Source organism: Thunnus thynnus, chromosome 3, assembly GCF_963924715.1.
Source record: "Thunnus thynnus chromosome 3, fThuThy2.1, whole genome shotgun sequence".
In the NCBI taxonomy this organism is placed as follows: domain Eukaryota; kingdom Metazoa; phylum Chordata; class Actinopteri; order Scombriformes; family Scombridae; genus Thunnus; species Thunnus thynnus.
The window spans coordinates 20,860,962-21,330,698 of NC_089519.1; the positions used below are offsets into that span (position 1 = coordinate 20,860,962).

General features: G+C 38.4%; 2 protein-coding genes across 4 annotated transcripts; one reads left to right on the forward strand and one right to left on the reverse strand.

The window, feature by feature from the left end:
* The first annotated feature begins 66,167 nt into the window (after positions 1-66,167).
* On the forward strand, positions 66,168-403,731 carry ctnna2 (catenin (cadherin-associated protein), alpha 2). Of its 3 annotated transcripts, none has more exons than XM_067584710.1 (18): positions 66,168-66,501; positions 98,979-99,085; positions 125,294-125,489; positions 129,267-129,433; positions 130,872-130,991; positions 132,346-132,612; positions 164,530-164,733; positions 305,276-305,356; positions 320,799-320,951; positions 363,015-363,107; positions 366,122-366,278; positions 367,591-367,791; positions 376,872-377,023; positions 381,152-381,265; positions 390,474-390,655; positions 392,317-392,422; positions 401,029-401,163; positions 402,585-403,731. In XM_067584710.1, exons 2-18 carry the CDS (start codon positions 98,984-98,986, stop codon positions 402,870-402,872), a joined length of 2,718 nt encoding a protein of 905 aa, XP_067440811.1. In that variant the 5' UTR covers positions 66,168-66,501; positions 98,979-98,983; the 3' UTR covers positions 402,873-403,731. The 3 variants fall into 3 exon arrangements, with proteins under 3 accessions (XP_067440811.1, XP_067440812.1, XP_067440813.1); XM_067584711.1 differs by lacking the exon at positions 66,168-66,501 and adding an exon at positions 66,790-67,512; XM_067584712.1 differs by lacking the exons at positions 66,168-66,501; positions 98,979-99,085; positions 125,294-125,489; ... (2 more) ...; positions 132,346-132,612; positions 164,530-164,733 and adding an exon at positions 255,696-255,780.
* On the reverse strand, positions 266,544-270,394 carry lrrtm1 (leucine rich repeat transmembrane neuronal 1). Its single transcript, XM_067584709.1, has one exon. The coding sequence runs from the start codon at positions 269,151-269,153 to the stop codon at positions 267,576-267,578; it is 1,578 nt and encodes a 525-aa protein (XP_067440810.1). The 5' UTR covers positions 269,154-270,394; the 3' UTR covers positions 266,544-267,575.
* Positions 403,732-469,737: the final 66,006 nt, after the last annotated feature.

The following is a 469,737-nucleotide window of genomic DNA, read 5'->3' on the forward strand; positions in this document are numbered from 1 at the left end:
AAACTTTCAAAATTAAAGCACACCACACTTGTAAGAAATATCCCTCATTTTTAAAAAGCAAAATGGTCTGATCCCGGCCAGAGTGCGAGGTCCCGACCAATGCTGCTTGCAGCTTTAATTTATCTTATATTGGTCCTTTTACACAGCCTCTTTAGTTCAGCCTGTCTGAAACAGGCCATTTTAGCTCCTGTCTCTTTAAGGCCCTAGTCCCAATGAACCTACTCTGTTCTGATTGGTTCGCTCCCAGAAGCTGAGTCTCAGCAGCTCCAGGGGCAACGTAAACAAACAGAAGTAGTAGCATTTCACTTCTTTTTCTCGTTCTTTACTGGAAATGGAAACTTCTCAAATACATCTGTACACGTTCGAGCCCAAATCCGATCCAAAATCTGAGAGTGGACAACGTGAACAACACATGGAACAACCTCAGCAACAAAGGCTACAGAATAGATGGCCATTTGTGGGCATGTTCAGCGAGCTGATGTTATCAGAGACACTGGCAGTGGTACCTTCGCAAACGGAGCACAGACATCGAACATCATAACAGAAAATCATCAAAAAAAGCATGACATGTCCTCTTTAAGAGGAGTTTTTTAAGAGAAAGGCAAAGTCAGAAGTCAATGAACAGCCGGAGAAAGAGGACCTTCACAAATCACCATCCTTTAAATGGGTGTTATGATCCCACCCATGTACGATCACAATTTCATGTTAGGTCTCATAATAAAACCTAAGCCAGCTCCATTAAATGACTGGGGACTGTGAGATGAGGTTGAAACAAGACTCTATTAGATTATTCTCTTACAAAAGCAAAGTAGTTTTAATAAAGCTTCATAGTTTGCCTAAATTTGGCATAACTGAAAGATTATTACTTCCACTATAGCTGCTGCAGTTCCATTAGGAGTTATTATGCTGTGCAGTATATAAAGCAGTATTGATATAATTAATGCAAGTATAAGTCTCCGCCTCTCTCTCTCTCTCTCTTCAATAACCAAATGACATTGAAAAAATATTCCTGTAAATAAAACATTATGTTAAAGGGTGAGTTCACCAAAATTACAAAAATGTATTCTTCTAATTTAGCCCTCATGGTTTCTATCTACAGCCCATAGCTATGGCATAGTATCTGCCATAAAGACTGCCATCACCCATACAAAACACTCCACATACTAAACCTTATTGGCAATTTGTTTCCTTTACAAAATAGTTAAAATCTACATGGAATGACAGGAAATTATCTATCTCAGCAAAAAAAATAATGTGTGTGTGTGTGTGTGTGTGTGTGTGTGTGTTGTGAGTTCAGTGTATTAATCCTTTAATTAGATTTTCTTCCCTTAAATAATGAAATTGGGAAGTATACTGAATATGATATGTAGTTTTTCCCAGCCTCTTGTTACAGTTATTCTTCAGAGAGCTAAAGAAAATCAGGCCTCCTCTAATCACCAGTCAATTACTTTTCTCTTTCTTACAAATAATACAGCATTGTTTCCAGTCTTATTTAATTACCAAGCTTCAATTAGGTTCAATTTGGAAAGAAATTCCAGCACAATCCAGCCTTATGTTTCACTCCACTATGAATCTTCTGGATTATTACAGCACTTACTGCGTATACTGAACCACTGTTACATGTTTGCATAATTTCTTTCCTCGTCAGCTGTTTTCTGTGATCGGCTGAATCCTGACCTGAATGTAGATTTTTTTTTTTAAAAAGTGCCCTTGCCAGTGTCTCTTGGCAGTCTTCTCAATATTACCCCGAATTGCTCTTAACTCCACTTACCATTACAGCATTATGTGCGTAATTGTGTAACACATTGCTAAATGTTTGCAGAAAATGGCAGCAATTTTAGCTGTCAAATTACCTGTTCTTTCTACAATAAATTTGACTGGCCAAGATGTCCTATTTAAATGGTTGTTAAAACTGCTTTTTATTTAAACTCATACCCTCACATGGACTTGCTTGGGGATTCGCGTGGAGTATCTTATCTTTTCTCCTGTTTCCCCAAACACGTGGATGTCTTGTGTTCCAAAAACACTGCTGCTTATCAACAAAAAGCTCATAAAATGTTTTGCACTGTGGATCATTTGCTGTGGAAAATGTTCTGTAAGATAGAGCTTACAAGTTACAAGAAGTTAGACCATTTAGGATTCGATTAAGTACAACCAAGTGGAACAATCTCATAACATTTCTACTATGTTTTCTCTCAGGATAGTCACCCAGCTGATGTGTATTAATGGATTCAAAATGAAAAAAAAACATTTGATCCCAAAAGGCCACATGATAGGTAGTTTTGTAATGTGTTGCAAAAGCAGTTGTTTGGCCTTAAAAGGCAATGTAACTTTTCAGTAGCTATTTTAATAACAGCTGGCATCTGCTTGGTTTGATCAGAGAGGACAGCCATACGTAAGTCAAAAAAAATCATGTGAAAAAAAAAGGACTTTAAGACTATGAAATAAGAAATGAGACTCACCATATAATTTCTTACAATCAACATGGAAGTGTTTTATATACATTTCTTGTTGGTTTTAAAACTGTACTGCTTGTTGATGTCATCAGTGAGCACAGTTTCTGTGGATCTGGATGTAAAATTGAATCCAGGGAGCTGAGATAAATCCAGCAACCTTTTACAGCAATGTATCTTAATTGAGTAAAGATCATTGCTTGAAAAGGCTGACTCATTTTGAAAAAGGGATTACAGACTGAGTCTTTGTGGAGCCCTGTTGTCATATGTTTAAGTAATCCTTCTTCATTCAGGCTGAGGAGAGAGTCAAATTCATATTCATCAAGTCACAATGAACCTGAACATGTTACCGATGCAGGAGTACATCAATGTAGATTACATCTTGCTGATTCAATTTGAAACTGTAAAATATGATAGACATTTCTGCAGGGAGCTGTCCGACAGAAACACTGGCTGAAAGGAGGATCTTTTTTGCCCAGTAACTGCTGTAACTGTCAGATTATCCGATACTACAATCAATCAGAAAATACACTTCAATTTCTGTGCATGTAGATACTCTTTATTAATTAAAAGACCAATTGATACATTGACTGTTATCCTGACTCACCACCAGATCCGTTATTTTCCTGGAAACATGCAGTGGGAGTATGAGGCTTACATTATCTGTTGCACACATGCCAATGTGTCTTGTGTTCTCAGTAGTGTTGTATTAGAGATTTTCCTGGGTTTATTATTATACCACCTCCTGCGCTGTTATTCTGACAGTAACATGACATATGCACTGGTTGTGGTTAGCTGTGGCATTGTTATGCAGTGGTGATAACAGGAGGTGCAAAGCTTAAAATAGACTCTTGTGCAATTCTACATAGCATTTAAATATTTTGGATGGGTGTTTAAAAAGGTGGACCTTTCAATAGTCTTTTTATGTTGATGCCAGATTCATTTAATACTATTGTACCATAGAATGAGCATCTGACAGCATCATAGCAAGCTAACAGGAACATTATTCTAATTTATACCTGGAAACTGACAGATGAGAGGTGTTTACATTAGCCTGACAGATGTGTATGTATGTGCATGAACACACTCTGTACATTTGTGGCCACATACTATTCCACTCCTCTGCTCTCCAATTCTTGTCTTCACAACAAAAATAAACTTCTCTCATTACAGCAAATCTGCATTTTAGATGAACAATAATAATTCTCAGGCTTTATGTTCACCTGTTGAGCAATCAGACATGAAGCATGCAGATGCTGTTATTAGAACAATATGAGGGCAATATAATTAAAATTTTCCACCCACCCCATCCAATGCTGTTACTATGTGCTACGACAAGAGAAACAGACACTATTGTAAACTGTATAATAAATACAGTTTATAATATACATCTATAATAAATACTTCATTTGTGAATCTTAAATCTGCATTAACTGATTTGTTTAGCCACTTGGGGGCAGCGGAAACTAGATGCGAACACAACATTATCATATCATGACCTTTTGAGTTGATAAGGCAAGCTAATTATCAAACAGTTATTTAAACATCCAGCAGTTACGGAGCAATTTAATCATTCATTTGGAGTTTTTTTTTGACCACCTGTTGAAAATAAGTCCAATAGTTACTCTCTTTTTTTTTGCTCTCTACCAACTCCTGAGGGAAACATCTGGCTCTTTAGCTGCTAAGTGCTCTACTACATTTACCAGCTAGTTGCTAACTGTGTCTGTTTGCCATTTGGTGCTGGGCAGGTTGTGCAGAGTGGGTTTTTAAAGCTTTTTCCCTGAGAACAGTTGCCTGCTGTGACCGAAAACGACGCTATGAGAGCAGTGAGAGTGAACCAAAACAATAAAGTTGTGGGCCGGACAGCTAAAAAACTATAAAAACTCAGCTATTAAAGTCTGTAAAGCCGAGGGGAGCTGCAGAGTCGCTGATAAATCTCTGACGTTACACACTGTCAGTTTGTTACATTGTTATGTTAAAGAACACACTACATCACCACAAAGTACAGCATGAAGAAAGGCTAAGTCAAGGGCACTTGGACGTGTTTCAGATTCTTGAAGAAGATGTTCTGCCTTTCAGCCGAAAGTCCAATTTTTCTTGACTTAGTCATTCTGGACAAGAAATACCACAAAATTGTGCCACAATCGTGCCACAGAACTGAACCTACACACAAGTAATTACAGAAGTAGTCTCAACACAAACTGAGCATTGTAAGTAGGTCTAGGATCGATTAGAATAGATCAGGATCGAAGATAGGTATTAAACATGTTCATTTTTTGGCCACTTGGGGGTAGCACAACTATAGTAGTTGTAAACACAACATTGACATAAAATTACCTTATAAGGTTGAAATGAAGAACAAGCTGTCAAACAGTTGCCTATTTACACATCCAGCAGACATAGAAAAACATTAGCATTCATTTGCACTCATGTTTCTGGACACCTGACAACTCTAAGTCCAATATTTTCTCTCCCTTTAGCTCAGTTTTGGTCTCCAACAACTCCCTAGGGACATATATGTATTTTTAGCTGCTATATGCTACACTATGTTCACCGGCTACAGTAAGTTACTGATTGTCTGCCATTTGGTGCTGGGGAGGTAGCATGGAGTGGTTTTATTACAGTTTTTTCCCTGAAAAGAGAAACCTAATGTGGGTGGAGTTTAATAAAAGTGGTGAGACCAAACTGTAAAGTTGTGAACTGTAAAGTCAAAACAATGTGATGAGGGAACACTGCATTTTTCTACAAGCTTAAACTACAAGCTATAATTTTTTATATAGGTTTCCATAAACACAAATACATTCTTAATGTCTTTTTGTACCTTATTTTCACATTACACTGGTAGAATTGAGGAGCTCCAGGAGGCCAAAAACACAACAATAAAATCATCAGAGGTTGCCTGTATGAGCATTTTCAACAGAAGATACCATGTTGAGCATATTCAGATCTATCTGCAATCATAAAAAGCATCCAATTATATTGCTCAATGTGTGTATTCTGCAACATAAAACAACGAATCTTCAATGTTTTTGTGAACTCAAAACACTTACGCTCAACATGATGACAAAATATCAGGTGAATTACAAAACTGCAAGTCATCTCTGTACAAACAAAGATAAAGGATTTGGTTAACTTAATTTAGGGATTGTACTACAACACTCTTCAGTCCAACTATAACACAACCAGCCCAGTTGAAAGAGGGAAATGAAAGAAGAAAAGTATTTCTTCCCCTCAGCACTTCCTTATCTGTTACATGCTTGAATTATTTGGGCTATTCATTGGCATTCACATCAAAATGCACTTAATGACTCTTTAACCCTTATTAGAAACGTGAGTGCATTGCACTTTGACCATAAAAATGCGTGATGAATATCTGTTTCATTTTTGCTGAATGTGTCCCAGTCCCAGTTCCCTGTCCCCTGCCAGTACAAGCCACCAACACTTCAGCTCCAGCTTTCACAACAGTGTCTCTGGCTCATAAGAGCTTCCTCTTTGGAGTCCGCTCATGTGAATGATCCTGATCAGCAATTAGCAGCAATATGGAGGAAAGCAACTATCTCTATCACTGCTGACCTCATACTCACACATACACACTGTAAACAGGCAGGCTCCTGTGAGCCAGAGAAGAAAGCTCAAAGTGGAAAGGAAATGAAATCACTGATGAAACAGATGAAGAGGCAGAGATTCAAAGCAGAGGACATGAAAAGGGAAAGATATATGAATTGATAATAATTAAGAAAGTCAAATCATAAATGTGTGATTAAGAAATAAAGGACTGAGGGATCTAATCTTTTACACAGCGTTATCCAGAAATGTAGATGGACATCCTATATCATCCTGCATGTCTGTAAAATACAGAAACTCTAAATTCTTCTACTGTTACACCCTGGTACTGAGTAGAGTAAGATACATATCTACAACACTGAATGCATTTCTCCCTTTTGTAACTGTGTTTTTAACCTCGTCTGACCTTAGCATTCTTATTATCTCATTATTTAAGGCAAATGTTTCTGGTTGCTTTCCTTGGCTGGTGTTTCAATTCACCTCATTTCTCCTACCTATCTTTCTACGTGGATATCAGGGTAGAGGTGAAAACTCTGGAAAAATACCATTAAGTTGAAATGTGTCACTGCACAGTCAGGCAGGGATTGTGAGCTGAGGGCGAGTGAGGGAGAGTGTGTATCTGAGGGTGATGACTCATACCAAATGATTACATGCCGTTGCTATGTAATGATGGAGAGCATGGAGGTGTGTGTGTGTGCGTGTGTGTGTGTGTGTGTGTAGTGTGTGTAGAGTGTGTGTGTGTTTGTGTGCGTGTGGAGCTAGAGAAGCCGGTTGATGCCAGCAGCAAACACATATGGACCAGCGCTCACCTCTCCTTTCCGCAACAGAGACTGTATTCAGAAACTTGGTACTAGGTATATGACAGTCATGTCCATGACTCATGACAATCCATGCCACCATCACTCACTTCACACATGGAACGTAATCCATGAGTTAAACATAATTGGAGATATGACATTAAACACACAAAAAAGAGTAATCAATACTTACACATTAAGAAAACAAGATCACATGTTAAAGGACTAGTGTGTAAGATTTAGTGGCATCTAGTGGTGAGGTTGCAGATTGCAACCAAATAAATACACCTCCCCTCAGGATCCCCTTCCAATTGTGTAAGAGAACCTATGGTGGCCAAAAAACTTGCAAAAACCACAAAAGGCCCTCTCTAGAGCCAGTGTTTGGTTTGTCCGTTCTGGGCTACTGTAGAAACATGGCGGTGCAACATGGCAGGTTCCGTGGAAGAGGACCCACTCCCTCTGCAGATATAAAGGGCTCATTCTAAGGTAACGAAAACACAAGTCTTATTTTCAGGTGGTTATACACAAAGTCCACTCCATTTGATGCCACTTAATCTTACACACTGGTCCTTTAATTCGAGGAATCCGGAGAAGTCAGACAAAGTACTGAATCAGAGCTCTCAAACAAGTCTTAACCCTGCTCTTGGTATAAAATCTCTCAGATTTCAGCTTGATTCAGAAAAGAAAAACCTCTGCAATGTTTAAACATATTCACTCTGTATTTTTGCTTCATTCACTCAGCACTAAAAGTGTCTTCTCTGGCTTTTCTTGTCTGTTTCTGCCTTTATGTGCCTCTATGGCAAATAGAAGTTCTGTGTAGTGCAAGGTGAGCCAAAAAACTCTGAACACTGAACTAGGATTATGACAAAAACTCAATTTAGCTTTACAGAGGGACAGTTCCTGCGTTTTGGTTTTTTTTACTCTATGGGAATCTGATACCTCAAAAGACGCTAAATGTGAGACTCACAGGTAAAATGTGAGATTTGAAAGGTATGGTGTGACTTGAAAAGTAAATGTGTGTCCTTGTGTACATGCTAGAAGAACATATTATCAGCATTTTTTTTTGTTCTATCTTTGTGTTGTTCTCACATCAAGAGTTTATGTTGGTGAGTTTTTAACTAAATGACCAGTGGAGCTTTGTAATTGTTTTAGTGTGTTTTATTAGTTACAGATTTTGTCCATGAGGGAGAATGTTTGCTAAACAAAACTTGTTGAGACTACATTAAGGTTATCATTGTTTTTCTTAATATTTGTTGTCATTTCGCTTGTTTCTTAATGGTTCATAATGAATAGGTTGACAAATCAAAGCAGCAAAGAAGGCCAAGATTACAAACAACGTGCCAGCATCTCTGTCTACATGCACAGGTGAAACTAATAATGTTAATAATGGTTCCATTTCATTTAGCTGGACCAGTAAGCCATGCCAGTGAGCCGGCATGCAAGCACTCACATTGATCTCTGTGCATTTGAGTTCTCCATGTAAAACTTGGGCATACCACTTGTAAAACTTGTACTGAAAGTCATGGATCAAACACCTTACTAAAAGCCACTGAGACTGATGTCACTGTGCCAATTTGAAAGGTTAATGTATAATATATATTCATATAACACTGAAGGGATGACAGCAGTGTGCTGGGATGAATTGCAAAGTGTACACTAATGACCCTGGAAGTAGTTTCCGTTGAAGAACCTGTAGGGAAATAAAAAGAAGTGGAAACCACCTTTTGTTCTTTTTATGTCTTGTTAGATTTTTTAAAAAGCTATAATACAGACTCCTTGTCTGTGTCATTCTGTCAACTTTTCAATTAATCTAATGAGAATTGTTACATGTATTACCTGACTGTACTTGATGCGTACAAAAATATTAATAAAAAATGTAATGTGCAGAACACAAGCTTTGTTTCATACTCCAAAAACAGCATGCACACATCAGAGGCAGGATGTGTTGGTTTGGTGAAATTAGGCATCAAAAGGAGTTGTATTTAATAATATAAATGGATTCAATTTAATTTAATATGAATTAATAAATGAAAAGGCTTTTTTGTTGTGAATCCATGGCAATGTGATTCACTCTAATCTTTCAAGCATGAAGACTGCCAAAGCATCCTTATACCCCTCTTCCCCCAATGACCTTCATGTGTGTTTTGTTCACTGGTCATAATGGATTACCTTCAGTCATGGTTTAAAACCTGGGTTGTCATTTAAGTTCTTCTTTGCTAGAAAAGGTTTTAAAAATGACCTCCATGTAGCTTCTGCTGTCTTAGCAGTCAATCTGCGTATGAAATTGTAATTTCTTACATAAAGATTGTGGAAGACACTTTTTTTCTGCAAATGCATCATTTTTCTCTTTTGCTTCCTCAGTTTTCACTGGTTCATGTTTGCTTATCTGAAAGGCACAAAGATAGACTCGCTCATTTGCATGTGCTCCACTGTCAGTGTGTTGTGTCCTGCCTCAGCCGTACTCACACAGAAAGCCCATGGGACCCGGTAAGTTCGGAGGCTAAGTCAAAGCTTGTGGGAACTAATCTTTACTAATGCATTCTCTTCCTCTCAGATCACCATGCAGCTTACACCGGGGTCATTTTCAGTGTCCTTAACTGAGATCCGATGTTTATGAGGAATGCAGACAGTTTACAGTTCTGCTGAATGATGATACTCATGTTGATAAGAAAGAAAAACAAAATGGCACTGGTGCCTGTCAACGAATTTTTGAAAGCATACAACAGAAATGTAGTATACACAAAAAATGAAACAAAACAAAACAAACAAAATATGAAAATCTAATTCATTAATTACAATAAAATCTACAATTTTTGTCAAAAATAAACCAATTATGGATTTTAGATCTAGTTGCAATACTGTTAGTAGTCATTATCTTTAATTTGTTTGGGGGTTTTTTGGTATGATTTCCTCCCTCTATGTTTTTCCTAACTGATGTCTTGTGGTACAGAATCTCTTCTTAGTGTTTGCTGGGACTATGTTCATTGCTGTGCTGTGGCAGACAAATACTATCTCAACCATTAAAAATACTTTCTCTTTTCTTTTAAAACATGTAAACCTGTGATGTTTGTTGCTTCACTGTTACAAGTTACTCAGCCAAAACATTTTCATTTGGTGATATGATAAGCTTTGGCTTCAATGCAGATGAAGCCAATGCAATGCATTGGATGGGAAGCTTAAATATCTGTCTGACAATTCATATCATTAGACAGGTAATAGAATTGATTAATAGGTTTTGCAACCAAATGTGTCAAATATAAACCCCTTCACCAACTAGTTAGAGTAGCCTCCAAATCATTTGGGTTAATCAGGTGCACTTTATTACCTTTTTGAGAAAAGCTGTCTTTGCATATCACCCCAACAGAAGGGACTTTAACTCATGCCCACGTCACATAACCGAGAGATTCAAGTCATCTTTATTTGCAGGGTCATTTATCTCCTGAATGGGCTCATCAAGCATCCGTGTAGTCAGAGTGCTTAATTTTCCTGTACTTCCCTCGCTCTCTTTCCTTTGATTTATACTTGATGATCTCATATTGATGTACAGTTTGTTTCAAGAGTACCTCTCGCTACAATTCTTCAGCAAGAACAAAACTGTCCTGTATCATAGCAACTTTATCAAAAGTTGTATTCCTTATTTTTCTTCTCTTTAAAATCCCTGTTAATCTTTCTTGTATTAAAGATCGTCTCTTGCACTAAATCTTATAATTAATTTCTGAAAGAACATATTTTTCTCTTCAACATTAACCAAGTGCTACATCAGAAAACTATTGTCATTTTCATATTACCATCTCTTTAACTCTGAATAAATAGTTGTGTTTATTGTTGCTATACTTCACTATTAGCACTAACACATTTCTTCGAAGATGATAAAAGTACCAATTTATCAATGCACAGCTTCTGAGATTTACACAAATTAAAATGCATGACTGACTTCGCAATCAGCCTGCAATTTACAACAGGGTTTGTTGATATCTGGTAATGATCAAATGTGAATGCAAAGCCTGATTTTTCGATTGCAGCAATAATTATTAATTCATGATGTCAGGAGAAAGTGGAAAGCAAAAACAGGGTGTTAAAAAGCTCTGAGAAAAAAGGCCTGCCTTTGGAATAACAACAGGACTGTGGTTATAACAAATCAAAACTCATTTGTACAGTCCTAAAAATCATGTCAGTCAAAGAATCACTGGAACCCAGCAGACTGAAGGAACTGTTTTTAGACGTCACCTGTCTGGAATGAATAGAAGTGGTTGAACTGCTTGGTGTAGAGAGCGCAAAATCTATTTTAAGCACAAAATCCCTTGCAGTTAAAAAAAACACAATGGAAGGGCGACTAGTAAGGCAGCCAAAAGGTCATAAACCAAGAAAAGTTATTACTGCACCAATACCTGTTGATAACAAACGCTCTATTGAGCTAATATATGGGGATATTATTGTAGCTAAATTAAATGTGTTATCAGAATCCACATGTGTAATCAGATTTGCAAATCTGTAAAACAAATCTCCAAATCTGTATTGAGATTTGCAAGTGTATAAAGATTTGTGAATGTGTAAACAAATCTATAAATGGGTCTGATAGCTGAAAAGAATTTTGCCCCAAGAGCAGGAAATACAGACGAGTCATCATTACAGCTGACTTTTTACACTACACTTCTACACTTCTCCTGCGACAGAGATCTGCAAACGCATGTGGAGATTTGTCTTTAACTTCATGCCCTGAGCTCACACTTACAGGCTCATGCTGCCAGACTGACACTCCTCACTAAAGAACTTGCACTACCAACATGGACATATCAATTGAGCGACCAAATCCTCACAACAGGATGCAACGCAGCTGCAAAAGTCACTGTACTGTTCCCTACTGTTTTAACAAGTAGAAACAGGCGCACCTATGTTTCCATGACTTTCCATTTCATTTAACAAGTGACGACTGTGTGTGTTTGTCTCCTGTCATCTGATCACATCTGATCATCCATGCTGAACAGATTCCTTCATCTGCCACAATGAGAGCCACCAGTATCTAACCAATATCAGCAGGTAAGAATATTGTTCTGACACAGAACACCACAGAAAAGCTAGTTAAGTTTTGCAGAAGTGACAACATCAATCTGTTGACAAGAAACCTGCAGGATGTTTGTTTACAAGTTAACATGGCAATAATTTAATATTAGTTAATAATTGTTAACATTTAATTTAATCAATACAAAATAAAATAAGAGAAAATGTAATATAGACTGATCTTTTCATTTTAATACATTTATATTTATCGAAAAATGTTGATATCTGTACATATAGAGCCCAAGAGGCAGCACTGTTGTTCTGTCCAGTAAAAACATGAAGCTTCACTTAACATTCAGACAAACTAATGTGGCAGCTACAATTGTTAAATTTCATCTGTGAGACCAACATTTATCTTCCAAAAGGAATTATATCAAATATCAAAATGCTACAAAGACATTAGAGCCAGTGGTAAATCACCAAAGACAGACAGACGACACAGGACTTGGGCTGCTGCTGCTAGATGACCGGCTGGTCTTAACCAGCCAGCGGCTCTTCACATCTCCAAAAATGTTGCAGCAGATTCACAAATAGGCCTTATTTGGATAAACTGACCACATATTGGGAATCTACATGGTTACTTTCTCGCCTGAAAAAATATTAAACCTTAATAAAGTGACATATTAACATTTCTAGAGTGAAAATTACAATAGTCTGGCTCAAAATCTCCACCGTGATATCATCGCCCTTGGATATCCAATCTAGCAAGGCATACTGGGTAATGTAGGCCCAGGTAATGTAAAAACAGAAAGCCTAATTTTATTTTTGATGCCAAAATTTAACTGTTGCTGTTCTGGCCCCATTAATGAGGCTCCATCCACCCATCAGTATTTTTTTGTCTTATGTAAAGTTCTTCTTGTTCTTGGTGTTGAATAGTGTATAAACTTGCTTTCTCTCATCTTGTAATGCACCAGTGTAATCGTTTGCTGGGAAGGGAGATTTTTAAAAATGTATAAATATTAAACTGCAGAAATAGCTGCACATTATGTTCAGATAATTAATCCTTGAATAATTTAGAACATAATGATCAGCTGTTACTTCATTTTAACAAACTAAATGCACTGTAGGTGACACGTCTTTGAACTCGGTGTGCATTTATCATGACAGGTCTTTTTATGTTGTAATGAAACACTATAACAGATTAAATGTGGCTTCACAGTTCTCTCAATCGTTCCTTTCAGGGGTCTTTTCCAGACAGTTTATGAAACTCTGAGCCTAACTCTGAACTCTGAGTTGATGAACCCTGAGATGGGAAACTGAGTTTTTGTTTCCAGAGTAGCGGATCAGAATTTGTTCAATCAACTCTGAGAATGTTCACTCTGAGTTAAGTGTGTGCGTGGTGAATGACAAAAGTCACCATCAATGGAGCTCGATATTACAATTCACCATGGCGACAGGTAAATAAAAGGCAGAGCCTCCATTTTAATCCAGTGGAGGTAGAAACATTAATGCGTGTGTGCAGACTGTGAACATTTATCTCAAAAAAGGTAGCAATGACAGAACCTGAGTCAGAGCGGGGAAAAGAGTTGATAAGTTAACACAAATTTTGTTCAGTGTTGTCCATCCATCATTTACCAGACTTGAATTTCCTTTATGGATGATAAAGTGGTGGAATCTTACTGTGTATTAGGCTATAGCCTACATTACATTTTTACATATATGTATTCAGCTATAATCTGATGGGGTCAAAACACAGGGGGTAGCAACTAAAGATGAAAAACATAGTTGAAGTTTAGAAAGATATAGCGAGATAAAACATATAATAGATATGTCACATAGAGACATGATTGTAAGCTCACAGTCTGCACCAGAAATAATGAGTTGGGGGATTTGCAGTTGAAAAGGCGTCAAGGTTCAAACTGTTTAGACGTCTATTTGGATCTTGTCTCAACAGTATTCAGTGACTATACTTCAACAAATGCAAGTAAATGTAGTACATTTTTAAACATAGTCACTGAAATGCTGTTAAAACATGCTAAGACTATATATAAGCCTATTTAAACACTCACTTTCAAATTACATTTAGTTTGCAGTCTGCAGCTGCTGCTCACTCACAAATATTAATAATCTCCAACATGACATGAAAACTACGACAGCAATGTCCATCAGTGCAACCAATCACATTATGAGACATATGAGGTTATTATTGATCTTCTGCGTCTAAATCTTTTTTTATTTAGGGGAGATTACCAGATTATAAACATGTCGGTGTAGGAGCTGCTGTAACAACCAGACAGCTGTCTGATCGATGTGCACAGAGTCACAGTGTTATAAAAGAAGGACATGCAGAGGTTTAATACTGAGCTGAGAGTGAATTCACACTGTCATATTTGAATGTGAGGACAGAGATCAATATTTAAAGAAATGACTGATGTGCATAAAAGGAGTAACTGTGTTAAGGATAGTCCGTGAGTAACAAACTAATATCCAACCAGATCTTGATTCTAACATACAGTAAACCTCTGCTAATTAATACTCTTCAATACACACTTTGATATCAAATGAATGAGTAACAAATACACCCTAGGTTTTTTGACTCAGTGTCAGGAAACATTCTGCAGGTTTCTTGTCATGACATTGTTGTTGTCACTTGTTGTCACTGCAAAACTTAACTAGCTTTTCTGTGGTGTTCTGTGTCAGAGCAACATTCTTACCTGCTGGGTTAGACACTGGTATCTCTCACTGACTACATTTACATGCACACTAATATTCCACTATTATTCCGACTATGACAATATCCCGAATTTGATACGGGTCATGTAAACAGCATATTCCATCTTGATATTCCAAATTAGGCCTTATTCCGAAAGTAGCATTTTCCAATTAAGACGTGGGATGTGATGGTATTATTCTGGTTTTAGGAGCATTCTTTGGACATAAACAGTGCATTCGGAATATGCGCCTCATTTGTGGGTTTTACCGCGGTTTGCGACACACGGCCCTCTTGTCTGTTAACCCCTGCACAGGCAGGATGACATATGCTGGAACAGGAAAGCAGACAGAGGAAGGGAACGAGAGGAGAGTGGAGAGCTGTCCAGGGTGGGCTGGAAAAACAGAGCGCGCCTTCTCCATGACAAGGACGGAGGGGATTGGTGACTATCTCGACATGCAGCCATGAACTGACTCGGTGTGATGCACCAAAAAGACTCAGCAGTGTTTTAAACATCATGGGACAACCTAGGTACTGTAACTATAAATTTATATCAGTCATATAAATATCAGGCAGCAGCTCACTAATGTTTTTCACCTCACTGGTTTACTTCACTGCCTGTAGAGACCTTGTGATTCCCGTTCCCACTGGAGCAGAGGAAAACCCTGAAAACCCTCTGCATGTAAATGGGAATATTAGTGGAATATTCATTTTCATTAGCCATGTAAACAGCTTAGTAGGAATATTGTCTTTTTCAGAATAAGGGCAAAAACCGGAATATTTTGCGCATGTAAACGTAGTCACTGTGGCAGATGAAGGAATCTGTTCAGCACAGAGGATCAGATGTGATCAGATGACAGCAGATAAACACAGCATGGCTCCTTGTAGTTCACTCTAAATACAACACAGAAAAGCCTTTGGTGATAAGTTTACTGAACGTTTCAGGTCCTAACTTTATACAACCACTATAGCAAAAGTAACTGGTGTAAGTTTTACCTATCACCCTCAAAATATAAATTTACTTTACTAACTGTCATATTTCCTGGAACCATTCACCTGACTAGCTAACACTAGCAAACCCCACCAATAAAACACAGATGAGATTGTACACATCCATTGTAATAATGCCACAAACAGAATATCTTATACATGACATTAGTGTTTACTTACGGTTGAGGTTGTCTCAGGAGAAACACTGCAGCAGTACTGCTCCATCTGTTAGCTAACGATAGCCTGTGCTAGCAGTTTATAGTGAGGCTGAAACATTACAGTTTCTCTAGGGCTGTGCAGTATGACAATATGTATCGTGTGACAAAAGAAAAAATCACACTCTTTACGACAATATTTTTCATCGTTTGGAGTCTGTCCGTCTTTTGCACAGATTACATTGATTACTCTTCTTGACTTTTTACTCACAAAGCTAACTAGTTTATTTGTCATCAATTCTCCAACTCTTCATTGCTGTCTGTCTCTCCTCTTCTGTGCTGCACACACACAGAGGGCGCAGCCCCACCTGCACCGAGAAAGAGCAGTGAAGAGGAGAGAAGCAGCGAGACGGTGACTATAAATGCCAACAAAACGCAGTAGAGACTGTCTTTACGTTATTTACCAAATTTATGTGCACTCGTTTAATTTCATCTCAGTGTGAGAGTCACTGCTGCATTTTGCTATCATTTATGGTTTATTTATGAATGTAGTCTCTGCTCTTCATGGGTCACTGCAGGTGGGGCTTAGCCCTCTGTGTGTGCTGCCTGCACACACAGGAGAGACAGTGAACCAGGTGAAGTACTTGAGTTGATGACAACTACACTCAAAATGACCTATATTGGGATATGAGATTTTTATTTTGGTCAGCCCAGCCCTAAGATTCTCAGGCTCCATCGTTAGCAATTCTGAAGAGTGACTCTTTAACCAAGGTGGAAAGCCATGGAACCGAAAGTGCGCCTGTTTCTGCTTGTTGTTAAAGCAGTGGAGAACAGTACAGTGACTTTTGTGGCTGCATAACATCCTGCCATGTTGTTTTGGTGACTCAGCTGTGAGAGCTTCCTTAAGATGTCTGTGTTAGCAGCGCAAGTTGTTTTGTGAGGAGCGTCCAAGCAGGTAGCTCCCTGTCTGAAAAGTGAAGCCAATGCCGAAATGCCTTAAACCTGCATTCTCTCTAATGGCCAGCAAAGGGTGACTCCACTGGCTGCAAAAAGAAGTCTTTGAGAAAATGACCCTACTTCTCACTTGATTTATTACCACAGTAAACACTTTCCTGATGAGTTTATGGTCTCAACCGCTAGTTTCAAGTCTTCCTTGATACAGCATGATGTTCATTTTGTAAATTATGCTCCCATTTAGAGTAAAATAGATGATAAAGCAGGGTATGCTTTAGGGTGTGGCTACCTTGTGATTGACGAAGTCGTTACCATGGCGGCAATATTCATTACAGTCACGTAACCATGGCGTAGCTAGCGCTATTTCACAGTGTGTTTTCAGTTCATGAAAGTTAATTTTAACATTTGGTCACCTAAAGAAAGTCTTGTTCAGCATTTGGATGCCCTAAAAGACCTTCAAAGGGAGTCAGCTGTTCAGTTTTTCCGGTAAGTACATTTTGTTTTAATGGTTTTAAACCTTTTTTTCGCTAGCGAAAATTAGCATTAGCATTATCATACTTAACCAGACTGCACCATGCTAACCGGTGCTAACCAAGCTAGCAGCTAGCACTAGGGTCAACTCTACCCTCTCCTCCAAATATGGTCACTTCTGGCTCAAAAAATCAAAGATAGCGATGGTCAAAATGCAAGATGGTGACAGTCAAATCATTAAACTCAAGGCTTCAGAACGGCAGTCAAAAAACCAATGGGTGACGTCACCGCGACTACGTCCATTTTTTTTTTTTTTTACAGTCTATGGGAGCGTCAGACTGGCAGCGTGAAGCTGTGAGCCTGACCTCAGGGCAAAGAAGTTACAGACAAATCTCCACACGCATTTGCAGATCTCATGTAAAAAATCACATGTAAAAAGACAGCCAATTGACACTCCACACACATTTGCAAATAATTTAGATATAACAATATTCCCATACTATTGATTTCTCATCCCTCATGTCTTTCACTGTCACCGTTTGCATTGGTAAGGTTTACACACATACACACCTTGATCAATGAAAATAACAAGAAATTTGTTTTGAATGGAGTATTGAATAAGAAACACAAAGTGTGTCTTTTATACATTTGATTTGAAAAAGATGTGTTTTGTATCCTAATATTCAAGTGCTTATCCCTTTTTCTATCTCAAAAGCAAAAATGTAGTGTTCTGATTGTACAATTACTCAACATCAACATCCTGTGTTGGCTCACTGACTCAGTGTAAAAGGGGTCAAACTGAAGCCTTATCGAATGAATCTGTTCCATCTCTCTGACAAAAAGGCTTTACGGTTCCATTGTGCCTTTTTGTGTTTACCACCAGTCTAATACAGTCCTCCTCTCTAAAACTCTCTCTTACCTTCTTTCTCAGTTTTCCTTTCCCTCCTAGTTTGCATCCCAAATAAGGGTCACAGAATTTTTATCAAGAATGGTGACAGCATTTTTTGGTCTTGATTGAGTATTGTTTGTGAGATTATGGCACCTGTTTGGCTGGATGGATGACTCATTAGAAGGCTATTTAGTCATCAACACGATGCCACAGATGGCAGCACTTAGCACTAAGGGGCATACTGATAATTCTGAGGCTGCATTAAAACACAGAACTCAATTAAGCCATCATTATACAGCTGACCCAGCTAAAAATATCATAGCAGGCCCTGAAAAGAATGAGTGATGATCAGTTTTCTACCCATTTTACCTGGTATCTTTACACTGCTGGAGGAACATAGAGCTGCAGTTCTGCCTAATTTTTCAAGCTAGCCTCTTTTCGATTAGCCTTGGCCGGCTAAGCAGGGATCACTCTTTCTAAAAATCTGTCTCTTTCTAAAAGTTGTTTTTTTATTGCTTGATCCTGAGTCCAAAAAGAAATTACAGGAAAGATGTTGTAAATACCGCCATAAAGTGCTACATGAAAAAAGACGTCAGTCGTTTCCAGACTCACCAGGTCAGCACAAGTGTATTCATAGCATCAAATATATTTGTTGCCATGAAACCTTGACACGCTGTGCCGTATGTTTATTTTGCACACACCCCCCCCCCCCCCCCCCCCCCCCCCCTCTCTCTCTCTCATCCCATCTTGCCTGACCTGCACACCCCATTCTGTGTACATCATTCTCTATTCAAAAATATTTAATTCAAGATTGTTTAGGACATTTTTACAGGAACATGGGGGAGAAATGCGTGTTCTCCACTCTATTTACTATATCTCCTCTGAGCCACGTTCAGCCAACCTACTGATCTTGATCTTTGCCCTTTGTATTGATGAATGATACTAATGTGTCGCTCTTTTCAACCAAAGTCATTGTCTTTCCCGGAAGCTGTACATTTGCTGGATCCATTCACATCAAACACGCTGGCAAAGCGATCCATGATAAATGGAATGTAGTAAAGGTTAGTTGGGATATTATCTCCACTGCAAAAAATGTCAAGAGGAAACACTGACATTTTAAATCTGCAGAAATGTGCCCAGTCAGGTTGATCTTACTGATATTGATTGTGACACAGTTTGTATATATGCAGTCCTCTTGCTCTTATACACTTTTTACAGTAAATGTCCCTGAATTAGGAGTTTGCATAAGTTAAAGCCAAGGTTTATGATAGGTGCATTCAATGACCCTGGCTGATTACGCTTCTAGTCAGGCTGAAGTTACACAGAGCTATGCTGGGATATTGACGATGTCATCGACCTTGCTTAAATGAAGTGCAGGTGGCATCCGAAGTGTATGGCACTAAATCTCTCTCAGCTGATAAACAGCAGCAGTAGTGGTGTAGGTAGATGCTGTGGTCAACTTCAAATTCATCTTTTCACAGCTTTTAAGTGGTGTTGACTTGCCTCACAGTACAGACGATTTTAGTCAGCATGAGTAGCGTTCCCAGAGCCATCTTTCTGTGATTACACCTAGCACACAGAGAAAATTGTTTACAATACCAGTCAAAAGTTTGGACACACCTTCTCATTCAGTGGAATAGAAATAACACTACACCTGAAATTAATATTATGCACTCATAAGGGGCACCACCTCCATTGATTAATTGATTCATACATAATTGATTAATTCATTAGGAAGAAAAATAATTAAATCAAATTAATCAGTCTTATACCTGAAAGTCATGAACTCTGAATACAGTGACTTCCATCTTCTGATACAAAGGAATACAAATACAACGACTTGGTGATAAATCAAGATATTTATTCAACTACTAAGGAATAGGGATGAATAGGGAAACACTAAACATATATACATATATACAACTAAAATGAATGGATGAATAGATGCATGAATGAATGGGTAAATTAAATTAATGAGTTATTGCTAACAGAATGAACGACTTAATGAATGAATGTTATCAAAAACGAGTCAAAAACGCAATGAGGGGCCAAGACTCGAACTACAGCCAATAAAAAATCAATTTTTGAATAGCTTTTGCATCAGTTCAGAGACAGAAACATGATAGATGGTTTTACTACTGTCACCTTGGTGATGAAGGGCTGATGATGAGCTTCCCAGAAAGTGCTGAGCAAGGTGAAGCACACTCAGTTATCCTTGGGTCAGCCAGAGTGACAGTCAGGTGAGAATCGTTGCAGTAGGTTCAGTGAAACAGCTTTGGTTCACTGCTTCTCAGGAGGATGAAACCAGTCTCAGTCTAGCTGAGGCCATGTAGTGGACACACACACAGCAGGGAGGTGTCCCAGTCACAGTACATTCAGTGGCAGGCTGCATGGAGCTCTAAACTAATCAGAAGAGTCCTTGGAAAAGTCTTTAAAAAAGTTAAACTACATGATAAAAACAGGAGATTACAAAAATAATAGATTATTTAAATGTCAAACGGCATGCAATGACAAATGGTACTTGGCTTGTGGCTTAGGCATCTTTGCAGTCTTTTGCTTCTTAGTTGAGTCTCTTTCTGGAGCTCTCAGCTCTCAGTCATAGAAAAAAACAAATCCTGAAATGCAAGGCCTTCCCTGCTGCAGGGCCAAAAGAAACACAGAGGAAGTGGCAGCAGTCCACAAGGCAAAAAGCAGAAGAGGAGCAACAAGTAAAAGGGCATGAGAGAAGAAGAAGCAGACAAAGAGTTGTAAAACTTCTTATAGCTAGGAGGCTTGTTTTTGGAGAAAAAGGATCCTTGGCTCGGTTTTCGGGGACTGCATTGATTACTAATTAATTCCTTTGTGTGGAGAGAAAACTGGCCTCCAACTTTAAAGGGGAACAATTTTATTCCTATTGGATATTTGAAAATTACGTACTTGCAAATTGAATACTCACTTGTTCTGTCATCAGTATCATCAACACACCATGAAACAGTGAGGAAACACTTAGAAGCTGTAATATTGATTAACTAAATCAAATACAGAATAAAGTCAATAAACCTTCATTTCCTAATCTGTGATTAAATCTATTAAGAAAGCATTATCCTAGCAATCGAACCATAGCTAAATAAGACACTCACACTGGTTAATATGAAATAAATCAAATGCAATAATATGGATGACTTAAAATTAACAACTTTTGAAGCTTGAGTTTGAATTTCCATAATATCAAACTAATTAAATTGGTCATGGGAGTTAAAATCAAGTTAACATTTGTTAGACAAGGAAAGATACCATATATATATTTACACATTTAGTAGCATTTTCTGATCAATTCAGACACTTACTGTGCATTAAAGAAAAAGGAGAGGAGGTGAGGGACACTCAGAGAGGAATGTGGGCTTCTGTCAAATTTACAACTTAAGAGATAGTTGGCCAGCAGAAAAAGGGAGGATGGTCCAGTCTGTTTGTGTCTGAAAAGAAAAACAAAGTCATTAATTTCCAAAACTGTCCATTTTCTCTTGTGGCTGGTGGTGAGAAGGCTGGGGTTTTTTTTTAGTCCTGTCCAATGTTTCCTTGACATCCTCATGCCTTTAGGTCAGAGGTCATTGGGTCCGTGTGTGTGTGTGTGTGTGTGTGTGCATGCCCCTGCACCTACACAGACAGACTGTTAGGCCAAAAGGAATCATAATGTTTTTGGAAGAACTAAACTTTTCTCCTTTTCCTGGGTTCGGTATCCTATACTGGTTTTTCTTTATTTCTATTATTTTCTACATAATAAATTAATAACAAAGACATCAAAACTATGGAATTATGTAGAAAGCAAAAAAAGTATAAACATGCAAAATTTTTCGTATTTTAAGTTCTTCAAAGTAGCCACCTTTTGCTCTGATGACAGCTTTGCACACTCTTGGAATTCTCTCAACCAGCTTCATAAATTAGTTACCTGGAATGCTTTTCCAACAGTCTTGAAGGAGTTCCCACATATGCTGAGTACTTGTTGGCTGCTTCTCCTTAATTGTGCAACTCATCCCAGACCATCTCTATTGGGTTTAGGTCAGGTAATTGTGAAGGCCAGGTCATCTGATGCAGCACTCCATCACTCTCCTTCTTGGGCAATAAGCCCTTACATAGCCTGGAGGTGTGTTTTGGGTCACCGTCCTGTTGAAAAACACAAGATGGTCCCACTAAGCTCAAACCAGATGGGATGGCGTGTCTCACAAAGACACAGAGGTTGGAACCAAAAATCTTTAATTTTGACTCATCAGACCAAAGTACAGATTCCCACTGGTCTAATGTCTATTCCTGATGTTTCTTGACCCAAGCAATTCTCATCTTATTATTGGTCTCCCTCAGTGGTGGTTTTTGGCAGTAGTTCGACCACTGAGAAAACTATAATGATAGTGGTGGCGTTGTCTCACAGAACATATGATGTGGTGCACATTTAAACACAGGATCGCCACAAAAAAATAAATAAATAAAATAAATAAATTTAAAAAAAAAAAAAAATATATATATATATATATATATATATATATATATATATATATATATATATATATATATATATATATATATATATATAATTATTATTATTATTAATAATAATAATAATAATATATTATTATATATATAATATATATATTATTAATGCATCCACAATCTGGCATTTCTCTTCTCCTTACTTAACATTGGACTGAACGCAGAAATATCAGTTTTTTCTTTGTGGTTGTATGGTTTGGAGAGATAAAAGGGGAGTCACAGGCCTGAAATGTGGAGTTATGTAACCTTGTGGGAGGGTCTAGTCAGGAGTGGCAGTCTGTGGGTACATCCAAAGTCTCTTATTTGATATTTCTTCACTCCTCAATCCTTGCTTGAACCGGAAGTTGTTCTGGTCCACCATTTTGAAGACTGTCCCAAGTTTCTTTTTTCTGCTCTGAAAAGCGAGGAGGGATCTCTGAGGAGCTATGAGTGAGGATACATGAGAGCAGCCTTCACAGAAGTCTTTTACCAGCGGACACGCCCACTTATTGGATAGCAATTATTGATTGGATGCTGTAGCTGATCGGACTGATCTGATACATCACAACATCACTGCAGTTTCATACTGGAGTGAAGTCAAATAACAGACTAAACTCAAGTGTATCACTCCCAAGTTTTATATTTTATTTGTTTTCTGATTCATCATCTAGTTAATCTAGATGATCTGTTAATCTGTGTTGTCGGTCTGATCAACAAAAGAACCATAAACGACTTTCTTCATTTATTAGAAAGCTTTTTCTTTTCATGATCTGTTATTTCCCCCATTAACTTTTATTATGGATAAAATTAAAGTCAGGGAGAGTCTGTCTGTCAGCAAGAAACACAGTTTAAACACATTTATATTTTACATCATTTATCGTCATTTCCATTCAGTCACATGCAAGGCTGAAAATTCCTGAGCATTGGGTTTTATAGGAGTTACATAATTTCACTTTTCCCTGAAATATTTAGCCCAGTAAATAATTTCCAGTGTTCAAAAGACACCGTGACCATATTATGGGTTGTTAAATAATGAATTCACTATCAGGACATCAATAATAATGAATAAATAATATAAATGCATTCTGCCAGTAGAAATATTTCATGTGCCTTTGAGCAGGACACAGTATAAATACAGACTGCAGGTTTTTATTCATGTGCAGGTGTTTGTCAAACAGGCAACTGGCTGCAGAGAGAAAACAGCTGCTCTGGCTGTGATAACTGTCTTTATTTGTATTAGCACAGTGCACATGTGCAGACACAAACTCCATCAGAAGTCATTACAGCTGATCCAGCTGTGATCAGCTGTCGCCGTCATCAGAAACAGACGTCACTTCATGTGACGCTTCAGAGCAAAGGAAGTCTCATAAAAACAAATGTCCTCGTTTCCTCTCTTCTCGCATGGGTTCCTTGTGTCTCGAATGCATCCACGGTGGGAGAGACTAAGACGCAAGGAAAAGACACAAATGAGGTAAACATGGATGCACCCAGAGTATTGAGGCAGGTCGGGTGGACACATGATTTAACAACCATGACGGCCTGATTCATGCGGTCTCCTCCGAACAGTTGATGTTGAGATGTGTCTGCTACTTGAACCCTGGAAAGCATTGTGGTGCTATTAATTGTCCATTTCTGAGGCTTGTACCTTTACTGAACTTATCCTCTGCAGCAGAGGTAACTCTTGGTCTTCCTTTCCTGGGTTGGTCCTCATGAGAGCCAGTTTCATCATAGGATTGGATGGCTTTTGTCACTACACATCAAGAAAATTTCAAGAAGCTCTTGAAATTTTCCGGATTGACTGACATCTTGAAGTTATGATTGACTGTCGTTTCTCTTTACTTAGTTGAGTGGTTCTTGCTATAATATGGATTGTTACAGTAGTTGAATAGGACTGTATTTTTGCTTTATACCATCACTGCCTCAGGACAACACAACTGATGGTCTCAAACACATTAAGAAGGCAAGAAATTCAGTCAATTAACTTTTGACAAGGCATACCTGTTCACTGAAAACCACCTAGGTGACTACCTCATGAAACTGGTGGGCAGAATGCCAAGAGTGTGCAAAACTGTCATCAAAGCAAAAGGTGGCTGCTTTGGAGAATATAAAATTTTAAATATATTTTGTTTTTTCTTAGGGGAGGGGGTTTGCTTTCTACATAATTCTATATGTTATTTCATTGTTTTGATATCTTCAGTTTCAATCTACAATGAAGAAAATAATAGAGATAAAGAAAAACCACTGAATGAGAACTGGTGGCCAAACCTTTGATATGGTATTGTATTTTGAGAACTGGAAGGTTATAAACTGTAGAATGTGCAAACAGCTGCAAGTCATTGTATGGACGATAACAGGGTTTCAGATGTAGGTTTAAGAGGCAGGTCTCTTTATTAATTCTGTTTCTGGCTAACTCTGATTCTGCAGAACACAAACATGAATCTGCAAACTGATGAAAAACACGTCATCATATATCAAATACAACTATGACTTCAAAAGGAGAGGTTATGAATTATTAATATTGCACTGTATTGTTTTCTAAAGGTTATCTGAATGTGCATGTGTACTGTAGCTCAGGGAAGTTCAGGAACAACAGTGTCATTCATATTCTGCCTGGGTTTGTGTTGTGTCAGGTTCAGCGAAAGGCTCATTTTCGCAGGAGATTTACTGTATTTTCACTCAAGGACTGTTTTCCTGCTGAGCTCAGTTCAGCCTGTCCATAAAATATGATTTATTCAGTGTACTCCACTCATCGCTATTCTGCTGTCCTGACTTGGCTTTATAACCTTCCTCGGTTATGTCTGCACTGTCCAGAGGCCCGTTCATTGCTCCGACTGTTTTGAACATTTTTCATTATCCTCACATCACAATGTCACCAGCATATCATTCTGATATGAGAGATGTTTGTAAATAAATGTAATATTTAAGCTGTATTCACATCTTCTGCACTTTGTCTATTATAGTATTTGCACATTATCAGCAGCAAGAGGTTTGTGGTTTGTGCACTCTGTTCTGCTTTGATTTACAATGTTGCTCAAAACTTATAAAACCCAAAAAAAGAACTGTAGTCCATGTCTTTGAAGTGTATTTTATGGTTATGGCCAAAAAGTTTTTTCTTTCAATTCACAGCAACAACAGCTGCAAGGCCTTGTTAAGGTGGTTATGTAATAAAAAATTCCCTTTAATCAATCAGACCCAGGGACCAACTGTGAATGAAATATGGCCCCAACCTTTTCTGTCTAACCTTCAATCCCCCCCCCACCCCACATACATGGACAAGATGTTGCTTTGTTTTTTTTGTTTTTTTCATTTTGTTGTGTTGTACAAAAAAGAAAACTCTGTTGGTCTAAATGTAAAATCTTTACAATACACTCCAAGAATAAGTGTACCAACTAAGTTTGTATTTTGGAGGGATTTGAGAGTTGCATCTTTTTTTTTTTTTTTATAAGCAAACACTTTTACACTATAATTATGTAGCAGCTTCTCAATGTGGCCGATGACCCAAACAGCATGACCTATTTCTTATAATAACTACACAAACTTAAAAGTCTTTACAATTTATTCATAGTAGCAACAAGTCCTTAGTAGTAGCAACATACCTTAAGACGAACAAATATGTTGTTTGTCAGTACCTTCCAAAATGGCCTATATGACTCTTGTGGCCTCACTATTTGCATAAAGGTGCAGCAAGCAAAGCACACTTCCAATAAACGTTGAAGACAGGTGTTGCCCTTTAAAGTTGCTCTGTGAGAACAGCAATAAATATCCACAGTATTTAGTGGAGCTAGATACTGGTCGCGGCTTTCACAGTCACGTTATTTGATAAAACACAACAAATTCAATGATAGTGATTATACATTATACATTTTACATAATTGGTCTGTAAAAATTAAACTGGATTAATAAAAGTATAGTGTAGCTGTGAAATTAGTTACAACATCCATCATGCCACGAAGAGGTCTCACTAGTGAAATAATCAACACTTTATCCCCATAGAAATGACAGCATAGTAGATAATGTAATAAACATGCATACAACAGTACAAATAAAGAGTAAAATACAAACTGGAACAGTTAACCCAACAGTAAACTAACAGTTACTCGTTGTGTTAGCAACATATTAACTTTAGACAAGTAGTATAATGGCTAGCTTGGTCAGCAATAAACCGATTGCAGTAAAACTTAATTAACAAATCACTCACTAGATACAGATAATACAGAGCCCCCCTGGGGTCACATGGTAGAAAAAATCTCAATGTATAAATATGTGTGAATGGATTTGTAAACTGTGTGCACAGACTTCTAAACCGTGTCCACAGATTCACAATCTATGTGTGCAGGTTACATGTTCTCTTCTGTTCTTCAGTGAATGGACCTGCCTTGCACAGACTGCAGTGACCACAATTCAATTTTATCTGGATTTAACGATAGTGAAATCAGTTCAATTGATTTAGCTTTGTGTTTGTATGTTTGTACACATGAAGGATGTGAAACTTCAAAAACACAAAGCTAAATCAATTTAACTGATTTCACTATTGCTAAATCTGCAGTTATATCCAGATAAAATTGAATTTACTGGGTGGATGTGGGGTTTTTTTCTACCATGTGACCCCAGGGGTGCTCTGTAAGATAATGCTCCAACAAGGACATTTTCGCAGGAGACGCCTGTTAATAATGATGTAACAATGACTGATGTAACTAACCTGTGCCAGTAACAGTTGCTACTAGCAACAGATTGACTGAAAGCAACTGCTGGTGGCAGAATGTGACATCACAAAAATTACATTACACATGAGTATTTTCTCATCATCCAAGGTAATCCATCCATTTGGTTTAATGGGGGCAACTACTTGGTTAAGGTAAGGGAGAGATTGTGGTCATGGGTTAAAGAAAATAATGTTGACTGTTCTTAGGAGGTGGGATTTTGCAGTCAGGCATCCAACCCAGACACTATCACAGAGCACACAATTTTTAATAGTGTACTTTATACTGTTACTTGTTTTATGTTATGTTTTATGTTTTTTTCATCTCAGTGGTATTTTATTATGACATTTATTCTTTTCTAGCCCTGTGGTAGGATATGCAATTTCTGCCTGGATTATGTTCACAGAACTTTCTTTCCTCTTCACAGAAATCATAGTGAGGTGGTTGGAGTGGACGGTGGAAATACAGAGTGCAAGACACTAGTGACCAGAGTTTATGACTTTCTCAAGCTTTGGGCAATAAAGCTTAAGGTTAGGAAAAGATTAAAGTAATGAAGTAAATACAGCACAGTTTTCACATTTAGTTGCTATGAGCAGATACTGTATTACAAGAGCAAATATTTTAGTGGAAAACAAATGAAATATGTTGTCAGTAAGCATTTTACTGATATTTTCAGTATCAAAATTTTGTGCCAGATTCGATTTCATTGATTAACAACATTTCATTATTATGTTGATAAAAAAATAGAATTCAGGCATTACATTTCCTCCGAAACATGTGACACTACTTTCACCTTTGCATTTGAAAGACTATAGTTATTATTTGCCTGACCACAAGAGATCAGAAGACGTAAATATAGGTCTTTGTAAGTGTTTGACTTAATGACCAATGCTGTTGTTTCTCTGGTGAGGACAATCTCCACAACACTGTGCAAAACAAAATGGGTTTGGCTCCGTGAGCTTGTTGAGAAACAGCTAAATATGTACAGTTTCATGTGCTTAATCAAAAATAAGAGCTGATACTATTCATCAATGTGATATATTGCATATGCATGTGAAGACAGACTCCACCTTGAATTAAACAGTAAATGTTTGATTTTACAGTTCCAAACAAAAAAGAGCTATTTCTTACTGCCAGAAGCTCTGTTTCAGCAATTAACTGCAACAGGTGAAAACACAGCAAACTCCACCAGACCATCATAAAAGGGCACCACATGAAATCCAACTTTCTTCTCTGCTTTCCAACAGCGAAGGCAATTTTCTCCTCTTCACCTTTCCTTTCTTCTTTTCTCTTGTGTCCCCTTGAAGGGCCTCCATTAGTTTCAATTACTGCGTCTGTGTCAAATGGCAAATCGATACTAAATCGCCACTGGCATCACAGGAAACTCTCTTTGTCTTTGTGCTGCTCTCACTTCCCTCTTTTTTATGGGCATCTGTATTAATTAGTGTAAGCTATGGTTACAGCTGTATTGCATAATGAGGAGCGGTGCAGACATGTAATGATTTATAACAGAAAAACACTGGCTGGTTTATGTTGTCAATGAGCAAAAAGTATTTGTACTGATTTCCAGTCAAGTGTATGATTGCTGTGTTTATTTAGGGAGGCTTTCATTTAATCTTTTTCACTGTGAAAATTAGTTCTTTTCGAGGGAGTCAATTATCTACAAAATCTTTCTAAAAACCTGAAAGCCTCAATGGACTTCAACATTGGTTTTTGTATCACTTTGAGTTAGACTAGTAAGGAGGGGATGTGAACTACACATATACATCGATCAAAGATGTAGTGCATATGAAATATAATTTACAATCACTCTATTCTTTGGATTATCCTGATTTTGTACTTCTTCAGTGCTTCAGTACCACAAATGAAATTCAAGTGGCAGCAGAAGGCTTAGAGTGTGAAATCTGTTATTACTTGGGTGAACTGGCCCTTTAATATCTCATTTTCTGCCATATCTAGGTTCGTGTCCTTATATTCTAAGGTTTCCATCTTAGATCTTTTATCATCACTGTCTTTCATAAGTTTCTGCGTTGCAAATCTCTCAGCCTTTTGACCCAAAGTGAATTTCAAACTGTAGCTAAAGAATGAACCACGCAGAGAGAGAGATGAGACAGAGAAAGCAAAGCTAAGGGGTAAATAGGCCGGAAATCAGATGCAAGAAGTGGCACAGAGAGTACAGCACATAGCATGCTGGGAGTTTCAGGGTGTGCGATGTCAAAGATGTAAGCTCCTCTTTTCTCACAACATGTCGCTTTCTTATTGTAAGAGTATTAAAGCAATGTGTCAATTACTGCAAGAAGTCTGGGTAATATTTGAATGCATTACATTTTCTCTGCTTGTATTCCTAATCTGATTCTTACTAAAGTATATTGTTAACAAAGAAAAATGAAATAACAAAAAACATAAATGTTAATGTTACATACAGTCATGCTCCAGCAAAAATGCGCCTCATGCAAGAAGCATTTATACAAACAGATTTGTTCTTAAAGTGCACGTACAAGTGATTTAAGAATATTTGTGGCATTCATCAATTTTCTCATAGCTACTCAGAATTTTGTCTAAGGCACAAATGAAATTTACAAGTGCTCCAGACTTGTTGAATGAATAGATCATCTCTGCTGGGGAGAAACACTTGTTTGACTTACAATTATAATGTCCTAATCTGAATTAATTTGTTTAAATATGATACCAAATTAACAAAAAAATGTAAACAAAATTTTATGTTCTGTTTACCATATTGTCGTCATTATGGCTGCCAATTTACTGATTACTGATCTACTGTTTTTTTTTAGAATTTATCATTTTTATCGGCATATTTAGGCACAGCAGCTTCTACATATCAGTAGTTGTTGAAGCTTCTCACTTTGACAGCTGCCTCTGTGTCTCTGCATGTCTCTGTCCGGTATCATGTTGTGTTGCAGCTGACAGTGTAACATCACTTGTAGACTGTAATATTCTCCTCTAATACCTCTGTGACTGTAACATGGCCCCCCATCATGGAGCGCTCTGCTTTAGAAAGATGTTTTTTAACATCTAACTTCATGTCAAATCATTCCACCTTTATTTCTGTCACAGTGCAGAGCTGCTCTGATGACATGTCGGCTAGATTCATATTGTCTAATTGTTTCGGGTCTCCTACTACTGACACTCCTAAATTTGTGACGTGTTTGTCTTATGATTTGAAGTTGTGCAGTGTTTTTACTCTTTAGGAACTTTTTGTGAATGAAACTCACCCACAAACAGAGCGAAACATGGAGCCTTATAGGACAATTTTAGGGGCGTGGATTATGCTAATAATCACATCTCACGAATGTGCACCTGACATTCATCAGGCTGAAACAAACAATTTATGCCAATTCAGGCAGTTAAGAGAGTTTGTTGAATCCGACTTGGAACACTTGTACAAGCAAACCTCACAGAGAAAAATCAGAGTTTTAAGATAAAAATACAACAATGTTCTTGCATGAGGCCCGATGATCTTTAGACAACAGCGTACTTCCAACTTTGTGGCAATAGTTGGACCCCTTTCTGTTACAACATGACAGTGTGCCTGAGCACAAAGTGAGGTCTGTAAATAAATAGTTATCCGAGTTTGGTATGAAGCAACTTGTCTGTCCTGCACTGACACCTCAGCCATGTTGAACACTGACGCAACATCACTGTCCAATCTCACTAATGGTGTTGTTGCTAAATGGAAGCAAATTTCTGCAACCCGGTTCCAAAATATTGTGGAACTCCTTCCCAGAAGGTTGTTATGGCAGCATTTTAATGCCCATCGTCTTTTTGGACCATGTAGGTACTATTTGTGCAAGTAATCTAAAAGAGAGAATAAACATTGGTATAATCAAGAGTATTTATGCAATATTGTCATATTATTATATTATTATCATTCATGGCACCAATGTTGCATTGTCTCCAAGTTGGCATGGTATAATTTAAAAGGAAACACAAAATGGATGTTTGACATATTTAAAACCTTAACTTCTGGCGTATTTGCATGTCAGAGTGACCTGATTGCAAATGAGTGCAAAATAGGTTTGACATACACCAGAGTTGGCATAAAATTTCAAGCCTGCATATGCATAATCAAGTTAAAATGAAATTTAGTGAACAGCTGAGCTCTCTGCCTGGGATGCAAATCATCCAAGCACATGCACACTGATGTATGAATCCACGCTGAGGCCATGGCTAGATGACAAATATTCAACTCCCAATTCTGAACTCCATCTAATTTTGGCAGAATAGGACATTAATAGTAGCATTAATAGATATGAAAATGTGTCTCTTTCATTACTTTTGTCATAAGGTTTTAAATCTTGCAAGAATTTGCAGGTGCTGTGACTGAGAGGTTTTACTGCAGACCTTTCTCAATCATGGCTTTACCTCTTTGCAGTGAGGGCAGACTGCTGTACAAAACAAAGGCACAATGGCCTAAGCCTTGGGGACAGGCCATTGTGGGGCATTAACACATTACTGGACATTGTAACACACTACAGTAATAAGATTACTTATTTTTCAGAAACAAGTAGTGTAAGGGATCACAATTACAAATAAGTATAATGCCTCATCACTTTGACACGTTGGCGCTTGGTTTGTTTGTTGTCTTACCAGGAGTTTGATGGAGGGTTGATGTCAGATCTCTCTGGCTGCAGTGGAGAGACTGGTCAGGAAATGTGTTATCTTGGCGCAAAGGTTAGCCCCCAACAAAAAGAGATGAAATTTGACAATAACGTCTAAATTATTTTACTTATATACCTTCTTAGGTAGCTTAGCCACTGGTAAGCCTTAATTCAGAAATCCTGTTTACTTCAGCGAGTGTGTGAAACCCCACAACTTTCCTGTGAGGACAGAAATTTGAGTGCTCTGCATGCAGTCACCAGGGCTAAGCTATCATTAGTTACTGATGGTCAGTAATTACCTTCAAACCATATGCTTGCTGCCTTTTAAACCGTAATGTCTGGGGGGTTTTTTGTTTTTTTCACACAATGTGACATGTTGGTGTTCAGGTTTTGGAGTCTTTTTAAGGCAACTTTGACCGAGTTAAGATGAGTAACAAAAGTAATGTAGCTCTTTATTGCTGTAAATAGTAATGTAGTTACTTTTTTCAATGAGTAATGCTGTAAAAACTCATGTTCCTCATTCATTTCAATGAGACAATTCCAATGAAGGAATTGCAGACTCTGTTATAGGGTAGTGTTGCAGTACAAGAAAAAATCTTTTTTTCCCAGTTTACTTTGTACAGTTTACTTTGGTATTTTTCAGCATGGTACTGGTTTGCTATTACCTCACAGGCACCGAGATGGAGGAGAAAGTAATTTGTGCCATGATTAACTTTTCACAGTTGCACAGTGAAACCATCCTGAGAGGAGTACAGACCACACTGCATGCTGTGTTGGCATCCTGTAAGCCTGCAAACTGTACTCAACAGTTCATATCTCACACGTTTCATGTCACTTAACTGTACCCTGTAGCAACACGCCCACACCACTGCAATGTTGTTTTTCCAGAGTACTACTGACAGTATAAAAGCCTCCTGACTAGGATGTGGTTAGCCAATCAAATTAGCCTGCCGAAGGCCATTTGCATCAGTTCCCTCTTTGTTTAATCTCATGCTCAATCAGTCAAAGTTCCTTGTATTTGGTTGTAAAGCAACAAAAAATACACAGACATAGTGTGAGTTGTTATTCTAGGAAAATATTGTACTGCTTATTCATTTCCTAAAAATTGTGTTTCTTTGTGTGTTACCGCCTCCTGTAGATCAGTGGAATAGTGTGAAACCATTCGCAGGAATATTTACTACGTCACCAACAAAACTTCTACAACTTCAAAAAATGACAAGTGGTCAAAAACTCCCCACAATACCTTAAAGATAACTAAACCCAAACAAACCTGAAAAAGAGAGTTTTGAGTTTTAAGTTCTTCACCTGATGTGACTTTCCTCTGATCCAGAGAGACATTTTCCCAGAAAGGCATAGGCAGCTTCATCATTGTAGACATAATGTTTACAGTGTGCAGTATGAACTACTTCCAGAAAATCAAACTTTCTACTCTGACAGTCTGACAGCACACCCGGTAAGTTGCCTCTCATTGCCCATTGACACAAACAAGCTCTCTCTCTCTGTAATCTACACCAAGACAAATGGCTTCCATATAGTTACACACTGCCAGTGATTGCAATGGAAGCGTTTCACACTTATTTCAGTCACGGCAAACTCACTCTATGGAACTGTTGGAAACACTGTGACAAACTTTCATGTGTAGCCAAATTTTACAAACGTACTGACGCACTATTTCTCCCTCTGAGCCTCTCAAGCAGTCTGATACTGATGACAGAGCTCAGAATTGGTTAGTAAACTGAGCTGAAATCTCCTCTGAATGCTGGAAATATTGCTTGTTTGGGTGTATACTTCTGTTTAATGACTTATCATCAGGCATCCACGACCAGTATACTAATTTCTTGGCTCATAGTAGCCTGCAGATAAGAATAAATAAATGTTATTATTCCCACACGGGGTAATTAATGATCAGTTTTTCCAAATCATTAAAAAACATGTTTTCTCACATACCCCTTAGTGGTATCTGGCCATTCAGAATCAGTTTCAGTGTTATGAAATTGTTTTTGTGGTGCGAAAACCATTGAAAAAATTACACTTGAAAAACTAAACAATGTCTCTTCATAAATATTGTTCTGCTTCTTTTTGATAAAGACCTCCCTGGTCATAGTTTTATTATAGGAGCTATTTCTTCAGTCAAGTGGTTCAACAGTGAGCTCTGCAGATTACACTAGTTATCGTAATTTGTAGTATGCTGTAATATTGCATTAGTCATGAGCTCACTTTTTTTCTTTTTTGTTGTGAACAAATTAGAAAACCCTTTGTCTGGATAATGGGGGGAATATGTTGTGTTCAGCCATACTAAATGCAATTCTTTAGTCAATCAGACAGCTGAGAATTTCTGGAATAACTGCTATATAAGGTTTGGAATAAGCTGTTTGTTTAACAATTAGAAACTGCGTTGTGTTTGCTGATGATTACCTCTGTTGGTATAAAGACTGAAATGCAGCAGAACCCAAACTGAGCCTTTCTGCAGTTTACATGGAAAATTCATTCTGACAAGAAATTCTGGATTGAGGAACAAAATAATTGTGCATTTTATCATATCTACTATAATTAAGTATTTTCAGATGAGAGGTTCCTGAGGCAGGATATTATCAGACCAGATTACTGGCCCACTGAGAGACCTTTGGCATGAAAAATAAGAAGACTTAGTTGCAATACAGGGGAGGTCAGGCCAAAAGAAAGTCCTGAGCGCAGAGACGATAGTTTAGAAACATATTTTTTTCTTGTAATTTCTCATTCTACCAGATACAATTTTAAGTGAGCATTAAATCATCAGTTCATATGTAAACAAAGACTGGCTGAGAGCTCCTGGCAAGAGTCAGTTTAAGCATAAGTCTTTTGACTAGTGTTTTGTGAACAGCCACTTAAACATGAGAGGAATGATGCATATGACACTATTATTAGAGGCGGCAGTAACGTAATGCAATGCTATATATAATGCCAATATGCTATATAATAATAGCTGTGTGGTTCCTCCAGCTTTTAAAAGCACAGTCGAGTGTGTCCTACATGTTTAATCTTAAATTATTCTTATTTTAAATGTTAATTTGTCTCACAGTTTTAAGAAGAGACAATTATTGGCATGAAGATTGTCTGAGACATTTGGATGCAGAGAGTACTGTAATTCAGGCTACATCATAGGAGCAGGTTTTATTAATCAATCAATAACTAAGACTAATATTAGAGGAATGATTATTTTGTTGTCATGTCTTGTCAGGCCAAGCTGTTTTCATACTTAGGTTATGTAATAAGAGGTTGTCTGGCTGTTTTTGGAAAGAAATTGTTAGAGTTCAGTTTTTTTTCTGTAATAACTCCTTGAGGCAAAGGGCTAAAACGTCCTGAGTTGAATTTGAAGGGGAATTGTAGACTCTAACTTTTACACCTGTCTTTTCCATTCAGTAATGATTTGATGTCCCATTATTCTTAATTCTTTCAGTCACAAAATTGACAGAACAAACTTGTTTGTCCTCAGATGGGAGTTTTGTTTCCTATTATCTGTGAAAGTCAGGTTCCAAAAGTCACAACTGTGCAGCCCTAAATAACACAGGTTGGTTATAACAGATATTTTTTGTGTTCCTCTGCTGTTTGAGGGGAGCCGCTGATTCTGAGGAGGTCACAGTGATTCTGCGCTCATGGCGCCTCGGTGGGATGAGGGTTGTTTTGAAAATTGTCAACAGTGGGTGCTTTCCCTAAGGAGATGGATTACATTATTACAGCATAAACCTTGATTCTAAGTCCAAACCTGTGTTCGAGGAATGTTCATATGCAGCTGACTTTCAATTTACATTCACTGGGAGCATTTATTGTCAGTGCAGGAAGTAGTGTGACTTTCACACAGTGTAGGTCAGGGTAGTGAATGGATGTCCAAAGTGTTCACCATAAACATCTGTGTTTGTTAAGTTTGTGTTCTGTCTAAGATGAATCAGTATTTCCTGTCCTTAATGACAGAAGTTCTGTCAAGAAGGACTGGTGATGTAATGATTTCCTTTTTTGTTTTTTTGTCTGTAACCTCTCACATTCTGTCCTTGAGTTGTTTATATTTGGTCTGTTTTTCTTGTTTGCTTTTTTTTTTTTTTTTTTGTAATTTAAAATGTAAATACATAAAAGTGTTGTTGACAGTATTTCACTACTACTTTCTACTACTAAGAGTTTTTAGCTGCCAAATGTAATCATAAATGCCTTAATCATGCTTTAGTTGCTACAATAAATATTTTACATTGTAGATTTTGTAAGAAAATGAAAAGGAAAACATACATGAACATTTTGCAGATGTATTCAGAATGAACACATTTGCAAAAACAACATGATAAATAAAACTTTAGTAGTTGTACAGCAGTTTGTGGAGTAACGGAATACATGGAGTTGCGTTACATAATTAGGATACAAAAAAAGGTACCTGTATTCCGTTACAGGAAAAAAAGACCCAATCAGATTAACGATACATTTAGTAAAAATGGAATCATTAGCAGGATTATAATTTTAAAAGACATTTTAAAATAAAGACGGATATAATACTATTTGCTGTAAAAGTCCCAAACGTAAGCAGAGCAAGAACAAGAGGGCGGAATAACTCACTGATCCAGGGTGGTGTGAGTAGAGGATGATACCACATGGCGCGCGCAGGTGCGCGCAGCGGGTGCACGTACACACACTTCATACACAGTGAATTTAAGAGCGTGCAGGGACGGTCGTTACGCACAGTGGTAGTCCCAAAGACTCGTACAAATACGTTAAAAGAGAGCTTGAGTATGTGACAGCTTGCAGCGTACATAATGGCTCTCCACCGAGATGACTGTTCGTGCGTAACGTGCCCGGAGCTGACAGTGTGTCACTTGTCGTCAAGGACTTCCAATACTGAATGAGTTAGAGAAAACTCAGACGTATCACACAGATAGAACCGAATAAAATGACACGGTGAAGCCCATGATGCTGCTGCACATACAGTATGTCTGTTACTGCCATTCCTCTGAGAAGAGCTGTGGAGGAGAACAAAGCTCTCGCAGAGTGGGCACCAATACCCGGCGGGGGGTCTTCCCCCGCTGCGACATACAGTATGCCTGTGTGATAGCCTCACACAGCCAGTGGGCCAAGTGTTGTTTCATCAGAGGCTTTCCCTGAGAATGTTCTCTGTGTTGCACATCATGTGTTGTGCACTTTGATTGTGGGTCTACAGGCTACTGCCTGGATTTGCTTAATGAAAAGGAAGTTTTTCTTTAAAAATACACTGAGCAGAGGACACTTATATGATGCTAAAAATCTTGGTTTCCCCATTTTCTTTTCTAAGGTTACATTTTTGTTGTCTTACACAATACACTTAAGTAAAAGCCATCTTATAATACATTTTCAACCCTGGTTATAAGCAGATTTAAGGATATTTTAAGTGTTTTATTAATGTACAGTATTTCTCAACCAAAATTATTCATTATTACGATTGTATTTTAATACAACTCCATTGATGGATGCCCACAGGAGGAGTTATAGTTCTTGACAAATACATACGTACATAAACACTTAAAGTTTCACCAAAAACACTAACAATGAACATTTTGCAGATGTGTTCATATTGAATGAATCTCTAAAATGTTCACTGTGAAAGTTTTCTTTTATTTCAACACTGGTGACAGCAGTGGCTGCAGGCATCGTGTTTTCAGGTTGTCCATCTGTCCATCCCATTCTCATGAACATGATATCTTAGGAGCGCCCTGAGGGAATTTCTTCAAATTTGGCATATGCGTCCACTTGGACTCAAGGATGAAATGATCAGAATAGGAAGGTCAAAGGTCAAAGGTCACTGTGACCTCACAAAACATGTTTTTGGCCATAACTCAAGAATTCATACACTAATTATGACAAAGTTTCACACAAATGTTTAATAGGATAAAATGATGAAGTGATGACAGTTTGTATCCCAAAGTTTAAAGGTCAGCTTCACTGTGACATCATAATGTTCTGCAAAAATACTTTTCTGGCCATTATTCAACTCCATAACTCAGGAAACAGAAGGGAGACTATGACCATATTTCACATTTGGTCAGATACTGAACTGGTGACTCTAATCTTGGGTGTCCACCTTGAAACTGTGGTGATTGTATAGATCTTCTATGCTGCCAGGTTGAAGATGTATGTGAAGCATCCACGTTTTAGAATTTATAGCTTCTTTGCAGCAACATCCATATCTGAAGCATCGTCTACTGTCATGGCTACAACTTTGTGTCCTATCAGAATCAGTTTTATTGGCCAAGAATGTGAGCACATATGAGGAAAATACCCCTAATACCTTTTATTAAATTTCTTCAAAGTCTTCACTACAAATATTATATGAGTCTGGAGAGACATGGCTGGTTGGCGGGGGCATATAAGGAGGCGGTATTTCTATTTGCCTTTCAATACCCTGTCATATTTTGTTGATAAAATAGTTACATGTGAGTGTCATTTTTATGAGAAACAACTCTAGCCAGCATTCATTCGCTGTTTTCTTTTTATTTCATGTATCACGCATGGCAGGTTAGATATCATACATATTAAAACTATGTGGGAACATTTGCTGGAAAAACATTTGCTAATGAAAGGTGATATTTTAAGTCTGGGATAAAATCTCAGTGGGATACTTTGTTAAAGTCTGTCTATTCTAACAATAAAGATGGAATCTGATCGTCAGTGATAAGGATGTAGTCTACAAAGAACATCTCTCTTTAACTTACTGCAGCGCAGACAGAGGACTCACTTTACATAAATAACATGGGTATGTGTATTTGATGTTAGAAAGATTGCTACTGGCTGCACTGATTACCATAGTTATTGCTCTAAGTTTTTTTTACCCTTCTTGTTACATTCACATGAATAATTTTATCAAAAAAGCAAGTGCAATGTCAGCTGTGTGTCTGATTGGAGGAGTCATCTGAGGTCAATTCTGTTTACCTGCCTCCTTTCACTTGACTTCAGATGAAAGCTGAATTTCTTTGAACAAGTCCTCTATATTAAAAGACCAAATATGTCACATAGGAACATTTAAAATATAATGATGTTTTATGGTATGACAGCACTGTGGTTAAGGACTGGTTAGGTTTAGAAAAGAAAAACACTTTGTTAGGGTAAGGGTTAGGTGTAGTGTGAGTTAATGTTACCACCTCCTTAAAGTTAGGCAACCTTCATCATCATGGCAACAGTGAACACTACTACATCCTACAGTTTTTAAAAAACTGTCCCGCCTTGCGGTTGAAAACATGACACTCATGGTTGGAAGCGGGAAGCGGACAGTGGTCTCCGGCAGCAAAGTCCAAAGTCCACTTTTTCCAGGTTAGGATCTAACCAGCCACCCAACCCACAACCTCTGAGCCATTGATGTATTATAATGGAAATTTGTCACCTTATATAGACATCATCTGAACTGTGTTGCTTCTACAGGTCATAATTACTACAGCTGCTAGCTGGCGTCTGTCACTCAAATGTAACTATAGGTCATTTTTGGCGACTGACATTGGGACCTATAGTGTTGTTTTTCTTGGGAGGATGGGCTCATTTCTATGGTATGCTATACTTAGGAACAATGGTAATATAATGTATACCCATGTGGTATGTGGTAAAATTGTGTTCTTTTACCAATAACATAGGTAGTCAATACAAGTCTGTTAACATATTAATGAAATAGAATTACACATACAGATTTCCTCTCAAGAGGAAAGCACATTTCCTAATTATATTCCCTTTCATATCCCTTCATTTGCCACCATGTACTCTTTGGTAAAGCTCTCCTGCCCCCTTGTGTAATACACATGATGTAAAACTGTATCATCCTCTTTGCTGTTTAATCCGTCATGCTCAACCTCGCGATGGTCACCATTCAGATGATTAATTACTCATTACAAAGGACTTAAGTCCAAGATAAGACCAAATCAATTTAAGTCTGAGTCAAGACCAAACTCATTGATGTATGTAATGAAGACTGCTCTTGAAATCAATAAATTACTGGAATGGTAAAGCCCTTCTTGTGACACTTTAAGACTCCAACTATATGTGGCTGCTGTTGAATTCGGCAAAATGTTAGATTACAACAGAAATTTCAGACAAACTTCCTTAAATTAGACATTTTGTGTGTGATAAACTTAAGTGTACCATGCTCCACAGTCAGGATTTGAATTTTAAATCCATGTTACACCAAGAAATCATTATAAAATCAATTACAATTAATTTTACATCTATTTTATGTCAACAGACAGTTTCCTAGGAGTGTACAAAGTGGCAAATGCAATGTCAGGTGATGTTTAACAGTGGAAAAGTTTGTGATTATAGTCTACCACCTAGTGGCACTAGTGTATACCTACACACTAGTCTTCAGAGTCCTATGTGAGCGCATAGGAAGGGGTCTCATTGTGGGCTTAGTAATGAAGTTCTTCTCATGATGACAGATTACAGTTACATGTAGGACATTTCCATGCTTGTTTGAATAATACTCTCTGTTATACTGATATCTTGTATGTAGAATATAGCTTGACACTTCTCTGTAGTTGTATAATATTTACACTACTTGTGCAAAGAAAGCTAATGGGCCAGGGGATGTAGATGTATAAATATTCCACCTTAATGTAGTTCCTATATTAAGATATATACCTGATGACTTAATGTAACAGTTTCTATATACACCCTGTACACCAGAGGGTATATTGAGTTATTAAACAGCTTGAAATTTCTCCTCTATTTGTATCCAACATCAAGTACTTACCTTTATATTTCTTCTTAGTATGAAAAAAAAAAGATGTTGCCAATGTCTTCATTTTCATTCTGCTGGTGAAAATACAGTAATGAGCATGAACCAGCTCTGAATTATGTACAGACTGATTTTTTCCTGCCTATGTGTATCATCATTATCACTCTACTATGTTAGGTATCTAAACATCACTGATACAATGAAGGGACCTAACTGAGAAGTGGCTTATACTGTTGTTTCTCGTCTTCCTTTCATTAAAATACATTCAGGAAAATGTAAATAGAAGAAATTAAAGATTTTTTGTGGCATTTTTGGCCTTTATTAGATAGGACAGTATATAGTCAACAAGGGGAGAGAGCAGGTATGACATGCAACAAAGGTCCCATTGCAGTTATGTTATGCACCTAAACCATTTAGCTTTCAGGACACCCCAGTTAGAAGAAATAAAATTCTACTTGCTTTGTTTTCTTTTCATTTGCTTTGTATATTTTAAGCCCTTGTCATGACATCTGTAATTTTGTTCTGAGCCTGAATGATAAAGAACGCTGTCAGAGTCTTGCATTAATAAAATCATAACACCAAAATACCTCTGTACTGCAAAGTGTTGAAAATGCAATTAAAAGCATCCCAGAGGCAATCAGTCTATCTGTAATTTGGTCAGGAGAGAGTCTGAAGTGTTATCCTGTTTATCTGCTTATTGGCTTTATTCTCTGGCTCGCTGTCACTCTCCTCAAACACGTGCCTACACAATGTGCTGTCGGTACCTCAAGAACAACAAACACAAAGTAAAACAAACAAATTAAAGAACAGCCAACCAAGCACTCAGTTTATAGACATACTATACACAAACACAGTTTCTCTTTCTTCATTACTCAGCCACTCACTATTAATGAGACACTTCTGCAGAGTGAATGATTTGGCTTTTAATCTCAGTGCGCTCATGATGTTTATAACACTCTGGTTGTCAAACTCAATGTCCTGCTTTACAGAGGAGGCACTTTATCCATACTGAAATTCTGAATTAGGAACAACTTTACATACATTTTAAGATCACTCACAACGATGTCAATATTGTTCATGTACTCCTACAAATACATTCAAACGTGTTCACATAAAATCCCAAATAAATATAGGAAGTCAGCTGATATTTGTGAATTCTAATAAAGACACAATGTTGGTCTTTATACAATTCTGAGATACAATTCTGATATAATGTCACACATTTGTGTTTCCTGAATACTATGAACTCTCATTATTACAGTTATTTAGTCATTTTCGGTGCAAATTCCAAATTGCAACAGATTATGCATTTCTAAATCTCTCAAAGACTGATCTCACAGAGGTTTATTTCATCCATCTCATGGAGAAAAAAAAGTTACATTTTAAGCATAAATATGCTTTTCTTGTGTCAAACCCTTTCTTATGACATCTTTCTTATGGGTTCTTTTCTCATAATGTTATTGTCACATTATCTGCTGAGATACACACCATGTGATTACTACAGCAAATGACTCTATGAAGATTTCAATGATGCTGCAGACCATTTCACACACACACACTTTTAAACAATGACATTAATTCACAATCACAGTCATGACCAATAAGGCTGGTGTACTGGCGAATTATCTAAACTATGTTGTGTAGCTTTACACAGACTTGAGGCTCTGATAGCTGACTATCTCTGTTGTGCCTCAGTAACACTGCAGCATATATTATAGTTTCCACTGCTAATACGAATGAGAGAACAGGTATAAGGGAGGTGCTAGTACTATAATTTAACACCAACAATAACTGAACAAAGTTTTTGATCTGGTCACCTGTTCTGAGTTATTTTCAGAATGATCACAACACTGAAATTTGCAAGTTACACCTTATTTCTGGGCTAAAGGAGAAGGCTAAATCTAAATCTTTCAAAGTCTGGTGCAACAGTCACTTTACATCCTTCAGTAAATCTGTGTCACTAATAGTCCAGAAATCAATAGGTTCTGTGATTTGGGGAAAATGCCCACAAAAGGATCTATATGTGACATCACTCAAAAGGGACTTTGTACTGTAAAGCTTTGCCCAAAACATTTCCATCTCCAGGCAGTAAAGTTTGTTCAAAGGCTGCGATAAACCACAAGTTTCTATGGTGAGGGTTAAAATCTGCCACCCGTATGACAGAAAAGCACTAGCACTTATAGACAATATTGCTCCCAGTCTGTCAAGGTTTTCATTCTCAGCTAGCACTCTGTAAGTTTAAGAAGTAAACTCTCTTTTAAAACATAATAATAATAACAAGCATTAAATAAACAAACACCATCTGTTCTCACTTGTCATCAGACTTTGAAAAATTAACAGCAAGTTAACAGATTTCCCACAGCAAGCCCTGTTAAGAAGTCAGTTACACTGAATCCTTATTATTAAGACAAAAATACAATGACAAGAAGAAAATCTAGGACAAAATATGGGAATCATGGGAGTTGTGGTTGAGTGAGGGGAGCTTTTCACCTGAGTTGTGCGCGTATATATGCAGCTTCTCCACAGGCCAAAACACATACTTGGAACAAAATAACAGAGATTTTCAAAGGTTACTTCTTCATGTGCCAGGCAAACTATATCCCCCTAGAGTCAAATGGATGTTGTCTCTCACAACAACAACAACAAAAACAACAAAAAACACTTCAGCCAGGCTTAAAGCAAATTACAGGCTGTTTCAGACCACATTCTTCTTCACTTCAGCAACATCACAGCCACACAATAATAGGTGAAATATTGATTATCATAATTTAAAAGTAGGAATAAATTGTACCTTTGAAAAAAAATGTACCTTTTCTATAACAGTGACAAAAGATTACATAGTAATGCAAAAAGATGCAATCAGTTATAACAAAAATATCAAGAAAAGCTGAACTTTCTTTCCTCCACATTGGTTTCCTCATTATAACTATTTCACACAATCTAAACAATAACACAACAATAAAAAAATTCATGATGCAAGAGATTTTAACTCCACTGTAGATTAAACTTGATGCATTGGTTGCATCATTTAATTTTTAGATCTCAAGAAAATACCAGCACATGTGAGTGCTTGTGCTGGCAGCCACACCAATGACAAATAACATCAGCACAAGTCTCTTGGTATTTTTGAACAACTCTGTGTATGTGTATGCAAGAGGGACAGCGAGGGCATCTATGTGTGTGCGTGTGTGTGTGTAGAGCAGATAGGATTGGCTCGTTCCTCCCACAAGGCTGTGCATGGGCGCTGCTGTTCTTCGCTGATACATTTCAGTTTCTCTGATCATATTCCACATCCCCATCCATACATACATCCCAGGCCAACGTAATCATTTTCAAATATGCTTTTCCCGTAGAGTTGAAATTTTTGCAGTGTTTCTGTATGTTTATTGAATATGAGCAACAGAGATTTTTGCATTTTCCTGCATTATCATTTAGTCTTGGAAGGCTCCCGTGAGCTGCAGTGACAAATAAAGAACTGAGAGAGCTGACGGAAGAAAACTGCTCATGAGCTGACTGAAAGTTGTTGTAAAAGCATATAACACTTATTGTTGTTTAACTGATGAGATACAGGGAATCTGGACTTGCAAGCAACTTTTTGGGGGGGGTTAATACTTCACTGAGAGGACGCATACAATTATAACCCTACCTAATGAGCTAGAGGATTAACAGCGAGGTTCATGCTAATGGAGAAGTCATTTCACTCTCAGACAGTTAGAAACCTCTCCAGGTGGATTTAGCCTATCTTCCCAGGCTCTTTTGAAATCCGCTTACATGTATTAAGCTAATGATCCAAATACTGAAATAATTTTCAATCACACTCTCCAAAACAACACAGTGTGACACAGTTTTCCCTCTCACAAATTCTCCCCCTCATAGCTTGGAGCATAATAAACTCCCTAAAGTGTGCACTTCTCACAGTTGTCATGTAAAGTGGATTGGCAACAAAACAAAAAAGTGGTGCATTTAAGACAAAAATTAAGTCAAGTTAAGGTTTATTTTAAGTGTATCTGGAATCCCTGTGGTTTCAAATTATTTGGATACATAAATGAAAAACGTTATAGCAACATGTACTCAATGAAGAGCAGTAAAGACAGGTAGAGATAGACCTCCAAGCACAAAATATGTTGTTTGTAACCGCCCCTTAAAAAGGTAATTGATTTTAATTAAAATAAGTACTTTATTAAGGTAAGGGAAAAATCATGTTCCTGATGGACAAGAGTCATAATTCCATTGGCCGCTAGGGCTTTGTCACTTGAACGTAACATGTTGTTGTGGGGCATGTGCTGAAAAAACTAATTGGGAGGACACGCTCAATTTTACTGAGCGGTGCCATTATCCTACAGTATGCCATGTAAATGTATATTAAAAAATGTAATTATTTCCGACCTTGTCAAACCCCACCAGACCAAACTCCTTCACTCTTCATTTCTATTTAAGAAGTGATCTTAAAATCTTGATCATGATCATATGGGCGCCATGACAGGGCAACCTCAGCTGTATGTTTTTAATCTTGTTTATACCATAAATTCAGCATTCCTCACTTACTAAAAATCCAGTAAGCCTTTTCTTTTAAGCTGTGATTAATGAATGGCTAAGGCTCTGATTATTAAGTAAAACCATCTCCACACATATTAACTCCCACTGAGCTAATTGGTGACTACTAAGCCTACTACAAACCACAGTGCAACAGCAAAAGAACAAAACTGTCATTGAGGTTTGTCATTTTTGATCGGTTTCCAAGCTTCAAGTAGGAAGGGCTTATCTCATATGATCCTGTGAATAGCAACCTCCTCGAGGAGAATAGAGATATGGACAAATGTGAGAGGTGTGGGAGCATTTTTTTGTAACCGTGATGAACAATAAATGATAAACCTCATCGCTGAAGTATTTTGATTTAGTTTCTGTCTCAATCTATTTGTTAACTTACGTGATATAAAACCAAAGAGTCCACAGTTGGTGGACCTGTGTTCAGGTAAGCATCCCTTTTTTGTTGTTGGCAACTGTAGGCCTTCAGTTTATGTTGTGGCCTGTTAGTAGCTGCACAGCCAGAAAGCTTAGTGATAATTAAATCCCCTAGACCTAACAACAAATCATGTTATCAGTACAGCCTGTGTCGTAACAACACAATAGTAAACACCACTAAGGCTGCTGCAACTAACAGTTATTTTCATTATCAATTAATCTTCTGATTATATATAAATAATGCACAATATATATATATATATATATAGTATAATCGTTTGGTCTATAAAATGTCAGAAAATGGTGAAATGTGTTGATCACTGTTTCCCAAAGCCCAAGGTGACGTGTCTTAAAATGTCTTCTTATATCCCGACCAACAGTCCACAACCAAATGATATTTAGTTTAATATCACAGAAGACTAAAGAAACGAGAAAATAGTCACATTTAAGAAACTGGAACCGAAGAATTTTAGCATTTTGTCTTTAAAAAGGACTCAAAACTACTAATTGATTATCAAAATAGTTGCCAATTAATTTTCTGTCGATTGACTAACTGATAAATTGAGTGATCAGTGCAGGACTATACACCACAGACTCCCTGTCTGCTCTTGCTAATCAGATATGATGATGATGATGAGATGACCACCCATGATCATCTAAGATGGCTGCTAACGTTTTGACACTGTTTGTTTGACATATGTGAACTGAATAGTTATTTGATTTCTGGCAAGGAATTAATGAACATTTTGCATGACATTGGTAGTGTATTTGAATAGACCTACTACCATACAGTTAAACATTGTGAATTGTTTCTATAGTCAAAGATATTTGAAGGATGATTTCAGCCCACTACACAGCAATATCTGAGAAAGCCATGCAAACAACCACCATACTAATACATCTTGGTAAGAAAATCTGCTGCATTAATTTCCACAAAGCATTGGAGGATTTGGAAAGAATTGGAACTGCTACATCATGACGGGTCACAACAGAAATGCAAACAAAGCAACTCTGAATGACGATCCTGAGTATGTGACAATGGACACTCTTAAGGAATTACTGGATCAGCAGAAGAGCTTTTATGAGGGTCTGTTGAAGAGGTAGGAGACTGCATTTCACATTTTCTCTCAAATGATCCTGGTCTCAGCCAACAAAAGAGTGGACTCAATGTTGGGTGAGTTACAAGAACTCAAGGTGAGTCTGAATTACTTTCAAAATGACATTGATGATCTAAAGAAACACTAAAAGGCCCAACAAAGTGAGTCTACGGACATATCCAAGCAGGTTTATGAACTGAAATCAGGACAAGCTGCAAAGGGATAATATGAGCAGATGGATTACCTACAGAATCAATGCAGGAGAAATAATCTTGTGATTAATGGACTTGGACTGGATAAAGCTGATGAAACCTGGGTTGAAATGGAATCCAAAGTACAAGAACTGTTCACCAGAAAAACTTAATCCAGATGCCTCTGTGGAAATTGAGAGAACTCACAGGAATGGAAAGTTCAGAGGTGACATTGACTGATCAATGGTAATCAAGCTGTTGCGTTTTAAGGACAAACAGCTAATCCTGGCCAGGGCGACATCTAACCTCAAGAACACCTCAGTTTACATCAGTGAGGACTTTTCTGAACGAGTGAGGAAGACAAGAGCTGAGCTATTACCCACAATGAGGGAGGAAAAAAGGGAGAAGAGATCATGCTATCATCAGTTACGACCACCTAATTGTGAGGCCAAGGAGCAGTGACTGAGCAAAGAGAAGGCCCCCAATCAACGATATGTTGATGAAATATCTAGATTAATTAACAGTGAAAATATTTATGTACTTACTGCCTTGGAAACACATTTAGACCACTTGATAACAGACATGAGGGTAACCATATCAGGCTATAACATTTTTAGAAATGATAGGAATGTTTTTTTTTTGGGGAGGCGTAGCAATATATATACAAAGCTATATTCCCACCAAGGTTAAACTGAACCTGACGGTTTCTAGTATTAAGGCTCTTTGGTTGGAGGTCCATCTCGCTCACTGTAAACAGATTTTTGTTGGCTGCACCTATAGGCCCCCAAGTGCAAGTGTGCAATATGTTCAAGAATTATGTTCTGTGCTGATGAAGGCAACAGATATCAGTAAAGAAATATTTGTCCTTGGTGACTTTTATATAGATTGGCTGCCGGATTCATGCCCATTGAGAAAAAAGTTGAACAGCACTGCACTCATTTGTAATTTAAACTCAGACAGGGAACAAGTCAACCAGAGTGTATTGCAATTATGTTGGGCAAACAACTGCAGCCTGTATTGACCACATATCTATTAAAAACAGTGAATTATACTCTAAGCAGCATCTGTCCCTCTGGGGTTTAGCAATCATAATATTGTGGCTATAGTAAGAAAAACCATAACTCCTAAGGCTTGGCCTAAAGTACTGTATAAAAGCTCATAAACAATGTTTTGTGAAAATGATTTTGTTGGAGATATAGACAATGTTGAGTGGAACCAAGTGTTGGCATTAAATGAGGTGGAAAAAGCCCTCAAGTTATTTACTGAACAACATGTCCCACTAAGATAATTTACAGTAAGATCTAATAAAGCATCAGTGATTGATGAACTTATGGAGTGTATGCTAAAAAGAGATGTGAAACTGAAAAGAGGCAAATGTACTGTGTAACGAGAAATGAAGTTACAAAGTTAAACAGAAAGAAAGAAAAAGCATATTATCAAAACAAGATTCCGGAGAGGAAGAATGATGGTAACAAACTTTGGAAAACATTGAATGAAATAATGGGTAAAGCCAAGAATAAGGCACCTTCTTTCATATAGGTTACTGGAATTTTCTAAAGCAAAGGACATTAGAAAACCATTTCAATGATCATTTTGCGGACAAAGTTGATGAGTAAAGAAGGGAAATGGGCTTCCCTAGTGGGGGCGGTATGTCATTTCAAATAATAACTGATTCTATCCTGAGAAACAAACAATGAATTTTTGAGTTTCAACCAATAGAAATTGGAAAGGTGGAAAAACTACTTCCTGGGCTAAACCATGATAAACCAGCTGGTATGGATAGTCTGGATGGACAGTTACTTGAAGTTGTTTCGAATATAATTTCATTGCCAATATGTCATATTTTTTGCTTGAGTCTGAAGGAGGGGTGATTCCCCCAGGTTTGGAAATGGGAGAGTTTCTCAGCTGCCAATAGCTGACTCATTAGTATTCTTCCAATTTTGAGCAAGCTAATGGAAAAGTTGTTCTTGAACAGATACTACACTATCTTTCACTCAATAAATTAAACTCTGATTTCCAGCATGCCTATAAGGCAGATCACCATACGTGTACAGCACTGACAGAGATGACTGACAAATGGTTATCTTATACTGACATGAAAATGATGGTTGGAACTGTATTACTTGACTTTAGCGCAGTATTTGATATTGTCGATCATAGGTTGTTATTATTAAAGAAACTAACTGCATATGGGTTTAGTCCAACAGCAATCAATTGGATGAATTGCTACTTATCCAATAGGATGCAATCTGTGTTTTTTAATGGTAGTTTTTCTCCACCTACCTGCTTACAGTGCAGTGTGCCCAAGGGGACTTGCCTTGGGCCACTGCTCTTCTCAATTTACCAATTTACCAATGATATGCCTTATGTTTTGGATAAGTGCAGTGCTACTCTATTTGCAGATGATACAACTATATATTTTGTATCAAATAACATAACTGACTTAAGGAACACACTTCAATCTGAACTCTAATTATTACCTGATGGGATGTGTGAGAATAGACTTGTTTTGAATGCAAAAACCAAGAGTATGATGTTCAGGGCCAAACATGTCACTAATAATGATAATCAGTTGTGTCTATCACTCAGAGGCTCAGATATTGAACAGGTTCAAGAGGCAAATTTGCTTGGTGTCATTCTCGATGGGCCGCTATTATGGGAGAAACATTGAAAAACGTGTAGAGGAATATCACATACCTGCCCCTTGCGTGCTAGTGAAACAGGCACTAGTTTTATCTCACCTTGATTACTGCTCTGCAGTCTGGTTGGGTGCAGCCAAAAAAGATCTGTCTAAGCTCCAGATAGCTCAGAATAAAGCTGCAAGGCTCATACTGCCCTGTCCGTGCGACAGGTGTGAAGCAGAGTACAGAGAGAATGCATGCCAGTCTATCATGGCTCAGAGTAGAGGAGAGGTTGGCATGCAACCTAATGGCTTTCATTAGGAATATCTGTTATAGTAAACAAACAAATTGTCTGTACTCACAAATAAATTATGTGAGAGAGCCGCATAATTACACTACCAGGCAGGCTACTAGGAGTTATCTAGTTAAACCAAAACCCAGAATAGATGCAGTGTGCAGATCTGTAATGTATAGGGCCATCACAATGTGGAACAAGTTACCAATGATGATCACTGAAGCACCCAGTATGGAAAGTTTTAAGAGACTACTAAAAAAAAACATATTAACAATAACCCTAACGTTAATTAACCGACCTGAACAACCACGATGGAATGCAATTTGATGTGTTGTGATTAGTTTTTTTTACTTGACTTTTCCCTCTCTTGAACATGTTTCTATTGAGATTTGTTACATTTGTTATATGTCTTATTATATATGTTATGTTTTTGTTGTGTTTGGACCCCAGGAAGAGAAGCTACTACCTTAGTGGCAGCTAATGGGGATCCACATAAAGAATAAGAATATGATATCTGGCTCTTATGATGATTTTTTTCTATTTACTGAAGGAATATGGGATGCATAAAGACATTTCTTTGCAAATGTGCATTTATACAACCATTATCATAAAACTGAATCTGCATGGATTCAACCATCCATCTGCTCTCAATAACTGTTTAATTCCATCCAGTGTCATTAGAGGCTGGAACCTATCCCAGCATGCACAGGGTGAAAAGCAGGAAAACACATGGGGCAAGACAGCAGCATTTAGATTAGTACAGCACCATTGCCTTCTTATCCTCATTGTCAGTCAAAACATTGGAGAAGTTTGTAAAATACTGTATTGTAACTTAAAGTAAGTTACTTGTTGCTTTATTCCCCCCTACTTGACAAAACAGCAGGCTTGTGGCCAGGATGTCATAGAACGACCATACATTCACTCCAAACAGCTCACGCAGCATTATTACACTGTGCTACCTATTTCCTTTTATGTTATATTGACATCCAAACCCCTACTGATGTGAGGTTTGCCTGTACTGTATATTTGTTATTCTTCAATTTATATGCAAATCCATTAAAAAACATATTCCACAAAAGCCCACCTTACTGGTGACATTTTGGTTTCCACAGTAACCTGTCTTTGAGCAATAATTAGACAAAACATCCCTGTGTCTGTGCATATCTCCCTCTAACATACTGGGTGACAACATCACCATGACAACAGGACAAGGTGGCACTCGAAAAGCTCAGAAAATTGCTCTGGACACACAGAGGTTTTCCCTCAGCTGCTCAAGTATTTCTTATGCAAATGGATCCATGTGAATGTGGTGTCATTGTGGGAATACTGATAAAACACATACATATTAAGACAGTGGTTCTCTATTACAGAAGTGAATATTTTTTAAAGACATAACAGCTTTTTTCTTTTCTCACCTTGTGCTGATGCTGTGATGTGAAGGTGCTACAAAGGAGGCAGCTGCCATGTCTTGTTTCTTGTAAGGTAAAGAGCTCCCTGAGGGCAGAGATGACAAGTCCGCCATTAAAGGATGTAATCCGATAGAGCAATAACAACCACAAAAAGACAATATATGATCTTTTACAAAAAACAGCATTCTCAGTTGTCTAAATGCCATTGAGCAAGTCTTTACTTTACTTTTTTTGTTTTCCATGTCTGAGTTTTTAACCTTCTCTGTCCTCTTTCAGTTTCGTGTCTCTGAATTATTTTTCTTAAAGCTGTTTGCTGCAGCAAAGACAGTTTTTGCAGACAGTGTTACGAGAACAAAGATCAGTGCTTTTCAGAAACATTAGCTTCGACAAACTAAAGATATCACTTAGCAGCAATCGTGGATAACTGTGTTCCTAATTTCCTTCTTAGGTTCTGACCTCAAACACACACACACACACACAAACTCCTCACCTGTCTCTCTTTCCACAGTTTATTTATTTTATATGCTCACAGGAATTTCCCGGCATGACCAAGGAAAGATGTAAATAATTGATTGCTTGAGTGGATTTTCTTGCTGGGGTGTGGAAAGGCTTCTCAAAGTAGAGCATTACTGTGTCTCATGCATACTGTTTTTCCAGCCAGCTCTAATACACATATGCACTTGTTCTATTGACATCAAGTCATTGCTGTTTCAGACAATGTTTTGTATTGCCAAATGAAAACATCCATACTGAAAATGAAGGACAAAAATTAGTCTTCTTTTTTATTAAAACTCCTCAGTTGTATAAGCAGTAGCAGATTTAGGTCAAAAAACAGTATACTTGTCAGCATTTTCTGCCTTTTCTCAGCAGGTCTGTTGTTGGAGCACGATTTTATAGCTCATTTGTTGTGTCTTCAATGAACAAAACGATTCAGCCGTGCGGACAGAGGGGCTTACAAAACTCCTTTAGTTTACGATTTTTTTATTCTCAAACTCATTCACTTTTTTCATTTGATGAATCAAATGAACTGCTCATCAGTCAATTTTCTACTGTTGCTCCGTCTCAAAAGAGTCAAGTTATCTAACGCATGGTTCAACACCCACGCTACAAATGAACCAGGAGAAACTGACAAAATAAGCATCCCAAGTATGTAAAAGCATTCTCTTTTTATATGCATACCATACTGTATGCACTAAAGTAGTGTTAATTAAATTGAGGCCACTTAACATGTACTAATGTATTAAAGTTGTACTTGAGTATATTGAAACTATACTTTTATGTGTTTTGGGATACGTTTGGCTACTAAATTAGTATAGTATAAATATATAGTTATCACAGTGTGTTTTTGCTGTGCTTAAAAGTGTATTAATAATTCACTATTATTGTTTCCTGAATTTATACATATTAGTATAAAAGGGGAAGGAGTTTAAAGGCTCCATTTACATTTAACATCACATCCTTTTACTCAGTAGAACTTTTTTCCCCTCAGTAGTCCATCTGGGTGAAAACCAGATATTACGAACAGAATGAGAAGATCTTTGTTAGGTATTGAACTAACAAGAAATTCCCAAGACACCTCACTGATGAAGTGTTTGATCTCAACATCAAAAAGACCCAGAAAATTCATCCACACAAAGTGGCCTTCAGCTGTTCATTCTGATCATTTCCAATGGTGGGACCTGAACCCAGAAGACCAGGGTAAAAACCACAAGTCCTGATGACTGAACCATAAGGGACTAGAGTGATTAGGTATCTTGGTCGCCAAAAGTCAGTCAACCAAAATGACAAGTTTTTTTTGATTGTTTGTTTGTTTTTATCTGGCATTTTCCTATCAGGTCATTTTAAAAGTTTTTGAATAAGTGACCAATGCTGTTGATTTTCCCCTCCATTCCACTCTCTCTGTGACAATCAGACACATTCAACAACAAGGACTCATTGCTTTAGTTGCAAACATACATTAAGCCAATGTCAAGTTGACAAATCAATTGGACAAAGTGATGTGTACTTTTGGACTGCTGTTAAGTATCTTTAATCTTCTCTCTCACATGTACACAAAAACACTGAATCATCGCAGGTTGCTTCCATTTTTCTGTTTCGGTGAAAAATAATACTTCATTCCTGATTTGCAATGTTGGGTATGCTGCCAGCAGTAATATACAACCGTGTTCTCTGAGAAATCATGGAGGCTATTGTTTTACCAGCACTAAACTGACCACTCACCTCTTACTCATGACAGCCAAAATGGTTGAAAACGAAGCTTCATCATCCTCTGCAAGCTGTTTGTAAGACAAATACAACTTTCTACAGTATGTGTTAAGTGATGTTTGGGTGTATAATAGGTTTTGTGTGGGGGTTTTCTTTGGTTTTTCCACCTTTGTTAAGGAAATGTCCTCCTGATCTTTGTCCCCTTTTCTTCGTCTCTCTGAAGTCACGGATATGCCAACGGACTTTTTTACATGGCTTCCCCCAGTTGTTGTAAATCATCCTTGAACTTTCACAGTTCTTGGTTAAAATGGAGGATATTCAGCATAGTAACATTTACCTTTCTCTCCTTCAGCTTTACACTGTCCTTTTTGGTTTTATTTTATTTTATGCCTTTTGCTGGGGGTTTTGTCCTAACCGTACTTTTTGTATCTATCTATCTATCTATCTATCTATCTATCTATCTATCTATCTATCTATCTATCTATCTATCTATCTTTTACTGGAGCAAACTGAACAGGTTTGGTTAGCAGTTTTTTTGTACTGGTGAAAAGTATTTTCCCCAGGATAAAGGAAATGCATCTATCACATAGTGTGCTGTTTTTCCAGTAATATTTCAAACACGTCATCTCTTGCTGTTTCTCCAATACAGTGATCAAGAGTTCTGCCATTCAGTGTTGCTGCAGCATAATCTATCTGCATTTGTATATAACTGTATTGTTGACTGAAGAGAGAAAAATACATCAAGGTAGGGGATTTATCTTTCTGAATAATCTCCCTCTTGCTTTATAGCGATGGAAGCAAAAAAAAAAAACAAGAACCAAAAAAAAAACATAAAGCTTTACCTTGTTCCCACTGGTGTTATGTAGAGGAGATACTGTTTATAATTTCTGAGCCTTTCCGCATAAGAACATCAAGAATGAGGGATTCAAGGAATTTTCCATTTTTGCTGCTCATTAACGAATACATTTTACAATCTCACGTAACAAAATGCATCTTGCTCCAAAGACATTTATTGTTCTCATATAGTAATAGCACCGCAGTATTATTTTGCAAGGGAAGCACAGTGGCCCTCTGGTTAGCAGTTAAACTGTCTGGAGTTTCAGTATAAACCAGTGGGACTGCACTCTGAGCAAAGCATTTGCTTTGAGACCTCCCTGGAGATCTGTTTATAAATGGATAAGAGTCACTGAATAGGACTTGGTAACAAGTGTATATTTCAGATCCTATGACAGAACACACACCATAAAACAGCCAGCACTCAAGGTTGTGTAGCTGGTTGGCTGTCTGCTTGCATAGTCTTTGTCCTTCAGTTTTTATTTGCCTCTGACTTTATTAGGCAGTGCAGCAAAAACCTAAGCAATACAAGCATCGAATGAAATGCTTGACATTTAATCAGTTATAGGAGTGTAAGTGATGTGTTTTCAGTGGTAAATCTAATGAAAATGTGCTTGGCTTTGGCTCAGTTTCAGTCATGGATATGTTGCATCTTATTATCGATCTCATGCTTTAAATGTATCATTCCATCAAATGCAGACTTCAACTCTTCTTTAACATGAGTAACCCTAATGGCAGTATATTCCTCTTTTCAAACAGCATAAAGGCAAATGAGATCGATAAAAAATAAACATGTTAAATGCTGAAGAATATGAGAATCATTAATTTTATGGTGATTTGCAAATGTGTTTTAAGAGGTATTTTTTAAAGGTGACCCTGATTTTTTAAACTAAACCCTATATAAACCTGCCAAAGAAAAGGAAAAGAAACATATTTATGACACGTAGACACACACTTGCAGAAATTGTTCATCGACTTGTTAAAGCCTTTCACAAAGTAAGTGCTTCTTCTTAATGGTTTTGAGGTGGCTCAGTAAGCCTGAGATTCATTGTGTGAGCCAAATGACTTCTATAAATCAAGATTGTGAGGTCATGTAGCTAATCTTCTCCCCATATTGTTGCAGATGCTCCGCCAAAGACAAATGATGACCAGTGCAACATCATCAATTGAGGGTAGCTGTCTCCCAGAGGGTCCTTGTTGTCTTGAACTACTGCCAGACTGGCAAGTTGGCAACACCTAGTGAATGCATCTGCCTCTCATCATTTCAGCCACACAGGAGCCCTGAGTAAAGACAATTGTGATTGATGCTTACGGGGACTGTCAAAGGAAGCTTTTATTGCCAGTTCATGTTTAGAGTTACCCACTAGAAGGTAGGCGGACAAGCATACTGTCATGCTGATAATTCTAGAGGTTTTGTAGTAAGTAATCATGTGCTTAAAAATCAACTTTTCATTTGTCAAGTTTGCAACTGTCTTCTAGAAATAATTGTATTCCTTAAAAATCTATATATGTGAATACACTTCTAGCCTGCAGTGGAAAATGGACTGCTGAGTTGAACACAGTCAAGCTTGTTCACGACAACTACTGTTACAGAAATACCCTGTATAAAAAGTTTTAAAATTAGATTTTTTTTTCTTCCTGTCAAGTGCCATTCTCAATTTCATTTTAAAAGTAAACATGATTTTTGGTTTGCATTATCTCCTCCGTGGCCCACCTGCAGCGAGGGGAGCAGTGCATATACAGTGCAATCATGTAATACAATCATCTTCTCAGTGGGGGGGCTTTTCACCCTCTGTTGAATCACAGTATTGCTGCACACATGGTTGCACCATTAATTTAAGTCTATTCCACTGCAATGAAATAATGCTCTGGGTAAAGCTGTAATGTGTAAGGAATAGTGCTTCAAAAAAATGTTTAGCAACAATTGTGATCTATTTATTGTTGCCAGCAAAAAAGGATTCTCTAATTACATGATGGACCAAAACAGAGACAAACAATCAGCCTATTTGTAGAAGAAGCAAAACAATTGTTAATGTATAGATTATTTTAATGTAAAGTGTAGTATATTGTTATAAGAAAAACTCAAACAAATTTCACAGTTATATGGAATCAGGTTTAATAACATGAAATAACTATTGCCAGTAATGTTATGATGAATGGTATACAAAATCTGCACTGAAGGCGGGTCGTGCATTGCAGGACACAAATTGCAATAAGAAGCAGATGTTTAGTGACATCAGTAAACATGTGTATTTTTCATTTCAACACACTGAAACTTGCATTCACATACACAACACTGAGAGCAATTTATCATTAGCATATATAAATCAACACTATCTTACACTGAAACTTTAGCAATGTAGTGTTACACATATATTTAGAGTTTTATTTATATTTAGTTGAGGCATATTTGTAGCCTATGATTTCCTTATGTAAGTAAAATGGACAAATGCTTGTGTTCTGCTGTGTATTGATTAAATGGAGACAATTCTGTCTTTCCTCCTATTTTAAGGCTTCCACAATGAAAATTAGCTGTATTTCCTGGACAAAAGCCAGAGAGGTAATTACAACCCCCTCCCCTTAAGGCCTTGTTGGTACATTTACTGAAAGTACTGTAGGATGAATTTTAAGTCTGAGAAGTGAAAAAAAACTCTCTGTGGAAATAAATCTGTGCCTAGAAACGCCCAACATTTGCTAAGGCTTATTTCTATTTTGAATATACTGTCGCATCCTCCAAACACATACGCAGGAAGTATGAATAATTGATGCCTCTTTGTCTTTTACTGTCCCTTTTTCCTTCAGTCCTTCATTCATTGTGCTCTGCAATCTTCTCTAGTTACCAACAGCTTTGAGGAACCAAGTTAGTCTGTACTATGGTTGTTCTTGCCTTTCTCAAGAAAGGTCATTAACATTTTCAAGTACAAAGTGCATCTCATCTTCTTCTGTGGGCTCTAAGGGTCTCCAGTTCTTTGGAGGGGTTTTCTGTCTGTGAAAGATCCTGTATGACATCATCATGCAGCTTTTCAGGGAACTGGAGCAATGACAAAACATGAATCATTCATGCTACAGCAGCTCTGCATGTGTGTTTGAATCGGCGGCTTCATAAAAACATGTGTTTGTACTGTATGTAATGTGATGATGAGACTTGCAGTGAAAGTGATGATTAAATTTAAATTTATAGACTTCAATGACCTTTCACACCACTGTGTTTCTTACACTGATGCCCTCTTATCTGTTTAGAGGACCACAACTCCTAATGTTACTTTCTACAGGGATCCCGCTCCTGAGCAGGTTGTTGCTGAAGAGAAAAAAATCATTAAACATTGATAACAACATGGAAGACAAACAGATCTTACAGAATATACACACACATATGAATGCTAGGGTGAACATCCAAAACAGAGACAATAATGTAAACAAACTGATCATCATGACTGCAGATGTATGACAGTGAAACCCAGTGCAGAGACCCTGTTTCAGTCATTATAAAAAAGTATTGGTGATGTACAATAAAAACAAATGCTGCAGGCTGTTGAACAGAATAGAGCTATTTCACTTTAAATAAATACTATATACTATATACAGTATTTGCCAACAGGGTGTTTAATCAAATCATTCTTTAGCCTTCTAATTATCATCATGCAGACCTGACTGGTCACACTCTTTTTATTATTGACTGGTGCAATAAGCCTGTTGTGTTTTCATAACATTGTCCAAAATTATTGATTCTTATGCTTTTATGAATGTACTTATTGATTTTCATAATTATGTTTGTGTTTTTATCTGGTCGCTATGTCTCTGTAAAGCACTTTGTTCACTTGATGTGACCATTTGTATGCAATATCACAACAGAAAGAACATAAAGAATTCGTTACTAAGCTTATTTTTTACATTAATGAATACATGAATTTTATTTGATAAGACTGGTAGAAAATTATACATAATAATGCATGTATTTTGCTTTAAAGGGGATATTTTTTCATTCATAGGGCGCTTACAGATGTGCTGAAGTGAAACAGAAATGCTAAAGAGAGCTGGGAACCTCCCTTGAAGGTTGTTTACTGGTACAGAACTTACAAAGGAACCTGTACTGCAGTGCCACTAATTGACAACCCTTCAGCTCATTTGGCTCGAAGATAAGACATGCCTGAATATACTGTATGAAGGTCGCTTTCAGATTTATAAGTTAAACCCTGCTCACCTCATGAAATGCTTTGGTTTATACTACCTGTCTGTAAAATTATTTTCTGAATTGCTACCAGAACGTTCCTATCCTGTCTTGAAATTCACAATATATTCTTGTATAAATTGGCATAACTGGGTTCTCTGAGGGTTATGTTTGGGATTGAAGCTTTGGTTTCACAAACACGCAGACAGACAAAATGACAGGCAGACGCTTTTTCATTCTCACATTAAATCCCATTGTAATGTGCGCATCACTGTGAGATGCCACACAAGCTTATCTAGTCAGCACACTCCTAACAACCTTGGATGCTAACAAAGCAAGCCGCTGGGCTACGGGGAAATGGCAACATGATCACAAATATGCCACCTCCTTCCTGAGTGCATAATAATCCACAGTGAGTTTCACAAACATAACTGCTTTTTTACTGGAGTAGAAACTGTCCCTTCAAGCATTTTATTGGATTGGCGGAGAGGCACAGTAAAGTAAGTTAAAAAAAAGATCTAACATTATTATATGCTTATATTTCAGCCCTCAAAATTATGAATATATGCACATTCACACATTATACAACCATGCCCTTGAGCATGCTGACCCTCAGCAGATGAGTATTTCAGCAGCAACATGAGAGGTAAAAAACATATTACATAGATAATGTAGTGTTTGCCATGATGTTATTGTCAACAGCCAAAGAGTGATGTAAGCAGTGAAGGAAGGTAATGGTGTATTGTTGCAGTAAATATTCGACTCATTCATGATCCATGGACCTCGGAACATTTACTACAAAATAATTTCACACACTCTCCAAAGGATTAAAGATAGCCATTAAATCCTACCCAATAATATATCATGTCTGACAGGAGTCTAAATGATTAATTTCATCTCATGTATTAAATCATGAACAATCTTTAATTCATGACCCGGGATGCTACAGAGGCTAACAGCAAAAAATAGAACACATTATGTTTAACTACTAAGGAATACTTCTCCTTGTCACGTATCAAAGGAGCTGCAAGAAAACCAACCAATGTGTGGGAAGGTTTCCAAACCAGCAGATCAGGCCCTGATCGGGTTAACAAGGCAACAAGCTTAGACGTCATTTCCAATAAGATGTTTAACTCCAAAAGAATTCTCCTATTTTTAGTCTCCCTGATTGAAATCGCTAAAGTAATTGTGAGCGTATCCTCACAAAAATCATCATGTAAAGTGGGGTGCTCATTTAAATGTAATCATTCTCAATCTTGTGCTCCGCATTTGAAAGGCAATCTGACACAACCCGTTTTTAGATAGCATATCTGATTGTCACATTGAACAAGATTTTTCTCCCCCTCTCAAATCTATTTAGATAGAGGGTGAACAGTTTGAATAATACCCCCACACCAAGTGAGTACATTTGTGTTGATGTGAGGATAATGATAACGAGCACGATGAAGAGAATGGAGTCAAAAGAAATGATATGGTGATTGCTACTTTGATTATATCGCACTGGATGAAAAGATGCCAGAACAAGTTAGCAATAATGAAGACAAGTCTCTTCCAGGACTACAGTCAACAGAAGGAAAACTTGTCTTGGCTCATAAAACTATCAAAAGGCAAATCCTGGTCCGGATTTACTGAACGGCCTTTATGGTACAGACAGAGAATATGAGTTTAGCTGGGATACCCTAAAATGGACATACAGTCTGTGAAGTGCTATGATACTCATGACTGGTTGTGACAGTGCATTTTGATGATCTTTTTTTCTTATTCTTATTTTTCTTATTGTCAGCAAATCTCATGTACAGAGCCAAAACAACAATGAAGTGATCCTACTTACAAGTATTGTGTGTGTATCCAAAGCCTGATATATCTTATTCCTCTGTGCCGTAGACCTCCATCCAAAAACTACTGTTTACAGAGCTTTGCTAGCTCTTGACTTTGTACTGAAGTTCTCTGAGAAATGAATAATGTAGCACAAAGTCAATATGTAGCACAATGACTTAGCAAAGCTCTGTAAACGGAATTGTGCTCCTGTGCATGCACTGTGGTGTCTGCCTTACACAAAACTACTCTTCTAAGACTGAAAATGTGATCGTTGTTATTAGTCTTTGGAGCTAAACAAACTACCATAACTGTAGTCTTTGGGGCAAAGGAACATGTCACCCAGTTCAACGGTGTGACTCATTGACGTGTTCCAATAGTTTTTGGACAACAACAGGGGTTTATGGCACAGAGGAATAAGACATGTCAGGCTTTGGATACACACACAATACTTGCAAGTAGGATGAGTTCATTGTTGGTTTGGCTCTGCACAGGAGATTTGTTGACAATAAGAAAAATATTTTAAAAATTTCCAGCCATATCATTTAATTTGATCTCAAATTTAAGAACACATAGATTTCTCAGACGAGATTAATTCTTCTTGTAACAATTGTGACATTGTGTGTTTGCAGCAACATTGAAAAGTGAGGTGTTCTTCCTTTTTAAGGCGGCATGAAGGATCCCGCATTGTAAAATATATCTTTGAGCTGCCTTTGTAAGATAATTGTACTGCTTAAGTAACTGGTTAAGTCGTAATGCATAAAAAATGCTTATAGCTTTTACTTTTTAAATAAATGTTATTTAAATGCTACAATTATGTGACCTACCTTTAAATGGTTTTCTCATTATTACTAGTAGAGACAATGTTTTTGACACTCTTCTGACCCGGCTTACAGAGTCAAAAAGGTGGCTGCAAAGCTCATTCAGACTTACTCTGTCCATGCTCATTCATGACTCTGGCATTTGAAAATGAAATGGCTCTTGACTGCTGTTCTGTTCACAACAGATGTGAATGACCCTCATGTCACAAAAGAGGGATTAATAAAACAAAAAAGGAAAAACAAGGCTATTCTCCTCATGAGAATATTAACTTCTGCAGCTCCATCCCCTCTTTCCTGTTCACTGCATTCTCATGTGTTTGACTCACAGGATAAAGCTTGGGGTTTAGTGAGCCAAGAGACTACAAAATTTTATTATTCTGTCCCAAAGTACAGTGGGCTGGGTGTAGTGACCTCATTATGTTAAGAGAGCAGTAGAACCCAGTCCAGGGACATTTTCTGATTGCAGTCCCTGGAGTGCCTGGCCTCTGGGTGGAGGGGAGGGCCCAGCTGGACACTGAGGTGCAATGTGAATTTGTGTTTTAAACAGATGGGGTTTTATGTAAGCCAAGCGTATGGATAAGACTTGTTATTTGGGCATATGTGTATACATACACATATAGCATAGTGCATACACACTGGATGAGCAGCTGTATGTTAAAATCCCACAGGAAATCTTGGTGTGGAGTTGTGTGAGCTTGTCATCATGTACTGCTTTATAGTGCTTGCCTTGATCTAAATATAATAAAGTAGTTGACAACTCCTCAAACTCAAAGATAGGTTTATTCCCAGTGTAGCCTTGCTCCAGATGGATCAAGCCAATGAACCAGTTAGTAAAAGGCTAGGATATGCTGTGAGACAACTCTACAGTAACTCCATAGTCACGGTCCCCTATCTGACTTGATAATGTGTTGTACTGGGTTGCTGCCATGCACTTAAAACACAAGCAGATGGGAGACAATGGGCTGCTGTTCCTGCATGGTCTTTTCTTCTCCCAGGAGAACAAAGAAATGTTGGGGCTAAAGACAATGCACACAACTGGTTATCACAATGTTAACTCATGGAAAAAATGATTCACCATTAGTGACCATCACTTTCAGACTGCCCTGGTTTCATTTTTTGCTTTTAACAAAAAGTTAAAGTCTCCACTTTAAAAAGTCTATGCCTCTTTCATGTAATCTTGAATTGGAGATAGTGTTGTTGTATTGTTAATGTGACTGTTTCACTCCAAGCGTGTTAATGCTTAGCAAGAGTTCATCTGCCACAGCTGCATAGCATCAAAGGTCCATCTAATTCAGCAGTGTCTTACTGACCTAATATGTTGGCAGGAACGCCGTGTAATCCAATTTCCTTGGAAGACATAACTTCTGGCTTTCAGTGATTACCTACTCATTTCAGACTCTGTAACTGTCCTGAAGTTCAACAGACTAAGCCTGAAAATAACGTAATGTGTCTCCTCTTTAAGCCTGTCCTGTGAGCTGATATAGTGATATATGTAGGAGTAATTAATAGGGTTCTCTACCACAATTAAGTGATTATTATAGTGATTGTAAATATACTGTATTAATAAGTAGCTCCATATAATGGTTTCATTAGGTGGTTTTAATAGGAATATGGTGATAATGTACTGTATAAAGGGTGAGAAAGTCTTTAAGTCATCATGTATCATGGATAAATTACATTTATGCATTTCTGTAAGGAGGAAAATCTTTTAAATCATTTATAGTAGGTGTCTCTTCATATCATGCCAATTGGCCCTGGTTAGGTCTATTACAGTTTATTATATTATAAGGGCTTACAGCATGCTTAAACATTTGACACATGACCATTTACTCACAGGTCATGTATACAGTACTATGAAATGCTCTTGTGATTTCAGCAATACTATTTTCTTCTTTAGCCTTGAATCAGTGCTCTGTGCTCTAAAGCCCAGGGGCAATATTTACAAAAGAACTAGCAGTAAAAAATTCTAGTTAAGAGTTTCTCCTTAAGACCCATTCACCAAGCCTCCACTTTTCAGAACGGAGACATAAACAGCATGGTGTCATGGGGTTGGTAGTGAGGTGAATTCAAGTATTACAGGGTCTTGTACAGAAGTGAGGTAAAGATTGAGCAGGAGATTGACAGGCAGGCTGGTTCAGCATCTATGGTCATGCAGGCCCTGTACTGGAAAATCAAGGTGAGGAGGGAGCTGAGCCTAAAGGCAAACTTCATGATTATATCAATCCAAACATCACTTATGGTCTTGAGCTCAGGGCAGTGGCCGAAATGAGTTTCCTTCATAGTGCATCTAGGCTCACCCTTAGGGACAGGGTGAGCAGCTCAGATATGAAGCTGACCTGTACCTCTTTCTCATTAAAATGGCCCAATTGAGGTTATTCCGACATCTGATTAGGATACTTCCCTGTAGACATATTCTGGGCATGCCCAATTAGGAGAAAATCCTGGGGCAGACCCAGAACATGCAGGATTTATGACATATCCCCTCTGACATACTGTATAAAACCTTGGGATCCCTCAGGAAGAGCTAGAGGATACAGCAGACTACCTTGCACAGCCTGCTGCCACTGTGACCCAGACCCAGATGAGCAGTGGAAAGCTGAAGGATGGATGGACATGTGTAGGTTAATGTATTAATTTGGTGCAATTGTGTTTTTCTAAGTATAGGTTGTAATGTTCCTGAAACAGCTTGTGGTGGTATAAGATGACTGCAAGAACTGTATCTGCAGCTAGATGGGAGGAAGGTTGGTTCGTCTGGTTCAAGTGAAACTTGTACATATGACAGCATTCATGGTACATTCTTTTATATGCTTATATAGGAAGTGATGCAAAACACAGACCTAACAAAGGTTACAAAACAAGTAATGTAATTTTAGAACTTTCTCTGTGGTTATAAGAAATGCCTCCAGTCAATAAATACTGTTAATTCCTTCATATAAAATCATTCTAATGTTTGTAGGAGTATTTAGCAAGTCTGTGATCAGTGGTGCAAAAGGGGCAATAATTACCTGGTGTAATTTCTCTTTCCTCACAGTTGGTTTTATCACAGAGAAGAGAACTCACACTTGTTTTCTGCTTCACTGACTAAGTCGTGTTTTATAAGTGTAGGTAATAAAAAACAAACATGTTTATGGTAAGTATGTAGATGTCTGAGTTTTATTGTTCTGTAGAGTAGAAAGACCTTGTAGCTGTATTCTGCTGTTTGATCTGACAGGGTAGGAGCTGTTTACCTGCTGTTCTTGTCCAGTGACCTGCATTGTCTCACACCTCAAACAACAGCAGCTGTGCACTCGTCTTTCTCAGGATTGCCTCATCACTTACTTGTGTGTTTGAAAGGCTTTCTCTGCAGCTAATTAAGTCGTGCGTAGAGGCGTATTTTGGCTCAGAGAAGAACCATTATTATTCCTGCAGTATCATTGTTTTCACATTCACAACAATGCCTAAAAGTAAAAGCAACAAAGCACATTAGCCTAATTGAGTGACTGTGAAACTGTGGGCTTGATTAAATGATGGGCAAGTAGGTTTAGTTATAGTTAATGGATATATTTAACTTGATATGGAGTTTATTTATTTTAACTTGTAGAATTCTTAGGGATCTGTTTGCAATAGTATTGTGGAGTAAGTTATATTACCTCGATTATTAACTTTTCCTTGTGTTTCTCAGGAAGAATAGAAAGAGTAGGTAATCCCTTACCCATCAGGCTCATGTCAAGTTCTTTGTTTTGACCCTTGCATTAGGCACAGGCAACATTTTGACATATAAAAGCAAAGGAGGCACAACTGTAAATAATAAATTGAATGAAGGCTGAATTCGCATTTAGCTGCTTCAGTTTCAGACTTGCTGTCACATTGCCATGGCTTATAGTCAAAGTCAAATGTGTCTGCTGACATATTCATTCAGTCCAGACCTGACAGCTAACAAAATTTCCAGCCTGAACCTGTCTACAGTCTGAAGACACTGTTTTAGAGCAATCCCACCCCACTCTCAAGAGATAAATGCTACTGTTCCATCAGATGAATCAGATTTATCATGACTCCTGACAAGCTGTTCCAACACTTCTGGACTAGAGAATGTAACACATGTAATGACATGCTGAGTGATGTTGCCAGCTAAACCAATACCTTTTCTGTCCCTTAATACTACAGTTTGTTTGCTACTATGACTGCAGAAGTTGCTGAGAAAGCATTTGCCATTAATGTTGCTTGTTTGTGCTTTCACCCATACCCAAGTAAATGTCTGCTGTCAGAAAGGCCTGTTGGCAGAAAGCCTCTCATGCTCATGACTTTTTACTCCTTTCTTTTTTAAAATAATGACACTTATTATGTATTTTCCTTGTAAACTTTTGGGATAATAAATGTGATAAATATTATTAGAATGTGATCCAGTTAAAGAAACCGTGTTCAACTTGTAAACAATGAAGGGTACAGTTGAAGAGATGAAGAAAATAAATCTTGCTGCATGCTTTTGAAAAAGGATTAACTTACTTGATGATTTGTGTCAAAATAGACCATAGCACCCCAAACCCAATTTAAAAGTGTTTAACTGGGGCTTTTACTCAGTTGCTTAAACTGATAAATGTTGCTTTTATTTGTTACAATATCAGTGACTGAAGGAACTTGACAAAATTTAGTAGGTATGCAGGAGAGAAAATGATTGTCTCAGTAGTTTTTTCAGTGATAGACTTCTTTTCAATTACACAGAACGCACTGACTCCAAAGAGGACATTATGATTTGATTTTTAAAATCAGATTCTTATATCGTTAAAAATACTTTTACCAAGGGTTCTTTTTATTTCGCTATTTTTATGCAATAATATTGAACACAAACAAAAACACCACCACTTTATGTTTCAACATCCAGTGTTGGTCCACCTCATACCAAATAGAAGGCATATCAAATTTGCACCAGTCACGTCTATGATATTCAGTTGTAACTTTATATTCTCTCCTTTTCATACTTGGCTAAATAAACCTAGTTTTATCTCTACAGCAAATACAGTCCTCGTGACCGTAGTTTTGCTGTAATATTCTGTCTTTGTAAGACAGATATTAGCTATACTATATTTATATTACTATTACTATAGCTGAAATTGGCAGGCACCCTGCAAAGAAATATGGCAAAGCTCAGAAATCCTCCCTACAATGTGTTCACTGACAGAGCGCATCCTCCGACCGGGAATCACGCATGCGTCAAACGCCGGAGACGCTCTGATTTGACAACCCTGGCATCTACCACACAGCCCACTATATCGCAAGGCTTCCCCGTCACTAGCGCACCATCGTCTGCACCTGCTTACTCTGTTGTTGTGGTTGGAGCGCTGGGAGGGGTCATTATTTCGCAGGGGGAACTGTGGGAGGAGGAGGAGGAGGAGGCATTTCCGAGACACCGACAGAAAAGCGTGTAGCCTCAGATTCAGCACCACAGGATTGAGGAAAGCGTCCGGACTGAGTCGATTTTCACTGTTCGCTGTGGGTTAACTAAAGAGGAGGGACACCATTTTTTTGGGGAATACACAGTTAAGCCAAGCGCTCAACACACACTTTGTGGACCTGCAAGAGGTGTCAACTCCAACGGTTTAAAGGTGCGTAACGTTAGTTTAGTTGGATGCTGTGGTTTGCCATCTGGGTGATGTGTTTTTTGCTAGCAGCCTGGTAGCATTTACACTTGCTGCACTGACTTACACCGCTGTGCTGCTAACATTAGCTTAGGCGAGGTCCGGCTTTTCATTCATCATTGTGCTTTAGCTTAAAATAAATAAATCTATTCAGCGAAACACTTTACAGTCATTTCACCACAACAGGCGTCCACAGCGTTTATTTTCTGAGCAGGGCTACTCTTGATAGCTAAAATCTCAGTGTCGCCCACTTTGCTAACGTTATGTTAACCGCACACCGAGCCCTGCTATCCAGTGAGCCCGGTGCTGAAAGCCTGCCCCGACCGACTTAACGCGAGCCTCTCGGGCAGAGACAAGCTAGGCTGCTATGCTAGTTTAGAGGCTAAGCTAACTGACACCGGCCACTTCTATGCTAGTAAAAATAACGGTAACACATCTGCATTAACGGCTGTTCAAACATTCATGGGCTCGGTAGTAAAGCTGAAACGTCTTCACTGATGTAAGGACCGCCAAGCGCCGTCTCTTCGCATATTTGCAGCGCTCTTAAATCTCTTTGTGTGTTAATTTTGCTTCTTTGTTTAATTGCCATTCTCACGAGCGGTTTAAGTAAACTCCCCTTTCGTTTTCTACTGCCATTGAATTACACGTTGACCATATTATTATTCTTCTGCTAATGATTAGGGATTCGTAATTACATCTTCTTGCTCAACTTGTTTTTTTTAATAGCGAAGTACACAGCACTGTCTTGCCTCACCCTGTAAGTGCAACGTTACTTTATAGTAAAGTATCTATTAGGTCGTTTAACAATGAGTGTAATTAGTTTAAGTAAACTGGCAGGCTGCGTAAAAAACACAGCAACTCAAGCTTAACAATTACATCTACTGCGCCATCACGGCAAAAAAAGAAGAAAAAAAAAGAAGTGGATTCAGAGTGAACATAATCAGCCAAAGCCTGGCCGGTTGTTCATTCATAGCCTAGGTGAGTGTCATGTATATTATACTCTGCAGCTTACTCTTGGTTCATTTGGCTTATGATTAACATGTTCCCCTTATTCATTAGCTGCTGCAGAATTGTAAATAATCAATACAGTTCCTGTGTGTTGTAGTGGACTAAGTGGGCTTGTTTACATACATGCATCATTCAGTCTACTCTGCATACTCTACAGTAGGAGTCAGACCAAAGCGCTTGTGACCCAGTGCAGTTTGCCACACTCCCTTCTTGTAACTGGAGATATGTAATCCCAGAGGCCTGTAGGGGTCACATAGTGGCTGTATTTAGAATCTGAACTTTTGATTGGCAGGGGGGCATGTTCAGACTTCACTGGCATGGGCTGTGTGGTTGTCTGTCTTTTGCTCCATATGTTTCCCTTGTCCTTTCATTAGGCAGAATGCACAGCTTGCAACAGATGAGACAAAATCATTTTAGTGGAAAAAATATGATCTTATCTTGTTGTCTTGCGTGCTGCATCTTTGGGCACTTGAGTTTTAGTGAAGAATTTAGAGTAAAGCAATCACAAAGAAATATAATATGGGTGAGCTCCCCCAAGACAACAACAGATGTTATTTGCTTTCAGTCATAAGCCCCTTTCACACATGCACTGCAATCCTGAAATTTTCCAGACATTACCCGCAGGAGCCTTATGTGCGAATGCAAATGTCTGAATCTGTCAGACCGAACATTAAACAGACTTTCCCCTGCCAGTTCTCTAGTTCAAAGTCAGTGTTATGTCCGATTGAGCCCATGTGTGAATACAGTGGTGGATTCTCTGGAGAATTCACAGCAAGTGAGTTGGCTACAGCTGCTCACTGCCGAAAGTGCAACAAAATCCGGCAGTAAGGGAGATGGTATGGGCAATTTATCAAACAACTGTTGAACAAGCAGAACATAAACTTAAATAGAACGTCTTTAACTTCCAGCAGTCAACTGCAGCCCTCTCATCCACAGCCACTATTTTACACATGTGACTGGTGCTGGATAAACGCAGCAGGTCACCTAAGCTGCATTGTTTTTACTGGGCCTGAACGATCTGCTGTGAAGCTAGTGCTAATGGGAGAGAGGAATTCCTGTGATTTCTTGTGAAATAAACGGCGTTTTATTTCTGATGAAAAGCTTAGAAACGCTGAATTACAGCCGCGGCGTATTTTTTGCGTCATGTCCTGCCTCCTGCACCCCTCGCCTAAACTAATTGGAGTGTTTCCAGTAGGTGACAACGCGTCTGACATGAGTTCATATGTGCAAAAACAGCTATGCAGTAATATCACTCAACATCCATCACTATACAACGAAAAAAGTTCTGTTTAAGGCTGCAACTAATGGTTATTTTTTACATTTGATTAATCTGTCGATCAGTAATAGATCAATCATTTAGTCTAAAAAATGTTAATAGATATTCAATTTACAATTAAATACAAGGGGGGAAATAAAAAAAAAAATCACATTTGAGGAGCTGAAACGAGCTATTTTTTTTGACATTTTTGCTTGTAAAAGGACTTATAGAATTAATTAATTATCAAAATTGTTGTTACTCAATTTTCTGTTGATTGTCTAATTGATTAATAGATTATGACGACATTACTCATTATTTTTCCCCTATTTCCCATCTTTGACTTAGCAGAAAAAGTAACCTGATTAGTGAGAAATTTTATCTTTGTAATTTTGCTTGATTAAAAACACTATATACTACAAATATCATATGGCAAATTTTGACTAGACAAAGACAAGGCAAGAGCTGTGATTCCAGGCTGCCAAGCATGGACAGACTCTTCTGCCCTTTGGGAAATAACTACATATGTGTATCGCTGTCTAACCATCTGCTTAAGACCATCTTTTATGCAAGGCTTATTTGTTTAACCTTTAGGATAATTTTTCTGTCATTTTATAGTACACTACATTCACTTATTGAGCTTTGTGCATATTGTTGTTAGCCTGACTGAAAATGTGAATACCCACTTTCTTCACTGACTGTAAAATTAGCTCGTTTTGAGACAATTTTTTCTAGTTTTCAGTTCATACACTGTGTAGCACATCTCTTATTCCTCATTCTCCATTTCAGATTACTAGATTACAGGGTTTGACAGCCACCTGTATGCAATGATCTGAATGTCTGGGTTCAGATACTGTATGTCATTTTCAGTATAAAGCCTGTTTGTGTTACCGTGGATAAGGAAAAGCCATAATTCATGGGTGAGACTATGCAATCAATGGCAGTCAGGAGTGCATTGTGTTCCCCGTCTCCTGGGAGAGGAAGCGATATTGGCTGAACACCGTGGAACCCCCCCTGTTGTTGTACAGAGCAGAGCTTTAAGGTAGCCATGGTACCCTCGCTAACTGGAACAGGATTGCCTCTCCTCTTAGGCCTTCTTTCACTCCAGCCCTTGCACAAATGTTTGATACTGTTTAAGAGATGAGAGATGAGGCGATAGAAACAACACAGAACAATCAATAGCTGTGCCACGCTTGTCTACCACATCAATTTTAACTCTCCTAACCCCAGGGTTTGTATTACCCAATGCTGCATTGGGGAACTGCACTGAACCGACAGCAAATATTTTCTGAGTTTGTGTTTTTGATAATGTTTTTTTAAAGCAATATATTGTGTGTTTTTATAGTATTATTTGTCTCTGTGTGGGACAGCATGTGACGTAGTCATAAGTTACATTTACTAGATTAATTTGCTGTTTTCCTAACTGTTTATGTATCCACATTGGACTATTAAGAAAAAAAGAAAAGAGCACTTTATTGTTTCAGGGGGGACAATAAAATAGATGATCCAGCAATGCTTGAAAGTATAGTGTCAGCAGCAGATTGGTGCAGCTAGAAAGAATGAGGTTATATTGTTAAGATCCTTTTCATGTCTGTAAGTCTGCCACAACCACGCCCACAAGGCTCAGCAGAAGGGCTGTTTAAGTTTATATTGTCATCGCTTTATTCTCTACGGGACTATCATTAAAAAATCAATCAATCCATCCATCCATCCATTACTCTGTAGTGTGTGGATGGGTGTGGTTGAAAAACATTTCATCAAGACTCTGCTCACAAAGCATTGAAAGGCATTAGAAGTCAGGCTGATATTCTGTCTGTTTTTATGAAGTTAATAAAATATAAATAAATTAAAAGTAGGGTGTGCAAAAACGTACGTGTACCCCTTTGTATCACAACTTGACTTCTGTGGAAAAATTTAATCAAAATTTAATATCTTATGCTGCTGATCTGCTATTCAGGTTACAGCTAAATTTTTAACAGCACTTCATAGCTGTAGAAATTTTGCCCTTTTGACCAACATATGCCGATAATTGGCAGATTTTGTGTTGTGCAGTGGATTCAAATTGGAATGTGAGGTTCACTTGTTCATTTAGGATGTGACGTCATGAATTTTGATCTTCTGTATGTCTTTGATTATTGTCATGTAGCTACCTGTAGTTAGTCTGTACTGCATTATTTATGGTTTGGTTAATTATGTCATATAATATGGCTTGGTCTGTAGCCAGCACCTCTAAACAAGGTGGTCAGTTTCATGTGATGGTTGAACTGGATAAAATGAGAAAAACTCTTGGTGGCCAGAGGTTTTGTCTCACACCCCCAGAGAAGTAGAGAAGGTAAAGCAAACATTCAATTCGCAGCAGCTCTATAAAATCTACCCATCTGAACTCATAACATTCAGAGAAAGGGTGGAAACCATGTAGTCCCTTACCTCACTGTATACCGTAGTGACTTAAGTTGACTTTCCCAGGCCTTTTTGTGCCATGAAAACCTTATTCTTGGCATGTTTGTGCATATAAATTTAGTTTTATTAAATATTTATCTGCAGGGAGTGTTTAGAAAGCTAGCTGTTCAAATGTTACTATTCTTACTTTAAAAGTAGGGGTTGACCGATATGGTTTTTGTCAGGGCCGATACCTATTATTAGTAATCAAGGAGAACGATAACTGATATTGAGAATGATATACATATACGATATAAATGCAGTGGTGGAAAGTAACACTAGTACATATACTCAAGTGCTGTACTTAAGTACAATTTAAAGGTAATTGTACTTAATTTTAGTATTTTCATTTGATATTACTTTATATTTCCATTCCACTACATTACACAGGGAAATATTGTACTTTCTACTCTGTTACATTTATTTGACAGCTTTAGTTACTAGTTACTTTTAGGATTAAAATTTCACATAAAATAACGTAATTATGAGTTCATAAATTACAATACATTGTTAAAGATTAAACCAGTGGTTCCTTTTTTTGCTTGTGGACCGTCAAGCACACAAAATCAGTCTGTATTTGTGTCTCTTTGTCATGTTTCAGATGTCTTTGAGTTGTTTGCAGTTACACCAAAGAGACATTTCCCCTCACATGGTTTCAAATAAATAACTGTTTAAGGTTAAACGGGGTTAAACTCTCCAATATTTCACAAAAATGCAAAGATTAAAAATTCTTCTGAAAAATTAATCCAAATTCTTTTTTTGTAGCAGAACTATGTTTCTTATTCTTTCCTTCCAAATCTATCATCTCAAGAACCCTCAGATTTATCTCTTGAACCTTACAAAGCAGTTCAAACTAGCTCCACCTCAAGCAGCTACAACAAAAAAAATGCTGCTGATGCATTGATTTATCAGTACTATTAATGTACTTTGTTAAATCTATTTAAACTATCAGTCACAGCCCGATTTTATGCAAAACAAGTACTTTTACTTTAACACTTTAGGTACATTTAGGTGATAATACTTCTATACTTTTACTTAAGTATGGTTTTAAATGCAGGACTTTTACTTGTAATGGAGTATTTTTACATTATGGTATTGATACTTTTACTTGAGTAAAGGATCTGAGTACTTCCTCCACCACTGTTTAAATGTTATATTAACAACATGTGATAGCAGGGAACATTCAAAACTAGGCCATTTCATTACTAATGATTACTATAGCTGAATATGTACAATAGCTATAGAAGTGACTATTCAACTCTGACAATTGTACACCATCTATACAGTCCGTTTATGGATTAACACAGGCCATAGATGCAGTTTCATTATGTCTAAAGTCTCTAGTCAAAGACAGCTTCAGGACACACTTCAGTAACGTTGCTATTAGTCATATGTTGAGACTTAGAGTATGATCAGCTCTGGTGAGTGACGTGCAAGAAATGTCATTATAGCCTATCAATTTTTTTGCTGTAATCAGGTGGCTAAATTATGGCTAACCAAATGAACTTACTGACATTCGCCATCGCATTCAAGTAAGCTCTACGAGACTCAACATTATCTTACGTTATATCACTGCAACAAAGTGTATAATTTGGGCATTTTCAGCAGTGTAACTGGGAAACTGGGCATGCTTGTCATCATAGAAATAGATCACTAGATTGTGGTGTTTAAAACTTCAGCATAGAGGATGGTGATGTTTATTGCAACTTCGGCAATATCTGCTGCTTTACCTTCGAAACAAAGCTCTGCTCACTCGCTGGAGCTGCTGCAACCTGCAGATGTTTCTCTATGCCGTCTGTGGTACAGCAGCATGCACACCCTTCACTATTATAGGCTATTACGCATGATGTATAACCAGTCAGATAGTGCTGTGGGGAGGACATTGCCCGAGACCACAGAGTAGTGACTACAGACAGAGGGAGGCAGCTGCATCAGAGCCAAAGTAGCGAATATTGAAAAAAAAAAAAAAGATTCTGATAATTGTAAAAATACTGAATATCGGATCCGATAATCAGCCAGGCCGATAATTGGTTTACCCCTATTTAGAAATGTCCCTTTTTTATAAGCTGTTCTTTTAAAGTGCAAGGCGAGAGTATGTTGTTGTCATCATCATATTTCCTAGGTCCTATGTTACCAAGGTTAAAGTTAGGATCAGATAAGGATATGGGACTAAGATGGCTAAGGTCAGGCAACCTTAACCACTTGGTTAAGGTCTGGGCTAATTGCAGTTCAAGGGTTTATGATTATAGACGGTCATATAGGGTTAAATTGATCATATTAAACACTTTATTATTAATTATTATTATTAATTAATTAACATAGTAGAGGCATGGACATTTGTTTGTCATGTTAAGGGAAAATAGGATCCTTAGGACATATGGCAGTAGCTGCAGTTCCTTATTTAACTTGGATATTCTTGTTGACCAGTTATTGTTGGAAATCTTTTAAAATAGCAAAGCATGCAAACCAAGAACCTCCCTTTACAAAATTAAAGTTGTTCTTTGATAACAACTTTAATTAAAGGGAGAAATTACCTTGGATAAAGTGCGAGTCTTATCAGTGGAAAACACGTACAGAGAGAGAGCAGAAGGAGTTCAGAATTGAAAGAGTAAAATTTGTCAGCGAGCAGACAGCACCTTTTCTCAGTGAGATGTTGTAACTGAACTGCCACTGCCAAGATTTTTCACTACTGTTTTAATGATTCTTCTGCAGCCTCCCACAGATGTCATACTCTCCGGGGAAAAGTTACTGATTTTGACAAGATTGAATTGTTAATAGTATTTTTCGTCTGTTTGTTGATGGCCCTATTAGTTCTTACTGTCTGAAGTGTCAGCACAGCCTTTGTTCACTAGTTCAGGCAGAAGCACCTTGGCTAATTCCCAGAATTTATCCAGCTGATGTGGATCAGTTCATTGCCTTTATACGTGGGTATGCCTCACTAAGAATTCATGTTATTCATGCAGATGAGGATGGCCTGAACTGTTTTGTGAGTCTTTTTAAAGTTGGAGTGTCATGTCCAAGTCCCTTTTAAGTATGGTAGTCATGGTGAGACATGGACTCACTTTGGGGTTTGTTAATGGTCCAGTATGATGAGACTTTGTTATTGTCAGCTTTCATAATCAAAACTAGTTTTACTAATTTTATTCAAGATTAAAGATTCAAGAATCTTTATTGTCCGTCACAATGTAACAGATATTCCTCTTTTACTTGGCTCAATCAAAGACAAAAGTAGACAAATGTAACAATGACGAAGTAGAAACAGTAAAAACATCAAAGTAAAACATCACAGTAAAATAAGTCATGAATGCTGCTGTAACATTAATGCTGTAATGTCTGCCTCAACACCAATACGCCCTTTTCAGGATATTCACTATGCTTAAATACTATGTTTAAGTTATACTTAACATTGTATTTTAAATAAATTGATATTATGGTAAATCTATATTAATGAGTTCAGATGTATGTAAATTACTCAGGACTCAATATTATTCTGGTATAATTGTGATTGTGATATGAAAAATGTGCCTGTCTTGATCCCCATTTACTACAAAATAGATTTTTATTTTACCCATTAGGATAGTAAGAGTTGATGCAGATTGTCAGTCACGGTGTAAAAGTGGACAAGACCATAGCTCATAAAGTAGTTTATGTCTGCCTCAACAGCAAGGTCTCACTTCAATTGAAAGAGGCATTTGGTGAATTTTGTAGATGTAGCATGTAGGCATTAATGAATGGGCACTAACAATGCAGTTTGGTGAACTGTGCGTAATTTGTGTGCAAACATTCATGGTCATCACTTGCACGGCCATTGTATCTCTAGCTATGAGAGGTCATGTTAACACACTCCTGGTAGTAGAACATTTTCTCTGCGCTTCTGCTATGTCTTTATCCTCTATTGTGGCACCTTATTGTTGTGATTCTATCAAAAACAAATCTGTGCAGAGAGTCTTGCTAGAGCGCATTTAAGTCTCTCTTTATCTGAGTTGTTCTGTCCTCCCGAAGCCTCATTTGTCTCTCCCAAACTCTGTCTCTCGTCACCCCCACCACAGGCTACATCTGGGACCAGTATGGGCCCCAAGCACTATCCCAGCCCCTCCCCCACAGTGTGTGTGCTCTGTCTTGGTGCATTAACTTTTCTATTGTTAGGTGACTGCTTTTCTTCTCTCCTCTTACAGAAAATCTATATGCTGACCAGGGGCGATTCTAGAATTTGACATCCGGGGCTTAGCCTAGAAGTGTGGAGTGGGGGGCTGGAGACATATTCTTTCATGGCTATTTTTTTTTTTATTCCAAAGTTAAATCCATAAGTTTCGTACGATTTAAAACGAACCTATTGAGTCAAGATAAGATAGATCTTTTCTATAAATAAATCAAAAACTAGGGTGTTAAAGGCTTACTATGTGCCAGCTGCTTACTGCTTTCCCTAGAAATGCCTCACAGTGCAATGAATGCATCCATTTTTCAGTGTCTTTAACCAGTTTCTCAGGAATTATCCACATATGTTTATGTCATGTACCTTCTCATATTCTATGTTCTCCCTTTCTATCTGAATGCATCGCCTCGGTTGCTTCTTCAGCTGGGCAAACAGCTGTCAATGAGCACGACACCAGACTTACTTGATTCTTATTTAAGTCCAGCCAGCTATTTTATTACATTCCTTTTTGATTCTAATAAAGTAGTTTTGATTAACAAGTTGTGATTTGCTATGTGTGTACATTTACAACCGCTAGCCTAAGCTTCAAAACAATGTGAGCATGATAATAGAGAAACGTGACTATCTGTCTGTATCAGTCCCGCCCCCACATGCTCTATATGAATGTGTGTGTGCGTGCACTCAGCTGAGAGGTTGTGTCCATGGTTTCGCTCTATATTCTTAAATCTATCTCAGGAAAATGTACAATATTAACCTATCTATCTTAACCTATCTCTAACCTATCTAATTATGACTGTTGTATTATGTGTCTCATGGAGTGATGACTCTATGCTGACCAATGAAAAGTTAGCTTATTGGTACCTTGGATCCCAATAAGCTCTTTTATAATCATCTTTCCACCTTTGTTTTCCTTAAGCCAACACACACTACCCCTAGAATTTACATTAATACAATATGTTAGGCTCTGCTAAAGACACCCATGGTATGAGGACATGCCCGGGACATGTTAAACATCCGTGAAAGACATTTATTGAATGTAGTCTCTCATTTGCTTCTATCTCTTTAGGTGTAGTAAAGCGAATTTTCTCTTTGTGTTATTTGTGCGAATGTAACTACTGGACTCTTTGTGCTTATTCGCCCTAAACAGCCAATGTTCCAACTGTAGAGACGTTAGCTGTAAGTTAACTAGCAACAGATGCACCGACCATGGCTGTTGGAGTTTGCCTGTGTGTTTGTGTATAGCTCAGTCTCTGACTTGTTGGGATATGTGCAAATTTTTAGCTAAGATGGAACTGGTCAATTTGCGCAGTCCCTGTCAAATTTGTGTGTACTTGCATCTTTCCATTGACTTTGTATGCAATCGCACTGCCTCTAAAATTTGCAGATACAATCTCTTCCTCACTCTGTAAATATGGCTTCTGTAGTTACAGCTACAGGCTTCTATTATTGGCTCTGTATACCTATGCCATATCATGAAGCTGATTTGGAGAGGACATAATAAACTCAGCGTAGCACTTGTTTAACTTAAAAATTAAATAATAATAGCACTTGTTTAACTTAAAAATGATCAGACATTTCTTTTTCTATGATTTGAACTTACCTCCCAAAAGGCACCCAACACAGCTGTGGTTCATATTTTTTATGTTCACATTCATGTTTGAAATACAGTACATGCTACAAGACAGCAGATGGCTGCTCTGATTTTCTGTAGCAAGCAGCAGCAACAAAAGGAGTTTTAAGTCAAGTTAAGCTTTTTATATAGCCCAAAATAACAAATTTGCATGAGAGGGCTTTTACATTTTGGATATCCATGAACGGGAACAGAGGCATTCTGTCAAAAATATACATATTTGACAGAACTATAAATGCCTCTGATTTTTGTGTGTGTATGCATGTTTGTGTACATCCTTTATACTGTATAACCGTATGCCCCTTTCACACACAAATCCCTGTGTCTGATGCGGGATTATAAACATGTATTCAACCGTTGCTTGACCCACTTATTTATTTAGACTACAGTCATGGGTTAATCCCAGGACACTAGTCTGTTTAATTCATCATTATACTGTCATTGGTTACTCCCATGACAATATTCAGTGATAAGACCCAAGCTTGGAATATAGTTCCATACACATTTTTTGGTTTACTTACAGTATAAACCACAGTAATAATAATAATAATAATAATAATGATAATAATAATAATAATAATAATAATAATAATAATTATTATTATTATTATTATTATTATTATTATCCATATAATTCGTACTGTGCTTTTCATTCACAGTGAATCTCAAAGTGATTATTATCTCAGACCATAGATATATTTGCGAAACAGTTGCAGAAATTAATTTCCGTGTATGTGCTGGCTGTAGTGATTGTTTACAGTGGAGATTTAATATAGCAGGTGAGTGAGCTAAGTGGTGTAATTTTATACTTTTTCTTTTATTGGTCAACTTATGGAGATTTAATGCAATCATATTCAATTATCTGTGAGATTTAGAAGAACAGAATTTATGGTTAAGAGAGTTATAAGTCACTGTCAGTATCCACTGTAAGACTAGCAATCCTACAATCATTCTAGTGTGACTAATTGTATAGCTACTGAAAAAAAAACCTGTGTTCACTTAAATCAAATCTGAGCATTGTCAGCTGAGTTAAAACTTGGCTGAGAGCAGGTCTGCAAAGCTAGGTCAAAACCCATTTAGTTAATTTTCATGTATCAGTGCCCACGTTCATCAAATAAGAAATCTCTCATTTGTAAAATACTAATCTTGTTATCAATATTTAGTCGGACGATGGATGCTATAATTATAAACTGAAAGTGTCTGCTCCGTTACCATCTGCAGCAGCAGTTTCAGCACAGAGTAGTGGGGTGAGATGTCTGTCCTCCCTCCTGCTCTCTGTTGTAAACACACATAGCTGTTAGCGAGCAGCTACTGTCATGTCTCCCCAGGTCTCGGTGCTTGTTTCTCTCGCCAGATGGCAGGAGGGCTGCTCCGGTTCTGGTTCTAAGTGGCGGTCGTCCTCTGGCTCGTCCCCGCGTCTGTGTGTGCTGCAGCATGGCTGTATATGGAGGATGACCCACTGGCAGCAGCTTTAAGCCCTCTGTCACTAACGCTTAAGTAAGGGGAAGATCTAAACTAAAAATCTAATGTAAAAAAATCAAAGTAAGTGCTCTACAGATATTGAGAATAATTGATGAATATCTCATCTTGTAAAATGTCTGGTGTAACTGGTAACACTGGTGTTACAAGTTTATTAACGGGTGGGAAAATTTCTCACCATGTCATCCCTAATCAGTAGAATGGTGTGCATATGTGTGTGCATGTGTGTTCTTGTATACTTACACTATAGATATAAAATGAGAACCCACTTATAAAAACAGTGCTCCATAGCTCTCCAAGTGGTTAAAAATTCCATAGGGTACCTTTAACACCTTGTTCCTGCTCTTACTCTCTAGTTGGATATGTAAAATAAGAGTGGGAGAACATTTGATAAGATTCCTGCAAGGTTGGGAATTTTGTTTCCCTAAGTAATTAACACAATTATTTTAAACCTGATCAGTTTGGCACAAAAATGTGATTACAGTGGAAAGCAATCCTTCCTTCCTCTTTGGCATTTTATCTTGACACAGATACATTGCTGTATAGTTGCGGTACAAGAGGGATTTACCTTTAATAGCTTTCCAAAGGGAACTTTGAATGATATTTGCTCTGACAGTGCATAGCCACGCATTTAAGAGTTCATCTTGGGAATTAGTTGGGAGCTACCCAAGTGTACGCTTTGACTGCCACCAGAACACTCCACCCGGTGTACATTCATCTTCTGCTTTGAGATTCCCATTGTTTGCATTCAGACTTTGTCTGAACCTTATTTTTATCAGCCTATCACAATCACAGCTATGTTCACTTAAACACAGCGTAAAAGTTGAATGAATGAAGACAAGAATAATAGAAACACAAATATAAAAACAATGTTCTTGCAGCTTGTAGTGAAGGTGCTAAAGTGCAGCTGAGGTATAGTCCATAACAAACCACCTGGAATATGTACAGAATTGATAACTTAACTGTTAAAGGTACAAAAGGTAGCCTGGTAAAAAGTACTAGCTAAGTTTAATGTAAGGTTGGATATATGTCAGTATTACCATAATGGGTTATTTCAAATGTTGAAGCCCTCACAGTCAATCCCATTATTTATTCTCTTCTACGTTTTCTAATAACCATGTTACCACCAAATTCATGTAAGCCTTGCTATTTATTAACACTGTTTCATAATTAATCCACAACTCACTGAGGCTCCAGCATGACTAAATGTTTTGAATATCTTTTGATGACAACATAGGAAATTAATTCATTAATTAATTCTAATGAATGTCATTTGTCCACATAGTTCAGCAAAGTTACAAATCGAGAAACATATTGCAAGTGAATAATGTGTATGTATACATATACATGTACATGTATGGAATATGTACAGTATGTAGCAAATAGTGTTAGCTGTTTCCTATACTGGGGCTGCTTATTACTTGGCTACATGGCAAAAAGAAGAAGTGTCACACTAGTTGTTTTGTCCTAGTTGTACTGTATTGTGTTCATGTTTTGTGGGAACTTACAACTTCCTCAACTTGACATGAACAGCAACCTTTTTAATGAAAAACATTTCTTTTTGATGATGACATGCATGTATTCTTTGTTTTTGTCATGTTTTTCTTTTCGGTTTATGTTCTTATAACAAAGCCAAAACTTGTGAATAAAATGCTGTTCAACAACTTACACTAAAGTTTCAGATGTGTGAAGCACCGTGCATCTTGAGAAAATAAAAAAAAGTTTCCCTTCTGATAATATTCACTAGTTTTGAGGCTTGTCTTTTTCACAGAACCTGATGAGTATGTTATACTCAACTCAGGCCTATCATTTATAGTAAGAAATCAATATTTACCTTTGTGCTAGGATGGGCTGTATCCATTAGATGAAGGAGGATAGGACAGGTGTTTTTAAAAGACTGTTAAAATACATGATCTGACAGACAATGAGGTATCCTAATATGGGATTTTTATGGTCACTCTCCAGCCAATCAGGGGCTGGTATTTTCAGTGGTGTTTTCAGAGCGTTTATTCAACTTTGCAGCGAGTGCATTATGTTTTTAAAGATGGGTTTTGTATTCCTAGGAGAACATGACTGCTGAGAATTTCACAGGTTGTGCTCTACTTTGATCAGCCTATTTTGGCCGCTCTGAGAACATAGCTCTGGAGAGCAGCGATATGACAGGTTGAGTCTTGACTTCTGCTTTTAGAGACTCCCCCACTGCTCCATGCAAGTGTGTGTATGTGCTTAACTCTGCTCTGAATCTGGGTCAGTGCAGTGTCGGCATATTAGCTTTCCATAATGACAAATGACAGGGATTGTAGTCACAAAGTTAGTGTCGTATAGTGAAGAAGCTCTGATGCCCATTTTATGCAGTGCAAGCAGAGTTTAAACTTTTGAATATTTTTATCTGTGACAGATATGCATGTATTTGCAAAACTCCAGGGCTAGGAATATTCTTAAAAAAAGAATTATTTCTTTCTGAGAACCCACGATTTTGAAAGCGTTTTACCCTGATGCTGTCATGAGACAAAGAATCAGCTTAACATACTATATCTTCATTGATACTCTCTTTTAGCATTTTATGTTGTAGCAGTCTGCCAATGTCTGTATCTATGAGGGTGGACAAGTTTTCCATTTAAGTGTTAAAAGTCAAAAATATTAATAAATATTAACAACAATACCCTCAAGGCCTATCTTTTTGCCGGCATGAAAAAATATCTTTTTTTAAAAAATTCTTGTTTTTTGTTCAGAACTATTCTATGATGACATTGCTTCCCTTATCAATCAATCAATCAATTTTTTATTTATATAGCACCAAATCACAACAAAAAGTCATCGCAGGGCACTTTTCACATAGAGGAGGTCTAGACCATACTCTTTAATTTACAGAGACCCAACAATTCCCCCATGAGCAAGCACTTGGCGACAGCGGTAAACTTCCCTTTAACGGGTAGAAATCTCAAGCAGAACTCAACACAAGGTTTTCATAGGAACACTATGTGCCCCAATCTTAAAATAACTTTCTGTGAATCTTATAGGCTTTTTCTGTTCAATTACATAAATAGTATGTTTTGCCATTACCCTTGTAATTGCAACTTTATTCTCTTTATTGTCCAAATAGTATTAAATATACTAAACTCTGGTTGTTTTAGAACTTGATTTGACCTTAGCTCTTTGCTCCCTGAATGCTTATCATGTATTAACCTCATTTGTTAATACATTCATGGCAGTAAAGTTAATCCATGTCAATGTGGACTCACAGAAGGAGGAGCCTTATTTAGTTTCTGCCTGTCAGACCTCAGGATGTGACCCCAAAGAAGTGAAATGAAATAATACTGTAGTACTGTTACTGAGCCTTAAATATGCACTACTACTCCATGTTTTTTGAATACCTAAAGTCTGTCCATAGTGTTAGGGCTTTGTACAAGGATGTCTTGCACATTTTTAAGTCAGTCACACTAATGGCCGCTGAGTTATGGTCATTTAAATTTATAATTTTGAAGTCTCATCTAAAGGAAAAATGTATTTTTCAGGATTGCTCAGAGCTATTATGCCCATTGTTTACCTAAATTTGATTGCAATTACTCAATGCATTCAAGACTTATGGCAGGTAATATAAAATTTACCTTGCCAGACAGCTGGATTTGCAAGATCACAAGATCACGCAAGAATCCATCTTGTCAGGCTTCAAGTTAAGCGCTTGTGTCCGAACCACCAGATGGTTCATGCAATCGCCTGCCAAGAATTTTTTTGAAAGTGCCTACCCTTTTCCAAAGAGTTTCCAAGGACGACTTCTCAGATGGTTCTGTGTAACAAACCATCTGGCGCGTCGGGTTAATATAAAATAGCCCATACCTAGAAAACTTTGCCAAACAATTATAATGGTATGGCATGTCTAACAAGACAAATTAAGACCTTTTGTCAAGATCATCCAAATTAGAGCCCCATCGAGGCCAATACCATTATTGATATAGCAGCTGATTTGGTTATCACAGAATTTGTAATATTTAATGAAAGATATTTATTGAGTGGGATGTGTTACTGTTGAAAATAAAGTTCAACAGTGCTCTCTGACAAAGTATTTAGTGGTGACACTGTTTCAAAATTACCTCAAACATATCTTTGGCATTTTTATACAGCAACTTTTTTTTTAACTTATCAGCTGGCCAGTTTATTGGTTGACTTCTCATCCAAATATGTACCTACATTGGTGAAGATTGGATGCAATTTGTGGGAATGATGGTGAATTAATTCAAATTAGTGGGTATATGTCTTCTCAAGGTGCAGTAGAGAATGAACCTCCACACTCAAGCAGACAGTCTGATCATAAGAAAATTGATATTGCCTCTACTGATATAGTTGTCTTGAACCAAGGAAATTTATTCACAGTTCTTTGGTCCATCAACATTACATTGAATTTCCACCAAATATCACTGTCACAGATTTTTTTAGATAGCTACTAAGTAACAGACAAACATACAGGACCACATACATAACCCCTTTGACAGAGGTAATGATGGCTCTATAGTTAATGGCATGTGGTTAATTCCGAAGACTGTATAAATCCATCTATCCACTCATCCATTTTTATCTGATTATCCTTTCCGTGCTTGTGTGTGGGAGGGTGCTAGAGACCGACCCAACGTGCAGTGGTTGTGAGAGGCAGGGTACAGCCTGGACAGGTCAGGTACAACCTGTCAGGGTTAAAACACACAGACAGCCACATGCACACACGTACAGGGAGTTTAGAGTTTCCAGTTCACCTCACCTGCTTGTCTTTGAACTGCGGGAGCAAACAAAAGTTGAAGTGGTTTTCATGGTTGTGTACTTTAATGAAAGCTTTTCATGCGAGAAGATGTGAGTTAAGGTCTGTCAGGTTAGAATTGGAAAATTCGCTGACCTTTGAATCTATGTGTATCTGACTTCCTGTTAGCAACTGTGAGCATGGTGAAGTCGCAGATGGAGCAGTGGCAGAGGACAGGCTTCTCCATGGGAGGAACATTTGGTAGGGTGCAACAGAGTGTGTTTTTAGTTAGTAGATGGAAGAGAGACAGCTTTTATGGACTTTTATGGTATGTTGGTGCGGTGATAAGACAAAAAATTACAAGTCTTTAATTGCTTAAGTCTTTTGATTTTTAGCATAAACTCCATTAAATGTGTTTTGTATTATTTACATCATTGAAGGAACGTACTGTATTCAGAATATCAGTGCATACATTTGTGTGCATTACTTGAACACTACACCCATGTAGACAAATGCAAACATATATAAATACATTATTCTGGTGTATACTTCCTCAGTCAATTGAACAAAACTAGAGATTAAATGAATAACATATTAGTGTGAAATGTTTTTCAATTTAAACACACAGGAAGACTCATCAGAATACACAAGCTCACTCTATTCCTTTATTGCCAAATCCACAGCAAGTCATATGGGACACTTTATGACTGATGATATTTTTCCAAATATATAACACCAAAACCACAGGCATTACATGAAGCAAGGACAGCAGGGAATATCTGTTTGTATTAGTATGGCCAACAGTGTTGAAGAGTACTAGTCACTGCCATCTGTTTTCTTTGGTATTGCCAATAGACCGCTGGATAGAGTAGCTCTATATGAGAGGTGCTTAATCAATACACACACAGGAACAGAGCTCTGACTCAGCAGACTATCTGTCTTAACTGTCACCGTTGTGTTTGCCTGCTTTGTCTAGATGCACCGATCATCCTGCCACAGCTTTCAGCAGTTGGGTGTCTTCAACACCAAAGTACTGTATGTAAAGGAGAGAGAGTATTGAGATTGTTTTTATTTACTTCCATCAAGACTATATGCACCATTCATCCCTCATTTTTGACAAAACAATGCAAATGGGAACAACAACAATGCAAGCAATCCAATATGGATTTACCCAAGCTCAGTTCCAATCACAGAAGTAAGATCCAGCAACAGCAAAGAACACTATAAGAGCACTGCCATTAACCTTAGAAGTGTCACATTGTCTATTTTAAAAATCTGAATATAGGAAGTAACCTAATTGAAGAGGAACTTCTGGCAGCAAATGATGTGCCAGGAACACAGTAGGTAGCTGTATAATTACGAAATAAGCAAAAATATCCCCCAAGTGGGAAATTACAAGGAACACAGAATGGACTGTAGAACTGAAATGTAATTGCAAATTTGGGATTTTGTCACTCTCTGAATCTCTAATTTGGGGTATTAAGGTTCACAAGATTTGGACTTCTTAGATGTCAGAGTTTTCTTTTCAGTATTCATGGAAATCCAATTTCTGGATCACTGGTTCTTAACAGAAATGCTCTTTGTGGTCTTAAAAGCCCATCTTTCCCCTGGAGATTTTGGATTTGTACTCAGCAGTGAGTTCACTCAAGGGTGCAGGTCATGTCAAAAAGGTAACCCTGGTACACCCCTTTCCAGGATGTAGCCTGTGCCAGATTTCTTTGTCAGAGCACTTGTATTGAGTTGATAATAGAACCTTCCTGCTTGATTGTCTGCAAGATGTCCCTTGGGTGTGTAAGGTGTATCATTTGATATGACATTAATCAAAATGTCACTTAGGTGTGAATGAATCTGTACCTGACAAGACTTAATCCATGAGTCGTTGAGATGTTGCTGGTGTTCAGTGTAGTCTGTCAGAGATTGCCTGCATCTGTCTGTGCTACTTGTTATTAGCGCAGTTGAATTTGGCCTGGCCACTTTCTTAATTAGATCTTCAGTTCTAGATATTTAAGCATCAAATTCTAATGTCGAAATGTAGAAGCTCATGTTGGATTGGATACCACAGGGCCTAGCAACATAAGCATTCATGACAGCTAAATTCATGTTAATGGAAATGCTGCAGTGAACCTGCTCAGATCAGTAAGGTAAATCCATGAAGATCAATCAACTAAGTTGATCTCAGTCACTTGAATGTGCTTTTGAACTCTAGCAATCTGAACAGGAGGTTATGAAGTAGAATCCAAATTAAAAGGAGCTATCATTCTGGCTAAGGGTGTACACTACTTCTTTGGTAAAATAGAAAATTACAGTGCAGAATTCCAGTGGACCTAAATCATTCTTCATCTCAGTGTATAAAAGGATGTCTAGACTCTTGTCATTTAAAGTGTTTTCTAAGCTCTGACTGTAACAAAACCATAAGGAGATTTGACAGTAGAAGCATTAATAGAAAAACTCAGACCCACACACATACCAAACACACACACTAAGCTCAGTTAACACCTGGTCGACTGAGGTAATTACTTTACAGCTGTTAGCTGTCTCTGTGCCATGTCATCAGCGTTTCAGGGAAGAGCTGACATTAGCAAAACCTAAGGTAATAATATTGTTTAATAGGCAATAAAAAAAAAACAGTATCAAGAAGACCCTACATTAAAGTAACAATCTTAAAGATCTGTTTCGTTCTCTTTAGCTGCACCTATGGTGATAAACAGTAATTGCAGTTGTGTTTTTGGACCTCACTTCCCAGATATCCAAGTAGTGTCGCCCGTATGACATCAGTAACCATTTACTTGCAACACTAGCAGAGACTGGAAAAAACAGTACAACGCTTCACACACAAGTGAGTTGAAGACATGGATGTATTATAAGATATGGATAGGGCGCTTCTGCTCAGCCTTGCAGCCAATTTTTCCCAGTGGTCACTCACGGGATTGCAGTGAAAAATCCCCTTGCAGCCCAAAAGCATTTTCCCCATAGAACACCATTGTAAAAGAGACGTCTATAAAACTGTTAACAGGACACCTTGAACAAACAAGGTCAATTATGGCTCTTTCTATTATGGATTTTTGATCAATGGAAGTTTTATATAGTAAAACTTTCTTTGAGCCGAGAAGAGCGATTCAAAAATCCGTGACGTCATCACAATGTAAAGTCTATGGGCCGAGCAGGAACTCACAGACGGGGCCAGCGGGGAATTACTATTCAGTTGGCCGCACAACACAGAAGCAAACCCGGAAACTAGAAACTTTTTTTGGTGTATGCACCAGCCAAGCAATTCTCATTGGACTGAATGGGCGCCATTTTTGGTCGAGTATCCAGCTGTCATAATACATCCATGGTTGAAGAGTGATACTGTTGTGTTAGCTCCGCCTGCCCTCTTTGGCCAACCACTGCTGGGTGATGGAAAACGCGTAACTAACTGTGTGCCGTTTTTTTTTTTTTTTTTTCCGGGAATGTCGCCACCGACACCCAATTCGTGATACTGTGACTGCAAGGGCTTTCATCAGTGGGCCATAAACTCAGTCACCTTTGTGTGACTTCATTCGGCGGTAGATAGTGACTTAAATTGATTTAAATAAAAATCTTTGAGATTATAACTGACCATCTACTAAGTGACAAATGAGCTGACTTGTATGAAACGGCAGCATGTGGTGAGCTACAGATGCCATTGTTACCACACCTACACTATTGCCACGATATCCATGGGAACAGGAGTTTTACTATACATCCAAAAGGTCAGCTGTTACACACACGCAGTCCAGGTTCATACAGTGAAAATGCTTGGAGTAAAGCAGCCATTGTCTTGATAAATCCTGAGCTTCATCAGAGCTGTCTAAAAAGTTTTATTTCAGAAGCTTAAAGTTTAATTCTGTTTCCCCTGGAGAGTTTCCACTGTCCTGTCAAGTTTATAACTACAGTTTTTAGTTGTGCGCATGGAAACCTTTAGGCTACAATTACTGAAAGCAGCCTCTCTAATCTTTGAAGTGAATTGTTGAAAAAAACACTCATACATCAATACAACACTCTATAAAGAAATCACCTGGAAAGCTTGCGCTGCTCGACATAATTTAAAAAGCAATATAGCCTACAGGGACTGGTAGAGGTGGAGTGTAATGTCCACAAAAAACGGCTGTGTCGCGTTCCGGCTCTGTTGGGCTGCCAGAGACAATTCTAACCGGCATGTGTCAACAAGGGTTCATGTTCTTTTCCCCACTCCGTTATCTTTACACGCAGGGTCTATTTTTGCCAGACTAGCTCGCAGACGACAGAAAAAAAGAAATTATTGCAAGAACTGGGCCCATAGGTTGCCAGCCACGTGGAGGCAGGAGTGCCGCACCTTGGGGTGGGAGTGCTGCACCACCCCCAGCAACCTTACTTCCCGAGACTATGATTGCCACTCTTACAATTCTGATTATGAAACATACGGTATTTCATTAATTTAGCAGTGTCCTGGTGCCCCTAGATAACACTATCTCTTGTCAGCATTAACAGTTTAAATCCCTTAATGGATGTTTGGATACATTCAGATATTTATTTATTTAGATATTTAGATAAATTTAGTTTTGAGGAAACAGAATCAAAGTCACTGAAAGCCAGTACAGCAACAAGAATTGTTTGGATGGTTGTGAAAGGTGGTGGTTAAAAAGTTTAATATCTCACCCTTCTCAACTCTTAGCAGTGACTTGCTTACATACTTTATCACAGTTGTGCAAAATTCAACACCAGCGCTAGGTCAGAGGGGGCAGAATAGCAATGCAGCTTTGAAGTTGCTAATTTGGGAAAAGGTGTTTGAGGCCAGATAAGTATAAGAAAAAGATTATTTCTCTAATACAACATACAAGGTTGTATGGTTCCTCAGCACTTAGTTTGTTGTTTTAGGCCATTTCTGAGTACATGTTTTTGTATTTTGCTTTCAAAGTGCATCTAAAACACAATCAGTCTTCAGTTTCTGTTTACCCATCATCAGACAAATTGAAGGTAAACACACTGGACTAGACGGTTTGTTTCAGAGCTAACTCACAGACTTACATATTCATACATACAATATTAAGAGAGCCAATTTAGAATCTCCAGTCAACCTAAGCCACAGTGTGTAGCTTCAGACTGTGGGGAAAACAGAAGCACCTGAAGTAAACCCACTTGTTTAAGGGAGAGATATTGACATGGCACACAGGCCTGCAGTGCTATACGCCAAGCATCTGTGCTGCCCATCTGTGTGGTTATTCCATTAGAAAGTGTTTCCATGCAATAATTCACATGAGCAACAATATAATGGCCTTAATCAAGATGTTTTTATTTTATGTGCATATTTTAGTTGCTCTGGAGAAAACCTGAGAAACAAAGGAGCAGAGTATGATGGGTACTCTGTGAGGTTTATACGTACAGCATAGTTCCATGGCAAACCAGTACTTTATAATCCCAGGAATTTCTAATTACTTGTTAAAATGTTTGTCCAGAGTATTTACAGTTAGTACCAATAAATGATATGAATGAATATAATTGAAAAGATTTGCATGTTTTCGAGTCTTGTTCCAAAAGTGTTGTGCACCTTTTAGTCAACTACATGACATACCAATTTGCTGCTAATAGGAAGTAAGGCAGTTAAATACTTCATTATTGTATTGGACTGCACTTAAAGAGCACCTCTCTGGTCTTCCGACCGCTCAAAGTGCTTTACAATACATGTCAACATTCACCCATTCACACACACATTCATACACTGATGGCAGAGGCTGCAATGCAAGATGCCTGCTCATCAGCATCTAATCTAATGCACATTCACACACACATTCACACACCGCTGGCGCAGCCATTGGGAGCAATTTGGGGTTCAGTATCTTGCCCAAGGACACTTCGACATGCGGACTGGAGAAGCGCGGACATCGAACCACTGATCTTCTGATTAGTGGACTCTGATTAACTCTACCTTCTGAGCCACAGTCACTGTTTGTTGATTAATGTTCATTATTATACACCACAATAGTTTTATCTGTATCTTTTATCTCGCTAATTATGGAGTGTTATTTCTTCATGTTTAAAATCGCACTGTTTGCACTTTTTTCATTATGTCTTTCTTCCAGTAAACAGAGAAAAATATACAAACACTAGAGAATTTTGTAGTATTTGAAGTGTTAACACACAAAACAAAGAAACCTAATTAACAACAAAGCGACAATTTGGCGAGCATGCCTTGCCAAACACAGTAGTAGGCACATTATCTGCAGGCTGCGATGAATTGAGCAGTGTTATGCTGCTTTCCAGCACCTAAACCATTCACTGAACCACAGCCCTCAGTCCATCTAGCACCTGTGAAATGATGCATTCAGAGGTGTTTCATTTTACATACATGAAGGGGGCAGAGTATTAGAAACACTTCTCAATATAATGTAAGGATGAACTTTGCCACAGTAACTCATATAATATAAAGTGAGTCTACACTGATTTAAGGCTGTAATGCATCCATTATAAAAACTTAGTGAGTAGTTAGTTTGGTAATGTACAGAAGCCTCTAGTGCAACCAGCCAGAAAGAGCTGTTGTTGGACTCAGACAAAGAGGCTTAATTAACTGGAAACAGTTCGTACCACTGCAGAACTCAACTCACCTGGCACTAGCATACAGACTAATCTTGCAGTCAGGATCACACTTCCCAATTCAAGCTAGAAAGTTCCCAAAGAGACAAAACCTAAAAACATAACAGTCGATTTTACTCTTCTGTAGAGAACACTTCAGTCATGGAATCAAATACATACTTTGTTGATTATAGTAGAATAATTTGCACTATCATTCTTGATAAAATAATGAAAGAAAAAGCTGCTGAAAACAGTAAAATATGCTCTACAGTTGTGCACACTCTCACTTTATTTCAAAACTGCTTGGATTTTTGCCTATATATCAGTGTATAACCTAGAGGAATAGTGTTAATGTGAATGCTTGTGCCATACTTTCTTTTCCAGAAAATCCTAAAAACTCTAGCAGATGGCCAATTTTCCTCCATGTGCATTGTTTTATTCTAAACCCCTGAAACATTGCCATCCTTCCCCAGAAGCCTGTCCTGGTACAGTAGGAAACAGATTTATCCCAGAAATATTGATAGGAATGTAAAAGTAAACAATGCTTGCATCAGCTGTACACAGAAAAAGCAGGTATACATATTTATTATTTTATATTATTTACATATACATTTACAGTACAGTACATCTACAAGCAAAAACACACAAAACTCCTTTTCAAAACATGCACACAACAAAGTAGAAGTGCCTATACCAATAATATTGGGATTTTCTAGTTATAATACTATGCAAAAACAAACACAAAAAAACTACCTGGGTTACCTGCCAGTTGCATATATAAAAGCGTCTGAACTCGCTTTATAGGTATTTGAATTTCATTTTGCTCATGCATTAAATAAATCATTTTCTGCTCTGTCTTCTTTTGCTCCTCTCATGCATCAGTCACACACAGTTGTACACAGCAGATGGCGGGACATCTAACAAATTACAACAACTGAAATATGACTCATGCTCTTCACCAAAACATGTTGGTTGAACAAACAGATCTGAGGGAAGAGAGGTTTTATCCCCCTTAAGAAAATGCTCACTTGTTGGTGTGGAATCTGTATAAAAGGATAGAGTTCAGATCATTTAGACCCCTGTGTGTATGGAATATGGAGACACAAGTGACAAATGGACAAAGGAGGATACACAATTAAACATACAAGTAATCGAAACACCTCCCCACATTGCTTGTTTACCTTTACTTTACTTGGGTTAACTGCTGTTTAGGATGATGTTCTTTGGATTTGTGTCATTACTTTGGAATCAGTGAGAATTCTCTTCTTCTTTTACTTTGGTGGATGTGTTTTTCCTTTTTCCAATGCTGGCTGGTGTGAGGCCAACTCGTCAAAACTGGGGGACAGAATGCATGTCACTCACCAAACTAACAGATCATATTTTGTTTATTTTTCTAATTTCCTGGACAACAGTGATGTGTGATGAAGTCGGGATGTGCGTATTTGATGGTGCGATCTTGGTTGCTCAAATGGAGTGTTATCTACTTTGTTCTGTAAACTATAAGAAATGGTTATGGCCTAATATCTAATGTGTTGCACTTGTATTTGTTTGTGAAATTGTAATGTGAGATAGTAAAGTTCGACTCTTCTATTAGACCAGTGGCTGTGTTCTCATGGGGGAGATTTTTTAAATTTATTTTCAGAATAAATTTAAATCACTCTGTATCATCACATTTGATCTTAATCAGTGCTGAATGTGCTGAATATTGACATTACAGTTGACAGTCTCTTTGACAGTTGATGGCCTCTCAGCTGATTTAATTCTAGCTTTGTGTGAAATACCCTAATGTAAAAAACTTGACCTGATGTTATTTTGCTTCCCTGCTTATCATCTGTATCCCTGCCTGTTTTGAAAGGTTTTGAAAATTAGCTTTTTTAATGTGACTACATTACAAACGCTTTGTATGTCAATGAACTTTATGTGGTGTGCAGTGAGAAAACTTCCCAAATTTACAAATAAAAGATATGAAGTGCACTCATTGACAGGGTCATGACATTTACAGAAATCTCCACCAACAATAAACTGCACCACATGAGTCACCAGTACATTTGCTTTCAGTCGCAGTAATATAATACAGTAGTGTGCTGTGATTTTCACACTTAACTTGCAGTCTTCTGTCTTTCAGATGAGCCTCCATTGTCATGACAGCATTTATATTTTATTGGGAGAGTCATGTCTCCTTTACTTTTCTCCTTAGGATGTGCATATTCTAGATTTAGACTCTTTAAAGATATACTAAACTGCACCATTATCAGCATCAATTTTAACAGATGTTCAAGTCCTTTTATTACTGATCAATGACAAGAAGCATCATTTGTATGATATGGTAATCATGCACTGTAGGTTAGTGCAGGCAGTTGCAGTTTCTTTCAACTTTCAAACATTTACAGTTTACTTATAACTGACACACCTACAATAACTCATCACTTATTTCTTGACAAACTGCTTTCTATTATTGTTTTGGTTACATAATGTGTCAAGAATAGTTTCAACCCTGGTGTTTGAGAAGTTACACTGTACCATATACCAGTAAACTCTGTTTATTACATTACAGTTGCACTCTGGTATTTTTCATAGCACTGCTGTTTCCTCTTCAGTGGCATGTTCTTTTGCCCAAAGCATTTTCATCACTCCTGCTTTTCACCCTACATATTATGTTCTGCCTGGAAAGTGTTATTATCAGGAAAGCTGTCCAATTAGTCTTTAAAAAGAGAGGCTATCATAGTCATCAAGTTACACTCAACTAGTACCTAACTAGCTGGTTGCTAATGTAAGGTGTCTGAAATTTATGCCAGCTAGACTGTTAGCATATAAAGACTGACTCGGGGGTTAAAAAATCTTCAGGCACCATGCATAATTTCAGATATAGAGCAGCTTTAACTTCATACAATACTTAATTCAATACATTGTACACATTTCCTCCTGGATAACTTTTCAGGCTCACAAATCTTTTCTTGCTTTAATCCCTGCTGACTGCTTTGCCAGTCTTTCTGAACAGTAAAAAGACACAGTCCACTGTCAAATGCCAACAACAAATTCCAAAATGAATTGAATGGAGTTTCTTTCTCTGGGAAACTCAACATGAATTAACCACACACTGACTAGAAGAGTGCATTCATCAGACAATAGCCACAACTTTGTATTTTTGCATATATTTAGACACTGAATGTAAACATTTTCTCTATAAATATGTTCCTTACAGAAATTTTTAGCACAAATGTGAGCTTGTGAATGTATAATTTGTGATGTATGAACATTTTCTATTACATGCATAGTGCAAGTGTTCAGGTTTTGCCAAAACTAAATAAACAGACACTGTAACACTATAGCCAATCCCACTCTTCTCCTTGGTTTCAGGGGTAGCCTCAAACCAATATTGATATGATTGTGAAAATGTCAGAACAAACTGAGAAATTACATGCATCATTCCCTGAGGTTTTGTGAAACTACTGTGTATGATTGATTGATGGGTTGACAGACACATAAGGTCTAATTTATTGCCCCTTCCCAGATTTTCTTGTGGGGGACGAAAATCTAATGACACCAGCATAAGTGAGGTGCATTTTTTTAAAATATAGAGGCCTATGCTGAACTGTACAGGTAATAACTGAGTTGAAATTTCATCATTAGTGCCAAGTTGCCAGATTTCCTACTGTTCATCTTAACCCACTGTGTGTAGTATTAGGGGCCTCTGGCCCAGATCTGTCATTCTTATTCACATTCTTTAGTCCCTTCTGCCTCATTGACATTGGCAGTAGACTGGGCCGGTCCCAGCTGGCCCATTCTAAAATTGCTTACTGTAGAAACACATCCCCACAGTAACAACAGACTGCTACCCCCTATGCCAGCTGTTTAGTCCTCACATTCACCTAATATAACCTCAGTGAGCTTAAGGGTTTTAAAAAAAACTGTAATGAAAAAATATTCAGAGTTAAAGAGCAGCAGATTGTCTAAAGAACTGTACAGTTTAGACTCATTTTGTAGAGTTCACCTGTTTTTATTTTTTACTTATGTGACGTCTGGTTTCAGCATTTTCTGCAGAGATGAGGCTCTTCAGAATGTAGTTGGATTAGCTGAATGAGTTGAACATCAGGTTAATTTTATCTGGAACCTTTCTCCTGTTTTTTACCTCTCCTTTTGTCTCCTTTTTCTTGGGTGCTCTTATTGTGCAACACTACAGTATAATGCAAAGTTTGTACCTGAATAATTTTAAATAGGCCTAATCAGAATGCTGCTCTGACTCTCTCAAAAGCATTGTTGACAAATCTGGGCCAAAACTGCAGCTAATAACCAGCTATACAAATGAAGATAAACTGTACAATTCTCCCTGAATTTACTGCAGCCTTACTCAATAAGTTCCAGCTTTGGAGAGATATATTGTTAATTAAGGTTAGGGGGTTAGCCAGCTGTTAATTTATGGTTCGCTGGAATTGTTGACTGTACTTTGTTTTATTTGATGTCTAAACCTGTTTTGAGGACATCTAAGAAGTGAACCAGTGAAGCTATGGAGGATCTTTGTGCATGTTTGGACTGTACTGACTGGGATCTTTTCAAGAATGCTACCAACAGTCTGGATAAGTACACAGAGGCTATGATGTCATACATCAGCTTCTGTAAGGACAGCTGTGTACCATCATGCACCAGGGTTAGTTACAACAACATACCGTGGTTTACAGCTAAATTCAGACAGCTAAGGTTGGAAAAGGAGGAAGCATTTAGGAGTGGGGACAAGGACCGATTTAAAGAGTCTAAATACAGGTTTAGGTAAGAGATACTAAATGACTGTACTCTGACTGTACTCTGAGAAACTTCAACAGCAGTTCTCAGATAACAACTCGGTCTCTGTCTGGAAGGGCCTCAGATGGATCACCAACTTCAAACCAAAAGTCCCCCACTTCAGTAACAATTCACGCCTGGTCAACAACCTGAATGAGGTCTACTGTCGATTTGAAAGACAATAGGACAGTCCTGATACATGCCCCCTGACTCAAGCTATTATCTCCAGCTCTCCCACGTCAGCAGGGGGCTAGGCCACTGCACAACTGGCCACCTCTGAGTTCCTCCTCTTTTCCGAAAACCACAACAACTACTCTCTCCATCCTGGAGAGGGACGTTAACAGGCTGTTCAAGACACAGAACCCCTGCAAAGCAAAAGACTCTGTCTCTCCCTCTACCTTGAAGGGTTGTGCCGACCAGCTGTCTCCAGTCTTCAAAGAAATCTTTAACACCTCATTGGAGACATGCCACATGCCATCCAGCTTCAAATCCTCCACCGTCATCCCTGTCCCCCCCCAAAAAAGGCGCACAGAAGACTACAGACTTGTCGCCCTGTCATTTCTGGTGAGGAAGTCCTTTGAGTGCCTTGTGCTGTCCCACCTCAAATCCATTACAGACCCACTCCTGGACCCCCTGAAGTTCGCCTACAGAGCCAACAGGTCTGTGGACAATGCTATGATGGCCCTGCACCTCCTCCAGGTGCATCCTCCAGCACCTGGACTCTGCAGGAACCTACGCCAGGATCCTGTTTGTGGACTTCAGCTCCGCCTTTAACACAGTCACCCAGGCTCTGCTGCAGGATAAGCTCTCCCAGCTGCATGTGCCTGACTCCATCTGCAGGTGGATCACTGACTTCCTGTCTGACAGGAAGCAGCACGTGAAGCTGGGAAAACACGTCCCTGATTCCTGGACCATCTGCACCGGTTCCCCTCAAGGCTGTGTCCGTTCCCCTTTACTCTTCTCCCTGTATACAAACAGCTGCACCTCCAGTCACCAGTCAGTCAAGCTCCTGAACTTCGCGGATGACACAGCACTCATTGGGCACATCTCTGGTGGGGATGAGACTGCCTACAGGTGGGAGCTTGACCATCTGATGACTTGGTGCAGACAAAACAACTTGGAGTTTAATGCTCTAAAGACAGTGGAGATGGTTGTGGACTTGAGAAAGAACTCAGCCTCACCCATCCCCATCATCCTGTGTGATTCCCAAGTCGACACTGTGGAATCCTTCTGCTTACTGGGAACCATCATCACCCAGGACCTCATGTGGGAGCAGAACATCAACTCCCTCAAAAGGAAGGCACAGCAGAGGATGTACCTCCTGCAACAGCTGAAGAAGTTCAACCTGCCAAAGTCAGTGATGGTGCACTAATACAACGCCATCATTGAGTCCATCCTCACCTCCTCCATCACCATCTGGTACACTGCTGCCACTGCCAAGGACAAGGGCAGACTGGAGCGTATGATTTGCTCTGCTGAGAGGGTGATTGGCTGCAGCCTGGCATCCCTCCAGGACCTGCTTGCCTCCAGGACACTGAAGCGAGCGGGAAAGATGATGGCTGACCCCTCCCACCTTGGACGTAAACTTTTTTGAATACTGCCCTCCAGCAAGAGGCTGACATCTATCTTGACCAATGCCAGAAGAACAGTTTCTTCCCAACTGCAGCTGGCCTCATCAACAAGACCCGGGACCTCCACTGACATGGACTCTATCCCACTCAGACACTACATGTCATATTAATGTGAAATGTATAATCTTAGATTGCACATATGTGAACTCATCACATCTAACACGTCGTGTTACATTAATGCAATTACTTGAATTCTTCGTATTATTACAGTTGCAGATTACATATACTGTTTATACTGTGAACATTTGGACATTCCCAGTCAATATCTTATGCATTATACTTTTTAATCTCTACAGCTCTCTTCACTTAAAACATAATTTTTACTTATTTTTTATCATAAAATTGTATTTATATGTTTATAATAACTGTCTTTTATGGTAGTTGTATTTTTCTCATTTTGTATAGATACTTGTTTTTTCACTTACCTTCTATGTTTTGATTGTTATGCACCACTACACCAAGACAAGTTCATTGTATGTGAAAACTTACTTGGTAATAAATCTGATTCCAATTCTGATGCTCAGAGCTGGAATTTGATTACTGTAAACAGTTACCAGACATCCATGAAAACCTTGTTTTGGGGCCGGTAATTTTGGTCCAAGCCACATAATATTTTGTGGAATTTTGCTGAAATATCTATGACAGTTGAGTGATGGCACAAACAAAGTAATCCATGACAGTTTCTTTGCTTATTTAAATAAACTACTTATGACATTACAGCTTATGACCTCTTGACAAAGAGAGGAATTGCCTTTGCAAAGAGGTCTGTTTTCATAACAGCAGTGGTTTATTCTGTACATACCATGGCCAAATTCGGGACAACATAGTCTTAGAAATGTGTTGACACTTTGTCAAGCTTTTAAATAAACATTATGTTTCAAGTGGATGTCTCAGAACTCCATGACCTCAATACAGCATCGTGCAACTGGTGCCTGAACTTTTTGACCAGTCCTTTGCAGGCTTTTAGGTTAGGCAGTTACCTTTCACCCCTGGTCCCGAGCACTGGCACCTTTATAAGGGTGTGTGCTTCTTCATGCCATCTTCAGCCAGTAAGTGTGGGTGCCTATAATACCATAATTATTGCAGATGACAGATGACACAAGGACTGATCTCTAAAAACAGTTCTGAAACCTAAGACAACTTATTGTTGACTCAAGGAAGACCAGAAGTATAACTGAGTGTACATAAAAGGTAATGTGGTTTGGTCTTCTGTTTCACAGTGAACTATACAGATGATGTCTCATGCTCATCTGACACCTCCTGTTTACAGAAGTGCCCATATCACTTTAGAAAACTGAGGAGAAATAACCTGGCTGACCAACTGTTGGTGAACTTGAATTAGTGCATCACAGAATACATTCAGTGAACAGGTCGGTCAGCAAGACAGCAAAGAACCTCATAGGGACACAATCACCTCCTCAGTGATCTACAACACAGTGCTTCCCTAGAAAGTCTTCGAAATCATCAAAAACCCGACCAAGTCTGAAACCACCTGTTGTCTCCGTGCATCTGACATGCATTACGTTATCTGGGGTTGGCCAATATCACCTAAAATCAATATTATGACTGATTCTCACATTTATCTTGGTAATGATTAATGAAGCAATATCTTATTAAAGACACCTGTGCACAGGATTCTGAGTTAGTCACCCCATCTCAGTTGAAGTGGACCTCGAGGTCCACTCTATTTCACATCTCTGTGAGTGTGACTATCAAAATGAGTCATACTACAAATAAATTTGAACAACACATTTATGGCCTCTGTTCTCTCATTAGTCCATCAGCGAGATGTTTTAGAGTATGGAGTGACAGTATTTTAATGCTTGTGTAATTCACTGTTGGGTGTAAAACAACCTGCTTCAGCCTTCAGTCTGTAGTCTGGTAGTGCGGGGGGGGGGGGGGTTCTACTTACCCCTGAAGTTGTAGCTATCTTTTAACCCCCATCACCTTACTGAGTTGCTGGTAATCAAAATTCGGGAACACTCTGTAACATTTATTTTCTGACAAATTGTAGCCCATACTTAACATTTACTGTTACTCTCACGGTTTACTGTTGACCTGACTCCGTTCTGATGGTCACCACACGCCACACTTAGTGCTCCCAAAGTAGTTTTTTTTATGTCTACTTTTAGCTTAGTTCTGTTCTGTATTGTGTTGACTAAAGCCAGATTTTGCCCACACAACTGACATGACATCTTTTCGTCTGTAACAGCTTTCTTATCTGAACCTGCCCTTATCTGCTTTTCTCCGGCTGTTTTGTCTATTCAAATTAGACTGGACACTGGTTAATTATTGTGGCAGTTACTTCTAATCGCCAGGTGGAACAATGCCAACTCCACTTATGAAGTGAACCCACACAGCCCATTCTGACTGGTTGTGTATTTAGGCCTAATTGGTTAGATTAATAATGGTGATTTAATTTTTTTATTGTGCTTTTAATGGGTAGGCAGCACCCTGTATGAAGGAGTTAATGTATCAAACAAACCAGTGTGACTGAAGTTACCTCAGTAAGAGTCATAATGTTAGTTTGGTAACTTTTCAATCAATTTCCCAGCCCTAACATTAACATTTACGCCTGTACACCTTGTTTCAGAAAGTTTGGTTAAGGGCTATTACACAGCTGAACACTGCCTCCAAACTTTGTGACCAGCTCAGAACACCCTGTCCTCTGAGGAAGACATGCTGTGCGATGTAAACTCTCCAACTGTTGTGTGTGTTAATGAGCCACTTTTCACTGCTAAACATTCTTCTAAGTATTGATTTGCTTTTATTTCCAACAGAGACCATGACGACCGCCACCTCCCCCATCTTGTTGAAATGGGACCCCAAGAGTCTTGAAATCCGCACCCTGACTGTGGAGAGGCTTCTGGAGCCCCTGGTCACACAGGTAGTTCTATTAACTCTGTGATGCAAACATAACAAAATAAAGATTAATAAAATGCAACATATTGATTGAGAAAGAACAAAATCCAAGTTGATGTTTTCTGATGCAGAAGTTTTCTAAAGTCGATGCCGTCAATGGTAATGGCCTAGTACACATAAGTAGCTTGTTATAGCTTAGTATAAGAGCAAAATGGATTACTTTCTGGTTACTCCTTGGCTGGATTACTTGTTACAAAGATGTTAAACTGTATTGGGTTACAGCCAAGAACTTTGGCTCATTGCCACCCACTTTGTGTGGCTTCCAAGCTGAACAGATGGCTGAACATGACTTTAGTCACCCTGGTTTACCAAGTCTGACAAGAGTTGGATATCGCTTAGATTTTGAAGATTCAGATTGAGATTCTGAATTTGTTATTTGAATCTGGTTTTGTCAGAATCTTGTTTCAGATTATTGTCATATTCTTTTAATAAAATGCACTTTATTTCAGATGTACGTTTTACATATAGTGAGAATTGAGGTCCGTATACACAGTAATTTGTCATAAATGGAAACATATTCAGTGATTGTTCTTGGTAACAAGTTTGAATAAACAGAATAGTCTTTCTTCTTGAGCTGAATATTGTTGTTGCTTGAGCAATATATGCGCCTTTGTTGCAAGAATGCAGTAATTAAACTTTGCCATAACTACTGTCCTGTGTGTAGGTTAGTGTTTACAATATTGTCTGCCAATGGATAATGAATAATGACAATATTTGTAGAATTGACTGTACTGAGTTCAATTCTACAAGACTTTAAAGTTGGTGTTGCCTCTATCAAATTACATAAAGGAGCACATTAACTGCAGGATGGTTGAGGCATGCTCCCACAACTAGCTTACACAGTCTGTAATGTTCTGTTTTCTGGCATGAGGTGGTATCCACACCATATCTCAAGTAACTTTCAATCTCTGCAGGTTTATTTTCATACGTTGCTGACATGAACAGAAACTTTTGTCCGCCTGAAAGATACTCCAGGAAGAACATACATTTAAGAAATCTTAAAATATTTTGTCTGCTGTGGGAAATAGTCAGTATGGATGTAACTCTATTCCCTTGAGAAAATCACAGGCAAGAATTTTAACTGTTGGACCTGATGTCACTGTCCCCATCTGGAGTAAGACCAGAGGCAGGCACATCCGCAGCGATGGCACTGATGTAATCAGTGTACAAGCAGCCGCCTCCTGTGGTCTGATGTTCTTTGGCTGGCTGCAGTGTACTTTTTGTTGAACATTTTTTAATAAAATCCCATTCTTTTAACTTAATGCATGGTCACCCCAATGCTGTGATAGCAGTCATCCTCTCTGTGATCTCAGTTTTTGGTGGAGCTGTAATTCTTTTACTGCTTCTGCAAAACAGTATGTTTTTAGTGACGCTGTGTATTGCCTCAATTTCTACATTTCTTCTTTCACTTTTCACTTTTCAAGTTATTTTGTCATTCCACTATGTTTTCAGGGTCCTGGTATTGTGCATGCTGGCTCACTGTCACACTGTCATGGCTTTAACTTGGACACATGAATAGAACGGAGCCATTGTTAATGTTATTAGTAACACCTTTGCTTTTCCTACTATGACAACTCAAAAAGTCCCACTGTGAAAAAGCCTGAGTCCAGCCCCGGTCTGACAACAAAATTTTCAGCCCGTGTCAGTGTAAAGACAGAATCCACGGTTTTGAGAGAAATGCCACAGTTGTATGAGATGTCTCCTGACTCCTGACAAGCTGTTCCAACAATTGTGGGCCAGATCTGGAGATTGTTAAACATGTAATGACATGCTGAGTGCTGTTGCTGACTAAACCAAAGCCTTAACTGACCCTAATACTACAGTTTGTCCCCTAACAATAACTACAGCAGTCACTGAGAAATCAGTTTGCCATCAATGTTGGTGATGTGTGCTTCCATCCATACTCAAGTATATACAGTTCATTTTAACTGAGTCTTTACATTTATTGAGGTTAATTGGATTTATAAACCAACAAAACTGTCCAGACTCCATTTTACTTAATGTGAATTGGAGTTTTCACATTCTGATGCAAGTGTTAGCACGGTGATAGAATAACAGAATATGCATCTTGCCCTCGTTTTTCCAGAAATCCACTACAAAATCAAGCAGACGCATAGTAATTGCAAAATTAACATAGACTCTAGGTGAGAGTGTACCTATTTATTTCAGAAAGACTGGTAACTACCCAATTTCTTCAGTATACCTAAATAAAGCTTCCTCATTGCAAGTATGGTTGACCCACTGATTTTGCAGATACTGGATTTGGAAAGGCTAGATTTACCCACAGCCTGGGACTCAGAATCTAGCCTGTTTACTCTTTGGTGCCCTAGAGAATGTTTAAGTATTGATTGCAGACTTTTTGCCAGCTTCACCTGTAACAGCAGCAATACACAGCCCTTTTATCTCCTATTGCCTACTTCTTATGATTGCTTACTGTTGGAGACAAGGGACTCATAGTGTCTGGATTAATCTGAACTTCCACACAAAACCCTCATATACCCACTTGTTTTCATTATATAGTCATTATATTTGACTCAGAAGTGGGACTAAGTCATTGTTTAGTCTCAAGTCTTCACATTCAAGTCCAGAGTCCTAAACAAGTCATAATACATTCTTCAGCAAATTACATCTGAGCACCAACAGGGTAATTGTTGGAGGTTTATCGAATGAGAGTAGCACATGAATGCTGTTATTTCTTTTTCAGTCTTTCATGGTAGTACATGAATAGCCTTGAGACACTTCAGTAAACAAAAAATACAAAAGGTTGTTGTGCAGATGATGAAACGAGGTATAGGCTGTTTTGAAAATAAGAGATGAAAGTGCTGAACTCAACAATAAAAATCTTATCTTATTCTCATGAAATAAAATGTCTTTGCAAGCTTTTATTCCATAGAAGAATCCTCCATGCTGTGGTTTGGGAGGGTAATACGTCTTTGAAGTTATATGGCTCAAATCCAAATAAAGTCACAGATCATTGGTGTACAATGTCCAAGCTGAATTGCACCCCTTGTTGATATTGTCAAATTGTATTGAAATTGTAACATTTGTGACTTAAGTCTGACTCAGATTCAAGTCATATGAGGCTCTCAAGTCCAAGCTTCTCATTGAATTTTCTTGTTTTTTTGCCTGGTGATAAATGTTATGCGTCACACCACAGTGATGCAGCCTTGGGCGATAAATTCTCCTCAGTGTTACAGTTCTCATATCGATAACAAATGGGCAACCGTAACCATAAAAAGAGTTGGGAAGCTTTTGAATATGATCTGTGCAAGTAGACATTTCTTGTTGAATCTACAAAAAGAGCACTGAATGTCACAGTGTGTGTTCCTGCATTGTTTTAACCACTGAACAGACGTTGCAACATAAGTGCAAATTCTGATTATCTTTGCATCAAAACTTTACTACAGTGATTGATTATTCCTGTAACAACTCCCATTGTGCCTCTCCTTTCTCATGGGTAGAGTCAAGTTCATGGCAAGCCACCAAAATACAGTCAGGGAAGAAAATAATATTTGCAGCCAAAGAAACTGCATAATCATGCCAATAGAGACTTTCAGTAATTCCAAATGAGTTTACCAATAAATAGGTGATATGATTTTATTGTATCCAGTCATCCTATGTATTCATAACGGAAAGAGGTGGCTGAGTTTGTGCATGAGTTGGGAATATGTTTTACTCCTGTTTATTTTTATAGAATTTTAAGGTTTAGTAATTGTTGGACATCAGACATCACCATCTGTCTCCTTATCTCGACCTGTGTAACTTCATGGGTTTTGGGCTAATTAGCTTTAATTGGACTATATTATAACTTCCAATGAACCGCCATCTTGGAAAAGGACCCAGACATGTGTTTTTCAACTGGCATCGTCACCCTAGTTTGAAAAGCATTCGCATCACCCATCTGAAAAAAAAAACATACTAAAATATATGCTTCAATTTTAGGTTGGCTTTAGTGGAAATTATCTGCAGGTAGACATTTTTTAAACCCAGATGGCTTCCATGTAGATTTACATTGAGTGTATTTTGTGTTTGTATTGCCTGTCAGCCACATCCTATGTTTGTTCTCACGAGTGGCCATCAGAGTGACAAGTAGGTAATTGCTTAATGTTAGGAGGATGAAAGGCTGATGAGCTTCCTCTCTGAACACATAGTGATGATTATTAATTGCTATCTAGCAATGCCTGACTGCCCTAACAGCAAATTATGTGTCTGACTGCCAAACTTTTTTTATTTTGAAAATGATGTGTCTCCCCCATGACATCTTCATTTCTTTTTATTGAAATTGACTTTTGCTGCAGTGATCCCTGAATGAATTCAGACAGCTTTATTCTCAGTGTGTGAAGTCCCTAACATAATGCTTATTGATTTAGCCAAATAAGAAAGAGTTCAGATGTAAGTCTGTTGTCAGAATGGTCAAATAACAATAATATCTGGAACCTGTTATGGTCTAGTGGATATTTACTAGAAGTTTCTTGACAGTGACATTAAATTGAGATTTTGTGTCGAGTTCTGTTTGTCATTATCCTTTTTACTAAATGATCTGTAACTTGATTTGCTCCTTCCATCTAATTGCCACCTTTCTGAATTGATAGATATTACAGTTAATGATTTGTCATCATCTACTCTACTGCACAATAAAAGTTATATGCTGCAACAAAGATGCTATTCTAGCAAAATGTGCACACCAATGGGAATAAGCACAATAGCCAACTATGGTAGTTCATCTTTTCTGCAATTGCATTGGAAGTGTGGAGCATTTTCGGATATGAACGAGAGACTATGATTGTTTTTCCTGTCAATTTGGATGATTCAGTGTGCTTGGATAGAATAAAAGGTTGCCTCAGGAGAATAGACAAACAGGCTCACCCTGACATTGCTTGAGATAGCAGGCTCATTTATCATGAACAAGCCTCTCTTACCACCGCTAGATTCCTGGGCAAGTCTATAGCTAATAATACTGAGGGGCATACTTTATCACTCCATATGAAGTCAACATGCCTCTGATATAGTAAACATTTTTATACTGCAGGCGATAGCAATATTTTTTGAAAAAATTATGGGAAAATAGCCTTGAGAGGCAGGTGGTTTAAAAAAACAACAACAACAAAAAAACAGGTACTAGATATGCACAGTATCTTGATATGGAAACGTAGGACCAAGAACAGGAACCAACTGGCCAGAATGGTAAACATGGCTGGATAAAGTTTGCAGGTTTTAATACAACCATAGAAAATGATAACATAATGCCTTCATTCAACTTTGCAAGACATAGTTCTTGTTGCCTGATATCAGACAGAAATGTCAACTCGTTACACTCCGTTTCCATCTTCAGTCTGACATTGCTTGGTTTTGGCTCGTCCGTTTCCAACATGGTGGCCAGGTCACAAACTTTCTCATATTGCAGCTGAACAGTACACTAAAATATGTTACTGAAAACATTTAAGGTAAGAAATAGGCAATGCAATAACAGAATATTGATTCATATTTGATCAGCACTACCTAGTTTTACTCTTCTTTGGTTCTGGTGCACAGCTTGACAACAGCTTGACAACAGCTTGACAACAGCTTGACAACGGCGTTAGTCCCGCCTGCAGCGCTCATTGGATCGATTGCTTTTTCAACCGAGAAACCGCTGTTTCATTTCATGATGCCAGACCAACAGAATCAGTCAACTCGACTCAGTGGAATGGGCGGATTCAGAGGTCTTGACCCAGGCAATAGGTCTTGGCTTTTGGGAAATGGGGGTCAGCTGCTGACTCATGACAGGCATTTTATTTATGCATGGTCTTGATTGTTAAAAGGCAACATTTAATATGCTAAATTATAAAGAAATGTGTTGCAGTGCTCACTTTCTGTGCCTTTTATATTGATGATAGGAGAAGATAGTGCTGTTCCACGTTTCTTTGCTCCAATATTACTGATAGATTAATTTCTATCTGGCCAGTGAATTTAAAGACAAACATTTGGGTAATGATACATGTCTTCAAAGCTTCTTCATTATGTGCCCTTAAATACAGTGCAGGGGAATCTGAAATGAAGTCAGTGTTTAATTATGAGGACATTAAAGTCATTGTTGCATTATTTAACATGACTTGTGCAGATAATTGTGTCCAAATATGACTGAAAAAGTTTACATTTTAGTAAAAAGAAAAAGGAAAGACTATCACTTTAATGATCACAGAATAGACATTTTCTTAAAAAAAAACACATCACTGGACAGGACATGTTGTGAATTTGTCTGCAGACATTTTAAATTCAATTTACAAAGGGACAAACTGTGCTCTACAGCCTCATATTGACTCCATGTCAGTTCATTACTGTGTACTGACAGTGATAATTAAACAAAAGTGAGCCTTGCCATTCAATGTGTCCTAGCGCTTGTCCTGCTGATACAGTGGATTTAGATTTGCACTTCTGGTAAATACAAGTGTGCTGATCCTAGAACTAACTCTCACATGTTGTAATGTGTTTCCTGTTATCATTTCACAGCAGGAGCTACTAATGAGGTAAAAACTCTCCAACCTAAACATTCAGGGTGAGAGGTGTATAGGGGCTTCATCAAAGCTTGCAATTTCTACTGTCAAACACTATTTCATCAGAGAAAAGACAGTTTTTTTTCTTTTCACCTCTCTCTCTCTCTCTCTCTCTCTCTCTCTCTCTCTCTCTCTCTCTCTCTCTCTCTCTCTCTCTCTCTCTCTCTCTGTCTCTCAAACATGCACACCGAATCTATTTTAATCTTCTCATATCTTTGTATGTTTATTTAGTCTTTGCTTCCACTTCTTGTTCACCCATTCCATTTCATCTTTACTGGTAATATACACAAAAGTAATGCTTTGTTTATCTGTGCGTTATTTGTTGTGTTTGCTCATTGGTCTTCCCTTTCGAGGAACAACTGACAAGGACAACTATAAATATCCTATTTACAACAACAAACAGGCAGCCAGCAGACGTTTTTAATTATCTCTTCAGTAGGAGTTGCCTTCTTATTTCTTTAATATTAGTCAGGTTACAGTCCTCCAATTCTTCTTAAGAACAGCTGTTTGGGGCTTTAAATTAATACAATGATAAACACATTTCCTGTTGAAAGAATATGTTTCAACAAGAAAATTGGGGGGGGAAAGTGCAAAAGTCAGTTTTCTTTAGCCAACTTAGCCTGACTTGGATTTCGATTCCTGTTTAATTTTTGTATTTAATACATTAGTTATCTCCTGGTCAGTACTTTTTCTATCACTCAGCCAGACATACCTGGTAAACCAAACACGAAAAGTGTTAGCCCTTACAGGGTTAAAAGATGACATGAGTACCACTTGTGCAAAACAAAGTGGATTTACCTCCTGATCTCTCCGCCCTAATTCCGCCTCTTGGATGGGATTTCCACCATTGGGATGTTTTGGTCGTTGACATGACATTCTGCCTTCATGTGACATAGAGAAGAGTCTCTCTGCTGTACTGTCCGGTTTGCCAGATCAGAGAGAGCTATCAAACCATTTCCTAGTTATGGTTTCTTTCATCAGGGGCCTCTGAGTCCCCTGGTTGCTTTTGATACTCTTAACATGGATTCATTCATGGTGAGTACTCACTCCAGCCTTGTCAGCGCAACGTGTTGCTCTTAATGAATGTTTAATCTCAGAGGTCATCTCTTATGTATTAACTCTGTGTCTTAATAGAACTGGGTGGTGGTATAAGCTACAAACATAGCTGATTCTGGTCCAACACTGTGTGAATTTCTTCAAATGCAAATAACTGATTAATCAGGAATAATTACTGAACTATTACTGCATGTATACACTGGTAATTCTGCATCAACTGTAGTTCTTTGGTTCTCTCTCATTGTCACATGAGTAAAGGTGAACATTGGCTTGATAATGAAGGCCTTTAGAAAGAAGTTCTTCTTTGAAGATAGACAGGAACTCAGGATGAAAGAGTGAGCTTATTGAACATGGTGAATTAACAGACAAAAAGAAGAAGACATTGTTTGTGTTGCTGCCCGTCGATATTCACATGAATCATTAATTAGTGTCGTTTGGGGCACGTAGCAAAAAGTATTGTTGTGGATGTATCCTTGTTTATTTTTGTTTTATGGGTCATCAAGTTGAAAGCTATTTTTCCTCGGCATATTGGCATATTTGACTTCACAACCTAGTGATGGGCTAGCTGTGCACCTGAAGGGTAGAGTTGGCCGTCAGCAATGGATGCTTTAACCCCCTTTGTTTCTGTATGTCATCCAACTCAAGGTTTGGCTATGAGTACTGGTTGGCACCTGACACACATACACGCACGCTGTAGTCAAGGGGCTTAACATAAAGGGAGGGGAGACGATGGCGGCAAGGGGATTAAGGCTTCATGCTGCATCACTGTCATAATCCATTAAGCTAGCGGAAAAGGAGGAAGCCTGGACCTCAAACAGACACTTTTCGGAGGAGGGAAGGGATGCTATACTTCTCCTCAGAGTTTTCATTGAAACCACAGAGCAGTCGCTCTCAAAGTTGAGTAATATTGGGCACTGCTACTGAAGATGAACTAAGTTTGGAGAGTAGATAATAATAATTTTAGGAATATGATGACAGCTTGTCGACAACAGTAGCATTTTAGGAAAAAACAACAATTTTAGGAAATATGATTTCGTTTAATGACTGGGGTTGTTTCAGAAAAACCTTTATGCTACCATGAGCTAATTGAGGTATCTGCTTTTGAAGCACATCCATTTTTATTGTATTTGAAAATAATCCTCTGTCAGATTGCAGATGAGCCATATTCAGATATTATAAAGTACTGTCTGGATGTTGGAGGCACTGAAGAAATGGGTCTAGCACTTCTTCCGCTTAATTTTTAAATGCAAAGTACGGAAAAAGAAGGGAAAAAGGCTCACGGGATTTGGACATGTGAAGGCCTCCACTCTTTGTACTCTTTTCTATCTCTAGTTTGAATTTAGATGACAGTATTTCTGAGAGGCTTTGACTCCTGTGAGAGGCAGTGATGTTCAAAGTCAGTCTGGAACCCCTGCTTCTTGGCATGCTACCCATCGGACATTTGCCATGTTACAGACGGCAATCCTTCATTTAGGTTTAGAGGAGAAAACAGGGAAATTAAGTGGATGGCTGGGAAAATGGTGACATCTTGTCAAGGCCAGAGTATGGATTAAATAAAATTTGACACCAGTGGGTTAACAATGATGATTCAAGATGTTGTTTTCCACAATAACATAACAGGTTTGACTTGGTCCTGAAGCTACTTTGCAATAATGTGAAATCCATCCTAAACCATTATGGAAAAACGCTACTGAGAATGAATTTGAATTTCCCCTGCAGACACAGTAAATAACTAAAAAAGTAACATTTTAGGTTGGTGCTTTATTCCACTTTTTTATATCATTATGTAACAATCTCTGACACATCTGGGCTCCTTGAGTGTTGGCTTAGTTGGTCCTCCTGCCTCCCATGATCGTGTGACATTATCTCAGGTCTCAGTTGTTTCTGCTGACTCACACACCTGCTACCCCCAAGATTTTTGTGGCCTTATCTTTGTTGGATTTTTTTGTCCTACATGCTTTTTGACAAAACCTTGAAAGTATTTTTGATTCACAGCAAGTTCTCACAATCATGACTGCATGCAGACACTATGTTGTGTAATGCACATCTTGTGTATGAAAGCCTGTAAATTGATTTGATTTTGATACTTCAAAATCAAAATCTAGTGCAGTGACAAAGCATTAGGATTTTTCAATTTTACTTCAAAAATCTCATGTCTGTTTGTTATTTTCTCTTGAACCTTTGGAACTACAACCATACACAGTATGCAGAGCCTTCTTTCTGCCTTTGCTGTATTTTCTCTTGGAAAAGAAAAGCCTTGGTCACAATACCCTCGTAATTGAAAATATTGCATCAGATCAGTGCATTCATTTCAATTTCATTGAAAATCAATGCAATGTTGTGCCCGTTCAGTTCAACACATACCCCCTTGAAGTCACATACACAGGCACACACAGGTACAATGCATGGATTTACTTGCACATCCTCTTGGACTTTCTTTATCTGTTACTTTCATATTTTGTGTATCTCTTACTAGGTCATACAGCTACTACATTCTCTCTCTTTCTTTCCCTTCTGTATACACCAAGCTCTCAACACACACAGATACACACACATACAAACACACTATATTGAAACTGATGGCCTAAGAAAGGTGATAATAGTAAGTAATACTTTTTTAAATAGTAGTTTGATTAGGATGACAGCTGTGTCATTATGCAGAGTGCCCCTGTTAGCTTCTGTCTTCTCATTACTTCTGCCAATGCCTTAGGGTCAGTCCTGGATCTTGTGAAACACACTTTCATCTGTCTTCGGGCTGTATCTTCTGACACCTTGCTATGTCAGCATATGGCTCGCCCCAGGGTTCTGAACAGCAGCCATGCACAGATGCTGGTTGTCCGCTGCCTCCCTGCTTTTTCTACCATAGAAAATACACCACACTAGAACAGATTGCATCAGAAACACAACCCTTGGGTGTATCATTACTTTCACAAGCTCAAACTTAGGTAGACACTGTATGTTCTCGCTGAGACAAGTTATAAAAGTTATTTAATGAGACAGTAGCTAATAGAGAAAATTACTCATGGCCTAAGCTACTGAAGACCCTGTGCCACATATGGATACATGTTCATAGTGTTGACAATCATAGTAAATGTGAGTCAACTGTACTTTTTCAATGATTAATTAATTGAATGGGTACCGAGGACTGGTCTTAAATTGGTATTAGTTCTTGTTTAGCCAGAACCATATTACCAGTAAACTCCAGACCTTGTCTTTTTCATTTGACAAAAGTATTCAATTGCTCATAAAATACACATTGTACACCAACTGCAAGAAAGACTACTTGTACTGTGTATATCCCCAAATCTTTTTGGTTTTGAAATCTTTGAATCTTGTTGAATTTCATCAAGCATTTAAAACTGTTGGTTGCATTCTTTTATTCTTTGTTTCGTTCTCTGCACTATCTCCTCTTTCTATCTCTTTTCAGTTAACAGCTTCACTTTCAAGGCTGGAGTTTTCATTGTACTACTTGATATCATGTACCATCTCAAAAGCACATATTCCTTCTGCAAGAAAAAAAACTGTATTTAAAAAGTATCTTAAATACAATACACACACACACTCACACAGAAGTCTGTTTTTACATTTGACATATTGAATATTGCCTTTCTCGAGCCTGAGAGCTGTGGGAGCAGCAGAGGAGAGTTCAAGGTCATCCTGTTACAGAGTTTTCCCTGGATTTTTTGAGACAAAGGTGGCAAAGGCTGGAGAATGTGCATGGAGCGCCTACACAGTTTGTGCGTGAATGTCCAAATCGAAAGACGAAAGTGTCCATAGGGATTTAAATTTTATACCAAGATGGAACAAAAAAGATGAAAAATAAAGGTTGTGATGAATGAGTGTTTATTGTGCTTATAAACACTATATGCTTATCTCCTGATTCAATACTATCATGATACTTGGGTGCCGATTCGATTCAGAATCTATTCTTGATTGAATAAATAGAAAATTTTCAGTCTCTTGCTCCAGTATACTGTGTACCAAACCATTCATTGGTGTCCTTAGTCCATTGAAATACGATATGAAACATAACTGGCAGATAAGATAAATGGTGCACAGCCTTTTTATTTTAAAAAGTTAACTGCATTAATTAATGAATTAATTAATTTGAAAGCATCTTACAGTCTCCTGCCTGTATGAGAATAACAAAATGAGGGAGAGGAGGACTGCTCATGTTTTGAGCAGTGAAGAGCAGCCTCTCTGCTGCACTGTTAGCTCTGGGGAAAGCCATCGTCCAAGACGCTGAGTGGGCGCAGGGTTTTTGATGTGAAACAGACTGAGCTTCAAGTTATTTTCTATACCTCAGAGTTGGGTTAAGTTGTTTAATACTGCAGTGTGTGTTGGTTGGCCGATCTTATTTGTTGATTTGCTGATCGCTGCTCCGCTCCGCTAACGTTAGTCTCTGAGTGATGGCGTAGAAAGTTCACAATATACGTCATGTTCGTCTCACAAAGGTAATTATTTAGTCATTGAATCAAAACATGCTTGCAACCGCTGCCTTTTTTGATGATGAATTACAATATAACTCTAGCGTGTGCACGTAGTAGACTGTCCGGGTGCTGCACTGCCCTCGCAGTTGAGTTCCACTTTTTTTGTTCTGTCAACATCACATGTCGAATCACATTTCAACAAAAGTATCGGCCAGTAATACAAAGGCAGCCTGCCTTTGGGTTAGATAGGCAGGGGAAACTCTGTGTTACAGTACTGTATGCCTTGCAATGTTTGGCAATCTGTGAACCTGTGAATTATAGTGGTGTTATAAGCCCCCCAACACAGACACACACTTACTTGTACACTAGTGCACTGGACTGAGAAGACACTGACATAATGCTGCAGCCTTTGCTGTAAAGATGCTGAGCAGATCTACAGGCGGAATACAGCTGATCCATTTGGGATCTTCAAAGGACTCTGACAGTGAGCCAGCAGTGGTCTTACCTCCTCTCTTCTGCTGTATGTGTGTAAGAGAGAGGCAGAGAGGAGGAGGATGAAAGGGAAAGGAGTGGATGGATAATCTGAGATTCTGATTGTCTGCTTATTTGGCTGGGAGCTAGATCAGTGCAGATGTAATCTAAATGAGTCTGGATAGCCAAAAATAAGTCTGCCTGTTGTTTCTCTATCCATTCTTTTATATGTATTTGTGCTTTTTAAATATTCTTTCTGCGTTACTTCACCTAGACAACCATCGTTTCCCCCTATGATCTGTAAAACCGGGTTAATTTCATGTATGCCATCCTATTATTTCACACAAAACATGAATAATTTACTCACCAAAACTCAACTGCTACACTGCTTTGGTCTGCAGCTGTCCCACTAGTTCCCTCATACTTTTCTGAGTTTTGTATTTACGTAGAGGCAGAGTTAGTGTTCAATATAAAACTTTTGCTATGGTTCCATCGTTGGGTAAATTCTGTAGGAAATTGCATCATCAGTCGCATTATTGTCGTAAATATCTCATCTGTGCACAGTGGTAACTAAATTATTAAACCCCTTTGCAGAGAAAGGAAGACTGGAAATCACATATCAATTTGTAAAGATAGAATGTGCACACAAGTCCATTGTGTTACCCAAAAACCTATTTAAATTCTGCTTTTCTAATGATTTTGGGAAGTAAAACTATCATCTGCACACATAAACCACTTTAATACCAAGCTGGCACCAAGCAATTGAAGCATGTCAAGGTGTTTGTATAAAAATTAACTGTGTGGAGGAAAAAATGATATTAGAAGTGTGCTGTTGGAGAAATTACTATATTTGATGATCATTAATCCAGTGTAGAACTGATCAATTTTGCCTTTAAAAGAACATAATGCACTCTTGATCTTATCTATTGACCTTTTATATGTTGCAAACACGTTGTTCTGTTTCAAGTAAGATGTCTCGCCGAGATGTCTCACACTTTGCATGTGCAGACGAAATGAATGTCTCGTCTGTTAGGAAAGAAGAAATAGAAAGTGTTATCTGAAGTGCATGATACACGGTGACCCTGATTCTAAAGAAGTGATCGCTGGAAAAGGGGAACTAAATGCAAGAACTGGAAGCTGTACAAGAGAGGCATGACACCATATATGGAAATTGTTATTGATTATCTTACAGGAAACGATTGTCTGCAGACAGAGAAGTGTGACTGCACATGAGGTGCTTGTGTAGACAGTTGTGTTGGGTGGAGGCTGAAGTGAAGTGTTTATGTGAGCTGTTCAAGGGGCTCCTCTTGCTGCAGAGCTCAGGGAGCCTGTATGCATACGCTTTAGTAATTTATTAAAGGCAGTTGGGCTGCAAAAGAATGCTGTATCTCTGGTATTTAGTTGCCTTTATCACCTAACAAGACGAGCTGATATTTCAGCTGCATTGACAGCTGTAATATATCAGCCAGTTGATTGGGCGACTGTGGCTCAAGAGGTAGAGCTGGTTTTCCTTTAATAGTGGGGTTAGCAGCTTGAACCCCAGCTCCTGTTGTTCCCAGTGGTCAAACCACCACCTTCCCCTGCTGTCATCAGTGTGCTGTAAAGTGCTTTTTCCTATGAAATTTAAATCACTATATAAGTGCAGTCCATTTACTACATGTGCTCTCTTGTGGTCATTTTCAAAATCTTCCTCCTTTACCTCAAAACCTCATGTGAAAATGATGTATATTACCAACCATTTGGGAGAAAACACAATCTCAATTTTTTGCCATGCTAGTGGTCGGTCCACCACATAAGTCACTGAAATAACTATTAGATGGATAATCATGGAATTTTGCACAAACATTCATGGTCCCCAGAGGATGAATACTATTGATGTTGGTGATTCCCTGACTTTTCCTCTAGTGCCACCCTGTGAGATATCTCAACATCTAAATCATGGATTGGCACAGAATTTGGTACTCGTTCTGACAGCAGCAGAATTTGATTTGGGCATCTTTGTATTTTCAAGCACATAGAAAGTGTTTATGTGAAGGTAGTTGGAAAGATTACAGATGAAGTGAAATGTTTTGCTCACCTCTGACCTCCCTTACAGAGGCTGAGTCTCACTTTATGAACAATTTGTTTTGGAAGGGGCATGTTCAGGGTAGGTTTGATGTTGATGTGCTTTGGGGATGTGGGTGGTAGAGGTTTAGTGGCAAAACACAAATAATTGGATTACTAGATGTGGGAGGCTCATGGAGTTGTGTGATAACAAGATGCCTGCATGGCAATAACATGGCAGTAGTTTAACTCCCCTAATTAATTTGCTGGAGTTGGCCTGCTACTAAGGTATGTGTGTCCTCTGTTGCTACTATACTGTATCATCTCATCTTAACTCCAGTGCTATAATGCTATTCTCACACACTCCATGAAGCCACTTTTTCTGTAGATCGCTGTACCGATTTCTTTGACACCGATGGAGGTGACCATACCGCACACTTGAAACAGCCATGTCAGAATGAGATTTGAGAAAGCTTTTATGTGGTTTGTCTTTGAAGTGAGCGGCATATATTCTGCCATTTGTTATGAAGATTATGTAAAAAACCTGGAGGCATGTCATGAAAAAAATTAAATCCAGGTTAAATGAGGACTCTTTGGGATCTTTACCAAAGAAATGTGTAATTTTAACAAAAACTTTCTGTTCACATCTATAAGTAGAGGTGGGAGGTTTGAGAGTTAAAAAAAATGCATTGTTTCTGAAATTTTCTAATTGGCCAGTGTTGCACATTGATTTCAAAACCCACTCTCTTGTGCGGCTGTTGTTTTGTTTTTCTTAGATTAGTTCCCGTAGGACTAATCATTGGCTTTTTTCTATACAGATGAGATGAACGGTATTTTTAGGTAGTTTTTGGCATCCAAACAAGTTGGTTTTATTTTGTTTCTTTGGTTTTTTTTCCTTAGGTATGCTCATTTTTCTCTCTACAATGAACAATGTTCCCCAGCACATATTTGGATCCAAATGTTTGACTCCTGCTTTGGGCTCTATGGAAGCTGTGGGATGATTTTGAAATATGTGCAAAATTGTCCTTCCAAAAACACCAACAAGAATGTCCACCTGAAAAGTGCGGCTAGAATTTATTGACCCACTCTGTCTAGCCCTATCAAATGTATCAAAAAATGTGAATGAAGTTACCTCGGTGATAGGGGAAAGAATCCGTGGTGAGAATAATAATGAAGGAGTGGGAGGATCAAACAGAGTATAGGAACATGGGCTAAGAGGGTTACTAATGAGGAAAGATTATCAGGAGTCTGAAAGTCTATTGCACACTTTTAGAAGTTCCACTTGCAAAATGTGAGAATCATTACTGCAGATCACACCACTGACTCTGCTTTTCTACTCAATCATGTTTTCTTTGCAGTATTTGTTACATACTGTGAGTGTTCATAACTTAGAGTAAGTAATGTGAAACATCTTGTGATGTTAGTGTGAAATGCTAGAACAAGTTGAAAAAAAATGCAGGTAATTAGATAAACCTGACAGTTTAGAAATATCTGAATTTACTATGAAAATCTATTAAAGTAAGACAAATAAACAAAAGAAGTATGAAAATATTTGACATCCACTAAATTTTTTAAGCACACTTCTAGGAGGTTTTATGAGGATGTTTGCGACCCAAGCTTCATTGTTAGAGTGTCAGAGGCCGACACCCCTGCAATGTGACACTTTCTGCTGAGAACCATTCAGGTACCAATTTTATTGCTCGCTAATCCTCACTGCTTTGCACTTCAGCACTTGTTAACTTTTAAAGACATTTTAAATAACAGGGAATGACACAAAGTGAGTAAAATAGGTTTTTATATTCGCCTCTGCAGGATTCACAGGCAGGGTTGTAGTGTTCGTAACAGTTAAGGCTCATACATGTTCAGGAAATTATAGGTGTGGACATATAATATGTTTGCTTATGTTTTTGTAAATGAGTATAACAAGTGTGTGTAGTGCTCTGCATTTGTATTTAATTTGTCTTGACTGTACATAGTTTATATGTGGATGGATGTACAGTTTACAGGGGAATAGGCAGTCAGTGGTATTTATTGTTTCTACAGCTACCCATTTGGTGAACACCTAGTGTGTAACATGGCCTGAAGCCACCACCTTGTGCAAGCAGGTTTCTATATAGTCCTTCTTACACCTATGTGACTGATTTGCACACTTGGAAACATGTATAGGGCCCCCTCTTGCTTTTGTCCCCTGAGCTTTTGCACACATTATACACTTTACACATTGGCATAAATGGTCTCATCAATTATTTAACAGGGAACGTTATGTATATCACTAGCCGTAGGAGGGTGCAAAAGGTTAACCATATCGCTCAGGAGCTCTATATGCATGTACGTGATCATGCATGTGTGTGGTTGGCGTCATGTGTACACACATGCACACACCCTTCCCTAATGTTCAACAATTACAGCGCATCACTCATCTGTTGGATGCGAGTCTCAGAGGCTGAAGGCGGAAAATTGAACGGCTACGCAGACCCACAGGGATTTACTACTGAGCGGAGAGTCCAGTGGCCAGTGCTCTGGAGAGGAAAGGCCGCATGGCATTTAATACTATTGATCAGCAATAAAATGGGAGGGCAAGGCACAGCAGTTCCTTAGACTTGAAAGAAAGGTTAGCCTTACCACTGCTGCAGCATAATCACTTATGTATTACCTGTTAAAGGAGACCCATTATGCTTTCCTTATTTTCAGTCATATATATATAATGTTACAATGTCGGATGTTCATATTAAATGTGGCCAAAGTGTCAAATAATGAGGTAAACGTATGTAGAAGTAATTCCTGTAAGCAAAAAGCACCGGCTTCAGACTGTTCTGAACGCTCGGTTTCCAACATTTTTTTCTAATTTCAGCCCAAGCCAAAGTTGGCTCGTGACAGATTTCTTTATACAGTGCTCCACGCACAGCACGTGAGTTCACTGCTCTGCTCTGCTAACATTATGGTGATTTTCCATTGTTTTGGGGGTTGTCACCTGAGCCATGACTTGAGTCGAGCCGGCATGCTGTGAGTGTTTTTCCATTACACAGCGGGCAAAGTAAAATAAGTTGTTTACCTGTTGGAGTTGTGCTGGTCGTCTGCAGCTCTTCATCAAACATCTCACTGTGGCTCTTTCTGCTTGTACTATTCCTCCCTGCACTATTTCCAACTGATTTGCTGAATAAATAGCTCCAAATTTATCCATATCTTGTAGGATAATAGGAATGCTTTGATATCTCATTGCTTGCTTAAGAAAAAAAGAACTACACTGAATGTCCAGTGTATGTCCATTTTAGATAAATAAAATAGAATCTGTATGCAAAGGGTGTGGTAACAACTTGACATGGGTTGTTGTTTGTTTGCACAACATTTCTGTGTCCAACGATGTGTGAATGTTTGTTATCCAATCAGGAGTGAGCTTCCATGTCTGGGTTGCTGTGTAAAATCCTGCATATGTAGGATTTAAAAGTGGAGGCTAAGTTAATGAATTCTGGCAGAGACATGACTGCTGATGACAAAGGTGTGAGAAATAAATGGAGTTGGACATGGTTGGATTGAGGTTAAGAAACAGCTAAAAACATGCTGCCACAAACTCGATGAACCCCGCTAAGCCTGTTTCTCATGTGTTCACCATGTGTTTGAAGAATTTACAGTATTGCAGCAGCATGTAATGTTAATTCAGACAAATGACAGAATTCGGAAGTCTGCCATGGTTGACCATTTCCAGTCCACAAGCACTAACTTTATACTTTTAGTGCCCATGGAATGAAAATTAATAAAAAATAAACACGGTAATATAGCTCATGAGTTCCACAAATAACGCACTGCTAATTAAATACAAGCTGATCAATGTAGTTGTTCTTTTCCCCTTTTTCTAGATCATTGCTCTTCTGCCGACCCAAATCGGCATGAGAGTCCTGTACAAATGTATTGTTGTGTTTGCTTGAGTATGGCTCAGCATTATTTGTGGATTTGTTCTCATTGAGTCTCTGTGGTCCTGTGTCTTTCTTGCCAAAATGACCATTTCTTGATGTCTCGCTGTGGTCATTGCTACGTGCGTGTATGTCTCCTTCCTTGATCATTTTTTGTGAACATCTGGAAATATTCCTAGGGCCCCTCCCCAGGCACTGGTGCTGAATTTAGTGTTGTTAAAATTTACATCATTTGTTGGAAAACATACATTGCCAATGTGATGGCCCAACACACCCATGGCCCACCAGCACAGGTGTTTTTCAGTTATTTGCCTAATTAGACCTCGTTAGAGGACTGTGTAGGCGTGTTCAGAAATGCTTGATTGGAATTTGTGTGACGCTGATTGGTTTTATTGCAACTGAGGTTTCACCTTCATCTTTTTCTTTTTGGCTCGTAATTACAGCATAGCTCTGCCCAACTTCAGCCTTAGCAGAGGTCTAATTAACCTCAAAAGGTTGAAACACCTGTGTGGTTGTGCAGGGTGTGTATTGTCATCTTTTAATATACACAAATAAGAATAAAGATAAAATACCAAAGGGAGAAGAAATAAAGCGAGTATGACAATTTAGCACACAGTAACACACATGTTAAAATTAAGTTTATAAAGCACATTTAACTATCTTAATTTAATTGGCCAAGTGTGTAGACTGCAAAAAAAAAAAAATTAACATATAAGTCTCTATATTTCCATTTCCACTTTACACACTGAGCTTGCATGTGTATACATGGTGTGTAATAGGCCTGAGCACACATTCTCCTTTTAGAAATACTTGTTAACATGTGGAAAATGCAATAAACATGTTTTTTGTGCATATTTATCATGTCTACATCTGCCCTCTGGTGTATTGAACCACAGCATGTAATATAGTATGTTACAGAAGCATAATTTACTGAGACTGTGAGGAGGAACCCTGTGGTTCAGCACGTAACAACATAATGAGCCAAACAGTTGAGTGTGTCTCCTTTCACACCCAAGAAAGACATTTTAATTCTCTCCTCATCAGGCGGCACACAATCAGGCGAGAAACTCCTTTAGTTGGCAAAGAATTAAATATTTTATACTGTTGCAGCGTCTGTTCTGATGAACCACACACACACATATAATTTCCCCATCCTTCTCTTTTTCATTCAACCACCAACATATGTCCAGTCAAACGATTCTACATTTTAGTCTTCAGGCTGTTGTAAAGATTGTGTTTGTTGGGTAATACTTTTATACGCTTAGTGAAAACCAATTGTATAATTGGCTTAAATGATAGTGACCAGTCAGTTCACTCATTCGTGCTTCCACGAGTCACTGCCTCCTGTCATTTTTCACATACCATTTCACATGTCACCTGATAGATCTACATCTTCATAAAGCGTGTGATATACATTTAAGACTCCTATCCTTTGCTTTTTGCCTTTCAAGATTGCTGGGTGGTGAAACAACAGTATTCAATTTAATTCTCTATCAAATCTACAAGAAAAAGTCATTAGTTGTAAGCTTAAGATATGTAACACAACTCTATACAGGTTATAGAGGACTGTAGACTGCATAGTAAAGCTTGTTGTGTCTGAAGAATCTGGGCTATAATGGCTGAGAGAATGACATAAGTTGTGGCTGTATGGAAATAAGCCCAGTGTGGTCTTGCATAAAATCCAGGCAGCGCTGCTAATACACACGATAAATGGGCTTGCCTAGGGCCAATTACCAGCTGGCAGAAAAGGGCAAGGCTGCCTTGCCTGACACTGAATTTATTTTGTTTTGTATTAGGCCACATTTGGATGCACCAGGCAAACATTGCTGTGGCCCACTTCATTTCTTTTTGCAAACTAGTTTTGTTTCTACCTCATTCCCCGAGGAATCCATTTGATTAGTCTGTGTGCTCAGTTCTTATTTTGTACTTGCCACAGGTATTGAGGGATTCAGAGGTTTTTTTTGTGTTAAAGTCATGTCATGCACAACTTACCTTTATGACACAATTTAACATTAGACTTCAGAGCACAACACCTTGTGGTTATATTAGGTCTGAGCAGGTTACATCTTGTACTTCCCTCACCTCTGGCCATGTGTGACCATAGAGGGGAACAGCACTATGTTTGAGGTTATGAAGATGATATAGGTTGCATAATGTTATGATAAAAATGTCACATTATCTAATTGAAACCTTGCTGCTTTGTAGTTACTAAAGGCACAATAACAAGTCTACTAAAACTGAGATGTCCTGAACTCCATCCCTCCATTCTTTACTTAGTCCCATCCCATATTTATATTATTTATTCATTTCAATTTTTATTTTCAAATTGGTCATCCAGAGAAAAGTCAACTTCGGAGTAAATTTTGCTTGTCTAAATTATAAAAAAATACAAATTTAACTCACATTAAGTTGTATATTGCACTACTGATATACTTGGCATTATTCAGTGTTTTTAAAGTGTCTTTGTTGTGTTTCTAAGCTTGTGAGTGTGTGTCTGTGTGCTGGGTGGTATTGCCATCATCTTTCATACATACTCATTACTTGCAGTGTTGTAGGCTTACATCATGTTGTAGCATTCTTTCCGTGGTTTTCTGAGGCTGAGTATGAATTTGACGGCTGTCGGTACTGAATTTGCTCCAAAAGGTAAACAGTCAGGCTATTTGTCATATGCTGCGACTCTGTGAAAGTGACAGTGATTAAACTTGGATGCCTCAGCAGCCATAATAAAAGCGGTGGTGTCTAAGGATGCTATTCAGCCTGAAATAAAAGCACTGTCTTTCCTCACTGCAGTGTTTGTCCCTGTCAGGGATGTTTGTGAAATCTGATTTCCACGCTTCATCTAATCAGTGTAAACTTCGCTGCCCATTTATGTTGGTCCTTCAAATTAGTTCTGTCTTTGCTTCTGGAAGTACACTCCAGCCTGTCTTTTTTTCATCCTTTCAACTTATCTGTCTTCAAAAAGCATTAGTTTTAGCTGAGGTAATAGCGCATATAAAGGTTGTGACCTCAACACTGCTACAAAGTTGGTCCATGTCAATTGGCAGAATAAAAGAGATCTGTCAGTCAGTGTGAGTTTTTAAAGCTAACTAACAGCACGCCGTGTGGTTTCACTTTAGATGCCCACATTTCAGATGCTGTTGGTATTTAATATGTTAAGGGAAATAGTCGCAAAAATTATGGCAGCATATGTCACATGTAGAAAAAATGCACAGACAAAAAAGGAACAGCAGTCACTCGTTGAAACTATATACTGCAGGCCAGCAGTACATTCAGTAGGGGTCTGGCAAATTCTTTTAACTGTAGCAGTCTAATATTGCCCACATTTGTAACTGTCTGCAAATGGTCATCTATCAACTTCAAAAAGTCAAATTTGATGAAGTGTTAGTATTATTTTGTCTATCCTCTATATTTCCTTTAAGCTCATTCTCAGGATATTCAGGCATCTGTGTGCAGAGACAGCAGTATGTTTTCATAAAAATAGCCCAGTTAAATCTGTATGAAGGTAGATAAATTGACTAAGCCTCAGTGCACGCTGTGAAGTTATTGTGGTCATAATTAAATATACATTGAGCTTTTTAAGTCACTGTTGCAGAACAAAACGTCAACAAGCTTTGACTTCGACTGAGTCAGTCCCAGTGGAAAGCTACATGACTCATGCGGTAGCCTTATCTGTGTGTATTCCACAGCCCAGCCCTGTGTTAATGAATAAATGAACGTTTGAAGTGCAGATGCATCGTGTGGACCCAAGGCTCAGTATATTCCCATCTTCTGTTCCGTGACAGAGTCGGAAACGGCATTATATAGGCTATTACTTAGAATCTAAACATCTCATTAACTTCAGGACTCAGCTGAGATAAAAGCGAAATCTATACACTTGACCACTATCTCTCTATCTCTAAGCAAACACGCAGTATCTGAGGACGACGGTGGCTACAACAAACAGCATCCAAAGTTTGTAGTCATCTTTTGTTTGTAGTCATCTTACCATACAATTTGTCTTACTTTTGTGACATTACTTAATTTTATCACTGTATAATTGCCCCACAGCTACAAGCTGAGACACTCTGGAGCAATAGAGAATTTAATTAACACTTGAACTTTCAAAGAAGACATATATTTCAACCTTTTTTTTTATATTTAACATTTTTTTTTACTAACACACAATTATAATTCATGACTGGTTACACCATGTTACATGCCAGGTAATCAGGTTACTGGTGAGCTGGTATAAGGGAGCAGAACCATTAACCTCAAGCAGCTGAAAACAGTAATATGCTTTCATGACTTGTCTTTCATCCCTATTCCTAGAGACATATTTACATTGCTCCCTCTAATCTGCAGTGTCTTTTGCCAGCTGGCAGTGGATCTACTGTATAATTGTAAAGGCAGCCGCTTTGTGGATGTCATTAGCCCCAATTATTACTCTGCTTGAATATAGAAAAGTTTAAGAATGTAATGCCAAAGGACCAGGTGCACTGCAAACACTGTTCCCATGTGATGTTATTGCCAGCATGCACAGTGAAACAAATTGTATTTTCATTAACATACTGTAGGAATGAGGTTGGTTGCCCTCCGTGGCCTTCCCAGTCACCACTTCTTCACAATGAACCTTCATGGAAACATGGTAAAAACAGCATAATAATCTATAAAAACACATCAAACATCCCACCACACACATATACCAGAACATGTATGACAGTGTGCCAGGCTAAAACCTGACTCCTTGTAAGGTGGTTGTATTTACAACTATGCTCAAATTTCAGGGCTTCTTCCTCTTATACAAGCAACACTTTTTAAACATCTATATTGCACCAGTTAAGTTAGCCGACAAGATATCCTGATGTATGAAAATAATGCATCGTGTGAACGCAGCCACATAAAAAGTTAAGCTACATTCAAATATGCAGTTCTTTTTTATAAGTTAGTTTTGACATTATTTAAATTAGCTTCTCTTGTGACAGTTAATATAATGTGAAGCATTAGTATTACAGTAATATATCTAGCATACTGATTTAGATCGATGGTATAACTGTTGACCAGTCGCCTGCATTTGAGTTGTCCTGATATATGAGTTTAACAGACATCTGTCAGCTAGTCAGAAATGAGTATTTCTCTTAGTCACGGGTAGATCTAATAACAAGGTTGAAGCATAATAAAATGTCAATGTTAATCAGATATATAGAACAGGCGGTGGTAATAATGAAGGCTCTGTGCAGAAGGCAAACTCATGTCTGCATCAATAGGTCTTTTTAAATCAGGCTGGACATGTTAGCTTACTGTCAGTTTACTTTCTAAACAATGAGCACAAGCAATATAGAGTTTGGTATATGAGGTAGAACTTGAAAGAATAAGGTAGTCTACGTTTATCTGTGTGACTGTGTGTGTGTGATTAATTGCACTTGTTTGTTTGTTTGTTTGTCTGTTGGTGGTGGTGGATCTATGCTGTAATGCTGTAAAGCCGGCATGAGTGCTTATGTGTTTGTGTATGAAAAGGGAGTTAGAGTGCACAGGTCTGTGTGTGCTTTCATGTGTAAATATAATGATAAATTGTTGATTCAGTCTTAGATTTATATAAACACACCATTGCACATCATAATGATTACTCTCGCAGCTGTGTAAGGTGAGGTTGAGCACATAAGTTGATGGTAAACAGATGTATCAAAGTTAGTTTGATCAAGGCAGCTATGAATACAGATTATAAAAACATTGTTATTAAATCATGTATTGCTTTTTATACAAAAATACTTGTGACAGAAAAGGTGAACATGGTCACATATCAGCACTGCTATTCCTTGCTCAATCATGAAGGAGGACATACATCATTCAAGTTCTTATTCCAGTCTAGAAGCCCTTAAGTAATGCAGCCAAGACAGGACATAACTTTGCTCTTAGTAGCTTTTCAGAGTGGAAGCTTATATATTCCACAAACATATCACCACACTGTGCATGATCAGCTGCTGTCAGACTGATACTTCTAAAGCTATCTCTGACCGCAATGTGTAATGAGCTGTTCTGTCCATGTGTTACAGACATGTGTCTTTGTGTTCAGCAAAAGGTGTCACCAACATACAATCCATGGAAAGAATACCACACTTTAATTCATTATTGACAGGCAGCAATGATTGTTTGCTCCTTTGTTGCCTGTCCTATCCTGTCCTGACAAAGTTTAATATATTGCTTGTCAAGTGGCCTTCTGTTAATTACTTTGAAAGATTTCTCTTTCAGGAGAGGTGATCATTATGGTTCGGTGGTAATGACACACTTGTAATAGCGCAATATAATTTAAATTGATAGTTTACAACTAGTTTTTCCCTGCAACATGTTTGTTGAAGCAGAAAAACGAAACACAGTTGTTCATTGCGTGTCCTGATTCTATTGTCTGAGTGCTTATCAGATATTTTTTCAACCCTGAGGCCTGGTTCATGTTTTTGAGTGTACTGTACAATGTGATTGCTGATTAGTTAAAAGCTTTTAGTTAGGATGCCTGTTCCTTGTAATTTCGTGACTTCTTTCAGGCATAGTGCTCGTCTGAAATGGATGCTTTTTCTGTTGTGGCCCTTAGACATCAAAATTGCATTAATAACGTGAACCAACACATAATGTTTGCACTAAACATGGCCTCTGCCTTTGTACAGTATGTCATCATCTTGACTGACTGTCTGCTGTGGGGAGAAATCAATAGTTTTAGTCCAATACACAAAAGCTTCTTGACTGTTCTAGGAGCTTTCTTAATGGAACATATCTTATTACATTTCTCCTGCGAAACAGTCCTGAACTCTTACTAATACAATTAGATCAAGAGCTCATTTTGTAGGATTCAGTAACACATCATCCTATTGATTCTGTGCAGTGTAGCCTATCCAAAAGAGCTGAGATCAAGGAAATGATTGCCTGAGGCTCAATTCAGTTATATTTTTCTTGTGATGAGACGGACAGCTTGATGGACTGACTGTACTTTATAGCACTCCCACTTAAACTAAGGGATTAATATTTTCAGTGGTTCCCATCTAACACAAGGCAATGTACCTGATTGATGCTATGTACAATTTAGCATTTTTCTGTAGAAATACAGAAATAGTGTTTAGAATGAATTTCCTCATTACAGTTGTGGAAGCTCATAATGTAGCTAAAGACATGATTATTTGTCATCTTGTCACGCTGTAGTTTAAAGCTTTTCTCTGAAGTAGTGTCACTATACATTCCAAAACCATGATAAAATGTACTCCCACCATTATGAGGGTATGTATTGTATATGTAAATGTTGTAAAAGTAAATGTTTTCAGAAAATTTTATATTAGAAAAAGTTTGAGTAAAAGTAAAAGTATGAGTATTTTAAAAATTATCATATTTATTACTTTATTAATAATGCTTCATTTATTTACTGTCACATATCGACATTCACAAACCGTGCAACAGTTTGGAGCAATTTTTATCTTCTGTAAACATCTGTAAAATGTTCTATGTGTGTCCAACTATTTTTTACCTTTTATTTCGATTTTGACAACATAATTCTGCACTGAAAGCTTGAAAAACTGAAAACTATGATGAAAATGATTTTTTATGTAATTTTATTACTGTTCAGTTGAGTTTTCAGTTGAAGTGGTAGTCTCTTCCCAAACCTCCTCACCTACAATGACACTGTTACCAGTTCGGCAATCTGTGACCTCTGTGCATCCTTTGTACATACCATATTTCACTCAACCAACTGTAATGCCCTCTCCTTTTTTCATAGGTGACTACCCTGGTAAACACCAGCAACAAAGGGCCATCCAGTAAGAAGAAGGGGCGCTCCAAGAAGGCCCACGTCCTGGCAGTGTCTGTTGAGCAGGCTACCCAGAACTTTCTGGAGAAGGGTGAGCAAATTGCCAAAGACAGCCAGGATCTCAAGGAGGAGCTCATTGCTGCTGTGGAGGATGTTCGTAAGCAAGGTGAGCTTGTTCTCATGGAGACACAGCACTTGTGTTTTAACAGTTGTTGTAAGAATGTTGCTTTGATATTGGTCAGATAACGGTCTGTTTTTTGCCACCAGACAGACATTTAGTGCTTCCTTCTTGCCTCCAGCAATATTGTTATTGTTTTTCTCCCCCAAAGGACAATGTCTGATCATTCATCATCAGTAAATGGTTACCCACATGTTGTCAGTCTGTTTGAAGCTTTTACTGCATCCATGTCCAAAAGGGATTGTGATTTATCTGTTTTCCCCCCCATATGACTTTGGAAAGGACACACTTGAATATTTGTTTATTTTTAGTGTTTTTCAAGAATCCTATTCAAATCCAATTTTGAAGTAAAAAACTCCAATCTGAGACTTTACATCTACTTAAAGCATTTTTATTTACTTAAATGGCAGCATAGACTACATTAAAAAATAACCCTAAATGGGCCAAACAAAATTAAAGTCACAGACTACATTTTCGGAATAAAACAGACCACATCTGCAACACTGATACCTTGCTATCAATCTCACAACAGTTGCAACATTCTCTATTTTTTTCTATTTTTTTCAGTTTAATACTGATATTACAGAACAGTCACACATTGAAGGCAGGACTGTAAGACGGTGGTTCTCAAACCTTTTCACATCAAAGACCCCTAAACTGACACAAATTAGACCATAGACCCCCATCTGATAAGATTTTTACTTTTAGATGTTTAATTACAGAAAGTGTATGAAACCCATGACCAAAATAGTCATACATTCTGTCACTGTGTTACTTATAGATGGAATTATAGTGAAAATAAATTATTCCCCTTTTTGCTGGGGATCCCTGGAACCCCCTCAAGGACCCCTGGGGGTCCCTGGATCCCACTGCTGTAAGGTGCATGGACGCATGTACAGTATAATGAAATTCATTAAAACAGCCCAGCAACTGAAAGCTTCAGAGGTTCTATGGTAACTTTTGAGGCTTTGTAACAGTGTTGGGACTAGATTGCAGTAGTGAGAGTGTTCATAGTTTTGAGGTAGGTACAATAATTCAGCAGGAAAATATCATAGTAAAATGGTATCATAGACTTATCAAAATCATAAAACAAAATTAACACATAGCAGAAGTAATAACAAATGTATGCTTTACACATCATGTAAAATGCTATTAATGCCTCATGTTGAGGTAATCTACAGCTTCAGTATAGTTTCCTGTCTACTGTTTTTAGTGAATTTACTGTATCAACGTGTTTTTGGGACATAATGAACAACAAGCAAATACAGATTTAACTCTCTGTTCAGCTGAAATGATTAGCAGAACAGTAATTGATTTAAATATTGTAACGTTTGGGGAAAGTACAAGTGCTCTGCATATCAGAGCAAGTCAAATATCTACACAACTGTAGAAAGATGCAGAGTTAAGAGTGTCAAAATAAATTCATTACATATAAGACATCACAATATTATCCATTATTTATGGGCTTTACTTGGCACATGCTGCCTTAGGAATGTATTGAGCCTAATTCTGGAGTTGTTTACTCTAAAGTCAGGCATTGTTAAAGCTTTGACTGTCTGTGATGGTGGGGAACCTTGCAGAATTTTTAGACAGTGTAGATGCCCATTCTCATTAGCAATAATTTAGACATTTCAGACATCTGTTAATAATAAAACCTCAGCATGGAAGAAACCCTTCACGTCAACAAATTGTGCTCAGTCTTTTTGGCAGCGCTCGCTCAGATGAGGCAATGGCACAGTTGTTTGTAGTGCACTAAAGTTCCTTTTCTGTACTGAGTGCAAGTCAATGAGGCTTTATATGAATCAAATGTTTGTCCCCAGAATGGAATTGGATTCCCTGTTCAATAACTACATCAGCAGAAAGAGCAAATGGAGCTCAGCATATGTTGTGTTGTACCAGTATACCTCATCCTGCACTGTCAGCTCCACTTGGCCACTGGTGTTGTTGAACACTGACTTGACTGTGTTCGCACATAGCTCTTTTGAGGCGTGAAATAGACTGTTGCCATACAGGTCATATCCACAGCTGACATCAGAAACGATAAGCTCAATCCTTCTACTTGTTAGGCATGTGAGTCAATACTAAAGGAAAACTAACAAAATTTGTGAAACAACTTCTATCTCTTCAGGGTGTGTTTTTGTTCTGGTGTAGTTCATTTTTGCATCAGTGTTTGCGTTTGTACTCATTAATGATTACACTGACCTTTCTCATGCTTTTGATGCTTAAGTTCTGCCCTCGTAAAAAGGAAACAAATCATACTCAGTCCTTGTCTTTTCCATGAAAAAAAAAATGAGTTGAGCAAAGACCAATACTTGAAAAGGAGATGAAAGTTAACATTCCACATCCCCTAACCTTTTATTGCCATTATGAAAAGATGGGCATGCTCTAAAGCTCTTCAACACAGAAGTGGGCTGATGATGGGGCTCTCTGTTCATTGTCTCTTTAAACTCCACTTTTTTGCTGGGTTGGATATAATAACATGTCAGGTCATCTAGGAAAACAGTTTTATATTATTAACATTAGAATTATGAGCACCAAAATATGCTATATTGACCATATTTAGCAGATTCTTAAAGAACATATCATTTATACAAAACCTTTAGGAGCAGGTAGAGGTTGTTGTGAATTGTAGAAAACCCTTAAATCTGTCATCACCGCATCATGTCACTGTGACCTCATCATGTCAGACTTTGTCATGATTAAATTATACATGCTGATTTCAGACCACAGAGAGGTTCAGTAATCAGGCCCTTTGTACTGTCACACTTCACAAGCTCATCACTGAGCCAGACAGAGTAATGGCACCACAAGCAATACTGTGTGTGTGTGTGTGTGTGTGTGTGTGTGTTTGTGTGTATGTGTATGTGTGTTCATGAGCTTTTGGGCTTAAGTTTGTATTTTAGCCATGCTAACGGCATGACTTAACGGAGGGCATTAACGTTCGGTCGGTCTGTCTGCCTGCCTGTCTAACTTTGTCTGACTTTTATTGATGAGAAAATACCTGCAAAACCCATGACATCCCCATCAGCTTTACTTTGTATTTTGTGCTAATTAATAAATGTTAGCATGCTCACATACTTAAAGACAATGGTGAACATGGTAAACATTATACCTGCTTAACATTAGCATGCTATCATGGTATTTGTGGCATGCTATATAGTGATAGTTATCGAGTGTAATTGAGTGTGCTGTGTAATATTGATTACAATAATTTTAAAAAATGGCAAAAGCTTTCTATACATGATTACATTTTTGCAAGTTTTAAGGCCTCATATAACTAACATCACCATACAACAAACAGCTGTGTTTGCTCAGTTATTTTGAGTCTTGGGTCGGAGCTGTTGCGGATGAGTTTTGCTCAGAGACAATGCAGAATTAAAATGTTACTTGAACAAAGGTGAAATGGTTGGGAGGTAATAACTAAGCCACTTTGCAGCACTTTATGTAGGTTTACAAGCCCACTGATCTCTTAAATCCCTTGGACTGTGTGGGTTTGAACAAACTGGGACTTCTTTGAAGCCAAATTCTGAATCATCTATTTCCTAACAAACATGGTTCTATAAGCTATGCACTAGATGATGGAAGTTAGTAGTGGGCCATCATCTCAACGTATTAATACCACTGCATAAGCTCACTTTACAGATGATAAACTATGTATATAAAAATGCATACACATACACACACATAATAATATATTGTGTACTCTGAGGTAAACATAGTCATGTCACTTTTTCCACTTATGGTTTTCTTCATTACTTCTTGCAGGAGAGACAATGCGTATTGCCTCCTCAGAGTTTGCTGATGACCCGTGCTCCTCCGTGAAACGTGGCACCATGGTGAGGGCCGCCCGCGCCCTGCTGTCTGCTGTCACCCGCCTGCTCATCCTCGCTGACATGGCTGATGTCATGAGGCTGCTGGCCCACCTTAAAATTGTAAGTGTGATCATAATCTTATTTTAAGACAAAAAGTATGTCAACAATGTGGTTGTTGATTGATATTAGATTAAGAGTTACGATGTCACAGGTTTTGTTTATTTTGAGTTACAGTTCCAATCAGAATTGTGAGCTGGAACTTCACTACATTAATACATATGTTAGTATATCTAACATGTCTTTAAATGGCTGACTCCCCACAAGTCTTGATGTTTTTGCACAGTGACACAATCAAGTGCATTAATTAGACTTTCACGCACAGTATACTTAAGGATGTTGAAGAAAGGACTTCCTGGTGTTGTGTAGTCTACAGCAGCAATTTATGCTTTTATCACAACCTCTGTTCACATTAGCATATAAATGAGATGGAGGAGCATCCTGGGAACACACATCTGATGTACTGTACGGTATCATGGTACCATTGTGTGGTGTGATTAAGTGCACATACCCATTCCTCTCACTCACTGCAGAGTCATTTGAAGAACTTAGGTTTCTTTGTCCCATATTTTGAAAGTAGCTTAGTGTTTGGAAAGAGAAATTAAAGGACCAGTGTGTAGTGACAGTGAGGTTGGAGATTGCCACCAAATGAATACCACTCAAAACGCAAAAGGCCCTCTCTAGAGCCAGTGATTGGTTTGTCCATTCTGGGCTACTGTAGAAACATGGCAATGCAACATGGGAGCCTCTGTGGAAAAGGACCTGCTCCCTATGTAGATATAAAGGGCTCATTCTAAGGTAACGAAAACACAACAAGTCTTATTTTCAGGTGATTATACACTAATTAAAACATACTTATGAATATTATATTCCATTTCTGCTAAGTCAGTTCCACTAGATGCCACTAAATTCTACACACAGCACACTACAGATCGCTAAAATTTGCAATTGGTAGAAACTGATACAAACTCACGCCTGCATGCCACTTCATTCACTCACTTTGTCCCCCTCTCTCTCTACTCATAGTCCTTTTTTCTAGCTTCATTCTTGAGGCCCACAGAGGAGCTTAACTCAAGCCAGCATAAGCCTCGCCATCAAAGGCCACTTAAAAGTTATCTCTCTCTCTCTTCTCTCTTTTCCATTACATCTTGTGCAACACTTTCATTAGGGATAGAGAGGAGTTTAGAATCAGAATGTACCCACAAAATGGATGAAGATTGCTGAAATGAGACCCATCAAAACTGCACAACTTAATGGTTATTGTTTTTTTTTAAACCTGGTTGTAATTATACACCGTTGGAATATCATTTTTTATTCATTCGACCAAATACAAGTTTTTTGTTTTTATTTTATTTTAGAGTATGTTGTAACATTTATGGCTTTAGGTTTATTACTTCATTAAAATATATAGCTCAAGGCTTTGTAGGCTATTTTTCAGCACATCAACTCAGTTTTTGGCACGTCCAGTATGTATTTCTGTGTGTGTGTGTGTGTGTGACAGGTGGAGGAGGCCCTGGAGGGAGTGAAGAATGCGACCAATGAGCAGGACCTGGCCAACCGCTTCAAGGAGTTTGGGAAGGAGATGGTGAAGCTTAATTATGTGGCAGCCCGGAGACAGCAGGTAACTGGATGGGGGAAAAAAAATCTATTGCAACATATCGCAACATTTCCACTCGCAATACATTATTGATACACTGGCACCAAGTATCGGTACTTTTTCTTTTAAACATAGGACAGCTCAGAATTGATTCAGCTACTTTGGCTTACCACTACCAGAGCACCACTACCCTCTGCATCCTTGTGGAGGTGCTGAACAGATTGATGGCAATTTTAGGTGACAACGAAGAAATGCAAGCAAAATGACCAGCCATGAGCAGCTGCTGTCAGACTCTCTGTGTCCACACTGGCAACACAGAGTCCGCTGGAACTTTTGACAGTCACTAGAAGCACATTCATGGCCCTTTGTAAAAGTTTCTGGGTGGTACCTTTGTTGTAGCTGAGCTAGCAGCTCTACTATGAGAGGCTCTCGGTGTGTGTGTGTGTGTGGGGGGGGGGGGGGGGGGGGAGTGTCAGTACATAGCAGCTGCTGTTTATTAATGGCATTGTCTCTTTTAGGCTTGCTTTCATAGAGACACATGCACACTGCCATTATGGACAGTCATGAGATAATGATTAAAGAAGGTTAAACAAATGAAACTTTTTCCTGTAGGGGAAATTTGGTTATTTGAGCAGGAAATGGAAATATTTTCAATAGTTGTTGGACTCAATAAACATTGCATTGACAATTCTAACACATTTAAAGCAGACCTTATTTATCAAGACAAAATGAGTGAGACAGTTGGGGATTACTTGTATGTTTATGGAATTTTTAAGTAGTTGTTAATAACAGGTAACAATTTATTTCACAGAAAGTAGTGCATGCTAGAAATTCCTGTTTTTCAGTGGCACTTGAAATGACTTTAAAATAATAAATCAGCAAAAGCGCTTATTTGACCCAGGAGGATAAGACATGAAAGTGTTTGAACATTTGTTTCTAATATGGCCCCCGAGTGTGACAGAAAGCTTTTGGAGGACTTTTCCTACAATTGTTATCTTGGCAAGCTTCCACCCTGCTGAACTGTCCCAGAGTAAAACACCGAATGCCGTTCAGCTCCAGGGTTGCTGATATGCTGACACTGCCCTACTGTTGTGCGGCTGGAACAATTGCAATTGATCAGAGGGGACATGAACTTATGTTTTCCAGAAATTTCTTGAACTGGGGTTTAGTTTGTGCTCTGTTCTTCTGATGATGCCATCAGAATTCTCCACATCTTTGTGAAATACATGCTCTTAAAGCAATACTCCAACATTGTGAGAAATTCACTGTATTGCCTTTGCATTTATTACAATAGTTTCTTCATTCCTAAGTATGCACTGCTTTTTCTTTACAAGTGGTTATATAGTGCTCACTTAAGAACCTTTTGTCACCTTCACAGGAACTGAAAGACCCTCAGTGTCGAGATGAAATGGCAGCTGCACGTGGGGCCCTTAAGAAAAACGCCACCATGCTGTACACGGCCTCACAGGCCTTCCTGCGCCACCCAGATGTGGCAGCGACACGTGCTAACCGAGACTACGTGTTCAAGCAGGTGCAGGAGGCCATTGGAGGCATTTCCAGTGCTGCTCAGGCCACCTCACCCACTGATGAGAAGCATGGTCATGCTGGCATTGGAGAACTGGCTGCTGCCCTCAATGAATTTGATGTGAGTCACCCATTATCATATTGTTCTTCTTTCAAATACGCGCTCTGCACAACACTCTGCTTACATATGAAAACTAATCCATTACAACAGCCCTGCAACACTATCATCGACGTATACAAGGTACTATGTTCAGCTTTTCGACTAATCAGTTAAATCAACACCTCTGTAAACCGAATTCAACAAAAACTGAACATTATAACCTTGTTGAAGGTAGGATTTATTGCAGGGCTGTTGCATTAGCCTGAATTAGTTTTATCTAGGTGTACCCAATAAAAAACTGAGCAACTGAGTGTATTAGAGGTCGCTGATAGGACGTTTTACAAACTATCGATATCAGCAGAACTTGGGTCCAATAGTGGCTGATGGCTGCGCAGCTTCCACCGGTCATGCAGGGGTGTACATCTGCTGCTGCTCTGCCAAAGGCATGCTGTCTCTATTTTCTAGCAAGCACGGTCGTTAGAGTTTGGCTAAATATGGCCAAAATATGTTGTAGCCAGAGACTCAGGCTGATGCTGGGCTGTGGTATAACTTGCAGTTTCTTTATTTACGCAGCCACAATGAAGCAGTATATGTTGCTTACAGTCTGCCAGAATATTTATATTCTCTGCTGTTAAAACCCTCTAGCTTTATGCAAACTACTGCAACGTACAGCATCAACAGCAGAGGAAGTTTGTCTTCTACTACTTCTGCTTCAAAACTTTCTCACCTTACTCAAAGGCACAACCTGGTGGCGGAAGCTGTACAACACATCCACAGACATTAATACTGCATTAAATACAAGCAAAGGAGCCGCCTTTCTGGAGAGAATGCAGACAAGCTCTGTTACCTCCATTATCATATCAGGCTTCTCAACTGGAATTACTGACTTTGAAGGAAAAAAATACCTCAAAAAATAAAAATAGCCCCCAAACACTGAGTTATTTTACATACTAGATATTTTACTGTTAGTTTGATGCTCAGTTCCAAATGTATTTATTAATTACTTTGAGTTTGATATTCAATGATCCAGATCTATTTATTTAGGTATTTATAATTAATCAGCTATCAGCTTTTTCCTGCTAAAAACTATTGTTATATCGGCCTTTGAATGACTCTTGAATGTCCCAACTTTAATAGCACATTAATGACCTACGCTAATGAACTTACCTAGATCTTTATTTTATGACTGTAACTGTTTTTTTTCCACACTATTTCATGAGTGGCACATGTGCTGCATGAATGCATTACAGCGCCATGTACTTTTACATAACAGTGAGAACAGTACAGTTTGGTGTACAGTAGGTGCATCAATACGGTCTGATATTTCCCAGCCTGATATCTAAGATGAATAGCTCTCATTCTGTCATATCCTTTTCTGACTATACTGACGCTGCTAACAAAGAGACGCACATATGTTGAGGTTGTTTGTGGAAATCTGCTTCCAAAAATCTCATTCAATCTGTCACTCTCATCTTATTTTTCACAGTGCATCTATTGTGTGCATGTAAACATTTCAAACATCTACAAGGATGTGTTCATTACACATTATTAGAGACACAGCATGTTACATCAGAGGAACTTCTTATCTCATCTACTTTGTGAAGGCTTCCAGTCTTTCTGTCGGAAACATTAATATTCAGTGTCACAATACCTATTTCATGTATTACAGCATATTACTCTGTCTCTGCATGTATGTACTTACTATTATTTGGTGTTTTAAGTGGTATTTTTCGAATAAAAAATAGATTAAAAACATGAAAACATTTCATCAACCATAATATATCTAAACTCTGCATGTTAATGGATATTGCATGTGTATCTAAATAACTCATGTACCTGACAGTTACTCACGTCAATATCACTGGCGTATGAGAAATTCTTACGCTATTTGTAGTGTCAATACCATAATGTGGCAGTCACAGTGCAAGCCATATTAAGATTGATGAGATTTGATCTTTCCAGTTTTAAGACTGAGACCAATTTCAAGTGCTATATCATTAGTACAGTTTTGAACAACACAACAAAAAATTACCACACTAACATGCGGTAGTCCGAAACTTTGATAGTTGCCTTCCCTTCATTTAAATCTGATAAATTAATGACACAACAAACTGAACATAGTGAGACTCAAAACTGACTTTCCAGTACAATGATTCTCTGCTGCCATCTAGTGGTTATACGTTGACAGTGAACTCTTGGCATGTAAAGCACTCAGCTTTTTGCAGTTCAGGCGATCATGTCTGCAGATCAGGTCATTGAGGTGGCTCTGGATGTTGAATCAGGATGCTGAGCCCTTCTTTTTTTTTCAATACATCCATCCTCATTGAGACATCTTGTGAATGCAATTAAAAAGCTGGCAGGATAGAAAACCAGCAGTTCACTAGGCCTTAAGGAGCTGGTTTTAGAACCACTGTGTCAGGCTAAAAGTGGAACTTTGATTCATGTATCAAATATTGTAATGCATAATTTACTCTTGAGCTTGCATCATGACTGATGAGGCCAAGACATAATCTGAATTTAGATTTTAGACATTTAGTTGACCCTTGCAGAGCAACTTTAAATGAATGCTGCACTTTTTCAGTTTAGACTTCCAACATTACAGCAGCACGCAGTACACATAGCAGTCTACTTTTTCCTAATAACATCACGTGGTATTTATTTTTAGACATATTTTTCAGACATAAAGTAAAGCATCCACTAAACAGAAGCAGCAAATAACTCACTTTATTGCCAATGAATGCAATTTACAGTTTTTTATTAACTGCACTGAACATTTTTCATACAGTAGATTTGCTAACTGTTAGCTGTTCATTGTATGCATGCTTTAATCACTACAACCCAGAAAACATGACATTAACTTAAAATCTACAACCATAAAATGACAATGCAATATTGAGCCCCTTTTACACATACAATCTATCCCTGAAATGTTCAGGAACATTTCCTGCATGGGGTCATGTGTGAATGGGAACAGGGATCAATATTCAGTGAAATCTGTGACACCAATTTCTCACCTCAAGACCTAGTAACATATCAGGGAAAATGCTGGTATGGCTGTGTTGTGAATGAAAGCAGTAACATTGCAGGGAAGAGAAGGTTAAGTGTAACGTCTGTCTGAAGAAAAACGTTTTCACATGGAGTGAGCGAACCAATCACAAGACTCCGCTAAATAGAGGAGACATTGCCATTTTTTGAATGTTTGAATATTTTAAATAAAATGTTCACACTCTTTTGTAAATGTTTATTCATGTAACTTTAACTGTATTGCTTTCACAAAGCCATATCGATTATTCAAAGCTCCGTCAGATGCTGAGGCACACTTAAGCTGATTATTCAAAATCTTCAATCTGACGGAGCTTTAAATAATCGATATGGCTTCATGAAAGCAATACAGTTAGTTATGTGAATAAACATTTATAAAACAGTGTGAATATTTCATTTAAAATATTTAAACACAACACAAGAAATAGCAATGTCTCCTCTATTCAAGCAACAGCTCGCTTTTATAAGTCTGTGTGTTTGTGCTTGGTGTGAAAATATCACAGCGTCATGTTCTGTTTGACATCATCTTATCTTTAATATCACAATCCAAATCATATCCATAATGTTAACAACTCTTATGGAGCGCAGAGCAAAGTTTTGGTTAGCAGGCATATGGAGAACAAAGGGGTGTCAGATCCATGGAAAAGAGGCGGTTTGAACTGAACTGATTTGTAATTAAGGATTTAAAATTCACTCGTCACTCCTGCTGATTAATGGGGCTCAACGGGCGGACATGCCGCTCCACCAGAAACATCTCTAAATGTAGCTGCAGAAGGAGCATTTATTCACTGACAAATAGCCTTAACTGTACACACATTGCACACCCACTCTCGCGACCTCACATGCTACACACACAACCTAACCTAACCCCCCAACCCACCCCACCCCATCCCACCCCCCGCTCCCTTGCCCCATCTATTCGGGCATTGCTATTGCATGTATGAGAAAGCGCAAGACGGAAATGTTCCTGAATGTAGCTGCATGTGTGAACAGTGAAAATCAATAGCTGTGCCTGAAAGGTAATTTATTTATGTGTGAAAGAGGCTTTGTATCATTAGAAAGCATACTCAGTGTGCCCTAGTTGCATGTAGTGATATTTAGTTTAGTAGTATATTTAGTAGTGCCCTGTCTTCACTAGTCTAGCCTTGGCAGCAGAAGCAGTCTGATTTTTTACCCTTTCTACACACTGCAACTACCTAATTTCCTCACAGGGATCAATCATTTTATCTTTCCCTGCTCATCTAATCTGGATCCGTCTACAGAATCTGGCTATTTGTTACAACCCCAGCCCTTGTTATTGAAGATTGATGGAAGTCACACAGTCTGCTTACCTGAACATAGCTATATAGTACCTTACCCAGTGCTGTAACAGTAATAGTCTTGATTCTATTTTGCAATTTTGCTCCTTTATAGATCTCCTTATATTTAATATTTTTGAGGAGCAAGATAGTTTTTATTGCCACCTCCATAATGATGCAGAATCAAGAGAATATACTCAAAAGAATATTCTGTTTTTGTTTTTGTTTATGTATTAACACTATAGCAAACCTATTTGAAAACTAAATATGAGACACACACATTTTTAGATCCAATATAATTTAGATTTTTGTAGTGAAAATCAGATTTGATGAATAAACCATGAATCTTTTGATTCAGTGTTTTCATAGGCTAATTCTGGTTGACAGAACTCCCACTGGACACAATAGACCTGTTTCATGAACTAAAAGAAGATTTGCAAATTTTCAAGTACAATGACAAAGAAGTTGTTTTGGTACTTAATCTGAAAATGACAGGAGATCAGCCACACTGGATTTTCTAATTGTAAGGAAAGAGGGGTTTCTTTTGTTTCATAAGTGTGAAGGCATATTTGCTGTGATATACATATACATACTGTATATGTGATATAATCAGTACACTCTGAACATTTTAAGAATAGAGTCATTTATTCATCCATTCTTTATAAACAAACCATAATTTCCAATTGTTTTAACTGAATATTGTCTGTACTCCTGTATGTAAAAAGAAAACTAAATTTTTGACTGAAGTTCATTGAAGAAGTATAGAATCAAATGTGTATTTTACACATTAGTGCCCCTCATGCTGCACTCTTTTGTGACCTTTGTAGATTTCATGGTCACTCCAGTAAAAAATTGGGTATACTGTCATTATATAAAACCATTCTAACAAATGTACATTGGTTTGGATGGGGGAATTATTCTTCCCTGCCTTGTTTTGTGCAGTATGTATTTACAAACCTTACTGTCCTGTTTTTTTTAGTGTAAGATGAACGCAATTTATTAAAATGTTTTAGAGTGTTCTTGATGTTACTAGTTTACACTATATAAGTGACCCCTTGTGGTCATGGTTGGAAATTGGAAGTAGACTCTATTTGACTGTGAGGAGAGATGTTGGACCTCTAGGATGAAACATGGACTCTAACATATTAGAGGAATAAAAGATAAAACTGAAACATATTTAGAGCTAAGGGGCTAGACGCTTTGAGAAGAACTAAATTCTAGTTCCTTCTGAACCTGCTGTCCTGTTTTTTTTTTTTTTGCATGAGGCCATGGCCTATAGTAATCACATCGACTGTTTTTATGTAAAACAGCACGGCTTTTAGAAAAGCAAAAGACCTGCATAATTTGATTCCATTCTGCAGACAGGACGACAGACAGTTAAATGAGACAAATTGCCCTTTGCTTGGCCCTCTGTGCTTGCCTGAAGCTGGTGCATGTTTAATTCCTAACTTACCACAGACACAGACTATGGTCAGATCCTCTCAGAATAGTAATGACCTGATATACTACAGTAAACTAGGATGCATGGCACTAGCAGGATTTTGTGTGTGTGTGTGTGCACATGTATCTTTATTTGTTTCTGGCATCAAACAGTCACGCACATACCCCCAATATTTCTCTAATATGGCGTGTGTATGTCATTGTAATACAGTGATACAAGGGGGGCAGTTGTACACTTTTTTTTCCAAATAATCTCAAACCGTCTCTCTTCTCTCTGTTTCTCTTTCCTTCCACACAAACCCATGAGCACTCACAAGCACGCTTGCTTTGTTTTCGGTAATGGAGTTCCTCTGGATGCTGCAGAGTTGGATGATTGCCTTTATCTGTTTTGGAGTACTGCTCCCTGTCCTAAGTCAGCTTTGATCTGTTTCTCATCCTTTGACTCCTCTGCAATGGTTGGATGCGTGGATGGCAGACCTGACTGCTGCACTGACGCAGTTAGACACAGCCTATCCAGGAACAAAAGCTTTTAATACTGGAGCACTTTTCAGTATTTTGTATGTTTTGTTTTAGTTAAAAAGCTGTAATGATGGTACTGGACATGAGTGGATGTACAACTTGTTATCTCTACCAGACAGATGTCATCATTTTGCCCTGAGTATTGGTTTTGACTCCTCTTTTGTTCTCGGTTCTGTCACCAGCCCCTTTCACTCAGATATTACAGGACATTTAGTCACTCAGCCGCATTGCTGGGTGACTAAACAAGCACAATTTTTTCTTATGTTTAATTCATATCAGTCTCGCACTTACTTGGGAATCAGTAATCCTAATCACACTGTAAACAAGTATTCCTTTTTGGGTAGACTGGAGTACACAGAGTACCTTTCATCTCCTCTATCTCTACGCCGAGAATGTGCAATCATCTGTAAAAGCAGCACAACAACACAGACAAATCAGTGAGAAATATAGATTGCGTGCTATTTGGATTCTTTAATTAGAGGGAAAAACATCCTGCGGATTCTGTATGTTTCTCAGTGTTGATTCTGGATCATATGCCACTAAAATGAAACTGGCAACAATGTTGAACACATTACCTCAACTGCTCCTGAACATGTACTGTCCATGACACAAAGGTTAGACAAGATTTTTAAATGCTGTGCACAGATGCAGGTCTATAGCTGGAGTGAAAGGGCAGCTTATGAATAAGGCAAGGAAGAGGGAATGACCTCATCTATACTTCTTTTTACTGACACACAGAATTAGTTTGGAATGAGTCAACGTAGGACACTGAGGTACAAGATTATTAAGAGAGAAAAGGGAGGTCAGCATCAGTTGAAATTCACTCAATTCCAGCGTTGTTTGGTATATCTCTATCTTGGTCTTCAGCCCTTCTCCACCTTTTACCTTTAAAAGATCCTCATCAAATATATTGGAAGGGTTTTATTTTCAGAAGGCTTTGAACATGTTGGGAATTGTTTGCTTTGAAAAATGTATCTGTTAATATTTAATATCTCACATAATTTAAAAGTTAAGGTTATGTTTTTTTGTAGAAAATGACAGTAGTTTCAAAGGGTGAAAATCAAGATTTGGGTTTTTCATGAGGGGGTACTTCAACTCTGATCTGCTGAATGTCGATTGACCTTTTTAAGTAGGAAAAAAGAAATAAATATCCTAAGCAGATGTTTTACCCCATCTGCCTACAATACCTACAGAGAGCATTATACTACTTACAGTATGACAAAGATAATGACGGTGGCACTTTAAAAAAAAAGGCCTTTAAACAATAATTATTACATAGAATTTTTACAGACCAACCCATCTGTTACACAAATACCACCCACTGGGAAAATAAGTCGGTATGGAGATGTATATAAACATAGAGATATTTGGTTCTGTTGTTTTTAGTACATGTATGTTGAGTGTTGAAGTAGTGACATTACACTCTTTTTCACACAAATTTACCTCTTTTTGTTATTAACATGAATCATACTTGTGATGGCCAGTGATAATTTGTTATGTGTTGTTTGTTTGTGTATCATCCAGATCCATTGTCCATTGACCTTGCACCATCCTGGATTAATATAGTTGTAGCAAGAACGGTTTGAAGTGATTGATTTAAAGCCTGTGAAAACCTGGCTTCAAATCTTAGGAATCTATTTTAAATATATATGACAAAAACTCAGTTAATCCGCTTCATCAAGAATGTGTTGTTGTGGTTTGATCAGATTTGATTGACAGCGCTGGTAACATAAGAAAAACCTACAACTGTCATTTTGATTCACATGTGGCAAAATCCTTATTGATCCTCAGAAGTACAGTATGTGAAACGATCTTTTTCTAACTGAGCCCCGCCCACTTCAGACCAGTAAGAAGTAAGGAGAGCACACAGAGAAAAAAAAAAGTATACAAAAATCTCTCATGTGAAATGAACAAAACTGTTCTAAACTTTGGCAGAAAATTGTGTGTTCACGTAGGAATCCGTTGTTCATAGTAAGAAGCTGATTGAGAAAATACGTTTTCAGGGCCCCCAACACAACGCTGTTGAAATGCATTTACTATTGCCAGGTTTTGCTAAAGGCAGCACAGAATTTGAGGATGGCTACCTTTAAATTCGCTATGCAGGAAAAGCCCGGTCATGTTGGAATGGAAGTCTTTATTTGGGGATCTGAGCTCAGTGGGAGGAGGACAGATGGAGTCAAGGCCCTACGGGTATGTGGGTAAAGACACACTGTAGCACACACAGGCATGGATTTTTAGGTCACAGCACACATACACAGTGTAGCAAGCCTATTAGATTTAAAGAACACAAAAATATGCCAGAGCAGTAGAGTTATGAATTTGTTGTAGAAATATTCAGATGTACAATGAGCTTTTACTGGGTAGGTAATATATCTACCTTTTGTAAGCTGTTTGTATCACATGTACATGTTTCTAAGAACTGGTCAGTATATGTGCGCATTTATATGCAGGCAGGAAACAGATAGACTCCAACTCTCTCCCTCTGCCCTACTAACTGCTGTGCACATTTTAATATGCAAAAAAATCCCTCTTTGTCTACCTTTCTCCCTCCTGCTTTGAGCCTCCTTATCTTTGTGCAGTCAAAGCAGGAAACACCTGATACAGCCTTTTAAAATTTTGACACTGTTGGTCTCTCCTGCTCTCTCACACTTATTTGAAGTGTCACATAAAGGCATCAGCTTGTGAACAGCAACAAAGTAAGTAGTTCACACAGAGACCTTTTTGAGTATGAAGAAATACAAGATACACTATGACTCAGGTAATGTAACTGAGCTAGGAAAACGCTGGCAGCTCGAGTATGAGTTATATAAGATATGCCTTTTATTCGTCTGCAGCTGCTGCCTTCGATTAGATGAGCAAAGAGGAGTGGGGAAAAGATGGGGATGGTGTTTTTTAACATAATTGTGATTGCATCAAAATGATTGCCTAGTCCTCAGCGCTGCTTCTCCTCTTTCTACCAGCAAATTAAATTTGCCTCTTTCTGAGTAGGGATATACTATTACATTGTTTGGATTTGGAAGTTTTTTTCTCATTAGTATGTCAAGTTTGGGCCTGCGTTGTGTCCTTTGTGTGTCACATCTGCTTTGGATGGATCAATGCAAACAGGTGGTCAAAGGTGCAGCTGTTCAAATGCATTATCTTCAGACTACAATCTTACAGTATGTTCATACCGTGGCCAGCAGAGGGCAGTGTTTAATTACGTTCATCACTTGTCTGTCCTTTTTCCTCTCTTATTCCCCACCCTCTCTCTCTGTCTTTTCCATTTTTATCCTTTTTTCCTGCAAGTCCTTAGAAACAGAGATTTTCAGTCTGGCTCATGCTCTGCTCAGAGCAAGAGCCTGCATCACCTTAATGGTTTTGTGGCATTAATTAGAAGCTATCTTCTGATGCTAAGATGTTTTTATGCATGTAAAGCCTTAGCTGAGCTGAGCTTTGTCAAAAATAATTCAGTATTGCCACCAGATACAGCCTTACCAATTTGACCCCTCAACCATTGTCCATTGGATAGTACTGCATTCTTCTCTTCCACATGCAAAAGAAGACAACATAGTTATTAGTCCTGTGCTATACCCTTCCCATTCCAGTGCTGTTGTGTCATCGCAACTCTTGGTCACGTACAGCTACCGACATAAAAACACTGTGACTGGTGCTCAGTTGCTGCATATGTACTGTACACACACACACACACACACACACACACACACACACACACACACACACACACAGTCACAGACACACACACACACACACACATGCTCATGCACGAGCATTTCATTCACACACAGTGCGGGCATGCATGCACTGGCAGAGCACTGCTTTGAGCCTGCGGCAGAGATCCAAGTCGCACAGGATCATTTTACCATGGTTTTTATTTCCATCTGCTTGTCCTCTACCTCTTTCACTTTTTGGGGGGTTATTTACAAAACATCTCTCTCACTCCCCCTTGTTTCCCTTCCCCTCTGTCTCTCTCTCTCTCTCTTTCTCTCTTTGTTCTTATCGTCTGATGTGTCTAGAGCCAACAGAGGTGTTTGAAATGCTAGCATGCTTACATGCATACTCTGAGCCCATTTGGTTGCAGCATTGTATTTTCATGCAAAACTCTCTCCCTGTATACTGCAGGGCCTGTAGCCACACTGTACAAGCATATGCTGGTCCTCACTCTGCATACATTATGGGCTAACTATAACCGGATTTACTTGCTAGCTCAGGGAAAGTGTGCATGACAGCCAGTCCTTTGAATCTCACTGTGGCAAGCATCGCCTCCAAGTGTAAGTCGCTTTCCAAATGCTGCATGCGTCCATCTGTGCATTGACAGGTAATTGGCTACATTTATGTGTATAGGATGACGCATTGAGACACTCCTTGATTTACAGATAATATGGGATTTGCAATAAAATGTCATTGACATCAGACAAGTAAGGAGAGACTTATCTTTCTCTTTCTGTCCATCCTTCACTCTTTTTTGTCCAATTTACCAGTATATACAGAGAGAGACTTCTGCTTTTGTTTTTGGGAGTTTATTTTCTTTATTCCTTTGCCAATGAGATAGATTTCTTCCTCTGTTAGTATGAGCAACATACACGATAGATGGGGTCTTCATTGTTGGTGAATGCACCGTGACTGCCCAGCGATGACCTTTTCGCGTGCTTCGTTTGTGTATGAGACGCCGCTGTGCCAACCTCAGAGAAACAGTGGCTGGGGAGCAACCCGGCTCTAATGTATGTAGATGTATTCCTAACTGAGGGATAGCTTTCTTGGTAATTGCTATATCAATCTGTGCACTCCTATCCCTGCTGTCTCGTTTCAGGCTCTCTCTTATTTCTCTCCCGCTTTTCTTTTCCTCTCTTGCACACACACACACACACACACACGCGCAGACACACACAGTCTTCCACTTTCTCTGTCTGCATTGTCTTTCCTTCCCCGATTTTTCTCTCTCCTTGACTCACATTGATTCAGCGCTTGAACATGTGGGTGCTCAACGCATTCCTTAGTTACCTGTGAGAAACTGGCAGAGTGGAAAGAGTATATGCTGATCATCGCACCCATTGATACTTGCCGGAGAAGGTCAAACGTAAACTTGCACAGATGCACAAATGTGTACAGATGCTCACGAACCCCAAGCATTAATAACAGCATCGAACACAATGCCAAGTGACAGTGTTATTGACAAGAACCCCATTGTGTTCAATAAAACTCCACTCCCACTGTCATTTTCACCTTGGCTGAGCCACGTGTTAGCCCAGAGGTACACCTCTTAATTACGACATCCTCTGCCTGCCTATTACACTGCCTCATTCTCCATGGACAGATGCACCTGTCAAGAAAAATATGAATAGGGGGACTAAGCTGAAGTAATGGGACATGACCAGGGAGATAGAGAAGTATTGGTTTGTTTGTTGCTGTACAGTAATTAGCCACTGCCTATGTTGTCCTGATGGCAATAAGGCATGGGCGAGCTGTGGAGGTAGCAGAAAGAGATCGAGGTCATTGGTAAACAGGATTCGGAGATCCATAGTAGTTACAGTTGGAGCTTATAGCCCTTAGGTTCATTGTGATTATCCTCTACTTCCTTCCTCCATAAAGCTCAATTTGCAGCTTTCAGGAATCAGTCAGCTCTTCTTGTTTATCTCCAGTTATAGATTTGGTCTTGTTAAATTAGACTGACAGATGTTCTGCCAAGGCATTTTGGCAGTTTGAATTCACGTCTCAATGCAGCTCACAATGTAGTGAAAGTACTTAGGACATTTATCACAATGCATCAGATGGTTTATCTTAAAAACAAGTCCTCAAAAATTCCCTGGTTTTCAAGGCCGGCTTTAATTTATCTCTGTTAGTATTGCATGTTGTCATAAGCAAAATTCAGACTGTGTGTTTTGGCTCATGTCCCCAGTTAGAAGGAAAGAAATGATTAACGAAGTGGTAAGAGTATATTCTAACCACTCTATCCATATATGGACAGCCACCCTAAATTAAATGGTAACAGCAACTGAAGTGAATTACCTCACTGCATCTTCAGACCTCTCTCAGCATAAAACTCTTGGGAGTTGATTTCTGAGTGGGTGCAGCAAATTACTTTTTTTAAAGGTATCTTGCCTCCAAGTCAAGGTCTTCTCTGTAAGAGCCTCACATTCCAGCTTGCCCACTCAGCTTCGTTCAATCTCATGGATGCGGGGGCATGCTGGCTCTTGCACGTACAGTACATGTATTGTATGCAAGCACATAGACACATACACCAAGCTGTATGAATTGTCCAATTTCACCCATAGGAGCAAAGGTTAAGGTTTTGAATGAACCATCCTCTGGCCAGATTTGTCATATATTTTACAGGTAAATGTACAAACAGAGAAGGCTCTGAAGGCTAGTAGAAGACACTACAGTACCTCTGCTTTGGGCCAATCTGAATGTCCTTACAAGTCACACAAAGCCACAGTACTTTGTGAGGCTTTGATGACTTTCTGCAATGCACTATTCTCTCCCACACATATCCTAGCAGTACTCTGAACAATAATATAGGCATGCGCACACATACACACAAGCAGTCCTGTTATGGCGGCTATCTTTTCTGCAAAGGGATATATCTGGCAGGGAACTCCTGGTGGATTTGAGACAAAACCCAACCAAAAGATTATAAATGAGCTGCTTGTCTGATTTTCACTCTCCATGTTGCTAAGCTAAGCTCCCTGCCTCAAAGTCTGACTGTATAGAAATGCAAAGTAGACTCGTTTCTCTTGGCAAAATTCTACAGACATTCCCTGGTATAAACATTTAAGAGGACCTCAAACAAAGTAAATAGACTATCAAAATCCTCTTGATTAGAGCTGCCAAATTTTCTGTAATTTGACACATCTATGTGTAATGCATCCAGCATTAGACTGTGAAATGTTATAGCACACATGTAGCATCCTTTTTGATTATGTTTAGTAGTCTTGCAAGCATTAATTTACAGAAGACAGTGTTTTTTATAGACTGATAAACGTGAGGAGTAGAGGGGGTGTACAGACTCTCAGGGGATGAGTCCTCCAAAGCCTGGAACGGAGATAGTGACATCGCCATAGGGATTTACCAGACACACATTCAATAAATTTCATTCACAGGAAATTAAGGCAGTAACACTTCAGTTCTTTGTTTGGGTTTAGCCGGCTGACTCAAATCACCTGCTTACATTGTGAATAATTATGATTGTTGCTGTGAGATCAGGACAAAACTAATACATTATGCAGTGTGTTATGTGAAACTTAAGGACAATTGTTGACTGGATTCGTAAACAGATGGATGAATAGATGGATAGAAAGACAGAAAGAGTGGCTGCTTAACACTAAAAGCCAGTAAAAATCACTGGAGCAACAAGCAAAGCTTAAGTTGAAGCAGCCAGAGGGAGTACTGGCTTTGAATTAACATACCATCAGTTGTCAGCAGGACTTTCCTTGATGCAATGGACTTACATTTTGTTTTTCACCTCAACTTTAGGTCATAAAAATACTCAAGCCACCTGGCTAAGATTTAGATAGGCAGAGGAAACCAACCAACCAATAGCCAAGCATGTATGTTTGAATAGTGCAGCACTCAGAAACGCTCTAATTTCCCCCTGTGGCTTCCAGAATGGAAGAGATGCATCATATTCCTGATCTATGTTTGAAGGAAGCACTAAACCACCAGTGAAGTTGCTTAGATGAGTGTTGCTTTGTTGACAGGCCAATTTAGCTGTCATTTTGAGATAATGGAGTGTTCTGTGGCAGTAAGTACAACCACATCCAGCAATGATCCAGAGCCCCGCTCTCCCAAATCCCAACCAAAGCCAGTTATTCTCTTCTGTTTTTTTTCTTACACAGAACAAATTTTGTTTTCCAATTATTAAGAACAAATGGCAGTAAGTTTTTGACACTGAAAACTGTCATTAGTTATATGAATGTATGACCCTTTTTAATGCAATGTTTAAAGCAGCCTGCTTCACCAGACAAAAACACAACTTCCTAACCTCTAAGAAGAAAGGAATGTTCCCATTACCAAGATGCCAAATTTGAGTTCTCATTAAACTCATGTTTTGATAATCACAGTGTTTAACACAATGAATTTAAGAGGTATATTCTTTTCAGCTCTCAAGTTGGAAAGAAAATACTCCTTGAATGATAACTTACCATAAAGTCAGATGATGCCTCTCCTCTCATCAGCATAGCTTTCATTGTCAAGACCTCTTTTGCAGCAGTGGAATTGACTGCTCTCTTTCATATTCTTGCTTTCCCGGCATTATGTCTTCATCTTGTTAGTTCCACATCTTTTGCCTTTATCCCTTTTCCGGTCTTTTAAATCTTGTAATGGTTCCTACTAAAGCATCCACAGTGTGTACGTCGCTATTGTGTGCAGTTGTTCTCTCACTTTCAGCCTCAATGATATCCAATAGCAAATAAGTCATGGCTCAAGGTTGTGAACATCTTATATACACTATCGTGCAGAAGCTGCACCAGTTAAATGAGAAACTTTTGTAAATGATCCACCCTCCTTGCCAAGACCACTGGCTGCCATTTGTCCATCTCCATTGCCTTTCCACACAGAGGTAAATACCCAGTTGCAAATTCACTTGGGGCATGCTCTGCTGATACATCCCTTCTTATTTAGGAAATCATGTGAAACCCAAACACACGATTGAATATCAAACAAATAATTGAGTTAAATGCAATCTGCGGGTGTGAAAACAGTGTGAATTTACTTGCCTAAAGCTTTCCATGCTTAACAAATGAGAATGTGAGTGATGTAGAGAATATTGTTCGCAAATTTACTGCCAGACCTTTTCTTTTGTGTTGTCGATGCATCAACCCTTAATTCTATTAAACACTAGTTCAGTGGGCCGTCCTGGAAGTTCAGCCTACAAATGAAATGACCATGTTTCATGTTGTGCTGCTGTCTCACTGTGTGCTCTTTTAACATTTGTTCTTCAACTGTTCTGTATAAAGTAATTTAAATTGTGAATGAATCTGACAGATATTCTAAAATTAACATTTAAAAATTAGAGCTAAAAGACTACTTTTTATCCTTTCATCTAATAAAATGTCATTTGTCATAGGGAGCCACAAAATTTACATGCTTGATTCCATATTACAGTATTACAATATTACAAAAGAGCAAAGCAATAAAAAGCATTCATGGGAGAGAACATATACACTTATAGCAAAATGCAGGCAAAAGGGAGACCCGATTAATTGCCCTATTACTTATATCCAAATGGGCCTGATCATGTCAGACAAAATTAAAACACAAAATTAAGTTTTTTACATTATTATTTTAGGCATTTCACTTTATTCTGACTTAAGTAAAGAGCAACCAATCCTAAAGTTTTATCACTCCACAAACAACAAGTTTATACAGCATACCCCATACAGTGTGGAGATCTTGTTGTGATAGTTTTGGACAATAAATATACAGGTTAGCATAACATTTTACCCACTAACACATTTTAGTGACAACCTGCTGGAAAAGTTTTAGGTCAAAAGGTGCCAAAAAAATACAAGCCTTAAACTAATTCTTTCAACAACAACAAAGATCCTGTTTTTCCTTTTTGGACTGTCTGCATGACTTGTCATTGTGCATGACCTCTCAGTTGCACTGGCCAGGTCACATCCCACATCCTACTGTAAACACACCAAAGTCAGACATTCAGGTCATCCTGGGGGTTAACCCTAAGAGAGGCTCTGCAGCATGAAAGACAGTTGTAATGAATTATGTGGGTAATAGCATGGGAGGTCCACTTTCGTTTAAACATCTAGTTATCTGTTTTTAATAGCTGAGTTAAAGTTGGACTTGTTTACAACCCTTCTGAGGTTTGCACTTCATAGGACTCTATTGTCAAACAGAGCATTTGTACTCACTGTCTCTCATCTACAAAGTTAAACTGACCTATAGCTACTCGCTACATCAACTTCTTTTCTTTTCCTCCACATACGCAGTAGAATCATGTCCTCAAGATTTTATTTATGGAGGGAACGCTTTTGTGGAGTCCCAGAAGCCATTGTATTGCCATTGTATGTGCTGATTTAGAGCACAGCTGATTTGGAAAAGAGGGGAAAGAGTGACGAGGGGCTGGGTCATCGGGAGGGACAGAGGCAATGTCTAGCAGAATGATTTCTATTGAAGGGGTGGTGGTGACTGGGGTTTGGGGTTATCGTTTTGCTAGACGGAATTTGAAAAAGCAGAAAATGAAATGAGAACTGTATTCATATTCAAATGCAGACAAGTCCCCATATGCCGGCACTGTTTTCAATTATCAGGGATATGTATATTTATATCTGTGGCAAAGGAAACTGGACAGGGCCTCCCGATGCTTTTGCAAAACTGAGCATCATAAGTATTCTGTGTGTCACTCCCACAGTCAGAGGTATGTATTTGCATTGCTGGGCAGTGTAGATGTATAGAAGTGTAGATGAAGAATTTAGATATATGTTCCATAAATAAATATGACTATTAGTGGGCACACGGACATCCATACATTTTTGCAAGTGCTGGGTAACAAAAAAATACACAAAAGAACAAAAGAGTACCCGCACACTGCTCAGTTGTTCCCAAATCTTCTTTAATTCTGCGTGGATGTGACAACGTCTCGACCCGCTATGGGTCTTCTTCAGGTCCATAAATAATGCATTAAAAAGATATATGATTCATACATATGGTGTTCTATGATGCATGCACAATTATTGAAATGCTGCAGGCTTTGTGATGATGAAACAAGTGTGTGATTGGTCTCACTCCTTCTTTAAACAGAATTAAACTAGTTGAAGTGACTTTGCTCACCTTTGTGAAGCCTGAAACCCACTCGTTGCTGCTTTGCTGCGACTTTAATTTTGCCGATTGAGCTGCTTCCCTCTGTTGGGCGCAAAAAGGTCTGAACCTGCAAATTGCCGCTTGCGGCTATATTTTATTAATGTACTTTGCCCATCGACCACTAGCAGGATGTGATGAAAAAAGGTCCTGCGACAGACAAATGTTACATATACCTGTATGATGAAGAATCAAACAGCATTGGATATTATTTTATCTTTTTCTTAAGTGTGTTCTCATACTCACTGCCAGCCCACAGGTGAAGTAGCACACTAGGAGAAGTTTTAGTACTCCAGATTGATACTCCACCCCTGGGTATGCTACATGGGAAGTAGTTTGTGTGGTGCAACTTGTTTTGATTCAGTTACCTGTAAATCTTAGTGAACATTTACATCATAGCTACTTTATCTCCTGACCTCTAGGGACCTCTGTTGCCAGTGATCTGATGAGCATTTCACCCATAGGTCCTCAGAGAGTCAGACATAGACACAAATAAATCAATCTCTGATGCCTTATCCCATAACTGTCCATCGGTTATACATGTACACAGTTGTGCTGCGGCAGCTACACTGAATGTAAATGCTGTTGTTGCTGTTTGTCTGCATGCCTGATAGCACACCAGGAGATATATGGTGTCATGGCAACACCTCTGGATATGTAGACAGAGTGTGTCTGCCTTGTGCAACATAATTTCCCCTGGTCACTGTGAAAGTACAGACACCTTGCAGTGTTATGAGTGGTCTTAATCTTCATTAAGATACAGGGGCGTTAGTCTGACACACTACTACAGAGCGTTTGAGAGGGTCTATACTCCTGTTCCTACTGAGTAATTAATAAAGTCCTTTTTTCCCTCCACCCTTTTCTCCTCAACCCCCGTAGAGCAAAGGGAAGGACAAAGAAACATACATTTAAAAGTTAATTGCATCTTTATATCCCTGTAATTTCTAATTACCTTTAGTTTTTTGTTGTGCTTGCAGTAAACAGTTGTTAATGAATGGGTATTAGCAGGTGAGCCATGAGGCATATTTCTCTTCTCTTCTCTCTTAAGTCTTTGTGTTACCTTAGAGGTGATGTGGGATGTTGCTATTACTGTGAAAGTGGGGTGGCAGCTAGTTTGTAGTCCTTGAAAAATGGGATCTCCTTGAGTTTTCCTGACATGTTCCAATAGCTTAGCTATTACTTTTAGCAGTCACAACAGCTCCACAGGGTCTCAGGGCCACAGCCAGGGATAAACTGCCATGTCATCCACTACCCCTGCACTCCTATTTTTCTATGGTTGCCTATATATATGCATCACCAGAGTGCAAGAATTCAACATCTGCCTGTTTCGTGTGTTGTGCTCAGCTGGAGGCAGGGGGCATTCTACTGCCTACCCCCACCCCCCCCCGCACTCCAAGATCATGCAATCCCCTTTAATTCTCCACTCATGATGGTGTCGACAGTTAAAGCCTGGAGTTAATACCAGTACAGAGGAGCCCCCTGGCTGAGGGGGTAATGTCATGCAAGTAACTGACCGACTGTGTGTGTGTAATGCGAATATGTTCCCATATGAAAGAAATGCTAAGGAACACTTTATATGCATTGTTAATGTGTGAAGAGTATAGAAAATGAGTACTCAGGTGTTCTTCTGCAGGCGAGTGTGAGTGGGTCTGTCACACCTGATCATGAGATAACAGAAAATGCAATATTACATTTTTTTTTCTTTTTCTCACTTCTCTTGCTGTGAAAGCAGTAGGTAGCGGGCAGGTATGGGACTATCAGTACTTTCACTTACTGACATTTTGGCCTCGGCTAAACTGTGAAGGCCACTGTCACAGGTATTTAGAGACTGATTCTGAGAGCAAGGGGGGATTTCTGTCTGTAACAAGATCTTATGGGTAACACAGACTCACTAAACCTGGGCTTGAGGTCAGTTAATCGTCTCTTCTCCTCGAGCACTGTTGCAGCCTCCAAGAATCTCAGACGACTGATTGATGTGCAGGTGTCTTTGTGCTTCATTGCTTTTAGTTTTGTTTGTTGTTGGAAGGCAGACATAATCACTACCACTTAGAGCAATGAGTCCCTCATAGGGACATAAAACCTGGAGACTGGTACCAATGTCTCAGCTGTTTTCTAACAGTATAGTTATATATTTTCCCTTATATCCGGCTTCCAGTGATTACCTACTTTGGTAACTGTAGAGATGTTTTAAAATTTGCAACTTAGTGAAGGAGGTTTTTGATAAAACAGGCTAGCAGCAAAGGAAAAAAAGCAATTAGATCTAAATAAATGTCAGAAAGTGATACTCTGGTCTTAAAAATAATATCTTCACCTTCTTCATCTTCAGTCTGCAACAAAATAGTTGTGTTCATAGATATTCAAGTAAATGCCTATGTGACTTTCAATTTTCTTTCTTTAATAAAGTGTAATTAAAATAATGTACAGTATAATGTGAGGTAAATATAATAGCAATACTCAATTGTTACCTTTTATGGGTTCAAAATACAGTAAAATTCAACTGTTAGTAAATGATCAGCAAACCACTTGTACTTCTTTACATATTGTATTGTATGTGTATTGTTAAAGAGGAGTAGTTTGGGTTAAGCAAATCAAGGTTTATAGCATTTCTAATTAACACAATAACCTTCATTTATCTAATTGTTTCTCACATTGATAAACATCAGTTTGGCTAATTGTTTCTGTTTTTATGATGATTTTTCAGAAATCTGTTGTTGTTTTCTGTAACTTGCCAAGACGTCATTATCTCCTTATTTACTGGACTCCCAGGTATAGCGGAACAGACTGACTTCCAGAAACATTGATTCCACCTATCTCCCGAACACATCAAATGAGATTAGTGGGGAAGATGGCAGATGTGCCTTTGCTGATGACCCTAGCATGTGTCCTCTTTTAAACAACTGGTTATTGCTCTCAAATAACCATCTGCAGGATCATCACACAGCTAGTGATTGGCACCAGACTGGCGTGTTATTTAACAGCCCTGTGATTATTTGCTTGCAGTTTGACCGTCAACAGGGTTGTTACACTAGATGTCTTGCCATCATGATCCAGTTCAGTAATTAGTTTGATAGTATCAGCTGTATTATTAGTATTTCAGGGCTTTTACTTTTCTATTAGATAATTTTCTTCAACATGATGTTTTTGACATTCATGATATGAAGCTGCATAACTTGAAAAAAGATTTTGATTGTGGACCATTTTTTCAAACAATGAATTCAGTCTGTTAAAAATGATAAAAATACATATTAATTTCTTATTATACAGACTTAACAAGTTATAAAAAAATCCATCCATAAAATCCACAAGAAACACAACTGAGTAAAATGTAGAGAATCATTTCAACTCAAAAAGATCTCTGTCAATGACCCACTGATTAAATCAGTTCAAATGGAGGTAAAGCCTTTTAAAGTTCAGCCATTTCAGAGATCCCCCAGGGAGCCATGGATGAGCCCTTGACACTGATGGTGGTGAAATAACAAAAAGACATGCAACAGGTAAGGTAGTTAAATACCCTTCAGCCAGGATGATCACTGGTTGACAGACAGGCTCATGAACTTAAACCACTGAGTTCAATGGATAATAACTGAGAGGCAGAGAACCGATGTGATTAGAAAATTAGAATGATAATTGTCTGGCTGCTTGAACTTGCACTAAAAGCTTCATTCGACATGCATTTTGCACATGTACACGCAAATGTTTCATCTGGTCTTAATGTGTTAATGGCTTTCACTCCAGGGGAACTCTGGGGGAAAAAAAAATAAAAAAACGCCTTAAGAGCAGTTTGTCACTCTAGAGTAGAGGGAAATGTTGTTTAAAAAAACAGGAATACTGAAAATGTAATGCTTAATTTAATAAAATAAAAATGTCTTTCGCATTAAATATATAAGACATGAAACCAAGGACCACCCGGAAAAAAAATCCATATATGAGAACTGACATCAAAGAGGTCAAAGTTGAAACTCCAATATTCCCATGCTATCACCCAATACAGTGAAATGTTGGAGACCCTCTAGTACATCCTGCCATGAGCCAAAGCCCTGTTTCCCACTCAAAACCACCCCGCCTAATGCTCCGCTGCACTTTTCTTTAGGTCCACATTCACAGTCTACTGCCAGAAAGACTGGGCACTGCTCCAACTACCATTACCTGGGCAAGCAAGGAGCCTTGTTGGCCTTATTATGCTACTGTACTGTATGATTTATGACTCTGTCTATGTGCATCTGCTACATTAATAAACATTTGGGCACACACTCATAATTTAACCTACACGGTTTTGAATACGAGCTAAATCAAACCTTCAGTATCATGAGTATCACTGCTGAGGATCATATTGGTTTGGAGTACATAGTTTTGGTGATTGCCTTTTCAGGCCCAATGTGTTACTTATCGTATAGCAAGACCATTCATTTGTTCAAAGACAGGTGACCTTCAGCTTGTACTTAAGTGTGCCTGAAAAAAAGAATGAAAATGGGGGAAAGAACAAAAGAAAACAAAAAAAAAAACAGCCTTTATCTTTCTGTTTTATGATACACTGATTCAGAAGTTGTCATGGTAACAAAGCCCAGATGCAGACAATGAGACAAAGAGTCACTTTCTTAAGGCTGATTTATGGTAGGTCGCTCGACACTCTCAATAAAGGTCCCTCAACTGAAATTAAAGAGTTGCAAATTTCAATTTATGCTTCAGCAAAAGGTTTCAGTCGTCTCCATGGTAACCAGCGGCTATCCTCCAGCCAGCTTGTTTAATTATTATATGATCCAAAACCAGGACTAATTAAACAAGGACGTTACAATTTATCTAAAGTTACAGACTAAAATATCAATAAGGAAGTTCAGTGAAAACTACAATCTCCATGGTGACGTTAGTAACATTACCCAATCACATTGCGCAACAAAATATGACTTTGTCTGCGACATAACATAAGTCTCCAGGTGCACGACATGAAAGGAAAGTGTCAAGCAAGACTTCTTTTTGTTGAAAATACAGCATTTCTGTCGAGCTACACCTATCAAAAGTGTTGAGCGACCAACCATATATCAGCCTTCAGTTCTGTTTTAAGACCTGCCACAGCAGATATGTCTGAGCCAGGAGGAAACAGAAAAATCCTTGCTCCCCAGTTGAAACTGCTGTGAATTGGGACATCATTTTGTCTGCTATCACTGTTTCATTTTTTTGAGCAAACGTATCGAGGCAAGACAAAAAACGAGGAAAAGCAATGAGATGTCAAGTAATGCAAACCCAAGGGAATGAGTTAGACTTTCAATGAGACAGGGATAGTGTTACCAAAGAAGGGATGTTGACAGCTCGAATGATATAAACATTCACATAACATGCATCTGAATATGAGTTTCCGGCACATTTAAAGTGAGAATTGCCCACGGAGAACTAAATTTGTTAAAAAGTTATTTAAAAATGTTGATTATACTGAAGTTATTTATTTTCCCTAATCAAGTTGATTATATGTAGATCCTTGATATCTCCCCTTCGGTATAGCCTACATGAGGCAGGCCACATTCAAATTTGACATGATTAAACCAGCAGGGCACACTTTCAATCATTAATCAAGATGTCCTGACCATTGGGAATTGTCTCACTTCTAAATTTGTGTGCAAAAGTGGTACATTTACAATGGAAAACTATTTTGTGTTTTTGCCTGTCTTTCTATATTAGTCCCCCATCTTTCACCTCATTCATTGGTCAAAATATTCATATACAGTTATTCAATTCAAGCTCGCTGAGGACATCAGATAGATAGCAGATCATCTATCATCAGATAGCGTCAGATTGTTGAGTGAATATGACTGTTGGCAAATTGTCTTTTTTCAAAGTGCAGTTCTAATTGACATTTGTACAGTAATTCCACTCTTGTTTATTTTTCATCTAAGCTTCAACAAGCATGTGTTTTATGGGAGATATTCGTTTCTTTTGTATGCATGGTGAAGATGTATTCATACTGGATGCAGTGAGCTCAATGGGGCGTAAACTCACTATTTTTGGAATACTGCGCTTTTAGCTTCATTTCCTGCTGGTTACACTATTTTACTAATTCATGTGTCTTTCCCTTTCTCTGCTCTAATTGCCGCCTCTTTTTTCCCCCATTAATTATTTAAGAATGCTTTACTTTTTGATTTCTGATGTGATATTTGTGTGGTATATTTACCATTCAAGAGCCACTTTACTGCATCCCGTAGCAACATATGTTTACAGCACAACATGTAGCTGCAACAAAAAGGACAATATCACTCAACTTAATAATTCATATAGTTCTCCAAGGGCCAAGGGCAGACAATTACAGGCATGAACATATTTTTGAAAAGTAAAGTTTTATACAGTATTTTTGTTGAGGTCAAGCTGCTGTACAGTGTACCAATGAAAATGCATTTATTATATCTGGGCTTATAATTTATAATAATCAACATATTAAATTAAAACAATACTAAATTTGCTGACTTGAGAGCTAATGCATTATACTAGTATTTGTCCTGTCATGGCCAAAGTTGAGTTTTGAGCTTCTTTCTACATGTTTTTAATGGTAAATTAAAAATGAACAAAACAGCTTAAAGTATTTATGTTACTACTTGTCTACTAGATGTTAATAGTTTTCTGTTTAGCTGAAGTATCATATATGGGTGTTTGTGATATGAATTGTAAAATATCTGTTGGTTTAATTAGGCACAAAGAGATTATATGATTCCTCTGGCCAACGGGAATTTAGTTTCTAACCATATTTAATCCAAACATGATGGGTAATAAATATTGATCTGTGCATAAAATTGCTATAAATGTGGTATATTTTGCTGTACATGTAACAGTCAATGTCCCCCAAACAATGGGCATGCTAAAGGCGTCAAACCAAAGCATCTACTACTGTATGTCTGGGTTTGAGTCCAGACTAGAAATTTTGTCACATGTTGCCCCCACCCAACTTTTCTGGTCTATCTTTGAACTGTGTAATGAAGGAAAAAGCCAAAAAAACAATTCTGAAGATTCCATCTTCAAGGGTTCTATGAGTTTTTTTAGTTTGTTACTATTATTATTTTTTTAAACCAACAATACAGTGAATTCCATGAAGACACTGTTGGTAGTTACTTGATTGTTCAGTTGGCTCCTCAATTTTTTTTCCCCCCACAGTCATAATTGCTATCCAGTTATGATGGCCTTTTTTCTGATTGAACATAATTACACTTGGTTGCATAATCCAAATAATTTTCAGGCTGTATTTGGTCTGATTACCTGTTTAGTAATTAATCATCATGTTTATTTTTCACATTTCGTGGTTAAAAAGCAAATTTAGAAAAATACTGTTTTTATTGAGGAAAATACCGGTTGTCTTTTCATCAATAAATGAATTAAAGATTGTTGTGTTCCCAAACAATGGGCTGTATATAGTGGACCACCTTTCACCAGCTGTTACAAAGAACAATATGCTGCTTTGAATTTTCAATCAAAACATGACTTTGTTAGTTTGATTAAAATTATTACCACAAATAAAAAAAACATTTTAATCCTCTGAGTGAAACAGTTGTACAATTTCAGCTCAAAATTTCTGTCCCTGTGCCTGTTGCTGTGTTGAAGTGCTTAACCACAGATTTGCAGTTGTGTTTTCCTCTCATTGTGTCTCTTGACCCATGAGACTTATTGAAAGCACTTTTCATCATCCATGTGCTATTCATTTTTTCTTTAGTATTATATGAAACATTCAGCATAGTTTTGTAGATGGTATCCTGTAAAGAACAGATGTATTGAGGTCTCCTTGCTCAAGTGTCCTACTGTTTGTGTGTATAAAAGATTCAGCACTACCCTGTTTAGCTTACTATACAATATAAAAACAGAGTAAAAGCTTAGCCTTGAAATATTCAGCTTACTCCAGGAAGTCTGCCAGGTGGATGAATGGATGGATGAAAATATTATGACGCAGCCCAGTGTTTCCCCCTAGGTTGCCTGTCTTTGAGTTAGTGGGAAGGGGGACACTAAAATGAGAATAGCTGGTCCACCTTAAATGTCAGTGCTGGTCAGGTTAGGCAAACCCATTGTCCAGCAGGTGGGGAAACAGCATTTATTAACTGACACACTGTAGCCTGTACTGTACATTTACTGCTAGACTGACAACTTACTACTAACCTTTTCCTCACATTCACTGTCACTTTCTGCTGCTTGCTTTACTCGCTCAATCACACGCTCGCTACGCACACACATTATGCACTGCCTTAAAGGAGCTACACTACTCTTATAACGGTACCTTTCACGTACAGTAGATGTACTTTGAAGAATGAGGAGAGGGAGGATTCTGGGATTTGATGCACTAGTCAGTGACTCAAAACAATACCATGATAACATGCTCACACAGTGTTCCAGTGAAAATCATTAGTAGCCCATTGATATTAATGATCGTGTGAAATTTTAGCAGCGGAGCTCATAATTCATTCATATATTCATTCTGCAGCGGAGGTGCACCGCTGCAGAATGAATGAATAGCGGGGAAACACTGCAGCCATATGTCAGGGTTCATGTATATAAATTACTTTTTAGCTTTAGATGTTATAATACAATGTTGAGAGCAAAAGTTAAAAAAACTACAACTTCAATTTTATTATTTTCATATTGTTAGGCATATGATCACAGGTGTAAATTAGTCCACATGTCCACTTTTTTTAAAATTGTTGATAGATAAATAGTTTTAAAGTGAGTGTGCTAACCCTGTTATTTTCTGCTCCCACACACATCGGCCTTTTCAAAGTTGTGTAGTTGCCTTCCACTCTGTGACAATTGAGGGCCAAACCCTAACCCCGAGTAAGGCGCTCTTCATTAGGTTAATCAATCAGAGACTGGGTTATGACTAATTCCGCTCCTGGGCCAGTGTGGGCAGAGCTTTGTCAAACAGAGTAATAGTCACAACCAAACAGCCCTTGAACCCTGGAAAAGGGCCACCTTAGGCAATAAAGTGGTATGTTCAAGACTTTGCTCAACTTCCCTCTTAGACAATATACTTGTCATCAAATATTGGAAAGTCCTTGAAGGCACACATGACATAGGCTGATGTGACATGTACCCTGTCTCACTGGTTGATGCCCCAAAGTGGGGTCAAACTAATAACCTCACCCTCTCTGGGGCAAACATAATGGTGCCTCTGGTCCTGATTCACTGTCGAAATCAAACGCTACATTCAAATAGTATTACAGACTGAAAGCCTGGCCTAGAATGAAGGAAAAGAGGAAAAAAAAACTTAACTCTTTCCTCAGCCTGCAGGTAAGATTTGTCTAACTGCTCGGCACAAACATCCACAAACATCTGATCATAAAAACTATTTTTTCCAGACCATTTAAATATCTGAAAAAAACAAAAACCAAATTGCATATTTTTTAACATTGTAATTGTTTTAGAGTAAATATCAGCATTAAGAAAAAGCAAAGAGTAAATCCAACTTAACATCATGCTCAGATGAATTTACTCTTCAAGGAATTTTGAGATGCTTTAATATTTTGACATGCTGTATTGGAAGGCTTCAAATTTCAGTGTCAGCAAATTTGCTGTGCTGAATTATTCCCTAACATAACACTGAATCCCCATCACTAGACACGCTGCATATAAGCTGACTTTGCTCTGTGAATTTCCTGAAGAGGGATAGAGTGAGAAATTCTGATGGATATCAGTGAAATGGGGTTGTAGTTTTACAATATGGAATATACTGTATGTGAATAACATTTTTGAATGAATAATCTGCTAAGGAAAAAGTTATGATGAGGGGCTGTGATGAAAGACAAGGTTGTTTCTGGATGTAATAGGCATGTAATGGTGCCTGAAATTGTATAGACTTCAATTTTGTTACAGCAAAATGTGTGTTTTAACAAGTCACAAGTAATTGATAATGAGCTTCCAGAACAAAAAAAGTCTGAAACTCATTGAGAGAACTGATACTGATCAGTCACGTTTGTGAGCTTCTTGGAGGAATGACTTCAGCCAATGCCAATTACCTAAAGAACCTCCCAGCCTTTGTCAACCAAGCATTTGCTACTCTTTCTACTCTGCCTATTCCCAACTCCCAGTGATAATTGCAACCTGACATCCTGCTTGAATAACAATCGAGTAAAGTCCTCAGGGAATGTTCTCAGTTTCCCTTTATGTTCTTTTCTTCTTTGCATCTTTCCATGTTGAGATCCTCAGTGTATTGGGCTTTGTTCTGTTCCTTTTTTCCGTCTTAAAGTTTTAATTTCTGATGTAGATTTCAACATAAGGATAGCCATTGCACAACAAGCATGAAACAAGCAACAAGGGATTTTTTTTCAAGCGGATCAACTTAACAGGGACATCCCAATGGTAGATTTTTCTCGCAGCATTTCCGTAAATTTTCAAATAATACAAACATATTTTTGTCCTATGGAAATGTTTTGCTTTTCCCCCAAAATATTCTTGTGATTATGACATCCAAATCTTACAGTTAGGACTTAGTGTTGCATAATAATGACTTGGGATCTCATACTACTTATCAAATTACTTACATATTTACTCATAAGAAAATTATTTTGTATTATGGAAAACAATTCCATTCATGATAAAAGAAACATTATGATAGTTGTTGCCATTTAATAAGACATGACCATGAGCTCACTAGCTGATTTAATTGTCTTTTATTATTGTCTTGGTTTAAGGCATTTGACCATACATACGTAATTGAACAAGCGTTTTCTTTAAAATATGTCTTAATATGATAATAAGGTTTTTTTCTTTTTGACAATTTTTTGTCATTGTACTGTCCTCAAGAATCAAGAATGAAGTTGTTTCAGCAAATGCCCCAAAATTATGCGTATGTTTACAATCAAGTGACAAAGCCCTCGAGTGGCTCTAGTAATTATGACTCCTGTCCATTGGGAGCAAAGGAGGACGACAGGTGACATGATTATAGAACGACAAAGTCCGCGGAGGGAAGGAGATTGGGGTGGATGGATGGGCCGAACTTTACCACAGGAGAGCTCAACACACAGCAATTAAAGAAAATGTGCAAATAGACAAAACACAAGCAAATGAAGAAAACATCATCAGTTTGACAACACATGCACAGCATTTAGAAAAAAAAACAAAAAACGCTGCAAATACAGAAAACACAACCGAATACAGAAATGTGCTACAAAAACAGAACACTGTTGTTTTGTAACTTATTTCCATTGTGTTCTGTGTCACCTGCAGCATTTCTGTATTTGGTTGCGTCAATGTCAATATACGATGATTGCGCTCTTAGAATTCATAACTATTCAAAACCCGCATGAAATAAGTTACATTAAGGCTATAAATTACACATGAATTGTTTTAGGCTTGTGTTATTCTACTTTTTGAGTAAATTTGCAAGAACACTTTTGAAACTGCATAATTGAAGGTCATGATTTTTTCAAGATCATTTACTATTGGGAATACTGCTGTTGCTCAGTGTGGGCCATCTCCTAGCAAAGATCAGGACAGAAAAAAGGTAACGAGTGAGTCAGATTGCTTGTCTTTTATGTTGAGCCATTATCAATTCTATATCTTCTGCATTTCTCTTCCCTTCTATTTCTACCTCCATTTATTTTTCTTTAGCCCCAAACTCTCTTTTGTATTACTACACACACTTTTCCTGCCAGCTGCAGATGAAAAGTAGGTTATGCTTGGTGGAGTCCTCTTTTACCTTGCATGTTATTAAGCATCATTTGACAGTCTGTCACCCTGCCCCAGGATTAGACTGGCTGAGGAGAGACCAAACACTGCACCTTTGCTCTGAACTACTACCCAACACTTGCGCGCCTCGTCATGTATGCCACAGAGCCATATCTTAAGGCTGTTCCCCCTCAGAGTTATTGTTGAATGTTTAGTTGGTTTACAGCTTACACAACACTGAAATGCAACCTTTGTTTGGCTGGGCACTGTAGCTAAAAAAGCTTTTTATGGAACTGGTTTTGTTGAGTCTTAGGATGGAAATACTAAACTTGAATTGCTATTAGGTGAATTTCCCCCTGTGAATAGATGGAAAGGAGATATGATAAAACACTGTTTGCAGTAAATTACAAGGCACATGTTGTTGCTCTGCTTCATGAATTGGTGTCTCTATTCACTGACCCATGGGTATTCTTATGTCTCCAAATTGAACAAAACAAGATAAGGGAGCATTAAAATAAATGGCTTCATTACCACAGTATGCAGGTTATTTGATTAAACCTATAAGTCCAACTGTGCCCTCTATAATACTCTATCAGTTAGATTCATATGTAGAGAAGCATTTTGCCTCTAGGTGAGACTGGAATCAGAGTGAGAAAGAGATGATAGGAGCTAACATTTTATTATTATTTTATTATTATTATAAAGATATGCTATAATATACTTGTGTTTTGACCCCACTGAGTTATGTTTTAAACAGTATGCAGGGTTAACATAGAGGTAATGTGATGAAAACGGACATTTATTGTGCCATATGCCAATTTTAAATCAAATTGTGTTGTATAAATGTAGTTGTTTTACATCTCAATCGCCTCCTGGTGGCTGGCTGCAGTATAGGTCATAAGTCCTGCCCCTTCCATGTTAGTGGATGGGACATGAGCCAAACTAAAAAATCAAAGTACACATCAAACAAATATTTCCTAAATATGGTTTCTGTCATTTTAGGTAGTTCTTATCACACTGATGTTTGTGCAAGTGCTAATTTTTCTGATAAGGTTGTTTTTAATTAGTTATTTGACAATATGAAAAGGGGGCATCATGATTGACAGCTGTGACAGCCACTCTCAAACCTCCGTCAGGCAGCAGGATGGTTTAGGGGGCATGTTCGCGGGCCGTCATCCCGCCGCCCAACCCTACTGCGCAGACTCTGGCTCCAAATGACATCACAAAAGCAAGTCTGCAGTTCCTGCAAAGGAGATATGTTGGCTTCACTTCTGCATAGCGGTAGGAAGTGGCGATGTGTCGTCCATATTTATATACTGTCAATGATATAGAAGCAAATGTTGCATCTGGTCTTGAATGTTAAAACAGCACTAATCCTAACTAATCTCCTCGTACACTTGCACAGTTTTTCAAGGTACTTCGGTGCAGGTTGGTTGTTCCAAGCATTTTGAAGAACTTGCCACAGTTCTTCTGTGGATTTAGATGTCTCAGTTGCTTCTGTCTCTTCATGTAATCCCAGACTGACTCCATGATGTTGAGATCAAGGCTCTGTGGAGGCCACACCATCTGCTGCAAGACTCCTTGTTCTTTTTGTTACTGAAGATAATTCTTTATGTCTGTGACTGTATGTGTGGAGTCATTGTCAAGCTGCAAAATAAATTTGGGACTGATCAGACGCCTCCCTGATGGTATTGCATAATGGATAAGAATCTCAACATCCAAAGTGTCTAAAACTTTTGCACAGTACTGTACATATATACACGTTTGGTTGGTTTTAATATTTCGTTTTAACACAATGTGTCTAGCAGAGGACAGAACATAATGTGTTTGTGTTACACATGTTTTGACATCTTTGTGTTAACCTTCTTGACACAGATCCTGTGTGAATATCATTAACATAGTGGTTATGTCAAAATGAACACAACAAGCACACACATTTATGTGCACTATGTAGAAGGGGGGACATGCCTGTGAAGAGAGACATGAATTTAGCAGAGCTAGAAAAGCTGTGGAGTTAACATTAAGGTCTCCTTCTTTTTTCCTTGCATCTGGTTACTATCTTAAACAGACAGCCCTGTAGTCAACAAGAAGTGAATGTTTTATACTAAAAGATATTTTGTATAGAGTATCACTTTATCAATTTACTGTCTCTAAGTCAAGCAACCCAGTGTTTGACCTTGTTCATGTAACCCTTGTTTTGCGTATCTTAGTCATGGTGGCTGATTGTTGTAACAGTTCAGTCTCATTCAGAGCTACAATTTGCATACATCTTAATAAATTTATTAACAAACTGTAGCAAATATTTGACTGCTGTTTGCTAACGTATGAAAACTCTGTGGAAGCATTTGATGTTCTTTAAGCAAATATAAATCTATTATGAATTTACAATATATGCACTTCTTAGACAGATGTTCACATTTGTCATTAGAATTTGTTGCAAGGGAGAAAAGTTATTTAGTTGTGGGCTTTTGACAAGAAGATGCTTTTCAGTTTGACTTCTATTTTCTCCTTGAAGGGATTTATTACAAAACACTTTATCCCTTTTGGGGGGAGAAATGCAGCTTAAAATTTCTCACTCAGTATTTCAAAGCTCTTTTGTTCACGAAGGTCTAAGATGGTTGCAAAGCGTAATGGTATTTGATACTATGTTTGATTTTTTTTCAAGCATGTATTCATTTTGTTTAAATGTGTCTTAAAATAATGTGTTGTTTTTCCATATGCTGTAAATCTGCTCTTAGAATGAAACATTTCACTTTTAATTAGAGAGTGGAGAAAGAGGCACATTGTCCTATTTATTTGAAACACTGTACTTCCCTAATTAGTGTTTAACCATTTAATGAGTACAGTGTCTGATTAGCAGGGTTCTGGCATGTTTTGTTTGCTGTATATGGTCAGTTGATGATGCTGCTGTCTATCTACTTCAGAAATTGCTCTCTATAACCAAATGCCAAAGTCCTCTGTCACAAATTTACTTAAATTCATCAACTATTACATCACTATTTATAAGTAATTCATGTTCACATGATGAAAACAAAATAAAGTACAAACTGTAGTCTTCATAATACATATTTAACCATGGCCTGTAATACTATTTGAATTTACAGCTTTTATTTTGCACAGGATACAGTTCCTCAGTCTTCCACTGGTCATTTCCACTGTTCAGCCTGTGATATTGTCCTGACCTGCTTTTCGTCTTTTTGCCTTACAGAACAAGATCATCCTGGACCCTTTGACATTCAGCGAGGCACGTTTCCGGCCCTCTCTTGAGGAGCGCTTGGAGAGCATCATCAGTGGTGCTGCACTAATGGCTGACTCTTCGTGCACACGTGACGACCGCCGAGAACGCATTGTGGCTGAGTGCAACGCTGTTCGACAGGCCCTCCAAGACTTGTTGAGCGAGTACATGAACAATGTGAGTTTCCTCTTTGATAATTTTATACCCGTTACCTAGTTGCAACTGCACACATGCTGATGTATGCATGCACCTACTTGAGCGCACACACACACAGACACACATGCTGCTCATTTCCTTTCACTTTTCTACTTAATCCTGACTACACTTTCTCAAGTGGGTAGCTTGGTGCCTTAAACCTGCATTCTTTCTAATGGTCAGCTACACTGATTGCAAAAAGAAGCCCAATTGTATAGAAGTCTGTCAGAAAATGACCCTACTTCTCACTTGATTTATTACTTCAGTAAACAGTTTCCTAATGAGTTTATGGTCTCAATCGCTAGTTTCAAGTCTTCTTCAATACAGCATGATGTTCATTTTGTAAATTATGGTCCCATTTAGAGTAAAATAATAAAGCAGAGTATGCGTTAAGGTGTGGCTACTTTGTGATTGACAAGTTGCTGCCACTGCGACAACATTGTTTACATTACATATCGTAACCCCAGATTTGAATAGGAGTATAGGTGTAGCTATTTCATTGTGTTTTCAGTTCATGAAAGTTAATTGTAACATTCTGGTTGCCTAAAAAAGTCTTGTTCAGCGTTCAGCTGTATTAAAAGATCTTCTAAGGAGTTGGCTAATCAGTTTATCCTGTAAGTACATTTTGTTTTAAGCCTGTTTTTCGTTCGACAATACTAGCATTAGCATTAGCATTATCACAGTTAACCATAGACTGTAAATGCACCATGCTAACCAAGCTAGCTGCTAGCGGCTAGCAACTAGCGTTAGGGTCAGCTACACCCTCTCGTCCAAATATTGCCACTTCTGACTCCAAAAATCCAAAATGGCAACAGTCAAAATGCCAAACTTGAGGCTTCATTACGGGAGTCCACAAATCAATGGGTGACATCACAATGGCTACGTCCATTATTTTTTTTCTTTTTTACAATCTATGGCCAACACATTTGCTGGTCACTTCTGTATTTTATCTTTTTCTCTCTTTTGTGGGATTGCAGAACTAAACACCTCTCCCTGCTATTTCAAGTAATATTTCCTCTTCTAATACTGTCACCTCCCATCAAACATTGAGTGTTACGCCGTGTCTACACAGGAAACGTAGCATGAGCAGCACATTAGCAGAGCAGCAGCTAGTCTGTCTGTGTGTCTACACAAAATGTGGCACAGTGTTTAGTGCCGCCTGCATGCTCTAGAGCCCAACGCTCAAAACCCAATACACAAGCACTTTTGCACAAGGGAACCCTGAACCGTTACAGGGCCTGTGTAGACAGCTGTATTGATTTAATAGAAGTGTATCTGTTCCAAAGGTGCAAAGGTGAGTGGAGATGAGACAGTGCAAGATGAGGTCTTGGTACTTTGGTGAAAATCACCTCTTCGATGTGCCGAGCGTAGATGTCCTAGGACCAGGTGTCTTTTCAGCTTGACATACTCTGTTGATAATTTCATGATCCCATCACTAAATGCAAAGCATTACTTGGAGAAGCCAGTCTGGACATTTCCTCTTCATTTGGTGATCCATTTTTGTTATGCTCTTCTGTGATTCACATAGCTGTAAAAGAGGTAAGAAACTGGCCAAGACGACGACGATGATGATTAATCATCCCACACGTCTACTTCAACCGACCCTTTTGTGCGTACTCTAGTTGGGTATATATGAGCAAAAATACTAGGAACTTTTGGATACACAGTTATTGACCTGAAATGACTTTTCTTAATGCTGGTCTTTGTAATTTTGCCATTAAACTGGAGCCCATGAGATTTCTGAAACTTTCAATGTCAAATCTATTAAATGTCTGATCTTCTTTTATCATCTTAAAAGCAAGTTTGCTTTACGTTCAAGACTTATTCCTTCATTAGTCTGCAGAAACATGTGCAGACATTTTCATGGGTGGTTGTTTACTTCAGTGTCCATAGCATAAACATTATATGCTATGTGTAAATGTGCAAATAATAAAAATTCAAAATGTGTGTTAATGTAAGGTGCCATTAGATGTGGTGGGTTTACAGATGTGCAAATAATGAGATTTCATGTTAATGTAACGTGCAGTGTCCATGGGCGGGATAAGAGTCCGTGTCAGTGGGGATCCTGAGCCTTGTTGATGACGCCAGCTGCAGTCGGAAAGAAGCTGTCCTTGTGGTGTGAGGTTTTTGGTCATGATTACTGCAGCGTCTTGCCTCTGCTTCTCACAATTATTATTTTATAAACAAAATCATTCATCTCTGCTGTGTTGTCTTGGTGGCAAGAGTCTCACTGAAAGACCAAAACCTCACAAAGATAAAATTCACTACATCTATAGATACCACTACAGGTATTTTTCAATTTTTTGTAATTTGGAAAGCTGACCTTTTAATTGTGGTTATAATTATAGTAACATTATCTTTATCTAAGCATTTATTTCTGTAATCACTTAATGAGACAGCCCAATAGAAGACAGTTTTTTGCAGGATTGGTAGGATCTGCCTAGAAAATCAATAAACAAACATAAAAGGGATTTTTGTTCAAAGCAGAGGCTGTTGCAACTTTGCGATGTACATAAAATGTAGATATAGCTCTTTCATCAAAGAATGTGCGGCCATCCTTACTATAACTCAGAGTATGGTGTTAAATCTACAGAGATTTTCTCCTTTTACTTACTTATGAAAAAAAGTAAAATCATGTGCATTTATGAACACTCAGATGCCCTTTCCCCCTCTTAAGGCACAGCAGCTTTTTGCTAAAGTAATTGTGCCTTGGTTCATTAGACCCATGAGTTGTGTTTTAGAGGCTACAGCTGGGAGATTGTTGACAGCCCCTGGCTGTCCTAGCAAGGAACACAGAGTAAATCACAGAGACACAAAGAACAAAATGCTTCTACTTCTCAGCTCAGCATCCCCAGTGAGGGTAAATCAAAATCCAAGAGTGAATATGGAGGATATCATTACCAAGCCTGCTCATAAAGTATAATATTTAATAAATATTGCAAATGCTTAAAATAGCTGTAAATACATAAAAAACTGAAGCTTTGTTGAGTCTAATCCCTCTCTGAGAAACAAGAATTGCTACTGTTTATGACCTTAACTCTATGTTTTTACTTTAGCATAAGTTGTACAGTTTTAGACAGTGATACCTCTGATCACTACAGAGCACAACAGGAATACTATATTTTCCTTTTCTTTTAAAGAAATGTATATTTATTTATTTAATTATTAAGGCATCTGCCCCTTAGACATTTTAGACATCCTCAAATAGTCTGTTTGTCAGAGATGACTTACAGTCACATGATATAATTCACTGTAGGCAGTACTTTGACCCTGGCTGAGATTTTACTTTATATAGTTTTACTGCAAGTCCGAAATATAAAAATTAGGTTCAAATGGCAATTGGCAGTGTTCAGGCGCCATGGGATCTGTGAATCATCTCATTACTGCAGTGCCACATACAGCATAACATTCAAACTTTGTGCTTGCAATTTACAGCTGTCAAATGTTAAACATTACCTAAAACTGACTGCTGTTAAAAATCACCCAGATAAGCATCTCTGGATAACGTTTGATCATAGCTGTCTACACTCATGCAAAAGATTAATAAGTGATAATACTAATTATAGTCTTAATAATAATTATGTGCACACCAGTGTTTCTCACAGGTTGAGAATGTACTTGTGGTGGTGGGTGGTGCAGCGTGTGATGGGTGGGTTCATTATCAGTGTGCATTATGAAATGATTATTGCACATCTTGGTTGAAAAAAAAAAAAGCAACCTGGGCAGGTCTTAATCTACCTGGGTGGGCTTCTCAAGTAGAGCCTATGTAAAGGAAATGCTGCACAATATGCATTCCATGCTCAGTTGCAGTGGATTGTGCAAAGATTGAAAGATATTTTAAGAGACATCTATTTGCTATCCACAGATGTTCATTTGTACTACTAAGAAATCTTAACAAGAATAGAGACACAGGCTAAACTGGCAAGAGACTGATGGTGGTGGCCATGCTTTCTAACAGACCCAGGAAGACACATTGGCCAACAGAAAATAAATGAGTAAAGACCAAAATGTGAACAAGTTGACCTCTGTAATTTACCATTCACTGGTGCCCTTGGTCCACTGAGATGTAATATAAAACAAAACTGGCAGTTATAAATGGTGCTGCAGCTTTTTGATTTTAAAAAGTTAATTGCATAATTAATTCATTTGAAAGCATTCTACAGTATTCTGCCTGTATTAGAATAACGAAATGAAATTGTAATTTACTGACCAATATCACTGGTTAAGTTAACCCTAACGGGTTAAGTTGGTGTGTTTGCTCTGGAGTAAAGGGGGTGGATTGCTCTGCTGTGTTGTTATAAATGTTATGTTTCCAGCAGTGGAGAGCAGCCTCTCTGCTGCACCATTAGCCCCGGGACAGCCATCGTTGTACAAGATGCTGAACGGGTGCAGGGTTTTTGAAGTGAAACAGACTGTGCACAAAGTTGTTTTTCTTTGCACCAGAATTGGTTTAAGTTGTTTAATGCTGCAGTGCGCGTTGGTCAGCCGGTTTCTTTTGTTAGTGCTGGAGATCGCTCCTCCGCTCCGCTGATGTTGATCTCTGGTCGATGGCATAGAAACTATTCACAATATGTTTGTCTCACTACTAGGTGAACTACAAAATATCTCTAGCATGTGCCTACTGTAGACTGTCTTGGTGCTGCACTGCCCTTGCAGTTGAGTTCTGCCGTTTTCGTTCCGTCAACATAACATTATTAACTAACATTTAGAAAATCAATTTTTGGCATTTGTGATTCAATTCGGAATCGTAGAAGATAAGAATCACAATCCTTAAGTGAATCAATTTTTTTACCCACCCCTAATAGTTTCCCACTCAATCTGCAGTGTAATTAAAAACATTATTTACCACCGTAACAGTCCAATTCTGAGACATAATCCCCTAGCTGAATGTTACCAGCCGCCACTTTGACAAGGTCGCTCGTGGCTGTACAGTGAAAGTCCTTTCGTCCAAAGTTTACTGTAGTAATGTAAACATCCAGTTGCCTTTATGTTTCTTCCGACTTCTTCATTCAGTCACACACCCCTGCCCCCTACCAACACACAAATTTTTATAGGAAGCTTGAACCACAGCACAAGGTTAATCAATGTGGTAGCTGGCAATAAATTAGGTTCAAGTGACAGGAGAATGTCCATACCTGTCTCAGCTGCTGGTGATCTGTGATTGGTGACAGCAGGCCCGGCTCCCTGGCTGGTGCTGAATCATCAGGAGCAGCTGATTTAGTTACGGCAGCTACGACAGGGCCAATCTATCAATTGATCTGGAGAGTAATGCATTACCAGCTTGGGTCAAGGGAGCCTGGGCAGAATATAGCCATAGCCAGAAGCCACGGCAGGTGAAAAGGGGCAACTCGGCAGGACTGCGAGCAGCATAGAGAAGGATTTAGGGAGTGTGATAGCAAGCGCACTAATCTCACTGTTAGCTGGATGTGACACATAAAACTGAACAGGGGTTGTGAGGTAGGATGATCATTAGGGAGAGACTGATGGCCTTCTTGCTCACACAGCTCATCTGGGAGTTGCCACGTAGAACGCTCAATCAACAATTGGGGTGACTGATCACATACTGTAAAATGTGTGTGTTTCTCTGTGCTTGTGCTGTCGCCATGAAATCATATCTTCTCCTTTCTTGTCATGCCATTGTCTTAAGTGTGAGAATGAGAGTGTTGGGACAAAGAATGAAAGGGAGACATAGTGAGACCAGACAAAGCTGCTGAACACTGAACATTGACAGGTGCAGGGAAGGGAAGGTGTGAGCAGTGATCAATAGTGAGATCCTGGGCTGATGGCCATTATATACTTAAAAAGAAGTGTTGTTTGGACAATCTGGAAGCAGTGAAAAGTCCCTTTCCAACCGTTGGATATGGTTAGGTGTCATTAATTTATTCATCTGTTTATTTATTTATTTATTTATTACTTAACAAAACTGACAATCTAACAACTGTGACCGCTTTACTACTTTTGCCACTGTTTGTTTTTGGTGATGAATCGCACATAAAAAAGTTTTGGAGAGGAAAAAATAATGATGAACCCCTAAAAGTTTTCTTAATTGGGTTTGGCATAAATTCTGCAAGATAAAGATAAATGGAGATTTTATCTTTTAAAAATAAAATCATGTCATGAATTGGGGCCTCTTCCCATCTGTGACCATTTTGTATAGTCTCAGACAGGAAGCATCAGTCTGGCCAGAGAAACCACACAGAGCCAACAGTTGCCCACACTGTCTCTTCTTATTGTCTAGAAACCTCCACAAAGGAATTTTGTCTAACACAACCTGACATTGCCAAGGCACTACCACAAAACACAGAACGGGCCTGCTATTGCTCGGCGGATTATTCTTCTGTTTACAGTGCAATGTGATCTCAGTGTCACTGAAGTCTGAATGTGAAGAACAGAGCGGAACAAAACAGACCTGATCAATAGAGAGAGCAAATGCCAGTAGATTGTTGGAAGTGGTACTTCATGAATGCAGATATCAAAAAACAGGTGCTCTTTGGATCCAAGGACATACAGTATCATGAGACCACAAAAAAGAGAGAGAGATTAGTCTTGTACTTTGCTTTGTGATCAATAAGTCGTAACCAAAAAAATACTAAGTGTCTTCTTCTGGCCCTGAAGAAGACTGTGAGTTGACATGCGTAGGCGCTAAGCACATTTATTAAAGGCTTTTTAATTTTTGCAAAGCAGTGTATCCTGATATTTTTTGGTTATGACTTATTGATCACAAAGCAAAGTACAAATCTAACCTCTATCTCTCTCTTTTTTATTTTTTTGGTCTCAAGACCTGATCAATACATCTTCCGTCCCCTAGCTCCTCTGATGTGCTCCACTGTCTATCACCCTAAGCTGGCTGAAGGGCACAGCTGTAACAGATGCAAGAATGCTGAATTTACCTTGACAGGGTTTTCTAAGGCTAATTGGGTGTTAAGGGGTCATTAAGAATGATGGCACTGATACGTTCTGTCACAGGGGACTAGGTATAGGGTCACAATATTCAATCCATGGCTTTTAACTTTGGGTCTTGGCTGTGGCTTGTGTCAATCTGAAAGTGATAAGTACAATAACAAAAGCATTTCAAGCTAGAATAACTGTACTAAAATAAAAATTGCTTAACAGTAGTTTAATGGTATAATTGTGGCTAGAATGAGTTTATAGTTAGCATGGCATTAGCCTCAAATTACTAACATAAAAAGGTGTATAACCAATGTATAACTAAAACAACACTTGCAAGATATGGAGCACATATAACTGTGACACTTGGAGAATGTAGAGATAATACTTGATCAAGTCAGTTGTCTAGTTTCTTTGCCACTGCGCCGTTCTGACAAAATGTTGGATGTAAACAGTGTCAGAGTGAACACTGTAGGGAACTGTGCCACTTTTCCATCTGTTTTTTTTTTTTCTCTCCACCAACCCTGCCCAGCTCATTACATGACCCGTCTGTTCTATTTTTTTTTTTTCATGTTCTCATTGGTTGCTGAAAATCCAGCAAATCCAGCGTCCATGTCTTGGATAAGGCTCTTGTCATTCCATAAAAATGAACACAGCCTCACCTCACCACACAAAGGCCTGAGGAGTTACAAGCTGACACACACAGTAAAAGAAGGGAAAGGGTGTGTTTCTTTCTCAAGTGCATTCATTTTATTCATGAGCATGTACTGAATACCTACAATTTTCTTGTTATTGTTGTGTTCCGCTTCATTTCCCAGCATTTATATCTCTTTTTATGATGGTATAACTGCACAGTAACTAAATGACTAAGAGGGTCTTTTCATCAGATGTGTGATGCAGGTATAGCAGAAAGAATATGTTGATTAACACCACACAATCAGGCAGCACACATTTTCCATAAATAAGATGTCTCTGTATATCTTTTCGCTTGGCAATAGTTTGTAAAAGTTATAATTAGTCTCTTGAATTTTCATCCTGTTCATTGCTTTTTTGTTTTTGACACATTGGTATTTGCAAGCTGAACCACATTTTCTTTGCATTGTTGTTCTAAACTCTATGCAGCAGTGCACATCCAGCAATTTAGTATGAAAGTTTGCAGCCATTATACAAATATGAAAGGAAATTCCAGCTAATAAAGTCTGATAGTAAATCAGACTGTATTTTTTTGTGCCAGCCTGGACTTCACTTTACAGTACTAATGGTATACATGATGAATCCTGTTATGAAACAAACATGTTTTCCAGGAGATATTCTATATATGCTTTTCTCAGTACCAAATTATTATTTTTAATTGATCCCAGTGTAAGACTAAAAATGGAATGATGAGTTACTTAATTTCTGTGATGTGAATTTTACAGACCTGGGGCACACAACAATTTGTACTTTTAACAAACTAGCCAGTACACAAATGTACAATTATATCTCGATCTTTCTGCTGGAGTTTAAAGATTAATGATATAATCAAATTATAGTCAAAAAAGCTGTTATTACAAACCTACATCACAGCAGCACTGGTGGTATAACCAATACAAATAGCACACCAGTAGAGATGTGCATAATGAGCATCCACTTGTGCTGTGGCAGGAGAGAACCCACCAATACCCAGAGCTATATTGTTGACCTGCCATTATCTGTACGTGCACACTTTGGTGACTGCCGTGTCTCTATGCTCTCCCTCTCTCTTTTTTGTGCTTGTTGCTTACTCTCCTCTCTCTCTCTCTCTCTCTCTCTCTCTCTCTCTCTCTCTCTCTCTCTCTCTCTCTCTCTCTCTCTCTCTCTCTGTCTATCTGTCACACACCTCTCCTCCTTTTTATTTCCAGTCAGGTAGTTGGTTACATGAGTGTTGTTTAAATGCAAATAACATTGAACGAAATTCCCATCAATAATTTCTGTTTCCCTTCATTTGACATCATTGGCGCTAGTGCTCACTGGTTTCTGTGTTATTCTAAGAGAAGCACATTGTTTCCTTGTGACAGCCAGCCACATGATAGTAATTTGGCCCCTGCTTTAATACAAGTTAATCAAAATCTTCCTTTAATGATCAGTGTAAATTTGCAGTACCTCCTCACTCTTTTTTGTTATCCCCTTGCTTATTCCTCTCTTTTTCCAAGTGTCCTCACATCATGGTCCCTCCAGACTCAGCACTTACACCCCGTTAAACGTCCCAGGCCCAGCAATAAATCATTGGTTCCCCACAGCGTCCCGTGCCCTCCCTCCCATCTGTCAACACCTAATGCACCACACGACAAGCTGCAATCCACTGTGCACCAACAAACCACTCACTTTGAACAACTTAGCTTTCTCAGCCATTGAAGGCTGGCTCAGAGACATAGCCTCTGAAGGGGATTGACCAGAAGGCCCAGGTAAAAACTGTAAGTCTATTTAAGGCCCTTGGGAGGCTCAGAGGACTCCTTTATTCCCACCACTTTAGTCTGAGAGCGAGTTGGAGACAGCTGAAGCAACTGACCCACAGTGAATGTCCTCTGCTGAGATAGCAAGGCTACCTGCCTGTAGAAGGTCCAAAGCTCAAAGAGATTCCCTGCTGTTAAACAGTCACCAAACAGCCCATAATGTTTTGGATCCATTTATCTGTAACTTTGCCAAGACTCAGTTCCATTCATTTATGTATGTGGGATTGCATTATTTGTAAGTATTTTTTAATGTCTTTGAACAAAATAACAGTAGCATCTTTCTAATCGTGTAACAACACATCAACGTACAGCTCAAACTTACCACGAAGTTGAAGCAGCTCCTCTCTGACACAGTTTTACCAAAGCCTGAACAGAAGCTACACAGATAGGACGTCTGTTATGTTAAATTACATTGCACTTTATCTACCAAAGACAAATAGTTTTGTCCAGGGCATGAGCAGCCTCTGTACAATCCTCGACAAACACAATTTAAGTTTGGTTCCAGTCCACTGAATTTCATAATTCCATGATATTCCTGATAATTTGCTATCCATGCTGCTGTCATGCAGTCAGATTTTTAGCTCTTGTATGTGTTCTCTCTATTTTTCAAAGTTTGTTTTACTATTTGATGATTTATAATTATTCATTCTTCCAGTAAAGTTTATAACGTTTTTACTACTTACTAGGCAAGTGTATTTGTATAGCACTAAGGCAATTCAAATTGCTTTATATAAGATATAAAAAGGCATAAACTGAGGTTTACTACAGATGAAGCATGCTTTCACTTGCCACTTTAAGGTATACCTATTTAGTACTGCAGTATGTTTTTTTGATTGTTTGTTTTTTTTGATTAATATCCATATTTTTGTCAATGCTGACTCAGTAGTATTGATTTAGTAAAGTACTGACAGTGCTGGCCATTGTAGTAAAACTAGAAGACTACTTTCAAATTCCCAAAACTCTCTTTTAATATTTGTTTTAAAAATGCTAGGCCATGAAAGGATCAGCAAAAATGCTTTGATATGCTGTAAAGTGTTGGTAATACATAGCTTTATGTTTGCCAAAAAAGGGCAAGTGGTTATTCTGCTATTCACTCTGTTTTTCGAGAGACAAGATAACGCAAGAAAGATGAAGACAGAGCAAGAGATTGAATGAGGAAGGACAGATGGAGGGAGAAAGAGAGAGAAAGTCCGTGGCCATGTTCATGTTCTTCAAATTTTTCCAATTTTGCAGAGGTCGCTCTTAAAATGTTACTTTCTGAAAATCTAACTAAAAAAATTTTTAAAAAAGTCTTATTATCACAACAGAGACTGTGACAAGTGGTTGAAAATCTTTCTCAATTTAATCAGGACATCTAGTTACCCTTCAATGCCTATCATTCCGTTTTGATGATTATGTCTGAACCGACATGAGTAGGAACCGACATGGTCTTTCACTGCTACAACCCATCAGTTTTAATTTGACAAGCTGCCTATACAGAAACCCTTCTACGCCTCACATTGGTTTTTGCATATATGTGGCATTTCTTTTACCTTGAATAATCCTGGTTTAAGTTCCTCTGACCTCTGTCATTGAGGTGTTTCCACACACAGACCTGCCAAAGACCACCAAAGGAGGTAATTCATTTTCGTTAGTTTTCATGTACCCCTCATATGTCAATTATGTGCACAGTGCTGTACCATGAGCAACTGTGGTCAAAGCCTGTGAAGCTAGAAAGGTGTGAGTTTTTCTTCTTTCTTTATACAACAGGAACGGCAGGAGAAAACGTGTTATTTACCTTGATGATGGATTAGGTTTGAGTTTGCCCAAACTACAATAAATGCTTGTTGCCTGCAGCTTGTAATCTAACTAGGTGACTGTTGCTGTATCTTCTTTTAACATTTTTTTTCCTTCCAATATTAAAATCTGGTTATCTGACAAAAAATGAATTTTGAATTGAATGGCTAAGGTGAGACTTCCTTTACTGGTTTCACAAGTCTTCCAGTGGTTCACCAATTAAAGGCTCTTAAAGTCAGGCAACAGCAGAAAGTATTCACTTTGCATGAGTGGCACCTTAACAGCAGCAGACATTATTACAGCTCTGATGGATAGCACGGCAAACGCTGTTGCCTGATTGTTGATGGGGATTAGTGGGTACTTGGTTATCATTACCGGGTGGTCTGCCCACTAATTTCTATGGTAGGAGAAACATTGAAAAGCAATGCTAATTATATCAATAAAGCAGTGGGTTTTTTTTTTTTTTTATTACAGTTGGCTCATTTGCAGTTGTGACTACTCTGTCTGATTAGTTCTGGTAAGGCCTATGCTGATGATACACCTATACTGAGGTCACACAATACAAATTCTCTCAAGAGCAGGTCTGAAAATAAAAAGAGGCATGTTTACCATGGGCAGGGTTTAGTGTTTAGTGTAAAGTTTAAGGTTAGGGTTAATTTTTGCCCTAAAGTGGAACTAATCAGAGGTGCACTTTGGCCAATCAAAAGGGATACTTTGGCTTACCAGAAGTGCACTTGAGGTGCACCTGGGCCAACCAGATTGGGACTTGAAGGAAGCTTGGGCTAACCATAGGGACAGTTGACCACAACGGCATTTAAGGCTCTGCAGTCAACCAGGCCAACACTTGGGTTTACCAGAAGGGCCCTTGGGCTGACCATGAGGAACAATTTAGTTGAACTGGTGTGTCATTTTACCAAAAAGGAGGTATGCAAGGGTACAGACATATCCGGGTTGAATAGAGTTCACCACAGATATGTCTCATCCCACCTACCCACCCTTGTCCATGCCACTGGGCAGAGATACTGGCAAACATTTTGAGGGGTGAATGATCTACCCTTCAACTCCCTCACCATCTGTATAGGATAAAGTTGTACATGGATTGATCAAAGCAATTGAATCTGGCATGATTTTGCATTGTTGGCCAAAGATAAATCCCAATGCTGTGGTAATCAAGACCTTCAAGTGGGAACGAACTGATCTGAAGGTCATTTGGACTTAATCATGGTCTAATAATGTCCAGCTTACATCAATTATTGTTTGGATCTTAACACTGCATCACATAGTTTATTATATCCCTTCAAGTCTATGAAGTGATCTGTGTAACACCTCCACACACATCCAATAACAATAAGCCCCAAGATGTGTCTCTTGTTTTGTCTATGTGCTTACCAAGTGTACAAATGGCAGCTATAATATCAGCTAGAGAATGCTGTCTGCTATATTCTCCATTCCAATTATGCTTTCTTCTGTGGCTGCAGAAGAAACAGAAACCTCTGTAGGCGGTAGCAAGCAACCAGCACATGGCTGTCTGAACGCCCTCATGTCACCATCTCCGATTGAGGTGATCGGATAAATGAGACTTTAATTGGGTTTTTAGGCTAAGTCATATTAGGAGATGAGATAGAATTATCCAGGAACATATTAATGTAATAAAAAGCTCTCAGATCTGGCAGCTCTATTGCATTAGAAAGCTGCCAGCCCTTCTCCTCTCCTCCCCCTCCCTCCAATGCCAATCCCCCTCAAGGGCTTGCTGCTTTGAGCAGCGCTAACATGATTGGCATTGATAGCTGGATCAAACTATAGAATCAACCCTAATATCATTAAGTGAGCAGACATAGAAGCAAAGACCTGGGCTCTAACTGTATTAGCTGCTACATATGTTAGGGTTATGAATGCAAGGGACTAAATGCATTGGGAAATCAAGCATGCAGTCCACAATTTGCAGAAAAAAGTGTGTATCTATAACCTTTGTGCCTTTGGGTGTATGCTACTATGTATGTGTGTGTGTATGTGTGTGTGTGTGTAAAAAAAAAAGAAAAAAGAATGTTTATGTACATATAAAGGCTTATGCGAATCCTGTTGGTGTTTGCCTGCTTTTTACATTAATCAGGCATTATTGTCAGTCCTGGTGTTCTGTTGCAGAGCAGACACTTCCTCGTTTTACGTAAATAAGCTAAGACCTGCACATGTCCCTCAATCTGTCAACAGCTGTTTCTGAGGAGAACGGGATTAGTTTTACAGGGTATCCTCATGTAGCAGTGAGTGCTAATACATTCTATTCCAATAAGTGGGTTGCTATTCCCTCTAATACTGCCAAATGCTTACGTATTAGTGAGCAAAATTGATGAAATAGTGTCTAGTCATCCTCTACTTGCCAGGTCATACACTATTCATACACCATTTGTTCCAGGAACTGTACCACCTTTTTTCACGGTGACCCTCTTAAATCCATCTCGTCACTCTAATTATAAGTCATCCAAGTTTCAAACACCATCTTTTTTGATACCAATGGGTTTAAAGTCGTTAAAAATGGAAACACAAGTCACTACATTCAACATTGTAGTTGCTGCACATCATCCACAATCATCAAGTTTGCAAAGGGCATACAATCTTAACTGAGCCATCTATTGCAATTTAAACAATGTTTAACAAAATTAAATTTATTCAGACTATGTTTGTGATTAAGCTGAACTTTTTTCCATATAACTAACGGTTTGATTTCCCACTGAAGGTGTCCTGCAGTTCACCACATGTCTCTGCTTTACTTTATGCTGATCAAATAAGTTTTACATTTTTGTCAATATTCTGTTAGGGACATCTTACCAACACTTGCACTTTTGCACACATTATTGTTTTGGAAAAAAAATACCTCCTTTAATGAAACCTCTACAGAATAATAGCTCATTTATATTGTTCTCCATGATGGTTTTCTTTTCTCCTTCACATTATCAAGTAGATGCTAATTGAAGCAAAATTGATTCATAAAAGGCAAATGACTGGTTTGTTTACATATCAGACAGACTTGTCAGGTCAGTGTTTTGTTCCCTGTTTTTTATTCACTAACCCTACTCTTTAAGGTGAATAAAAATTGTAAAAAGAATTTCTGTCACTGAGTCCAGTAAGCATAGGTAAGCAGGGGAGCACAATGTTTTCAGTTTCTCTCTTTTTAACTCTCGGCCCTCCCTTTTTTGATTGAACATTCATGTGAAATGTAGTGGTGCCCCAATACAAAGCTTTACCCCTTACACAAAAAGCTGATTGCCCTCCATGCCCTTCACCCTCATATTTTTTATATGTGGTTTCTGTTCTGCTGTCAAGTCATGTTAATTTTTACAAATCACAAACTTGCCTCAGGAGGCTTCAAAATCTGTACAGCATAAAACATCCTCTATCCTTAGACCTTCAATTAGAATAACTACAATTTGCTCAAATGTGCTGCATTACTAATATATGCTAGAATTGAAATGCTTATGAAATGTTTTTCATGTTTTATTTAACATCGGGTCTATTAAGTTAGAAGACATAAAGAAATATCCCCTTAATTCATTGTTATTTAGCAATTACTAATCAATTTAAAGTTATCCCATAACTTCATTATATTCATAGAGAAATGCAGTCAAACAGATGGAGCATGTATTATATTGATTCTTGGTCTCCCTCTCGTTTTTATTATATTGTTATTCTGCAGCAGTCAAATTTCATTACACCCTCTGGATCCATATAACAGCACAAACTCATCTTTGTGTCACTAATAAAGTGATTACTTAGACGGAGAAAAGGTCTAAAATGCTTTTTCATGGCTTCTGGGTGATAATTCTCTGAAATATTGGGAAAATATGAGTGCCTGTAGTGTTAAGGAAGAATGAGAGGGGGTTGTGCTGTTTGAGCAAGCTTTATAGCTCACTGACCTTTTAAAGAAATAGATTGTTGTTCTGTTAGATCATGTACTCTATAGACACCCAGTTCTTGCCTGTTCTTTTATAATGCATTATTGATTTTTGTTAGCTTTATTACTATATTTAAAGGCCAGAAAAACCCCACTTGCATTTTTATCTCTAGGGAAGGATGGACATGAAAAATTAGTTATTTTCTGTTATATCAAATCTCTATGATTTACTATGTATTTTGAAGTTAATTTAGAACAGAGCTTGACAAGAATCAACACTAGCTGGTAACAAATTGGTTTGAATTATTGCTCTGCTGAATTAGGATGCTTTGACAGTTTGCTTATGATAGACTTTGATCGACTCGATTTTCTTCCTGGTTAATTGACTTGATCATTATTTATTTATTTGTCCTTTTATTTTACCAGGTTTATCCTTTTATCAATCTCTTTTCTTTAACTTTTACTACATGCTATTGTTTTGAACAGATCTTGGGAAACCAGCCTGTTCCATGCACTAGTTTACCAGCTATAGTCTTCTGGCTTCTGGTCTGATTTGTGCTGCTAATGGATTCTCCAGAGAGCCCTCCCACACACACACACACACACACACACACACACACACACACACACTCACACACACACACACACACACACACACACACACACACACACACACACAATTTCATACCTTACACAAAATTGATTGATTTTGGTGCTTTGTGTTGCTTATAAGAAGTTATTTATACATTAAAATCATTTTCTACAGCACCAGACACTGCTAAGTAGCCTCCCACCAATCAAAGCTCCTCACTCACCATCATTTGAAAACCACCACAGAGACCCATTACTTTGTTTAAGTGCATAGTTCAATAGATAGTCTAATACATGTCTTTTGAAAAAGAGAAACCTGAACATAGCAGATACATAAGATGACAATAATATGACAATTGAACACAACGTAAATAATATTATCATGAAAGAGCTGAACATAAATAAAACATGTTTGCAATATAATATTAGTATTATTAGTTTTCCTTAGAAGAACCAATCATTTCATTTAAAAAAGAGACAAGAAATTTCTGTCTGGGAAACTAGATTTAATATTGGATTGTAATCATTTTGTCCACAAAAGACAAAAATAAAATTCAATAAAAATCATCAGTTTTCTGCTAATTCATTCTATATGTAGCATAATTGCTACAGTAAATCTCACTACAGAGCTGCTGACTTTATATTCCAAATGTATTGTTAAAGTTTTCCGATGAAGCTGAAGGCTGCTCTATGATAAGCAACAAGACAGTATCTATGTGATTGAACTAAACCCACACTGAACTTTTAGGTGATAATGTTCTGCTCCTATTTGGACCTTCTTCAAAAATTCAATGTCCAATTGTCCTACATTTAAGGTACTTTGAATTCCGCATACCGTCAGGCCTTCTTGAGCTGAAGCTTACCTTAGTATGCATTTCAGTATTTACATACTGAACATTTTTGAACATATGTCACCTGGTACAAGTTGAGATCTGATGCAGACAGAATCTGTTAGCACAAGTAGAGCACTATTTCTATGGCAACATAGACTGCAGCATGCTGGTAAATTACTGACCTGGCATGTTCTTTGTTTGTCTGTCTGAGGCTGAATCCAAAATTCCATAGTAACATGGAATTCAGTGTGCTAACACTGTATGTGAGATTTTTTATTATGTCCGTAACCCTTGTATGAAACCAGTACGTTTACAGGGAAATATTAAAGTATGCAAGAACTGGACACTACGCCAGCATCAATATCCCGATATGCAGTGCAGTAGTGACAACAATGACAAGTGATCAAGGCAGCTCTGGTGTAATGTCAGTAATGCTTTAATTTAAGTGTATTGAGTTCACTTTGTCTGGTGTAATATATTTTTTAAATTGGTTAAAATCATAGTTTGGTCACATCATTGTATGCTGGTAGAGGTGAGGTTGTCACGGGCTACCATGGTTACACGTCTCCAACCAGCAAGGAGGCTCTCAGGAAGTGATGTGATGACTGCAGCTGAAGTGTGTGTATGAAAAGATACATACTACTGTTTATTCACACAAAAGTATGTTGAACAATAGAACACATACTGGGTATGAGGTGCATAGTATGTGATTTTGGATGCAGCGTGGGAGTTGCTAGATGAGATGGGATCTGCTAGATGAGGTGTTGGTATTTTGGTAAAAATTGGGTTCTTTGATTTTGTGCTTGGAATAGATGTCCAAGAAACAGGGCCTCATTTTTCAAAGCACACAAGTTCTAAATCTGTGTGTTCAGTAAGACCTGCCTGTATGCACACAGAAGTTGGTATTACTCAAACATATATAACATATGCGCACAGTGTACTCAGTGAACAATGATAAATCCTATTTTTCTACTGCCATCTGCTTGTGCAGAAACAGGGTCATTTACATAAGGAAACACCTGAAATTTGCCATACATGGTAAATAACATCCTTTAAAAAAGACCTAGTAGCCTAAATTTAGGACAACTTACGAAAAAATGTAGCAGGTGTGGAAAAAACTGAAGACAATGTTTAATAATATTAAGGTACTGCTAAATGAGATTCATATAAACAGAAATAAAAAAAAAAATATATACAGTGAAAACAAACAAACCAAAAAACAGGGGATCAGGTAATAAACACTGTGAACACAGTGGTTCTAAATGTAAGCACGTTTGGACAAATGAGAATAAATTGGTAAATTCGATTCTACATGCAGAAACAAGTGCTTACACACAGTTTAAATTAGTTGAAATGAGGCCCCGAGTCTGCCATCAGCAAGCACAAATTAAATGCCTGCTGCAAATGCACACGATTACAGGATAATGCTGAATAATCTGAATAAACAGCTTGATCATACATCGCCCAACAGTAGATACATTAACCTTTTCACTTTTTGACCCTTTTTAGTCCATATTAAAACTTCTAGCGTATATGCTGAAATGAAGTTTTCATTATCCAAATTTCATTAACACAATTTTGAGAGATACATGATGTATTTTATCACAGAACATTGGCTTTGACTGTAGTCTACCTTAATGGGAGGCCTAATGAATCGTTCAGAGAGATAATGTCCTATCTCCCTCCATCTGTCATAGCTTTTAAGTGTAGGTATACTGCAGTAGCAAGGTCCATTCTGGACAATTACACAGGCCAAGACTTGGACCGAAGTTTTAATGGCAAGATATCAAAAGTCGACCAAACATTTTTATTGATTCCTTTTATTCAAAAATTGCTACAAAAATTATATTCAAACAAACCAACCATCAAAACAACCATGTGTCTCCACCACACTCCTCCGCTCCACGTAAACTATGTTGGGTCCCCAGTGAACCGTGCTGGCCCATGGCCGAACCAAGTTGCAGACCCCTGTCCTACAGCCCGGATACTATTTGGCACTGTGTTCTGGCATTAAAAAATTGCACTTATTGGCCTGATTGGATCTGATAGACGCACTTTGTAAAGCCATAACTGCTTCACCTTGGGTCTAGTTTTAATTAAATTTAATGTCTGTGTGTAAATCGTGGGGGATGTGTGTTATTCATTTTTCAAAACTACGTGAGGTCCAAACTAGCTTCTATGATTCTATTTTCTTTCCCAGCAGTTTGCCTTATCTCATATTAAGCGTAATAACAAGTCTTTCTTTTGCCTTTTCCCTCCACCTGATGCTGTTTTTCAAGTGCATTCCTCTCCCCCAGAGAATACTGACATGGTGATGACCTAATTTGCATGAGAGGATTTGTAAAATGGGGCTAGAACTGGAGTCTTCTGCCTGTGCTAATCTTTTAGTGTGGTAATGCTGCCCTTAGTAGGTTTTGACCTGTGACTGCACCTTATTATTTTTTTCTCTTTTCCCATTGCTTTAAATCCACACATACGCACACTCAAGCATGATATACAGAGGAAAAGATAGAGAATACATAACCTTGTGACGCTGGAAGGGGTTACTGTAACTGCTATTGGCTGAAAATAGGACAACAGAATGTCCTCTTTTTGAAGATTACCCTGTACTAACATGAAATAAGACACAGTTACTAATAACATCACTTTAGCTCAATCACACAGACACAGCTGCAGCTCCAGCTTAGAAAGAGACAGCTGAGAGAGAAGAGGGGGAAAAGACCAAAAAGTTTGAATGAAGCTTTGTCATAGCTTCCTCCGCTGAACAATTATGATGTCATTTGCGGTTATTCAGTTATTCAGAACCATAATATTATTTCACTGTGGTGTTTAAATATGTTTAGGTCAATACAAAATAAAGTTCATATAAAGTCAGAAGATATGAAAATACCGTATATGATTCTTTGTTTACTTGTATAGATTTACATGTATTTATATTTAGATATATACTGGACCTACAGTGTATCTGAAATGCCAACATTTACTTTCACATGTGGTTTTAAATGTCAGGCTCTCTTAACATCCTCCAGGCTGAACATTCATGTGAACTCACATACACGCAAACAAAGACTGAGGCAAAGCACATTCAGAGGCTATTAAAACACATATATTTAGACATTCACTCCTTCTCCCACCTACATGTTTCTTTTCATCTCTCCCAGTTTCCTGAACAATCTCTAACGACTCCTTTTTGTGCTTAGCAATGGAAACACAATATAACCAAGTGTAATCATGTGTGATCAACATAAATGGAGCATGTGAAAATTCACACCTCTAAGTACTGTATGAGAAAATCAGCCTGAGGACTTGTGTTGTTTACAGTGAAACTGAAGCTGTCAGATAGTTTAACCTTACAACAGTCTTGGCTCTCAGCGCAGTGAAACTCAAGAAACAGTTTGAGGCACAGCTCAAAACCGCAGTGAGCTTTGCCTTAAGTAGGACAAGGGAACTCTCCAGGCTGGTGTTGAAAATGAAACATTCCCTCCAGAAATTTTCAAATTTGCAACCATAAGACTTTTTCAGTCCATACTTCAAGACAAATATTGCAGGGATTTGCAGTTTTTATAAATCAAACTAGTTTCTGCTTAAGTCTATGGCATTATTTAGTAAACTTCAGTTTCCACAAACAATGTTTAACCATTGCAGATTAAACACAATCGATAGTGGATTCAGAGATACTGTATGTCATTGAATGTGCAATCATATTTTTTCTTAACCAAATATTGTAGAGAAATGTTGGAGAGATTCAGTGAATCACAAAAAACAAAGTCTGATTCATCATTTATCATTTTTATGTCATAAGTATTTCCAGTGACTTTTGGTGACTCAGACATGTCTTGCAATATGCAAGAAAGCTTCTCATGGTGGCTGACAAGGCAAAGAGCCATTTATGTACAGTCTTTTAAAAATGTATACTATACATAAAAATTTACTATGTATCTACCATGGGTCCTGCCCAAAGCTCTCAGTGTTTATTCTACTAGCCTTTTCCTGAATATTCATGCCAGCAAAACAACAGCGTTGCCCTTTCTTTCTTTTCTCCCCTGTCACTTAAAGTGTCACCATATGTTGATAATCATCATAATGTAAACATTTAAACTGTATTCAAATGCCTGCAAGAGTCAACAGATAGACTACAGTTGACAATTACATTTAATACTACATGCTACAAAGTGTCAGACAGAAATAAGTCAACTTTTAAGTGTTTGCGTCCTTCCTGACCTCTCACTAAAGCGGTGTTCATACTTCAATATGGACACAGACAGCTGTGAACATGTATTTGGACATACATACATCATACAATCAGGGGTCTGTGTCATGGATGTGCGTTACACACATGCACATCAGAAAACAAGATGGTGACCTCATGACAGCAAGAAGAAGAGCTCCTTTGTTTGTTGAATTTTGCTGAGCAACAAGAAAAAGTGTGTCTCTTTGTACTCCCTGAAGGATGAATTATACATTTTATGAAGAAAGAAAAAGGATTTATTTTTGTTATTGGTGGTGAACAAGTGCACACTTAAATTTCCTTAAACAATTTACTGTTTAAAAAAATACTGTTTTACTAACAGTGAAAAAGAAATTACAAAACCATACCAGTGTGCCTCGATTTGCTTGTCCACAGACACACCTAGATACAGATTGGAATGAGGTTAATGAAGAGTCTGTTCCAAAACAATTAAACATAGACATGGGTGTAGGGATCTCTTTTCATAAATTAACGTAATTACACCGTGGTTGATCCCATTTCATCTACATTCTGGTCACTGTGCAACATGTAATTTGCTTAAAACCAAGATCATTCCCGTCCTCTCTATGTCTTTGTAGAAAGAAGTGGTGAAAGTGGCATAACTTATTTCAGAGGGAAGGCCTTTCTGTGAGATATTTTTGGTCAATTTCTCTCTGTCACAATGATGTATTCCCCTCACACAGTGAGCTGTAACTGCTCTCGCACTTATTCTGCAATGGTTGATCTCATACAGAACAGAGCTCTGCTACAGGCAGCACTGACTGACATGTATCAGTAAAACATTAAGGTCTGTGCTGTATACTGTACGTTGTCAGATTTGAGTTTCTACTGAGCTTTGATTGTGTGCATATGCACTCCACTTTCCTAGTATTTTTGTGTTTTTGGCTAACTATCCCCCTTATCAGTGACACCTGGCAATCTACATCATGTTATGCAATCAACAATCATGTTATGCACTGGTTCACACTACAGCTGTCGGGTTTTCCGCATTACTGCGGTAACGCAATCACGTCACGCCCACGTCACACCCACCAGAGTCAAGCTAATCACCGCTTCACTGCTGAGTGAGTGGCTCAAGTGATGGGACATTAGTTATTCTCTCAGGCTTGACATAAAGAATGTCGTGCCAAATGACGTGCTAAGACATTTAGAGATATAAACGATAAAGATAGACATTTAAAATATAGAGGCTATAAAGAATAGACTACTACAGGAATAAATGCATTTGAAAAGTTTACCGTATTGATCCAGTGATCCAATGTTTTTTTTTCCTGTAAATACATCTGAAAAAGTGGGATTGTCTTATATTTGGGGTCCAGACAATTACATATTCACAACATCAGATATTCTTTTTGAATGGATAAAATACTGGTGTAAAAATGACTCCTACACAGAGTGTTGCATTATGGGTTGTTTGTAGCCTTAATGTTGCTAGGCTAGCGAGTGTCTTAAAGTCTGTGTATAGTTAGTGTGTTAGAGTCAGTCAACACTAAAAGTATTTTGTTAGACCAGTTTAATCTGCAGGAGTTTCTGAAGGCTTGTGTAACGTGTTTTTCTGCCACGGAGGAAATACATTTATGAGGAGTGAAAATGAGTCCAAAGTGTCTTCCGGCATCTCTATTGCAGAAATGGAATATGTCAAGCTGCCAAATACCACTGTCACAGATGATAAGGAGCTCAAAAAGACAAACAGGCTGTCTTATAAATGCTAACTGCTGGAGAAAATAATTTTTGACCGCTTCCAAGAGACTGGTAGGAGAATGTGTGACTATGTAACTATGCTATGATGCAAGTTATATTCAAAAAGTATTTTTCCAAAAACAGGTGTTTGAAAGGTGAGGGGGGGGGGGGGGGGGGGGGGGGGGGGGGCGTCTTATATTCAGGCCAATACGGTATTTAGGAACCAATCATTTCATAACATCTGAGGTTTAACTTTCATTTAACATTCTGACGGTTTGAATGGCTTTGCTAATTTGTACAGTAAGGAAAAAATCAAAACCATGGCAGCTCAGTAAGTAGTCACCTCTAACCCTTTATAATATACCTGCATATTTGAAAAGTTCATAAAAGTTTTTTTTTTTCCAATGGAAGAAACTTTGCTTCTCAGTTGAAAACGCCTATTCATGGAGGAACTGTGATGATTCAGCTAACATCAATAAAGTGAAAAAAGCATAGAGAGAAGGTCATCAATAAGATGATTTGCTTTATTGAGTTAAAAAAAAAACCTTTGAGCAGACTTCTTTGTTTCTTGTACTGTATCTGTTAGTACAAATAAAGAACAAGGTCAGTTGTCTTTTTCACATTGATGCTTCAAGTGTATCAGTGCTGTATTTTGTACCTTCAGGAAATTGAAAATTTCTCTTTGTCATACTTTGTCTTACAATCACTTTGTACATTTTTCCTCATGTAGTGGAGATGGATCAGTGCAGGATGTAGAGGAGGCAGGAGAGTGCTAGTGGATCTTATTTAACACAGCATAAGCATACAACCTGTGTTTTCTTGCCTCTTTTAACATGGCTCCTAGTGCATGAAAAATAAAGTAACATAGCTGACAGTGTATATGTTATGTTGACATTTCTTGTTGTGACGGTTTTGCTTTATATACAGTATGATTTGACTTGTAAATATGCATTTATGAGAGAATTTGCCAAAATAAAAAAAAAAGTATGCATTTAAAACATATCAGTGGATGAATGTCAGTCAACTGAATAATTGCATGAAGCAACTGTTTCTTTATGTGACAGGAAAAGTCTTAATGTCTGTCAGTGATTGATTCTATTCACAGTACAGACTGCAGTATATATACAGTGCAGATGTCAAGACAGATGATTACAGACTGACAAAAATACAAAGCAGGTGTTTCATATGCCAGCTAAATAATTTGTAATCTAAATGGGTATATTGGAGCAGTGGAAGATTGTTTACCCCACTAGGCATGACTGAAAAGTCCTGACAAGTGTGGTCTCAGAGTTTCGGACATCTCATCTAGTGAAGTATGTGAAAAAACTCTTAAATTGTAACTAAAAATGTAAAAAAAAAAAAAAAAAAAAAGTCCTCACAATACAGCAATACTTTAGTTAGTTATTGTTTTTATTCAGCGAGTCTGTAAGATCTTTTGCTCTCTTTTCCAAAAGAGACCTGAGAACAAATTATTTACAATATACACAAGATCAGAACTAAGACAATAGTCAAACACACAGAGACACACTGATTAAACAATATAATAAAAATATCAGTGACATAGTATGGGAGGCCAGTCTTTCCCGCTTCAGGGAAAGAGTATGAAGAACTTTTAAAGCTAACCTATGTTGTGAACCGGTGTCATCTTTACAGCTTTGAATTCAACAAAGTATGTAAAATATGTTGGCAACTTGGAGGGCAATGTCTTATCAATGAAAGCTCAGTTATGCGGGTGTCTTTGAGATTCCATAAATGGCATCCAACCTTTTCATGTTATTCACAACAGTGAGTGTAGTACAAAACTTGAGTGATGAATTCAATAGCACTAAATGGTATCGAGTGGTTTAAGGTTAGTGGTAGCAGCAGGAGGTAATGATAGCCGTGGGTTTTATGTGTTTTTTCCCATTTCTTTAGGGCAAACAGTTCCAGTATAAGAGCTTGACTCTTTATTTTATGAGTGAAGTGTTCAGCATAACTTCTGAACATGTAACCTACTCAACAGTACTGTTTCCAGTCACTACAAGCATATTAGTCACAAACAAAGAAAGACCATCAAATCCTGGGAAAAACTGAAAAAAAAAACTCATTAAAATTAAGGGTGAAAATGTGACTGTGACTATGCATATGTATCGTGCTTGATACCATCTTAAAAAGTTAAAGTTCAAGAAGTTAAATTAGGCTTACTGTGCAGGATGTTTTCAGCTAGTGCACAGTGCTTATCTTTTACTAAAATATGAAACGCAGTAGACTAAATGCCTTCCAGTCCATCCTTTTGTAGAGCTTTTTCACAAGCCTTAGTGAACAGTTTAATGGGAGCCTTGCAAATGGAGGGCAATTTATCTTTGCATTTTATTCAGAACACACCTACAGAAGAGTCACACTTAAATTACAATAATTACAAAAATCCCAAAAAGAGCTCTCTTGGTTAACATAGCATATAAATCCAGTTTCCTCACTTAATACTGTTATCATGCCTTTTTCTCTTTTCTCTCTCTGTGCCCATGCAACAAGCTGTTTCAGTGATACGAACATGCCACAGCTCAGGCAGTGGGACATAAATTATTCTGCCCTGTAGGCATGCAGCTCCGAAGTTACAGTGCATATGGAGAAGATAGGATTAAGTGAACCGTATAAGGGGACAAGTTTGCTCTGTATGTTTATTTAGATATGATAGTTCTATATTTTACATATGAACCTTTTACCTTGTAAGACAGATTAGTCAATTATAAAGGAAAGCTCACAAAACAAGTATTTACATGTATACATACTGTACAGTATGTGTGTGTGTGTTTCACTTTTATATGTCATTACATGAAAAAAACAATAGAAGAAGAAGAATATAATAAATACTGTGTAAAATCAATCTGTATTTGAGATACACAGAAATTGTTTCTTCTGTGGCAATGTGGCTCAGTGATTAGCAGTGGTCGTGGGTGTATTATTCATTATTTAGGAAGTAGTGCAAAATTCACATAGTACAGCATAAATTAAGGGTGCAAAGGTCAAGATGTTGGATGGGCATACAGTATATACAGTATACAGTTTTTACTTTCAATACCTGTGGCCCAGGTTTGCATCCGGTATCATACAAGTTGTCTGTGTTGATATTTTATAAGCATAATCCTGATCTTTCACTAATCTTAACAAATAGGTTTTAGTTGGCTCACCTTAACCACACAGTTTCCATGCACAGAAACTGTAAAAGTGAAGCATTCTGTTTGACAAGATGAAGAAAAATCATATATAGGCAGCATTAAAGTGTTGCTCAAAAAACATTTGCCAAGTAAAAATAGTTGCAGATAAACACAATTTAAAGCAGATACTGAACAGTCACTAAAAAGCTTCACAAAAATATTATTTAGTGATCATTTTTAGCAGGAATGTTGTGCTGTCTGGCCACATATTTTGAGGTATTGCTGTTATTTTGTTCATCCCATGAGATTGTTTCAGTAACACATCTAACTTCTTAACATTTATTTTTACATAAGAGATAATACAATACTTAAAGTATACCATTTTCAGATTGTGCTTTTATTATTCCGTTTGTATTATAGTCTAATAATCATTAAGTCTGCATTGAATATCCACAATAAAAGGTTTACAGTTGTGCCTTAAGTTTCATTCAAAGAGGGTTCATATCATCACACTTGAGTGCATTATTGTTATCGTGAGCAACATTTTTTTTTTATTCAGTGCGTGATCCTGAAGCTCACTTCTCTATTTTGCTGTAATAGCCACTAGGACTTGTCACTGAGAATAGAGCAGAGTCTTGGGCAACCCAGAGAGCCTGCAGCCAAACAAGGACTATGGATAAACAGGCAAAGCGAGAAGAGAGTGAGAGAGATAGGAGGCCAGAGGAGCAAGACAAGTGGAAGGAGAGGGTGAATCAAGGGCCAAAGGGAGAGGGAAATACAGAGGGTTAGGGAGAAGCTGCAGTTCTTGTGACCTACCTCGGGGTTAGTGCAGTGAGAGAGGAGATCTAATTAATGGCTTTAAGACGGCCGTTCTCATAGAAACTCCCTGTGGGTGATTACTCACCTCAAGGCTGTAGCCTTCTCAGAGATAGCCTGTGTCCGCACGTGGCCTTTGGACACAGTCACACATGCAAGCCTCATCAAAAGTCTCTTTTGCTTATCTCATTAATTGCAGTGCTAGCTTCATTAGCAGTATGAGGCATCAAATGCAAGCAATTGTGAAATGAAGCATTTTTGTTATTTCTTAAATTAAAATTGTGCTTATTCGCTCTGGGGTGGAATAAATAAATCTCACCCTTAATTGTGGAAAGCATGCACAGTTAAACAATATTCCATCAATAAATGCGACACTCATTAAAGCAGAATGTGGAGGCTTCCCCTGGGCATTTGGAAAAATATATTTTTTTATCTATTAAAAGAAATGAGTGATGCTGTGTAGCAGTTTTAAAATAAACAAATCGGAACAATGAGGAAAGTTAGTTATTTTTTATCTCTTATACATTCTTTGCCTATTTACTGGTTTTGGAAGGCTTCTCTAGTTGATATTAGTAAACACGTCTGACAACTGAACTCTTTTGGTTCCTTGTACATCCAAGGGAATTCGTTAGGCAATGCTTTGTTTTACTGACAAGTCCCATCTATGGTTTGCAATGCATATGAAACACTAATTATAAACTCTGATATGAAAGGGAAATCAGCAAGAGTTAAGAAGCAACCAGAGCCATCTAGGCTTATGGAAGTTCCAAGTTGACAAAATTAGTGATACATACAGAGAGCAGATAGGGGAAATGCTGAAATAACAAATCAATCATGTTCTACTATTTTCATTGTAATTACTGTTGCATGCAAGTAAGCAAAAACAATACAAATACAGGCTGTTTCTCTTTCACATCAACTAGCAGGAGATAAACCGCAACATGCTCTGTCTGTCTGTCTGTCATATCAACCATTCAAATGGTTCACACAGTTGAAAACTTCTCAGGAAACTGCTTGTATAGAATTAGTAAAGGTTTATAGTGGAGGCAGCTTTAAGTGTAGGTGCAGAGCTTAAAACAACTGCAGGTAAGAAAAAATATTTCAGCTGGTAAGATCGTCAAAGTATGAGCCAAGTTGCAGGTGCTGAATTTAATTCTGATACCACTACAGAGTGCTTGACTATTTCCACATGGACAATAGAATCCCGTAAAGTGTACTTATCATTTGTATGTGAAAAAGAGTTGGGTGAAGTGACATACAATCTGTAGGATCAGTCTTGCGCTTCAAGTACAATATGACCATTATCTTTTCCCTACCTAACCAAATCCCGTCAGTGCCCAAACATAATTGTAAAAATGGTTTATTCATGGTTTGTTGGCTTGTTGCTACAGATGTTTTATTGGAAGAGCAGACTATGATGGAAAAACGACTGAAATATGTTGTCAGCGAACATTTAACAGATACAGTACATTTAGTATGAGAATATTGTGACTAGTGGATATGTTTATTAAGGCAATTTCCTTGTTATACTGATAAAAAAAATGTAATGCAGGCAGTATTATGTTTCTAACAAAATGTATTTGTAGTATTGTATAGACATCATTCCCAGGAGAGAGGGTTGGCTCAGTTGCATTGCTCATGTCAAACAGCTGTGCCACTCACAGTGGCATATGACAAAAATGGCTCAAAAAATGGAGAAGAGAGACCAGACATCCTTCTCAAGGAAACACCTTTTTGAGCTGGAGGTTCAGTAAGGGACAGGACAAGATAGAGCACCAGCCAAAACAGGTGTTGAATTTATGTAATATTTGAATGTTTTCCAAAAAAACAATAGTCCATGTCTAGCTCTACTCATATTTGCAGTTACTGGCTTTGTACCACTAGAAAATGTTTACAAGTAAAATAAAGAAAAAAATGTATTTAAGTATTTTACAGGTTGTCTTTTAGTCAGTGGTTGCAAGAGTTAATGTAATGTACTGACAAGGCATGTATAATTCAATGCTTTTGAAACATGCAACACATCCCCATAGTCAGAGGCAGCACACACATAGTGATCCTGCTGCAGTGCGATGGTTACAGGGATGTAATCAACCGACAGTAAACGCACTCATTCATACAATCAGCTCTGGATAATATTATTGCACACAATGACCCATCCGATCCTGTGCAGTCTGCCTTAATAATGTTAAGAACTGTAATTTGATATGTGCGTGTGAAGTGAGGAATGTATATCAAAGTGACAAAGACAAACTTAACACAAATAAAAGGGGTGTATGTGATTTTTATTGTATGTTTGTATGCCACTACTAACTAAAGTCATTACAATTGCTATGTGCAACTGCTTTCGAGCCAAGACATGATCTTATTCTAGATGGATGTGGGAGTATAATTACATGTCAAAGTATAAACTTGACATTGTTCTGTTGTTTATTTAGAACATGGAGACAATGACAGCATCAGCTGTGAGACAGATTGGCAGTATCGTATGTTCCCTGCTAGTTCAAGATTAAACTCAAGATCTAGGCATATTCGAATTGTTATATTGGTATATTCATAAATTAACTTGTACCTAAATGTACATGTATACTTGAGATTTTATCAAATTGTATTTTTGTGCTATTGTAAAATTAATGCAACAGAGTTGGGATTGAAAACTCTTGGTGGGGATTAGTACCGTTAAAAATGTCAGGAAGAGGGTACATTTGTTCTCTTTTTGTGTAATGAACAGAAAAACAGAAACAGCTGGATGGGTATCTTGTCTGCAGGTCAGACTTAATCCCCTCATAGCAAGTAAGACATTGGGACACACTTAATGTTTGTGTTGATTGCCCATGTGTGCACTTTCTATTTCTCTCTCTCTCGCTCCTCTTTTTTTCCCTCTCTTCTTTCAGTGGGTCGATTAAGTGATATTTAAACAGCGGTATCAGTGAATTTCCATTCCTGGTAGCAACACCAGTTCACAGAAGCTGGGCAGTATCTGACCCAAGTCCAACTCTGGTGGAGACAATGGGTCGGCTGTTGGGTCGATTCATACATACAGATAGATCCCTGACACAGGCTTGACCCACATCACTGTGTCGGTGTGAATGAGGTATGAGCTGGACCATGGATTGAATCACTCTGTGGAATTAGAGTATAACTGCGCTGTTACTTTCCCTGTGTGAAGTTGCTCTCATACACATGGGTACTTGTAAAGAGCTGTTTAGAAACCCATATACAAGGCCAAGAAATCCCTGTTCTCCAGGAGAAAACTAGGTTTTTCATAATCCCCTACCCCGATCATGGTAACCAGGTTTCTCATAGACATGACAGTGAAGAAATCTTTGTACTGGAGAAAGCTGACTGTAACCCGGTTACTTAAGTGCATGTAAATGCACTGACTGTGAAATGAAATACAAGCAAAAATAATGATGTAATATATCAGTGCTTAAATGCAGCACTGGCACAGGAAAAAGAAATGTTGTCTTACCCTCTTGTCTCACAATATTTTAAATGCACTGTCATATTTAAATAAAAATATAGGCAGTAAAAACACACTGACAAAGATATTTACATTTTTAAATTGGCTTAATCACAGAGTAATGTACTATCTCAAAGAAAATCCACATTAACGTGCAGATTCACCTGTTTCACGACTTCCAAAGCTGTCAGCTGAATGACGGCTCTGGTAATAGGCATTCCTTCATTTTGTTTTTCAGTCACGTACTCATACACTCTACTATCTCACTACTGTCAAGTTCTTGGAAGTCTCCTATTTGGTCGGTTCTTTACTGAAAGCCGTCGGATTGTGGTTTCCACTCGTTAAGAATTTATTTTCTCTATGGCAGCAAAACAAATAACTTGAGTCAGCAAAGAAATCCTTTAGGTTAAACCGGGATAACTAAACAATTTGGGGCTGACTAACTGCATCAGATGCACCATAGACAGAAAAGTAGACACTCTGCAGCATAGCAACATTAAGGCTACAAACTACCTATAACGCATTGTCTCTTAAAGTAACAGGTTCACTCTTTAAAACAAGAGCTGGTACTTGCTCCTTTCAAAGAGAACATCGATTGTGAATAGCTAAATGTCTAGTTAAAAATAAGATGACCCCCAGTATCTGTAAATTCCATTAAAAATATCTTGTATTTGAGCCAACACTGTATATCCTTCATCTTACCTGGAAGTAACTGTTGATTGTATTAAAGCCACTACTGTGTTATCTCCTTCTACTCACTAGTGACAACTTTCAGTTTAAAGCTATTAGATATCTATTATGCCCCAAATTATCCATCTGCTGTTTCCATCTTGGGGGACAAAACAGATTGATCATAAAAATTTAATGAATGAAAAATATAACTGTCATTTGAACATAGGCAATTATATGAACTAGGGATGTGCAGAGAGCCCAGTTTTTGTATTTGTATCTGTATTTGTTGAGACAGCAAAATTATTTGTATTTGTATTTGTATTCGAATAAAAGTGGAAATAGGCATAGCAATCCTGTTTTTGTTTTTTTATGAAACTTCTAATTTTAGGATATTAAAGACAGCAGAGGAGAGAGACGGAGGCAGCGATGTAACCTTGCTACACTACGAGTCCCGAACTGCGTGCTATTTATTTGACATGTTTCTTTTTCTTCCCAAAAACAATTAATTTTAAAATATTTCTATGAAATAAATATTCATTAAAAACCCATCGTTTGTGCTTTTTCGATTACTGTATTCAGATTTGGCTCCAACCCTAATATGAATACGACACATGGACATGATATTAGATCATTAAATTTGAATTGGGATGTTTTGGCCCCATTTTTATGAGAAACCCACTTGAATTGCCAAGCCATGATCTAATCACTGTTTTTTTTTTTTTTTTTTGAAAGGACAGTAAAGTATAAAGCGGTGGGGTAAGAGAGACTGAGAGTGGTCTGTCAGTGTTGATCTGAGGTCACGCCAAGTTATTAACCCCTCCGCTTGAATCACTCTGTCACGGGTAAACAGCCAGGAGTAAATAATCACACTCTGCTTGCCACCCTCTCACCTTTGACCAATTGACATCTGCTTGAACAAACTTCCAGCTGCCTTTTTTTTCCCCCTCTTAACATCAAACATAGGTATTCTTTTAAAATAATACAGAGTCCTGAGGTTGTACCGTCCAAGTCCCATGGGTTGTTTGTCTGTAGGACATGCATCCATAAATCGCACCTTCCTATTACAGTGCCTGTCTATACAGCATCTGACATCCTAACTGAGGGCTCTCTAGAGACACCTTCAAAAAGTGATTTATCATGAAATATGGACACAGCTAAAACAGTAAATCAAAATTATGATGTGCATTGTTTAATAACGTTGTTTAATCTGAGATGAGATGTGAGACTGATCTCATGCTCCCACTTAGAATCACTAAACTGTTAAAAATTCAATGCATATCATAGTTTTCAATTTCACTGAAAAATATTGTAATGTTCAGGTTGCTGGTTGCTTTAAAAATGCATAATCTTCACTCATTTCTTGCTGATGGTATTTGCAAGCATGCATAGCATTAGCTTTAAATATAATCTTGCTTATTTAGAGCTAAATGAACTGCTTGTGCTATTTCATACACCCCTAACACATGCTGCATATGCTGTCAGGTGGTCATTGTTATCCAAATCCCTATTCTAATTTTATATAATTTACCTTATTTTAGCATTTTTTTACCATAATAATTGGTCTATAACATTTTTACAAGATGGTAGACAAACACAAAGTGGACAATTTTCAATGATTTGGTTGATCAGATGACGTTACACTGTAATTAGAAGATTGTCGTCTTTTTCTCTGGTGTTGTATTTTCCCTTACATGGTGTTGTTGTTTGCTTCACACCTACCTGCTAAATTTTAGATGCTGTTGTGTGACATCTGAGCTAAAAGCTTAAATGTCAGGAGTAGCTGTGGGTAAAGTGGGAGTGGAATTACCACAGCCTTCATAAAGTCTGTGTTCTGGCTGTCATGTCCTCTTCTTTCTGGCAGAACTGTCATCGCAGACAGGCAGAGGAGCTTTAACTCTGCTTATACTCTTTTGGCTTTGAGTACTGACGCTGTTGCTTTGTGAAGCTGCTCTGAGTTCAGAATTTGATTTTGTGTGTGCTTTTATTATGAGTATGTGTGTACATGCATGTGTGTGTCTATTTGTGTGTGTGTGTGTGTGTGTGTGTGTGTGGGGGGGGGGGGGGGGGTCCATAATTTTCTAATTCGAACTTTGATTCAGATATGCTTTTGAAACAGTCATACATCATATATATTCAAACTCTCCAGCAGTAAATCTAAATTATGAAACCCTGTCCTCTAGAAATTACATTTATAGACTATAGGCAGGTCCGACTGTGGCTCAGGAGGTAGAACAGGTTGCCCACAAACCGCAGCGTTGGCGGGTCGATCCCCGGCTCTTCCCATCCGTGCGTCAAAGTGTCCTTGAGCAAGACACTGAACCCCAAGTTGCTCCTTGTGGTCAGGCCAGCACCTTGCATGGCATATGTGCAGTCCATTTACCATTTACTGAATGCTACTACTGAGCTCATATGTTAAATATCAACATTTATGCAACATAACATCAACATTCAACCCAATTCGGGTGGCCTGAAGTTTCATACTAATATCGTATTTGCTATTGCAATTTAGAACTTATTAGAAGATGATTGAAATTATGTGACTGAAATTAAGGATGAAAATGAGGGAATAAAAGACAGTGAAATTGCATTTTCCAAATAATTAAAACATGATAAATCCAGTAATAAATATAATAATTGATGGGCAACACCAGAAATAGAAGCATGATAACTGATCACTCGTGCTTGAAGTGTAATGATCTGGGGGATCCTGCAAACTTGAAACATTCAGAAATATCAACAAAATTCAAAACAAATCTCTATATTAAAAGCAAACAAAAACTAAGTAGCTGTGATATGAGACTTATTGATTCTCCATATTGAGCTTAAGGCCAAGTTTGGAGTGATGGATGTTTGACAGGAACATGTATGTGAATGTAGGGGAAAAAAGTAGTGGGAGAGGTATTTTAAAGATACCTAACACTTCCTAATTTGATTTGCTTGGTTCATCCCATCTCATCCCACACAAAGCCATATATCATTTTATTTGATTATGCTTTGCTGTCTACTAGTGTGTATGAGTAAAGGGGGATAGCATGACTGCGCAGTGCAGATGCAATATATAACTGATAAACTGAGACATCTCAATTGTGCTCACTGTAGCAGTGTGATGATAACTGGATCATAACCAGATGATCTGGCTCTGTTACAAATGATCCACCCTCATTTGGAGCTGCAGAGGCCTGGCCAAAATGGCTCTTTAGCTTTTGAACAGTATCTCACATCTTTCCTCTTTCCTTCCAATTATTATGTTAATTGATGCATGGGCTGCTTAATACTCCAGAAATGCTGTGAAAACACTGATGCCCAGTGTTCTAAGGTACGAATAACAATTTAAACAGCATCAGTAGAGACAATCTGTGCTCCGTCTGCTCAGGGATCTCTACGATCTATGATTTTTTCCCCTTAAGATCACATATGCGTAGGTCTTGCAGTAGGCGTAAAGCCCATAAGCTATTAAATTTCATTGGTGTGATGTTTGTTTTGCCTCTTTTATTGTATAGGCTGAACATTTTTCTTTCTTTCATAGTTTGATTTTTCTAAAAGGACTTTTTTTAATCGCAGTGGTGAACTTAGTTTGTTTCCATGTTCTTCAGATCATAATATTTTTCGTAGGCACTTTCCTTTCATAAAAGGACTCTACATAAACATGACATGGACATATTTACATCACCCCAGCCACCCCTCTCTCTCTCTCTCACACACACACACACACGCATACACATATACTGAGAAAATTGATCTTTACTCGGTCCCCTTTAATTTCTTTCCCTGCAGTTTGTCATTATTTATGCGTTTTTGTCTCTTTTGTCATCCTTGATTACACTCATTTTCTTATTCCAGGTCAGGTCATTGCTTCTAAAATCAGTACTCGTTATTAGACCATCCAAAAATGGTGATATTAAGCATGGAGAGTTTGTCATTATCTGCTTGACAAAGTCATGTCTTCTGTTTTAATCAGCACCCTGCTGCTGAAAAAGTTTGCCATTTTTTCCATTTTCAAATGAGTCTCCAGAAGCTAACAATGGGTGGATTAATGAATAGATGCATGGTTTGATTGGACAGTTTTACTGAATTAAACAAGAAACAGTTTTATTCAGACATTCCCTTATATAACTAGGCAAAGTTGGAATCTGGAATCACAGGACAGAGAACAGTACTCCTAATAGGCTTTGCACTAAAAAAAAAAAAAAAGGCCACAGCTGTTGCCCCACCTGTCTCTTGTCAGCACTTAAAAGGTATTGAAATTATGACCCTCTTCTGAAAAAAATGTGTGTGCATTTTGACTTTTTAATTATAAAAAAAGCAATCACATCACTCGATTCATTGATGGCAGCAGCTCAGAGATCATGTGAACCCAGATGCATTCCCAGCATTAAAGTTAGAATTTATTGTGTTTTGTAATGAGAGCGGTGTGAGAAGGCAAAAGGGGACCATAGCAGTTCAGTGGAGGGAACTGTCTACAGTCACCGGGTATTACACAGCCTTCTATGTTGCGCACAGTGGAGACGTGAATACCTGTCATCAGCAATCATGAATAACACTGTATTAAAGGAACCGGATGTATAACTACTCATTCTTCCCCAGACATTAGCTGGGGAGTCAGAGATGTCTATGGAACAATGAGGGATGATATTTTTCTTAATTGGTGGTGTTAATACAGCATTGTGTCCCTTTTTCTTTTCCTTCCTCCTCCCCCTTGTTTTCCTTCATCTGGGAAATATCACATGAATTGCAAAATCTTTAGTCACAGTAATGACGTAGGAAGATGCACCCTGCTTCCACATTAGTGCTTATACCTTTAAATGTCTTCTCATTTGCAGTCAATAAATTGAATCATAATGAAAACCCATTGAAGACATCTTGTTCTGGCACATGTAGGCATATCAAGCTTTGATCTTAAAAGACTGCAATTTTTATGCAGTGGTAAATGGCACAAGATTTTGATAATCTTGTGCCATTCATTTTATTGCTTATTCTACTGTTAACCAGAATAGTGTACCATAGCGAATTAGATATACACAGTAATGTATAACAGGATTTAAAGCCTGTAACACATTTTTACATAGTATATGGGCAACAAATCAAACTAGATTTGTGAAGGCAGTAGTGGAAATTCTGAATTGATCCTTTTAATTTTGTTGTGTAAGACACTCTTAAGTGCTGAGAATATTGACCTGTTTTGCTAAAGTACTATTTTTTTTTCTGTTTCCTCTTTCCTACATGTGTTGTTTGACATGAACTCTGCATTCTCCATAACAGGTAAGTCAGTTTTTAGTTATCTATTTATTGGTCCACTTACCTCTCTATCTATATAGATAGTGGGACCATTTATGTTTCATGTATTCATTTATGTAATATTTAGTATATTGGTATTTGTGGTATACATGGGTAAAAAGATACACAGAAAACAGGGCTACTGATTGGTAACTATTTTTGATGACATTTTTAAAGAAAAGTTGAATTCTTTAAAAGCCTATTTTTTCACAAGCATGAACAGTCACTGTGTGCTGTTTGTGATCCTTCACTACGACCATATTCTCAAACTTTTAAAACGAAAATGTCTGCTGAGTGGATAACATAGCTTCTTCAATCTAAATTATTCTCTCTAAGATGTTCCACAGGGCCGGACGCATCTCGTACACTGCACCAATTTCCACTGGGATTGTCCCATTTTTCTAAACGTATGCCCTCAGAATACTTTGAAAGATGCTGTGATCACAAAACATTTCTACACACTGAGGCCTTACCCAGTATGACCCAAATGTTCTTACATTCCAGCAGCAGGCCGATCTCTAAATCTCTAAATTTGAAAACACTAGTTCTTCAAGGGTCAAGAGAGCTTGAGAGCTCAGCATCACAGCAGAGCTCATCATCCTTTGGCAATCCTCGGAGATTTAAAGTTTTCTTGTAATATTCCTAATTTAACTTCACATCAAATACAAAATAAAGATGCTCTGGTTTCATGTGAGGTTGTTTTCCTCGTAAACATCGTTACTCTTTTTAAAAGTAGTGATTGTAAAATCATGTTATACTAAATACTGTATATGGAATAGACATATGACCCATCAATGACCCTGAGAACACATCCCTAATAGGAACAAGTTGCACTTGAGCTAATGTTCAAATGCCTTTTAGCATTTGGTAAACATTTCTTCAATCACTGCTACTTGCAGTCGTTTTCTCCTTCGCTTAGGACTCCTCCTAAAGTGCATAAAAGTCCTTTTCCCTAATCCTAACAGTCCTTTACGCTTTGTCCAGACAAGGACTAGTTTAAACCTACAAAGACAAGACATCTCACCCATAATGACTGACTTCCACAGACAGATTTTCAGTCTTGCAGACAGAAAGGATTACATTTTTTTAGGAACTGTCTTAAAAGAATGCTGCACTGCTTTTATTACATCTCTATTTTAAAAGCAAAACTCTTACACCCAGTTGCCAAAATAGAGCCATTTGTTTTCTTACGATCAAGTTCACATTTTGTTCAGACTGTTCCAAGAACACATAGTAGTCTTTTTTATATGTGACATTCAGGCTAATATTTAGTATGCTAATGCCAGTGTTCAAGCATTAGTTTGTGTTATTTTACAAATGTGCAAACACAGTATCATATTTATCATTTTGTTATTCAAGAACCAAAAATATGGCCATTATGAGGTTAAGGTTAGGGTTAATTGAAACATTGAACATCACCATGTTAATTGTGCTATATCTATTGTTAGCAACTGCATTAGCCACCTTTTAGCAACCAAGCAAAATGAGGCAGCAGGCAAATATTGCCGCTTCCCTGTTTAAAAGTGGGCTTTGGTTAAACCAACAACATCCTCTCTTAATGCAGCTTTTGTCCCTGAACAGGTGAGAACAGAAGTGTCATCATTTAGAAATAAAATCTCAGCCGGGTCTTTACATTGTAGTTAAGTCAAATGTATGTAGTTAGAGCCCCAGAATTTGATAATATGGTGGATGCTTATGAACAGAGAAAGGAAAAGACTTTCAATGCTTTGTTTGATAGGTACATGTGAAGCCATGTAGAGTTTTAATGTCAGGCATGGTGACAACCGCCAGTTTTTGATGTTCGATAAAATAGACAGACTATTGGTTTTAGATGGAAAATACTGCATCTCATAGTGATTTTCGGAGAAAAAACACAAACAGGTGCATGTTAGGAAGTGATTCATTGATGTATATAGAGTATGTTGTTGAATATTCTTTGATGTTCCCCTGTGGATGAGTTAATGTTACTTAAATCCTGTTTACACATACATATACATGCATAAAGGTACATAAAAAGGCACATCGCAGCCAGACCAGCTAATATGTGTTTTTGCTGTAGAAATGTGGTATGTGTAGGGTTTTTTTTTCAGATAGGCCATCAGTAGTGAGGCTGAGGATTTACTGTGTCTCAGCCGAGTTTGTTTTATGACAATGTCATCTAAACAAATATGCATATTGCAGAGATATATTTGTCTAGCAGACGTTAGAAAAATTGCAATTTATATGTGTGTGTGTCTTTTCATTTGTGCAAAATCTTTATTAATCTGTAGCTTAGGGGCATGACAGCAAAATATTGACAAGTTTAGACTGCTGCCAATTTGAATGACTCTTATTTCTTGGCATTACATGTTTACTCACTTATAGGCGTTTGTGTTTTCAGTGTAAACAAAGGCAACTTTTTAGTTGAAGTGTGTGTGTACTAGTAGTGCGCCTTCATTTTGTACAGAAATGTGTTACAGTATTATGTGTTAGTGTTATAAATCCAGGGGGCTAATTTGAATTAGGCTGATTAGCAAACATGCTAATATCAGGGCAATTTAAACATCAGGGTGTTCTCTGAAAGATTAGTTTATTATCTTAATAAATGTGATTTGAGCAGTAGCTGTAAGTAAGTCATCCTTTTTTTTAATTGAACAAATATTGATGTTAGAGTGTTACATTTTGACTGAATTATGTATCTTTATTTAATCAGATCTTGGCTGTATTAATAGGTATTATTGTAGCACACTGTAGTTAAATTTTAGAGGATTAGTTCCAAATTTAAAAGGACACATTAGATAAGCAGATGTTGTTGAATTGCTTTTCTTAAAAACACAAGAGCTAGAGAACATGCAGGCAGTTTGGACCAACTGAAATAGATGAATTATGGTCAGTATGTTCACAATCGTTGATTCTTCTCACACACCTGATACATAATATCAGAATCAATGCTGTGAATTGGTGAGTCAAAGCTGTGAGATTGTCATGAATCCCATTTGGTTACTTATTGTTTAGACACTCCATCATAGTCCTTACAGGGACTTTGAATAGCTTATCTTCCCTCTATTATATTCAGGGGATATCAATCTCCCATGGTGGGGCCAAGTCTAAAGTAAAGAAATATACAGCCTGACAGAGCCTATCAGACTATAGATTCAATCGAAGGGGGCCCTGAATGGCATCCCTGTAGATTTGAGGCAGCTATTTCTTTTTTGTATGGAGGGGGTCCCAGAGGGGTGGTGTATATTGAGTTTGTTTTGAAAGCGACGCTTCCATTAGATGGGAGTCAGTCATCTGGTTCAGTGCTAACGCTGGCAGAATGCCTGATTCAGCATCACTCTCTGGGCAAGTGTGATGCAACACTGCACCATTCATAAAGGACTTGAACGCAAAATTCTCCAAAACTGTGAATTAATTGCAGTTTATATATGCAGTTAATATTACAGTAAAATAATTATTAGGCCATCAGTTTATATCCAATTTTTTGTCATTATTGTTATTTGGCCATCTCATGTTTTTCTGTTTTGTGTTTTTAAGTTACATTGTCAATTATTTACATTTAAATTTATATGTTTTAATCTGTAGCATCTACACTCTTCCTTTTGCCTCATAACTAACTACTCCTCTCCACTAGTCTGCGCTGTACATGTAAACATACAGCTGGGTTCCAGCAGTCTGTCCCTCTTTGATATAATAATCAGGGTGCATGATGTGGTGTTTAAGCCGGGGAATAAACACATTAATAAACATTATTCCATAATAAGAAATTCAAAGGTGCTTATTGCTTTGAGTCAGACTCTAATTAAAATCACTTTTTGTCAGTGTTTTGCATCCATTATTTTGAATTTCTGACCCTTTCTTCCCACTGACAGCCAGTCACTCTCCTGATGAACTTGCGCATTATAAAAACAGATTAAGCCTTGGTCTTTGTGTTGTTGATTTGCATTGCATACTAATGGATTAGTAAAACTGAATGGAAACCTCTTGGTCTCTTATGGCCCATCTGATCAGTCTAGCCATTCAGGCAGAGCCCTCCCTTTGCAAAATCAGTTCAGACCAAAGCTTATTCAATGGAGTCCTTGTAACTTCAATAGATTTTATATAACCCAGAATAGCTAGCTTATGCAAATTGTGCCTCCAAATCCACAAAAGATATCACAACAAATTATGTGACTGAAGGGTTATTGTATAAACAAACAAGCAAATGAATGAATGGATGGATGAATAAATGAATGAATTCAGACCCATATGGTGATGAATGCTGTACAGCTCTGTGACCGTGTCAGGTATAAGTCATGGGCAAGGTCTATACCATAATTTAGAGGAGCTACCTCTGCAACCTTCTACCTTAATTCTTCTCTTAAAAAAAGGCACCACTGTAAATTCGGCATGTTCTGAGTCAGCACGAAAAGCAAAACCATGAAACAAAAACGGGAACACTCTTCCTCACACCACAACCTTTTCCACAAGCTCCAAGATGCCCAAAGATTTGTCTTCTATCAGATGTCTGTAATAGGTGCAATAACATAAAAGATGAACAATATAAAAGCCTTTCAGAGCTTCACACAAGCTGTGCAGTGAACCATACACTATTGTACCATACTGCGCTTTGTCTTATAAACAAGGAACAAATCATCTATCTATCAATGGCATCATATCTACAGTATCTACTATATCTATCTGTCTGTTTCCCTGCAGTCAATGCCATAGTGTCATCTCTTGTTGTGAGTACAAAGAGAGTATCGGCACAGTCTCTGGTCACTTGACAGTTATTTATAAGTCTTAAATGACAAACTGTTTGGATTTCAGTTATCGATTTATTACTGCATATACCCTCACTTATGTGGTAGAGGAGTCTTCAATTAATCTCTTTCCCCAGGTGGTCCACTTGGTATAATATTGTTTTTGTGCAATTCTTTAGACAGTGAAGAGGAGAAAGATTACAAAACACAGGCACACTTGTACATTATCGTAATTGTAGTGAAAGTGCAAATGTATACAGTACATTTAGTCTAAAACGTGGCCATTATTCAAAACAAAATCAGAAGTTTGTCATGGCAGACATGTTCTTAAGCATGGCCTTTCAGTTGATTAGCATCCCAGAGTGAGTTTAGCATCAGTTCTTTTTCATACTGTGAACAGTTAACTTGCTGACAGAAAAGTTAGTTTTCCTTATTTCCACCTAATGCATTATGACTTTTGTGTTAAGATTAGATGTATTTTCAGCACATATATATACATATATATGTACTTGTTAAAACAAATTATTGTAATGACTGATTGATTGAACATTTTTATGCAATTTTTTCAATGATATATTTATCTTTTATCCAAGACATGTTGGCTTATTGAAATCATTTCATGGTGTAAAACCCTAAAACCCTTTCTAGAAATAAGGACATATTGATGAATACTGTAAAAGAACATCTATTTTTCAAGTGTGAAAACAAAAAAGGTACACTTTCCACTGTCTTTGGCAGTGTAATCAAATAAAAGAGTTTTGAGAAGCAGTAAGAGAGTGTATCCAGGACATATTATCCATACAAATCCTTCTAGACTCAAAGCTTTTCATACTAGGATTATATCCTGCTAAATGTAACATTAAAAGGAGACAACATATTTTTTTAGAGGTACGTTTGTTATTGACCAAAAGAGTTATTGCTCTATCATGGAAAAAGGTCGGTAGGCCAAGCATCAGTAAATGGATTTCTGAATTATCTATGACTCTGCCCGTACATATCCTATCGGGGGTAATCAGTCACTCTTTTACAACATTTGAGGTCCCTTCATATGTTATCTAGAGATGACAGACTAAGCCCATATAATGGAAGCACCTTGATATATAAGTAACCCTCTGCAATGTCAAAATCCGTCAAAGGTTCTGATTTTCAATATTTGTACATAAATATAAGATGTACTTAAACTGAAGTACATGACCCTAAGTGTATTAAGTTATTGTTAAAATCAATAAAGATATTGTTGGTGGAAAAAAAAAATTAAAAATTCTATTATGTGCACAAGATCAAATCTATATTTCCTGACTGAGATCAATTGTCTTATATTGTACATAGCTGGGTTCAGTCATGTCTTACCCATCTGTCTATTCACATTTATCCTAATACTGTAAAGAAGGACATGATTCTGTGTTTCTGGCTTTTATCTCAGTGACTCATAAGAAGAGTTACCGAACACTTGTAATGCCAGTTATGCCTGACAGTTTGATATAACATGCATAAAATTTACATTTTTTTTCAATTACCTGTACTGCAAAATAGGAAGTGTAGGTGGGTTGTGTAAGTAGAAATTGTGATACATACTGAGTCTCCTCTATGAGAATATCAGTTTATTCTGATTCCTGCTGTGACCACCTTTTTGCCCAATCTATAATTAAACTCAAACTTAAAAGCCAAGTGTTTTGCAAACGACCCGAGGGGGATGCTGACTTTTTGTTGCACTTTAAGTGAGCATTTATTAATACATGTCTGTGTTTTCACAGTTTTCAAAACACATTTTCATAAAAGACTTTTTAACTTCAAGGCACACTTTCCCCTAAAAGGCTCAGGGATAAAGAAAGGCATCATGCGTATTGCATGAGAGCTACTTCTTGTTTAATTAGAGAGCTTGCCTTTATTTATTTACAAGGCGTTCAAGGGAGCTTTTTCTGCGGTACATGATTTCCTCTGGAAGTGATCCGTAATTAAAAATATGTATCACACCTCCTAGTGTAAAAATTATAAAGAGCAGTTGAGGCTCCCCACTAACCAGACGTTTGGTTAAGTCATGCATGCTTCAGGGACCTGTGACAGAGAGAGACTCGGAGCTTACAAATCTGTACTACTACTCATCTATCTGGCTCTTGAGGCCATTTTAGTTGTCAAACTCACTTTATGTAATTGCTAATCACTGTGGGGATGCTTTTTGTTCACCTAAAAATAAGATGAGCTCAAAAAAGTTAAAATTTATGAGTCTTTGGCTGGCGTTGTCACATTGTGAAGCTAAGAAGACAGACAAATAAACTGGATCAAATTGTAAGGTAATTGATGAATGTTAAAGGTTAAACTTGCTCCTCTTTCCTTTTTTCTGACATGGTTTTAAGATATTTTAAGAGGGTTCTGCTGACAAAATCAAGCTCAAGAAAAACCTTAAAATATATATATATATATATATATATATATATATATATATATATATATATATAAATATATATATATATATATACTCACAGTCCACTTTATTAGGAACATCTATGCAATCTAATTAATGCAATCCAATACAACAGTTCTGCCAGAAATTCTACTTTTATGAAGCCTATACATTTTCAGGTTTTGTTGACATTGACAGAAAAGTGATAATTCTATTTTATGTTTATTATTGAGGTTGTAGTGTGTGATGGTGGTGTACTGGAGTGCATTATATTGAAAAGTGTTCCTAATATTTTGCCCTCCTCATGTATGTTAATGGAGTGGACAAAGTATTAAGAACACCATGCATCTTTAATCCTTTTCTCAAATGCGACAATTCTGCCATGATCACATGAATTTTATTTTGATTTTGTTTCAGTGGTATCAGATTTTTGACACTTGAGCATGAACTTCATATGGACAACCAGGACAGAAGTAGAGCCTGTGGTGCTTGTTGTTATTTTTCTTTTTGGCACATGAAGGGAAGACTTTTAATTGCCCTTATTAATCCAGCTGGCCTGCAGAGATGCTGTGACTTCCTTGTCTTTAAAGACCAAATTATCATAATGAGCATTGTCACCATTCATATCACAAAGCTGTATCAGGCCTTTGCCGTCACTGAAAATTCAACAGTATCTTTTGAAACATGGACAAAGAATAAATACTGTAAGTATGAGGACAGCTTCTGAAAAAATGAAGTTATTTAAGTTGAGACAGTTGGGACATTTTTTTGTGGCCCTGAAGCAAACATCGTGTACATCACGTCAAGTGTGGAGCTTAGGCTCATAAATCCTCACAGTGATTTGCATACATGTGTAGCAGTTGTCTTTGCACTGTGATGTGATGGTATGTTTCTTTAGGTCAGAGTAGGAAATAGCAGCCTACAAATAATGTGTATATACAGCAATTTCATTAGTGTGTGAAAGACTCTTCATGACAATTGATCTTTCTATAAATGGATACTTTTTGTGATTCACTTAATAATGCTTTTATTCGTATGTTTTCAATGGGCTTTACGATTTGTCTTTAAACTTATTTTAAGACCTTATTCTAAACCTCTCACTGGGAAAGTTGCAAACAGAGTGTGACTTTGGTTTTTATGGTTCTTTTGGTTTTCCAACAGGAAAAACAACATTTGGAAAAGAAAAAAAAGCCCAAACAAAACATCTTTTTTTCTTATCATGAGTGGTCAAGCCCGTCTAATGACTGTTAGAGTAACTTTAATATGTGTTTTTCAGACAGGTGTCCTGCTAAGAGAATATCTCAGGGTTTCTAAAGCATCTCAAATAATGTGCTTTGAATGTCAATCGGGATTTAGCACTCGGGTTCTATGTTCTTTTTTCTGCTTTGAGATCAAGCTGTTCTTGCTTATTTATCTTCAGAATCTCTACTCCCTTCAGCTCCTCTGTCATCTTACCTGCACAGTGTGCATGTGCAACAGTCACACAGGGAGCGTGTGACACTATTTTCTCTTATCAATCAGAAACATTCATGTTGTTCAGTCAACACAGTATCACAAGCATTGCCTATTCGTGGTCTAATGGCTTTGTTTCATATTTCCAGGTAAACTGTCCTATTATGTCTGTATGGGAAGGTATAATTCTGACATATAATAGGATTTTGTGATCATTTTTTCTCTTTTTCACTCCATGATTGAATTTACTGATGACTGTTGAATCTAGCTAGATTCACAGGTATGGATATTTTCTATCAAATACAGCAATTGCTGCATACGTCATGATTGACGTTTTATTAACAAATACATTTTTGCCGCAGTTAGCAAGAGACTACAAGAGCATATTGTATGTATGAAGAATATTTTGTGTCAACATGCCCTGTCAGTGGGGAACTGCTCTACTTCAGTGTTTGTAATGCATAACAAATTGAACGGCAGAACCTCTGTGGGAGTGTGGGCTCGACATCATGATGTACTGTAGGAATAACACACTGATCATAAGTGGCTAATGAGAAATTTCCAGACAGTGGCAATGTCCAAACAGAATCTGTGGGAGGTTTCCAAAAACAGGCTACAGGAAATTACTTTAGCTTTTTTACAACAGAATATTTATAAATTAGAAAGTCTATTACAAGAGCAAACAAAAAACTTCAAGTCAAAAGAAAAACTGGTAAACATAACAGAGCAAAGCAAGAAGTATCAAAGTAGAAAATTAAAAGGGAGGTCAAAATGTTGAAGTTTACAAATTTTTAAAAAGTATGTTTTTCATTCTGCATGTAAGCCATGTTGATGGCTGATCTTATTTTTAATTTGTGCTTTGTAACAGCCAATAAAGCTCTTTAAAATTTCAGCAAACTGCTCTATGGAAAAGCATCCAAGATGTACAAGGTAAATTATGTATCTCTGCAACTAATGGATGCAGATGTAATAGCTACCATTTTGAGTAAGATGATCAGAGCTATATGCCTAGATAAAACCAGATAATGTTTCTACATTCCCTACTCAAAGATCCTATAATTCCTCGATTTTGGAAATGCTTTGCTATAGTTCACAGAGACAAATAAAAAATCCATGTTTCATTCTTAATGAAACACACAGGGCTCAGTTACTGGCCCTTGCCTCAGTAATACATCATGTTAACTGAAGAATGAAAGAAGAATAATGGTTATGCCTGATGCTGCCACAAATCTGAGGATTCATCAGTGAAAGCCAAGATGAATAGGTTGCCTCACCTGACTTCAAATTTCACTGTGATGGAGACTTTTATACACTGGCCTTCTTTAGAGAGCTGCTTTGTATTTTTAACTCATCCCTGGAAGCCATGTGTAACTTAATGACACTGGTTTTGTTGTCATAATGTATTTGGTATTGGTAGCTTCTGTCAAATTAGATTTGAAAGATTTCAGTTGACACTTTCTCAGTGCATACACAATATGCCACCATTCTGTTATTGCTAAAGTAGATTTAAAATCCCAGGGAGTGGGAGAAATACCTACACTTCTGGGTATATTGTTTACCGATTATGCAGGTTGACTACCTGGGTATTTGAAGTGTTAAATTATCTGCTGGCAAAACAAAAGTGCACATTTGCCCAGTCTCCACTGACGCACCTAGGGAGGCAAAAAGAAATTAACATCTCAGAATGTGAGCCCAAATTTCATATAAAACCTGTGGTAGTCCATCAAGGACAATTTATCATCATAATTAAGGCTATACAGGCCCCACCAGTATGTACAAATGTGGCCTGACTCATTAGACAAAGTAGATGTTAATAAATTATTTGCACTTAATGTGGACACACTGATGTCAAAGCAGGTATTTTCCACCAGCTGTGAGATTCGTAACACCTGTGACTTCCCTCGGTGCTGTGTGAAAGTGCATGTTTGGGAGTTTTAACCTACAGAGAGCAATTCTGTAGCACTAATTTGCCCTACATGATGCAGTATTGAAAGTTTTGGCCTCAGAAAATATTGGAGTGTTAAGTGAATACCTCACTGACACTCCTTAAAAAGTAGAATATTATTACCCTCACAAAGGTAGTATTTATTGCTGTTCTAGCATACCTTTTGCGTGTGTGCATAGGACTATACTTATTGTGTACAAAAGTCCCACTCACTGTTGCTTGGTTACTAAAACTAAAGCTGTGCTCAGTGTAATAATAATGTAATAATCAAGGTGCATTATGTCATGGAAAGAACTATGTAAATAACACTTCAGAGTTTGAAGACAGGAACTCATCGTACAGAATGTAAGCAACCTTCTTGTTATTAAAATCAATTAACTGGCACACTCAGCTTTACCTGCACTTGAACATTTTCTGTTGCATCCTTCAATCAGGCCTGTATATCCATGTTCTACTAATGAAGCTTCAGCAGTATTACAGAATCATTAGGATAAGATCAAAATAAAGAGGTACTATAAAAGAGGTTGTCACTATTGATCAAATGAACTGTACAAACTCTATAAGAGTTACAAGAGGGACTGTAAGTATTGGACCCAACCATCATTTTCTTCATTTCAAAAGATTATAGTCAATGCTAGAAAAATATAATTGAATTAAACCATGACACCTTTACCATTCAGTCAGAACTGTCAATTAAGTTAATATCCATACAGTCCATCTCTCTCTGTATCTGTCAGTGGCTGTCTTCCTCTACCTTTCCTGTCAAATCTAAGGCCCTGTTTTGGTAATGCTCTTAATCACCAAATTTGTCCCTTAATTAAAGGCTGTGTTTAAATTTACAAACAATGTAAAAAATTTGAAAAATATTAAAAACTAAAATTATTAGGGTTTATTTTCAACATCATAGCCGCCATAATTATAACAACATTAGGATCTCACCAGGAAAAGAAGACATAATGTTGTTCTTTTATGTGTAAAAAGTATAAAGTCCATATGTCTCATTATTTTACTTTCCTTTAATCTTTTAGGTTGTAGCTGCACTTTCAGTCATAGCTGCTTGTATTTCCTCCACATTATGAGAGGAAAAAGAGACCGTCTTGATGTAGCTGCAATTCTGCCTTGCTGACAAATTTTACATGTTTATTTTCTGAAAATCAAAACTACTGTCACACTCTTCTTTTCCTCTCCTTGACTTCACGCTTGTGTTCATTGCAATTAAGAAGAGAGCACTCAGGCGCATAGATGAAGGGACTAAATATTTAATTAATAGGACGACACATATACACACTTTGGGTGCATGCTGATGAGTTTTGTTTATTAAATACTGCTGTTTAATTTGGAGAGTTGGAGGCCTCATTTGGATTTGAATTAACAAGGCATGGCAAGAAAAAACTATAAAAATACTTTCTTTCTTTGTCTTTTAATGTTTAGATGACAGTTTGTAAAGGAAGATTTTTGTGTCAATTAGTCCTCTGTCATTTGCATGCTCTAAAATATAAATGCATAGAATTACTTGAGTCAAAGAATAATTGATGCCATCAACAACTTCTGACACAAACTGACACCAGTGCATGCATCAAATCATGGTGGCAGTATATAACAAAAAGCTGCACAATGAGCTTATGCTACAAGGGCTAGCTTAGCTTTTACTGCAGTTGCATATGATTACTTACTGTTAGCACATTGCTTGATAGCACCAAAAATAACCCAGATAAATAACAAAGAAATTCTTGATAACGCAAAGAAATATTACAAATCATAAACACATGCATATTTATGAGGCTATTCTAACTGCGTACAGCAAAACCATCATCCTCAAGGTATCTTGCCTGAGGAAACACATAAATGAAGCTACAAGAAAGCAATTATAAGACACACAAAGAATCAGCAATAGTTTTGACGCACAAAAAATAAAGTTAGTTTGAACTGTGATATTTTAGTGGCAACACTGATAACTGGAGTTTCTTCATTTGTTTCTTCAATCATAAAGGTGAAATTGCGCTGTTTTACTGTTTTACTTGATGTGACACCAGGATTTGCTCATGGACAGCAATCAATGTGGAGTGTTCCAGACCTCAAAACCCTGCAGATAAACACAATAAGACAAGCTGATGCACACTGATGGGATTACTCTGTTGTCGCCATGGTGAACATGGCCTCGTTAGACGTGGCCCTCTCTTGGGCCAGATTAAAGGCCTATAGATGGATAGATTACAAGACAATGCTGTGTGCTACTGAGTTTTTAAACACATTACCAGCAAGTTATAATGTTGTAGTGAAAGAACAATAAATGAGTTTGACACTGAACATAGTGGTGGTTGTGGAGTAGGTCCACAGCACAAACCTGAACCCCTTGTGTTCTTATGCTAGAGGCAGTCACATCAAAGTGGATAAAAGTCGTGTTATTATTTCTGTATGCCCTGTGTTGAACTGGAGTTTTCCTGCATGTAGTACAAATTCACTTTTTAATTCATACAAAATTGTACACACATTTATGATTAACACTGAAATATTCTGATTTAAAACTCACTACCTTATTCATCAGTTGTGGTTTTCAGTCATTCCTGTGTTTACTTTGTATATACCAGTCACTTATAAATTGGAAACTTTTTCTCTCTTGCTGATTTACATTGTGGCACTGCCTCAGAAATGCCATATTAGGTGAGGGGGAGCTATCCCCCATTACTTGAATATATTGTTTTTTCAGAGCATCTTCATGGCCAAAAGACACCGAGAAAAACAGTCGGCATAATACTCAGGAGAGGCAGTGTCTTTACAGCCTCACAATAAATTGACACGAATGGAGATCACGAAGCAGGTGGAGGCTGTTAGATCCTTAAGAGAAATGCACACAATGATAAGAGAGAGCAGTTTGATTTAAAAGTTTTCACTATAAAAAGCAAGGTTGCAGCCAAGAAAAGGAACGTCAGTGCCCCAAGAGGAGGCTGCCAGTGTGCTCTCCCACACCAAGTACACCAGTGCTCTCATTAAAGATGTGTCGTCTCTGGCATCATTCTAGATGGGAGCATGAACATCATGCCCAGCAATTTACTGGCCGATAATTGGTAGGCAATCTCTCTAGAGTCTGTATTATTTTGGACTGCAGAATTTTATCCTTTTGAAAATTCTGCAGAAATTAACTTACTGAAATCAACAATGTTCTATGTGCAACACCAAGTACCAAGTGCCGTTGCAAACATGTTTATACAGACCAAAGTTTCAACCTGAATAAGGCTCTGGACTTCACAGACTTGACTATAAAAGTTAGATGATGCATTATTTCTAATCTGTCCAAATAATGAACTGTCATGCTTTATTTAAACATGCTCTCTTGACTGGGGCTAAGGTTTACTGAGAGGGAAAGTAAACATAGCCACTGATGCTATGTGGTTTAAAATGAGTAGGGTTAAAAGTGTAATTCTGAGATTAAAGCTTAAAGTAGGAGAATTTAAACTTCAATAAACTCACTAAGTAAAGGCCTCTATGGTCCATTAAGACATTAATGGCTGCTACTCTCGATTTTTGTGCTTTTAAAAGTGCCATTAGAAAAGGGATTTTTTGATATGAACATTAAAACAGATGACTCCATAACATGAAAGAGTGGCTAGTACTACCAAACCCACTGGGAATTAACACCTAAATGTGTTGAGGTTTTATTAATTAATTAATTTATTTTCACCTCCGTCACCACAAGACATGATGCGGTCAAATCAAAGCACTCTGAATGAGAAACATCTGTTGTCTTTCATCTAAAACACTCTATATAAGGTTTAAATAAACTAAACCAATACACATTTAATTGATTTGTTTGTCAAAAAGACACTATCCAAAGTTATAATTGCTGTGTTGAAATCTCTAAACTCAAGATTTCTCATTCCTAATTAATTGACAGTAAAGAGACTCCATACCCAAACCTTAGTATAAATTGCTTTGCAACAGTGATTGATTCGATGTATACTGTCAGATGTGTTCTGTTCCACATGCTGCTGATTTGCTGAACGGTCACTTGTGTTTAGCAGGATGTAGCATACTAGGAGACTGAAACAAGCAGCCTGCCTTAAAACTGAATCATGTTTGTTTGTAATTTTCATTTTCCTCCAGTGTTTTGTGATTTTTCAGTTCATGCCTTTTGTGGCCTTTCAGAGAGATTGACAACCCACTATGTTGCAGGCTTTAGGCGGTCCTTGTTCTTCAGGGGAATAGACTATCATAATCCCATAGTAATCAGGCAAGGTGAAATTAATTTAGTTAATTTGGCACCTTTTAAATTATGTAACGTTTTTTAGGGTTCATTTGGTTCACCAGTGGTCAGCTGATGCTGTAGGTTAGCACAGTGATATGTGATGCCTGCAAGCTGTTTTAGTACAGTTATGTTATGTAATATCAAGTAAGCAGTTGCATCAGCTGACTTGTCATCACAAAATTTGTTTTAAACAACAGATGTTTGGTTTCTTGTTGCTGAGGAAACTGGTCTAAAACAAAACAGCAAGCAATAATATTTCTTTCTTTCTTTCTTTTCTTTTTCTTTCTTGCTTTCTTTTTTTCTCACTGTCACACTTTGCACTGGGGTCAAACAGAAGATTGTATCAGCATGCTGCATGGCACAGAGGATTTGGACACTATTTGATTCAGGAGACCGCTAGGATCAATTTCAACCTGGCCAGCTCACTGCTTGGGTAGCTTCTGTGGCTGCCAGTTCAGGGCTCTGACCTGGATTACGATGCTCAATCAATGGGACTCAGGAATTTTACCCAAAGCAAGCAAGAGATAGAAACTTGGTCCTTCAGCATATACACACATGCTTTCCCATGCTCACATCCGCCTTTTCATTTCCACTTTTTAATTTCAGATGTCTACTCTGCCAAGCTTGTTTATCTAATTCCATTGTGGTATCTGATGCTGGAGGTACACATACATCAGCATACACAGATTGTATGAGAATGTAGTTTCCCATATTGTCTTTATGGTGGTTTGGAATTTGTCCACAGTGGATATTAAGGGTTTCTGTTTCATACTAAAGTAAAAAGATTGCCCAACTCTTCACTGTGGCTGCATTGATATTACTAACAGCAATAGCATCTCTTATGGGTGATTGATCATCAGTTGTAGATAAATTATCACATTGCTTATTATTCCTTAGTTCCTGTTGTCGTAGAAATTTTAACTTTAGGTGTTGTGACATTACATTAGAACAACCAACTAACGTGATGTATTTTTGCATCAAGGTGGAATTAGACCGACCGATTTAACATGTCAGACATTTTAGTTTTGACTTTGTTACTCAAGGCACCATTGAAGACAGCGAGTCCTGATAAAATTCTGGTCAAAAGTAGTCTTTTGTCAATATTGCTCTATTCAAATTAAGAAATTTAAATTCATTTAACTCAGGCATTGTTTATTTACAAGAAATCAGCTTCTTCTGCAGAAGGTACTCTTCATGCATCAAATGCCAAAATAAAAGACGAAACATGTTAACATCGTGTTAACACACTAAAGCAGGTAAAAAATGTCAGGTTATGACTGCATTTGTGTGTGCCATCCTCCTCTGCTGCCACACTATGATGAGCATTGTAAGCCCTGCCACTCATACATTGGTTGTCTGTAAAAGATCAGAGGGTTCAGGTAGTGTCGAGTGCCCGTGGATGGATGGGTGCTTTGAGGCAGACAGGCCATGCTTTATGGCTCCTTGGTTTTGGAGTGGCAGTGCCAGAGTGAAGTGTGTCTGCACAACAATGATCACTCAGAGCTGCTGATGCAACCATTGACAGCAGAAACACTTGTTTTCATGCACATGTGCGCATGTATGAGCACAAGACAAACACAAACACACCTACTCTGTCAGTAGGTGACATAACAACAATTTTAAGTCAGATAAAATTAATCCAACCACAGATTCTGGGGGCAAAAACAACACTTTACAGAATTAGTTTGAAACCAACCAAGGGAAAATGTTAATTGTAGCCAGTGTCAGTGAATGATGAGCACAGCTGTACGGTATACACAAAAACACAGACAAGCACAACAAAAGACAGTGAAAGTGAGTCAGTGAGAGTTTTTTTTTTCACTTTCCTATCCAATTCCATGCACAGACAAAAAATAAGCACTTTGAGACAACCAAAGCTCAGAGTGTTTTAGGTGCTTTCTTGTACTGTTAAACTTTCCCATCACATATCTCCTCTCTTTAAATAGGACAGAGGAGAAGGAAAGCAACAGAAGGAGAGGGAGGTTCAAGGACAGAAAGGGGAAATGTGATTGATCTAAAGGGAGATGTGTCTGGCCAGGCTCTCAACTATACCCCCCCACCAACCCTGTTACAGCCCATAGATCCAGCCGTCCTACCTAAGTCAGGGTGATGGAGGACCTTGTCTGCCTCTGTGCTGCAATGAGAAAAGAGAGGGGGAGAGTGCAATTGTACAGGCAGTACTGGACAAGTCTGGAAGTCAGCTGACATGGACAGTAACCTAACAAAGTTCAGGGCCAAGTCTAATGATATCAAATTTTTACCTCATATTAGGAGACATTACATGGATTGAGGCTGTAAGTGCAAATATAATTGAAGTTAGAAATAGTTTCCTAAGTAATGAAAACATATCTGTCATCAAAGGCAATATATGAAATTCAGAATCTAGCCAATAATTTTGTCTCAAAGTAGTACACAGAATTTTTAGTCATCATTAAACTGCCGCACAAAGGTAGGAGGAAATTTACTTTGGACTAATATCTTAATGATACATGTGTATACATTACATATATTTATATGTATCTTCATCTTCTAGGCAGGAGGTAATCATGTTGTCATTTCACCATTTAATTAAACAGAACATATACATATTGCTTAATGTCTACCTTTAAATATGGAAACTCACTCCATCTACAGTGGCATAATAGACTAATTCCACCAATCCATTTTATTTTCTGGCAGTAGAAATACATGAAATACTGCCCAAATGGTTTGCCCTCCCACCACAAGCCATACATCTTGGGGATTCAAGCAGAATCATTTACTGCCAGAGCAAGAGGGGATGTAGCTATGAGTAGGAGTAGATGAGCAGGGGTAGGAGTGTGCTCTTGGGCTGAGATGGGGGATGTGACTTAACTCATTTAGTTCCTCTCACAAAATGAATGTGGTCATTTCGCTCTTCATGGGGTAAGACTCCATTGTGATATCCAATACCCCCCTGAGTGACTTTGTGAGTGAAGTGCTTTACTATGTGAATGATTAGCAGGAGAAGATGTTCAGAGATTTAATGGCTGCCAACTGAAACAAAGGGACAGAGGAGGTGACCAAGAGAGATTGCATGCTAGCAGGGTAGGAATAATTACAAAAGTAAGAAGACGTGAATGAATGTGTGACATTCTCTAAAGTGTACAAGGTCAGAAGAGGACGGTTTTGGAAAGGAGGTTCCTTACTGGTGGATGAAGGCTGACTTAAGAGAAGAAGGGCACCTGGGGAGAGGAGAGGGTTCAGTCTGGCCCTGGATCCACTCCAGTGTGCCTTCTGGCCCTCTGATACTCTGAAAGCTCCTGGCCAACCTATTGACAACCTTGGCATCACTAATGAGCCTTTTGGGCCTGAACGTCTGCAGCAGACTGTAACCCAGGCAACAGGCTAGCCTACGCATGCTCCCTGAGATTTTTTACAAAATGACAAGTGGCTGACGTGAAAGCCTGCTGCTGTATCAGGTGTGTTAGCCTCGGCCAAAGTGACAAAGAGGCTTTATACTGTAACATAAAGGTTCTGCCTTTATTCTTCACCCATTTGTATTTTCTTTTTTTACATTGGGTCCTTTGCTGCGTTTAAAGGAAAACATTCAGAAATCACATCAAGAGGAGTTAAGACCCTGTGTTTCTTGTTCTTCCTTGGCCTTTGCTTATTGTTCTTTTCATTATTCTCCCTTGCTCTAAAATGATCCATTATTGTGAGAGCGCAAGTCCTCGAGTACTCAAATGTGATGGATTTTGTTTAAAGTCAAGGTGCTACTTCATATCGTGGCCATTCACTTCTGAATGTAACATTTAGAATCAAATTTCCCTCAGGTTCCTTGGTTAACACCAAATACATGGCGCATATTGATTTTCTTTAAGACCTTAAAATGGTTTCGTGGCTATTACGGGAAGTGAGGTGTACTTCTACTTCTCAAACTCTTTATGTTAGAGCAACTAAATTCAAACCTACACTGTAATATTGGTTGTCCAAGGTGTGACAGATTACATTTGGTTGTGCTGTACAGGGCCAACATCAGAGGCTGAAAGTGCCATTTATTAATTCATTTTACATTTCCGCTATCAGCTTTGCTCTCTAACTCAAACATGAAACTAGATTACAAAGAAACTATATCTACCTGACGTACAGTAAAACTTCAAGGGTCTATATCTAGATCACTGCACTTATTAGCCATAGTTGCTTTATCAAGTGATACAACTATGCCACCCGACTAATGTTAGGTAGTTAGGATAGCCTGATTGTTAATGCAGGTTACCTTTAGCTTTGCCAAAGGCTGTGATGGTTTGGGGGGCTTTTTGCAATCTCAATGAAGCTCCTAAATTTATGCCATGCACATTCAAATGTGTCATTCATCTTGACATGTTGCTGGTCTTTGAAGCAACTACCTTTGCACATATATTGAGTCACTGTGCTTCCATCTGGAGGGGAAGGCTTGTTGTTTTTCATGTCATGCCTACCACATGTTAGCTAGACAGCTAATTACCGGTCTAGATCACACTAACACATACAAATAAACATTTAAATTTAAGTCCCTCTCTCCCTCTTGATTAAAAACAGACAAAGTAATACTATGATGTTTTGAAAAAATGCTGATAACACTCAAATGAAGAGCACATTTACAAAAAGCACTGTTGTTACCAGTGATACATTTCAGTCCCACTATCTCTTAAAATGTGAGTAAGTGATAGCATTCTGGAGCCCTGTACACTTTGGGTACATCTGGGTTCTCTCATAACAGCCCATGTGGTGAAACATATCCAGAGTGACACAACATATCACAAATCGATGTGTTTTGTACATTTGAAAAACAATTCTGCCGCAAGCTGTTGGACATTTTGTACTGTAGCAGGTGTAATGACAAATACATCTTTGCAAGGATTAGCTTCACTACCTCCGCCTCCAGCTGTCCAGGAAAAAAAAAAAAATCTGCATACTGTAAAAGAGGGGGAGTCCTAGGCAATTAATAAAACCAGAAGATACAATAAATGGTAGTACTTGGAATGATTTCCAGGCAGGTGAAACATCTGGTACTGGCAAATTAAAATTTTGAATTGAAATATTACTCTCTGCCAGTCAGTAGTCTTGCTATAGGCTGAAAATGTACACTCACTTCATCAGTTCAGCATGTTTTTCTGTAGATTGTTAACAAGACTTAAGTAAAAGAAGAGGTTATAGGTGAAAGAAATGTCATATTGCTCTGAGCTTCTAGCATCTGTCTTCACAACTATGGTTTAGCAACTTCAATTTTTTAGCCCCTTTTTCAATTCTTAGCTGTACTGCAGTGTTAGACCTGTTTCTGTACTCTGCTATTGTTATGTCCAGGCTTGCCATGGAAGTCATACCACTTGATAATACACCCTGTTGGTAAAACACATTGGCACCTTGGTCATGTTGTGAGCGGAAATGTGTTGGTCAGATTTGAAATTGGTGTGCAGTGATCATCAGCACTCACCGGTCTGTCTAAGGAAAGTATGAGCCCTGTTTTCATGGGAAGGCATTTGGGAAAGAAAGGAATAGCTTAACTCTCTGGGTGCTTACCAGCCTTACATAGCCTTAGTAGTTGGGGTGATGAAACTTTTAGAGCTAAAAATATACACCTTTCCAGTGCTAACGAGCCATGAATGATGTTTCTGGCATCCACACAGAAAGAGGTATTTAACAGCAGACAGGCAGACATGTGGCTTATTTGTACAGGTCCCCCCCGGTTCCAATAGCTGTAGGGGATCTTATCTCGTAGTATACAGATCTCATCTGTCATTGTATAATGATGACTACAAAGTCGTTGAAGAAAACAATGAGATTTGCGAAGTTGCACATGCACTGTAGCAAAGATTATGTACTGTATATATATATAATGAGCCATGTGAAATTGCTAAACACTGCCAGTGTGGGTTTATCACAGTGTGACCGATAAATGTTGTGGGTGTGTGTGTTCTGGATGGTTTCAAATTATGTTTAAACTACACTTCCACAGTTAACATCTCTTGTTTGTCTTTCTTGTTGCACATGTCCTTGTTTAGATAAGCTAATGAAAGTAACTTTGTTTATTGTTACTTTCAACTCTTTGTCCATTTGTCCACCTTTCATGCTATTGTCTGCTGATGGAAATTATAATACATTTTGTCAGAGCTTTTGTTTACAAGTTCACATTTTTAATTGTTTTGTTTTATTTTTTTTTTCAGTGGGAGATGGAGTGTTTGCAGTTACATTTACAGTCGCAGCACTGTTTAATGTGCTGCAACTGAGCAGCTAATAAGCTATCTAGCCTGCAAACTGACATTAGCGGTGAACTTTTTCCTCTCTTTGGATGTTTGCTTGGTGCCTCATTCAACAAGCTAAGGTGCAAGACAAGACATCTGTACATTGGATAAGAAGGAGACTAAAGCAGGAAAGCAAATGTGGGTTGTTGTACAAAGTCTGTGGCTCTTGTGTTATGTAGAAGGCATTCTGGCTCAGTGTGAAAGCTGACGTTACTGCTTTATGTAAAGATTTGATTGACTGAATGGAAACAAGGTCTCCATCTACGTAGATGTACTATATACATTTCTCCCTTTTGGTCTCTGATTTTGTGGAGAACACAGAACATGCAATTTATAGAGCAGATATGTACACTGTAGCAGACAAAAAAAAACAATTTAAAGTGACATTCATAGAATAAGAGCTAGATCAAGTTCTGTTGCATGTCTCATGAATATTAGATTATTTCTTCATTAACCCTTTCTTTTAACCTCTTCCACTTCCCGGCTTACATTACCATCTGTCAGAGGCTGTAGCGGGCTCAGTTTTAAAGCTACAGTGAAGATACTGGTATCATATAAAACTAGACAATCTAAGAAATGTCATGATAGCTTGTCGGGAAGGAGGCTAAATAACAATCCAAAGTTAGGCTAAATTTTGGCAAGGGAAAAACTGGCATGGCCGTTTTCAAAGGGGTCCCTTAACCTCTCACCTCAAGATATCTGAATGAAAATGGGTTCTATGGTTACCCAACAGTCTCCCCTTTACAGACATGCCCACTTTATGCTAATCCCATGCAGTTTTTGGCAAAAACCATGCAGTTTCATGCAGATATCATTTGATATCAAATCATCACAGCATGAATTTTTCCGTGATGTTTCTCATGGTCTTGGTGTCTTAATGTGGTATTTTGGATTTATTTTTGACCATTTTTATCAATTCTCGAGTGGTCAAAAATGGTTAAATTTTGCACCAAATCTGTTTACCAAATAGTATCAACCCGAAAATTGCTGCAACAACTTATGAGACATAATTGAGCATGGGAATGGCCATCATATACTACCATCATAATGCTCTAAGCCCTTATAAACTTTTTAAAATTTGAATAGATGCCTATCCAAAACAGAATGTAGACTATAGATTTATCACTGAAAAAACTTGACACACAGAGCTGAGTGGCATCTCAAATTAATCTTCAGGTTCCCAGCTTTCAGATGATGTACACCACTTCTATGCGGCATATACTGTTGACCTGCTATCTCCCCCTAAAGATCCCCTGCGCCCCACCCAGGAAATGGGACTATGGTAGGGGAGCGGGAGTGGAAGAGGTTAAGTGCATGAAGTGGTTTTTTCCAACAGTCATTCAGCATTTACTTGATAGTCTCAGAATGTTGGAAATGCTAACTAATTTATTTAATCTGACCTCAGCTTTTATATTTGTACTTGTTTGTCACAATTGTATATATTGTATCATCTTAGGGCACAGTAAACCACAATCTTCCACTACCACCTGACATATTATTTCCCAATTGAAAAGCAAGTGGGTCCAAAGAGCAATCTGGATGGGCAGATTGTAGAGCTCGGGTGGTTCAAATTGGCATAGCGCTCCCCTCCCAGCCCACCATCCCCTGCAACACTGCCAGATTCTCCCTTCAAGCTTTCTCAAGCTCACTGAATTATTGGCTCGAGGCTTGGGTGAAAACCCTGATTTAGGAGGCTTTTGTCTATGCAACACACCCATGAATATGAATATCACTATCTGCTGACATCAGGACACAAGGCAGATTAAAACACGATTATCCGGCTTGTTGTTATTGTTTCAGGCAAGAGATTTAAACTAAAATTTGAAGATGAGGGAGCTGAAATAATTTACATCCAGCTGTGCTTTTTGTTTACATGTCTTGGGGTATCATGGGCCTAGTTAGAGTTTGTGTACATGAGTTGTTTTTGAATCTCAGTAATTGCCATCCTCCTCATCTCTGTTTATGACTACAGTATTAAAATAATAACAAGAGGTCTCTCTCATACCCCCCAACAAGCTGTAGAGACACATCTGAATTTGTATCAGTAGAATAAGACAAAACTGGAATTTATTTGCATGTGATCAAAAACCTTAATACATAACCCATAATATAGCAATTTAAGAGATGGTTGTATTATGTACTGTGACCTATATGACAAATCTCTGACGTACAGCGCTCTGATATAATCTGATGATTTATGCTCAAAGATTGGTTCAGATGAGGTCCTATTTTTTCTTCAATGTAAGAACCGGTTGAAGCTATCAGTTTTCTTTCTCACTTTTCCCCTGTTACCATTTCGTTTTCTCAGCTTTGTCATGCATGCCATCAGGTCTGTCACAGAAAGACAGGTGACAAAGGCAATCTCAAAGCCATTGACAGGGTGTCAGTGGCATAGGCAAAGCCCTTTAAACACGACCCGTCTAAGTTAATGGCACACTCTGAAAGAGAGAAAATGGATAGCCTGGGAGACAGAGGAGTGTGTTGACAGGCAAAAGCACGAGGACACACACGAGTCATCAAGTGATTCTGATTCGGGTTGTTCTGACACGGGGCACAGCAGGTATTTCAAATATTGCTCTTCTGACAGCTGTAAAGAAACAAAGGCTCTCACGCTCATTTCCTAAAACCACAGCTTGCAAAAACGTGATGATTACTGTCACTTCAACAAAACAGGTGTAGCAAAGACACAGTGGGATGCCACGGTGATGTTTCAGCCAATCAGTCGTAGGTATTCAACTGGAGCGACTGTTAAATATACACTGTGTATTTGTCAAAACATCAAAACATCATGTTGTTATGTTATCTTACACCACGACTCTTGGAAACTCAGACTGTGGAACCCCATGTGCATGTGTAGGTTCGCATACATGCACATGCATTTTCTTACAAACAGCTGTAATACCCCCTACATCCCCACCAATTTTCATACCTCTTTACTCAGTTTGAACAAGTGGGTGCAAAGTACTGTGACTCTGCCCCTCAGGCATTCTATTTATTTGTTTATTTGTCTACATTCATTTCTCCTGTTCCTGGCAAGGGAGGGTAGGGGAAGGAGGGGGGGTAATTACTGGTGTGGAACAGCAGGAGAAGAAGCCAATTTAAGTTTGGGCACCAGTGAAGTGTGAGGCCGGCCCCGAGAGGCTCCGGCTCCTCACCTGTTCCATTTAGGCCTAGAAGAGGAGAGGGGCCACTGGGGCTAGCCACAGTATGGGATTAGATACAGCATTTGGACACACACACATACTTACTCTATCTCTCTGTCTCTCCCGTTCCAAATCAATAAATAATAACATGGGGACAAGAATGTTTCATCTAACAATATATTTGATTGAGAATATATTTTATATTGTCCCATAAAGAAAGCTGAAAGTTAATAGCCTGGAATGCAACCAGAAAATCTAAATCATTACACTTTAAACAGTTGTTAAGAAAAAAAAAAACCCTTTGAGACTGAATTGTATTTGAAATCTAGCTCAGCCGGGTTACCTGTTTTTTCTGTGATGCTGAGCATCATAGCAGCTTAAAAGATTAACACGCCACATAGCACACACCAAAACTTACAATAGTAGCTTCACTCCTAGAAATAGAAAGAAGTATGAGGAATTGGTATTATGTTTGAGAAATAAGGGACAGAGAGACAGACACAAACTTAGACTATTAGAAACTTTAACACACCTGTGACAACCTCTCTCAGAATCTAAGGGCAAGGTCATGAAAATAGTGAGTTTTTTTAAGTCCCCCCAGAGGGATAGGTGCAAAACAGAAACTCAGGATTCTGGAAAACTGATTCTACTACCATGATTGCTCCATTCCAACACCCAGTGTGAAACTCAGTCACCTTCCTTCCACTTTCTTTATACCACCTGAAAACTCTCAGGGTGCTTTAAGAACTTTTCAGTCTTATAGCTGAGTCGATAAGAAACAATGGTGAACTGAGGTAATGGGTCTGTATGGCAGTCGTTACACGTATTAAAAACTAAATCGTTCTCATGCAATGCTAAAGAGGGAATCAAACAGGCTCTGTTAGCTACAAGCCTGTAGCCAGAACCATTTTAGAGGGGCATCAGGCAACATCCCATGACCCCACAGGTAAATGACATACTTTCTTCCCATACTGTATACAGCCATCTTAACATTTTATATACAAATGGAATTTTTTTTCTCATTATTTTTTGATTAAGGCATAGCTATACTTATGCTGTCAGACTGGAAGACTTGATTACACCGGAAGACCTGACCAGACAGCTAACTCTTTATTAATGGGAGTTAGCATAAGGCTGGCACTTTCATAACTATTTCATGGAAACTGACATGAACAACATTTAAAAGCCATTCCCTCTCTTTCAATATAAAGTTGACACTTCACCTACTTGACATTGGCCAAAGGCACAAATCACATATAATAGACCGAAGTCTTACCCGTGTATTTTACTTTTCTTCATCAACTGTTTCAGAAATTTCCCTAATCTGCCAAATCCAGCAAATGCCCTAGTCCATGGAGGATTAGTTTGATGAGTATTTACAAGTACATAGCCTATAGCTAAGTTCATGTTTAACGTAACAGTGTTTTATGAGGACAGCTTGCATGAACAAAACTAAAATCCTTTAATATGAAATGGATTACACTCTGTATAACTGGTTCATTATCTTTGCCACGGGTACAAGCGAGGTCCGAAATTAACACCTGCCAAGTTCCAAATGCAGGTAGATTTTCTGTTTGGCGAGTAAATCTCAGAATATTATCCACCACACTATTGGGTAAATGTTGGTACCAAAATAGTCATGTAATTAAATATCTGGCATGATGGCTCAGAGGAAATGACTCATGTTTGTTCCTATACAGCATTGACACGCACACCAAATGTGTTTTTTACATGCGTCTAAACAGTGCCGCTAAACTGTGGGATTGCTCGAGACAGAGCACCAGCCACAGACCGTCTTGAGCGCTCCTAGTTCCGCGGCATTGTTTACCGTATGGTAGGGCTGCATAATATATCATTTCAGCATCAACATTATGATGTGCACATGTGCAATAGTCACATTGCAGGATTCACTGTCAAGTAAGGCAAATTAACTCAACAACTTTTGATATGCTCTGGTGATAGGGTGTACTTCATCAATTTATCAAACAACCAAAGCAAGCCCCACTAGTCACCTACCACAACCACATCATGCTGATCTACAGGCAGTAGATCAGCATGTACAGGATGTGTCAAGGGTGTCTAGTATACAGGTTTTTTATACTGAACAGTCTCAGCACCAGTTGAGTCAAGTCTAGTATATGGGAAAATACGTACTGAAAGGTTGCATACAGCTATGGTAATCCCCGAGGAGAAAACACCTGCACTGCCTACCAACTAAATGATTTCACACAGTACTCATGAGCACTATTTAATGTTGTAATGCTTCCATTTTGATTGCTGGTAGTTTGGTAACATAAAATAAGCAGAACAGGCTGGAGAAGGTGAGAGCTTTTGTTAGTGTAGCACTTATCGTATCGAACCCGGAAAAGAATCAGCACTTAGGATTCGTTCATACAGTTTTTGGCGAGCACTATCCCCATTGCCCTGCACTGTATGTACAAGATCTCTCTCTCTCTCTCTCTCACTTTTTTCTCTCTTCACAAACGCACACAGGCATGCAAACAACCATATGGCTATTGTACCACATGTAAGCTGTTCTATACAGCCTCTTCCATGCTCCAGTGGTCCTGAATTGGATGATCTTTCTCTGTTTTTCCTTTTCTTCCACCTCAGTGTGGATGACACTCAGACCAGTAATGCCCAAGGTCTGCTGAGTGCTGACTAAGCTTAGTCTGTTGTTGTTTATACCTCATCTCCACAGTACTCATCTCAGGTCAGTTTTATCTCGCCTATTTAGTTTTATCTCCCCTATTTAAGAGTTTCCTGAGGCAGTTTGCGAGTGCACGTACAGCACAGGCTTCCTCAGTAATTCCTTTAATATGTCATCTTTTGTTGGAAGGATTACTGTCTGTGACAGTGGCACAGATAGAAAATAGTCTGACTATATCAAATGTCAGTCCTTATTATCAACTCGTAAATGAACAGTTTTCACATCTTTACACTTGTGTCTGTGAAAACTGTCACACAATTTGTCAAAGTTACACATCCTAGACAGGCCTGTATAGTTTAGACACCCATCTTGATTGAAATTGACTCTCGTCCTTTTCCTGACTATACCAATACTTCTGCTTTAATTGCAGTAATATATTGGTGTGTCATGGTAATCACATTAGATTTGACTACCAAATGGCTACAGAGCCTGCACTCATCCATTTTCTCTGATGCACCAAAAGTGGCGTTAATCAATCAGCTGATCCATACTCAACCATGCACTGTATAGCTTTGCCTCATTTATCTATGTCTTCTGTCTGTGTCTGTTTCAAATGTTTTCCTCTCTTTCTCTCTCAAAACTCTTTACTTTGCTGAATCTTTTGTTTTCTTCCTTCACCTGTTGTTATATCTATCTTACCATCAATGTACATGTGGGGTCCTCTGTTTAGGCTGTATGCCTGTTTCTTTTGATTTTGTGATGCCATATAATTTTAGATCCACCCAGGACTAATCCTCAAAACTCTTCTTGCTTTTTGTTTTCATCTTTTGATGTGCATGTTTGTTCTTTTCTCTGAATGTGAAATGCTAACTTGCAGCATTGTCATAGAGGTTTTCATTTTTGTTTTTTGTTTTTTTCCGCCTTTCATCTTCACTTGCTGCAGCGATAATAGGAGCAACCAGGGGACATCTCTCACTATATGTATACTCATGCTGAAATGTTGGAATTGTTGTTTTGAAATAACAAGATTTACCATCTCACTGTCCCCAGACACAGCGCCTATAGGACTATTTCATTTGAAACCTTCTGCAATCTCCAGTCATCACCCCTGGCACTGTTTGTATTTTCTGTAGCCACTTTGTGTTGATAAGTAAATTCTATTGGATGTAATTAGATTTCTGTCACTGGTTTCTTCCCTGTGGCTAATTTTAGAAAACATGCCAGGAAACTAGCAACAGGGCTGTTTCAAATTCCACATGAAGACTCTTTCAATGTGGTCGGTTGGATAAAGACAAGTGTTGCATACAAGAAATTAGCAAAATTTAGTATTACTTATTGTACTTTTAAGATACATTAAAAATTCCCCATGAATCATTTAAACATAGGAAAGATAAAAGAATATTGTATTCTAGTTTTTAAATAATGTGATGCCTTGTAGCTATATTCAGTATACATTGAATCATTTGGGATGTTGCATATTGGCACAAAGCGAATGATAGTTCTGCAATAGAAAGCACATTCCCAAATATACAGAGATATTAAGATAGTTAAAATGTGTTATTGGATGTAATCATATCCACCTTTAGCTTTCAACCCAGGCTTCCTCAGCCAACTGATCTCCTTTGACACTTTGTTTGATATAATATTTCAACTTATTGCAACATCTACTTAGGACATCATCGCTCTTTGCTATAATTGGATCTCCTCTACCCCTCGTGGGCAGGGTGAAAAACACTTCCCATCTCCTAAAATTTAAAATGCACATAACACCCCAGTTCAGTTACTGACTTAGCAAAGTAAAACTTGTGCAGTAAAACGTATGTACAAAAATTGGCAGCAGACAGAAGTATGTTCTTTAAAGAGATAGAAGGCATTGCACTTCTCTTTAGATAGCATATGCATTGATTTAAAAACAACTTGTTATCCAGCAATATACCCAGATGCTGGTATTTGTGCATTTGTCCAATGTGTCACTATTGCTACTATTGCTTTATGACATTTGGCAGTTATATAACTTGTCTTGTTGGGATTTTGTAATATTTAAATGAATAATACCAATGCACAAAATCATTAACCACATGTCCACATTTAAGCTCTTTCAAAAGACTATCACAACATCATCAGCATTTACTTTATAATAAGACGCTCTTGATATTCACTGCAACAGGCATTAGTGTACAAAATAATTCCATATATATGAATATTTGGTCAAGGGTGGTATGTTTGACATGTCTTAGCAAACTATGGGCTTTGCTTGTAATAATTTGTTGCTCACAAACACCAGACTAACCTGTGCAGATCCTTATGGACGCCTGTATTTGAATTTAGAGCTGTGTTCCTTTGCATCATGTTTATTTAAGTGATAGCCCTAAGTAATTTCTGTTGCTGCTAGCAAAAATATTATCCTTACTGACTTGTATTGTCTGTTGTGCCATGAGAAAGCATCATTGTTGATATTACAGTTTACTTATAAAATATTGGCATATAGGTACATACAACAGTGTTTCTCTCAAGGCCAAATCTGAGAATGTGTACTCCCAATCCTTCATGGAAGAAAATGTGCTTCTCTTTGAGCAAAGGAGGGAAAATACAGAAAGAAGGCAGAGCTGAGAGAGAGGGGGTGCAAAAACGAGGAAATAAAGGTGCTGTGGATCTAGCCAGTGGATAGAAAGATCCTGAGAGAAAAGCTTTAGCAAGAAGGTGCAAATGAGCGAGCAAGAGAGGGAGACAGGGAGAAAAAAAGCGAGGACTGATGCGGCAGACTGCTTGCTGGTGGGTCTCTCTCCCTACCTCTTTAATCATTTCTGTTTTATGGAACTGGTCTTGGGCCCTATGTGATGCTGCTCACCTTTGCTCAAACAGGTCAGTCAGACAGACGGGGTACCGCTGATGAAAGCTAAGCTCAAGGAATCACTGGAAGACAGTGAAATCAGCATTTACAGCAAGTGGAAGGGGAGGTGGGGGTGTAGAGGAGAAAAAAAAAAGGCCTGTCATTGTGAAAGACATGCTAATGAAGTTGTGTTCCGTCAGTGGATTTTGTCACTTCCAATATTTTTCTAGTCATCTGAAAGTGCCTTTCATGGTGTTTGTTACATTTATTTGGTGAGAATAGCATCCAGCATGTGTTTTGATTTATTTTCTATGCTCCATTTCACGGTTACAAACACGTGTTTGAAGCTGCCACAATGATTTTAGGCAGTGTCACCCTGCTGTTTTTTCATGACACTTCACTTGACACATAGCGCCTCGCTGTTTAAAATCTTTCTTTATGAAATTGCAACAAAGCACGGAAGAGCAAGAATTGCACAGACACACTGTCAGCCAGAATTCAACAAAAATCTGAATTACGAGTGTGAACAGGTGTAGGGTTAGGATATAAAAACCCTACTTTTAAGGATAGTAGAAAGCAGGTCTTGAAGTTGTGAAGTGAAGAGACAAAGAAAGCATCTTTTTATTAATTCCCTTGGTTTTTGTTTATCTTTTTTGCTATCAGCAGTTCCCATGCTCACAGCAGGTTACACACTATTCAAAGAGAGCCAGCAGAAATTCCTATTTGGACAAAACCCGTTAAAGAAGTGAAAGGGGGGGACATCAGTCTCCATGGACTTATAAACCAGCTGTTTAGGATCCCATGGACTTTAACATATATACATATGCTCTTCACAGGGAACCCCTTCAGTATCCTGATGATTTATTTCATCATTTCATTCAAGTGGCATTTCTAAGTCATGCGTCTTCTCTGGGGCTTATTTTCTAAGGAGCATGCTCTAAAATTTAAGGTCCACATCTGGCCCCAGCTGAGCAACTAATTTACAAAGACCTCAAATTTAAATCATGTCAAATGCAATTATTGAACTAGAAAAGCAAGGGTACTAATACAGATAGACCTACACCTCACATTACACAGAGGCTCACTGAACTAGAAAAATGGATTATCTGTAGGTCTGTGGAGGAAAATTAAACATTTACTTTAGGATAAATGTTATAAACAGGATCATAGTCTTTCCATGACCTCAACTCTGTTCTGCTGTTTTCACTTTGCGTACACTCGTGTTCTGCTTTCTCTGGTTTTATTTATATGTTATTCTTAATTGTATTGATTGTATACTGTGTTGCATTAGTTAAACAAATAAATAAATAAATAGGATGCAGTAAATGAGCCAATAAGGAATAAATTAGCTGAGAAAGTAATGAATACAGGAATATATTCTTGAGGCAAGATACAATCTTTCCACAGCAAACTGCGTTTGCTTTCTTTCTCAGTTCTGCTTTTCAACATGTGCCCACCCTGACTCTCCTTTTAAAACACTGCACTGAGAGATCGCTCCCCTTACAAGCTAGAGTAAAATCCATTCATGTCCAGTGCTGTGAGATGGTAGCAATTTTACTATTAACTCAATCAGTCTTCTCTAACTGTCAGTATCAATTGTTTTATTGCTGCTGTTATATTTTTGTATTCCTCATATTTTATAGACAATAAACATGTTTGTTCTTCAGGAAAATTACCAATTTTTAGCACACAGTAGCAACTACATGGGCTGTCAGTTCATTGGTCTGTTTGACCACTTGTTCCAGACCAGTTGTGGGCACAGATTAATTATTAATATCAATTATTCAAAATGATCATATCAGTTACATAAGGATAACAACAAAATCCAAATCCAGAAATCCACCATTTTATGTTTGTTATGAATTGCAGTTGTTTATCCCCATGTTAACTGCAACAAAACTACAATAGCATCAGAATGATCACTAGTGGGGGCAGTGTGTGTGAGTGTAGAGGACTCTTCAGATTATTTTTATTTAGGAGAGCGAGTGCATCTCCTTTACAGTGGGTCTTACAAAAAACAGTTGTTTTCAACTCGATTATGTCCTGGGTTACAACAAACATCTTTTTTTTTATCAAATGTCATGGTAGGCTCCACATATAGCAGGGCATGCTTGGGACAGCTCCTATTAATAATTGCATAGTTACCCTATGTGATTCAGTGATAAAGCGTGTCTAATCATTTTTCACATTATGCTAATACCATGCAGCACATTATGGGAGATTGATAAAATTCCTGGTAAGCCTTGCTAATCCGCCCTAGTGCTAAAATAATGATTGCTTTTTGTCTGCTGTTGAGAAAGCCGTCCACACCATGTGGGTCATGCGCTGCCTAAAAAATCTCTATCTGCATGCTTCATTTTAATACCTCTCTCTCTCTCTCTCTCTCCCTTTGCATCTTGCAACAAAGCCTATTTGCCACTATAAGTGAGCCGTGGGCATTTCTATTAACAAACAGTGTATGGACAGATGTGTGCATGTGCACAAACACAAGTACTTCTCTTTCCTATCACAGATGCACCACCCCCTACGCCTACAACACAGTTGTTAACTCTGACCAGAGGAAGCTGCAGGAGCTTAAAAAGAGCATGAGAAGTACATGCAGGAGAGCAGATTTAACAGTTCTCATATGGTTGTTTGTCTGTCAGTAGACAGCATACTGCAGCAAGTAATAATACCATCCCATCCTCAAAAGAAAAGCGACAGTAAAAATAACCTATTTGTGTGACAGACTCCATCTAGCGGCCGTAGTAATTATGACCTGGAAAAGTGACGCAGTTCAGATGACGTCCATATAAGGTGACAAATTTCTAGAAGTGCCAGGTTGGATAGATGGCTTGATAGATAGATGGCAAAAAGTGGACCTAGCTGCAGGAGACCGCTGTTCGCTTCCCGTTTCCTACCATGAGTCGGGACAGTTTTTTAAAAACCTTAACTACAGTTTTCGTGGTGTTTACTGTTGCCATGACGATGAAGGTTGCCTAATTTAAAGGAAGTAGTAACTTTAACCCGCACCACAATTCAAGTGATTATTTTAACCCAAACCATGATCTTTCCCTAACCCTAACCGAGTGGTTTTTCTACCTAACAAAACAGTAATTTGTAATGGTTTTGGAAAGTGCTGATAGAGGCGGCTATTAGAAAGCTCTCCTATGGGTCGCTCAGGAGTGCATAGTACAATAGACCTATGTGGTTGTTTAATTATGAGGATGTGTTGAATAATACTTGAGAGGGACCCAGGGGCTTGTGTCCTGCTGCAACCCACCACCACCACTATGGCTGCAGTTTTCTTGGCTTGATAGTGTTACTCAAAGAACCACTGCTACGTCACTGCTCATTTGTGACAGAAAGCAATACAAAGTAATATTAAATTTGCTGAATATTTTTATTTACATGCATTTGCTTTCCTGCATACAAAAACAATGCAGGGGAGAGAGAGAGATGATTTTCATGTTTCTGTAGCTTTAAATATGATTAAAGCACTCTCAAAAAGCCACTAGAAACATTCTAGCTTGATAAGACTTGGTTTGGAGGCTATTCTGTGAGTAAACAGGCTAGCAGAATACAAGGTTCCAGTTTTAGCACTCCAAATCCATGAGGAAACAAATCCTTGTGTGCTTTTGCGCAGTGGCTCATGTCCATACTGTATCATGGGTATCAGACAACAACAAGTCAACAATTATCCAAGTCACAGACAAAAGCTTAGCGAGTCCAAGATGGTTTGTCCTCTTTTTGTCTTTTTTGTGTGTGTTTCATTTTTAGAGACATAATGATTAATATGGTGGCGATATTTCCTTTGATAATTTCCAAAACTGTTTATGATCAGTCACAGTCGCAATAAAATAACGGCGAGTGTCCACAGCTTCACAAGCAATAAAAGACCCGCGTAAACACTGATCCGTACTGATACATAGCATCAAAGCCTTGTTGTTTTGAAAGGAATGAGGGTATATAATCTTAATGTAAATTGTCCCCTACATAAGATCAAAGCATTACTGTTTCAAAGGAAATGAGGGGGATATAATCTTAATGTGAATTAGACCCTGTGTATAAATCAGTTCTTCTGTGTGGGGGCAGTAAATACATTTTGACTTGTCATTATACTTTCCCTTCATGAACACAGCCTGCTTTATGTATTCCCTGCTCCAACTAAATACATAATTAAAAATTCGCATCTCTCTGCATTTCAAACAATCTCATTCCCTCTCATTTCCACAACCAGGCAAAAGGAGCAGTCGTGCGTATGTATAACCACTGCAGTGTTGTGCAGCAGCTCGTGCGCAGATGGATGTCTGTTGCTTTGATAAACATTAGACCGCGCACTATCGATCGCTCTTTACTCTGATTTGATGTGTGTGATGGCTGTGCTGCATCTAGCTGTGAGGGGGCTGTGCCTGGGCCGAGACCACAGACATCAGCAGGAATGGAGGCCCCATAGAGAAACAGGAAGGAATGAGGAAACGGCGGACACTTGCCAACTGGGAAGGCTAAGGGGGCAGAATAGATGAGCTGGTGGTGTGAAGGGTGTGGGGGTACAGCAGTTGGGGGAAAAAAATCCTTTGCAACAAAATGGGATAAATGTTTGTTAAATCTTTTAATGACGCTGGATCTGTAAGGATATAATAAGAATATAAAATATTAGATCAGAGCCAGAAACATTTACAGTACAGTGCAGAGCAGTGACTTAGTAGAAATAGGGTAACAGACTTCAGGGATTGAAGAAAGAGGAGCAGCATTGCTTCAGCTGCTGGTCTTCTGCCATCCATCAGCTCTCTGCCAGCTGCTACATTGGCATGCTTCAGGGGCAAGAGGCAGCGATATGTGTATTTTGGGGAGGAGGCGGGGTTGTCATCACTGGTCATTGCTGCCTTTCTAATCACAGCCATCAATAAACCTTCGGATGGTATGTCCTTAAAATAAAAGTCTGTAAGCAGGGAGCCTATACAGCTTGAAATTGGCCACGTGTCCGCAGTAGCTTTGTAATTAAGCAGGCTTTTGTGATAGTTTTCGCTCTACCCTGACGAAAGATTACTTTACTTTTAATCATAGTTGCTCCAGCAGGACCCCTCAGAGGGCTCTGGAGATGGAGATGTAGAGTGCCATTAGACGGAGGAGCTAAATTAGAGGTTTCAGTGGGCCTGAAAATTCAAGCATTTGCTTAACTGTCCCATGTGAGCTGAAGCCTGAGCTCAACTAGGCCTTAATTATCCTTCACATACGCATGGCGGTACACTGAAAACCTGATTACCAAAAAACGAATGATTTTCTGACCTGCACCTCATATTAGTAGATTGAGTCGAAGGTTTAAGACACATCCATGAGGTGAAAAAAAAACAACCTGCGATTCACCTTCCATTTTACATCAGCAGCAGTTCAGTCTACCAGAATTAATTGTTGATTGGTTTTAGGAAAAACAAAAACAGAAACAAAAACATTCAGTAGAGCCTCATGTTTTTCCAACTTTAATCACATTTGGCTGCTTTAAAGATGATGTACTACACAGAGATTGGATTCTTTTTATTGGAGCTTGCCAGTTTTTTCACTTGCTGTTCACTGGCCAATGAATAGCTGAAAATGTTGCCCAAATGTAGTTTTTTAAAGACATTTAAAGGACCCAGCTGTGATGTTAACTCTCTCTACAAAGGCAGTAGATTTGGAGTTAAGTATGCCTGCCTGTTCTTCCAGCAGGCATGCTATTTTCCAACCTCAGCTAGCTACAAGATCAGCCATGCACATACTAAATGAGTCTTCATACAAGTGCAAATTGCATATGCTGTATGAACAATGACACCTGGGTGAGTGTAACATAATGTAATCTGAAGGCCTCCTTACTTAGAAGGTCCAGTCAGGTCACAGTGGTCTTTGACTTGAATAAAAACTCTTAAGCTAAATGGAGCCTTCAAGTATCTTCCGCTCATAACAGAGGTATTTAAGTACATATAGGGCTGGCTTGTAAGAAGTCAGTTTCAGTACTTTGACTTCAAAGTGATTTTTCTTTTTATGTATATTGCATGGCATTGCTGAAGTCGTCGCTAGAAACTTTCCCAGGATTTCAGATAGAGGAACGATTTTCTGGGCAACACATCAGTGTTTCCCATCATGCGTTGGCCATGATGCAACAAATATGTAGAAGGCAGGTTTAGCCTGACAGACTGAATCTGATTGAAAACGTGCCTGACCTTGAATTTTAATACAACAATGTTATTATTTTCCTTCTTTCTTTTTTTTATTGCTAAATTTTAGAAAAACCTTATCAACATTGAATGAGGAAGCTGTGAGACCTTTAGCTTGATCAAACTGAATTATCATTTCATTTCACTGTATTCATTTAGCCTGACATTGTGTTCATGTTAGCAAATGTCTTTCATCTGTCCTATTAACATAATTTTCAGTTGACTTCAAAGTTGCTGTAGAGGTCACTCGAAGCAGTTTTTCATGCTGAACTCACAACAACTTCCACAGCTGCTTCAGTCTAATCCATCTTTATCATTCATTTTCATGAATGAAGCCAGCTAGTGATGTAGGAATATGAGTTCCTGATTCTTAATCTCACCTACAAAACTCCAACTGGTTGACTGTTTCTCAAACTGGTTGGCATAGCCTTCAATAGGCGCAGTGCCAGAACTACTTTATATGAGTCTCTGAGCAAATCTGAAATGTGTGCAGCAATTCAAAGGTGTGGAACCAGGCTACAAAAGCTTAGGCTTTGTCCACAATAATTAAATGACCTCATTTTGAAGGTCTACCTTTCTTGAACACAAGGAGTGATGTACTGTAGATTAGAAGTACCCACGCTCATTGTCAGCAAATAGGGCTTCTTTCCTCTGACTGTCCCTGCCCTGGCGGCAAGGGCAATGGCCAAGGGTAATGAGAGTTTAATGAACCACCAGGTAGTGGCATGGCTGCCTTCACCATAGATATGCCCACACTCGAAGCCAAAAAGATGCAAGATAAGGTATATAATTTATTGTAAGGAGACAAGAGTCAGTGCTAAATATCTGCTTTGAATTCTGTTTTAACTGTGCTTGTGTGACCTTGTCATTATTAGACAGATGCATAGAGTGTGAGAGTAGGAGTGTTTGTGCACACATGAATGTGTATGCACAAGTAGGTGCAGGATTTCCTGCCTACCTTATCTATTGCAGGGACGTGTGGTATTTTAGTTCCTGTCGGTACATTTGAGCTGAGTTGACAGTCCAGTTTATCTCCCTTTTGGCATTATGTATCTGTGATTCAATGGTGACTTTGTGCAAAGCAATACAGCAGTTGATATGATGAGACACTTACCCCCCCACTTGTGTTCCTCCCCGCTATGGACAAATACTCAAAGGGAATGAAATCATAAACAGAACAGCAAGTGTACAGGAAACGCAAAAAATATATAATTAGGAAAACAATTTGTCTCTTTCTGTTTCCCTCTCTGTCTCTCTCAGTCTGTCTGTCTTCTTGTCTCTCTCTCCTCTCTCTCTCATCATCTAATAACTCTAAAATCAAATTACATTACACTCCACTTTACTGGTCATTTTGTACCTTCAGGACTCACTTTTCAGCTGGCCAAACGAGAAAATGGCTAATGACCCATGATGTATTAATTGATTCATTCCTCTATGGCCAAATTATTCCGACAATGTGACCACTAAATTCCATAATTGCTCAGAATGGCGTCCTTAATTCTGTTGTTACTGGTGCTTATAGGTGGCTGGGTGGAGGACAGTGGTTAGAGTTTTGCGTTAATCTTTTTGGAAACAAGGCTTTCATTTTTCAAATAACAGAGATATAATGTACTATATGTGTATATATTTCATTTACATTAATGATACATGCATGCATATGCTTTTTAGTTTAGTATGATGAATCATTGCACGGTGAAATATCCTCCGCTATCATTTATCAGTATGTCATCAGTATTATCATCTATATGTATGTAAACCATATTCATATCAGGAACATGGATCACCTATGCATACAAGATGTAAGTAATGTATGCCTTATGCATATATGTACATAGATCATAAAATAAGTGGAAAAAAAGCACTGTTTAAGGGCTCTGAAGTCAATTTTTACCCTGGTGGCACTGATGACATAAGTTACAGGCTCCAGCACAAAATCTGCTTCTCATCATGGGTCTTAATAAGTGGATAAAAAATTCAGTTCAGTACTTTATTGTCCCCCAGGGGAAATTTAATTTGGAAGCTCCATATCATGTCGTCATTACTATGACATCGTCATTAAAGCCCCTGAAAACTTGGTTTCAAATAGCAGGTTTTTCTCGTTAACATTAAATATCCATGACTAAATAAGAAACAATCAGACAAAAACACAAATACAGAAATTTCTCATTTGAAATAACCTAAACCGCTCCTAATTGTGTGTTCGTGTAGGAACCCATCATTCATAGTAAGAAGCTAACTGGTAAAAATATGTTTTGAGGCCCTTTAAGACAATTATTGTTATTGTTTATCATTAAAGGGAAAGTGTTCACATCAAAAAACAACTTGTGCTCAAACCTACAGTAATAAATTACGTGGCAGCTTAAATATTCTTTTAGCTTACAGGGAAGAAGTCTAATTACTGTTTCAAAAAGTTAAAACAGTATCCATCCTATAAAGCAATTTGGTTTCTGTGTTCTCTTATTTAAGTCTGCTTGTTTTCCTTTTAGTGAGCAAAGAATTTGCCAGTGTTGTCAAGGTTGGCTAATAGCACTTCTTTTCTAATGCAAATCAACATGTTTCATGTGATTTCTGGAATCAAGAAATGTTACAATAAAGTAGTATTTAGTCCTTTGTTTATCCCAAATACTTTTCTAAATTGCCCTTTAGAAAATGTAAAGGGCAATTTAGAAAAGTATTTATCTCAGATTCCTTCCCATTTGTTTCTGTTGAAGAATTAACCCTGTGGTGGCCTGATTGGCTGCAGAGTGTTCATTAATTCCTGATAATGGACACCTACTAAGTAGTTCCAGTGAAAGTGTCTGTTCACCATTCTAAATTAATGCGCTGGCTAAAATTAGTAACCATAGCAACAAGGAAGCAGTCAAAGCCTCCATCTACAATTTATTGCAACACGTTAACAAGCTAGCATCTGATTACCACAATGAGTTACTTCAACATTTCTTTTAACCTATTTGGAGAATATGACAACTTTGATGACTGGACATAGCTGTAGAATGAGAAATGGAAAAGAAAAGGGAGAAACAGCAGAAGGAGTTAACACCAGGATAGCTAGGTAGTCAGTTGTTAAACATACTGTCAATTATATGTACGATTTGTCAACCTTACGCAATGTTATTGACTTTGAATCTTGCTAGCATAACGTTAGCTTTCTGGCTCATAGCTGAGCCAAAGGGTTGTATGAGCTGAGCAGACTAGAAATATCTCCTGTTGCCAAGTCGTATCTAAGGTTTGTACTATTTACTGGAGTAGTACCTTATGGGATGACAATGATTGCTTCAGGTACTAGTCAAACTCTCAGGTGTTTCCAAGGAAACTGAGTTATGGCTTTTGAAAAAAGTTAGATTTTGATTGCAAAACACATGAAAATATAAATTAATGGTCTTAATGTTTTTTCTTTGGCAAGTGACCATGGTATAAACGGGATTACACCCTTCGAGGTGTCCATAATCAGGAATTAATGGATTCCCCAGAGGCCAGTAATTCCTGATAATGGACACCTCATTGGGCATTATCCCTTACAAAGCAACCTCTGACGGTTCCAGTGTTAATTTAGAGGGTACAATATGTGCTCTGTATACTGTATGCAGTTATATATTTAACATACTCTATACACCTGTGTATATATAGTAATTGGCTCATATGCTTATACTCTATAAGCACACGCTGTCTCTATCTAAACCTGCTGTGGTGTGTCATTTGCATAGAGTTTAATGTATGTGGTGGTGAGTGGGCGCCCTATATGGTGAACTGGTGACAGAGCAGTTTATGCTTTCCACATATAAGGACATATTGTACATGGTCTCCTGTTGGATGTCTGTGAATATATCACCTTGTATCAGACTTCTGTTTATGACAGATTGTCATTATTTATTCCTGGCACTTAGATTCACATTTGATGGTGGTTTTTAAAAGCTTAACATGGAGCCTGGCAGACTTTGCATTTGTTTACATGTTAAGTTAGAAGTGTTGAGGCTACAGTATCAGTTGTGTTAGAGATGTGTACTGGGGGCATGACGGGAGCAGGCCAGTGAGCTGTCTATCTTTTGTCAGCCACAAAAGGCTGTAGGCCATAAATCGCTATCAGAGACAGAAGTGAATGATGTATTCACTCCACACACACAAATCATCCCCATGCTTCAGGGCTAAAATGTAAACAAGTATGATTCTGTATTCAAGCCAGTGGATGCAAATGACAGGCTGCAAAAGAAGGACAAAGATATGGCACTTGGAATAAATATTCCAATGCAGCATAAACTCCAATAACAAACCTAGAATAAATGCAGTAAAAGTAAAAAGCAGAGAGCACATCCCTCCACCCACACAATCCTCTTAATTGGTTATTTGAATTATTGAAAATGTTTAGATTTGTTTAGAATGTTAAGACTATCTGTCTGCCAAAAACTAAAGAGCTTTATAAATGACTGCATGGTGTTGCTGTCCACACCAAAAACAAACCCTTAAATGACTTCAATCAGACACTTGTATCCAAAAGAAACTTACCATACATTTGGGAAGCAACTTTTGGTTCACTGTCTTGCTCAGTGACACCTTCATTTGATCGAAACATCAACCCTACCCTACAATCGTCAGCCTGACACAACTCCAACAACTGGGCTGAAGTCTTCCTTGTTCATTCCTGCTAATTAAGTAAATGAAGAGGTCTTGTTGATATACCTTAACCTTCTTAAAGCAGCTATAATCAATATTTTTTTAATCTAGCAATGTATGAGATGACAACGTGTAGTGTCAGCAGTATCACTTGTAGTGATGAACCTACACAGAATTATCACCCAACTCTGCAGCTCCCCTCAGCTTTACAGAGCTTTATAGCAAGTTTCAGCTCATTGTTTAGATATCCGGCTCCACCTTTACTGTTTTGATTTTACTGTCACTGCTCTACACTAGCATTGTTTTCAGCTGCAGCAAAAGCAGAGAACAAAATGCATATGCAAAGTTTCTTTTTTATAAATACATAAACACACAAAAAAAGAGATACAGGTACTAATTGATTTTTAACTTTGTGCACAAGTTGAACCGTTTTAAAATCACCAAATCTTAAAATTTTAGAGCCTTTAGATGAATAAAGAGTGGTTGTAAGTTAGTATGTTAGGTTGTAAGTTTTAACGTCCTTGTTGGTCCTAATACAGCTCTGATTGACCACAAAGTAGTCCACTTACTACTTTCTTATCAATAACATTGGTAAATATATTGTCATTGAGTGTAACACTGTGGGTTGTTATTCTAGTTGGCTGTGTAATTGAGGGATATAGACTCATACTGTACATTGAGTTAATGAACTCTGTAATTGTATTGTGTTCAAGCGGATTTTACAGATCAATACTGAAATCCCTGCAAACAAAAACCATTTTCTTAATGTTTATGTCTTCATACAGCCCTGATAACTTATCCCTTAATGTATCAATGCATGATCCTGGTGTTCTATATGCACAGCTTATTAATATGTTTTTTGCTTTCTCAATCTCACTTTCTACAGTGATATATTCCATGACATTGTCTATAACAAGTTACATATTACCAACAGATTTGCTTTTGTAACTTTTATCAGTATATAAAGCAACTCCACCACCCTTTAATATGATATGCAATGCAGTTACTCTGAGGTGATTAATGACTGAGGCGCGCGTGTGTGTGTGTGTTCATACTGTAAATGAGTGCCTATTTCTTTAAGGATCAAAATAATCAAGCAAGGAGCAACATGCAGAAGGTGTACATGGCCATTGATCTAAGAGTGCTCAACATTAGGTGCAGTAAGCCCTATAGAATTCAATTGATTTCTTTTTCCCAGTATGGCCTCTTTGTTCTATCCATACATTACAGTACATTCACAGCATGCAAGATACTGTATGCTCTGTAAACTGAAGTGAAGCCAACATCTCTACAATATTAGATGTAATAAAATGCATGTGAGATATGAGAAATAAAATGCTATTGGATTTTTAAATTATAACTATGTGCAATTCAATATCCTCTCTTCTAAATTATGCTCTCACTTAACTTGTGTTGTGAGTCATCAGACGTGTTTTATATTCTTGGTCTATTTACTTTTGAACAAGGTTAGATTGCTCCTTGTAATGAAACACACAGCCCACCCTGACAATTAATGGCTATGGATGCAATGGGTGGGAACCAATAAAAGTTTATGGACTTGTACATGTTGCAGAGGCTGGTTAGTGGCTCTTGTTGAAAACAAGGCCCCATATAGTTTAACAAGCTCATTATAACACAGGCATCAGACATTAGCGTGTGTCATATCATGACTCTCATATAGATGGGTCTGAGAAAGTATAGACACTTCAGTGTTAACAGTTGTGCAGGTCTCAGTCACTAAGAGATGGACTGATGTTTTATTAATGGAAGCAGAGGTTAAAACCGATATTGTATCTGTGCAATGAGTTAAAGTCATAGGATATCCAAACCAAATCATTGTGGTGTTGGCTTATTGGATCATAACTGTGTGAACTTCTGTTCTTAGCCATGTGCAATAATTTCCTAGAGTCTCCATAGGTTGCCTGACAAGACTGTAGTCACCATGAAGGAAGTCACATATGTGAAAATCCGACAAGGTACAATGTGTTTGCAGGATGTTTATAGCTGCCTTGAAGGGGACCATGGTTTATCGCCTCAGACTTGAAATACCACACTAAATATGCCTGTGCAAATCATCCCTGTGCATAGCAGGATGCTAGTTTTTTACCCTCTTCCGCTGTGTCTGTGTCTGTCTCTCTTTTCCTCTTTCTCATTTAAGCTTTCTTTTTTTTCCCCATCTCTTCGTCTCTAACACACACATACACGTACCTTCTTCCAGTCTCTCATGCCTGCTCCCAGTGTGACTGAATAAGAGCAAAGATAAAAGATTTGAAGGTTTGACTCTACTGTAAGTCCAGCGTTCCATTCAGAGCCAAAGCTGCCCATGAATTGCAGTCCCAATCTGTATTTATTCATGCACTTGTTTAGACTTTAATTAGTCAACTGGAGAGCATTGCCAAACCCCCAACCCCCAGGCAGTGAGGCACAAAACTTGGAACAACTATCTAGAATTCCCTACGGATGACGACATGTTTGAATGCAAAAGCTAGCTGGTGCCTAATGGTGGGCATCTTTCAAGATCTAAGAGCCAGAATGCAATGCATGAGAGATTTGAAATATTCTTCAAGACAAGGGTGAATGGTGCAGCATGATCGTGGTCTGCAGAGGTTAGAGAGTTGATTCGGTCTTCCACCATCCAGCCGCCCAACCTTCCCTCTATCACTTTGGTTGCTTTGACAGCTTTTGTGTCTGTGAGTGCGTTTTGTGACTTTGTGAGTTTGTGAGATTGTTTTCCCGATGACAGACAGGGAGATGCTAACACTAACATCACAGCCTCTCCCCATAAAACGCACAGACTTTGATTGATGGCGCTTTTGGTTTGTGGGTTTGCTCAGATGGGCCTCCATCTGTCTCAGGATCCTTGTTGCCTGCACACTGATCCTCAAAGGATGTTGATACAACAATTATCATTTGTTAATGTCAGATTTTTTTTTTTTTTTATTTTCTATCCTTGCCTCACATAAACATTGCACTTTTTCTAAGAATCCACTTCAGAATTTATGTGTGGTGATGTTGGCTAAGGTCATTGGCATTCATTCATTCACTTTGTGTTTTCTCTCATCTTCATTAGTAACACTGATCCAATGCCATGACTCACAGCCCCTCTTGAGCTCATTTTATTGTTGCACATAAATAGTGTCACTGAGCTTTGTTCATTTGTATAATTTGCCATCACGAAGGCAGCTCCACAGTGCTCTAACTTTACTCCTTGAACTGGGTCTAGACAGACAGAACTCTGTATGCCACAACAGGTCATGTTATCAGTGTAATAGCCATGGATCTATTGGGATTAGGTTAGAGGCTCTGCTGGCCTTTCCATCAATCATTCATAAATAAGCTATGAGATATTAGCACTCTCCATTAAAAGCATTTTTTCTGCATGTTAACTACTGTATGTCATTTACTGGAAGGTCAGACCATCATAATTTGGTACTTCGCAATGTCCTATTAAAAAGGAAATACATGCAAATAGATGTTTCCGGAATTATCTTGTTTCAGTGGAAATATAAGCAGTGACTTACTATATACTTACTATACTATACTATATATTTGCAGACATATACCTACATTGTCCATATCTATATACATATGAAGTATTTAAAATACTGGTTTACAGCAACATCTTATTTGGGTCCTTATAAGAGATGTTTTGATTGATTAGGCTTTTTCAGGCAGATACCAATCAGTGCTTAACATCATTAGGACCAGTCAATCTGATACCAATCTGTTTTTTTTTTTCAACATTTTCGCAGAAAGCTCTCATATTAGAGACCCTGCAAAAGCTACCACTATACCTTATATGTTACACGTTCAGTTATTGATGTAGGATCCATCAATCCAGAAAATGTAAATATTCAACGCTACCACTCATTTCAAACATGCTTCACTAGTTCATGTTAAATTCTGTTACATTCACCAACTGTGTGCTAAAATTCTGGATAAGTCTCCCTCCCCTGAATGCCTCTCTGAGTGATCACAGAGCAGCTTTAACCACCAGATGATCAAACAACCATATTTACATCACTTTCATACACCCGGTAAAACTGCCAAACAGAATGACATCACAGTTGTCGTTATTAATCCGTCTTCTTTTTCGACAGTAGGCGCATACTTGTTGCATCTCCAGTCTGATGTTGGTCTGTTATTTTTGCCATCACTTATACTGTGGACATATGGATGTATGAAGCATCCAAAAAATGTATCCACCACAAGTGATTTTCACAGAGAACTGAGAAAAGTCAGAACTGTAACTGATCTTGTCAGTTTGCTCTGTTAGCTCATTGCATGCTAAGACATGCCCCAGTGCTTGACATGCACTATAGCCTAGACACTGACTGCCTGACTGTATCTGGAGTCCCATTCTGGTCAACACCACAAAAACCTCAAGTATGTTTTGGTTTAGACAGGAACATAAACTACCTTAGACATCTGAGAGGCAGTCAGCAGACACACTGTGGATTGGGCAATGTTTGACTGACATTTACCTGGATGCTTTAAGTATTTTATGATTGTTTTTGTCTGATCAGCTTATCACCAATCAAATAATATCCTCCCCGTATTTCCCCTCTCTCTGTATCAATCACAACATCCCTCCCTATATTATATGATACATCTACAAATTTTATTCTTGTTGCAGGTCTTTAATTCAGTTTAATTCAATGAATTTACATAAATCATAAATTTGCCTCAGAGGGCTTTACAGTCTGTACAGCATATGATACCAGGTATCCAGGGAAAAACAGAAAGAAAACACAGGAAGAGCAACAAAGGAGAGAAGCAGACATGCGATTGATAATGTCCGTTCTAATTGACCTACATGTTAAACTTCTTTGCCAAATAAATTGCAGTGTAGTGTTGCTACAGGATATACTCTCAGGTATCAGGTCAGTGCCATGTATTAAAACATCTGTTAGACAAGAGATTTAAGGAAACACCCATCCAACTCATCTACCACACACGTGCTCACCGCACCACAGTTGAGCCTTTATACTGAGAAAAGAAAGGCATCATGCTGTCTGTTGACTTACCTTTGGGACAAAGTAAGGAATGATCAGCAACTGTGATGGAGTGCATCATAATATAGAAGGCTTTGTTTTCAAAGCCAGTAAAGGAAGTGGGACCTGCATCGTGTTCCATCTCCAGCAGCTCTACCTGTTATGAATGATGCATTTGTGTACAGGCTTATTGAATAAACTCAAGCTCAAAGTGGATAACACTCCACTGCACTGCAGACTGTCAAACTGTTGCTGTGGATGTGAGGGATACGAATGAGGGAATTGTCTCTGTTTCATTATTCTTTATTTGCTTTTTTTGCATTTCTTATCCAAACCTCCTTCTGCACACAAACTGCTGCAGGTGACTGTAAACATTAGGCATATGCAGCAAAGAACGAGTCCTCTGGCTTCACTTTTGCCCTTTTTCTACAGGTCCTTAAGGCCCAGTGTGTGGGTGGGACTGTCAGGAACTGTTACCTCTTGCAGAAATTGTGGCCATGAAAGTTTGATGGGGATTCACATAACATAAATTGTTTTGGTCAGAGCTACGCTACTGCCACCTACACTGAGCTGGAGAAAGATGCATGTCTGTGTGCATAGTTGTATGTTTTGGTGACATTCCTTAAACTGAGGGCCTGGTCATTCATTCTTTTTTTTTTTTACAAATTTATTCAAACTTAGATTCACAGCGGAGCCTGTCCCAGTCCATTAACCAACACAGTCTCAACAACTCTTTTTGGCAATGCAGACTCTCTAATTTACTTGACTTGCTTGTCTTTAGTCTGAAGCTGGAAAGGGGAGCAACCATGTTCACACCACCTTATGATTATATGCTGTACTAATATGAATACATACAAACTCTACAATGAAAGGCTGAGGCGAGATGTTCTTTGTAAGTGTATGTCAAAGTGTGTCATTATCCTCATTAATGACATCTTTATAATACAGCCGGTTTAAACAGCAACACATTGCATAAGTGGACATGTATGACAGCACCATACTGGCTCTGTGCTGATGACTATGTATATACAGATATGTATGAAAAATGAGCTCACATTCATGGTGAAAGGCAATACATAAGATGCCAAAATTGAGGAAGAGGCAATTTCATGGCCTCTACTTTCTACTAGGAATGGTAAGAAGAGATAAAGCTGGTATTAAATGAACTCTTCCCCTATCAACTGTAATGAGAAAACATGAGAAGTATGTCGATGTTGTCTAGTCTTCGGTGAATGTGTGCTTTTGAGAAGGGCACTACACAGACCCTTGGTGCTGCTGGAAACGCTGTCAAGAGCACCCGTGGCCTAGATGATGAATCGTTCCTTTAACTGTGACCGATGCTGCCTGTTTTCCTCAAACAATGGTCCAGTGTTGCAGTGAGGCTGGGATGTTGACTACATAATGGCAAGTGATGTATTATATATTGGAAAGCAGCAGGGAACATGCTGTTTTCACCCATTCTCTGTGACATCTATGCAGAGGTCAAGATCATGAGAACTTACCCCAATTGGTAGCTTTTGGATAAGGCCTGGGGCGTCAGACTGCAGTTGACCCAGTAGGTCAGTAATTCCATCTTTTGTGAATGGATGCATTTACTCTCACTGTTTCAAACTATTGCTGGTTTTGTTCTCAAGTCAGACATGATATATACACACACAGTGATGCAGTGTGTGGACAGCTCTATTCGAACCTGCAATATGAATTTATGCCTCCACAGAATACACAACTAGGTCACTGTTTCCCTTCTGATCTTAATTATTTAATAATTTTCAATTTGAGAGTGAAATCATCTTCAAATTTGACCTAATCTTGGATGTTGTGAATGTAAACCATTTGTGGTAATATTTCCCCCACACCACTGATAATCTAATTCACTATATAGTACCAAACATTGTATTAGTTGTAACTTTATAATAGAGGGCCCAGATAACTTTTTCAAACCACATACTGTATTATTTATTATTTATTTGTTCCTCATTCACAAGTATTTAGTTAACTTTTGAAATTAATATTTAAATACAGTTTTATATTGTATTGTGGGCTACTACTTAGTGAACAGTGTGCCAATAAACTAGTAATACATTAGCCACAACAGCTTAAATTAGCTGCAGATTTGAACTCTGCTTGAAATTAAGATAGCAAAAATGAGCTGGTACCACACCCAGGCCAGGCCCATGTGCAGTAAGTCCTCTATTCAGACTTTTCCATCCTTTCTCCCTGGTCTACATTTTTTCATTACAGCAAAGGAGGACAGGATATTAGTCTTCCTCAAGGGCCAGGGAGGGAACTGTTAGTCGCAGAGCAGAGAAGTGTTGGCTATAAGGAGATGATATGGAGCCAGAGAACCATGTAGCTTAGGGTGGGGTTTGGGGTGTTCGGTGAGTAACAGTGAGCTGTAGTCAGCATGCTTCACTGTAGAATTATTTAAAAATAAAAAAAGGACAAATCTATACTATTTTAATGCATAGTATAATGCTGATGTGATGTAGTTTCAGCACAATCTTGCAAAGTAAGGCTAATTACGATGTTATTGGCCGGTGTTATATGTAGTCTGATCAGAAGATGTATGACCAAACAGATGAAATAATTCAGTTACTGTTTGCTTGAGAGGTAAGTACAGTAGATGTTAAGTGGGGTTTGTACAGTTGCACCTAGATACATAGAAAGATTCTACATCATTCACATAATAATGACAGTCTGCATTGCACAAGGACAAACAAGGACAAGTACCATGCTGCAAGTCAACAACTGTTAACACAAGGCTAAACAAAGAAAACATTTTTAATAGAAAATATGTAGGTGTTGACTGAAAAAGTGCTTTTCTCACATGTATGTAAAACAAGTTCACAAGTTTTAAATTACACCACAACTTGCTATTCAATACCTTGTGACAAAAATGACTTAGTTTTACTGAGGTGTGAAAGAAAGAGGGAGTAGGTTTATAAAATAGATCACTTCCTGTCACTCTTGTATCTGTTATTTAAACATCAGTAGAATTATTGAAATCTCTATTTCCTTTTGAATATTGTTGTTCAACAAAAAGAACGATATATTAATGTGTACACCATACATGCAATCGGGCTGCCTGTTTATCGTCTGTTCTCATTGGATGCAGGATTTTGTCTGTCTGTGTGTGTGTGTGCTCTGTGGGGGATGGTGGACAACCTAAAAACTGAAAGCAGCCAGGGTGACCTAAATCAGGAGAGGTGATAACTCAGACAGATAGCTGGAGATTACCCAGGGATCAAGAGGCTCAGTGGCCTCTCAAACAACAATGACTGGAGAGCATATCCCTTCTCACCACCCCCTACAGAGGCCCTTATGGCTGGTATGGACCAAAACATGCATGTCAGTAAACTCCATAAAGCAGATTTATCAAATGGTTGCTTTTCTGTTTAGTGGACAAAAGAGCAACCACATAATTCTCAAAATGTTCTTAAGAGACAAAAAACACTGTAAGCTCATTTTGTGACTAAAATATGCTTTTGTTGTTGGGGTTTAATGTCCAGATACAGTACTTATTGGTTCTCTTAATGCTGTATAGTGCAGAATTATAGGATTTGTGGCATAGCAACAGTGTCTCAAAGAGGGTGTTTTTTTTTCAACAATCATTTGGTAAATGATTACAGCTATTGAATTACAGTTCAGTTTAATGAAATGGCTTTTGTGATTTGATTTTGAGTCGTGTGTCCACGAGGCCAGGAGTCTGTACATGTGTGGCTGTGTGACTGCAAGGACACGTGTTTCAATGAGATGGCCTAACCATTAATTCATAATTGATTGATGAGTCTCCTACACTTTGGTCAATAAAAAGCCTATCTTCTCCTCAGTATATCTGTGAGTGTGGGATGTATTGGTGCGTGGGCTTGTGAAAGAGGGGCAAGAGTAGAGCTTATAGGACTTGATGTTTCAATCCCTGTGGTAAGTCGGCACTCTTGATGTTGGCAGTGGGATTGGAGTGGTGAAAGGGAGGGTAGGTACATCATCGGGGTCATCAGGTGGGCATCCTCCCTCTTTGACGTTTCTTTGATAAGCCCATGACATCTCTAGAGGGCTCAACGGTGTTGTCCTTCCTTTTAATCCTAAGCCAGTTGCTGCTTTTTCTGCTGCATTTGACAAGGACTTGATTGCTTGTTGGAGGGAGCGACCCCTCACCCCCATTTTCTTCAATAAACTGATCGTAGATGTACCAATGAATCCCCTGCATCTCACTTCTACAGGGAAATTTTGCTCTCCCATCCATTCTGGGCAGCTTCAATTGCCAGTTTAGAGTACCTGGTCTTTTTCCTCTCATAAGCTTCTTCAACACCATCCTCCCTTGGTACTGTTAATTCTACAACGTATGTCAGCTTGGCTGTTCTGGACCACAGGACCATGTCTGGCCTTTGTTTGGGGGAAAGCATTTGTGGTGGTTTGCCTCTGTTCCAAGATTGATGCCAGCTATCTGAGAACTTGGTTATACTGCCAAGTGTAACACCCTTGAGTGAGGCTTGTAGTGCATTCTGTTAAAATGTTATGCCTTAGTGATGCAGGTGCTTGACAAAGGGAGCAAGCTTCTCCCAACCACTGCTTTAGGTTCTGGAGTGTGGGTAGGAGGTCATAAGTGGCTCCGATGACAAAACTTAGCTGAGATCCCTCCATCCCCCAGATGTCATGCCAGCTGAGTTTCCTCTTTTCCAGGCTCTCCCAATAAGTCCATTGGCTCTGCTTGGCCATTGATACAGACTTGGCGTGTCACTCTATCTGCTCCTGTCTTCTCACCTCCTCCACCACAAGCCGTGGTGTTGCCTTGTGTCAATGTTGCTTTGTGCAATTGAGGAGCTTTTGGGACAGGCCTGAGACCAGCTCTCCCATGTTGGACTTGGCCAACCACATCCCTGAAGTGAAGAGCAGACTTAGCACTCTGAACCGCTTCAGATGGGGTCCACTTCCTCCCTGTTGCCATGCAGGGGGCCGCTGTTCGAATAACATTATCTTCAGATTCAGTGAGGGTCATGACCAACCTTGCTTTGGTGCAATTGAATTCTTCCACAAGACTTGCAATTGGTAATTCCAATTTGCCATTCCCGTACAGTGCAAGCAAGCAAGCAAAGTTTATTTATATAGCACCTTTCACAGACACCAGTCACAAAGTGCTTCACAGTCAAAGAAAATAAAATCAAATACAATCAAAATAAATAAAAACAAAGACACCAGTGCAACAGTACTAAAGCATCGTGGAAGTCCAAGCCACTGTTTCACATCATCACTCAGCTTTTCCACTTTGTTGATGGGGATTTCATACGCAGTTAAAGGCCACATGAGTCTTAGGAGTATGCCGAAATGGAAGCACCACAGCTTGAGTTTTCCCGGTAGCAAGCTCTTGTTGATGCAAGCTATAGACATGATGGTATCCTTTTTTAGTTTTTCAAATTGCTCGGTGTCCTTGAGCTTTGCATCATACCATCTGCCCAAGCTCTTCAATGGCATTTCTGAAATAGTTGGGACAGGTATTCTGTCAATATGAAATATTTGATCTGTGACTTGACCTTTGACAGTGGAGACACTTCTGCACTCGCTGGGATTGATCTTCATCCTCGCCCATGTGATGTTTTGATGAAGCTTTTCCAGAAGTCTTTTGGTGCAGGGGACAGCTGTCATCAGTGTTGTTTTCACATCGGTGGTAACCACAGACCAAATTGTAGCCATTGTTCTCCCGCAACAAATTTTGAGGCTCTAATAATGAACTCCATTGCCACAGTGAAGGCCAATGGGGAGATGGTGCACCCTGCCATGATGCTTATTTCCAGTGGTTGCCAAGCTGTGGTGAAGTCTGATGTTGTAAGACTAAATTACAGATCCTGGAAGTAGTGTTTTACCAGATTTATTACTGTTGCAGGCACCTGAAAGAATTCAGAAGCAGTCCACAAGAGGGAATGACGAACTGATCCATAGGTGTTGGTCAGGTCAAGGAACAAGACATGCAGATCCTTTCCTTCTTTATTAGCAGTCTGGATTTGATGCCATATGATGCTGGTATGTTCACGGCATCCCGAGAAGCCTGCTATGCCAGACTTTTGGATTGTCGTATCAATGATATGGTTTTGTTTCAGATACTTTTCAAATCTTCGCGCCAGCACTCTGAAAAAGATTTTTTCTTCTATTTTCAGAAGGTTTATTTGGTGAAACTCTTCAATGGTGGATGAATTCTTTTCTTTTGGGATCTGTGCTCTGCCTGCTCTTTGCCAGGTTTTGGGGATAACTTGCTTTTCCCATGCAACCCTCATGTTTCTCCAGAGGAGTTTCATAACATTTGGGGCATTCTTGTAGACCCTGTACAGAACACCGTTAGGGCCTGGCGCAGATGCTGACCTTACTTTACTCAGCTTGGGAGTGGTGATGTCAAATTGATGTTGTGGGGGTGAGATTGGTTCTGTAAGCAAGAGGTTACTCACTGATTACTTTCTGCTTTGTGTCATCCAAAGAAATAAAACCATTTTTTCAGGATATTTAGATACATCTTTTCCATTGTCAGTATCCTCACCTTTTACTCAAAAATGCCTTTCTTTTTGTGCTGGAAAGATATACTTTTTTCAGTTGGTTAAAGCTGAGTGAATACATAAGTATCCATGAAAAAACTGAAAACAGGATTTGACCTGAGAGAGCAACCAAACGTGCATCTCCATTTATCTGAAAATAAGAATGTAACAGCGTCTCTCGCTCTAGAAAAACAAATTATCTTATGATCTCCCATTTGCAACACACACTTAACAGCATAAATGCAGTTGCAGAAAACACATTGTGGATGTCTTTAGTGCCATTCTTAAATACATTTTGAGGATGATGGTGGGGGGTGTTTGGTGAGGATCCATGCTTGACTGTAAATTATAGGGGGAGGGGGTTAGGTAGCTCTAGGCAACACTTGCTCCAGGGACCATCTGGTTGTATTGGATTTTGGCATTGTTCACTTTCTGTCCTCCAAACCTTTAATTCGCTCCCAGGCTTTACTGTTCTTTTTATCTCATGTTGAGTTTGCAATTAAATGATTTTACCTGTATAATGTTTTGTATTGCATACTTGTTTATTGTAGTTCATTAAAATGCACGGGTACAGTACAAGAAAGAATTATATTTATGAAAATCTCAGTGGAATTGATTGATTATTAAAAGGAATTGTAAAAAAGCATTATTTCTTAGAAAATGTAAACGGCAATGAGGTGACTTTTTTTGTTTTTGTTGTGCTTCCTTAAGTTCCTTTAATTCAGCACTGGTATAGATATAATATTCCTGAAACCACCAAATCAAATATCAAAAGCAGTAATCTCTCAGCTACACTAACATCTCTAACCATCTCTTTTTTTGGCATCTGTCACTCAAACTTAACTATAGGTCGTTTTTGGGCAACTGACATTTGGCCTATTGTGTCATTTTTCTTGTGAGGACAGCCTTATGCCTTCAGATCTTGAAAGTTGGCAAAGAAAGATAAGGAAACATTGTATTATTGACTTCAGGAGCAACTGGATGTACATAGTCATCTAGTCAGAAATAGCATCAATACAAACAACCTGAATAAAAATGCAGAAGAGGCATACTTATACATAACCATGAACTCTACAGCTGAATGTTCCTATTGCTGTATTTGTGAAAAAAAACCCAACAGATTCTGAGGTTATTTGTCCCTATATACTGTAAAAGGGTTGGCATTAGAAAAATCACAATTCTGAAGTCTTGTGCAGCCCAGCACATCCCCTTTCAGGCTTGAGAATGCAAGAAACACAATAGACTGAACATTCAGTTTCTTCTCTTTATAAATATATAGAAGTGTCCTTGTATCAGCGATGTGTGGATTTGATGAAACTGCTGCTTAAAAGAGAGTTATTTTGGGTTTGCAAGCTGCATACTTTAACCTTTAGAGTGTTGAATGACTAATTGGATTTAAAGGCTTTTTGTAAAGGAGTAAGAATATCCATGTGATGCTGCTCAAATCAAATTGTGCTATTGTTAATTTTTTTATTGTATAATATTAGCATTAGTGAATTTATAGATGTTTTGAAGGAAATTATATATTCTCTTCTCTTCTCTTCATAAAATATTAATATAATGGAGTCTATCATCCTGTGTTCCTTGTGGGTGAGATTAATTCAAGTATGGAAGATGTTTGCACTCCCAGAGTAGCTGGAGTATTTACAGTGCAGTTTGTCAGTTGGTTGTAGTCCTTTAGTTTATATACATATCTGAGCTAACTAAGGTTTGTAGATTTGGTGAAATATATCAATGCATTGGTGGATTCATCGATTCAGTTGTGAATTCAAATGGAAAGTCCTCAGTTTCTGTGCAATTTTTAATAGGGTTCACTTTTGAAAATTGATCTTGATTTGCACTTAAATAGAACTCATTAAAGGCATAACTGGAGTTTTTTAGTTCCTGCAGAATCTTTGCTGAACTTTGATAGCAATTAGCCCGGATGTTCAAATATGTTCCTTATGACATATATGTCATCATTTCCTATTGCTTTTTGGATACAAAATGACAATTTTTCAAAGTAAATATTCGGTAATCACTGTCCATCTTTATGTTGATTAGGCTTAGTAAATGAATAAATTACTAGAAATGGGAGTATTTCTCTTTAACATCTTGTGGGTACATTTCCTTTTGAGGCTTCATGACAAAGAAGAGAGCTGCTGTTAGATATTTAATGGTATGTATTCAAGGTTCTTGACATTTTTTAGTCAAAATAATCGAAATATATTATATATTCAAATGTTTGGTGGCATGGGACAAATATTTAAGAGGGCCATATGGCAGCTTTAAACAGTTCTTGAAATGTCAAAAAAAAGATGTCATGGATCTATTTTTTTACTGTCTCTCTCCTTCTGTCATACTTCCAAATACAAATACACACACGGACACACATGCAAGGCCAAGCAAGAAACGCATACTGGACCAAATACTTTCTCATCAAACATCCTCCCATTGTCATCGAGGACCCATGGGTTTCATTAGTGCCAGCTTTAAAACAACAATTCTCATTCCCACTCCCACACTCTAGTCCCAAATGCTTTCAATGGAGGAGGAAACAACACTTGCCTGAAGGGTACGTGCATATGAAACTCCACAAAAAATAGTGTCATTTAAATTCCACACCCTTATTTTGACAGAAGAATCACAGTGTAACGTGAACAGTTTTAATGTTAATTTACCTTTTTTCTCTTGTGCAATGTAGTTTAGTGACAGTGCTTATCATAGGTAAGATTACAATTTTGCTATGTAAGGCAAATTCAGGACCAAACCAACTGATTTGATGAATTTAAGGCCAAAAATACAGGGATTGCCTGTAGGGAACAAAGTAGGGGATCACACTGGACAGTTTTTGTAATTGTTTTCAGTGAATCTGAGGGTTTTGTATGCTGTTTATGCACCCAGGGCTCCTTGCTTTTATCCACCAAGCACACCTTGCATGTTTTTCAGGAACGCCCTCAGCACCCCAAGTTTAAAAGTGTTCAACTGTGTACAGAAAAAATGGCTTGCATCACCACCAATCAAATGAAAACATGAGGCAGGCCTTTCCCCTGGCTTTATTCTTCTGCAACAGACCGACTACTGCAAACGAGGACAGTGAGGAAAAGTTGGTAGTGGTTCTTTCTGGCCACCCTGTTACAGCATGAAAGAAAATTAGAGTAAATGGCATCAACTTTGCAGTCGTGACTGAAATGCTGTTTTTCTTCTCCTTTCAATTAGAATGACATTAACAAATTTAATAGCAAAGCAGTGGACATCAGCTCACAGTGGTTGCCTAGCAACAGTATAACAACAGTTTATTTGTATATTGTTACAAACCTGGCTCAGGGCTTGCAACAAATGAGAGATCCACACACTAATGAAAGGTGCAAAAAGATATGCAAAAAGAGAGAACAAGAGAAAGGTAAATATAGAGAAACAGAGAGGGCCATCACAATATGTATTCACTTATTCATTTTGTTTGTTCCAGTTAAATACAGTGTTATGTAACACAACACAATCTTTAATATGCACATGCATGTTTTTCTTTTCTTCTTTAATGATTTAATTTCTTATACATTCTTATACTTCAGGCTTTGTGCTGCTTGTTGGAAGTTTTCAGCAAGCCTTTAGGGAGAGGGGGGGATGAGCTGGATCCAGGAATCCCAGCCCAGGAGGCTTACTTATTCAGTATTCTGCCAATGTGTGATCCTGACCTTACTGTTGCATGTCCTTGGTGCATGCAGAGCGCAGCAAATGCCTTTTTGGGGGATTGCATGCTCCAACCCATTTTAATGTGCCTTTTCATTCTCAGCACACCATCACTAAGCCCCGCAGCAGGGGCTCAGAGCCACCATTTTGATTATGAGAATGATTGAATTAATGCTCCTGAAGTTGACACTTAATGGATTATGGTGGTCAGAATTGTTAAAACACATGAGGCAGATCTGTGTAAAGACACCCTAAACCCCTTTATTTGTCACACTCCCAGGGAATAGGTTTTAAAGTCTAACCTTGCTAATCTAGTGCAAAGTCTAACCTATTGAAAATAAGGTCTAATACAACGCTGTCTAATACATACAGACAACAAGCAATAGTCCAATCATAAGGGACTGGATGTAATACATAAAGAGTAAAAACTGTCAATAGCACACCGCTGTAGTGAAGAAGTCAATATTAAATTAATGTGGTTTCTTGTACGACAAAACAAATATAAAAGGTTAGTGCAGCAAATATTTGTAAATAATACATTTTCTACTCAAATTCTGATTTTGTAGTAGCCATTTCATCAATCTTACAAATTAGCAGAGCTAACTTTAGCATTAGAGTCACTGGAGTTTATTATATATTCGTCCTTTTTTTTCTTTTTTTATGTAAGCAAGGAAGCAAATCTGTGTTCACCTTTTGTTACAGTAGCTTTCTGACGATTACTCTTATTTTCAATACAAAGACTTCACCATTCACCTCTGTTTGTGTTTGCCTGAGCACACAGCAGTTGTATCACCCTCTGCTTTCCTGCTATGCTCAACAACGTCCAGTGCATCCTGCAGCTGGTATGGGCAAAATAACCTTAGACCTTCATGCTCGTCATTATTGTTTTCACACACAGTAATGCTCAAAGCTGCAATATGTTTGATTTCTATCTATTTTCATTTCCTTAAACCTGGTTTTCTTGTCTTCTGCTGCCATATTCTTCTCTTCAAATGTCATTACAACCTAACACTGTGGGAGGAGGTGTATTTGGATGTATACAGCACATGTACTTTATATATACTGTATGTTTTTATATGAATTTTCAGCACTCCCTACCTTGCTTTCTCTGCATTCCCACAGTTCAGCTGGCCGTTCTGGCTCTATCAGACCACCTAGAAGTTTGCACAGCAAAGGAATAAGAGTGAAGACATACAGCATTTTGTTTTAAATCATACCTTTTTACCTCTTTAATGATGTAACATGAATTATTCTCATTTTGTCATTAACATACTTGGTGTGAAAGTGGAGCCAATTGGAATTTGTAATGCATTAACTAAAAGCAGTATTGATGTCACAAAACTTTAGCTTCAGTGATCTGATTGCAAATGTATTTTGTTCAAAAAGTTATTAGGTTCATTTTCAAAAGTTATTGGATTCATTTTCCACCATAATATGTAGAGCCTGGTTGTGCATTGAGAACTTTCCTATCTAAAGCAGCCAAGAGGGAAAATAATGGCATATTGACTGAAATGCAGCCTCATATTGCAAGGTTGACATTCACCATAAATATACTGTATATTTCACTCATTCAGTCTTAAAGTGCCATCCATTGAGTGGCAGCAATGCCCAAACAGATGTGAATTTATACACTAAATTTAACAGTGATTGATTCTCTAAGCTTTCTTACCAGCCAAGAGAAAAGCCCTGATTTATACACATTTACCAAATTAGCTCTTTTAGTTTTTTTAAACCTATATCACAGTGATATCCAAAGGAAAGAAAACAGAGAATAGAAACAACAATAGCAAACTAGGACTATGTGCATACACACATATAACCATCAATTCCAACATTAAAACAACAAGAACGTGTAAAGCAAGACAGAGTTTGCCTGGGGCCCCCAAATCACTAAATCCACCCCCGTTGATGTATGAGTGTTTTCTTTAACGATTTACTTTAAAGATTAGAAATGCTGCTTTCAGTAATTGTAAACGTTTCCATGGTGAACTGTGCCTTTGTAATACAGTTTCATATTTATGTATGTTTGCTGCCTGCTGCGGTCCCATTTCTGCTCCTGATAACCCATGCGGTCTGGAAAGATTGTAGCATGCTGAGTGCACCAATTTCTCCAGCAATCTCTCTTGTATAATTGTAGAAATAATTGTTATTAGTGATAGTATATTTCTTAGTATTCCCTGTTGTTACTTTCCTTAGTTGTGAGTCAGTAATTCATGCCTGACGAAAAACGAAGCTGTGCGCTGCGGAGCAGCAGCGGACCGTAGCTCCACTCTCTGCTATGTTCACATTTTAGAGAATGTAATTAATATTTTCCTCATTAATGATTTATTATTTCAACACCCGTGACCCATCCGCTATTAATCAGAATGTTCATTTTTATGATCCGACCAGCCCGATCCGCGGATTAACTGCGGTGCCTGCTGATATAACTGCAATCCACATATCACTACTATCCATGTACAAGCTATGTTTAATAAGTGTTTAAGACTGCGTTTATAACAAAAAAAACACAATAATATATTGGAATTGTCTAATTGCTTTAGCTAATATACTCACACACAGTCAGGGCAGCGTTGTGACTGAGGAGATACATAGACCGATGCCGCGGGAACATTTCAAGTCTCGAGCTGAGTAGTCAGCCAGTGATAGTAACTATAGTAAAAGCATGAGAAGATGCATTCCCTTGTAGTCAGCGCTCGGTTCAGTATGTTGTTTGCTAAGCGATAGTTTAAACAACAACAAACAGAGATCTTCCCCAGGATACGTACTGTTCGTCCCAAACACATTTTCTACCATCCCCGGGTTAACGGGACACCGTTAGTCTTGAGCCCTGAGGGGGGCTGTTATCCCTGTACAGTATACATTTGGTAGACAGAGACATTTGAACACACTGAGGCACCTGGGACAGGTCATAAGTACACAACACAGTTTGTAGAGATAGCAGCACTCAAATTCATACCAGCAGAGTTTAGAGTCCACTTTTCTTCAGAATGATAAAAGAAACTCATGCAATACATTATAAAAAACATACACTTGTCTCGGGAAATGTCAAAAATCTAACCTGTGCCCTGTAGTGAGCAGCAGTGCTGACCAGTCAACCTTTGGCACTTTTCTTTTTCAGTTTGTGTGAAGCAATAGCAACAATGATGTGATCAAGCATCCTTTTTCACAACTTGCTTAGATTGCACAGAAGCATGGGAGTAATATAAACATATATATAGACATGTAGTGTTGCGCTGCATGGCTGGCAGATTGGGGTACCAGTGTCACAGTTGGCCGTCACAGCTCTTTGTCAGCACAATCTCCCAATAAAAGATCGTCTTTCTGCTTATGCTCTTTTCGCTGTCGACTATGATGGCTGTAGCAAGTTAGACATTAAACGCACCGTCAGTTTAACTACTGTACGGTACTGCGGGCTCTTTGGTCTATGCAATGCAAACACTCCATTGTACTCTGCCATAGGCTGTCTAATCTCACAGCAATCTGTTGCTTTCTCAAACTGTCTGCTTGGCCCTGAAAAAAGTTTGTGATCCCAAATTGGGTGTTTACATTACATGTAGCATTGTCGCATGAGAGAGTACAAAGACTTGTTTAGGACGAGAGAAGGACATTTCTCTTCATTTGATAACATTAAAAATAAAGTTAGACTTGTTGTCGGCTTCCTGACTCGTTTTAAAAAAGACGAGAGAAAAAGAGAGAGAGACAGAGCGCACACCATCGTCATATTACAATTATTAATCTTACATAGCCACAAATAGATACATTACCTCATTGTTATGCTTCCTGCAAACAGCTGTTTAATAAAGAAAAATAGTATTTAAAACAAGTTGAGTCTTTCTTTCACTCGCAAAACAAATGCACATGCTAGCCAGCTCAAGATCTTTACGACACAAGGCGGTGGTGCTTATGGGAAATGCAGTCTTCATTACGGGAAATATTACCACTTTTGTCCACAGGGGCCACCAAAATCAACACAAAATGAAAGTTCTTTGTTGTAACTTTAAATGCAAAGGGATATATTTTAACAAGCCTTTTCTTTTCTCTCTGTCTCTTTTTGGCATTCTTTTCGGATCCATTGGTCTTCTGCCCTGCATTTAATATGACAGGTAAGTCCATCTTTTGTATTTACTTTGAATCCTCTGGGCTGGATCAGCTTGTATGCATTGACTGTCACAGTGAGAATGTTTAGCAAAATTGCATCTGAAGTATTTGTTGCACCGGGGATGCATTTTAGCTCAGTGGTTTTGTAAACAGTGAGCACGTTCCCTTTGCTCAGCTGACACTTGGAGAATGGGGCAATTCCATTTATGCAGCCAATCTCATTGGCTACTGGAGAGATGCCAATCTGCCCTCACAGATAGGGAAGAGAGAGGGGGCAAGGAGAGCGGGTAGAATAGCATTTATTCATCCTGACACTGATCAGATAAATGGGAAATGATAAATGCTGTCTATTTTTACTTCCCTTAACCTGTGTTAACTTTTTATTCAAAAAGAAGCTCCTACAGTTTTGCCGTGCCATACCTTTGAAATGCTTAATCAAAGTTTTGTTTGGAATTTGGGTTTTATGTGAGGTGATCTGGCTACGGATAATGAAACATGATGCGGTTGTTCTGATGACTCATTTAGCATAAGTGGTGAATAAGCTGAGCTGATGTCTGTCTGCTGGGCAAAGGAGTTGACAGTCATCAGCTAAGAAGGCAAATAGGCATTGTCTTGAAATCAGTTCCCAGTATCCCCGCATTTTTTAGATTCATTTTCTTTTTGTTTGTTTGTTTGAGTTCTGTCAAAGACTGGTGGTGCCCACATGTAACACAGTGAATCTAAATGTGCATTCAGGAGCTTAATTTATAGTTGCTGTTGTTGTTGAAAAGGCCAGGATGTCCCCAGAATGGCAATTACACTGATATTTAGGTTTTAGGCAGCCTGTGAGGCTCCATAATGTTATTCATTTCATGATCATTGAATTGAGTATGTTGTGTTTGATTTTGTTATTTTTAGACTTCATGATCATACTTTTTTTCTTCCACCTGGAAAAGAAGTAGATTGGTTGACTTCTTCTTTGTATTGATATCAATTTGCACAAGACACATATCCTCAAAATATTCTTCTATATTACAACTTGGCAATGCAGTAAAATGTGACTTGAATCAAATGTAACACTTGTTTTCTGTAACATTATAATTTCATTGACCAGCCTTGTCAAATTAACGTTGCAAATTTATTTCACATCTTCTTTTATGTAGTTTGCTATCTGGACACATTCATTTACACAGTTTGCTTCTGATGTTTTCATCACCATTTTATGCCCCCATTACCCACATTTCACCCTTATGCTGGTCAGTACTGCAGCAAATACTTTCTCTAGCACAACCATGTTTTTTTCTAAGACGATAAAACTGTTCAAGAGATAATAGGTTACCATAACCTTCATTCATAACTCCCATTTGAATTGAGGAGCTATATGCAGTATATATGATAAATACTGTTTTATCATTTAAATGATTTATTGTTTTTAGATAAAATAGTAGCCTATGCCCTTGCAAAAATCTCAACCATGCATTTTTATTGATCACTTTGTCCTTGAGTGGGTGCTGGAGTATGTGTTGGACACATGTCTTCAGGCATCTCATTTAATATGACCATTTACATGAGAAATAGGACTAGATTTAAAAAAAAACAACATTTAAAACATCCACGACCTACAAGATCTGAGGTGTAAAAATTGTTGTCGATATTATCTGTGATTTCTCGTACTTCTCATCATTTTGTCTTTCTGTCTGGTATGAATAACAATAATGAATGAACAATAAATCCCCAGTCCAGTCCTGAATAAAGCTTTGTAGTTCAGCCACGGTATTACTCTGAATATTAGGCGCTGACCCACATCTGCTCTTATATGGGTTACATGGAGCCCCAGATGCAGGCCCAGCTGTTGCCATGTATTATCTCACTGACAGACCCTGATGTTTTATGTTAAAGGCAAGGCAAAACATTAGTATAGGCCAGTCCAACCGAGTCATAGCAAGTAAGTTAACTACAAAACAACTCATGGTAATAATAATCGTAATAATAATAATAACAATAGCAGCCAGTAATTCTCTGTTCCTCTCCCACCCTCTGACTCAGTGTAATGAATATTCAGCTGCCAACCTTGCCCCCATTCTCTAACTAGTTTCACCTTCCTCAGCAGCCACCACAGGTCTGCCTACAGTACTGTACCATATGTAGGTAAGAATAATGACTCCTCAGCCATTGTTATTAATTCAGTGTTGCTTGAGTATGGTGCATGTAAATGAAGCAGTGGGCGTTGAGAGCTATAGACTGCCCGGAGAGTTAGCCTGAGTAATGAATGTAATTATGGTGCCCTATTGGACCTGTGTCTGTTTTAGTGAAGTTATTATTCTGACAGTTTGTTCTATTTTCGGGGGGTGCAGAGGTTTTGTAAGTAAACTATATGCAGTTCCTAGTTTTACATCAAAATCCATTATTTAAAAGGAAGAATCTCTCTATTGTGTGGCTTTCAATTGATCCCAAACTTAGACGTTTAGTTTTTATACACATCAGGATTTTCTTAGAGGCTATCATTGACTTTAGTGCAGTAATGTCACACTTATAACAATGACAGCAGCAGTATTTGGAAAGAGGAAGAGCAGGGAAAATGCAATGAGAGAGAAAATGTTGTGTCAGAGGTTTTGGGATTCAAAGATAATGTTGATGATGATTAGAATATTGATCCCGATAACCCACCTGTTATAAAAGAAGCAGTGGAAAGCCACCCACACATTGTCATTAGTCATCACCAGCACCTTACAGCCTACTGCAGTACATGCTGCCACCCATGATTTAGCTCTCCATCCAGTTATGAGGGGGTGTTAAGCATTTATTATGCAGCACAGTCCCAGTCCCAATGAGATGGCAGAATGTTGCCCAATCAATACCCCTCACAGGAAGCTGGGTTAATTTATTTTTTAAGGATTTGTTTGCATCTCTAAGCCCCCCCCCCCACCTTGCTGCAGGTTGTGATGCAAGCTGTTTCCTAAAGATCTGCAGAGTGATGTTTTGTCATTGACACACACACCACTGCACAGTCAAAGGTACTTTACACACAGGCACACTGGCATACACGTGCATGGACCACTTTTTTTGTATGCCACTGTTGATTTTGTGTTACATAAAACCAATTTAGCTGTTAAAACAAGACTCAGTGCTGACCAGTTGTGAGGGCTTACAGATTGATATTGTGTTCATTGGTATCTGAGCTAGTTACTATCTGTACTTTTGAGTCTGCAGGGTCTGTTAGTGTTTGACCTTTTGCCTCATACTCACACATATAGAATGCTCCATTTTTTGCCCACCACACCCCTTCACATTTTCTCATTTCATTGTTATGACCTTTACTCTTTGTGTCAGTAACTCTATCTTCATACCCATCTTCTTTTTGTAACTTTTGATCTCAGAATTTTACTCATTATCACCTTACTGCATAGCCCTAGATTTCCAGGTCTGTTGTGCCTATTTATAACCACACATGTGCACAAACGCACTGCATGTGCACACATACACCACATGCTCAGTTGTGCACACATAAAGATGCAAGACAATAGCTTCAAACCTATTAGCAAGTGCATTGTGCATACTACCCCTGTATATCCTCTGGCTGGCAAGCAGCTGCAGCTCTGCAAAGTACGGAACAAATGTCACGTTTCCTGCCCAACTGCGCTTAAAAAGGAGCAGAACATCACACTTTTTGTCTGACTGATCTGATTTGTGTAAGACAGTCACAAAAAAACACGTCAACCACTTATCATCGTCCAAATCAATTATGGGTTTCCATATTAATAAAAGATATCTTCGTCAACCATCAGTGTACTCTTGGAAACGTGAGGGAGAGATGAATACATTTGTTATCACTGTGATCATTTTGGTTACCACTCATCTGTATTGATTTTTACTGAGCATCATCAATCAAGGCATTTATAATGGATGCTGTCTGAGAGCACATATTTCCCCTCAGGGAATTATCACCCCAGGCTTAGGTCAAGCAGAGATTTGATCTATTGTCAGTTAGATGAATTGATGTTTTTCTCTATATTTACTGTGTCTTACAGACACTGAGAAAAGGAGTGAGAGAGAGAGAGAGAGAGAGAGAGAGAGAGAGAGAGAGAGAAGGTAAAGGTGAAGAAAGTTAAAGATAAGTCTAAAGTAGTTTAATGTCAGCCCTCAGGACTCAAAGCTTTTAAAATTTTAGAGCCATTCTCCATCACCTTTTGCCATGGTTGCTTTTTTAAGAAGAGAATGAAATTAAATCAATAGCGGTGCCAGTATTGCCCTCTATGCCAGGCATCATCCAATATTTATAAAAATGAAGCTTCACAACCACAAATTTACTCTGTAGTTACATGTTTTAGGGGCTGTGAAGGACTCAAAGGGGGGCAAAAATTCTAGACTGGATGAAGATGAGAGAATAAAATAAATCTCTACTATGATGTCACCTTTGGTACCATAAATAAGAAATGGATCATAAATCCCACATGGCAACTTAAAGTGATTACCGCTCCCCAAAACATGTCCCCTGAACACAAAGTTTAGTGGTTCTATAACTCCCGCACTATATGCAGCACACACAGACTATTAATTTAGTTGTTTTAATCACTTGAGTTAATCAACCTGTTAATAACCAAAAACGTTAAACTACACTGTGGGTATTATATATCATTTCAACAACAAAGTGTATCTTATGCAAATTGCTCACACTGTATCTTTATTTATCATCCTACATGGACCACCTCTTCAGACACTGGTTTGATGTTGATGATTGGTAGAGGGTCCCTTTACTGTCGCAGACCACTGAGGTCAGTTTCAGATTAAAACTCCATGAATCAGCACCATTTAGAATGAATATGTGTAAAGAGAAACTCCCTGAACACAACTGTGAACGGAAACTCAACAAATATACAGACACAAGCTATATATATATTTTTTAAATGATGAATCAATGATGAATTCCATGCTGAAAGTTTTTTTATGTTTATGTTTTTGAAGGAAGCATTCTATGATATTGTCTAAAATTATATTTATACCATAATTTATATTGCAACATGAAATCCATGTTTACTTCCACTTGCATGAAGAATATAATAAGAAAGTAGTGTCAATTTAGTGCATTCAAGTGCAAAACTCTAAATTCCCAGCTCATCCTTCATATTAATATTGAGGATGATTAGTATGTGATGAGATTTTACCTGAGTGCAATCCTATGAGCTGTGGAAAGAAAAGAGGGTAATTCAATATGTATATCAATTTCAGTTCGTCAGTCCCTACAGGATTTGGTATTTTTATGATTGCAAGAATTAACACATATTTAATGAATAATTTTTGAGAGCTTGCAATTGTATCCACTCCCTGCAATATTTTCCAAAAAATACTGTCAAAATTTTAACCAGTAACTGCTATTTTCACTTAAACATACAGTATTTCATTTCAGTACCTCTGATAATTAGCACAGTGAAAATAAAATTAATCCTCAACCCAGGCAAACTCTTTTTTCAGTCACATTATTGCCTGGAGGACCTTAAATCCTCTAAACTTGTCTTCTTAGGCAGAGCTTACTTCCAGGCCATGATTTGCCCTTTCAGGCTCCACCAATTCAAAACTCAACAAACCATTTCTAACCCTATAACAACACTCATCCAACGCTTATCTGTTTTTCTGACCCCTTGTTGCATGTTGTTCAAAGAATACCAGAACACCAGCTGCACTTACAATGTTGAGGGTAAATTTGAGGATAACATTTTACTCTTATTAGAGCTAATTGTGTAATGATTGTCAGTGAGTTCTTAAAACATTTTTATTCCTGCTGACTTACAAGTTGTAAACATTATCTTAATTTATCGGAAAATAACACAAAAATGATGCAAATTGATGCATTGATTTTTTTTTCAGAAAAAGCCACTTCAAATTCATTATATAACTGTTGCCCCTGCTGTGGAAGTTTGCAGAATATGGTGCACAATAGGTAAAACGCAGCCACAGTATGAGAATATGCACACTAGAGAGCAGTCTGTTCCCTCTTTCTGCAGTCGTTGTGCCTCCATCCTCCATCCTCCCTCTCACTGCCCCCCCCCCCCACCCCACACAACATACTGTTCATGTCAAAGGACACAGGAAACACAACTTTTGTCAGTGAACTAATTTACACAATGAACACCAGAGGAAGAAGAATATATATACACCTCAAAATGGCCTTGTATTCAACAAACATTTTACATCACATGGAAACACAGTGAAGAATATTGAATGTGCAAATCTTCCTTGAAGCTGGTGGATAATTTCTTCAGTGATTCCAATACTGTATTTTGATATAAGTAAGCATGGTTAAGATGACTGTTGTCTTTAGTGTGCTTGATTCAGTGAAAGGAGGCATCACTCCACTATGAAAGCCAAAGAGCAAGAAGCAATGAGAGGCATAGCTTTAGATCTTTGACACTCTGCTTTCTTTACTTGGATGGTACACAAATAGTGATATAATATATGAAAATATGCTAACTGATCAAAATGTAATAGATCATTTGAATCTATTCACAGATAGGCAATGGGGAGGGGGGAAAGAAACTACACTGATAGCGAGCCAACACAGTGAATGATAAAACAACAAATATGTGAGTTAAAACAGAGATCTAAAATTCAGACCATGGATTTTACATTGGAGATGAGATGCAGATATCCCTCTGCCCCTTTCTTTTTTTTGTATTTCATTTTATTTTTTATTTTTTTGGTTCAATACACTGCAGAGACATTGCTCTCCAGTCCACGAGCGCAAAGACTGCGTCTATTGTCATTCATCCTCTCTGACAGGCTTCTCACGTACAAATGAGTTTACTGTGAATAGCAATTCATTTATTTAAACATTTTTTGTAGTTTACAAAAGAAATAGATTATCTTGTATCATTTTTTGTCCACACTTGCACTTCTTTTAACATATTTTACACAGACTTTTATCTTTACATTTTTAATCCAACTTAAACATGTTTTTTATATTTTAAATGCTTGGCAAATATTGTGTTTACCATAATACAAATGGTTTGTTTTTTTTTTTTTCTTTTTTCTTCTATTGTGTGTCCCCAGTTTATTTTCAAACAATAATTAAATGTCCTGAAGTAGAAAGACACATTAAAGCTCAAATATCCATCCATGAGAGAAAAGCCTCAGTGCCCACAATGTATTCCTCTCTGTGTTTCTGTAGTACATCAACAGGTCCAAGAGTCAGGTGCCCAGTATGCCCTGTGACCTCAAATCAGCAGTAGATAGCAGTAGCAGTAAATCCACCACGAAATAGTCAGACGCATAAAGCACACTCCTTCCACATCACAGTGAGATGCTGTGTAAAAAGTGTCCAAAAGATCCCTTAATTCCTTCTGTCCCGCAATATTCCCCTCCCCAGTGTATCCAAAAAAGGGATTTGCTGTATATCCAGATAATCACAGGTAAAGACGTACTCACAAAGCAGGGTCACACCTCACATTCCCGAGAAGGTTGCTGTTGGCAAGTGCAAGAGCCATATTCATTGATGATTACCAGAGCTCCCTCAATGTGGTTAGGTTTATAGTCAACATAGTACTCTGGTGTGGACATTGCAGCCATCTGCTGCATGCTTTGCTTTTGCTTCTGCTTACGGCGCTGACTGCTGAAGCACTGCCTCAGTTGTCTTATTCCGGCTGGAAAGCACTTCCATGCCACATATAGCATGAGCACAACAATGAGAAAGGAAAAGATGAGTGCCATGGTGCCAGTCACCACCTTGTGGATCTGCATGGTGCTCTCCAGGTCATCATGGCCCACTGTGACAGTGAAAGAACTGGTGACCACCTCACTACCCTCGCCCTCATAAGGGTTGGGAGTAAATGGGCCAAGGAACACAGAGCCACCTTGGGCCAGATCCCTTGTAGAGGCATACAGGCCTGCTGTAGTTACCTCCAGTGGGTGATCCTCACATAGCTGAAAAGCATAGACAGCATCCAACACATCCTCGCCCTGTGCGGTGTCGGGGCTTGAACACAGCAGGGAATTGTCACGCTGGCCTCGGAAGGCACTCAGCCAAGAGGCCAAGGCACACACGTTGCGGCTGCACTCCCAGTCATTCCCTGCCAGGGTAATGCTGTCCAGCGATGACCATGAATCCAGGATGCGCTGGTCCATGGAAGTCAACCGATTGGAGTCTAGCATCAGCACCTTGAGGTTCGGTGCACTCTCAAAAACATGTGGCTCAATGTACTCGATTTCATTGGCTGACAGGTCAATCTTCTCTAAAAAATGCCATGTCCAGTCCAGGGTATTGACAACAATAGTGGCACGATTGTTGTGCATGTACAGAGTACGTAAAGAGATGAGGCGAGGGAAGTGGGCTAGGTTGACTTTAACCAGCTCATTGTGCTCAAGATGCAACTCAGTCAACTTGAAGAGGCCAGCGAAGGAGTTTCGTGCCAGGCTTTGCAGTTGGTTGTATCCCAAGTCCAGAAACTGCATGCTCCGGCAGTCTTGAAAAATCCGCACTGGCACAAATTTGAGAGTATTGTAGCGCAAATGCAAATTGGTGAGCTTTCTAAGGCCGTGGAATAGGTCGGGCTCTAGTGCCTGCAGCCTGTTGTATGAGAGGTCCAGGATGCGCAGGTTTGGGAGGGGCCTAAAGGTACCATTTGGCAGACTCTCAATTCGGTTGCTGCTCAGGTCTAACTCCTTGACCCGTCTTAGCCTGTCAAATGCACCCTCCTCTACAATGTCAATGTTGTTGTGATCTAGGTAGAGCCAGGTGAGCTGTGACAGACCAGCTAGTTGGCCTTCACGCAGCTCGGTCAAGTTGTTCTCTCTCATGGACAGGCCCATAGCGCTGCTCAGATTGCGGGGAATGTCTGTGAGGTTGAGCCCCTCGCAGTACAGCAGCTTGCTGTCGCAGCGGCACAGCCTTGGACAAACCCCCTCTACCAAGGGAACCGTTCTGAGAAAAATGCCCAATGAACACAGTATCAACCCTGGGGGCTTCTTCAGTGGCCACTTTAAGTACAGTCCAATTAGAAGGAAATCCATTAGCATAAATATCCAGGGATGTCACTGAGAAAATGTCCATTGAACCACTCTGGATATTGTTTTTGCACCTATCACATCATATGTATCACATCATATTTAATTAATTTAGTAATCGGTTTTGTTCCGTTTTTGTATTTTAGCTGTAGACAGTGATATTTTATATTTCTTTTATTTAGTCAACCAAGGGAATCCTTGTCGAAAATGCAAGTGATAAAGGGCAAGTCTCTTTGCTTATGTTATAAATCAAGCAGTGGGTGGAGAGTAAAGGGATGGAGAAAAAAAAACTGTCCTCATTGATCGATCTTATTTGAAAAGATTCCTACTCACCCCTATCCAAAAGCTGACAATCTCCATTCAGCGTCTCGCTTTGTGCCCCAACACTAATTATGTGCGAATCTAAAAAAGACCCTACTGTGGTACAAATTCTCCCCCCCTCCCTTCTCTCTTTTCAGTGGACACCAGATCCTTGGCAGGCTTACAATGTCTTAGTTCTCCTCAAGTGAAAGAGCCAGAAAGAGAAGGAATCCAAGTAGCTTTCAGCGAGATGGTAGGAAGTGCAAGTTCCCCTGTCTGCATGCATGAGCTCTGTCTCTTTAGCTCCTCCGCAGTCCTCTGCTGCAATGATCAGAGGGGAGAAGACACAACCAGAGAAAGAAAAAAAAAAAGACCACGGAAAAATCTTTTTAAATATCTGTCCTGCTCTTTTCTCCTCCCCTTGCTGCTTAAGTTTCAGCAGATCTGTCAACACATATTATTGTCCATCTCTGGAAGCAATCACTGACTTGTAAGGTTTAAATCCATTCAAGTGGGTAATCATGCTTTCAGTGACGGATGCAAGGGGAAAAAAAAGGATTTAAAGAGGTGAACCCTGTTCACTGTTTTCTTGTGTAACAGTATTCCTTGTCATCTCAGTGGCTCATCTCGGTTAAGAAGCCTCTCGCATCCCCTGTGGCTTGCAGGTTTCGTTCACTCCCTTGCTCTCCGGGTGTTTTCTCAGCCAGCTGGAAGAGGCTGCTGAAGGCTGGTGCTGGTAGGCAGGCAGGGGCGGTAAATGTGGGAAGCAAAGGAGCGCGCAATCCCTTGCAGCAGACCAGTACACTGACAGCGCATGCAGAAGCACCTTCTGTTCACTGAGTGTCGTAAGCCACTCACAATTCAGAGTGCTCGCTCTCTTTCCCTCACTCTTGCTCTCTTTCCCTTGATCGCTCACTCACTTGTTCATGCTGCTCCCCTCCTCTTTCTCTCTCTCTCTCTCTCTCCCCCTCTTCCCTCCTCGCTTTTCTGTTGCTGTGTTTTTCTCTGTGCCTGAGACATTTACATATTCAGAATGGGCTGGGCTTAAACCAGGAGCTTTAATGAAACCCCCCCCTCTCTTCCTCTCTCTCTCTCTCTCTCTCTCTCTCTCTCTCTCTCTCTCTCTCTCTCTCCCTCTCTCTCTCTCTCTCTCTCTTTCTCTCTCTCTCTCCTCTCACTCACTCTCTCGCTCTGTCTTTCTCCCTCTCTCTCTCTCTCTCTCTCTCTCTCTCTCTCTCTCTCTCTCTCTCTCTCACTCACTCTCTCGCTCTGTCTTCCTCCCTCTCTCTCTCTCTCTTTCCCTCCCTCCTTCACTGACTGTAATGAATTGGGCCATATAATGTCTGCCTCCTTTGACGTTGCTGTGAGAAAGCAGTTTTCTGATTTCAGAGTTGCGAAATAACATTTATCCAATGAACGAAAGAGTGTCCTATATTAGTTCCACCCTTGCAGCAGAAAACCATTTCCATGCATATTAACACGGATCAGATGACAGTGAGTCTACGTATAAAAGTACAAAAAAAGAGGAAATAATGTAATTAAAAATGCAATTTACTACATTCTCTATAGCCACAACACAGAGCCATATAACACATGCAATGAATTAATTTCAGTGCTGATGATACAATTTAAATGTACTCATCATCATGTATGTCTCATGATTTCAAATCTGGCTTTGTGTAATGAATCAAACTCAGTCTATTGACATTCATTGTTTGGCCTTGCCAACAATAAAGGCTAGAGTATAATGAGTCAAGACTAGAGTATGACATTGTTCATTTGATCAAACTGTCCTGTAGCCAGGCTTTCTATGTCATTGTCAATTATGGCTAGGCTATCCATTCTGAATACAGATGTAATTGCTTGACACATAATATTAGCATAAAGCTATAACATAAATATTCTTCTCTGAAGGTCCGTACTCGCCTTGCATTGCACTGCTGTGGAATCAGTCCTGGCCTTGTCATCGTTCTCCCATTAATTCTCAAAGACAATGAGCTGTGACAATGCCTTACATTCCTCATATCAGCCAAGTTTCTTTCCATCTGACTTTTTTTTCCTTGCATTTTTATTTACAGGAGTCATAACTTTGGTATCAAATCTTCTTGTTCCCTGGAATTAAAAATTAATAAAAATATTTTTACCACCGAGAATATGTGTATGGAGCCAAATATATAGTGAAGCTGGTAGAACTAAGCTTTTTGAGTTTTTTGAGTTTTTGTCCTTCTTGATAGGTACGTGCTGACACTAACATCTGCAATCTGGATTACTATTCCCAGAGAGCCTCGTCTAGTTCTGTTAACTAGATCTAATAAATACTTTCTGTTATGTCGGAACGCGGGTCTTGTATAATTATTTGGGCTAATCTGAGTAAAGGCAAAGCCTCTGTGGTTTGTGCTGTGTTTCCACAGATGTTTACCATGTCAGTGCATCTGTTCATGTGTTCTGCTTTGGCAATCAACTACTGTAATGTGTTGGAGCTGGTAATATGGCATTAGTATGGGTTGTGAAATAGCTAGCTGGGAGAGGGATTTGCACAACTTCCATGTTATTCTACTGTACCTGTTAACCATACCTTTTGAAGAGTGAACTACATCTACGTAGTAAATCAGGATAGCTGTCTTTATGGTGCTGCAGGAAAGTGCAAGTGCATCTTATCAAACGAAAAGAGTCCCCACCTAGTGGTGTAATCCATCACTGCAGTACTGCAGTGATGGATTACTGCAAACAGTACAGGCCTTTGTGACTGTTGCAGTACCAACATGTTAAGCTGTTGTATGGTAGAGTTTATGCAGAAAAACAATTAATCAGGGGCTAAGCTTTGGTGCAGATTTTTGTTCTCGTCTGTATTCTAATCACTGAATAAATGTATACTTTTTGGATTAGACTGTGGAGTGGTATCATCCATGCCAATGTATCGCCAGAAGTATTTTGTTCAACTATTTGACAAAAAGTTTCTCTCAAACATAATATATCTCGTATCAGGTCTACAAATATATACACAATGTGAGATGTTCTGGGGGCGCTCCAGAGAGTGGGTTATAATAATAGAATATGTATTTTGCCTTTCAGCTTCTAAATCTTCCTAAAATTGGTTAGTTAGCTTGAGGTCTGGTGATTCATGTTAAGGCCATTGTCCTGCTAGATTATTATTCCACATGAAACTGAACAAGAAGGGATAGTATGCTTCTGCAAATTAGAGTGGTACTGTGTCTTTGGCCAATATGCAGTTGATTGTGTGCTGGTCTCACTGCATCTAGTGGAAGAGAGACTACCTTGAAAATGGGGTGGGAGTTTGGCTCTCTATTTGATTACAGTAATTATACCAAGGATCCACAATTACCTAACAGCCCACTACTTTGTCCTGACCCTGTCTGGCATTCCACCATTTAACCTTAGATACTGCATTTGCCAGCAGGTGATTCACAATACTTGCTTAGTGGCAAAATACACTTTATTAACATTTCTTTACATTTACTTTTAAAGAACTGCAACCATTGCATTTATGTGACTGTGGGACAAACAAAATAAAACATTTTGGCATTAAGATAGATGCAACTGAGATTGTCCTCTTTAGTTTTTAGCCCCACTTTTCCTCGGTGGATACGCTGTTCTTTGAATTTTATCTTCATTAAAGATCCCATACAGATGTGTTTTAATACATATCAAACCATACAAACCATATCAGGCACAAATACTAATATTCTGCTTCTGATGATTTGGTTCCTGATTTTTTCTCAAAGGAGAACACAGGTTAAGTGGTTTACAGAGCAGACGTGTATACTGTGGTAGAAAAGGCAGGTTAATTTCTGTGGACTTTGAGGTAGTTGTAAAGAAGCTTCTCCCTTCAGCAGATGAATATGAAAAAAGTCTGCTAGTGTCAAATTCTACACATCATTCTACACAGTGTCAAACATCCAAGTGAAATAACAATACAAAAAGAAAAACATTTTTGAGTGGAGAGCTGCTTTAAGAAAACCCATGGAGTTCATGGACACCACAATCATTCTGGCATTCTCAGATCTGCTAAAGTAAAGTTTGTGGAGAGAGAAAGCAGGAGCCCTGACTTTTAGATTTCGCTTGAAACTCTGACAACTACAATGATATATTGAGCACCAAAGGAAAAGGAAGAAAAATTGTCCTTCACATGATCTGGACATCTTGATGTCGAAATCATCTCTGCTTCGCCTTTGCTATATTCCCTCTTAGCTGTAATGGATGACTACACCATCAGCTAATGACTTGGTGCACTATAATGACTTGACACAGCGAACAGGAGATGAGAGTATCCAGACCATCAGTTTTAAGACTTTAAGAGCTTTGGCTCTCTGCTTTGGAGTTAAGGTCAGCACAAGTGTAGGTGAAAGTGTGTGGCTGTGCGTGAAATACACATGCCTACACACTCACATGAACACAGTCATACAAACACATACAACCATATTGCAGATTGATGGTAGATGAGGAAATTGATTTTTTTGAATGAATAACCTTTGAATAACCCTTTTTTTCCCCTTTTAACACAAATCATCTATGCCTTCAATTAAGCATTCATATGTAAATGTGACTCATCAGCTTCCATATCAAACTATAAACAAAGATGTCGACAAAATTATCTTACATCTTTTTCATTTCCGCCACTAGTTGTGGCTTTATCTGTGAAACATGCTCAAAAAGTGCAGTGAGTCACATAGTTTTCTGAATGATCATATGATTCAGATTTCTTAATTGAAGAATATTTCATATCTCACATTCTGACTATCCGTGGAAAGCATGAAGACTTACAAAACATAACTGCACATATTGTATCTTCTATCCAACCAGTGGTGCGTAATCAATGTAGAAACGAGTACATTACAATCAAGTACAATCTATGTATAATGTGTGGAAAAACAGTTAAATCACCATCACTTGGTGGCTATTGGCTTCCTACTGGCTTCCCATTTGACCACTGCCGAGCCAGTTTTAGCATTGCATTGCCCAGCCCCCTGAACATGTTGCACTACATATTATTGACTTTCAGAAGAGCAGGAGTATCTTCTGAACTACATGAAAGCAATCAATCACCATTTATGGACAAGCAGTCATGGGTGAAAAGTTTCAGTTTGTGACTGTGTTGTTATGTCGTTGTTGTTGTTGTTTCTTGTATTTATGATTTTAGCTACCTGCTCTGGTCTGTACAGCACTTTGGTCAACGTGGGTTGTTTTTAAATGTGCCTTATAAATAAATTTGACTTTGAAATTGTGTTGTGTAACCGAACATGCAAAATGTAAATGGATTTCCAAACTCTAGGCTGATTTTCTTCACAACCAGTTATAATTTTATTAGATAGTTTTATTCCATAGTAAAATGGATAGAGGTTGTGGTGTATTGTATATAGACTGAATTGATTTGAGGGATCAAATAAGACTCAAAATTATCAGCATCTATGATTACAGGCCCATTATTTAAATCATTCATTGAATCAGAAGACGTCTGACTGTGGGAGCCCAACAAAACAAGGCAGATGATGAGTAATTGGCCCGCTGCAGAGATAATGTTGATGGGCAGCTGGGAAAGGATTGTAGTGGGGGTCGGTAGAGACAATTATACCATAGAGTGGCTGTCAGTGGTGTGGTGAGGAAACAGCAAGAGATGATTCTGCGTCCGCAATTGAGTGCGACCTCCAGCAGATGGAGGTTTCTCTCAGTTTGAAAGGGTCACATGTGGACAGGGAACTAAGATTGAGCTTATTCATGTTCAGTATTAGTGTTTATCTTTTATCTTCTTTTGTACTTTAGGTGACATAATCTCATTATATAATCAGCAACTGAGTATGAGCTGAAGAACAGTAGAAATTTACTCAAGATAAATTGAGATAGCCACAGGCAATTCTAATTATTACCATCGTAGTCTTATCTCAGATATACTGTGTATCTCCTAAATCAAAACTGTGAAAACATTGACCCAGTGAAGGTTTATGTCAGTATACATCCTTAGTTTCCTACAAAATCTACAAAAAAGATCCACCTCTTTCCATCTTTCTATGATTTTAAAGGAGCTTATACTAACTGCAACTGGGGTAAACAAAATAGGAAAAACAATACCATCATAATAGTCACTGGAGCATGTGACAGGGGGGGGACATGGCTGTCGCTATGGGTTACAACTCCTTGAAGCATGTTTTTATGTGATGCAAAGTTTGCTTCAATAAGCACTGTCAACTGCTTAAACAGAAAAATCAATACAGCATCATCATCATGATTTGCTCATGTGTGAGGCTTTGGAGGTGAGTGAAAGTTTAACTTATGTGTGGAAAAAGGATTCAGCTGACATTTTTGTCCATGGTAAAACATGAAGGTGATGTATGGGTTTGTCATTAAAATTATATATATATAAATTGATGATAAAGTATTTTCATTGTATTACTTTTTACACTAACTTTAAATTGTGTAAGTCTATTAAAGTACATAAAGAAAAAACAAACTTAAAATTAAAATGATCTATCTTAGCAGGCCAAAATGGTTGAAGTAAAGAGTCTATTATTGATGGTAGACAGAATAACACGTGTGTCCCAATACATCTGGGGGTGTCATTTGAAAGCAGCTTGATGTTAAATGGCCTCCAGTTTATTGTTTTTATCCCAACTCAAAAATAATGTTCTCCACTGTGTAAATAACGCAGCCATTATAAAACACTTCGTTAATTTTCTTCATTGAACAGAAACCTGCCACAATGTGTATAAAACTTGGACTAGATGTTGATCTTGTGTACGTTGCAACCTCTATTTCTTTCATGCTATCCTTAAGATCTGTTTTTCCCTCTTCACCTTCTAAGATGCTACATTTTCAGTGTTTCAGTGTTCAGCAACTGCAAAGCTTTCAGTGTGAGTTAGATAAAAGACTTGTTACTTCAACAGGAGACCATAACCTTCTCATTGTGATTAAATTCCAATGAAGCAATGGTGACTACCCCTGGCATAGATAGCTGCATTTATATAGCACTTTTACAGTTTTAACGCTCATTCACCCATTCACTCACACACTCACACACAGATGGCAGCAAGCCAAGATACTGACCTAACCTGCTCTAACTCTTGAGTCACAGCTGCCCCAGAACAGAGGTCAGCAATTGTATTGTCCATATTACTACTGTATATTGTTGAGTCGTCTTCTGCCATGTGTACTTTCAGTCTGACATATGCTGAACCACACAGGTAATTTAGGATGTAGTCAATGCCGAAAGTATTAGTGTATATAATGGTTTTTACAAGAACAAGGCCATGGAAATGACAGTGGAAGGAAAAAAATATCAGTAATTACTAAGTAATTTTTTTTTTTCTGTTTTCAATAGTTTCCTGAAAAAGTGTAAAATATTTGAAAACTTCGTCACACTCAACAGTATCTAGTATTAATCAAGGTTCCAGGCCAGGTACAGTAGTTCTGTAGGCTGTAGTTCTTAGCTTCTTAGTTCAACGTACAGAATGGATTTTTTGTGCTTTCAGGAATGTTCTTCTCTATACTACTGTTGTGCTAAGATGGTGGCCTTGAACATGTTGTCCTTCTCTTTAATTGACATGTTGTTTTTTTCCCACAAAGATGCTGTATATATATCTTCTATAAATATTCTCATTATTCCCTGTAAATTCATTCCATGTGGGTGGCTACATCTGAGATGCTGAAACCTTCACACCTGGCACTGACAACCAATCACATTCTATTGTTAGTTTAAAGAGAAACTGTACCTGTGGACTCTGTCATCATTTAATTTCAGCGACACTATTTGCTATTTGAAGGACTTCAAATGTTGCTAATGAGCATATGTTCCCTATAAATCGGTCGCGGAGTATGTGTATACATTCATAAAATACAAAGCTGCTTGAATTACATCATCGCTCACCTTAGAGAGAGAGGTACAACAAAAGAGCAAGAAGAAGGTCAAATAGTGATGGAAAATAGGGGCAGGTTAGAGAAGGACAGAGAGAGAAAATGTGATATTTGTCCTTATAATTAACTAACAAGTACTAAAGAAAGTACAAATAGATGACAGAAAAAGAACAGTATATATCTATAGAGATGGTGCAAGTCAAATACTGTACTCATTAATCAGACTAACAAAGTACATTGTCACATAGACAAAGATATATAAACAAAATGCCATAAAACATATCTATGTGTAGCATATACAGTACCTGTCAAAAGTTTGGATACACCTACTCATTCAAGTTAATGAGAAACTGTGTTCAAACTTTTGACTGTTACTGTATGTGCGGAGAGAAGATATGTCAGTGATTGTGTTTAATATGAAAATGATAACTACAAAGGTAGATAGGTAGAGTACCATGGCCTTGGTTGCTTTTGAAAAGTGCTATACAAATAAAGTTATTTTTATTATTATTGATATTATTAATTCTCATGTTCAATATTACACTGCAAACCGCCCCAGTTTGCACTGGAGGTCCGTTCTGATGAAAACAAACAGAACCACATCATCGCCAAAAAGCAGAGATTAAATCCTGAGGTCACCTAACCAAGCACTCCCTGCTCCCTCTGACCTTTTAAAACAAATGCATTTTTATACATTTTGTTTACTTTTGTATCTGTGCCATAGGGCTTAATGGTACAAGACTTATTAAGAATAATTTCAAAAATAACGATTATAATAATTAAAAATGTTAAAAACTTGCAAAAATAAATAGATAACTGCTATTTATAGCAGGTTTGTGTGTTGGATTGTTTATTGGAAGTGACTCAAGAGTGAATACATCTCTGTTTGTGTTTGTGTGTGTGTGTGTGTGTGTGTGTGTGTGTGAGAGAGAGAGAGAGAGAAAGAGAGAGAGAGAGAAAGAGAGATAATTAATATTGGTCTAAATTGCTTCTAGCTATGTCCAATGCAAGGTGTTTCCTGTTGAGAGAGAAAGAGAGAGAGAGAGAGAGAGGCAGTGATTTTGCCATGTCACAACGCAGAGCAGTCACACTCTCAGTGTTGGACATGCTTTTATACAGAAACAAGATCAGAATTCTTCACCCGCCACCATGGCTGGTAGACATTTACAGCTACCTGCCACAGCCAGTTTTTCACCCACATTTGGCGGAATGGTGTGTGTGGGATTTTCATATACAGTGTTTAATTCAATTTTGTGTTTTAACATATTTACTTAGTGCCTTTCTTTATGCGTTTGCGTTCTGGCTCTAATGTTTCTGGCTTCACAGACTACATCAAACATTGCCTCTGACTGGGCTCTGTCTGCCAAAAGAACTTTGTTCTGCTGTCAGATGATGCAGAAATCCCACAGAGAGCCACCAAGCCCATTTTCAAAACCCAGCTCTCTGGAGCAGCATGCCCCCACTTTTGATAGCCCTGACTACTCTGGCCTATTGCCTCATCCAGTGCCAAACAAGCCTCTACATCCTTCATGTGTCCACTAGCCTGTCTTATGTTGGAATGAATCAGTGCAGAATACAGCAAACAGAGGAGTCTCTGATGCAAAAGGCTGAAACACTTGTAAATTTAGACTGAAAATTACTTGTGCCTGTATCCCTAGTGTCCCTACTGCAGGGTAAGGTAAGTACCCTAGCCTAGAACATCTTAATAAAATTCTATTAGAGCAGTAGTGCAAGGGACAGATGAATCTTGTAATTCAAAAAAGGTCCTTGTGTTTCACATTTGACACATTTAGTCCTACATCTTGAACCTTGGATTTAAGTCAGTTGAATTGTGTTGCATAAAGATAAAAACAGTGTACTAGAAACTTTATGTCTGCTTTCCTTTGAGCAAGTTCCCTTTTAAGCCTTTGACTCAGCATGTAATTTTAAGCATCACTTTCAATCAGCCATAAATAGAAAATGTAAAATGTCCCTCTGATTCTGATTGACTTCTGATTTTCATTCAAATACTCTCATTCTTTGCATGACAAATTCACCATGAAAGTATTACCATGTAGAAAATGTTCAGGGAGTGGCAACATGATGCTACAGCACTTAATGCTTCTTATAAAGTATACTGAGTGTTTGAAAAGTGAAGAAATGCTCTGGTGCAAAGGGTAATGCCAAAAACCTGCCTGCTGCTCATTCGCATTGTCAGTGCCACAGGTGGCGGTGTACACCAGAGGTCTTTTCTCCTTTACTGATGTCTCACCTTGATAGCGATAATTAGTTTCATGATGTCCAAAAAGCAAGGTAACACTCAGATTCATGACAGACCCTGCTGGGGGTGACCTAGGTGTCCTAAATATGTCTTTTGACTTTGGAGTGAACCTAACTACACATTCATCATTTCTTACCTCAGTCTGACCAAAAAAGAAAAATTACTGCTATTTAATTTAATCAAAAAGATATGCATGACAGATTTCAGAATTAGGTCTTTCACAAAGTAAAAAAAAATGCTTAAATCATCACATTATGTGACTTAGAATATTCTATATACTTAACATCTCATAATTATTAGAAAACTATCTCAATTATACATTGTCACCTCATATTTAACTAAAACAAAGACAATGCATTTTTTTCATAAAAAATAATAATAATGATAATTCATTTAACTTGTGCCACACTCTTCATTCATAGTGAAACTTAAAGTGCTACAGTGTTTATAACATAGGACACACAACTAGGGCTTTCACAATAACTGCAATATTGCAATACTGTGCGATAGACAAGCCAGCCACTTTGGATGGCGAGCAAACGCCACAACTTTGCTATGTTACATTTTTCCTTTTTTTCATGAAGCTAGACCCTTCTTGTTTTACACTTCACTGCATGTGTATTGTATGTTCAGTGCTAAAGGCACTAATATCGCATAGACCACATAACACACTGTTGAGCCAACCTGAATCACCGCAGGGGAAATTCCTTAACCGTGACAGCCCTACACACAACATAAAGGAAATAGTAGAAAGATGAAAAAGCCTTCCTGAATAGAAACATTTTTAGGCCTTTTTTAAAAGAGACTAGGGTCTGCGCTGCCCTCAGATGGTTAGGAAGGCTGTTCTCCAAGTGTGGTGCAGCAGAGCAGAAGGCTCGATCCCCCATGGTGTGGAGCATAGTGCTGTGGGCTTGGGGGAGCAAGCTGCTGGCAGATCTGAGGGTGCAGGTGGAGGTTTGTGGTATGATCAGTACCTGTAGGTAGAGAGGCACATTGATGGATTTGTATATATGAGTACGAGGACTTTGTAGTCAATCCTGAAGGAGACAGGGAGCCAGTGCAATGAAAACAGAAGTGGTGTTATATGTTTGTGTTTTTGCACTCTCATCAGGATCCTGGTAGCGCTGTTCTGAATGTACTGGAGTTTCTGGATGCTCCTGCCAGGGATCCCTATGAAGAGCACATTGCAGTAGTCTAGTCTTGAGGAGATAAAGGCGTGGACAAGTTTCTCTGCATCTGACAGGGTTAGAGAGGAGTGGAGTTTAGACATGTTTTTGAGATGGTAGAAAGAGGTTTTGCATAGATGTTTTACATGGTCATCAAAACTCAGCTGAGGGTCAAACCTAAAACCCAGATTAGTGACTGAAAGGAAGAGCTAGACATCAGAGAGTGGATGTTGTTGACCTTGGCTCTGAAAAAATGAATGAAGTTGTTACATTGCTCAATCTGTTGCCTCAATTGAGGAAGATGATTGTGGTTTCAGGAGATGATTTATGGTGGAAAAAAGATGTTGAGAGTTGCCAGGATTGTTATTAATTAGATTGGAGTAGAACCATGGAAGGCCAGTTTACGGAGTTTATGGTGAGTCCAGAGCATCTGAAGCGTTGTTTCAGGACATGGCCAGCTGTTTTTTTTTTTCCACAGGTCATGAATGAACAAGGGAGCAGAACATGGAAAAATTGACCTCACACATCTTGACAGGGGCATGAAAATCAAAGACACTGCTCAGAGATGTATTGTAGAATGCCTCTAGTTCATCCACTGATGCAGAAGCTGGGCAGGTGATGTGCTGGAGGTCCACTGTCATGATGACCGGGTCAATGCTTTTCTAGTTCTGAGGTTTAGTAGGGGGTGACAGGAATGTCAAATCCATTGAGACCATCTTGGTTATTGATGGGGGCGGAGTCAGTGATGACCAGTGTGTGCCCTCTGGTTTGACAGGGACATCAACATGCTGCTTCAGGCCAAGACATTCAATCAGACTCAGGAACTCCACTGCAAAATGACAGGACTGGTTGTCAAAAGGTATATTCATATCACCAACAATGACGATGTTGGTTGACATGCAGCAGAATGAGGTGAGGAGGTCATGTATCTCAGGGAGGAAAGATGAGTTTGGTTTGGGGGGGCGATAGATAAGAAGCACTGTCATGTGTCATGTGTATGGAGGTTTACATTTTAGAGCAAAGCGTTCAATAGAAGAAAGATCAGGCATTGGCAGGGGAGAGAGTTTCAGTTCAGTCTGGTGTATGATTGCTAAACCACCACCACGGCCAGAGCTGCAGGCTTTTTCCATGTAACCATACCCAGGAGGGCAGGCCTCATTAAGCACAGAGTAGTCTCCTGGTTTATGCCAGGTTTCAGTTAGGCACATGAAATCAAGCACCTTGTCCAAGATGTGGTCAGGTATGAGGAGGGATTTATCGGTGAGAGATTGTGTTTTAAATAGTTCCATGGTGGCAGGAGACAGAGCTGAGAATGTAAGTTTCTGAAAATTCAACAGTATACTGTGATCCACTCCATATTTTGCATCTCGCTTGGTATGGGGTAGTCTTGCAATGTTTCCAGTGATGATGCCCAGGTTTGTTTTGCTTCTGTATTCCACATTGAAACCACAACGTGAGCCTCTATGGATGTAACAAGGTCTGTTTCTTAACATCCTAAACTCTTGGCAGCGGGTTAAAAAACCCTTGTCAGGTGTAATTAGGAAGCTGCGTAAACTCCATCGCTATGTGGTGGTGTAGGACATCATAATTAAAGCAGTTGTGTCGTTTAGGCAGAATGGCAGCATTGGTAACAGCCGCAGTTGCAGTGACACAGTGGAGATCATTACAGCAAACATGAGGGAAGCACCAGTTGAAGAAAAACAGTCACTAGAGTCCATCAGTGACAGCGCAGCTCTGAGTGATTTCCATGCTGATAGAGAGGGGAGCCGGACGGGGCTTTATGGCACACTTGAGCCAGCAGGCGGGAGGAAGAGACCGCCACTGTCCTCCGGAGAAAAGAAGTCCCAGTAGAGCAGGTAGGAAGCACTTAACGTTGAATAATCCAAAATCCATACATCCCAGTAGAGAAAAAAGGCAGTACTTTACTTCAGTTAATCCAAAATCCACCAGTTTGATAGAAAGTATTCCAACTTAAGGAGCTATCAAAACACACAGACAGAAAATGGAAAAACATAAAAAGCTTAAGCAAAATGCAGGAAGGCCATGTTAATTACACGAGCAGTGAAGTTCACATTCAGTTGTCTATTTAGCAAAGAGGAACGACAGCCAGTATGCGCCAGCATTCCCTCGTAATACAGAGTGTCCTCTCTCCCACCTCAACACAAGCACCAAAACAAATCTTGTACGTTTGGTTGCACAATGATTATTGCCATTTGATAAAACAGACCCATGATGACATCACCCAATTTAACTTGTTTTTATTTACTTCTTAATTTGACAAATAGGGAGATGTCATGGAGTAATGAAGATGAAAAAATCAGTACTATGTCAATGCTGTACAGGGATTTACCAGTCCGAGATCCCAAACACCAGCGACATTTTTGACTGGTCACAAATGACTGAAGACTGAAAGATCTTGAAATTCGATTCTCATTTTGCATAATGAGTTGTCAGATAATGTATGATCCCCCATGTGCCAGAAGAGCAACTGCTGTGTACAGTATTATTGTGCACTGTGACAGGCTTTTTAAACAGAAGCCATTTTGACATGTCACAGTCGGAAAAGCACAGGAGTTAATAATAAAACTAATGTCGCCAGAATTCTATTTAGCTGCTTCAGTTTCTGGGTCCTGCTATTGTGCATGATGGCTCAATGTCACACGACCATGGCTTTCTGGGACATAGAACAGAGCCATCATTAATGTTATTAACACCACCTTAACACCACTTTAAGCACTGTAAATAATGTTTTTAAAAAGTGCTACATAAATAAAAATATTATTGTTATTATTATTATCAGTATTGCTATAATTATTATTATTATTATTAGTGTTTTTCCTACTATAACAAGTATTAAAGGTCTATTATAAAAACTTTCTGACATTGGGAGATGTGTATTAGTTGCCTAGAGTTGCTTTGAATTTGTAGCTGTTAATTATGACAAACATGAGCTCATAAGGGAAGTTAATTTTAAATACAGAGAGGCTACTTGGCAAACCAACTTTTAGCATAAAGCAACAGATAAACTGCTCCAACTGGATTATTCTTATTGATTTTGTTTATTGGATGTCTGTAAAAATGGATTCAGGGTGTCAATATTTGATAGAAAGTACCATTATAACAATACATTTATTTTGATTCACTGCTTTACTCCTTTAGAATCACAGTGTTTCCAAAATGTTTGTATGCAAAGGTCACCATCTCCTTGGCTTTTATGAATCCCAGCTCTTGCATGAAAAGTGTGTACGCAATGTTTATGAATGAGGTCCCCCTTCAAATATTGTGAGAAACTACTGAATGCCTCCTCCTCTCTCCATACACATTTGATAAACATCCTCAGACATTTTTCTTCCAAAGCCCAAGGTGTAGGGTATACTTTTGTACCAGTATGGTGTTATTCCACCCAGCTTGTCAAACTAGCAGAGCACTGTAAACACGGAAGCGTGTGCCCCAAGCATGGTTTCTACCCAACAAAGAGCTACTCTAAGATATCGAAAATGCAGTTGTTGTGGAGTTGTGCACAGTTGTTTCAGAATAAACGGCACTGGTGTTTTTAATGGTTTTCAGAAGGCAGTGGAGTTTAATTGCACAGAGGCACAAGCAATATCAGGCTGTAGCTACACTGGTGAGTAGGACAAATTCTTGAAGTAGATTAGATGAATGAAGAAGATAAAATTACGCAGGCCTTATCCTTCAGTGCTGTGCTTTGTCTTGTCACAGCCAGCATAGGAAGCAACCAGGGTCACATTTGGAGAAGACAGTGCCAAAGTAGAACTCAGTAGTTAGGTGAACTTCTATAGCACTTGATAAAATTACACTAACATGACCTCAGTGGTTAAACACTGTAATCTGGCACTCAAGTACGTGAGTGTGCTTGTGTTTGTGTGGTGGCATGCCCGCATGTGTGTTGGTGTGCATATGCTTTCATGTGCTTCCAAAACAGGTAACATACAGAGCACATTCTCCATTCCCGGTATAGATTAAACATTTACACTCAATGTAAAGGTGAAATTATTAATAACTTGTTTAAAAGAGTGTATTGCTATAGCAAGTGGAGACCAAAAGGAAATTTAAATCCATGATACACACCGGCTAATTCTGGCCTGTGAGCTACATATAGACCAGATAGTAGCCAATGTAATTGTCTCACAGATCAATTTGTCAGGTCTACGCACAGTAAAGGTACAGCGCCAAAACTGTGCAGTAACATGGTAGAAGTCAAGCTTTTAGATCTTTAGATCTAAAGTTATATTAAGTCTATTACAAATGTAGAACACTAACATATTAGGCAAGTCCTCAGTATCTTTCTCTGTTTCTCTATGGATGATTTCTGCACACAAATACCTGGCTCACCTAAAAAGGAGGCATTTCCTTTGTGTTCACAGAGGGAATCCCCACAACACCTGTTTATAATATGTCCCAGACTTAAGGGGGATGTTAAAATTGTCCTTTAATAATCCCCACATGGTCCTCAGCTTTAGTTCCCATGCCAGAACCTTGATCAAGGGCAGTGAAAGGATAATACCTACCCAATATGCATGTCTATTGGTATGTGACAAAACCAAACTACCTGTAGAAAACCTAGAGTTTCCTACAGCTAGTCTAGATTCAGAGTTTAGGGGGATGTTTTGTCTTCTGAGCTTTTCATTTACAGATCATAGCATTCATAAAAACAGAGTAAAAAGTTGGATTAAAGGTCAACTGACACTGTTTTGATAGTGAAAGGAATGCTTATGGCTCTTTCTTGTTCATTTTCTGGGTTCCTGTCACTGTTAAAGGTGCTCATCTCTGTACTTTGCCAAATAACTATAACAGAATCATTACTCACATGGTGCCGGTTGGTGTTACATATATCATGCTGATTGTTTTACCGGCAAATTATAGTTGAGCTTTGGAATTTATGTCACATTGCAATGCCTTCAGGGTTTTTCAGGGCAGCTAGTGTTTACATATGGAGCAAATTACACCAGGTTTTTTTTGGGTACACTTCACTTTAGATATTTCAAGGAAAATGTACAGTGTAGAAATGCACAAGCCAGGACAAACTGACGATGATGATGGAGTCACGTTAACTTAAGCAGTGTTTGTCCTTAGCAAGGCAATATCAAACAAAATATTGAATTAAGCATTACATAACATTACATTACGTCTCTGCTGACTTTGATTGTCTCCGTGGTCACTTCTTATGTGTTTGAATATGGCTCATTACACTGTACTGTACAGATGTTGGCATTTGCAGATATATCTTTCTCTTTCAGCTGATAAACAGCTGGAGGATTATAAAAACAGATTTGATCGAGGGTTGCATAAGTCTGGTAAGATTCTACAGCTTCAGCAGCAGATTTGACCTTTTCTTCCCCTTGAACATTACACATTTAGAAAACAGGAAGTTCCCACCCTAAAGGTTTAATAGGATCTTCACTATTAATTTACATCAACAAGATTGAATTCAGACTTAAAGATCAGAAAACTGTGCACTGCAACTACAAGGGTTTATTAACACTGCTCTGTATCCCTAGGAGAAAATGTCACCTTTAATCGTTAATGTTGCTCATCATATCCAATTTACTGTATCACATGAAACTGACCACCTTGGGTAATTCTACTGACTGACGTTACAGTACAAGTCAGTAGTATAGATCAACCCAGACAAGAAGGTATTATCTACACTGCTACAATCCGAGGTATATGACATACTCTAAATTGACCACAGGCACAATATAAAGATAACTAAATCCTAATACATATGGGGGATCTGTGCAATGTGACATTACATAATGACACATCCCCAGAGCCCCACACAGTATAAGTAAAAAAAAAAAAAAATTTAAAAATACAATTGTTATCACGTCACAAAGCCACTAGTTTCAGGACGGCACCCTTGATTAAAAAGCAGAGTGCCATCTCTGGCAGCAGACAATGGCAGCTAAATCCTCTGACAAGAGAAAAAATTCGCAGCCTCACTTCCTCTCTGCTGCCTTTGTGTTTGTATGTGTGTATATGTGTGTGCTTTGCTCAGTGTTTAACCGTGTAAAAAGGTTTTTGCATGATTTACTCCCTCCACCACAGTAATTTGAAACAAGAACTCTAGAGCTGAATCACAATCACGCTTTAGCCCTTTTCAGACTTGGAATAGGTAACACCGCTGGTCTTATCTATCTGTTAAACTGATGGCTTGTCATTCAGACATGGGTGTCTTTTACATTAATGTTGCTTACAGCTTTACTCAGACATGAAAGGACATTTATGGAAAGAGCTGTGTGTCCGCACGATATTTGGTACTTGGTATATGAAAAGGAGCAGAGAGAGAGAAAGAGAGAGCAGTGGTGACTTTAAACTGTTCTGATTAGGAGGAAAAAGTCTGCTTTTTGTTCTTTCACACGCTGAGTCACTGATGGATTTTAAAACTTATTTTGCTGTTGAAGCCTTTATTAATTACCATCGTGAGCGCCAGTGACACTCTACCCCGCTTCTCACAGTTCATTTTCGCATCAATTTCATCATTTGACATTATTAGAGAGAAATTTTGGCTGTCTGTTTTATGAAGTCCGACAGTGCACAAGCATTGGATAAATTGGGATCCAAATTTTATTCCTTTTTGCTCACATTCTATGTTCATGTAAAACGTTTTTCCAGATATTCATTTAGTCATCCATGTAGTTGGCATGAATGATTTTTTTTTACATATAGGAGGAGATTGCTGGTGAGACCATTATTGTGGTTGGTTATTGCAGAGTTTGTTTGTTTTTTTAAATCTCTTTTGTCCTAGTCGCACCATGAGGGGAAAATAGTTTTTATAGACTGATCTGATATGAGAAGATCCCCTACGACTTAGAATTGGCTCTTTCACAGCAGTTCATAGTTTATCAAACTGATTTTATTTTCTTTGTGCGCAAGAGATGAAGATTGAGTAATAAATTCACAGTGATCTTAGAAGGTGGAACAAGATGTGCATTTGTCTGTCTTTGCATGTTTATGTTGTGCTGCTGTGTCTTTATGTTAATCTGACTGCATTCAAATCAGGCTCGTGCGGTGTTGAAAGTGTTACAGAAATGAAACCAACATGTTAAATTGCCATTAGATTAATGTAAAGGGGTGCATGTATGAAAGGAGTTTTTGCGTACAGAGCTTATTGACAAGCTGCTGAACTCTATTACTGTGAGAAGTGCTCTCTTAAAATGGAGACTGTACTCCCAAGAAAAATAACAGCATCAGTTGTTCCAGGAAATGGGAAGGAGTATGGAATTATGAATTATGAGTCTGTCTGTCAGGGGGGAAAAAAAACGACTTCTAGTCAGCAAAAAAGAATTCAATAATCCAAAATATTCAAAAAAAAATGTCTCTTCAAATGTTTATGAGGAAGAAAATGCACTCACCTTATTATACCTTGTAAACTTTTTTCTTTAGCAGAAAGCTCCATCGGGTGCCTTAACATTGTTGGCCCCACAACTGGCAAGGCTCTAAATGTTGTTTGTTCTGCCCAGCTATGTTGTAGTGACTGTAATGAAGATTGCTCTGTCTATGAGCTGCAAAGCAGGGCTTTAAAATTTCAGTCTTGCCAATCTGAGTGACAAAGCCCAGTTTATATTAACCATTGGCAGCACTCTATTTAACTTACCAGGAACAGGGACTAGGTATCGACAGTATACATCATGTCATTCTTCTCTCAGCCACTGTCTGGTGCAGCTGCCCACCTGCACCAGAGCCTTGTCTACCAGATTGGCCATGCATAATTAAGATGATAACCCACAGCAGAGACCTGACCCTGTCACAGCGCTGAAAGTAAGGCTTGCCAGCCCAGGGGCACACTTCACCCTCCATGTGATGCCCACAAATTCCTGATATGCTGCTCCCTGACTACCATAAATGTTATTGCAGGCAGAGCACACAGTAGTATTTACATGGCCAAGGTTTTCCAAACATGACATTAAAATTTCATAAAAAAGTTTTCTAAGAATAATGGACATGTCCTCCAGGTCCTTTTTATAGATTATTTTTTCATTATTTTTTTGTGTATTTAGATTTCTGGAGAGAAAAAACCGTATTGTACTCTGTATCTTGATTTACTCATTTAGTTTACATCTTTGCTACAGACCAAAACAACATCACAAAAGAAATTAACAAAACAGGCTTCACAAAAGTACCATTTATTGTAGGCCTGTTGTTAGATGCAGTGGTCATCTAATTGTGTCCACCCATCGGCGTTGACATTGGACATGAACAACAATGTGCATTTAAAGCACATTAAGGTTTTATGTTATATTGAAACATATCATTGAACAATTGAACACGAGTTAAATTTTGTATTGAAATCATGAACAATAGCATGCCTCTAATGTGACAATTCGTACAGTCTCTATGGAATCACTTGAAAGGTCTTTATGGAGCAGAACTGATAGTGGAACATGGGCTTCATTAAGGCCGTTTCTTATGGTGAAGCCCAGTAGACACAGCAGATCTTTTACTATGTTCTCTCTGTCATGCAGGGTATAAAAATTCTGCTGCACTAGGCCTGCTGTTTAATAGGCCAACAGTTGCCAAACGCACATAGATTAGGTTGTGTTGTATGTAAATAAGAGACTAGTGCAGCATTTCCTTGTTTCCACAGCTGAATCAATTTTTCAGCCTGTGAACAAATCAGTGCTCATTTAGATGTTGTGCGACAGTTTAATAAATCAAATGTAGCGAGGTTCATATGTCTCTCCTAGAGCTTGAATGTGCGCCGTTTCCAAGACGGTTAGATAAATGACGGCCAATTAGTTCAGAATGCTGCAGCTCGGCTTCTTACTGGTTTTAACGGACGACATCACATCACCCCAATCCTGGCTTCTCTCCATTGGCTCCCTGTTTGATGTAGAATTGATTTTAAGATTTCACTGATCACTTTTAAAGCACGTCTGGGTCTGGCCCCAAGCTACATAACAGAAATGTTGACCCCAAATGAGCCAGTTCGCAGCCTCAGATCCTCAGGTGGGGCCCTTCTGGCCGTTCCAAAGTCGAAGCTTAAATCTCTGCTTTGGAATGACATACCTGCGGAGATAAGGCTCACAGAATCAGTGACTTTGTTTAAATCTCTTCTTAAAATCCATTTTTTTAGACTTGCTTTTGTATGATGTCGTCTTTTTTTAAAATTCTTTTTATTTGTATTTATTTATATTTATGTTTTTTTAATGTCCTTTATCTCTTTTAGCGTCTTTATCTTTCATCATCCTGTCTTCTCACTCCTCTGTTTTTGCATCTTTTGTCTTACATTAGTCTTTACTCTTAACTTCATCTTAACTTTACCTTAATTTTGTCTTGCTTTTGTGTTGCCTTACTGTTAGGCTTTCTGTTGTTATCTTGCCTTCTGAGTATCCTGCTTTTGCGTTGTCTGTCAAAGAACTTTGTAAACTCTGTTTTTAAAGGTGCTATATAAATAAAGTTAATATTATTATATTTTCAAGGGTGATGTCTGCATGTCATTTCCTGAAAATACTGGTTGCACTCTAACAGCTGTGACCATTGCAGGAATACATTTTATAAGTCAGCTTAAGGAAGAGAATAGATGTCCTTTGAAAAGACATCAATCCCCAAACACCCACCATGACAGTAAGTCCCATCGCCTGATCCATCCTCACGCAGTGCACTTACATCATGTCCAGATATTCTGTGGCTTTACTGTTCCTTATTCCTTGCAACTAATAGCAGCAACAACTCTGTTAGTGGCTTGCACTGCTGCGTGGCTGGACTGACAAAGCCCACATGAAAGGATAGTGGGAGACATAATCATTTCACCAGTTCAACCAGCTCCAGCAGTCTTTGAAGTTGTTGCACCCTGGATCATTACAGCAAGGGAACACACTGTTGTCTAGCTCTGTAAAGTATATCTGTGGTGTTTTTGTATACAACTGCTGTCTCTACGGTGGGCTCAGCCACAATCTACAATAGGTGTGTTAGTGTTATCATGCTATCATTAGCATGTTTTTATTTGTTCCGCTGCTGGCTCTGTTTCGCTGTCAGACTTGAGGCCATATTTTCCTTTTCCCAAACCACCCTAATCCCTGATTAGTGCTACCTACACACATCAACCCACCCAGAAGAGCAGCTTGAGTCATCATTATCCTGGTTTACAAAAACACGCATATCAATCTCTATAGTCCTTGCTATCCCTGACAACCAACACCTTCACAATTGAGAGCAAAGGGCTCACAGCTCTGGAGAACGCGTTTGCTGGTCACATTTTTTCAGTCTGTTCATTTTTGCGGGCCTGTGCAGTGAACTATTTGAAACCACGTTGTGTCAGTGTATAGATAACTGGTTTTGGATGTCTTCACATCCACATTACATCTCATTTGTGAGAGGCAGTGTGTGAAAGATGGTGTGGGACCAGTCTCTGAAAAACTAGTTTTTTTTTTGTCAGTCAGTTCAGGTTTCTGCAGCTACCTTACTAACTTGTAATCCTGTGCTCCACACAGTGTAGTTAAGAGGTCACATAGAGGGGTGGTTTGACAGTTGCAAGCAATCAGTGGAAAGAGACCATCAGGAAAGCCGGGATGGAGTCTGAAGCAAGTGTGAAGGTGGATAATGTTTAGACACAAGTCAGTGTCTTCCCTTGCTTCTCTGCCTCTGTACATTTTCATCATTCACATTTTTTGCTGAAATAAATTGATATTCTCTGCATTTTATATCTTCATCATTTGATTGAACTGTGCATCACACCACAAATTGCCATTGCAGTTGCAACCAACTGAATACACCTTGCCTCACCTTCCCCTTCCAAGCGTGTCGGAGAACCTACAGTGGCCGCGAAACTCGCAAAAAACATGAAAGGCCCTCTCTGTAGACAGTGTTTGGTTTGTCCATTCTGGGCTACTGTTGAAACATGCTGTGCAACATGGCGGGTTCCGTGGCAGAGGACCTGCTCCCTGTGTATATATAAAGGGCTCATTCTAAGGTAACAAAAACACAACAATTCTTATCTTCAGGTGATTATACACTAATGAAAACATGCTTATGAATATTATATTCCATTTCTGCCAAGTCCGTTCCACTAGATGCCACTAAATTCTACACACTGGACCTTTAATGCTCGAGGAAGTATTTCATTAGGTTTGTATGATTGTTCATAGCACTTATTCACAGATTCTGAATAGAATATAGGATATGGATGAGACTTCATCAGGATATATTTAGTTGAGGAGATCAGACAGGGACATGATTTAATGGATAAGTAATTGAGATTTCTGACCCTCACAGTCAACATTACACTAATGTCTGCTTTCTGTCCCACAAGTGAAAATCCCCCAGTCTATAACATGTCCCTTGTTTGTTCTGATCCACTGTGGAGGGGTGGAGAATGGGATGATGCAATGCAGGAAAGAGAAAATGATGATGAAATTGGATTATGTCTCCTGATATTAAGAACGCGTCCTTAAATTGGATTGACCTAGTCCCTGTTTCAGGTGTTCCAGACGTTCCATAGCTTTTAGCCTAACTGACGCAACACTCAGTTTTCAAAAACAGCGCCAAGTACCCGCAGACAGCAACGTCATGTTTGTGTATGCATGTATAGGCAAGTGTGTGTGTGTGATAAATTGCCTTTTTTTCCGCTCTGCGGTGAAACAAAAGTACATCAATGATACTCAAACCTTTTTCTCACCCCATTGACTTGCTTTTTTTCTCTTTACCACAGTTCTGCTCTCACAGATATCACACCACTCTCTATTTTCTCACCCTCTCTAACCTATTCTCAGCCTCTCCCTCCCTCGCCTCTCTTCTCTCCTGCTGCCCTTCCTTCAGTCCCTCCCTCGCAAACTACTTGCTATTCAGTTCAGGGAGGCTGCAGGCAGCATTGCTCTAGCTCCCCATACTGCTACTGCAGGACTAGACTTTTTTATACCCTGCTCTCTCTCTTTCTGTCTGATAACCAGACATTTCCCCTCACTCCTGCTCTTATTCTCCTGAAACTATGCACCTAAAACCTTGGTTTACAGCCCAGCACACTTAATATTTTAACCCTTCTCATATCTGTCATTGTTCCCCTCTTAAACCCCTGCATCTGCGCATGATGTCCCATTTTGCTTTTCTGCTGACGTAATGCACGAGCTATGAAAGCATCAAATATTCAATCAGACAAATCTTAATAACCAAGGTAGACATTTCACATTGTACATTCCAGCATTTTCAAACCATTGTTATTGTTATGATAACTGGATCTTGACCTGTTCTTAAAGTCTTGTAGTTAGACACCCTACAAGAGTTCAGCATCTTCACATGTTGTGTACATCTTCCAGGGATACATGAAGTATTTTATAGACTTCTGAGTCCTCAAACATCCTTGTTATATTCCTTTCCAAGTTTGTGTCCTTCCCTGCTCAATCACTACCATACCTTTATTTTTCAGACTGTTTTGCACCCTCGTAATGCCATTGTACTGAATCTCACAAAGGGAGATGGATAATAAACTCTTTATTATGTCTGTAACCTCCCTGTATGTGAAAAGGCTGTAGAAGGTCTGGATTTCCTAGAACTAACTTCTGTCCAGGAATTCAAAACCTTGCTTCAAGTTATGGCACATTTATCCATTATTTCCATCCATTTTGTCCTCTCTACCATTAAAGTTTCTCTTCATTTATGTTCAGTTAGGTTATTATTGTGCATTTGTAGAAATGATCAGTGTTATAACAAAAAAAAAGTGCCCTAGTAGTGTGAGACAAGTACTTCATAATTGCAATGTCCCTGGTTAAATTCCAGTTTGGGACCTTTGTTGCATGTCCTCCCGTTTGTTGTACCCAGATAATTCCTGTCAATCTGCACTATTCATTGCTCAAATGAAGGCAAATATCTGAAAAGAATAACCTTTAAGAAGTCTATGTAAGTATACAGTACCAAGTTTGGACACACCTTCCCATTCCCTTAAATGAGAAAGTGTGTCCAAACTTTTGACCGGTACTGTACACATAGACTCCTTAGCTAAAATGCTATACTGTATGTACATAAAAGTTCATTCTTCTGTCTCAGGATTTAGTTTTGTGTTGCATCAATCTACCGATTAACCATGTATCCATGAACACAGGGTGTTAATCCTTCATTCTGTGTTTACCCCATCCTAAACAAACTGCTCATTTCATACTTACGATGTGCTTGATGATAAGCCAGATGCTTCCTCTCATCCACAGCCTGCTTGACCACAGATGCTAATAGCCAGTGACAGGCCCACAGTCTAAACATGAGCCAGTGTAATGAGAGGAGTAAGCAAACGGCATCAGCCATTAAACATAAGAGAGCTTGTGCCAGAAGGCACTCCGGCTCCTCCTCAGGCTGTGCCGTTCTCGGCTGCATTAACTCTAACTGACAGGAGACTACCAGGCTCAAACAGCACCGTTATAGATACTATGGGCAACCATGTGAGAGGAGAAAAGACATGAAGCCCTCGCATAGGCAGCACATGGGGGGTTGGGAGTGTACTGGCTGTCCTGAGGCTCCACACGGGAGCTCAGGCTACTCATTCATTCTTCCACAGAGGAATTTAATTGGGTTTGAGAAGTAGATGTGTATGTGTGCATTTGTGTGTGTGTGTGTGTGTTTCCATCAATAAATGAGTTAGTTTTTAGTAACATTGCTAATAATTAAAAATACTCATAACATTTTTTGTCGTATAAGGTCAGTTAACAAATTATTGACCCCATATTATTTTCCTTTTAATAGCATAATAACCGGTATGTGCTTTTTTAAATAATTGAATACTGATTGGACCAATTTTTTGGTGACACTAGTTAAAACTAAGGTTTTAATTTGTTAGTGTTTAAATAGGCTAGATAAGCGTTCTTTGTGCCTTCCTCAAAATTATAACTGATGTGTACAATTTGTGAAACATAAAGGATAATGAGTTACATGTGGTGCATCAGGAGTCCCAAGGACAAGGATTGAGAGCACTGCCTTTGGTCATTATCACTTTCATTAAACCTCATTAATAAAAAAAACAGAAAGTCTGGTGTACAGACCTATATACAAAACATTACATAAAAAACAACAAGACATGTAAGGTCAATTTTTCACGCTCTGCTCCCTGGTTCACTCATGACCTGCGGAAAATAAAAACAGCTGGAAGTGTCCTGGAACAATGCTTCAGATGCTCTGGGCCTTGCTGTCCATGAACTGGCCTTCTGTGAACATCAAAGGGCTTACTCAAAGTCCCTTAAAGATGCTCGGTCACAGTTCTACTCCAACCTAATTAATAACAATCCTGGCAACCCTAAGCATCTTTTTTTCTACCATAAATCATCTCTTGAAGCCACAATCATTTTCCCCAATTGAGCCTACAGAAGAGCCATGTAACAGCTTCATTGACTTTTTCAGAGCCAAGGTCAACAACATCCACTCTCTGATGTCCAGTTCCTCCTGTCTCCTCCTCCTGTCATCGACCCTCTGTCTGGCAGCTTGCTGTCTCTACTCAGTTTTACTGGTGTCAGGCAGAGCCACATTGAGGAAAACCTCAGGAAGATGAAACCCTGTACTTGTGCCCTGGACGTCATTCCCACAGCTCTGTTCAAATCATACGTCCCCATTTTCAGCCCTCAAGGTCGCTGTCATTTGCCCCCTCCTCAAGAAGCCTACCTGGACCCAGAAGTTCTTGCCAGCTACAGACCTTTCTCAAACCTCCCATTCCTGTCCAAGGTGCCAGAGATGGTGGTTTCTTTTGAGCTTCAGGACCACCTTAAATACAACAACCTATTTGAAAATTTTCAGGTTTTCATTCAGCAGTGGAACAGGTCTGCTCTGGATTGTGAATGACCTGCTGATGGCAGCTGACGCAGGGTCCCCTTCTCTCCTAATTCTTCCTGACCTGAGTGCTGCATTTGACACTGTGGATCACACTATCCTCTTATAGCACCTCCACACCACCATTGGACTGTCAGACTGTGCACTGGTTTCAGTGCTGAACTGGTTTTCTGTAGGACTGAGTATGTCTCACTGGGAGGATGCAGGTCTAGATTGCTCCCTGTCACCTGTGGTGCTCTGCAAGGATCAGTTCTCGTTCCCATCCTGTTCTACATGCTCCCCCTTGGACATGTCATCAACAGACATCAGATGTCTTGTCCTTTCTATGCTGATGATACCCAGCTGTACATCAAAACTGCTCCAAGCTCTTCTGCAGCCATGTCACGCCTCAGCACCTGTCTTAAGGAGCTAAAGACCTGGATGAGCACAAATTTCCTCCAGTTAAACAGCAGCAAAACTTAAGGTCTCCTTATTGGCACTCCACACTAGATTCAGTCATCCCTGATACCTTATCTCACCTTGAACAGCCCATACATCCCCCTTTCCTCCTCAGTTACTGATCTGGGTGTTAGGTTTGGACCCTCAGCTGACTTTTGATGACCATGTAAGACATCTATGCAAAACCTCTTTCTACCATCTCAAAAAAATCTCTAAAGTCCACCCCTCTCTAACCCTGTCAGATGAAGAGTCCATACCTTTATCGCCTCAAGACTAGACTACTGCAATGTGTTCTTCACAGGGATCCCTGGCAGGAGCATCCAGAAGCTAGACTACTGCAATGTGCTCTTCACAGGGATCCCTGGCAGGAGCATCCAGAAGCTCCAGTACATTCAGAACAACACTGCCAGGATCCTGACGAGAGTGCGAAAACACAAACATATAACACCAATTCTGTTTTCATTGCACTGGCTCCCTGTCTTCTTCAGGATTGACTACAAAGTCCTGCTTCTCACATACAAATCCATCAACAAACATGCACCTCCCTACCTACAGGAACTGATCACACCACTAACCTCCACCCGCACCCTCAGATCTGCCAACAGCTTGCTCCCCCGGGCCCCCAGTACTAAGCACCATGGGGGATCGAGCCTTCTGCTCTGCTGCACCACACTCGTGGAACAGCCTTCCTAACCATCCGAGAGCAGCACAGACCCTAGTCTCTTCTAAAAAAGGCCTAAAAACATTTCTATTCAGGAAGGCCTTTTCATCTTAACTCTTATTACTATTTTCTTTATGTTGTATGTTCTATGGTATTAATACTGTGGCACGTTGAGTTTCACTATGTATAAAAAGCATGGTACAAATTAATATATTATTATCATTATTATTATTAGTAGTAGTAGTAGTAGTAGTAGTAGTATTAAACAGTATGCAACTCATCTGTTAACAATGACTCACTTTCATTCCCTTTTTATTAAATTTCAAAGAGTTGCCTCAAAAAAGCAACTTATTTGAAACAGTCAGAAAAATAGCTGAAGCATGTAAACCCTCGGAGGTAAGGTGTAAAAATAATGTGTCCGGTCAATGTCATCCAAGATGTTGTGTACAGGGAAATGCTGTTTACCAATCTGCGGTGCCCAGCTCAAATGTAACACAAATTATATTACATATTAAGGGCCATGGTGTTGCATGTATGAGTTATTATTCAGAATATATGTGGTCTGCTTTTAGTCAGCATAGACCAGACATATTTTTACAATTCATAAAGGGTGTGTTAGTTGTTTTTTCACATTTGTATGTTGTTCATCTACTTGGTTATTTCTGACTGTACATCAGATTTGAGAAGCTTAAGACAGATTCTTCTCTGGGACACATTTTAGCTGAAGAAATAGATCATAATATAAAAAAAGTAAATAAAAAACAAAAATAAGTAAATAAAGAAAATAATGTTCAGTGTGGTGGCTCACTTTATATGTTCTCTCATTGTCTGCATGGCTTCCGTCTTGGTGCTACAGTTTTCCCCTCATAAACAGTACAAAATACAGTACATGCAAGTTAGGTGAACTGGAGACTCTAAATTGCCTGTAGGTGTGAATGTGAGTGTGAATGGCTGTCTGTCTGTATTTGTTAGCCCTGTGATATGGTGACTTGTCCAAGGTGGCTGTATGCCCAATGTGAGATGGGATAGACTCCAGACCCCCACGACCCTGTACAAGACAGGCAGATATAGATAATGGATAGATGGATGGCTGAAAAAACAAAATGACACTTCCCCATCTAACTTTTCTATAATTTCACACCTTTGACCCCCTTAGAACAAAATTCAGACTGGCTGTTTTGGTGTGTGTGTGTGTGTGTGTGTGTGTGTGCGCGCGCACTCAGAAACATACTGCTACACACATACACACACTACACTATAAAATGGTATTTCTGTGCTTATTTGCTCCAGCATTACAGTGTGTTCCTGTACTGTATATCTATTAGTTTCCCAGGGGTTTATAATGGCTATAATGAGATTATGATATGGCATCTATTTCTGTACTATGTTGCTCTGTCATCTCATTTTCAAAAAGAAAAAAACAATTCTAATCTAAACCGCTCATCTTCCACCCGCAGGCATTGTGGCATGTTTTTTCAGTATCCTGTAATCAAACTAGCTGATAGCCACCGCTGCACCTCTTTAAGTTCCACTTAATGAGAACAAGTCAAATTGGCCCATCTATGGCACTACAGCTGAGGGAGCACAATGTATCTTAATGAGGATCTAGCTACCCATTATCTGCTGGTAACCCGACCAACATGTTACCACTATTATCAACCCCCACCCCCGGCTTGCTCAAACACAAACACTTTCTCACCCTCTTGTTATCAGCTTGCCTTCCCCTTTAAGCCCGCTGCAGACAGTGTAACCACAATGGACAGTAATTGTAGGCTACCTCTTGCTCCTGCCTAATTGAATTGACAAGGAGCCGGAATTGATATCATTTAACACATTGATCTTGGGAGACAATGAGACAGAATGCCTCATGCCCCCTCCCCCCCCAACCTGTCTCCTATTTTCTTCCCTCTGATTCATCTGCCCATTTCTTTGATTTGCCATGTTATTGCCTATGAATTACCAGATTCATTCCTCACTTCTTTCACCATCCCCTCGCTTCCAGTGTTTCCTTGCTATTGTCATGTTTGTTGCATTAGTTTCAAGGGAGGTGCAGTGGTGTGGAGATAAAAAACAGAATTTATTTCAATTAATGAGTGAACGCAGTCACTTTCTCTTTTAAATGCATCATAAAATAATAAAAGCTTAATACACTTATTCACATAATGCTCACAAATAAACATAGGCTGTAGTCTGCTTTAAGCAATCAAAAGTGTCACAAAGGAGAATTAATTGTCTCCCAACACCACTAAAAGACATTGAGCTACAAATGCATGGCTATTGTGATTTACTTCTATATTTAATGTCAGTGATACAATACTTTAATTTGAGCCCTAGCTCTTCCTTTCCAATTCAAAATGAATGGAGAAAGGAAAACTATCATACCTGAAACCATGTGCCACATTGCTCTGCACATTATTCAGCTTGTCCAGATACTACTGTATGTCTTATTCCACCATTACATGTTTGAGGTCAGAAACGCAGAAGCAATTTGCACTGCAGTGCACCACTGAATTACACAACTTACTTTAGGAGGGCCTGAGAGAGTGAACATGCTCAGGGCCCTCAGCCGTTCCACCAGCCATCTTTTGAGTGGGCAAGAATAACTCCAGTGTTACTGCTTCCATTACCCTGCACACTAGATGCTTATTTTCAGACACCCTCCTCTATCTTCCTCTCCTCAACTGAGAATGAATGACTGCACACCAGGGGGTGGAAAATAATGGATGGGGACAGTTGGGAACATTGTCTGCGAAACACCACGGGCACTTGTGTTTACCAGAGAAACCAAACATGCACATTCCATTATGTGGCAGTCAAAAACTAAACATTCAATGTTGCTGTATGGGACACAATTGAATCAACAGCCAACTGTGTTGTCAAGCTTTTAATGGCTGTAAATCGGAGAGCGCAGTTGCTTACACATACAGGGCACACCTGGATGCGAATGGAAGGAAGTCAAATAGTTTCCCAGATGGACACTGTAGACACATAAATACAGAGATTTGCCTCAGTTTGTCCCTCTTACTTTGTTTCTCATGCTCACGTGCACACAAATGCACGCATATGCGGGTCGGTCAAAACCGGTCTGCATGTCAAAGACCACAGTTTTGACTGAGCTGGGCTGAATAAGAGCCTGACGCATTGACTAACCTATGATTCATCATTGTGAACTGCCTCGTATACAAAGTTTGTGATGGGAGATTCATGCATAGTGTTTTTAATTGGGTATTTTATATTTTGCAGAAAACCTATCATGAGCAATACATTTTTCCGTCTCATGAGTGGGTGAAGTAGTTTTGACATATCAAAGCAGAAGTGTAATTACAGTATAAAGGAAGCATATTTTTAGAATATTTAATGGTTGCCTTCTTGACTTACTGTAACTGTCAAGCACATGCTGCGTTGATCTTGAAGATACAAGATTATACAAAGAACTGTGGTATTTATAAGGAAATATACCCTCTTCATAACAACTGCTCAGTTGTCAACAGGAGCTCAAAACAACAGGTGCAGGATTTTGTCCCCTTAGACTGTCATCACTATGCTGTTTTAATCTCCTTAGCTCAGATTAAAGAGTTCAGGGTTTTGAGAAATAAAACAGCTGGGATTTCTGATTCCAGAGAGTGAAAAAAAAACAGTTTTGTTTAGCAATTTTTTGTGGTTGTTGTTGTTGTTTTCATGATTTAAATAATGTGAAGAATTGTTTGGGTCATCAAGAACCTGACCATTTTCTCTTTCTTTCAGTTCATTCAAGTTGTCGGTTATACAAAAAATCATCTGAGCATGTTTGAAGTGTCCTCAGAAAGGTTCCAGTTAAGCCCCTTTTTATTTTTGGCGGTGAAAATCTTTAATCCTGTTCATCCCTCTGGTGCCTTAATGACACATTAGGCTCTTTAGGCAGCACAATGACTAATGTTGTCATGTCCTCTGCTTTGACATAGAAGAGTTTGTCTGTGTGTGCGCATGAAAGTGTGAGTGCTTGAATGAGTGTGTGGCACATAATGGAAGGCAGCTGAATGCTGTCTTCATTTCTTCTCCTCCCCCTGTGTCAATCAACAATTGACTCACAATGAACTTTATTAAAAATACAACATTTTGGTCCTTAGACCTTCATCAGATAACAAGTTTTACCTGATGAAGGTAAAGGCAAATAAAAGGACAGTGTGTGGGAATTCTCTTTTCTCTTGCCTATGGATATTTCCTCCTACGCACCTGCCTACAAGGAACTGAAGGTGTGCATGAGCCTATACAATTTAAATCAACTATTGACTGAATGTCGTTTTCTGTATGTTTCAGAATATGATTTGGAACACAACCACAAAAAAACATGCACACAGAGCACACTTATGTTTCTTAGGATAGAAGTGGGGTCTGGGTCAAGTGTGTTTTTCTTCGCTGCTCTCAAATATATTGTTTGCATTATTATGCCAGTTTTCTTCCTTTCTGTTTGATTGGTGCATTGCTGCACAAAAAAAAAAAAAAAAAAAAAAATTACTGCGCTGTGTGATTGCTATTAGAAGTGAGGTTGACCAACTGTAGTATGAGCTGGAAGACAAATGACATATTCCTAATTTTTAACATCCATATGAAAGAAAACATGTGCTATGTGAGCATTGGCCAAGGGCAAGGCAGCAATACATGAGACAGAAAGGGAATCATATCTGTTTTTATGGCTATAGGCTATTTTCATTGAGCAGCACTTTCACATGAGTGACCTTGCAGACATGGGAATTCCCTGCAGCACACACCCACACTGAAATGTATGTTGAGCATGGAATGTGACAATTCCCAAATGAAGAAAATGATAAAAGATTGTTTTTTGTCCTCAAGTTGGCATCTTCTCGAATGTCAAGTCTTTTGTAAGACGGGAGCATAGACTGTATATAAAGATGGACGTAGCAAGGCGTGATGTCACCCATTTGCTTGCATTGGAGACAGTTTGAAGCCCAGAGTTGCTGCTCACGGTCAGCAACATCTTTTCCATTTGGAGCTCTGGAAACACAACCTGCTACCTCAGACCAAAGCTAACACTAATTTACCAGGAACACCGAGCAATGTAGACTTGTGCTAACACTAATTTACCAGGAACACCGAGCAATGTAGACTTGTGCTTACACTAATTTACCAGGAACACCGAGCAATGTAGACTTGTGCTAACATTAGCTAGTTACCACGGCAGGTATCATTATCAACAGGGTTGCCAACTCTCACGCATTGACTGTGAGACTCATGCAATTGGCACTTTTCACACACTCTCACGCCACACGTCCATTTTCTCACACAGTGAAAAACAGATTCATAACTGATAATGTTGTGGATACTGACAGCGCATAGACAGAGAAGACAGAGCAGCACAGCGCAACAGCAGCACTGTTCAGCAGCGAGTTATTCAGACAATCCGGAAGAAAGCGAAAAATATATATAAATCTATATCGTCAAGTATTCCCATGGATGCTGCTCAGAGTAATCTTAGTCAGTGGCTCTTCTAGCAGCAGCACAGCGTTGCTCACTCTCCTCTTGTGCCGTGCACACGTATGCAGGAGAGTGAGTTACTATGGTTACAGGAATGCTCTGTGTCTTTGTCGCTCTGAAACTTTCTTGCAATTCCCCAATAATAGATTTTATGTTCTGAAACATACAGAAAACGACAATTATATACTGTTCTTGATGCATTCTTGGCTTTCATAGCACCCTCAAGCTAACTAATCTAGACTATGGTCATTTGTCTACTTTTATGAATTCATTGGGTGTTATTTAGGATCTGTCAGTGTAAAGTTGAAGAGCTGGCCTACGTAGAGCAAGGTTAGTGAAATTATTGCAGCATTGCAGCACTAAAGAAAGGCCAGAGAGAGGTTGAGTGGGTCAGTTTACCAAGAATAATGATAGTTCTATTATGAACAAAAGTAACTACTACTAAAATACCAAGTAAGTTTAACATTAAACTTACCGAAATACTGAGACAATGGTCCAACTCAGTGCAAGTCGGGGCAAGGAGCGAACTGCCAATTACAGCTGTCAATCAACGCCCACATGGCAGACATCAAAGCTACTTTTCATCTTGATATCTTATTAATGGAGCAATAATTTCCAAAATGACCACCAGCACACTTATTAGAGGGCCAAAATTTAGAGATTGAGACGATAATGACACATTGAAAAAATGTATTGACTTAGTATTTCATGAGAGAAGTTGACACTTTTTGAATGGGAGTCTGTTAGAGCCAGGGATTATTTGGAGCCAGCATCTAGCGACCACTAGTGGTATTGCACTGAAAGGGTCTTCCGCACTGGCTTCAGTTTCAAGCTGTGGTTGTTTCCACTTGGACAGGAGAAGAGAAAGTGGAGCAGTTGCTTTTAATGTGCCTGCTCAATGATAGATGCATCATAACCACAGTAAAGTTCTTTGCGAAAGCTCCTATTTCACTATTTCCTAAGCCAAACAGGGCCTCAAGGACAGGGCCCAGGTTGTTAATGTCAGCATGTTGTGGTTTAAATTCATGAGTGGCTGGTAGCTCTGCGTAACAGAGGGTCTGAGTTTACAGTAATCTGCAGAGGCTCTCTCTGTGTGATAGGAGGCATATTCAGAACTAATGGGGAAATAGTAATTTTACAACCTGACAGTGACCAAGGCATTGAAAGTGACAATCAGTGTTAACCTTGGGATGAATTTACTATGAGGTGGGTGTTTGATGGGGTCTCATTTAGTTCTCTTTGACACATATAAGCAGCGTTCTGTTCCACTCAGTTATCAAAAGGGCAGCACAATAGTGCAGCAGCACTGAGATAAGCAACCACATTTTGTGTCTCATTAAACAGGATAACGACTAAATAGCCCCTTTACTTAAGCCCTGTTGTTCTGGAGTTGTGGTCAGTTTGTCTCAAACAAATTTGTCATTTGAAACAGACATGGATGAATGGGAATCTGTGTCACCAGGTATTGTGTTTTCCTGCAAAGGCAGATGAGCATTCTGGTTGTTCATCTTCATGCTATCCTGGGCAGAATCGTCAGATGGTTGCTTGGCAACGACACAACTAATTTTGTATGCTGGTATTGCTTTGTCAGAAAATCACTGTGTCTTACATCTGTTGATCATCCTGCTTACCTTTATTTTTCTATGCAAAAAATTATAATAAATCAAGCCACAGCTACCTGAAGATACTAATTGCTTGACTTGTGTTAAGTGAAATAACCAAGCAAAGCATTTAAGTGCGTCTGACTGGAACATGAATCACATCATCCAGACCACAACGAATCCTTTTATATTTATAGATTCCAAAGAGAGATTTGTCACTTAAAAAACAAAAAGTACATACAGTTGTAATTAGAACATTAGTAGGACATTAAGGGCATTACTAATTAACAAATTACATTTGTTGTGAAGTGTGGTGGCATTTTACTCCACGCAACAGCTGATTAAGAGCATAGCCATCAATGTAGTACAAAAGGAGAATACTCTTTAGCAGTGTCCCAGTTCCTCACTCCTTACCAGTTCAAATATTGTTTTTGGTGTCCATTCATTTTACTCCTTGAACTTCACTGTGGGTTTGAAAACAAACATAAATACCAAGCCAACTGACAACATACATGTGAAACTTTGCATTGACTGTAATACCCACAGTCCTTAGAGAGAAATAAAGGAACATCCTTTATCACGCTCATCTGCTCAGTCCAATTTAAGAAGTCCCATTTAACAAGTTAGTGACAATAATTTGCATTAATCTTAGTGTAACCCAACCTCCATCCATATAGAGTCTATTCAGAATAGTATTATTAGGATTGTACAACTTTGCACTGCCCTCTGAGACACACATGGATTCATTCCTCAACAGGGATCAGAGTACAGGATCATTTATATGTGTCCTGGAGCAGAAATGGTTCACTCCAAGACACTGACAGCATCTCTCTAACCTTCAGGCCAAGCTGCCATCCCAAGTTAGATAGTAAAAGTGGAAATTCAATAACTGGAGTAATATAAATCACCCCTGTCTTTTCCACGGCTTCTGAGCAAAAACAGTAGAGCTTCTAAGTGGTTAATGGGGCACCCAGGTGGCATAGCAGGAAAATGAGCCTTTCCCTTGTGCTGGCGTTTCAATGAACACAATTGGCAATATTCATGTATGAAGGCAGCAAGGGATCCTGTCCTTGTAGCTGTGTCAGCGACTGCTACTGGATGGTTATAGTGGTTGTTCATTGGAGAGTAGGGAAATCTGGAACAGCAAGAAGCTCCATGCTGTTTTCCCAGTGAAACTCCCCACTGTTGGGTGAACAGAAGCAGCTGGTGACTCCATGTGTTTCAGGTGAAGCACGTTGTAGTCTACACCCTCTTGAAGCCACCAGTAGGAGTTGGCAATGACAGGAAGTGAGGCACACAGGGGAATTGGCAATGACTAATCTTGATACTTGCCAGATTGGCTAGTTGCTAGGTAACATTCCAAACTGATTGAGTCATGTTTTCACTGACTCCAGTCTAATCAGGGAGCACTTGTAATGTCAACATGCATTCTGTGATGAAATGTATGTTAATAATTGGCAATCTACACTAAATATACCCCATAAGCTTTGCTGAATTCACTTCAACAAGAAAATGTACACTGTGAAAAATACAGTGCCTTGTTTGAAGTCAAACAGATAAAATTGTGAAGACGTATCATTGCATTAATGTGTTATTTTTGTTTTTTCTTACAGACTGGCAGGAAAGAGAAAGGTGACCCACTGAACTCAGCTATTGATAAGATGACCAAAAAGACCAGGGACTTGCGTCGACAGGTGAGTGCATGTTTTCATGTTACTTCTCAATATCCCTATTAAATACTGTAACACTCAGTTTTTCCCATTCACTTAATGTAAGAGGTTAAGTCTGGCAATTTTTTATATTTATGGTATTTTCAACAAATCTTTAAAAAAAAAACACTTTCCAATTTCACCTACTTACTGTGGCACATTCCTACTGAAGATAAATATTTTTATAAACAGGTCACAAATATATACGTTCATTTTCAAAAAAGGCAAAATAATTTCCTACAACAGCTGGGCACTGTAGTTTTTGGCAAACATTTGTCAAACTAAACAGACTCAGATAAACTACAGTGCCCATGCTCATTGTAATGAAGGAACATGGCACCCAGTGCAACGGTGTGGCACATTGACGTGTTTTTAATAGCTTTTTGACAACAATGGAGGTCTGTGACACATAAGAATAAGCTATATCAGGTTTTGGCTACACATCCAATACTTGATGGTTTTGGTCTTTTCATGGGACTTGTTGACGGTAAGAAAAATATAGTATATCACAAAACTTACCCTTTAATGACCTCACAACCAGTCAATGGAATTTATTTTGGTACCAAAGCTTAGTTCATAGTGTCAGCAGCATTGCACATAGACATCATGCATCAGACAGACATCAGTATAACATATCACATAATAATTAATAATCATAGTATTTGCAAGACTCACTGCTGCCATAGCTTGATACTCCATACTTATTTTAAGGGTCACAGGGTTTCCTTGACACGGCTAACAAACAGTCAAACAAATACTTCTCATATATGTAGATGGAGCACACACAAGAAATGCAAAGAAGGGACAACATGAAACTTTCACAAGACAGAACTAGCACTAGTACCTGAACCCAGTGCGTTCTTGCTGTCAGTTACCAGTGCTATCTACTGACATGCTGTGCTTCTATAGTATGTTTAATACCATTTGAATTGTTAATGCCCAATTTTCCCATGCTTCATTACATATTAGAACAATAGAACTTAAATTGCGATGCCCATACCGTAATTTTCATTTTTGTCCCAAGCTCTTTATATTTCGGGCTTTTATTTTATTTGTACGCAGCTTGACATGGTGAACTGAACACTCTCTGCCAAAGATTTTCGTGAACAATCAAATGTATTTCAGGTATCCAGTGTTATTTATCACTGCTCCACTTCTGATCCTCAAAGAGTTGTTTCAGGAAACTGCAGTAAAACCGCTTCCAAATTCCAAAAGCTACCATCCATTGGTGAAGAGTTAGTAGATGATTCATGCTGTGATACAGTGTCAGAACTCAATAGCAATATTGTTATATTTTTCATCCTCACTGAAGGCAAGATTAATCTGACTTTCTTCTGTTGGATCCTTCACAAAAATGTTGACACAATACTTGGAAAAAAAGAGGACACTTATTGAGTACACTTAAGTGTCTGTTGATATAATGCAATCATTCAAGAATACTTCTGAGGTGTTCTTTCAATTGTAATTAATTAAAACTCAAATGTTCTCAATCTACACATCTTTGAGTAAAGATTGGAGTACATTTCAGCAACCATCTTGTCCCAGAAAAAGTAAGCCCATTCATAAACCATCAGGACATCAGTTGTGGTCCCTGAATACACATTCACTCCCAAACAAACAACTCTTTCCTGTCCTGCGTGCAAAACATTTTTTTGCAGGAGAGGCACTGTGGCAAAATTGACAATAGCAACTACCTGCACAGAGTAGCTGCGGTTGCGTCCTGTCTAACCTCTGAGGACCAGGGGATCATTCCAGATGGGAGGTTATAACTCTCCCTCCCGTTGGGCATTTGGTGGGGCTGCCTGACAGGCTGGCAGGCGGTACTCACTCTGACAGGATGTTCTATTGACTCAGGGGTTGGCTTGACAGAATGGGCGGTCTGTTTGAGCTTTGAGTTTAGAAGGGAGGGCAAACTCGCAGCACACATGCAGGCATTGCATAGAGCTGTGATACTGTAATTATGCCAACACGTTTTGAGTTTAGCAAGTCAGTGGCACCGTGTAGAGACACAAGACCTTCCTGAGGGGAGGAGCACAATTGTGCGTATGAGCATTTCAGTCTCCACCATCTCTATTGTGAAAAGGAAGGATCAAATATTGGAGCAGACAAGCACAAATGACAGACTGCGTTTGTGAAATGGGAGCAGGTAAAACCGAACAAGCCTTGTGACAACACCGCCAGAGATATGCGGCATTGTGTTTTTCTTTCATGCCATTGTGTAAACATACAAAACAAAGCTAAGCTGTCTGTTATCCAGGGCAAATTCTGTAGATGTCAACCATGTTTTTCCCATCCCCATTATGTTTTCTTCGTAAATGTAAATTCACACAACACTACGCCGTCTGATGGAGGGAATGCAGGGTAGCAAAACCATGTAGCATTTTGCATCATACAAATGTTAAGAGAATGTTTGATTGCCAGCATGACATTAAAAGCATATTTTCCATCTAAACAAGATAAGTCAAGAATACGCAAGCAAATCTTGAACCAATCTTCACGACTCAAAAATTACAGCCTGACACCCTGTTGTTATTCTTACCTCCATCCACACTGATTACATGGTTGTTCTCTATATACAAAAGATATTAATCATCTGTATCTCCTGACGAGAGGCCTTCAGTCACCACTGAAGTGTATATTCAAAGCCTTGCCTTTGTGAGACTTACACAGTATAGTGAATGACATTTCTTCCATGTTTTGACCATGAGTCACACACACAGGTATGACAATGCAAAAAAATAAATAAATAAATGAAAAAATAAAGCTCAAAATAACAATCTACACCCTAGGCTAGGGATTTGTCTGACACTGGCACTTTGATACTCAGGAAAGCTTTAAAATGTGATGATTCTCAGTTGTCAGTTATAGAGAACATCTTCTTTTGATTTATGGATTTTTATTCCCAATGCACATATCTGTATCATGTTTGTGTGTTCAGATTTGACAGAATTATGACTCAAAGATTGAGAACGATTTTTGACACAAAATGTGGCTCATGGCTCAAGTATCTCTCTCCACGCCCCCCTTTCAACTCCCTTGCGCCCCCCTGGGGATTTTTCAGAATTTGAAAACCTCTGCCCTAGGCCATCAAAACAACATTGCATCAAAACAGCAAGCTGTGGTTTAGGAAGACCTTTTCTTGACTGAAACTTCATCTCCATAAGTCAGTACCCCTTTTGCCCTACCACCATTTGGCAGCAGGTCTCTCTCTGCTTCCCCTGCTGTACATCTGGTGCTGACAGCAGTGGGGCTTCTTCCATGCTGACCGTCTGGTCCAGGATGCAGGCAGTACTGATGGCAGTACTGATCTGTTTCCCGCATTGTAACCTTAATAAAGTACTAAGAAACTGATCATAAACTGTGCCTTTCATAACAACACTTAAACAGACAAAAGACAAATTCAAGATAAGATGTAGCTTACATAAGAAAAAATGTTAAAATAACAATTCAGGCATATGTAGAAACAATAACCAAAAATGAAACTAAAACACAATTAAAACAAGGGGATGGAAAGTGAAAAACTAGATACTACTAAAATGAAATTATGAATTATTACAATTATGACTGAAAAATGTAGTGTGGTCTTGGGGTTGGACCTATACCCTGGTAAACATAAAATAATATTTAAATAAATTCTAAAATTAACCAGTATCCAGTGAAGGGTGGTTAAAATAGAGGCAATTTGATCCCATTCCTAAAACAGAGGCGATTTGATCCCATTCCTTCAATTGGTTAAAAGTCTTACTGCAATTTGCACAGGCTGCAGGCAGGACAGAGACATTCTGGCCCAGGAATGAATTAATGTAATTATAGTTGGTGGTACAAATGGTACAAATAGGGCAGGAAGTAAAAGCATAGATTACTTCATCCACCTCAGGGATAGGGAATTAAAAAGATACAATTTTTTAATGTAAAAAGCACAGTAGAGCTATTTTAACTTGAGCATCAAAACAGAGACTCAAACAAATATTACTCCCAGCTTTTTAGCTACAGGTCAAATGAAGAAACCAAATAAAACCATACAATAAATAGATTTATAGTTTGGGTTGTTGCAACTTATGGTGACAAGACCATTTTTGAGAAGGTATAACGTGTTTGTGAATAATATGGACAAGAGGAAAGGCATACGGAAAGCAATAAAGAACCTAAATTTGACCCTGGTAGCACACCATTGAGAATGCATTACCTGTAATGTGTTCCATTGGCAATATAGGATTTAAACCAGCGAAGGACTGTCAGAAATTCCAACCCACTTCTCAAGATGGTTTAGCAATATGTAGCTAATGGATAACTATGTCAAGTGCTGCAGTGAGATCCAGTGGCATCAGAACAGGGCTCTCAGCTCAATTCCAGTAAGCTGCTCCACTGAAGAGTGTAACCTCCTTTTCCTGATATTTAAGGCAAGCGATTTTTAATCTTCTCAAAATAATGTATTTAATTATTTTTTCACACCATTGAAACAGCCAAAATGTTTATTTTTATTGAATTACATCATATATTTAAAAAAAGTAAAGTGTTTGATAATTCTGATTTACTCATGTAAGTCCCTTATAATGTTGTGATCCAATGTAAATTGTCATGGTTAACTTATGAATGATGTTTGCTTAAAGCTCAAATGTCATGACAATTGGGCCTGGAATGAAAAGGAAAATAGTCTGTGCCCATTACCCATTACAGGCATTACACGTTCTTTCTTTTGCAAGATTGTTAAATATTGACATTCTAATGGAGAGGACTGTGCCACTTTATACTTAAAGATCACCTTTTAAAGGATAACCTATATCACTGTTGCAGTTTTGACGAAGCTTGAAGGGATAGTGTATCTTGATACAGTGTTCTGGTGTTTGGTGCAGGCATTAAAGTTCAAAATTTGAACTTTGATAGTCGCAAACTCTTATACCTTAAATCAACAGAATTTACTTAAATCAAACTACACAAACCCTTCTCCTGACAAAATACTGATTGTCCTGAACTGTTGTCCTTAAACTGTTCTTCTGTTGGTGAAGAGCTCTTGACATAGTATTAGTAGTCTTATCCTCTTCGGGTAAGCGTGTGCATGCAAACTTTCTGTATAGTTAACAGTGAGGATGTGTGGTTAAGTCAATATAAACCATTGTGTTCATTGAACCAGTGTTATAACACTGAGTCATTGTTTCTAACAAAGCTCACTTAATTTGTAAAAATAGCAATCACATTAGCACATTTAAATCCAATTAAACTTTTACATAAAAACAACTGAGCTTTAACCTTATTTTCTGATATGAAAGTTGATATGATAAATGAGGTGTTATTAACAGATCAGAGGAATAAAATATCAGGCAAGCTAATAAGTGATCCTACCAGTCTGTATCACAGTAATTAGATGATCAGCTCAAGCTTCAAAAGTAGCGATATAAACTGGAAGTTGTTTGAGATGGTGGCCATTTTTACAGTTCAGCTTATGTGCAAATATACTATATCAAAAATGTCTGAAATTCTTGAAAATATTGCATACAAATGCAATGTGCATGTAAATTAATTTACTTGCCTGTTAGGATAAGGAAACAAATAGAATATTTTCTCTCTACCACAATTGATCTCATCTCACTGATCTCTTGAGCCTCAGTTAAGCAGCAGTATATTTAAAATTGAAGTCTCAATCAGTTATAGGCTTATTTTGAAAGTACTCTACATACCCTACATCCAGTCCTGGTGAAGGGTTAGGGTTAGGGCCTCTTATGTATAGCTTAATGCCCCTGTGATCACATGAACTGTGATCTTGAAAGTCTGAGACTGTGATAGTTGTATGTTAGCTTTAGCAAGATGCCATCACCCACTTTGTCTTTTGCATGAATGTCAGTAATAGTTGCATTTGAAGACCGACTTCTTTAAGACTAATGGTATAAAAGTATGAACCTGTTTGTACAGATGCTGTACAAGTTATGTCTTTGAGGCATGAAAGCAGTGTTTTTCTAGGTATGGACCTTTGGAAAAGAGGCCTTTTGAACAGACAAAACCACGGAGAAGTGTGTTCAATTTCATAATACCAGAATAGGTGCAAAAAGTGTTCTCACCCAAAATATATAATGCCCAGATTCACAAAAATTATGTTACAAAACATCCATAGCTGCCATCAGAAAAAAAATATGTTTTAGCCTGTGGCCTTTATGAGAGTTTTGCATTTAGGAAAAGCTGATGAATTATTCTTACTGCTGCCTACTGTGTAGAAAAAAGTAAACTTATTTTTTTAAGTTTAGACATTCATTATGCTTTTAAAACTACTGTAATTAACAACACAAGTGCAATACTGAACAAAACCTTTTTATTAGAGATAAGTATTGTGTTCAAACATTTGAACTATACAGAATAACATTGAGGATTTAAATGTTTTTCCTCCCATAAATTGGTATTCAATAGGAAACCAAGCCGACAAAGTTGCTAGAAATGAGCCATGTGTTCTACCCCCTGTCATGCTGTCTGTAATGAATGCATCTATCAAGTCATCTCTCTGGGCCGTATTTTGACTGATGGCTGATTCCAGGATTCCCCGAAGCACAAATGCCTCACATGTTTTTTCTCTCTCTTTCTCTCCCTCTCTGCTTTGGGATGTTGAAATCATTTCCATTTCTGCCATTAGTTTGTTGATTAGTACAGCTGTTTTTAATTGTTGGGGGCTATCATGTTAAGAAGGAACAGCTGCTACGAATCTTGTCAACGGTAACTCTTTGTTTAGACTAACAATTCAAGATTATTTGGAAATCCTTTAGATCTTTTTCTCCAAAATGTTTTGAGGCTGCATTAAAGTTTCATTAGCCATGTTAAGACAAATTTGCTGCTATCTCAGGAACTAGAAAATATATATTTGGAGACTTTACCTGTTGATAGCTGTATTGAAAAGGATACGTTGATAAATTTTGTATTTTTAGCAACACTGTTCTAGAAATTATGTTATACAGCAAATAAATTTTGAGGAAAATGTAATCTGGATTAAGTTTTTATGAAAGAAAAAACACTGGTAATTAACATGTCTGCTGAGCAAGCAGGTAACTCCGGGTCTGAAAAGTAAAGCCATGCGGAAGTGCCTTAAACCTGCATTCTATCTAATGGCCATCAGGGGGCAACTCCACTGGCTCCAAAAAGAAGTCCAATTGTGTAGACATCTGTGAGAAAATGACCCTACTTCTCACTTAATTTATTACCTCAGTAAACAGTTTCCTAATGAGTTTATGCTCTCAATTTCTAATTTAAAGTCTTCTTCAATGCAGCATGATGTTCATTTTGTAAATTATGGTACCATTCAATTTCAACTTGACAATAAAGCAGGGTATGCTTTAGGGTGTGGCTACGTTGTGAATAAGTCGCTACCACAGCAACAACGTTGGTTAGGTAGCGTAACCATGGCATAATCCCAGATTCACAGAGTATAGGCATAGCCATAGTCATTTTTATTTCAGTGTGTTTCAGTTCATGAAAGTTAATTGTAACATTTTGGTTGCCTAAAAAGTCTTGTTCAACGTTTGGTTGTACTAAAAGACCCTCTAATGAGTCCAATATTCAGTTTTTCCGGTAAATACGTTTTGTTTAAGCCTGTTTTTTGCTAGCAGAAATTAGCACTAGCATTAGCATTATCACAGATAATCATAGACTGTAATTGCACTGTGATAACCAAGCTAGCAGCTAGTGTTAGGGTCAGCTCCACCCTCTTATCCAAATATGGTCACTTCTTATCACTTCTGGCTCTAAAAATCCAAGATGGCGACGGTCAAAATGCCAAACTCGAGGCTTCAAAACAAAAGTCTACAAACCAATGGGTGACGTCACTTTGGCTGCGTCCATTATTTTTTTATGGTCTATGCTGCTGAGTCACAAAATGCTGATACTGAACATATCTGAAATATCCGTTCTTGCAATATGATCTGCTAGTAGGAACTAAAGCTTTATTTTACTTTTTGATAGTTATGTTTAAGCACTCAGTTAAGGTAACATACCGTATTTTAAAATGAAATTAAAAGCCGGGGTGTGGTCGACACAAACAAATAAAGGCCGGCCCCAAATACAGGCTGGGGAGGGAAAAAACAAGGGTGGATTAAGGCCATATTCAGACCAAATCAGGTGTTGCTGCGCACCGCAGCAGGGTTGTATGGTGGTGTGCGGTGGTGTGCGGGGGTGTGCGGGGGTGTGCATTTGTTTGTTTATTTGTGCTCTAGAAAGTAACCGCTGTGAAACAATTTGATATTTTTTTTATTGATCTGATTCACTGCTTACCAGCTCTATCTCTTCATTCACTCTCTAGCTCCCTCTCCCTCTTTTTCTCTCGCCTTTTTTTAAAATGAGTTGGAACCGACAGCATAGCCTAACTTTACTTTTAACATCATCAAAAGAAAAGAAATGTCCGCCCCCCTCCTCTTGGTGCCTGTTATAATGTGACTGTGGTTTGTAGTATTGACAAGTGCCACAAGATGGCTGTAGCTATATTTGAAGTACCATACAGGACCTGTGCAAGTGTCAGTGACTAAATTTTCCGTAACACTAATGCCACAACACTGTAGAGAGCGAACATGGCACCCACCAGACGGAAGTTTGACGTCAAATTCAAAGAGAGAGTTTTGCAATATGCGGAGGAAAATTAAGGAGCGAAAGCTGCAAGACATTTTGACACTGACCTGAAAAGACTCAGATACTGGAAAAAACAGAAGAGTGAGCTGATGTTAACTGACAAGAGGAGAGCATGACTAGCTGGAGGTGGGAGGAAGAAAGTTAGCTAGGAGCTAGAAAGACAGCTGATTGATATTGATATTTGACTGTGCTGTTAACTGGCTATTAATGTTTATATCCAGCGTAACGTTACCTCAGATTTGTTAAGTTTTTAATTGACACTGGCCATATTTCCCCTCCAGTACTTGACCGAGACAAACCGTTCTCATGCCAGGTTGTCAAATACCGACACTTTGTCACGCCCCTCTGGCATCTGGTGACATGACTGGTGTGGTCTGGTTAGGTTTAGGCACAAAAAACACTTGGTCAGGTTTAGGGAAAGATTGTGGTTTGGGTTAAAATGGTCATTTGAAATGTCATCATAGCAACAGTAAACACCATAACAAAAAACTGTCCTGAGTCGCACTTGGAAACATGACACTTGTGGTTGGAAGCGGCAGGCAAACAGTGGTCTCCGGCAGCAAAGTCCATTTCCACTTTTTGCCTAAGTATCTAGCCATCCACCCAACCCACCTCCTCCTAAGAAGGAAAATGTCGCCTTAAATAGACGTCATCGTTCTCATGGCATTGAATAATGACATGGATGCGTTTACATTGGAGTTAGTTGAAAGCCTGGTGCGTCTCATACAGATGCTAAAGGGTGCCTTGTGAATCGATATCAGACACCGAAGGGTGTGACAAAGGTTTTTGACACCCTGGGAATGAGAACGGGCTGGAAGAGACCCAGCTCGCCAAATCTAAACAGCATCACCTCAAACTGAGCCTGTTCATGCAACCCTTTCGCCATATAGCAAACATACAGCAATACTAGAGAAATCTGAAAACTCTGGATTACATTTAGTGACAACTGAAGTCCTTTTCATCAGCTCCAGACAATTTTATTTTTATTAAGGCAAGGTCAAGTTTCACATTCCATGTACATTATACTTACGTGAACAGTCCAACCTGTGTGTAATATCTTGTAATGTTTCAGTGGTAAATGGGATAATGGGGTTCCCTGCAATTTTTTGAAGTCATGATATGTGCCATGGCAGAAAAAAAGATTAGAGAACGCTGTCTTTCTTTAGTAAGAATGAATCAACCCTGAAGGTTGAGAACGGTGTCAGGTTGTCTCATTGATATATCACCACCCATTGAATGTTCTGCTACCTCTAATGGTGTTAAACAGTCTGATAATCCTTGGCTTTTGTCCTGAAGTAATAATGGTTGCCAGGGCTCTGCCTGCCACTAGCAACATTGAGTTGGCTTGTACATCCACTTCTATGTTACCACACATGACAACAGATGTCTCCTTTTCTATATCATTTTACAATAAACAACTATCATGGTCAATGGAATTGGTCAATAAGTTATGGTATTTAGGATTCAATACTACTTGAAAGGGTACACTCAGTCACATAGTTTGAACAGACAATAACAATTCCAGCATTTTTCAGGAAAAAATGCTGTCAGCATGTCATTGAGCAAAAATGCGGGATCTCCTTTGGGAACATAGATGCTTCAATCTAAAAGCACTGTCTATGCCCCTTTCCTTGTTTCTACGACTGGATTTCCCTGGCTAGTGTTTCATTTTGCAAGACACATCAAAATGAGGGCTCTGGCATTAGGTATCTAATGTGTTTGTCCTCAGACTGTTGATCAGTCAGTCCCTCTTTCCCCCTTTCAATTCTCCACTCTCCTCTTACTAATCATCTTCCTATGCTCCCTGATAGATATCATATATGAGAGCTATTACTTAATTTTTGATTTGCTCAGGCTGTTTCCCCTCAGCCGTGACTCTAGCCGTTTATGCTGTGATTGCGCTTGACATTTTAATAAGAAACTTTCCTGTGCTGACCCCAAGGTACCCAACGCTATGTGTTCTGAATCACAAGTTAAACATAACAGAAACTGTGGTGCAATTGTAAACATTCAGAAATCCTGCACAGTGTTCCCTTTCAAATTCAGATTCATGTTTTCCACCCATTGCATGTGTTAAGACTCTATTGAATTGTAAACAAGTTGAGTTAAGGGGGTTTGTCTCTGAATACATGTGTGTACACATGATAATTCAATCTTTATTTTTGCAATCCTTTGAACATTTTTTTCTACTTTTGAGTCATACACTGATCATAGGGGATGCTTGCGTCTCCCTCTTGAATCTGTTTTTGTGACAGAGCCGGGATCTAATCCCACAAAATGCAAACATTTTCCCCATTAAAAAGCAAATATGCCAAATTAATGCTAATCTCATCTTTGAAGATCACACAGCCCTCCCACTTATCAGTGAGCAACACAGATATTCATCTGTCAAGTTTTGTTAAGCATATGCATCATCTTAATTATTTCACAGAGATTCTTGTTAGCCACTTCAGTATCAGGTGGGATTCGCTGTTGTTAATTTTAGCTATTTCTTTAAAAGTAATGAGGATAAGAGATGTACATGATAAGAGGTATGAATGAGGAATAAAAGGAGTAGGTGTGCTTACATTATTTCTGAAATTATCAAAATTCTGCAATAGCAAAGGCATTAATAGCACCATTTTCACATAATCATCTTCAATTTTCATCCCATTTTTCATTTAATGGAAAGCACATGGGTCCGTTAAGGAACTCATATTCATTCATGCATTCATTTTTCAATATACCACTCAGCATATATATGCTGATATAGCAGCCTTCACTATTCTGTGAAGGCTTTCCACAAGAATTTGCAACCTGGCTGCAGGGATTCTCTCACATTCATCCACAGGAGCATTAGAGATGTTAGGCACTGATGATGGGTGATAAGGCCCGGCTTGCAATTGACCTTCCAATTCATACTAAAGATGTTCAGTGGGGTTGAGGTCAGGGCTCTGTGCAGGCCAGTCAACTTCCTCCCACACAAAACTTGGAAACCCATTTTTTTGATGGTCCCTGTGCATGAAAGTTTTTTCATGGAAATAATAATTTGACAAAATAATCTCAAGGTCCATTTACCAGCCTTTTCTGGAGATTTCAACTACATCACACAAAGCCATTTTCATGTTGAAACAGGCAGAGGCCTTACGCAAACCGTTGACACAAGAAGTTAGAAGCACACTATTCTTTAAAATATCATAGCATACATTAATATTGTCCTTAATTGGAACTAAGTGGCCAAGCCTAAATCATGAAAACAGCCCTAGGGAGTCTACATACTTTTGTCCATATAATGTCTCTATCTCTCTATCTTTCTATCTGTCTATCTACCATTCTGTCTGTGTATCTATCATGACAGCAGCTTTGGCTTGCTTCTGTGTTTCATTTAAACATGTCTCCGCAGCCTTCACGTTGCCAGCATGCCAATATCATTCTGGAAAAATGAAGCAACTATTTTTCTCAAGAAATCTTAAATATTAATATATATATATAAAGATATAGATATATATATAACATTGTGTATTAATATGTAAAAAAAAACATTGTGGCACTGCACGACTAGGGAGACAAATAGCTGCCTCACTGACTTATAATGAGCAGAGCTTTTGCTGTCTATTGGAATTCCAGGTCTATTTCCTTTAAGTGTTAGTGAAATACAGAGGGAGTGTTAGAGGAGAGACAGTGGGGGTGGAGCATGGAGGGAGGTGAGATCTGAAAGATTGAAGATGGATTTCTGTGGGAGTGGTGTGTGGGCATTAGAATGCTGATGGTGCAGGAGAGACTGCGACTTGGGAAATCACTCGTCTGTATCATTTCTCCACTCAAACCTACCGTCAGAATCAGTTTCACTGTTGGGCATCCATGAGTATCTTGAGGCCTTGGACTCTCTTACACATATGCTATGCATATGCTGCTGTATGTGCCGTCAACTAGTGATTGCTCTTCAGTACCAACAATAAGAGCTTATATCTACAAGAATCTTTCTACCCAGTAGATGTCCAAAATTGATTTCCATGCTCAGATCAGTCCCTTCAATTAAAGATCTTTTTTCTAATCTTTTATATGTTAAACTTCACAAACAAAAAGGGGTTGACTAGTCTTTTTCATTATTGGATTCAAACAAATCCATCTCTGATAAAGAGATAATGGACAAAGACAAGCAAGTTGCCATATGAAGATTTCTGTAAATAATAGTGCTCAGTAAAAAAACGTTTTAATAGAGATTAGGATACAATAAGCAGAAAAAAGATCATCTCAAAACTTTGGCTTTCATGCCCAAGTGATCTGCATTATAACTGAAAAATATATGCAAATATGATGATAGATAGAAGCATTTCCTTTCTTCTTTTGCTTGCCATTTATGTCAGTTCTAACTAATCATTTTTGACATGATATAAGTCTGACAGTATGTTTTAATGAAATATGGAGTTGCAGTGGCATGATGGGATAAGCGATTCCCCTAAATGAGTACTGCATTCTGCTACTTTCTGCCTTTCTTGTCGGTCTATCATTTCACAATTTTCCCATACATAGAAATGTCAAAGTCTGAAAAGGTCTCCATCGCCATGGGTAACAATGAAATCAATGCTAATAATGACATGATAAAGCATATGCTGTGTCCCCATCCCAACCTACATACTAATATTGTACTGTATTTATTATATACTAATGTTCACTGTATACTAATTTTGCAGTTTGTGCGCAATAAATGAATTAACTTTACAGTTTTATAATATAGCAAATAGGCCTCATACAAGACATGGCAGACATCAGTATAATACCATTGTTTTTTATCTCCCTGATCCTGGATATAAATTTTTATTTCTACAGCTTTTACAACTCTTCAAAGGTCGTTCATTTTCTTTGTGCAATTTAGTATGCATATTTACATCTTTAAGTATACTTAATGTTGTTACTCTCACGGTGAGAGTGACAAAATACACTCAAAACTTGGTTAGAATTAGTATGAAGTATACATTTAGGACACAGTCATGTGTTGTGCCTACGGGAATTAATTTTTTAGCATGCAAATTGCTCCTCAACAACATCCCCCACTCAACCCAATCCTTGCATCACTGCAGTGAGAGCATCGATGAGATAATCACAGTTAAGGCCTGCAAACAACACAGATCATTTTTACACTTATCCAGAATGATAGTGGGGCTCTGTCACACCTTTCTCCTGTGCTGCAATAGCACAAACATAGTGTGGAGGTAGTTCTGGCAATGCAAGATTTGTATCTACCCCAATTTCCCACCTTTCCCACCAGGTGACAGGATAGCAAGGTTGCAATTGCACTGATGCAAGTCTGTTCTCAACTGAGTGAAAAAGATGCAATATTCACAGTTCAAAAATGCCAAAGTGTATCAGCCTTTGAGAAAAGCATGCTGTTTTGGTCTTGCACTGCATCTCGGTACGCATCTCTTCAAATCAGTGATCCAGGATTATATAGTTATGGATAAAGGAGTGCTTACAGAGAGTGTGAGCTTCAAGTTGTTTACAGCATTTGCAGACATGTCATGTCCACTAGACTGGCCGAATCTAGTCTCTTTCCAGAGGCAATAATGATGGATTATCTGCCCTTAGGAAGCCATAATTCCCCTTTTTTCTCCTCCACTCAGTGGACTGGTAATTAAGTTTGTAATCACTGCAAGTTATTTAAGTGTGGCTGACAGGCTTACATATGATTTTTTTGTTGGTTAAATGAATTTTCCCTTGTCAGTCAGTCACAGCTATTAGTCTTCTCTACCTTCTCTCATGCTCCTTCAACATTTTTAAATCAGGAATATGGCCACAATGTTTGCTTTACATCTAATTATAAAAGATGGCTTGAAAAGTCAAACAAATCTCTGTCATCCATGTTGTTAATTAAACAGTTTTCACTATAATGTCATAATTTGTATGTGTGGAGAAGTGAAAACTGAGCTGGATGGAAAAGATTTTTGTCTGTATTAGCATACCCATGGGTGGTGTGCACACAGTTTGTACAGATCCTAATTATGTTTGATACTGGATCTTGCATTGATCGTATTGTCGATGTGTTACCAAAACTTTAATAAAGTGGAATTAATGAAGTGCTTTGACTGATACCACTGGTGTTACTAATTTTGTTATCAACTGCATAAATTTGGTTTCAATAGCATAACACAACAATAGCAATAATGTAATAAAACTGTTTTATTAAACTTGAATTAACTGTGATAATAATAATGTATAAAGTATAATCTTCAAATTTTAAAGATACACCCACACCACTGTATTTTTGTAGTGCAGAGAATTATAACAAATTCGTTATTGAGAAAAGCTTTAAGACTGAACAATGCCTCAAAATAAATGACACTACATGTGTGGGAATCTACTTTTTTCCCTGTAGTGTATTCTTGTCTGTCTTAGTAATGGTCTCATGTGACTTACTCCCTCTTTGTGTAAGATAAAGGACCTGTCTGTTGTGCTTTCTATACCGTTCTCTCTGGCATCTCATCGGATATCCCAGTGAGTAGCATTAGGGCCCATTTACTGTCTTATAAAACAACCAGTCCCCAGCCAGTTTGGTACAGAAAATTTCCATAAAGAAAGATATAAGTAGCAAAGTCTGCCCTAGTAAATGGCCTTATGGGAAAAATGACACCTTACAAGCAATCTATAGTCCTGCCTGTTGAGAGTTCTTTTCCTCTTTTCCACTCTCCCTCTTACTTTCCCTCTCCCTCTGTCCTTTCACCCCATTATGTTGCTACATCATATTCATTACAATGCTAAGTGATACATAATCATTGCCAAATGTAATACAGTGAAGTCATCTGAAATATTATTAATAATATGACCTCTTCCCCATCTCTTTCCCTCTGTATTCTAGTTGAGAAAGGCGGTGATGGACCACATCTCAGACTCTTTCCTAGAGACCAACGTCCCTCTGTTGGTGCTCATTGAAGCGGCTAAGAGTGGAAACGAGAAGGAGGTCAAGGAGTACGCCCAGGTGTTCCGTGAACATGCCAACAAGCTGGTGGAGGTCAGTCATAAATTATACATTGGGGCACACACATACACACACATGCACATATCTATTCTTAGTCACCACATCAGGTATTAAAGTATGTTTGAGAGTTATGTGCACATATATAAGCAATGCAGGTCAGGTCACCATAATGTGGGCTAGAATTAAGATTTCAGCCAACACACACAAGCATTTCTCCTGAGCAATACAAACTTTGCCCATTACATAAGAAGAGATAAGACATGACATGTGCTGCATGTCTAAATTCAAAATGAACAGAAGTTGGGATATTTGGTAAAATTTGGTAGCTACATCGAAATGATCTATAGAGAAACTGCAACATGCAACATGAGACAACATGCCTACTGGAAAACTTATTTACAGAATGTAACAAAACATTAATAACACTGTACACAAGTCATAATAAAATAAATACCATGTTCCCATTTTAAATCCTTTACACCTTTGCAGACACACACACATACACACGTCCTCTAGAATTCTGCACAGATCTTGAATGCACGTCCTTGCTCTCAGTGGTGGAATACCATACAAATAGCTTTTTACCAGACAGTGGGGAAATGTTATTAGATCTTTTTGCATAGTGGTGACTGAGCAGAATCAAAGTACATTTCGCTTCAAAATCATGCTCTTCATCTAAACTGTATGTGCAGATATTTGTGACTGCAACTCAAAGCTTCAACCTTTATTGACTTTTATTTTAATCTTAGAGATTACATGCATGGTGTGCAGCTTTGCCATGCAAAGCTCAGACACTTTGAGTAATGTCGCTGCTTGCCGCTGGAAAATGAACCAAGGTATTAGTATTTTTTTATGTATTTTCTTTCTTTCTGTGTTTCATTGTGGCGACACAAATAGGCAATCACAGCTGAACCACACAACCATGTTTTTTGGGAGGTTTTTTTATCTTTTAATTTAAATGAAGTCATTGCCTGGATAACAGTTGGGTCTTTGACTTGCTGATTTCAGACTTAACTGTCTGCATGTACAGCAAGTGATAGTGCCTTTTCTTTTTGCTATGAAAGACCATTTAAAGGAATATTTCAATGCACCTGAGATGTCCCACACTGAATGCTCCACCAGCAAAAATGCATGCAAATGTCCACCTGCCCTCAGCACCACCTTTCTAAAGATTAAAAAATGATGATACAGTGGTCACAGCAATTGTAAATACAGCGTTCAGGTAGGTGTTTTATCATCTTATATGCATACGCATAGTACCCATGCAGTTCATCATTTGAAATTTGTTTTTTGAGAAAAATATGGTGACAAACACAGATGGTTAGATGAAGAGTTGCAGCATGTGGCAGTAATATGAGTTGCATCTGCAGGATTGTATCTTCATTTTGACAGAGGGGTTGTGTTTGTTATGTTTCAGATTAAATGTGCTTTTGTATGAGTAAATGCAACAAACTTAAAAATCAATAGTTAAAAAGTGTATAGCATCATAACCACTTGCTGTAAACCAAGCCAGAAGAACAATGGATCTTCATGTAAGTAGAGGTCCCTAGTGCCTGTAGCCTCACACAGGTAAATAATAACCACCCGCTATTATATATACAGCACCTATAGTTATTATTTACCTATGTGAGGCTATAGGCACTGGGGGCCTCTACTAACATGCAGATCCATGGTTGTTTCTTCTGGCTTGGTTTGCTGCACATGGTTATGACATTATTTGAGTCCCACATTTTAAGTCTGTTGCATTTATTGACAAAAAACAAAAAAGGTAAGATATAATCCTGCAGCAAGACTTAGCTGCAACTCATGTTACTGCCACGAGCTCACTGACCACTGTTTGTCCATATGACAAGTACATAAGGCAAAAAGGTGTCACTAGGCACTAGACACTGAAATGTTATACCATGAGATGCAACATCAGTTCTCAGTACTTTCTGATAGGTTCTCCTTTATTGTTTCTGTAATCTAATTCGGATCTTATTTCTGGTTGCCATGCTTTTAGCCAAACTGTCTAAATATATTATTGATAAATTCATTAATTAGTGTAGAGGAAATACTGTGGCACATGACAAGACCAAAGTCAAAGGAATGAGATATCAGTAGGACAGTGCCATGTGTGCTTACCCACAAGGTTTGGTGCAGTTTGGAGTCTACAGGTTTCTTTCAGTCACTTAGTGTGGTTGTGGACAGGGTTATCCCCCCGAGAGCTCCATAGTTCTATCTAATTTACTCTATCCTGGGGGAGGAAGGGAAAATGCAACCTAAGTTGAGAAATGGCAGCAACAGCTACTCAGAGTTGTGGTCAAAAGAAAGATAGGTGATGTTGACAATACAGGAACACACAATTGCACACCAGTGGTCAAGGAAGTTATTAAGCGGACAAGGGCAAACTTTTGGGCTTGGTTGGTGCAGGTGAGATAGCAGAAGAAGCCCAGAAGGACTACAGCCTTTGTAGTTACAGAAGTAACATTTCTGTGGGAAAGCCTGTTCTAGGGCTTCTAAGAGGCTCAAGCTAATTTTGAAAGCTTGGCCAAAATTTGGAAGAGCAATGCTGTCATTGTTATGGAACTGTTAACTAGTGCTTTACTCTTCCAAGGATACTGAAGGAGTCATGGAAGTTTGTCCATCTGGTCTACATGTGTTTTTTGGACTTATGATGAAGGCTGAACATTATGAAGGCTAATGATTGTGGTACCTGGGGTGCCAGGGCTGTTATCAAGAGCCCTCCAGTCCTTGTATAAAGTCAGTGAGAGCTTTGTCCATATTCTTGACAATAAGTCAATGCTTTCTCACTTGCTATTGTTCAGGAATAACCATCATTACCGCCAAAACCTAAAGACTGTCCATCCCTATTCAACCTAAGTTTGTCTACTTAGAGGGAAAGGCTGACGGATATCATTGCAGATGTTTTGCAGATTATCCATGATGCATAGACATATTGTTACAGTTAATGCATTGACCTTGTCATGTTTTCATGCAGGTGCTTGGAGAGAGTTTGTTTCTTGGTCATCTTGTCCTGCAGTTGGGTAGGAGGAAAAGTCCTGTAATAAATTCCTCTGCCCTTCGGTGGGAGTTGTCTTTTGTTCTCATGGCCCATTCAAAGGAGCCTTTAGAACCCTTTATGTAGGCCTCGCTTAACATACTGTCAGTTAAGACAGCACTGCTGCTTCCTTTGACTTCAGCTGAGAGAGTGAGTGATTTGTGTGCCCTTTTGGTGGAACCCCAACTGTTTGCTGATGAGGGGGATCTGACTGATGCTACGCTCAAAATCTGTCCTTTGCATCCAACATTAAAACTTTGTGTAGCCCAAGGACATTTAAGGCAAATACATTCTATTCTGTTGTTCAATGCTATCATTTTCAAGAAGAAAAAGAAAGGAGATATGACGCTGCTTTTGCCCTGTGAATTTTTTGCTTATTATGTAAAGCATATGGCAGCAAGGAGGTACACAGCAGTCGTTTATATGCTAAGAAGATGGAAGCGCCAGTCCAAGTAGAGAATAGCTCATTGGTGTGCAATGGTTTATTGCAAGTTTGTGTGTTTGCATGAACTCCCTTACTCCACGTCTACACGGGAGTTGTAGCATGTGCAGCACATTACCAGAGCAGCAGCTTCAGTAATCTGTCTGTGTCTACACAAGATGCATACCAGCACTCAGCCCAACACACAGTCACTGTAGTTAGTCTCGTAAAGCAGAAGAAAATAGACTTGAAGCGTATAGGGCAAGTAAAACGTGAGCGTTTACGCAGCCTTTGTAGACAAAATAGAAGTGTATCTGTTCTGTCAGATGCATGTGAGACAGACGATTTAAACACATAATATATCATTTCTGCCCCTAGGGAATCAAAACAATAACAAAAGACAGAGTGTGATAATGTTGTGAAGTAGCATGGGATCATGGGAGTTGTTGTCTTTGTTGTTAAACAACCAGCTTCTCAGTGTTAGGATTACTTCAGTGTTGATCATTCAGGATGTTTTTACCGGGAATGGAGCCAAATTATCCGCAGAGTTCTTCTGCTCTCCAGAACAAACAGATCTGGTGATTAAAACAGGTAAAAACACTGAATAAAGCAGTTTCATGTAAAAAAAAATCAGAGTTTCTCTGACGCTGTCCTGTGGATACAGGACATCCGTTAGGAGCTGCAAGCTGAACTGCTGTTAACGTTTGCTCAGCTTGTTGCTCTGACAACTTAAGATACAGACGTTCAGCAGGTTTTTACCGCAAGCCAAATTATCCACAGAGGTCTTCTCCTCTCCAAAACAGACTAGCTGCTGCTAACATTTGCTCAGCTTGTTTCTCTAATAACTTAAGATCCAGATGTCCGATGACTTAAATCCTTAATCCAGTTAAAAGATACAGTTAAAAACAACCAAGATCTAAAAAGCTTATCATAAAAATGTGGCTTTAAACTGAGTAAAATTCCATTTATGACAGTTTCTGGCGGGCAACCACAACACCGGAATTGTGTTATCTTGTGCGCGCAAACTCTTTGGCAGAGGGGGTATGATGTCATTGACAGGCGGCCAAATGAAACAGACCGCTACCTTGATTAAAATTACAGATTTCTGTGGGTTTGAAAATTGCCGGGAACATTTGGGATAATGTAAGTACACAACTGAACAAAATATATAACATAGGTCTAGCTGTTTTTAGAGATTTTAATGCAGAATAGTTACATGTTATAGCTTTAAAAACCTAACACACCTCCTGTGCACTGTTACAGCTATTTGTGCACAAACATAGTGCAAATTATTTAATTTAATTTAAAAAAGGCAACTTTTCTGTGTCATATTCATTAGTGTGAGGAAATTGGATAAAAACTACCATTGTTTACAAAAATGTTACTTGGGTGGAGGATGGTACAGTATATAATCATTATTTTTCTCATTTGCACATTTTTCTTCACTTTGCTTTGCTGGTTGCATTTTGTCAGCCATGTTCATCTAGAGAGGGTGTTTTGTCTTTTTTGTAGCAGCGAATACAACAATATTAACATGTGTAGCAAGAAAATTGAAGGAAAAATCAGTTCTTTAAACAATGTTTGATGAAACCTCAGAGTGAGAGAGAGTCTCAGAGTCAATCACTGCTTGTAGTCTTGTGTCATGGTTGTCATGGATGGAATAATCCCTTGGTCCCCCCATACCTCTCTCACAGAGTGTGTGGCAGAAGGATGGGTCATATCTGGCTCCCCTATTGCATGATGGTTCATAGATGGTAACATGGTGTATTAACAAAGCATCAATGTCAATCGTTGTGTTTTGAGTAAATTCATTAAATTCCCTCAGCCAATAGAGGCCTCTTAGAGTGTAAAGCATGTTTGATATACAATGTGCACTTCAACTCTACCTCAATGGCAGAGTCTTCAAATACATACTTGTCAGTTCAGGAGTCAATTAAGACTTATTGATAGACATGTTGCAGCTTCTGCCTTTTATTAAGGCAGATCTCCGTATGGTTATATAGGTCAATCATACTGTAACCAGCTAAGCAGCGTATGCATACAAATTTTAGTTTAATGAGATGATGACGTGCTACTTCAATAAAGTCATATTAGAGATCTCCACCTGTGATTGTAGAACTACAGTTATGGGGTCTCTTTGGCCGAGTGATTGAAATGAGTAATCAGTGTGGTTGGACATGAACTCAGCTTTCATACATTAAGAAAGCGCTTATTTCAAATAAACTTATTAAAGCAAGTTCTAGATTACCAGGAGTCAGCTCATTAGAGTGATTTATACCTTAATACTGTACAGATTTACATAGAAAGTATTGAATTTGATGTTTGCATACTAAATGCTGTTGTACAGTTCTAGACGTTGTAGAGAAAATTTAACTATACACTGCATACACTGCACCTTTATTTAAAAAGGTGGCTCACCTTCTGCGTAGTGTCTATACCTGTTCCTCTGTACATGTGAATACTTTTGTATTGTATTACTAGTTGTATTGTTACACATATTAGCAAATGTAGATCACAAACTTTAAGACGTGCAGGATGTTACCCCTCAGAGTGAGCATGTATCATTACTGGTCCTTGCTAGCTAAATAGCTTATACACTCCAGGCTATCTATATACTTGGCAATACCATTGTCATAGCTGTCATCATCATTATTCATGCAATCCTAGACACAGTCATCATAACCACCATATAGAAACATATAATGTAATAACTGAATATAATATAATAAAAGATATAATTAAAACGGATCATGTAATAATCTGCCAATAATGTAATAAAATGCTGTGTGCAAAATTTGATAACTTTTGTGGAAATTATTACATTATGAATTTAGTGTCAACTTTTGTTAAAAATGTAATAACTGGGATGGAAAAGGTGCTCTGTATGAAATATTGGACCTGAAAGCGTTACATTTGAATTTGTTATTGTTTAACAAAAAAGTTGCCACTAAACCTATAATGTAATAATTTGCACTAAATGTAATAACTTATTACATTTGTGCAAAAAGTTGTTATGTTTTGCACTCACCATTTTTGTTACATTATTGGCAGATTATTATATTATCAGTTTTTATTGCATTTTTAATTACATTATGCGCAGTTATTACATTATATGCAGTAATTATATTAAGAGTTTCTACACATAACCGTCACAATCCTCTAATATATCAGTCTGAACATCCTGATCAATGTCACTGCAGTCATCTCCCTGGCAATAGGGAGGAGCTGCCTTAAACCATTAGCTTAGAGTTTGGATATTATCAAAAGTATCAAAAGGAAAAGTACTCCATTTCATGCCTGCTTTGTTTTCACTTGATTTTGTTTCATTTGGCTCCACTGTTTCCAATATCTCTCATTTCTCCACCATTGTTCTCTGTTCACGTCAGTGAGAAGCCAAGTTCACCCTCAGGGCTCTCCTAATCACATCGTACTCATTATACCATCTTGACCAGGGACAGGAAACCACTAATTACAAAGCTGGGTATATCATGGGCTTAAAGAATTGTAATGGTGCTGTGAATTTTAATTTTATGAACATGCTACAATGTGGGGACAAGAAAAATATTTTCCATGACCCCCAAATGAAATGGGTGCACCAGAGTTGATCATGTGTTCATGTTTAACTTTGTATTTGTACAAATAGTTTCACACTCACAACATGGACACACCTGTTTACCACTGACACCCTTTCACATGTACAGTAACACAACAACACTCATTCAATTTGTACTAATTCCTACTCTAATCTTACAAGATTGCAATGTGGCAGGCAGAAAAAAGGCTTCTATACCCCTTATGCCCATAATATATGACTTTTGACAATCTTCTTTCTTTGTAACTGGTATTTAAATGTAATTCCTCACAGAGGTTGCCTAATTTCAGCTATCTTGATTAACAGAGAAAAATCAGTGGGCGAGGTATATTAAAAGTAAGTAAACAGAGCATACAGACACAGAGGAATAGAGAGCTAGTTATTCCTCTGGGTTTGAGAGGTGAAAATCTTGGTATCCTTGTATCATTGGCCAATTAACACAGGTTCTTACTAATTAATTCCCAAGACTGACTTTAATGAGAGGTACCTAATCCTAACCCATCATCAATCCAGGTGATGAGTTATATAGCTGTTTCTTAGCCTGGCAGTTAATTATGTCTCAAAATCAAAATGTTACAAGAAGCTGGCAACATTCATTTTAATATTGCATGCTCCACTTGCATGAATCCAGTGTAAAAAAAAAAAAAGAAACATTTTTTTTAGTAAGATATTTCCTACTCCATTTAAAATATCAGCCTGTGCACTTCTAGTTATTTACTTGCAAACATATTCACAAGGTTTTAGTCTTGAAGTATTTGTAATCTTTTTTCTTCCATCTTCCTTTTTACAGTCATGAATCCTCCATAACATGTCTTTAATTAAATCATCCGAATGTCATGGTTTAAAGAATTTTACTAGATGATTTGCTGAGAAGTATCACAGCAATTATCAATATTTCAATTGAACTGCACAATTAGAGCTGCTAATAATGAGGATTTTAATGTTTCTCTAGGAAGAATGAGAAATCCTCTAAAATCTTGTTTAAATTAGTAGCTAGGTCAATATTATAGGTAGAATATTGAACTTTCAGTTGAAACTTCACTCCTCTGGCCATGTAAATCTTGAATAAACAATATTTTTATTGAATATCTTGTCTTCACTAAATTTTTTCCCATTGCTAAGTCAAATCCAACAGTATCACAAATGCTCCACAACAGAAACAATGACTTAGACCATTTACAGCATAAAACTAGAATAGTCCACACCACTATACAATCCGTGTCTTCTCACCTAATGGTTCCCGCATCTCTTCTCCTTCACATTATTAATTAAAAGCTCCAAAGTTTGCAAAATCAGGAATTTAAGCGTAAGAGTCCGGACTTCTTATCTAACACACTGCACTTTATATTACACCCCATTTAACTCTCACCATATGTTCACGTTGCTAAGTGAGTAGAGAACAAAGTCCCTTGACCATCATAACACGTGTATATGCACACAGATGAGTGACGGTACTAGTACACCACTTTTTATCACCTCTGTGATGACAAACCTTTATTGTAGCTAAGAGATGGTGACGAGTGGGGTATTTAATAATTGATCGATTTTGTGAAGGGATACAGTAGAACGAGTACAGTAGAGTTTTCATCCAATGGACGGCTACCATAAGCTTCCCACATTATAATGTGGTTAATCTTTACAATGATAAATGATATTTAAGAATTTGTACCATTTTTGTCTCTGTTCATGTTTAATTCTGTTGTTATTCCTGATGTTATGTGTCAGTTGTATGTGCAGGTTGATTTTACTATTTCGTTCCTATTTAACACCTTTGGAACAGATCTTTAATCACATTTTTCAGTTTTTACTTCCTTGTATATGCCTGTTTCATTGATGTTTCAAGCCCAACTCTCCATTAAATTAGTGCTGCCCACACCAATATGCTCTTATTAATTCGAACACAAGATGAATATCCAATCTTTTAAAGTTACCATGGTTCCTTTTTATTGCCACTGCAGTGAGAATGCATACGTGCCAGAAATTCTTGGACATCTAAAGGACGTTACGCTCCATCACTATTCTAATGTCAGAATGAGGTTTTCCTCTGACCTTGACTCCATCTTGGAGCCTTTCTCTTTAACAGCAGTGGTGTTATGAAGGACACTTCTTTATCTGCCTCAACATTGCCACATCTCTGCAATGTTTTCTCTAGTCATGAGCAGAATTGCTTAATAGTAGAGAAGTCTATATTGTGCATGTGTGCAATGTACATTGTAGTGCTTGGCCCCTTTTATTGCTCTTTGCAAGTTACGGTATATTGCTTGTTATTTTTGCATGTTGTTTTGATTAATGGTGGCTGGTGAAAAATATTCTAAGTGGGGCTGTGTCAGTTTCAGTAACCATCTCAATACAAATTAACACAAACTGCAGGATACCAATGTTCAGTGAAATTGTCAATATTTAAAAGTTGAGGCATTCTTACAGTAATACAGTAATACATACAGTAATATAAGCAAACACACTATTAAGACAAAATATTAGGAATTTCTAGAGTGCCATATTGCTTGATGATGTCTTATGCTCAACTATATACAAAGAAAAATGGGGTCAGGGGAACTTTGTGTGTGTGTGTGTCTGACATCTTATTTGTACAGGAATTTTGTCTTTGTGTCTTTCTGAGTGGCAAACCTCTCAATGACCCTCTTATTGAAGTCAGGAATGTTTCTGACAAGTTTTTTTCTCCATCGAGATCATAGGTAGAACATTCAGGCGATCCTGTGTCATGGTGTTCCTGAGGAAGGTCTTGATCCTCTTTAAAGTAGAGAAGCACCTCTCTGAGTCTGCTGTTGTCGTAGGTGTGGTGATGAGAATCTTGAGAGGACTGACATTCTCAGTGAACATGCCCTGAGGGTTGTTCTTCATGAAAAACTGGAACAGAGTCAGTACACCACTGCAAGCCTTGAACTCATCGTTCTCATAGATCAGATAGTTCTGTTTTGAGCTTGGCCTTGTTTAACATGGGGTCGGGCTCTGCTGTGGTTTCCAGCACTGAATCCATGAACTTTACTGTCTCCTTACAAGTCTCCTTGCAACAGAGTTGCACTGATGAGGTGCTTGGTGAAAGAGAACCGCTCCTTGGTTTGACTCAAAACAGTATCACATACCTATGAAATGATACATAATTTAAAAAAACAAACAAACAAAAAAAACGGGACAGCACACATAATAAACAGCAGAATTAAATTTTCACATCTCTCAGTATAAATAATGTCATCAGCTATCCTCTTACAAGATGAGCATGTTACTTTGAGACAAGCAAGGACAGCTTACTGCTTAATATCAGGAAAATAACCACATCTAAACACTTCAGTGCCTTCTTCAGTAGCTGTGTGGTGAATGGAACATATCACACAGCAGAATAAAAAAATGTATCACTCTTTTATTATTACACAGGAATTGAAGAATGCAGACAGTGAAACATATCAGAGGGTAATTTTACACATCTTTACATATTAATAAATACTAAACTAAGAAAAACAACTAATCGAGTGTCTTGTAAACAGAACTACGTATGTTACAGCTTACCTCTGTAGCCAACTGCTGCTGCTCTACTTGTCCTAGTGTCCTCCGTTTCTTTATGGGCTGCACAGATCCACTGTATTCCCCATGCAGAGAAGGAATGGAGTCCCTGATCCAAAACACAAGTTACCATCCACAACTACTGTTTCAGAAACTAACCTACTGGAGACATAAAATTATGTCATTGTGTACTGTGTTTAATAAGTATTTATTAGTTGCTCTAGTGTGTTCAGCTATGCACATTTATGTTTTTACAGACTGTTCAAGATTGAAACAATTTTCTCATAATGAGCATTTTTTCAGCCAATGATAAGTTATTATTTACCTGATCGTTTGCATGCTGTTGGTGAACCTCTGGATGATTCCTGTGATGTAGGCAGAGTCAATGTTCCTCTTCTGCAGCTGGTTAAACAGCGTATCCACGTGTGGCATGATCTTGTGAAACAATGCCAGGGAAAAGCAGAAATCTTCATCTTCCAGCATTCTCACAAAGCCCTCGGCCTCTCTGACAGTTGGAGGATCAAAGTAACCAGAGTCTCTGATGGTCTGGAAACACCATAGGAGGTCATCCTTGTGCTCATACACAGTGTTAACAGCACGACTGTGGAAGCTCCAACTTGTTGTTGAAGTTCCGGGAAGTCTGTGTGCCACCACTTGATCAAGCACGGTGGTTCGCTTGAATGACTGGGAGAAGAATGCAGAAAATCCATCAAGGAAAAAAAAGTACTGATCCTGGGGATGTGTGATGTTGTCCGCTATATGATGAGGTTCAACTGATGCGCATAGCAGTGGATGTAGTGTGCACTTCTGTAGACATCCTTTACCTTACGCTGCACTCCACCCGTGGCTCCCCTCATCACAGCAGCCCCATCATAGACCTGTGGACGATTAGTCTGCTCTCTTGTCCCTCAGGGAGGATTGTGCTTAGCCTCTCCAAAAGTTCTGTGTGTCAGTGGTTGTATTCTGAAAAACTCGAAAAACGCTCTTGAACGTTGTTATGGATGTCAATGTACCATAGCGCAAGCACCAACTGGCAGTGGGTGGAAATGTCAGTTGTCTCATCTGCCTGAATAGCAAGATAATCAGCATTTTTTACCTCCTCCGGTATATAATCTTTAAGAACTGACAGCATGCAGTCCAAAAGTTTGTTTTGCACAGTCTTTGAGGTGCCTTTGAAAACGATAGCTGTCTTAAGGTGCTCCTCCAACACACTATCTAGCAAGGAGACAAGATCTACTATACCCCTAAATATGCTAGGGTTGCTAGCAGGGTGCTTTGTTGTGTTTCCTCATCCCGATCCTATGGCCTTTGTCCAGTTGCGTAGCGATGTTAACTCTGCCTAGCATAGCTAGCTTGACTGTATTCTCCATGTGTGCACTCATGTTTCTTAATCTTCTCTTCGATAAGTATTTTATGTCTCTAACTCCTGTAGTCCATGTTGTATCTATCCCCGCCATTTTATAAGTAAGCATGGGAAGCAAAATACAGCATTTACATGACTGCATCTAGCGAGCCAAGCCTTTCTGTTGTACCAATCCTCGCATGTACGTTTTACCTTTTTCACCTGTTGTCTGATTTTGATGTGAGGTTGATCTGGGCCAAGCTCTGTGACTTGTATTTTTATCACTTAAGTTCTCCTCTCAAATGGATTTTAGAGAAGAGATCTTATTGAATTTGGGGGCAGCCGAAATCCTGTGTCTTGAGTACCGGCGTTCATCATTGTCAATAACATCAGTCCCTACTCCACCACTGACTGACTCTGCTTGGGGCGATGATTTAATCGACCTTTAGGCATCAGGCTGATTTGTTAAATTTATGTTGCTATGTGCATATCTTGTGTCAGCAATTGGCTGCACTGCTGCACTGACTGGGCGATGTTTCTGTCGCCCCAGAAGACATATTGAGAGAGGGAAGATGAACGAGGAGCTAATTTTCCCCAAACCGGATGAGTTATATTTTATATATATTAGGTTATTGTGCATTTTAAACACACAAATTCTTAAAATAAGTAATTATTGTTTATTTTAAAGAAACAATCAAAAAACACTTTCCACCAGGGAGGGCGGCACCTGGCACTGGTTTTGATTCTGATTTACCTCCCTTGTAGTGCTTTTTTAATCATTTTAATTTTTGTGAAACCCTCTCCTTGATACCTGAATCACAAATGCAATATTAGCTTCTCCACTGAGTTGTAAATGCCCTATTTGAATACAGCAAACATAGTATTTCCTATATAGTGTATTTGGTCTGTCCTCATAGAGCTTGCTACATGCATCGCTACATTAAACTAGGTTGTTTATTTTACCTTCATCAGTTCATTAGCTTTTCCCACTGTGGATTTACAGCTGTGACCTTACTTTGGACATGAGCAGAGTCAAGGAGAAAGACATACCTTCAGTGATTATGCATAATCAATACAGAGTTGAATGTAACCAATACTGAATTGGCCTTCAGGGCTCAGCGACATTAGACAGACTGCAGCAATAAATATTATTCTGGGGGCCACTGCATTAAGCACTTTACTGGACATTTAACCAGGAAGTGGATGGATCACTGTTGGAACAGGTCTATTTGTGATGACCCAAACCTTAAGGCCAACATTAATCCTCACTTTTCACACAAAGTTATTAGCCTCAGAGGAAATCTGCTTTTGGAAGGTGTAGCAACAGAAATGCATAGAAAGATACATCACACCTCCCCTAATCCACCATAGATATTCCCCTTTTGGAGTTATTTTTAGCTGAGTACATGGCCAAAAAATAGTCAGACAGAAAATAATTTAGATTTTAAAACTATATTTCACGACAATAGATTTCTGTCATTTGGATTCTTGCAGTAAAGCCTGTATACAAATCTGTGCACATTGCCTTCACAAAGCAGTCAACCCCTTGATTTTTACCAGATTAATTTTCCTTTTATTTATTTTAAACTCTCAGCCATATTAAATGATATGGAAGAGACAGACATTGGTACAGAACACAAATAGAGTAATGGGTCAAACCACAATCTTTTTTCACTGATTTACGCAAATACCTGTAATGTTAAAATATATTATATACAATAACAGTAACAATTTTAATGATTGAAAATTCATGTATCCAGATGTTACTAAATGTCTTAAATGGAGTTGCAGTTATTTAAAATTGATATTTGTGAGCAACATTTTCAACATACCAGCATCTTTTTAAAATGTTTTTAATGGTTTTAGAGCACTTGCGGGTGCCTCTGACTGTCTGTCTCTTTGCAGAGATTCTTTCCTTTTTGTGAGGTCACCTCTGAGTGTTTCAAGCTGAAATCATCTCAGTATTTGAGAGAGACGCTTTTTTCATCAGTGTTACTTTTTAATGAACTAGCCAGTCATACTAGAGGAGATGAGAGTTAATGCCATTGTTTACCATGAAGGAAATGGAGGAGAAAAAACACTCACATTACCACAACAAAGAACAAAATGCTGTTTGATGGGACTACAATGGACTCTGAATCTGCCAAGTACGTGTTTTTGTAAAGGCAATGTTTTTGTGCTCCTGTATTTCCCTGTGGTACTGTAGCATACAGCTACACAACCAACTAGCTAACATTCGAACACTACCCAGCACCTGTAAGAGCCCCTGAGTGTTTTGTTCTGTTGCTCCTCCCTTGTGCCTCTGAGCGCTTTTCTACCCATCAAAGATGTCTAGTGGACACACATCCAAAGTTCTTCCACATTGCAGGGCATGTCAGAACAGAAAGTGTACAGTCAGTTCAGCCCATTAGAATTCAGAGACAGAACTGTGACAAGGCATAGCTTTGAGGGATAGTATAAAGTGATTTTTAAAGTATAGGCTGTATAAACAGAAGGCTCTGTCATTAGGAAATGGAGAAAAAAAAAACTTGGTCAGAGACTAAAGTCAAGAGAGTATAAAATACTGACAATATCCCTGATAGCCCCCGAAACCCAGGTGCCAATTCTGATACCACTACAGAGTTCTTTGGCTGTAACAGGAGATCTCTGTGTAAGTTCAGTAAATCATTTCCTAAACATGAGCTGTAGAGATCAGATCAAATTGGATAAGCACTGGCTGTGACATACAGCTCATGGAGGCAATTAAGGTACCTGAAGTAGCAAAATGAAACAATTTTTGATACCAAGAGCATTGCAGCCTGAAACTGCAGGAGCTTAACCAAAACTTTAAAAATATGATGAACATTACCTCGAGCTGGGTTTACTGCGTCACAAAACGGAGACTGTTGGTGTTTCAAGGAGAGAGAAGAGTGTAGGAGGAGTTTTAAGATGAGCCTGAAGGAAACTGAGGCCTTGTAACGAGTTGCACCACGCATTGCAAAGCCAGCCAAAGCCTACGCTATTGTGGCAACATTCACATAGACATTCATAAGGTAAGTTTAATGATATAGTGAAGATGATAACAGTATACTGTTATTGAGAGGGACTTTGGGGCATGGGTGCAGACGTTGGGGGGTAGTTATTTTTATTTTGCATTAGATTTTGAAAACCCCTGTGTTACATTGACGCATAAATCAAATATAATTGTATATATTATACATCAAAATGAAATGGAAAACTCAAAATATATTGTATGTTTATAGGTGATTGATATCTTGTTTACATGCTCTTCCTAACAATTTACCCAAAATAAATACCTTCTCTTAAAAAAATAAATCATCATATTCCACTTACAAGATTGTTGTACTTGTTTTTCAAACAAGAAATTCTTAAGGTCAAAAGTAGAATTTGTTGGAAGAAATGTTCAGCACAGATAATAACAGTTATAGCATCTTAGCTACTTTTTACCCTGCTTTAAATGAAATCTGACTTCTGATAGGCATTCTATCTGAACAGAGAGAGTGTCAGACAATTCAGTTTTAAAGATATGCAAGTATGTTTTGGATAATATACAAAATATGCAAGACATATGAGTCAATGTATGTGCACAAATACGTGCACAAAGATAAAACTTATTTAACTAAAAGAAATATATTGAAAAGGAATTTTCAGTAACATTTACAATTCAACATCTGAATAACAAAAAGTACATAAATGTTGCTCTCTAGGTAACCATATAAATCTTCCTACCTCAACTGCCTGAGGCAAGATGCTAGTTTTCAACCAAACATGTACCTGTAGACACCTTAGTCTTTAACAATTACATATTTTGATTCATATTGAAATACCTTAAGATAGCTCAGGATTAAAGTTATCCAGGGCAAAAACAATTCAGCCATGAATGAGTGTATCGTAGGAATCCATGAAGACTGAATATAGTAAGAAGAAAACAAACTAGAACAATCCACCAGCTGAAAATTTTGCCCCTCAGCAGTCATTACTGACAGCAGTGTATTAACGGAGGTCTTAACCTGATGAAACCTTGATATCCGTAATCTGATCAATACTGCAAGTCCCAGTCAATAGGAGATTTCCATTGCATGATCAGTGTGCTATTCAGTAATACTGTACCATGTTACTGCCTGATATTTTAGCACCCTTAGTGGCCAACATTACTGGTTAATTTTTGGTCATCGCATTACAGTCATCAAAATACTCTAAATATTGTAACAGGCATGGGTCTAACAAAGCTGTGTGCCATGTTGTAGTGTGTTTGAGCAATGTACTGAGCTCCTACCTGGCCGTAAGATACAGAGATAGAGATGGAAGATAGTTATTCTATTGGTTACAATTGATCAAATTACATTAAACATGCTTTTATCTGCCAAATGTTATACAAAAACAACAATTTAAAACATAATATATATATTGTATATACCGTGCATATATTATTTGTGTAACTTTGATCCTAATAATAAACACTGACATTTTTAGATTTCCCTCTTGGCTTCTATGTTAATTTCCCTGTGACTCAGTGCACATGTCTTAGAGGGAATTGGTCATCAACCCTTTTTTCTGCAGAATTACAGCTGTGCTCTAGGATGCAATCAACCAATCTTTTAACCTCAAGCTGATATTTATATTATTTGTGTTACATCTCTACTCTCCCTAAAAGAGGGATAGAGAGATAAACAAATGGAAATTATACTGGCACCAAGCATGTATTCACAAAAGACTGCCCCCAACCCCCCTTAGGGCTCAGGGGAGTCAACTCAAGGGCCCTTTATCTCTCACAGAACGCATGGATTGGTGGCAATGTTTGTGTGACACATTTCACCAAACCTTGCCCAAGCAAATTGCCATGGAGATGAGCTTAGCTCAGAGACAAAAACAACATCAGCATCCCCGCTAAGAGCTGGGATAGCTTCTGTAAAGGTGCTACATGACAAGTAGCGGTGGAATTCCTGTCATGTTTTTCAGATATGACACTAAGTGGATTACACAAGATTAAGTATGACAAAAGAGAAAGCAAAAGAGGAATAAGACTTGACATCGAACCATGGTTCCCTGCTTTGAACAAGTAGACTTCCTATGGTAATATGATATATAGCCAAGCATAAATCCTTAATTATGTCATGTGCCCATGGGGGCTTAGTCATATCACTTTAGATGTCCCATAATGCCTTTTTGCCTCTGATTCATGTATCATCTTCATTTTCCTAAGATATGAACAATACAGTGTTCCAATGTGCGAGGCATCCAGACATTTCCCATTTTATCTCTAATGTAGAAACTATAGGAAAAACGGATTTAATCTCATTAGTCATGAGATGATTAATGTTCAGTATGCAGTCTGAGGACAAAATCATTTCTGAAAATCTAGTAAGGAAAGGATTAGATGATGACCTTGAACTCTATGTCATGCTGTTGAACAATTAATAACATTATATTAAATTTTCACCATTGTGTTTGACCTTTTGCAGATTAATCAATGGGTAAAGCCTTACAAACAATAATTTACAACTAAGCAGAGCAGTCACTTTGTAGTTGTACCTACTGTAGATCATTGTAGATATTTTTTCTTGTTAGTACAGCAATCATATATTAACTTTTATATGTTATTGATTCAATAAATGGCATATACTTTGAGCAGGTCAACAATTCTGTATGTTACCTTCATAATTTATCTCATCCAATCTTTATATATCAAAAGTTATAATGATGATAAGCCCTGGGTGTCTGCCCTTCCTCGTATAGATCACTACCCATTTTCTGCTCTTACAACATAGCGGGGGAGCAGGAAATGTTAGCTTTTAAATGGGAGTCAAGGTGAAGCACGATGCCACTGGAGTTATTACCCATCAGGCCAAAGCCTTCTGTTCTTGCATGCTATGAAACTTCAATTAATGTCTGCCTCTGTTTTATTCTCAGTGAAGGATATTGAGAGCATTAGAGCGCTCTATCCTTCTCACATAGGCATGCAATGTACACAGAGATACACTCACCTTCTTAGAGAGATTAGATTCCGCACACTACTGTACGTCTTTGTGGAATCATCTCAAGTCATGCAGGAAGCAAAATGTCTGAACAAAATTAAAATGATCCAGCAGATTTGATTTTTGCGAAGGCTGACGACATTGGGAGCTTTGTCCTAAAGGTTTCTGCAACTCTGATGTCAGGGTGTGAGGTCCAAAGCATTCATTTGTATGAAGATGCTAAGCCTCCTGATGGATAGGGACAGAGTGTCGGGCTGCACTGCTGTCTAGAACAATGTTTTTTGTTGTATTACCACTAGAAGTCGCCAAAGTCAGAAATATTAAAATCCTGCAAGTAGGGCCATCAAGCAAACTACGTGCACATACTTACCAATATGACAGTAAGCACCAGGTAATGTTAGCATATGAGGTAGGCTTGTGGGCCACTCATTTAAAATGTTATTTTATATTATATGAAATTGTGCTCAACCTGGATAGTGATGAGGAGCCACGTCTAATTTTGATTTTATGTGCCATAATGAGAAATAATACAGGTCTGTTCATATGAAATGGATCAGCAGACAATCTGCAATAGTCAAGTCAAGTCAATTTCCAAATCACAACAGAAGTTATCTCAGGGCACTTTCACACAGAGCAGGTCTAGACTGTACTCTTTAATTTACAGTACCATGGAAGACCCAGATACATGCACGCACAGAACAGGCCATAATTTTCAATTTTTCTCTCTTCTCTTCTTCATTGATGGAGAGACCTTCTCTAGCCATCTTTTGTCTATTAAAATTTATCATCCATAGAGCTACTGTAATGGATGGTGAGGAGAGCACATAGAACTCTCTGGCAGCTTATTTCAAAGTGAAAATTGACTCTTTGTAGCCACTGATGGATATTTTTAAAGAGAGATTTTAAACTCAATACTGAGAAGGCCCAGCCCAAAGATAGATAAATGAAAGCACCGGCAGACAAAATAAACCGTTCTGCAAAAATGGAAATCATTTAGCTTACTGTGCCAAATACATCTCAATTTTCAACAACATCTTTCGCTAAAAAACAAATAAGAGTGCTTCAGAAGAGATTTCAAATGATTTCCTTTTCAAATTGGAGTATTCCTCCACAAGAGGCCTGCCTAAATCCATATTATTAGTTTTATAGATTTGACCAGGAGTGTAGCAGTGATTCTCTGAAAGCTTAGATTGATTGGGGTGGGGATATTGACTACTCTTCCAGTTCCTCACTCAACCTGTTCACCGTCAGCATTGCTAATACACCAAACTAGGAGTGTAACTCTTTTCCTGTGGCTCATCAATTCAACGACCTCTTTATAAAAGGGTAAATTAAACCACGTCCCACAGCCATTTTACCTCACCGACAGCAGGTTAATGGCTCATCAAGAGTCTGTTCTCTCTCCTGAAACTGATCTTCTCATTCTCGTGCCTGCTCGTCCTTATACAGCTCTATTGATGACATTGTGCTGTGAGTGTGTGTGCGAGCACACGTTTCTGAGCATGTGTGCATGCTCATGGATTTTTGTGTGTGCTTTTGTATAAAAATTCCGTTTTAAAATTTAGAGTGATATGATGCCAGCTGGCAAGCTGAAATGCATGGATTTGGTGTATGGTTGAAGTCAGAGAGAGACACAGAAAGAGAGACCTGAGAGAGTGGAGAGCCACAAACAAAGGAGTCAGTTCAGAGATTGGTGCAGCAGTAACGAAGGACATCTCCCAGAAGACACAAGCTGGCCATATGCTCCCGATAGACCAGTGGAATTGGCTCTAACACGCAGGTGAAACAGAAGAGAAACAGAAAGAGACAGAAAATAGAGATCACTGTATCCTTCAAGCCACAGCCAAGACTGTGGTCTGCTGGTTAGATCACTGCACAACTTAAAATGGCCTTCAATTTGTGATGTAAGGAACACTCAAGGGAAAATTGACCATTTTTTTAGTTGATGTTCAATAGCACACCACTTTGAACAGGCAGACTTTCAAATTACTGAAACATTCACTCTTAAACAGAAAATGGTTGATTTTACAGTTTTACCTCTACATGTTCTATATATGACCACGTCATGATCAGGTCCAGATCTTTCTGAAATTATTTTGAAAAGTACAGGGCATGTGGTGAATTTCATTTTCATGAACCTGTGGCTTAATTGAGCTAATTTGACATTTGTAGTGATCATAATAAAAATGAAGAGGGAGTTTAATATCACGAGACATAATTAATAGTCTAAGAAATTATAATATACGTTGATAGAAATATTTATTTTCAAAATAATATTTTTTCAGTTGTACTTTTCTGATGAGTTAACATTTTGACAAATTAACTGCCTTGTGCCTAAATGAAAACGCACCAGAAATTTTATCTTTATAACAACAAAAATAAATGAAAAAATATTTAAAAATCAGTGGTGCATGCCTAATATGTGGCTGAATTAAGTATAAAAAAGACACACACATCCCAACACCCAATAGGATGGATCGAAAAATACCTTGCACAGTTGAGAAGAGATTTCCGCACACTGAGTAGCTCCCATTTAAAGGACTTTTATTTTCTGCTGTGACATTTCGAGCACAAGGCTCTTCCTCAAACTTCTGATAAATACAGAGAGTCACCATCTTAAATACACATAGTCCATACTACAAACACTTGTGAAATAACACACCTGTTGCAGATTGCCATCATTAAAATTGTAGCAAACCACTCTCAACAAAATACAACATCAAAGGTTGCTTAAATTCCCATGTGGACTGGCATATATTGGTAAGACCACCAGACCTCTAAAAACTCAAATTGCTGAACACCGCAGTATAATCTGTACATTTTTCCAAGGTGAAACACAAGACTTCCACTCTCAGATAAGTGTGGACTGACGTTATGAAACATCCATGCAGAGGGGGAGACACTAATTCTATGCTCCTAAGACGTGAACAGTTCTGGATACATAGACATTAGGCACTTTGGCCCCAAAAGGCCAAAGTGCTCTTTCATATTTGCAAAATAATAGATACTTTCATAAATAAACAGAGGCGCCTCTGATAGGTAGTAGCTATGTATGACGCCTTTTTAGCCTGAGACCTTTATTGGAGTACAAACTATTGAGGGGTTTGCTACAATTTTATCAATTGCAATCTGCAACATATGTGTTATGTCACACGTACTTGTAGTATGGACTATGAGTATTTAAAATAGCGACTCTCTGTATTTATCAGATGTCTGAGGAAGAGCCTTGTGCTTGAAATGTCACAGCAGTCCTTTAAATGGGAGCTACTTGTTGTGCGGATCTCTCTGCTCAACTCTTGTTTGAGAGTATTCACATTAAAATGGACTTCAGAAGAAATACAAATACATTTTAATCCCCATTATTAAATTGCTTTACAAGCTAGAAATCACTGCTTGAAGCTATAATTGTTTATCATCTTCTTCTGGTTCCAAAAGCCATCTTTAGCTGTTGCCAGACTTTCTCAGCTGCTGGGAAATAGTTTTCCCTGTCAAAAAGATCTAACTTGCCCTGTGTAGAAGAGGCATTGATTTGATATCGTCCAAGTGCATCAGAGTGAACAAAGTTGTCGATCCCTGTTAAGAAATAACAGTGTAAGGGATTGGGTACAGTGAGCTTAAGTCCTTTTGGACAAAATCACTAGATTTGATTTTTAAGTACAACCTACTGTTCTCAGTGGGTCTGCTGTTTCATTAATTATGCTTGAAAAAGCAATCAAACACATAAATGGCCATCATAATTTTTTAATGAATTCTTGAGATATCATTTGCCAGCCCTCATATATTTTACTTGATACGTTAAATTATTACCTTTTGCTTCAGTGCTGGTATTTGAAACTAGAACAATCCTCTTCTGTGATGCGACTGCGGAAAAAATGAACTGCTCAACTCCTACCAAGCTGGATTGCAAATGCGGAAGTGAAACAAATCTCGAAGGAGCTGCTCCACAGCCCCGTCTCCCCTTCCCTGAGGTGGAGAGCCCTAGTTTGAGTGTTCACTTACATCATCAAAGGCCCCCTCTGTCTCATGTAATATTAACATGTGCTAAATCAGTGGCAAACAGCAGCAGCAATGTTTACACAGCATTAGCACAGGCTTGCAAAGCCACATAGAGAGGGGATGTCTTTGTGTTTAAAGATTAGGAGGCACTGACACCCATGGGAGGCAACAAGATTATAGAATATATGGATTCACTGTTTTACAAGTTGTCTAATTTAGGCACGCTGCATCCATCCTCTACAGGGGCCTCTATGTCTGTCTTCTAGGAGCCTTTTTGAGCAGCTCAGCAGATCATTCTATAAATTATTTCTGGTTTTAAAGAGACTATTTTCCTAATCGCTTGCACTTATTTATTCTCTTTTTCGTGTATCTGAGCGTCATCATGTGACAAAAATGCTACTATGCAAAAACACAAACTGCATGAAACATAAAAATGACAAAAAACTTTTTTTTTTTTTTTAATGTAACGCTTGTTAAAATAAGAGGTAGAAACTCTGCGGGTGATGAGGAGAGGACAGGGAGGGACATTCATCTGTAAGCTGTTTGACTTTTTGACACAGGCTTAAATCTAATAATCAGAAAGCTTTTGAGGTGAAGTGGGCTGTCACCGTGAAGTCAAATCTGCTGGAAATTAAGTCCATTAATCACATAGTGCTTCATTTAGTCCTTTTCTATATACAGCTCTGAAGTGTGTCTGTGTGAGGGAGTAACAGAGAATGGGGGTTTCAGTTGGAAAGAGTGAGAGAAAGAGAGAAAATGCTTGGTGGTGCAGAAGAAAAGCCATCAATTCTCATTATGGAAAATAGATCATCTCTCCTAATTAGAGCCACAGCTTTTTACCACAGTACAAATGCCGAATAACACAAGCTAGCGATGGCAGGCACCACCCACCGCTGATTAATTAGGTGAGTGAATAAAAGGAGCTATAAGGACGCTGTGATTTTGCCCCAGATAGCTTATGAAAGGTAAAATGCAATATACTGCGGGTCATGTCCTTTGGGGAAATATATGTACCATATCCAGCGCTGGTATGATGCACTGCTTATGAAACATTTGCCCGCCTGTTAACTAAATTTGTCTTGCCGTGTCTTGCTTAATAATTATGAAAGGAGCAGTGAAGGAAATACAAAAGGAAAGACATTTTTATTTGGGTACAGTAAATATAAATAAGAGAGTCTCAAAAACAACCCTGTATGCATATCAAGTTACCCCACACTGTGTCCCAGAGTAAAGGTTAGAGTTGGGACGTTCTGTCCTAATCCCCTTCCTAATCGCAATAGCAATTTGAAGATATCAAGTAACACACATTGGCATTTGTTCAATAATCATGAGAGAGGGATTTGTTCGTTGTCAAATGTGGAGTGACAGGTTTGGAGAGGAAGAGAATTTTGGCACCAGCAGAGAGGTATTGCTCAAGTGAAGAGCACTATAGATAATTGGGATCTTCCTTTTTAGATGATTAAGACAGCGTTACACATTTTTAAAAAGGAACAGGCAGGGAGGGGGGTCATTAAGGTAAAAAAGTTTTCTCCTCATTCCTATGATGAAATATTCAAAGTACAAGAGGTTCATATAGTAGCTAGTCTTCTACTCATTTATAAGGCAACCTGTGTCATATATACAACATTGTAGCACAAAAATAGACACTGTAACTACTCTATATAGTTAATATTATCTATAACAGACATCTTCATGCCTGCCACATCTGTCCCAGTTTTGGCCATGACATCCCACCTGTAATTGGTCCCAAGACATTGTGCCTTCTGTTGTCTCTAGTTGACAATTCATATATAATCTGTTCTGGGGGGCATTTTAAATCGTATTCTATTTTCACCTGTGAAATTCATGACCACAGCTCTTAACATATCCATACGTCTGCTACTGCCACCACTTTTTCCTCAAATGAAATAAATAAAGCAGGAACATAAATCCAACCAAGCACAAACAGGACATATACCTAATTTCATTTCCTTTCTTCTCTAACCCAATGTAGTCTTATCTCTCTTCTCAGCACTTTTTGTGCTTTGTTTATTTATTTTCTTCTCTCTTTTCACAGTTTCTTTCAAGACTTTAAGGCTGATACGTTGTGGTTTGTTTAGCAAAGGTCACAGGTGAGGAGAATATCATGGATAAGGTGGAACAACAAGTGAAAACACAACAGTGTGGCTCAGGCCTAAAGTGACTCATAATGCAAGCAGAGCATTGCCTCCTGCATATTCATGAGGAAGGCACTGCTCATCACACTATCTTTGATCCGATTCATAGAGTATGCTAATGCATGTGTGCACACAGAAGCACACAAGGCATTTCTCGCCCTCCTGCTAGCTGCTCAGATCATCAGACCACACCACCCAGAGTTAGCCACACTGGCTCACTCAACCCCAAGATTCATGCAGTAAACACTGTTTACTGAACTATCTAATATTGTTAGTACAAACTGTTCTTTTTTTGTGCACAAGTGCTCTAATATGAATTGGTGAGAGCATACAATGTGATAAATTGTGTGTTGTGAGTTTAATGTGTGTTATTTTGGGTTGATTTAATCCATATGCATTCATTGGTCTGATCTTATTGCATTACGGGCAGCCACAGGGGGGATCGTTTCACATGTTGTACAGAGTAAATCGCTATTTGAATTGGAAATTAAGAGTAACTTGGAAAAGCAGTGGGACATGTGAGTGCATACATCTGGGTGTCATACAGCTGTTTCACACAGATGTGATGGTGAAGCCACATGCACACACATAGTGAGACTCTCTCTCTCTCTTACACACACACACACACACACACAACTGGAAAGCTTCTTGCATACATACCAGTAAAATCATGCACAGTCAAGATTTTACTTGCCTGTACATTGTTTCCTTAGTGTATTTGCCTCTTTTCACCACTATGTGTGTAAATTCCTGTGTGTGAGAGATTTTCAATAGTGTGTAAGAAGTTTTTCAGTATTACATCTATATGGTTGTTCGTAAGTTAATGTATAGCTTCCCTTATTGTAGTCACAGTTAAAACATACAATCACTTTATAAGGCACACCTGTGCAATCTAACACAATCCACTACAACAGCTCTGCCATTAATTCTACTTTTATGAAGTGGGTGGTGGTGGTGTACTGGAGTGCATTATATTGAATATAAATATAATATTTTGTCCCCCTCATGTATGTAAATTGGGTGGATAAAATATTAGGAACACTTTTCAATATAATGCACAAGTGTTCCTTAAAGTGCTCAGTGAGCATATATCCTGCATGGCAAATAAACGTAAATTGAATTTGTTCATTGCACTGTGAATTTGACAGCAAACTGGTTAGCAAGTTCTTGGGAACACAACATTTTCAACATTATAAAAGCCAAGATGAAAATGTCCCCTATTCATGGCTGTAAAGACTTTTTATGGCAAACAGTAGTAGTTTCAAAGATGGCATTCACCTCCTCAGTGACAGAGCAGAAAGAAATGTTTACAGGTTTAACACTATCTATTACTTTATTGTGTAAGTTAAAATAAAGCTAGAAGTAACACTACAATACATGTATTTTAAACACTGCCTGATGCTGGGTTCAATGACACCAATTGAGATATTGCTTCAAAATAGAGAGAGAAAAAAATTGCTCTCTCTCAGTGCAGTTATACAGCACTGTATCAGTACTACATTATCTCTTCTATGTTTGTCCTAAAGCTTACATTGTAAATGCACATATGGTCACAGTCTCATTACTGATAATGGCAAGGATGTGGGGTAGAAGTAGTGGGTGCATTTTTGCAATAAAATATAATAATAAATATAATAGTTCTAGATTTTCCATCCCAAAAGTTTATATCTGTCATAATTTCCTGAAATTGCTGACATCAACAAGACTAAACAAACACCAGCAAACAGACAGATTGTAATGGCCTTTTCAGCTCATAATTACCTGGAGTAACATGCAAAGAACATAGTAAGGTAAAAACTTTTGATCCTTGCTTGTCTGTCTTTCAGAATAGCAAATTATGTGTCATTTTGCTCTTTGTTCAGTCGGTAATGAAATCCTGTATCACCCCCTGCTTTCTCTGTCACCATGGCAACAAACATCCCCCTGGGTAATAAAGCAGAGGAACACTCAATCAAGACTGAGTCATCGAGGGGGAAACATTTTATCCCCAAACAATGCTGAAATAAGTAAGAAGGTGTTCCAAGAGATCCAGGGATTATTTGCGTCCAACTTTATTTGTTAAAAAAAGACCTTGATGACCTGTTTTTACATGTGTGATGTCATTTAATAATATCAACTTTGTCCTAAAAAGTGTGTGCATATTAATTGATATTTTGCTAAAAGCAGCATTTAGATGCATTAAAAGATGCATTTAGATCGCATGTAAGTAACTAGTTTATGCAAGTAATCGGAGAACTTCTTTGCATGTAGCTGATCAGTTTCAGCCTTGACTTCTTTTTCTTTTTTGGTGGGGGAGGGGGTGTTGTGTGTGGGCGTGTGTGTAAGTGCTGGCAAAAGAATGAATGAACAAATCTTTTGTACCGATTCTTTTTCTAGTTCGTTTACATCACAACTCTCTGAGCATACCATAGCTCAATGCACTCGCTGCTGAGGTTATTCAGTGCTACAAACATGTGTACTCGACCTGACTCGGCTCGCCTGTTGCTGATACCAGGTCTCGCTCAAAGTTGCTGCACTCGACACTTCCCGTACATGTCGAACTGCTGCCTGTATGCCTCAGAATACCAAAGAAACTGCATGGGGGATTCAGGCCAGCAAGATTGGTTCAAGTATCAGAGTCAGACACTAGACTCACTTGGCCTGTGGATAGTGTTCCTGCTTTGCCTGAGGAAGATCTGTAGTTGGTTGAAACATTGCAAATAAAGAAAAGGGAGCTCTGATTCAGTGTACTCCTTGTATCTAGTATTCTTGCTGCCTGCGGAGTTCGGCAAGACTTGCTGCTGAAGTTTGGTCGATCGTTAGACAACTTTTAGTGGCTGCTAGTGTTATTTATTGTTTTGCATTTTGATTTAAATACTTCTACCGTTACTAGGTCATTTTTTATTTCTGCTATTGTCATGTTACAACATACATATGAGTTAGTAGATTTTTGTTTACTGTAAACATTTACTGTAAAAATAACATACAAGAAGCATCAACACAATTATCAAAAAGCCAAATACTCTCTCACAACGGGGGGGGGGGGGTCCCTCCAAAACAGAGTTTAAGCTTGCATCAGCCACACAAGTACAAGCAACAAATAAATCATGTCAATTCATTCAAACAAGTTTAAACGTGAGTTGTTTTTTTTTGATTATCTGCCGACATGTCCTGCACAACATGAATATGAACCAATCTGTTACAACAATTATCTCAAAATCAGTTTCAATCAATACTGTGGGGGCACACAACAGTAAGGGGAGATTGTTAAATGACTGATACTCTCTCCGTGTGAAGTGCTTGTTCTGCAGAAAAAAAAGCCAATTAGAAACCTGCTTGTACACTGTACAATGCCAAGAAATGGCCGTTCTAAAGTAGAAATCTAGCTGGGACCATCAGGTTCCTCTAATCCCCTACCCCAATTACGGAAACCAGATTTCTTGTTCACATGACTTTTAAGAAATCGGCTGAGTGGAGAAAGATGAATGTAACCCAGTTATTTAAGTGTGTGGGTTGGGCCTGGGTTCATGAGGCCATGTCATATCCAAACAGATCTGTTACATGTACTCTCAATGTGAGCAAGAATATTTGGCAGTTAGCTTGACTCAGAGTGTCACACATTTAGTTCAGAAGCCCTGTCTGCTCTTGTTGTGTGGGAGGCCTATTTTTCCACACTGACCCTGTGCTATTCTGGGCCAGCAGCTCTGCTATATGACTGCCAACTTCTGGTCGCTATTTCCCCGGAGGTTAGGCTGAAGCGGACATCTCTCCTATGAGATGCTGGCTAACATACACAGAGCCTGTGCTCTTGCGGACATCAGCAAGCAACACATACACCACAGGGCAGTGACATTCCCAGAGGTGTCAGATGGAAGGCGGTGTTTGTACTACCTACTCCGCAGGGCTGAACTAAAGACACATCATAGTCATCTAATTCGTAAATTAAACTTGAGGCGTCGCCATGGCTATGCTGTAGGTGCGTCTGCAGTAATTGTTGATTTGTAGTTCTGTGTAGACCCCATTTACTGTCATTGCGCGGCTGCAAAACCAGATTGCTAGTTTGAGCATTAATTCTGTCAGAAAAGTAGTAATTATGTAAATTCTCTCACAATCACTTTGTGATCAGAGTAGTTATAGTAGCAAAGAGATGGTTTGCACTGGAATGGCTGTCATTGCTAGATGATGAGGAGCTAATTTTCCTGGTATTAATGAGAAAGGCGCAAGACCTGTTACATGTCGTCACACAGTCCAAGCAGGTAGAGGTACACTTTGTAGAGGTGCATGTAGGCTTTACAGACACCACAGAAATATACAAGTTATGTCTGGAGGCACTCTCCTTATTTATTTATTTATTTATTTATTATCGTATATTGTGTTTCAAATACAAATTGATTGTTGACATGAATGTTATTCTCTTTTTCTCTCACATAAAGCCATGTGTTGTTACTCATCCCAGTACACCAAAAATAATAGTCCTGATTTCTGGGAAACCTAAAACAGGACTTGTCTTAACACTATTTTGATGATTTTATGAATAGAGTTCATCAAACCTTTTATCAGTACTGATATGTGACATGCTTCGGTAACCATGGACACCAGTGCAATATAATCTAGCCATTGTTTGCAGTGACTCGGTCTCTCTTTATTTTCTTTCTCCTCCTCCTTTTGCTGTCATTGCCCCTGTTGCATTCATGCATAGATGGCATGCTAAGTGAAAGAGGAGCCAATGGGGATGAGCAATGCCTGCTAAGCTGGTCTTAGTCACGGGGCATTGTCATTAGATTAATGGAGCAGAAGGAGCCATCCGTTCTCTCTCCAGAGGGGAGCTTTACTTTTGGTAGGATGGTGGAGAGGGGAGTAAATGAAGGGGAGATGTGGCTCTGCCTCAAATGGAGGATGATTTGGCAGTTTGCACTGTCCCCCCCTCTCCCCCATAGTAATGTTGTCTGTGTGGACTCTTGGGACCCTTGTAGGTGTTGGATGTTGTTATTGGGGGCCTATGAAAAAAAAAAAGAAAAGATTATTAGTTTTTATGTCAGTTTCATTGTTTCACAAACCAACTTTAATTTGGCACACCAAACACAAATACTATGTCACTGTTGATTCAATTTTATATCTACTTTTATTTGCCTCATAGGACTATAATACTGATACTGAGCCTATTACTCATTATTTTATTGTGCTCAGAGATTAACTTCGATAATTACTTTTTGTGACTGATTATTACAAAAGTATTACCTGCAACTGTTTATGGCTATGTAATTACCTGACATATTATAGGCTGCATAGCTAAAACCAGGTAATTAATTTTATGTACAAATATGTAATAATTATGTTGATCTCCTAATTACAGTATTCTCTGCTATAGACAACATGTAATTGTCTTTGCACAGCAATTAACTCTTCATTATGTTGTAAGTACTTACTGTAAATACTTACTGTAATATTGTAATTACTGTGCTGTAAAATAAAGTGCTTCCCAATTGCTCTTAAAGCACAACTTCACAGCTTTGCCTACAGCATATAAATCCATATCAACACACTTCATTCAGTTTAGAATTCAGTTCTTGCTCCAATGAATTAATTCTGGCAAGAGGGGCAGCAATAAAGAGAAAACCTGAGGAGACTAAAGTTGCAAAACAGTGTTAGGAGAAGAGAAGAGACAGCTGTTACCATGGTAAATAATCCAAAAATTCTTCGCTTTACCATTTCCGGCCAATTACCCCGAACCTCTGTTTCATCTGGGTGGCAAAGGGTTTTGGCAGAAGATTTACTCCCAGTGCTGATGAGTAATTCAGCACAAGTAAAAATGTCTGAGTTAAAGAAAATGTTAGTTATTGCTGTGTCTTTTTTTAACTAAAGTGTTGGAGTATTTCAACAATCTCACATCTCAAACATATTCTACTACTCTCCCTCAATTTTGCAAACCAAGGCATATGTTTTCCCAATCTATTCACTGAACCAGTGAAATGATATGATTACCTGCCTGTTTGCATGGCACTTCCAAGTGATCCAATGCCAGGACGCTGTACTGCTTATAAATTTTTCAGTGACCGCATTTTAAATGTGGTTAACAATGCAGCAGTAATTTGTGATGGGGATAAGGGTGTGGTGTCAGGGTCAAACATTGTCAGACAGTGGTGGAGAAGTTTAAGTTTAGAGTGTGAACGGAGTGTCATCATGTGTGTGTCTTCATTAAGCCTAGTTTTTGTTTCTGGATCTTGCATTGTCCCCTGCTTTTCAGCCAAGAAATAACACAGAATTAAAAAACAAAAGCCAAATAGAAAATAGCATTTTACTCTGTGGTGTCACTTTTTCAATTTTCCTAGAAAACTGTAGTCCCCCCATAGATATATAGATATAGAAAATAGATAGATAGATAGATAGATAAGATAGATAATATGACAGAAAAAATACTACACTGGTAAGAGAAACACTATAGTGTATGGGGTATTGCAGACTTCTTTGTGACTGTTGACTGTGTTGATGGGACTGGCAGACAGAGAACTCTGAAGAGAACTGAGGTGTTGAAATTGAAACAAGATGTGTCCTAGGCAGTCGTCCCACTGAGACCAGTAGCAATTAAGGCACATCCACCAATAGTGCTATTGGTGTAATCTTGTTTTCCCACAAAAGCAATAAGAAAGCACATGAACTGAGAGATCTATCTATATATCTATATATCTATCTATCTCTGTCTTTGTCTGTCTCGAATGAAATGAAGATTTAGACTGAATGGTTTGACCACTGATATGAGAATTTAGCCTTTAAACATACACAGTATTTTAGTCACTTTATAGTACTTTATAGGGTGTCAGTTTATTGACTGACCAGTAGTGTTTAGAAAATTGAATCATGTCAGGATGGGTCATCTAAATTCAATCTGAGCAGTCAGAGCAAAAGCACACATTCTCTTACTGCCAGTCAGACATATAGTCAGCTCACCTTAACAAGTGTTCAGATAGGACAGAATTGCTAAAGCTGTAGTTGTCACCTTTACTTAACAGTCAAATGGCAACTGATGTCTCTCAGTATATTGGTTACTAGCTGACCTTTGTAAAGCCCTTTGAGACTGTAATTGTGATCAGAATCCGTACATATAAACCTAACTTGGTGACAGTCTTGGTTCATCTGTGAATTCAAAACAGACTGACAGCCTGATTTTTAAGACAAATATCCAATTACACAGTACGGCAACAACACCCCTGGGATGGCAGCTGTGAATATGCCCTGATGGTGACTCCCACAACCTGCCGTCTGTTATATTGTGGAAATAACCTTAAATGCTACAGGCTGGGCCCCAGCTGGTCATAAGGCTACATTAAGGCAACCGTTTCCTAAAAGTGGTTGATGAGAGCAACGTGTTTTAATGAGTTCTTTACACGAAAGAGCATTTTCAAAGTGGAAAGTGAAGGGTGCGAGCATTATTTACAGTGGGAATGTCCAGACATTACTCCCCAAGGAGCAATAGGGGTAGCAGTCTCCAATTCCTACCGCTTAATTACACCAATCCTAAATTAATTGGACCGACAATTTATAGTTTATCATTGCCACGTAAGAAAAGCACCTATAACACATGTGGTTCCAGGGTTCACATTAATTGGCAACCCAGGGCAAAAGTTATGTCTGCTCCTAAATGAAGTAATTAGCTAAAGCCATTGCATCAAAGGCTTGTGCTGATTACAAATTTGACTTTGTCTGGTCACTGGGTCCTTAGACTTGCTGCAGTCCATTTATTATTTTGGTGAATGTCCTCTGCCAAAAAGTGTGCCAAGACATTGCTATTATAATCTTAACACCCTTTTGTAAAACTGACATGGACCAAAGATAGATGTACAGTGCCACTAACACTCCCAGCACAAAACATTTGTCTTCATAAACACAGTAAAGTGGAAAATGAAATATTAACAATTATTTTTTTCAACCTAATGTGACAAGAATTCTGCTGTATGAAGTGACAGTAGGGGGAATTATCTCACGACAACGTGGCTCATAGAAAAAGTTTGTAGATCTCCTTTTTATCACTTTTACTGATATGCTCTCATCACAGTTTTATCACCTCACGTCTTTATCCCTGCTGGAAAGTAAATACCCTGCGTACTGCAATATAGTCTATATCACCACAGAAAGTATACTTATAAAACTTTTCAAATATCAGGTGCAGATCAGGTGAACACTGCATTATACATGAAGTGTTATTTATTAACACCCTACTAGGAATAATATTCCAATATGGAGGAGGACTAATGGACATGATGGAGACAGTTTTTAATGCTGTTAATTCTGCTCACAGCCAGTGCCATGATGGCCTTTCACGTCTTCACACTTCCCTGTTCTCACCTGAGAGAAAATCACACAAGCATTAATTTAAAAGCATAGGAATCAATGTCACATTTCTATGGTGCATTAGACTTCCTGAGAGACAAGTACACCAGATGCATCTGACGCATCTAGGCTCTCAAAAGCACTCATATGTTGTTGTTTACATGACTGAAATGTAGAAAACTGTGGTGCTAATTAACTTCAAATCATATCATACAAACTCCTTTATTCTTGCATAAATGTATGATTTTATGATTGCAGCATCCACAGAAGACATCTTATATTTGTTGACATTTTCCTCTCTCACTAATAAGCAACTGGAAAGATGTAAAGCAGAGTTTTTTTTTCTGGCGCCTGAGCTGTGACATGTACATATTTCCACCATTTTTCACATGTGTATGACATGGAAGGAGTAATTATTGATTCTTATAAATCATCAGTGTCACCAGCTCCTATCCTCACTCCTTATTTTTTAATTTCATCTCTCCTCTCCCATCCCCCCCCAATTTAAAGGTTGAGGCATTAAGGGCTGACAACTGCTGACCTTTCCCACTGCGTGCATCTATTATCCAACAGGACTAATCATGCTTTTCTTGTGCCTTAGAAAGATGTGAGGAGGCAGAGGGATGTGATGTGGAGAAATGTCAAGGTCTTGCCGTGTCACATTTTGTCTGAGATTGGACTATGGTGTTAAAGATCCTTTGGATCAACTAGAATCTAGTCATGTGTGAAACAGGGTTCTAATTTCCTGCTCTTTATAAGACCAAATGACACTGAGGTGATACGAATCATGCAAAACATCATGAACATGCTTGTTACAGTAACGGAAGGTTTATATCGAGATGCATCATACCTTATATGTCCATGCAGAACAAATCTTGCAATACAACCTTTTGTTTGGATTAATGAATTAATGAATTACTCTGAATTTACAGACCAGTATCATAGAAAGGCAGCCCAAATATATGTTTTACTTTATCATGTTTAGCACTGCAACATGACATGACACTAACACCTTGAGCAAGGAAGTAGTTTTGATACTGCAGCTACTGTGTATCATGTCGTGCTGCAGAATTTAATGTTTTGAAAATGGGTCTGATTTTGGCTGTGTCATTTGGGTTTTACTGGCCATTGAACTGTAAGTTGGGGAGAGAGCAGCAATTGCTGTCTGACTCTAGGCACTTTGTCATGGGTGGCACACAGTGTAAATTGATGCCAGCATTTGACAGAAAGTATCAAGCACTCAAGTCTCACTCTGCCTTGACACTGAGAAGTTTGCTTTTCTGCTAACAATATACGATGTGAGTCAGTATTACACGGGCATTTCCTGATCGTTTTGGCCAAAAATAGTGATGGATCTGTTACACACTTGATTTATATGGCAACTGATAAAAGGTATACCATTCTTTACACTACTGTGGGTTAAACATTTCAATTCCCCTGAAACAGTTTTTAAATAGCGTCTGTTGCAGAGGGACTGTGGAATGTACAGGTAGATTAAAAGAAACAACCCAGAGGTCCATTTTCATAATTATGTTTTGGTGCCAAGCCCGACTGCTTGGCTAGCACTCTTTGAGAGGGTGGGAGGGAGAGAGAGAGAGAGAGAGAGAGAGAGAGAGAGAGAGAGAGAGAGAGAGAGAGAGAGAGAGAAAGCAAAGAGAAATCAATACTTCAGTTGAAACAGCCCAAGCTGCATTTTTTTTTTTCTTTTTTTCTTTTTTTCTTTTTTTCGGGGGAAAGAGGGATGGAGGGGAACTGTGAGAGAGGCAGTCTGGCCCCTGTGGCGACAGTACCAGCTTTAGCAAAAGGCAAAAGATGTAAGATGAACAAACTACTGTACTACCTACCAGGGAGATACAACTTTTTGACTATATAGGTGGTACCAAACCCCACTACCCCCATGCGATAGAGTGCTCGTAGCAAAATGAAGAGAAATCAATCTAGCCAGCATTTGCTCCTGAAGACCAGACCACAGCAAAGCAGCAAGACACCAAGGCCAATAGGAAGTGTGAATAGTTGCCCTCTGCCTGAGGGAAAGTGAGTCAGCCATTTTTTTCCCATCTCCCTTCTTCCTTTAATGTCCTGTCATTCATAGCAATGTGAATAAGATAATCCAATATCCAGGACTCTAAATTGAAGCTGTAAGATGCTCATATATAGCATGTGCAGACACACACACACACACACACACACACACACACACACACACACACACACACACACGCACACACACACATATATATCCTTGTCCTAATTCAGTTCTGTCCAGCTAACTTTATGATTTGTTTATATTGCTTTCAATTACCTCTCTGTGTCCCTTGTTGAGCTCAATAAAATTTTATATTGTGGGTATTATTCTCTAGGTGCCCATCCTCGCGTCCTATGGCCTTCTTCATTTAGGCATTCAAAATTCAAAGTAAATAAATCACATTGTGAAGCCTCTGTGTATTTGGTCACTGAAATGAGCCACTGGTCTTTGACATTTAGCACTATAAAGGGGTGAGCAAGCAAAGTACAGACTGCTGCAAACAGTTTGCTAGCATCTACTTTTGTATTACATCAGGTCCCTCTGCTCTCCTTTCTGGTGTGTGTATGTACATATGCAGCCATGAGCATGTGTCTGTGCATGTCTGAACTGTATTGTCTTCCACCCCCGCTTTTGTCTCATGTGCGATTCTAACCTCCCCCTGCTAGCAGTGCTGGTTCACCACCCCAGGAGCCTGCAGCGAATTATCATATTTATCAAGAAGCCGGCCATGGTTTTAGCAGGAATACCCAAACCTCAACTGCGGCTCCCGAGAAACGACCACTGTAAATCACACTCTGGCAGCCTTTCATGCGAGCTCAGTCATGGTTGTCAGGGAGACCATGGTGTGATAGTGAAGGCTATTCTGTTTTCTGTAGGGTTCAACCGCAGCTTTGATTAAAAATCACAGACTTACAAAAAAAGAAAAAGAAGAAACAATTGAAAGTCATGTTACATATTTGACATATTAATCAGATATTTTTGTAAATTACCTCATAACTCAATAAAAAATATCAGTTATTAGTAATGGGGCACTGCATTTTACTTTTTGTAGTATTCCAAAAGCATACAAACATTTATACTATCATAATTTGATATCAATTTCAATCAATAGGCACTCAGACTCAGACATGTGTTGGCAAGACCTAACATGCAGATTGAAGCAAAAAATATATTCATATATATCGGTGAAATTAAAGTTTGTTCTAAAAGATGGCACGTTAGAGGCTGTTTTATAAATGTGTAATTCAAAGAAATGCCAAAAACAAGATTTCTAGCTCAGCAATTATGGTATCATCAAAGTCACATATTGACAGTCATTATTGCAAGTGTTTCAGAGAAACTTTTGACTTGCTCCAAGAAAAAAGAAAACAGAAGGCTGACAGATTGCTTATTCTGTGAGCATGGAAGTATCAGGGTCTATCTTGGTGGAGTAGTGTTACAAATTATTAAGTACTAAGGTTTTGGCCTCAGCTGGGTTCAGGGCATTTCAGGTTTGTTTTTTATTTAGTTTCGGATTTTATGTTTTAGTACCAGTGAAGTTTGATTGAGTTCATTTTCAAAGGAACATTTGTAGTGTTTTTTAGTCAATACAGTATTTTGTGTCAGTTAAGGTTATAGTTTTATTGGTGCTGTTGAAATCACTTCTAAGGTAGGATTAAAGAGAATTCCTAAATGTGTGTTTTTTTTATTATGAAGACCTTTGGTGCACTTCGTCTACATGCTTCGGATGCTGTGCACAGCATTGATCATGAAATGAAAGGACAAAAATGTGAATTCATGAAGTTACGACGTGTCTACTGTTTCATTAGCATTTTTCTACTGTCTAGCTCGCTCGTCTGATGGAACCAATTGAATCAGTATAGCTACATAGTCTGCACAGGCCACATAACCACGACCTGAAACATATTTTTATGCTTCAAGTCTATTTTCTTCTGTTTTACACGCATATCTAAAGATTGTTTGATTGTATGTTACCAAAATGTAAGTGACCTACACACAGTAGAGTACCTGAATGAATTCTGTGTATACAGAAGCTGCCGCCGCTGCTCTGCTAACATGCTACTCACCCTAAAGTGTGTAGACGCTGTGGATGCATGTCCAAATGAACAGAAACTTAACGCAGCAGCATTCTATCAAAAGTAGTGCTGTCAAAAAGTAAGCTTAATCATCCAACACACAGAGGAGCAGTATTACACACCTTACAGGGTAATTAATTTTGAACTCGAATTTCAGTGAAAGAAAATCATGCCGCATAATTGTTATCAGGCACTGTGTCATTTCCTCCTGATTCCTCCAGTCATTCCCACCTCAGTCAGGCAACTGTACATGTTCCTATAGTAAAGGTTTGGTCAAAGGGAATATGTACAATTGCCGGAGCTGACCTAGAAGCAGCTTTGTTAAGGATTCATTGACCGTATGGAATTGGGTCACTGAACTTCCATGTTGCTATCACGCGGCCTCAGTGGATGTCTTAACCTGATTTTTTTTCACAACTTTGCCACTTACAGTTAAGCAGTACAGAATGAAAAAAAGCTGGGTATACTTGCATCTATAAATGAATGTTTTTTGTTTTAGTTTTTAGTTTGTTTTGTAGTCACATTTTATTTTAAGTTTGTTTGTTTTTTTCATCTTTTAGAGTTTTAGTTTTAATGCTAGTTTGATTTTTTTTTAACACCAGGATATAGTAGTGGAACCTATCTTTATTGTACTGCAAGGCATTTCCATATTTGTTCATGTGTAGGTGACCTTGTAATAATAATTTTTTTCTTGTGATTAATCGGTATTGTCACTCTGCATTTACTTTATATCGTCCTATTCAGATGAAGTCAAAGGACAGACCAAAACAGGTACATTCCTGATTGTTCACCCACTGGAGTTTAGTGGGTGAATGCTGTACTGTTTTCTACCATTTTTAAGCAGCTACCTTTACCTTAAAAATGTGCACCCATGAAATAATGAGAGGCACTCTTTCTCTGTGAGTGTGTGCCAGCAAATGCGTCTGTATGCATGGAGTTGATGGACCAGGGTTCTGTATGGAGACAGTGTGTAGAAGACTGTAGGATTGTATCCCAGTCAGCCACATATTAGTGGACCTGTCACTTAGTAAACAGTGACTTAAACTCATTTCCATGCTGAGTTAGGGAGTGTAGAGAGAGCTCCTAAGTGCATTAGAGTCACTCGCAATTTAGGTCTACTTTGTCTCTCAGGCGAGGGTGGGTGGGGAGATGGAAAAAGGTAGCAGAGGGAGCAATTAAACAGCAATCAGTAATCAAAATGACACATAAAGCTATTCCCTAATTTCAGATCATGTTGTATCCTCACCATGCATGAAAAATAAACATTGGACTGATTGTTTTCCAGTATATTTTACTAGGTATGAAATAGTGTACAACAGAAGTTTTATGAAAATGGCATCCCCTGTTGTTGGAGACAGTTTACTCTTTCTATAAACACTCGTGAGCATAATGATGTCACTCAGTCAGGAAATCATTTTATGTTTCACACAGGTTGTGATGTGTGATATTTATTGTTCTGAAAATTACAAGCAACCCAATCAAGAAGTGCCTTTGTCTGGAGATTTGTCTGAAGAGTAGAAGTATAGACATCACAACCACTATCATGGCGAACATGCTCAAAAATCTTTCGCTTTTGTTCTTGTTATTTCACACTTTTCTTGTTTAATATGCTGCAAGGTCTGGAATGTCTTTTGATGTTGTTACGAGCCCGGCGGGCATTCGTCCTGAGGCAATACGCACTCCACTCCTTAATAGGGATTGATTTTCAAAGGCGTGGTTCATAGTCAGTCACAGCAGGTCTTCAACGCCTGCTGCTTTATATCCTCTGCAGATTTGAACCTCACACAACCTTGACATCTGGCGTTACCCAGTGTCATGCACCTTAACCTGTCTCTGTCACCTCCAGTCCATGCAATGTGTGTACAGGTGTCCCTGCTGGGAGCTGACAGCTCATGACTAAAACAAGTAGAAGTGCTCCTGTGAGGGCAGGCCTGTAATTGTTTCACAGTCTGCATACTGTATTCCCCTGTTATGTGTTCTGCTCCATCTATGTTGACAGACTGATTTATTTACCGTGTGTATGTGTGTGTGTGTGTGTGTGTGTGTGTGTGTGTGTGTGTGTGTGTGTGTGTGTGTGCATGTGTGTGTGTGTGTGTTTGTGTTTGTGTGTGTTTGTGAGTGTGTGTTGATGCTCACGTATGTGTGCATAAGCAGTAGAGAGACAGAAAAAGAGCAATGAGAGATTTCAGTAGTTGTGTGTATTTGAAAGGGATATAAGACAACCCTTTAGCCCATGTCAGTGAACCCCATTTCTGAAAAAATTCAGATGACAGCCTTTTAATAGAACAAAGTGCTTCTGTCTTACATCACATAACTTAAAATGTCATCCCCACTGATTGCTTCTTCCACCGTCATTCTTCTCCTTTTTAAAATCTGTTTCTTGCCTCTGTTTTGGGAGGAGCTGTTGTTCGCAGCACCTTGGATGACACCCGCTCTATTAGTCGTTCCTGAGAGTTAGTAACTGCAAAGGGTGATTTGTGCTGTGTAGTTACTGGAAATGGCTGTAGAAATAGCATGGTTTGGAGGGGTTCTGACCATCCTGAGTGAAACAAGGAGAGTCTTCTTCTGGCTCAGCTTCCCTGCTATTTGGCACAGACACTGAAAAAAGTACAGAAACGTTAAACAAGAACATTCAAAGAAGGGGGAAAAGGGATACGTTTTAGGCATTACATCAGACATAATGCAACAGCAGCGATTCATGAGATCACATACAGTACACATGACACTGATCATGTGCACTGTATGCAGACAGTGTTAAGATGTTATTTAATATATTACCACCATCAGAGCTTCCTGTCAATAGATTTTAGGTCAGTAACAACCCCCTGTGTAAAAAGAAAGAAAGAAAAAAAAAATGACACTATCAGATCTATTTTCAGTCACTCAGCTCCATTTAGGTGATTTAGATAGCATACATGAGAATGCCCATCTCTCCAACTGCAGTGGAAACCTTCATCAAATTAGAATTGAAGTGATTATCCAGAGCAGAGCAAAAGGACAAAATCGATAGTTCTTTGTTCGAGGCTAAAATGAAGAATGGGCATTCAGCTGGGATCTCTCTCTATTGCTCCTTTTCTCTCTCTCTCATACACACACATACACGCACACACCTCTTTGAATTGCGTATTCTGTTCCAACATCCTTGACCGTATCAGCATTAGGCTTGCATTGTGTAGTCTCAAACCTTCTGTCTTGGTTTTTCCCTCCTCTCTTTGGAAAAAAAAAAAACAAAACCTCAAAGGAGAAGCACTTCCTTAGATAATTGCAATTAGTAGATTTGGCTGGATGTTGCAGCATTGGCCCTGGCCCAGCTCTCTGTGTTGGGTAAGAGGGAGTGGGAGTGGGCCTGTTGGGCATGTTTCCAGCCTCCAGAAAGCCCTCTGCCCCCTTGCTTTACATGAGCCCATTGCAGCAGTCAGAGGGCCACTGGGCTTGAGCAGAACTAGTGAAAGGAAACTATGTAACTGGATAAAGACAGAAAGAAAAGACTTGCTTTTTACTGTTCAAGCACTGCAATTATATTGTAATTGGAAAACGAGGTAAATGGAAAAAGTGCTGCACGTTTGTCCTACTTTTTGAAAGCCTGTTATTTTATGGAGACACCACAAATGACACATAAAGGCTTTATCATTTAAAGAAAATTTCTGTGCTATTGTAGTTTTAGCCTGCAGTCCTGCACCCAATTATATAAGCAAAAATATCATGACTTAAATATTCAGAAAATAGGTCAATTCATCCATGTCACATTAATGTGTGCATTTAGGAGACAAGATATGACATGATGGGAGAGTTTTACATGCTAATACAATGTAAGTGTTTTGTCACAGTCACAAGCCACAAGATAAAACCAAAGCACGATGCTTCCATCGGCTGAAGACCATTAAACTAAAAGAAAAATACAATTACATTTTAAACTATAATGGCTGAAATTGGCCAATGCTTTTCTTAACTGGGAGTATTTGTTTAGAAACAATACAGCATTTTTTTTTTTTAAATTACCTTTCAAAGACAATGAGAATATTGCAAATGTGTCATAATGTAGTTAAGGTTCTTGGAGATGCTCTGTATAGTTTACAGTATTGTAAAACATGAAGTGAATGCAGGGAACTTAAATTATGATGGAATTATGTTTTGTATCTTTCCAAACAAATCCTCTGCATGCAGCCACTCACGTTTATGTGGAACATAGACTCTCAATCACATTCTGTCTTCTCTCTCTCTCACACACACACACACACACATACACACACACACACACACACACACACACACACACACACTTTAAACACATCCACACACAGCTTCACATAAAGGACTGCAATCCATCAATGTGCTCATTGCTGTCATGAGTAAAGAGACGGAGCTCTAAGCAAGAGTCCTCTAACACAAATTTGATTTACCTCAATTTGCCTCAAACAGTGACATGTGAGCACTAGAAGTGCTAATACAGACTGGCACCTTTTGCTGCCAACAGGCATGTGTCTGTTTAGCTCAGTTTCAAAGCCTGGCCTCATTCTAAAATCTGATTTACTTAGGGATGGTATTGGATTATATGGAGTTTGAAGTTATGAAAATTAACAGTGAAATACATCAATACTGTGTGTGTATGTGTGTGTGTGTGCATCTGTGTGTGTGTGTTCTGTCAAGAAGAAATTGCAAGAGATGTGCTAGTGGTGGTTTCAAACGTTTTCTACTACATCTAATGGCTTTTCTTTTTCTTTTTTAAAACTATTTAACCAATTTGTATGATATACTGCATACAGATAGATAGCATGTCTGTCCACAGTTAATTTTGAAATTAATTATGAAATATCAGTGTAGCTCTAAAGGAGTTAGATTGGAAACATGTTATGAAGAAAAGATCCCTCGATATAAAGACAGACATACATCCAACGAAGGATCATTCCATAAATAAATTAAAAAAAAAAAAAACACACACACACACACCTGGCAACTTAATTATTGAATAAAGCACCGTCCACCACCAAACCCCATAATATTTAGGCATGCTAGTCATGCTGAAAAAATGTCAGCCCATTGAGGCTTTCTGTATATATATTGTGTTGACCTGTCCATTTTGAATCCGAATGAGTCACTCTACTATTTGTCAAACATTTTTCACATACATTATATGCTCTCAGTAGTAATGCCACTGCAATAATGTACCTGTGAAAATGGTCATCTGTTGGACAGACATTAGGTCTATGTCATTCACTGCTCGTCTAGATTTTTATTTCCACCAACTGTCCAGCACAAAAATGAAATTGCCACCTGTGTGGTCTGATCTGATGCTGGCGATCTGCGTTTAAAACAAGACCCATAGAGTTGTTGCGTTGAATAAGGGGCAAGCAATTGAGCAGGCCCCATTTTTTGGAATATTGTCTACCCCAAAAATGATTCTCTGAGACAAATTTTCCCTTTCATGCACAGATAGCGATACAGAAAGCATACAGTGTGCTGTATTTATATACAGTATTAATGTATCTACTGTACATACCTACTCCACACATTAAGAGAATAGCATGGGTGTCTGCCAGTGTGGGAAAACTTTTTACCTTTTTTTTTTTTTCCTCTCGACCTTCAGGTAAAAACATTGGACTTCATGTTTTAAGCAATTTGTCCTTTTTTTGTTGTTGTTTTCTTTATTCAGGTGGCTAACCTGGCTTGCTCCATCTCCAACAATGAAGAGGGTGTGAAGTTGGTTCGAATGGCTGCCACCCAAATTGACAGCCTATGTCCACAGGTAAGGACTTAAAAACACTTTCATCCCATAATAAAGCAGTCTTTACATAAGTCAAAATGTTTTGGTAATCATGAACTCTCCCCCTCTTCAAAGGGGTGAATTTAGAGAGTTTTTAGAAATTAAAATAGCTAGGAATGACAGAAAAAGAAAGAATCATGGTTTGCAGAATGGGAGAAAGCGCAATGAATCATGTGTAGGAGGATCTTGTAGTACTGTTTCTTAGGATGCAAGCAAAAGAGGAGGCCCAAATCGATCCATTGTTTCCAAGGTTAACCGTAGGCCTTATTCACATGGGGCCCAACATAGTAAGATATAAGAGAAATGGAGAAGGGAGAGTTGGATTTAAGATTCAGGATCTAATGTGCAGGTCCTTCTGTGCACACCTGCTGAGACCCACTCACTTAGAAAACTTGGGGAGGAACCATCTCCTGATACCTCTTGGCAAAGCTCAACACAGACAGCTTACAAAAACATAATAGACTCAGACTTTGTGACTGGGGAAGAAGGAACAAAGAGGAGTTGAAACAAAGAGATATTTCCATCTGTTCTGGGTAGAATTAACTCTTATCTATGCACACATCTCCACACACTAGGGGTGTAACGGTACATGAATTCATCCCAAACCATCATGGTCAGACGTTATGGTTCAGTATATGCAGTTGTACAAAGAATACGCTGAAAGAATACCCAAACAATTACTGTCAAAATAGTTTATTAAACCACTAACTCTGACATTCGGAACAATAATTCTAGAGCGCAAGTTTCAACTGGAACAGCACACCACTTAGCTGCAGCATGCTCATGGATGTATGCTAGCTGGCTTAGCCAAGGTAGCCTGGTTACCCTGGTTACTCTGGTTACCCTTGTTACCCTGTAGTGTTGCTGCCTTCAGAATGACAAACGAGAGACCCATAGCACTGACTGAGTGCAACACAACTATTAAAATATGCTCCATTATCTCCGTAGTGAAATTATACCGTGTCTCCCCGTCCCCCTCCCCTCTCTGTGACAGCTGTCTTTGAGTGAAGCTGTTCAAAAACTCTAAACACATTTGATTTCTGACATGGTCAGACAGCATGTTGTAAAAACCAGTTCTGAGAGAGAAAAATGTAGTTAAAAAGTATGAAAGTAAAAGTAGTGGTTTAGTCCCTCTGACTGATATATTATTGTATATGACATTATATATGACACATATGTATGACACATATATATTATTATAAATGACATCATTAGATTATTATAATACTGAAGCATCAGTGCGTAAGTAGCATGTTACTGTTGTAGCTGCTGGAGGTGGCATTAGTTTGAACTACTTTATACACAATTAAACCATAAATCAGCACAAGAAAGCTGTCAGCAGATGTTTTCCTTTTCCACTGCAGCACAGCTAAACTGTTTCAGTTATAGTTTTGACCAATGAGCCATTGTTAGATGTTAACATTTTAGAAAATAAGGGACCAAAATGTTATTTTCTACCTTTCTTTTTTTTCTGCTGTACTGAAATCATACCGAACCGTGACCCCAAAACCGAGGTACATACAGAACCATAAATTTTCTGTACCGTTACACCCCTACCACACACAAATACACAACCTCAGCAGCTGCTGTGTCTAGTGTTTCTTTTCCTAAATCAGAATAAATTGACTAAAACTATATCTAAAAAGCAAGTGTGAAAACAAGTGATGAAGAACAAGCTGGGAAAAAAACATGCAACTTCTGGTTAAAAGCACACATGCCAGCTGCCATAGTGACAGACTGTTCTTAAGTACAAATCTGTTGATGTTAGTGAGGCTCAGCAGGATGGTACTAATCTAAAAAATATAATTTGCACACGTTTAACAAAGCTTTCTGTTTTTGCATTTTCACCATTTCAAAATCCTGTGTTGATCTTTTGGCTTAAAGCCGAATGTTCCATCTGACACAGATCAGACTTTTGAAATCAAGATACTTGCCATTATTTTGGAAAGATGACCTTGCTCTCTTCAAACTGCAATAATGGTCTTCTGGACAACACATATTTTTGTTACTTTTTAATACAACATGTTACTGACGATGCAAGTATAAAACTGTATCTATAATTCTATATTTTTCTCATTGTCAATAAATACCATAAAAAGACCAAAATCAATAATGAACTCATTATTGGTTTTGGTCTTTTTATGGTATGCTTTTTCATCATCAGATTAGTCGATAAAAGCAAAATTAATTGCAATAATTTAGATTTTGATAATCAATTAATCTTTTAAGAAATTTTTTAAGTAAAAATGCTGAACATTTGATGTGTCCGGGTTTTCAAGTGTGAGAATTTGTTGCTTTTCTTGGTTTTACATTATAGTGAATGAAATATTTTTGAGTTTTGGTCGGACAAAATAAGACTTTTATTGACATTACCTTGTGTTCTAGCATATTGTGATCACTGTTAGTTGCAGCCCTAGAACTGATGCTACTAACAAGTATTGTCTGTGAAACCACAAAGCCTAAAATAGCTTGTTCTCCTGTGCCACAGACCTCTATTCTTGTCTAAAAACTATTAAAAACACCCCAGCGAGCCACATTGGTGCACTGGGTGACATGTTCCTTCATAAGACGCATGAGCATGAGTCAAGCCCTGTGGGTTTGCCTTGTGGGTAACCTGTGTGTGTGACATAGTCTAGCGGGTTTGTGGGAAGCGTGTATTCAGAGTGAAAGTGTGTTTTTAGCCACAGTCACAGTGAGTTGCAGAGTGTTAAGAGAGTGAAGTTACTGTAGTTAACAGTAAAAGAGCTAAGAATGTCACTGAGAGGCCATGCATTATGTTCACTGCTGTACAGAAATAAAGTCCCTGTTCTTCACTGCAGAGTTGGTCCAGACTCTTAAGAAAAGCTTGTTACCAGCTACAAGCCAGGCTAAGTTGAAATAGGCTAGCATAAAACCATAGACCTCCTAACCGCATTTCAGAGCTGCAAAACCTGGAAGGGTAACACTGTACACTGTACTTGTACATGCTTACACCACTGACTCTTCTGTCATGGTAGGTTATCAATGCTGCACTCACTCTGGCCGCCCGCCCTCAAAGCAAAGTTGCCCAGGACAACATGGATGTCTTCAAGGACCAGTGGGAGAAGCAAGTGCGCATCTTGACCGAGGCCGTGGATGACATCACTTCTGTGGACGACTTCCTTTCTGTGTCAGGTATGAGGCAATGCAGAGAAAAATCTTCACAGATTGGCTAATTGATGCAAATTACACACGTGTTCCTAATTTTCACTCACAGTTACCCTTTTTTTTGTTTGTTTGTTTGTTTGTTTTTTGTTTTTAATTGACTGCATTTCCAATATTAACTTGAAGGGGTTTGTCTGTGGCAACCCTGATGAGAAAATCTAAATCACAGATTGGATAATAACAAATAAGAAATCACAACATTAAAGAAGAAGAAGCAAACCAATCAGACAACAAATTGATGTTTGTTTTGCTCAATCTGTGGTTTGTGCTGTTTTGTTTGTTAGTGTTTTGTTTTATATATTTGTCCGAACATCCCCCAAACATTTGTCATTTTCTCAGGATTTAATTATATGAAAAAAATATACCAAATAAAAGTATATCTATAAGGAGTTTGTCATCGAACTATTTAACATTAATCGACATTTTTTTATCAACATTAATCATTAAAGATGCCCTCCAGATGTTTTAAGATGTATATAAATTAATCTACTTTGAATAATATTGTGTGTCTGATATGGTTTTTTCACCAAAAAAGTTAAATTATCTTTTTAAAATCCTTAAAATTACATCTACTGCTTCTCCCTCATTAAAAATTCCAGAATCTATAAATATGTAAATTTATTTCGTTTCAGAAGTTTATCTGCTGGACACAAGATGTTTCCTACTTCACTGAAAAGTCAGTTCTCAGTATATGCACGCTGGAGGCTTCAAGTTTCATATTGGACCAGAATTGGCTTCCAAACTATTTGTGTCGCAAATCCTGCTTGTTGGCCCACCCCTTAAAATTGGGTTTTTCAATAAGCACAGACAAACTTTCCACTTTCTGCAGATTAATGTGAAAACAGCCTTCCAGTGTCAAACTCTGCATATACAGTACATCATTCTGCACAGTGAAGCTCAAACATCCAACTGTAGGAACAAGAAGGAAAACATATTTTTGAGTGGAGGGGGACTTTAACATGATGAATTTATTAACTTTTTTATTAAGTTTTTTAAGAAAAACATGTCTTTTTCTTTTACTAAATTGTGATTTCATAGCTATATAAAAGAAACTCATTTACATTGAGGGAGAAACATTAATTATTGCATTCAGTGTTCTTTGCATTAGCGATTTACAATCATGAGCACACAACATAAAAAATGACTGATCTCCATTTATAAGGAAAATTTATTATTTTGTGGAAAAATACACATATTATACAAACATTATTTCTTTCAACAAAATAAATCCTTGGGTGTCTCCAATTCCATCCACTGTCCTTCTTTTTCTGCCTCTCTCAAGAAAACCACATCCTTGAGGACGTCAACAAATGCGTAATCGCTCTGCAAGAGGGAGATGTGGACACTCTCGACCGAACTGCTGGAGCTATCCGGGGCCGAGCTGCTCGCGTGGTCCACATCATTAATGCTGAGATGGAGAACTATGAACCTGGGGTCTACACTGAGCGTGTGCTGGAGTCCATCAAGCTCCTGTCTGAGACTGGTTAGTGCACTGTAAACAAACCTGGTGTGGCACAAGGAGTCACAGTTTAATGTTTTGCAGTGTGTTGTAAAGATGAATACAATATCCTTCACCCTCAACTTACTTTCATGAGGAGCAGTCTACCACACACACATACACACACACAGGCTTGCACTTACCTTAGGTTCCTAGTCCAGTCAGTGACTTATACACACACGCCTTAATTGCCTGGATGCTCAGTATCCCACAGTTTCCATCAGTGTCTTGGCTCTAACACAAACCCTGGACACCACCTGTTCACTCCTCTGCCTCGCTTGCCTCCCATCCATTTTTCATCTGTTTTTTTTTTTTTCTCCATCACTGTACGACTTCTGTGCCACTGCACATTGCAGGAGACCCCAGTTTATCCCAGTGGCGTACCAGACCCTGGGCCAACATATCTAAATCCCACCGGAAGTGAAAATTGGCACCTCCACAGTATGATTGAACACTGTTCACAGTTTATTGGAAGTTAGGATGCCGTAGAGAGTAAAGAGCAAACTCTTAGAGTTACGTTTAGTGTTGGGAAGTGTTATGTTGTCTCAGTATATACTGGGTTGGACCTCTAAATATATCCAATTTTTGAGTATTTCAGGTTTTTGAATATGCGTTGCACACAAGTAAGTAATTTATGCTTTCTTATTCTTCAAAATATTAAGTTGAATACTATATTAAGCTGATAACTTATGAAGAAGAAATTATTATTATTATATTATTATTACTGTATGTGTCAGGCAGTCACCACCTGTAAGATACGTTATGTCACACAGTTTTCCAGTGAGTTTCTAACTGCCTGCCATCAAAATGGCGGGCAGTTAGTTTGGTAACACATAAAAGCCTAGTAGGCAGGAGAAGTTGAGAGCTTCTGTCAGTGTCAGACTCAAGAGTGTGGGGCTGTGGCTATTTCCTGGAAGCAGTACGTTCCAGTGGAGATCCAGTTCATAGTGAACATATATCAGTAGAAAAGATTTGTTGGTACATTTTTTCCCAGCATTAGTTGTGTTATAACTCCATGTGTTATGGCAAAGCAGACTGAGAATCAAACTAGTCAGTGTTTTTTGTCATTAATACAATCTTGTTCAAGATATTAAGTCAATGTGTACTGTGTCTAAACACAAAAAAGGACTCTGCTGCCTTTATTTTCCTGAGAAACATTTTTGTCACTGCCTACCATAAAACTAGGCACTCACATGTCCTTATGAAATGTAGAAAAACAAAAACGCAGAATGAAAGGAAAGAAGTAATTTAGCAATTACCTGTCCCCAAGAATCAAATCGGACCACAATCCCTCTTTTACCCAAGCCACCCCCTCCTCATTCTTATTTTTTCTCCATTCTCGCCCAGCCATCCCTCCCCCGCTTCTATCTCTCCCATTAGAGCCCATTTAGCGAGGCGGTATATCTATTGTTTCTCTCGTTACTTTCATCTGCCAGGATAATTGAGAGACACAATCAGCTACCCTCCCTGATAGCTGATAAGTCGCAAACAGCATTAGGTGAGTCACGTGTTTTCATACAGCCATCTGTTTGAGACCCTCTTCTGGCACTCAAATCCACCATAATGGACTAACTACAGTACTGGTTATATGGTATCTTAAGCACATTCTGTTCTATTATTGCATAATTCAGTTTAATTGATTGGGGTAATTAATGGATGAAGTTCAGTGGCAGTATCTCGTGGACACTTAAGGTCAATTTCATATGACCATAACCTTGTCACACACTAAGACCGTATAATGGTGCTGCTGTTCTATTAATCGTCCATGGAGTATGGAGCTTGTTTCTAGAGTCAGCAGGAACCCAGAAGCATTATGTCAGCATTACTGAGAACAACAAATGAATAACTGTTGGTGTCGCAGCATCATATCGATTGCCCTCTGATTTTTCTTTATCAAGTGTTTGCTTTTTGTAGTTAACATCATAATGTAAAGCTAATGATTTACAATGAAAAGCCAGCCAAAGTGTTTTAAACATAGTTCATTCCTAATAAAAACTGAGAGAGTAATGAGGTAAAAAAAATCCAATAATTACATTAGATCCTGAGATTTAAGAATCTTGGTATTTTCCAAACTTGGAACAGGATACACATACAGTTTTGATTTAGTGTCACTTTACTGGAGCCTTTTCCCTTTGTGAGATTATGCACTTTTACTGCACTACATTTGAGAATTCTTTACTTTTTTCAACACATATTGTGCATGTGATGTTGTGAGGTTTTACATGCAAAACTTTCTCTACCATGATAGCATTGATTTTTTAGAAGTTGTTGAATAAACATAGCCAACAGCAGCCTGTATGGATTTGTTCAACCACCTACACATTGAAATACTGTTCTGCACTTTGTACAGTTTATACTGGAACCTGTTGAAACTATACTGCTGCATTAAAACAAACATATGACACAAGAGGTTTTTGGTGTCATCTCCAAATAAGGATTTCACTGATAACATATTTTTTCTGTGATAATACCAATAGCACAAAGTGTCACTGGTGCAAAGTAACCTGCGATCAGGCCTGGATAATATTATATAATTGCATAGCTGCAGTTCTAGTAGGTTCAGATCTTTTTGCTAGACCCTTAGTTCTGGTCGAACCTGCACCACCTGAAGGCAAAAGTAATACCAACAGAAATTAAGGACTGCTAGACATGAGTGTTATAGCTACAGTTTTTCTTTTTGTAGCTGCTGTTTGTTGGGTGTTGATTTTCAACCTGCAAAATGTAAGACTTTTGTTAACAGGAGCAGCTTTCTACTGGGAAGAGTACAGAGTTCACACTGTTCTCAGTGTGAGTGCCATATTTTATTTGTCCAAAGAAAAATAACAGGGGCGGTGGGATGCAGAGGGCAAAGAAAACCAATACCAGGAAATTAACTGTGTGGGTTGACTACTGTTTTTGGTGCTGAATGTTTCAACTACACAAATGAATGTTAGTGAAATAATTTACATGTCTGTTTATTGGCAGAATAGTGAGTCCTGGATTTGTGACAACTGACACTTAGACTCTTTGCCTGATGGTCAAGTGCCTGAAAGAGTTGAATGCCATGCCCAATTTAATTCAAAAAGGAAATAAATTATATATTCACTTCTGTTTTAAAGGGCATGTTTTACAACCACAAGCCCATGCTTCTTTTGAAGTATTTAATATATAATGCAGGTAAGTGTGACAGTGATATTCCAGTTTAATTAATTATTTTATTTCGACAAGCAAGTGGTACAAGTTGTAAATGTAAAACCTCAAACAAGCTGAAAGAAACACTGCATAAAAAAGAAAACAATTGCAGCTGTTACACTCTTTTCCTGCAGATGGCAGTCTGTTAAAACTGCAGCAGCCTGGACATTCTTTGCCTGTAGATGGCAACATGATAGTGTTAATTTTGTCAGCCATTTTTTTATTTAGTCTGATTTCTGTGTTAAATGTCCTTATTACTTTTTATCATATTTAGTCAACATCATCCCGATTTTTTTAGTAAGTTTTAGTTGACTAAAAGTGTGGTCAATGAAAACTGTTGACATTTTAGTCTTTATTAGCCCTCAGATTATATTGAACATTGCAGTCAATCTAGTCTAGCCAAAACCAATCATTTTTGTCATTTTAGTCAAACTTATTTCACATAAGATTTTATCTTATCATTATCTGATGAAAAAGGTTGAATGATTAAGAAATGCAGCTGTGCAGAAAGTGTCTGGTCTGATGGTATCAATTTAAGAAATACATCTAGACATGGAACATTTTCTTATTTGCATATTTATTTTGAACCAAAACAACTGGGGCCCAATACTCTCTTTAAAGCTATTATGAAACAAAGAGAGCTGTACAAACAATAAAACGTTTTGAAACCTTTTTTTTGTTGTTGTTGCCTAAAGTACAAACTTGCCTTTCTGTTCTGAACAATAGAAATAAAAGTAGCCTGATAAAATTGAAAAAGAATACTCTACACACACCAATTGCAATCTGCTTGCATCAAAAAAAATAAACAGATCTGAGGTGGGTGTTAACAAGAAAAGAAAAAGAAAATTGTGCCCCATGGACTTAATAATGCCATCTAGCAAGCCAGTTCACATGGCATCAATATTAAAGGTTAAACAAGGCAAGGTCTGCTAGAATAAGAACAACCATAATAAAGGAAAGGTAACATTATACACTGTTATTTTAATCAATACAGCTGTCTACATGGTCCACGTTTGACTCACACTATATACACGTAAGCATGACCAGTCATTTTAGTCTCATCTTTTTTCATCAACAGCACTGCATGTTGATATAGTGACAGTTAGTGTTTAATGACGTCGGTACCGTCTCAACATCATCTTGTCTTAGTCATGGATAAAAAGGTCGTTGACTAACATATTTAGTCATAGTTTTCATTAACAAAATTAAAACATGAACATGTCTACATTTGCGAGTCTAGACTTCTGCAACAAATTTTCTTTCCCTAGCTGTTTATCATGTATGCAACTTTTCTGAAATTGACCGAACTGCCTCATCTTGTGGAACATGCTGACATGAAAAAAGCATCCTATTAGTCAGATGCAGCTGCCCCAACCTTCGGAACTTGTGAACCCAAACACAGCGGTGCCTCTCCAAATACACAGCTGCGGCTGCTGCTTTTAGATTGACAAGATGATGGACACAGCCTCAAGCAGACAGTTTTAGGGTGCCCAGTTCCTGTCTGACTTCACTTTAAGGTCAGGGCTAAGATGATATAGTCTATACAGATGCAGCAAATAAGCAAGTCATACTGGCTGCATGGCCTTAAGGAGGACTCCTGTCTTAAATTTTAACGAGGCTTGGTGTCCACTCAAATGTGGCTGCTAATTGAGATGTTAAGGCGGGGAACCGGCAACTGTGTTAGACCAGCGTTTCATTGGCTCTATATTTCTCTTTGATGAAGAGTTGTTGTGTTTCCCCTTCCTGTTTCCCTCTTAGTGGTAGTTGTGGTTTTTAAGGGCTACCATGCACATCTGATCTGGACCATAAAGCACTTATTGATCCTTGTGAACTTTTGCTTCCCTCTCCCCTCAGTCCTCACAGGCCTGATGTCTATGGATTTGAACACAGTCAAGGAGAAATCTATAGCTGGGGGAAAGATGATTAATTGTAGCTGAACAAAGGAAAAGGATATAGGACCACACACTTTTTAGAGGGTACTGAGTCCAATTAACTAGACTCTACCAAAAAATCAATAGCTGTCACCAAGGATTTCACTAAGCGATTTGAGCAGAGATTTTAGTGGAATTCATTGATGTGGTCCCCTTTTTTTTTTTTTTCCTTTTCTCAGGGTGTGCATGTGTAAAACATTTATCCTCTGCCTATGGGTGTGTGTATGTGTGTGTGGGTGTCTGTGTGTGTCTTTTAGTTGGCTGTTTATGGTTTTATGTGATTGCGCCTGTGTTTATGCCCACGGCCACTCATGCCAATCGCAACCACTTGGCCTGTCTTTCTGACAGCTGCCACATCAACACAGGACGCTTATCACAACTACCTGCCCTTTGACCTTGTCTCAATTTGCCCATCCCTCTTTCTCATATTGAGTGTGGTCAGATTTAGGACCAGGCCAAATACTGGCAGCCAAGGCACACAACTCTTCTGTGTAAAGCTGAGCCATAGATTCCTGACAGACAGTCTACACATGGGCCCAGGATTGAAGCGTGTCCTTGAGAGGGAGAGAAATCAATAGCCTAATGGGAAAGTGGTTATGGCTTCTCTCTCTTTTCCCCTCTCCCTCATTCTTCCCTGAGACACTTTTCTGCCCACTAACTCCCTGTGTTTAAACTAATCTTCTCCTCAAAAAAGGGGGACAAATTTTAAAGTCGATCATTAATGTGGTGCCTGGAGAGGGTAGATTAAAAAACTGATATATGGCCTAAGTCGGGGTGCCATTTAGAGAGGCAGGGTGGCGTTGCTCCTTGTTATTACATCGGGGCACAGTAAATGGGATTTAGCCAGGGTTTTGCAGTGAGTAATAACACACATGCTCACACTGCCACCCACATGTCATGCCTGTAAATCAGTGGATCAAGTGCACTAAAAAGAAGTGCAGCAGAGACGGAGGGATAGAAGTAAAGACACTTCACACTGTCTACTGCTAAAACACTTTTAGTCTACTTTTAAAATAATAGCTCTGAGGGCCAGACTTTGTGGCTTCATGGCAGACTAAAAGCAGCTTACAATGAATACTAAGCATTTATTTTAAAACCTTTAATCAGAATGCTTATAAATGACAACTCATTAAGAGAAGAAAGAAAGTAGTTGGTATTTAAGGGCAAATAGCAGAGTGAATCAGTGCTCCTTTAATACTCAAAATGGCCTCCCTTTACGGCCTATAGGTGTACAGTGCAGAGTCGCTGAGCAGGATGAGTCACCCTTCAAATTTGTATCCATTGTTTTAATGACAGGAAAATAGGTTTTAGCCAGAATGGGAACCAGATGGCAAACTCATAGCTTGCAAAGAGAGGAGGAAAGGTCTCTTAATCAGTGCATAAATAGAGGTGGGAGTTAGGAGAGAGTGCTGATGAGGAAATTGCTATGAGAGTAGCGGTGCAGTATGTGGAGGTAGGTGAAACATTTTAACCAAGGTTAGAGTGTAGGAGAGCAGAGCAGTAAGCCGACTAAAAGCAGGAGTTCAAAGTCTTAATCTTATAACCTTCAGCGTTCCCTCAGATCTCTTGTTACGTAAAGTTTTGGTGGTTTTTTTCCTACACTGTATGACAGTGTTACACATTTTATCAAGTAAAACACTTTTTATGACTACATGTAATGTCAAACGGAAAAGTCTGCAGGAAATGTTCATAATTTTAAGTTTGGTGTATTGACATTAGTATGAGTAATATATACAGTATTCATAATGATATATTAGTATTATGTATGATATACTGTATGTACAGCAATATGCACACACTATATACAATACAATACTATGAAATATATACAACATAGCATGTATAGCATAGCATAACATGGCAAGATGTATAAACAACACTGCTTCTGCATTAACTTGTGTTAATGTAGGTTTTATTTGCATATGAGTGCATATTCTCTAAATTGAGCTGTCTTTGTGTGAAATTGAGGTTTAAGGATCAAAAACGTGCAGGTTGTGCTTGTTAAACACCTCACAGGGGCATGCCATCTCTGCTGCGAGGCTTTTAAGCATTCATTGTAACTCCATAACTTCTTACTTAAACTATGCTTAAGCCTAGAGGGTGAAAAAAATCCATTCCTACATGGTCACATTTAATTCCCTTCATCATTTTTCAACTGGAATGAGTGAAATTGCTCCTTACCATCAGCAACTTTGCTCATTAAGAGCTTGGAGAACATTTAAATATTTCTATTTAAAACGCCTTCCCAGCAATTCCCAAAAGCCTATTTTACGCTTCTCCAGTAAGTGGATTAAACTGAATTAAAAATGAAAAGAAAAAGAGAGAGACTTTTTGTAGTGCCTTTTATGTTTGGTGAAATATAGCTTATGTTTTATATCAGACAAATAAGTATACTGCAGATACACCTTTAGTGCAAGCGGACTAATTGATTTAGTTCACTTTACGTGTAAGAGGGGAGGAAAGTGTGGAGAATAGTAATAAAGTCACACAGCTGGGTTTCTGGTGGAAGCTCACCAGCCAAGCTGCCATGCCTTATTTGTCTTTTCCACTGTTTTCTTTTCCTATCGCTCTGTCCTCATTAGACCTGTCTTCTCATTTCAAAATGGCACTGTCTGAAATCACATATCTAGTCTCCGAAAAACCCTACTCTCTATATATACAAAATTGTTGTTTATTTTTTACAAAGCACCTTTTTATAACATGTCAAAAGAGCAGGATGGTGATGGACTGTCAACAAAAAAGTCAGTTTTATTATTTCTGTGTATCTCTCTCTGTGTTTTCTGTCATTTCTGTGCATTTACATTTATTGTGGATTCAAAGGATACCTATACAGTAGTGGACTGGAAGCACAAGTCATAGCTTATAGTTATAGGCATTTGGTGCTGTTTGAAAAAGCTCCCATAGATATAACAGTGAAGACTGGCATTTTCTGGCTGGCGACTGTCTGTCCAGGTAAACCACAGCTTTTCTTATGATAATTTGCTGCAGCACAAAGTCCACATAAGAAAAGGACATTATTAAACTCTGCATTCAATTATTATGACTCAACAGGAGATTATGTAGCAAGGTGGCCTGCTAAATATTCAAACATTCAGTCTGTATTCTTGAATATTTAATAATGTCTATTCACATTCAGCACAATTCATTTGAACACAAAAAGAGCATGAAGCTCTTCCATCAGGTCTGGCCAATTGATACTGACAAAAAGAAACCAACCATTTTTATGGTCAATAGGGACTTTTCCTCTGTTGCTTGCCTTTTGTTTGGCTCAAAAGACTTTGATGAATTTGTTTCCCTTCATGGGCATTGTGATTTGACAGGCTGAGCTTGCAAGTTACCGTCCTTGTACTGTAACACTAAAGAGCACACAGCCATTTTCTCACAAGTTACACACACACATACACACTTCGACATGCCAACTTCGCCAGCATGCACACAAACAGATCTGTGACAGACAGGCCAATCTTCCTGTTGGGTAAGGCAAGGTGAAATAGCTAATTGGCGTGCAGAGTGCGAATGGCATATTGTCGCTTACACAGTGGTTTAGACATGAAGTGCACAAGTGAGCAGAGACTGATGTACAGGGGGACTCCACTGCTATCCAATTTCAGATGAAAAGGTTGTGATCATGTCCTTAGAGAAACTACACACCCATAATTGTGCTTTCACCCTGCCATTTTCCTTTTCTTTTTTTAAATGGCATATGACTTAACTAAATAATAAAGAGGAGAAAGAAAAGAGGAAAGAAGATAAAAGCAAAACAGAAAAAATGTGTATGCCTGCGTGCGTGGGTGTGTGTGTGTGTGTGTGTGCGTGTGCCAATCAGCTAATTAGTGTGTTAATTACTTAATTAGCTAGCTTTTAATCATTCTGAAAAGACAGATTACAAACAACATGATACACCTGACTCATATATTCCTTTTGTTTTCTCTCTCTACCTCCCTCACCTTTTTCTCCCTGCAGTCATGCCCCGTTTTGCTGAACAAGTGGAGGTAGCTATTGAGGCGCTGAGTACGAACCCCCCACAGGCCTTTGAGGAGAATGAGTTCATTGATGCGTCCCGTTTGGTCTACGATGGCGTCCGTGACATCAGGAAAGCTGTCCTGATGATAAGGGTATGTCCGTTACCTCCTCTAAAAGAGCAAAACGAACACACTCACTGAAAGACTTTGATATAGTTGTTGTGTGTTTGGAAATACTGATGAAGACCAAATGCAGTAATTCATTTCTGGTTTCCTGCAAATATTTAAATCATTTTGTTGGGTATTATGTGAAAGTAGACATCTGAGTAATTTGCTTTTTTCTTGGTGTTGCTGAATAGTCAATCAGTCAGTGAGTCTGTATTAATCCTCTTTGGATTATATACTTTTTTGCAACCTACAATCACTTCACTCCACATATTTTACAATGATTTTCCTCTGATTAATAATTTTAAAATAAAGATCTCTCTTCCAAAGATAGACACTGGGGCATTCATACATAAACCTATGAGAATAAGACATCCTGTGTTACTGGATCCATGACCTTATGGACTTCATAAATTTATCTCACTCAGACATTTCTCCAGTTTTTTCCTCTTCGCTCTCATTTTGGCTACACATCTGTGGGACATTATTAGTAGATGATGGTGGAAATTCTCTGATAACAACATATATCTGCCCTAAGGATGAAGAAAAACATAATTGAAATAAAAAATTCAATAGAATTCCCATTTGAGATGTCACACCTTTCTCATGATCTGTTTTGTAAGGCTGGCAGATCATTTTACAGCATGTCATCACAGAAATGCTGCATAACAACATGACACCAGCAGCTCTGCCGCCTCGAATACTCTGATGTTACAGTATCTACATTTTTCACCCAAACTGGCCCTTCTCTCTTCACCATGTAATTCATTTATTCAACTTTATGCAGGCTGGAAGGTTTCCCAGTGCAGCTCTGGAAAAAAAATCTAATTATGGAAAATAATTTGATGTTGGTAAATAATGTAAAACAGGCAGCTTTGAACTGCCCGGGACCAGCTGGCTTCATAATCCCATCCAAGTTCAATTACTTTCTCAGGAAACAACTTGGAAGATCCTTGCTTTCTCTGTTGTCTAACTCTATCATATAGAAAGCAAATTTTGGTGCCACATGTAATAGTTTTTTTTTGCAGATATTTTTTATGTGTCTGTGTTATTTTGTTCCCACTTAAGCCAAGTAATGGCTCCTTTAGAATTTTTACAGCACTGATCTTATGAGCCGTCGATGGATTAAGAAACCAATTCTCCACAGTGTTTAAAAACTGAGGCAGGTCCTCAGAAGAGTTTAAAGTTATAATGAAAGTTCTTGAAAAACATAGTTCTGTCCTGGCTTTTATATGCCCCCCACACACACATACAGAGCAGAGCACTGGGATAGAGAAGCACGCTATTGAAAGAATTGAACATGTACGATAGTATAACTAGTGTTTACACTATTCTCAATAAACTGACCTCTGGCATGTCCTGCGAAGAAAGTTAAACTTTAAATGGAACTTCAGACCGAAAACAGCACTGCGTTTAGAAAATGTGATGATCTGTACTAGGGAGACGATAAAATACAATTCAAGAAATCTGGTTTGAGTAACAGATCATCAAGTTTAAAGGTTTATCAGATGCCAAAACAGTGCACAGCAGTTTATACCAAATGAGAGAGGATTTCTACAAATCTGGAAAGTTATCACTGTAACAATAATTTTAAGCTACATTGTGACGGAGGTTGCAGAATAACAGCAGAATTACCCTGTACACATAAGGAATCTACCAGGTATGTGTGATTGCGTAACACAGCGCCTTGTCAGATTATGTTATAGCAAAAGTTCAACTTTGGTTAAACTTTCTTGGCAGGCTCTGTTACATTGGATATTGAATTTACAATAAGAGATAAAGGGTTGTCATAAGCGGCCAAACATATACAACATTTAATAAATCAAGTGCAGGGAAAAAAAAAAGAAAGAGAAACAAAAAAATATATATCTGCTTGTATGCACTCTATGCATTGCCTCTGTGCACTGCCTGTTGGCATCTACGTCCTATCGGACTCAAACTGAGCTTTATGGCACTTACTCATGTTGTTCTCTCCTGACTAGATCCCTGCTTGTGTTGTATCAGCTCGCAGATGTACGTCGCTTTGGATGAAAGCGTCTGCTAAATGAAATTGTAAATTGTAATATTAGATTAGTATTTCTCATGGGGAAATAAGGTTAGTTCAAAGGCAAAAAATTGAAACAGACACACACAAAATCAGCCAAAGAAAAAGATACGTACCAACTACATACCAAAAATTGTCAACATGTTCAGTAGAATAGACATATAGGTGGATATGTGATTTTATGAATGGATATGAGCAAGACAGCATAATACAAGTGCAAAGCAAATGGTGTTTCTGCTGCTAAGGATGAATAAGCTCCATGTCACCTGAACATTGTTTGAATTAATTATTAGGAGCAAATTTTCAGTGGATATGGATCCTTTTTCAAGCTCTTCACTGCCCATAATTAGGGCACAGTGCACATATGTGATTTTTGTTTGTTTGTTTGTTTTGTATTTATACAATCACTATCTCATTGAGTCTTTTATTGGAAAATATTTTATTCACAAAGTCCTGATTTTAAGCAGTGATAGAATATGAGTGCAACAGGCCACACTGGATCAATCACTGTTGGGAATACTAATAAGGAAAATCAATACAACTAGCCCATACAACAGTAAATTTATTCATTACTCCCATAGGCTATGGTCCACTAGCAACCTGTTGTTTTGTAGCTTTATAGTCAGTGTGAGCACTGGTTTTGTGTAAAACATTTATTATATCTCTGATAGAATTAATCATTACAGAAAGGCAACATTCTCAGAGTCCAGACATAGAATAACACAGTGCTCTTTACAAAGAGACAGCGCTGTGAATGCATGACTTTTTTAAATGTCAGCATCATGTAGGAATGATGACTTCACACATATACATGTTTTGATCTGATTCTCTGCTCTGCAGCAGCTTAGCCATTCAGCACTGGTTACCATGGAGATGTACTCTACCCTAGTTAAGAGTTGAGCAAGCTTTATGAGATCAACGAGCCTTTCTTGAAACCAAAGTTAGCTGGCTAACCCACTAATCTTAATTATTGAGACAGCCCCTTAGCCAGCAGAGACGAATAAAAATGCTTATTAATCACTTAGTCACTCACTTTTAGCAGATGCAAAAAATATAACTCAATTATACTCCAATTTCTTTATTTGATGAGAGACCACAAATTGATCTTCCTCCCTATGCTGTATTTTAACATGGTGGACTGATGGTGTATATGTCCTTCAGTACACAAAGCTTACAGCACTCAATTTCTTTCCCTTTGAAGTAAAAATAGAGAAAACCAAAGAAGAGGATACGCTTTAGAAGAGTCTCAGACAGAAACTGAATGTTATTGTGCAGGTACAGAGTGTATATACTGTATACTGTAAATGCATGCAGAGAAAAAAATAATAATTTTGACATTTTGTTTCACCCTCTTTAAAACATAATCCTGCTCTTTCTTGTCTTTTAAATATGGTTTAATTGTAGAGGTTTGATTTGATAAACCAATTTAAATACTATTTTATTAACTAAAATAGCAACATTTTGTGGTATTTTAGATTAGCCCTTAAATGAAAATACATTTTCTGCCTTTGACAATATTTTTTATACACAGTAGGTGCATTGGGTTAGGCTACAAACTTGAATTTAATATGATTTTTGATTTTTTTTAAATTTTCAATTTAACACTGTTGGAGTATTAACATTATTTTTCTTCTCAGTTGCAAAGATTCTTGATAAGTTGTTCCACTTCATAAAGTGACCAAATACAGAAAAGCATCCCTGTCTGCACTTTTAGTCTCTAATGTGACCCCTTTTCAAGCCATTTCCCCCCAACACATATGTCCACTGAGACCATGTTCATAGAATTTCTCACTCTGAGATTTGACTCTTTAAATTGTGTGACATCTCTTTCTTTCATATCCTCAGTTGGGTAAGATATAAAAATCCAGATGAGGCTCTGTATACTGAAAACAACAACACAGGTCAATGCATACTGTCTCTTACACATGATTGCAGTACAACAGGGCATAGAGGCAAAGAAAATTGCCCTTTTCAGCTGTCAGTTTAGGAGTTGTATGATTTCTTTTTTCTTTTTCAGTTCTTGCCTTGGTCTCTGACTGTTTGACCGACTTTGTCTCTTGTGTTTTTCACAGACACCAGAGGAACTGGAAGATGACTCTGACTTTGAACAGGAGGACTATGATACTCGCAGCAGGACCAGTGTCCAGACTGAAGATGACCAGCTTATTGCTGGACAGAGTGCTCGGGTAAGTGGATGTTCGCTTCCCCACTGTGCTACAACTTCTCAGTCAGGTCAGATTGGAACAGAAAAAAACAACATATATTCGGTTTGCGTAAAGGCTGGGCAAAAAGCCCAAATTCATCATGTAATAGACCGCTGTTTTATTGCTTCAATAGCAGGCTGAGGTGGAAGTTGAACTGCATCCCACCCCGACACCCACCCCTGTTCTCTGGCCATACTTGAATCGATTCATCCAACTAGTTCCACTTACATAGCATGAAAGTCCATTTAAATGATCCTAACAAGTGGGATTATTTTTAATAAACACTGTTTAGGGATGGCAGGTGTAAAATTGCAATCATAAACAAAGCAGTAATTACTAAATTCCCTTCAGATGGCAGACAAAACACAAAATACAGTATAGTACTGTGCCAAGGCCTCCGTCATGATCACCAGGGTCTGGGCTTTGTCGCACATTAGCAATTTTTCACTTGGGCCCAGCTTAAAGAACATTAAGAGGGTACCAGTGCTTGCTTCCCTCCAGCAACACAGAGGCTCTAGCGGTGTGTTGCATGTTGAATGGATTGTGGATGGCAGGAGTGTGACTTGGCCCAATGCCTCTCCCCGTGGCACAGGCCTGTATTATACAGTCTGGGCCTCTACACAGTATGAACTCTCGGGGGGGGGGTAATGCACAAAGAAGGGAAAAATAAATAAAACCAAAACGGCAGCTTATTGTTGCTAAATCTATGTACTATATAGCTATAGCCCCAAATGTAATGCCTTTTGACAGAAGTTAAAACAAAAACAACCAACTTAGGGCCTAGGCCACTGCTAGCAGGCAACCTGTCTGAGTGAAATGCTTAAGGGTAACAACAACCACCGTACATTAAAGTGAGATTATGTAACTTTTGCTTAACAGCCACACGAGGCAATTATGGGATAATGGAAGATTGAATCTTAGCATAACGGTAGCACAAGTCGAGAACAGTCAGAAAGTCAGAAAACTGAATCACTCAGCAATATCTAGTTTAAGTTTGGTAAAGTAAAGTTAGCTAACCACCTTAAGCTACTGGTCATACCAGACCAAGTAGCTGTAGCTGCGAAACCCTGTTTCAGCATGATGAATACCACTTGTTCATGAGGATGTGCAATTTCATGAGGTTTGACCATCTGTATAATCAATGCCCCCAAAATTGCCATAGAAGGTTACCTGTTCCACTCCTTTAATGGGCAAATTAATTCCTAGAAATGTTACCAAAGAGTTAAAAAAAGAGACTTTCACGTAGCTTCAGGTCATGCTTTCGGAAAATAACGAACAAAAACAACAAATTTAGCAGTGTGAGTATTCTTATTAGAGGATCCTAACCAATAATAAATTATTATCACTAGTTGTAGTCGTAGTAGTAGTAGTATTACTGTCAACAACATGCCATCAGAGTAGTGTGACAGAGGTAAAGAGGGAATGGTTAGATGCTAAAGTAATGACTAATATGGCAGTCAAATAAAGGTGAGAGTCATGGAAATATTTGACAAGGGAAATTATAACCTGCAGTAAGTGATGTTACACTGCCTGGTGAAACAGAGGATGATACTGAATAGAGACCTGATAAAAGACCCTGAGGCAGCTGTGGGAGTGAGATAATTTTCATACAGAAATGTCAAAGTTGCTTTAATGAAACAAATCTAAGAAATCTAAGTAAATTGGCAAGCCATAATGATGATGATGACATAGTAAAGAGAATATGAAGTTTGTTTTAGTTTTTGTGAAATATGTTTTATTTTAGTTCTTTTCTGTCTTAAATTCATTTACATTAAGGCATTATGCAAATTTTTAAGTCAACTGGGGAGAAAGCAGGTCTGGACCATTCATTTATTTGTTCATTTATTTTAAAAGAAAAAATTCTAAGTCTTAGAAAATTGATGAATTCGACAAGTTCTCTTTAACCATTCATAAATGCCACTTAAGAACAACACACAAGCAGTTCTTGCGTGAGACCTAGTGTTGACAACTGGTTAAAAAATTTTAAAAAGGGAACAGCCAACATCAGTCTCCTGTGTCCAAGTCACACATTTTGTAGACACCTCCATGCGCCCTGACCACTTCTCTACAATGTTTTGTGGCTCAATATCAATGTCACACCTCTTGTGTTTGCTCCTGACAGAGAGGAGTCATAATTTCACACAACTATAGATCCTTGTCAGTTAAACGTAAACATAAGCTGTATTTGGGGATTTGAACCGATGACTTATGAATAATGCGTTTTTTTTGCGAGGAAGACAATTTGTTGCATCATGTTTCCACATTTATTCAGAAGACCTTACTTGACTCAGAGAAATTCAACTAATGTATTTTGTAGCCCTAATAAAGACAATATATATGGATAATATAATATATACCAAAAATGTAAAACAGCATTTTATGGTTTTGTATGTGTAAAGTAAAATATAATCAAAATTCAAAACAATCATATTAATCCCAATGGTTAAAGTGTTATTTCCTCCTAGTTAGTCAAGAATGCAAGTTTTATCTAATTAATCATTCATTTCAACTGTTCATCTATGATGTAACTCTTAAAAGTTTACCATTGTCAAGTCAGAAATCCAACCATGAACAAAAAGAACAGACCCGGGCTTTGGGTGCACAAAAGTCGCTCCAAGAAGTCTGTGGGGGTCCTGGGTGTGAAGTGCTCTGAGTTTGTTGTATGGATACTCCCACAAAGGCTCCCGCAGAGTAACATTGCAGAGCCATCTGAGCTTAGATGCACCAGCGCTGCTACACAAAAGAGCTTCACAGAACCAAACTGTTAACTAGTTTTCCTGGCGCTTAACTGTGCTTTGAGTGGGCAGCTCTTCTTGGGAACAGTTGGAAATCTCAGCATGTCCCTTTGTCATAACTTGTTACTGTAATACTGTGATATAAGGTGGATTATAGGGTGACATGGCTGAATGTAATGATTGTACACGCACACTTACACACACAAGCTTGCATTGAATAAATGTCCAATAATGCATCACTGCGTATTATCAAGCGTGATTGCTCCTATTTGTACATTTAGTTCGCATTATTGTTTAGCACATACTATACATCTGGCAGCATGCTTCTCACACACTTAATTGATATCGCCTGTTTTTCCACTCATAGACATTGTTATGCCCTCAGAGACTAAACATTTACACACGCAGAAGACAAGCACATCCATAAAAGATGTGTTTGCCGCGAACCACTGGTGATCTGCCCAGACGGCCCCAGCCTGTCGTGTCAGGATAAAGCTTGCTGTCCTCTCATGGTCATGCCAAGTGCACGCTGGCGCACTGTGCTTCTACTCAAACAGACAAGAGGAAGCGTAATCCATTTTCTCCATAGGAGCTGACATGAGCACACTGAGGTTTACAGTCATGATCCCTCCAAGCCCTTCCAGTGTGCAGGTATCACACACAGGACACAGGCGTAATATCTCCCTCTCACTTTCTCGATCTTGCTGTCTCTCTCTTGCTCAGTGTAGAAAGAAATCAAATCAAGTCCAGGGCAGTCCCAGGAGCCTTTGTTCCCAATGTTTTGCCTTGTGTGGTGCTCCACTTGTCACTTCTATTACACGTACGCATAAAGCAAAGTTATTAGAGCAAACATGCATAATGAGAAGGCAGAAAAACACACAGGGGAAGGAGGCCTGTACATAGTGTGTTTTTCTATTAGAACATGCAGACACAAACTCTCCTTCTATAACACACCACGGATAATGCACAGGGAACCAAACACAAAGCCCCTTCCCCTACACACATACACACACACACACACACACACACACCTAACATCTCTTAACACAGTGATTGGATAACACTGTTGATAGGTCATCCATAAAATTGAACTCTGAGTGTCTGGGCAGTTTATTTCAAATGAAACAAATTAAAGTCATTTCAAGACGCCGCACTCAGTGAAGAAACCCGGAAAGCGCTCTAATCCCTGCAGACGTAGCCGAGTTGCACAGTGTATTGGCACAGCACTCCCTCGGCTGGATTTGCCACTATGTTAAGCTCCCAAGGCCTGCTCCTTGTTGTTATCAGTAAAGTAGGGGAAGGGATTTGGGGATAAGTGAATTCTAGAGAGCATGGGAGGAGGAAGGGAGGGAGGGGGGCTTCACCAAGTGCCTTCCTGCTCCCCTGACGTCCCAATTGGCTCATGTGTTTACCCCTGTGCTCCAGCTTTCTTTTGTGTTCAGAGCCCTTCGCTCTCTCTTCCTCCTTGACTCTCTCTTTTGTCACACCATTTTCAGAGTGAATTGGAATACCAACAAAATCCCTTACTCTCTCTCCCCAACCTCCCTTGATCCCTAATTTTAGAAAAGGAATTTTCAAACCAAATTGTTGAGTTTCAAGAGACTTTTTGTTCCCTTTAGCTGTTTGGTAGTGCAGTTTGTCTTGGTTTGATACAGCTCTTTTGTGCAGAAGATTCTGATTCTCAATTTACATTCTTTATCTGTCTCGTTACAATGACAATTAGCAAAACTATAACTTCACCTCTCAGTGGTGTACCCACCATTTTGACACCAGCGGCACACCATTCGGTGTAATTATAGAAATTAAGTGAATAATTGATGCCTCAACAGTTGGGTGCAGGAATGATATAAGCAGCAAAGATATGCTAATGACCACCCCCGAGTCCTGAAGTCAGAGTTCTACCTTGTGGCAAAGCACATCCACCTCTGTCGCTATTGATTAGGCAGCAATTATAGTACAGCATTGCCTACATTATATTTTTGGCTACATTAAACATGAACATGTAATCAGCAAACCATACCCCACAGAGCTGCTGAATACTCAGAGCCACAAGCTGAGTGCACAAGCACTCTTAAGCCCCTTTCACACATGCAGTCTATCCCTGAAATTTTCAGGAACATTTCCTGCATGGGGTCATGTGTGAATGGGAGCAGGGTTCAATATTCAGGGAAATCTGTACCACCTGTCCCACCTCAAGTAACATGTCAGGGAAAATACCAGTACAGCTGTGTTGTGAATGAGGACAGCAACATTGCAAGGACAAGCACATAAAGGGTTACGTCCAGCTGACGAAAGACACTTTCACGTGGAGCAAGCGAACCAATCACAAGACTCCGCTGATGACGTATTTGAATCAGCAACTTGCTGTCACGGATGATTTGTCTCACAAACTTGTTGGATATTAAAAACATTACAAGAACATTGGCACCGGACAACAGCTCCTCGCCCACCATGTTCCTGAAAATAATAAAAGAACACATTCATGTACATCCAGCCTTGCCCCATCTTCTTCTTCTTCCGTTGAGTTTTAAAGCGGTTGGTGTCAGTTAGTGTTGCATGAATGCCAACTGCCGGGCTGTCCCTTTCCCCATCTATTCCGGCATTACCATGGCATGTGTGAAAGGGTGCAAGACAGAAATGTTCCTGAATGTAGCTGCATGTGTGAATAGTGAAAATCACTAGCACTGCCTGAAATGTGGTCCCAGTAATTTACCTGGAACTATGTGTGAAAGAGGCATTAAAGTGCCTGGACTAAAATGCCTTTTGTATTCTTCAAGTTTATATTTTTAAATAATTGTACTATTATTCACACAGCTGCGGATTAAAAAAAGGGTATAGTTGAAATCAACAAAATTGAAAAAAACTCTATTATAAGACACAGCAAGTGTTAATGTTGAATGAGACAAACTAAAACAACCTGGATTTTAAAATTCAGTCCACAAACTCACAAGGATTATCATGTAGAATATTTACAATGTTGATATTTTGAGTCTTAGCACTGACCTTGTCACACTCAAAAAGTAAACACCAAGCTTAGCGCAGCAGGGAGTGGGGAGTGACCATACTAACTTCCCCCCCAGAGAAAGCTGGACTCAGAGCCTACAGATATGATGCTGGGGCCTTTGAAATACAATATAAGCAGTAACAGCAACAGCAATAGCAGTGTTACTTTCAAGCGAGCAGTGTGGCAGCAGGCATGCAGCAAAAAAGTCAGCAGATCACTGCACGCAGCCAAAATCAATGCATGCATTGCATCGGATATATATTTTGCAGTGATACAGTTATATCACCCTTTGACAAATAACATATTTGGTGATTTTTTAATTGAAAAAATGTAAACACAGCCTCTCTGGGTTATTGAACATAAAACACAATATTTTCAGCAAACATTAAGGCATAGATACTTTTTATGTCATAAATGGAACAAAAATAAAAACATCATTGTGGAATGTGCAAAAGTTTAGGTACCCTACATAGTCAGTACTTAGTAACACCCCCTCTGGCAGATATCACAGCTTGCAAACGCTTTTTGTAGCCAGATAAAAGTCTTTCAGTTCTCGTATTTGGGATTTTCTCCCATTCTTCCTTGAAAAAGGCTTTTAGTTCTGCAATATTCTTGGTCCATCTTGCATGTACAGCTCTTCTAAGATCTACCCACAGATTTTCAGTTATGTTTAAGTCAGTGGACTGTGATGGCTATTCCAAAACCTTCAGCTTGCGTCTCTTGAGGTAGTCCATGGTGGTTTTTGAGGTATGTTTAGGATCATCATCTTGTGTAGAAACCATTCTCTTTTCAGCTTCAGCTGTTTTACAGACAGTGTGATGTTTGCTTACAGAATTTGCTGATATTTAGTGGAATCCATTTTTCCCTCCACCCGTGCAATGTTTCCTGTGCCTCTGGCTGCAATACAACCCCAAAGCATGATAGATCCACCCCCATGCTTAACAGTTGGCAAGGTGTTCCTTTCATGAAATGCTGCTCCTTTTTTCTCCAAACTGCTGATTGTGGCCAAAGAGTTTTATTTTAACTTCATCAGTCCACAGCACTTGTTTCCAAAACGCATCAGGCTTCTGTAGATGTTCCATTGCAAACTACTGACGTTGGATTTTATGATGAGAATGCAGGTAAGGTTGGGTTCTTCTAATGAATCTTCCATTAAGGCCTTGTGGAAAATCTTCCTGCAAGTTTTTTGCAGTCAAATGGGGATTTTGATTTGCCTTTCTGACCAGCATAGAAGCAGTTCTCTCCAGGAGTTTTCTTGATCGTCCAGATCTCATCTTGACCTCCAGAGTTGCCCTAAACTGCCATCTCTTAATTACATTTCGCAATGTGGAAACTGCAGGCGGACAACGCTTCCCCTGCATTGTGGGCATCAGTAACTTTCATTTTCAGAATCTTACACAGCTGCTTAGAGGAATCTATGTTTGCTGTGTGTCTGCACAAGGTTGGAAGAGTCAGAGTATTTGTAAGGCTTTGAAACTGGAACCAGCTGACATTTCCTAATGACAATTGTTGAAATGCCTCAGGCCTAACAAGCTGATCAATGGCTGAGACCCTGTAGAAAGAATCTGAGGTTTTGGAACTTTTTAGGTGCCCAAACTTTTGCATATGCCACAATGATGTTTTTATTTTTTTATTTTTGTTCAGTTTATGACATAAAAAGTATCTATGCCTTAATGTTTGCTGAAAATGTTGTGTTTTATGTTCCATATCCTAGAGTGGCTGTGTTTACATCTTTTCAATTAAAAAACATATATTATTTGTCAAGGGGTGCCCAAACTTTTGCATACAACTGTAAGCAGTGTGAGCAGATTTGGGTTGAGTGGCTTAACTAGCCATCAGGTTTCAAGAGGACTACTACTAGTTTAGTTGCAAAAGCCCATGAGTGCTAATTAACAAAGCCAAAAATGCGTAATTGAATTTAGGGATCTGGCCGTTATGTTAATTAATGAACCTATGGAGGTAAGTTTGACTTGTGGATGGACAGCTATACATGTTTTGTCATAGATGGAATAAATGGTGGTGCAGGAGACCCAGAGCCACTGCCTGCTGTGTGAGACCCGAAACACATGCAAACACACCTGCACCGATCTGTTTTAAACTGTTGATTTCTTATTGTTTAGTCTAAATACATATCAACTTGGTATTTGTTTTAAATGTGAGCAGTGTTTTCACCCCACACTCTGTTTAATGGGATTTGCTACTGCGCTGTTGTTTGTGTGTCTTGGCACAAGCAGCAGAGGAAATCTACACTGGGCTTGAGGGGGCTGGTTTTGCTTGTTTGTTTATGGCGTTCGTGTTTTTTCAAGCTAACCGCCACCAAAGCTTTGCAACACTCAGCTCACAGAGTGATCAGTAGGCCAGAGCTCATGGACACATCTGTTGGCCTCTGATGAGAAAGTTCTACCCCCATGCTTCTCTATTTCTGCCCGTAATTTCAATTTTCTCTTTCTCTGTTTATTTCTTTCGGAGAATTTCAGGAGGACAAGTCATCTATATTTTTTGTTTTGATTTTCCTCCTGACACATCTACCAGGGGACCTGAGCAAAGTGATGCACTTTCTCACTGAGCTCACCCCGCACCCCTACTCACCAGCTTTGCTGTGAGAGAGGGAATGAGGAAGAGGGAAAAGAAGGACGAGGGCAATTATTTCATTAAGAGAATAGCAATACTTGGAGGACAGTCAATAAAAGATGAGGTAAAAAACAATGGTGACTTTTCTTTTTTTACTGTACTCGTTTTCTCTTTCTGCCTCTCGAGTCAATATAATCGACCTAATGGAAACCAGGTTACTCTTCCTTCCATCCCACCTCCCTGACATAATGTTGAACAAATGCATTATTCATTCTCTGGTCTAAGAAGCGAGGTAATTATACATTTATCTCCCAAATAATACCGGGTCTTTACTGCGCCTGTGACCTTGCCAAAAGATTTATGCCATTTTGGACCTGCCCCCAAAGGCCGCTGAGAGAGCAAATGTATTCTTATAGAAGAAAAAATGAAGGCAAAAATGGATTTGCTTTTTATGGGTATAAGATGTCAAGGGGTTTGAAAAGGTCCAGTCATTAAATGTAAAGTTTAGAACTTTATTTTGAAGCGTTTCAGAAGGGCAGGGATAGTCAGACTCAAAACTTAATGTTCAAGTTTTGTAGGGCGGATTAAAAAGTAGACTGGACAAAAAAAAAAAAAAAATGGAACAAATGGTGCTACAGCTCTCTTTTGTATATTCTTTTCTTTATATGTACGTGTTCTCTTTAACTAATCCCTCTTCTTATTCGCCCTTTTCCTCATTTCCCTATCGTTCTCTCTTTATCTCCTTTACCTAAATTCTTCTCCTCTGGCATTTCCCTCATTCTGAGCCATCTTCCCAATTTATTCTGCACAAATTTACTCCCTTACTACTTCCTCTTCCTCTAATGCTTTTGTTTCCTCTACACTCCTGTGTTGCCTGCAGGCCATCATGGCACAGCTTCCTCAGGAGGAGAAGGCCAAGATTGCTGAGCAGGTGGAGAGCTTCAGACAGGAGAAGTGCAAGCTAGATGCAGAAGTGGCCAAGTGGGATGACAACGGCAATGACATCATTGTGCTGGCCAAGCAGATGTGTATGATCATGATGGAGATGACGGACTTCACCAGGTAAAACTGACATGGGAAAAGCAATAAGATTTAAAGTCCCTCCACTCCACTGTTTTACTTATTGTTACTTCACTCTCTTGTTTGTCCCTCACTGTGCAGAATGATGTATGTGCAGAGTTTGACAGAGTTTTAAACCACTAATAGCACTATTGAGCAGTGTTTTTATGAATGAGACTCTCACATGAACATGCCAGCCTGCTGATTATCAGTTTTGTGGTGATAAAGCACCATAAAATGTGATAGTACTCCAGTCAATGCTGCTAGCAAACAATCATGGCTTTAAACAATGCACAATTAAAAATGTTTTTAAAAATCAGCTTCACAGAAAGTTTTATAAGAAATGAACATGTTTGTGTGGAACACGTACTAGCATGATTTTGTGGCATCACAGCTACTATGGGAGCCAGTCATAGTGCAGTATCTTTTACAAAATGTGATGTGGAAACTTAAAACCTTCAGCACCCATACACTGAAAAAATTTTCAGTGAAATAGGAGACATGTTGTGTCTGACAGCTAAATTTTTGAAATGAGCAATATTTGTATATTCATAGATTCTGTATTTCTGGAGAAGGAGTAAAAGTCATTTTTAAAATTTTTAACAAGGTAATTGGGTTTTTTTGTAGAAATGTTTTATATATCTTAAAACATGTCTGGAGCAGATTTTTAAATTAAACCAAAGTGACAGCAAGCTGGATTGCTGAGAAACAATCTCACCTTTGTGATGCTCCATGGCTGTACACTGGGCAGTGACCCAGACAAACTTTTTTTTGATCATGACTATGTGGTGTTGCTGTGATTCAAAGATATATTGTAATAGCTACAGTGGTTTGTTTACATTTAGTCTTGTATCTTATGTTTTCTAAAAGCCAACAGCTTTGCTCTCAATCTCCCCCATCTGGCATCAGCATATCTTGGAAATCCTTCATGTCTAACTGATGGTTATCTGTCTCATGCATGGAGTTGTGATGCACACCACAATTATATGACATGGGACAAAACCTGCTCCCCAAAAAAGAATGAAAATTTAGAGCCATGAGTGATTAGTCATGAGTGATTATGGCTGTGGTGCTGTGACTGCACCATTATTACTTGGCATTGACCCCAGTGATTCAGATTGGCATGAACAAACTGAGGGGAAACTTCTCAGCACTGACTAAAAATGAGACATTACACACAGACAAACACACTTATCTTTGCCACATTAACTTCCCCTGTGCCGGCGATTTAAAAAAAAAAAAAAAAAAAAAGAAAAAAGAAAAGAAAGAGAAAATAGAACACATATTACAGGCTCAGTTGTTGGCTCTTATTTCCCTTTCCTGTTTTATTTTCCTTCCGTAACCGCTCTGAATAGTCCCTTGTTTTGCTCTTGAAACCTTAAATCTTTTATTTTCTATTGGTTCAAAGCACATGTCTATGATACATCATTAGAGACAAAGGCATACTGTATTTGTTACATCCATTATCTGGTGAATCGTCTGTTGTTGGTCGATTGTAATGTATTATATTCCTCCTGTCAGCAACAGCAAATTAGCTGCTGTACGAGTTTGTATGACACAGGGGTGACATCAGTCTTTAAAGGGAAGCTCTGCATGTCTTCTGCCTCTGCAACTCCACCCACATTCCCTTTTTTCTTCTTTTCTCACTCCTTGAATTTTCCCAGAGGCAAAGGCCCCCTGAAGAACTCGTCAGATGTGATTAACGCAGCTAAGAAGATTGCAGAGGCTGGTTCCAGGATGGACAAGTTGGCCCGTGCTGTTGCAGATCAGGTAGCTTTGCAACTCCATTTGTGTCTGTCACTGTCATTTTTATCGTTATACTTTCCATCAGTCTGAAATTGTCTCCGACTTTGTCATTGTAGCTGGCGGCGGAGCAAATTCTGAGTTAGACTAAGTGGGCATGGTCATTGGAAATCTTTAATGTGGGCACTGACGAGCCCAGCTGGAGCGGTGGGCTGTATTGCCGCATGACTTTGTCTTCCAATGGGGCCAACACTGAGAGAGCAAGACAGCAGAACCAAGTTGTGTCTCTAATATAATTAGTTCCCAACCAAGGTGTTGCATTCATTATCAGATGAGTACCTCTCTAAAACACGCTGACAGACCATTTTCAATATCTAATCAATCAGTGCTGTGCCTAGGGTAGATGGGAGTGCAAAAAACTAGGTGTGTACAATGTGTATGTGTGTGTACAGCAAATGAAGTGGGAGTTATTTCAGAATGCTAGCAGCACTCCAGGTAATGCATAATGTTCTTCTTCATTTCATCTGTCTCTAATAAGCAGTGAGAATAAACTTAGGCACAAGACTCACTGATTTATTAAGGCAGCCTGTTGTCATTATAATTGCAACTGCTGTTAGCGAGCAAACCTTTGGAATAATTATTGTTGGTTTCACTATCACACACTGGGTTTCTTTCTTATGCCTCTAAGATGCTGAACAAATATTGGAGCTCACATCAAAATTTAAAATAATCAAATCATTTTCAGAAGTCATGCAACTAACATGAGGCCTGTACACATGTTCACCAAAAAAGCTGCTCTACCTTCAGTATCATGTACCAATTTAAAGAGTTGCTACACTCAGAGGGAAAACACCTTGAGATTTTCAAGATGGTCCTCAAAAATGTAATTTTCACTCAGTGAATCCTACTTAAGTCTGCAGAATCCTTAAAATGATATATTTAACCTGCATTCATTGATTTTTTTTTTGGCCCCTTGGGGCAGCGCAATAAGCTGTAAACACAACAATCACATATAATTACCTTACAGAGTTAATATAGCAAATATGTCAACAAACAGTGGCTTGTTTACTCATCCAGCAGAAACGGAGAGCATTAGCATTCAGTTAAAATAGTGTTTCTGGCCACCTGATGAATGTACTGTATGTCCAGTATTCACTCTTCTGTCAGCTCTGTTTTGGTCTTCACCAACTCCTGAGGGAAATATCCAGCTCTTTGCTCCACTATGTTCACCAGTTAGTCACTAACTTTGTCTGTCTGTTGTTCTGTGCTGGGCAGGTAGCCTGCTGCATCTGAAAATGACACCAATGAGAGCAATGAGACAAAATAAAAACAGTAAACAGCTGAGGGAAACACCAGAGTCTGGTCAAAATGATCCGTGACCCCTTTCACATTACACACAGTCATTTGAGCCACTGTCGATACAAAAATATTGATTATATCAGCTTTAATAGTAGATAATAGACATATTAAATCTCTGTCTGGATCCTTCAAAATACACATAATTATTGGGATAGATACAAGTGCCAGACAGTTTTTCATTCATTGTTAAAAATGGTTTAAAAAAAGGGAATCTGGATATAGACCAGGTAATAAAAAAAACTTGTTCTTCAGTCCGCGACCTTACCTTCCACCAAATGTAATTAAAATATGTTAACAAGCTTTTGAGATGTCGTGCTAGCCAAGAAAAAAAAAACATGACTGAAAAAATAACCTGCTGTGCAGTATATTACCCTGAACCCAGCATGGGAAAACTTTCTAAGCTTTCATCAGTATTTCTTGTGAAAGTATTTTATTCTTATTAGAAACCTTCTATTCATTTAGGAAGCATGCTCCTTTCCAGGGTACTGTATGTTCCTGAGAGGTTACATAAAGTACACATAAAGGACACACTATATTAGTATTAAGAGATGATTTTCACCATCGACTGTGCATTCTCATTATTTCCTCCTTGCCTTCTGGCGACAATATGAAATTTCATAACATTATACTGTGTATCACCAAGTCCTCTGCTGTGAGCACAGCACTGAATTCCTGTCACTTTGAGTAGCCTTAGACTATACTGAGCTTCCAGCTGACCAGAAGGCATCTTTAGTCAGAGCTGGCACCATTCTCCTCATGTCACACTGTCCTGCTCTCCAGAGCATATTGCACTACAGAGCAAAGTTTCAGGCTATGAATGCATAAACTCTGTTTATTATGCAGTAATTACCACAAACAGAGAGATGAAAAACAAAGTGAGAGTTTCAATCTGTATGAGCCTTATATATCAACATTTTTTCATGTTTCCATGTGAGAACATTTGTTTCAGAAAGCAGGTCTCAGTCTGTGTCACAGCTTGTGTGTGTTGTTGAGAGCAGGATCTGGGACGGAAAGGACAAAGTAGGCATGAACTTGTGTTTGTGTGCTCATGTATTCATTTCTTGGCATGTAGGCTGCCAAGGGATGATCAGTGTTCAACAGGGTTTAGGTGGGAGTGAATCTGTCACATGGCAAATCACTGGCAGAGCCTGTGTCTGAATCAACAGTTGCTGTAATGAAAAGAGCAGGTGGCTTGCCATTTTTAATTCTCACTTAAATGGTTCCTAGACCTGTGTTTACTGAATATTCAAAGCCTTCTGTTACACTTCCAGAGACATCAGAGCTGTATTCAGGAAATAAAGAGGGTCATGAGGACCTTTTTATTTCCAACATGTATTTATTATAAAAGTGTTTTCATATGAAGCTTTTGGGGCATCTGTTTGCCATCCAATTCAGTAAATAAAATGAGTTATTAAAAGTTAAAACAGTGAAAGTTTGCTTTTATTGAGCATCTTAATGGAAGCACACAACAGATAACATAACCCTGATTATTTGTTTCTATTCCTGATGAAGACTACAAGTATTTTGCATTCACACATTATTGTAGGTAACCTGTGCTTGTCGAGAACACTGCGGCTTGACATTAAGAATAAAGGCTGCTCCGCTGCTTTCAGACAGGTCCCTTAAGTAACAAACCTTGTCGCCATGACTCCACATCAGCCCTATTGATGAACACGTGTGAAGCAGAAGGCAATTCTGCATGGAAGGGTGGGAGGACGGCAAGCTCTTTCATAGTCATTTAAGCACAGCACTTGACGTAGAAAAACCCCTCGAGGCACCTCACCCCATTTCACTCCAGTAATGCCTTTTTTCTACTCTATTTCTCCCACTCCATTTTCCTCACTGCGCGTCATACTTTAAGTATGCCTCCTACAGACACAACCTAAATAGTAGAGGGCATCTGTACAACATGAGTGTGCCTTTTGTGACACATACATTGATTGTTCAATGTAACGGCCCTCTGGCATGTAACAGTATGCATCATTTCGCTTTAGACGGGCAGCCTCCAGTTCCTTCAGAGTAATTCTGCAGCACCTGCTGGCTTACAATTCACCTGTGTTGTTGTTGTTGTTATCTGAAAATAAACATTAAGCCTGGTTATGTTCTATATTTGTTTTATTGTCAACAAATCCTTTGAAAAGAAGGAAACCAACGATGATACTATACTGTCTGTACTCAGCATCAAACCTATTCATTTCTTTTAAACAGATGTACATCTTTTAAAATAAACTACATGTCCATGATACTGAAGGAACATGACGCTCAGTGCAATAGTTTGGCTCACTGATTTGTTTTATATTTTATAAAATATCATCAATAGAGGCCTAGGGCACAGTAGTAGGATGGATTCATTGTTGGTTTGTATCTTTTTATGTGATTTTTTGACAGCAAGATAAGTTTAGAGTATCGCCAGCCTCCATCCTTTCACTCTGATTTCCTCTGCTGGATTAATTTATTTGTCCTTCAGGAACAGTTTTCTTTTGCATTGCTTTCATGTAAAGTTTCATGTTGACGCTAAATATTCATTCTATGACGTACTCCTGGTTTTACTTTCGTGTCATAGCAGAAGCCTCTGTCGCAGAGTCCAGAACAACAAGAGCAAAGCGTCTGTCCCCTCTACTGACAGCAGTGAAACCAAGTGTGTCTGATGTGTAATTAAAAGGCCTCTCAGGAAAAACAAAAACTACAGTTTAACAGGAGCAGGCTAGAGAGGAGTCAGTATCAACTAGCTTCAAAAATTAACATGGTTGCCTATTGAAAATCTTATAACTTTTGATTATTTTTTTTTGAATTGTCAGCTTTTCAGGAAATGAGAAAAACAGCTTTGTTTTAGTTTGAGCAATACACAAAGTGTAGTTTATTCTAAGAGGTTTTTAAAGATTTTTCTGCTGTATATTTTATATGATTTCCCATAATATGTTAGTGTCTCATCCTTTGCTTTCATTTTGAAAATATCAGAATGTAGAGTCACATTTTATGTCACTTAATACTGATGTGTCTGTTTATGAGCTTTTGAATATTTGCACTAAGTAGACTCCCTGCTTATTGAACAGGACAGCCTTGATATTTTGGACATGTGATCAATACATCAGTTAAGTCAGTGGTTCCCAACCGTGGATAAATCTGAGGTGGTTGTAAGATAAAGGTAGTGAGAAAAAAATATATATTTCTGTATGTGTATTTTTCAGATTTTTCTTTATTTTTGTAGCTTTCTGTAAAAATCCTTCAAATTAAGCAATAGGAGACGTAAAAAACACTCACTTCCTCACCGCTCACACACAAAACCATAACCATAAACTGTGAAAAGAAGTTACAAGCTGACAATGTTTTTTTTAAGGGATCACAGGCCAAAAAGGATGGGAACCACTTAGTCTATGGTGGCATCATCCCTCACCTGTCAGTTCTTGGCCATGTCAACCATCTACATTTTCTCTTTAGTATGACTTTACTTTGACTGTGCTACTTTTACAGATCAAAAATCTGTCATAAGAAATGAAAACTCACTTTGTAGGCTCTCACATCACAGACTGACTGTCTACTGATCTGTATATTACAACATGACATGTTGCAGAGCCATTAAGGGGAAACTAGGTTCCTCTGGTTGTCCTGTTTGCTAATGGTGATGCGCCCTATTTAGAATTTCAAAGTGCATGTGGTGGAATATAACAAAAGAAGGAAAATAAGTACATTAGGAAGCCACTTGACCATAACAAGGAGTTTCAGTATGTACTAGAACACAGAATTGCTCAGTCTTTGGTGGAGATGCCAGAAACTGGATGAGAAAATAGAAAGATTACCGGGTTTCTCGAAGAAACTGGCAGGTGACAGCTTAACATCACTGTAGTGGCCCAGTCAGCTAGAAGGCATATTGTGTAACTGTGTGTAACATGCTTTAGTTGAATCTGTCATGGCACTCTCATTTCATTTAAAAAAGCCCTCCCCTCTCTCAAATATCTTTCTTGTCTTTGTCTACTATTGGATCTGTAATGGAGCAGAGATAAGAATAGTATAGAAAAGTACCATAATTAAATAGAAACAGCAAAGATGTGAAGTTGAAAATAAAATAACAGACTAAAAATCACTATTTCTTACAATCGGAGTGATTTAGGAATGTTCAGTTTCATCCTGCTTACAAATGCAGCATCAGTGTTGAGGTGTGACTCATGTTTTGACAGACTGCCACCGTCTGATAGTGTGTTGCCCTCATTTTAGCACCAGAGTTCACATCATCGTCCTTCCTGGATTATCCTTCAGGAGTCTCATTAGTTTTGGGCCCAATTATGCAATAAAACAACTTACCTTCACCTATTTCTCTGGACTAAAACTAAAAATAATTCCCAAAATGATGAGAGAAGCGATTAGCTAATGAGGAATTTCAGAGAGGTCGAGAAAAGTGTTGGGACGGGCAGTAGTGTGTTTGGTTATTAGCAATAATTCATAATTATCATAGATAATTGTGGCGTGGCGGAGAGAACAGTAGAGTCGACTCGGTGAAGACGAACGGGGCAGAGAAGTTCCATGTCTTCCTGAAGAAACTTTGTTTCTTCCTTCTCAAGGGAATTTGAGGACGCTGGTTGCAGCAGCGGTCTTTCTTGGATCCAGGAATGTGTTCGAGTGAACACGAGCAAAGTCTCGTCTCGTCCGACGAGGGGAGTCTTCAATAAGGGGAAAATGTGCGTGGGGTACCCCCTTTAGTCAAGCTGACTCACAGAGGAACAGAAGTTACCCCTAGCTCAGTGACATGGGAAAGGTGTGTGTTTCAGGGCGTGCTCAGTTTTTAAAGGGGCGGTGATGTCATGGCTGCGTCATCAGGCCGCTAGGCTGTGCAGGAGCGTCTCCACCAATGAGAGACTGTATGTTGACTGTTCCCTGCTGAGGTGTGAAAATCGCAAAGCATCCTTGGAAATGAAGTTTGCAAAGGACTCCTATTGTCTGTAAGCAGCATTTTGGCGCTATTCCTTTGTCTCGGGGGAAACAAAGGAAAAAGCACCTTGTGGTCAGGCCTCACAGGTTACATGTAGGCCTTCTCTGTGTGACCTTGTGGTTTGAGGCCAAACAAAAGTCAGGCAGTGAAACACACAGTATTTCCTCAGTAGTCTGTAATGAATGCTATTTCACTGTGACGGACAGAGAGAGGAGGGGGGGGGGCTTCAAAGGGCCTGGCAAAGTAATGGGCCGTAGTGTTTATTTACATCAACAGGGAATCGGTGGAATAAATGGACTATTAGTCAAGTGTACAATAGGGAACAATTGTGTCATGTCTACATCAAACTTGCCTGGGGCAGAAGTGTGTGTATGTGCCAGCAGTGTGAAGTGCAGTTAGCAGTGATGCTATCCAGGACTGGCGGTGCAGTGATAACGCCCAAGGAGAAGCTTCCCTCTGCCTCACTGGCTGCTCTATGAGCTAGCAGCTCCACCTCCGTCTGCATTCAATGACACTTACTCAGAGGAAGCTGCTGCTGCTGGTGGCAGCCTCGCTCGTATTTACTGTGTAACTGAAAATCCTGTTCTGATAGTGGCCATAAGTATAGATGTAAACCATTCCTTGAATTGCTCTTACCAATTATATCTGTAGGTGAAGAAACAAACATTTCACCAGACAGCAGGAAGACTGTTTTACTGGATATTTGTGACCGTCAGTGAAGGGCACTTGTGGCCAGTTGATTCTATTTGTCTTGGCACGAGAGGCCTATCCTCAGAGAGAAGGAGAGAAGATGAGCAGCTAGGAGAGCTGCAAGTCCTGGAGGGGGGTATATTCATATCACAGCTCGATGTTTAACTTGCCATCCCCCTCTACCCGAGCCCACAAGACAAGGAAATGAGCTGTGCATTTCCCCACACAGCGCTGCTGAATGTCCTAGTTAAGACCGTTTAATATTAATGGCCAGAAGAAAGGTGTTGCTACAAAATGATGCTCACAGTGTTTAAGCAGCTGATGCAGTGTTCTTTACCCACTGGGAGCTTAGTGGGCCATAGCTGACACCTGGAAGGCTTCCAGATGGAATAATAGGGGCAAACTGTGTGATAGTAGGAGACTGAAGGAGTTTGTCCTCATATTCCCTGTTGGTCCATTTGCTGCACTGTACGATTGGTTTCTTCGCTGTTGAAGTAGCATAAAGGCCAGCAGGACCAGGTCAGAACTTCTGGTTCCTAAAAAAAAGAAGAGGGACACTGGGAGTGAGTCTTTATGTGTTTCAAAATATTGTGTCCATTCATTGTTGATTGATCTGTTTTCTTCTTTTGCAACACGCTGTGACAAACTTGTTCTATGTGAAATGAATGAGTCTGACACCCTGCAGTGTAACTCAACTGTCCTCTGAAGCTCATACCTGCAGCAAACCACAACTGAAATAAATTGTCGAGCAACGTCTTCCTCACTCTGTGCAAGGAAGTGTAATTAGGAACCGAAAATGCTGGAACCCCACTGTTTGTGTTTGGATTGTTGTTGTTGATTTTATGCTTTAAAAAGGCCTCACCATAGAGACCATTAGACCGTTCTCTACCAATCTAATTTGGTTGGTATTCACATCTTCAACCTGTTTAGGAAAAAACATACATTACACTCTTTAAAAACCAGGTGATGGTTCTGTAATAAGCAGTTTTACATTTTGCCTGGAAGTAGGCCAAAAGTTTTTGGGGCTGAAGGTCAAATCTAGTGCACCGATGGCTTTATTTTCTGCCATTGTATTATTAAATATCCTTTCAATCAGTTAACCTATTGTTCGCTTTTTGTTCCATACAGATGATCCAGTGTCAACCTTGAACACAGCAAAGATATACTCAACATTTAAATCAAATTGTTCATCAAACTGAGGAAAATATAACCAAAAAAGTTGAAATGAAGTGAGCCAATGTGAAACAAACAAATTAGGCTGTGAAATCATGCAAATGGGAAGTTAGACATACTTCCTTAATGTCACACAAAGACTATGGATAGGCCAGATGTGTGTCGGACTACTTTCAGTGAAGCCAACATAAGGCCAACTTTGCAATAGCAGATATTGCGATGTAACCTCAACCTCTGCCATATTCTACATAAATGTTATTTGCGTTATCATCATCATTTTATATCACAGAATTTGAACATTGTAATGCACAAAAGAGGTTGCAGCAAAGACACTAAATGTTGGAGTAATCAGACTCAAATGAAGTATTTGCTGAGGCCTTAAAAGTACAGTATGTCAAACCACATTTGGCTGCTCTGTAAAAGCCAGTTGCCATTTACTGTATGGCTATTATTTATTTGTTTTGTGTCTTTTTCTTTTTTAATTCAGTGCCCTGATTCAGCGTGCAAGCAGGATCTTCTTGCCTACCTGCAAAGAATTGCCCTGTACTGTCATCAGCTCAACATCTGCAGCAAGGTGAAAGCTGAGGTTCAGAATCTGGGTGGAGAGCTCATCGTGTCTGGGGTAAGTCCGTCCATACAGAACAGCACATGAGCAGCTCGATATCACTGATGCTCTAGATGGGCTTTTAGGCTTGAATCACTAGACTTGACCAATATTTTATGCTCTCCGCTGTGGGTGGGCAAACCTTTTAGTTCAAGGTCACAATGAAGCTCGGAAGACCAGATGAAGGGTCATGCAGATTGAGGCTGATGCAATTATTTCAGACCGATTACCATCTAATAATACCAGAAAGATGCACCGCAGGCTTTTTTCCATTTGTATTTTTCATGCCTCATGAACCCTATTATTACTGCTCAAACTGAAATCAGTCAATTATCCCATATTGCTTACATTTGACATTTCAACTTTTCATCATCGGTTTTCCCCAGTATATAGACAATATACATTACAGAATGTTAATATATATTAGAGAATGTGAAATGAATCTGAATTTATTCAAACCTTTCCTGAAATTAAATACTGTAGCCATGCAACATAATCAGGTGATATTTTTAGAGAACTTATTAATTTTATTAATAATCTTTTATTTCTTGAAAAATAAAGAACATACATGCTCATTTTTCTGCATATATCCTAGCTTAATGCTTTCACTTTTAATGAAAACTATTGATTAAATTTGACCCTCATTTCACCTCTGAATATAACAAATCCACGTGCAAAGCCGGCAGATGATTATATGAAGGGATTTAATTTCTTCATAAATCTAATACATACTCTCTAGTTCTAACAAAGGGGAAGTTGCTCAACATAGCTGCAGACAGATGTAGATGTATCATGCAATAAAATCCTTATATCTCCCTTTATTGATAAGTATGTCAATGTCGTGAATTTAGATATTCAAGTTTATATCAGAGGAGAGAAGATGCATTTCTATTGTTTCATCTGTAAAGGGCGTCCTTATCAACTAGCTTAGTGTGATTTGTTCTACTAATTAGAATCAGGTTTCCTTGCATCTTGTGTTGCTACAATTCTTCATGATTTCTCAGGACTCGATTATAGTTTGTCTCACATGAGGTTTGCAAGCCCTGCTGTGATTTTAACCTTTTCATTGTGGCCAGCTGGAGTCCACACTCATTAAATCTAAGCAGTTGACTCGTCTCAGTGTGAGGTAGAAGGGGGCCCACTGGCCGCCAAGCCTTAAATGTCAGCCAAACAAACAGACGGAGACAGAGGTACACCTGACCCCTGCTTCCGCTAATTAGGAACTACTAAAATAAGATGTCATATAGCGAGAGCCACGTTTATATCCTGCTTAATTGCCAGTTGCGGCAAAGACCTCCTAGGTACTGTATGTAGCTAATACATCCTAATGTGTTCATTGAGTGCAAAAAAGTCAGTGCCCTTTTTTTCTTTACAGAAACTTATTTGACTAGACCTCAAATGTTTCTCTTTCTCCTCCAACTCTCCTTGCCCTCTTGCAGCTGGATAGTGCCACCTCCCTGATCCAAGCAGCCAAGAACCTAATGAACGCAGTGGTGCTGACTGTAAAGGCATCTTATGTAGCCTCCACCAAGTACCAGAAGGTGTATGGAACAGCAGCCGTCAACTCACCCGTGGTGTCTTGGCGCATGAAGGCTCCTGAGAAGAAGCCATTGGTAAAAAGGGAGAAGCCTGAGGAGTGCCAGACACGTGTGCGACGAGGCTCCCAGAAGAAACACATCTCCCCTGTCCAGGCCCTCAGCGAATTCAAGGCCATGGACTCCTTCTAAAAAAAAATAAAAATTAAAAAAATCACGCTTACCCAAAAAAAATAACAACAAAACATGATGGTGACAAGTTGAAGAAAAGTCCCTTTTTATATTGTGTTAACCCACCTCTGTTTGCCCTGTGTGTGCTTGGTGACACCTCAGGAGGACTACAGTACGTATTAAACTGCCACACTACGGCTCCTGTGAAGACTGTGGGCCTCATGGCTCACAGGCAGCCAGCACACACCCAACACTATTTATCGATCTTATTCTAGCTTAATATGTGAGAGCCAAAATGTGACACAAATACAACTACTTTTGAAAATATGGAAGATTAAAAAAAAAGAAACATATCAGAGGAAGAGGAAGAGTGGCATTTAAAAAAAAAATTGTGGCAGTTGATATTCTAGCTATATCATTAACGTGCTACTGACTGGCTGCTTGTATACTCATTTAAACTGTCTGAATGGAAATCCTGAATGGTTCAGTAGAGGAGTTATTCTATAGGGAATATATCAATGTTGGTATGCTCCCTCTTGATATTTTTTTTTAATTTGAATGTTAACCTGTAGTGCTAGGAATAACTTATGTTTAAGATACCTGGAATTGTCGGCATCCAAGTAGTTTCCTTGTTCCTGATGATTATAATAATAATCCATACTGTGTTTTTTTCCAAAGCACACTTATGGTCTATTGTATTGCCTTTTTAAATTCAATTTATTTAATGATTACGTCACTAACTATGATGACCTTGATTGGAAGTTGTGTAGCGTATAAATATAGACAGAGAGGTTTGACTAGTTGTGGTTTGCTCAGAGAATAGAATCCCTGCATACAGTACCTTTATATTCACCCTTCTCTAATAAATCCCTCAACTTGACCCCTCAAAGTTTCATGTCTGTTTCTTACTGTCTAATTTGCAGTACTCTGGAGTAGCTACCATATCAATCCACTTCAATCAGAAGTGATTATTATAGCAGTCACTATAAATATCTGACTTAATAATTGCAGATTGAAAAGTGTGACCCATAAAAGATTCCAGAAGAGAAAAAAAAATCCATTATCGCACTATAAGCTTACAAGAATAGGTGTATTGATTCAAGGTCACAGGTCAAGTCCCACTACTTCACTGTGACGTGAGGTAATTGGTCTTAGGTCAGCACTGTTAATGCTATCTTTGCGATAGTTTATCTTGTCTTCAACACAAACAGTCCACCACACTCGCCAAACTCAAAACACAGGTAACATTGACATACAGTATTAATTTTAGCCATGCTAGCAGCACAGCTCAATGAATGGTAATGTCTGTTAGTCACTTTTGACCAGACTGAAATATTTCAACAACTATATGATGAATTGCTATGAAATTTTCTACACACATTCATGGTTCCCAGTGGATGAATCCTGTTGACTTTGGTGATTCCCAGACTTTTCCTCTGGCGCCACTAGCGGATCAAATTTTTCATTTATCCAGTAAAATATCTCAACATCTACTTGATGGATTGGTGCAACATTTTGTACAAACATTCATGGCACCTAGGTGATGAATCAATTACTTTGGCGATCCCCTAACTTTTCTTTAAGAGTAGAGTCCAGAGAGTCTAGACGTGTTCATGTTAGCATTTAGCTCAGAGCAACTCAGAGCACAGCTGTCCCTTAGTACAGCCTCAGAGCCACTAATGTGGCTGTAGATTCTTAGTCTTGTTATTATTTTCCTTAGAATAAAGTTTGCCTGTTAGACTATCATCCATATAATGAACAGTTAAAGCTGTATCTATTTCATGCAATCTCAAAGTTAACTGCTGACTATATGTCAAGGTATATAAGCTAGTATTGACCACTTAAGCCCTTGTCAATCTCTCTTAAGCCTACTGAGTTGTTAAGGGAAGGAAAGGAGGGATGGACAGAGGGGAGCAGTGGTTGGGTAGCTTAAACTCAACTGAGGCCTGAAACATTGCCAGTCAGCAAGTCAAGAAACCCTCTGAGTATAAAATTTTGAGCTCTCTAAAGGCACAGAAAGATTGGTGTGGCCAGTAAAAATGTGAAGTTTATATAGTTTGTCTGCAACCACTGAGACCCGGCTGCAAGCTCACTTCATGCCAAGTGATTCTGGTGAATTAGTTGATTTTAAGAGACAGCACAACGCATTCCTATTGGAAAGAGGCTATATCAAGCCCTTGGAGGCATCCTGCCACACCCTGCCATTAAAACAGGGAGAGCAAATCAATTGATTGCTTAACACGACCTTGATCTCTTGGGAATCAAATCAAAAGCATCGACAATTATAATTGTCCCAATAATGTCTCATGGGACAATGGTTTAGATAATTCAGTGGTTTAGTCATTGATAATGAATAAGGCTCTTTATGTACCCACATTGTACCGCTAATGGCTATTAAACACAACATGCATCAGGCATCCGTGCATCACCAAAGTACCCTGTGTTTAGGAAACAGGGCCACGGGGGAGAAGTTGTAACACAGCCCAGTTAATGGAGGGATTAATTCCTGGCTGTTGTGCTGTCTAACTAGAATAATCCCTGTGTGTATCCATTCACTGCCATCCAAATAAAACATAACATGGTGGCTGAAGAGCCTCCATGTTATGTTTTATTTACATTTTTTTATTTGACAGAAAACACAATGAGAGCCTGTTCTCTTTGAAAATGAAATAATTAAAAAGAAATAATGATGGTAGCAGAAATGCCACTGCATTGGCTGGGATATTAGTGGTTTGATTTAAGAGATGTCTACATGGGATGTTCTGTATTAAGAGGATCAAAACAGTGTCTAATCTAGTTAAACAAACCTCCCTCGGACAAACTGCTGTATAAAAATAGACTGAGAGGAAAATGACTTAAAAGTCCCACAAGCAGAATGGTGATGAACAGCATACAACCAGCTGCTGCAATATGGTTTTTGGCTTTCGGTCTCTGGTGTCAGATGCCTTCTGACACTGAACACACAGGAGACTCAGCCATCTGCACAGATGGACATCAGCGCTGTAAAGGGACTACTTTTATGGCTGCAGTTATTTTATAACGCAACATGAAAATTAAATCAGATGAAGTGGAATTGAATCATCTTTACCTCACCTGATGTTGCAGTTGAGAGTTTTTTTTACCCTTTCACCAAGGTTTGAAAGACCAGGGAGGTTATCAGATGAATAGAAACATTGTTTTTGGAGAAACAGCTGAAGTGTCCTTAGCCCTAAATGAGGCAGGGTAATGCATATTTAATTTGGATTCCGTTATATGGGAAAACAACAAAGCACATAAATAAATATTTGCTGTAGAAGAATAATTTCGACTTGAACCAGATGACATATTACCAATATGAATTCATTGCAGGTAGTTTTGGGGGAGATATGAAATGAAACCTCAGGCTCTGCCTTCTCTATTTATTCATATGTTTAGCTCTTTAGATGTTCTTTCAGGAAAGGGTCTAACCTCTTTCTAATTCTAATTTCCTCAAGCAAGCTGACAGGTGGGGAAAGTTTTGGAATTTCATGATCTTCTCTGAATGCTGGAATATGCTCTGCAAAAGTCTGGGTAACATTTTAAAGCCTTGTGCCAGTAATTCTTTCTGCATGCTTCTCTCAGCTCCAACTCAACTCCTTGAATGTGTCTGCGGAGGTCAAGTGGGCATGGCATTTCAGTGTGGCTGCCCAGATTCAGACTCTTATGCTCAACACTCTGTTTTCAATCTGAAGATACGGAGTGGGAGGATGTAAATGGTTTTTGGCCATGTACCCAAATGATTAAAGCAAAAATGTGATCCTGGTAGAGGGCCAATAATCTGGCCATTCCATTGGCACAATGTCTCAATCTTTCTGAGAATATGAATAGGTCCCACTAGCACAGGCTGGGACGTTAACAGCTGAGAAGTCTTAAGGCCCAGTCACACCAGAACGTGGCACCGCAAAAATCATCCTAATGTCGTCACAAAATGTTTCATTTCTAGAAGCTTGTTTGAGGTAGCAACTATTATTACTACCTCAGGACCAGCTGGTTAACTACTGTAGCAGGGAATGTACATAATTTCATTTAATAAAGAGTTTTATTAAAGGAAGCATGTTAGCTTAGTTGCTGATTAGACAATAAATCGACACAGTTCATTCAAAAGACATATTTGCCTCATAGCTGTCTGCAAACCATTCTTCTTTTGTGGAGCAGTTTATCAATCGACTCTCACGCTTTTGCGTTCAACAAACACTTTCAGGATCTGTCTCACGCTCTGACGCTGCCTAAACAAATCTCACACCAAGTAAGAGGAAGCCACAAAGCTGCTGCTTGAGGAAAATGTTGCTAGGAAGATTATTTAGGCTTCCACCGCATACAGGAAACAGAACATCATGCTTTTCTGCACATGCCAGCACTGACATTCATCCATAAACGTTACAGAGAGCACAAAAGCCACAGTTTGTGTGGCTTTAGTTGGTGGAGGCGCACACACACACACACACACACACACACAGTCCTCACCAAAAACATCTATTACAGATTGAAATGCCCATCAAAATATAACATTTAATGAGATGAAGGCAGAGTCTGTAAGGGCTTAGATTAGATGAGTCTTACCAATTATGTGCACATGTCACCGATTGTAATGGATTTGCAGAAATGTCAGCGCTGATCTTTTGTTTGTTGCCTGTTGTATGTTGATGTATGTCTGAGATATCTGTCTCTGAGATTTCTGCCTCCACTTATAATAACAAATGAGGTGAATGGAATTGAATTTGTTACAGCATTAAAAACACCTTCATGGGAATATGAAGATATAGCTCCTATGAAAACTGTCCACAGTGAGTTCTTCAGCATTGTATTAGGGTGGAAGCAAAGATCTTAGAGAATGACATTTGAAAACCTGGACAAATAAAATCAACATTTGCTTCAAAGTCTCGGCTTCACATAGGCTTCCCTTACCGACTAAAATTTTGTATCTCCATTAAGACCACACATCACATTTATGAGGAGGTCACATGATCAAAAAGATGATCTTTGGTGCAAAGTTACCTGCAGTGTTAACTAGTTCACAACTAGGTCAACTGCTTACTTTGTGTTGTAGCAGTAGCTTGATGTTTCTATCCAGAAAAAAAATCAAGAGCACAGATGCTCAACTTATCAGTATCATCACAAACTATCAAAAAGCTACTAATGCTGGGTTTTTTTTCGGTCTAGAAGCTGATTTCAGACCAACAAAAATTTATAATCATAAACATGGATTAGAATACAACTTTTCACCCAACTATGCAATATATCATTCATATTATATAAACAGTATAAGGTTGAATAATCAGCTGGTTAACAATAAGAAGCCCATGTCATAGAAAACTGGACTGATGTTTCTATCAGATGGACTGAACCTCATGAGATTATGAGAAGGTAAAAAATTTTATTGTATCATATAACTTTCTGTTGATACCATATTGTTATACATACACTGTACACATTGTAATCAGTCACTATCACTATATAATAACAAGCTGATGAGGTGCTGTGCAACTGAACTAATTAGCTCAGCTACTGTATGTAAACACTCATCCATTTGACTGCTGTGGAAGAAAGTCTCTCATCTTCTTCCAGCTCTGAGAGTCTTTAATACTGTTTGTTTTATTGAGATAACAGGTCAGATATTTGTTAAAATGCAGATGCAAAGGGGTCACAAGCAGCAAATGTCCACCCACACAACACAACACAACATATTCCCAGTGTAGACAAGAAGTTAAAAGACAAAATAACAGATTTGGAGAACTTCCTTGTTGCTTACGCACATAAGGTCAATAGTCTTCCCACATATCTCCATAGATCAGTTACATAATGGGGGATATGTCAGAGATGTTCTGGGAGTTAGATCTCAAGTCTGATGTGTAGAAAGTGGAAAAGAAAACACCAAAACATGATTCCCACCCTGTTTCCCAGCCATATACAAAGAATCCCTGCGGTATATGATGCCATTTTCTATTCTTATATGACTGATATTCAAGCTGAAGCACTTCCATTACATCCATCACAAGTAGTCTGACCCTAACCCAGCGGCCTCCAGAAGAGTCTTACAATGTCAATGGATATATTGAACTGATGCAGAAAAAAAAAAAAACACCACTGTCTGGCTTGCACATGTTCTGAGCACTCTGGATGCTGTCAGGGGCCGCTGCCTTGCTCAGGCAGAACCTCCCCAATTACCTTCTCACCTGGATGGCAGTGATGGACAGTCTTGGGGGTAGGGGAGGGCTAGGGGCCACAGTGCTGTCTCCATGTGTAATGGACAGTGTACTGCTGGGTAAAGACTTTGGAGGGGGGATCAAGGTCATAGTGTGTTGACCTTTACAGTGATGGACACTTTGGGGATGAGGGAGGGGGTATTTAGTCAGTTTCAGTCTTGTCAGTGAAGGAAGGAAGGTGATGGGCAGCGTGAGTGATGGGTAGGTGCATGTAAGTGGCGTCCCATTAGGACTGCGTGTTGAAGTGGGTGGCGATACCTGGCCCGGGGTCTTCCTGTCACACCTGCTGAAAAACAGGTTTAAAGAAGGCTGACAGTACTGCAACACTAGGCTACATGTGTGGTGTGTGGGTTTGTTTTAGTGCCACTTTTAGCATCTTGGCATAGTCACTTACATTTGAAACCAGTGTCACATCTGGCAGGTCTACTTGTTTCAACTTAAATAGACAATCCAGATAGTTTGAGTTGGAGTGAAGGTTTGCAGGTTACTTCTAAAAATATAAATAGGTCTCAGATAGGCCTCAAAAAGATCTAAGTAGAGGATGAGATGGTTATTCAGGCTGTCTGTGCTTGATTTTCAGTGTATGTTTTTTGCAAATCTTTTGAAAAAAAAAAATCCACACATAGTTATTCAGTTGCTGTCTTGGAGTTTTTCATCATATCATGTAGATCTTCATCAGCAGATGGAGTTGTTTGAAATTGCAGATGTTCACATTTCCATTTGTCTTATAAGCATTTTAAGAACTCGTTCATGTTGGCTTAAAAGTTGAGGCTCAGAATTCAACTGAAAAAATTTCTACTCTCCTTTATGTGTGGAACATCTGTATAAGATACATCTCAAACAGCTGTAGTAATATATCCTCCCATAATGCTTGAACCTAACACACAAAATGAACAAGTATAGGAGATAATAGTAGCCATATTATTAAATCTCTTCTTTATTTCACAAGATGGATTCGGCAATGGAAATAACTGCAGCCTGTTAAGAGAAGGCTGTTAAACCTACAGGTTAAGTGAATAACATTACATTTTTAATTCATGCCAGCTGTTTTATAGCACACATAAAATTCACTATACTAAACTCAAATATGTAGTCTTGGTGCATAAGGAAATTTGTTAAATAATTCAATGGAATAATTATTAAAAAGACTACTACAGACATGTAATGGTTTAAATGTTGTAGGTTTATCATTTCTTCAAATTTAAGATATTTGACCTCATGTTTCCTTCACACAAGTGTTAAGCAGCTGTGTGCTCAGTTAAATAGGATTTGTTTTGTCTGAAGGCTTCTAGATTTCAACAAGGTTATAGTGAGGTGAAACATCACTAATGTGAATAATATTATGTTAAACTGTGATAAAAGTTGATATCAGTAGCTTGACTGACACAGACAAGATGCAGATTATTAATTAGACCCTCCCCTGCAGATTCTTTGTCGAAATCAACCTTTTTGCACTGTCAATAAACCAACAAAAATCAACCAAACAGCACTATTAACCAAATAATCCCAAATGTAGCATGTCATCTTTAGCAATTTGAGCAAACTTTTAACTGTATTGTATTTTAGTAACCTTACAATTCTTAAGTGTCCCTTTATATTTTTACCTGTGATTTACTTTTTACACGTTCAATCTGCTGAATACTGCTACAGTACTTTGTTTGCCAATCTTCTATGGCTTGGACATGTTTTGGGGTGCATTCAAAAGTTATTAAGAATGTGTTCTGAATGATAAAAACATTACAGAAAGCATATAGACCCTGAGGAGAGCTGAAACTGGGGACATTTTTAAACTATGTACGCCAAGGAGCCACTGTCAAAAAGCCAAGAAAAACGAAAAAAAAAAAAAAACTATGTTCATTTTGATGGTCACATGGCCCCATTTATCATCACGACAAACTTATACTCTTATATATCAGCTTGTAATCTATCCAGTCCATTGTCGAATGTGACAGTAACGGCTAACAGAGAAGATTATCAGGCGCAGTTGGAGGTCTGCTCTCTGCTTTCTTCTTTTATTTTTCATTTCACCAGATGGTACCTTAATGAGCCGAAGCTGTCCCTGTTTTAATTTACACAGAGCGAGGGACGGAGTGGCAGCCAAGGAGTAAAATACCCTTTGCAAACTTGAACAAGGTCATAATAAAATGGTCAGCGGTTGCCCAAAATGGCCGGAGTAACAGCTTGATTTATGTCTGTCTGTAATTGAATGAGGAAAAAGGGAGTGTCCTCTACTATGCCTGAGCCTCGCCAATCACACATGAGGGAAGAAGATGCTGAAGAGTGATTTCCTCCATCACCAACTATTATCATCCCAACAACTGTTAACTTTATACTATCAATATTAGCTTTCAAAGAGAGTGGACATGCGGGGAGCTCCTCTGCTAGAGTCCATATTTGCCAACCAAGAGGGATGTGTTTTTACAGAGGTTAAAGCTTGCATAAGAAACGTTTGGCTGATGAACATTTTGCTGCCTGGTCAGCAGATTTTTATAGGGTTTTCAGCTGTACCACTAAAACACAGAAAACTACTGATATAAATCAAACTACAACATAAAACCTCTTGTTTTAATCTTTCATCCAATAAGGAGAGTTTATCTGGTCAGGCACACATTCACACGATTCACATGCTGAAAGACATTCAGGGTCATGAACATGAAAACAACGGCCCAAATATAGCAAAAAAAAAAAAAGTAATGTAAAAATGATAACATTTAAACTTCATTTTAGACTCATAAATAATCACTGCAAAATGCTAAAACTCACTTGGTATTAAAAGAAAGCAAGTAATTTAAGATAATAATTTAATCTTACCTTCTGAAAAATTAAGTTTTTATATATATTTTTTATATTATTATAATTGTTGTTATTTAAAAAAAAATATTTTAAAGGTTATGTTTGTCAACAATTTAATTATTGGCGATGGACGCCTTAATTTGTGGTTCTTATTCGGCTCTACTTCGTTTTTAATCCTGTTTTGTACAGATCCTTGTGTTCTGAGCTGCATCTCTGCATGATATGTGCTTCTCAAGTTACTGAAATAAAATAATATAATTGTTTGTCCAAGAGTTCGGGGGAGGAACTCAAATTGCGCGTTTTTGTCCACTCAGGTGATAATTAATGTGACAGGAAGTGAATACCACATACAACCCCCTGTGCGCCAAGCTAACATTTAAAAACAAGACTGAAGAATATTGTGTTTTTGTCTCCCAAAGTCTACACCGGCATTTGAGAGAAGAGATGCTGCAAACAGTTTGGACCAAGGCGAGAGCAACAAGTGAGGAAAACACACTTCACAGACAGACATCAGTTCAAGCTAATCTAAGCTAACAAGCTAACAAGCTAACACCTGAGCCGCCACTCAGCGGTTGCCTCTTCTGCTCTGCTGGGGCCGCATTCAGTGATTTTGAGACAGACAAACCGAATTTTCTTCCTCCGTAGAGTTAAACTGCGCTCATTTGTGAGTTTATGGTGCAGTAAAAGAATAGCAGAATAATTATATATGTCATGGCAGACGTTACATATCGTCTCCCAAGCTGTTACACTGTTTCCAGGGCAACAGTGTCTCCAATGTGATGTGTTAAAAGTCGTTTTCTACACATAAGAACAATAAAACTAAAGAACACGTCGTCATAACAACAAGAACATGGACGGATCCTTCACAAGAGAGACCCACAAGTGGAGTACTGATTGATATAACCCTGAGATGGTTCAGCACTGGATGACTTCAACTATTTAAATGATGAGGAAATATTATTATTATTATTAAGACCACTAGCATTATTGTGTTTGTGTGGTGCTTAAGACATTTGTACATGGTACACATCTGGACCTGTTTACTAGGTTATATTTTGTTAAAACTGTCCATGGTGTTGAATTGTGGATGTGCAGGACCTAATAGGACAGCAGTGTTGGTGGGTACAGGTAGGGCTGCTGTGCATCATTAAAGAAGTGATATACACTTATCTGTGAGTGCTGACGACTACATTTGTTATTTTTGTGGTTAATTCTTTTCACATGACCTGCAGTGCCGCTTGCTACATTCGAAAAAGTTGGCTGCACCAGAAATTGCATTCTATGCAAAACATATCCAATATGTGTATTATTATTCAACATGCTCTTCCTGAGAGTTGTCACAACTGCAATGCATTGTTGCATTGTGGGATATTTATGCTGATGTAGTGTCCAGTGCTTGCATACATACTTCCCTGTAAGTAGTATACAATTTACGCACCATTGGTTTCATACTAAGGTTACGGACATACTAAAAAATCTCACATACTGTTTTAGTGTACGTCAGTGCACGTTAGTTTGGAATTTTGGATGCAGTCATTGAGAGTTTTCCATCTCAGTGCACCGTGGACGCACCCGAAAAAACAGGCACGTCGCAACAAATGTGTGGCGCGATGGCGTCGCTTTCGGTTATGAGTGTGCTTGTCGCACGACTCCATTGAAAATAATAAATTTGTGTACGCGGAAGATGCAACATCTGAAAATAATGAATTAAGACAAATAAGTGTCTTTTTTTCTCTCTGCTGTGTGTTGTTGGTGCTGGATTTTCAGTAATATAAGGTCAGGTTTAGACTCATTATTTCCCTTTTCCAGGCAGTCTGGTTCTCCCTCGTTGGTAATGCAGTTGTTTAATGCCCCCCCCCCAGTAAAGCATTTTAAAAGTTGCTCTATTAAAATTTATTTTTCTCTTAATTTTTTTTTTTTTTTTTTTAACAAATACAGAATGTGTAATTTAATAGAGTAGTATGAAATAAATGTATATATAAATAACACGTGCAGATTCTAATTTGAGATGTGGTGTTTATTTTGGATATGAAAATAACTGTCAGTTAAATTAATTGACATTGTTAATGAGGGAAAATATCCACTTTTTCGAGAAACTGTACATTATACTAAAAATCTGTTTTTTTTTCTTTAAATGCCACCCCAGTTGTCCATCCCACATGTAATTAAATGACATCATTTCAACAGTGTTGAGCTACACTACTACTATATACTACTATCTATTGAAGGCAAAGTTAACCAACACTGACATCCCTAATATAAATTAATTCAAATTAGCCTCACCTTTTGCAGCTGCAACATTAAAGTAATGCTTATACACTGATGCATCAATAATCAGGATCCAGTAATATACTATTCTATGGGCCATTCTGCAGAATGAGTGCTTTTACTTTTTGTACTCAAAGAATATTTTGACGCTAATACTCAGTTCAGAATATATACTTTTACTTAAGTCAAATTTGCCATTTTTAAGTACTTCTTTCACCACTGGTTAATCTCCTTGTTTTTGGCCTAGTTGCCTAAATAAAAAAAAAGCTTAGAAAGAACACATCACACTTCCCTGCTTGTCTTCTCATTATAATGAGACACTAGTATCTGTTTTTCATACAAGAGACGCATATATAATGCATTTCCTTCGAATGCTCATTCAGCCTATGTTTGATCCATTCGTGTAAGACACAGGGTCATTTCTAGTTGTCCCTGTTCACACAGCCTCAAAGCTGAAGTTTCAGTTCTCTCCTGACACTTTTGCTCTCGCTTGTTCTCTTAGGTGCCCTCTCTGTCTCCCTCTTGCTTTCTTTCTCTTGTAGAGAAGCTGGGTAGGCAGTTTAATGTCATTTAAATGTCAATATCATTCAATTAAATATCCATGCCTAATAGAAATGCCAAAGCCAAGCAGTGACTGACCCGCATTGAAGCCAGGACGGATGATGTTTGTTGACCCATTGAGATTGGCCACCAACGCAGGTTTAAACCATGCACTGTGTGGGTCTGAAAGGGGGTATAACAGGATCTATCCTGACCTAACAGTCCATTAACCTTACTGCTTATTTGAGCAGTGTGCATGCTTTCTTTTTTGTCTTTTTTTTCCTACCGAGAGATGCAGGTGTAGTGATATCCTAAGGCTTTATATATCACCACATAAAAACAGACCTGTTGTGCCTGACTGCATTGCCGTTCCAGTAAAATGAACCTTGCCAACCCCAGAATCTAATTCAGAGTCAGTTTTCACAGCATGCTACTGTCACGTTAGCCAGTGCCTAATTCTGTCTAATTGAGTAATGACAACAACTGTGCATAGTGACACCTCCACTGCAAGGTCAGTCCAAAGCGTTGCCAGCTTCACACAGAGAAACTGAGTCAAGCCCACTCGTACCGCAGAGCACACAGCAGGAGAGATCCCCAAATCCAATAAATCTAACTGCAGGTATCCAACACACACATGTGCAGGCATCCATACACACACAACTGACTGCAACATACGAGCCAGATTCTACAAGGGGGATGTAGTGACTCCGTGGTTAGAATCGTAGCAACACAGCAAGAAGCATCTGAATTGATTCATGGCTTTTTTTTTGTGTAGAGTTTACAGACCATATTTGTACTGTTATTCTCTTGGTACTGGTTTTAAAGACACTCTAAGGAAAGATTAGCTATAAAGTTGGATGCCTGCCTTTCTGTGTTGGTCTTTGTACGCCGTTCAGGAGCATCCAGGAACTCTGAAAGCATCTTTGTGTACGCTAGGGCTCTAAACATTGATGATTCCAATCATCAGTTGAAAAAGCCCCTGACCTGAATCTCATTTTTTCAGTCAAATTGCTGCACTTTTTTTTTTACTGCATCATTGTACACAGAGCAACGCAGGATAAAAGCATTGCAGGCTATAAACTTTTATAAACTGGGGTTTTACTATTAGGTTTTTAAATGATAGATGTCTGAATGAAACTTTATATGGGAAGATGTGACTCCTGAAACTAATGTGAGGTGATTAGCAAGATACTTTTACTAGAGAAGACTAATCTCTCTGGAGTTGTGGGAACTATAAACACACTCAACTTGTGATTGTGAGGTGGTGTTTCAGAGTGATGCTGTTTTTGCCTCAAATAATCTTCTCCTTGCAAAGTATTTACAAATATTTTTTCTTGCAAAGGTAATTAAATTACTTAATCCAATCAATATGACTTTATTAACCACAATTATTACAAAAATCAATTTTTGGCGTTTGTGAATAATTTCAGAATAGTACACGATGATAATAACGATTCTTATGTAATTTTTTTTTTCATCTGCCTCTCAATTATCAATAAAGGCTTAAAATTCACCCCAAAAACCCAAAAGTATCTATCAAAATTAAGTTAACGAATGCAAATTTCACTAGCGCTTTAAAGATTGTTGTATAAACTGCAAAAACATCAGAGAATCAGTGAAATTAGCACCTTAATGAAAAATGTTTTATTACTTATTTCCTCACCTTATTTTTCAATCACCTTTACTCATCTCACCATCAGCTCATTTCACAAAATGTGATAAGCATGTTCTGAAGTATGTGGAAGGTGCACACATTAGGGGTGGGAATCATAGATGAACTCACAATACTCTTCCCACAATAACAATATATCACAACAATTCTGTGATACATGATATATCACAATAAAATAATGCAATATATATAATGATATCTTGCTCTCACAGAGCTGCTGGTAGTGTATTAAGTCTGATTAAGACAACAGACAGGTGATGTTGTGCTAATAATAATAATAAGAGTTGTTTGAAACGACTGGGCTGGATCATCTTTATATCGCATTGGGCAAGTAGGGAACCAGCCAGTTTGCAATGCTGGGGGGCGCCAGTGTGAAAAAAATGAAAAACGTATATAATTTTTGTGGTCAGAAACAGCAGATACACCATTTAAAAAGTATTTCATTTCATTTTTATTTATCATTATTCTTATTAATAAGAATATGAATAATAAGAATAAGAACAGAGTTTAAAAGTAGCCACTGCTGTGCGTCTTTCAGCACTACATAGAGGCATGGAGAGACATTATTATTATTTCAGTAATAACAGTAATACATTTTATTGCTGTTAGAAAATATGTTCAAAGACCATTTTACTAATACACCCTCTGTGTGGAACAAGTACACAATGCTGTGGTTTATACATGTCTTATTTTCTGTTTTAAAAAGGCAAGAAAGAAAATCAAGTCCTTTACAAAAGTTGTAGCCTATCTGCCATTTCCGAAAAAGAAAAACTCCTTTCTCCGCCCACCAACCCCGCGGGATTTCTGACCAGTGAACAGAGTGACAGTTCCTACATGACTTTTGTCGATAGATTTTGGTTCGCTTGAAATTTTGCTGTGTGAAATAAAACCGAACTAAACGAACTATAGGTGTGAAAACGCCCTTATTAGATTGCTTGGAGTGCAAATTACACTCTCTGCGGCTGAGTTGGGTTGCGAACTCTCTGTCATCATTACCACATGGTTGTTGTTGAATTATTTGCTTGTTTCAGCTTGACTTATATTTAATTTTCAATCAATCGAAGTGATGTTGTGTGACTCCTGTCATACAGTCCATTCAGTGCAGCTGCCCAGGCCCACGCAAGAACTTGTGAGGCAGACAGCCGTGTTTTTTTTTTGTTTTTTGTTTCCACAATTGAATATTAATTTTCACAATCGAATGTCTGTTGTTGTTTTTTTTCTTTTTACAATTCAATGATATCATCGAATTTAGAATATTGGTTGACAGCTCTAGTGGTGCTCTGGTAGCTGAATCAATTCTTCCTATGATAACAGTGTATCGATAACGTATCGCAAGTGGAAATATGGTGATATGTTACAATATCAATTTTTTTTCCCTCCCACACCTAGTACACATTCTCACTGCACATTCAGTATTAATAAATACAAGTTTATGTGTGGGATGTGGCTTATACTTGGGGTTTTTATGTATGTATTGTTTATATATCTGCCCACTAGTGTCCTGCCTTCAGCCCATTATTTTTAGGAAGGATAAACTCTGTAAGTCTTAAAGGAATTAAGTTGAGAAAGGTAGAGAAAATGAACCACACATCCAAAGGCTTTATATTTATATGTCAGCTTTGGCCCTCCTGGTGTGTCTTTGTTCAGGAATAATGAAACATGTTGACATGACAGGATCTCTGGTTCACTTGAAGATTATACACAGGAGGAAATGTGGACAGCGGTACCATCTCACTTTGTGTATTGACAGTCTCTGTGGTAAGGATTTAGAGTGCTAATTTTCTTCAAACCTTGTTCATGCCTTTATAATACCATTCCGGTTGTACTTAATAGCACAGTGAGGTGTTGTGAGAGCTTAGAGTAGGGCACCAAGGTGCCCCTATAACCATTAAAATGTTCGACTGCCCATTAAATGCATCTGTACCTTTTTGTAAGTAGCTCTATCCATCACTATTATGACTGGTATATTCTCAGTGCATGGTCGTGGAGAGGCTGTTGATGCTCAATTTAGGCTGAACACAGAAATATGGTCTACTTAATGTCATGTTTGAGCAATGAAAAAGGAAAAGTAACAGGAATAAATGAGACGTCATGGCTCATCAATTTAGGGTAGCTCTGAAAAATCTTGAAAATAATGAGGCTTCTGTTTAAATATTGATCTTGACAAAATCACATATTGTACATTTTTATCAGAAAACAAGGACATTTGAATGATTTCACTATAACACCTTTTAAATGCAGTTAGAGAGGTTTGCACAATGTACTGTATTTACAGTATGTATCAGTGTTATCATTGAAATAATAAGTGACAGTCATAGAGCCCTAATTTGATACTGGCACAAATGACACACAGATGACGCTGTACTTGCAAAGTGGCAGTTTAATTGTGTGTAAGGTAGTGCTGTAGGAATGTCAGACAGTGCATGAATTTGTATTAAAACTATTTTAACACTAAATTATTAAACTTTCTATTTATGAACGTTTTTCACATTATCAGGACAGCGAGCAAAAAGCAAACAAGAAATGAAAAAAACAGAAAAACAAACAAATATGAGGTAATGAGACAATCAATATATCAAAGCAAATTTGCCTAATTTAAAATAAAATGTTGCACATGATACATGCAATAATTATGAAATATCTGTCTCATTGGCTAAATAAACACACCATTTTCCCCATCGTTTTTTCTGCCAGTTCTTTTTAGTGCAGTGTGGAGTAGGTCGTCTGTTCTAGAAGATGTAGGTCTTAAACAGTATTGACAAAGAGGCCAGCGGTCCGACAGTATTTTTTTGAAGCTGGTATTTTGTAATGTCCTTTTTACTTGTTGCCAGCAAGATCTTTAGGAGGTAGGTATCATCTTTACTCAGCCCGTCAAGGATATGTTCAAGGTAGAGGGATGTGGGGATGTGAATATTGTACTGATACTGAAACCCAGGATTTTTGAGATGATTGTTGCTACTTCCTTCCATAAAGTCTGAATAGAGGGACAAGACCAGAAAACATGAGCGTGATCGACCTTGATTTCTCCACACTCCCTCCAGCAGCATAGCTGGGTGCCAGTTTGTTTAGACTTCTGTTTGGGAGTGATAAAAAAAAATGAATCAAGTTTTTCCAACAGAAGTCTCTCCAGGTCCGTGAGTTGGTGGAGGACAACTGTGTTTCCCAGGCGTTCAGCCACGTCTTCAGTTATTTCAGCGTCCTGCTCTTTTTCCCATCGTTGTTTCACATAGTCTGTAATGTCCTTATTCAGTGAAGTGATGCCGTGGTATAACTTGCTCATAAGACCCTTATTTCTTCCTGAGTTATAAACATCAATAATTATATGAATAACAGTTGGTAGCTCTCTTAGATTAGAACATTTTACCTTTTTACAGAAATAATCACAAAGCTGTAAATACCTATAAAAGTCCTGCCCACCCAGCACATATGTCTGACATAAATGATTAAAACTATTAAGTTCTCATTTTTAACAATCTTGCATATGGAAGTGATGCTAGAATAGACCCATTGTCTGTATCTATGAACTTGCGATGCTGGCATAAAATCAGGGTCATATGCTGGCCGTCTAAGCAGTTTAACCTCTCTTTTGAGTTGGAAATGTTAAACCAATTCTACCTATTCTTTCAGTGAGAAAGTTACCCATTGACTCACTGTCTGGAATATTTACTTCACCTTGCCGAGACAGCCAAGCTATGACTGTATTAGTGTTTCTATTAAAGATAACTCTGTATTCTTCCATTTGGCTATATAAGATGGGTCACACCAGTATACAAGAGGTGTCAACTAAAATAATAATCCCTTAAAGATGGGATGGCCGTGCCACCCTTCTCCTCCAGTGGCTGAGAGGTAGAGAACTTCACCCTTGGTCTCTTTTTATTGTGAAATATGTTTATTCCATTCTCTCAATTGTTTCTGAGGAATTTCTATTGGAAGTAATAGGAAAGGATATAATAAGATGGGGGAGAATGTTAACTGATCTAATTCTGCTGCCAAAGTGTTGAGGGAGCAAGCCCCACCCACTGAGATCATCTTTTTTTTTTTTTTGTTAATTCAGTTGTAGTAAATATCAAATAACTGTGACAGATCTTTGGGTAAACTTACTCCCAGGTACTTGATGTGGGATGAGTACCAGTTGAAATTATATTTTGCAATGAGTTCTTGCGTGGGAGTATAATCAAATGTCATAACCTGGGTTTTGTGTATAGGACATACCCTGACTATACCCCATACGTTTCCAGTGTTTTCATTAGTAGAGGCAGGGCTGAACTTGGGTCCGTCATTGTGACTAGTGCATCATCTGCATACAAACCTACTTTATATTCCACTCCTCCCATAGATATGCCCTTTAATTCTGTCTCCTTTCGTATTGCTTGGGCCAGAGGTTCGATGAATAAATTGAAGACACTAGGGCTAGCAGGGCAGCTCTGCCTGCAGCCGCGTTGCAGAGTTATCGGGTTAGAAAGGCTACCATAAGCCTTTTAATCTTGCAAAAAAATTCCCACCCAACTGAGTCAAAAGTTTTTTCAGTGTCTAAACTGAGAACAATAGAGCTAACTTTTTACTTATTAATCCACTCATTAATATGTAGGGCTCTCCCTGTATCGTCTTGGGTTTGTCTGTTTTTTATGAATCCTGTTTGGTCCTTATCTATTAACAGATGCATTGTAGTTTCCATCCTCTTCGTCAAGATGGCAGCGTACAGTTTATAGTCTGTGTGATTATTTCATCGTAATTGGAGCATCTTTGGATTTTGGACAGCTAGTTGAACAGATTTTCATCAATTTGAGCTCTGGGAAATTGTGATGAGCATTTTTTAAACAATTGATTAATCAAGAAAACATTAGGCATATTGATGATAATTGAAACTTGTTTTATGCCTTCTTTATGTCCATCAATTAGTCAAGTGTTTTATAAATCATAAATACAAGGTAATCAAAGGAACATTACATTCATTATTTCACTATGTGTGTGATGTGTCATAATTGTGTCTGCTAGATATAGTGCAAAAAACTGCATTTTGTTAGATATGGTAATTTTGACTTAATATAGTAGTATTAATAACTTTAATGATGGCCCTGTTCTATTCAAATGTTCCAGGAAGCCATGACAGTGTCACGGGTATTGAGCCTTGAGTCATGCACGATAGCACCCTGAAAGTGAAACAGCTAAATAGAATTCAGCCATAAATAATTGTATTATTCACACCTTTGCTTTTCCTACTGTGACGAGTCAAAAGGTCATTTGTAAAAAGGCCTATTTACCATTTTTACACTATAGTAGGAATGTAGGGACATGTAGATTAGGACTTTTTATGCCTCACTAACATGCTACTCTCCATCTTATGCTTTGTTGTCATCCCTCCCATTATTTCTTGCATAATGTATATGTCTTTATTTTCCCCTTTGATTGATTATCGATTACTTAGATCTAGGCAGGCTTTTTCTCTCTTTCTGTGAATTCCTTTGAGATATGCATTTGATTTAGGGCTTTGAATGTATGTGGTTAATAGGGCTGAACAATATTGGAAAAAAACAGAAATTGCGATATCTCTTTTTCTGTGATACATATTGCAATATGCAAAAATACAGAACATTTCACCAGATACATGCAGTGTGTTATTCATGTACAGATATACAATTAACAATCACAATTTTCATCATTTGGGTACTTCAAAAAGTCTATTCTCTTCTATCAAAACACAACCCCACTCCTACTTCTACCACGCTCGCTTCAGTCCTCTGCCATCCCTCCAGAAATCAGCTCGGAATCCCCCACTTTTAGTTTCACGTATGCGACTCTGATACCGGCATGGACACGTGGAGAGAGAACAGGTGGAGAGGTATTTGGGCAAAACAACACGTTTCCTAATAAACTTTACAAATGGACTTGTGTGTCATAGTTGTGTTATGTACATGTAATCTACCATTTCTAATGATGTTCACATGTATGCTCAATCTGCGTGATGGAAGATAAAGAAGCCTCCCGGCGCGGCTGAGAACAGTAAAACTCTTAAACTCAAACAGCAAACAGATTTAGCTATATGCCAGCAAGATGTAAGCACAGATATATCTGGATACTGCAAGTTTTGTGTGTATGTTGTGTGTGTTGCGTTTTTCTTGCATTATGGCACGGACGAGCTCGGTGACAGTAACTTTTCAACTTTTAACCAGCACCAGGATGAGGTACCGCTGATAACAGGAATACACACACTCAGAGGCCGTCTCATGTAACTGAACGCCTGCCTCTAGTTTCCAGGCATCATTATCTGTGATGATAGCTGCGTCATGTGCATTTTCACTGACTTTTTTTGCGCTCTGGTGAATGGGTCCACTTGATCAGTTTATCACACAACCAAACGAGGCAACGCTCATTTTCAGATTGTGGTAGACGACTACTGTGGCCTGCTTTGGTTGTGCTTTTGGACATGAAGAAAGAGTTGCAGTCCCAAGCCCACAATAGCACTCACATCTAAAGCATGAACAGGAAACCTGTAAATGATGAGTACTACTGTAAACGTAAGGGGAACTAGACCAACAGATGAATACTATTTATTATGTACTATAATATATTCATCTTAAAAATGGAATAAATGTATTATTATTATTTATGTTAAAGGAGGAAAGCCTGGAAAAATGTTTAAGTTGTGTTTCCACATTCAAGTTTGGACCATTTACAATAGGGCAGCTCTTTGTATATTCATTAAAGAAAAGTCCAATAATGTGGAACCGTTCTTATTCTCTTACAAGTTGAAAAATTGCGAGCAGAATTGTGTTTTGATCTTTTATTTTAAAACATAATGTGTTTAATCTAAAATAAGACATAAAAAGTAATGCTTCTATTATCTTATACTACTGCTAGTGTTAAACTGTTGTTAAACCAAGATCTGAATGTGGAATATTTTACTAACTAAATATGAAAAACAAAAACAAAGCAACAAATTAAACAATTTCACACATTTTTAATGTGTTTACTGATGTTGTTGAACATTGTTGATCACATATTGTATTCACTCTCAGCAATAGTAACAGTTGTAGTTGTCCAGTGGCAGTCCAGTAGCTGTGTAGTAACATTAGGAGTAATAGTAGTATTGATATTACTGCATCACTAGATGACATCACTACATTGACATTATAGTAGCAGTAATAGTAGTGATGACAGTATCAAACAGTTTTATTTACTTTACAGTTTTTATTTCTGAATCATATCATAGTTGTCCCGAGTGGCTTGTTTAAAAGATATTGATAGTGAAAATTTGACAAATTGTTCAGTGTAAACAATTTTGTCTGATATGTTGATAAATAATATAATACAAGCAGTATCAAGTTTCCCAAAAACCTATTTTGCTAATGAAAAATAGCTGCAAAAGAAAACCAATTTTAGGAGAAAAGGTTAGTTGGCTGTTTTGTTGGAGCTCAGACACATTGCCTTTATGGAGTCTGTGCATTATTGAGTGCTTTCATTTAAATGTAACCACATAATGGAGTAAGTAGCTACTGGCTTCTTATTTACCTCTAAGGGTAAGTATTTTGCACTCAAAATACTTGATGACAATTTAATATCTGCATACAGCAAATTCAGTTTCATACAACTAAACAGTAAAATGCATGACATTCTTCAGATTCATCACTCTATATTTTTATTTTTGTACCATTATCTGATAAAGAACCATAATGGCTTTTCCTCCAAACTGGTTACAACTTATCTGTTTAGGCTACAATTTTTGATCTCTGCCAATTGTGGTTATAACAGCATGTTGGGGAAAGCTAAGTAAAATCTGTTGAGAGAGCCCCCCCCCCATTACCATATTATTTTGATGCTATTCTTCCTGGTCCCAGATGTGAAAGTAATAGCTCTTCATCTCAACGACAGGCACTTGGTGGCAATGAGGCTTTTTAGTTTGAAAATGACTTAATGGGAAGCTAAAAGAAGACTAAAATTAAAAACATGGCATCTAAAGTGAAGCATTTTCTTCATCAAGGCAACCCCAGGTGCGTCCCTTCCGTGGCCATGCATATAAATTAGAGCCCCCCCACTCCTCACTATATTAACTCCACAGCTGTAGAGAGGTGTCGGTACGCTATGGCAACACTGGTTATCTATTTCAAACAGGATTTCATCAACATTTGAGGCACTATGAATGCATTTTGTCCCTGTTTACTTTGAGTCCCCCTGAGCCCCAGAGTAAATTGTACACAATACGATGGACAATAACATGCTCAGAAATGTCCTATGGTGGGAGAGCAGTCTTTTCATGTGATAACAGGCTCCGGATGGCAAGGGGTTTTCACACGTGTCTAGCCAAGTGTTTCTGACAGGAGAAGGAATATAAGGCAGCCGGTCGAGCACACCAGCACTAACCACTTCAAAATGGAGCCTTTCATCTCGCCAGCAGTCACTGAGACATATCATTCAAGGTTCAAAGGCTGTAGACATTCTTGTGCAGCAGACCAAAAGCCAGAGATGATGATGCTTAAAATCCACAAGCCCACACATTCCAGTAAATCTGTGTGTAAGACCTTTAGCTCTATGTAATATATGCGTGCACTCTTGTCTCATCCATTTACATTCACCCAAGATTTGAAGTGTAAGAGGAACCAGACCTTTAACAGAGACTTATTTTCTATATTTGAATCTATCTTAAAACATTAACAGTGCAAGAATATCTATGGGACTAAGGGGGAATTTGCACAAACAACTTTCCACCTTGTTGTGGTTTCAATTGTATGAAATGAAATGCATAATGCCAGCACAAGAGCAAAAAAATGGTTGAAGTGAGACTCTTTTTCTTACTGTTTCTTTTATTGCCCACTGTTGTTGGCGACATCCTCATCTGTTTTCAAATGTTTTAGGGAGAAAACAAAACAAAAGAAAATAAAAAAAATGTTTGAGGGAAGGTAGGGAATACAGTATAAGCCCAAGTGTCTGTCTTTCTCTATACATACAGTATATAAATCAATATAAATGATATATATCACACACGTGTTGCCACTAATCTAGGAAAAATAAAACACTAGTATCCCCTGTGTGATTCAATATTGGAGTTCTGCCTCTCAGAACAGCGAGCTAAATGTCGGTATTGGGGCCCATTTGATTTCCAATTTGGAGTCAAATTGGAAAACATAGAAATTGCCATTGTCGCACAACTAGCTTGATTACATTTTTCATTTGCGTGTGATTGTTTATTCTCAACAGGGAGGAACACTTGATGTCTACATTTACATGGTGTCCATTTTGTTGAATGTTCTCCCTTTGAGCTACCAGCTCTTCAGCCCTATTTGCGTAGATTATGTTTGAATGATTTCTGTGTTAACTGATCTTTTTTCTTCCTGTCAGAGAGGAGACTCATGTCACCAGAAATACAGAAGTAGGGTCAAATCCTCATAATATCGAATCAAATATGTCAAACACTGTCACTAGTGACTTTTGATACAAAAATGTAAAAAAAAATAAAATCAATTCCATGCAGCCATATACTGTAGCTACAATTAAAATGGAAGAGAGAGAGAACTGTTGCTGCTTGGATATTAGGTCTTGTCAAATTGCCACAGAAATCACAGAATAATCAGTCCTCTACTGATCTACTGTGCAAATGATGATTAAAGCACAAATACAGATGCCACAATCCCATTAGGTTGGAATATCAGCTGTGTGAAGATAAATAGAAAATATCAGTTCAATGTAATTCTCAATGATAAAGCAACATTGCATTAAAAGGTTATAAAGAAGCCTTTGAAATCCAGCCTCTTTAATCTAACTACTAACATTGTGTCTGTTCTACTGCATACTGCAACACACCCCCATTCTTCCTTCATTTCTCTAGCCTGGGGAGTCTGGATGTCTCCAGAGGCCTCCACTTCAGAACGAAAACGGCATTAATGAACTCTTTAGCCTGTGCAAATGCTTTCAGGAAAAGCAGAGTACAAAAAAACACCTCTAATGCTTTGTTTTTTTCTCTTGATTTTCTAAAACGATCAGAGACTATCCTGAGTCACTAATTTCTGGCAGTGATAGGAACATTTTGACTGCTTTATCCCCACAGAGTTGGGGGAAATAGGGAGAGGGAGGCATAGAGAGCAGGATCATTCTGCTTTTGACTGTCAGATAGAGAGAATGGCGGGACTTGAATAAGCTTGGGGGCCCGCACTCTGGATTCTCTTTATAGCTCTGCCATCCCATGCAAAAAGGAATTTTGAATGTAGTTCCTACATATTTAATACACAACTTGTTTCACAGATGTTTCTCCAGACATTTTCTGCCTCATAAAACAGGTTATATTATTTTTTAATAAGCCAACATCTCCTGTTGTTATGAGGATATGCTGTGAAGCCCATCAGGGTTGCTTTGATGTGAACATTGACAGATAGATGCATAAGCTGGAATGACAGGGTAAAGGGATGCAAACACAATGCTTACATGCAACTTTGTGTGTGGTAATGCATGACGTGGATGATAAACGAAGTCCTGCAATCACTTCTGTGCTCAACTTAATATACAGGATTGTCTTATCTGCTTAACTGAAACAATTGATCTGTGGTAATAAGAGTCAAAATAATTAATCGATTAATCGAGTCAAAAGCCAAAAAAATAGCTTTTATTTGTTGCAAACTGAATATTTTGGGGGTTTCAACTATTAGTCAGATAAGCACATGAAGACTTAACGTAATGTTAGCTGCAGTTCTAGTGGTAATTCAGTGTATATATTTGATGTAAATTTTGTCTTTGTGAAATTCCATTCTTCATCCTGTATATAACAAACTGAGAAACGTAATTGATTTAAATTCATACGTGCCTGATATACATTTTGATGTCATGCACATTCTGAATGTACCCTTACAAATCTAAACAAACTCTACAGCAAAAACATATGTAGTTAGTAGTAGTAATGTAATTATACAATACAGTATAATTTTGTATAAAGTCTGTCGGAATAATAATGTAAAAAATTACAAGAATCTGTACAATAATACTTTTTACGTGAAAACCAACATGAACTGGTATGAGCTCCAGCATCCAAGATTGCATTTGAAAGAGTGTTTAACCAGTGCTGCATTCATCAGCTTTCTTGCTGTAAGACTGATTAGTGTAGGCAAACTCTAAAACATATGTTTTATGTATGTAGGTTGGGGCCTTGCTGTGTGGTTTCTATATGTTTTTTCTAGTGCCTGCCTGGGTTTCCTCTGGGTGCCCTGGTTTCCTCCCACAGTCCAAAGCCCTGCAGGTTTTATAAAGTGGAAACTAAACTTCTTGTAGGTATGAATTTGAGTGTGAGTGACCTGGAACAGGTTAAAGTGGGTATAGGAGATGATTTGGCAACAGAATTGAGACTTTGTAAATCTTAAAATTAACTTTCTGAAAGAATGAGCCGAGAGTTGACATTTTGTTGGCTGGGTGCTCAGTGTTACCTGCAGGCTTTATGGATATTGATGGAGAAAACAGTGGTGTTCTCAATAGTATATATTCTTCTAAACAACTTTAAAAAGTCATGATGCTATTTTGGTACTGCTTTAGTATATCAATGAACACAGTGGTACTTGACCTGCATGCATGTCTTTTGGTGTTCTTAGATTCGACCCCCCCCCCCCCCCCCCGAGACTGGCTGAGGTTTATTTGACTTTGTACTCTGTGCATGTGGAGGCTCTAACAGTCATCTGTGACTGTTTTTGATTTACTGAATGTTTTTGCAGATTTCTAAGGACTCGGTTACTGAAAGTATTCTGAACCGCATCATTCTTTAAATTCAAAACTCAACATAAATTCACTGAACTCACTGATTTAATTACTCATCCAAGCACACCAAATTGTATGACGACATTTTTAAAAATTCATAAATCCATTTATAAGCCCATGAATAGCAAAAACCTCACAAAAGAGCAGATACACACAGCTAAAAAGAAAAAAAAAGAAAACTTTCATCACCTTGTCAAAGCTGTAGTCACGGGTTTCTGGGTCTCTGCTCCACTATTCTATGTATCTAACTCTTAAATCCTATTATACTGCCTTAAAGACTGGCTTCTTGCAATGAATAGGCCTACAATATACTTTTCTGGTTTTGCACAGTGGCCAATTTTTTAGTAGGTGGCTATTCCTCTCACCCAGCTTGGCAAAGCCTTTGAGGACCACCTTTGAAAGTGTTGGAAGTTTATTATAAGCCTTTTATGGCGGCTGTGGATCAGGAGGTAGAGCGGATCATCCAGTAACCACAGGAGGTTGGTGGAGGTTCGATCCCCGCCTGTTCCTGTCAATGTGTTAAAGTGTCCTTGAGCAAGATACTGAACCCTAAGTTGCTCCTGATGGTCAGGCCAATGCCTTGCATGGCTGCTCTGCTCTGTATGAGAGTGTGTATGTGTGTGTGTGTGGGGGGGGGGGGGGTAAATGAGAGGCTAAAATTATAAAGCGCTTTGTCCGTTAAGGAAGAAAGGCGCTATAAAAGTGCAGTCCATTTACCATTTTAGCAGAGTGGATTCACGCTGAGCTGTGAAAGTGCTGAAGGAGAGCATAACAGGTCTGCTTGTACAGCAGCATCCAGAGCTCAGGAGTAGGTTTGATCGCTCTGAATCTTTTAAACTACCACACTACATCTTCCCTGTGAATTTTCAGTGAAAGAGTCTTCAGGGATGGAGAGAGTGTAGTCAGCACTACCGTTGTCTCATTTAATTTCAGTATCTCTCCTTAAAGTAGCTTGACATTGTCTGAGAACAGAAAACAGCATTGCAAAAAGTGGGGGCTCCATGTAGGGAAACTACAGTTGCTAGCACAGTGAGCTCCGCGCACAAGTCATTAACCCATAATGATTATAAATCAATTCCACCAGTATACCACCTCTCTCATATTGTTCTGAACCTCTTTTGCATAATGCAGGTCTCACTAGGCTTGAAGCTAAAAAATCTATCTAAATCCTGTCTCCACCCTTTCATGAATGAAATTAGTGGGTGAATCTGGTGACTCTTAATTTTCACAACTGATCCAGTCAATCTATTCATGGAAAGAGCAGTAATCCTAATATTTTGTACAGGATGCAATAATTGAGTTAGAATTAGACCTTGGAAGATGGAGCTTTGCTATCCCAAGTGATGACCAGGAGGCTTCAGAAAGGGATGTTTTCACTGTAATGTTCTGTCTGGAGAAGACAATGTAAAGTACCTTGCAAACATAAAGCAAACAGATGCATAATGCAGACACTTAAACAAACAGTACAAAGATATGTTATATCAAGGCTGCAAGGTTAACTCCTGATGTCCACTTGATGTGGCTGTATCATGTTCCTGTTGTGCCAAGGCTTAGTTGTGTCTTTGTTGCCGTTCCAATGTCTTCTGGAGGCAGATGGCCTTCAAACAGTCTGTTCTTTAGCAGCCTTATTTCTAATACGGTTTCCAATTGTTTTGCCAACATTTTCTTTTGCTTTACTATCATCCTGAATATACATTGAAAGCTTGTTTGTGTCTGTATTTCCTGAATATTATATGTTAGCAGTATGTTAGTACATTTTCAACAAAGGCATAGGCATTTATACACAATCACAAGTGAATTTCACGCTTCAGATACGCAAGCTGCTCCAGAAAAAAAATAGACTTGGCACATATAGATAGTGGAAAGGTGAAAAGAGTTGATGATGGACATTTGCACACCAGCTAGAATGGCAACGGATCATCTCTGGCAGCCGCAATGGAGCCAAAATACAATGCAAAGCTCTTTCAAAGCCTCAATTGGGCTACAGCACATCATCAGTGTAATATGAAATAAAACTAACATACTGTATGTCATGCAAAGTTATTCTACCCTGTGAAAGTGTAGATCTCTGAAAACGGAGTGTTAAATTATTCTGGCTAACACCAGCTACCTGGCACCAAAAGCTGTTGGGGAAGTCTTCGCTCATGTTGAAGTATTGGCTCAGCTACTAAGAGAGAGATTTGATTGGCTCTTGTATTTGAATGTGCAATGTTCCCAATCCTCAATTTCAGCTTTAAACTGGAAGAGTAGAATGACAACTGCCATGTAGATTCATGAGGAAGTGATTATGTAAGTAGCCATCATGATTCAAAGTGGAGATATCCAGCTTGTGTGGAAAAATTCCTGTTATATCTGTTTATGCTTACAAGATTGGAAGTCCAACTGAAATTAAAATGCATTTTTGTGTTCCTGTGTTCTCCATTGAGAAATATATCAGAAACCAAAAGGGAGACATTTTTTAGGTTGGTTACTTTTTCAGTCGTTCTCCTGCCGGCGCTCAGTCTGCCAGCTGACTGAGACAAAAAGGAGCATTTCTGCTGTTTCCCCAAAGACCTTTTTTTCTTCTTTTTAATAATAAAAAACAATTAACAATACATTAAAAAAAAAACACGTCAACTGTTTGTTGATCATTTTTGACTGCAAAAAGGGATGAGTAATTGTGTGTGATCTTTCTGATGAATTAATCCACAGTTGTCTGCTGTAGAGCCTTCTGGGCATGTGCAGATAAAGCAAGGGGCCATGATACACAGTGTTTCCCCTAAAATTGTTCGAACATTCTTTTAATACCAAAAATAACACCAAACACCATTCATTCAGAAATCAATAGCATTTGGGAGTCTATATGCAGCGCTGTTCCGAAACATGAGTCAACCTCTGTCGTTGCCTGGGAAATTCTTGGTAGCGTAGCTCCTTTAAGGAATAGGGCAGTGTGTATGCGTAGCCAGTGTTTGGTTGAGTGAGTGTGAGTGGCAGAAAAGTGACGGTGAATGGGAGCGGAGCAGAGGAAAAGGTTAGCAGTAACTTGTCAACCTGACAGTAAATGTACAGTACAGGCTACAGTGTGTCACTTAATAAATGCTGCAGCTTCTCATGACAAAGAAAAGTCTTGTCTGTTGTTTCCCCAACTGCTGGAAGGGGGTTAGCCCCGAAGTTAGCGACAATTGGTTAGGCTAACCTGACAAGGCTCACTTAAGGTGGACTGACCTTTTAAGGTGGACCAGCTATTCTCATTTTAGTGTTAATCTCAGCTCCTTAACATAGAATGGAGAAAAGTCTGCGAAAAAAAGCGAAAAGTGGACCTTATTTTGAAAAGGAATAAAACCTCAGAGTTTCAGATTAGATTTTCATTGTGACACCACTGTGTAAAAAGAAGCGGTAGTCCTTACAGTAAGGCCAACTGGACAATACAGCTTATTATTGTCTATTTAGGCTTTGTCCCAATTCCTCTTCTGAACCCCTGTCCTTGTTTCAGAGTCACCCTCCAAAAATAGATATGTAAAAGGTGATGGTATAAACTGTGGCAACAAAGTTGTGAAGGGCCATATTTTTTATTCTGATGGTGCTTCATGATAGGTTGCTTCCAGTTTAATGTTGCCGAACTGTTGCTGTCCATCTTTATTCTTCAGCTATTCAAAAGTTGTTAGGAGCAGCACTTGATGCCAAGCACAGAAGAAGTGAAAAATTCCTGTTTGGAGGTAGCTGGGGAGGGATAAAATATGATTTAAAGAGTGATTTGTATTGGGAAACCACTATATTTGACCTGAATGGGTATTCAATAGTGGAAAGGTCAAAGGTGATGACGAGGGGAAGAAATTGAACTCAGTACTTTCCTTACCAGATGATTGGAAAAAGATGGTTGAAATTGAAATTGTTGTCTTATTCATTGGCTTGGAGCCTCCACTCTTCTGGAGAGGCTTTCCAAAAGATTTTGGAACCTGGCAGCAGGGATTTGCTCCCATTCAGCTACAAGAGCATTAGTGAGGCTGGGTAATAAGGCCTGGCTCATCTAGTCATCCCAAAGGTGTATGATGGGGATGAGGTTAGGATCCTGTGCCTGATTTGAAAGTAGGGGGCCTAGCCCAAACCAAAAGTAACACAAATGTATGTGGACAGGGGTGTCCATACATTTGACCATATAAATGCATCCACAGTTTTGTATTGTCTCGTAATCAAGAGATGCTTGCTTCTCTTCACAAGATTGTAAAATTAGGATTTAATGTTTGAAGTGAAGTTAAACTAGGGATTTAATCCCATCTTGCTTAATATTCAGCATCAAAACTGTGGAAATACTGATGATTCTGCATTAGACTATGCATACATACTTGCATGCATATGTATGCAATGCTCTATGCATTCATCCTTGCATATAATGCAGCCTTATGCTTCTGCTTGCACAGTGGCACTTTTCTCCGCTGTTCTCCTGTATTATAAGTAGTACCGTGCATTACAAGTGTTGACTAAATTTAAACATCTGAGAATGTATGTCAAGAGTTGAGAGATGAGAGATGGTGTCCTTTTCATTACCCCCGGATCATCCAGCTTAGAGTTCAGAGCAGGAAAAATTGGAACGTGTGGTGCTTGGATAGCTGCACCAGTGGTATCTTTCTTCTTTCTTTTTTGTTTGCTGCCCTTTTGAGTACCACTAAGAATGTATAGAATCACATCTTTTCATGAACTTTCATTGCCTAACCTACGATCAATAAGGTATCCTCTGAAAGCTATCTTCTGGAAATGATATGTTAGCTTTAAAACTATTCTTGGACTTGGACTCTTTGATAGAAAAAAAACACACAAAAAACATCTACAACAGTATTGTTTAATTGTATACTTCTCCCATTGTTCTGTACATTTCTTTATGGGAAAATGATATTGCCATGGGAGAACAACCTTTGAATAAACATAAATGATGTAGATAACAGCAAGCACTTATTGTGTTTTTGCCTTGTATTGTATCAGCATGACATCAGATGTGTACAATTTCATCTTGTTCAGTAAGAAGGGCAGTCCACAGGAAGTAAAACCCTAGTGTATTGTACTGTTTTATTTCAAAAGAGCTTGAAGAGCATACAACTTCATCTTTTACATTTTGTATAAACCTGTTTTTTTTAATATTACATTTCCTATATTCTTTCAAGTTCCTAAGATGATGAAATACGCAAAAAAATATCAGAGCCAGTAATGTAATTTATTGGAAGTAATGAAAATCAGCATCCTCCACCTTCCCTCTTCATTTACCTCTCTTCTCTCCTTCCTCATACTTTTCGTCATCTCTCTTCTTGGTATTTCTACAGGACATGAGTTGAGATCTGAAGCTCTTTATGTGCAATGTCACCCTGCATGACTCATGCACAGAGGTCATTTCCATCCTATCTGTGGAGGCTCATGAATTTCTTCCTGGTATTGAAGAAGTTGTCACATCTGCCAACTTCATACTATCTAAAAATGATGCTGAATTTCTTGCAGAAAATCCTGCTGTGTGGTTCATACCAATATATAAAATCACTCTACTGTATGAAAACATAGCTTTTAAGAAAGTCAGTTTTATTTTTTCTAGAGGTAAAGAATTTAATACATTTTTAATTAGTAGTTTCATGAGTGTCCTTGAATAAATATGAAATTGTAGGGTCTCCCCCGTTACTCTTTAATGCTTCCTGATGAAAAACACTAAATGCAGAACATATTGCTCAGCTGCATGTTTTTGTCTAGGTACTCTAGCCATTTCTGCATATCAGTGGCTTGAATAATATTAATAATCCTTTAGATCTTCCAGTTGTCTTCTGTTGTTCCATTAGCATAAAACATATACAGATTACAACATGCAGCTATAGTTGGCCTTGACATAAGGTCTCTCAGCATCTTTCCTGCCCAAATCGAAAGCCTACACAAGCCTGTTTGTTTGCTCTTAACCTAAAAACAAAACTGGAGCGCAAATTGAGCAAACAAAGCCAAAGCATAACCCTTTTTTTGTGTAATCTGCATATATGTAACAGCATGCATAATGGTAATGATATACAGTATATCACAATGCCTTGGGTAACATACATAAATAATAAAGTAAACCCCCAGTAATCAACTTAAAATCAGTTACATTTAGGTTAAAGTTGGGCTGGTGGTTGGTGTGTCTTTGTGCTTGCGGTGCAGCTGAGGCCAGTGAATAACAGTTAGTTGTTATTTGCTACAATAAATACACGTAATGTTTTCTGCTAGGAAACACTGCATTGCATATGTATTTAATCATAAGCTACTGTAAATGACTCATGAGAGTTCCAGTGTTTTGATCTCTAATTCCAGTTTTGTGTCACATACACTTGACTGTTAATCCACACATAAGAATACAAAACCTGTATCATGTAGTAGCAGATACTTTATGTAGAAAATGGCAGAAACAGTCAGTTTTCCATGGTTAAACCATCTGAACAAGGAGTAAATTAATTAGTGTTAGGTGGGAAATGTTTATTATCACAATATAATTATGCATGATAAAAACAAAAGCTGTGAAAGCAGTAAAAGGCTATCAGGTTTATGTTGACCTGTCGGTAACAATAAATTAGACAGTAGCAAGGATGCACAGCGGGTACTTGTGATGTCCAGGGCCCACCTGGGGAGAGAGGTCCAGTCAGGTTAGTAGACATGATGTTAGATGAAGGTCAAGTTCAAGTATGTTGTCATGTATTACTGAATAAAACAGAAATGTGAATTTAAAAAAGACACTATTAGACACATAAGTTATGCTTGAGAAGAAAGAGAGAGGAAAGCAAATAAGACATCTGGAACTGTTTCAGACCTTTCAGGTTTCTATCTAAACATTTTATTTATATTTTATATTTTTTCCAAACCTTGTATCAACTAAGATTAGTGAATAAAGGGACAAGAAAATGAAGATCATAACATGAAATCAGTTTTCACTTAAAGCATATTTTAGTATAGAATACTGCTTTATGATGTATATATTTATAATATAATATTCTCTGAAATTAATGAATGAACATACAAATAGGCAACATTTATCCAGCTGCATTACAGATGTAACGGTACGTGTGTTCTTTCTATAGTATGCTCATGGGTGTTTGCTTAGCTGGCTTAGCAAAGATAGCCTGGTTACCCTGGTTACCCTGTGGTGTCACTGCTGTTAGAATGACAAACGAGAGACCCATAACACCCATAACTCACGAGTGCAACACTATTATTAAAATATGCTCTGTTATCTCTGTATTGAAACAATACTGCCTCTCTCCGTCTCCCTCCCCTCTCTGTGACGATCAACATTTCACTCCACCTTTGAGTAAAGTCGTTCAGAACAACGATATTTTTAACGTGGTCAGACAGCACATCGTAAGAACCAGTTCTGAGAGAGAGAAGTGTAGTTAAAAAGTATGACAGAAAAAGTAGTGGTTTGGTCCCTCTGACTGATGTTTTTTATTTGACCTTTATTTAACCTTTATTTAACCAGAAAGCCCTTGAGATTGAAATCTCTTTTCTGAGGGAGACCTGGCCAAGACAGCAGACCAGTTACAGTTCAAGTAGAAATAAAATACAACAGATAGGGAATACATCCAGCTCAAAAAAGGCAGTTGCAATTCTCAGTTCAAGGGACTTTTAACATGGCTTGTCATTTTTCCATATATTACATATATTATTATATATGTATTGTACATCATTAGATTATTAATACTGAAGCATCAGTGTGTAAGCAGCATGTTACTGTTGTAGCTGCTGGAGGTGGAGCTAGTTTACACTACTTTATATACAGTTAGACCATAAATCAGCATAAAACAGCTGTCAGCAGGTGTCCTGACTCCTTGCAAGAAACAGAAAGCTTGTTTTCCTTTTCCACTGCAGCAATTAAACTGTTTCAGTAATAGTTTCCACTGCAGCACAACTAAACTGTAGGGCTGTCGTGGTGAAGGAATTTCCCCAGCAGTGATTCAGGGTGCGGTCTATGCGATATGCGATTTTTTAAAAATTTATTTATTTATTTTATTTATTTTGTGAAAATCAGGATATTTTAGTCTAATCTCACTCTGCCAATCTGTGCTGCAACTCTGCTGCTGCTTCAGATGCTCACAGAGCAGACACTTTCAGTTTATAATTGTAGTGTCTGTTGTCTGACAAAGTATTGATAACACACTTAGTACTTTACAAATTAGAGTTTGTTTATTTGATGAACATGGGCGCTGATATGCAAAAATGAACTAAATGGGTTTTATTTCTATAAAAAAAAGCAAAACGAGGGTGAGCAAGTAATGTAATCGGTGTATGCCTGAACACCAAGTAACACTGGTCACACCTTTACACAGAGCAACATGTTTTGCTCAGTACCAACTACTTTTTTAAGTAATGAGCATCAGCAGAGACCACCTGTCAGCTCACCCCGAGCTCGGCTCTGTTATGAGAGCTGGGCGCTCAGCGTGCGAGATGCTGTGCACGGCGGGCGGGATACTCTGGAGCCGGTAGACTGGACCGGGGGAGCTGCCGAACATTCAGTACCCATGCATTGAAATGGAAAACAAGAAGGGGCCTAGCTTCATAAAAAAAAAAGAAAAAGTGAACATAGTATGGTTGCCATTCACTACCATTGGCTTGTCTATAATGCGGTATTGCAATATTGCGGTTATTGTCACAGCCCTACTGAACTGTTTCAGTAATAGTTTTAGTCAGTGAGTGATTGTTGGGTGTTTACGTTTTCAAAATAAAAGACCAAAATGTTATTTTCTGCCATTCTTTTTTTCCTTCTGTACCGAAATTGTACCAAACCGTGATCCCAAAACCAAGGTACATACTGAGCCGTGGATTTTGTATACCGTTACACCCCTTAGCTGCATGATGCATGGTGTGATTAAGAGTCTTAATGTTATCACTGTGATTATGAACTAGAAGTAGGGCCCGACCGATACTGGATTTTTTGGGCTGATGCTGATACCGCTATTAGAGAGTAAAAAATTCCAATATCAATATATCAGATATATACATATATGAGATATATCAGATAGTCTTATATGTATATACAGAATATATACATAAACATGCATTTTTTGCAATGATCCCTCAAATGTGCTCAGACACTTGTGACAAAGCTTTGTAATGGAGTTTAACAATAAACTGTATTGTATAAAATGACATCAGTGCACTGAAACAGTAAACTTCACTGGGAATTTAATAATTATAACTATGAACAAAAAAACACAACAAAAAAACATATATACGTATATATTAAACTTGAATTAAGAAAAAGTATCATATATATATATATATACACACAAATACATACATGCATGCTGCCTGTATAAAGTAAAAAAAAGACGATGCATATCGGACAACATATACGCCGATACCAAGAGAGAGAATGCATGATGTGTGCATGCACCCATGTCCACATTCAGACAAAAGGCTCTGTGTATACCTGCATACTGTATGTTCCATTTCCTCAGAGAGCTTGAGCCTGTGTGCACCGGTCAGGCCTGAATGCTTGGCTCTACTAGAGTCAGCAACAGACAACTGAAGAGGGAAAGCTCCAGGTCTGTCTCCCTGGAGAGCACCTGTGGCTAAGGAGCTTGTTATTGATCTAAGTAGGGGGAGGAATGAGAGGCAGAGGGCAAGCAGAGAAGTACCTCTGCCCTATCCTGCCCTCCAGTGTCCCATCGGACAGACCTGTGTGTCTTTATCAACTCCACAGCCTTGCCTACGTCAAAATGGAGAAAAAAAAAAACAACCATGGAGGAGGAGGTCCAAAGTCCCACAAGGATGGAGATTATATTACTGGAGATTGAATTCAATCAAATCTAAACAAAACCTGTGAAGAACCTTATCTTAACAGATTTTACATATGCAACTATTTTGTAATGATGAAAATAATAAGTTTATTGATTGAGTAGTTGACAGAAAAAAAATTAATAATTGATTAATAAGTTGCTAATAAGTTGCTTGTGGTGCACAAATGCCAAACAGAAGCTGGTTGCAGCTATTCAAGTGTGAGGATTTTCTGCCTTTCTCTGTTGTATAATTCAAAATTTAGTATCTTTGGGATTTGGACTGTTGGTAAAAAAAAAAAAAAAAAAAGCAATTTGAGGACACCAAACATTGTCTGTACCTTATTGCAGTTATGTGCAAGTATCTACAATGAATAACACATCAATAATTTACATGAGACAGGGCTGATTTTTAAACCTGTCTCAGTGGTTTAAGAATTAAGTTTGAGATTAAAATGGAACAAAAAACTATGGGGTTGTGTATGTCCATCTTTACTAAAGTATTGTACAGGTTACTTGAGCTGAAGAGCAGAAACACCCTGTTCCCAATTCTGCACAGAAAATCAGTAAATGAACAATAGTATAGTTCAAGAGTACATTGAGTGTGAAAGCTAAAAAACATGCTTATCCACTGAGAGCAATACCAGTTTTAATATAGTGGCAGATGTAAGATGGAGGCAGTCTAGGGAGAAAAGTTCCACTGCAGCACTTCGACATGACGTGCTCTACTCCCTGCAACACATATGCAATGTGCTCTCTGAAGTAAGGTAGTCTGTTTGTTGTCAATGCACTGCTCACTGTTTTGCTCTGCCTATGTTGTGTCTCCACTTCTCAGCTTTCAAACACTACTCCTAGTGCTGCTGCTGCTGCTGTTGCTCAATATGATACCTTTTCATCAGCGCCACCTCCATCCAGCATTCACTTGTTAGCAGTGATTCAGAGTCCCCCTGAGGAAAGGGATCTCTAGCAGCCTTTGCCTCAGATCATAAGGAGCCACAATGTACAGAAACACTTTCACAATTGATCAGTGCTTTATGTCCATAACTGCAAACCATATCATCTTTTTAGACTCGAAGTGTATTTTCTCACGTCTTTCCCATGTAGCGACATTGATTGTCTATCAGTCTGTGGGTTTCACAACAGTACTGTGGATGAATGGAACCAGAGTAAACACTGATGGAGGACTGCAACTGCTGCTGATGGGTTGCTTTTAATATGCGGCTAACGTGAATGTGTGTAAATAATAACTACAGCAGACATTGTTAGTAACTACTAAGAGAGACATTTAAGTGGTTGATGGACTTCATTCAACAACATTTCACATGCCAACATGCATAGAAAAGCAAGGAGCAACCACCAAATTTTCCTACTTGTTTGCCCAAGCCAAGAACAGGTTGACAGCAGCAAAACGCCTCTTGTACCTAGAGGAACAAATAAAACATGTTGGACATCAACCCTGTCTCCTAGAAATGACATTTATGTACTAGTAAGCAAATACATTTTAAAAGAAACCTAATACTACCAGCATTAAGTTCTCTGTTAAAACAGAGATATGTTACATAACGAATCTGTCAAGTTTCAAAATGTTTGTACTGAATGTATCAACAAATTGTTCACTGACAAAGTATTTCAATTATTTTCTCAAGAATTCCCACTCTGCAACATTTACTTGTGTCAGCTAAAGCTTGATTTAATTTTTTTATGGTTATGTTTAGGCATGGTTATGTTTAGGCATGGTTATGTTTAGGCATGCACATGCCTAAACAAACAAGAGAAACATGTTTACTTTATCTTTGTTTACTAAAGTAACAAATGAACTTTCCACAGTGCTGCTTATTTCAAAGTAGATTCTTTCCTGTGTACATACTGTGCACCCCGTCAACGCTGCCACCTTCCTCCTCTCACTCGTCACTTGTATTCTGTGCCCACAGGATTGCTCACTTGACTCAAGGGATGTGGGAGGGGTATGTGTCACAGAGCACCTGTACGGCTTATTTGAAAATTTGTGAGAGCACAACATGTATGCATCTAATCAAATATGTTCATTCCCACCCTGTAACATAACAGTACACAATATTGCCCTAGTTATGAATAAATACGCATATTATAGCAAATATACACAATTAATATGATACAAAAGGTTGGCATTTATTGCTGCTTTAATGTTTGACAAGTGTGTTGTTTTATAGGTCGTCACTACTGCACAACTGCTGCTGATCTACAGTCCTCTCAAAATCACTCTCACAACAAATTGTTAGAATATTATCTGCCATTAGGAGCCAAACTGAGATGTGATCACAATAATGAGTCATTTTTAATACTGCTATAACATTTTAACAGAAATGTTCAGATATATATACTTATTTGTCATGTGCACGTCTCTGCAGTCTGTGATGCCGGTTTAATTTGAATTAACAGCTGGCAGCTTCCAGTCAGAGAATTGAAACATTTTCAGATTTGACTGGTGGTGTAATTTGTCACGGATGTGCAACAATCATTTGAAAACAGTGAATTTGGAGACAAAGTATAATTCTCTTAAGAGCTTTATGTTGAGTGGGTTATACATGTGATACATGAAATGCATTTTAGCCTTTCATAGCCTCCATGTTGTACAGAGAATTAATGAACATTTAGAGGTTAATTATTTGCCTCATGCCTGATGCTCTGAACAGGCCACTTGAGGAGTCAGAATTTTTAGCTGCCAAAATAAAACACTTTCAATGAATGGAAATGAAGTCCTGGAGCAGGGCCTGAGTGCTGATGGGATGTTTGAGAGAGAAGGCAGGCTATCAGTATTTTTGGCTGCACAGTTAAATGAGCATTGGACTGCTCAAAAGGATTTTTATCTGATTCTTTGAAAATGTTTGTACATATTTCACAAACTAGACCAAAACAAATTATATTAACCTATGTGATAATAACTCACAATGTTTATCAGGTGCTGTATGTCTATCCAGTGGATTAATTTTATCTTAAAAAGGCTAATTGTGTGAATGATTTGAAGAATCTCTCTGCAAAATGTTTTACAGCTGTCCAGTCTTTTGTTTTTGATTTTAGATTTATTGTATTAATTTAGGAGAGTGATAGTGGCAAGAGAAAGGTGATGGCAGACTGAGCAAAATGGTCCCTCAACTAGACAAAACTCAAATATGTTTGTTTCCTTGGAAAAAATCAAAGTGGGTCACGCTCCCTGCAACAGAGTTACGATCTTAGCACCCTGCTGTGGAAGTGGTTAAAAAAAAATAAAGGTTTGGCAAACCACAATCCAAGTAGCTAAAGGGGCAAGTACACTCCATCAGAAGTACTTGCTGGATGGCTGAATAGCTGCAGAGACCCCCTCCCCCCACATCTTTCACAACAACATTGGATTAGGGGGGCTGTGTAGGGCCATTGTGAAACTGACAATACGACATTCACACCCACTTCACACAGTGATTGGCCAGCTGTGTGGTGGTGAGAAATGAGCCTGGATTTGAACTTCTCTCTCTAGCTCTTTTTTTCATTCTTGACACAACAATTTCTGTCACTTTTCATGTCAACAACCCACTGCAACCGTAAGAATGTTTTCCAGGAGAAATTGTCTGAAAATATGCACTGTTATCCCCATATTAAAATATCAAATCTTTCCACTCTCTAACAGCTGACTTTTAACTCCACCTATTATATGTTACTAATTACTACTAAAATTGCTAACAGAACTTAACTATAAACATTCATGATTTCTGATATGGTTGGACAACACGTTTTAAACCAGTTTTGATTGACCACAAACTGACTCTAAGGCTTACCTGATGACACTGGATAAAAAAGTTAAGGGATTGCCAAAATTATTACAGTTCAACCTGAGGGGAGTTTAAATATGTGTACCAAATTTCATGGCTGTCCATCCAAAAGTTGAGAGATTTGACTCAAAAGCACATACAACACTAAAATAAAAGTCAAGTGATCACCACAGTCACTGGGATCCATCCTCTGGGCACCATTGATATCTTAACCAAATTTCATGGCAGTTCATTCAATAGTTGAGATATTATACTAAAAACCACAAAAGTGAACATCATAGTGGCAACAGAGGGAAAGTCAGGGGATCACCAAAGTCATTGGGATTCATCCTCTGGGGACCATGAATGTCTGTACTTCATCCAATAGTTGAGATAATTCGATGTGGACCAAAGTGGGACATCCAACCACCTGACAGACTGATATTGCCACCACTAGAGCCACCAGCCACCAGAATGGCTAAAAATACAATAAAATGTTTTCTACCATGAATGTATATTTGATGATGTTGCATTGTGTTGTGGCAAAAGTTGAGCCAGGCACAACTTTCTTTGCCACCTGGCCTTTGCAATGTAGTGCACATGGCCTCCTTACCTTTTTTTTTTGGCCTTAGTTCTTTGTGTCACAACCTTGCAATGCCAATGTAGTCAGTGGTCTTGAAGGAATGCTAATGTCAGTCTGAAAACAGTCTAACCTCACTACTCTCCAATCATAGATCCAACCTGGAAACACGGAGAGACACATTTTCACTGGAACTGTCTGATTTTTCCTCTAGGAAAAACTCTTGCCATCAGAGTAACTTGAAAGATGCCGGAACCACATAAAAATTCAACATATTGAAGCTTTAATGAGGAGGTGGTTAAAGAGGAAATGTCCGTAAGTAATGGATTAACTACATTAATGAGGTCTATAATGTTGATGAAAGAAAATATTTGAATAAGTGAAAGTATGAATGAATGCATGAATGGGTGAAACATTTTTTACTTTCAAAACTTGTTTTTCATATTTCAAACCTTATCTATAGGTTCAAAGCTTTTTTTCTTTCTTCACAACCTTGGCTCTAGGCCAAGGTGTTCCATAGCTTTTACATTTGCTTTTTACCTTTTGTCAAGTTAAAGATACAAAAAGAACTCCAGCCTTTGCAGTTCACTCGTGGGTGTGTTGAGCATGTAAGGCATACTATACGTGTGTGAATATATCTTTATAAGCTGCTGTTCTACAACATTGATACACAATATTTAGGAAAAATAGCCATGACCTGAATGTAGTGAACAGCAATAATCTTGCCTTGAAGGTGAATGGTAGTGATAAATATTTACCCCCAAAAATGTTGCTGCTGTGGGAGAAAATATGGCACTATGCACCTTGGATTATTTTCCACACAGCTGCACATTCTGATAATTAAAAAGCAGCGAAGACAGTTCATCCATGATAAATGCATGTGTTATGACAGCACTGAACTGCTGAACTGCTGCAATATAATGGTTCATGTGCCACTGACTACTCATTTCCAAAGAACATGGCTTGTGTAATGCGTCATAACGTGTGTTTATGTGTGTGGTTTCATTAAACAAGTGAGTAAAGGATGGACAACTGTCTTGATGAGTGATTTTTCATTTTTACTTTACCAAGTCATAGTTGGCTCATTCTAGGAAAACCATGTATATGCTTAAGTTTGCATGAGGTTTTGCATATTTCTTTTTTTTGTATAGGTTTGTATCAGTTTATGTTATGAAATAGCATATTAATAGTTGTATATATGCATGGTTTATACTATCTGGGCCATAGCTCTCATTGATTAGTAAATTACATTTTTTTTAATTTCAATTTATTGAATCGATTTTTAAAACACTTGAGGGAACTTCATTCCCTTATTATACAGCAACAGTTGAGAGATGACAGGAAATGAGGGGAGAGAGAGATGGAGAGCGATATACAACAAAGGTCCCTTGCCGGAATTGAACCGTGGGTGATGCGGTTATTTGGAATGACTTTTAACCAATAGGCTACTGTGGTGCACCTATGACAACAATTTAATGTTTCCACAGTTACTGTCTGTTGCTTCAAACAAACATGAGTTTAAAACCTAAGGTAAAAACAGCCCTATATTTAGATTTTGACTGTTTTTAACAATTTTGCAAGTTTGCTTAATTAAATTTGCTATTAATGGAAGTATGCAGCAGTGTAATTTTTCTTTCCCCACTGGCCCACTTTGCCAGTAGATCAGAGTTTTACCGGCCCCCTGTATATTTTCACTGGCCCAGAAGCCAAAAGTTGAACATAACTCTTTTTTTTCCATAATTTCAGTGATTTATTCATTCTACACACAATACGTACAACAGTGAAATTCCCTTTAGATTTGGTTGTTTCCCTTAGTATGTTGATATATTAGACAAGTATGCAAAATATAAAATCAGGTACATATTGGATCAGTAAATGAATAGTGTATAAAATGTAGGTTTCTCCATATTTTGTGTAAAGCTAGAGATTATGCAATAAATAGGGAGAAGAGAACAGGATTTATGATAACATTTCAGTGAGTATGGATGACCTTCATAATAAACTCTTGTGTCAAGAACTGAGACAATGCTGAGAGATCTGCAGAAATGTAGAGCAGTGAGAGAAAGAACATAATGGCATTTATATGTGTGCTTGTGTTCACTACAAGCTCTTCCTTTCTGCTTCCGCAAGCTACTTGTCCACCAAAGACATGGAGTTAAACTGTAATGAATGGATGAAAAGGAGAAACGCGGAGTGGGAAAATGAAACAGAAACTAAGAGCATCTGTCTCCACAGTAAATCATCTGTTGAGTGTTTGATAGTTATTCATTTGTGCTTTCGAATGTAACCACTGTGAAACAATCAGAAAATAACATTTTATTTCTCTCATTCACGGCTTTGTTCTCTCTACCGCCACTCCCTCTTGTGCTCTCCTCCCCTCAACCTAAACTGTATACCCATGATTCTGGTCACTGTTGCTCTTAAATGTATGATTACTTTGTTTCACACTACACTTTCACAAGTACTTTGGACAATATGGTCACAGACATCTCAAGTTGACTGATCTCAGGTAGATTTAAGGGATGCTTTAGCTACAATTACAAGAAAATACTCTAATATTATCCCTAATTTAGAAAGATTAAATATTTTTAATTATAATAAATACAATACCACTGTAATGTGAACTAAATTAGATAAAGTAATTTTAACACATAAAAACACTAGATCTTTTAAGCCTCTCAGAAGAAAATGTGTTTTTAAGTAGCAGTAAAATAAGTATTTCAATGCTGGTCATCTGTTCAGCCATATTTCATCAGTGGCCTACAATTTGATTGAACCATTGGTATGAATACGCTAAGCTCTTATCTCCTTGCTTTACCTTTCAATTTGAAAACCATTAAGCAATAGTGGACTTTTAAGTGTTCCCTTGTCTGCCTCCCTCATATATTGTGGACACTGCAGAAATCTACATATGTTGAGTACAGCTCACGTTGAGTATGTATGAGTACAGCATATGTCGAGTACACTGCAAAAAGCTGGTAAGACAACCAAATTGCTGTTTCATTATGGCTCTGTCTTGGTTGTAACAAGAAATAACCATAATGCAATATTATTTTGACTCTGGGAGCAACCATCATTACTAAGCTACTGTAGCTTAGCTCACCATGTTGCACATTTCAATGGGCCAAGACATTGCTTTCTTTGCATCTTTTTGCACATGAATATCAACTCAAATTCAGTTTATTTGTGTAGTCCAATATGACCTGTGAAGTGTCAATCCAGCCCAAGTGCTCTAACAGGACAAGGAATAACTCAACAAAGCCTTAGCATATAAAGAAACAAAAGCAAAAGGAAGAAACTTTTGGCAATTTAAAGTATCCCCTTTCTTGGACAAACCTTAGGTGGGAAAAAGGCAATTACAAAACAATGAACAGAAAGTCGTAACATGAATAGAAAGAGATTACAACAGTGGGATTATAGTAAATCCAATTTAGATATAGAAAGAAAAAAGCCAAAAAAAAGTCCAATAAAAGGATTCCAGTTTCCTGAACTATACTGTTTTGAATTTCATCTAACAATACATTTTAACTAGATTTCAAAATCACAAGGGAACAAACTCTTCAACAGCAGTTGAAGTTTATGTCAAAGAATGGGGGTGTGGTACTGTAGGAAAAGGCTCTATTTGTTGAGTTTTTTTGTCTTAGGTCTTGAGATAATTAGAAGACGTCTCTGCTGAAATGTTACAACATACAAAAGAACATTAAAGACATGTTGGATGAGTATGGCAGAGCAAGATAATTTACCATTTTACATAGGAGGAGAACTTAAAAATCCAGTCACTAGCAGACATGCTGGGAGACAAAGACTGGAATGAGTTTTTCATCCTTATTAGAATCTGTGTTGCAGTACTTTGAGCAAGCTGATGTGTTTTTCAAAAGAGTAGCATTTAGTCAGAGAAAAGGATATTATAGAAGTCGTTTGGGACCTAAGAGCTCTTTCTTTTGCTCTTTTTTTTAAAACAAAATCCCCACTCTTTGTGTCAGTGATGTTGTAAATAGTGATGGGAAAATGCAAAGATGTATTTTCCTTGTTGCGTTGGGCAGCATGACAATGTACACCATGAGAACATACAGATCATGTAGTAGAGGTTTTGCCATGTCTCTACCAAAGTAGCTTTCTTTTTAATATCTCTGGATATTTTTCTGGCGATGTTGCAAATTAATGCTTCATAGCAATGTAGTACACATGGCCTGCTTCTCCCTGCTCCTCCTACACAACACACAAACCTCTTTTTGGATGATTCTTTTAAGATCACAGCTTCAAAAACATTCTTTGGTTCCAGGTCTCTGCCACTAAAACCATGTAACAGAGACTCAAGGACCGTTTCTCTCAAGAACTTACCAAAAATCTGCCTCAGTCTCATTTCTGACAGCAGAATTTCATGTATTTGAATGTTTTATGCATGTTCATTTTACTATGGTTTGATGTTCAAATGATATCCCTGACATTTATTACAGCACTAATAATTAACGTCAGTATAACTTCTATTTCCGCTCTGCTAGACATGCCATGCTTGATGTCACTTAATAACATGAATGATGACAGTTTAGGGAAAAGTAATCTCTGATTTATATCTGGTACAGCATGCAAGATATGTCCAAATCTGAGTTAAGGAACATCTGTTAGTAGAGGATGTAATCTTAGTGTTTGCGCCAAGACAAGGGTCAAATCTTTGGGCACTTGCCCTTATCTTCATATCAACCTGCATGGCTGCCATTACTGCTGAACTGAAAAACTGGAGATGGAGTAGTGAAGCAGCAAATAGTTGATGTAACTTCTTAAGCTTGTGCCGTGTCAGCCCCTAGGTTCGTCTGGTCAAATGAACCAGGCCTCCTGTCAATGAACTGTCTACAGCAGAGACCCAGAGTATCTCTCTCTCTCCTATGTGAGCCCGACTCCTTCAGCGACCTACACAACCTGCACTAAAAGCTGCATCCACGAGCTACATCTGGCCTAAGACTGAACGCTGAACATTCAGCTGTTTGAGGTCTACTGAGAGCTCCGATGGACTGCTGAATTTCATGTCGCCAGCTGACCAGCTTGATGGACCCCAGCATGATGGACCTCTGCCTAACCTAACCGCACAGTAGTCTTGCTATCATCCCTCACCACACGCTGCCATAGGTACTGTGCATTCATCATTTTATGTTCATGGGGCGTTCCAAGGTCTTCTTCCCTAAAGTAATCTAATTCTCACCTCTTTAGGAAGCCATCAAGCTATCATGGATACGTTTAGTTATCATTAAATGTAGCTTTATCATGTATTTTCCTTATTTGAATCCATTTCTTTATTTGAATCTATTGCAAAGTTTCACATTCTTAGTTGGTTCAGTCTTCGATCATTCTCTTGCTCTCCCACCTTTGATCAGTAATCAGTCTTAGTGTCTGTCTTCAATTCAATTTCTTTTGTTAACTTTTGTTATGATTTGGCACTATATAAATAAAACAGAATTGAATTATTCAGTTTTATTTATATATTGCCAAATCCTAACAAAAGTTATCTCAGTGCACTTTTCACATACAGCAGGTCAAGACCGTACTCTTTTATTTACAGAGACCCAACAATTCCCCCATGAGCAACCACTTGGTGACAGCGGCAAGGAAAAACTCCCCTTTTAATAAGAAGAAACCTCAAGCAGAACTGGGCTTTAGGTGGGCAGCCATCTGCCTTGACTGGTTGGGTTGAGAGAGAAAGAAGGAGGGAGGGAGAGAGAGACACAGAGAAGCATGCACATAAATATACTTCATTTCATCGTTTATTATTAGACATAGAATAATAAACGATGAATAGAATATGTAACATATTCAACTTTGCATCACTGATTAAAAAATAAATGTATCTATATCTGAGAGAAGTTGCCATGACTTTTGTGTATGTAAATATTTTAATATTGGAGAGACTTGTGTTTCAACTCACGTTCACTGTGAATACTCTGTTCACAACGTACTACAACAATATTGGATTTGCTGGATTTTTGCATCACATGAAATGACTGAATAAAATAAATGTACCATGTCAGTACACCTGGGTTTGGAACCTCGATACTCTTTTCATACTGAATTGAAAACTTTGGATGCCAGTTGTATTCTTAGTCTAGTTAACTGTATCTTTCAATACTTGCATCATAATTTTGTGAATGTTTTTTTATTAAGGAAAAGTTCCTGTACAGCTCCATATTTACACATTTATTTAACTTTATAGAATATGCATAAAATAAAGCATATTTTGCCCTGGTTGATTTTTTTCCATATTAGTTACATTCCCTCAGCCAGCCTCTGAAAGCAGAGTGTGCATCATGTTCAATTGCAGTAACCCAACCCACCCTTAACACGTCTGTCAGGTTGCTGCCGAGCCTTTCAGGAAAAGAGCCGGCTTGTTGTGAAACATAGAGGGACAAAAATAGAGAATGTCTAAGCTGACAAGTAGCGGAGGTTAAACAGGGTAAGGTTGTTTTTCAGAAGTAACTTAAAAAGTTTCAGGGTTACTTGTCAACTATTCAATTGACTGGTCTTGGCTTAAGATTACTTTTAAATGGCAGAGGTTTGAGAGCAGCTATCACAGCCATCGTCAAATAACTAATTAAAAACAAAATTTTCAGAAAAATGAGCACTTAAATATACATCAGTGTGATAAGAACTACATGAAATGGCAGAAACCATCTTTGGAAGAAAATTATTTGATGTGTACTTTGATTTTTTTAGATTTTTGGGGGGAGCTGTCTTGATGTCCATATTTTATACAGTCAGTGTTGTTTACTAGTGACTCACAAGCAATTCATACACATAACATAAAACCTCAGTCTTTCTGCAATGACTTGAGAATTTTGTTTTTCTTTGGACTCTTATCAAACTGTCCAAAATATTAAAACAAATGTGTGACTTAAAGATCTAAACCTTATCTGGGAATGGGATCTTTTTTTCTTCCAATTTCACATAATTATTAGCTTTCTGATAAAAACAGGCAATTCTGGCCATGAGCTAGTGCTTCAGAGGTTGCTGAAGACACTCAAAAAAAATTAGATTGTCCTTCTGGCGACTTTGGAGAAGAGGACTGACTGAGAAGAACTGGCTTACTCAGTCTATTACATTGTACTTTATCCTCTGACATCTGGTATCTAAAGACATTGAAAAACATGTTACACTTGAAAAAAAAAACAATTTTTTGTTGGGGAAATAGGGGTTGTTTGAATGTCTTCTTGGCTGTTAAAATAATTTTTTGCCAGATACAGCTAGAAGTGGGCAATGAGAAAAACTTTAACTAAACAGACTTTTTGTGTTTTAAAATAAAAGAATATTTTAAACATTTTATATATATATACATGATTTCAGGCTGTGACAGATTTGGAGAAACCTGAACTTAAGTCATTTTGACATGATACAGAATGGAGAGATTAAAATCTATAAAACGCACATACAGCTCCTAGCACTTATGCTAACATAAAAGTAAAATCCAAAAACATTTAAGATTGGCTTTAGTGATGATAGACACTGGATCTCTATGTGCCAAGCTTGCCTGTTTCCAACCTAAACCCTTCTGTCTATGTTTGTTTTGCTTTTGTGACCATGATCACTGAAAACTGCAAGAAACCAGACAGATAGGAAACAATATCAAGACAAATGACAGCCTATCACAAAAAAAAAAGTAACGGCTAGACAGAGAGACAGAGGACGCAAGAAAAAGAGAGGCAGAGAGTAATGGTGAGCCTGTGAGCGGAAGAAATACACATGGTAAAGCTGTCCTGGCACGCCAGACGGAGATGAAGTAGACACAGCTCACAAGAGACTAGAGTGAAGACACTGGCATTAAAGTCCTCCACATGCCATCACAAATTCTGCCCCCGGACAACAAGACAGAAGAAAATGGCAACCATAAATAAATGTGGCCTGTCTCTTAAAGTGTGTGTGTGAGTGCGTGCGCATGTCACAGTATCAGTGTGTGCATTGGTCCATGTCTGTAAGAGAGATAATAGAATGAATGTTGGAGTGGGAGTGCATGTGTCAGTGCCACATGCACTCACTTATGTGTTTGTGTCTTTTAAGTGTGTGTGTGTGTGTGTGTGTGTGTGTACATGATGTGTTTGTGTGCACACTAAAAAATCCCTGAGAACAATTTCTCTGTGGCCATAAAACAAAGCGCAGAACTATATAATAAAATAACAAGTGGAATGTTAGGGTATGTAAGAGGTGTAAAACCTGCCGACTGAAAGATCGATAACTCCAGTAGATTTATGTGAAAGCCAAACTTTTGCCTCCTCGCTCCAATTTTTCTTCCACTGACACTGTTGTTTAAATTTCAAGAGCAAAGAGGCACAGACACATAAAAAAAAAAAAAAAAACACTAATCCAAGAGTGTGCACCGGTGACTGCTAATTCAACTTATTGACAGCCATCATCGCAGGAAAGACTGTTTAATCTAAATGGAGGTAGACTGGAGTGTTTCAACTTCTCCATCCATTTCTCTCTCTATCTTACTTGGTAGCTGACAATTAGGGGTCTTTTAATACAACTGATGGTCCCAAGACATACTGGATTTGCTAACATATATGAACAGGGTATAGTAGCAGGGAGGTGCTGAGCTGAGCGTGGGATTTGAATGTGATAAAATAGCTGATATTCTCAAGAGTTTGACATGTGTCAAAACTGGGAAGTAGGGCAATGGCTATCGTGATGCGTTGACCCGCCAGTGTGTGCATGTCACCAGTGTGTGGGTTTTGATTGAAAACAGAAGAGAGTTTTCGCATGTGTGTGTGTTGCCCTCAAAGAATGGGTTCACAATTTTCAGGTCTAAAGTTTTAAGTCTTGTCTTAAAACATTAGTCAGGTGCCCTGACTAATGCAACATTTGAAGCAGGTTTTTCTTGCTGTAATCACTCCTCCAGATCATATTGACCATTAGAGGATCCCCTCCAAATGCACTTACAGTGTAAGTGATTCACAGTCCTCGTTTTAAGCAAAAGATTATTTAAAAGTTAATCTGAAGATAATATGAGGCTTCAGCCATCTGAATTAGTCAAATAAAGTGTACATCTTCCACAGTTAAAGTTTTTTTAGTAAAAAAATTGGACAGTGTTTCCTGTTCAGCTGCAGTTGAAGGATTGTTGCAAAAAGAGGGAATTTGGCACTAAAAAGACAGTAACATTTAAAGATTTTGACTTGATTTGATTAATTTGGACAGCTGAAGCCTCATTATTTTATCATTATTTTTTATTATTATTATTAATTCATTAATTATGTGGCGGGGCTCCACAGTTTAATTTGCCCCACTACAGTTTCATGTCAGCTTCCCCCCGCATATAACTGGCACTTGCAACACTGACACACACACACACACACACACACACACACACACACACACACACACACACACACACACACACACACACACACACACACACACACCATATATTATGCAATTGGGACACAGAGCCAGATAGAAGGTGACTTCTTCCTGGTGAAGACCTTGAGTCTCCCTCAGCATGTAGTTTCCCATTCCCAGCTCTCTTCCTGCTGAATAAACAAGAATGTTACAGACAAAAAATACAACTGAGGATACAGAGAGGTTAAATTATAGACTAGCAGAGTGTGTGCCTCTCTGTATGCAATAGGAAGGCATAGTCAGTCAGTGCGTAGGCCCTGATTTCCCTAGCATGACTCACAGCTGTAGTCTGAAGGGTCAGTTAAAGGTCTGGATGCAAATTTCAGTGACTGTGTATGTGACAGAAATCATCCTTTTGTCTGGTGGAAGGCTAGGAGCTGACAGCAAAGCCTATTAGCCTTCCAGCAAGCTGCAGGCCTAGATGTGCATGTGTTTATCTGTGTGGGCGTATGTGCTTGCTGGGTGTACAGTGGCGTGCATGTGTTTGTGTGTGGTGAAGACTGTATGCCTTTTATGTTTTAAAGTGAGAATAAAAACCACTGCATGCTACATGGTGACAAATTGGGTAGAAAGATTTTCTTGTTATGTAAAGGAAGTTTGACAAGACGGAGCCGTACTATGGCAACATGGTGTTGTGTTTGTTTGTTTTCTTTGTGTTTGTGTGTAGAAAGTGTGCACTGTTTGATCAAATATGATTGTTTGAACTTATTGCAGATTGTTGTGCATATGAACTTTCCCCTATTTTAACTGAGATTTTTAACTGGTCCCTTGCACATCAGGGGGTCCCAGCATGTTTTAAGTCAGCTGTGACTGTGCCTTTGCCTAAGAAACCCAACTCAAGCTGTCTGAATACAGACCTGTTGCTTTGACATCCATTATAATGAATATCTTTGAATGCCTGGTATGTAACCATCTCTCCAGTGCTGTCCTAGAGCCTTATCTGTTTGCATATAGAGCAAACAGGTCTGTTGATTTTGCAGTTTGCATTGTGCCTGCACTCTATTTTTCAACACCTAGAGGCCTCTGACACCTATGCAAGGGTTCTGTTTGTTGACTACAGTTCAGCTTTTAACACTATTCTCCCATCCAGGCTGTATGACAAACTCTTTCATACCCACAGTCCCTGTGTCAATGGGTTCTTGACTGTTTGTTGGAGAGGATGCAGGTGGTCAAACAAATTCTCCTCAACCATTAGCAGGGGTGTGTACTGTCCTCACTCCTGTACTCATTGTACACAAGGAGTTAGGATGTTTAAATTGTAGTGGTGGGTTTGATCTCTAACAACAATGAAACAGCTTACAGGAATGAGTTTTATCACTGGTGGACTGTTGTAATGCAAACAATTTGGAATTAAATGTTTCCAAAACCAAAGAATTAGTCGTGGACTGTCGTAGGAGGACCACCTACCCTTACAAGGTTTTACAAAACAGAGCAAAAACTAAAATGGCTAAAACAGCTCCTGCCTATCTGAACTCCCTCATTCAGGTCTAAGCTTCCTCCCGCTCACTACGCTCTGCCAATGAAAGGTGCTTGGTACTACCACCATGACAGGGCCCTAAGTCACTAGCCAGACTCCTCTCTTCTGTAGTTCCCCAGTGGTGGAACAAGTTACCAAACTCTATCCAATCGGCAGAGTCCCTCTCAATCTTTAAGAAAAGACTAAAGACCTGGCTCTTTCACAAACACCTCTGCACTTGATGGACTGGGGGGGGGAAAATCTGCTTCTATGCACTCTATGCATTGCCTCTGTGCACTGCCTGTTGGCATCTACGTCCCATTGGACTCAAACTTAGCTTTATAGCACTTACTCGCATTGTTCTCTTCTGACTAGATCCTTGCTTGTGTTGTATAAACCCTCAGATGTATGTCACTATGGATAAAAGTGTCTGCTAAATGAAATTATAAGTTGTCTTCAACAACAATGAAATTCAACAAGTGGAAAGCTACAGATTCCTGGGAGAGACAGTCTTCTCCACCTTGAAATGGGGAGACAAACACCACTGTTATTCTCAAGAAAGTACACCAGAGACTTTTCTTTTTAAGACAACTGAAAAAATGTGGTTTATCCAGGGATGGTATGGTGCAGTTTTATAGAGCAGCAGTGGAGAGCATCCTTACCTACGCAATAACTGTGTGATTTGGCAACATGTCAGCTGAGGACAGGAGAGAATTAGACAAAGTTGTGCGTAATACGTCTAGAATTATTGGATGTGATCTCCCACCCCTAGTGGAAATCTATAAGGCTAGATTACGAAATAAGGGCCTTAAAGTTCTAAAGGACCCATCTCACCCGGCTAACAACCTTTTTAATTTCCTTCCTTCTCACAAAAGCCTAAGAGGCATTAAGACCAGAACATCCAGGGCTCCAGAATAGTACATATCCTGAAGCTGTCCACCTCCTTAACAGTCCAAACAGAGCACTGCAGGCCACTCGGCAGGTTTAATTGTGCAATAGGTCAGATGTTTTTAATGCACTTGAAGCACTTTATTTAGTGGGTCGTCTGCTAATTTCCCTATAGATGCTAGTGTTTTATCTATGGTGTTCTTATGTGTTGGATTTTAGTTTACCCATTTGTTTTATGCTTTTATGAGTATTTTATGTGTTGGACATTAACTATCTGTTTTGTATTCTGTTTAATGTATTATGTGCTTTATGATGGTTTTACTATTTTTGTCTTGTTCTGTTTTTAAGTGAGCTCACTAAGACAAATTCCAATCAATCATGTTGATATTGCAATAAAGTAATGAATCTTGAATGTTAAATGTAGTGTTGTTAGGGACTTTTATTTGGAAAAAGGCTTGTTTCTTTAATGGCAGATCATGGAGAATTTTTCAACAGAAAGCCCTGGAATAGCTCTGCTCTCATTTATATTTTGCAGTCTACACATTGGTCTGTTAATTGTGTGCCACAGCGCAGAAGATTGCACTGATAAATCTCTGGATAGTTGTATCAATCTTGTCTCATCTTTCTTTCTGTGTGACACTTAAAACGGTTTTAGTCCTGTGTGTGTGTGTGTGTGTGTGTGCGTGTGTGCGTGTGTGTGTGTGTGTGTGTGAGATCTATATTGGCATTGTCAACCTTCTGCGTAAAAACAAAGTCTAGTCAGCCAACAGTCCTCTAGACTGCATGACATACACAAGCCTGGATTAAAGTGCTGGTTCTCTTTTCACATCGTCTGAAATGAAACGGACATGATATTGCGTGTTACTGACAGCGCTGAGCACTTACCATGTATTTGGCTGTGAGAGTGTGTATAGCTGGGAGCAGGGGCACCACTAGAAAATGTGGGCCCCATAAAAATGGCTCAACAACAGCCATGACATATCTTATGTGCATAATTGCTTGTATGTTCCAGGGATCCTGTCCAGCTCTGGTCCCCCAGGCTCAAAGAAACATATTTCGTCCAGAGAGCATCATGCTCAGCTTTTCATTATGTGCATTCAAAGGATGTAGTGTGGTGCTTACCAACTCCTAATTCACATTCATTCATTCGTTCCACATTGTGGAACAGAGTTAACTCTTACAGCAGGCCTACATAAATATTCTGTTTTTGAACTAGAGCTGAAATGATCAGTTTATTAATCAAATAGTTGCCAGAAAGTTTGCTGGAACTATTTGGATAATCAATTAAGTGTAAGTCATTTTCAACCTTGTTCCTGCTGCTAAATTGTAAGATTTGCTGCTTTTCTTTGTGTTAGGCAGTAGCAAACCTAATGTCTTTGGTTTGTGGATTGTTGGTCATCAAAATGTTTTTTGACCAAACAATGAATTAAAGAAAATAATCTAAAAAACATCCCCCGTTTGAAGGTTTAAAGTTTTATTTAGCCTGTAACTTCTTTTTTTTTTTTTTTTAATACTTTATTTTATTGTCATCATGGCATTTCATACATTTTACTTATGTTGTATAGCCCATGTAATGATGACAATACATTTTTTTAATGATATACATAAATAATGTGTGTGGGTGTGTCACCCAGTGAAACATCATACAATAAATTATACAGTAAATTAAAATAATAAATAAATGAATAATGACAATTTTACATTACTGACTTTGATTATACAATGTTTTAGTAATTCTGAATTAATAGAAAAATGTGTTTGATCCCATTTCATATTTGAGAATCTACTTGAAGTATTCCATAAATCCATAGTTTATTCTTCTATCAGAATTTACCGCCTTCTTCTTTACAAGAGTAAGGTAAAGAAGGGGTGAAAAAAAAAAAAAAAAGGAAATCAAAACATACAGCATCAAAGAGCTGAGACAAAGGTAAAGACAAAAAAGAAGGGGGGGGGGGGAAGAGAGAGAGAAAAAAAATGACAAGTCCTCACTCCAAGTAAGGTACATGTAGTAGGGCTGTAGTCAACCAAAGAAAATCTTGGTCAACTAAAATTGTACATGATCTTCAACTAATCGATTAGTCGCGCGCGGGGGGGGGGGGGGGGGGGGGGGGGGGGCACATTTCTCTGTTCTGTATTTCTCTGTTTTGTGTCTTCAGCTTAGCTAGCCCATTGTTGCTAACTTTGGAGCTAACCCCCTTTACTTTTCCAGCATTTAGGGAAACAGCAGACATGACTTTTTAACATTTATTAATTGCCACACTGTAGTCTGTACTGTACATCTACTGCCAGACTGACAACTTACTACTGACCCTTTCCTCTGCTCCGCTCGCATCCACCGTCACTTCTCTGCCCCTCGCTCTTTCCCACTCGCTACGCAAACATACTCCTTAACGCTACCAATAGTTTCCCAGGCAACGACACAGAGGTTGACTCACGTACCGGAACAGCGCTGCTAAGAAACTCCCAAACGCTGTCAGATATCAATTTTTTTTTTTTTGGCCTCTCGTTGTGTCATTATGGAGAAACACAGATTCAGTAAACGTTCAGCACGTTCAGTAAACGTTGAGTACAGTTAGACCCAGCAGTCTCATTTAGGTTGGGCGAGTTCAAAGTTGTGAAAACAACGGGGGTGTTTTGAATACACCCCTGTTTTCACAGGTAATTTGTTAGTCTGTCCCTCCCGCCGCAGGAAATAATGGATTACTCCTGGAAAACTGTTGATGTAGCACTTTTCTCCTTATGAAAATAACACAGAGATTATTCGACCAATGAGAATTTAGTTGGACGAGAGCATATCGACCAACTAATAAACCAGTTAGTTTTACTCTTATGTCTTGTTGATTGTGGCTGTTTTCTAAGATAGCATAAACTTCTGAGATTTGATGTGGCACTCTGACATTGCTATAATTCTTTATCAAAAATTGCACAAGTGGATGAAGATCACTGCTGGTCTTCCTTCCTATTTTATTATTCTGAATATAACTTCTCACTTGTAAATATCGGAAGAAGTGGGAGTGTGGTAAATGGTAATGTTGCCTTAAAGATTCGAATGTCATTATTCCATTTTCATTTAGGCACTGTCCAAATATTGTTAATTCTTTTTGTGCCCATGTATTAAAAGCTGTATCTTGTGTGTTAGGGGTAAATTCAGGGTCTTCCTTTATCTCTCTCAATGCAATTAGGTCATCCCTCAAGTCACAGTTTTTCTTCATTCTACCCCAAGTCTCCAGAGTATTTCTGATTAGTGTATTATTAGTTATTTGTGCCCTTCATCGACTCTTTTTACAGAAAGGCATTATTTTTATTGAAACTCGACACGTGTACTTCTCTATTGGCCTCCACCTTGTGTTAGAGTTATCATTTAACCAGGTATGTATTGGTTGCATTTGGGCTGCATAATAGTAGTGCTTTAGATTGGGGAGAGCAAGTCCCCCCTTCTCTTTAACCATTTTAAGTGTCTTCAGTTTAATTCTTGGTTTTTTACTGTCCCATACAAATTTGCTTATCATTTTGGCCCATTTTTTGAAAGCACTTGCACTTATATACAGAGGTATTGTCTGGAATAAAAATAGAAAACGGGGGAGTACGTTCATTCTGATTGCATCTATTCTTCCACCTAGTGATGGAGAAACAGTTCTCCACCGATTCAGATCTTGCCTTATTTGTGCTTCCAAACGGTTATAGTTCAATTGATATAGTAACTTGATATTCTTTGGTATCATAGTTCCCAGATATTTGACTCTATCCATGTCCCATCTCCATTGATATTCCTTTTTCAATTCTTTGCTGACAGGTGCACCTAAAACCATTGCTTCACACTTCTGCATATTTAGCTTGTATCCTGATACTAAACCATAGTTATTAATAATTTCCATAAGTATTGGTAATGATTTGATAAGTTTGTGATATATAGAACCACATCATCTGCATATAAAGCCAATTTGTGATATTCCTCTGCTATTTTCACACCTTCAACTTCATTGGTCGCTCCCCCTCTGCCAGGGGTTCAATACAGAATGCAAAAATTAAAGGTGAAAGTGGATCCCCTTGTCTCGTTCCCCTATTTAATTCAAAGCTATCTGACAGGGTCCTGTTTGCTCTGATCTGTGCTCTTGATGTGTTATACATTGCTTGGATGCATTTGATAAAAGTGTCATGGAAACCGAACTTAACACATGTTTCTAATATAAAAGATCATGACACCCTGTCAAAGGCTTTTTCAGCATCCAAAGTGAGGATCAATGTTTGAGTATTCATTTTCTGTGAGTGGTCTACTATATTCAGTGTTCATCTTACATTATCAGATAAATGTCTGTTTGTGATAAAGCCCGTTTGGTCTGGGTCTATAATGTGCGGAATTATAGCCTGTAACTTCTTTCCAAGTTTTAAATAACTTATTCACATTTTATGAACAGACTCTCAGCTAAGGATATTTTTTTAGTGAAGTGATTGTTCATGTTGGGTTACAGTTTGTGATTGTAAGTCAGGATACAAAAATATTATGAGGAAATTAAACATCCTCTCATTGTCAAACATTTTAACCAGTTCCAGCAAATTTACTCCATTTTACATCACATGTAGGCCTCTATATTTTATCATCATACAAAACAAAGTATTTATAAAATAACCAAACATGTCACGTTATGTGTTTTCCAGCAGTAAGGGAAACAACAAACGTGACTTATCATGGTCTTGACAAGCTGCAGCTTTAATTCACTGACACACTGTAGTCTGTACTGTACATTTACTGCCAGATTGACAACTTACTGTTAAACTTTTACTCTGCTCAGCTCAAATTCACCATCACTTTTCACTTTTCACTCTCTTGCTTAACCACTCACTCGCTTACATACTGCCCTATTCCTTAAAAGGCGTTACGCTACCAAGATTTTCCCGGGCAACGACACAGACGTTGACACACGTTTCAAAACAGAGCTGCTCAGAGGCTCCCAAATGCTATTGATTTGTGAATGAATGGATATTTGGCGTTATTTTTGGCATTTAAAAAAACATTTTTTGGCCTGGCAGGGGTTCTCGTTGGCCTGGCGGCCCACCAGGCCTATTATAGGGGAAACACTGTAATCCCTCTTCTTTCTTTATCATGTAGCACAGTGTGATGTTGGGGAGTATATATGCTGGTCTATCTGGTGTGTTATCAGATGTTAAGGCGTGTTTTCTGTATTTATTATATTCACAAATTCTGGTGTACCTAATAAATCAAAATATTCTCTTTTTATGTATTCTAATGCATTAGTGTGCCAAACAAAAAGATTAGTAGACCCATGGGCCAGCATCCATTCCTAACAAAAAAGACAAAGGAATGGGGCAAAGTGTTTCAGGGCTCAACCTTTAGACTAACAAGCATAAATAACATGAGACATCTCTTCAGAGGTTGCAAATTATTAATGTAAAAGCCTGATTATGGCATAACAAGGGCAGAGCTATGCTACTCATATGGGTGCAATAAATTATAATTACCCTACTAATGTGGAAGGGTGGAACAGATTACCACGCCAACCATACACACTCATATATTTGAAACTGTCCACATTCAAACCCATCACATGCTAGGAAAAGTCAATGTTTATCATTTTATGAATACAGGATTTTATAAAGTTTCACCTCCATGAAACACATTTGAAGGTAGAAAGAGTGAAACTGTTATTTTTTGGTTGTAGAAAAAATACATTCAAGCTTCACTATGAATTTATGCTGCTTCAAAAGTAAATGAGATGAGATTTAATTAGAACGAATTGGAAATAGATTGTAAAAATAAATGGCATGGCAAAATGTGATCATTTTCACTTTAATGGGTCCTACATTCAGTATGTGAGGTGTGTCAAGGCAGAAAGTACTGTACACCCTCCTTTAAATATTTACTGGACAAACAGCCATGCAGATTTCTAAATGGAGGAACCCTATAGAAAAGTTTTTGTGCAAGGCACTTACAAGTTTGTTTGGTTTTTTTAAAAATATGCTTCTATGACTGAGTAAGCATTCCTGCAAAGTGCAGTTTTAATGTGACATTGTAAAGGGAGGAAGATCTATGAGAAACAGGCTAAAAATCTGTTTTCATAATACTTTTTGTATAACCTAGAAATAGCCTTCCAACTGCTATGAGATGAGTTCACATGCTGTGTGCTAAATTGGAAATAAAAAGTCACTTTAACCTCATACACTGTGTACTATAGTGTATAAAGACCATTTTGCCCTGATCTACTGTTATTGAGAAACTGCACAAGATTGAAAACTAATTAATATGTTTTGTCGTGTTTCCTTCACAGCCTTTGCAGCACACATGGAAACTGCTTTTTTCTCTATTACGTCAGGACTCTGCTGTTAATAAAAAGCTGTCGGAAAACGATCATAACTTAACCAGGAAAGCTTGTAACCTGTTTGGATATATTTCTATGAGCCCCTTAACTGTCACATTTGCAGCATACCCATGGCACCCATTGCAGCTCTGCTTAAAGTATTTCACCTTAAACCATAAAACATGTGGAGGCAGTGAAACCTCAAAAGACATTTATTGTTAATATCACCACGAAAGGATTTTATTCTGACAACTGAGGACAGATAGTAAAATAGACTCTATGGGTAAGCAGTGTCGTTTCTACCTATACAGTGATGAGGCAGCAGGTGTCCTGCTACTGTGTTTGACCACAGGGGATTTCATCTTAACTTACTCCCTTGTGCAGCCATATACTCTGATTTGAATAATAATTTGTATCTATGGTTTTTCCACAAAAAAAAGTCAATTACATTTTTAATATTACATCTCCTCCTTTTTCTCCCTCATTGAAAACCCAGAATCTATGAATATGTATATATTAATTTCAGAAGTTTAACCGCTGGAAACAAGCTCTCTCCTACTTCACTGAAAAGTCCATTCTCACTGTATGTACACTGGAGGCTTCAGATTTCCATGTGACACTTGTATATTGCATATTGGACCATAAATGGCCGCAAACTAGTTATGATGTCACAAATCAATCTCTCTCTAGCCTAAATCATAACATAGTTGCCATGGAGAGATATTTTAAAAGCGAGAATTGGAAAAAAAAAAGTTGGCATTGGGTGTTAAAAACATTGTCATTGATGTTTGGTGTTTTGTGGAATTGTCCAATATCAATATTCTTGTTTGGTAGGTTGGTTACAGACATAAAGCCACCAAATATCATTTCATTAGACTTGGAAGACAATATTTTTAAATGTTTTAATGTACAGGAAGGTGTTGTGATACTTGGTTGTTTTCCGTTGACCTGTTTTATTTGTGTTTATGCACATAAACAAGGTAGAAATGACGGACACTAGTTGGAATTGAAATGGCAGAAATGTGGAACAAAATATGCAGGGTGATTGAGAGGTCATTGTATGCTAAAGCAAAATCAGCAAGTGTATACAGATTTTTTTTTTTTGTCTAAGATTATAAGTATACATATGAGAATTTGTTATTGTGGTTTTCACTTTAAATGCTTCAGTGATTCTCATGCTCAAGCACTCCACTTACCTGCTTCAGGGATTCAGGCCTGGTAGGAGGTAACAGAGGGAGGCTAGAAGACCATTTGAAATTCATGAAGGCATCTGTCAGTGGTACGCATGAGGTAATTGGTTCAATAATAAAAGAAGAACATGTCACTCCTCGTCAGGTGGCATTGTGAATGTTGTTTCTGTTTGTGTGAACAATAATAAACCTGTTTGATGTTACTACATCAATGTCAAGCCCAGTGTTCTCTCCAGACATTCAGTGATGACACCTTCCCACTTTCATTTATCTTTTAATATTTCTTCTAAGACTTTGGCTGACTGCCACTTATATACAGTGCAAGGAAATTCACTAAGTTTTTTGACAAACACCCGTCAGTCCATCGGGGTCGCAACCAATGAAAGCTTGCTGAGAAAGATGTGTTTGTTTGTTGTAACTGCGGTGTAAATTAAAGGATCGGTTCATCCAAATCATAAAAAATATCTCCTCCTTATCCCTAGTGGCATTGAGGCATAGTTTCTGTTTTGAATTACCTGCCACTGAGATTTGTGTTACCATCCCAGTACAATGGAGGTGAAAGGGATTTTGTTTGTGGTGCTCAAGGCATGAAAAAAAATACATAATTATTCAGTTTCAACAGCAACATGTGTTCCCAACAGAATGTCCTGGTTACTCAGAACATATCTCACTGTTTTCATTGTAAAGTGTTGCGTCATTTAGCGCACATATGGCACACCACAAGTTGTCACGATATAGTATCCTGCTTTTGCTGTTCAAGGGAAATTGCTGTTTTTATAAAGAGTTGACAGGATAGTGATGTTATCAATTCCAACATTTTTTGGGGTGCATTTTAGCTTTTATTGACAGCAGACAGTTGAGATAGACAGGAAACGTGGGGAGAGAAAGAGAATACTATGCAACAACCGTCTCTGGCCAGAATGGATCCAGGCACATGTGTGTGCCTTAACTACCATGAACTACTCTTGTGTTTTTTACTGGACAAATAGTCCCACTGAAATCTGTTGACAGTTATGATTTAAATAAAATAATCCCAACCACATTCTTCAGAGACAACAAAACATACAAAATAAAATGAATAAAAACAATTCTACTCTTAAGTTTTCCACATTTGCACTTGTTTATTTTGTTGGCTTGTGAGATTTAAGTTAATTTGTTCTGCCAAGGTAAATTTGTTTGAGAGCACTGAGTACATGTGCCCTCTTCACAGTGTTGGGCTAGATGTCATGTGTGTAGATGAAATACACCATCTTCTCCTCAGGACATTTATACAATCTTGAGAGGTGAGGACCTAGTCAGTGTGCATGTGTAATCTTGTTTGCACACAAGTATCCATAACCAGTATATTTATGTGTGCATGAATGGAGGCACCTTTGTGATTACAGTATGTGTGTGGGTGTGTGTCCAATTTTTGAACCAACTCTAGTGAAAGTAATAAAAAAAAGTTACATAGTTGCCCATTCAAGTCAATGGGAAAGTGTGCCCAAACTTTTTACTGGTAAACCAAATTAGAGCTGCAATGATTAGTTGATTAATCGATTTAGTCGATCGACAAAAAGTTTATTGCCAACTATTTTGATGATCAATTGTTTTGAGCCATTTTAAGTAAAAAAAAAAAAAAAAAAGACCGAATTCTCTGATTCCAGCCTCTCAAAGGCGATTATTCTCTGGGTTATTTAGTCTTCTATGACAACAAACTGCATATCTTGGGGTTGGTAAACAATGATCGACATTTTTCACCATTTTCAGACATTTTATTGACCAAACAATGAATTGATTAATTGAGATCTATTGGACCAAAACCCAAAGATATTCAGTTTACTATCATACGACCAAAAAAACCATCAAATTCCTGCATTTGAGAAGCTGGAAATAGCGAATGTTTGGCATTTTGCTTGAAAATTGACTTGAATTTTTGTTTTGTTAATCTACTCAATGCTTTAGTTAATAGCTTTGCAATCATCACTGATATAAAACATTATCCTTTGAGAGGACACTGTACTGTTATAATGACCAATTTGCAAATCATCCCTCTCTCTTCTAATCTCTCCTTCTCTCCATACTTTGATTTGTCTTGTAAAAGGTTGAAAAGCAAAAAGTCAAATAAATTAAAAAAAAAATACACCATCTCACACTGATTCTAACACAATGAGGGGATGACTCATGTATGCACTCAGAAATACACAGACATTTTCATACACACATACTCTAATCACACTCTCTTTATAAGATGTAAATGTCGATATGAATTTCAGCAGCGTTTTTCATAATAATTTCAGTGCACTGTAAATGGATACAGTAATGAGAGCAGTATAGGAGCCCTCAGTCCTCGGCTTGTGAATCCATCTGATGCATTTTTAATAGTGCTCCACTCTGTGGCCTTTGCAAGCCACCAGAAGTAGGGATGTTTCTATGACTACACAGTGGCAGTATCCTTTATAGCTCACACTGTAACTTTTTCATTGCTCCTAACCAGATTTGCGATCTGAAATCTGAATTTTTCCATCAAATCCAAGCAACTGCCTGCCTATATGCACTCCATATATTGCTGGTAACCATGAAAATAACTTGTTATGGTAACATCAGAAACCTGAGGTAATGTTTGATTATACTGTATAGCTGAAGCTCATATTTTATGAGGTCAGTGGTGAGGACTGTTGAAGAGGGAGAGTGAATGCATAGGAGGGTCTGAGTGTGATGTTTGGATTCCCACCAAGTAAGTTTTTTTGCATTACGTCTTTGTGGCAAGTATACAGTGTGAATGGTGCCCATGGGTTAAAGATGTGTTGTGGCTCTTTTGAATGTGATGAGAAATACTGTAAACAGACATGGTTGTACAAAAAGAAAAATGGACCACCCAAAAACTGCATATTTTAAGAGACAGATTGTTTGATATTCTTCATGTGTGGTCATGGTGCAGCATTTCATGCACCAATTAACTATTTGCCAACAGTTTGTAAATTATATTATTATGTAAATTATATTATTTCTTTGTTTATGGAAACCCTTTACAGAAATTAGCAATCAGTACTTCAAAATTGTTAAACATGAATTCACACAAACTTCAGTTAGCGGGCTAGGGGGCAGGAATTGACAGATTGTAGGAGCCTGTGGGTGTTGTCTTAAAAAAAACAAAACAGGCCTGTACAGACCTCCAGGACAGGCGTCCTAGATATCTTTAAGTATATGATTAAAACCAACAGTTTTACAACTGACTTGTTACCTAAATAATTTGAATTCTCCACTCACTTTGGAGAAACTATTGTTCTTGTTTTTTTTAGTTTTACAGTTGGTACTACAGTATCCTTCAAAAAAAAACCTCATATCTGAATATGAACATAATATCCTTAACGTTTATTTGACAAAAAACTTCGAAGCTCAAACATCTTCACAGCAACTGTCAAGCAGATTTATCTGTTTTCATATAATGGCCAAACCACAGCATGTGATCTCTCTAATAGGCTCTGTGTACATTTTCCATTTTTGATGAATGCTTGCCAACTCTTCTTAATCATTCTTGTGTCTTTGTTCTGTGCACAAAACATGAAACACACTGATAAAATACCTCCAGATATTGCTTGTAGATCTGACACTGCTGTGCTGATTCATCCAGTAAAACTGCGTTTTCTCAGAAAGAGACTGTTGGAATCCATGACAGACATTAGGCAAGAGATGAATTATTTAAGAGATGGGTGACAAATTGGAGGAAAAAAAACAACATCAGATGTGTGGTCACCACAAGCTCCCAGAACTGCCTGAGTGCTTCTTTGCAACATCATCCTTCCAAAAGATATTCCCTCATTTGGTGTTTTGACGATGGTGCTGCAGAGTCCCACAGCTGTTCAACTGGGTTGAGAGCTGCTGACTGCGATGGTCATAGCATATGCTTCATATTATTTTCATTCTCATAAAACTCATCCTCAGAGACACAGTTTGCCCCAATGGAAGCATCTTTTTTTCACTCATTTATTTAGGCTTTCCCCTTTAATTTGTTACTTGTCTGTATGAATACACTGTATATATTGCAGATGTAACATCACACCTAACCTATAATTGCACACGCACACACACATCTGCTGCTGCCTACCTTCTCCCTGGTGTTCACAGCTCTGTACTGATGACCCAGGTGTCACTGTGGCAATGTGAGACCTCATCTTAACTGACCTTAATGACTTCTGAATCCTGCCTCGCTCCCCTACCTTCCTTACCCCCTCTCTCGCCCTCTCCCTCCCTGTGTGTCTACCTCAATCTTCCCCTGTCTCACACACAACCTATTAGCATAGTGCTATCTTTAACCTACCTCTCTCATTCATTAATGAAGCAAGGGAATAGGTGAAGCGCATTTAATGAAATCAGAGTGTGACCAGCCCTCCTAAATCATCTGCACAGGTTAAAGAGCAAATGGCTCTTTACACTTGATCATGCAGACTGCAAAGGTAGTTTCTAGATAGATTCTGATGAAAGTGTCCCGGTCGAACCGAATGCAGACTTTGTAATACGGAAACAGAAAATGTAATTCCAACACTATGTGATAAAGTCAAGACAAAAAAATAGTGCTCACATAGCAGTCAGTTGAAACAACTGAATCAAAAGCGTATATCTCTCTTACCTTTTTCATATAAGCTTTTATATAAAGTGGGGTGACAGACAGTTCGTGTGAAATAGAAGAAGGGAATTGAGTCATTTGAGAGATGAGAGTGAACTGAGCGAGGAAAAGATGAAACAAATGAAGTGACAGGTTGAGCCTTCCTCGTGGAAGAATAGAAACTAAAACTGGTGATACAGGACGTATGTGGGCTGAAAGGTCTGTCTGAGTGAACAAATCTGTATCTGTGATGATACTCAGTTTGAGATGTCAGTAAAACATAGTGTGCATAAAACAAAGTCTGTTAAAGCCACTATTATTTTTAGTTTTAACCATCAATTTGCTGCAAAAATCTTTCAAAGCTGATAAAAAAAAACAACAACAAAAAACCAGTGCAGATTTCTTCCACGAGCCTCATTTCCGCACAGTTGGCCATAACGGGTGTAGACATGTCCTTAATCACTAATTTGCATATCAATACTTCTGCCAGCTCCACCACTTGTTAGACCTGTCGATGAAAAGAACGGCAAAGAAGAGCAATTTTACCGATAATGCCACATCAGCTCGGTTTCCCAACACTGCCAACTATGGTGATTTTTTGAGCCCATATCATTAGCTCATCACATGTATCTGTAAACCATTATTGGTGGCAGTATCTCAATCATCAGTTTTAAACATCTGAAAAATAATGCTCAGCTTATAGTGTTGTTATTGAATCAATAAAGGATAATAAAAGGTACATTTAGGCTGTAAACCTACTTTGATACAAACCTTTATTCATACAGTGTAGGCTGTTGAGAGAAAGCTCTCTTTTTCAAAGATGCCTTGATTACAATACAAATATAAAATATAAGAAACAATAATCGGCATATATAAAATGCAAATATTAACAGATGTGCAATACGCAATATAAACAATAAAAGAAATATATTAAAGCAAAAAAACACATAATATGAAACATATTAAGGCAATAAAAGTAATATATGCACATAAAATCTCAATTAAAACAATTGATTTCTGTGTAAACTGCAATAAAAATCTCATAATCAGACACAACCTTAAATTAACAATATTTTATTAGAGATTCTGTCTTTCATATTATTTTTCATCTTACCTTTTTCCCCGCGGCTCTAGAAGACTGTGTGTATGCCTGGTCTGAAGTATGCGTGAGATTGGCACATTCACACTGTTCATGTTCCTCTTTAAGAAAAACTAGTTCATGTGTGGGGATAAGAGGGTTATAGGCGTACAAGAGGTTTGTGTGTGTATATGTCGTTTATACATCTGGCTCCAGGAGTAGTTTCTGCACCCATATATTCAGTAGGAACAGGATGAAACCTTTGCCCCCACACACACACATACACACACAGCCATCGTCCATGTGCTGAACTTATGACTGATGCAGTGTTAACCAAACACAATCACCATCACAACTTACGCATTCAGTCCAAAAATTTTTAGCCACATAAAACTTGTCTGTGTACCTTCCATAAAAAGCATTACGGCATTAGAGTGCTAAGTGTGAGTGTTTGGGAAAGGTCACTCGGAAAGTGGGACATGATTGGCGAGCGGTTATTTGCAGTCAGTCATCGTTGTGACGTGAAAATCCATAGGGAAGAAGAGTTGCCTCTCTCCCAGGCTGGAATTGACCACCAATCGATGGTCTAGGAAATTGGTCGGTGGTGTAGAGCTATGGGGTGTGGAGCGAGGGGGGGATTGAAACTGTTTGGTAAAGCATTAGCTAAAGATTATTTATGATCATACATATTTTGCTGCTGACACATCGGCAGTTAGGTCTTGGATTACAGGTCTTTCATTATTCGCCAAATGTTTCTGTTTTCTTATTCCAAATGGCAGACTTGGAATTGTATTCCTCGGCAAATGGCTACTCTGTGATTACATGCTGGAGTCCAAATGAGGATCATTTACTCATCTACATTGTCCTCTTGTTTGGGCTCAGGTCTGTGAGCCCAAATGTTATGCGCTCTTTCCTGTTTTGTCATTTTATCTCTCTTTCCTCCGTCTTACCCCCTTCTCCCTCATTTTTGCTGGCTCCACTGCTCTCATTTCCTCCTTTCATTCGCTCTCTCTTTCTCTTTCTCATTTTCTCTCTTTTCCCCAGTACCACAGAGACTTGGAGATGAGCTTATCACTTTCTGCATCACAGGACCAAGCTGTCATGCTGGCTCTGAATAAGCCTCTGTGCGTGCACGTGTGTGTGTGTGTGCGTGCCTGTGTGGAGAATAAGAAGTGAGGAACAGCTTGTGAGTGTAGGTAGGCTCCAGAACAATAAATTATTTTACTTAAAACTTGCCACCATCTGGAGATGTTACTGACATGATATCCTTGATGGGATACTGGACCATGTCTTGAACATTTGTTGCTTTGTTGCTAAGCCTGTCACAATAATTGTATTATCAACTTTTCGTATGATAACGTGATTATTGACATAATAATGTCCACATATCGACTTATCAAACAACATACGGACATGACCTTGATCATTTTTGCTGGCCTCAGTGTTGCCCTTTGTGTTTACATGCGTTTGTTTACATAAGAATGTCACCAGCATTTTAGCCAATTGATGCCAGAATAAACAGCATAATTTACTGTGTGTGGTTTATCTGTTTGAGTTAAATAATCTGTCTGCTTCTTTCTGCAGTTTGTTTCCTGCTGAAGCTTTCAGTAACTTGATAAATCCAGTTTTCACTCCTGCTGTTAAAATTTAAAAAAAAAAAAGGGGGAAGGCGGTATGTGAGGCTTGCGCTCGGTCTCCACATCATGGGCAGATCAACCACACTCCCACACTCCACATAAGCAGCAAATAGACTATTCATGTCACATTGGCTGAGTAAGTGGTTGCCGCCATTCCTCACTGCGCACGTTCCGAGTGGGGAATATGCAAGCGAGTGATGGTAACTGTAAATAACTCCATCCCGACTTGTAGTGGCGGGTTAGCATTTTTACAGAAGTGTAGCGCCCACCTTCTGAACCCGCCCCCGTGTCACCCTGCTGAGTAAGCGGCTCAACCTTGAGCCGTTACTCTCTCCTGAACCCACTGAAAACCACCTTCATTAGTGCCCAGCCACTTCTGTGTTTACATGTGACTTTATGAATTAAAAGTTCATTGCTCTTTGAAAGGGTGTACTTGCTTTATTATGTTATTATATGATCATTACATCAGTGGAATAAAATGGTCTGTTTGTTGTTGTTTTGAGCCCTTTGTGACCCTGAAGCAGGTTGGGTAATAGATGGATGAATTAAAGCTGAAACAATTCATTGATTCATCGATTAGTCAATTGTCAGAAAATTAATTGGCAAGTATTTTTATAAATGCCAACATTTCATTTTCAGGTGTATTTGATGCTTTTGTTTGTCATAAATGAAAATAAACTGAATATTTTTGGGTTTTGGAGTTGGAATCAAGCAGATTAATCAATAACAGAAATAATCGTTAGCTGCAGATGTAGGATAAATGTAGCCTCATCAATCACTGGTAGATGTTTTATTTAACAAGTGCATAACACCTCAGTATATTTCAAATTCAGTATTAGTGTTAGTAATATAAACATATCCACCAAAAATGTTCCTAGAAAAAGTCAATTTAACAGAAGTAGAATCTTTGTTTTTGAGGAGGCATTCAGGGATATAAGCGATAAGAAACCATTTAGAGCCAAAAACAAGACAAAGCAACCTGAGAAAGGAACAATACAGTGCCATGCCATCTCATCACAAAAGCAGGATGTTTATTTTCAAACATTCAGGTCTGA

Bases quoted from the DNA above. Each gene is read 5' to 3' on its own strand.
- ctnna2 (XM_067584710.1), top strand. From the start codon at position 98,984: ATGACGACCGCCACCTCCCCCATCTTGTTGAAATGGGACCCCAAGAGT. The intron at 366,279-367,590 runs GTATGAGGCAAT...GCCTCTCTCAAG, and splicing joins CGACTTCCTTTCTGTGTCAG to AAAACCACATCCTTGAGGAC. The intron at 392,423-401,028 runs GTAGCTTTGCAA...TTTTTAATTCAG, and splicing joins CCCGTGCTGTTGCAGATCAG to TGCCCTGATTCAGCGTGCAA.
- lrrtm1 (XM_067584709.1), bottom strand. From the start codon at position 269,153: ATGCTAATGGATTTCCTTCTAATTGGACTGTACTTAAAGTGGCCACTG.